The sequence below is a fragment of the Hippopotamus amphibius genome, chromosome 10, assembly GCF_030028045.1.
Source record: "Hippopotamus amphibius kiboko isolate mHipAmp2 chromosome 10, mHipAmp2.hap2, whole genome shotgun sequence".
NCBI classification, from domain to species: domain Eukaryota; kingdom Metazoa; phylum Chordata; class Mammalia; order Artiodactyla; family Hippopotamidae; genus Hippopotamus; species Hippopotamus amphibius.
In genome coordinates this window covers 5,658,713-6,235,428 of record NC_080195.1, presented here as the reverse complement: position 1 = coordinate 6,235,428, position 576,716 = coordinate 5,658,713, and the positions used below count along the sequence as shown (strand labels likewise).

Genomic DNA, 576,716 nt, shown 5'->3' with positions numbered 1-576,716 from the left:
CCCAAACTGAGTTGCTGGTTTCCTTCTTATTCTGCAGTCACACACTCGCAGAGTCAGTACCTATACATCGTACTCCTCATTCATTCATTGAAAGAAGTGCTTTTTTATATTTTTAGAATTTTTATTTTTGTTTACAATGTTTCATGACAACTCAAGTGAAACTATGCACTCAAAAATCCTCTATTTTAGTCACAAACACGGCCACTCATTTTCTTGCCGGATAAAAAAATTGAAAAAATGTAGCCCCTACTCTTTCAGTAATCAAAAGTGAAAACTATTTCACCCAAAAAGGAAAATAGCTATGATCAAAACTCACAACACATGTAAAGATGACCCCAAAACTACTTTTTTTAATAAAGAGATCATTTCTGTGAATTACAGTAAAAACATCAGAGACTATCACACCAACTCCTTAAGTAGTTAACAGTGTTTTCAAATTTCCTGAGGTTACAAATGTTATAATTTTACTTCCAAAATGAATAAAAGTGATGTTAATATTGTTTTAAATATTAATGTAGAAGGAGAAAGTAACACAATATAAATGTCTTCTCCAGTTAGTCAAATTCTTACGTTAAGGTACAGCAGGGTGAATCTTGAACTCAATGGCACCATCTAGTGGAAATAAACCGGAAATGCTTGTTTTCTTTCGCGGCTCTTCCCAGTGCCCGGCAGCAGCTAATCCAGCCTCGCCTTCAAAAGGGTGGTGGGAGCCTCCCTGCAAGAGGTATTTTCTTTGCAACAAAAATGTTATTTGCTTGAGAATAACTTAAACTGCCGTTTGTGGAATATACTGAACAATTTACCTGAATATTATAAAAACATAAGTATCTAATTATGAGTTTGTTCTTAACTCTCATCATACAAGATGTGGATAAATGATCTTATAAGGAGTTTACATGCTATGTTTGTGTATGTGTATGCAAATTACTCATTCACTCATTTATTAGCAATCATCCTTAATTTATAGTTTCTTTTATTTTCTACTTATGCCTCTGCTTTCCCGCAGCAATCCCACATAACTGCTGTGCTCTGCTTACTCTTCCGTGACTGAGATTAAACTGAACCTCATGCTGCACCAACTTCCTCCTTCTTGCTGCTGTTATGACTGTTGCTTCCTGAATTATCCAGGCTGCCTGGCTGATGCTGCAGTCACTTTGTACCGTTACCTGTGTATTCATTACAAATAATTCTCCTACTCAGAGATTGTCTGGAAGACAGGCATTGCATGACTCGATGTGTTTCTTTTTTCCCTTATTTTCCAGCTCAGAGATCCTAGAAGCCTTGTGACATTGAGTCTCTGCAGCTTAGGTCATGCAATCTGATTCCAAAACCTAGAGCCCCTGCCACCTCCTTGAGTAAAAGATAAATATGCATTAATGAAATTCTGGGATTGTCTGTGGTTGCAGCATACCCCAGCCAGGCTTGATGGAAACAAATGATTAGTTCAAGGTAAATTCATAAATCCACTCAGCTGGATGAACAAAGACACATCTTGATAGGCTGAAAGCAAGAACGGGGGTCTTACCCTTTCTCTCCACGCTGTGGAGTTCCCACTTTCCCTGGGACACCGTGGATATCGTATGTGAGGTGAGACTCACACCCACTTAACAAAGGTCTCCAAGTCAGCACGTTTACCTCTCTGACCTCAGATTCCTCCCTTGCTTCATCACGAATCTGTAGCCACATTTATGCTTGATGATTAAGACAAATATTCCCCATAAAACGAGTAAACCTCCTCTTAACTTGTGTGTCCAACAGCGGAGACCCTCAGAGGAACCAGGCTGCTGTTTCAACTCAGCTCCGCGGGGCCAGTCCTGTTTCTCCTGGAAAGCGAGGCCTTTCGAGTAGCACGGCCCAAGTCACAAGAACAGAGGGGACAAGGACAAAGAGTGCCGGTTGGTCATGTAAATGTGAAAGGTCACTCCTGCTCCCTCTGTGTTCTAGACCTAGGATTCTGGCTAAAAGAGGCAACGATGGTCGTTGGTTCTGGGTCTATATTGCATCCTGCCGGAAAGTACCTCCAACTCACAAGGTTATATGTCAGGTCGCTCGCTCTGTAAGTTAGTCTTCAAAAAAGCCATTCTGCCCTTCTCTGGATAATGGGGTGAGATCGATTATTCCATAGAAATCAGCCTCACTTCTTTCGCCCTAAAACATTAGTTTCCTTGTTCAGAAACCGCGTTGTAAAGATACTAATGCTGTGAACTGGGCATCCAGAAAGGTTGCAGCTGGTGTCAACATGCAAATCTATTCAAATCACGGGTCCACTGGAGGGATGGCAAACCCCTGCTTCCTTCACATGAGACCCTTCCTCACCGCAGTCGGCCCCTAGGTGACAGGACGGCCTCCCACGCCCCTCGAGGCAGGACGCTGTCCACACTGGCCACCCGCAGCTGTCGGTGCTGCTGGCCGCCGGCGTGAGCCGCGGGGGGGTCGCCCCCTCTGATCTGGCCAGTGGGGGGACCTTTGTGGTTGAGCCCATGAAAACTGCCATCTCCGCTAACACGGCCACTCGGCCCTGAGCCCAGGGAACCAGAACCGGAGGAGATCAAAACAGAAGCCAACGTCTGCAGGGCAAGGGGTCTCCTCCGCTTGGTTATTGAGAGCTGCCTCTTCAGCAGAGCCCTCCGGTGAGAGCTTCCTTGAGTCACTAACGTTCTCGCAGCCTGGGCACATTCCCGGACATTCTGTCCTAAACTCTTCCCCAGGCTGACTTGTCACCACCTCTTCAAACTGTCTTCTTCCGAGTGCTGATCAATCGCCCAACTGCAAGCCGCTCCCCAGGACTTGACGTCGCTCCGCACCTCTTGCGACCTCTCTTTCCAGGAGAAGTGGGTCCTGAGACATATGACCGAGAGGCCCGTCACCGAGAGTTCCTCCTCCAGGATCCTGAAGGTCACCCTGAGTACCGTAGCTCTACCGCGCATCCCTCCTGCCCAACGCAGGATGTCACGGGGAGCCATCTGCAAGCCAAACGCGATCTTTTTCTTCTTCAGATAGCTCCACGTCAGGTCATAGATGTGGCTGAGAAAGGGATGGACGGCAGTGAGTGTACCAGCTTGCTCAGGGCTAGTCTGATCCCATATAATCCTCTCACTTAAATGTTGGAGAGTTGTAATGACTTGAGGCTTAGAGGATCAGACAAAACGTATTTTTGATGTGCCTCTCAAGTTTCATGATTACTGGCATCTCAAGGCCCAATAGTGAGCCAAGTATTATCTCAAAACAATATTTACTTTCTGAAGAGAGCATGGCTTTGCTCCAAAACCCTAAGGGTATTTGCTCTGATTCACCCATCAGAGCCTGTCATGGGCTCCACACAGCATCCCAGTCAGGTGCAGGCTCTGGCAGCACCACTGGACCCGCCAGGACGTTCGCAGAACTGCTTGCATCGCAAACAGAGTGAAGTGAAGGATCTTCTTTTACTCTGGGCCCCAGTCAGGCTGTCAGCCTGATTTGCCAGGTGATTCAGCACTGGGGTTAGAGCAGACACCGCAACGGGGAACACGCTGCCTCCTAAACCCAAGATGTCAACATATGAAATGTTTAAAAATAAAAGATGGACCTTGATGAATGAGCTAGGGCCAAGAGACTTAAAAAGGGGTCATGGATATTATAAAAAAACAAAGTGGACATTTTACAGGGGTAGGGAGCACCAGGGGCCACCATTTGCCTTTCACTTTCAAAGTGATATTCTATTCCGACACAAATTTCTGATGCTGCAGACACTTCACAGTCGTGGAAGGTCCCGAAATTTGTGGGAAGGAGCTCCCACCCTCTGGTGTACATGGATAATAATAGGTATCCCGCTCACAGGATTCTGTCAGTATGATGTCCCCAGAGTTCTAAATCAGTATTATATCTTGTGGGATGGGGACAGGCTTAGGCTCCCTGCTCATTAAATTACAGAAGAAAACAAAACAGTGGTGCCCAGAGGCAAGACAGTAAGATCTACCTGAGTGTAGAAGCAAACTTCTGGCATTCTCTGCTTATTAGGAAAAAGAGAGAGAAAAAAATGTGTTTACCAAATCAGTAGCTCCATATAAGCTGCTGAGGGCTGTTTGTTCTCCAGCAAAGAGATGCCTGTGCTTCCATGTTTGGCATCATTTTGGATGTGATACTCTAGGATGCCTCCTGCAGCAATAGAACCAGCTCCCAGATGACATGAACACTTGCAAGTTTCATACATTCCTAGCTCTTAGGAACATAGAGGATAGCTCCAAGGCGGGAGGAAGACCAGGGAGTTAAAACCTAAATGTGAGCAGTCACCGAAACCAAAATTCAGAATTTTCTGGAAGGCAGAGGTCCACAGAAAGCTAGAATCAAGAGACTGAGCCCTGTGCCCACAGAAAGAGGGATGGGGGCCTCCAGGTTAAGCCACAGCCCTTGAAAACGCCTAAGGTCATCAGTCAGAGCAGTAAACTTGGCCCCCCAGGCATAAGCAAGTGCAAATCCCAGTTGGAGATAAGTTTCACCCATTTAGGTGCTCAGAATTTCAGCAAAGTAAGTCCTACCAGATGTGAGCTCACAAGCTGAAAAATACATAAGTGAAATAAAAACTGAAAACAACTAACCACCAAGACATAAGAAGTAAACTGCCATGAGTGAGAGTTAGCAGAAAAAAAAAATTTTGTTAAGATCTTCATATTAGAATTTTCAGAGTCAAAATTTTTAAAAATGACAATATATGAAATGTTTAAAAATAAAAGATGAACCTTAATAAATGGGCAAGAACCAAGAGACTTAAAAAGGGGTCATGGAAATTATAAAAGAACAAAGTAGACCTTTAAGAAATTAAGAAATAATTCTGTAAATAGGTTAAATATCATATTAGACACATCTTAAAAAAGAATTATTGGCCTGGAATACAGATCTGAAGAAGATATCCAGAATAAACCAAGAGAGAACAAAGAGAACAAAATTTGAAAGATAAGTTACAGAGCCTTGAAAGACAGAATGAAGTATAACAGACATCTAATCAGACTCCCAGACACAGAGAAGAAGGGCAGTATTCAAAGAGATAATTAGTGAGTGTTTTCCATTTCTATAAATATAAATCTACAGACACAGAAAATACAACTTATACAAAACAGGAAAGAAAAGAATTTATCTGCAGCCAATGGCAAAAACACAGAATAAGATAAAATGATTAGACTGATAAATACTCTCAGAAGCTAAAAGATAGGGCAGAAGATGGAGGAATAATATGCCTTAGTCCATTCAGGCTGCTGCAACAAACTATCACAGACTGGGTAGCTAATAAATAACAAAAATGTATCTCTCAGAGCTCTGGAGGCTGGAAGTCTGAGATCGGTGGCTCTCACTGGGGCCTCGTTTATACCAGCATGGATCTCATTCGCAGGACTCTGCCCTCATGACCTAGTCGCCTCCCAAAGCCCCCACCTCCTAACACCATCGCACTGGGCACTCGGGTTTCAACGTATGAATGGGGGGTGGTGCTAAAATACTCAGCCTACAGCAAATATCTTCAAAGATTTGACAGAAAATACAAGGATGAATCAAAAAGTACCCACACTCCAGTTATATTAAAACTTCTGTTGGCTGCACTGTCTTAGCCCTTTCCGTTCAAGGCTGCTGTCTCCCCAGTCACTGCTGTGCAGGTGTGAATGTGTTACATCAGTTCATGTGTAACTGCAGTGCAAGCAAAGATGGATGCCCCACTTGTGATTTGCACGAAAGAAGAGCCCCGTGCAGTGATTCGTTTTTTGTCGTCTGAGGGTGTGCACATCCGCACACTTCTGCCCACACTGTCGACCCTCTGCAAAAACTTCGTTTGGAGGTGTTAAAGCATCCTCCCTGTAGTCCTGATCTTGCTCCATCTGACTTTCCCCTGTTTGGTTCCCTGAAAGCAGCCCTGCGAGGACGAAGATTGACTTCGGATGAAGAAGTCAAGACAGTGGTGCGTTCATGGCTCACAGCTCAGCCCAAAACATTTTTAATGAGGGAATACGAAAGCTTGTTGACAGATGGACAGAGTGTATTGAAAAGCGAGGAGATTATGTTGAAAAATCATGTATTTGTCTTCTCTAAAAGTTATTAAAAATAAATGCTACAGCCAGAGTGCAGATAATTTTTGACTCACCCTCATAACCGTCAATCTGGAATCAATTGCTCAGCAAAACTTTTCAACAACATGGACAAAGCAACATATTTTTTGATAAACAAAAACTAAGAGCATTACCACCATCATTTTTTCATCAAAGGAGCATCTAATAGACAGACTTCAGAAAGATGGGCAAAGTAAGAAGAAATGGCAGGTCAGGAAAATGGTAAATATGCGAGTAAACCTAAACACAGACGTTTATAGTGAGGATGACAAGGGTGATGGCACATTTGTCTTATTAAATCTGGAAAAAGCTAAAATAGTGGACCACAGCAGCATGTAGGTCACGAGCGGGTGAATATGGTCCAAGTGTGCCGCCTGGTACTCTTCTAGATGCTGGGAACACAGCCCAGCCGTAGGCAAAGACAAAAATCCCAACTCTTGTGAAACTTACATTCTTTTACATTCTTAAGAATTAATTTAAGAATTATTAACTAAAAAATGTGTTACACATGTATGGCAATATGTCAAGGTTTACATACTTTTTTTAAAAAATCAATGAATTAAAAATGAAATAAAAACAAAAAGGCTCAATCAATTCAAAATCAAACGAGAAAAGAAATAAGCATAGAAACAAAAGGTTGCATATAAAGTCCAAAAGGGAGAGAATAATTCCAAATAAATGGATATTCATAACCACCAATTAGAAGATGGAGATCATCAGATTGGATTTTAAAAATCCAGCTTTATGCCGTTTAAAAGAGACATCCCTAAAACACGAGGACATGGAAAGGATGAAAGCCAGACCGTCCAGCGTGGGGACGCAGCAGCCACGCTTCCCGGTGTGTCCTTCAGGCCGCCCAGAACATACCGGGCTTTCATCCCGTCGGTGGCTTTGTTTTGAATCTGGTTTTCCATAGCTTGAAAAAGTGTATTTGTCTTGTTTCATCAAGAGTGGATCTATCGGCCATGTGCACACAGATGTGATAAGACCGATTTTCTTCCCTTAGCCCGACTCTTAGAGATTCTTCGTTCTTTTCCGTGGCACTGCTCTCCGAGGCTCGTCTGCTCGTGAGATTAGATCTTGCTTCTGCGTGAGGCCAGGCTGAGTGAGCCCACACGCGCACATTCTCGTGGGGACTCGGTCTTCGGCGGTTGTAAATGTGCCCGTCAGACCGCAGCGCGGCGCGGCGCGGAAGGCGAGACCCGCGCTTGTTCTTCCCGGCTCTGTCACCAGGGGGCGCCGAGACCCCAGTCATCCGCAAAAGGGGCGCCTGTGAGGAAACACGCCGCCACGCTGCACCCATTTCCCGCAGCTTTTCATGAGAACACATCTGGCCAAGGCGAGGGTTGCCCACTTCGGGAGGGTAAAATGAAATGCCAGGCACCAAGCTGTAGACCCTGCACAGAGCGCAGCGCCCAGCTGAAGGCTCTCTGTGAAATGGTTGGACGTGAAAACTTTTTACTGTAAGAAAATAAAATCTTGAAACCAAGAAAATAGGAGTGATAAAAATTACTTCCCTTTCTAGTGATTTTGTAGGTTACACTGAACTTAAAATACTTCATGTAGACTATGAATATATAGAGAAAATGATATGAATGAGTTATATTAAACTCATATGAAAATAACATACGAATATATATGGGAAATATACAGAAAAATATTCTCCTGTGCCACCTCACTAAGTAATTGAAACAGTGATGCACTGGATATATATTTGCTTTTTTTTCCTATTTATCTTTGTAAAGCTTGTTGGGCCTCAGTGTCTTTCTTCTATTAATAAGCTCTTTTTTATGTGATTTCTAGCCAGGGCTACCTGACCCCTGTAGTTCACCAGGAAATGTGAGGCGACCATCACATAAAGTTGAGTAAGAGGATGGATGACACGTAGTAGGTGAGCAGTAACTAGTCTATGTCCTGGTGATTGACATGGTAATGGACTTTGGAGCCAGCTAGACCTGTGTTCAAAACCCCTCCTAGTCTGACCTTGAGCTAATTGTCTGTCCTGAACCTGTTTTTCCACATCTGTATCCCACGTCGGTCCCGTTCCTTGGATGCTCCAAGAATTCTTGTCTCGGAGTGTGGCCCTTGCTACTCCTGGGGTCAGGATTTATCCTCCACCTGATACCCTGAAGTGCATGCACTCTCTCGTCTCCTTCAGGTATCAGCTTGCACCCAAACACGCCTTAACCCCTTCCCCGGTTCTTTTTCTCCATCGTACTTATTATGACACAAAATACATCTTCCTTCCTCACGTGTTTGCTCGAGATTCTCTGCACTAGACAGTAAGTGCCACAAGAGCATTAGTTGCTTTCTCTGCTTTGCTCACTGCTCTGCGTCTAGCAGCTACAACAGTGCCTGGCAAACAGAAGCATAGTGAACATCTGTTGAATAATGACTCCCAGAAATGTCATGACTGGTGATGTTTATAAATCACCAAGCATATAACAGCCAGAAAATTGTAGCTGCTATTATGATTTTTGTCACAGACTCAAATTTCTTGATTCCTATTACAGTTTGAACTTTTTTTAAACAAGGGGTCATGAAATTAATTAACTAGGTCATGATCATCTTTTTTTTTCTTTTAATGACATGGAAGAAGGGTAAATGAACATATGCCTATAGCCCAAAGTATTATTTTGTGAAACTTCAATTGCAACTTTGTGTGTGACAGGAGTGTGTCATAAAAGCACAGATACTGATATAGGCCCACTGCCTTTCACAGGCTGCCCTGGAGATCTTTTCTCAACGGAATGTGCCTTCCTGGAAGGGAACTAAGTGACAGGAGGACTTAGATTTGGGATAATGCAGCTCATGTCTTGTTCTGGAAGCCCTTCAACATCACCAGATTTAGAACTTAATGCAGCTCCAAGAATATGTCGCAGAAACAAACAGGTAAGATCACCTGTTGCATAAGACCATCTGTTTTCCCAGCAATGCTGTGGACGACTATACTTTTTCCCTTGGAGTCTGAGCATCTTTCCGGCTGACGGGTCACACCAGGGTCGGCAGCTGCACTGCAACCAGCTGCACTGAGCCTGGACGCGGCACACAGGTGACCTGAGCAGGTGATGTGCCGTAGGTGTCCACTCAGGGCAAGGAGTCTCACCATCCCGGAGCTTAGCCTTCCTGGTCCCCTGCACCGTCAGGAGGAGAATTTGGCTGTGTGACTCAACATGACATGTGACATGTTCTCCCCCGGCCTCCCACCCATAAATAATCCCTGCGATTACAATATTTTACTTCTTGAGTCTGTAAGTGGAGAAATCTTAAAGGCAGGGCTGAGAACTCCCAGCTTTACTATAAAAACAAAACAAAAACAAACTTCCCAAGAACATTGACAGTGTTTGAGGTGCTGCCTGTATTACCACACCCCCCACCAGGGTGTAAGCACAGTGTCTGGCCTGGTAAGAGACTGAATCATGCACACGAGGCAGGAAAGTAAGACGGGTGACACCTGAATAAGGTCTGTGGATTGTGCCAACGTCCAGGGTTTGACACTGAACTATAGTTGTATGTCACAAGCAGAAGCTGAGATGAAGGGGACACAGGACTTCTCTGCTATTTGTGTCACTTCCAGGGAACTGTAACTTTCTGAAGGATGAATAAAGGCCTTTAAACAATGTATTTAGCCTCCCTCCTCGCCGACATCCCTTTCAAAACTGGAATTACTGTTAGGGTACTTACCAGAAATGTATTTCTAGTTAGCAGGGCTGGGCAGGCAAAGGACAACGTGTAGAACCCATGAACAGTCTACACAACGAGAACACCTCATTATTAGAACGGTGAGCAGGGATTGTGAAGCAGACAAATGACCAGTGGAGAGAAATAAGAATATAATTTTAAATAAAAATACTTAGAACTTGGTAGAAAAGATGCTGAGTAAACACGTCTAATTCCTCGGTTGCTACGGTGTCATCAGGGGTAAGGAGCCGGGGGTCAGTGAATGGTCCGTCTTTACAGTTATAAACGCCGGGAGGTAGAACTGATTCAGGTTCCTCCTCCCTTTGGGGTGCTTCCTCTCCTGATGGGGCTTCTGACATGTCACCGTGACCACTGCAACTTCCTGGATACTGGCCCATGGTGATGCTGTTACACTAGAGGATTCTGCACTTTTCTTAGCTCTCCTAATACCAGTGACAATGCTGAATCTTTTCTGAGCCCTGTGCTCCCAGAAAGAAGCAATGGTTAAGAAACCCCATACCTTGGACATTCTGAGAAGCGGGACCGCCTCCCCACCCCACCCCGCATATTCTGAGAAATAATGGTGTCCAGCCCTCCTCAGGATTCCCTTGTTCACCTGCAACGATGGAACCCACGCCTCCTTCCTCTTCTGAGAAACTCCTGTGCAGAGACGCATGACCCCCGCATGGCAAAGGCCAGAATACAACTGCCTCCTTCACCATCCAGTGCATCTTCTCCCACACCAGCTTCCAGACAAAGTTTATTCCTTTTTTCCTGGCCTTTCTTATTCCAGATGGTTAAAATGAGGGTCCCTTTTCCCATACTTTTCACAATTATTAATAAGCTAATCTTCATGATCCCGTTGACAAAGTGATTTTTTCCATTCTTAGATGAAAAGCATTGGAGCAAGACTGTTTTGCACCCAATGAAATAACTACCTAACTCGTTCTATTTGTGAAAGAAAAAAACCTGCATCGTTGCTAAGAGACTATAAAGCCAGTGAACTGCTCAGTTCTGTTCTGTCAGCTCCCCTCCATGCCCTACGTTTCGGAGAATAAAAACCTGCTGTGTGCCGAGAATCCCAGAAGGTCCTTCCCCCGGTGTAGTCCTCACGGTACTTCTGGAAGAGAGTCGGGACCCGCTCCACACTTCCGGGAGAGCAGCACAGCCTGCGGGGAGGGGCACTGAGCGCCGGCGCAGACGCCACGGTGGGAATACTGGTTTCACCGCGGCCTACCTTTCCACTCCCGAGCCCTACGTCCAACCACACTCCACAGACACACCAGTGGGGGTACACATCAACTACACAAGTCCCGAAAAGGAAACGCCCCCTGCTCTTCTCCAGGGGGAAGGAAAGGCCCGGCTGAGAGGTACTGGTGGTCTATTCAGATACACTGACACTCACCTACTGACGAGGTCCATTTCCTTCTGCAGGTGTGATAACTCACTCATCAGGCAAAGGCCTGCGGAACCCAGACTTCTTGCTTTAACAAACCACGCGAAGAGAAAATGTGTGAGAAAAAACGTCTACGGTCTAGAGTTGCACAAGTTTGTAGAAAACAGAAACAAGACCCAGCTGACTTCTTGCATCGTCCCAGATAAAATACACTTAGGTTAAAAAAAAAAACTAACTCCCCCTCTAAATTCGACTGATTTTCTACTCTTTAGAGATTTCTATTCTTTCACAGTTGTCTGAGTTCACTGGGAAACATTCTTTTGAGAAATAGAAAGAAAAAGTAGGATTCCCACAACTTGGTGGGCTCACAGGGTCGTCACAGGAGTGTGAGGGCAGTGACCCAACCTCTGACACGCCCAGGGGGCTGGACCCGCCGGGCTTTCAAAGGGAGTCAGATGTCTATTCTAACCCATTTCTTCATGAGCTCAACAGGCATCTTGAGAGTTTCTAAAGTCAGGTCTGTGTGGTGACTAATTTTATCCATCTTCTCAATTAGTCACGGTCCCTTGGCTCTCAGCAGAGGCCTGGCACTGGGAGCGCCCACATCTTGGCCACCAGGGCAGCACCTGCCCCGCCTGGAGGCCATCCAAGGCATGAACTGAAGGAAGATGAGTCAGCTCTAATGTCACCAGGAGCTCAAGGATGCCAGCGGCGGCCCTTACAGAGGAGGAGAGCATCGACTGCAAGGCAGTCCCCACGGTCCGGCCACATCAGAGACAGTGACGTCGTTCATCATTGGGTTTATTGGGCACCTATTACGTGCAAAGCCCTCTGCTAGGCGCTGGGCAAACACACAGCTGAATCCACAAAGCTGCCCTCAGAGAGCTTACAGTCTAGCGCAGGAGCACACGCTCTGCAGATCTTTTACCTGTGATAAGCCTCCCCCACCCACCCCACCAAAAAGAGAGAGAGGGAGGCAGGGAGGGAGGGAGAGAGAGAGAAGAAAACAAAGGGAAAAAGAAAACTCAAGTTTACTAGACTCGGTTTCATCCACTTTCTTTTAGTTCAGCAGCTTCACATAAAAAAAGCATCCATCTGAAAGTCTTAAAATGCATACTTTTACTTGTAAACAAAATTCATTTTCATTAGAAAAATGCTGAATATTTATTGCAATTAAGAAAATCCTCAAACATATCTTCAGTATTTTCATGAATTTTTTTCTTATTAATTTGTATTTGTAAAGTAAACAGTTTCCCAAATTGCATCAAAACATGCAACAACTTTTTGAAGCAGATCTCTGAACCACTGGCAGTCACATAAAAGGTACACGGGCTCTCTGCTAAAAGCAGAGGAAGCTTCTGAAATGGACAGATGTTTACTACCAAAATTCACAGCTTATGGTTCCCCCCCCATAAACTCATTTCATGTCAATTCAAAGCTTTATAAAATAACACCTCCATTAACCTATACCCCAAAGAACCAAAGCTTTAGATCATTAAGCTTTAGATAGAACAGTGAACAAATAAATGTTCCTTACAGCCTTAAGGCCTATCTCTTAGCGCTATTACCAGGCTGGCCAGACCCACCAAAGAGCTGTAAAATAATTCCAAAAACAGAAACTCAAAATAACCCCCTTTCCTATTACACCATAAGGAATTTCTGAAGTTTTGTTATCCTCCTTTAAGCACAAAGGAACCAAATGTCATCACTTGGGGGAATAAAATCACTGATGTAGCTGCTCGTCTAGGGTAAACTGCTAGAGAAAAGCAGCATGTGAGCATGACATCTTAAAATTAACTCCTTTCTAAACATAACTACTTTAGATGAGTGTCTTGCAATGATTCTCTTTCCCAAGACCACCCCTGGGCTCAGATGTTTCTAATCAAAACTGTGACGCCTTGGGTCTTCGTCGAGACTTTGTAAGACTTCTTGACACTGACATTAAGGCAGACGACATGGTTATGCATCTTTTTCAAGCAGAATCAGAGTGAACTTACAAAGCTGTGCACACCCAACACTGAGTTCCTGAGAGGGAGGTTTCTGATTCCCATACCAGAGCACTCTTGTCCTGAGCAGCTTCCCTTGGTTAAGTAAAAGCAAAAACTATTTACCCATTGAGCTAGTGGGCCTCTCTACTCCTCTTCGTCGCTGAGTCCCAAAGAGCGGGTGGGCCTGGACTGAAGAGTAACTGGAGCGGTGTCCACACTGCTCCCCAGCAAGCACAGTGCCGCACACCCAGAGGCGTCTCAGCAGTTACTGCAGCCCCACCAGGTCTGGCTGAGGCTGCCGGCACACTGTGCACACCCCTCAGTGAGAACACACCCAACTTTTAAGCTTGGAGGCCAATAGATTTTCCGTTTCCATGTCTAGTATTTGTATAGACTATATAAGAAGTTAAATCTTCTGGGGGTAAAATCTAACAGAAATCACATCAGATCAACATGAATTACGTGTTGACGCGTCTTTCCACCATCCTGCTGCCGTCACATCGCTAGGGAGCTCTTCTGTTCACCGTCCACCGAACAGACACAGCAGATTTTACAGATATGTGTGGAATAAAAGAACCACTACCTAAGTTAACTAGTCCAACTCTGTCATTTTACAGACAAAGAAATGGAGACCCTGAAAAGTTTAACTGAAAAGCTGGTAGCCAAGCCCAGTCTTCTGACCTTCAACTGACCTTCACAGAACACAGGCCCCAGGCAAGAGCTGTCCCAACCAATGTAATGACATGGAGATGTATTTCATAGGAGGTTAAGTAAAACAAATGTTAGCCACTCATGTAAACTATTCTTAGAAAACATTATTAGCCTTTTTTGTTACTGCTAATACTGACCTACAGTCTCTGGTCTTGCTTTTAAGGGTGATTGATTTGTAGTTGCTTCCTTTGAGGATGTTTATTTGCGCACTGTAGAAGAGAATCGTGTTAAATATGATCCTATAATCAATCTCTGAATTACTTTTACATATATTTGGATTCCTGTATTTTTAACACGAATCAAATTAACAGGCAAAGGATGAGTGAGATATCACCTCTATAAAAATTATTGGCAACTTGAAAATTAATAACTTCCATACAGGACAGGAAATCTTCTAGGTAATAGAAAGGCCAACCAGGGTAACACAAAAATACAATAATCTGTCTGTAATCTGAAGTACAGAAGGATGTGCTTAGAGAATCAGATCTGAGTTCAAGGGTTAACGCCCTTCCTTGCTAGCTATGTAATAACCTTGAAACAATTCAATAAACTTCTTGGTCAGTTTCTTTATCTGCAAAGAGCTAACATTTGCACTACTCACCTCATTAGGTTACTGAAGATCACATACAGTAAAATACATGTGAGTGCTTGTAAATGGAAAAGCACACCAACCAATATTGATTATTATTACCCCAATAACTATTAAAATGTGGACTAGAAAAAAATTTAAATAATTACCACTCAGTGGCACTAGGCATGCTCACTAGAACAAACAACTCAGAGGGAAAACCATGCAAACATTTTCAACTTTCATGGCAATGTTAAAAAATAAAAATCACACAAAGATATAATATCAAGGAACTTTTTTTAGAGAAAGCACTGAAAGACACACATTTGGTTGACTTAAGAGACTTTAAAATTATTTAGAATGATTTACAGCATATAAAGAGGTATTTAGTCTTTAGTGGAGAAAGTTGCTAGTCACTTGTCAGAAAAACAAGCATTGTGGGCATTCCCAAGACAAATGGAATAAAATCCCATCACTGTTGGCTATTTTGTAAACCAGGCTTCTCATCAATAACTATATTAATTTTTCCAGTATTCAGACATACCCTAAAAGAGATAAAGAGAATGTCTGCTTCTCAGTCACATCCAACGTGAACTTGCATAAATGCAAGTTCTTATAACTCCACAGGCACCTGAAAGTTTTAACTACCCTTCATGCTTACTTCATATTCCATACATAATGGAAATACAGGGAATACTTCAAATATAAATATTTCACAAATCCTCGTTGTGTGGCTGTCTTATTGGTATAATACTCCACTCTGGTGGTCTTCGTTTGTTCTTATTTGGAAAATTAAGTAGTACATTAACCTTTCCCTTCAAATATGCCTTTTGATGTTCATTCTTACGCCAAAAAAAAAAAGTTAATAACTCAAAACGAAGATGCAAAGGAAGAGATAAATGAGATACAATTCATTAGGTATAAAAATATGTTGTTTCAAATTCAGAATAATTTAATAACTCTTCGTTATTTCATATGTATCTGGAAATGGGACAGATACATGTCCTGACCCTGTCACAAGAGGTAGAATGCCGGCATTTGGTACCACGTTCCACGATAGGGTTAAAGTGACATTCCTGTTTCCCCTATAAAAAGACACAATAAACACATGTCAGCAGAAACATCCGAAGTTCCACAAAAACATTTTAATTCAAGCACTGAGGTATCAAATAATTTACTTTTAACCAGCTATTCCTAATTGGAATTCTAATCTACAAACAAGTTATCTCAAGTCTTTTGAAATCCAAGAAGATGCTAGAAAACACCAGCATTCTCACTTCAGGTCTCCTCCCATAACGACCTCTCCAAAGTCACTTACAGTCAAATTATTCGAGCCATCAACCAAAATGTTTAAATGAGTAAAACACAGAGAATATAAAGAGATTTGAGCTAGAAATCAGGAGACAATGATCTGAAACCCAATTCCATCATTATCCAGATGGGCACACCTGAATCAATCAAAAACTCTCAGGGCAGGAAACTTTCATCTGCAAAACCAGGTTTGGTTAAAATAGCTCTCCCCTAAGTCCTTTCCAAAGCTGACCTAAAGAGCTTAAGAGCTAAAACTGACCCAAAGGATCAATCATTCTAACTCCTTCATTTTGTATAAAAGGACACTGAGGTTCAGAGAAGTTAAGTGAACCAAAACTAGAAACCTCAGCATCAACTCCGAGACCAGCACGCTGCCTCCTCATTCCAGTTCCCTGGCAGGCTCCTCTGACATCCCCAAAAGAGCCCGTGTGATGACAAGTCCTGCCCCCGTCAGCAGCCCAGGCTCCCTGCACCCCGAGGAGCAGCAGCCCCAGGCCCCTCCTCGGCTGGAGATTACAGCGCCCCTAATGCAGGAGAACGGGGCACTGTTTTAGACCCCCATTTGTAGGCACTATTTCTACCCAATCTTTCCGTTCAGATCTATATAAATACTTCTCTCTCGACTTTTCCTTTTAGCCTATAATGTTTTTCTTTAAAATAAATACACATAAGGTCTTTCTCTCCCCTTCACGTATCATCACACATAAAAAATGACAAAGAATTGCTCACTTGAGACCATTTCCATCGTCAAAGAAAAAGTACTTTGTTTTCATATCTTTCAACAGCAGCTTCGGATTATCGCCTCTCAGAACAATCTTGTCCCAAAGGACAACCTGGTTCAGAGCCTATATTAAAATAACAATTAATTAGATAATTCAGCAGAAATAGCACCTCTCACTTCAAAAGTATTGGGAAGCAAACAGTTTATGTGAATGAAACCAACTGTGAGGGAACAGCCAAAATCTTAAAGCAGACAAAATGATAACAAGTGGATGGACACAAGGAGTCAACTTCTCCTGGACAAAAGGAAGGTACTTCCCCAAAGGAAAGTACCCCTTTTGCTAAGGCAACTGTAATATTTAGGGCCCTCAAAGCCTAAAGCAAGATTTTAGACTTATGTGCTCTCCAGAGTGAGGCCCTGGGGAAACAGAAGGGATTAGAATCCCTAGAAGGGAAGCATTCTTTTAAGTCACTTTTCCCTGTAAAATTTCTGAGACCCTCCAGCTCTGTGGAGCCTGCATGGTGCCAGGGAAACAGAGAGCTCTAATCTCTGAGGTCGTGCTACTGACACGGGCCACTGCTGCCAGGTTATCTCCTGAAAACTTACATCTCTCCAAGGTTTTTCAATTATCAAGGAATCACTAAAGAAATGAAGCCTTTTTAATATTTTTTCTTTTAAATTAAGAAAACATAGGTGCATTACTGTTTTACTACAGCAAAGTCCGAGAAGTCAGACAGTTCTTTTTAGCCGCTGCTTTGGCATATCATAAACAAGTTCTACTTGGAAAAATAGGGACATGAAATGGAGAAGAAGCACATTTGTAACCACCACTAAATGCCAAGAAATTTGTTCTTATGAAGCTATCACCCATCATTAGCTTGTGAGGCCAACTGTTCAGCACGTGGTGACAACATCAACTAAAAAGAAACGTGAAACAGTTAATTTTTAAAAAGGGTTCAAATCTTCACCTTAAAGCCTCTAACATGATATGGAAACATCAAGAGTGAAGAACACAGAATCAAAGATGTGCTGAAGTGAAGTGACTTTTTATGTATATTTCTTCACTCACCAAAGCAGTAATCTGTGTTAACTGTATTAACTTACTAGCCCTGCTGGAGTCAACCAGAATTATGAACACAGCTCAAGTACATCCCTCACCAAGAAGGCGGCATGTTTATTTGGATCATTTGCTGAGACTTGTAGAATAATACTTGTAATTACAGCTGTTACTCTTATCTTCAGAGCAGCTTTTTCTGACTGTTTAACACTTTGTTGACTCTCAAGGGCAGGGATCAAAACTTATACAACCCAATATTCTTACTGCCCAACAAAGTGTCCTCCATAAAAGATACGTTCAAAATAAATACACAATGAACTAAAGTGCTAATGATTCCAGTTAACCAATCAAACCAATCAACAAATAAAGTTGATTAATTTCTCATCCCTTGAAAATGAATACACAGTTCAAATACAATACAGAAGTAGATGCATCTCAACTACGAATTGCCTCAGGCTATGCTGATAGCATAGGGTAACTGAGGTAAAAACAACACAGCAGCACGTTTTAATTCCACAGATTTCACCTCTGGAGTTTAATTCACACAACAGAATCACTCACTTGACACTTTTAGGACCTACGAAGATTTCTGTTTTATCAATATGCTATATAAATATTTCAACCTTTACTCTTATCTGCAACAAAAGCTCTAAATCAGACTGGACTAATAAATTTCGATCAGAAACTAATAGTTTTAGTAGTGTTATAATAGGTTTTAACCTAATAGTTTAATAGCTTTTAATTATAAAATTTCTAATCAACTCTAATTTATGATTAAAAAAGCTACTTTAAGTGTTCAAATGGATGAATCCTGTACAACACAAAACAAAGTAATATATTTCTCAATAGAAATTAATTGTAGATACATGGCTTAATAAAAAACTGTCAGGGCTTCCTAGGTGGCGCAGTGGTTGAGAATCTGCCTGCCAATGCAGAGGTCACGGGTTCGATCCCAGCTCCGGGAGGATCCCACATGCCGCAACTAAGACCGTGTGCCACCAAAAAAAAAAAAAAAAAAAAAAAACTGTCAAAACAACTCACATCATGTATTAAAAAAGGAAAAAATCTAAGAGAATTCATAAATTAGTTATCTTTGCAGCTTTTGATGACACATCTGGGTAATGAGAGATGTAAGCGAAGATTACAGATTTTGTTGATTCACGTGTCTCGGTGTCTATCTCTAATGGCAGCCGTGGAGAGAGAGCAGCTTAGCTCACAGAGGGCTTAGCTGAGGAGCAACTGGACCTCCCCATTTCCTGATATACTCATCGTGCAGCAGCGTCCTTTCGGAGCTCACCAGAGGACCCAGCCTCCAAAGATTCCTGACAACAAGTTATACTGAACACCAACCCCAAACTATGCACCTTTACTCACAAATTATGTACATGATACACATTACTTTACCATCAGCTACATCATTACTGCTAGAGAACGTAAATGTGCATTTCAAATAGTCTTCTTGACTAATGTTGAATTTTTCTCAGCCAACTATTTATTAGATCTCTCTGACTTTTTTTTAATCCTTTACGTGGTTGAGCAGCGCAAGAGGAGCAGACATCAGCTCGGCCGTCTTCCTGTTGCTCACGTGTGTTTGGACCACTGGCATTCTCTTCAATCTGCAATTTCTTTGAAGGACTTTTTTTTTAACCATTTTTCCATTTGTGAAGATCAGTTTATCTAAACTAGATGATATAATCTACTCAATTGGGTACATACTGCACAACTCTGCAAAATGCGGAGAGTGAATGCATAAATGTATGTAGCAGGTCGACCTCCTGCCCTACAGAATTCCCCCCCCCCTCCAGAGTTTGTGCGTGTTTTAGGAGGCTGGTGACCATATGACTGAAGGACTGAGAATGAATATCAATGTCAGTCCATATGAGTATCAGTAAGGTTTCACATCTTTTCCCTCTTATTTTAAATTGAGAAACACGTAAATGGACTGTAGGTCCCCAGGATGGCATATGAGGAGCATGGAAGCTGCCACTCCACCCTAACATCAAGTAAGAAACTGAAGAAACTAAAAATCTGGCAACTCTTCTTAGATCCGTAAGAAAAGAAATAGTAGCTCTTAATTGTTTTCCTTATATGCCTGTGCGTTACCCTGCTTGCACCCCATTCTTGGAAAGCACATGCAGGGGGGCTGTAGGAAGACAGAAAAACACAAAAGACAGAAGCTGCCAAAGGAGGTGAAGTTTTCTTACTAGAGTCACCTGTCCATGGGCTTGTGATTTTTACTCAATTACTCAGGTCAGATATTTCAAATATATACAATTTATATTCTTTCCTAAAGAATGAGGTTTTAAACATCTATGAAAATACCTCTATACGTATACTTACATTATTTTTTGTTGAATATTCGGCTGATAAATAAAGAAACAACTGCTTAACATTCCAATCAAATATATTTTCTAGATGTATATAAATTAAGGAATATATAAATCATAAAGTAGCACACAACTTTAAAACAGATTTCAGTTATTCGTAATTATTCATAGCAATACTGATACTAAAAATTAAAAAAAAAAAAGAGTGGTGGCCCAAAAATATACTGGGCCACTAATTTAATAAAAATATATAGAAGATAATATATTGTAAAATCCAGCTCATTCCAAAGTCAAAAAATATCAGTGAGACTATCAGCATCCTGCCCTGCTCTTCTAAGCATGACTGCCTGATAAACTTCAATTAATAAGAAATTAACCAAGAAATACAAATTTTAGTTTTCTTTAGCCAAGTCTAAAAGAAAGAGGACTTAGTATTTCAAGCAAGATGATTCCACCGGAGTTCTGAAGTATAACCAATCATCACAATATATCTTAATGTTAAGCAAAAGTGAACTAGGCTCAAGTCATTAAACCAAGTACAGTAAACTGTACATACTATTTTTGGACACAAGCCAGTAGAGATCAAAATGTCTCAACCCATGAAGTGCTTTAGTAAGAGTATCCAGCTGAATACCAATTTGGTTTCATCAGTCTGTACCAGAGCGGGGGAAAAAACTCACCAGGATTAATTACAAGACTGGTGTCACTGAGTTAATGTTTGGATTTTAAGCATCATATGTAAACAGTTAAGTCATTATATTGTATTACATCCGTTTACATACTAACAGCTACCTGTTCGTGACATTCCACTCTTAGATATGTGCGTGCACTAAGAATCACTATTTTAGAACTGAGAAGTCTTGGATGTCTCTTTATAAGAACAGGTACAATTTCAAGTTGTAGCCGCCGTATTAAGAAAATCTAACTAAACTACAAAGAATGAAATTGGGAATATATAAATATAATTTATAAATACATAAATTATATTTATATTTTTAAAAATATAAATTCACTATAACTGAATTTCAGGAAATTTCACTATAATTGCCCAGATACACAAAGTTCCTACTTTCACACTAGATCCAAACTCCCTCTCACTAGCTTAGATTTTTTTTTTTTTTTAAAAGACATGAGGACTTTAAAAGCAGAAGTTGAACACAGGACTTTTCTGATGGTGCACTCTATTTCCTAAAAAAGTGCCTATAAAACTAATTCCTAGTCTACTTCTAAACCTAGTAATTTATTTCTTAAAAAATCAAGTTAAAAGTAATTCCAGGGTAGTGAAGAGACATGTCAGGTAAACTCCCCAGGTACATAATCTGCTTCCACTGTTCAGACAGTTGCTTTACACAAGTTCAGACAGTTCAATCTCCACAATTTTAATCCTAGGGTCTTAAAAAAGGCAGATGAGACCCTAGAAGTGGCGAGAACAATGCCACCGAGACAGTAATCTAAGATCTAAAAGAAGGTTAAGCAGGCCACAAGGATCAGAGGTGTCAAAAGGTGGAAATTCAAAATAAAGAGAAAATGTTCAAATCACCTCCATTTTAAGTAACTTTTAATAAGATTTCTCTATTATAAAAGTACTTATAAAAAGAACTATAATGGCAAAATGCTAATATGCTTTACCAATAATCATTTGATGATGACCTTCTGGTCCACAGCAGATGCAAGGCACTTTGTTAACATATGTTTCTCTCTGCTATCACAAAATATGGACATACTCTTGGGGATTGCATGTGAAACATTACATCTAGGAAGGCTGAGTACTGGTAACATTCTTCCTTCTTTAATCTAAATGATCTAATTTTATTTTCTTTCCGAAATACAGATTCAGACTCTCTTGTAGCTTTAGATCTATTTAATGCTTCTATGAGGAATTTAAAGTGTGTTCACACAATAATAACTCATGGATCTGTAAATACAAGTTTTCTCAAGGTTAAACAAGGAGGTATTAACATGATTATACTGATGAAAAATAGGCAAAGAAATTTCCAAGGTTTGATTCAATGGATAAACATACTGTTACCCAAATCACTAAACAATATGCATATCATTATAAAACTAGAGAAAGAGCAACGAAACATTTTCTAAAAAGGATATCCGCAGTTATATCAAACGTAATGAAGCCCAGATCACTTCTTTCTCTAGGTCCAGTGAAGTCTTCTACATTTTTTCTAGAAGTAAAAATAATAGTTTTACTATCCTTCAAACATAACAGCATACAAAATTCACAAAATTCCTAAAAAAAAGAACAAAAAAACCAAAATTCCTCACATAAGTGAAAGACAGGGTCTAGCTGTATCCCACAAAGAAACAAGGAAAAATCAGACAAACTTTTAAGTGTGACAACAGAACATTCTAATCCACTATAAGTCTTCGGCTATTTTCATTTACCTTAAAAAGATCCCTAACAAAACCCGGGCAGAGACTAAAAAGCGCTCAAAGAATGTGGAAATACTTGATGTCAAAGTGATTTGGTAGAACGGTAGAAAAAAATTACAGACGACTGCAAGGTGGTGTGGAAACCGAGATAAAATGAACAACTGCTGTTTCCCGAGCACTTCCTATGCGTCTGGGTCAGGTTCACTACGTATTTTTGACAAGCACCTCCATCCTCGCAACATGCCTAGCGTTGGGAGTTACCTCCACTTCAGGCAAAAGGAAATGAAGACCCAGGGCTGTATACGAAGCTTGCTCAAGGTCCGCAGCAGCTAACAGGGGCTGGCTTTTTACCAGGGCTGACAGCGCTCGTGATTACCAGCCTGGGTCTATTCGAACCTGAAACACAGTACCTAACACACCCCAAAACAGGGAGGGGGAAAAAGGGGTGATGGCTCTGAGGTGGCTGGCTGGTTGGCGTTTCTGACTTACAAACAAAACTAAGGTCGAAGGCCAGGGAGCACGTGTTGGAAGATGGCACAGATGAGAAAGACAAGAGATCCAGGTAGAGAAAAGAAAAAAAAAAACAAAAACTGCTACGAATCCAAGGAGAACGTGCTAAAGAATAAAAATTACCATCAAAAAAAAAAAAAGGCATTCACCAAAGGCCACTGTCCCTTCAAAATCCTACCACGGGCACGTCTGCGGATTTATCCCAGCGGTCTGGCCCTTCAAAAGTAAGACAAGAGCGCGCCGTCCCGCAGCGCCGCGGCGCCGGGGCCCCCCACCCCGGGCCTCCGGACTCTCCCGCCCGCTCGGCGGCCGCGGCAGGTGCCTGCGGCGGCGGGGCACCCCGGGCCCTGGGGCGGGGTCGGCCCGGGGAGCGGCCGTCCGGGCGCGCAGGCCCGCGCCTGGGGGGGGCGGGGACGGGGGCGGGGGCCCCGCTGTGCTGCGCTGTTGCCCCCTCATTGGCCGGCGCGGGCGAGGGAGGGGCCGGAAGGCGGCGCCGGCGCCGCGACGAGCGACGCTCAAATTGAAGGTTTAAGAGCGAGCCCGGGAGCGGGCGGCCCCCCCGCCCCCCCCACCCCGGCGTCCCCCCGCCCCCCGGCCCGGTCCGGACACCGCCCCTCGGCATCCCTCCGCCAGGCCTTGGCCGCCCGCCCCCCGGCCCGGCCCGGACGCCCCCCTCGGCCCCCGGCGTCCCCACCTCCCCACCCCGGCGCGGACGCCCGGCCCCGCCGCGCTCACAGCATGATCCGCGAGACGTGCAGCCGCACCGGGACGCTCCTGTCTTTGAAGGCGGTGGTGATGAAGCAGCCGAAGGTGAGCGCCGCCATCACGCTCAGCGAGAAGGCGAACAGCGAGTTCGCCCGCGACAGCACCGTGTTCATCGCGGCCGACGCCCCGAGCCCCGCTCCACACGCACACCCGGGACCCCGCTCCGGCCTCGGACCGGCTCCCTGCGATCGGCGCCGCCTGCGCCGCGCGTTCCGGGGGCGCGCGCCGCCGCGGCCCCGCCTCCTTTCCGGTCCCCGGACGTGAGCGAGCGGGCGCGCCTCCCGGACACACCCACCGGCGGGCGGGACGCGCCGACCGGGAGAGACGGGGCCCGGCGCGCGGGCCCACCCCCCGCGCGACCGCCACCAATCAGCGACCAGCAGGGCAGGGGAGGGGCTTCGCCGCGAAAGGCCCGCCTCTTCGGCGCTCGCTTCCGCTCGTCGGGCGCCAGGCTCACCCGGCTTCCTCTCTCCGCCCTTCCGTCAGGTGGGCCTGGGCCGCGGCTTCGTGGGTGCTTGGGTTCCGTTCGTTCGCGCGTAAACCCGGCAGCGGGGCGAGGTGGTTTGGTGTGTGTCCTGACGTGGCAGGAGAGCAGCGCTTTACAAAGCGCGGAGTCTTCCCCTTTGTCAAAACTGGTGAAAGTTACAACTTCAGCTTTTTGGGAGGGCGTGGGGGCCTTCACTTTACTTTGACGGCCCACCTTAGACCACTTTCTGTTACCGCTCTGCCCTCCCACGGCCGCTAAGCTGTTTTAGATGAGGATGCTCCCGGTTTTACGTAGTCGCCTTTCAACAGGTGTATCGGGTAACTGAAAGGATGACCTCACTGGGCTCTTAGGAGCAAAGGAGGTGATGGCTGTGGAATTGCTACGCCACACAAAGTATAATTTAAATTGTTACTTACCGGGAGTATTTAATATGTATCATATATAAATAAAGAAAATACACAGTATAAAATATATAAATGTATAGTTTAAAATGAGCAAGCCATCGATACATAATGGCCCTGAGGGGTGGTGGGGTTCAGACAGTGCCCTGAGCTTAAATAAACTGTCTGCAACACCTTTGTTCCTTTTGCAGCTTGGTTTTTGTGTTTGGTTTTTGTTTTTTTGTTTTTGTTTGTGGGTTGTTTTTTTTTTTAATTATAAAAATGGGATTCAGAGGGCCCAGTAATCCGCTGAACTTAATTATTTTTTAAATTTTGTGTCCATAAACCAAAAGAGTCTAAGAATACGTCAGATATCTGCAAACCCGAAAATGAGGGTCTCCCCTGATGCTGGCTTGTGTGGTCTGTTGTTGAGCCCTTGCTTCTTTGCATTATCCATTAATCACTCGATTTTCATACAGCGGTACAGTTAGAATTATTACTAAGTGCCTAGTATGCCAGGTACAGTTCTAGGCTGTGAGAATACAGGGCTAATAAGACAAAGTCCCTGCTGAACTGGAGTAGAGCCAGGTAATGAAAAATGGATAAACTATGAACTAAGGAGAGATCCTTAATTGAGTTTAAGCCCTAAATTTTTATCTTCCAGGCAGCCACACGTTATTCAATAAAGCAATGATTTGTTGACTGTCTACTGTGTTACACATAATACAGAGATGTGTACTATTTGCTTTCTGCCCTCCTGAAGTTTATAATTTAGTAGAATTAACAAAATAAAAATAAAGAAATTTGAAGCATAAAGGAAGTTTCAAAATGCTGTGGGTTTCAAAGGAGGAAGAAATCACATCTGTGGTCATGTGAAACAGCACTATCTGTAAAATACTTAGCACAGTGTGTAAGCAACACAATTAGGTATTCTTATTATAGGATGACTTAGAGAAAGGATGCTTGTTGTTACAGGTGTTGATGTCCAAGGAGAGTATTCTAAAAGATACTGGACTGCAAGTACGGGTTTATCTAAGAGATACCCAGTCGTCTGGTCCAGCTCAACAAACGTATGTATAAAGCATTAGGTGGAAAGGAGTCTGGAAAGGTATATTAAGGGCTTATTGTAGAAAACCTGGCCAAGGATTTGGGATCTTATATCACAGTAGATTACATGTTAAACGAGTGGCATCGCTGAACTGACAGCCATTTATAAGTTATATATAAAGAGTAAGTGATGAGGTTGACCACAGTGGGACAAAAAAAGGAAGACCGATCGGGACATTTCAGAGACAAAAATCTATGATTTAGCAATTGCTTAGATAGGGGTGTGTGCAAAATATGATGGAAAGTAGATTGTGAGAGCACAAATGAAATTAATATTAATATTATTATTATGACATCATGGCTGAACTGGAGTGACTGAGAGTTCCAAAAACATACGTAAGTCCACAATAGGAGCAGAATAGGGATGAGGTGGCGAATTCTCTTATTCTGTTATAATTCTCCCAGTGTTTCTTTGGATTGTAGAGATATTAATCATATCATGTATATCAGAGAACACTTTACCTTTTCCTTTTCAATTTTTAAATTTCTAGTTGTTTTCTGTTGTCCATCACAGTAGCTAATATTTCTAACAAAATCCTCAGTAGTGGAGATAATTGGCATCCTTTCATTTCTCCAGCAAGTAAGATAGTGGCTTTCTGTTGTAAGTGGTGTGAGTGTGTGTTTGTGTGTGTGCGTGTATCATATTGATATCAAGGAAATATCCATTAATTCCTTTTTTAATGAGTTTTTTTTGTTTAACATGACTGAGTGTTGAATTATTTTCAGATATGTTTTCTGTACCTTTTGGTGTGATCGTGTGATTTTTCTCTCTAGCTATGCTATAGACAGAATGTTTGTGACCACGCCTCCCCCAAATTCTTGTGCTGAAATCCTAACTCCCAATGTGATGGTATTAAGAGATGGGACCTCCAGTAGGTGATCAGGTGGTGAGGGTGGAGCCCTCGTGAATAGGATGAGTGCCCTTCTAAAAGAGCCCCCAGAGAAGTCCCTTACCCCTTCCTTCATGTGGGGACACAATGAGAAGACTGCAGGTCTGTGAACGAGGAAGCCGGCTCACAGCAGACACCGAATGCACTGGCACCATGATCTTGGACTTCTGAGCCTCCAGAACTGTGGGAAATGAATTTCTGTTGTTTATAAGCCATCCATTCTATGCTATGTAGTTTGTTATTGCGGCCAGAACAAACTAAGACACACTAATGTGATGTGTTATGGAATGGATTTCCTGATATTGAACCACTGAGCATTCTTGGAGTAAAATCTACTTGGTCACGATGAATTAATTTTTAATATGCTCTTGGGCTTTCTTTTGTGATTGTAAGTTTTTGCCATAAATATCCATAAGTGAAAGTAATCTGTGTTTTTCTTTTTTTGGTTGTTATATTATACTCAGAAAATGAATTTGTATGCTTTCCTTGTTTTTCTATACATTAAGATATTTAAGTGGCATTTAGATTATCTGATCTTTAAAAATTGGGTAGAAATTACCTTGAGATGCTACTCTTCTATTTTGATGGTTATTAATTATTCATTGTAGTTACCTACATGTGTGCTTTCTCCCTTTTTTATTACTTTAGTGTTTTCCTTTATTATTTTTTCAAAGAACTATCTTTTACATTCCCTAATTAATTCTACAGTTCTTTGTTTTCTTCTTCATTAAGTTTTGTTTCTAACATCATAATTGTTTCCATTCCGCTTTTCCTTGGTTTGCTAGCACTAAGGATTAGATATTTAATTGATATATTTTCATTTTTATTGCTATGATAACCACTTTAGCTGCATCCTAAAATTTTTGATAAGCTGTGTTTAAACTTTGTATTTCTCTTTCAAGGAGTAGCTTGTGTGTGTGTGTGTGTGTGCGCGCGCGTGCGCGCACACGTGAGCTAAACTCCCAGGAGGAAGGGCCTTTTTCCTTTTGATTGTTTTAAATTGATGTCTGATTTTATTTCACAAATGGAAATAAATGAGAGAATGTTGTTTCTACTCTTTGGATTACTGAGATCTTCTTTGTGGCCTAAAATATCGCTTTTGTGAATATTCAATGTGTGCTTGAAAAGGTTATGTATTTTCTATTAATCGTATACAGAACTTGATAGATATCTGAGATCTATCTTATTATGTTATCTATGTCTTTTATATCCTTATTATTTTTTATCTTTATTTTCTTGAATTGAAAGAGTTGTGTTAAAGTCCCCAGATTATTGTGTTTTTGTCTTTTTCCTCTCATCTTTATATTTTGTGCTTTATAAAATTTAAGTAGTATTATCTCTTCATTTTGAATGGTAGTCTTCAACATCATAAAGCATTCTTCTTTTATTGCTTTTTGATCTGAATTCTAGCTTGTCAAATGCCGAGATTGCACAGAAGGAATATGAGGCTGTTATTCATCTAAAATAATACTGTAGACCTCAATTAAGGGTAAGTGCTTTTTGACTAACTGTCTTCTCTTCTTTGATAATTTCTACTGAGAATCTGGTGGCGGTAATGAGAGGAACAGTTTTAGTGCTTTGTCAGCACGTGAACAAATAGGGAGTAGTCGATCGGGGAAGACATACTTAGTCATATTTTCCAAGAGTAGGAAGCACCCTAGGATAAAGGTAAAGTTTCCATCTTCTTATTTGCAAATAATTACTCTTCTATAACACTGAGCCAAGAACAAGGAAGAGGAGTAACTTAGCGAATACTTTAGATAAAGCTGTGTGCACATGGACAGTTAGGCTGTGGAAAAAGTAGATAATTCTAAAAAGACAGCACTGCAATCACATATGCTGTTGTTCAGGATGTGTAAAGTGTCCCAGAAGCACCAAGCCACCCAGAGAAATTGCTGCAGTGGAGTATGTTATAGGTCTGACCCATTGAGGACTCCAATTAGGACTATTTTTCATAAAGAGACTGTAAATTATAGTGTCCATCATGGAGAGTCATACATTTTTCCTTCCCATTCAGTGTCCAGGACAGAGCCTTGTACATAGTAGATGCTCAAAAAATTCTAGTCGAATTGAAGCGCCCTGAATCCATAAACTATATTTCTGAAGAAGCTTTCACAGAAAAACATACATCATACACAAATAACAAGCATTTAAAATACAAATTGGTAAAGTTGTATAAAGTGCAAGGCTAACTTGGATATGAAGGCCGAGGACAAATTGTAGAAGGCTTGAACACCAGGGTGATAAATTTGAACATCATCCAGGAGACAGTTGGAACCTTGGAGAATTTTAGGTCATTCGAATGTAAAGACCATGGTGTCTCTAGGTAGATAAGTAATTTCTTAGGGAAGAATGAGAGTGCCAGCGGGAGATCAGGTGAGAGACTGTCACAGTAGTTCAGACATGAGATGACGGGCATGTGAATCAAGGTGCTGGCAGTGCAGATGGAGGGAGGAGCAGGTACATCTGTGAATTTCCCTGTAATTTCATCCATAGGCTCTAGTTTTTTACAACACTGAGAGTGTTTCCAAGGACCCTTGGAAATATCCGTATCACGTCATTCAGCCCAAATCCCAATCCTGGCACCAATTGACTGGCATTTCATGGATGGAATTTCATGAATGAAGGCAGGAGATGTGAGACTCGTGGGTCAGAGACTAAGGACTTTGCTCCTTGTGGCACAGCAAGCAGCAGGAGCATCATGTTTGAGGTGGTTCTTCTTGGCCTCTGGGTCCCTCAGGGGTGATGCTGAGGGTCCGGACGTCTGCTCTGAGACCATTATTTGCATTTTTGCTGAGGAATGTTAAGCTTGAGGAACCTACCCATTTATAGCAAGCAGTAAGCAAGGAGACCACCTCCTTCCTCAGCATTGCCCACTGCAAATACAACCCTGGGAAATGGCCTGAGTGAAGAGAAGTCAGGGCTTTGCATAGTTGGCATACCCTGCAGAACATGTACGAACACAAGAAGTTCAAAGAAGACTTCTCTCCCGGTGCATGGATTCCAAACGTTGTATGTGTTTAAAATTGTGATAAATAACAAAGCAGCTTCAAAACAGTTGTGCCCATTTACACTGTCAGACACAGTTAACAACCATGGAGGTTTGTGTTTTATGCTGAGCTGATTGCCAGTTTGCATTTCTGAATGTAAGGTGACATATGAAATATGCCTATTGCTCATCAGTACTTCCCGTGAATTGCCTCTCCAGGATCCTCAGCACCCTGGCTCTTATGAAATGCCATCTGCCACTTCCTTGATTTGTCCTGCTTGATTTTCAAGACCTCAGGTACTCTGAGTCCAGCCCATGTTGCCAAATGTGTCCCTCCAGCCCTCACCTGCTCCCCCAGCTCCCTGTGCCTTGGATCTGTCAGACTCCGACACCTTCACTTGTGTGCCCTTCACTTAGAACGCTCGCTCCTTCTGGTCTACCCCTCCACTTGCTTCCCATCTTTTAGGTTCCAACTCAGGCTTCCCTGCCTCCTCCAGATATTCCTGGACAAGTTCTACTTACCTAGGTCTCACTGCTCTGAACTCTTTCAGAAACTTCTTTTCATAAACCAGAATTTATAACTTAATTTTATGTTCTAATGAATTTTTATGGTTATATCATCATCATTTATGTCACCCTTACCTCCTCCTAGGTTTGATTATGTGGAACTATGACTTCTTTTATTTCCTACATAGAGCTTCTCGGAGTACAGATTATCATGTGTGTGTTTAACCAACAAATAGCTTCAAAGCTGTTTTTTTCAAGATACTTATTTGGTTAATAAAAGATCTATAATTACTCAAGACTATGAAATAGACCATGCCAATCTTATAATTACTTCTAGCAGTTCTATTTCTATGCATTTCTTTAAAGAGATAAAACTGGAAAAATAAAACAGTTAAGCAGAAGAGAAACCACTTTCTGGGCATTTGAGGGGACATAGGGCTATGTAATTAAAAAACAAAAACAAAAAAACTTGTTGCTTTCAGGTCATTTTATTTCTGTTAAAGTTTTCCCAAGCGTGACTCCTATGGCACTAAGGAAATTTAAGAATATATTTCAATTTTGGTTACAGTATATACGTTTATTTTCCTTTCTACTTACATTGCATTACTTACCTCTTCAGCCCAGGCCCTTCGAATGAAGCAAATGTTTCCGCTCTGGAGGCTGTGGGGCTCTTATAAAAGCTCCTTGTCAGCCACAGTCCTCTGTGGCGCTCCTCCAGGCAGCCGCTGGTGCATACTCTCGTCCTTCCGTCCCTGTCATTCTTTGCATCTCGGCTTTGCATTCTGGTTCTTCGTTCCTGTCTCAGGGCCTCCTTTCTCAGCCTTGCTTTTTGAACCCAGCCTTTTGGTCCAGTGTCTTTGGCCCACCTGTGTACGTTGACTGTTAGCCTGCATGACAGGTTAGCGCATGTGTTTGCAGCTGCCCGCTGCACGTTCCCCGGGCCAGAATAGTTCATAGAGCATCCTTGTCGGGGGGAGGGGGAGGTTAATTGGAAATTATACCAGAGACCCTTGGTTTCTGTGGATCTGTATGTCACCCTCCCAAGGAAAATGAAAAACAAGAAGCCTTTCCATATTGTCTAAACAGTCAAAGACATCCGAAAGTTACTAGGATTCTTTGGCTAGGATAGGCAATTACTACCCAACTTTCCTGCTCATGTCATCTAGACAACTTCCTCTCAGGAAAGTGAGAAGCTGCCAGTGAAGCTGTGGTGCTCTCTTAGTTGAAGAGCCTGCGCAGCTTTTCTCTCTTCTTGGCCTCCTGAGACTCACCCAGACACCCAGTGTTGCAGCTGTATCCTCCCATGCTGTGCTGGACATCTGGTCACTGGCGAACCCAGGTTCTAACTTGTATCACTGCACACACATCCCAAGGAAGCTCGTCCCTGCTGACGTAAAGGGGCCTGAGAAAGAGCTGCCAACCTCAGGCTGGCTTTGGGGCTTCAGGTCCTAGTACGGAGTTGGCCCAGTACCCTGTTGCAATGCCTGCAGACCACCAGAGCTCTGGAGTAAGTAAGATCCAGAAATTCAGACCCTGCCGGGTGAGGTTTATTACCTCTCTCTCATTTGAGTTTGCTTTAGTATAGAAAAGTTTCTAGATACCCATTAGCAAACAATGCCAGCTGCATCTGGGATGGATATAAACGGGGAAGATAATATGGGAACTGTGTGGAAGGGTTAACACAATAGGCCTGAGACTGCTGTCCTTAGAAGTACCTGGTTGCAGGGTTGGCCCTTGGCTGGCATTTGGGAACGTGGCTGGTAAACAGTTCCCTGCACTGATATAAAACTTCCCCTAAATGGTAAAAGTGGCTCACTGCCCCTAAACTGAAGGTAAAATCAGTGTGGTTCATGCCGCACCTGCTTTCCTTCTGAGAGTCTGGAATACTGGTGCATGCTAGGCGGAGGGTGACTTCATGACCGTCCCCACGTTACAACCCTGGGCGCTGAGTCTGTTGCTTCCGTGGTGGACAGCACAGCACGTGTGGTCACCAACCCCCGCTGGACGAACAGAGCACATCCTGTGTGACTCCACGGGGAGGGGCCCTGGACGGCTGTGCCTCGTTTCCCCCAGTTGGCTTCCCGGCACAGCTGCCCTTGCCTGATTGTGTGCTGTCATCCTTTCACCGTCATAAACCTTGCCTGTGAGCATGACTGGATACTGAGTTCTGTGAGTCCTGGAGAAGCACCGAACCTGAGGTGGGCTCGGGGACCCTGCCACAAGGACTGTCTCCCATTTCATAAGTCTTCATGTTTAGAAAGTCCTTGAGAATTTCTACCAAATGCAGGGACGCTTGGCCCCACTCTGTTGTGTAAGGGGAGCTGTTTGTTTTGTACCCTGAGCTCTGCACATGCGCTCCGTCTTCTGTGCCGGCGCCAAGCGGCCCACACACTTGACCTACTGCACCTGGCCTCAGTTCCTTGCCTTCGCCTCTGCTCCTGGTGCCTGCATCGGGCCCTGCATGTCATGTCCACTCATGTGGACACATTTGCCTGGGTTCTTGATCTTGAATTACCGGCTCACTCCTGATTTTCACAGTCTTCTGCCTCCACACACGTCCACGGCATTGGGTGGAGATGCTTTCACTGCTCCTTCTTGAACACCGAGCCACTCAGTGGCCTCGTCAGCTCATCTGACTCCCTGCAAGAGGAAGGAATCAGGCAAAACCCATAATTCCAGCCAAGTTCATCGTTCTTCGTGTGGACCCATTAGCCCCTTCGTGCTCCTTGTTTATGTATGTAAAGCTGAAAAGAATTCAAAATCAATGTATGACAGAGAAGGTTAGAAAACTCAGAGTAATACCTAAAATTGCTGTTTTTTTCTGAGATTTTTTTAGCTACCAAGAATACCTTAGAAAGTTAAAAATCCATGTGCAACTCTTATTATTCTGTCCTAGTACCTTACAAAAAAGGATTAAGGAAATATTTGAATTCTTCACATCCTTACGTTGAAAGGTCTATTCTGAAGAGAAAAAATTGTTTCAAGACAATTTATTAGATTTTAGCTTCTGGGTGCTGGAGTATGTTCAGATTTTTTGCACTATTACACTTCTATGTATCCTTATACTGGAAGGAAGTAAAAAAAAATCCATTCATGTGGAATGTGAATATACTACTAAAACTGAAATTCATGAAGCGCAAATTCTGCTACTGTGGTTTAATCATGAGTCATATTGCAAGAGTCAGTCATAAGTGTATGATATTCTAGGAGCAGGTGGGGAAGCAAAGAACTTGTAACCTGTCATAAGATCTGTTGTTACCAGATGCTGACAAATTGTTCTTGCCATGTGCACTGACTTTACCATATTGGCGGGCAAGACCACAGTTGTGGTTCAGGTGACAGCATATGAGATTGGAGTTGTACTTGAACCCTTTGGGTGTCTTTCTGCCCTTGCTGATTTGTATAAGACACGTTTCGCTATAAGTTACCATATTTAGCAGTTGGCAATTTTTGTGACACCCTTCCTGGGAAAGATCCCAAGTGATTCTTGACACCAGGTGATCCTTGACACCACGATCCCTAAAAGAAAGCAGTGAATAGATCCTGTCTTCCTTGTTTTCTCAAACAAATATAAAGAGAAAGCAAAGCTTCCGTCCATCTACAAACTACACATCTTCACTTTCTATCTTCACTGAGCCTTTGGATATAGATGCAGGTGCAGAGAGGGACCCACATGACACTTGTACTTCTCTTTGGTTCAGAGGCTCACAGTGAACTTCTAATTCTTCTACCAAGCCTAGAATCAATGTTTTTAAGAAGAATTATTTCTTATGCGTGTAACACCTTTGAAAAGTTTTTTAAAGGTTTAGGGAGAGAGTTGCTGGAATAAAACGTGGATGATGGATATCTGGGAATATGTCTTGATCATTTACATTAATTCTTAATGAAATAATTTTTGGTAAGTCTTCTTCCTGAAGTTGGGTTTTCTAGCCGCATAACCTTGATGTATTGCCTGTCCTCACTGGGCTCGATTCTCTGACACTAAAAGAAGCTTCGCAAAGTGGTACCCATGTTTGCCCAGAACTGTTCCGGTTTAACCGTGTCGTACTGGAATATTTGTGATAGCATTTCATTTGCAAAAATGTCTTGGTTTATAATAAGTTCTAAGATTATGCTAAAAATACAGCCCATGCTAAAGAATTTAGACTTTCTCCTAGTGCTCTCTTCGGCAGCATATATACTAAAATTGGACTTTAGTCAAAACACAGTGGGATGAGGTCTTTTTCCTTGTTTTGTGTTAGTGCAGACATCAGATTTCTGCAGTCGCCTCACACTTTATCTTCCACCTACTCCCTTGTTTGTTCTCCTGCGTCAGGCTAGAAAATTTTTCCTGAATTGTTCCCAAGGTCGTCTAGCCTCAAGGAACAGATAAAAGCCCATTTCTGCCCTTTCTGGGCCACTTGACATTTCTGCAAGATTACTTCTCTCTGCCTGGATTTCTAATCCTGCGATTCAATTTTTGTATAAGCAATCTTGCTATGATGTTATAAACCACATCTCTATGTTTTAAATATTCTTGCTTATGGCACTTCTTTTCACACATTTTCTAACTTATTTTGACTGATCTCATAGCCATCCAGTCTGCTGAAAATTATTCTGCTGTCTGCTTTCTGATTGTGGGCAGGTTATTGTACCTTTCCTTTGTGAAATGGAGCTGTTAACACCTCTACTTCATAGGAATTGTATTAGTCTAGGGCTTCATAGGGTAGTCTATTAGTCTAGGGCTGCCATAACCAAATACTACAGACTCACTGGCTTCAACAACAGAAATGTATTTTCTCACAGTCTTGGAAGCTTTAAGTCCAAGATCAGCGTGTGGTCAGGGTTGGTTTCTGGGGAGGCCTCTCTTCCTGGCTTGTAGGTGGCCACCTTCTTGCTGTGTCCTCACATGGCCTGTCCCTGTATGCTCACAGAGAGAGACCTCGCGTGTCTGTTCCTCTCCTTATAAGGATACCAGTCTGACTGGATTAAGGCCCTACCCTTATGACCTCACTTAATCTTTATTACTTCCTTATAGGGCTTCAACATATGATTTTTGAGGGGAGACAATTCAGTTCATAACAGGAGTTTTATGAGTAATAAATGGGATATCACATGAAAAGATACTTGGAATAGAGTTTCACGTTCTATGTTTTGATAATTTTAGGGTATATTGAATATATTTCTATATTCTAAATTAATATTGTAGTGCTCAATAAATGTTATCTGCTACTATTATGGTTATTATTTGTTTTTGTTCTTGTTGGTCCCTAAGGCTTAGCTTTTTTATTTCATCCCTTCCTTCCTTTCTAAGTCAATCTATAGATCCAGGCTCTTAGCCATTGGGTCGATCATGTACCAAACAGACTTGAATGAGTCATTCTTCATCAGAATCAGTGATTCTCATATGTAAAATCGGAACCTGCTGTTTATACTGTCTACAGGAAAACAAAAACTTGGAATATGTGGTAGCTGCTTCAGTCAACCAGGGCGGAGTGGGGTGGTATCATATACGAAATTAATTGGGAAGAAAACGATATCTTTGACACAAGTCATACTAAGTGTTACCTGAAAGAATAATTCAGTACAAGCAGTGATAACACTCATGGTTCTTGTCATGCTCTGTTGACTCAGAAAAGGAAAAGGGCTTAACTTTTAGTGGCTTCCGTACAGCTGATAGGATTATGATATATGCAGTCTTGCTGTTTTATTATCAACTGTATTCATCTTATCCATCATCAGTGGGTTGTAAATAGTAACTGCAGTTGTAATGTAGTTAAATGCTCTGTTAATTCTCCATCACGTGTGCCACAGAGCCCCTCCAAGTGCTAGACCAGATAGTCTTGTGTCTTGTCCTGCGAAGTATCAGAACCAAGGTAGCCCAGATCAGCGGTTCCCAAATGTTGCTTCCTGAATTGGTTGCAAAAGAATCATCTGAGATATTTGTTTAGATAAAGCTCACTGGGCCCCACTGAATCATATTTCTGAGGATGTGTCCTTAGTCAGACTCGTTGCAAGAGCCCTGGCTTTCCAAGCACTGAAGCTCATGAACAGCAGCGTGTGCAGTCAGGTGCACCCACTGTATGTAGTCATAACTCAAATATCCTGGAAACCTAAGAGTTTCATGGGAAATGACTTGAATCCTGCCTATATTTGTGGGTGCAAGATAGAAGGAGGGAACAGAAGGGGTCGATGAAAGTCATAGTATAGCAATGGAGAACAAGGAAGCTGATCTGGGAGAAAATACCACTTTAAGTGAAGACGTAGTGAGCACAAGACACTACCCTCAGTCTCTGATGTAGGAGAAAGCTATGCGGATGGAAGGCCATTACCAAAAATGTCACAGAAACAAACCACCACCACCCACAAAATGTCTCTTACTAGGGACTCAGGCACCTCTGCTGTGGGAAGATGACACAGTCCCTCCATCCCTACTGGGGGAGTAAAGCTTCCCTGGTTTTCTCAGAGCTCCTATGAAAAGCCCTAGTCCCCCAAGACGTGGAAATGTATGTGATGCACAGATAGGGAACCAACTTCCCCAGAAACATTTTACTCTTTACCTTCCAGGAGAATTAGCTCTGTATCTGTCTAGTTAATTGCTCTGGTTTGAAAGGATGATAAGACATTTCCTGACTTCTTGAGAGGGCCAAATGGTTGCAGCTGGACAGGTCCCTTAAGGGCTCAAGGTGCCAAAAGGACTGTAGGTCTATCTCCTAGGTGTTTGCATTCGAAAGAGATGAAGCCTAGACCCTGGAGACATCTCTAGGTCTTACAAGCCGGGACCTGGGTATATCTAAAAAAAACATGTTTACGTTCCACAAGGTTAGGGTGAGAACTCAACATTCTTCCCATCCCATTCTAGAGAAACGAAGATTTTGTTTCTGTTTTTGTTTTTCTCTCTCTCCTTTTGGACGGAGAGGGCCAGCTGTCTTTCACAGGTGTGCAAAGGGAATCTGTTGTTCTCTGACCCTCACCTGTGGAGTGTCCATCTACTCCTGAGGGAGATAGTCCTGTCTGGCTTTCATTCCTTTGCTCTAGGGCAGGGGTTCCCAAGTCCCAGGATCTAATGCCTGATGACCTGAGGTGGAACTGATGTAATCATAATAGAAATAAAGTGCACAATAAATGTAATGTGCTTGAATCATCCCAAAACCATCCCCCAACCCCCCCTCCATCCTTGGGAACATTGTCTTCCACAAAAACGGTCCCTGGTGCCAAAAAGGTTGGGGACTGCTACTCTAGGAGTAAAGTATAGGGAAAGGGGTCCAATGTGCTTATTACTTACTATAAAATAATTGATAAGGAAACTGTCTGATTCAGAACACTTCATATGTGCGTTCAGAATAAATACGTGGGAATGAATATTAAAAACCCGATACCCACCTTCCCTGCCTAACCGAAAATGGTACATGAGAAAAACAAAGTATTTTCCTACCTAACGGCGATAGTTGTGAACACAGATGACTCAGATCTAGAGGCAGATGGGGCCAGGGCCTCAGGTGACAGGTGCAGGCATAGAGAGAAGATGCCAAAGGGTACCAGAAGCAAGGGGTCATCGGTGCCACTCTCTGGGTGGTCTGAGCGGCATTAGACAGAGTGCCCCAGCCTGGCTCTGGCATATTAAGATGGGCTAACAGAGCTTCCATGGAGAGAATTGCTGAGTGTTGAAATTACTTTGGGATATCTAGAAGGATGCAAGAAATGGGATGGGCTGAAGCCCTTTATTATGTAGATGAGAAATGTTAAGAACTTGCTCTTAAAGGAAATAAACAGACCTGTAATGCCTGTGTTGGTGAAGCCTAGAAGACCTACCTGCTATTTGCTGCTAGTTGAAAAAGTATTTTATTTTATTTTATTTTATTTTACATTTTATACTAAGGATATGAAGAAAGAAAAAGAGGCTGTATGGTAAAGAGAGATCTCAAAAGCAAACTGTAGTCTTTAATGAGAGGGTCAGAAGAAGATGCGTTAAGCACTGTAATTGCTGGATTGTACACCTGTAGCTAGGCAAATGCACTAAACTAAACTTCTACATAAATTAAAAACTCAGTAGCTTTGGGGGATGGAAAAAATGGGCATGATCAAAGCCTGTTCATCAGTGTCAAATTATAGAATATCTTTATGGAATATTTATTTGCGCTCTAAAGAAATATTCTGGCATGAGGAAGAAGCAGTGGGACTAGATGCTTACTTTCTAATTTATTGTATACTGTCACCAGTCTTCTAAGATAATGCTTTTGGCTGCTTTGTATGTTCACCATTCTGTGTGTCAATTTGCTACTCACTTTCATAATACATTTTCAGATGTGGACTAAACTACAGCTATTCTCAGTAGAGCTATTTAGTGTAGATTTCAAAATGAGACATACCTGTTAGTGTTTGCCATAGTTGCCTGAGTAAAAATCAAAATATTAATGATATCAAATGATTGAAGGCACCTTTTTAGATAATGTAGTATGAGGATAGCTAAATTGACATTTTTATATGAAGTATATATTCAACTCACACAATACTTTTGTTCAGTCAATGCATTATGAAAATTTATAAGATAATGTGTTTTAAAGTTATTTGGAAATGATTACATTATATATATATATACATATTTCTATTACTGTATATATATAATCTCCAAATCCAATATTTATATATGTATAAGCTAATAGAATTTTTATTCTCAAAAATAATAGTATATTATTAGACTGTTCAAAACAAAATATAATTCTTTAGTTAAGCCAACCATGGTAAGGAGTAGGAGTCTGTTTTATGGGCCATGAAACTCTGGTTTAATGTTCCCATTGTGTTTTGTATATCTGATTGTTGTTATGCCAGGAGGATTTTGTCTCTTTAGAAGATTTGCTTTAATGAAGACGTGTTCATTATCTGTTTTATTGCTGCCTTAAACAACAATATTTGGTAACAATGAAGAGAATCTGTTAAAAAAAAAAAAAGTTTAACAATAGCAGGCAAATTCAGTGTTACTGTTGGAAGGATTCAAATAGAGCCTCCTACCAGAAACTGTAATAGATAGTTTCCAAAAATCTATTTCGGAAGATATTAAAACGACCGATGCCACCAGCCTACTTCCGAAAATTCCTATGCAGAGAGATGAACTCCAGAAGCAAAGAAAACAGAAAACCTTAACTCCAGCATTCTGAGCTCACCTAGCGAGGGTGGTGCCCACACGTGTCCTCACTGCCTCCGATTCATCCAGTGTTTAGATCTGAGACACTATAAATAAATCTCTCAAGCAGCAACTCTCTCCAGTGAACTCAAATAATGAAGTACAGTTCCATTGAGAGAAAGGCTTTTTAATATCTTACTTTGCCAAAAAGCAGGCTAACAGCTGATCCATTCCTGGAGATATTAGTGCAGATTCTCAAATAATCATTATTGATAAGGAAAATTTTAAGTCAAACATCCACAATTCTTTTCTTAACTTTTTTTGATTACTTCAACAGTCATTATATATTATTCAGTCAAAAACTGAGAACATTGATGATGGAATCAATACAGCTTAAACCCCAGTGAAGATTTTGGAATGTTAATCACAGTGGACATCTGTCATTCACATCTACCTGAATTTTTTTCAATGCTCTCTCCATATGGTGATATTCTGCCTCCCCAATGCAGAACCCAAAAAACTACATCTCCCAGCACCCCTTGCTGCCAGGGTACAGACATGTGACTCAGATTTCACCAGTCAGATATAGCATGATGAGCCTGTGATTCCATTGGCTACCTGAGAAAACAAGGCACTGACGTCCAAGCTTGCAGACATGGGTGTTTGAGTTTGAGGGCAAGTAAAGCAGCCTGGAGAACCACAGCAGAGGCAGTGTAGTTTGGGTGGTCACTGGTGGCAGCAGTATCTTCTAGATCATGGTAGAAGGTCTCAGGCCAGATAAGGCAGCCACTCCCATGACCGTTCTATCTGTGCTGTTTAATTTCTACATACTTTTACTCCAGTCATATCACAAATGCTGACCTTGTGTAATGCCGTTTTGCAGTGGTTTGATATGATTTCAAGTCGATGAGGGTGAGTCAAAAATTATCTGCATGCTGGCTGCAGAACTTACCGAAATTTTAATATAATGAGAGTGTGGATAATTTTTGACTCACCCTCATACTTGTTCATGACAAAATGAAGAGTGGCCATTTTAAGAGTGAAGTGGTTTTCAAGAATGAAGTTAGTGTTTTGATGTAAAGGTGTAATTGCACGTCAGGTTGTCCACAGCCACGTCTGTGGCTGCCACTGAGCGCTTAGTAGCTTAGCAGCTTAGCGTTGGCACTGCAAGCTTGTCAACAAGAATGTGTGAAGAAGAGGTTGTGGTGAGGTGGCATTTAGGGTATAGAACTCAGAGGTTGTGAAGACTGCCCAGGAGTGTTCAGTCTGGGCAAGGCTGCCCTTTGCTGATATAACGGCTCTCCAAAGACCTCGGGGCATTAGCGCCTGCCGTGATGAAGGCGGCTCTTTCACCAGGAGGGGCCCCGGGAGGGAAGATCTTGCCTGCCAACACCGGTCAGTGGGAGCTGCAAGCTCTAGCAACAGGGGACGTTTCACTTTTGTGCTGGCGGCTGGCCGTGAGCTCTGGTTGGTCAAGCTGTCTCCCCTTAGAACCAACTCATAGGCAGGTACATGTCCCCTTGTGCGGAGCAGTAGCATAATTAATCTACTATTGGTTTGGAGTATGTTATTTCTTTACTGGTTTATGAAGAGACATCATCCTGTGTGCTATTGGCTTGTGAAATTACTATAAACCCCGCAGTGAACCTGTGTTAAATAAATTCTTGGCAAAGACAATCTCGGCCTCTGAATGAGCATAATTTGCCACGAGGCAAACAAATGCGGAGTTAAAAACGGCATTTAGTGGTGTTAGACTTATCATTATGAGCCTGTCTTCTGGAATATCAAGCCACTGTTGACTCCTGAGCCTACGCTGGTACTCATCATGAACTGTGTTTTCTTTCTTCTTTGTCATTGAGTTTACAGTGTTCATGCTCAGCTTAGTTGCAAAGTGCCAGATGGCAACTAATTGCCAATAATTTATTAGGAGAACACCATGTCATATATATGGTACTAGAGTACAGAAATCATAATCATCTGCAGCCATGTTGTAAAATGTGTGCCGGTTACATATTTCCTTGGGGACAGTTTCCTAAAATGAAGCCCAATATTCTCTCACAAGATGTTTAGCACTGGAGTCTCTTCTCAGTACCTTCTCTTATGCAGTTGTATCCAGGCTTCACAAAGCAGTGTTGAATTCTGGCGCCCTGAATTGTCTGCCACTGCACATCGGAAATCGTGTTGGGCCCTCAGGCTGGTGTTATTCTTTGCTGCCTTTCTTTCCTTTACTAGCCCATTAAGCGCCAAGATCTGTCAGTGCTGCCCCCGGGTGTATCTGGCGTTTGCCCGCTTTTCTCAGGCTTTACTTCATCACCCCAGTTCCAGCCATCCCCTCGGCTGGGCCGCCGGGAGGAGCGCCCTCGCGGGCTCCCGACTCCATCCCTGCCCTCTCTAGTTGTACACACACCAGCCCAAGTCAGCCTTCCCTGCTTTCAGTGAAACCTCTCAATCCCCTTCCACTTAATTCAGAATGAGATCCCGCGGACTCGTGGCCACGCTGCGGTTGGCTTCTTCAAGAGGAAGCCTCCGAGGCAGAGGCCGGCACGCGGGCCAGGCCGCAGGGAGCACCCCCGGCAGCTCCCACGGGGACTGGGAGCCCAGGCACGGCGGCCGGGGGAACCTGGGGGGGACGGGACGGCGCCCGCCACCCGTGGCCGAAAGCCGCGGCCGCCGTGCCCCCTCCTTCAGCACCATCGCAGGCCCGGCCTCCGGCCCGGCGGCCCTCCGTCGGGTCCTGGGAAACCAGAGCCCTGGACGCCTGCCGGCCGCGGGCCCCAGAGCCCCCTCTCCCGCGCGCGGAGGCTCGCCCCGCGGCCGGCTCTCGCACCCTCCAGTCCCCGCCCCGGGAGGCGTCCCCCGGCTCCCCGGCGTGCTTGCGCGGTGGCCCTTGGTCCCGGCGCCGCCTTTATTTCCTGCACTGCACCCGTCAGCCCGTTTATCTTCTCGGTGGCTGCCGGTCCGGCCTCTCCACACGACACAAGCTGGACGGCTCGAGGGAAGCCTGTCCCGCGCACACGCCCTCTCGCGCCCTAGCGCGGCGCCGGCAGAGGGCAGGCCTCCGCAGGCTGCGCCCAACGTACGGCCGGGTGTAAACCCTCAGCGCGTGGCACGTGTCTTCCCTCGTGGTAGCTTTGCCCCCGCCTGCCGGAGACCATCAGGGAGGCAGGCTCCGTCGCGCTGCGCGGCGGTGACGTGTTAACCTCGGTGGCTCACAGCCCAGAGAGGCTCCTGCCCCGCTCTGTGTCCTGCTGGGGACACACGCCGTCCTCAGCCGGGTTCCCCGACCGAGGGAGGCTCGGTATCCCGCCTCCGTATTCGCTGAGGCAAGAACCGGAAACGAGGCGGGGCTGTGCACCTCCCCCCGGAAGTGACGTCATCCGCCCGCCTCCCAGGTCAGAGCAAGTCACGTGGTCCTGCCTCGGCCAGGAGGCCTCCTGGATTCGGAATCAGCCCTTGTCTTACAGATGTTGGCTGGACGCGTCCGTCTGCAGAATCTAAGCTGTGAACAGCAGTTAACACATTTTTGGCTTCCGTGATGAAACCGTCTTTCTTTCTGGGCAGGTGTCAATGTGTATAGCATGTCTGGGCGTGTTACATGGAAGCAGTCACAAGAAGCCATTGCGAGGCACGAGTGATGCTTCTGGACATGACCCTGCAGGGACACCAAAACCTCCGTGGAAATAAAGGACTTAAGAAAACCCATTGGTATTTGAGAGTCACTCCGCTGGGAAAAGTAAAACCTGCTTTAGCAATCCATTTACAAAATTGCTCCGAGAATTCCCGATTTTATCTCAAATCTGTATTGTGACAATTATTTTTATCTTTTGGATTGTCAGAAAATAAATCAATAATTTGTGGCATTATTTCTTTAGATGTCTCAGTTGAGTTTAGGAATTTGTGGCAAGAATCTTTTCCAAATTTCATCAACCTGTGTGTGTGTGTGTGTGTGTGTGTGTATGTGAACATGTGTGTTCACATGTGTACTGACAGCTGTATGACGTATTTCAGGGACATTGTAGCAGTGATTAGTGCTAATAATGTATCAAAGCCACTTTAAAGTGATTATTAAAGGTATAAGATTTATTAGAGTAACTGTCTTACTAAAAAAGCACAATATTGTTGCCATTATTTATAATAGCAATAAGTAAATTAATGACTGGGCTGTCCCTACTAATGAGTTATTCAGGCACAAGATTGAGAAAGAAAAGAAATGGGTTAAAAGCAGAGCTTGATATATAGGTGTGTGGTTACTGAAACGCATACCTGGTTGAAGAAAATTTAAATGATAATTGTCTTGCAAGGTCACCTCACACAGTTATACAAGGCGTGTAACAAATCTTGTTAGAAAACTTTGCCAGGCACTTATTGGTGAAACAAATCAACACTCAGCACTAAGACTGAATGCATCTTGGCCCAGCTGGATATTAATTAAGTGGATCATTGTGAGATAAAACTGAGGAAGCAAAAAGCCTCAAGACTCCATATAGAAAGAAGTTTCTAAAAGGGAATGTTGTGGGGTATTTATTCCAACTAAATTGCTGTGACCTGATTATGGTAATTCTATGCTGGCAATTTATGAGGATGTATTTTCATGTCCACTTGCAGATATGAAAGAGAAAAGTGGGTCAGCAATTGATAATAGTATTTATGACTCATAGCTGACCAATAAACATCATTTCAACCAGTCACAGTCATCCCAAGAATTCAAAGGCTACTCTATCTTCTCAACTTCCTTCAAATAATATGTGTTGGGCTTTTTGGTCCTTGGGAAAACTATGGATCAAAATTTGGGTGTAATTTCATTTTAATGTTTGAGCCTAAGAGCCTCTTTTGTTTTAAGAGAAGAATGTAGGTTCCATGCAGGCAGACTGTCTTGTTTAGCACCATATGCCCAGTGAACATGTAGAGGCCCTCGGTGAATATTTTTTTATTGAACAATGAGTATCACAGAGATTTGATGCAGTTAGACCAGGATCTTTCTATAATAATAAAAGGGTAATTTTGTCAAAGAGTTTTCTTTGTTTGTTTGTTTACTTTTAGTGCTACTCAATCTAGCAACAGAAACTCAAGTGCAAGGGATCATTCTCTTACATCTTACGGATATTGTGATTGTTAAACTCCAAGAATCAACACCTATTCTTCTATTACATGTATTGAAAACAAAGTGCTTCAAGTATTTTTAACGACCTTTATCTGGAAAGATGTAGGCATGACCATTTTTTAAAATATTATGGCTTATTGAGTGAGTGACATAGAGCTTTACTTTCATTCCTTCATTCTTCTTTCTACTGATTATACTTAAAAAGTCGAAATAACTTTGAGTGTAATTCCTCTGCAATTCTAGCAGTCCTTTGAGAGATTCTAAATATGCATAACATTTAACAGGGACTCTTTGAAGGCAAATACTTCTGCACTCCTGTTGCTTTTTCCTAGGTATAGAGACTCAGGTGATCTCTCTCCTCCTCTTTCCCTCCCCTGCACTAAGTGGCTACTCTGATTGCTAAGTGTAGGGAGAAAAATCTGGACATGCTCACCTCCATTCCATGTTCTACCTCTTAGGAGCTAGCTTCTTGCCAGGAGGAGGCACTGCTGCTGCTCCTCTAGGAGCAAGCTCTTCCCTGCTGTACTCAGCAGTCTGCTTCCGTCCAGGATTGCCAGAAGCTGGGTGCATAAATATTCCTAACTCCTATAGTAAAGGGATGGTATCCTTTAGCCTAGCCTCTCTTGGTGATAAAGGCAATACATTGACCCCCGTCTTCTAAGTATTTGTCTTGTTCCTTTTGGAGGGATAAAGTGTTATTTATTGGACACCCTCAAGCCTTCATCATTTTGTAACGTTGGCCAGGATCACTGAGACATAAGTTATAAGGAACAAAACCCCACACGGAGTCATCAGACCCTGGGCTTGGGGCTTGGACTTCCTGTGGGGCAGGGCATGTTGGCCTGACGTCAGGGACAGCTCACCCTGTAGACACAGTAGGCATGGCGCCTAAAGCCCCTGAAAATGTTTTCATTTCTTTTAAATTCTGAAGAAAAGAAAGAGATATAATCCTGCTTGGACTTGTCTTTATACTCATGCAGTCGTAAAACATAATTGATAATTTGTAATAATTTTTTAAAATTTAAGAGAAATGGTCCCTGAAGGCAGAGTGCCTAGGGTCCACAAAAGACATAAAGCAGCCATGCTGGGTGGTCTGCAGACGCTTTCATTACTGGCCAGCCGTCCACAGCGGTGCAGTCAGCTTCTCACTGCCCTGACCTAAGTTACGGTGGGCATAAGGGTGTTGCCCCCGCGGTATGTGCAGCTGTGACCCCTCTATTTGGCCTGTGGGTGAGGGGCTGCAGCTCATAAAGGTAGAACTGCAAGTGGGGGAGGCCCTGAGCAAACAGCGCCGGGACAGCAACACAAGGACATCAGCACAGGTGCAGACTCGGGGTACAGCCGGCGAACCTTTGCAGGGCGGGGCCGCGGTGATGCTTGTGTGACAAGAACCAGAAGCAGCGTTCATTATACAGAGAAAGGTCTTTCAGGACAGAGACCTTTTAGACACTAGAAGGCAGAATGTATCTGCTGCTTTCAGAGGGCAGGATAGCTGATTGCTTTGTTCCCCCAAAACAATAGAAAGATTCTAGAGTTACAATCCGGATGCCCCAATCTGCATCTAGGTACAAGCTGGTCCGAGGAACAATAACCTTGTATTCATGTGGCTTATCCATGGGATCAGATGTAAAAATACTTGAAGATTCAATGGATAAACTTCAAAGGGACAGAGTGGCCTGAAGACTAGAAGCAAGCCGCTGATCAGACCTGCGCCACCCAGCCTAAGGAACATGCTCGGGACTCTAGAACTCACCGTGGAGCCACGGAAGCGCCTGCAGAAATTCATAGCGGCCTCCTGAGGCCTCTGAGGGAACAGGCATTAAAAATCCCACGAGTAGCTTTCAGTTCAGCAGTTTGTCGAGGGTGATCTTCCAGTTGAACGGATGTAGAGAACTCAGTGGACACTTTCTCTGAGATGTGAGTCTCTTAAACCTAAGCAATTCCACAGGAAAAGACAGTGGTAGCAGCCTCTGAGGCACAAGTGTCTGCTCACAAGATACTGTGGGCCCCAGCGGAGCCCAGAGTGTCCATGTGTGAGGCTCAAGGGGAAATGGTAAGTATGACATTTCAATGGGTGGGCAAAGATTACCCCAGTGACTGGAACCATCTCTATTGCAAACTCTGAATCTCTGCAAAAAGATCTCAGTGTCACAGATGTCACTCTGAGAGCCAAGAGTGTATGTGGGTGGGCTTCTCCTGCCAGCATAGTAATTCCACAGTACCTGAATTCCGCTGTCACTGAGGAATTTCTTCTCTTTAAGTTCACAGCACAGATGCTGTATGGTTGGCATCCTTTGATAGGCAATCTGGTGAAGATTAAACCCAGATTTTTCCTTTTTTTTTCCCCCTTACTCTCCTACACTATTGAGTTTCTGCCATGGTTTTGGCAATATTAATACTGGATTCTAGGAATGTAATTTTTTCCTGGGATAATTGCCAGAAGCAAGAAATTGGTTTGTTTTCTGCATTTGTTGGGTGTGGGGCTAGGGCTGTGGACAGTCCTTTATGACCTAGTATCTCCTTGAACTTTTTGATAAGTGAGGAACATCAGGGACCTGGCACTGAGTTGGTAGGACTTCCGATGCCTTAATAGTCATTCAGGTGAGAATCCAGGCTGGAGAAGTTGCAGGAACTCCACCTCTGCCCAGTTCCCAAGAACTCCTCTGACTTAGAAGAATCAGAAATTAGTAGAATCATGTTTGGATCTTAATTCAGCTGGAGATTTTTTTTTTTTTTTGCTTTGAACTGGTAACCCACAAGATCAAGTGATTTTTATTTTGGATTCCAACTCCTTTATATATTATCATGCTAAGGGACTTACTCCCTTTTTTAAATTTGTGAAATTCAACAATATTGAAAAATGCACAAAACAAACGTATATCTTAACCAATTATGATAAAGTGGTAACTCAGGTTCAAGAAATCAGATGTTCCCCCTGCCATGTGCACCTTCCCTGTCACACCTCCTGCCTCTCAAAGATAACTACTGACCTGGTAAACACTGCCTGGCTGTTCTTCATTGTACTTTTACCACCTAAGTATGTGTCCCTAAAAGCAGCGGTTCAAATCTGCCTTTGTGTGAACTTCGTATAAATGAAGCATACAGTACTTTTGGAGGGGCTTAGAGAATCATTTTCTGAGCACTGTGTCTGTGAGAGCCATGCATGTGCACAGCTGCTGTTTGTTTTCCTAATGAACCGAAACCCTGAGCCTGGTTCACTGCCGGTTTGGCCAGGCTGAAACCAGATGGTGTCCTTGGGCTGCAGCAGCTGTTCAGCCTCAGTGCCCACGATGCAGACCTGAAAATGGATGTGGTCTCTCCACTCGGTGGGTGGAATTCGATTCCATTCTCATAGATCAGGGCAAACACTCCCCTTGATGAGGCTCTTTAGATTTTTATTGATTCTTGGGCTGCTACCAGTGGCCTAGCTGTTTGGTCTCCACTTGGAAAACGGCAAGCTCACAAAGTGAAGACACTCCTCTCGAAGGCCACAAACGATGGTAGCAAACCGTGCTGGTGCATGAACCACCTGGGTCAGTCGTGCGGGTCCCTGTCTAAGGGCTCAAGCCAAGCGGCTGACCAGCCGCACCACCCGGTTTGCAGACATTGCTGTCTGGATCCACCATGGCGTGGAACATGGCAGCACATCTGCTGTAACAGACCGAGCCGAAGGGAAAGCGTCTGCTTTTGGTGCAGAGGCCAACACTGCGTCAGCCATGACTCCTGGCATTTGTCTCCCAGTGAGGGGGCTGGATGCCCTGGGGCATGCCCCCCCACCCCTACTCCTGGCGGAGTGACTACCTTGGAACTTGACCCTCTTCCGGACCTATCCGTGGAGCCTCACCACTGTTAATTTTTTCTCTTTATGATATTTTCTGCGTTTCCAGTCCTATCAGCTAACTATGTGGCTCTTAAAACTCACCTGTGCCACATACTCAGCTTTCTGGACCATTTTCAGTCCCTCAATGGTGTGCTTTTATCACAAAATCTTCTCAGCATCAGATGGACAGTCAAGCTATTGGATGACCCTTCCATGCTCCCTGCCACCCACGGGCATCTGACACTTGATCATTGGAACGGCTTCCTTAAGAATACGCTGAAAAAGAATTTCTGACTCTACCTCCTCCTTTTCCCCTGGTCCACACACTTTGAGAAGGCGGATCGGTCTCTGACTGTGGCTGTCTCCAGAAAAGGAGCATCATCCCTCATCTACTTCTTGGTCATGATCAGAATGAAAGGAGTGGGGAGTTATACAGATTCATTTTGAAAGTTCCGGATTCTGACATGCCCATTCCTAAGCACAATGCATCTTTCTTCCCCCAGTAGTGACCCAGTCTGGTTAGTACACCCTCCTGGTGGCAGCCCAGCCAAAAGGGGCCATTGGGGATTCACACTGATTTCTTGTTGAGCCACCTGGATACATTCCTTTGGGCTCGCATGGTCCTAGATCATCAGGACAAGGATGACTGGTTGTGGACACTACCTGTCATCTCCCACTACAACAGCCCGCGTAGGCCACACTCGAAGATGCAGGGGTCTCTGTGCTTTACAAAAATTCCCTTGTCCCTATTGCATCTGACTGTTTTGGACAAAAGCTCTGAGTGTCAGTAGAGGGTAATTGGGGAAGAAAGTGAAGTTACAGCTATTGGAATGGAGGAAAACCATCGTGTGGCAGTGGAGGAGGATTATAGCCTGGGCACGTGAAGCGGGAACACCTTAGACCTGGGAGGTGCAGGACATCCGTGATCTTTGCCCCCAGAGCCTTCCTCACAAGGAAAAACAGCCTGTTGCACTTTCCCAAACGTTTAAGTCTCCTTCGGTTTAATGGATAACGACCGACCCTGCATCTCCAGCGAAAGGGTCCTGACCACGGTTTGATCCTTACTCTCTTCGCCACACTGAGAAGTCTGCTGGGAACAGCAGGGGTGGCCGCAGCCCCTGCACCGCCCTGCCATCACCTTCGGTGCCCTCTGCACTTCTGCGCCTGTAGCCATCACTCAGTTTTTCCATAGGGTGGGAGAATGCCAGCAGTTGTAGTGTAGACAAACTGGACAGGCTTCACCAACTGCCCTCGGTCTCCTTAAAAATAAGGGCTAGAGGATTTCCTAGGTGGTGCAGTGGTTAAGAATCCGCCTGCCAATGCAGGCGACACAGGTTTGAGCCCTGCCCTGGGAAGATTCCACATGCCACGGAGCAACTAAGCCCGTGTGCCACAACTACTGAGCCTGTGCTCTAGAGCCCGTGAGCCACAATAACTGAGCCCGTGTGCCGCAACTACTGAAGCCCACATGCCTAGAGCCCATGCTCCACAACAGGAGAAGCCACTACAATGAGGAGCCTGCGCACCACAATGAAGAGTAGCCCCCACTCACAGCAACTAGAGAAAGCCCATGCGCAGCAACGAAGACCCAACGCAGCCAATAAATAAATAAATAAATAAATAAATAAATAAATAAATCTATTTTAAAAAAAATAAGGGCTAGATTCAATTATCAAACTAAACTGGGAACCCTAAGATTGACCAGCCATGGGGAAGCTATGTTAGAGATACCACCAACCCCAGTCCCTCTCCCCTCAAATAATGTAGGTATCACTCGGGGTGACCCAACAGTTGTAAACAGTACTTTCTATCCAGACATACCGCGAGCATCCTTGGAGTTGTCCATCTGTGTGGAAGCCAGCCATTAACTTGCCTCCATCCTGAAACCAAACTGGCTTGCGCTTAAAGATTTAGGAAACACCACCAGTAGCTCACGTAGCCCTCGGACAACTGCATCGATCTCTCCAAAATGAGGCTGCCCTTAATTACCTGGAGTTGCTCTCCAGAGCATGAAGTGACTCATTATTTGTGCAGACTCTGAGGATAATTATCCCTACAGTGAGAGTCTTGCATTTGGAAAAGGTGGTTCAAAATTTGTTCCTAACTTTAGCTAAATTGATGGGTGAGACTACCTCAGTGCTGGAAAGCAGGTTGACAGGACTAGTTCAGCTGGGTGGGTCCAGGACTGTGGGGGGCATGGTTGACTTCAATATTGCAAGGCTTTCCTCATCCTGCTGCTTGGAGTCTTTTTTTTTTTTTTTACTCTTATTTTATTTTTTTAAGAACTTTTATTGAGATATAATTGACATACAATAAACTGCATATAGTTAAAGTGTACACTTTGATTTTTTTTCTTTTAGTAATGTATATATGGCAATCCCAGTCTCCCAATTCATCCCACCCCAACATCCCCCTGCTTTCCCCACTTGGTGTCCATATGTTTGTTCTCTACATCTGTGTCTCTATTTCTGCCTTGCAAACAGGTTGATCTGTACCATTTTTCTAGATTCTGCATATTTGCGTTAATATACGATATTTGTTTTTCTTTTTCTAACTTACTCCACTCTGTATGACACTCTCTAGGTCCATCCATGTCTCTACAAATGTCCCAATTTCATTCCTTTTTATGGCCAAGTAACATTTCATTGTATGTATGTACCACATCTTCTTTATCCATTCATCTGTCAATTGACGTTTAGGTTGCTTCCATGACCTGGCTATTGTAAATAGTGCTGCAGTGAACATTGGGATGTGTGTGTCTTTTTGAATTATGATTTTCTCTGGGTATATGCCTAGTAGTGGGATTGCTGGGTCATATGGTAATTCCATTTTTAGTTTTTTAAGGAACCTCCATACTGTTCTTGGAGTCTTGTTAATAGTAGCCTTAATCACATGCTGTATGAGACACACTGGAGGGATTTGGTCCCAGCCTCTGTTGATCGGATTAGTCACAGTGGCTGACAGAGTGACAGACTCATGGGAAACGTAGCCAGAAACCAACATAGTGCAGAAATGATGGGAAACTTAGGGCATGCAATTCTCCATGGGTCTCTCTATGTCTGTGCTCTTCTGTAGCAGGAGAACTTGCTGCCTTTTGCTTCGGACCGTTCTCTTTTTTTCCAAGACCTTGATTAAGATGTTTATATAGCAAATAGCTTTAGGAGATAGACATCAGTGTCTTTCTCTGGAGTAGGTTTGTATATACACAGTATAATGAAGATAATGGTCTCTCTCCAGGGCAAAGTTGAGGCAGACTTATTACCCATTAAAAAAGATCTGGGTTCCTAAAGCTTGGAGTTCCTCAGCTGTGACACAAACCACATGTTCAGGATATACCTGGGGCCCTGAGGGTTCTGAGAGGCCAGAGGAATTGATGCAGATACTTTCCTCTTGCTACTTTCTGTGCCACAAATAATGAAGTCCTTGACTTGAAATGGTCTTTGACCCAGAAGGCTGGTGTGTTCTGTCAGCAGCCACAAATCTGTGGCATGTAAGTTGTTATATTATAAGCAGGGTAAAATCTCAGATCCTTCACAGTTCTTGACCAGGGGTGGGGGGGTGGATTTTTTTTTTTTTTTTTAATTAGCCTGCTTGGGAGTCATTGGGATCTTGAAATTGTAGACTGATATCTTTCATTAGTTTTGGAAAATTCTCAGTCATTATCTTTCTGAATTTTGCTCCGGACCGTTCTCTTTTTTCCAAGACCTTGATTAAATATATGTTAGATTTTCTATTGGCATCTTCTCCTCCTCTTGTTCTTTCTTCCATCTCTTTCATCCTTGTTGGTTTCTTCTGACTTATCTTCAGATACACTAACTGTCTTTTAATTAAAGCTAACCTACTGGTGTGCCCATCCATTGCCGGTATTGAGATGTTCAGTTCGAGATCTGCTTTTATTTTATTTTTTTGCTTTCAAATCTGTGATGTCCTTTTTAAAGACCCCATTCATGCTGAGATGTTAGTTTGGCATCCATCTCTATAGGCTTAGTAAAATACTTGATACATGTTAGATTTCTGGAAACTTCACTACCTCAAATAGTTATGGGTCTCTTTCTCTCATTCTTTGTTTGTGCTGGTTCTGATTCATATCAATACACCCTTTTGTGCGTTTCCTTATTTTTTGAATGAGTGCTAGATATATTTTTTAAAATATGTATAGAGATAATTTAAGGCCTGTGATATCATCTTCCTCCAGAAAGCGTGTTTTCTGTTGTTTCTTTCTGACAGGTGCCTGTAGGTACTAGCAATCTATTTCTATCATGGAAGTTTTCTAGACCATGTAGATCGTAGTCATTGAAAGCGGCTGGTTAACTTCTGGTTCATTCCTGTTTTACCTCTTTTGGATATCGACTCTAAGTGTGAGCCCTGTACCATGGCCCTGAATTTTGGCAGGCCTTGTACTTCAACTTTTACTTGTCTTTTCCTCCAGAGGCTGTTAGGAGGATTGGTTAACCTCTCTGCCGTCTCTTCCTGTTCCTGGGACAAACATGGCCCCAAATCCCACGCTCCCCCCTCTGGATTTTCCTCTTGTTCTAAATTCTTGGTCCAGTTATTTCTCACTTTCCTCATAGTTTGTTGATATTACTAGGAATGTAGTTTTAACATTTCATCCAGAAATTTTTGTTGGTGGCTTTAATATTTCATCCAGAAATTTTTGTTTTCTCTGCTGGGAGAATTAACTAGATTGCCATTACCAGAAGCCAGTATTTATTTACTTTGTCAGTTTTTATTTTATTGCAGTGTAATTCACTTAGAGTAAAATGCACAGATCTTAAATGTACACTTGATAAGATTTTTAAAAATATATATTTCATGTTACCATTGCCCAAATGAAGGTAGATAATATTCCCGTCTTCTTGGAAAGATGCCTCATTCCCCTTTCCAGGCAATCCTCAACCCCACCCACAGAAATCAGTCTTTTACTTCATATCACCGTACAGTTATATTTTGATCTTGCACTTCATACAAGAGAAATCATATAATATGTATGTGTACTCTTCTGCTCAGCATAAGTTTTTGAGAATCTTCTGTTCTGCACACATCAGTAGCTTAATCCCTTTATTGTTCAACGGTATTACATTTTATAAATATACACAATTCTTTTTTCCATTTCCTATTGACGGACATTTGGACTATTTGCAATTTTGGTTCACATGAATATATCCCTTATGAACGATTTTTAGGATTCATCTTTTGAATTTTAACTTCTCATGGAAAATGAAAGGGCATTCACGTCTAAATTGGGAGTCTCTATGTTATTGGAGATTCTTACAGCAAGTTACACAAAAGCTGCATCTCCCAACCTTGCCTTCATCCGTTTGTCTTAGTTGCTGTATTTTTTTGTTGTTTTAAAATGTACTTAGTCAACAGATTCTTATAAAGCACTTAGTATGTGCTAGACACGTTCCAAATACTTTCAAATAGTAACTTATTTAATAGTCCCGACAATCAGTTGAGGTAGTTATTAATACTCACATTGTACGAATGAAAAAACAGAGGCACAGAAAGTTTAACTGACACACTGGAGGTCCCGGAACTGGCAAGTCAGGGGCTCCGGATGCAACGGCTCCGGAAGTTGAATCTTCCTTCCTTTCAGAAGGAAGGCATTGCTGCCCCTCTGGAAGTGTTCATATCCGAGCAGGGAATACCTACAACACACCCTCAGATGACCCAAGGATAACTAGGCCCATTAATATGCTGCAGACATTCTTTATAATAAACCATTTTACCAAAAAAAAAGGTCAATATTAAATGTGCTTGTTTGAATAGCAAGGTTATGAAACAGAAGAGACTCCCCACAAACCAAAGATGGAGGAAAGATACACTTTAAATACCTGTTTAACCGCAGTTAACTCCTCACTAAGTTCCCCCACTTACTCAGAGAGTGAGCTTTCACTTTCTCCACGTGTGACTTGCCAAATCCACCCCCACTTGGCACCATTGTCTTGCCAGGACCCAGTGTTCTTGTGGAGTCAGCCTTCCCTTCCGATGTACAAGTACAGTCTTATCTTGGTGTCACGGACCTCAATGTCATACACATGCATCTTTGTTTCTGCAAAATATTCACAAAGCCCACTGCTGCCTTTGGTGATATTACAGACTAAGGCCAGGTGGGGGAGCTCCCCAAGAGAGCTTGACCAGGCCAAACTTGGAGGCAGTCACCTTGAAAAACATCCAGCCACAGTGCATCTGTAAGGAAAAACTGAGGCTTGAGAGCGGTTCCGACACCAAGTGAGAAAGACAGACGAACATATAAAACGCTGAGCCAACGCTGAGGTTGGTGGTCAAACGAAGGCTGCTCTTGACTTTTTTGCCCCTTTTACATTCTGCGCATCAGGCAAAAGAGTACAGCAAGTTGCATAATCTCAAGAAAATCAACTGTAAAAAACTGGGTTTTTTATTTGTTCCACGTTCAGACTGAGTCAGCTGATGTTGATCTAACACCGTGAGAGCAAAGACCTTATCTGCCTGTTCTGCGTGGTCTCCTAGCCCACAGGAGCCGCCCCAGCAGGATGTGTTGAACCCAGGAGGCCTATCCTGACCTGCTCAGCAGAGGGGTAGGTTGTGGTTACTTAGTAGTCGGAAATTGCAGGTTATTACTGGAGGGCGAGCTTGTTTATTATTTTAGAAACAGTGATAAAATCGGGAGCTCTCAAATTGAGGGAGTACCTCTGAAAGGAAATTGAACAAAATGCAGGGCAAATTCTCATACACTCTTACAAGTCTGTGATAGAACTATCGTCCTGTTTCATAGGTAAGAAAACAGGCCCAGAGGTTTAAGGAACTTGCCCAGGTTCACACAGCTCATAGCTAGAACTGGGTCTTCGAAAGACAACTCTCTAGCACTTTCTGCTGCCTTACCCGGTTTATCCTGGGACATGTGTAATGCCAGCTGCCAGGTGCTCTCAGAGTAAATGCCCAGGCTCTAAGACAGCCACACAGCTTCCACTGTCTGCCTTCCCCTACTTCTGCAACTTTATTTAATTCATGGGCAGGTTTAGGGACGCTGCAGTACCTAACAAAATATATTTCACTGTTACCATTGCCTTATTACCATTGCAATGATCACATCTTCAGATAAGGTTCTGCAGTTCCAGAACCTTAGTTTTTTAAACGAGGAACCACAGATTCCAATGTGAGATCAGGTTTATTTCTAAGATCTGGAGTGTGTGCTCTATTCCCTCTGTATCCACGACTGTTGAACATCTTTGTCCTGGGCCTAGGAAAATGAATAAACTATTCCAAAATATCTGTGATGAACAAATTTCTTAGGAAGTTATAGCTATCCTTCATATCTTGAAACAAAAACATATCATTTAAGAAGATGTGGTATACATACACACACACACACACACAAAGGAATATTACTCAGCCATAAAAAAAGAATGAAATCATGCCATTTACAGCTGCATGGATGGACCTAGAGATGATCATACTAAGTGAAGTAAGTCAGACAGAGGAAGACAAACACCATGTGATATCACTATATGTGGAATCTAAAATATGACACACGTGAACTTACTTGTGAAACAAAAACAGACTCACAGACATAGAGAATAGACTTGTATTTGCCAAGGGGGAGGGAATGGGGTGCAGGGGAGGGTTGGATTGGGAGGTTGGGGTTAGCAGATGCAAACTGTTATCTATAGAATGGATAAACAACAAGGTCCTATTGTATAGCACAGGGAACTATATTCAATATCTTGTAATAAGCCATAATGGAAAAGAGTATGAAAAAGAGTGTGTGTGTGTGTGTGTGTGTGTGTGTGTGTGTGTATGAACCACTTTGCTATACACCAGGAAGTAACACAACACTGTAAATCAACTATACTTCAATTAAAAACATTTAAATATATCATTTATTTTATATGGAACATTGGTTATGATTCCCAGTTCTAGAAATGGGCCGATTTTCTAACACCAGAGGGAGTCTGATAGATTTCTTTTATATGAGTACACGTCTATAGTTGGCAGAGAGTAAAGTACTATTGGAATTTGGACATTTAATGAGACAAACACACAGCAAAATTGTAGTGTTTATTATGCAATGGATTCTAATTTAAATAATTTAAATAACAAAATAATAGGAATCATTAGAATAAAACTAATAGTTGCCAAACTCCTATTGTGCCACATGAATGCTATACATTATTGCATTTAAACCTGACAACATGTGAGGTAGATTCTTTCATTATGAAGCTTATAATTGAGATAAAAAGTAGATTTCAGGGGACTTCTCTGACGGTCCAGTGGTTAAGACTTCGCCTTCCAATGCAGGGGATGCAAGTTCAATCCATGGTCAGGGAGCTAAGATCCCACAAGCCTCAGGCCAAAAAACCAAAAACATAAAATACAAGCAATAGTGTAACAAATTTAATAAAGACTTTAAAAAAAAATAGATGTGAAAGGTGAGCACACAGGCAGTACCCCTGCTGTCAAAGAGACTGTAATCTTAGCATCCTAGACGGGACACTCATGGATCTCAGTTTTCTTAGCCAATTGGCAACATCTGAGGGCAACTAACATATGTTATCTCTCTTTTTTTTTTTGGTATTTATTTATTTATTTATTTATTTATTGGCTGTGTTTGGTTTTCATTGCTGCACGCAGGCTTTCTCTAGTTGTGACGAGTGGGGGCTACTCTTCATTGTGGTGCACAGGCTTCTCATTGTGGTGGCTTCTCTTTTTGCGGAGCATGGGCTCTAGGCACGTGGGCTTCAGTAGTTGCAGCACATGGGCTCAGTAGTTGTGGCTCATAGGCTCTAGAGCACAGGCTCAGTAGTTGTGACACACAGGCTTAGTTGCTCCAAGGCATGTGGGATCTTCCTGGAGCAGGGATCGAACCCATGTCCCCTGCATTGGCAGGCGGACTCTTAACCACTGCACTACCTAGGAAATCCCCATACTTTGCCTCTTTGAAGAAATGATAACTATTAATTCTAAAAGTGTAAGAATGAAGATAAGATTGCCATGGTATACTTGGAAGATCATTGTAACATCATTTCACTGCTAATATGGTCTCACTCTTTGGATCTTCAAAACGATGCCACAGTGAAGGGCTTCTGTTTAAATCTAGTCTTGAAAATAGGTGGTTTGTTAAAATGAAAAGGTTACAACATATTCTTAATCACCAATGATTTGGATGGGGCTCATCAGCTTCAGCCCAATGATATACACAAGTATTCAGTTAAAGACTGTTTATAACCCAAACATGGCACAAATATACGCTATAACTCAGGCTGAGATAGAGTGGGAAGATTGTGAGTAAACTAGACAATACGAGTGTTTCAGCTCTAACCTGTAAACGATGAGAAGAATTGTAGTGAGAGAAACTCATGTCGGAGTCCCAGCACTTCCACTTGAAGAGGTATAATCTCGGCAAATTACTTGGTTTTTAAGTCTCTGTTTCCTGATCTTGTACAGACCATATGATGATGCCTATGTTGTATTTTATTTATAAGAACTCAAGAAAATATAAATATATCAGGACTTTTCCTGTAAATGTAAGAGAAATCCCAATTCAAATGGGTTTAATTAACAACTAAAAGGAATGTATTATTTCATTTTACTGTCAAATCCGTATTACCCTCAGATCCAGCTGCTTCAGGTGCAGCTAGATCCAGGTGTTCAGATGAAGGTGCCGTGGCAATACCTCCCCATATCTTGACCATGCTTTCCTTCACATTGGCTTCCTTTCTAGGTAGGCTGTTCCCTACTGACAAGGAGAGCTCATAGCATCTTTAAGGATAGATCTTGCTGTCTTAACTTTCCCTGCAGAATAACAGCATCTTTCCCAAAACTCTAGCAGAGGTCCCAGAAATATTTTCATTGGCCTAATTTGGTCAAGTATCCTTTTCTGGAGCCAGGAGGTCAGGTATGTGGACTGAGGCTGGGTGAGATATGATACTCTAAACAAAAGATGTGTTTGCAAAAAATAAAAATAAAACAAAAAACTCTGTTGTAATAGATGAAATATCTAGAACAATGAGAGCTTGGCATGTAGTAGGTGTTAATAAGTATGTACTAATTTAAAATTAGAATTAAACCCTCAAATATGTATAGCTACCAGCTCTCAGCCAAGTTTTTCTGGACCCCACATATATGACTAGAATATTTTTAACCTAAGGGAACCGTTACTCAGGGCTGACCAGATAGGTCAGATTCAGTGTGACTCAATTCTTAGGATAGAAGCTGTTCTGCGTTTTGAAGGAAGCCTGAGTTTTCCCCCAGAGAGCCTGGAGAAAATCTAAGTAAATCACAACTTTGTGGACAGTATTTTATTTTTCTTATAGATTCTCCTAATGCTAGCAGGAATTACTCTTTTGTTCCATTTTACTGGAAGTATGGCTAGAGGCCAGAAGCAAGAACTTACCCCCAAGCAGTGCAGTCAAACAGAATAGAACAGTTCTCACCCCAACTTTCCCCAACTAACAACATAAATAATAATTAATATGATTATAATCTCATGAGCATTTATCCTTCATCAATAATTAAAGATTTCTAATAGGAACCCAAGGGATCAGGACCTATAGTTGTGCTGTGAATATGCTACTTTTTTAGGACAGAAGCATTACATCACAGTGTCTAAGTCTATGCCAGAAATTTTGACAACGCGCTTTGTGGAGTACCTATTGCCATGGTCAATGTAGGTTAAACTAATTAAACAGAATCTATAGAATCTACAGAATGGAGATAAGGCCACATTCAGTTATTAATTCCCTTTAAGGATTTCAACTTAAAGTGTAAATATTTCTGTTTTTATTCAAATTCTTGTGTATAGAAACATGTAAACCTCCAGTGTATTCTAGACACCTAAGAGCTTTATTTGCCTTTATTTTTTTCTCATGCAATTTCACAAAACTTTCAAATGAGGGTTATGATTTTAATGGTATCTTAAGCACAGCAGTGAGCTATTTTCCCACCGATAACAGCTTGCATATTTTTTCCCTTTCATTTTATCAGCCACGATCAACCTTTAGATTTATGAGCAAATGACTTTCCTCAGTTTGTATGCACTATGCACAGCTCGTCCTCAAAACCCCTGCTCCACGCTGGGAGGGTGACTGCCATTGCACTGAACACTAGCAGCTTTGCTACTTGAAACGTATCCCTGTAGTCTTATCTTTTGGAATATTAGGAATAAAAAAGTCAATTAGAGCCTTTAGATTTCTACCAGAGAATAAGGGATCACATTTCTTTTTCTAAAAAAGGACATAGTTATTTCAAAGGGGTCACTCCATTTCCTCTACATAAAAATGTTTATGCTAAGACTTATCAATTGGAAAGCACTAGAGACAGGCAATTTTTCTTATGTCCCCTTGACATGTTAGTCCAGTAACTTGGATCAATACTGTAGTTAAGTCAAAACAATTTATCCCCGCATTCTCTGGAAATGAGATTCTCTCTTCTATGAGAACTTGAAGACTAATGTGGCCACATTTGAAAGTTATTATGATATTCAGCATCTGAATGACATAAAATTAAGTTTCTGCAGCACAACACACACACACACACACACACACACACACACACACACACACACACATCAATGCATGTAGTACCTGGGATGCTAAAGGAAGTTGAGCAAGAGACTTGGAAGGGGAAAGATTAGGGGATGCGGGGGATGGCCTTACGAAGAAACTCTCCTCTGACACGTATGGAGGAAAGGAGCAGAGACAGTACCCAGAAAGGTGACAAAAGGAGGAACCGCAGGGGCCTTTTTTCTTTGGAAGTTGCTTTGAGCATCACCCCTGATCACCAACGTCCTAATGCCACTCCGTTTTCCTATTGAAATACTGAGTTGAGGGTCACTGGTGAATGTGAACACCTGCTCTCCTTTACTTGATCCTCAGTCTTTTGTCTTTACTCAGTCATTTGACCCTGTTTTGAACATGGTTTGTGTTTTGTTTCTTTTTGGTTTTTTGGCCACGCTGCGTGGCTTGTGGGATCCTAGTTCCCCGACCAGGGATTGAACCCAGGCCCTCGGCAGTGAAAGCATGGAGTCTTAACCACTGGACCACCAGGGAATTCCCTCAATGTTGTTTTCAATGAACTAACTCTCGACTGCCCTATTCTTTGGCCCCTGTCTCTGCTTCTTCTTTGCTGTTTTTATGGGAGCCACTCACCAACTCTTAGCCTTGAATAATCCAGAAGTTAGTCCAGTCACCAAACATTCCCCTTTGTCTTGGTTCCCATGTGTCAAAGGCACACAAGATTCCATCTCATGTAATCATCAAAGCATGGATAGCTGCACCACTCATTTAGGTGCTAATTTAGGTACCTGATTAAATGCAATCTTAGACCAAACTCTCCGCTGCGTGTGTGATCCTCTGTGACTGTCTCACTCTGTATGCACAAATCGTACTCGCTTGTTCAGACAGTAAGTGCTTAAAAATAGAAAATATGGGCAGTAACTTGAGCATGCATTTTAGAGTCATAACTGTGTTCAAACACTGCTGTTGCTCACATGAACTTTTATAGGTCACAAAAGCTCCCAGAACCCCACTTTCTTCATCTTTAAAATGTAAATGACAAAAATACTCACCCCTCTGGGATAGAATAAGATGGTAAATGAAAAGATTATGTAAAACATATAGCTTGTGAACTCAATAAATTTTTCCTGTGTTTTTAACTCCTCTCACATCACCCATTCTAGTAACAAAATAGCTGAGCTCAACTTTGGTTTGATTGATTGACTGATTGATTGATCGAAACTAACAGGATTAGAGCAGTTGGGATTTACTGGCTAATCACCCAAATCACTCTACCACATCCTCTCAACATGGTAAATGATAAAAGTATTTATCTCAATGAATCACTTAAATTACTAATCAATATTTTATTTTTTTAAGAAAACACCATGCCAGGAAAATAGAGAATGGACTGGAGAACTCGAGGTTTGGGAGGGGGCGGGGGGGTGAAGGGGAAGCTGAGCCGAAGCGAGAGAGTAGCACAGACATATATATACTACCAGCTGTAAAATAGATAGTCAGTGGGAAGTTGTTGTATAACAAAGGGAGTCCAACTCGAGGATGGAAGATGCCTTAGAGGACTGGGGCGGGGAGGGTGGGGGGGTCTCAAGGGGGAGGGAGTCAAGGAAGGGAGGGAATACGGGGATATGTGTATAAAAACAGATGATTGAACTTGGTGTACCCCCCCAAAAATAATAAATAAATAAATAAATAAATAAATAAAAAACAGAGAGAGATAGAAACATATTTACAAAGTAGAAATTTCATCCTTTATCAGAATAACATAGTGAAATCTTAAGATTAATTAGGCTGGCCAAATGTTTTTTTAGTATTTCTGTCATCACATCTTTATTTGTTCTTAGTGTTCAAGAACTTGCCTTACAATACTTACTATAAAATACATGTTTTTTGTTTGTTTCTTTGTTTTTCAAATTTAAATTTTTTGAATAAATATGGGAAAGAGAAGGGAATAAAAGGTATTACAATAAAAAAAAAAGAAAGAAAGAAAACACCATGCCAGGAAAATAGGCACACAATATTTTTCATGGGTCTTTTAAATATTAATAAAGTAACTTATGGTGTTGCTTGGGAGGGTCTATAAAGTGAGAAATACAGCATCCAGTTTATATATGATGAGTTCATGTACTGTGAGTTATTTTACTTAGCCTTAATTTTTATTTAGTGATTAATAGAACTAGAGATGGTAAAAGTTGCCAAAAGAGAGTTTATAAGAACAAAAGAAATAGAGGTGGGAAATCAAGGAACCCATGGAAATAAAGCCTCTTGACATAAAATGCTAAATACTGGAGAGTAGTATACTTCTACTCATAAAACTGCAGGGAGTTACACTTACTGCTCCAATGATAACAGTTTTATTGAAATAAAAGCGTTCCTCAACCCAAAAGAATCCAGTCCCCTGATGAGCTGATGCGGAGATCATTATTTATAATAGCATTTACTGGTAGAGAGGAAGGAGTGAAACCTTAGAAGACACTGAGGCGTGATGTAGGGGGGCTGTATTTCTGATTCAGAAGCACTGAAGTGGAAGTGGGTGCAGTGACTCACAGCATTGGGATGGTCCTGCTGTCCTCTGGGCATGCCTCTCGGTGTGTACTCACGCCTCCCCACGCCAGGGGGAAGACGCACCGGAGGGTCATCCCCCTCCTGTCACTTCACTGACACAGCCTCACATTGAGTTACCTTGTCTTCAATACTCTGCAGTTCATTTTCCTTGATTCCCAGAACCCATGTGAAACGGCACACTGGGGCCACCGCAGAGCCGCTTAGTCTAATTCTCTGCCTGTGAGAACAAGACCGGGGGCATTTCTATGAAGAGAGCAGTGACTGCTTTCTAATATATTGACCTAATTTATTTTCCTGGGAACCACTCAGACACTGGGGAAAGAAGAAGCCTGCTTTACTTGACAGTTATTTTACAGGAATGCCTCCTTTGTCCTGGGGATGTTTCATGTAAATCAGTGCAACCGCATGAGATACACTGCATGAAAAGCACGCAACACTGACCACTGAGACCAATCACTGACACGCTCCTTCGTTCCATGAAGAGCCTCTTCTGTTTTCTTACGTCTTTGTTATTATTTGTGATTTTGGAACTTCTCGGAAGGATCATTGTGTTTCTGACAACGGCGAAGCCACATAATTGACTAACTTGATGAGGTGGTCATCAGATCATCAAGTCACGGACTATTTGGTAACTTAGTTCAAGGTCTACACATAGGACCGTTTTCAAGGTTTGAATCGATGGACTGAATTTTACCTTGATATGGTGAATGTCACTTACTAATATTAACACCAGGAACCCCTTACACACAGTATTCAAAGCGCTCATGACGATTCGATTCCCCCAAAAGGAAACAATCTGTATATAAATTTCAATACCTGGATTTTGAAATCCGGAGCCGGGAGGCGGGGTGTCATTTTACTCCGAGCACGGAAAGTCAGGAGTCTCGGGAGGCAGCACGTGCTGCGATTGCTCCCACGGAATATTGTCAGACCAATAGGCGTGTGCAGAGCACTTTTATGGACAGTATAAATACTTTGAGCTGGAGGCATCATAACCAGCTGATATTTTCTTTCCTCAGGACCAGCTGTTCAGGAGCATCCCGGACCGGAGCCAGACACATTCGGGACTTGGATCTGACCGAGGGCGGCGGCAGGGCTTGTGCAGCAATGTCGGTGGTAGAAGAAAGCCGGCCCTTTGCTCAGCAGCTCTCCAATGTCTACTTCACCATCCTCTCCCTGTTCTGTTTCAAGCTCTTTGTGAAAATCAGCCTGGCCATCCTCAGTCACTTCTACATAGTGAAAGGCAACCGCAAGGAGGCGGCCCGGATCGCGGCGGAATTTTACGGAGTAACCCAAGGACAAGGTATGTTTAAGGCCTGCGCTCTTGTTTCACGTTGACTTTATCTTTCATCCACAGTCCAAGAAAACATCCCATGTCTCCTTTAGGGGCTGCTTCAAAGTGAATATTTTGCCAACTTTCTCATTGTGGAAAATATTTAACTCCCTTCATGGCCTCATAAAAAAGAAAATTCCCTCTTCTGGGTTAATAAAATCAAGGTGTCATTGCAAAATAGCCTAATGGAAACATAGTTTTAAATATATATCAATATTTTCCTGTTAATAAATATTTTTAAACTTTTAACGTTTCATTCGCCAAGCCATACTTTCACAGGCTTCAGTTACTCTTTGCACTTTAATTGTCCTTCAATATACCCGAGCTTTTATGATTTTTAAAATCAAATCTTTAGTTGTATGTAAAATAATTGTTATAAGAGAAGATATGAAGGTTTTATTTGTTTTTCACGATTTTTATTTGACCAAGATTAACCACTTCATTATAAAGTAAAGCACAGTGTGGCAGATATGAAGATTTATGGCCTGTGTTTTCCTGATGGAATTGTTGCTTTGCTCAATTCGTAAAAAATTGATTATATGAGGATAGGAACATGAATTAACAAATGTTACACGTATGCAACCAAGTACATCCATCATGTTTCCTAGAAGAAATTGAAGTGTGAGACTAAATGAGAAACAATCATTTTGACCATTGGCTTGAAAAGTTGTAAAACCATTTACATTCTATTGGACTGATATTCCGTACAATAAGAGCAATTCTTGTGATGGGTTTCAAGGTGACATTTTCATTTCTTATAGTCTTTTCATTAATTTCTGGTTTGAAAATCATCAGGCAAGCCTGCGCATTTTAGAGCCCCAAATATCTCTAAAGTAACTTTACTTTTCAGAATTAAAATATACTATCACATAATCAGAGAATGTAATTTTTTTTTTAAAAAAAAGAATGCTTAGAGGAGAAACCTTGCCTTCTTAAAATCTGTTTTCCTGCATTTTTCAATTTGTGGAATAACATTTTAAAATCTAGGTGACTCTGTAGGTACATGGAAAGTTGAATAAAGGTAGAAAGTCTTTTTTTGGTGTATGAGGTAGATAAGGAGTAAATTTTTCCTGAGGAGGATTGTTCTTATGCAAAATGAGGAATTTATGTGCTCATTCAAAGGGAGGAAAATCTAAATGCTAGGATGAAACACTCACGAGGAAGATGGGATCCGGAGAAAGAGACAATATTTAATCCTTCACCCACCAGCTCGGCTTCAGAACAGGTAGAACTATTTAAATGTGGCGTACACCAAGTTGGTAAATGGAATATTTTGTTTAAAAAAACAGCAACCATAGGAGACTAGATTTTGAAATGAAATCCATGTTTTAATTTTATTTTGTTAACCTGTATTTTTAGATATAAGACTAAACAGATTATGCAGCCATAAAATGGTAAAGTTTACCATCACAGGCAGCCTGTAGCTAATTCCTTCATCCTCAAATCTCGTCTACATATTATGAGAATTGCCATACACAAAAACTGAAATATTGGCTAAAAATCCACCATATTGGTGGATTGACAAGGGGTTTAGAGGGAGCTTTGGAATCTCCTTTTGTCTTATTTACAAATACAAGGAAACACTCGTCCCCTCTTTAGCCTGAATTCAGTGTGCTCATGCCGGGAGGTCATAGGAATGTGTGAAACAGCTTCCATGTTCCTGCCTACTTTGATGAGTCTGTGTTAAGATATATTAGAACTCTAGGGTTATATCCCAAAAAGGAGAGAAAGAAATCAACACTCACTAACAGAAAATAACTTTTCCTGGGAATAAAAATGGGTAACATAAAGTTTTCTTTTGTTTGTTTTCTGTTGTTTTTAAGTTTGTTTCTATTTAACAGAATTCTCCCTTTCAATAGCTTGCATTAATCTATATACTAAACAATACAATATATATTATTATAATTTTTATTTAGTGTAAGGATGATTAGTCTCCAAGTTTATTTTAATATTAGGAAGACAGTCAGGAAACGTACAAACTCTTTCTTGGTCTATCTCTAAGAATTAATTCTTTTTGCCCAGGAAATTAGTGCCTTCTCTATTTTAACATAACTTTTTTATTTACTACATTTAGACTATTTCTATTTTGTTTATGTTTTTATAATTAACCAATCAGGCTTAATTATCTTTGTTTAATCTAGCAATTTCCTCCTTCCTAGGAGAGATTATCACCTTCATTCCACTCTGAATTAGGTTTCTCATTCCTACTTTCAAGACTTAGCCAGGTTGTTCCCCTACATTTCTGATAGGGAGTTGCCAAATTCCATGAAATATGAGATGATGTGTGTATTTTCGTGTCTTTCATAATCACGGAAGATCCTGTTGACAACATTCTGGATGTCCTTCCCACGAGCAGCAGTGCTTTGGTATGAAATAAAAGAAACTCTGTCTTCCCAGATGCTGTTGCAAATCAGCTCACTGCATTAGACAAACACAGGGTGATCTTTCTTAATGCACTTTCCAATCAGGTTGGAGAACAGGGTATGATTATACAACAAAAATACTGAAAAGCAACATGGTAGTTAAAGTCACTTAAGATTGTTTCCTTCTTGATCCCTTAGCTATTCTAATAAACCTTAGAAATCTGCCTTTGCATCCTTTTATCAACTCCGCCATCATATTGAAGGGACTCGTCAGGCTTTTCTATGTAACTATCTCCCTGTATGGTTCTTACTGTTAAATATGTCCTGATGACAGTCTGCACGTATCAGAGGTGTAGTCTGTTTTTAAAGCCAGCACTTTACTTTGCAACTGACAGTGAGACTAACAGGAGTTGAACGGTGTCTCCAACTGTGACATCAGACAGCATGGAGAGCAGGTGAGGATGTAGGGGAGAACGCCGGTTTTACGAAATCACTCCAAGGGCCTGGAGGAAGCCTTGGCCACTAATAACCGGCGGACACTTGGAGAGACAGCTCCTCTCCTCTGCTGAGATAGAGCCATTCAAGTTCTATCCTAGGCTTCTAGGAGTGTTCAGAACACATGGACAGGGTCAGTGCTAAGCACCTGTTTGTTGAGCAGCCCTGGTACTGAGGCATTGAAGAGACAGGATATTATAAAGGCAACATGTGTTGTTTCCAACTGTAAGGAGTTTATTCTAATTGAGGAGATGGTATATCTATGTGTAATAGTTCCTTTCCAGATATACTAGTTACCAGGTAAGCCTAAAGACTGGCAAGGTCAACTTCAGATTTGGACCTTCAGAGGCATTTTCATGGAGGAGGAAAATCTTGAGTTGACCCCAGGAACCCAGGAAGGAGCAGGGGCAGGAGTTGAGGTGCACACAGGATCCTAACAGACAGTAGATTTGATTGGAGTTGAAGCTTCATGCAGTAGAAAAGTGATAATAAATTGGGCACAGATATGCAAGAATTTGAACAGCAGGCTAAGCGATTTGAACTCAACTTTGAAAGCAGTAGGGGTCACGGAGAGCGTTTGGTATGAGTGGAGGTAGGAAAATGGGAAGACATACGTATAAAACGCTAACTTAAGGTCAGTTTATATAGTTGTGATCTTTGGAGTTGGGCAATAGGACAGGTTTGAAGTACATAGACTAGTTAGGCTCCTGCATTAAGGAGATGAGGACCTGGACTTGTTTGATGGTGGTGGTGTGGATAGAAAAGAAAGAATGGCAACAAAAAAAATAAATAAAAAGAGGAAGAAAAGAAAAAAAGAATGAATCTGATGATACCTTTAAATAGCATTGGCAGAGAGAATAGATGTTACCTTAGAGGCTTCCAGAATTAGTTATAACAGATCTAAAGGAAAAGTCTGTCAGTCAGAAAGATTAATTACCCACCCAGGCAAGTCTGCAGTTCCCAGCCAATGCCACCCCAGAGCTGGGTCCTCAGCTGCTTGGTGAGTCTGGTGGGTCACCTCTCTCTATTGTGAAATGTCAGGGTGAATCAGGAAGTCGTAGAACTAGAATCTGAATTCCAGCCTTGCCTTTGATTTATTTACTGTTTATTCCCTTTGTTCCGCTTTTTCATCACCAAGTAACCTTCTGGTTATGACTTGGCTCTCCGTCTACATCTGTCCACGGAAAGAGAATGTGCTGACGTGCCCCAGGAGTGTTTTAGTCCATCTGACATTTATGGTCTCGCAGTAAATTAATATGTTTGCATCCTGACATCACTCTCTAGTGCTCTGTGCTCTTTGAGTTGTAAGTCCACCTCTGAGATATGACTTTGCTGCAGCTTTGCTGTCAGATCAGGTTTCCAAGCCTGCAAGGCCATGGACCAAATTTTAGAGTGTAGAAAATTCATCAAGGTAATGTCTCTGTGAGGCTGATTGAAAGAAATCGCGTGACACCCAACCTCTTCGGGCACTCCTTTCATGGTTGAGGTTTTACATAGAACATAGGATGTATGTAGAATCATCTGTTAGAATGTTTGTGCTTGTGATTTCATAAATTTGGTTTCAGGGTTGCCATGAAGCATGCGGTTTTGTCTTGTTTTGTTTTTAGTGAGTCTATTGTTGACACTTGGAAATAGGATACGGGGTAAACGTGTACCACTAGTCAAATGGCAGAAGCACTTGTCATTCCAGAGAAGAGTGTAACCTGGGTAGGAAAAACAGCTAGGCTTTTGTTTGATGTAATATGCTTTCTCCATCAGTAAAGTCCATCCCAGGTTTAAAAACAGATTTAAGAAATTAACTTTACAGCAGCTGCCAGCAAGGGCAGCCGTCGTACCCATTATACCTGTTCCCAAGGAACAATTTGTTTCATGTGATTTTAGGTGCTGCCGTGTTGATTGTTTATGAGGTTAGTTATGTTGGGAACACTTCTCAGAATCTCAGCAATGAAAAATGTCAAGCCAGCCTGTAGGATGACTTCTTTCATGCTGTTCATTGTATAAAGGTATAAAAATACCTTGAAGGTGTGAGAGTTTGGGGACATTTTCTATACTTAGGTGGAAGAACGCCACATAAGATTAACTGGAAGCAATGGAACTGCTCTTCTGTGACAACAGGCATGACATTTAATCAAAAGTGCTACCAAAAAAAATTTAAGAGACTTTAATTTTGCCCACGTTCTGCTATTTTTTGGAAATGCCAGAGCACATTTTTTTTTTTTGTGGAAGGAACCATTATAATACTGTGAATTAAAACAGAAATCTGGAAACAAAGTTTCCAAGTTTACAAAAGACTTTGTCATAGTTTAATATGTTAATATTGTTCCTCTTCCTCTATATTTGGAGAAATACATGGAGTTTAGGGATTAAAGAACACGGCATAGCTCACGATAGCTTAGGAGGAATCAGTTTTCCCAGGAATATTCTTCCCATACCTTTTACTTGTGTGTCTTCTGTGTCAAAGGCACCATGCTTAGCGTGAAGGATGAAATATACAAATGAATCACAGTGCCTCTCCTAAAGGTGTGTGTAGTCTGGTGGGAGAGACAGAGAGATGACCAAGCGATTTGAAGCATGGTGAGTGCGATTTTACAGCTGAAGAGGTGCTCAGGGAGCACAGAGGAGAGGGTGTGGAGATAAGAAGAGTTCTGCCTGGGGTCATCAGTTAAATAAGAGCTGTGCTAACCCCATGCATCTTCTGTCCCACAGTCATGCAGGTGTCATTCTTAACGCGCGAAAGCTCCCCAGTTCCCCATTGTCACGCCCTGTTCACCTTTTCATCTCTCAATCTATTATTATTATTTTTTTTTTAGCTCATTTATCTCCTGCCTAAGTTTCTACCTAAAGCTCAGTTTTATTTTTGCTGAAAGAATTTATTTTTTTAGGAAAGAGAATGTGTGCCCGTTGCTTATCCACTAAGCCTGTTGAAGAACGACAAGTATTTTGGTGAACAGTTTCAAAATTAAGTTTGTATATAGGTGACACAATTATAGTCAACTCTAAAATTTTTATATAATGGGGACAGTTAAAGAATGAAAAGTAGGTCTTCACCTTCTGCTTTCCAATTTGCTCTCTCTTTTAGAGGGTGGTAAATTATTAAAATAATCTGCTTTTCTCATTAATTGGCATAACTGATATAATTTTGAATTTAATTCAGTTCAGTAAATACTTGGATACCTACTCTGTTCCTGGCACAATATTATGTGCCACATGGACATGGACAAATACATATATGTGGGTGTACATACATATATTTACCACGTATGGGATATGAGTTGCTTTTTGAGTAAAGGGAGACTCGGATCAGTGGAGTCACGTATAAAACAAGCAAACAGCAAGCAAGTAGACATTCATAAGGTGCTAAAATGAACACAGTTAAGTTCTGCAATGAATGTTCTCTGAGAAAGTCCATTGAGAGCATCAGGCCCTTCCTAGAGAAGGTGGAGCTCAAGGTAAAATGTCAAAGGCAGAACATATCTGGTTATGTTCAAGTGTGGATGAAACCAAGCTGAATGTAAAGAAAAAGAGAACTTTTAGATGTGGAGCTGAACAAGCCTGGTTCATGGGAGCAAAGGATAAAGGATAACTGTTAGATGAGGAGACAGAGGCAGATGGTTGGTGCCAAAGTGAAAAATAAATACACGTTCTCAAATCGCACATCCAAGGTAGAGTTCTATGAAGAGTTTTCTAATGCCTTTACTGGATTCAGCCTACAAGAGAGAGTCATTAGTACTGATGGAAGTCAGCACCACCATGAGTGTTTTACAAAATCTTGGGTGCGGTGAGTCACCATGTCATTTTGTGTGTTCCGTGACCTCCATCTCAGAGAAGGTCACATACCTCCTGGGCGCTGAAGCGGCCGTGCCTGTCCTCAGTGTGGCACGTCCTCAGGGGGGCTCCGTGGCATCTCCGGGGATTCCTGCTTCAGTCTCAGCACATTCGCCTCATTTTCTAATCTGGGGAAGAGAGAGGAAAGTTTACACAGTGACACACAGACCATGTCATCGAAAGCAGGGGGGTTTTTTGGACCACCTCTTCCTCCGAAACCACCCTCCAATAGTTTTTTTTTTTTTTCTTTTGAAAGAAAGTGTTTGGTTACAGGCTATGTAGAACTTTTGGCATTTCTTCTCTACCAGCTGCATAAAGAACAAATCATTCATTCTTTCCAACCTTCTCTTAGCAACGCCACAAAGCAGACCATTGGCTTTTGAGACTGGAAGTACCCCAAGAATATCAGGTCAGGGAAGGAGAGGCTTTTGGAGTCTCATAAACTGTTAAATTGTTAGCACTTCCAGGTGGCCTGTAATTAAAGTCCATTCTGTGAAATTTAGGTTGAGGAGGACATATATTAGAACAGTCTCTTTTCTCAATCCTATAATTCTTCATTGGCTACTGAGGGACAGGATTTTAAAAATCTGTCCTCTAAGTAGATTTAGGAGTTTTCTAGAAGAGCCTCAGGGACTGAGAGGCTAGGGTGGTGCTAGGGGACAGGTTCCCATGGGCCCCCTTTCCCTTCCTGAACAGAACAACTCTACTTTCATGAATCTTCGGACCTTGGACTTCAAGGGGCATTTTTCCTTAAAGAAAACGAGAAAGTAATGTTTAAACTGTCCCCAGATTACTTAAAATATTATGTGAGTTACACACTTCTTTACAGACCCTGACCACCCGATAAAATGAGTCATAACTAAATATCCATTCAACATTCTTTCCTAGGGATTAGAACAGCAGCAAACATTAGGGGCCCGTCAGGAACAGGCATAACTATGTCAGATGGCACGAAGGCATCCTCTCGCCATCAGAGCAGCTAAAATTTCCATGTCACCATTACCTACTGAGCAAAATAGAAACATTCAGAAATACATAAACTCTTCCCAGAAGGCTTATGGTCTTAAACTAGGGGCAGAGTACAAACAAACTGAAATTCAATACGGAAACACCATTGATGTTCTTAAATAGAAACCCCAGCTCATCTCCGTCCTGAAGTGTGCAGCTTGATTTAAAGGAGAACTGACAGTGATGCAATTAAAGTTAAGGCCCCCACACTGAAAATCTGCTCCTCGCCGTTGTGAGGCTGCAGCGTTCCTTGTTACTTGATTGAGGCATGTCATCTGCTGCCAGGGTGCTAAAGGGTGATACTCTTCCTCTAAAGAGGTCTTGACACACTGGGATAGCAGTGAAATGATAAGCACAAAAGTCACGATGACTCTGTGGGTGAATTCCTTAGGAACAACCAAACACATCACTGAGAAGACAGATGAATCACTTCTGTTTTCCAAACTCTGCCTCCTTCACTAGAGAAATGATGACTTTCATCGAGCATCAAGAGAATGTAGTCATTTATAGAATGAAATGATGCACCAAAGGCATTTCTGAATTTCTCAAAGCTCTGTGTCTTATTTCCCTCTTGAGCCATGTTCCAGGATGGGGAATTAGGACAAGGAAAAGTGCCAGTTTCCTTAGAGTTCAAATACATAGACCCGTTGATCTGTTGAGTCTTGGAACAGAATGAATGCTTCTTCATAGTGACTCTCTAAGAACTAAAAGAAAAGGAGCTAAATGAAAATCTGAGCATTTATCTCTCTGTTCTCTGTAGTTATGATGAAATTGCTCATTCAGTAAAATCCAATGGAGGAGTGACATTTTGTGGCTACTTACCATGATTCAAAGAAATCAACAAAATAAGACTGGTTTGAGTTGGAGAGACCGTCTCCTGTGTAGTGACTATGAAATCCTGAAACAATGCTAGAGTATCTAATTGGTGTGACATTCTAGGAATGTGAAAGAAAGGGAAATCTACTTAAGTAAGCTCAAATTTAGGGTCCGTTGGAAGGAAAGAAAATGTTTCTAAAGTAATTTTCGTGTGTGAAAGTTAACTGGATTCAATGATTGAGATTTTTGTAATGACAAAGTTTTAATTTTTAAAAGCACACACATGACCAAAAACCTGGTTCTGTAGCATTATAATGAATATTTTTATTATTTTTTAAAAATAAGATTTTTGAAAGACAAAATATTTACCTAGAACAAGAAAAAAAAAGAAGTTTGTAATCATCTAAAGCGCATGAGGCAAAATTGACTCGTGCGCAATACTTGGATACTGAATTGTAACAGGACTACAGGGGAAAACTGCTGTGACTCTGGAGAAGGAAATGATAATTTACTAAACCAGAAGTCACTTGGTCCTTGAAATAACTGACAATGGCATATAGGAAGAACAATGCCTAGGATATTGAAGAAACTGAGCAAATATTTGTGGAATGAATGAAAGACTTTTGCATAAATCATATTGCAGATAACATAGCAATTTAGTCACACATAAATTGTTCTATCTTGGCACTTTTGAGATGCATGATCTTTAGAAAATTGTTTAAAGTCTTCAGCCCTCAGTTTCTTCATCACTAAAATGGACATAATGATATTTATTTCAGAGGGTTACTATACATTTTATATGGGATATAGTGTATTACCTAAACCACATGCCACAATGTCTAGCTTCATAAATGTTAATTCTTTATATTATACTGTAAAATTTTTTTTAAATGGTATAAAACTTTCCACAATTTAGTAACACAGAGAAGCATCAATTAGAAAACATGATGAGATTATCATAAATTATGTTTGCTAAACAGTTTAAGCACATAGTCACAAGCAGGTTTTCTGTCCAAGTATCACATTAGCTCTTCAGGTAGATGATTTCAGAGCTTACGTGGTTGGTTTTATTTATATGTCAATTTAAGAGTAACAAACCGGAGCGCTCTGAAAGGTTAAGTAAGTTGTCAACTCTTTTCAGTTAGTAACTGAAATCATAGAATTTCAACCCAGATCCCATTGGCTCCTGAGATTTTTCTCTCAGGCAGTTGCCTCTCCCACCAGTGGTCTTTCACATGGTGTGAACCAGGGCCTCAGCGAAATCAAGCCTCAGGTTCGTCAGGTCTCTGTGCCATCCATGGGATTTGTCTGCTGGGCCTTTCCGAATAGAATTTTAAGTATTTAAAAAGTATTTAATGTGCAAAATTTCCCCCGCATACAAGCAAAAATGAGAAGTTGGTTATGTGCCTTTCCGACTCAAGATAGTCTTGTTATTCAGACATTTCTCTCCGACAGGCTTCACAGAAAAAGCAAGATGTTCTGAGCCATCACCTGGGATCAGAGCAGAGGGAGGTAGCAGGCCTGGTTGAGGTGGCGGGGCCCTGGAGGGGATGCTATGGGAGGCAGGCTAGTTCACAGTGTTTCATAACTTGCAGACATCTTTTTCTACCGTCTTACTCTGTCTAAGAAACTCCTCTTGGCAGAAATTCTTTGGACAGAAATGTTTTCCTGGGCAAACGGGTCAAGTACCTGGTTGTGAGTATATAACAGCATACTGTAGAAAGCCTGGGTTTTTCGGGAAGGGCTGTATCAGTGTGTGATGGTGTGTGACTGTGACGTGGAACGCGGCTCTTCTTCCGGCTGCTCCGTGACAGTGGCCGCGGGAGGAAGGGCTGAAGCTTCTTAACCTCCAACATCGCAAAACCCCGGGTGTGAACTTCCTCCACCAAACTGTCCTTCTCGCCCTGTTATTTTTTCTCGCAATCCCTGGCAGCTTTTTGAAAAGGGAAGACAAAAAATAATAATAACAACACTGCAGTGAAGAGCTGAGTCAGCCTGTTCAGGGATTTGGCTTTTTTTCCTTTATTTTCTCTGCCTTTTTTTTTCTGCCAGCTGGTCTCTCCAGGAAGCAAGCAGAACATAGTTTTTCACTGGACATATCTTACAAAAAGATTATTTTTTCTTACGAAGAAAGAAAAAAAAACATTTTTTTTTCTTTTTTTTTAAATAAGCAGACTGTATCTGGGAAGAGGATGCAGAATTATTTCATAGAATCATTGAATAACCTCAGAGTCTGTTGGTGTTTTAAATTATCTGGGAACGTAGGCACAGGTTTGCAAAATAGCCCTCCAAGAACTTTTAAGGAAGCCTTGTTTCTTTATTGGCCACTGCGAGGATTACCCAAAGGTGACTAAGCCTCTGCTCAGAACATAATAAATCACGAAGAATGATAGTGTCTTCTCTCTTCAGTACAAGACCATTAAACTGTATGTAGCACCATCGGGGAACAAAGTGATGACTCAAACAGCAGGGATGTTAAGTCGGTTCATTGGCAGGTCTCCGACGCTAGTGTCCCTCCTGCAACTGTCCATGACCAGGGATGAAGCTCAAGCACAAGTTAGAAACCAGCTTTACTACCAAATATGGTGATGGACAAAGAACTTTCTCAAATCAGAATGTCTTACGGCGACTTCACAAACTGGAGAGTGGCATTTCTGAGAACACAGCAGTAAACGACAACTCCCCCAGATTTTCAGAAGGTAGCTCAGACTAGCCTCATCTTCAGTAGACTCTTAAGGAATAACGCTGCTGATATAATACTGGCCATTTGTTTTATAAGATGATAAAATTCCAGTTCCACATTGTTAATATCAGAAATTGAAATATTCTAGCAGAAATGTTATTTTTCAAAATAGCTAAATCCTAGCAGCTCTTACAGCTATGTTTAAAACTTGCTAAAATATCAATCAAGCGTAGTATAGATACCAGAATATGTGTACAGCTTTGCTTTGTGCGTTGTATATGAAACAGCTTTTGGTAAATTATTGAATTTTTCTCTGATCATGTAAACTTGTCACTTAAAGGAGTTCCTTTGGAAATAACCAATTCATTTGGTAAATATACATTTCATACACTACGTTTTCTTAAATCGAGGTACATCTGTGTTGCTTTTCTAGTAAATATTCTATGGTGAATAATCGTAGAAGGTGGAGAAAATGAGAAAGGGAAAAAAGTAAACATCCCCTTCACCATAAAGTGAACCCTTAGTTTCTCAAATTCTCGGTAACTGAACTTAATGAGGGTGGTCTGCGAGTGTCTTCTATTTCTAGCTTTGACTTGCCCTATCCCGCACTTTCTAATGATAATGTCATATTTTTACTGTAATCCCCGAAGTCTTCCCATGCATACAATCCCTTTTCATCTCATCACTGTCCTCCGCAGACTAGTAGATAGTATTATGCTTCTTTTACAGAGATGGGAACAGAGGCTTAAAAACATAGCCTTGCTCAAAGTTATGGGTCGAGTCAGAGGAGAGTCAGAGGAAAGGCAGACGTGGGCCCTGGTCTTCTGATGTTGCCTCTGACATTGCTCATCTTGACCACGTCCAACATTTTGTTTGTTTGATTTATATTATGAAACAAGCAATGTTCTTCTTCCAGAGCTATCTCTGTGTCGGGCTGCCGTCTTCCTAGACCCAGAATTACTTAATACTTTCTGTACTGCTTTCTCCCCATCTGCGTGGTATCCCAAACACATGCAGCACTGACTGTCCCACCAAGTCACATCATCACCACCAGCTTGTGTGTCTCATGAAGACAGGGTCACGTCACTCTCCGAGCTTGGAAAAATGCCTGGTACGTGGCAGTTACTTAGTAAATATTGAAGGAAGGAAGGGAGAAAGGAAGGAGGGGAAAAGGAAGGGAGAGGGTGAGGGGATTCAAACTTAAGTACACAGATCTTATCACCACTTCCCAAGCAAGGCATCGCCAACTCTAGTCTTGCCTGGGCCAGCGGTGCGGTCTCTGTACACAATGAATAAATGTTAGTGCAGAGACCCTGGGAGTTGATTCTCAGAGAACAAATGAAGACAGGGAGTCAGTACTGTCCAAAAATTAAATCTATAGCAAATGACCCCCACTCCTTCTGCTTAATCAGACTTACTGTCCCTTTCTCCTGATTCCTTTTAACCTCATCCGCTGATATTAGCCCTCCTCCCCAAAGAAAACACACCCTTAATGTAGGTTTTTTAACTGGAATCAGTTAATGGTTGTGAATAACTTCAAGGACCTTCTTCATCTCATGTTATCTCAAAGATATCTTACATTTTGGTGAGGAATACTACTTGTTTACCTTTTGATTTCTCATTTTAAGTGAATGCATTTTTATTCTCAATATTTAAACTGTCTTGACCAAACTTCAACAACTATTAAATGTTTTTTTTCTCTGTTCATTTAAAATCAAATTCTCAACATGGTGCTTCAAAGTGTGTATCACAAACTGAAAACACCCTGCACACCAGATATCAGAATGATAACTGACAGAGAATCACTCTTTTTCTCTCTCTAAAGCAGACCAGGATATTTGCAGGTCTTAGAAGGTGTTAGAGGAAGGGGTTTGGCTGATGTACAACTTGTTTTCAATACCTGCTGAGAGCAATTCCTCTGGACTTCCGTTTTTCATCCTTCAAGCCACTCTGTATATTACTCCTGGACCCTAAATTCTTTCTTTCTTTGGCTTTGCTGGGTCTTAGTTGTGGCATATGGGATCTAGTTCCCTGACCAGGGATCAAACCCAGGCCCCCTGTGTTGGGAGCGTGGAGTCTTAACCACTGGACCACCAGGGAAATCCCTGGATGGCAAATTCTTTAGTATCTGTTTAAGTTAGCAGAGTGGCAGGAATAATAAAAATAAATAAAAATTTTAAAACTCTTGCTTTTACCTGTGCACGCAACTGGCTTCCCCATACACAGGCAGCTAGAGGATTACAACAGGAGTGTCAGGAACTCTCTTCTGTGTGGTTAAGATAACACAAGGGAGATAGAGCAGCAGCCCCCCAGCATGGGGTGGGCCTTCTGTTTGGAGGTAGTCGGGTGAGGACAGACTGCCCTCAGGACCCCAGGCTGCCCGTCCCAAGTGTACGTGATGTCACCTTGCCAGGCAAAGTTGGGGTTGAGGCCAGTACACCTGGAGCTCCTGACTTTCTATGCTTTCTGCTGTAAGACCTACTTCTGCATGTATGTCCAACATGGCAGAAACACATGTTGGTGTCCTCATTCTTCAATTTTCATGGAAAATATCAAGATAAAACACCCTAGCTGCTGCCAGTGCCTAAACCTGCCATGAGCACATGGTTAGTGGCGCTAAAACTATTTGTGGCTAGAACTACAGGGAGGAGACGGATGATGTGCAAAATTGTTCTTCCATTAAGCCCTTGTCCGTGGTGCATATCAGATTTTCCTCCCAGCAGCTGTTGTCCTCCGGCTGGAGAACACAGGTTGCTGATTTCATTCCTTGTATGGGTTTGTGGTCTTCTTAAAACTTCATGCTGGCACTTGGTAGAGCTAGAACAGTGTGTTAACAAAGTGAGTAAAGAGAAGGAAAGAACAGGAAAAGTGTCGTTTATGAGAATAGTAAACACCACCTCCGTTCTTGGTTACGGTCTAAACGTGTACAATTATAAACTCATTTAATCCTGACAAAAACCTGATGATGTAGGTGCTATTGGTTATTAGATCTGTTTTTGCCTTCCTCATTTTATATTCCCTGGTTTTGGTTTGTCTGCCTGTGGTTAAGGACCCATGTCGCACGTTGGAAAAGCACACGCAGGAAGCGGACAGTCTCAGTTCCAGCCTTGCTTTGCTGGTAACGTGCCGGGCGATTCTGAGGACACGCCCTACCTTCCCTCAACTTCAGCTTCTTTATCTGCCAAATGGAGGAGTTAGGCAAGATCGGTGGTTTGGGACCTTTTATTTTGAAGCCATTGACCTCGTGTGTGTGTGTGTGTGTGTGTGTGTGTGAATCTGGAAGCTCAAATTGTAAAGCTGCCTGAGTGGGAGCTGCACTGTTGGAAGCCAGAGCCCGTGCTTTGCAGATGCACTCAAGGTAGCTCCGTTGAACTCATAGGGTTCTTTGAAGCCATCTGTAAATCACAGGAGTTGATGCTATCTGAAGTCCACTCTTAGCTCTGAAACACAGAGCGTTTCTTTCACGTTATGTTGACTACTGGTGAATCCTTTTTGCACCAGAGAAGCTATTAGCACTCAGAACCCAAACTACTCTGTGAGTTTATCACCCCCTTGACCCGACCTGCCTTATTCAGAGCTGCTCAGAGCAACTGTTGTGAGTCACCGAATAAGGTGTAACTACAGTGATTTCAGAACAGTCCTGCGCTCCTGCAGACACATTTTCACGCATCACCTAGGGGACCACCCAAGGTCATTTGATGCCCGTTGTTGGTAGTTTTGCCCTCCAGCCACACTGGAGCACTGTTCCGTCCTCCCCACTGTGCGCACTTGCCGTGTAAGAGAAGGTCCCTGGGTCATCTTGGGCGCTCTGTGTGTGCCGTGGAGGCGAACAGTCACCCCTCCACACACCTGGGAGAAGGTCTGAAGCCTCTCACTGCGCTCAGTCACAGAGCAGGTGTGCAGCAGATTTAGGAGGTCAGGGAGGGTACGGAGGCCTCAAGAGGAAAAGGCATCAGAGTGAGAAGAGCCAAGTGCCTCCTCGTCTCTCCCTGAAGTGTTACATTTTCTCTTCACCTCCTCCTCTATTTTAAAGTCCTCTTGGCTGGCCTCTTTTTATTAATTAGCATCTTCTTAATCAAAAAATAAACTACATCAGGAAAAAAAATGAACAGAACTCATTTGTAGAGTTTAATAAAAGACCATAAAGCAGAAACCCAAGTCAAGAAATAGAGCATCCCTGGAGGCCCAGAAGCCCTCCAGGTAAACCTTTATAACCACAACACCCTCCCTTGTCCCCAAAGAGAGGGCGACTATTGTTGTAATCATTTTCTTGCCTTCCTTTCTAGTTTTCACTCCTCTGAATACATCCCAAATTGATATGGTTTCACGTGGCCTGGTTTTAAATTTTATATAAGTTGAATCATTCTCTAAATACTCTTTCACAACTTGCTTTTTTTCACTCAACGATATTATAGGAAGACTTATCTATGTGTATCTTTCATTCATGTTCAATGCTATAAATTCCACCCCCAATTTATAGTACTTATGAATGATATTGCTATAAATGAACAGTACAAATAAGCTGGTATAGCTCTAGGACTGGAATTGCCAGGTCAAACAGCATGAATATCTTTGGTTTTTCTAGAGAGTGTCCACTGTTTTCCAACATGGTTGTATCTATAGTGAAACCAGCCACGTATAGGAATATTTGGTATTGCCAATATTCTTAATTTTTGCCAAAGCGAGTACTTAGGGATATCTTGTGGTTTAACTTTCATTTCTCTAATAGTGCCATTTTCATGTTTATTAGCCATCTGTACTTCTCTCTTGTGATGTGCCTGCCAAATATTTTGCCGTCTATTCGATTGCATCATCCGCGCCTTTTTCATTGATTTTTAGAAGTTATTTTTATATTCTAACAATTAGATAGAAAGTGAAAAATAACTTGCAAGAACTCCTTATAAGTATCTTTTGTGACTTGGCTTTTCATGTTTTATGTTTTTTCTTTCGCTGAAAAAAAGCTCTTAATATAAACAGTCAAATTTATAAATCTTTTCCATTTTGGTTAATAGTTTGTATGCAATTAACTTTAAAAAAAATGCTGCTGTATTTCAAGATAATGAAAGTATTTTCCTGTATTCTCTTCTTAAAGCTTTCATTTCCAGCTATCCACTTGGAACTGATTTTTGGAATGGTGTGAGTCCATTTTTTCCTAAGTGGGTGGTAATTATATTCACACCGTTTAGTGGGAAGCCAGCCATAGATGCTAAGGTTTACAGCTGCTGCAGGTCCTATCTGAATAAGTGCAGGGTCTGCATGCCTGTCTGTTTAGGGGCTTTCTTACGGTTTCATTGCTCCAGGCCTAAACCATGCTGTGTTGGTTTCTACAGCTTTACACTATGTCTTGATACCTGGTAGAGCAAGCCTTCCCACTTTGTTCTATTTCCTCAGTAGTTTTGGCTATTCTTGGTAATTTGAAATTTGCTATATCTATTTTAGAAGCAGCTCCTGTGATTCCCAAAACACTTGTCGAGTTTATTGTTGGAATTCATTTAACCTGTTGGTCATTGATTTGAGAGAGAATTCACATCTTGGCAACACTTGAGCTTCCAATGAATAAACATGATATGTTTTTCCATTTATATAGGTTTTCTTTCATGTCTCTCAGTATTGTTCCATTATTATCCCCTGAGGAGGTCTTACATATTTTTTGTTTAATTTATTCCTAGGTACTGAATTGTTTTATGCTACTGTAAACAGCATCTTGTTAGTTTTTTTTTTTTCCACCTGTACATTGTAGGCATAGAAATACAATTAATTTTTGTATATTAATTTTATACTCAGAAACTTTGTTAAACTCTTATTAATTCTCATAAGAATCTGTAGTTTCTGTGGGGTGTTTTTAGACAGAAAATCATATTACTTGTGAATAATGCCAGGTTTGTTTCTTTCGAATTGTCATACCATTTCTATTTCTTCTTCTTCCTTTATTCTATGGATTAAAACCTTCAGCACAAAAATTTACTATAATTCTGTTCTAGGTCTCCTCAATGTTTGAGTCTGAATAAAATTTTAGGCACAGATAGTGTTAAAAAATAAATACAATATATAACTTTCAGAGAAGAAATGTAATTATAAAATAAATCAAAAGAACTAAAGAAGGAGAACAAAGAAACAGAAAAGGTGGAGAAACTGCAAAATGCAAACTAAGATAGGAAAAATAAATCTAAACCTATTAGTAATTTAAATAACTATAAATTGAGTTCTCTAGTTTAAACAAAACAGTTTCCAGATTGAATTTTTTTAAATGGCCCTTCTAAAGCATAAGGATTCAGAAAAGCTGAAAATAAAAGGGTCATGAGAGATGTGACTTAGGAAATAAAAGTGCTGTCACTATTAATGTGAGATAAGTACGATTTTTAGGGGAAAAAATTTACTGGCTGCCACTATATAATGATAAAAGGTTGAATCTACTAAGAAGCTATAACAATTCTGTGTAATCATCCAGTAAAATGGCTTCAAACTATAAAATTGAAATATTGGCATAACTACAAGGAGAACATTGTTTAATAGAATTGTCTTAGTAATTGATAGATTAAGGAGACAAACACTGCTCACTATATAAACATATAGAAGAACTTTAGGAGGTAGATCTTATTGGTAAATGAAACTCTACAGTCACATTCTTTTCATGTAGATTTTGAACATTTACAAAAATTGAGTATACACAGGGCCATAAAGCATGTCTCAAGACATTTCAAATGTCTGGTATTGTACAGACCAGAGATGGACACACTTGTTTTCTGTGGAGGATCAGAGAGTAGATATGTCAGTTTCTATGTGCCGTGTGGTCTCAGTTCTGCAGTCACAGTGGCAAAGCAAACATAGATGCTGTACAATAGAAGGCTCTGTTCCAATGACACTTTATTTACCTAAACAGATGGTGGGCCAGATTTAGGCCAGCAGCCTTCGTTGGCTGACCTCTAATACAGAACACATCCACTGCTCTCAGTTAAATTCATGTAGAAATCGTCAATGGAATGCAATGAGAAAAAAACACATCATGTTTGGAAACCGAGAAAATATCTCTAAGTAACTCATAGGTCAAGAGATCAAAATTATGAAAAGAACAAAATCAATGCCTACAGACTGAAGGAAGAAAATAATAAAGCGGCAAGTAGAAATTAATAAAGTAACTTTTAATCAACAAATTATAAACAAAGCTAAAAGACCGTCTGTTGAAAAACTAATAAGATTAGTATACCTCTGTCAGAACAGAGCTCCAAGTAAACAACAGATGGAATTAAAGAGAACATAACAGCAGATGCTGCTGAAATTTTTACAATGTGTGCTTGTTATATAACAACTTAATGGCAACAATTTTGACTATTTGGATGAAATAGACAATTTCCTAAAAAATACAACTTATCAAAGCTGAGTTTTTAAGAAATGAAGAACCTAAATAGTCCAAAAATCACTCATATAAATATAATCACTAGTTTTTAAACTTTCTCCAAAAAGTCTCCAGAAATCTCCAAGAGTAGATGATTTTACCAGTGGCTTCTACCAAGCATCGTAGATAGAAATATTCCTAATATGAAATAGAAATATAATAGAAAATTTCTATTATTTCTAATATTTCTAACATAATAGAAATATTTCTAATAATATTTCTGAACCACCACAGAAGAAGAAACAAGAGACTAGCCCCTCTCATCTCGTGGAGTCAATGCCTCGTTACCTATGGCGTCTTTGTAAGGTGTCACCTGACCTGCTTTCCAGAATCTACCCTCCTCTGTTGTTCTGGGTTGGGAGCAACCAGAAGAAGAACGGGTACAGGATTTGAATGGCAAAATGAAGAGCTGCCATCTTTACACTCCGACTCTGGTGTGGAAACTGGGCGCCGTGGCCGCTGCCACTGGTCCCTGGTCACCTAGCAACATGTGGACCCACAGCTGGTTCATCTCCCACCCGACTGCCTCCTTTGATTCCTCTGAGGCCGGGTCAGGTGTGTGTGCAGCTCTGTGGTGAAGGGTACCAGCTTCTCCTCAGCTCACCTGCATCTTGCAGGTTGGAGGTGGTGAGAGGCAAACACCATCCAGGTTTCCTGGTAGGTTCCAGAACATCCTTGCTCTCCCCCACTTCACATTCAGCGCTCACCGCAGTCAGCCAGACAGCCTACGGTAACGTCAAGCCCAACACACATGCAAAGACAGCAGCCCTGCAGATACTGCTTAGCCTGCAACGGTGGAAGGGATAATTGGTATAAGAAATCCCTCCTTCTACATGTAACATTCAGAGGGCTTGAAATCTAACTGATACGTTACCAAAACTTGAAAAGGTCAGTACAAGAAAAGGAAATCAGAGGCCAATCTCACGCATGAGTGTAGCTGCAAAAATCTTAAGTGAAGTATCAGCAAACCAAATCTAGCATGAGAAATCATTTTTCTAAGAAGTCTCTTATGATAAGGTTTCCTATTTTAAATAACATCCTGGCTCATAAATAGAGCAGAAAGATCACATCCTATTAGGAGACACAACCTTGCTCTGGCAGAAGCACACAATCAAAGCTGCCAAAATTCCCTTGGGCTCATTTTGAAGCAGATCCCAAAGCACTTAATCAATAAAGAGAAAATGGGTTGAACGATGGTCAGAATGTAAGCAGAGCAGAGAGTGACCACTACAGCACGTAACATACAATAACTCGGGCTAGGCCTTTAACTAAAAAGGTGGCCGCACTGGAAATGAATGTATACGGACATAATCAAGGGAACTTGGAGGCGGGGAGGAATTGGCATGATGAACTAACGGATTGGCTTATGGGCCCGCCACCGCAACATCTGAAAGCCGGGGGGTGATGACAAAGTCATCACGGCACTTCCAGTGTAAGACGTCATAGCGCCTTGCTGCACGTTCAAGAACTGCCATCAGTTCTTTGTCTGTTCAGGAAAAAACCTTGGTAAAATTCAACTAGAGCTGAATTCAGATGAACTCAGCAAACTTGGAGACCGTCCAGATCATCTTGGCTTCATCACCACTGGCAAAACCTTCCAGAACCCAGGGGCTGTTGATGAAGATATTTGAGAGACTTCTGTGCTTCCAGAATATCATTACCTCAAAATGTGTGGCTTCTTCCTTTTCTAAATAAGTTTCCTCATTTCTAATATTTTTAGTGTTTTCTAAATTTTTAACTTTTACCTGAAAATGGCTGGTCTGTTATGTTTCAACGAGCATTTCTTTCTTTGCAACCAGTAGACTCACCGTGACATAGGATAGATGTACTTTTGAGCCTGAAAGTCTTCTACTCAGTGTTTTTATTGCTTCATTTTCACGGGCTGTTTTTATTTGGTTGTTTGTTTTGTTTTCCTTACAAAGTAGAAAAGTCACATCTAGTACACCAAGAACTGTTGTATATGTACACCGTAGTCCCTAAACAAGGAATGAACCATGAATATCTGTAGGGTTTACCAGTAACTGAAGTAGTTGAGGGTTTTCAACTTTGCCATGAGATAGAAAGACAAGATTTGTTGAAGAAAGCATGAATGAGGCACTTATATTACATTCTGCACTAGTAAGAATAATGCCATAAAAGCTAACATTAGTAGGGGCTCCCTGGGTACCAGGCATTGTTCCGATTTGTGTATTCATCCGTTTAATTCTCACAGAAATCCTGCAAGGTGGGCTTGTTATCCCATTTTCCATATATGGAAATCGAGGCACAAAGAAATTAAGTAGCTTTCCCAAGGTAACCAGTTTGGAAATTGGCTGAACTGGGAAACAAACCAGCTTTGGCAGTTGCACTGCAGAGTTGAGGCTCCGGATTAAGCCCTAATATTGAAACAAGTAGTGTTGCTGAAATCCGGCCTCTGTGCACTGCTGCCGGGTTAAATCTCGGAGACAGAGTCTGGGGTGAAGTAGAAAGAAATAGCTCATGGCTTTGCCAGGCAAAGGTGGCCATAGCGGGCTAATGCCCTCAAGACTGTGTGTCCCACCCTGGAAGTGAGTAATAAGGAGCCTTACAGGGTTCAAGGAGCAGGGCGTGGTCAGCTCGTGGACATTCTCCTGATTGGCTGGTGGTGAGGTAAGTGGGAGGCAGTTAACGTCTCCCAGCTGGCCGGCGTTTCAGTATCTGCAAAACAGCTCAAGGGAGCGGGCTCAGGGTATTATCTATAGTCCTTGAGGAGGAACTAAAGGCCCTTGACTTTGTTTAATGGCTAAAGTATTATTATTTTGTCTTGCTTGTCTGTTTTCCTTTCTTTCTGCATTTTCTAACTTCTCTGACTAAATTTATTCTTTGACCAAAGTTTTTCTACAGACGAAAGGCAAGCAGAGGACATGGGTGGGGGTCTATTCTGGGAAGACCTCATAGGATCCTGCTTGGTTACAGTAGCTCCATTAGAAACTGGCTCTACTGACATCTGTTAAGTCAAATGTAGACAAATTGCTGATGTACGCGAAACTGGTTTAAAAAAATCCCAAAGAACAGTCACATCAGTGAGACGTTAAAATTTTTTATTTCTATGTATTGTAGTTAAAAATAAAGTTAGGATTTTTATATGCAACATATACTTTCTTCTAAATATATGTTTGGCAGAGATCTGGAGAAATGTCCAGTCCTGTTTTCAAAAACAGAATCACTATCTTTGGTTCGATGGTCCTTGTTTATTTTTTTATTTTACAAGGACATCTTTCATTTTGCTATCTTTCCGGTGATTTTGCAGCTTACAAACTAGCCACATGCCGCGGTATGAATCATAGCAACAGCAAAAACTGGTTTTGCCTTGCTCTTCCACGAAGTTCCTTTAGGCGTCATAGAAATCTTAGTGATGGAAATACACCATCTGTGATAACATCATGTTCTCTTTCTGGAGAATCGCTGTTTACCACTTAGGATTTATTAAACGTCAATGAAAGTTATACACGTAAATCAGATAAGTTATGATTTCTCTAGCAGTTAAGGGGCACCGCTGTGACCTCTGAGTGTGTCATGACTTGAAGAGGCTTTGATTCCCAGACGTACAGACGCGGCTTAGACAGTGATGGAGGTTCACGCAACGCTAAGGTGCCGTGTAGAGTTTACGGTTCAAGTCGGCAGGGACCACCTTTTCACTTTGTGTCCCCAGGATGTAGCACCTGGTAGGCACCTGATAAATATTGAATCAATAGGTGACGGAACGAATGAATGACTGACTTCTCACCCCCTTTATTCATTTGCTACCTCCATTTGTTACACAACTAGGAATTAATATACGTAGTAGTTAGAGTTCATGCTAGTCTCGCATGGCTTAAGCATTCAGGTATTTTTAATTAAAATTGTATTTTGTTATTTTCTTTCTACACATAGGGATTTTTTGTGTGTTTTAAAAAATTGCGTGCATCATTTGGTACAGTTTAAAATATTCGAAATTCAAGGGCATGTCTTATAACGTTATACAAGATGTTTTAAACATTTTGAGATTTTAGTCTTGAACAAATATTTGAGTTTGGTGGAAATTACCTGTAAGAGCAGCTAAAGGAGGATGACTCCTCATTGTTTAGTTTCCTGGACAATGAAGACAGGTATATTTTCTTCCATAGACGCTTCTTACCATCTTGTTTCAGGATCTACCATGAAGACGTGTTTTGTGCGGGCATATATATTATTATTTCAAACTATATAGAACTGGAATTTTTTATTATGCTTATAGTTTTTTTCATCATACCTCCCCCCGCCCAAAGTTGGTAACATTGGAAAGACCTTCTTATATGACTTGTATTCTCAAAGGCTTGTGCACACAAGCTAATAAGATATCCTTCACCACATCGTTTAGGCACCGCCGTTATATGTCTGGTTTTGTAATGATACCAACCGTATTTTCGCTAATTGGGATTTTTCAGGCCCCTGTGGCCTCTCCTAACCCTTCAATTCCAACTAAGACAGAAGCTATTATGGACCACAAGATGTCACTGTAGGTTTCCCAGCAACCTTCATACAAGAGACGGTGACCCTTGAAACAAGGGTTGACTGATAGGTAACAATCCCTTTATTTTTCCCAAGAGACTTCAGTCAGGTTTGCCCTCAGACCCCATCTGCCCTCATTCCCCATCACTAGGCCCATAGATGTAGGTACTCATGTTTAGACAGAACACTAAAAAATAACATGGAGCAAGAATGGAACTCAGAGATGAGGCTTAAGAGCTATATGTATGCATGGCTTTGTAACAAAGCCCACAGCAAGGCTGCCACCAAGAACTGAATAATGGCCTTTTCCAGATGCGGCTTTGCAAGGGTGGAAATTTGGCACTTATAGGTAAAGGAGACTCTACCATATCTTTGTGGTGATTTAAGGTGATGATTGTGTCTGGTACTTAGTGAGGTCTTGGTAATTTAGAGAAAATAAGCATTCTTTTTTTTTTTTTAAAGGATGGGAATGTTACATTTTTAAAAAGACATTTAGAAAAGGGAGAGACCACAGATATTTGCCCCAAGATAAAGGATTTAAATGTTATATCAATTTAGGTATCATTATAGAAGGCAGTTTATGAGCTAAGTGGCTCTTTAGAAAATAAAAACTGTTGACCGGTAGATGCTGATATATTGGAAGTACCATTTTTGTGGGTTTATCGTATAGCAGTTATGGTTGCAAAGAGTCTGCATCTTTTAGAGATCTGTACTAAAATATGTATGGGTGGAACAATATGATGGGGTTTGCTTCAAAAAATATCATAGGGAATGGGGTGGGGAGGGACGTGAGTGGGCTGTAGGTGGAACAAGACTCGCCATGAGTTGGCAACTGTTAAACTGGGTGGTGGTGGGTGGCGTATATGTTGGAAACATTCCATAGTCATAACGGGGGAAAGTGCCAACCCAGATCCAAGCAGCAGGCTCTTTGTCTTGATCCTCTTTCTCTGACAGTGGAGGACCTCCATGCTCTAAGCCCTCCAACTCAGGAGTACACCGTGAAAAAGCTTTACCTGTGGGTTACTCGTTCTTTACTTTACCTAAATACCACCTTTCTGGGGCAGTGAGCTCCTAAAGTTTGTGACTGTGTAAACTTAAAAAAAAAAAAAAAAGAAAGAAAAAAAGAGTTTACATTTGTGTCCCAAATTTAGCTTTCAAAACTGTCAGAACAGGATCCAACTTCCTAATGTTCCTCCAGAATGTCTTGAAAAGGTTTATTCTCACCTGACTGTGACGTGTATGATTATGTAGATTTCTATCATAATCCTCTTTTAGATGTCAGCTTTCCACTTTGAAGTATCTAAAATAATAAGACTTCTCTCCTGTAGAAGAGCTCCATCTCTTCGATGATTTCCAGTGCCCTTCTTTGAAGCTTCTCCAAACTTCATGTCGCTTTATCACTGAGGATTGGTAACCAGACCAAACATAGGTCTCCGAGTTTTCAGATATGCTAGTGTTGTAAAAATGGGAGTAGAATGGCTCCTGGGAATAGAGTGCCCTGTTTCATTTCCAACATCCTTCCTACAAGGTTTCAAATTTCATTTTAGCCTTTGTGGGTAGTAATAGTATGCTACCTCCAATCTATATAGTCTCTCTCAAATAGTGTTTCTGAGACATGTTCAGAGTTCATTATCTTCTACGAAATATATTTTTTCTTGTTTTCCTTCGTGTTTTATCTTAGTACTGCTTTGCTCTAAAACGTCTGCCTACCCACAGAGCCTGATGATATCCTGCAGTTGAGCTAATCCAGTTTTTTGTTTACTTTTGGCAAGATGCTAGATTCTCCTATGCGTCTGGACATTTCACCGTGCGTTCTTGTTGATACAGTCATAGATACCCAGCATTTAAATGATTCTGTGCCAAACACAGTCACTTCACTGTGCATATTTTAATGAAATCATAGCTGTGCATAATCGATTCAGTCTTTCATCTCTTATTTTCTCCAGTAAATTAATGGAAATATTTTCCTTTGATGCCATAGAATCACTTTAAAAAATTACTTATACTTTGGATGGATCTAAAATTTTTGAAAGAAGTGATTGTGATCTTTGGTCCACCTGATTATTTATGTGAATTCTTGTATGTATTCTGCAGGTCACACACGCCTTATTTAACTAGGTATGTGGTCATGGTTAAATCCAATGACTTTTTTAACCCCACTGCACTAGACATTTACTTATTACCCTCCGTGGACTATAGCAAGCCCTCTTGAAGTATCCTTGGGAATTCCATACTCAAATTCCTCTTTAAAGTAACATTTTTTTGACTGTCCCCTATAAGTGGTGGACCTGTTGATTAACAGATGTATGTCCTCAGGTTTCACAACCTAGTAGAGGAGACAGATGTAGAAACAGGTCATTATAAGACCAAGAGTCCAAAACTGTTAAGACCAAAAAATGTCCCGATTCTTAGAGTAAACTATCCTATATTTATTTTACAATAACAAAAGAGAAGTACAAAGCTGAAAGCCTAAAACTAAAGTTTCTTCTAGAAACAAAAATTAGGACTATTTACTTTTACTCTGTGGCATGTACAGGTCCCTGCACTCCCCTTATGGGTACCGGCCTGGGGGTGAAGAGCCGGTGGTTCATGACCACTGGCTCCTGTAGGTATGCTGGACTCAGGAAGCCCCTTCCTTGACTGCCCTTTAAGGTTTTCTCACCGCCTAGGAATGCTTCCCCCATACAAACAGCCTCGGCCAAGCTGACCCCAAGTTCCAGTTTTATTGGAAATGTCTGGCCTCCTTTGTGGTAATATAATATGCCCAAGGCTCACATGCTACCCTGCCCTTTTATGTTAGTCCTAGACTCTGAATAGAAGGATGCTGGAGCCAGAAAAGAGCCATCTTCTCCAAGCTCCTCATCTTATAGAAAAGGAAACTGAGGTATCATCATGCTATTTGCCCCAGGTGACAGAGTTATGAGGATTAGAAATTAATCCACGATAAGGAAAAGATATTCCCGGTATTCATTCGTGATAACTTTGAAGTAAATATTGGCAATGAAATGCAGCAGCAGATATTAACAAGGGAAAATCACCTTACACGAGAGATGGTGTTTTTTCTCTTATCTGGCTGGTTGTAAGAAGACACTACCCCCAATGATTTTGTGTGTGTGTATGCTAACAGAAGGTAGAGCCTAATAATAGTGATTGAAAAATATAGGTAATAGAATCGGTGACCATTTTTCATCTAGACGGATCTCAGTACGTTAATACCGTGTAACAGGAGCACCAGCTCAGTTAATCCTTGGCACCGGGTCGTGGTTCAGCCACTACTCTGGACTCAGTCATGGACCATGTTCCTTGGTCAGCTTGACATGCCAGCAAAAAATACCAGGCACACGTTCGGTTTTTCCTCTCTTCTCTCCAGCTATCCTCTCCTCTGCCTTTTAGGGTGAAAAATCTCAGCTGTACTTAAATTGACGGCTGACGTCTTTTAGTCTAGAAATGACCTCCAGAAAAAAATCACAATACGGAGCTATGCCTATATAAATAGGAAGACTGGTTTTGTACGGAAGCCAGTTCTAAACTTAGATCCTTACGAGATGAAAACATGAGCTCGCCACCAGCTGACCCTAATGCACATACACTATTTATTCCTGAGGATGGAGGGGACAGACTCCCTGGTCACCCATCACGCCGGAGGTTTCTGGCTGCAGCGTCGTGTATTGCTGTTAACGGCAAGCGAGTCTACATTGGATTGCTTTGTAGATATTTCAAGTAGGTTTTCATGTTTCAAAGACAGAGCTCGTTTCTATTCTGTTTCTGACTAGGAAAGGCGATTTAACACATGTTTACTTTCTGTGTCACGCAGATAGTTAACTACTTCTGGCAGCAGCTGAGTTTCCACTTTAAAAATAGAAAAGCTACTGCCTTTCTGGCCGAGCCCCCACCCCTACCAGCCCTGCTACCCGGGTTGCTGCATGGAGTTCCATGTGGAGGCCGTCCTCCAGTGAGCACACCGGAATCCCTGTGAAAGCCCGAAGGGAAGGGACAAAGTAGGTAGAAATCCAGCTGCTGACGTTTCTTCTGGCTGGAGCCCTTGCGCTGTGACACCTGGTGGTCCAGGCAGAAACGTCATCCCCGCCATGCCCGCAGACAGTGCTGTCGAAGGGAACTGCATTAAGCACACCCTCCCGAAAAGAAGGCTAGCGAGCGTAGAAGAATGTTCTTCTAAGCGCAAAGCTAGCTGGGGTATTCTGACCAGTCAAGGTTAGTAGAGCAGCCATTGCAAGTCTGTTGGTGTCCTGAGATAAACGATATTGACCTGTTTTTGCAAATACTAACTTGAAGCTGTGGCTACTTTCCGGAATGCGGACTCTGACATCTAAATGTGTGGCATGGCAAAGGGATGCACTGTACCTTCATCCTAGAGCAAGTGAAAAATGCACCTGTGGACTCTTTCTTGGGACCGTGTATTGAACACCTGGGTAAACCTGTAGTCTCTGGGTTGCTCACGCTTCCGGTTTAGCAGGTGTGGGAACAAGCAAAGCTGCTATTAAGCAGGAAAAGACTGTTTCCAAGCAATTAAACATGGAAATTTCGAATCATTTAAGTTGGACCATAAAGTAGGAGGGTGATGTAGGCAAGAAAATGAATAGAACCACTTCCTTAAAGCACCCTGGTGCAAAGTTCTTAATTTTAATAATAGAAAGATATGACAGCTGTAGAGGAGAATGAACGCAGTACCAAAAAGGAGCTGTGCAAGGAAATTATTTTTTAGAAGAGTAAGTGTAAACTTTTGTAGAACATAAATATGGTCGATGATGGACTTAAAGGTTGGAAGTGCAGATTTAGACACAAAAATGACCCCCTGCTCCCCCCCACAACATAAAAGTTGTATTTACTATATAATGGTTGGGGTTGGATGAGTATTATTTAGAAATTGTTATAAATTTGTAAAACATGCGAAACAAATTTTTAAGTAGGATAAAATACCATCATTTCTTTAAAAGACCGAGAAAGCAGCCTACTTCTTCCCCCCACCCCCCAGCCCCAACATATATTTCCATTTAATTACTCTTTAACAATATGATTATCAATAAAGATTAGGAACACATTAGCGTGGATGAAAATGGGTGGCTACAAAGACGATACTTTAACGATTCCACAGGTGTTTATTGAGCACTTACTCTGTTCCGGGCCCTGTGCTGGCTGCGGGGAAGCAGTACTAAATGTTCTCATCATTCGCAGGATCTTCAAAGATCCAGGAGGAAAGGTCCAGCAGGCAGTTACTATAGAACAAAGAGCACCCTGACATTTCCTCCATGAAGAGCCTGTTACCCAAATATGTGCTTGACCAGAGGTTTGAGCAACAGAGTTGGACGAGTTGGCAAAACATGTAAAAATAAGTACATTAATTCTCCTGGATGAGACTCACACATCTTCACTGCAGATAGACTCCAGAGGAGGTTGAAAATAAGCTATAAAATTGTGTTAAAAATCTAATTTTGTGTAAAGGAGATACACAATCTTCTTTACACAATCTTCTTTGACACAGCTCAACTATATTGAAAACAGAACAAAAAAGAAATGGTCCATGCTTCGATTTAAAAAAAGAAAATGTCTTGGCAAACTTTCACTGGATTTAACTTCAAATTTTTCTGGCACTGTTAATGAGAATGTAAATAGGCCCAGTCTTGCTGGGGGTAATTTGATGACATGTATGGAAATGTTAAGAATTTACCCTAAGATAATTAGACACATTTACAAAGATAAGAAATAATGTTGATTCCTCCAAACTAAAAGCCACTTAAACATCATTTAGTAGGGGATTAACTAAGTGAATAATAGTATGCCTGTGCAATGACGTAAAATTCTGTAATATTCTAAATGACTAATTTATAATCTATATGTCATTTAAAATACTATATTAGAAAATTATATTTTGCGAAGTGGAACAATGGCCATGTGATATCTATAAATGAAAACAAAAAAAGGTTACAAGCAATATGAATGGTATGGTTGTATCTTGATTAAAATATTGTATATTTAGAAAAAGAGTTGGGAAGGATATACAACAAATGTTTGTAATGGTTATATTTGCAAAATGGCATTACAATATTTTGCATGTTTTACAATTTATTTATTTTCCTGTTTAATGTAGCAGTTTTATAATTAGGTAAGAATACAGCTATTGTTGCTGTATTGCTGAATTGTTGCTATTACACTATCGCAAATATACATTATTATTATTATATGAAAATGTAGAAAACAGAATTCCACAGTTCTTTTCCTGTTCAGGAGGTAATTCTTCGCTTGTTTATTTAGTCAGTTACTTACAATATTTCTTGTGGGCCCATTACGGATTAACAGGCCACCCAGTACACTGTGAGTTCTGGGGTTGAAGAGAGACTATTGTACCATAAATTTTCATTGAACATTCGAAAGACCCAAGTGTGCGTCTTGCTTTGTCAGTTACTGACTGTAATTTGAGGCAAATCATTTAACCTCTGTCTTAGTCTGCCTGGGCGGCCACAACAAAATGCCAGAGGCTGGGTGGCTTAGACAACAGACGCTTCTTTTCTCACAGTCTAAGGGCTGGAAAGTGCAAGATCAAGATGCCAGCATAGTCAGACTTTGGTGAGCGCCCTCTTCCTGGCTTTAGAAAGCTACCTTCTCACTGTGCGCTCACATGGCCTTTCCTTGGTACCCGACTGTGGAAGGAGAGAGAGAGAAAGAGAGACAGAGACAGAGACAGACAGAGACAGAGACAGAGAGATCTTTTCTTTTTTTTATAAGGCCTCCAACCCCTATCAGATTAGGGCTCCATCCTCCTGACCTGATTTAACCTAATTACCTCCTAAAGCCCTGTCTCCAAACACACAGTGAATGTGAGGGCTTCCACACAGGAATCTGGGGCACACAGTTCAGTCCTGTTTTAAGCCATCCAGGCCGTCATAACAAAATACCACAGACGGGGCAGCTTACAGACAATAGCCATGTATCTCCCTCAGTTCTGGAGGCTAGATGTCCCAGATCCAGTGCCCCCACGGTCATGCTCTCATGGAGACCCTCTTCCTGGCCCGTCGCTGGCACCTTCTCACTGTGTCCTCCCATGGTGAGGGGCTGAGGATCTCTCTCGAGCCCCTTTGTAAGGTGCTAATCCCGTACGTGAGGGCTCTGCCCTCGTGGCTTAGGCACCTCCCAACGTCTCTGTCTCCTAACACCATCACGTCGGGCATCAGGGTCTCCACTTAGTAACTCTGGGGGGACACATTCAGTCCAGAGCACTTTGACTCTCCGTACAGTGAAAATGATTGTATTAAGTTTTAGCAAGTTTTATTAAGGATGTGCCTTTTGTTTGTTTGTTTGTTTTGTTTTGTTTTTTGAAAAAGCCTGCGTGGAACAGTGGTGAGGTGGTGCGTGAGACTGGTTTAAGGAAATCCGAGTTTGCTGACTGTGCCAGCTGTGCCGGACGAAGCTGGGGGTTACAGGAGGAGGAGGGGCACTCTTGTTGGGGCTGTCTGCAGGACTTTTGGAGGAGGAAGCTTTCGAGCTGGGTTTTGCAAGGAGAACAGGTTGGAGATGAGGGAGAAACCCATTCTAGTCTGGGGAGGAAGAATCTTACTCCAGGAACTGACGTGGTCAAAAAGGACAGCCTCTGTAGCTCCCAGATTAAATCTGGCCTCAAGCTCCACCCCCCAAGCTTCTGGGGAATGTTGTCTTTTCAGTCTCATCTCCTCCCATCCTCTCCCTTAGACCTGGTGCAGAGGCTGGCGCTGAATCCTGCCCCACGAGGGAGGCACAGCTGGCCTTCGGTCCACAGGCTTCCCGCAGATGGCCCACTGTTTAAGCCCATTTTATCCCTTGAAAAAAGTCCAGCAAATCTGTTGCCTTCACACCAAACTAAAGCGTGTACCTCTGTCCTGAGGGTGGGGACACTAGAGCTTAGGGCCCATCGGGTTCCTCTGTCTTATCAGCTCTCGGGCATGGCCAGGGACGTGGGTTCCTGCTCTCACTCAGGGCCAGCACGAGACAACTCGCTCTCTTGCTCTCTGCCTCCCTGTCTATGCCTTTTGCTTCTCCTCTCTCACAAGCCCCCTCCCACCTCTTTATTCTCCTGTCTTTTCTTTTCTCTCTGGTTCTCACCCTCATGTGCAACCCCTCCTCCCCACCCCCACCCCCACCCCCACCCCACCAGGAGCCTAGCTTTTCAGTTGAGAGAAGCTATCTTCAAGCCACTCCTGCTGTTTGGGTTTAGTCAGCCCCTGGAAGCTGAGCCGGAAAAACAAGAACCGAAACACAGACACACATCAACAAGTTACTCTGCAATATGAGAAAGAGAATTGAGTTGAGGGAAGAGAACAGAAAAAAGAAGGAAAAAAGAGAGTTTGGGGGAACTTGCACAACAGTCCAGTTTAGCTTAAAGAGGGGAATATGTGAAGGTTAGTAGTAGAACATAAAACAAAACGGGAAATCTGATCCATACCATAGATAAACTCTAATTCCAGGATAAGGCTGCTAGACTACATTCAGCGAGGAGCCAGTAAAGTTTTTGAGCCTGAGCGTGACAAGATCCCAGAGGCCATTTCAGAGCAGCCACACGCTGTCATGAAGACGGGGCATGTGTGCCCAGCGGGGGCGGTAGGGGGGGTGGTTAGCTCCCCCAGGAGATGGGAGTCTTTTTCCTGGGACAGCAAAGCCCCCACTCTGAGCACACATGCTGGCCGGAACTCGAGGTGGTTTTGGACGTTTAATCCTGGGGCAGCATTCAGGCAAGACTGGTGAGATAGAGACTGGTGTCTGGAAAACCATCTGGGAGGGTAGAGTCCAAACTGAATTCAGACAAATACAGAACATACTTCATTCATCTTTGAGTATCTCCAGCATCCAGAAGGGTCAAAATTGCCTGGCAGATAGATCACCGTAAATGTTGAATGAATGAATACGTAGTGGATGAATGCGAGGCACAAGATTATTGCTTAAGGAAGATTGTTACTCTCAGGGCCTATCGATGGGGACGGCGAGAGGCCAGGCACCGTTTAAGAACCAATGGACTTAGGAGTCAGAGCCCCCAAGCTCTAGGGAGCCTCTACAGCTCACATGACTTTGCACATTCACCCATCAATAGACGTTGTTAACGTGGTAGGTATTGGGGGTACAGCAATGCGCAAATCACAGCTAGTCCCGATTTCTAAGATCTTCCATTCCGTGGTAATCAGTGCTATGAAGACAAACAGAGAAGGGAAACGAGATAGAAGGAGTGCTGGGGAGGGGTGGGGAGGACGTTCTCGTATAAGGTGGTCAAGGAGGGGCTACCCCACGAGGCGATTCCAGTGGAGACCAGAAGTCAACCGTAAGCCACGTGCAGGCAGAGTGGACAGAATCACGGATGGTGTGTTTGTTCATCGTGGCTCAACTAGGACCACGGATGCAGGGCAGGGCTACAGCAGAGCTCAGAGAGGAGCCTGGAGCCCCTTGTAGGCCATAAGTTCCTTGGAGTTTACTCTGGGTGAGAAAGGAAGCCACTGGAGTCTTTCTGACCTTGCAAGGCTCCTTGTGTTTAGGACAGACTGTTGGGAGCGCATGGGTGGATGTGCACAGACCAGTCAGGAGGCTTTTGCAGTAAGTCAGGCGGGGGCAGTGGTGGCTTGGACTAGGGTAGTAGCAGTAGAGGTTATGAGATAATAATCAAAGTCTAGATTATATTTGAATATAATCCAGGACTTACGGGTGTTTGCCCGTGGGGTGTGAGAGAGAGAAATTCAGGATTACACAAAGGTTTTTGGTCTTGAAGCACCTGGATGATGGGGTTACCATTTACTGATAGGGAAGAGATTTGGAGGATCACAGCCAGAGTTTGGCCTGGGGCATGTTAGGTTGCATTGTCTATTTAGATATCCAAACGGAGAAGTTGAAGAGCCAGCTGGAAATGCACGTCTTGAATTTAAAGGAGAGAGCTGGTCTGGAGATGTAAATTTGGGGTGATGACATGTGGATAGTGTTTGTATCAGTGGGACTGGAAGAGACCCCCCAAGAGTGAGAGTAGATGGATGCAAGGACTGAGCCTGCCATGAGGAGCCATGAAAAATAAAAGACTAAAAAGAAGTACCTCGTTTAGTAAGAACTGCCTCCCTGCAAAAAGTGCAGGACATAGTCAATATATATGAAGTTTCCTTGAAAACTGTTGAGCTTAAATTTAAAACCATCTTATTAGTGCCAGGTGACAGGAGGAATAGTGACACTGTTTAAAGCAACAGGGAAGCAAAAGGCAATCGCTGCTTTTGAGAGAAAGGTGATGAGTTTGCTTGTAGGCGTGTCTTGAGATGACAGCACGATAGCTACCTGAATGTTCAGAAGTAAATTTTGTGATGTGTCATGAAAATGTGTAGGAGAGGCCAGGTGAGAGCTATAGGCTGGCGGGCTATCTGTATGGATGTGATCATTGTCTCCGAATTTTGACCGTTCCCTATCTGTTTGTATCTCCTACAGATATATGTGAGAGGAATAAGATGGGCTAAAGCTTTGTTATCGTCCATAGTTTAAATTACTCTATCTCCTGTTTAGAAGATGTAGTGAAAAGCTCATGGGGCAGATATACGGAGGTACTTGTTTAAAATGGAATTTGGATTGTATTGTCATATTTCAAATGTGTTTAGTACAAACGTGCTAAGTACTTTCACATTCATTACAGCCCTATGACGGGGATAGAATTATCCTTCCCTTTCCAGTTGAGAAAACTGAGGTTCTGGGGTTAAATAACTGCCGAAGCTCCCATAGCTAGTGTCTGTGCTGGACTCTCAATTCAGGTCTCTGTGATGAAGCCCAGCAGGCTCTGTCTGCAGCACCAATGGTCACTAAGGGTTAATTGGAACAACTGGGTCATCTCTCCCAAGAGCAGCACCAGCTTCTAAAAAGAGTCTTAAATACTCTTCCTCTCTTGACTTTGGATATTCATGGGGGAAACCACTGTCTTCACTTTGTTGAGAAGTTAGTCTTTTTTCTTAAGATAAACCACAGCAGTGTTTTCACTTGTCTTGCTTTTTCCTGTGCGGGCCCATACCCTGTCTTCTCACGAGATAATGGAGGGCTCCTGGACTGTGAACAGGAAATCAATCAGAGTAAGTGGCATGTCCCTGCAAGTCAGGATTATACCTGGAGTTCCCGGTGGTTTCAGATCTGGACTCGCACTGTTCTCAGGAAATGAAAGACAAGGACGTATTCTGAGAAAGGAAAGACAAGGATGGCCTCAATCTTTGAAGAGACTGCTTTTGGCAACACGTTGCTTATCAACCATGTCCTCAAGGATTTATGTGACTCTATTAAACTGCTAAACAGAAAAGTACACAGGGTCAGTAAATCTCTGGTGATTTTAAGAGTATTTTATAAACTTGCAAATAGGGATGGGTCAGATGTTGAGTCTGAAGCTTAGCCACATCTTTGGATCTTCTTTAAGACAGATAACGTGAAATTGCATACAGAATCTTAGAAAGTGGCTGTGAAAGTTACATGTTGTGAACTTCACAGTAAATCCAGGTCCCTGGTGAGGAGGATTTGTTGATTTAAGATCAACAATCTGTAAAATGTAGTAGCACTTTGCACTCTGATTCATGTGTGAAGATGCCACTGCTCTTCACCTCACCTTGTCATGCCCTGTTTGAGATAACTGTCCTGACTTTCCCATTTGGGACCACCGAGGAAAGTGGGTGCGACCCAAACCCAGAGCGCCGTCTGCACCGCTGCTAAGCTTGCTCTCCTCTCCTGCCGATGGGACTAGGATGTGGAGAAGGCAGAGACTTTCTGAAAAATAAAATGGTTTCATCATAGCCCTGGGCAGAGATCTAAGTGTAATACTTTCATTTCATTGTAGAGCACATACTGTAAGGAGAAAAAAAAATGACTCAGAAACAGCCAATTTCTCAAAGCGCAGTGAGCAATAAGAAAAGGCAGGTTTGAAAGGGAATCAGAATTTTCAAAAGCGGTTTTTCTTTTTGGAGGTGAAAGGTCCTGTTACAAGAGCTGAGAGCTCTATAAAATGGCCGAACAGAGCTAGCACATGGCAAGTGATTTTTTTTCTTTTTAATGCTGATTGAAAAAAGACATGAGTCGGATTTATCTCAGCAGTGGCTGGCTTGAAGTGCCGTGGGGAGATGGTGATTTAGGTATGGTATAGACCCCTACTAATCTGTAAATATCTAAGAACGGGAATGTTTTTGCTCTGGTAAGGTGATGTTTACAGAACAGGGCAGGCTCTCTCCCTGTAAATTATATACCAGATGCCTGGGAACCTGTGTTGTTTCTAAATATAGGCAGTCACCTCCTGTGTAGCTGCAGAGAGACCATAACCGTAGGCATTAGATTAGCTGGTGAAAGTTACAGATATTTTGTAAAACAATTTTCACACTGAATAATTTATCCGAAGGAGTTAAAGTGAACATTTTTTTAAAAAACCTTATGTACCTAATTTGAAGTCTAACAAGATTGTAAAGTTAAAATGTTGTTGGAAATGAAGATGTTTATCTTTTGTTTGATCTTGAGAAAGCTTATAAACCTTTCTACTATAAAGCATATCTGTATTGAAAGGTAAGATATTTACTCTCTTGAACACACTTGAGTGGAAATTTGCAGTTGCTACATTTCAGATTTGGAAAGGGAGAAGTAGGGAGGGGTGAAGATTTAGTTCAAAACAGAAACTGGAGCGTGATATATCCTTTGATGCTCACATGTTACCAGATTAATTATAGAAATTCATCTAAGGAATTATAAGGAAGCAAATGAAGTGTGGTTGCTTGGGACTTAAGTAAGTAGAATTCAAAACAAAAACTTGTTTTCATTGACTAGCGAGCATGTACTATACATTACTGCTGTAATGGACTGATATGACTTGATTTCTTATAGCTTAGTTAGGAAAGAAAATTACAGCAGCAGTGTTGACTGTTGGCTTAAATACATTTATAAATCATTCCATTGCTTTGTATGGCTTATTTAATTAAGCTGATAGCACTGAAAATCATTTTGGTCAAAAGATGCTGTTATCTATGGCTTGAGTTTCCCTAATTTTGGAGAAAAAGGATTGTGCCCTAAAATTCATATTAAAATCTCCCCTATTTATCAGTTCATATTTAACAAAGAATGCAAGATATTATTCATGCGTTCACATGGCAGGCGGGCACTCAGCACGCTCATTTCTAATCTGCCCTCAATCCTGTCTCATAGATAGTGTTTTTCCTATTTTATGAGCAAACTGACACGCAGAGAGGTTAGGTACTTCCCAAAGACCACCGCCCCATGCTGGGCCTGCCCGGCCCCTCAGTCTTTTTCCTCTGTGAGCCTCTGGGTTCCAACCCACATCTCTCATCTCATTTCTCACTTCCTCCTGGTCTCCATTTCCTTCTCCTCCTCCTCCTGCTCCTTCCTGCCCTCTTCTTTAAGGCCACCAGGCAGCTGGGGTCCTAGGTAGGTGAGCCCAGCTGAGTTCATCCCATGAAATAACAGGGCGGTCACCCTTAGAAGCTGGTCCCTGCCTGATGGGCCCAGGGAGCCCTCATTAACCCTGCAAGTTCTCAGCGCTTTTCTCACTGAGCACTGCCCACACTCTCCTGCAGATTCAGTGACATTTAACCCTTTTTCATGCCAGTGGAAGTCATGTGAATAGAGATAACAGCAAATGCACGTGCAGAAATCTGGCTTCAGCTTTTCTCTTCCACCAACACGGACTTAAGTCTTGGGGATAAAGACAAGGACAGTGGGGACAGAACTCCTGGGGGAGAAGTGGGGGCTGTGATGAGGTGGAAATTCAACAAACACTTATATTTCTTTATTTTGGCCCTGGTGTGGCCTGTTTTCTAAATGACCCCCTTCCTTTTTTCCTCTCTCTTTTGTGAACATCGGCAAGCAAGGCTGATATTGTTCAGAAGACTAATGCAATCATTTCCGTGGATAAATTGTATGCAAAATAGGAATATCGAGTACCCTCAGCTGAGAAGATTGTTAGTTTTGCTGGCCCTTAAATGTCTTCATAATGTACTAGAAAGAAATGGCCATTTCTATAGACTTTTTGCAGGCCCAACATCTGGTTAATTGCTGCATTAGCTGGTGACTATGGAAGAACAGGCAGCGATGAGGAGTCAGAGGTAAATTAGGGTGATGAAATTTATTAACCCATTATACGGGAGGGAGCACGTGATCATTATAAATGTTATCAATGAATATTTAACTTCAAACATATGTTTACGCATTGACTGCTTAAAAACATTAATTTACTCCTGCTCTGCTGATTAAACTGAAAATAGTGGTTTCACATGCAGTCTGTTTGGAAAGTTAACATTATAATTTTCTTATTTAAAGAGTCGCAGTGAAAACTGATATATGTTCCGAAGTCCTCCAGAGTTTCACACTGCAATCAAGTTGTTTGCCTTAATGATAAAACGAACAGATGTGTATGATTTTTAAAGCACTGAATTTTATCTTTGTGGATGGAACTTGAAACATAGTTCTTCCCCAAAAGAATGTTATTTATGATGGTGACTTTTGCATTTTATTTAGTAAGAGGATAATGTTTCAATTTCTTATAAATTATTATTTTGCTGCCAAATTTCGTCCTATCAACAAATATTTATTGGGATGTGTTAATTCAATTCTGCTTTTAATATAAAACAGGAGCATTGTATACTGCAAAGAAATAATACACAAAAACTAATAACAGTAATTCTTTGTTCAATTGAGAATTCAAAGAATTGGATGTTGGGTTTCTTAATTTTCTGGATAAGCAGGAAATACTGCTTGATGGAAAAGCAGTTGTAACTGGAAGCATCAGCTCTGGAGTTAGACTGTGTGTCTCTTCAAATGTTTTCATTTCTTCTACAGCTCTCATTTCCTCAACTTTAAAACAGAAATATTAATTATATGTACCTCAAAGAGCTGTGAGAACCATATGAGATTCACACACACTGCTTAGGTCAGTATCGTGCACATAGTAAACACTATTCAACATTAGCTGTGATTTCATCACTTGAAAATCAGCAGTAAGGAGAAGAAAGATTTATATTTTCAATAAAACCCCGTAATATCATTGGATATAAAGAGATTGATGATTGGCAGTTGACTTCTGCGCTCTACACTGCGTTCACCGGGTCATTTCATTAACCTTGTGAGACGTGTCCCACATTTTAGCCAATGGAATTGTTTGGGCCTCACTGGTGGCAAAGTTCTACTGTAAGATCATCGCACAGACGCATAGCTATATGTCTGGGCTTTTCCCAAGGTACGAAATGCAGGAAGAAAGAGGTGGTTTCTGAAAGTACAACACCTTACTATGTTTCCGATAATTTTCCTGACCTGTATAAACAAGCTTTAGACATGCTTTTCATGAAATTTATGTTTCTGACCAATAGCTAAGTGACTTTATTTAAATTAAACTAGGACTGATCAGCAATTTATTTTATTTTTTAAAAATTATTTATAAAAAAAAAATTATTTATATTTATTGCATCTTATGGATCCAAAAAAGGAGGAAGAGGTAGTAGACAAGGAGACAGATATTAGCAAACAATCACATTATAGCGGGAAGATTTTTCTCTCTCATCAGCGAATGATATCCTTTAACCGAGTTTTTTTCTGATTTGCATAGCCTGTCTGTTTAATCACTCCAAGGTGATCTCTCATGTCCATTAAATAAAACTGACAATGCTGGTCTTGTTTACAAGAAGATCACTGTGCACCAACCCAGTACCTTATAAAGCTACCTGGGTGGACCACACTGGGGGAAGGATGGGAGGGGCAGGTGTACCTCTGGGTGCTGGCTGGGTGCTGAGAGGCCTGGGAGAGAAGGGAAAGGGGGCTTCTACATGGGAGGGCACTGATTTTTCTAGTGGGGGGGTGCAAAAGGCCTGTCAGAAGACAGGTCATGGGGGACATGACAGGTCAGTGATTTATCCACCAGGGCACAGGGTTGGGGGGCTTTGGTGCCTCCATCTGCTAACTGCTGGCACAAGGAGAATCAGTGGCCCCTGAGCGAGCCCTTGGCACTCTCAGCACCATTTCAAACACTGATGAGAAATAGCGTATGGTATCACTTATACTCAGAATCTTTAAAAATGATACAGATGAACTTATTTACAAAACAGAAACAGACTCACAGACTTAGAGGACGAACTTATGGTTACTGGTGGGGGGAAGAGTGAGGAGGAGGGACAGTTAGGGAGTTTGGGATGGACATGTACATACCGTTGTATTTAAAAAGGATAACCAACAAGGACCTATTATGTAGCACAGAGAACTCTGCTTAATATTATGTAACAGCCTAAGTGGGGAAGGGATTTGAAAAAGAATAGATACATGTATATGTATAACCGAATCACTCTGCTGTACACCTGAAACTATACTCCAATATAAATTAAAAAATTAAACAAACAAAAAAAGGCCACCGAGGACAGTCTGCCCCTCCCACCCTGGGACACCCCCTTGCTAGGGCCCACCTGGCCTGCCTTACATTTCGGGACTTGGGGCTCAGCTCCTTGGAACAGCGGCAGCCCCCTCCCGCCGAGGGCGGGCAGTCGGGATGCGGAGGGCAGAGGGAACAGTGGGGTGGGCGGGGGTGGGGAGGGGTGGCGGTTCCAGCTGCTGTTTCTGCGGACGGTGCAAAAACTTGTTTCTTTGTGATCTGCCTGAAAAACCGTGAAACAGAGGGGTTTGGGGGCAGATCTAGTGACCTTAATCCTTCTCCTCATTGGAAAATAATTCAAAAGGTATAGCAGGTCTGCAACAGGCCAATTCCAGAACGTGCATCACAGCCCTCTGGGTTTGGAAGCTGCCCACCTGGGTCCTTTAGATCAGCTTTGAGTTTCCGGGACGTGGTGACGTATCTTGGTCACCTTGCTGAACACGGAACCTAAATTATGACTGTTCCGCAGGAATTAACTGCATCCACCAGGGTTTATTCAGACTCACAGATTTTCGCTTTCTTTCTTTTCTGGCAGGTTCCTGGGCGGATCGCTCACCACTACATGAGGCGGCAAGTCAAGGTCGTCTTCTTTCTCTGAGAACATTTCTATCACAGGTGAAATATAACGTGCAGGTTAAAATGTGTCCCTGTCCCACAAGCACAGCACATTCATTGTCCATGGTAATCAACTCAAAACTAATCAAGATTGCTTAATAAATTTTCCTAGCTTTTTATTTTAACTCATAGTATTAGTCAAGTCCACAGTTTCTCATTTATCTTTGAAACTTCTTTTTAAATATTTTGGTATAGTCTTTTATGTTTTAGAATTACAAGTTTTCTCATACAGTATATTTGTTCATTGATAGACATATTTAAGCAAGAAGTAATTGGATGTATGTATCATTCATCACACATTTTAAATACACTTAACTCAGTACAACGTGTGCAGCTAATTGCAGGCTTAGTTCAGTCATAAAGTATCCAAGAAGCGGTAATCCGACCAGATGCCTAAACAATCTTTTTTATATTATGATGATCTGTAGTATGTTATGGGGATTTGCCTACGAAAGCCACAAAACAATCATTTCTACAACCTGTGTGCTCTCAGACTCACTCGAGGGAAAATGAAAAACACAGATTCCTTATTGAGGTAGAAAGGACTCTGGCTTGGCCAGCATGATTTACATGCACACCCAGATCCAGAAGTGCTTGCTCAGGGAGACAGGAGTTTCCTCAGATGACTTCGAGGGAAGGCAGGGTTGTCGCCCACTTCAAGCAGCACTGCCTGGGCTCCAGGCACCTGGATTCCAGGCTGGCACTTGAGGTGCATCACAGCCTGTGGGAGCCTCTTTTTTCTCACCTGTAAAGTGAGGATGCAGGACAAGACACTCCCTGGGGCCTTCCGGTCCCGGGATAACCCTGTGACTATGTTGTTTGCTCCTCACTTGATGAAAAATACAATAAATACTGCAAAAACGTCACTACGTTCTAAAGGGTAGCCCCCCTGAAAGGGCCGTGCTGTTCTCCAGGCGGAGAGGAACCTTAGGGTATTTCTCAACACGTAGCTCACGTGCTGGCGGATAGGCCTGCAGAGAGGAGTCAGAGGCTGCCACCCTCCACCCCACCCCGAGCCCTTGCGAGATGGAATCTCGACCTTCAGAGAGGCATCTGTCACCAGCCACTCTCGTAGGCGGCAGTTGGGCATTAGCTCTCCAAGTCTGGCTGCGTGCTCGCCAATTCGAAACCTCCCAAAGGATAATCTAAGGAATCTTGGAAATTGCCGCTTGCTGGTGACAGAGATTTGGGGTGATATTTATTTTCTTGCCTTCATTTTCAGACTCTTTGTGTCCATTCCGGTATTATTCCAGATCATGGTAATCTGTAAGATGCTATGGGGATTTGGCCACGAAAATCTCCCTGTGATATTGCTTAGAGTGATGGTCAATAAACAGTGATTTACCAAAAGTGGCAAGAAGGCAAGGAATCTCATATCCTAGCAATGTTTAATTATTTTAATCTGATATCATTAGTTTAATTGGAATAAGAATACTTCAGGTTTTACTTAGTTTTGATTGAATAATGAAATAAAATCAAACATTTCCTACAGGCTGGGCATTCTAATTGTTATAGCTTTGTGTGTATCATCTCATTTAATCCTCGTGAGAACCCTGAAATTTAGGGGTTAGAGTAGTTATCCAAATTAAAATAATTACTGCATTATGGAGCTTCAAACCCAAATGTAACTGACTCCATATTCACACCTTGTAACCACGAGCATATAGTCTAGTTGGTGGGGCTCAGGGCAGGCCACCCCCAAATATGCCAAGGGAGCGCATTGAATATTTTGAATTAAAGTTACTTGAGAAACAGCCAGTATATAGCAGAACACTCTGCCCCTGCTTTGTTCTCCTGAAAGCAGGACACAAAGCTCCCAGGGAAGGTGTCCTCCCCATGCTGGGAGGATGGTGGGCATCCTTGTCACTGGAGGTGGCGAACGTGGGATGCAGAAGCTGTATCAACAAACGTTACTTTCGTTACTTTGCTACTCCAAGCCCAAGTCCCTTTGTTTTGTCAAATATTCACAAATGATCGATTTTTTCTTTATGAAGTCATATAAACGGCCTGCTTCACACAACATCTTAGGTCCTATGCCGATCAGGCTTCCGTACGTATGAAATTAAACTTGTTTTTCTTCTGTTCATCAGTCTTATGTCAATTTGATTATTAGACCAGCCAAAAGAACCTAGCAGACTAGAAAAAATGTTTTTCTGCCCAACATAGTTATACCTATTTAGTGCCAAAAATTCACAGCGCAACTTCATACAATTTATTTCTACCCCAGTCTGGGCTGACCTGTAATTTTATATCCCCCATCAAAACAGATGATCCAGCCTATAAACAGTCTTTAGTTCTACAAAAGGAAAACCGAAATAACAATAGCAACCAAAACAATTGATAAGACAAAAAAATGTTAAGAAAGCAAAACTTAGAGAAAACGTTCAGAATCTGTTGGACAAACTACTTAAGGCTGTATGTGGTGTAGATACGGTGGTTATGACCATGTGGTTCAGAGGCTCCAGCAACCGATTGGCTCTGGGCATTTGAAGTGGCCGTTCCTGCTAAACTAAAACCTGATTTGCCTGAGATTCTCTGATCTTGTTTGATATCACCCGCTAATGACAATTATAGAGAGGACTGTATCTGATGGTTTGCTTACATTTCAAAATCACTGATGTCATCCTTAGGGTTATAACGTCAATGCGGTAACCATAGACCATGTCACCCCGTTACACGAGGCCTGCCTTGGAGATCACGTGGCCTGTGCCAGGACGCTTCTGCAAGCGGGAGCCAACGTAAGTGCCTCTGAAACGCACTAGCCATTCCACACCGCCAGGCTAAGAGAACCAAGCAACGTGCCCATCTTGCTTCTCTCCCCTTCTTAGTAGTTTTCAGAAATAAATCTCTCAAATCGCCTTATTGCACTCTAAGCAGGATTTCCAATCATTGCAAAAGCGCGCTGCATGATCTGGGGTATTCTTCAGGCTATTTCCGGCTTTCGCGGTTCTAAATAGCAATAGAGGAACATCTTTGTGTCTATAATGTTTGCTGAACTTTTGAATGATTTTTTTAAGATAAATTCTCAGAAATAGAATTTCCAATTTCAACTGCCACCAGCAAAATTGCTTTACCACAACTGTCATCACTATTACATTTGTACCGTTTTTTCCTAATTACAAAGTACCTAATCATTGAGTTTGTTTGTGTGTATTTGATTCTCGAGGTTTTTTATTTTTATTTTATTTTTATGATTCCACTAGTTGTGTGCCTACTCCTGTGGATTAGCTAACACATCATATTTCTGTTTACACCTTGAAGTTGTCAAGCTTTTCTTACGGATGTATGTGAGCTAAATATCCTTTGTCATCTTTACTACACACGTCTTGTCAATTACCTGTTCCCAGGTCGCCTGCCTTTTTAAATGCCTGAGGGCGAATGGTGTGTGATTCTGTGACTCTCATTCTCAGAGCTGTGGTTTGGTTTAGGTAAACGCGATCACCATAGATGGTGTGACCCCCTTATTCAATGCGTGCTCACAAGGCAGCACCAGCTGCACAGAACTGCTCCTGGAATACGGTGCCAAACCCCAGCTGGAGTCCTGTCTTCCTTCCCCTACACACGAGGCCGCCAGCAAAGGTAACCGTGACCCCAGATTAAGTGACAGGGGGAGGAAGTTCCTTCGGCACCATGCAGTGCCCCATTTGTAGTGAATAACACTGCAGGGAGAAGCCTAGGGGAAGGTGTATGTCCTGGAGGTGGGGGAACAGGTGTTCAGGAAACCCAAACTCACTTGTACTCTGCGTTGGCAGGTCACCATGAGTGTCTGGAAATCCTGATATCCTGGGGCATAGATGTTGACCAAGACATTCCTCACCTGGGAACCCCTCTGTATGTAGCTTGTATGTCACAGCAGTTCCACTGCGTCCGGAAGCTTCTCTACGCTGGTAATTTTCTTTACAGCATCTTCCGTTCTGTCCATACACACAAGCAATTATTCAGCTTCTTATTGATTTCTCTAAATATGCTTCTTTAAAAATTACATCTCATGGCTGAAAATGTTCTTATTCTAAGCATTCTCACATATAACTATAAAACCAAGAAAAAGAACCTCATTTATGGTAACTCCACCTCAAAACTCCAAAAGCCCTACTTATAAAAGGTTGTAAAATTAAAATCCTCAAGGTTGAATATCATGGTGCTAAATATGTATATCCCTGTGAACAAACCCATCAAAAGAAATGTTAGGGATGATAGCTGCTTAGATAACTTTATCTTCCAAGACTTTCCCAGACTTTGCAATCTACCTGAGAAGACTTAGTCCCCTTTCACTTACTTGAAACAAGCCAATTCCTCAAGGGTCCGCTTTAGCACCCAAGAAACTATTCCTAATCTTTTGAGACCATAGTGGTCTCTCCCACTATAGGACTGGGAGCCCTTTTAGGATATGAACTATGTCTTTATTTCCCATCATCTCTTTTCTCTAGCACAAGGCCTCTCATGTGGCAGGTACTTAAAATATACATAAAATGAGTAAATGGATTTCTATGGTTTTTACTGTTTATGACACTCATTTGGCCTCTGATATATATTGACATATTTTTAGCAATCCCGTTATGTGTTGTATCATCTTGGCTAAATTATAAACTTCTTCAAGCAGTGTCTGCATCCACTATTTCTTTCCCTTTACATCTAGTGAGGGTCTTACAGGTGAGTTCTGCTAATAACAGCTGACAAGTTATTTTCTGGTGGTGTTCTCCCATAAATTTGTATCACCAGAAGAGTTTCTTCCCTATCACCTTCCTTGACTTTGCTAGCAATACTATTCTTCCCCAAATAGTTTATATCAGATAAAAAAACCCTGAAAATGTATTGCTAGTAATTGTGGATTGATTCTTATTCTCAGGCTGTGTTTTCCCATAAAACTGATATAACCAACAGAGTTTCTGCCTTCTCTATGGAGATTTTGTTAAGGCATATAATTTTTCCACTAAACATTTTATATTTGACTTAAAAATATTGAGAACAATTACATTTATGGAAACTTGAGAGTATAGAGGGACTATTAAAATGCACTGCTTCTTATAAACATCGTTAGTTTTACTGATGGTGTCAGAAAACAGCTGAGAAGGACTTAATGCATTTTTATTAATAGACACGTCTTGGTGTTGTAACTCTTTATGTCCTAGAAAATAGGATTATTATTCTTTACAATATTACACAGTATGCATTCACTGCACGAGCATCAAATGACCACCATGTGCCAGGGGCTTGCCCTAAGATAAAATAACTACATAGCAGGTAATTTAACATGTAAGGTTTCTTTTTTAAAAAAAAAAAAACTTACTTTGCATGCAGAAATATAATGTGCCTTTCCATTTAAGAGGCTCAGTGCCTTTACATATTTATTGCATTAGACTACATGACTGACAAGTGAAAGGAAAATCTATATACATTTTACGCAAAGAGCTCACGTATCTAGATTCACAAGTTTTTCAAGAAACCAAAGTGCTCTATTGCCTTAAAATAAATTAAAAGAATAAGAGCAGTAAGCGCCTGAATAATCCTAAAAACTACCCATCGGGATAAAAAAGGATACGCGTCGACCTAATTGTGCACTCTTTATAATACTCGTTAATAGGACTACTTTGGGAACCATTTTAAAAGTTTTTTTTTTAATCTTATTATGAGAAAAATATTAGAGAATCTAACAAAAGTATGCACGTTCCAACCAGACGTACCACGTTTTAAGATTTAATATATGTGTGTATATATATATGAAATATGCCTGTTTGTATATATCATATGTAAAGAAATAACTCCTGACAGAAAGAGTTAAGCGCCCTTTGTGGCTGACACACCCAGCTCGCCTTGGTGAGGTAAGTGACTCACCTAAGTAATCCGTTTGCATTTACCGTCAATCCTCATTTCCACGTAGGCGCTGACGTACAAAAAGGCAGATATTGGGATACCCCGTTACACGCCGCTGCTCAGCAGTCCTGTACGGAAGTTGTAAACTTACTGCTAGAATTTGGAGCGGACACCAATGCCAGAAACACAGAGCTTCTGCGACCCGTCGATGTAGCGACCTCCAGCAGTTTGGTGGAAAGATTATTGCTTCAACATGAAGGTAAGAAGAATCCATGTGGGTGTTTAAAAAGTTTTGTTTGCCTGAAGTACATGAAGTTTGAAGACTCTTTGTGGGCATGTAAAATAATAATGGCATAACAGTTGGGATATTTCTTGAAAGAAGGTAATTTTTTCACTTGGGTCCCATCTGTGAAGAAGGTATCATGGTCTTGACTTTCTTTGTTTTCATCTTACCTGAATTCTGTGTTGCTTTAGTTAAGTTAAATAGGTTGTTTCTTTTGACAATAAAGAATATGTAATTCTGTTTACTATTTTAATAAATATTTGGAAACATGCCCCATTTTATAAGGACATGCATCATCTATAACATGTTATGGAAACATAATCATGAAGTATTTTTCTGGACCTGGCTCTAGAAAACTAAAGCCTGGTCCAGACACTACAGTAAAATTTGCTTTGCCTTAAATAATAGACCTAATTTGAGAAAAAAAAATTTAAAAATTCCTCTTTCAGTGCATAACACTTCTTGGAGCTTTTGATTTATATTTCCTTCAAAATGCAGAATTTTTTTTTTTGAGGATTTACATGCAACAATAATTTCATAAGCCTGAAGACTATAATGTTTTAAAGAACCTGCATGGAGTATACCTCAATTATAATAAAGTCTTATAAATAAAAGCAGTACAAGTGCTTATATAAATTTCCCTAGGATACTGGTCATACCTGCTGCCCTAGTTTACTGCAAAGCACTGTAGGGTTTTTTGTGGTTCGATTTCATGTATCTTACAACATAGAAAACTCCGTCTTGACGTTAATGAGCAAATCTCTTCCCGTCTTCTGCAGCCTCTCCAAGCTCTCTGTGCCAGCTCTGCCGACTCTGCATCAGAAACTGCATCGGACGGTCAAGGTTACACCTCATCCCACATCTCCAGCTGCCAACGCTATTGCAGAATTTCTTACAGTATCGATAAGGCAGTAAAATAATTCTAAATATTTGAACATCAAACATTTCTATCTCATCTGCATAGTTACATTTCATATTAAAATATGGTAAAGATAGGGTAAAGAGATGTGAGAACACCTTGGGAAGACGTGAAATAGCAATTTTAGTTAAAGTGTACTAGTGCGTACTATTGTTTTATGCATTTTCACTGTTTTGAGACTATAGTGTGTTTAAAATATCTATATATTATTAGCTATTCCTATATATCCCTTTGTTGATTTAGAAAAAAAATGAGAAATTCTCCATTTTTTTTTTTGAATGAAACAGAAAAATGGGAACCGTTACTAAAAGTGTTCATATATTATATTTTTAAAGTTCTATATTCTTCAAATAACATGTTAGCTTTTAAGTTTTGGCCTCTGTAATTGATTGTCTGTATTTTTGATATTAATACAAAATATGAGTATGGTTTAGAAAAGAGTAACTCATATCCTTTTTGAGATAAAGGTGATTCTCATTCAGGCATCCCACAGATGTTGAATGTGCACTTGTCACTATAATGATCGATTCAGTAAAGAAAGGATCAGTTGCCCCTTCCCTGCAAAGATCCCACGGGTCACTTCACCACCTCAGATGGACCTATTTCAGAAACTGGTAGGACTGAAATGATCACTACTGCCCTCTCACCCTGAGAACTTTGGAACATTACACACCTGCTCAGGCTATTTGAAAACCCCCTCCTTCTCAAGGGTGGCCTCTTGAGGTCTCCATTCTGGGCTTTTACACATATCACACCAGCCTTCCCCGACCTGAGAGACTACTGGTAGCTGGTAGTACTTGGACTAGGAAAATGAAATTCATATCTAGTTGATAAAGAGGCCTTGGGTCATACTCCAGGATCGGGGCAGTCCAAGGCTATAGAAAATGGAAGATGAAAACTGCCTTAAATTGTGGGGTTTTCAAAGAAAAGGACAAGGGGGTATCACTTAGCAAATGTAGACCCTTAGAAGATGTACCCTATTGGTGGACCTTCGTTGTGGTGTTTCTAATCCTTCTTACACAAAGCAAGGGTTCGGCATAGACTGTACCATAAGGAGATGCTGTACAAGAAGATATTAGTGTAGTGGTGTCCTCTGCAGGGGTTTATTCTCTTCTGCTTAACTGTACTTGAGTGCAATGTAAAACAGTTTAAAAAAGAAAAAGAAAAAGAAAACCTTTGTGCCTTCTTTGCAATGTAGACTATATTTGAATCTGTTATGGATTTAGAAATAAGATAATCAAGATACTTATAACACTGTGTAAAGTAGAAGAAAATATTTTGATGAGTTTTATAAATTTATCCAATTTTTGATTAAATATTTGACCTCTGTTTTGATGACCCCAGGGGCCTAGTTTCCTTTTTTCTTAGTTCTCGGCCGACTTCCAGAGAAAGTCTGGAAAATAGCTTATTGGAAAATAAACTATTATTGTATGTAACCCCAAAGTTACTAAGATTCACTTTAAAAAAATCATTTTAGATTTTTGAAAGTAGAAATAAGGCTGTAGCATGTTTGTTTAAAAAAATGTCTCCTATGTGGCTAGAGACTTTTAAATGAGTCTGTTTTACAAAATATCTCAGTCTACTAAATTTGTAATATCCTCAGAATAATATGCATTTAACTGTTTTTTTTATTATAGAGTAAGCCTATTAAATATAATTATGTACTAAAACTGCTTTTTAGTAAAACGGTTTTCTACTAGTATTTTCCCTGCACTAGAGGTCATCTTACAACATAAGAGTAATACCAGGCATCCCTCTTAATTGATCTTGCGCCAATAAGAGAAGTAAATATCAAATACTGAAGTAAAAATTGACACTTGAAAATTTTAGTATGCTGGTTGCTTTTTTAGCTTGCGTTTGATTGTCTTATCAAAGAAGTGTTCTAATTTAAATATATCATATGTTTGTTAATATATTAAAGTGTGATGTTTATCCCTGGAATAAAACACTTTTTTTCTGTTCTAATTAGTATTTGATTTTATAATGGACGGTAATGGGAGAATATGATTCAATTGCCCTAGGTTTTGGTTTGTTTGTTTGTTTGTTTTCCACTGGTTTTCAAATCACTGTGTCATGAGCAGTGAGACTAGGATATTGCAGATTGAAAATAATACCTTGAAGGTCCTATATGTGTAAATATCCAAGGATAAAATTCCACAAAGACAAAGACAAAATAAAAATACTACAGATATTCCTATACTTAGTATGGGGTTACCTCCTAATCAACCCACCGTAAGTGGAAAATATCATATGTCGAAAATGCATTTAATATACATTCCCCACGGAACATCAGAGCTCAGCATGGCCCACCTTAAATGTGCTCAGATCACATATATTAGCCTACAGTTGGGCAAAATCACCTAACACAATGCCTACTGGACAATAAAGCATTGAATGTCTCATGCAGTTTATCGAATGCTGTACTGAACGTGAAAAGCAGGCGGTTGTCTGGGGCCAGAATGGTTGTAAGCGTGTCTGTTGCTTCCCTCCGTGATCGGGGGCTGCCAGGGAGCGGAAACTGCTGCCCTGGATCGAGAGAGGGGAGCAGGCAGCATATCACTAGCCTGGAAAAAAGACCCAAATTCAAAATTCGAAGTGTGGCTTCTACTGAATGTACACGGTTTTCACATCATCGTAAAGTCGAAAAATGGTTAGGTCCAGGGCTGTCTGCATTTGATGTAAGATTAGAGCAATATGACGAAATAAACACTGGAGTAAAGCCCTGCTGAACACACTTATTTTGTAGGAAAGAATGTTTAATTTCTATTACTGTTGTAACCACAGAGTATAGATGCTGTATCTGAATCAGTAAATAGAAACACAGTGTAGAAGGATGGCTTCTTCCAGAAAGGTCTACATGTATCCATCGTGTTTCCTTGGAGGGCCCTGAACCCAGGTGACTGGATCTCCATTTACAAACAAATTTAAAAAAGTATTCTCTCCCTTGGGTTATTCCCACTTTTTTACTGTAATTTCTCTACTTTCTTATTCTTTGGAGGGGGAGAAGGGTGCTGTGGACAAGAAAGTAATTAGTTTATGTTAAGGTTTGCCCTCGCTCTTAAAAACCTTAAAAGTCATTCTCAGTCTTTTTCAGGAGGAAAACTTATTCAGAAAATTCAGGCCTTGTTACCTTTCCATCTGCTCTAGGACTTCAACAAAAAGGGGTGCACTCCAGGGAATATAAAACGACTTAAATAAAACAAAACATCTCCTGGAATCGCTGTGCTAAATGGAAACAGCCACTCTGTGTCACACAAGCACAACGGATTAGGTTGCAAGAAACAGGAGATTTTAGTGTTTCTCAGCCCAAACACAAACAGATTGTGTTGGTGAATCACCCCCCAGACAATGAAGGCTCCCAAAGGCCTGAAGAAAAGGCTGGGCTTCGGGGGTGGGGCATAGGACTTGGTATCAACCAGCAGAGGATTTAGTGGCTGCAGGGGAGGAGAAGCGGTGAGTCAGGATGTTCAGTCAGGACAGCTCGGATCACGGGAGCAATGCTTCCCTTCTGCAGGGCTCTGCAAAATCATCCCAGTAGGAGGGTAGGCAGAGAATTCATGAAATGTGAGGAAGGAAGAACAGGCTTGCTTCCCTGCCGGAGCAGCGGGGCCTGGGCTGGATGGGACGACAGGACCTCAAACTTCCTTTATCGTGGAGCCAGCATCCTGCATTAGACCAAAGGGGAAAAGATATGGAGAAAACCCTGTTTCCGATCTTCCCTTAGCCATAGACAAGATGGGAATTAACACCCTACGCCAGGTTTTTGAAAAGAAAAGTTGGGTTTTTTTGGAGGGGGAGAAGGGTGCTGTGGACAAGAAAGGGATAGTGACTCCATCTCTCCGTGCACCATTGCGGTGCCCAAGGCAGGATTATTAGCTTGTTTCTTCCTCAAAAGGGATGAAGCTAGCATTTTGGACATGACATCATCTCTCAGGGCCTGAACCTCAGGGGTATTGAGAGTGAAGGCTGGCACCTCAGCAGTTCCGTGTGGGGCCAGCACTCAGTCTTTCTGAAGTTGCCACTCTCTTTCCCACCCCCGCCCTTCTTGTTATAAGGAGGAGGGGCTTGATCACCACCGGTCCCCTTTCCCCCAGCGCAGTGACTGACCCACACAGAGCGTGGGGACGAGGCTCGGGCTTGGATGTGCCCTGTCCAGGCCCAGCACTGCCTGGGACGGGGCAGACGCTCCAATCGAGCCCCGGGGCTGAGTGTTTAGAAGACCCTGGCCATAGACAGAAGCTATATTCTCCGATAACAACCTCATCAGTCGTGGGCTTGATTTTTTTCCACCTGCCTCAGTCTTTTGTCTGATTTCAGAATTGTTTTAGAATTCAGGAGGATCCCTTTATAGCTCAGCAAAGCAGCTCACTCCCATGCCCTAGGCCCACACACCACAATGGGAGGCCACTGCGTTATCCTCACAGGCTTTTCAAGAACCCACACCATCTACACCCACAGCAGTGTACTTACCTGAGCCTCTATGCCTCCGGCTCAGCACTACATTTTGGCAGGTTTGAAAATATCCAGAACAGGGTTTGTCAGCCTCTGCATTAGGGACATTTGAGCTCCGATAATCCTAGTCCTGACGGGCTGTCTCATTCACCATAGGATGTTTCTTGTATGTTTCCTACAGCGTCTCTGGCCTCAACCCACTCAGGGACCTCGCTGCGCAGATGTAATCCGTCTCACAGGCAAATGCCTGAAGACACACAGGGGGTGGGTTTGAGGTGTTGAGAGTTTAGATTCTTGGCATCAGCATCACAGCAGAACAGGGACAACCCTATAACCCAAAGACCCATGGACGGAGCCCTGTAAGTGGGCACCTCAAGCCACTGCACAGTCCTCAGGCCCCTGAAGCCAGCAGCCCTGCCCTGAAGTCTGGGGGCACTTATTCAAAACTGCCCTGGTGTGGGGGCTCCCCGTCAGTGTGACGGGCAGACGTCCTTCTAAATTCTCTCCACTGCCCAGAGGGTAATTAAACACACACACACACACACACACACACACACACACGCACACACTTCCTTAGGGCAAATATTAATTCTCAGGGACAGGACAATTCAAACACATAATGGGGGAAAAAGAAGTATTTTCCTAATCATCTCACAATTTCAAGGCATCCCTCTCAAGTGAAGTCAGCCCTTTACATTGTTATGTTTCAAATTATTATGCAGATTCGTGTCCATTATGTACATAAAGGCAAGAGGCCTTAGGTACAAAATGACTCTTTGAAAGGAAGGACTCAATTTAATTCGTAGCCAACGGGTCTCAGGCTGGGGGAATGGAGGCAGTAATTTTGGACTTTGTTACGTTCTCCTTAGGAAAAAAGAAAATGAGGGTATTCAAAAGAACCTCACAAGCTTTCTTCCTGAGCTGTGTATGGGAAGGAAAATCACATGGTCAAACAGACATAGATGCTAGTTTTAGTAACGTTAGGTTGGACTCTGCTCCAGGGCCCCACACTTGGAGGGCCCCATGTTTGGTGTAATGGTCATCTCGAAATACTTACTTTTTGAAGAATGGGACCCATATTTTTACTTTGCACTGTGCCCTGAAACTTATGCACCCGTTTCGATTCTGCCGTGACACTACAAATACACCAGTGAGTAACACCCCTCTGGAGGGGATTCTTCCTCTTTGGGTAAGTCATGTGGAACTTTCTCAGGCAACCCCTTTGCCCCATTAAAAGAACTAGAGGGAGAACTTGAGAGCGTTTTCAAATATCACCTCAATATGGACAGAGCCTCAGTAGGAGGACATGGCTCAGTAAGAGTGCCGAGCGAACCTTCCCTCTGACTCCAATCAGGGAGACCTCCCCACCTCCCCGTGGGCAGAAGCAGACAAGGGCAGGTTACGTCCAGAACAGCACAGATGCTCCCGGTTGAGCAGAATGCTGTCTGCATCCCCCCAACTCCCACGTGGGAAGGATGTGTGGGGTAGAGAAATCCAAACCGAGGCCATCGTTTGAAGATCCCCCCGGACCAAACACCCACAGTCACTTAACTAAAACGTGAACTATTCAGACGTCCCGAAATGCTGATGCTGACCTTAAACAAAACATTAAGCTTTCCTCCTATCCGTGTGACCTTATAGCTTCCTAGCTGTCTGGCTACAAATGAGTGAGCTTATGCCATGCAAAGGATTGTACGTTTCCAGTAACCAATCACAGTAGAAAACAGCGCACAGTCGCCCCTTCGTATCTGCGGGGGATCTGCTTCCAGTCTCCCTGGAATGCCACAATCCCAGGATGCTCAAGTTCCTTATAAAACACGGCGCGGCATTTGCTTATAAGCTACGGACACCCTACAGTATATTTTAAATCTTCTCTAGAGTACTTATAATACCCAATACAATGTGAATGCTATGTAAATAGCTGCTGGCAGGAGGCAAATTCAAGTTTTGCCTTTTGGACCTTTCTGGCATTATTTTTTCTAACATTTTCTACCTGAGGTAGGTTAAACCCACCGTTGTGGAACCCACGGGTCCAGAGGGCCGACTGTCCTCACACATTTACACTTTATGAACCACGCTGTAATGGCTGAAAGTCAGCTTCTGAGCAGTTTCTGTTGGAAGTCTTCTTTCTCGATCAACAATATGCTCACATCAGGTAACACTCTCTGAACTTTCTTTTGACACCTGATAGGTCAACAGCAGTCACTGACTTCAGTGGCCGTTTGGCTTGTGCCGAAGTTGGCGGGGTCTTAGAGGATGACTGTGGATTCGAGAACTTCATCGGGGGGTAACTTCAGCTATAGGTGCTTTTCCATTTGAGGTGTTGTAACCGAAAGCGGGGCCCGGCTCCTCGCCACTCAAAAGCCAGTTAAGAGGCCAGGCTGGGGGAGAGGAGAGTTTGCTTTACTTTGGAGGCCAGCAACCAGGGGGGTGGGAAGGTGGCGTGACTCTTGTCCAAAGGCTGACTCCCCACCACTGGCAACCAGTGGGCAAGAGCTTTTACAGACAGAGGGAGGGGGCTACGTGCAGAGACAGCGCTGTCAGCTCTGCCAGTCATCTTGACATTGGTCATCATTGGTCTGACCAGCGTCATCGTGATTGTTTCAAGTGCAGTCAGTCTTCAGTTTCAGGGTTGGTTTGTTTCCATTTCTTGAGGCCCGTTCCCAGAATTGTGACCGCTTATGTCATGGCGACAGTCTGGTCATCATGTGGTTAACTTCTCCACCTGGTGGGGGTTTCCGTCTCTATAAGACAGCGCACAGGTTATGGCTCAGAAGATGACCTATAGTCCTCGAGAAGGAACTAAAGGTCCTTGATTACATGTAATGACTAAGTGACGATTACTTGGTCTCCTTTCACTGTTTTCCTTTGTTTCTGCATTTTCTCACATCTCTGGTTAAACTCATTCTTTAGCTATAGTTTTTCCACAGACAAAAGGCAGGCAGAAGACATGGCGGACAAGGACCATAGGGTCCTATTTCAGTATCTTTATTGGAATAAATTGCCACAGCGCCTAGCAACTGTTATCCTGCTATTGATCTGATACTTTTTCTCCTCTGCAACAATCTGCAAAGAACCACAAAAACAGCTTGCTTGTTACAGCAGGACCCGTCGTGCACGTTCATCATCCTACTGTAGGTCAAAATCAACTTTCTGGCTTTCTGCCACAAGACCAGCAGAGGTTTTTGAGTGTCTTAACATCTCACAGAGCATCCGGCTGGTCCACTCTATCCGTGACGCCATGGATCTGACGCAGGGGAGCAGCACGTTCCTTAGCTGTGCTGGTAAGACGCAGATGAGCTACTCCAGGTATGAAGCAATGTATGATTCAGCAGGAAAACAGTCACTCCATGAATTCAACAAGAATTTAATGTAAGGAAATGGTTACATGGATGTTGAAAAGCTGAAAAACGAAAATGAGACCGTCAAGTGAACAGAGATAGATCCCTAGCGCTGGAGAGCAAAGGCAAGGAACAGGGGTTCTGAGAGCCTAGAACCTGAAGGGAAAGCAGACAGACTTCTGAAGGGTCCACAGCAGGTGCTGATGCTTGAGCAGCTCAGAGGAGGGGTCTAGAGTGAAATCTGGGGCTTGGAGTTCTGAGCGCCGCCCCTTCTCAGGGGTTGCTGAAACTTCTGAGGGAGTACGATGAAACCTGCTCCAGGAACGCAAAAAATAAAATAAAATAAATAAAATAATAAAAATAAAATAAAAGAAAACTACCTGGACGCTGGCACCAACTGCCGCTGCCCGGTGGAGCTTTGTTGCCATGGCGACCTTCCAGGCGGCCCTTCTCCCTTCCTCTGGCCTCCTGGCCGCTCTCTAGTTCCCCCTAGTGGCAGAATGTAATACAACTCAGCAAAGAAGAAACCACCTTGCCCAGTCCCAACTCCAGGGGCCAGAACCTGAAGGGCCTGTGTGAAACAGAGACCTAGTTGCTTAACAATTGGCACAATTGTCACAGGAAAAATTCTAACTCCTTAGCAAGACTGTTCTCAGTCAAGTCCCAACCTATAGCCCTAACCGACCTCTCTAGCCATCACCACTGAAATCTTGAGCTAGCCCACATGCCAAAGCCTAAACACTTTCTCTACCCCTAGTGGGGTGTTATTTCCTAAAACTCATAAAAACAAATGAACAAAACCAACCCTCTCATATCATAGGTCACATCTGCTTCTGCTCACACTTCTCACTCTGTGTGGAACTGTCCCCTCGCCTCTTCAGTCCACAGATTTCCAGATCCTCTCAGAAATATGTTTCATCTTGCTGAGCCCTTAGTACGTGGGCACACTCTTCCAGGCTCTTCATGCATTTAACTTGTTAACTTACTCCTTCAACACAACCGTGCAAGGTATATCCTATTTATTACCATCTTTTACAAATAAAAATTGTTAAATCACTTGCCCAAAGTCACATAAGTAATAAAAAATAGAGCTGGTCCCATAACTAATAAAAAATAAAGCCTGTGTCTTAACCAATTCAAAATACCGCCTTATAAGATTTGCATCAAAGGTGACCTCTTCTCAGAGGACTCCTACACTCCCTCAGGCCAGATTACCTGCTTCCTCCCTGATACTAATATATTTTTACCAAGGCAGAGCTTTTCAGGGTACATGATCTTTTTTCAGATATTTATATCTCTGTACCTTCTATAAAGAATCTAGTGCACAGCTGCCGGATAGAACTTCCTGCAATAATAGTGCGGTATCCGTGCAGGTACAGGGCTGTGGCCACTTAGCCCCACATGGCTACTGAGCCGCTGGAATGTAGCCAGTGTTACTCACTTCATTTTATATAAATTTAAAAAAATGTAAATTTGAATAGCCACGTGGGGCTAGTGGCTACGCTACTGAATAGTGAAGATCGAGTGCTCAGCAAAGCACAGAATAATAATTCCTCAAAAAAAGTTCACTGAATGAAATGAATCATCCGTGATAAACACATTGGGCGAGGAAAAAACACTTGTATAGCTCCATTTTTGTTTCTTTTTCACCATATACAGATTCACATTGGTTTACTTTAATAAACATGTCTATGGATAAACATTCAGCAAAATATTTTATAGCTCCACTCTCAAGATCTATCCCAACCCACACTGAATTTTTTTTTTTTTTTGGTGTAAAATTTTTAAAGGATGTTAACAACTCTGTTGTGTAAATATTTAATTCATAATTGTCTGTGCCTGCTCTGCAGTCCTGTTTTTCCTCTGTATTGTTCACTGATAAATCCCAAGTGACTAGCTCAGGGCCTAGTAGGGACTCAATAAATATTTGTCGCATGAATGAATGAATCGGGCCTACTGGGGCATCTTTGTGAAGTGTGAAAATCTAATTTACAAAGTGCTTTCAAATGTTCGGTAATTTTTATGAACATGATGTAATAATTAAGGAAATAGCATGTTACATTTCGTAGCGTCAAGCATTTATTCATTTTAGTTTTGGAAGATGTTTTTCATTGGCGTGCTGGAACAGAAACCCTATCGCTTCCAATTTCCAAACAAAAACTGTCTTTATCCTCTGAAACGTCCTCACAACCTCCTCCAAATGCTTGACTGAAAACACGCCTTCGGCTGGGCAGAAACAATATTCAAAATGTCAGTTTCTAAGGGAGGGTGGGGTGGGGCGGCCCTAAATTGGTTACCCTTCAAGCCAATTAGAACGGAGACTGGAAGCTCCGCCCAAGGTGTAAGCTCCCGGAACCGAGTCCTCGCGCAGCGCCGCCAGGGATGCTCGTCCGCCAACCCTGAGCAGCAGGACCGCAAGCTGGAGGACCCGCCAGGCCCAGGGCGCCCGCGCCGAGGCCCCGCCCCCGACGGGCCCCGCCCACGCGAGGGCCAGCGCCCGACGGGCCCGCTCCCGCCCCGCCCCCGGTGCTGCCATAGAAACCCACACAGCGACATGGCTGCCGCCGACAGGGGAGGAAGGCTTTTGACACTGCCGGCGGCAGCCGTACCCAGGTCACCGTCCGTTGCGCCACGTCCAGCAGCTCCCATCCGAGGGAAGCCTAAGAAGTGTCTGGTCTATCCGCATCCCCCAAAGAGCTCCCGCGTGTCTCCGTCGGTTCTGCGCTGGCTCCAGGGCCTGGATCTCAGCTTCTTCCCCAGGAACATCAGCAGGTGCTGGAGCAGGTCCGGCCCCGGGCGCCTGGCGGGGGCCTGGGCCCCAGCAGAGCTGCCCCGGGGTCCGCGCAGGGGCGGTCCCCTGCTGGGACAGCCCCCGCCCACTAACCCCCCCCCCCCCACACACACTCACTCTCTCTCTCTCTCTCCCTCCCCCCCCTGTTAGGGAGCTGACCTAAAACAACAGGATGGAGCATTTCATTCAATGATCAATCAGTCATTACATAGACTTAAGCGAATACAGAATGCTTCGGTGACTACAAAAAAATAAAATAGTCCAGGCTCTTTCTTCAGGGACATTGGACATAACTACTAGCGAGGATCAGTTTACCTTCTGTTAAAGATGGCATCTAGTTTGAGGGTTATCAAGGATGGGGAAAAAGTTGCTGTTTAACTGCAGCCTGGCTGACCCTAACTGGCAGTTAATATTGGTTCTGGGAATGCAAACTGAATTCCATAAAAACACAGAGAATGACTTTGCAGGCAAGGACTCTGGTTTACTAAGAAAGACACGCCTGAAATTTTCAGTATTTACGGGTACCACATGGGGATCTTGTTAAAATGCAGATTCCACACAAATTAATAGTTTGAAGTTCATAAAAAGAACACCATGGCCTTTGGCGTGTGTCTAGCCTTACGTAACCAAACGCTGTCTCATACCGGCTCCTCCTTGGAGTGATGGTCCAACAAAACTCTCTTTTATAAGTTAGTTGCTGTCAGTATAGAATATTAAACTGGTGTTAATTAACCATAAACACAAACTGTATGAGTAACTGCATTTTATTTCATTTCCTTATTGCTGTGGATCAGGGATTTTTCAAATGGCTTCCTGATAGCAGAAATATTCACTATACATTACCCCTGGAACCTTAATTTGTCATCCTTTAAAAATGGAACTTCTTTAAAAGTCAAGTTGGATAACTGGGCACAGTTGGAACAGGTAAATTAGCAATCACTGACACTTTGAATTGTTGAAAAGTTTATGTTTGAAGAGGTATATTCCTGAGGTCTTGGATTTCTGTGTAAACGCCTGTGTGGCTGTGTGCTAGGACACAGTGCAGCTGGATAGGCAGCTTGTTTCCTTGTATTGAAACGAAGGTTATTAAAGTTTATGTCACCAGTTACCTATGACACTGAGCACACTTATTTCAAATTGGAGTGGGATATAATGGTTGATTTTCTTGCTGAGTAATAATAGCTTTTAATAATTAACACACGTTAAACCTCAAAATATTAGTTGCGAATTAAAGGGGGATTAAAGTGAATTGATAGTAATTGCAGATTTTTATAGAACTTCTTATGGTGAAAGTATTCTCTTTCTACTATTAAAGTTCCTGGCAAGAAAGAAACTTAAATTACCTCAAGAACTAATCCATGGAACAATTCATTGTAAACCCGGAGTACCTGAAATCCTGATACAGGAAGTGTACACCTTGTTAACACATCGAGAGTAAGTTATTTGGAATTTTCTAGTAATTTACTATGAAAATTTTGATAATATAAATCTTATTACTAAAATGGGGCTTGTCAACTACATGTTATTTTTTTTTACTTTCAGAATTAAAAGTATCCAGGATGACCTTGTGAATTTCACAGACTACAGTTACCAGATGAAACTGCCCCTGGTCTCTAGGTCAACAGCTTCAAAGTCTATTAAAGATAACATTAGGTTATCAGAATTAATAGGCAATCCCAACAAGCTCAGCAATGAACTTAAAGTAGAGTTCCTCTTCCTTTTACAAATGTTGCAAAGAAAATTGGGCAGAAAACTGAATCCAAGTAAGTTTTCCTTGGAAATAGTCAACTGGATCCTTCCAAGCTTAACGAGGCTCTTCTTGAGCACAGATGAAAGAAAAGCCTGACACTGTGCCCTGATTCACAGACTGGTGTAATTTCATCTACTGGGACTTTTACTGTCATTAATTCAGCCATACTTATTATCATACATACATTCATATCTATCATATTATTTTATGTTTTTAATTTGTTCTCTGTTTCTTGTTTTTGTTTTACCTATTTTTTTTATCTTCTTTTGGACTGGACTTTTCGCCCCACTAATTTGGAAAATTATAAATTTCTACTCTCTTTAGTGCTACCCTAGAAATTTTAACATGCATATTCATCTTAGTCTAAAAGTAATATCTTTATTCTCCTCTTCAAGCTGTAAGGACCTTAGAACACTCCCTGCCAGCCCGCTGCCCCACTTAAGTTCTTTGGTTGTTCAGCATTTTCATTTTGTCAAGTTATTTTTTTTTTAACACCACAAAATCAGGCATCATTATTTTTTATACCTAATATTTGCTTACATTTATTCTATCTCACTCTTACTTCTACTCATTGGTTCTTGTTAGAATTTCTGGAACGAAACAACCATTCCATTTACTCTTCAGTTTAAAAGTCCATCTTAGTCCAAAGCTAACCTGTATCTCTGCTGTCTTCTCTGGAACACATTTTCTCTTTAGCCATGGATACCTCAACCCTTCAGGTTCTTGAATAGAATTCTGTTATTACCAGCATTGATTTTTGAGACTGCTGATTTTAAGCAGCCAAAGTAATTAATTGTGATAATTACAGTTCTGGGGATGTTACTGACCAGGGTGCTATTTAGCATAAACAGGGCACGGCTGATGAGCAGAAATGACCTTAGACACGTCCTCGGGCCTCAGTGAGGGTGAGCTGCAGGGGAGCAAGTGATCTTTAGAAGCACAGTGAAACTGATGCCCAAGTGCTGCAGTAGATAGAATTCGTTAATAAGAAATACGGGAAACATGGAAAATAATGTTGTCACATTTTTATAGTATAAAAATGTTTGCAAAATGAAGCAGATACTGTATGGTTTTATTCGTATGAAATATAAAAACCTGTAAAGCTAACCTGTGATGATAGAAGTCCAGCCAGTTTTCGTTTTAGGGTGCTGTGTGGGAGAGACAGGAGGGGATTTGGGGTGCTAGCACTATAGTATTTCTGACTCTGGGCAGTGGCATCCCAGGTATGTATTTACTCCAAAAATTCATCAAACTGCAAACATATGATTTGTTCATTTTTCTGTACATATATTATATTGAATAAAAGCTTATCAGGACTTTCAGTGTTTAAGACTCCGTGCTTCCAATGCAGGGGGCATGGGTTTGATCCCTGGTTGTGGAACTAAGATCCCACATGCCGCATGGCCAAAAAGGTTTTTTAGAAAATAAAAAATAAATTGTCTGAATTAAAAAAAAAAAAGCATATCAAAAGACTGATAGGAACATAGGGATGCTGTCTTTAAAGTAACTTTTTTAAAGCAACTACTTTGTGCATCAGAGGTGTGAACCACGGTGGAGAGGTTATTAACCTACGGAGTCACACTACTCTCAGGAATAGGATACAACAGATGTCTAAATGACTTGCTCAATTTAAAATTGTGGTGTCGTATGTTGACCATGGCCATAGTGAGTTTTTAAGAAAGCATTTTTGTGTTTATATTCCGTAGAATGGTTTGAGGTCAAACCAACAGTGGGAGAATCTACTCTCGATCGTTGCGCTGCCCAAGCCTCTGGGCGCAAATGCCATTCAGTCATTTCCAAGGAAAGAGTCACTCCTGTGTGTAGTAAGTTTTTTTAAAGTTTTTCCACTTGTTAAAATGGATGTCTTTGTTTTAGTTTGTTCATTTAAATTTTTCAAGAATGTTAAACTGTTGGTCTAGGCATCCCGTCTAGAGCACTGCTGGAGGGTGACGTGTGGTGCTTTTTGAACGGTGTCAGGACCACGTTGTCAGCTAAGAGTCAGTCACAACAGCGGGAAGTCCCAGGCCCAGGTTTCCCCATCTGCTACTACAGGAGCCGTTTCAATGCCAATTTCGGCTTAAAAAAGAGAGTCTGAAACAGGGGAAGCTTGTTGGCAAAGCTCAAAACTCACTTCTCTAGCAGCTGGATGATGAATGAGTCCTAAGGCAGATAGAGACAACCTGCCCACCTAGACTTCCACATCACCTGTTTCACAAGAAGCCACAAGTTTAAATCCTGTTAATTCAGAGAGCACTTATACCATAGCAACCTGTAGCGAACATGGGCCAACGTTAGTCTCTGCTTGATTTTTTGGTATAGCCTGCAAGCTAAGAATGGTTTTTACATTTTTAAATGGTTGACAATGTATACGAAAAGAAAAATATTTCCTGACACATGGGAATTAAATGAAATTCAGATTTCCATGTTGATGAACAAAGTTATATTGGGACACACCGTGCTTGTTCCTTCTGTGCCTCGTCTGTGGCTGCTTCTGAGCTACAAGAGCAGGCCTGGTACTTGCCGCAGAGACTGGCCTACGATGCAGGGTGCCAGATTCAGCAAATCAAAATACAGGGTAATACAACCAATCATTTTTAAGACACGTCGAGGACATACTATTACTAAAAATTATTCCTTGTTTATCTGAAATTCAAATTTACCTGAGTGTCTTTTTATCTGAGAACCCTACCCGAAGCCTAAAATATTTACTGTCAGGCCTTTGATGGAAACTATCTGTGGTCCTACAGAGCATGTTTCCTAAAGTGTAAAGAGGGATTTTCTTGGGGGCAGGGGAAGGTCTTTGTTTACATCAGGTCTGGGAAAGCAATGTCAACAGATTCCTTTTTTAAAAAATATATATGACTTCTCAGAACCTTGAATATGCTAATATGTATTGTAAATATTAAAGAGGAGAGGTACAGAATGAAGTGTTTTCCAAACTCTATTTGATCACACATCACTGTTATTTAGTTTTGTCGTGCTAATGGCTTGCTAGAACAACTGTCCCTCAGCACACTTTTCAACATTGAGACACGAGGCCAGAGCATCAAAACACCCCTCTAACTCACCACACACCTGAAGCGTGGCCCTCAGCACGGCAGAATCTAACAGAAGGGAATGACAATATTTCTATGAAAAAAAGTGTCCATGCTTTCACTTTTAGATTCTGGGAACCCATCCTCTCCTTCAGTCTGCCTCAGTGTCCTTCCATCAGGGAAGTTTGCAGTAAAAGTTCCAGCAGGGTGGGAGCTGGGACCTGGTGGGCTGGGGCGGGCACCCTGTGATGGGTGGGGAGGCACCCTGAGGAGGCTGCAGTGGACTCTCCTGGTTCACCTGCCTGCCTCTTCCCCCGTAGGGTGAATAGGACCTGCCTGGGGATGGGAAGGGCAGGACCACTTGCTTTGGGACCTGCGAGGAAAAGGCACTGTGATGAGTCACAGTGAGGTTTCCTGCCTGTGTAATAAACAGGCACCATGGTAAGAACACAAACAAAACTAAAAAGATGCCAGGTGCCTACGAGTTGCTTAAGATATTCCGCATTTCCGTTATCTTTTCGGAAGCATATTCAAGGCTCACACATGAGTTTTTAGAAAAACTGTATGGTATCATTATTTCAGGTCAGGAGTCCTAGTAGAATGGAGTCTTGCCTCTACATTTTTAACACTCTATGTATGAACTGCTGTAAATAACTCGTCCTCGTTTTCTTCTCTCCATGCTCTCTTTGACGATTCCCCGTTCCCTTTCACTCCCGCAGATTTTTCCTTGGCTGATGGGCTGATGGGAGTCTTCACGGGACAGGGCAGAGCAGGATGGGAAGGAACACGATTTTATCTTTTTACGCCTCTCAAGCCTGTTCTAGATTCTTGGAATCTCTCAACCTCAGGCACAACGGGAATTAACAAATGGTGTGGATCGGACTTTGGTGATGATATGGATGAGAGCTGCTGTGCTAAGCTTTAAATCACTTTCCCCCAGATGTGTTAGATGGATTCCATTTCAGTTGTTCCTGATAAGAGCAGATGGGTTTGTTGCGGTCAGCTAACATAACTTGAAAGTTAAGAGAAAGAGGAGAGACACTAGACTGTAGGAATTTAACCTTATTTTACCAGCTAAGATTGCACATAATGGTACTGAAATCATAGGCTGTTCATCTGAAAAGCTTCTAATTGTCAAATTGGGTGGTGAAAAGTAATTGTAAGAAAGGTTGTTACCTTTTTTTTTCAACACTTAAGTTCCTCTCTTTGTTTACCTAAATCTAGCCTCTAGCAAAACAATGGGCCAAGGGAATGTCGGTTTCTTAGTTGTCACTGGCCCCTCATAGTAGCACTAAGTCACCTAAAGAGTCTGAGTGGCCACCTCAGTGCAGAATTCTAGAAACCGAATTATGAATTCTGTATATTTGCCAAATCTAAGCACTATTAAAATCACAGCTCTGTTGCCTCACCTGCTTTCTGACGCAACATCTAAAAATAGTTGAGTCATATTCAGTATCAGATGCACCAAAATAAGCCCTGGGTATTTTTAGGCTCTGTGGATGACTTTTGGAGCCAGTGGCCTTGAGGTTTTGTATTTCCTACTACCGCGGCGCGTGCTTTCAATGCTCTGTTTACCAGGCGTTTAGAGTAACCTGCGCTTAGCCTGTTGCCAACCGTTCTGTGTGTGTCGGCATGTTAGAAACACAGATGGTTGTGTACATATTTAATAATCACAAATGGACTTTAATTTTGCTTATTTACATATTCTACCAAATACAGGCAATGGTGGCAGTCCACTTAAAGAAATTCACGTGAAGCAAGCTGGAAAACATTCTTCTGACTGTACGAAACCTGTCAGAAACGTGGAAGAGGAACCCGGAACAGTGCCTGTCTGATGGCTTTGAAGAAGTGATGCCACCACCTCTCGTCACTCTAACGGGATACAATCACCTAGTCTTGCATGTATTTCAATAATAAGTAAATTAAAGTGGTGTCTTTTCCACAGTTGGGCTGAAGAACGTACTTTTCAATTCAACAACCATTTATGCAACACCTGCGGCTGGTACTGTTGAAAATACAAACTCATTTTAATCAGTGTGGAATGAGCAAAAACACTTTTAAAGGTACAGTTAACATAACTCACCATGAAGAGTAAGAATTCTCTCTTATAAATTTTGCAGGAATGGTGAATCTACTTTGTAACATGTTTTCCTCACTAGGAAGGAAAAGAGCTGCGCCGCTAGTTTGCCTGATACTATTTATTTCCACGTGATGCTCATCAACAGAAATTTCTTCTGAATGGTTATTACTATTGTACATGGGCCCATAGAACACCTTGCCCACCTCCATAAACAGCGTTACTTAAGCCATTAAAAAAAACAGGCATCTTTCCTGTTGATACTGAGTTGTGGGGAAGGAAAATCATGCTTCACTTGGAATTTCAGTCTGGTATTTAGCAAACCATTTAGTTTGATTAAAAAACCCCTCCTGCTGGCTGCCATGCCCTATATTTTTATTGAAGGGGAAAAAAACAGCCTGATAGCCTCAAAGACTGATTATATTTCATTTATTCTTGGTAATTTTAAATTCATATTTGGAAAATTTTCTTCAAGTGGAATTATTCATGTTTTTATGCTACCTCACTGTCATTTGACTTCCAAGATGAGTATTGCTAATGCTGAATCCCATGATATGCTTCTCAATTTCCAACAAAATTCTATTCGTTTTTCTGCATTTTTGAGGGCTTAGAGAGTTTTATTAGAATCGCTGCCTCCAGAGACTTCCTTGTTTAATCTTACCTTTCTGAAGCAATAATAGTTAGTAAAAGAAATTAACGAAAGCCCTGATGAAATTGAGGCCTTCTTGGGAATGGGTTTAGAAAATTATGAGAATAATTTTTAAACCATAAAATAAAGTTCATTAGGAAAGCGTTTTAGAAACAAGTCTTCTGAAGCTCAGCTGGAGAAACTTCCAGAGAAAAGGATGAGATTTGGGTAAACAGTCAAATAGTAAGTTTCTTTATTATCTTGACTCTGTGTTCAATCTCCTGAAAGAGGGCGTCACTCATGGCAATGAAATTTACTTTTACAAATTTTAAAAATTGCTTTGTTTTTCATACTAAGACAGATACAGATCGACAAAGTCAAATGACATAATTTTATGAAGAATTAATAGTCATAATTAATATTAAGGTATAGAACATTGCTGAAGTCAAGGAATAATAGAATTGCATTTGAATCAATCAAATTTGGGTTTTACATAAATATTGGGTTGTACCTCTACTGTCTTCATGTGATAAGGAGCTGTACGTTTTTTTCATACTTTATACATTAAAATATTATTTCCTGCATTCATTAAAATACAAAAGAATATAGCAATTGTTGATATATGTATAATTTAATATCTTTGAAGTATTTAAAGCACAAAGTTAGGGTCTTTTATCTATTTTAAAACAAAACAGAGAATGATAGTAGAATTTAGTAGGATAAATCTGCCATTTTTAGTGAGGAAACTACAGTACATATATGTCAATTAAGAATAGCCCTCACCAAAAAAAAGAATTTGAATTACACATATCAGTAAGGGTTAAAAAGTACTTCTCAGATACAATTTACACTACCCATTGCATCTCTGAGTTGTATACATTCTCTTCTATAATATCAGTATTTTCTTTATAAAATGGAATTTAAGGCTAAATTTTTTTTTTGTGGAGTTAGAAGTAGGTCAATGTGATAGACAGGTACATAATATTTGTTTTTATCACTGAAATATAAATAATTGTTTTCTGTTTTAAGAAGCTTATTTAAGAAAAATTTTAAAATATTTTAAATGTAACAAGTTTAAAGATAATAAAAACCACCATTGTTCTAGTTATATGAGCTCAATCCCTAGTTAGACAAAATATCTGTATTATAAGTCTTGTAAAACACCTTGGGTATCAAAGTACTAGTCTTTCTAGGGTGCATTCATTTCATAAATTTCAAAGTCAGAATTCTAGTACAATTGCAATACTTGTCACAGCTCAGGCGTGATATCGATATTTTATAAATATTGATAGATGTACTATTTTTATATATATTTTTAAAACCTGACTTTAAATAATATATCCCAAATTTCAACTAATATCCTATTTACTTACAGAAATTCATTTGAAAACTAATTTTCATCAAATAAATTATGTTAATTATAACTATATTAGAGTAAGTATAAATTGATTAGATATTATGTAAATATTAAATACATTAATCAAAATTAATATTCGTAAATACCGAATATCTTTTTAAATGGTCCATTATCATCAAATGCAAATTCTCACGTAGATTTCACTGCACTTTGTGTTTTTCACCCCCAATTTTTTTTCATGTTTATATAACCTATTCCTTTATAATTTGACATTTGAGTTTCAGCTACAAACTTGGGAATGTTTTCTTTTAAAAAAAAAAAAACTCAAAGTACTTTATGTACCCACTTATTGATCTATATTAAGCTTATAACTGAAAACTTTGATTAAATATGAGCTAAAACTAGTGGTTTACTATACATTTTATAGAGGACAGTATCAGTGTTTAACTTGGAGATCAGTTGTACATACCTTACATTTCGATACTTTGAGATATTCAGTCACTCAAATATGACTGCATGTCAAGCACTATTCTAGGTGCTGCACAATTGTATATGTTTCAGTGTTTCAACAATAGAGTATTTGGTACCTTTTGTGCTTTGTGAAAAGTGCATATGCTCTTTTAGATTTGGCAGTCCTTTATAATTTAAATATTACCTTCCTCCCAAACAAGGCTATTATATTTTATAAAGGAGATGCCTATTTTTCCTTGAAATTATATAAATATTTTATTTGTTGAAGTTAATGCATAAAATCAACTTTGAGTCCCCACCTCCCACCTCCTCCTCCATACCTTTGGCTCTTGGACAACAAAGGTTAAGGTAATACTAACCCGCAAAAGTCTTTAAAAAAACAAGTGTAGGAAAGACCTTCTATCAAAATGGGTTGAGTCGTATTCCAGTCCCCAAAGGTGAGAATGGGTTCACCTTCGCCCACATCAGAGCATCGTTCAGGGAGATGGTGGATTTCCCATCCTCGAGGAAAAACACAGGGCCCTGCACAGTGAGAGTTGAGGTAAGAGTAGACACGGTTATGAATTTGCAATAGCTTTTTAAACTTCCAGAAATAGAATCACTCTAGTAAAAAATCACTGGTGATATTTAGGCAACGCTGATAGGAAATTTTAAATTATGAGAAAAATTAGATTCTTTGAATTGCCACCAAATAAACGTTAAACATTATGCCCTGATGTCTTTCGAAATAGAATTTAGTTTTATAATTTGAATTCTTTAATTACGGTAGCACTGTAAATGACAATAGGTATTGTTAATCTATTAATCACTACAAAGTTAACATTTATAAAGGCATATATGCCTAATAATAGACTTTAGTAAACTTCACTCTTTTAATCATACAACCTACATCGATACAGCTGGGTAAGTTATTTAAGCCAGAAACTCAACCTACTCTCCAGAAGATGAAAAACACATTGCTATATATGTGTATATATAATTTAAAGTCATGTCATCTCTGTGACTTACCAGCACATCTATAATTTAGTTACATCAGCTATTTTGTATGTCAAGGTTAGTTCTGAAGAACTAAATCGCCCAAAACCCTTTCAATCTGTATCTCCTGACTCTTAGAAGGAAAAAGCATTAATTTAAGAATACAAGATGGTATAAAAACATTTTCTTAATTATGTTCTAAATGTATCAGGTTTTTGATCATGATTTCAAACAATAACAGCTTGTCATTAGCAACTTATTTCTAGACATTAGAAAATCCATTACACGAAGTAGACAGCTTCCTATTCATAGGTACTTGAAATTTCAGTTTTAACCAGAACACATTGATTTTCTGCAGGAACAGAAATATTCTGGGAGGGTAGCACTGCCTCTAAATCAGTCCTGTGCACCTTGGTGTATGTAAGACAATTAGTAATCCTTTCCTAACGGGGGTGTGGGTGCAGAGAGGTTAGGCACCCTGTGCAGGAGGTCGTCTGTCCGTCTCAGATGGAGAAAAAGCCCTGAAGAGGAGAAAGAACAGGAAGGTGTGGAGAACTAGAAGTGGTACATGGAGGGCGGTGGGTGGCAATGAAAATACACTCCAAAAACTGCATGGTTTTTGCTCTTTTTTTTTTTTTAAGAACGTTTATTGAGATACAGTTAACATACAATAAACTGCATATATTTAGAGTGTACAACTTGGTGTGTTTTTTCTTATTAGTAATGTATAAATGGCAATCCCAATCTCCCAATTCATTCTCCCCCAACCCTCCCCACTTTCCCCACTTGGTGTCCGTACGTTTGTTCTCTACATCTGTGTCTCTGTTTCTGCCTTGCAAACCGGTTGATCTGTACCATGTTTCTATATTCCGCATATATGTGTTAATATACATTTGTTTTTCTCTGACTCCCTTCCCTCTGTGTGACAGTTTTGGTTTTTTTAATGATCAGTTCTTGAATTTACTGCTTTGGTTCTTCATTTCTGAACCTAAATGGAGAACAAGCACATACACAGCTCTGTGCCCTGTCTGTGGTTTGGGATATTTTGGTGTGCTCTGAAGACTTGGTTTGTTTTCAGTGTCAAGTCAAGCTATAGTCAGAGTTTATATTAGTAGCAAGATATTTGATTTGAGTGGTTATGCCCCCAAATCCCTCTCTCCATTGACCAGGCACCTCAGTGTTAGAAATGCAATTAGCTACCTTACATTAGAAATACAAGAACCCACTTAGTAAAATGTAAATGTGCCCCGAGGTGGTTCTTTCAGTCCCACCTGGTCTCCATTAGCATCTCACGGGGACTCAGCTTTGTTTACTTCTTGGGGACACCTACAGCTAGATGTGGAAGGCTTCTCTATTTTCTGGAGATAATGGCACCCCCGGGTCACACTGGGAGGCTCCAGCATCGTTCACCATCGTTACTTTGGGCATGAGGGACCATTCCTTGGGAATTAGCCATCCCTCAAGATTGATCCCCGTAATTTTTAATCGCTGAAAAGTTCAGTAAGTCAATGTAAGGATATGCATAATATATCAATGATATATTATACACTTATCAGTTTTTAATTGCTTTCTTTGTGTTTATGAAATAAAATGGAGACTATAAAGTTAATCTACTGAGATATAGTAATTTGTAACTGTTGACTGTTGCTTTATCTTCCTTATTTAATTTCCCTAAGGATATGATCTATACGTATTTTTAAACATTACTAGGTATATCTAGTAATACTAGGTATATCTATTATACGAACTGCTTTTATGATAACAGTACAATGACTATGTCCCTGAATTTATTTTAAGGAGAAACCATTTATACCAAATACGGAAGCATTAAGGGCAGTATTTTCTCACTGGGCCTCAGGCCTCTTTATAGGTACCTACTTTTATTCTGATTATGCTTATTTTAAGATCACATTTCAAAAAATAATGAAACAAAAATGATGGACATGCATAGTTTATGCCTGACATCAGGCTGTACCTGGATTTTTAATCCTGTAAGACAAGAGATGTGAACATCGGAATGACTGGGGAGATTGGATCCAGTCACATAATCTGGTCCGACAATGCCTCTGAGTGGTTCTTCTTTTAGTCTCTTCAGTAGAGTTGCATAAACCAGTCTTTGTGAATCAGAAGGAGGTGTATATGGAGATTCTTCTGGTGATCTATATTTTCAACAGATATTACATTTTTATTTCTGTAGAATCACAGGATTGTTAAGGTTTAGATTAAAAACAGTCCCTGATGATTATTTAGTCCTCCTTTATCAAAGATGGCAAATCAACTTTACACTTAATTTATAGTAAAATGAAGGACTTAAAAAAGGCAGGAAAGAAGAGCATTGTAAATTATTGCTGAGTATATGCTAAACAACCCGAGTCATTATCCTGCCAAGATAAACAATGAGACAACTAAATTTTCAACGAGTTTGTCTATAATATTAAGTGATACCTTCTGGATACCAATTTTTATATCAGATTCCACTCACCGATTGATAGACTGTGTACAAGCTCTCCAAGCATCCAATTCCTCAGAAAGCTGCTCAATTTTTAAAGGCACTGACACCTTCCGACGTTTTAATAGCTGACTGAACAGATGAAAAAGAAATTAACATCTGCCATCTGAGACGAAGATAGCAAAAAAGGCAAATATACTTTAAATAACTGCAATTTCAGATTTAACAACTGTTGTTCACAAATCTATGTGTATATGTAACTATATACGCATGCGTGCACGCGTGTGCGTGCGTGTGTGTGTGTGTGTGTGTGTGTGTGTGTGTGTGTGTGTAAGTCCCTGGCTAGTCAAAGATATTCAGTAAATATTGGTTAGATGACAGGCCAAGTGATGCTGAGTAACAGCCGGCTACTCTGTGGTCCAGTGCGGCTCCGTATTAAAGATGACTATTAGGAGTAAGAAAGCAAGTGGACCAGTAAGAAGAGTGTCAATTGGCAAAAAGCAGTGGAAATGCTGACTTCAGTTCTTTCATGACAGGGATGTGTGTGGGGCAAAAAACAGTGAGACAGTGACAGCAGTGATGCCTCACGTCCGTGTGTAGAAAACTGGGAAACAGATATGATATTATCGTTAATTATGAGGCTATAGATAAGGAATTACTAGTCCTAGTTTCTCTATGTTACAAACTCAGTATGGTTTTCAAGGAAGTAGTTGGTTGAAATTTAACAGTATGAGTTGTTTAGGAGATAAAAAGAACATAAGACTCTACAGAGGAAGTAGGTGTGAAAGCGAGCGCTTCTGTCCTTTACATTTTATGGCTACTCTTGCTGGTGGTCATTATTCTGCTGGGACATGATCAGAACTGATGAGAAAAAAATGTATAAACACCCTCCCCCCACACACATACCCCTAACATTTCAGTAATATTATCTCAAATCAGTTCGTAGCTTGTTTTCTTTCAACCTCGAATTATTGAACTTAAAATTCTTTCATGGATAACGTAGCCTGACTCCAAAATAAATTCTTTAAAAAATATATCTTCCCTGTCTACACTTCTGCACTTGATAGTACTTTGTCTGCCCAGCAGGTTTTGATGACCTGCTGTAGGGAAAGCATTGTTACAGAGTGAGGAGAAAAACCAAGATAAACAGGTGGACAGAACACTGAAAATATCAGAGAAAAGCTGATGTGTACAGGGAATCACACGTGTTTCCATCTGGCCGGAGTAGAGAACATGTCAAAGCACACGGCGGGGAGGGGGTGACAAGGAAGGAATCTGATTTCCGTGGAATTTCACAGGAAGACTAAGGATCTAGACTGTCATCTGTTCCCTAGCAGGGAGGCTCCTGCATCCGGGGGAGGGGGGCGGGGGGGTGCTGCCAGGAGGAGGCAGGGGGGCAGGGCGACTAGAAGGCGGGCTACCGCAGGGGACAGTCAGTCAAGACAGGAACAGTGGGCCCCGGAGGATGAGAAACGTGCGGGCGTGGGGCTTCCCTGCGTCCCTGGGTGCGGACAGCGCGGAAGAACGCCGGGTCCTGAGCCTGCTCCCTGAATTGCGGGCCGCAGAAGCGGAGCGCGTCGTCCTCCCTGCGGTGCTGCGAACCCCGGAGGCGCAGGTCTGAGAAGGGAGAGCCTTTCATTTTGAGCACGTTGAGCTCAGGGCGCCCAGGCGCTGGGGGCAGCCGTGCCTGCACACGGAAGGCTGAGGTGTCTCCACAAAGGTGACAGGGGGGCTTCCGAGGGGCAGAGTAAGTGGGTGGGTGGGGGGGGCGAGCAGGAGAGCGGGGGGAGGGGAGAGAACAGCCTGGGGATGGGACGTGCGAGGTCTGGGGAAATCAGCAAAAGCAGCAGGACAGAGACGCCGCCCTCCCTCCCAGAGGGAAGAAGAGCCGTTCTGGAAAATTCAGGAGCTCAAGTTTCTCCTTCGGAACTAACCTGTTTCTGACTTAGTCCCATTCTCTCAAGTCTCTCCTGCCTTACGAATAACATGCCTTCCTGCATTCGTGATATTATTTCAAGTGACCACTTTCTCTCTTTCATCAGTACCAAAGTCAGATAGAGCTGAACATACTTTATTAAACAATATTAGTTCCATGTGATACAGCCTATTGTTCTTATATGTCAATACTGTTAAAAGCTGCTTTCGAACTGTGCTTTTGCTGCCTGCATAGATTTTTTCCTGGAGCGCCCTGAGAGCAGCAGTTCCTGGGACGCCCTGGTCGGCCCCGGGGGGCAGGCCCGCGGCTGCACAAGCCCTGCACCTGCACAGCCCGGAGAAAAAGTTCGGGGGAGAGAGCCTAGTTGCTCCCAGAACCCTCTGCCCACGTGAAGGGAACTCAGAAAAGCTGCCTAACCACGGACTCTCAGCACTTTTAAGAGTTACCTACTCTGCCATGTAGCAAACTCCTAGACTCAGAAAGGGTTTTTTAGGGAAGGCACCGGATTTTATTTCTGAATATGGCGAGTTTAAGGCACAAGGGCTGACGTTCAGCAAGGTGTTCGAAAATGCAGGCCTCTGGCAGGCAGGTTATACCTGAATATAAAATAGGGAGTTTCCGGCCACTCACAAACCCTCTTTACTTTGCGTTTTTCTACTGTTGAGATGGGAAAGCTAAAATACACAGTTTCTCATCTTCTGTTAAAAGTGGGGTTCCAGCGTCCTTGCCAGTGGGCTGTAGGCACACAGCCCGAAGGAAGACTTTCCTCCCTGAATCAAACGGTCCTGCCCTCTGTGATCTCCATCCTGTCACCCTTACCTCTCCTTCCCGCTTCGAATGCACACCTACTACACAGAGGGCCGCAGGCAACCTGGTAACCCTGGGTCACTCAGGCAGGAGGAAGGAAGCCCAGAATGTCAGAGCTGAAAGAAGGGGAGAATCCAGACCCTTGATGGAATCTGCCCGGTAAGGGCTTCCCTGAGGGTCTTGACATAAGACCGGGAAACCCTAGTGTTTAAGCTAGAATTAGGATTTCCATTATTTACACGCTAGTTCACTGTAATTCATATCATTTGTTGCTGCTTTATCATGGAGCACATGGATGCAATCAGTGGACACACGCAAAACGTATTTGTTGCTTCTCTGATGCACTTAGACACGAACCATCTTAGTGAAACGCACTAATTTCACAATAGAAGAGAAACTGCTTTTACCTCGTGTATTCATACAGTGCCGGGACGATGCTTTGGTACTGTCTTCTGATAGCCAGTAATGCACCAACGTAGCCGCATAATATCAGCAATTCATTTCGAGCTCTAAGAGAGAATATATTTATTTTTTTTAATTCCATACCTTGAGGTACAGAACACTGCTCTCATATACAGTTACTGTACTTGTGTCTCTGTATTTTGATGGGTGACATTTATAGCAAAATTGCTTAGAAAATGTTCTACACTTGAAGATGTTTTCTTCGGCAGTTAACTCCTATTCAGACTTGTATGTAACAACATGAAATGTAATTTAAATAAAATGTCTTTAAATGATATTTAACTCTTGCCACCTTGTTTTTCCCTCTTCCTGTCTGTTCCTTCATGTAAGTTCTTCCCAAGTAACTCATTTGGTGGATTGAGGGATTCTGGGCATATTGTGAAGCCTGTAGGGCAGGACAGAGGACATCCCCTGTGCCTCCCCCCCACCCCCGGGAAAGCTTGCCCAAGTTTCACAGGCTTTGCCCCATCTTTTCCACTCGGCATTGCAACAAAAATAGCCCAAAGCCTCTATTATAAATATATGTGGTCTCGGGATTTTAGTTACATGGATAACCATGTCCTTAAATGATACTTGAATTCCAGGATGGTGTCTATTTTTTTCCCTTCTAGCACTTTCACTTCTTTCCCCAACTTAGTATGCTTTGCACACATACAGATTTAAGAGCTATGACCGCTAGAGAGACCGCCGAGGACGTGAGGTCCAAATCCATCCCAAAACTTTGAATTACCCCTATTTGAACCAGGTGTGTATGTGTGTGTCTGTGTGTACCTACACATAAACACACTAGGTATTAGGAAATGGGACCAATAAGATTTATCATTTGTTTCAAATTGACCTCTGTATTTTTACCTAAGGATAAAACAAATTTAAAATGTCATTTTTCTACAAGTGCACTTATCTGTCCAAGATGTTCTTATTTCTTGATCTGAACACCAAAAGCAGCACAGCCATTTTGAAACATTACATAAGTTCAGTTACGTATTTTGGAGAAAAAGTACTCACTCAGTACATGTATGCAAGACTAATTTTTCAGTACGAATATAACTCAATAGGTCAAGAACGGGGTAAATGGTATCCAAAGTCCAATGTGAACTACTGATGTGTTCTGGCAAAATAAAACCAAATAAAAAATCCTCTAAATAATAGGATGAACACTTGTTTGTCCAATTTTTAACTTATGTAATTGTTTTCTGGTCAATGATATCTACCTGTTTATTTTCTAGATCACAAACAGGTCCCAATATCAAACACTCAGCAATTTCTTTCCTTTCTAAATTCAGGATGGCTTGATTTTAAGCCTTTTTATCAACATGAATGAAAATACCAAATAAAAGAGTACATTTAAATTATACTATCAACTGAACACGTACCTTTGATGAAGTCAATACCAACAGGAAGGGCTTTTTCAGGTTCTTGACTTAACAAGTAATACTTTATAGTGTCAAATATATTGCCATCAGCATGGGCTTTCTCAGCTAACTGCATACATTCTTCTACTGTGGGCAGCTTGCACTAGAATATAATTGGTTTGATGACAATGTTACTAACATTTATAGGGATAAAAACAGTAGTATCAAATGCTAAATATTTCCAATATGCCTAGTATTTTTTCTTATTCAAGTTGCTGAGAACAGATGTAAATGAAATAATCTGTACTAAGAGCATACATTTATGGGAATATCTTTAAGATCTAATAACCATAAATAGCATATTACCTAATGAGTCAGTAGTTTTAATCACACAAACACCTAATAAAAGAGGTGGAAGTAAATTGTCCTGATGGTGATACTGGAATTAGTACCTGCAAATGTAATTTAGCACGAAATGCTGAAATTATTTTTTTAAAAAGTATACTGACCAGTGTCAAAAACTACATTAAATGTAGGAAACATAGAAGGTGCATGCTTACGTGTCCTATACACGGTAATTTCCTTTCACGTGGCCTTGAGACAGAGCAACTTTATTTTGAGCAGGAAGACAAAAAAAGGACAAGCTCTCAACGTTTTTAGCTCTGACATTCTGAAATGCCACAGAGCGGAGGTTTGAGCCTATGAGATTTCATTGCTGTAGGATGAAAAGCAACACTCCCCATCTTTTCAAATAATTTTCTTTCTGTTAAAACTGAGAGTCCACTCCCTCCTCCTGTCAGTTCTTCTGCTTCCATAACATAGACGGGAATTACCTTTTATATAAAATTCTGACATGCTCATGATATTTGCAGTTTAGGTGTTAAAGTTTGTTGGTTTGTTTCTAGGCAACACATACATAGTTTACTGCTGTCTCACTGGTCTTTGGCAACCACCGAGACGGAGCCTCCGCTGCAAAGAATACTTTGTGTTGTGACCGCAGCCGATGTGGTTCATCCACAATGAGGTCATCCGTCTCTCCTCCTTTGAGATGCGTCACTCTGGTCCCTTCTCACTATTTTTCACATCCCTTTAAGTTACTAAGATGGTTTATTCCATTTGTTTATTAATGCATTTATTCAACAGTTTCATATTTCCTGTTGTTTACAAATTAAGTAAACTGAATATTTTAGATCCCTCAATCTCTCTCAAAAAAATTACAACAAACTAAATTAAAAGAGCTCTCATGTATGTGACACTTCATCGTGTTTCCCCATCTTTATTCACTAAATGCCAGTTATTTACTGAGCATCTACTATGTGCCAGGAACTGTGCCCAGTTACAAAGAAAACATTCTTCACTTTGATATATGAGGGTAGAGGGAATTAAAAAATGGTTCCCACTGAAATTTCATTCTGACATAGAATATGATAAGAAGGGTAGGTTGATCATTCCTGTAATTCTTATCCTATCTTAAAATTCTAAAAGCTATATAACTTAATATTTAATTATAATTTTTAGGGGAGCTCCCTGGTGGCCTAATGGTTAGGATTCCGGGCTTTCACTACCATGGCCTGGGTTCAATCTCTAGTTGGGGAACTGAGATCCCGCAAGCCGAGCCAAAAAAAAAAATGTGTGTGTGTGTGTATGATTTTTAGTCTTACTTGTGAAATTCTCCAGTTATTAACACCTTTCTAAAGAGTTATTAATGAAGTCTGACCAGAGAGTCCACCTACACCCTTTCAGGATGTGTGATGGAAGGAGCGGGTGAAGACCATGCTTGTCCCCTCATTAACAGTTGCGTAAATGTACACAAGGACTTAGCCTCTTTTAGCCTCAGTACTAACACCTGCACCTCTGGCCGCAGAGGATGTCAGTGTATACTGCAACACTACACAGCAAGTGTAAAGCGTAACTGAAAGAAATCCACTCCTGCTTCCTTCCACGTGCACTGTAATTTCAACTTAAAACTAACTTTTGTCGTGTTTATAAAGCACAGCGCAGCTCCTTTAAAAAGTGATTCACAGAACAAAGTGTATAAAGAAGTTAAAATCACCCATAATCTCACAGCCCATTGGTGACTTGGAACATTTATCCTTTCACAAGTATTTTCCCTGATATCATAAACACACTCGCTCACATACACACACTTTTGGTCTATCTGTATTAACAAAATACTCAGTATCTCTTGTTGAATGAATAGGGCCACTTAGCCACTGCAGGGAAACCAAGGTTCGTTTGAGAAAACTTTGTTATTTTGAGAGTTAAAGACGAGAAAATGTTTTATTTATATTAGTTTTTTCTTAAAAGAACTGTATTGTGCTATAAATAAAATAAATATGAAAATAAATTAAATAAATAAAATGAAAATCATGGTGTGTACATAGTTTTATTTACCTGTTTTATAGCCAATTACCAACGTCAATAAAAATAGAACATCATCTTTTTAATGGATTAATAGCACTGAAATATAGAAATGTACTGTAATTTATACATTCTCCCTATTGTTGGACACTTTGATGGCTTTTGTATGTAACCTTGGTATATAAATTCCTATATTCTGTAATGAAACATTTTTAAAAAGCACTTTAGAATAAGCATCCAAATTTCATTATACTTCACTAATTCTTTTAAAGATCCTGAACTGCCTATTTTTAAAGCTAGCTTACATGTACTTTCACATGCAAAGTGGAAAGGGCTTGGGATGGGAAGTTACTCATGCTGAAGTGCTCACCCCACCATTACCTAGTTACGGCAAGTTCCTTACCTTCTCTGAGTTCACTTTCTTTATAAATTAGGAACAGTCTTCCCTGCTTTTCAGGGTCTTGTGAGACCAGTAAGTAACAGATAGATGTGAAAATTTAGAACAGTTCCAAGCCTTTAGTAGAAACTCAATAAATGTTCTTCCTTATTGTTAAAATTTTTGTTGCTTTATAAGAAGATGCTGATGGGACCGTATATTTGTTTCTCTGCGTGCATCTCTGACCGAACCTAAAACTAATTGAATCACAGCGCTGCATTCTTAACTAGAATACTTGATACTGTCAGCATACCTTCTCATGAAGATCATTTCTCTCTTCAGTGCACCCGGGGTAGAAAGCGCAGAGTTTTACTAACTGCAGTCCACTATCAGGAGTCCTTAGGAGAAGGTCGGCTGCCAGATTCCTATTCACATAACAAAAGGAGAAACTTCAGTGAGAAAAAACACTCTAAAAAAACATTTTAGAACTATCTCAAAGGAAGAAGACTCTTATTACACCTCCCTTGCTTTTCTATTTACATAAACAGTACTAATTTCCTACTTCGCTATGAAACTCCTCTAAACGTAGATGACCGAAACCAAAGGTCATGAAGGAAAAATGTATTATGAAATGCCTAGTTTTTAAAAATCTAAACTGAGCCTTTATATATTTACAATTAATTTTGTTATCATAGAATCATTCTCTAACCAAATGAAGCAGTATTAGACATGTTCTTTGGAGCGAATTATAAGGGAAACTCTGAAAGCTAATTCTCATCAACTTTTGCTTCCCTTGCCAATAATGGAGAATTGTATTTTCCGGATCATTAAAGCTAATGGATATTTACATATTTTAAGTTTAGATATTTGGGTATTCTGCACATTTCTTAAACTTTAGGTGGCAATCAAAGACAGAAATGCAAATTTTCCGATTCGCTTCCTAAAGATTTAATCAATGGAATAAATCGTTTTAAAATCAGACTTTTAAAAAACATGTGGACTTTAACAGCTTCGCATTAAAATATTTTGTATAAAATCATTTTAAACAATCATGAGGTGAAGAGGTTTTGGTTTCAAGCCTTATAAGTGAGAAATCACTAATTTTTAATGGTTTAAGATATCATTATTCAATTTTCAAGAAACTGATAGACAGTCAGCATGACTTTAGAACAGACAGTAAGGGTGTGCTGTGGACTCAGAGTAAACCCTTCTCCACATTCTTTGCACAGCCTTCAGTAAAATCTAAACTGGTCATTCATGTGAATAAAGTATTTTAGAAAATATTAGATGTTTAATCAAGAATACAGTGAGTATAGAACAGGACTAGGGATAATTTGTGTGTGTTACATTTTCTATCATAATTGGGCAAGTAAATACTTGAATGTTTCTACAGGTTTCAAATTAGAGTCATTCCTCTGTTCTTTTTTCATTAAACATTTTAATAAAACTAGATAATACCTGTATCCAATAGATGGAAAGCTAAAAAGAAAATAAATTTGTATACCATGAATATGCGAAGAAAACCAAGGAAAAGCAAACTTCTACCAGTAACTGTAAAAAACATGACGTGTTCTTGGTTTATAAAATTCCATTCTCTTAAGGAAAGCAGCTATCTTAATTTTTTTTTTTTTTAATTTGTGGAGCTCTGCTAATAACCATGAGGATTATAGATTTCACCTGGAAATAAGCCGGATCCACGTATTTCAGCGTCTGAGCTCTATCCTGGTTTCTGGTACACAAATCTACGGCTATATAAAGAAAGGGCTCTTGGAGGGAGTTCAAAGGAAAGAGAAGTTTGTTTTATATTAAAAGCAACTAAGGCTATAGATTTTTAAACCTCTTTTAAATGTAATATCTATTTATGTTTGCTACTTTTTACCTTTACTTTAAAAAAAAAAAAAAAAAAAAAATATCACGGACTTCCCTGATGGCACAGAGGGTAGGAATCTACCTGCCAATGCAGGGGCCATGGGTTCGAGCCCTGGTCCGGGAAGATCCCACGTACCGTGGAGCAACTAGGCCTGCGCGCCACAACTACTGAGCCTGTGCTTTAGAGCCGGGGAGCCACAGCTACTGAGCCCACGTGCCACAACTACTGAAGCCTGCACGCCTAGAGCCTGTGCTCCCCAACAAAGAGTAGCCCCTGCTCTCTGCAACTAGAGAAAGCCCGCATGCAGTAATGAAGACCCAACGCAGCCAATAAATAATAAATAAATAAATTAATGTTAAAAAATAATCATAATAATCACATTTTATTCGAATTAGATGATGACTTCTAGCACAGAGTCAGTCGCCTCTGTGGCTAAATAGTCTGAGTTAGACCTCATGCTTTCCGTCAGGGCTGCGGCAACTACCATAGCTCTTCAGAGATGGAACTCGGTCCTTTTGAGGGGTGGTCAGCGGTACATACACTTAAGTCTCAGGCTCATGGTGGGGGCACCTCTCCATTCTGGTGGGAGGAGGGAGCTCTGACAGCACTGTAAGGTGTGGGTGAAAATCCGACTAACACTGAGACTCCGGATTCTCTGCGAAGCCCCCAGGCCCGACGGGAGAGGAGACTGGGAAGCACTGCTCTTTTTCTGCCTCGGCCCCAGAAGAGGAGGTGGTGCAGTGTGACAGCTGCCACAGACTTAATGGTTGTGTCCCCAACATCCAATCCCTAACGGGATGGTATCAGGAGGCGGGGTCTTTGGGAGGTAATCCGGTCATGAGCGCAGAGCCCTACTGCATGGGATTAGCGCCCTGATGAAGGGGTCATGGGGCGCTCCCGCACCCCTCCCACCACGTGAGCGGAGCAAAAGCGCAGCTGGTTATGGCCCAGGAAGGCAGCCCTCATCAGACACAAAGCTGCCAGTTCATCTGGAACACCTCACTCTGCAGAACCGTGGAAGATAAATGTCTCTTGTGTATGTCACCCGGTCTGTTACAGCAGCCCCAACTGACTAAGACAGTAGCTGAGTACAAACACTGGAGCCAGTTTATGTAGCTTTGAGTCTTGGTGCTACCATTTACTGAGGCAAACGGGTATCTACAGCGTAGCATGGGCTGAACTGCTACTGGCCCAGCGCGGCGAGCGGCCCCGGAGCGGTAGGGAGCTGTGATGGCCGTGGTGTGGCTCGTCCTCTGCAGTGGTCAGCAGTGGCGTCTGCATAGCTCCGCATTCTTATGTATTTATGTATTTATTTATTTACTTATTGGCTGCATTGGGTCTTCCTTGCTGAGCATGGGCTTCCTCTAGCTGCGGTGAGCAGGGGCTACTCTTCCTTGTGGTGCGTGGCCTTCTCCGCGCAGTGGCTTCTCTTATTGCAAAGCGCAGGCTCTAGAGTGCAGGCTCAGTAGCTGTGGCGCACGGGCTTAGCTGCTCCATGGCATGTGGGATCTTCCCGGACCAGGGATGGAACCCGTGTTCCCTGTTGGCAGGCGGATTCTTAACCACTGCACTACCAGGGAAGCCCTAGCTCGGTCCTAAGAGTGGGGGTGTGTGCGCAGGCGGTGGGGAGAGGTGAAAGTCCTGATAAACACGCTTATGTAGAAACGTCTCAATGTTCTAAGTATTTGGGGGAAAGAGAAGACAGAACTCTAAAATCATCTTTATTCAACAAAGTGACAGCACCATCTCCTTCCTCCACAGTGAAGGACTGTCTGCCCTGAGAGATGAGGGAGAATTGCTCTGAGCTGGAGCTCTGGGTTTCCCAGGGACTTTCTGGGTCCACCTCTTTAGAGCATCGCCCAAGTCTGTTCCAAGTGTCCAGCTACACCATCTTTGTTAGTACTCTCCCTTAGAAAAGGGACTATTTTCTAAACCTCACACTAAGACACAAGATCTGCCGAGAATGAGCATAGACACGCAGAATTTAAAATGTAGGAGCATGCGGTCCTGCTAATCTTGAGGAGTGCACATTTATTGGCTCACGATGCTTGATGTGTTTGAAACAGTACAAATCACAGCTGGGCTACTGCAGAACGAGCGCTGGGAGACTTCGCTGTGTAGCCATGGTAGTTCTCGCTATTAATTCAGGCTCACAGCACCCCTTCCTCCCACACTCTCATCTTTTATTAAAAAAGCAGCGCCTGTATTCTCCCAACACACACCGTATCAAATGCAACTTACAATATTTAAAGCAGGTTTCCCCCACGAGGAAACTGCTCTTTGACTTTAGAGATGCTCACCACGGTGGAATCATCATGCACTTCCTCGCCAGCAGCTCCAGGGCATAGTGGGCTGCCGGGGCCGCGGGCTCTCCCAGCACTGTGCCCGCGCAGACCGCCAGCTCCAGCTCGTTCCCGCGAATCAGGTAGGCCATAGCCAGCTTGCTCAAGGAGAAGACAATCCTTCAGTTTCACAGATGCCAGGTAGGGGCATCCTCCCCGCCAAGCGCACAAAGCCGATACAGTGGTATTACCCTATGATTGATGATCCTTAGAAAACATTGAGGGTTCCATTGCTATACAGTACTCAGGCAAGGACAACTACAGTTCTCAGATGGAAAAGCTGATAAAGCTGATAAAGCCACATACAGCACATTTTACAAGGTCAGAATTTAAGAGTTCTGAACCTTTGCTCACATTTTTGTAATTAATTAAGACTCTGTAATACCCTCGACATGTCCTTCAGTTTATCAGAAAAAAAAAATTAAATTCTTAAAGTCTTCTGCAGTAGTGTACAATGATTACCAATTATCCCTGAAGGCCAATATATCTAAAGAGAGGCAAAATAGAACCCATACCTTTACTTAATGGTTTCCTACTACTTTAGTGGGCTGAATGAAAAATACCTTAAAAACATAGCTTGTGATGGATATACTAAAGCATTTATAAAAATAACCGCTTTCAAAAGTCAGGTCTTCTGACTCCAAGCCCAGTGATTTTTCCCTTTACCCCACGACTGCTTCTCATGTATGATGAAATACTTCAAGTCAGGTTGCTATAAATATGTCTCTTGTATTAAAAATAAATAGATGAAGAAAAGATCTCATAGTCTATAGAGTTTATCTCTGTTTATTGGGCATGTAATCACTCAGGCTTGGAAAGCATGCAAAATCAGATATTACATAGAAAGTCACCGCATTTTTCCCCGTCAAACACCATGACACTTCTTAAGAGATTTTCATTCACATGAGCCAATTTGAAACGTACCTCGATATTATCCACAGCGAGGTGGCAGCATGCAGCGAGGACTGCTCGGCCACCCTGGAAATACCATTCCGCCAGCTCTCTGCAGGCCTCCTGCAGGAGTCTAGGAAGAGAACGTGTACGTATTGGATATAAACACAAGGACTGCATCATAAAAGTGAACTGATGCCTTTTTATAACAAGCTGCTTTAGGAAACAAACAAGATCTAATTTTACATCCTTGGTTTTGGTGGAAAGCCTGATTTAGGGGGAAATTCAGGGAAGCAGTCTTTCTTAGCAGATGAGCTGACAGGCCACCTCCTCCCCCCATCCCCAATATTTCTTCTTTTCATAAGAAAAGCCAGATTTTCAGAATTTCCCATCCTACATCGAATAATTTATGCCTCAGCTATAGGGGCAGTTAACCTGAGAAGAATGACAGGTTGAAGGGAAACCTTTCAAGATTTACGTGGTGACCAGAACAGGGGTGGTGTGTGTTAGATCTTTAAATGCCAAGTTTAGAAACGGCAGAGAACAGCAGCAAAGGACCAGGAAGGCATACATTAGTCCCAACACATGATTTGCTTAACATTTTGTGATCATTTTTACTTGATAAGTGTCCTAAAAGTTTAAATATCCTACTTTCTAGCGCAATGATAGGAGCTAAGAGAAGACGCAGAGGAAGGTAGATTATTAGACTTGAAAAAGGTCAAACGGCTGGAGAATGCTAATTTCCATTTCTTTTAAAAATGAAGTATTTGGATTTCTTTTTTTTTTTTAGATTTTTAAAAAATTTTATTGGCGTATAGTTGAGAGAGTATAGTTGATTTACAGTGTTGTGTTAGTTTCTGCTGTACAGCAAAGTGAGTCAGTTACACATATACATATATCACTCCTTTTTATATTCCTATATAGGTCATTACAGAATATTAAGCAGAGTTCCCTGTGCTATGCAGCAGGTCGTTATCAGTTATCTATTTTATACAGAGTAGTGTGTACATGTCAAGAGGCCTAGAGGTTACTCTAGACCTTAATACCGGGCTCATGGATTGTGAGTGATGTCAGGGAGACGTTATCCATATTGACTCTGCGGTGAAACATCAATAAAGAGCACATCTTATTTTTACTGCCTCTCCTCCCCAGAAGGTTTGATCAGATTTTAAGAATTTAGGTGCCGCAGTTTGCTTTTCTGGTCGCTGCATAAAACGCGTGGCGGCTACGTCTACATGCCCATTTCCCTCCTCCTCTGGGGACAGATGCTGTGATGGAACGAGGCTGTGGTGAGAGAGGCAGCTAAGGACACAAGACACACAAGTCCTCTGTGTACAAAGAAGGATGAATTGCAAGGCTGGTAAAAGCTCCTAAGGGGAAACCAGCCACAAAACATACTGACTCCAAATAAAGGATGAATCGCTCACTCGTTAAAGTCTTCCTTGCAGACATCGTCAGAATGCGAAGATCCTTTAGGTGTTGAAACATGGAAGGTCTGCATATTTCCCTCACAAGCAGCCTGGAATTTAATGCAGTCTTTAGTCAATCTTTAGCTAACTGCTGACAATGGACAATTTCAGAACATTATTTTGAACAAAGTATACTTAAATCATGTTTGAAATTTATACTATTATTTGGAGATACCCTTAGAATTTGAAAGAAAAAAAAAAAAAACCAAAATTGTGAACTGCACTGCATCAACATGAGGCTTCATGTGAATGGTTACTAGAAAGAGTTGTTCAAGTGTATACAACCTTCAGCAGCACAGAAAAGGCCAGAGTTCAGAGATGCCTGCACGTTTAAAGATCTAAAATAAGTTCATTGTGACCAGAGCAAAGACAAGGTGACTGAAATGTCTGAGAAAGAAGGCCGGGAGGTGGGCAGGAGCCAAGCCATGTACACTTTGTCCATCACGTGAACATGCCCCCCCCACGCGCCTCCCTGTGTGTGCAGCCCGTGCTGTTACGTATTTGTACCTGTGCAACAAGCAGAGCTTCTTTAAGCTGACCTCTTGACATAAAAAAATGGACTAACTTTTTCACATCGCCAATGGCTATGCAGTATGGAATGACATCATCCTTATCTTCCTGGATTAACTGATCAGCTCTCCTAATAAGATAACAACAAAAAAAATGTTTTTTTACGATATACTAATTTCAAGGCTCTCAAGTTGGACTGAGACTTCCTGAAATATCTAAAATACCTAAAAGTTGCATCAGAATTCACAGACTTAGATTTATAATCACATCATATATGGAAGACAAAAGTTTTCTGAAATAATAAATACTATAGGTACTTGTTTTCCCTCAGAACAATACATATTTTCATAGTTTGCACTGAACATTTCATGTCTTAAAAATTAATGTAGCTTATCTATGAAAATGAGGACTATATCTTTCGGAAAACAAGTTGTTACCTAGAGATGTGTGATGGGACATCTGCTCTCTGCTGGAGGAATGCGTATGCGGGTGTCTACTTTATTAAAGACAGAACTATAAATGTTTTGGTGGGCACAGCAATGAATAGAGAGCCTCTAAATGCAAGCAGCCTGAGAATCGTTCAAAAGCATAATTCAAGAAATTTTTATTTCACTGCTACTTACATTTAACAGACAGGAAACTTAATTTGTTTCTATTTTTATTTTTTCCCTACTCATTGTCATAATCGGCTGTGTTTCTGCTGTGCTTACCTGCTGGAAGGGGCTAGGGAGCTTTGGCCCAAGCAAGGTAGTTTCAAGAAAAATGATGTTCCCGTGTGTGAGGGGGAGGGGGCCTGATGTTGGAGATTATGAAGGATGAACACGTGTCTGTCTCTGTCGCTCTGCAACCATCACTGTCTGTCTGTCTGTCTGTCTCTGGGTCTCTTTTCCTGTGTTAAGTCCATGGTTCTTTCTCAAGGACCAACCTTGTTAATTCCACTCTTAATACCTAACAGTTTTAGGGAAAACTCATCTGGTATATTTAATTTGTGCTGGCATCTGCAGTAAACTCCACTTCCATTGCCAGCCTCCATTGCAGTAGACACTTTGCTGTGGTTTGCCCAGCTCACCGCTAACAGTCTCCAACTTGCAGGGTCGTCAGGGTTTTCCCCAACAACTGGGCTTTCACCATCTGACCCTGACTTCCCTGTGAGAGCTGTTTAGAAACAACATTCTCCTCCGGGGCATTTAGAAGCAGGTGGAGAGACCGCCAATCAACCCCTCTGAAGGGCTGGATCCCTAAAACATAAACTTAGCAGTTGCAGGGAGACCATTTTCTGGTCACCAAGTGAACTACTAAGGAGAGGAGAAAACCAGGTGCTGGTTTCAGAGATAAGTGAAAAAGAGTGCTGTTTGTTAGGTTGAAACAAGATTGTTTTGTGACGTAAATACCCTCCGCTAACTTGACTTTATTAAGGTTTCCGTGGGAGCGAGGACATTTACAAGCGTGCAGTGAAGGTAATGAACTCAGAATTACTCTGGATTCTCAGAGCTCAGGATGAGGAGCCTGCAGGCTGCGGGCTGGGACCAGCCTGTTGCTCCACTCACTTGGGGAGCGTAGGTGCTAGGGAGCAGTCCACTCTCCCACAGCTGATGCGCTCATGCTTCCGGAGCTCATGCTTAGTCTCTGATTGATGTTATTCGTACATGTGAGTTGCAGTTGAATTTTTTTCTAAACCGTGTCCCATGAAACAAAAACCAAACTTTTCATTTTTAATGCCAGCAGCAAGGTAATTACTCATTAACTAGTGCTCTACAGTGACTGGCACACAGTTTATATTTGTGGAATATATTGTGGGATGAATGTATAGAGCAGAACAGAGAACAGTCTTCTGGGTTGGAACTGTTTCCCCTCGAAAGATACGTGGAAGCCCTAACCCACGGTACCTGTGAACGTGACCTTATTTGGAAATCGGTTCTTTGCCAATATAATTAAGTCACGATGGGGTTATACCGCATTAGGGTAAACTCTAAATCTGATAGGACTGGTATCCTTATTAAAAGAGGGGACGTTGGGACCGGAGACACACAGGGGATAAGACGTATGAAGACAAGGTGGAGCTTTGAGTGCCCGGGGCTGTTGGTAACCACCAGAAGCCAGGGGGGACCCCTGGACCTAATTCCTTCCCAGAACCTCCAGGAGGAAGTAACTTGGTAGCCGTGAGAGAACACATTTCTGTTGTTCTAACACTCAGTTTGTGGTCCTGTGTCATGGCAGCCCCAGGAAACCAATACAGCTCAGAAAATATCTCATTGCATCCTGGAACAGTTAACCTTGTTCAGTGGTAAAACTTCCTTATCCTCAGAAATACCTTATATCCGTGCAGAGGACATGACAGGAATTAGTGTCCACAGAGAGAATTTCTGAGATTATTTATAGAGCGACTATTTCACGAACTTCTGGTAACCTTCAAAAAATCTTACCACAGATACTTCAATAGCAATAGAGTAACCAGTGAGTATGCTGACTGATCTGTCATTGTCATTTTCTCTGTCAACAGGAGGAAATCTGCCTTTCACCACTGTTCTTATCAGATGTCAGGGCAAATATAAGAATATCAAATGACATAACCGATTCACATAAATTATTGTATCAGGAAATATAAAAATCAGTTATCATTTAAAACAGCATGAAAGTAAAAAATCTCAAAGGCTACTAACATATTTATATATTGCTTCTATTTTAGCAAAATGTACAACATCTATTTGGGCACAGACTCACTGCCTCACCTTTGCATCAACTTCTTCCAGTATTTCACAGAGACCCCTGGTGCAACTGACAAGGCTTTGTCCCACTAGAACAGGAGAAAAGAAGAGTAGAAACATACCCATTTTGGTTGTACGGGTTAACTCTTATCAGACTTTTTAAAATGAACTCATATTTATAAGTTTTCAGAGTGTTTGGATTTCCAGGGATATTTTTGTATACTATCTCATACATTCTATAGAGTATAAGTACTACCATATTTTAAAATAAAATAAGATATATAAATTCCCTGATTTAGCCGGGAGAATCCCAAGCCTAGAGAAAAAGAAAGACAGGCGGGGAGAGTGGGGGGCGGGCGGTGGTGCGGAGAGAGAAAGAGGAAGGAGGTGGGGGAAGGGGTAGTACCTAAAGTATGCAGTTTCAACAAGATACTAACTCAGCTTCCCACAAAACAAGAGTGATCTAGTCTATGGTAATTCTATGTTCTACATTCAAAGTAACATACACGGAAATTTTTATTTTGCTGTTACTTATGTTGAACAGACATGACCCTGATTCCTATTTTTATTTTTCCCTACTCATTGTCATAAACTTTATTGTCATCTCTTCCTTTATGACTGATATACCTGTTTTCATATTTTAAAAAGTAGACTACTATTAAAAGAAGCTCATTCGTCAATTAAGGCTGATTGTGACTGCTGTTTGAAAATACAGATTACACTGAAATCAAGTCTAGAGGGGAACTGAGGAGAAAATATTCTGAAATATCACTACATAAATCAAAACCGTTTTAATTAAGACTCTCCAAGACAGGCGAGTTCTACTGCAAATAAAGCTAGAGAATTGGTAATTAGCCCAAAAATAATAGGTTAAATTTTCAATAGGGAGTTTTTAACAGTGTATTATTTATAATCATGTTTTTAGGGGAAATTCATCCTTATTATAGTGGGGTGAATGGAAGAAAGAAATTGAAATGTAGATTAAATTAACTTTAAAATCCCCAAGCTCTTTCAATAAAAACATGTTGTAAGTGAAAGGAATAAACGTTTTCCTAATCTTATACTATTAATTTTACAGAAATAGAAACTATTTATAAGGAGGTGATCGTGAATTTTAAGGACACCAATTTCTAAAGGGTTGTAAGCACAGTTTTTTGGATCATTAAACCCACTGATGAAACTGCACAACAACAAAGTTATTAGCTCCATAAGCAAAAGCCTAATTAAATTGTCTTTAATTAATTGGAATTAAATACAGTTTAAAATTATGTACACCCAAACACAGAACTCAGAAAGGTAAGGAATTAGACTGTTCTACCAAATTCATTTATTCTTTTTCTCATTCACTTTTGATATTCTTTCTAGCAGTGCCCTGTTAAAAAAAGTAACTTTTAAGTCATATCTTTATTTCTTCATAAGAAAAATTTTCACGTTGCTCCTACATTAAATATCTTTTTAGTTGGCAATTCCTTTTTAATAACATTTTTAAATGGTACACTTTATTATTTTAGGTCAAGCAGTAATTCATTCTTTGTCTCTAACATATGGGGAAATACAAAGGTGAGTTACATTTAATTTTGATACAGTTTAATGTAATGTTACTGCTTAGTTTTACTTCATATTATTTATAAGTATTCTTTTTTTTACCCTCCATTAATAAGTATTCTTAACATCATGCTCGTAATTATAAAATTCATTAACTGAGAGCTTTTCAGAAAATCTCAACCATGAAATGAGTCCATGTCATTCTAATCTTTTGTTTTTCATGCGTAGAATTTCTGTTGAACTAAAATACACATGCAGAGAAAGGAAAAGCTTGATAAATCTTCCCAAACTGGACACACTCATGTAACCAGCTCCCAGACCCAGGCACAGAAGCCCCTCCTCTCTTCTGCTCTATTTTAGTCTCCACCCACCTGCCAAAGGTAACAGCATCCTGAATTGTAACAGAATGGACTCATCCTAACCTTTCTGGGAAACTCTGCTGTGTTGTTGATTGGCTGCTCTCTAAAGACCAGGATGTGCCTGAAGTGCACTCTTCACCAGCTGCCCCCCAGAGGGGCTGGTGTGGGACTGGCAACAGCATTAGCGGGGGGGGGGGGGAGTCCACTGGAAATTAGCCAACATGATTTTTTAAGGACTCAAAAGACTCCCGCCGAGGGCCGTGGTTCTCACAGGTTAGCTTGTGTGAGGAGAAGCTGGAGGGCTCAGAAAAGCACCCATTGTTGGGCTCCATCCCCAGAGTTCCGGATCCTGTGGGTCTGGGTGGGACATGCATGTCTAGGGAGCTCCCAGGCAGTGCTGATGCCACCGGCCCGGGACCTCACTTCGATAACTAGTGCTCTGAGGTACCCACCTGCTATCAGATTGGCAGAGAACCAACCAGACCTGGAGAAAGATAAGCTTGGTATTTAGTATTTAACTGAGACTGAGAATGCTGTGTTAAACGCCTTGATTTTGCTTGAATAGCACATTACCTCTCCAAGTTCAACCATCAGCTCACAGTATCTCTGAATCTGTCCTAATCGCAAGTGTATTTCAGCAGCTTCCTTCAGTCTTTCCTCTTTAGTAGGGACACCAATACCACCACCAAATTTAGACATCTTGACTGTGGTTAGTTCTTGGGCTTCAGACTGGTTTAGAAGAAAATGAAATTTTCTGAATTTTGTTATACGAGAGCTGGTGATAACAGATGATTATAAAAGCATTACATGGGTACATATTTTATAAGCACATAGCACTGGAAATTAAATATTTTTTAAAAATCAATGCTTTTTATCTATAAAATATAATACCTCTTTAAACAATATTTTGGTGTGGTGAAGAATAGGGCTTGGATATGTCTGATGTGGGTGGGAAGAGGCTAAATCCCATTTTCCTTAAAATTCACCAGACGTCCAGAGGCCAAAAGGTAGTGAGTGATAAAGTGGCACATAACTGGTGAAAAAAAATATAAATATAAAAACTAAAAATCACTGGCTCACTCATGTGTAAGGTAACTAGTAGTTTTGAATTGAAATTCATTAAGGGATAAAATATGATCAATTTTAATAAACATATCCCAGAATACAGCCTAGTATGCCTCTGAGACAAAAATCAGAGTAGTTCATATATACAGTTATCTGGTTATAGTGTAAATGTAAAGCATTTCAAGGGCTTTGCAAGTGACATTCAAAGAATTTCATGACATTCACCCTATTAAAACCACGCTTGCCTTAATCTGTTCCCAAATAATTCACACGCCCATGATCCGTCCTTACTGAAGATTTATCTCCTCAATATACACTTATTTCAGCCCACCAACGCTAATTACATACGTTAAAAATAATTTTCATATTTTAACAGTGAAAAGGCAAAAATAAATTTTGAGTACATCACATGTGCATACTTTACTTACTGTTCTGAATTTAATCAGGTGTTTCAAATGCATTATTCCTTTACAGTAGTTCTGAGGAAGCAGGCTCTCATCTTGCCCTTTTATCACAGCAACTAAGTTCCATAAATTGTCACTGCCACCTGGAGGCTAAAAAGTTGACACAGAACAACTGAAGGTATAATAACGAATTAACAACCCCACAGCACGCTGCATCTTTAAAAATATAATGCAGGCATATCGAACTTGAAAAATTAACAGAAAAATAACTATATCTTATTTATGGTGTCTGGTTTTCATTTGCTTTCCTTCTTTTTGTTTTTTCTTTGTTAGGTCCTGTGAGATCCTTGTTGGTTTCATGCATGCACCCAAATTGTCTGTCGAGGACCAGAGGGGAAAAACTTTTTCATTGCAAAAGATCCTTGAACCCACAGTCCCAACAAATAACCTCTATGCGTGTATACGTGTGGGTGGTATAACGTGAAAATCTTAAATCTTTTCAAATGTATACCGTAGAAACTGTTATAATTTAAACAATAACACTAAATTTAAAATCATTCATGATCAGTGGCAAGCTTTTTGGATGGCATATTTTGTTAGCTCAGAAACAGTCAGAGCTACCTCTTATGATACGGAAGCTCATGAATAGTTCTTGAGGTGAAAAGGGCCTTCACAACAAAAAATGCAGTTTGAAGTGCAAGTAATAATTACAAAGGAAAGGTTGATTTATTGCCAACAATATAATGAAGCTAATGACACCAAGGCGAGGGCCGGAGCAGCAGGTAAGGAGGCGTGCTATGAAGGCCACGGTGCACAGCGGATAAATGCAGGCCAGGCAGTGACAGCTGATAAGTTGGGAGGTAGACGGGCAGCCAGAGCGCCCGAAAGGCTGTCAGGAATGCTGCCGACTAGCCCACGATCGAGTCCATCCCTGTTGGTACGGTGGAGAGGGCGAACTGCCTTCCTCTGTCTCTTTTTTAACGTCTCCTCGTCCTCACAACCTATGGACCAGCTGCTTTCACACACTGGGGCGACACACGGAAATGTGTGATGAGAAAAAGCAGTCCTGGTTCGTTTTGGCTACAGGGGAAACTTCCACATTTAATTCCTCTAATACTTACTGATAAACATTCTGAAAACCATCTTAGCTTTTTCACGCGAGGGTTACCGCTTAGTTTCTCTATCTCCTGCTTGATCTCTCTCGACACTTTGCCACACAGCAGCGGGGGCGAGCCCGGCTCCACAGCACAGTCTGGAGGAGAGACACAACGCGGTGAGAAGACAGCGCTTACGAAACCGGGTTTAGAAAGAAGATCTCGTCCGTGCAGATTCCATACCAGTGTTCCCGATAATGTCTTCCCAGGGCCTGTCTGCCAGAATGTTTACTTGTAAAGGAGTGATCAGCGGCGTTAACGACCAGAGTCTCACTGTAGAGTCCCGGGAGCACGAGGCCATAGTGAAGGGCCGGCGTGGGTGGCAGGTTAAACCTGACGGGAGAAATAGAGCCATTTACTAAAGGAAGCGCTGAAAAATGTGTTTTATTTAGGTGGACTTCCCAACACCTCCACAGAACTGAAGTTACGAAGAAGTGTCTTAGACAACATTGCTGTCTTGGCTGAAAACAGTATAAGGATGTAAAAAATAGTTTTTAGCATCTTCTGTAGATATGAATACAGAGTTGAATAATTATTAGAAAGCAGATGGCCCTGGGTGAAAATGGTGAAACTGCATTTCAGTTGGTGTATCAGCAAGCCAACTGTCACACCAACGGAACACACAGTAGTCTGGGAGCTGATGGATGGCTGGATGGATAGACGGATAGATGTTCTCGTTCTAAGATAAAGAAAGACTTGAGGACCTTTCGTTCTAGAATGTCCAGAAATGGGATTCTCTCCCACACTCAGTCCTGTGCTGCAGTAACGAAAAGGCCTTTGGGGTAAAGAGGGTAGGTCTTATGGACACAAATGACTGGGTTAGGGTTAGCTGCTCTCAATAATCATGTCTGCATTCTTAATTTACCTACTAACCCCATCAAGGTTTGGATGCTACAAATGAGAGTAAAGTATGTGCAAAGGGTAAGAAATCTGATTTTCCATTCCCAGCTCATTTATATTGAAAACTGTGTACTATATTAAAAACAAAACATTGCCCTAAATATCCAAGAATAGAGGTAAAGGAATGGCTAACTATGTCATATCTACATTATTAATTATTTCCTGTTTTACAAGTTACCTTTGGGGTGATGGTAAGGTAAGGGAGAAAACTCCAAGCCATACATGTGAATATGTGTAAGGGGGTGTGTGTGTGTGTTTCTCTACAGAGATAGAAACACACCACAATGCGAACAATAGTTATCTTCTGATTATTTCTGATGACATTTTCTATTGTATTCTGATATTTAAGTTGTAAGCATGTATACTTTGTAACAAGATAAATGCTATTTCAAAATGAAACACTGTAAGAATTCTTCAGAAATATTGTAGTGCTCAAAACCCGAGTCATTAATATAGTAAAATTTAAAAGTACATGAACAACACTTTACCATACACATCTGCACCATGGTCACACACAGTATCCAAGCAGGCTCCTTCCCGCGTGTCCCACACCTTTATGGTATAGTCCCAGCTGCCAGACAGTAGCAGGTAGGGGACCTCAGTGTTCCACACTAAGCCCCGCACAGGCGCCGTGTGCCCACTGAGAATATTTATGCACGCGTCTTGAGTATAATCCCAGATTCGAACCGAACTGAAAACAGAATATTATGTATATAACACCATGCAAGTTATCATTTATCTAGAGTATCAACATATCCTTAACAGAACACAATGATTATTTCTTAGTATACTGAGAAAACATTGTGTTTCAAGATGTTATGATTCTCTTCTTTATAGCAAATAAAAATGAATTCTATTTATTTTTAAATGAATAATTAACTAGGCTAGAATCAGCCTGTTCCAATATTTCTTCCTTATTTTTACTGGTCATTTACTACTGGTACTAAATATATGATTTCACAGTTTATATGTTCAAAAATTGCTTTATTTAAATAATATATCCAGAGCAGATAAAGCCAAAGAAAAAATATGACTAACAACTTGTATACAATCATTTAAGAGCACTCAAGTTATTTGTATAATGTATGATGATGGGTACTATTAGAAAAATCAATTCTCATCTATGCTTTCATCAGTATAGTAAACACTTCCTGTTTTTGTTAGTAAAATAGGTTGCTTATTCTGTGGAATCACTTTCAGATCAGGTACAAAATTTAAATATAAATGCATTCATAAGATTACTTGAATCTGACTGTACAGAGCACAAGTGTTACGAAGTAAAATTTGAACTCAGAATCAATTTAAGACCTCCAGATGCCAACTCTTCAAGTCATAATAATCTTTTAGTTACAGATTTATATCAACCTGAAAATACCGAGATGTTAATACGCCAAAGGTTACATTACACTATTAGGAGATATCATATATTTTTATTTCTTTAAGGCATATCTCGTTCCGCTTTATATATCACAAAAAGACTTCTTTCTTCTTTTTCCCCTTTACACCAGGACAGGAAAATGTGGTTACTATATACTACAACTTTTACTTGCACAAAGTAAGATTTTTCTTACCTAAATTTATCTCATATTCAAACAGCCTAAACTGTACTATGCAAATCTATCTTGTCTGGATATAAAATATAGACAAGAGTTCAGAAACTTTCACAAACCCAGAAAAAAATGTTAAATCACTCTCATTTCTAAAATATCTTCTCTTCAAGCTAACATATATAATCACCTTCTTTTATTCCATTCTTAATGAAAATAGAATACAGCTGTTTTCCATATTAAATATGAGAACATTATTAAAAATAAACTTTATGTTGTACACAGATTTATTGTTTCAGACGTTTTTCCCTTTCCCAAGAGATCCTTTCACAATGTTCATTTCTGTTCATTTTGTTCCTAATAAGATAGAAATAAGCATCTATTGCAAGCACCATAAATAAGGAAACAGAAATCATGAATATGATGATAGGTATGGAAAAACTTACCTTTAGTTGAGTGCAATTAGATACTTGTTAACTGCCTACTTGTTAAGTACATATTTAAAATAGCTCCATATACAATTGGATCATATAAATAAGTACATTTCTAGAAAATTACAAGCTTATGATTTTTAGTACTAGAAAATTAGGATCCAAAAGTACATACCCATCATCAGAGCCGCTGCAAAGAACTCCCTCTCTTAGAGGAGACCACCTAACGTGGAACACTTTCTCTGTATGCCCACTAAACACTTTCAGGGGCTGATTGGAGCTGGTGGCCACGTAATAGACACGGACATTTTTGTCTTCACAGCCAGTGGCTATCATGTCTCTGAAATATCATCCACAGCACATTAAAAATGCTAAAGTTGGATATTGTTTGTTACTGATAGTTTTTAAATGTACACAGTTCTAATTTCTAAAAGGAGGAAGTTTTGCTCCCTTCATGAAGTTACACTAAAAACTTACATAAGTAAAACCATCATTTACAGAAATTGCTCTAGTACAGAGTTTCTCAATGTTCCCTTTTAATCAGTTGAATTTTTATTTTATTTACTTAGATGAGAGATAATGGTATATTTATTTCTATACATTCTTTTTCAAGATGTCCAGATTTATAACTTGAATATTTCTCAGACCTTTATAATTTGCAACTATTGGGTCTTAAGAAGGGTCCCAAATGGTCAGTGGCTGAGATTTGCTTAACTGCTGGTAGGCAAGTTATCAATTACTACATGCCCTGACCATTGGTAAATTTTTTTGTGGTGTGGGTATAAATAGCAATGTTTCCCCCAGAAGTGTGCTAGAAAAGCTCCCCCCCAGACTAGGGTCGTCTCCTCTGACAGTAGGTCACAGTCCTGGTTCTTCCAGTTCTCTTTGGTGAGATGCTTAACTGTTTGATCCAACAGAATCCTCTGGAAATACAATATGTGGATCTGATCTTTTAATGATCTTGGCTCCTTATTCTTAGTGAAATAAGCTAAGCAACTGCTTGTACCCTGGTGGTCATGCCTGGAATATGGTTCCCAAGGGAGTTCGAGTCCTAGGCAGACCTGTGGGATCCTGTACCAGCCAGGACAGTCTCCCCGAGGAGAATTAACAGCCATATAAACAGTCCCTGGGCTCTAAAGGTGAAGAGGGGATGTTACACGTTTTAGACCCAACGGTCATCAAAACCTTCCCCACACTTCAAACTGTTGATTTCTGTCGCATGGGTTATAATACCCATATTTATTTAAGCTCACATGCAGAAATACACCAGTTTGTAAGCTGCAGGCCGACCTGTAAATGTGTAGATTACCTGTGCCCGAGGTCCATTGATAAATGGGCCCGTTTCTCTATGTGGAAAAATGTATTTTGCATAATACAAATATTTACATGTATACATGAGTATATTTTGGTACATATGTATATGCAGATACATAAATATAAAATCTTAGAAATGAAAAAATAATTCAAAGAATGTACATACAGATATCAAAATTATAATTTCAGAAATACGAATAAAATTTTATAAATTCAAGGTGTTTTTCACTTATCTCCTAAGATGCTAAGTGGAAAATAAAGACAGAAATTAGAACATTTAGAAAAGATTTTAAAAAATAAAAAAGAAATTTTAAAATGAAAAATGAAATTTATTAGGTAGGCTTGGTAGTAAACATAATAGTTAAGTACAGTTAAGTATAAAGGACTTTAAAAAAGAAAAAGCTTTCTTAACCAACAAAGCACACTGCATTAATATCTAATTTTTTTTCTGACCAAATTCTTATTAACCCTATAAACCTTATAAAACCCTATAAACCCTATAAAACAGAAATACGAATGCAGAACTGTTCTGTTCATCACATACAAGGTAATTCTACTCATTTGTATATACAACAAATATTTATTAAATATCTACTTTTTTCAAAGCATAGTGAGGGTTAGGAGCACAGCATTCTGCTCAGAATATACTGCTAAAAAGAGAACCATTGCTGACCTTGTGGAGCTGACATTTTAGAGGGTTACTTAACTTTATGATGTGAAGTGCACCCAAGGCTTATTAGGAGAAAGAAATGTCCCTCATATGGGGTCAGGGAAGACTTTTCTGCAGAAGTGGTCTTAGCTGAGAGCTGAAGGATTGGGAGAAGTTACGGATATGCAGCCCAGGTCGGGGTGGGTTGTGTGGGGTGGGATGGGAAGTAGAAGCCTAGATGGAGGGGAAACAGGAGTGAAAGCCTGGAGGTAAAGAGGAGCTAGCTGCTTCAGGACACGGAAAGCCACTGTGGCTGCACGTCGGGAACACGGGGAGCAAGGTTTGGAATGAGACACTACAGCACAGAGGAACTGGATCACGGAGGCGCTCCCTTGTAGGGCTGCCTAAGATTCTGCACATTGTCCCGAGATCAGTGGGAAACTGCTCTACGGCTGTAAGCGGTAAGATGCTGGGCTCACATCTGCGGTTTTAAGTGCTCACTCTGACAGCAACCTAGAGAACACAGAGGGAGGAAGTGGTGACAAAAGGTATGAATTCTGGAACTGATTTAGGAGGCTTTTGCAGAAACCCCAAAATAGACAAATGTCATTAGTTTAGTGGCTGGGGGAATGGTTGGGAAAAGAAGGATATTTAGATGGAAGATATGACAGGAATTGACGGCTGACTGGAAGTGAAAATTGAGAGATGGTAAGGTCTGCAAGGAGCTGGTCATGAGCTCATTTTAGCACCTCTAACCCTGCGTTAGAAATCCTTCTATACTTCCTGGCAGAAATGCATAGATCCATCGTTTTGTATATTATGTGATTTGACTCAGAACACAGTGTAATGAGATTTTAATAGTTTAATATCTATATTTTATGCCTGTAATATGGAAAAGCATAATTCACATTGTTTTCACACATTTAAAGAAAGTCTGAATTTTAAATATAATTTATATCTCATCAAAGAGAGGTTTGAAACACAAGATTCTTGGAAGTGCAGTGACTTAAAGGATCAATTTTAGTGGAGGTTTGACTTGGACTAACTTTTAAATCTAAGCTGATCTTTACATGGCAAATGCCAGGCTGACCTTTCAAAACCACTCTAAGTTCCACGTCTCGGGAAATCGCCTGACGTCGAGGCTTTAGCCTGAGGTGGAGGCAATGGAAAGTCACGGGGAACAATACCATTGCGTGGATTCCTAAAAGGGCTTTCTCAGAAGCCACACACAGATTTCAATAGTTTTGTATGCTTTTCCCTAAAGCAGCAGGAGGTAGTTTGAAAGCAGGAAATCAGTATTTCTAGATCATATAAAAGCCTCAAGGCATAAAACCAGACAGTTACACATGCAATTACAAGGCTAAGCAAGGGGGATGTTACCTAAAAAGAGTCATGAATATTACCTATGGAAATAACATTAAACTTTACGGCTACTCAAAATCTCTGAAATGTAATTATTACTTATTTCAGGAAAAGATACTTACTTGTTGTTTTGGCTCCAATCACAACCAAACACTGTGGCTGGATGCTTGTATTTGTGCAGTACTTTACCATCAACTGTTCGAATAATACTGAAATTAAGTATAACACGTTAATAGAAAATGACAGTATTCTAAATACATCATTCAAGGGAAGAAAGCCAGAAGTGTATAATTCGAACAAAAGTGTTTTAGGATAGAGACCTTGTCTGCAAAGCATGGGTAACATTTAAAAGTACCGTGTAAATGATATTACCAATTATGAGTACATATATTTCCACCACATAATATTAATTACGATAACCCATAGAAACCAATTTAAAGGAGATACATTTTTATTTAGAAACTATTTCTTATATTTTTAATTGAGGAAATACACAATTTAATACACGTATGTTAAAACCTATGCATTAGATTTTCAGCTTCAAAATTTAACAGTTCAAAATGTATGTTTAAAACAACTCATTTATGGTGTTGGTTGTATGCACTATTAACAGCAAGTCCAAGACGTATACGTTAGCACATTTTCATGGCATATTTTAAGTGATATAACTAGAAATCCAGAGAACCCCTCCTCCCAAAACAAATCCTGTATACTTTCACTGCACAAATAAAGGAAGCTCTAATATCTTCTACATTATTACCATAATATAAGGGCTATTGATTCCATTAGGGACACAAAACTGTATATAAATTAATGTATTGCAAAGTTTTAAACGTCTTTGGAAAAGACCCTTTTAAAACATCACTAGGCCCACTGAAACTTTTGAGGCTACTGGGGAATGGTGGTGACCCACACTTACAAATGTTTCATCATTGACTGTGGTATTTATCAAATAAGTAATGCCCTGAAAACACACGGTAAAGCTAATTATGTGTCATCTAATCAAAAACTCTCAGGCACATCTTCTGCATTTTGGTATGCATTAATTAGCAGAGTCACTTTCAAGGGAAAAAAATCGCTCATGCTGTTGTTTCTGAAAATCTTAATTTCCTGGTAAAGATCTTTAGTTTCCATAACTACTGTATTTTCCACTAAAATTAAAAAGTGAGGATGAGAAGCTTGGGTGAGGGACAGCAAAACCTAAGAGGAGATAAACTTTACTAACTTTTCAACCACCATAAGTGCCTCTACTACCTGTCAAAGATGACAATACCTCTAGCTTTACGGTAGCGCCATCAAATTAAAAACATTTTTTTTTTTAACTCAAAGGCAATTCTCCCCTTACACATATTTCTTGGAAACCTACTTCTTCCTGGGGCTCAACAGAATTGGGAAAGTACATATTTCTGAAACACGGGGTCAGAGAAGTTAGATTCTAAAAATAGGCATTTCGCACAGGCATGACCATTAAATATCATTGTTTTGTTACTTATTACTGATATATCATACCAGTATAGCATGTGCCTGTATGGGCTTATAAATAATACTTGTGATAGTTGGTACAGCTGTATAAATGGAATCTCATCAAATATTTTAATGTATGTGCTAACATAATACAATTGATATTGTCAAATGCATCTTTTATAAACAGTGTAATTTCACACGTAGTACTTACCAGTAACCATCACCACTGCAGGTTGCTATTCTTTTGGAATCTTTATGACTCCAGGCAATGCAGAAGATTCCATGTTTTCCGTGCTTCAAAAAATGCAAAATCCCTATCAATAAGAAATAATTCACCCCTTTTTTCTCTTATTTACTTACTTCTAATATTACTTTTCTATTAGGAACTTGCTCTAGATGATGCTACAGAGACATTACCATCAACAGCTGAAAGCTGAATACATACTTTAAGAATGTGTAAAGCTGTCACATTTCAGAAACAAAACCATTGTTTTAAGACATAAATTGGGTGACTCTACTTCCTTTTTGTGGACATTCTGTAAAGACCCAGAATCTGCTTCCTCAGCCAGCTATAGAATTAAGCTCTGCTTAATGCCTTTTTCTGTAAAAGCCTGTCTGGAGATGAAGATAGTTATCTGTCTGCTTTCTAACCCAGTGCTATTAAAACTACAGTATAAGAGATGCTGCAAGCAATTGTTATCATTGATTGTCTTCTAAACTTCAAAATTTTATTTTTATAAAACAAAGGAGAATAGAAGGAAGGTGATTATTATACCAAATCACTCTATATTTACCTGTTCTCTATTTTTATCTGTATTCTTGAATTGGGAAAGGGTAAAGGAACATAGCCACAGCTGGTATGATGAGAATTTTTGAAAACACAAAGAATATATTTCATACATAGGAATGTCATTCATCAATTAGGTAATGGGTGAATAAAGGCTGCCACCAATCCATTTCCAAATTTTGTTTAAAACATTTTGGTTTTATATAGCACTTAAATTGTGGCTGCTGTTAAGGGAAGGCTAAAGTGACTTTTTATCCAGAGCCTTAAGGCTGTTTTACTAAGGTTGTCTTCAGTTTGCTATTTTTACCTTTCTGGGGGTCAAGGTGGGTAGATTTACAAAGATGGACACGAGAGTGGAGGTGGTCTCTATGCTCATGAGTTGAAGGCGGGGAGGTCCTCCATCACTGATCATCCCGTGAACGGGGCACTTACGACTCCCTCACGTCCTGCATTTCATCTTGTGAGGCGTATGTATCTTAATTAAAGCCAGCACTGTTAATTTTTCCCACATTTATTATCGCAGATGTAAGCAATTTTGGTATCGGCCTTAACTACGCTATTGGACGCTGGGAAAGACATGAATGGACGTAAGAGATGCCCCTGAGGCTCGCGGCTGGGCTGCTGGAGTCCGGCGGGGGCTGCCTAGTGCTAATGGGAAGATGCTCAGGTCACAAGACACCAAGATGCTGGAAGAAGTCAAAAGATCTAACATCCAAGGATAAGAGTCTTGAATTGAGTCAAAAGTTTCTTTTTCAGGTTCATCTTCTTTTCTTATATCCCTAGTTATTTGGGGATACGTGTCATTCTGGTGATGGGAGGACAGAGGGCAGATGGCAGAGGGCGGGCTGGGGGAATGCAGAACTGAGAGGACTGTTGTTAAGTAGAGAAAGGGAAGGATGTAACGATAGTCCTTTGCCAAAGTTTCCTCTTTTGAGAGCAGAACTGCGCACTGGTGGCAGGTGAAGTTTCCCTAATGCCCTACATTTGTCACATAACTTCAGTAACCCCCAGAGATCAAGGCTACTTGATTTCCAGAGAGAGAACAATCTTTTGTATAAATGGTTTTAAGGCCTTGATATATGAATAATTATCTAATAAGTTATATGTTTCATAAACTTCAGCAGTAATCATTTGAAATGAATGAAATTTCACGAGAGAGACAATCCTAGATCCTGTTCACATTTCCCTCGATTCACAGCTAACATACTGTAACGAGATCATATGTGTTTTCAAAATATTAACCAAACTCAGGAAAATATGAGATGACATTCTAACTCCAAGCAGAAGGAAAAGTACAATCTGTGACACTACAAACAGAAACGGGAGTTTTTAGAACTTGTCATGGAGAAATGGAATTTGAGACCTGGAAGGTAGCCTAAGAAATTATATAATCCAACTTCACCATCTTCTAAGTGAATGAGCAGGTTCAAGGCAATAAAATTATCCTCTCTATGCCAAGAGCCAATCAGCAACAAAACTGGGACTGTAATTTGGGACTTGTTCCCAGTTTAGTCTCCTTCCAGCTTTTGAATATTTGCCTAGACAATTTTGTGGAAGATGACTCAAAATTCCTTTGAACCTCTAATGCAACCTGAGGTGAATTTTTATATCTTAGACTCAGCTACATTTTTCAGAATTCATTTTAGCATGTGCATGTTCTCTTGGAATTTTTTCTAATTAAGAGAATACAATGCCACTTGGTGACCAACTATTAAATTAAGAGAGGAAAGAATTTAAAAAGCATGAAGCCATATAAGACATTATGTTATTCAGCTAGCAATAAATACACCTTACCTCATTAAATCGTTGTACCATTTTGCCCTTTTTAATATCCCAAATAAAAGCACCATTTCGAGAAGTTGCTCCAGCAATACAATTTAAATCACCTTAGGAAACAATTTGTTAAGACATTATATGAAATGTCTGCCACACACGTAATTCTTTTCAAAAATGTAGTTTTTGAAAAAGTAAGACTTGAGTTTGCACAATGGTTCTTTTTTTAAACAATAAAAATTACCAAAGGTATGCAAATATAGAAAGAACAGCATAGTGCATGAATCCATCATACAATTTCAACAATTATCAAAATACAGTCAATCTAATTTTGTCTATAGCCCCCTACTGGATTTCTTTGGAGCAAATCTCTAACATTGTATTCTTTCATCAATAAAGACTTGAGGATAGATATCTAAAATACAGGAACTCTTTTATTAACATGACCAAACTACTACAGTCACAAATAGAAAATTCATCAAAAGTTCCTCAATATTATTACATATCCAGTCAGTATTTACATTTTTCTGACCACCTCGTAATTTTTTTTAATGGTTAGGAAACTATTTCTGTAAGCAGGACACATGAAAAATTCATTTTCTCCACCAAAAACATAAACAATGCTCTTTGTTTTTAAGAAGTTAAAAGAATCTGTGAAAATCAAACTGCTGCTAAGTTAGTAGATGGTCTTGAAGTTTTTGCAAGGCAGTCAAAGAAGAGGTTTGCTCCATTAGAAGAAAGAAATAGCTGTTATCTGCTGCCTAGAAGTAAAACTATGGAGGAATTATTTTGTGATAAGTGACTATAAATACTAAAAAAAAATGTCCTCACCATTTTTTTTCTAGGATTTTCATTCAGCTACACTTTGGGAGCTCTAAAATTATTGGGGAAATGTTTCCATATTTATTTGCACTTCTAAAAATTTTCCTGTGATATCTACCCTAAAAACAGAGGAAATTTTGCAATCATCTATATCCTACTCTACTTCCATCCAGTGTCAATCTTTTAAATTTCATCCACACTTACCTAACAATAGTGATTCATCAGTAATCACATTGCAAAACATGACAGAATTTCCATTTTCCAACATTTTTACTTTCTTGAGGCAAATTCTCAATGTAGAGAGCTTTAAAGCTTTAAGTAAGACTGGGCCTTCTGTGTTATGATTTGAAATAATGGTTTTTACAGTCACAACTTCTATTCAAGTTTTAGGTTTGAGACTTGAACACGTTTTGTAGAAGGAAGGATGCTCAGCTAATTGCTGCTGCAGTGTTACTGCACTGGCGGCCCAATTCCTGTATCTCAACCCAGCAGGCCCTGCTGTGAAGGCGCAAACTGCAGTGCCTGAGAGCACAGGCTTAAAGTCAAACTGACAAGGGTTCAGATCTTTATTCCACTACTACTCCCTATGTATACAATCTTGGGTAAGCTACTCAACCTCTCAGACCTCAGATCCTCTTTACTAAATGCTGCGTCTCACAATCAAAACTAAAATAAAGATGGAGGTAAAAAAAGGGAGCAGATAAGAGTGCTAATTGGTTGTGTTTGTTCCTTACTTCTTCATTAGTGAAGTAACATTTTTTTTCCAATACGTCTTGGATCTCTAATGGCACTAAGTATGTGCTGCTTAAAAGAACAGCCACTGTCATTAAGACGTGGAAGTAAAACCTTTTCTAGACCTTCTCCTCATGGCAGGAGACGAGGGATACATAAAACAGTGGTTCTGTACCTTTTCTGCGTCACGGGCCTCTCTGAACATGTGATTGATATGATCTTTGACAGATACAGGAACATGCACACATATGCTATAAATTACGCATAGAGTTCCAAGAGAGTCCCAGATTCTCTGAAGACATCAAAACCCGACAGCCCGTACATTCGGGGCTAAACGTCTCGGTGCGTGAGCAGATGAGTTAAAAACTAAGCTACACACCGCTCATGAGCGGGTTTTAAGTGAATATGCTAGTATTTGGACACGTAAATAAAGCATTCTACATACTTTATAAAGTGAAAAGTTCATTTTAGGTGTGTAAAGTTATGTATTATAGGGAAACAATGTTTTGGAAGAAAGTGTCAGAGGTTTCATAGGACATCTCTTCTCTTTCTTATGTTCGGGAAGGTATAAAGGTAGCATCATTCTGAGATCAAAGAAAAGATCCTCTTACAGCGCAAAAGCTCTTCAATATTACAAAAGTGTTTATATAGAATCACATGCTCACAATTAAACTGTGATGATATATAATCATTCATATTCACAAAACAGACGTATCAGAGAAAAATAGGTCTTACAATTTTTAGAAAATACATATTTGATTTTCACAATTTGATGGACATGAAAATTTTAAGGAAAACTTCTATAATGTACGATACACTACAGCTTTGTAGGCAGAGCTGTGCAAATGCAGCTAAAAATAGATGGGCCAGTATCATCCTGACTATGTCACACAGAAGGGCCCAGAAACCAAAGTGCTTGTGCAGGTACTCTTTTCTCAAACCCACAGAAACCGCACCAACAAATATGTTGGTACTAGTTTGCCTCCACCATCATTTGGAGCAAGATGGCACTGAGAAGAAGAAGATAATGCAAATGAAAATAAAAGTCAGGAACATCATTTAATTGTATTCCTGATTTTAATAAAATACTTCTTACCTGGAGCCCATGAAAGAGAATAAATAACCCCTTCATTCCCTGGGGAAGTGTACACTGCTGTCCATGTGTTTATATCCCAGACTTTTATCGTGCCGTCAAATGAAGCTGTTGCTAAAAGATTGGGGTCGTCAGGTTTGAATTTGCAGTCAAAGATAGTTTCCACATGACCCTAGGAGTGCAGCATAAAAAAGCATAGAACAAAACCAGAGCAAACGTGAGTCCTCAGCAGGGCTGCGTTCTATTTCATGCAGGACTTAATGATCATAAGAACGGAAGTTCATAGACTCATAGAATTATGATGACTCGATAATAGAAATAAATCTTAGAAAACACTTAATCCAACGTTGCTCATTTCATGAATGAGAACAAGAAAGCTCAGAGTAACTGGTACAGGTGGACTTCTCCTTCCTCAAAGAACATTCTACTTCTCATTTTGATTCCAAAATATAGTATAACTGTGATTTTCCAGTACTATACAAAGGAGTAAAGTGGCCCAGACAATAATAGGAACACTACCAAATGCAGAGTAATCCTGATAAGCTAAGCAGACATTAATATTTAAAGAAGTTTAGAATGTTTACATGTTTATAATTAAATATTTTAATAGTTCTATATATTCTTCTAAAATGTTTCAGTCAACCAAGATAAAGTCCTAATATATGATTCTCTATGAAAATAATTTTAGAACAATATTACCAATAATACATAAGTAAAAGTAAACATTATTTTATACACAAAATAAGTACAGTGTATAAAAGAAAGAACGACCACAGACATACCAAGTCCCTAAGAAAATCCCACTTCCTGGCTCCCATATCATAAAGTCCAACTCCACCATCCAGGAAACAGCACACTGCATGACCAGGAGGAAGAGAAAATGCTTGATTCTGGGTCAGAGTTGGGGGTGGGACTGCTTCACTCGTTGAGGATGTATAATGATTTTTGGTTGGGGACTGGATTGAAACTAGAAAAGAAAAAAAATAAACAAGTAAACATTTATGCCAGTAGCTTCCCATATGCTGGAATGAAACCACAGGACTTAATTTATAAAGATGCTCCTTTATTTTCTTTTATCCACAATTTATATCAGTAAACTCTTAAGCAATGATCAGATTTGCTGCCACAGGAGTACTTAAAATAACAATTTTTTCTTAATTATAGAAGTAACAACAGGTAATTAGAAAAAAACACAAAAGTAAAAAATGAAGAAGATATAAAACATCTATAATACTAACTACTAATCCAGTGACAAACATGTAATATATTCAAACATGGAATATATATTCTAGATCCTATATTTCCAATATTTAGGTTATTTTAACTTTTTAATAAACCATACAGATTATAAGAACCATGTTTAAAAGATAAAGCTGCCTAGTTCAGACTAATTTTATTTAATCCTATCACTCTTGGTATTTCTTATTATTGTTTCATTTTCCCCATGTAGATAATTTGAGATTATCTTAATATTCTCATTTAATAGCATTTTTAATGTAACTTTGCTCTAAATATTTTCAACTTAACATTAGACATTGTGTGGATTTGATGGTATCTTCAGCACATATATTGTCAAAGGCTATTTTTAAAAATTTGCTTTTCAGTAGCACACAGTATTTGATGTTTATATCTTTATATCACTCATTGTATTGGATAGCAGCAAATACAGTATTTTAGAATATCAAATTTTGATATTTTACTTACATTTCTTCCTTGGAGGAGAATTAAGTACATGTAAGCAGTGAAACCCTGTTTTCTTTAGTTTAAAATTATCGACAGGTGTTGTTCTAGAAACATTCCAAATGCGCAGAACACCCACTTGAGAATCTAGTCAGATCAACAAAAAAGCATGATATCAACACATTTTATTTGAAACATAAAATGCCCAGATATAAAAGTAATAATGAAATTTCAACTTGCCAGAGTTTTAGCACCACTTATTCTCACACAGTAACACAGTATAATAACACAAGGAAACAGCTGAAATGCTATTCACCCTTTAAATTTTCGGCATGTTCTGCCTTTTTTTTCTGTTTCAAATCCCTTTCTAGGGTGACAGACTGCCTGCTTTGGCAGTTCCCCCGCCCCCTCCGCCCCCACAAAGATCATTATGACAATTTGATCACAAAAGAGCACCCCAGTGACACACTTGCTCTAGAAAAACCAGCCACAGAAAACTTTCCAACCCCGCCATGAAACAATCCTTCCTCTTTTGAAATGTTCGTAAACTGCTTCCTTGCTCACTTGCAGCCAGACTGCCCGATATACCTGAAGACTAATCAGAAAGCCCCCTCCTTCCCCAAATCCCATCTTAAGAAGCTACTTTGGAAATAGTCTGGCAGTCCTCAGATGACTAAACACAGAGTTACCATACGACCCCAACAACTGCACTCCCACACATACACCCAACCCAATTACAGACATACGTCCACATAGCGCCTCACACATAGCGCCTCACACAAATGTTCACAGCAGCATATTTGTAATAGCACAAAGTGGAAACAAACGACATGTCTATCAGCTGATAAATGGATAAGCAAAACCTGGCGTACCCATACACTGGAAAGTTATCCATCCATAGAAAGGAATGAAGTACTCACTCACGCTACATCGAGGATGAACCTTGACAACTCTATGTCAAGTCAGAGAAGCCAGACATAAGAGGCCACATAACGAATGATTCCATTTCTATGAAATGTCCAGCACAGGCAGAACCACCCAGACAGAAAGCAGATTAGTGGTTTATGTACACACACATGTGACTAGGGGCTGTGGAGGGGTAATGGAGAGGGACTGCTGATGGGTATGGGGTTTATTAGGGGTACGAGGAAATATATGATGCTAATGGTTACACAATTTTGTGAACACAGAAACCATGACCCTGTATGGTGAGCTTTACGGTACATGAATTTCATCTCAATGATAATAATAATAAAAATAGATACATAAAAATTCCCATGTCTATCATTAATTATGTCCTGTGAAATTAAAGGCAATGGAGATATAGAAATAAGAATCCATCTACTTCCACGCGTAGTTTAAGTGCTTAAAGAAGTAAAGACTCCTTTAAAAAATGTTGAAAGCATAAAGACTCTTTGTCTTTTATTTTACACTTAGCAAATATGGGGAGTATTTATACAGTAGCTGAAAGTGCTCTGTCTCTTCAGAGACCTCTCTCTCTGAACCTAAGTAAATGGTAAGAGTAGAGTCATTTAATTTCTAATTACTACTTTAAATTCCTCATCTTACACTCTTCATCACTTCTTAGCTTTGCTAATTCTCCTATGATTAGGAAACTATGACTGTCAAAACTATCAGTGAGGCTAACAGACCCCTCATCCAGATAAATTGCTTTTCTAGCCAGTTTTTTTCCTATCACCCTACCATGGCTGAAACTGAACTGTCTTTGTCTTTGTATAAACACAAACACAGACATGCACCATGTGTGTACATACATAACATACTCCAATTTCACCAGAAACCTGGGAAACTGGGCCTTCTTTTCATTTTTATTTGTCATTGTGTTAATGACACACTGTACAAGTAAAAGTAAACTAGGTACTTACTACAATAAATGATAATGTTTGCGATATTAAGTTTCACACAAAATTAACCAATAAAAGAGCACAATTTCCCTGACTCAGTTAAAGAATATACATATATTTAAACCTCTGGGGAATAGGGTAAAATTACCTCCCGTTATAAACATTCCAGGAGCACTGGGAACCCAGGCCAAGCATTGCACAGAAGCTGCTGCACTGGGAAAATGAAAGGTCGTTATGCAACAAAGTGATTCCGAATCTACTAGGCGAATTCCATGATGCAAATTAGCCACGAGGAGGTAATCAGTGGACAGTGGGTCCCATTCCAGGGCTGTAATGGGATCCTCTTCATCAGTCCCTTCAAGAGATTCAGGTCTCAGAACATGTTTCTGACTTTTACTACCTATTAAAATGGAAAGAGCATGATTTTAAACAAAATTTACAGAGTAAGATTAATAATTGAGATCATATGAACTTTCTCCTCACATACCACTGATCTCTGAGAGCCCTGGGAATACAAGCCTGGCACTTCTATGCAGAAGTCATAACTGACATGTGAAGGCCGGGGAATTAGTTTGTCCTAAGGGTGAAAGTCAGACTGAACTGCTTTGCTTTGGCAATCCTCAGTACCCTGTGTGTTTTTCTACTTGTTACTGAAAAGCTGTAAGAAAAAGACGTAGAGAAATAATACACGTGATCTTGTCAGCAACTACAATTTCACTGAGCAGTGGAGGGATAGGGCGGTGCTTACTGAAGGGAAGAACATCGCGTTCTGAGGAAAAGCACAGACTTTGGAGGCCTGCCTGGGTCCAGATCCCAGTCCCAAGATACTTAACCTCTGTGTGCTTGGTTTTTAATTTTATAGTGGAAAATATAACAGCACCAGTTTTTTGTTTGTTTGTTTGTTTTAAAGAGTAAAGACTTAGTTGCTTGAAGTGCTTAGAACAATGAGGCATATGATAAACAGCCTACCAATATTAACTGTCATCTGTCCTCATTCAGCCTATTATTTGTCATATCACAATTCACTCCTGGCTACCAGAACAAATAGGCAGCCAGAAAAACAGGGAGATGAAACAAGCAAAATTAAGTGAAGAAAAGGATTAGCAAACAATCCTCTTATTTCTTCCAAATCATATACACGCTGGTGATACAGGGAAAAAAGGCTTTTGCTGAAGGACCAATGGGGACTCCAATTAAAGAGTCCTCTCTTTCGCAAAAGAAAGGCAGTGAAACAACTAAGTTTAGAGGTTACAAGCTTAACAGAAGTACCAATTATTCCTAAGTATTGTAAATTTTAAAAGAAGCGTTTATTTTAAAAATAAGGCAATTGAAAGATACCATAGCTCTTCCTGCAATGTCATCATTACATCATTACATACAGTTTTTCAATATATGGGATTATAAAAGCAGTATTACACAGGCACAATGTCATCAACAACATTGCTAAAATGAAGCAATGTAATTTGATTAATGCATATCCCTGGAATAATACCAAAGTCAATTTAATTAAAACATTTCTATTATGAAGATTTTAAAAAAGGGTTTTCTAATGATCTGGCTTTGTCTATAACTCAAAATAGCCAAAGCAGTAATTTTCCAACTTTTTTGGCCCTGGAATCCCCTGTTCATACAAGCATTTTCACATGAGATCCAATACAGAATACAGAAGAAAGTGGTGCTTTTCATATTGAAAGGGAGCAGAAAGCTTGAATCACCTACCAAGACTACCCATCCCCACCCCCACCCAAAACACACATAAATACACAAACATAATAAGCACAGTTTAACAATCACTGCTTCAAAACGATGGATGTACTGCATTACTGTGGGCAGTCCTCCACGCATATTTATTATTTTTTCCAAGAGGGAAGAGACAGGACAGCAGAGAGCTTGAGGTCTTAGTCTCCTGCAAGAGCCCAGAGGACAGAAATTTCATCTAGTTGCATGGAAATAGAACCATCTGTGGTCCCAATAAGTCATTAAGAAGGCAAGAGTGACTACTCCTCAGGAAAAGTACAAACATAACAGTACCGGTATGAATGCTAACTGTCTCAAAGTTTCCAACCCGCAATTTAGAATGTAGTATCAGAATTTGAAAGTAGTGTTTCCTTCATGACCCAATAGCTCTTGTAAATGTAAGGAAAATACATAGCAGGATTTACTAACGTTTGTGCACATTAAGTGCTGAAAACCTTACAGAAAAACGAGGTTGAGAAGTCTGCATTGGGTTGTTATGGGTTGGATTGTGTCCCCAAAAGATGCTGAAGGCCTAACGCCCAGCATCTGTGATGTGACTTTATTTGGAAATAGGTATTTGCAGATGACCAAGTTAAGATGAGGTCATTAGGGTGGACCCTAAAGCACTATAACTGTGTCCTTATAAAAAGGGGACATTTGGACACAGACACACACAGGTACACAGATGAAACACCCTGGGGAGACTGGCGTTATGCTGTCACAAGCTAAGGAACCACCAGAAGCTAAGAGAAAGCCTGGAACAGAACCTTTCTAGTGCCTTCAGAGGGCCTTGCCAGACACCTTGATTTCTCACTTTCAGCCTCTAGAATCGTGAGACGGTAAAAATTCTAAGAGTTCTCATCACAAGGAAAAAATTTATTTTTGTCTTTTTTTCTTTTTCCTTTTATTGTATCTATATGAGATGACGGATGCTCACTAAGCTTATTATGGGAATCATTTCACAATATTTGTAAACAAACCATCATGCTGTACATCTTAAACTCATGCAGTGATGTATGTCAGTTCTATCTCAATAATAACAAAAAATTCTGTTGTTCTAAGCCTTCCGGCTTGTGGTACTTTGTTAGGGCAGCCCTATCAAGCTAACACAGGGTGGATGCAGAAAAATAACATTTGGTGACGCGGGCACAGGTGCACAAACTAGTCTGACAACCAGATGGTTGAGTTATGGGAAAACAGTGGCCTCTTCTGGAAGTCACACAAGCCAGACTGTTGAAATATTATACTTTCTACCCTGCCATAAACCTAAAAAGAAAAGTGGAGGAGGCGTTATTCCTGCCCATCCTTTCTATGCCAAAATAAGAGTACAACGTCTCAGCGTTTCATAGCTTAGACACGTAATACTATGTTTCAATATCTTAATGGATTAAAACCTTCAAAAATGCCCAGTAACAATAACAAAGCCCTAGTCAATGAAAAAGGAGACTGCCACAATGACAAATCACAAAATATGAAAAATACCTAAAGTGAAACATGGGCCAGAATAAGAGCACACCCCCACTATTATCCTCAGAGCTCAGGCAGCACAGATTCCGCAAGATGCAAGATTTCACGATCCCCACGAAATCTCGGTGTGTGGGCCAGCCATGGAGACACGTGGGAGTGTCCTGTCCCTACCTGCACCCCAGGGGGCAGAGGGGCAAGAGGAGGAGGCACATGGCACGTCTTTACTGTCCCCACATCACCTCCCTGGACTGAGGAGGATAAAGAGTAAAGGAGGGAGAGGAGGTGGTATTCCCCTGACCAGCACAGATAAAGTCAGCAAAGTACGTCACTTAACTGTGAGCCTCGGGGACCAGCTATAACCAGAATCTGCTCCCAGTGCAGAGGGGGGAACAGACTGGGTGAGGGCGTCTGAGACAACAAATGTTAGTGAAGCAAAGAACTGGTCCCTCTCCACTTGACTCTAAAACAGATGACACCGACCCCGTGTTAAATCAGTACACCAAGAGGTGTGTACAAGGAGCCCAGAGGGAGGTGCAGAGAAGCACATGGACAATTATTCTCACCTTTCTTAAAAAGGTAAATAATAGATCTTCTTTAAAACGTATTTAAAATAAAATGTCCCCACTTGATCAATAATTTATATATCCTTTGTTTTTTAATATTAAAAAGATCATTCCCTCAGGAAAGAAAAGTTTTATTTGGAAGTTCACTGTTTCTTTTGCTCAACTGCAACTTCTTCTTTCTTCTATTCATTTCAGATATATTGAATATAATGCATCTTGGGAAAGTAGTTATCCTAATCCTGAAACAGCATCTATCTAGTGAACCAGGAGTCACATCCACCAACAGGGACACCAGATGGCTAAAAGCACATTTTTCTAATGTCAGCAGTGCTTACTTATGAGTGGAGAACTGTTCAGATAATTTTTCAATTTTTTTAATTATACATTTTATTACTGTTTAAATGTTAAAAATAATCATAAAAGAACTTCTCAGACCTTTCCATTAAGCCACGTTAATTAACTAATAGGGCTACAAAGAGTTCTGTTCCTTTTTATCTCAGGTTCAAATTCTGCTAAGGAGCTGTGGCATCAGAATGGTACTTTACAAGCAGGTGTGAAAATATTTTTGAGTAGTATTAGTAAGTTATTATATAATCCAGCCCTAGGTCCTTTTTCATTCAAGCCATTTTCTTAGTAAATGTGCAGAATCAAAGAATTGACTAAAAAAGTAAAAATACAGAACAAATGCCTGAGTGGAGTTATCTCAAAGTAAAATCTGCACAGCTGAGTTAAATGTACTGCAATGCCTTACAGATAAGATTTACTTCCAATGGTTATTTGGAATTGGCACAGTGCTGGATAATATTTGGGTAACTATTATTTAAAAATGAAAATACTGTTAACTTTCTATGCAGTGTAAATAAGAAATTACATATGCTATGGAAAATAAAATTTAAGAGACCTGACTAATACAATTCTTACCTGGTTGAAAAATTGACAGACTTCCATCAATATGACCAAAGACAACTTTCCCCCTTTTCTGGGTATGCCATCTGAATACACAGATATCGGACAGGAAGCTATGGGCTTCTCTGTGCACGGTCACCCCGCTCTCTGGTCCTGAGATGGTCCAGATGAACAGTGGGCCTCTGTGGGAAGCAAATGCCACAGCATCATCTGCATTCCAGCACCAGCTAAGAGAGGCAGGCGTCCCTGGAACACATTAAATACAGATACACAGTAGAGAGACGTGGCACAAGATCGTACCGTGAAACGTTATTTGCATCCTACCTTTCCAAAGCAACTAGAATGCAAGACTATGTTCGATATTAAAAAAATATTACCTTCCTACTCAGGAATTTGATTTATAAAGTATCCCTAAAGACTACGGGAACATATGGAGAGTATTTCTACGATGAAAAAGTACCTGGTTTCTGGTTTAAAACTGCTAATATGATCATATGTTCCACTTACTTGAAGAAATTTATCGAGTTCTTTCTTTCAGAAAACTATATATTAAAGCAATAAATTCTTACTAAGTTTCTGTGTATAGGACCTCCTTTAGGTGTTCTAGGTATACAAGCTAGTGTAGGGTACAATTCCTGCTTTAAAGGACCTTAAATATAAACTGGGGAGAGAAGGATTAAATGTATGAAAAGTTTAAAGCTACTATAAGGATTTAATAACAACAAAGTTAATGCTACAAACTACGTCTTACCAGGAGTTTAGATTTACATCTTAGCTTTGCCTCAGATGAACTAAACAAGTCTATTTACCTCTCTAAACCTGCTTCCTCATCTATAAAACAGACGTGACTAAAAATAGCTAACCACCTGTTTCACATAAAAGTTAGGGCAAGAAAAAATAATAATGTACGTAGGAATCCTTTTTAAACTAAAATACAAAAGTTAATTGTTAATCTCCTATTATTGTGATCAAATAAATAATATATGAAGTAAATGTTATGGTAAATTTATGACTCAGGAGACAGATTGTGAATCTCCCAACATAGAATCAGAATCATCAAACTGAATGCGCATATCAGATCATGTGGAGTTAGGGCCCAGGAATCTATTTTTAACAAGGTTCTCCAAATGATTTTTATGTGTAGAAGGGTTTGTGACTGTTGGGCTACTGCCCTGGAAAGAAACTGGATTTGAACTGTACCTGAAGGAGCAGCAGAGTTTAAATACATGGGATGAAAAGTATTTCCCAGGAAGAGGAAATGCTATGCACAAAGACACAGAGTTGAAAGTTGTTCATTAACAGTAAATTCAATTTGTATCAACAGTCTACAACGTGCCAAGAGGCAGCAACTATTTCAGGGCCTGACATACAATGGGAACTCTATAAATACTCACTGAATGAATGAATGAGTACATAAATAAGGCCAAAAAAAAAACGCTGTTTGGCTTTCAGATACATTAACAGAGGTAGAGTTTCCCTATTAGGGATAAGACACGCTGTATGGGTCAAACCACCACAGCACACTTGAAGGAAGCCACCGGAATGCTGGTTCTCAGAATGTGTGTTTCCAGGACAGCAAGGAAGAGAAGTGACCAGAAACAACATCACGTAGTTAAGATAGAAAACAGTGCTATATTGGCTTGTCACGTGCAAGCAATTCTAAGAGCTCTACAAATATCCACTCATTTAATTCTCCCAAGAATATCCTGAGATAGGCAGGTAGTATTATTATCCAATGTTAACAGTTTTTTTTTTTCTGAAAGTGTATTATTAAGTGTGACATTTTTCAAGTTGGTGACAATTTTTTAACATTTTACATTTAAACAAAGTAACACTCATTTTCTTTTAGGTGACTTTTATTATTAAGAAAAAAGAACGATGAAGTAAAAAAAAAAATACAGAGACACGTTCACGTTCAAGTGCAACTTCCAGATGTGGAAGTTCTAGTATTCATTTTTTTTAAACTTGACAGTGCAAACGTCTACTTTGCTTAAACTGAATTCTGAAAAGAAAAAATGGAATCTAAGCCATTTCAAAGGGGGTTATTTTAAATGAAAGTGACCCAAATATTCATATTTTTTTTGCAAATAAAATGTCAAAGCTTTCAGTCTTCAAATTAAGATCTTTGCAAACAACATGAGGAATTTACTGAGTCTTTGAAAATTTTCAGAAAGAGGAAAAATACATAAAATTGATCAAAACTCTTAGCAAATTATTTATTCATCCCACAGATGTCACTGAGAAGTCATTTAATTGTACATTCAGTGGCAAAGGAAGCTAAGGGGCACACAGCGGACGAAGAACTTTCCCTTCCACGGTGAGTGGATGTGAGGTGGGTGGTGCCCGATGACAAATCAGCGGACAGACGAGGTAATGATACAACAATATGTTGTCTAATCTGTCTTCTGCATAACATTTACAAAACCTTATTATGCAGTTATAGTCTAGCATAGATTTTGCATGGCAACTTTATAAGCACAATGACACTGTAACATTTTTCGTTTATGTCACATAAAATATGGGAAGAATTTTAATTTAAAATTAACCTCACACAAAGCTGGATTTAAAGTATTGGGGAAGTGCACTGTTGATCAGTATAAACAATACTGGAAACACCTGTAGGATCTGTGATTGGTGGAGAAATGGATATGACCAGAAAAACATGAGATCTTGATTGAGGCTGCCAATCGCCGTTTATAAACCACAAAGCTTTGTGCCTAACGTAATTTGGCTTTTTCTCATTGGGGTACTGAAAACCTTAAGGAAGACTGTTACTTGACGTTAATGGAGGGTCACTGAATAGCTGACTTTTAAAAAGATTTTGTTCAGAGATCGAAGCAAACTACTTACTAATACTGAAATTCACTGATTGTTGCAAGTGAAAATAATAAGCGGGGTATACGAACCTGGAAAGGAGATTCACATTTTCCTAGCTGAAAATATTTGGTAAATATTTTTAGGACGAAAGGTACATAACAAAATTGGTGTATTTTACCGGTATTTTCAGCACTCCTAATGACCTAAATTTGAAAGGACAAGGACAAAGCTATACTCCATCTATGCTGAAGATATCCAAAGGTTCCAAAAGGCACCATTACTGTTATACTGGAAGCAAGATTTAAATACAATTGCCTACGAATCCTCAATATTGTTGTTACCTACCAAAAAGAATATTATAAAGAAACCTGGAACAAAATAAAATCAGTGACATTGTCACATCTCAGGTTTCTATCTCAAAGTTACAATTAGTATTTTTTAGAGAAAAGGTTGAATATGGAAAATATATCCAGCAGTAGCTTTCGAAACCATAATCGATAACTGAGCTACACTGAGTGCTCAAAAAGAGAACTGAATTACTATGACATTTAACACAGAGAAGTGACGATTTAACTTCATCACCATGATAGGGTAAGATGCTAGGTAGAAACAATGTGATGACATTATGCCATTCACAAAGATCTATTTGCATGAACCAGAACTTCCTACTGTGACCTAAAAGTACAGGAAAGAAATCAACTCAGCAGAGCAGTGACTACATACGTAATACTGCCTTTGTATGTTTCAAGCAAGGCCAATTGTCTCACTGCGAAAATTGTATCTAATTATTATTTTTACATTTATTTTGGAATTTTTAATGTTACATTTAAATATTAATAAAGTTGTTTGGTGTTGACTACATTTTTTCACGGATCAGTGTACTAAGTCTGATTATTTCATGAAATTCGGTTTCGGTTTTGTACACATGCACACACACAAAAATGAGTGATGATGTGAAATGTGTTTCTTATGTAGATTACCATCAGAAAGCCTGGCAACACCACTTTAAAACCTGAGCTAACTGAAGTGAAATATTTTGCTTACTGAAATAAAAATATTTTATTCAATGAAATAAATCCCAGTTATAGTTATATATAATCCCAGTTATATACCTTTTGTACTGTCGAGCTTAGCAATGACTTTTTGTTCTGCAACATTCCAAATGATCACTAAATTATCGGTACTGCCACTTGCAAACAGATCAGGGTGATGTGGACACCAAGAGATAGCTGTGATTGTTTTTTTATGTTCAGACATAATTGCGTGAAGTTTGAATTCATCATAACGGTGATCCAACTGAAAAATACATAAATAAAACATGTCAGTGCTTCTTTCTATGTAATACACTTTCCATTAATCATTACATTATTTTTAAAAAGCTACACACATGAAAATTAATACACCTAATCATAAGATGTGAACACAATTCAAGACGTGATCTACTTTTAAGTGAATTCAAATGTACTCAATTACCTGAAAGAAATCATTTTTTAAAAAGTAAGAGAGAATTGAAATTAAACATTGATTTTAAAAACAAGGAAAAATAAATGTTGTACATTTAAATATGCATAATAATTCAGAGGTTTATTATCTTTTGCATAGCTCTATCTATTTATGAGGGAAAAACACCTTGTTTTATAACTGGAAGTTTGCACCTTTTGACCGCCTTCACCAAATTTTGTCAACCCCCACTCCCCACCTCTGGCAGCCACCGACCTGTTCTCTGTATCTATGAGCTTGCTATTTTGTTTTGTGTTTTAGATTCTACATAAGAGTGAATCATTTGGTATTTGTTTTTCTCTACCTGACTTATCTCAGTTAGTATAATTCCCTAAGGGTCCCTCCACGTTGTCACAAAAGGCAAGATTTCCTCCTTTTTTATGGCTGAATAGTATCCCACTGTGTGTGTGTGTGTGTGTGTGTGCACGCGCACGTGCACCACAACGCTATCCATTTACCCACTGATGAACATTTAGGTTGCCTCCATGTCTTGGCTACTGTAAACAATGCTGTCATGAACATGGACCTGAACATATATCTTTTCCAGTTGTTGTTTTGGTTTCCTTTGGATACGTACTCAGAAGTGGAACTGCAGGATTATATGGTAGTTGCATTTTTAATTTTGGGGAAACTTTCATACTATTTTCCAGAGTACCTGCACCAATTTACATTCCCACCAAGACTGCACAAGGGTTCCCTTTTCCCCACATCCTCACCAACACTTGTTACTGCTTCTCTTTTTAATAACAGCCATTCTAACAGGTGTGAGGTGATATCTCATTGTGGTTTTGACTTGTTTTCCCCTAATGATGAGTGAAGTTGACTGCCTTTTCATGGACCTGTTGGCCATTTGTATGCCTTCTTTGGAAAACTGTCTATTCAGGTCCTTGGTCCATTTGGGTTTTTTCTTTTTTGCTATTGAGTTGTATGAGTTCTGCGTGTATTTTGGATATTAATCCCTTATCATATATATGATTTGCAAATATTTTCTCCCATTCAGTAGGTTGCCTTCTCATTTTGTTGATGGTTTCCTTTGCTGTGCAGAAGCTTTTTAGTTTGATGTACACCTTGTTTATTTTTGCTTTTGCTGCTTTTGCTTTTGGTGTCAATGACTATCTTATTATCTGTTTTACATCATTTGTAGAACACATTTCCTCCTAAAACTTTTATGTATTCACTTGTTTACTTATTGATTACCTCTCCCTGCCCTCTGTCCGAGAAGAATTTGCCTGGTTTGCTCTAGCTGCATTCCTAGTGCCTAGTGATGTTTGGCCAACAGAAGAGATGCTGTTAACATTATTGAAAGAATGAACCGTCGGGCTATTGCTTAACATTCAAGTAACTTTTAATTTTTGCTCTCACAAATAATGCTGCAGCAAATAGCTCACATATAAAAACTTGACTAATGACCTAATCATTTCCTAAGGCTTTATCTAATTCCTGTATTTTTTTACTACTTGAACTTCATCTATTCCTGAACAACTTTGGAAAGAAATATTATTAAAGATGGCTCGGTACCAATGGAGCTCTCATCTGATTAGTGTTACAACTATGGTAACTTTAAGTTGGCCTGCTTAAAGATATAAATGCACTTCCTGTACTTTTAGGGATGAATAGGTTTGTAAGTTTTAAAGTATTCAGTGTTTTAGGTTACCTATGGTGGGTATTGTGAAAGTGTCTAAAGAACCTGATAGAAAAAAAACTGCTATATAAGTTAGACATTCAGTGGAAGAGTCTATAAATACAATGCATGTATGAAGATGCCATTTTGCACATCAGTGATCTTCTCTACTTGATGAATTATCTATATGGGATCTTAAGCATAATACAGAATAATGAACTATTTATAGGGATTAATTTGGTAATACATTCTTATTATATTTTCAATTCAATATTATGAGATAGTACTCTTACAGTGAGTTGGACCATAAATTACTCTACTTTTAGAGTGGTTAATATATTAGTGCATTACATTTAATGGTTAAAGAAAGATGCTAGTGGCATGTACAAGTTATCATATAATTGTTCAGAAAAATCTGAAATTACATCAGTGTCATCATACAGAGTGTGACGGACTCAGATTTTGTGCACTGACACTCGGTGTTATTTAATAAACATTTCCTGTGAAAAGAATCATAATATTTTATATTTATGTAGCATAATTTTCAAAGCACTTTAAGATGTTCACATTTAAAATAATACTTAGTATAAGTTTAATTAATGTTCATGTCACTATTTAATCATGTAATTTTCGATGCATATTTTGAAACACAGCTTTTTGGTGAATTCTGTAATGAACTGTCACCTAAGTTTATTTGTATTAACTTCTAAATCAGGGTAATTTTTAGTTTGTTTTAGTCTTTAATGACACACAAACTTTCTTCATAGGTGTTTTAGATGAATACTTTTAGCTTAATTTTCCTAAATATTCAAGTCATAAAATGTCACCATTAAACTTAAGATATATGCAAACATTAAAAAAAATTGTTTTGCCTGCATCCACTTTCTTACCTTCCTGACTTCTTAGAGGAATACTTTGACCTACCTGATAAATTCTTCTTCTTTAGGAGGAAATAAAAGACAATAGGGACCAAAGACTAAGATTCATAGGAGGAATCTGGGAGTGAGAATCTTAGCAACACGCACAGGGTGGTCAAGAGGTAGATGGCAAGACAAAAGGTGCATTTAGAAGGCTGGCTCCTGTCTTCTGGGGAACAGGAAGTGAAAAACATGTGACATAGTGAAATTGCATTTTGATTGCCGGATATTTCCTCAATCTTGAGAAATGGACTACAGAAAATCTTACTCAGTATCGTGGGAAATTAATTGGTTTAAAGATTAGTACTATTGTTTCTTAAATTTTCAATAAACTACAACACTATTAGCAATTAAAAGGAATTTTTACTCCAGAGTAAAACACTAATTTTTTTTTTACTCTTAACTGAAATGAGTTGGTATTTCAAGATAATAAAAATTCAGGAAACATTTAATAAGTGGTTACTAAGTGCCAGAGAGGTGTGCAGTAACTTGAGAATTCAAAGATGAGGGAGACTCATTCTGGTACGTGGAAGCATGTGGAGACCCAGTCCATTTCATAAGGTCCTGCACTAAGAAAGAGGAAAAAGCAGAATGTGGAAAAGGGCTTATACATTTGAGCTGAGATCTGAAAGATGGGAAAATGTTCTCTGGACAGGCAATGTGGGCAAACTGAAAAATTAGTGAAAGCAAAGGCAAGATACCAAAGAGCCTGAGGAGTTTGGGAAAAGGCAATTCTCTCGGTGTGTCTGGAGCACAAGATGACAGGGAGACAGAGACAGGAAGATCATGAAAGGGTGTCACACGATGAGGCTGGATGTTAATATTAAGGAATGAGGAGCAACTGAAGATGGGAAATTTCAGATCTGCATTACAGATGATTGATCACACTGCAGCATAAATTAGAGGGAGTCATGACAGAGGCAAAGAGAATATTCAGAGGCTATTTTAATAGCTTAGGTGAGAAGGATATGAAGAAGAGAGTAAAAGAGAGAAAATACCAGAATCAGTCCTGGTCACCTAGGGTGTAGGATGTGAGTAGGAGAGGGGGTCAGTGATAACTCTCACATCTGTGGTTTAGACGAATGGTTAGCAGGTGACACTGACACACTGGCTCTGGGTTTAAGAAGACTGGACTTGGACTTAAGACGCGTATGGCACCTCTACAGGGAAAAAATCAGAAGGCTATTGGCTGTACAGATTGGGAACTGATAAGAGATGTCTGGATGGAGCCAGGACGTGAAACAAACTAGTGATAAAGGTGCTTATCCCAAGACTATCTCAAAATATGTTATATCCGCACTATTGTTTAGAAGATTTTTCGATGTGGACCATTTTTAAAGTCTTTACTGAATTTGTGACAATACTGCTTCTGTTTCATGTTTTGGTTTTTTGGCTGCGAGGCATGTGGGATCTTAGCTCCCTGACCAGGGATTGAACCCGCAGCCCTCTCCATTGGAAGGTGACATCTTAACCACTGGAGCCCCGGGGAAGTCCCTGCACTATTTTTAATAGAATGATCTCTAATGAACTACTCATTTCTTCAACTAAGACAATTTTCTTATATCAAATGTTACTGAGCAAGGTTTGAAACAAACGAATAAATGAATTCCATTTATTAATACGGGAATATTGTTTAAAAGATTTAAGAGCTACTTGCTTGCCACTCATAAAACGGGACCTTTAATTCCTAAAGAAATTCTTTTTGATGAATAGCATCAAAACAGGATTATTAAATCAATTAAGATTTTGCTAATAACTTTACATTATGATATGAACATTTTCTAAAAGCTTGACTTGTAAAACCAACAGTTTAAATAGTAACAAAATATTCAATAAAATACTAATATCGATACAATTATAGCATTAAGCTTTTCATGCGACAGGAATTTCAAATGAAGTGTTAATTAAATATTAATTCTACCTGATGAAATGAAAAGCTGAGAAGCAGCAGCATTCTCTCACCTGATAAACATAGATGGCCAGGGTAGCGCAGTAGGCAAACCTGTCTCCGCTGGCAGCGCACACGTCTCTGTTCCACGGCTGACACCCGGCAGCCAGCAGTCCCACTTGCCTTACCTGGGACATGTTTGCCTTGAGAAATAAATTCGGAGGCATATAGTCATTTCCATTACACAATAAGCTTCCTCTTCATTGTTTCACATCTGTTTTCCTCAATCCTTATCTTTATACCCTGAAAAAACTTTCTACTAGCACTATCAATCTCAGAGTATACTTTCAGAGGACAGGAGTCGACATCTCCCAATGGCAACGGACATCAAAGCAGGTCATTTCAATGAGAGGAGCAGGAGATTATAAAATAAATGACAACCGACATCTGACCAAGGGCTGGGGATCCTACCAGGAGTGACAGGGACCAGAGCGAAGAGAGAGCCTTTGCATATCCTATCCAAAGGGTCCAGGACCCCTGGAGAAGGCCACTCCATGTCGCCAGATTTCTGGAACTTCCCAAAGAAATGGAAATATCCAGAATTTTACGTAAATGTACCATTTTTTATACACTGGCAATTTCTTCAAGGCAGCAAGTTCAAGTGTAAAACGCTGTGAGCCAATACAATATAGGGAGGATTGCGACCTCTGTCTCAGAACGTCTGTCTTCACGTTGACGCTCTGTCCTCACAAACTATGTGAGGTCCACCGGGCAGGGATACAAGCCGGGTTAACAGCAGTGTTCACTGTGAAGAGGGGACAGGGCAAGCCGGACATCCCAGGGTGTAAATCGTTCATGTGGCCGGGCAGAGGACTTCAGAGTGAGCGAGCCCAGAGGCAGTCACATTACCTCTCATTTATTTATGAAGCTGCTTTCGTCTATATATCGTTTCTATTTCATATTCCTGCTTCCTGGAAAGATCGCTTCTGTTTTCCTCTTCTCTTTCTTCTCCAGTGTTTACTATTTTCATCCTATGAAGTCCTCTTATCTGCGTGGAACTAGTGATATATTTCCCCCCAAAAGTAAATAATTTGCAGTGAAAACTGGTATGATAAAAAAAAAACAAACGGTGCTATCAACCTCTGTGTGTTTACAAGTATAAGAAACTGCTACAAATATCTGCTTTCTTCTCCTAATGACACCTAGCATCCTGGACAAATAAAAACAGATATACACTTTTTTTCCCAATTAGTAATGTCACAACAATATTACTTTTCACTGAAAATACACATTATTTCAACCACGTGTAGATTAAATAGACTTTTATAGTTTATCCCTGGGATGAATGATTACTATTAATAACGTTTGTGCGTAAGTAAAAGTGCTTTCTGATTTATGTTTAAACAGATTTTGAGTTTACATTTGGAAAAGAAACATAAGAGAAAGATTTTTAAGTAAACAGGTAAAATGGAGTCATTTAATTTTCACTTTCTTCTATTTTTACGTTTAAAAAATTAATAAACTTTACTTTTAGCGCAGTTTTTGGTTTACAGCAAAACTGAGTAGAAATTACAGGGATTTTCATTCACCCCCCCCCCGAAGCCCCTCCAACACGCACAACCTCCCCCACTATCAACACCCCCCCCAGAAGGGACCTTTGTTATCATGATGAACCTACACTGACACCTCCTTATCACCCATTAGGGTCCACTCTTGGTGGCGCACATCCTGTGGGTTTTGACAAATGCATAGTAACATGTATCCACCACTGTAGTCTCCGATAGAGTAGATTCACTGCCCTAAAATCCTCTGTGCTCTGCCTGTTCATCCCTCTCTCCCGCCTAACTGCTGATAACCACTGATCTTTTTAACTGTCTCCATAGTTCTGCCTTTTCCAGAACACAGCTGGAAATCATACAGTATGGTATCTTTCCAGATCGGTTTCTTACTTAGTAATACGTAGTCAATGTTCCTCCATGTCTTTTCATGGCTTGATAGCTCATTTCTTTTTAGTGCCAAATAACAGTCAATTGTTTGGATAGACCGCGGTTTATTTATCCGTTCACCTATTGCAGGTCATCTTGGTTGCTCGCAAGATTTGGCAATTATAGATAAAGCCCCTGTAAACATCTGTGTGCAGGGTTTTGTCTGGACACAACTTCTCAGTTCATTTAGGTAAATAAGAAGGCGTGGGAAAGCAGGAGATTGCTGGGTCCTGGTAAGGGTATGTTTATTTGGTAACAAACTCTCCAATTGTCTTCCAAAGAGTCTGCCCCATTTTGCATTCCCACCAGCAGTGAATGAGAGTCCCTGCGGCTGGACATCCGCACCATGCCTTGGTGTTGTCAGTGTTTGATGGCCATTCTAACAGGCATGTAGTAGTAGCTCATTGCTGTTTTAATTTGCAATTCCCTAATAATTTAAATTGCAATTCCCAACATCCCTATGATGTTGGGCATCTTTCCATAAGCTTACATGTCATCTATCTTCTTCAGTGAGGTGCCTTTTCAAGACTTTTGCCATTTTATTTTTATTGAAGTATAGCTGATTTACACAATGTTGTGTTAGTTTCAGGTGTATGGCAAAGTGACTCAGTTATACATATATGGATTCTTTTTCAGATTCTTTTACATTATAGGTTATTACAGGATATTGACTACAGTTTTCTGTGCTATGCAGTAGGTCCTTATTTTTTTTTTAATTGGGTTGTTTGTCTTCTTATTGAATTTTAAGAGTTCTCCACACATTCTGGGTAACAGTTATTGGATGGTCTTTGGCAAATATTTTCTCCAATTCTGTTGCCTGTCTTCTTATTCTCTTGACATTGTCTTTCACAAAGGAGAATTTCTTAATTTCATAAGTTTAGCATTCAATTATTATTATTATTATTTTATTTTTGGCTGCATTGGGTCTTTGTTGCTGCACACGGGCTTTCTCTAGTTGTGGAGAGCGGGGGCTACTCTGTTGTGGTGCGCAGGTTTCCCATTGTGGTGGCTTCTCTGGTTGCTGAGCACGGGTTCTAGGTGCACAGGCTTCAGTAGTTGTGGCACGTGGGCTCAGCAGTTGTGGCTCACAGGCTCTAGAGCGCAGGCTCAGTAGTTGTGGCACATGGGCTCAGTTGCTCCATGGCCTGTGGCATCCTCCCGGACCAGGGCTCGAACCCGTGTCCCCTGCATTGGCAGGAGGATTCTTAACCCCTGCGCCACCAGGGAAGCCCCCGCATTCAATTATTTACTTCATGGATCATCCCTTTGGTGTTGAATCTAAGATATTACGGAAAAACCCAAATGAACTTTTGGCCAACCCAATATTTTGTTAGATTTAAACCTCAGTATTTCATTTTTGGGATGCTACTGTAAATGGTAATGTGTTTTAAATCTCACATTTTCCACTTGTTCACTGTGGGCACACAGGAAAGTGATCGACTTTCGTATATTAATCTTGTATCATGAAATCTTGCTATGATAGCTATATTGGTACCAGGAGATTTTTTTTCTATATCGATACTAAAGTCATCTGTGAACAAAGGGAGTTTGATTTCCTCATGTCAATCTGTATACCTTTTATTTCCTTTTCTTGTCTAGTTACATTACTTAGGCCTTCGGTATAATGTTGAAAAGCAATGGTGAGAGCAGACATCCCTGCCTTGTTCCTGATCTTAACAGGAGAACTTCAAGTTTCTTACCATTAAGTATGATGTTAGTTATAGGCTTTTTGTTCTTTCTTTACCAAGTTGAGGAAGTTACCCTCTATTCCTAGGTTGCTGAGAGTTCTCATCATGAAGGAGTGTTGGATTTTGTCAAATGATTTTCAGCACATATTGATACATAGGTCTATTCAGGTCTAGATACAAGTCTATACAGATTGTCTTGTGTGAGTTTTGGCAAACTGTGTCTTAAAAGAATTGGTCTGTTTCATCTAGGTTATCAAATTTGTGGGCACAGAATTATTGACAGTATTCTTTACTATCCTTGTAATGTCCATAGGATCTGTAGTGCTACCTCTTCTTTCACTACTAATATTACTAATATAATCCTTCTCTTTTCTTCTTCTATATTAGTCTGGCTGAAGTCGTATAAGTTTTATTGATCTTTTCAAAGAAGCAGCTTTTAGTTCTGTTGCTTTTCTCTATTGAGTCTCTATTTTCAACTTCATTAATTTCTAGCCTAATTTTTATTATTTCTTTATTCTGCTCACTTTGGACTCAATTTGCTCTTCTTTTTCTAGTGTCCCAAGGCAGAAGCTTAGAGGATTGATTTCAGATTTTCCTTTTCCTCTAATAAATGCATTAAATGATATGAATTTCCCTCCAAGCACTGATCTTGCTGCCTCCCATAAATTTCATTGAATTGTATTCTCAATTTCATTTAAGTCAAAATAATTTTCAGTTTCTCTTGAGAGTTCTTCTTTGATCCATGTGTTAACTAGAAGAGTGCTGTCTAATCTCTAAGTATTTGTGGGTTTTCTAGTTATCTTTCTGTTACCAATATCTAGTTTAGTTCCATTGTTTTGACAGCAGACACTGTATTATTTCTCTACTTTTAAATTTGTAAAGGTGTGTTTTTGGTCCAGAATATGGTCTAGTCTGTGAATGTTCCTTGTTAGCTTGAGAAGACTGTGTTGTTGGCTGTTGTTGAATGAAGTAGCCTATAGATGTCAATTATATCCAGTTGACAGAAGGTGCTGTTGAGTTCAGCTATGTCCCTACTAATTTTCCGCCTGCTAGATCTGTTATGCTCTGATAGAGGGATATTAAAGTCTCCAACTATAACAGTGGGTTCATCTCTTTCTCCTTGTACTTCTATCAGTTTTGCCTCATGTATTGTGATGCTCTGTTATTAGGGGAATACATGTTAAGGATTGTTATGTCTTCTTGGAATATTGACCCCTTTATTATTATGTAATGTCCCTCTTTATCCCTGATAACTTTCCTTGCTCTGAAGTCTGCTCCATCTGAAATTAAGATAAACATGCCTACTTCTTTTGATTAGTGTTAGCATGGTATACTTTCTCCATCCCTTTACTTTTAATCTATATGTGCCTTTATATTTAATGTGAATTTCTTGTAGAAAACATAATTGGGCCTTGTTTTTTGATCCACTTTGACAAATTCTGTCTTTTAATGGGTACATTTAGATCATCAACATTCAAGGTGATTACTGATATAGCTGGATTAATATCTACTACATATTTACTGTTTGATTTTGTTGCCCTGTTCTTTGTTCCTGTTTTTGTCTCCCACACTTTTTCTTCCTTTTGTTGTTTCAAATGAGTACTTTGTATGATTCAGTTTTTTCTCCTTTCCTTTTTTAAATTAATTTTTATTGTAGTATAGTCGATTTACAATGTTGTGTCAGTTTCAGGTGTACAGCAAAGTGAATCAGTTATACATATACACATGTCCACTCTTTTTTAGATTCTTTTCCCATACAGGTCATTACACAGCATTGAGCAGAGCTCCCTGTGCTCTACAGTAGGTTCTTATTAGTTATCTATTTTATATATTTCAGTGTGTATATGTCAATCCCAATCTCCCAATGTATCCCTCCCCTCTACCTTTCCCCCCTTGGTAATCGTAAGTTTTTTCTCCTTTCTTAGCATAGCAATTATACCTCATTTTTTAAAAATTTAGGTGCTTGTCCCAGACTTTGCAATATACCTTTACAACTAATCCAAGTCTACTTTCAAACAACACTATTCTACCTCTTGGGTAGTTAGTACCTTATAATAACAAAATATCCCTCTTTCCCATCTCTTGTATCATTGATGTTATTCATTTCACTTACACATAAGCATACCTGTACAGATGTGTATGTGTGTGTGTGTGTGTGTGTGTGTGTGTATACACAGAAGCTTACATAATCAAATACATTGTTGCTATTTTCATTTTGAACAAAATGTTATTTGTTAGATCAATTAAGAATAAGAAAATGAAAGTTTTTATTTTACCATCACTTAGGCATTCTCCACTGTTCTCCCTTTGTTTATGAAGATCTGAAATTCTGACCTATGTAATCTTCCTTCTCTCTGAAGAACTTTTTTTTAAACATTTCTTGCAGGGCAGGTTCACTGGTAACAAATTCCCCAATTTCTGTTTGTCTAAGAGAGTCTTTATTTCTCTTTCACTTTTGAAGGAACAGAATTCTAGATTGGTGTTTTATTTCTCTCAGCACTTTAAATGTTTCATTCTACTCTCTTCTTGCTTGCATGGTTTCTGAGAAATGGATGTAATTCTGACCCTTCCTCCTCTATAAGCAGTGTTTATTTCCTCTGGCTTCTTTAAAGATTTCTCTTTGCATTTGATTTTCTGAAGTTTGGATATGATTTTCCTAAGTGTATTTTTTTGGCATTTACCCTGCTTAGTGTTCTCTAAACTTCATGGATCTGTGGTTGGGTGTCTGATGTTAATTTTAAGAAATTCTAAGTCATTATTGTTTTAATGTTTGCTTCTGTCCCTTTCTTTCTTCTTCTGGTATTGCCATTATGCGTATGAAAATGTAATTGTACATTTGTAGTTGCCCGACAGTTCTTGGACATTCTGTTCTGTAATGTTCTCATTTTTTTCTCTTTGCTTTTTCAGTTTTGGAAGTTTCTATTGTCATATCCTCAAGCTCAGAGATTCTTTACTCAATCATGTCCAGTCTACTCATGAACCCATAAAAGGCATTCTTCATTTCTGTTACAGTGGTTCTGATCTCTGGTACTTCTTGTTGATTGTTTCTTAGAATTTCCATCTCTCTGTTTAAATTATCCATCTGTTTCTGCATGTTGTCTGCTTTTTCCACTAAAGCCCTTAGCATACTAATCATACTGCAAAAAAAAATATTGGTCAGATAAATTCCAACATCCCTGCCATATCTGACTTTGGTGCTGATGTTTGTTTAATCTCTTTAAACTGTGCTTTATTATTTTTTAGTGTGCCTTGTAATTTTCTGTGGAAAGGAGGACATGAGGTTACTGGCTAAAAGGAGCTGTGGTAAGCAGGCCTTCAGTAACGTAATCGTAAGTTGTGGGAGGACAGAAAGCGTTCTGCAGTCCTATGATTAGGTCTCTGTCTTCTGACGAACCCGCGCCTGTAAAATGGTAATTTCACCAGTGTTCTCAGGGATTTTTCTCCCCAAGGTGGGTCAGGACAGCTGGCTACCAGGGGCAGGTATTTCCCTTCCCGCAGGTAGGTGAGGTGCTGATATACTCTCTGCAGATCAGGCTCTGGTAAAATAGTTTCACCTGACGGCAGCCTCGTTAAGAAGAAGAGGGTTCTGACATATTTCAAAACAATTCCCTTTCCTCTTCCTTTGCCAGAAGCATGATGGGGTCTTTCTCTGGTATTTACTGTGAAAACCTGGTAGAGGTCCTGGAGTTAAAACTCAGAAAAGCTGGAGGCCTCCTTCTTGCTGGGTCCCCTGGAGTTTTTAACTCTCAGACTTGGTATGTGAGCCCTCACAATGCATCAATTCCTCTGTGACTCAGGGTCCCACAAGGCTTCTGTGTGGGCTTCTGTGCTGCCACGCGGTGCTTCTCTTCACGTGCCTGTCTGCCTCTGCAGTGTGGGGCAGTGGCTCGCCGTGGGACCTCACTTCACTTATGAATCTAAGAAAAGTTGATTTTTCAGTTTTCATTTTTTTGTTTTGTTTTAGGCCAGCGTGAAGGCTTCTAAGCTCCTTACATGCCAAATGGGAAACTGAAAGTCCCTCTGCAAACTCTTTTTTTAATTGAAAACAAATAAATTACTTCTAAATCCATGCCAATACCTTTTTATTTTATCAGTTTATCTTGATGTACTTCTTTTTAGTTTCTAAATTCAGATAATATTAGCATTTCGCTATTGTCATACAATTTGGCATGCCTTGGTATATTCCTAAGCAGCTTTTATGTCTTGTATGCCAACAACTTAAATCCTTCATAATTCAGAGTTGAATAATTTGTCCAAACCAGACATTAAAATTATAAACAGGAAAAAACTAAATGGCAGCTTCTTAAAAAAATTAGGGTTTTGAATGAAATATTAAAAAATCATACATCATTAAACATATGAATACTATTGCATCTATAAATCTGAATTATGTATTTAAATTGCTAGTATTTGAAACTTCTACATTTTTTTCAAAAGTATCATAATATATATATATCAAATATTATGTGGTCTTTATTTAGTGATATCTACAGTTGCCGAGGAGATAAAAAGAAATTCCAGAGGTTTTTGGATATCACTGTAGGCAGCATGAATGGTTATACAATTACTGGTTCTGCATTACTGAAAATAGGAAATGTTCAACTGAAGGTCCATTTCAAAATATATGTTTATATTTTAAATATAAATCCTACAAAATATGTCACATATAGGTAATCAAATATATTTTAACTGTATGTGACAGGTTATTTTATATTTCAGATAAATATTATATACCCGTTTATCTAAAGAATATGTTTCATTTTTATGGGTGAACCACCTAAGAATGTCCATGTCCATTCTAAAGATTTCCTGTTTCAGAAAACAACATCTTTTTGGCCCAGAAACAACATACATGCTTTAAAGATGAAGTACTAAACCTTGCAGTTCACTGAATAATGCAATTTAGAAAGGATTCAGGAAGAAAGTCTGAGCATTGTGTCACCTCACATGCAACTGACATCGTCAGCAGCCTAGCAACTACAGCCCTACAGAGATGTTATTTTTATTTTTTTAACCTAAATTCTATTTCTGGTCTCAATCTTATATTATATGAAATACACAACACATACATTATAATACATTATAATTCCAGGGCGTGTAAGTGTATGAAATGTAAAAAAGCAAGTTATAAGAGTACATTTGCATAAGATTTGTGTAACAATAAAGCTCACCTCTGAATATGCAAGATTATGGTATGGCATAATCATGAAATTTAAATACAGCTAGAGTTACAACACTGCCAAGAATAAAATTATAAAACTAAGTTAAAGTCAAGTTCATATGCATGTGCTGTGTGTGTCTGTAGAAATACATACATATGCCACAAATATTAATTATATCAAAGTATAACGGCCCTTTCAGTGATCTAAAGATAAATCTCATACTTGAATGTGATTTTTCAAATACTACATTCCTAAACTATAATTTTTAGCTCAAAAACCAATTTATCTTTTCTGGTAAACATTAAAAAAATAACTATGGAAAAATCGGGTACTCTGAAGGCTGACTATATAGGGTTTATATGCACACACATATCATCTGAAAAATTATAAGCTGGAATTTAAGGAGAAATTAAACAATCATGTTTCAATTTTCATTATTTAGAGTAAGATGTTTCATGTCATCTAAGGCTGTATGAGAGCTGATCAAAACTCGAGCCAAGAAAAGCTCAAACTCATGAAGAGGATATGGTAATTCTAGGGTTGAACTCCATCTATACGTAAGAACAGCGATTGTTTTAATATGTTTTAGAGCAAAGAATTCACTTGTAAAGGCCACAGCATATTACAGGGCAGATTGGGGTCCCATGGAGGAAAAGATTTGGAATCCTCACCACCTCCATGAGCTGCCTCAGAATCACTATAAAGGGACACACAATTTTGGCAAAAAGCATTTTCTTAAAATCAGTCACCTCCTCCCCCCACGTTAGATCACCATCCCTTTCCTTTCCGATAGAGGAATATATGGACCACACTTAAAAAAAAGCTTTCTGTTTGAACATCAGAATGCACTGTTTATTACATTTAAAACACACACACACAATACAAAAAAAAGGACGCTGGCCTTAGAGCACACGTGTGCGTGTGTGTGTGTGTGTGTGTCCAGTGCAACTTCAAATCCTGCTATTAAACTCATAAGCTGAAATATTTCTGTCATTTATGGATAAGGCTGGAATTCAGGATGGAAAGCTACCCGCTAGTTCTCAACCTGCCTTCTGAAGAATGCCTTAGGAGTCACAACATGAGGGTATCCTCCAGAGTTCGATGTTTACTGGCTCCAGAGACGTTTACCAGCTTGTTTCACAGCTGAAAAAAAAAGTCTGAAGCAAAAAACCCAAGAGGCTTAAACTGCTGAGGATTTACAGCTAAAAAGATAATTTAAAAGAAGCAGGATGCTGAGAAAATATCCTTGATGGATGTGATTAGAACAGCACCCCGAAGAAGTAAGGAGGAAGAAGAATCCAGTGCTGCTTATCTTCAGCAGTATACACCCTCAGACAACAACCGGGGAAAAGCTGGTCAAACCACATAAAGATATTCTGGCTCTTGCGTTCCACTCATTAATGAAAAGAAAAAGCCACAAACTGCTTTCATTTAAATAATCAAGAAATCTTTCATTTAAAAGGTGAACATAATCAAAGAGAAATCCTATGTTATTCTAAACTAAATCCATTTTGATAAGGTGATTTTAAAATGGCAGTGTTCTGCTATTGCAATAATAGATCAGAATAGCTATGCTATGTAAAAGTTGCCATAGTAACTAGGCAAATCCCTTCGAAACATAATTAATTGCCTAAAAATTTATCAAATGGAACATGGCACTCTTCTTCAGAACATTTTTCATTTCCTTTTACGATATTATTATAATACGTGGTATTATCACACATATTACTATCATGAAATTATGTAAAATGACTTTCTTGAAATTACTGCTATTTTCATACATTAACCTCATTAGAAAGAATCCTATTTTATCTTTAAAGCCTAAAGACCATCTGAAAACATTAAGAATCCATCTGAAACCAGGACAGTAAAAAAAAAAAAACAACAGCTTTTCTTCAATATATAATTAGGACTATCCTTATATAGTATCTTCTTACCTCTGCTTGCAAGTCTATCAGATAACTATCCCATTGACCCTCAGAATCTTGCCATGCAAAAATGTCCACAATATAAATGACACAGACAGACAGCTGCATGAGAAGTAAAGCAGGAAAAAATTACAGAAAATTATAATTACAACAGAAATATATCTTACTCTTTGTAGTCCTTCATACCAATCATCTTGCTCAAACCAGTGTGAAACGTAAGTCATCCAAGCCATAGACTGTTCCTACTTTTAATCAAGGCAATTGGAAACCGGCATCAGAATAGTCAGCACCTAAAGTAACAATAATGTGTTTCAACCAAATGGGTTTACCAAACTCTGCCTTAGGCAACGCTGTTCAGCACAAGAAGCTAGAAGTACACACACATTTCAGCTGAAAGAGTTTTAATAATTTATACACAACAGTATCTGTAAAAATAATGCTACACTGGAAAATGCAAACCTATAGTCAAATAAGAAATCAAACAATAATTTGATTATTGTCTGTTGTACAGTACTAGAGAATGCCATGACAAATCTTTTATTAGCCCTTCAGTTTTTATTCTAAAACCATCTTGGATTTAACTTTTGCAAGAAATAGGCAAATTATTCCTAAAAGTTACCAAGTTAAAAATAAGAAATCCAGAAAACCCACAAAAAACAACAGGAAGCAGAAAATTAGTTCCGTTTTCAATCTCAGGAGGTGGACATAAAACTAGAATAGAGACTCCAGGTGAAAAGGGGTACAAGGGCAAGGCCAATCCTATACTTAGATTTGCTTCCAGCTCCACACTTGAGAGCTAAATCCTTTTACGGTTAACTGATGGCCAATTACCTAAGTGCTTCGAAAAGTTTAGAGACAGAACATCACTTAATAGAGTGCAAATATGTCCAACAGAGAATCAAAATCACACGAATCTGACTTCATTTTAGTTTCACTCACTTCTGGAAGAAATTGTTTACTCGCCATACTAAACAAGAGATTTCTTGGTGTCTTGGAGAATATTTGGACTTCAAAACATCCTCTATAAAGTTTAGGTACTTCGTCCAACATTTAATAGGTTCTAAGTGATCTTTTCCTGCCCAAACTCATCAAACCCTTATACCTCAGTGGAGAAAAAAAGGAAGGAAGGAAGGAGGGAAGGAAGGAAGGGAGGAAGGAAGGGAGGAGAGGGACGGAAATAAAAGGAAAAAGATGTGAGTGATTTGAGTGTTTCATTTTTCATATCCAAAAAAGAAGACAGCTTTCGTTCTGTCACAGAATTCACATGTATGACACATAAATATCCCTGTAGCTAGTGGACAGCAGTTTTATCTCACTTTAAAAATACATCAAAGGGACATGGCACCCTTCTTCAGAATTCCTCTTCTTCTTCCTTATTCTCTAGAAATATTTTCAATAATATCTGCTTGAAGCCCCAGGTCAAAATAGTTGGGAAGAGGCTTCCATAGGAAGTTCCAGGACTGGTACAGTCTCGCGCTCCATTTGTTTCCATCTTGCTGACTTCCTGGCATCTGGACTGCGCTTTCTGTCCTGCCCTTTGGGTTCCCACAGAGCCCCTGGTTCCTGGCTAACTGCTCAGAATCTGCATCTCCTGCAGGGTCCTGCCCTTGGGACTGGGCGTCCCTCGCTGCTGTCTCTCTTGTCCATTGCTCAGCCTAGTCTGAGTTAGATTCTGTGTCTCTGTCCTGCCTTATGTTTTTTTACTTCGCCCTGAACCCTTATCTAGCACGTGCCCTGGGTATATCTGACTACCTTGCCACCGTATCAGTGGTTCCAGTTTCTCATGCCAAGCCCTTGAAGTCCATTTTAAAGTACCTGCTGTTCCTAGACCCCACAGCCTTGTGGCTGTAATCTCAATATAAACATCAGTAAAGCCAAGCTTACCTCTTTCAAGTGACAAGAATCCCTGTCTACTACTCCCAACAGTTCTTCCTTTGCCCTGCATTCCCCATTCCAGTGGCCACCATTATACTCCAGAGAGCAACCCGAAATAAAAACATCAAGCCACCGCTGATCCTTTCACCACCTTCCCTCCACCTCCCACTGCATTTGATCACCAAGTCTTAACAACTACCTTTCACATGTCTCTTCAAAAGCCCCTTTTCTCCATCCCCGATGCCACTGTCTCGTACTAACGAGTGAAATACTTTACTTACTAACCTCTCTGTTTCCACTGCAATTCCTAAACATGTTCTATACCAGCGTGGCTTCAGCCTTTAAGCTGTGGGATGCTTTTGCCTGAGCTTCCCCTTTGCCCTTCCCCTTCCCCTTTTCTGTGACGAATGAGCTGTTTCATATTTATCAAGACCCAACTTAAGGTCCCTCTTCTTTGAAGACTTTCTCAAATGCACCAAACCCCGCGTCTGTGCCTCCGAGTCTACATCTGTGTGCACTGGATAGTGCTTATTTGTGGAGACAAACATTGTGAGTTCCCCAAGACAAAGCAACATGTCTTACTCATATCTGTAGAGCAGGTACAAAATGTTGGTTGAGTGAATTGACACAATCTAGAAGCGTCTGTCAACGAATGGTAGTTCACACGAACTGAAGGTATATATGAGGGTGAGTCAAAAATTACCCACACGCTGGCTGTAGAATTTATTTGAAATAACTTTTATAAAAGACAAATACAGCATTTTTCGACATAATCTCCTTGCTTTTCAATACACTCTGTCCATCTGTCAACAAGATTTTCATATACCCTCGTTAAAAAATGTTTTAGGCTGAGCCGCAAGCCACGAGTGCACTGCCGTCTTCACTTCCTCATCAGAAGTGAACCTTTGTCCTCGTAGGGCTGCTCTCAGGGGACCAAACCGGTGAAAGTCCGATGGAGCGAGATCAGGACTATAGGGAGGATGTTTTAACACCTCAAAACAAAGTTTCTGCAGAGCATCAACAGTGCAGGCAGACGTGTGCAGACATGCACACCCTCGGACCACAGAAACAAGTCACTGCACGCTGCGCTTCTTTCATGCAAATCACATCTTTGCTCGCACCACAGTTACAAATGAACTGATGTAACATGTTCACCCCTGCACAGCAGGGACTGGGGAGACAGTAGCCTTGAAAGGAAAGTGCTGGTAAGACAGAGCGGCCCACAGAAGTTTTAATATAACCAGTTTTGACTCACCCCCATATATTACTGCAACTTGGAAAGGGCTAAAGAAATGTATCCAAATTACAGGTAACGTGCTCATCCACAAGTGAAATGGGATTACCATTCAATTCCTTGTAGAGAAATGGCTAACTAAATTATTTCAGAAATTACTTTTTAAAGGGTAAAATAAAATGCAAACTTGAACTGGTAAAATTATTTTATAATCATATATCATTATAAATACAATATAGTTATAAGTAATACCTTGTTTATGGGGCACATGAGTTCTTATGTCGTATTTCCTGATATTTTTCTATTTACCATATTTGTAAGAACTGAAAGTAAAATATTTCACATCATGGAATCTCAGATGAAACAGTCTTGCATAAAAATACATATTTCTTAATTGTACTCCAGGTATTCTGATTATCTAAGAGTGTACAGAATCTGGTTCACTTAGTGTAAGAATGGCCAATAGTTTTCAACTCTCACATCTCCTTGATCGGTTAGGGCTGGCTGGAGTGCAGAGCTGAAACCTTTAGCTGACCTCAGAGGGGAAGCGTGCTATGGTCACTTAGCAGTAACTGAGACAGGAAGGAGAGAGTCGTGGTGACATGTACTCCACATCTTTACATCTGTGTATTAGTCCATGGGTCTAACTGACTAATTTATTGTTAAAAATCACAAATTTAACTTAATTTGTAGTCAGAAAATTTTTACTGCCTTTTAAGATTAGTGATGGAAGGAAATGACAAGAATCAAAGGCTGGATGAAAATAAACAAGGTAAAACGGTTTGCAATGTCAGAAGATTGACTGCAGGGATTAATACAACACACGAGGAACCTGTGGCCTGACTGCTGGTTCTGACCTTCCTAATCCCTCTCTGCATCTGCACCTCTGTATGAGCTCATCACGGGCAGACGATACATCCTGGCCTGTTGCCTTTGGACTTGCCGTATGGCATGTTTTCCCCAATGACAGGTGGGCAGAAGTCAGAATGTTCCGCTTCCACGCTCTGGCTGTAAGGCTAGTTTCCATTCACACCCATCAACAGGAGAAGAACTTTCCACAGCCACCCTCCTGCGGGCCTTTCAGTGAGAGCCATGTGGGTCTACACCTTAACACTAAGGATGAAACAGACCATCCCTGACAAAGACTGCAGTTCAGCTTCAAATAAATTCATTCCCTGATTGGACTGAGGTGATCCTCCCTACCCTCATTTTCTAAAAGCAAAAGCATATTCTCTCTGGAGAAAGAAAATGTTACACTGTCAGCCTACAAAGCAGTCAACAGAATTGCAAAGAGTGAGGGGCCTGGCCACAGAGAGACAAAACAGACTAAGGGTCTCACCTCTGACAGGGGGTGGGAGGAGGAGGTGCCTGCCACAAAAGTGGGTAGGAAAAAATCAGACACAATTTGAGTCCTGAAGGCCGACCTGAGCCAGAGCATCAGGTTACAAATAGTTGGAGGTGCCGGACGCAAGCTGAGCCACACACACGTGTAAGATCTCCTCCTCAGGGCTCAATCCAGGGCTTAGGAGAAAGGGGGCAAATCAGACACAGTCCCCCGTAGTGGGTCAGGCAGGTCGGAAGCACTTGGCTGCTGAGAGCTGACAGGCATGAAACGCTGCATAGGTCCCTGAATCCTGCTCTCAAATGAAGCACAGTTCTTCAGCGACTAGGAGAGAGGAAGCATACACGCTCTCTCCCAGGGACAATGGGGACGGAATAAAAGCAAACCTCATCTGCTCCTAGGGAGGGACAGATAACCCCCCTTCCTGCCCACGGACCTGGGAGCAGGGAAGAAGCAAAACTCACCAGCCCCTGGGAGGGTGCGCAGCTCCCATCCTGAACCCAAACAAAGCCCAGATCTGCCCCTGGAGAGGGGTATTCTCTCTTCCTTAGCACCCACCACAGATACAAAGTGGAGTCTGGATGCCTCGGTGGGGGGGTGGGGAGGTAAGGAGGGAGAGATACACAAATCTCCCCTGAAACCAGACTTCCCCCAATCTGGGAGATCCACATTACAGGATAATCACACCCTGGGGTCTATACAATAATTACAAGGAACTGCACACAACGAACTGCATGACCCACACGAGGTAACGATGACTGAAAGTCACACACAAATATCGCAGGATCCCAATATTTATGGAAGTTTAAAAACCTGCAGTGCTAATCCATGCTATTGGAAGTAGGAGGCCAGGAGAAAGTTTTCTTCAGGGAAAAGGAAGTGGTGACAGATAGGAGCCAGGCGGGGGATTTCTAGAAAGCTCACAAGGCTTCTTTTATGCTAATTAAGCTAATGTGCAAATTTGCTGCTACAAAACAGTAAATTGCACATTTCTGCTGTCAGGTACATAATCTAAATAAAAAGAAATTATACACTAAGAATCCACAGCGGGGCTTTCGAATAACTAGCAAAATTAAGGGGGGAAAATAAACAAATGAATTTGTCCACGTACAGGCCGGTATTGTATAATTGGATTATATTTTCTAATTCACTTGGACATTTTCATTTATCTTCTTATTTTCCTCCTAGAGCTTCCTACCCCATTTACCACCCCCGGTCATCATATTTCGCAACATGTTAAGTCTCTCTCTGACATAGGCACTAATACTTCTTTAACCCACAAGAATTTTCAGAAGCAATGTCAGGGACAAACAGATGAGGAAGGTGGACATGAGAATTAAATAATCTCACAACAGGAAATGGGTAAAAACCAAAGACCGCACAACAAGCGGCAGGGGACCGAGGTGGGCTAGACTAGGGATATGAATTTGGGGGTCCACAGAAACACCCACAGGGTCTGATGACTTGGCCATGACGGTTCACAGCGGATGCCGGTTAGCCCATGACAGATGCTCTGTGTGCTTAGTTTCTGCGATCCCGCAGGAGTATGCCCCGCGCAGGCTCCACCAGCACGTCCCACACGCTGGCAGAGACCTGCAGCGACACGTACCTCCCAGCCCAGCCCAGCATTCCAGGCTCTGACCAGACCTTCCCATATACTAAATAGCTACATCCTAACAACAATGGGGAGGCTCGCCCTTGACCAACAACAAAGCAATACGGCTGACAACACCCTCCAGTTATTGGTGATTCTAATAACTAGTAACGAAGTGACAATCTATACAGTATACGTCTTTTTAGCTTAGGTCACATAATATTTTTAATGTGTAGCAACAAAAAAACAGTTGAAAATGAAGTATTTTACAGGAAAATCAGAATATATGAAAAGTAAAAATAAAATGGATTCTCTAAAACTGAAAAGCGCAATATCTGAAATTTAAACCTCATTGGATGAGTTTACTGGCTACAGCAGAAGTCAGTCCTAGTGCAGCAGAACAGAAATAAATAACAGAACTAATGCACAGAGGTAAAAAAGACTGAAACAGAACGGAACATAAGAAATAGACAGGATATGTTGAAAAGTTAAACACAGATGTAATGGGAGTCTAAAAAGGAGAGGAAATGTGGTAGAACCAATATTTGAATGACAAAGAATGAGAAATTTCCAAAATTAATTTAAAAAAATCAAGTTCCTAAAGGTCATCAAATACCCATCAGGGTAAGTTAAAATCTTATCTAGGTACATCACAGTAAGATGCTGAAAACCAGGGACAAAGGGAAAAAAAATCTTAAAAATGACCACAATATAGTCAAGATCAATTGAAATAATAGAAGTCAAAAGACAATGGAATGATACCTTTAAAGTTATGAGAAAAACAAATACACACCTAGAATTCTACACTCAGTGAAAGTATTACTGAAGACAGAAATTATGATCTTTTCATACGAACCAAAATTAGGGAATTTACTGCCAGGGGGCCTGAACTAGAAAGAAATATTAAAGGAAGTCCTCTAGGTAGAAGGAAAATGATCCTAGAGAAACATGAAAATGTCAGAGACAGTGAAGATCATCAGAAAGAGCAATATGTGGTTAAATTAACTACCGAACAGATATTAACTGTACAAAACAACGACTGCAGTGTCCTGGGAAGTTTAAACATGTGTAGTATTAAATTATACAAAAACAACACAAAAGGTGAGAGCAGGATAAATGGAGCCAATATCAACGAAGAGGTAAAAGTCATCATTTGTATTAAACTGTAATGAGTCAAGTTACATGTTGGAATCTCTGGGGTAACCACAAAAATAATAGTGAATAAACATATTATTAACAAGTTAATTGAAAGAAAACATAACTAATAAAAATATCTGTGAATGAGAAAACAAAAAGTGATTGTATATATAAGTCTAGTTATAACAGTTAAATGTTAAATGAAAGGATTAAAATTACAATAAAAAGTAAAATTGGCAGATCGTGTTAAAAACCAAGCCATATACTCTTTACAAGACTCATACTTTAATATAAAGTTACAGAATGGCTGAAAGTCAAAGAACAGAAACTTATGTAATCATTAACCAAAAGAAAGCTATTATAATTGTATTTTAAAAAGATAAAATAAATTTTAAGACAAGAAGTATTACTAGAGAGACAGTGGGATATAACTTAAGGAGGAGTGAATGCAACTAAATGATATGACAGTTTGCATCCAAATAACACAATTTGCAAATATATAAAGCAAGAATGACAGAATTAAAGGAGGAACACAAATCCATAATCATAGAAGCCTTTAACTAACAAATCTCAATATCTGATGGAATAGAGAAAATTCTATAAGAGCATAAAAGATCTGAATAACATATTTAATGAAATTGACCCAACTGAAAAATGCAGAATACTGTACCCAACAGTGGTAGAATTCACATTTTTCCCCCCAAGGGAACGTGGAGTAATTACCAAAATAAACCATGTGTTAAGCCATAAGGAAAACCATACCAATCTCTAAAATATGAGAAGAATTCAGAGTATATTTTCTGGTCACAATGGAATTAAGTCTGAGATCAACAAGGGAAAGGTAACTAGAGAACCCATAACTGTTTGGAAATTAAACAATGCATTTCTAAATAATCCTGGGATCGAAGAAGTAAAAGTGGACTTTAGAAAATATTTAGCAGGAAGCGGCAAAGCCACAGCAAATGCAAATGTGTGGGTTACAGCCAAGCAATGCTTGCAAGTGGAGGGTTTCAGTATTAATGATATTTTACTTTTTTCTAACAGAAAAGGAGAATGACAGAAAGAAAGAAAATCAAAGATTTAAGCTCCTATCTCAAAAATCTGAAAAAGGAAAGCAAACAAAATCTTAAAAAATGTAGAAAAAGGATATCATTCCAAAAAGAAGAGGAAGCATAGTTATGGTTACAAACACATAACAGAGAAAATCAAATGCGGGCTCCTTTAGATCATCTTTTAGATTTATCAAGAAAAAGACAGAGAAAGTACAAATATCAACATCAGGAATGAAGAAAAGACATCATTATAGAACCTACTGATATAAAAAAAAAGAGTAAGAGACTATTATGAACACATCTGCAGGAATATGTAAGACAACTTGGATGAACAGACAAGTTACCACAGTTGATGAAAGAATGAGAAAATCTAAACAGACTGAATATAAATATGTCTAAATTTAAAACTTCTCCACAGACCATCTCCCAGGTCCAGATGATTGCACTCGTGAATTTTTAAAAAATATTTAGAGAAGAAATTGTACACAAACTCTTTAAAAGAATAATAAAAGAAATCACATCAATTCTTTGTATGCTGCCAAAACCTGAAAAAGAATTCATAAAAAAGAAAGTTACAGAGAAATCTCTCTCATAGATTAAATGTAAAAATCCTAAACAAAAAGTAGAGATGCAGCATGTTAATGGATTAGAAGATTTCATATCGTGAAGATACAAATTCTCTCAGATTTAATCTAGAGATTGTTACATATCATAGTTGTCATAGTCAATAAGTTCTTTTTTTTTTAAGCTCTTTACTGGAATATAATTGCTTTACACTCTTGTACCAGCTTTTGAGGTACCCCAAAGTGAATCAGCTGTATTTATATACATATCCCCATATTCCCTCCCTCCCGAGACTCTCTCCCACCCTCCCTCTCCTGGCCCTCTAAAAGAAAAACAAATAAGTTCTTTTTAATGCATGTCGAATCCTCATCTCCTGAAAACTTAACCAAGATTCCTAACTCGAATCTCTAAATTGATCTAGTCTAAAAATAAAACAATGACTCGCACTAGGGTAATTTAATAAGTCTACAATGTCCAGCACATGTTATAGTGCACCATAAATAAAACACTTTTAGTTTTTAGACTGGACAATAGAGTTCCAAGTTAACTGCTATTTATTTGATTTTCTAAGAAAATCCATTGTCACTAATTTTTTAAAGGTACGTATTTCTAAGATACATAAATACAATCACTATCAAAATTCAAAGAAAAACATTTTAGAGTACTTTTTTAATGAAAGCGATTTTTTTTATGAAAGTGGATGCAGCAGAAAGAGTATAATAAACTCTGCAAAAGTACCTGTATTTTTAGATAACGGTATATTTCCCTGTATAAAAGTCATCTTTGTTTTTGCTATTTCCTAAGACCTAGAGTAAATGAATTCAAAATGTCCTCTGAAAAACATCTGGTAAAACGCAGTTGTATCTAGCATTAGAGAAAATAATTTTAGAAATGGAAGAAAGTGTACTACTGAACACTATATTTGCACACATTCTCGAAAATAAAAAACACTAGGACTAATTTTTTTAACATCAGGAGGAAGGGTGTACCACCCTTTCAGCTCACCCTCCATCTCTTGCCTGGAACTTGGAGATGAAGGCTGAGGCCCTAGAGGATCACCAGGATGCAGGATTGGCCCAAGGGATGGTAGGAAAGGGAGCCGAAGAAGCCGAGATCCCGGAAACTTGTTGAACTTCCTACCTCCAGCCTTCCTCATTTGTTTGTTTGTTTGTTTGAGCCACTATTATTTTACATTACTCTGTTACATGCAACCAAACCTCAGGCAGGCTTTTAGACTGCATAATTTCAAGTCATATTTTAGAAAGTAGAAGTACTCAATTAGTCAATAATGTCAGTAACTTATAAACTTCATAATTCCTGTCTTTAAGTATAATTAACTATCGTTTTCATCACCACAGGCATACACTATTTCTAAAATTCAGTCATTATTACCTACAGAACAGAGCATATTGTGTTATTCTTATTTTGCCTATTTTGCCTCACCCAATACATTATCTGCATATGCGTCTACCTCATATTATTTAGTGAAAAAAAAGTAGTATTTATCCATGTATATATGCTGTATCATTTTATTTCATTCATTTCAGAAAATATTTAGTGAGTATATATCATGGCTAGGCACTAATGCTAGTTACAAAAGATGAGCAAGAAACAAAGAAAAAACCAAACAACTGCTTCAAGAAGCTTACAGCCCTGGGAGAGCTACACACACAGCAGACATGCTGTCTAATCAACAATCCTACCTATCTCTTTCCTGCCCACAGAACCCCAAATTATCCAGGCACAGGTGGAATTACATTGTTCTCAGGGAAGACAGGATTTTTTTCCCATTCCTAAGAGATGAATGGTGATTGGTCTAAACCAGTCATAGTAACATCATTCTCCCTGGACAATTATTGGACTAAGTGTGGGCCTCTGGCTCAGTTTCACCTAATGAGATAGAGTAGAAATCTCCGATGTCACCCTCGCTTGCTTCTTCTGACTTGGATGTTGATGTGATGCTGTTGCTGTAGCAGCTCTCTTGCACCCATGAAGTAAAGGCCAAGAAAACTGCAGAATTGTTTCCATTCTAACATTATTGATGCACTAACTTCAGTCATCGTGTTATGTTAAAAAAAACTGGTGGCTGTTTTAGTTGCTGGGTTTTTGTTATTTACATTTGACTTCATTTCTGATAGACAAACCCATTCATGAAACAATTTGCAATAGTTGCTATGATAGAAAATTAACAAGAGCTTAGAGGAGCAGAAAGGCTAATCTGCTGAAATCTGCTTTAAGTGGTCAAGAAGGTTGTACAGAAAAAAGGGGGGCTTGAACTTTTAGGCAAATATTATTTTTCTACACCTAAAGTATAATGGCAGATAAAGAGAAATAGTGACAAATGAGGCTAAACAAGGAGGCAGATACAGAATGACAGGAAACATGTAGATCACGATAAGGATGGTGGATTTTATTTTAGATGAGAGGGGAAGTCTTCTAAACAGTTTAAGCATAATAATGGTATCAGATTTTGTGATTTACAAATATTATCCTGGCACTCTTAGGAGAAAGCATGTGGGGATGTGCGGGGGCGGGGGGGAACAAAGCACAGAGAAGTAGATGAGAAATGATGACAGGCTGAACTAATAACCTAAGAGGAAGTAAGGGAGAGAGAGGGGACTTAGGAGGACAGGTCTGCAGTAAAGCTCTATTAGGTATATTGACTGTAGAGTGTGGTAGAACGTCCAGGTGGAGACAGCTCCACGTCATTCAGAAATAGAGGCCAGGAACCAAAAAAGGAAGATGAGCTAGAGATAAACATTTCAAATATAATTTGGGGCAACACCAATGTGTAAGGGACAAGGAGAGGAGAGGATGGGAGGGGAGGGGAGGACAGGGGAGGGTGGCTGAAAAGATACCTTGACAGAGAAGAGATACAAGAAATAAGAATATTGGTGAAAGGAATACACCAGACGTTGAAGGAGAAGGTCTGCAAACAGGTCAATATTTCAGACAGACCCAGAAAGATGAAGACTGAACTATTCACCGTGCGTTTGGGATGAAGCGGCAGGTTGTGATTAGCAAGTTTCTCAAAACCCCGATGGCTGACTTTCAGTTCTCCTTTCACTTGACTTGCTGGAGCTGCTGTGGCCACCCTGGATCACAGCTGAATCCACCCTCTTGAAACACGTCCTTTACTTCTGGACAGTACTTCCCTTTGGTTCTGCCTCTACTGCAGTGCCTACTCCCTGGTTTTTTGTTTTGGGTTTTTTTGGCTTAGATTCCTTGGGAATCTTCCTGAACTCTAAACTTCAGAATGTCCCAGAGATCCGTCCTTGGATCTCTACTTAATGGCCCTCTTGGTGATCTGATCCCACCCTTTCTAATGACTTTAAATACCATATACAGTCTGACTACTCTCAAATTTGTATACCTCCAGTCTGAAGATCTCTCTGACCTCTGGATTCGTGTATCTAATTGCCTGTTTTTATTCCAGTCTTATTGAGTTATAACTGGCATCTCATACTGTATATGTTTAAGGTGTACAACATAATGATTTGATATATGTATATACTGCAAAATGATCACCACAATAAGATTAGTTACATCCATCACATTACATAGTTAGGATTTTGTTTTGTTTTGTTTTGTTTTTGTTTGTGATGAGAACTTCTAAGATCTCTAATCTCTTAGCAATTTTCAAATATACTTAAGGGTATTATGCTAGCTAACTTTGAGATGCTTCAAAGGGCCCCTGAAACATCCCAAAGAGAGATATAAACTAGGTTCATTTGGTACATTAAGTTACATAGGAAGTATTGTCAAATGAATAATAAATGTTAGATTTTAGTGCATAGTAACTGTTATTAATATAGATATTCTAGAAATTATATGGAGTTCCTAAAATTCTGATATGTCCTGGTAAAATGTTATCAGTCATAATTCTAGTTATTATCTTAAAATGTTGTATGACACAACAATAACCAAACTGATTGACCCTGCAATCAGATTTTAAACATGCCTTCTTAAGCCTTATGTCTTAAGACGATTCTGGTTTTATTCTGATGCCTTTGCAAAAAGCTTCCTCTTCAAGAAGATTTATAAAATGGACTTTTGGATAAATACAAGTTTCTGATTTTCAGACCATAATGCTGAACGGGGTAAAAAAATTGAAGAATCCTAATGAGAAACCTGATGGCTTCATAAGCTGTTAACAAAAAGGATGTTACATAGGACTGAGTAAACTGGTGAATATGGTTATAAACTTTATGGTTTCTATCTAAAAAATTACTGGTTTAAATCTGTTTTCCAGGTGTGAGGAAAACCTTCCCTTCAAACTAATTATGATTTACAATAATTTGGTAAATTGTACATTTGTAAGCAGGATTGAAACATTTATCTTTTCTCTCTATCTGTTCCCTCCAGACATTGGATACTCTTAGGTTCCCAGCAGCTTTATCAGATAAATTAGAAAGGCTACCTCACTAACAGGTATAAAAAACTTAAGATATTTGGGAACCTTGAAAAGGGAGGAATTCACCTACATTTGTTAGGCAAAAATCTGTGATAAGCCCAAGCCCCTGGCATGGCTTTCCTAGCCCTGAAAGGTCTTTTAAAAGTCCAGTCTGAGGCTCCTTATAAAAGTTGCAACAAAGCCAAAAGCCTATATGATCAATTATAGTTACATAAACTATCAGGCCAAGTTTCTTTTGAGACCAGACTTATTTTGCAAACAAATTAGCCTTAATCTGGTTATATTAGGTAAAAATGAGGGTAATTTTAGAGAGAAGATTATGTTTCAATAAATATTAAGTGCCAGTTTTGCTGATGGAGGTCTGTATTTACTAAGATTCACTCCCTGGATAGTTCCTTGCTGTTGCACTATAGTAATGTAAAATCCAACTAAGTTTTTTAAAAGGACACTCTAAGTTTGTTTCTGAAGCTTATCTCAGTAATCTATCTTTGGATGAAAACCAGATGCCCCACAACCTGCAACCTGGGGACTATGGATACTAAAAGGACGTAATTTAAAGGACAACCTGCAACCTAGTCGGAAGGACACTTATCAAAGGAGAAACTACACTCACACTAGGATGAGAAGAAGCCGACATCAGAAGTAGACAGCTAGCCCAAGATGCTGGACCTGAGTCGTATGAGTATTTATAATATTTTCTTGACTTCTTGGACCTTTACATATAAATCAAACGTTTTTCTATCATGGGCACAATCCTATGCTAATTTTGAAAATCAATCCAATTGGGTTTTCAGCCAATTACCTATGACTAGTACTTTGGGTTGCCTTGGTGGGTTTCTCCCCTCCAATGCTCTAATTGGATGGCCCTTAGGAAATTTGCTCTAAAAGAGAAAAAAAATTATAGTCCTGTTCAGGGATCCCCTCGCCTGGCCAATTAATAATACCTTCAGATTTCTGTGACCCACTCCACAGTCCTGACCTCTTCAAAAACTGGTTTGGCGTGGGAAGCTCATGGCTTAAGTATTTACTTATAACTCTATTGATGCTACTAGCTATATTATTTGTATTTTGCCTGCTTTTCAAGATTATTGCTTCTCGTATTACCAAATGTGTGACTGAACCGTCAACAAAAATAACGATGACTAGGCTACTTGATGCAGTTGATGAAATATATAGTTCTGTATGTGATCAATGATTGTAATAGTGTAACTCTGGATATGGGAAGATGCAACAAGAGGGAATTTTTCCTGGACCATGACAGATTAAGAATACAGATGGTCCAGAGAGCTTTGGCTTTTGTTACAAAGACCTAGCCCAGTACTGGCACACTGAGTGGCCTATCGGCGAGATCTTCATCAGACCTAGGAATGAGCCTTCCTAGCACTGTGGGACAAAATGGTCATGAAATGCCTCCCAAAGCATGGTCAAATTTATGACCATGAGGGACCCCTGTCAACTACAGATTGGAACTTACCATCTGCCTGTACAAGGACTAAATCACTTTGTGCTGCTGTAACTACTGACCTTCCACATCCCCTGAAGGAAATTCAGGGTGGAGACCAGAAATGAGGCACACTGTGCTCTGGAGGATGGGTGGAACAGGTCTTTAGATAGTTAGATATTTTCAGGAGCTGATTTTATGAGCCCAACCCTTGCATCTCCTCATATCTAGAAAAGCACTAAATCCCTACAGGGTGACATCTGCTTGGGCAGAAGACGGGTCCTGGGGCTTCCGAACCCCAACTTACATGCTTAACAGAATTATCCGGCTCCAGGCAACAGTTAAAATCATTACTAATGAAATGGCCAAGGCTCTTAATTTATTGACAAAACAACAAACCAAGATGTGTAATGCTGTTTATCAGAATTGCCTGGCCCTAGATTACTTACTGGCTGCAGAGGGGTGCGTCTATGGGAAGTTCAATCTCAGTAACAGCTGCCTATAAATAGATGACAAGGGAAAAGTCATAGAAGAGATAACCAACAAAATGACCAAGATAGCCCACATCCCAGTCCAGACACGGGAAGGATGGAATCCTAGAGAACTGTTTGGAGGTTGGTTTTCATACCTGGGGAACTTAAAACCCTCGTGGGAATAGTTCTGCTCCTCTTCGGAACCTGCCTCCTCTTACCTTGCCTCCTGCCATTACTCCGGAAGCTAGTCTCTGGCCTGGCAGAGCCTGTAGATAGAAAGGCAACCACCCACCTCTTGGCTCTGAGGGGATATCAACCCATGGGCCCAGAAGATTTAGAAATTGGTGCCTTGTAAGAACTTTAAAGGGTGTCAAGAGGGGGGAATGATGCGGGAAAATTTGAAGTTTATAACTTTATGCTAGCTCTGTTTCTGTAAAATCTGCTTGCTGTGCCACAATAAGAACAAGATGATCTAGTTATCAACTGTAACCTTAAGATGTTCTGATAAGTATGGAATGTCCTGCTCCTGCTCATGCAAGCTTCTGTTTCGAAACACACCCCCCCCCCTTCCGTGTAACGCATAGCAACTCCCGTGCTCTGTACCTGCCCATAACCTATAGTAATTATGTAACCAATCAGTTTGTGCCAAACTCAACTAGAGCCTTGTTTAAACCAACCAATCAGTCTGTGCCAATTATAGGTATATGACTTAACCTATATAAGGAAAAGATTCCCCTCAAACAGGGCCCCAGAATTTTGAAGCATTAGGTCGTCTGGGTCCACTGGCTCAATAAACCTGAGTTCTCCAACCCTCTGACTGTGATGCTTGGTCTCTCATGGGATCGGTTTTCTGCAACATTATGACCTCACTATTCTATACACAGCCATGTGTGAAGGGAAAATAAGGACACTGTCAGAAATGCAAGGATTTAGAGGGCAATTCACCCATGCGATCTTCCTTTAAAAATTACCTGAATTAAGATTACAGACTTTTGAAAAATGAATCGAAACAACTTAAATATGGAAGTTCATGTAATTAAAAACATATATTAAGAAAAGAAACCTGAAGTCATATGGTTATAAAAATGAACATGTCAAAAGCAGTTATTGAAAGAGAAAAACAACATTACAAATGTTAGCTATAAAAAAATTAAAGTCTCAGATTGTCTTTCCAGGTATTGAGATTTAGGAAAAAAGAGAAGAAACCAAAATTTCTCATTTTACAAAGGTAATCAATAGTACAATTTGTTTCTTGATATATGGTACCAAAGCATTTTTATAATTTAAAAAGAATCATGAAACAAATAAAATATTTATGTTAAAATATGCCATAAACAAGGTTAAAAATTAGATAAAAATATATGAACATATATATGTATATAAAATCTTACTTAATATGCAAAGAGTGATTACAAATCAATGACTTGAAAAAGTCTCTGCAGTTAACTTAGGCATGTTACAAACAGTTACGTTCCTCTTTTTTTTTTTCTGCATTAGCAAATTATTTATTATAAAAATTCAGTGCTTTATATCATAAAATGTGTATGAGAAAAATGTAATATTAATCCTCTAAGTTGAGAATTAGAAATAATTTTGTGTTTCTAATATTGAGTTAACCTTTTCCCACGAGGTAGTCTGAAACATACAAATACTGCAGCAGAGGATTATTCACCTAAACATTTCATCTCTTTTTATAGGCCAATATATGCAAACACAGTTGAAAAAAACCCATTTCACGTAATTTGAGATCTCAACTTTTAAAATATTTAGGATGGAATATGTATACATAAATATTATGAATGCCCTAATCAAATAAAAAGGATTGAGTAATAAAGTTGGGTATCCTACTGGAGGCACCCCCAGGCACATGCCAAGGCTACATAACACCTAGTTCAGTACAATGTTCTCTGCAATGGAAAAGAAACTCTTGGTGAGGTCAGAAACTCCCGATAAATCCTAATACGCAAGGATACTTCATCATCCATCATACAAAGGGCTGGTCAGAATCTTAATACTCTGATGGCCCAAAATCTGACCTTGACTATTAGAGGAGTTTCAGGTGGAAACCTTTCTTAAGTTTTAAAATGGAAATCAATGGCAAAGTATGATTTTGCTTCAAAAATTCCTTTTATAGACAAGTTTCATGGGACAAACTCCATTAAAATGTTAATATGGTATTTGGAAAACATAGAAACAAAAATCATATATAAGTACCAGAATAATTTTTAAAATTCTTCTTAAAGATACTTAACTGTTATAATCCTAATTGAAATAAAACAATTCTAAATTAATATTTTTCCTCCTATTAAAAAAAAGAAACCATGAAACTTGAACTTTCTGACAGCAGATTCACAGAACCAACATTCAGTCTAAAACAGCTAAAATTCTAATTCTAATTAAAATTCCTTTTCCTAGTCTACCTTCATTGGAACTAATATCTGAAGAAATCAGAAATACAGAGACCGCCCTTCATTATTTGATATTTTCTAATTCAAAAACCTTTCAAGGCATGTTTACCACCTGTATTCATCAGCTAATTTAATGGCTCTTAATGACAAACTGTGTATTTTAAACAATGATACTTCCGTTATCTGCAAAATACCATTTCATATAAGCTTTACTGAGAAGTAGCTTTATCAGTATTTCTCCTTCTCTCCTTTACATTATCTGCCCCAACTGGTTTGAAGACGACATTTTTTTTTCTTTTACCTTTTAAAAGAAAGCAATTTGAAAAATTTAACTTGTGATGTCCTATTCTCTAAAAACCAGCATTTTAAATCATGTCGTTTAGTCTTGCACGTTCCTCTTTTTAAAAATGATGGATGTTCACTAAACTTACTGCGGTAATCATTTCATGATGTAAGTCAAATCCTTACGCTATATACCTTAAACTTATACAGGACTGTATGTCAATTTTGTCTCAATAAAACTGGAAGAAATATAGCGAAGAAAAAGAATATAATAAGAGGCATCTTCCACAGCAGCATTACCAGTCATGCAGAAAATGTCTTCATATGGCTGTTTCCACAAAGTTGGCTTTCAATGAACACTTAGGGAATCACTTTAACATTGTAGTGTGGAAGATATTCCCATGGGATGCTGACATGATGAAGGCCAGAGAAGTAACTTTCTTATACCTGAACTGGATCAGGAATAGGACTGAGGTTATTGAGCCAGAGTGATTTGGCTAGAACAATTCTTAACTTTCTTTTTTCCTTCTGTTAGACTTAATTAATTAGTCAACACCTCAGATCATTCTGTAAAACATCTTAATCAAATAACACGTGCAGTTAAAAAATTAAAAAATTTTTAAAGGGACAAATCTTAGCAAGGAGAAAAGCTGGGTAAAGAATTAATAGAGACAGCAGTAAGACTGAGGCCCATAACACACCATCCTGAAGACTGGGGATGGAAGATGACCAAGATTGGCTCTAAGTTTCCTAGAGGTCAAAGAAAAAGTGAAAGATGATTATAAAAGTCAGCGTCCATAATAAAGAAACCAACTAATAAGTCATGAGAAGCATAGATACAGATACAGAGACTTGAGAGAATTTTCTTCCATGAGTGTCCAGAAACAGCCTAAAATCCACAATGACATCGTAATTGATGCAGTTACACACTGTCGTGCTTGAATGTATGCTTTGGAGTAAGGTGAACATGTGATTCAGCCTCCTCATTCAGTAAAGCAATTCTGTTGCCAGAGCTCAGAGTGGGCACGGAATAATCTGGCCCAGATATTTAGCTCTAAGATGATACGGCTTGTTTTAAGGGAAGAGTTAGATCAATTAGCTACAGCATATGTGAATGGACTACATGTGCGTAGGGCCATAAATATTTTGGAATTAAAAATAATTTCTTGTTATTACAAAAGTTGTATATGCACCTTGTAGAAAAATCAAGATATAGATAAATAAGAGGAAAAGAAGCCATTTTATCCCCTCTCAGAAAAAATTGTCATAGTGTGTGTTTTGCAGAGAAGTCACATTATGCATAATATTCTGTAAACTGCTTTTTCTGGTTAAATGTTACTTAAAATGTTTACTTTTTCATCTTAGTAAAGTTTTATCTCTTCTAATAACCAGTCCATCTTCCATCTTTCCCCAATGATTCCCCCAATGTGCTTTACATAACTGCTTTGTTGAAACCAGAATCCAATCTAGGTCCATGCATTAAATTTTGTCATTACGCTGTTTAAGGTCTCTTAACCTAGAACAGTGCTTTTGATCATGACACTGACTCGCTGAAGAGACTGCTAGTTGTCCTACAAAATATCTTCCCGTCTTGATTTATTGTTCTGTTCTCTTATAGAAAATCACCTACATTTCCTAATGAATTTGAATGAATTCCAATTAAACAATTTTGGCTGGAAAATGTATGTATGTAATTTCTATCTATATATCTTTATATGTTTATATATACACACATTAAAAATAAAAGAATATACATCATAAGGTTAACAGTTGGCTATTTAATAGTAGGAAATTTATTATTCCTTGGACTTCTTTGTATTTTCCAAAATTTTAATAATCACATTTCAATCCATTCATTCATCCAATAAATATTTATTGAGCACCAAGTATGTGCCAGGCAGGCCCCGAAGATAAAGCACTCTGCAAAACAGATAAAAATCCTGCCCTTCCATTGTCTATACTCTTGAAGGAAGAAACCAGAAAATTAGCAAAACAAGTAAATGATGACTATTACAAGATAATTTGTGGTTTGGAGAAAAAGAATGCAAGGAAAGAGGAAAAGGAGTTCTGGAGATAGAGGTGATATAGTCAATTTGTGCTCATGAGAAAACATTTGGAAATCGCATTAAAAAAATGGAAGGTTTTATTTAAAGGAGCCATTAGGCCACTAACTTGAGATCTTCTTCCTCTGTCTAGTGTCCATAATTCTAAAAGACCACTATTCTCACCGATATATATACAGCCACAGATTATCAAGGATAAATACAATTTTAAAGATCTCTAAGTCGATGCATCTCAAAGGGTGGTTCTCAGGTCTGTTGCATCAGAATTAACTGAGAAATTTGCCAAAAATGCAGATTCCTGGATCACAACCTAAAGCTAGTGGATGAGAATCTTCGGGTGGAGTCTGGAAACCTGCATTTTAACATCATTTCCAGATGACTTATAGTACAGTAAAGCTTGAGAACTACTTACTCCGTTCAACAACAGTAAAGATATTTAGCAGAGAAACTGCCTCTGGGATCGTCTATTCACTGAGATTAATCTCTTAAATTTCAATCATTCCTAAATTTACCTTTCATGTTCTTGGCAGGGTATTATATCTAAGCATTCCCAACATATGTCAAATCCTGATGTTCTTAAAAGCTTAGATGATAAAATAGGTCACAAGCACAGTATTAACCTACGTTAAAATCCTGGATTAGATAGCAAATAGAAGAGAATAAGGTCATTATGGCTGTTCTAGTTTGGACTCACAGAATGACCACTTCTGCCAGTATGAATTCCAACTTGATCAGCAAAACTCAGAAGACCAAGACACTAATTCAAAGATATGGCAAAGTGAATGCAGTTATTTCATCATCCACCTACATACTTAATCTATCACTCATCTAGATATTTATTTTTATACTTTCCTACATTTGAACCACCAAAGTGAAAATTATATGGATTTGATTATGAAATTATATTTTCGAGGCACCTGAAGGATTACAGAATCTCTTGAGCTGCAACGTGGAAATGATTTTTAACTTGATCAAAGATATAATCCACTTTTCTTGAACAATAGGGTCATTTATACACCTTCAATTAACCATTCTGGGAGACTCAGCCAAAGAGAAATAGAGGAGTGAAATCACATATTTTCACCGATACACTAAGAAGTTAAGAGGTAAACATTCCATTGAAAGAGACATTATGAAAGTGAACATGTAAACACTGTCATAAAGAAGATAGAGAATTATTTTTATAATAGGGTATGGCAAAAATAAGCAGCTTTATTTTTATACATAAGATCACTCCTCATGAAAGAAGACTTGAGAAGCTAAGACATGAATTGTTCTGTAAACCTGAGGATCCCTGTCCCCCGTCTAACTAATGTGTTTTGTAAGGTGGATTTTGTATATGAGTTTTTAAAGTAGGGTGGGCCTTTATGCTTATCCGTCTGTGAAAATCAGGATTCTCATTTGGTAGAAACAGTCAGTTAGACTGGCAATTTCATGTTCTGGCCAAGGGTGTTAAAAATCATTTTCAAAAAAGAATGGTACTGATGAACCCAGTGACAGGGCAAGAATAAGGATGCAGATGCAGATAATGGACTGGAGGACACAGGGCTGGCGGGGGCAGGGGGTGAAGGGGAAGGTGGGACGAAGTGAGAGAGTAGCATAGACATAGATACACTACCAACTGTAAAATAGATAGCTAGTGGGAAGTTGCTGTATAACAAAGGGAGATCAACTTGATGATGGGTGATGCCTTAGAGGGCCAGGACAGGGAGGGTGGGAGGGAGCCGCGGGAGGGAGAGGATATGGGGATATATGTATATATACAGCTGATTCACTTTGGTGTACCTCAAAAGCTGGTACAAGAGTGTAAAGCAACTATCTTCCAATAAAGAGCTTAAAAAAAAAAACAGGAAAAAAAATTATTTTCAGCAAGTATGGAGAAAAACCATCAAAGGAAATCAAATGGATTTAAAGCTTGAAAGCTTTTAAACAAAAAGAAATAGCTCACACAAAGTCACTAAATCCAAAAATTTCTTTAATATACACATCCATACATTGATAGGAGGCTGAAAATAAATCCTAAAGTTTGATAAGAGCTGTATCAGCTAAGGCAGGACCAGCCCACATATGAGATAGGTTGCTAATCTAGCTGACAGGCCACCTGTCAAAAATTACTCCCTTAGCCAACATGAAACTCCCACAAAAATGAACTAATGTAACTGATAATGAAAGTGAGATATTGTGTCCAAAAAGCTACTACTGAAATGTAGATGTTTACAAAACGTATCCACAATTACATTTTCAGGAATGAATTCATTTATTTAGCAGTTCAAGTAACATTTCAAAGGTGGAGTCGTATAGGAACAGTACCAGCTCAAGAGGAGACCAGGACCAAGGGCACAATGAACCCTCTATCGGTACTTCTCAAGCAAACCTTGTGTAAGAGTCACTTGAGGCTCCTGAAAACACTGATTCCAGGTGCTGCTTCAGATATTCTGATTTGGTAGGGGCATGGCCTGGAAGTGTGCATCTCTGACATGCTCCCAGGAGATGCTTATGCTGATGGTCTAAGGCACAGGTCAAGTAACACTGTTCTAGATGGTATCTGGTACCAAAGGGGCAGAAAGTCTAGAAAATAAATGCATCCAACTTCAAAATTTCACCCAATGGTAACCATAATCCAGGCTTCAGACATAACTCCCAAAAGCTTCTTATTTCTAACATTCGACTGTAGATGTGATGGCTATGCACACGTAAAGTACCACTGGGGCGCACTAGCATAAGGAATTTATAAGATAACTAGATTCCCCCCAAGTCACAGAAGACTTTGCAGAAAAACTCCAATCATATTAATGCGCAAATCAAAAAAATTTACAAATTGTGGGAGAATACTTTTTAACTAATATTTTAAGCAGCCTTTCTATATGATGAGACCAAAGACATGCAGTGTGTTCATTATGTGCAATAATCATTTAAAAAATACGAAAGTGATCTAAATCTTAACTACGCAAACTTTCAAATTAGTCACTTGAAGAAATACAACAAGAGAGAAAATGATGTTGGTGACACCCCTTTAGGCAGCAGCATGATGCTGAGTGTCAGAGCCTGAGGTTCTCGACCAGCTTTCCCACGGAAATTTTCCCAATTTCAAGCAACTTAATTTTTATATGTTTACTGACCTCACCTACAAAATAATGGTGTTAGATTGACTGGTCTCTAAGAATCCTTCTAGCTTAAATTCTGACATGACTCCTTCAAACCTGTTACCATGTTTATTTTGAAAATAAAATTTGCATAACTCTTGTCATGAAGACTCATTCATAATGTTTTATCTTAACGGGCCAAAATTAAGTATAACCTACTTCTTATTACCCAAATATTCAATTTTCAGGACTCCATGTGGAGCTGTATTATATTGAAGAATGAAGTTTTTCCAACAGCACATCAAACATGAGCACTCTGTGTAATGAGAACTATTTTCTACTTTTCAATTTGAAATTAAGTTTTTTGTGTATAAGATATGAAATTGAGCTTATTATACATAATTGCAAAGGAGCCTTCCTGGGAGACTGGTACATGCTCATAACTTAAAGTGTCAACAAGTGGGAGAGAAGAACAAAGATGAGCATAAGGTAAATTACTTAACCACCTCTGTTGTCAGTTCTCTACATCTGAGCGTTTAAATTTATAAACCAAATTTTGAATGTTGTAACATCCTCGCCAAAGCATGGAAAATTATTTCTTGCATCTTTTGATAAGAGCTTTCCTGAACATGACAATTATCAATTATCCTTTTAATAGCAAATAACATTGCTGAATTATCTCCTATGATCTTACTGTGCAAGATTTGCATTACTGTCTGTTTCTGTGACACATACATTTCCTAAATTAGAGTATAGACTTCCAGAGTTTCAGTAGGCTACTAAGTCAATGTTGTAAGTACATGCAAAAATAATAAAAAGTAAGACCTTTATCATTATTAAAAAAAATTATCTCACTCAAGTAGCTGATAATTTGAGATCGAGATACATGTGCCACCTGCGGCTCCAATTTCAGGTTGTTTTGTTTTGTTTTTTAAACAAAGTCCAGCCTATTTCAAGTTATATTTGTCTAGTCACTGAGATCAAGCGAAAACAACCTGAATCTTGTCTCCTCATGCGACAGCCCATGTTTTACCATGAGAATTTTTGAAATTTTTCTAGTCAGTCATGACGGGATATTTTTTTTCTTTCAATTTACAAAGGCACTGGTCAAAATTGATCACTCTCGTGTATTTCTCCACCAATTTTTATAACTGATGTCACGAGTCCTTCTTGAAACCTTAAGTAACCTCAAGCAAGAGAAAGGTTTTCCGTTAGGATTTGTTTCTCTCCAGAGTAAATTCTTTGGAGGATGTCTAAGATTCTCTCTAGGTGTCCATATGTAATTTCTTGCTCATGAATCTCCAAGGAATAGTCTCATCAACAGTGAGAGAATAATCTCTGTGTGACTATCACAGAACACAGCACGGTTTTGGATGTTGAAAAATGCCAGCCACTCTTAGTCTAACATATGTTTCTCACAAGAAAAAAAAAAGGAGGAGTCACTTAATAAGAAATCCCTCCCAATCTCCTAATAGGATTTCTATGGATTAAAGTAGTCTCAATAAGATCTCTGTCCCTGAAGATAGACTAGAAGCTACATACGTGACTTCACTTTAATATTTTAATATGCCAAATGGAACAGATACACAAAATACAAGATGAGATAATGCAGCAATTGAGGAAAGTAGTAGTAATGTTTGTATACACATCACTACCATGAGTGGCTGGGTAAACATGTTACTCAGTAATCTGGCAAACCGTTACCTTTCTTGCATATTAGACCTGACTTCAAATACATTCTGGAATACAGGAAGGACACGCAAATCCTTCAAAATTGTTCGAATTTCATTTTAATCTTCATTACAGAGTTTAGGCAACTAAAACTAGGTAGTCTGGAGAACTTGTACACATTTTATTGAGAGTGACAATCTAATCACTCATGTTGGACTTCCAGCATCTATCAGGCAAAATAAACACACAAACATAAAACTGTTCCTACTCTTCTCTGAGTAAAATACAAACTGCTGCAGCTCACTCTGCCAGGCTAAAGGCTGCAAGGTGGAGGCTACAGAAAACAACAACAAAACACTGGAGCCCTAGCAGTCCCTCTACTGGGAGCAGAGGAATTTAAAAACATTATTTTCTAAGCTAAATGGATTTGCCGCTTTCTAACGTATACAATTATTATGTGACTAGTGGATAACAAAAGTTTTTAGTACAGCAATATTTAACTATTAAAAATAAAAAGAATGAAGAATTTTCAAACTTTTAAGTAAATATATCTAATTTTTTTCAGAGATACCCGCAGGTCTCTAAGTATTCCTATTAATATCAACACAGGGAAAAACCAGATCAATATAAAAAATAAAATTCAACTAGTCATTTTAATATAGAGTAAGTTTGTGGAGCTTAAGAAATATGAGTTTTCTTTCTATGCGTCGCCTTTGAAGCAAGCCATTAGTTTATTTCGATTTAGAAAACTTCCCAGGAACTCTCAATGCAATGACCTAAAATTAGCATTTGCAAAGTTAATCTCTAAACAATCCCTTAAAGCATGGTTCCCAAAATTTTGTTGAGTTAACTGACAATTTTTCACAGGCATTTAATTACTGTATTTAATTTTAGATCACAGAACAGGAAAGACTGTCAGATCGATTTCTCAGGCTTCCGCCTTCACACAGGTAGGATGTAACTATGCCCACTTTCTCGCACACTTAGGCCAGTGTGGCAGAATCTCAAAAGGATGTAAGAGAGACCAAGACCGTTCTGTGTTCTATGATAATCGCATGAAGATTAATCTCTTACCGTTGATGACACTACGAGATTTGTGAGCAAGGAATTAGATACGAATACCTGAAGAGAATCTTAGAAATTCCCCCAAAGAATTTACTCTGCAGAGAAACCCTAAAGGAAAAGCTTTTTCTCACTTGAGGTGACTTAAAATGCTCAAGGAGGACTTATAGCTTCGGTTCCAAAAACTGGTAGGGAAATGAGTTTCTCTGAAGGGTGATTCTGAAATACTCAGACAATGAAAGAAATGTAATCTCCATCCTCAAACCATTGTTGGAGACTTTTAAATAAAAAATAAGTAAATAAATACATATATAAATGTATACGGAAGTTACAAACGTGTGATTTAATTTTGATCCATGATCCAAGTTATCACTCAACTTCGTTCAAATCAATTGCTTCTAATTAATGTAGTAAAAAAATAAAAGTTCAAATGTTTGGTCTTTTTAATATCTGCATGCAAAAAAGTCTGGGTTTGTTAGTTTCTGAAAATTAGGAAAGATTATATTTTTATGATTTACTTAACACATCATATGCCTCTGACACTCAATACTGTCCTGACTCTGGAACACATTTCCTCCTGACTCCCAGGTGTCTTGGGACAACCCGAAGGCGAGGAGCACCTTCCCAGGGGCAGGGGACCCCCACAGCGGTGCCCGCGCGCACAGGAACGCGGGTACCGTCTAGACTCTAGACGTGCAGAGACCGAAGAAGGGGGAGATGTAAAAACAAGACAGCGGCTCCGGACAGGGTCTCAGGCGACCCTCCAGGGCCGGTTCGGACGGGTAAAGGCCGGCTGCGGCCCGCAGGGACGGGGCAGGGGCGTGGCGCCGAGTCCCGGGGCATCCTCGCCAGCAAAGCCCCGCAGAACGAGCGCGCGCGCGCGCGGGCCCGTCAGCATCGCGGGGGCGCGCGGAGCCCCTCACGCGACGCCACGCGGCTCGCGGCTCGCCCTCCTCCAGCCCGCGCCCGCCCGCGGCCCTCGCCCCGCGGCCCGCCGGTCCCTACCTGACGGAGGCTGCGACCGCGGCGGCGGACAGCGGAAGGTGCTGAAGCGCGCGCGGCGGCGGCGCGAGCTCGGCGGCCGGCCCCGCCCCCGCCCCGCACCTCCGCACCTCGCCCCGCCCCGGCCCTGCCCCGCCCCGCCCCGCCACCCCACGTGACCACCACGCTGGTCGCTGATTGGAGAGCCTGGGGAGAGGCGGTGGCTCGTGACCCCCGGGGAAGGTGCGCGCGGGAGGTGGTTACCTGGCAACCGGGAGTCTGCAGGGAAGTTGTGGTTCCCAGGCCCTGGGCGAGGCTTCGTCAGAGTTTACAGTGAGGCTGAGAGTGGAGGAAAAAATGCTGAACCACCAATATTCTCACCACTTAACACATTCCACACAGCGGGTCTGCACTTTCTAGGAAAATGAGTCAAATATACAATAAGTAAATCACCCCATCTCCTTCTCGAGGAGCCTAAGGGAGTTGAGCTTCCTTCAGAGGCGAGGCTGCACCAGCCTTGAACCATCACCTGGAATGTGAGTACAGGATGTTGTCTCTTCTGCCCTTCGTTATTGTCTGATTGGGCTCAAGAAGCTCTGTTCAAGACCCCTATGAATGCGATTTGTCTCTGCTGGTGGGTTTGTGTGTAGTTCATATACCTGCCCTCGAAGTGTGCAAACTGACGTTTTCCTTGTGGAACCTGGTTTAAATGGAAATTCATATTTCCTTCTTCTTATCTCTGAAATGTCTTCACGACCAATGGCTTTTATCAAACACACGGGAGAAAATAAGCCTTCATATACTTGGACTAAAGTGTGTTTAATAACATTTATTGAGCTTTAATTATGTCAGACTCTAAATAATTAATAAATTATGGTTTACCCCAGCCAGCCAACCAGGGAAATTCCCTGGACATAATTCTGATCCTCATATGCCATAGACTTTTTCCTTCCAAAATATTCTATGCAGATTGTTCCCTACCACAGCACTTATTCTATTTTGCAAACCAAAATTGACTTAAAAGTTACCTCTCCACATAGGCAAACTTGTCAAAAGCTAGAATCAGTTCTTGCAAGTGTGTTCCCTGCATTCTACCAAAGTGCCTGATGAATAGCAGATCTTCAATAGATGTTTGATGGATGGATGGATAAATGAATAAATAAGCACATACTTTACCAGAGAAAGTATAGAGGACAACAACTAAATATATTCAATGTGTTAAGTTCTAAAATAGGGTTATATAAAAGTTCTGTGAGATAATTTCAGGTGAAACTTTTCTTTCATTGTTTTCAGAGAAACTTTCAATAAGAGTGATGTTTGGATGGGAACTTAAGGAACAGATTTCTCCTGTTGGAAAAAGGGACTGGACATACTATGCAGTAGGAACAGCATGGCCAAATGCACAAAATGGGGCGAAATGCATGATTGATTTAACTAATTTTGACTTGTTTGCATTCTCTGGAGGTGGTGTAGGTGAGTATTTAAAGATATGAGGGGAGAGAAAAATTGGCAAAAGATTAAACTGGAAAAATAAGAAAACCAGATTGAAGAAGACATTGGACTCCCTAATTAGGTTAAACCTTAACCTCTAAAACCAGAGCTTTTTCTTGAGAAAAGATACCCTGGAATGTTGGGAGTACATAAGGTTGCAGAGAAATGAAAAGCATGATCGTTTAGGGAAAAGATGCTGATGGCCTGAATTAAGATGACCAAAATAAGAATGATGAAAAGGGGAGATCAAAAGAAACATTTCTGGGAAAAGAGTATCATCTTCATTTATGCCGGATATTTTCTTGGTACAGTGTCAGCAGTAAACACAGAGAGAAAAAGTTGTCAAAGACTCAATGTCTTACTTGGTCTATCAGTTGAATAGAGACGTCTTTTGCATCTAATTGGTTCATAAGTGTTCCAGCTCTCCAGTTGAGAATCAGAAAACCAAATGAAACATTAGAAATTATCTGATTATGCATTCACAATTTAAAGATGAAGGTCTTGAGGCCTGGAAGGTTCTAGAATTTGTGAAGATCCTACAGCTATATTAGTAGCAGAATTGATGTTATGATCCCAGACTCTCAGTTCAGTCCTCTCCTCCCTTTACTGTGATTTGGTTCCTAAGTTTTGAAAGGGAAGTTTAAACAGTCACAGATACAGTTAGATCCAGAACCCAAAGAAATAGTATAAACTCATTTCTAAGGAAAACATCTTTTTACTGTGATTTTCATTCTTTTATTCAACACATATTTAATGTGATGCTCTCATCTCACAACTAAAAAAGCTGTCAGTCACTCAGGCTGGCTGACAGTTTCAGGCCAATCATTAGTTATTAATTAGCAGTGGGATTAGGGGAACCAGTTGATTCCAGTCAATTTGTCTTCAAGGCTAGACATGTTCTGTGAGAGCAGTGGCTTTGAAAAGATGTTCAGGGCCATTTAATGTGACAACTGCATTTTTAGTGGATATTCTAAAAAAAAAAAAAAAGTAACCAGGAAGAAATTCTTAAACTTAAATCTTAGGAAAATTTAGCTAAAAGGGCTTTAGACTCACATAAGTGAAAAGCCTTTTCACACTTTTTTTTTAAATTTATTAATTTATTTATGTATTGGCTGTGTTGGGTCTTCGTTGTTGCACGCGGGCTTTCTTTAGTTGTGGTGAGAGGGGGCCACTCTTCTTTGTGATGCACGGGCTCCTCATTGCCGTGGCTTCTCTTGTTGCAGAACATAGGCTCTAGGCGCTTGGGCTTCAGTAGTTGCGGCACATGGGCTCTAAAGTGCAGGCTCAGTAGTTGTGGCGCACAGGCTTAGTTGCTCCGTGGTGGCATGTGGGATCTTCCTGGAGCAGGGCTCAAACCTGTGTCCCCTGCATTGGCAGGCAGATTCTCAACCACTGCGCCACCTAGGAAGACCCTTTTCACACTATTTTTAATGTAAAAACAGTAAGAAAACAAATAAGCATGACAAAAAAACCAATCAAACCGATATGCAGTAAATAAGTAGAGAACTAAATACTTAGAAATTTCCTGTGTGTGAAAACACTGTCTGAAGCCCAACGGCCCTGGCTTAAGCCAGCTGTCATATTTTTCAGAGTTTTAGCCACCCATTGTTATGCACAGCTCATATTAAAATTAAATGATATAAACTTATAGTTCTAAAATGTAATTAAAAACAGATACTCAAAACTCATCACTTTCTAATTTTCAGTTTTATCTGTATCTATGCTATTGATGTTATTTATGTCTATTTATGTCTAAATCTGCATGGTGGAACCACCATGTAATATTTTATATTTCTTCCCAACTCGTCATTCCATGATGTGATATTGGATGCTTAAAATTGGCCAGAATTGCTGTGTTTACAATCCCGAAATCAGCAAATGCTGCAAATCAGGCCGTGATTCGTGATTTTGTTGACTGTCTAGACATACACTGTCTAATAAAGTAGCTACTGGCAACTTGTGGGTTTTTTAAATTAATTAAAATTAAAAAGAATGAAAAGTTTACTTCCGCAGTTGCAGTAGGCGCATGTCAGGTGCTTGATTGTCAGTGTGGTTAAGCGGCTTCTGTGTTGAGCAGCACAGATAAAGAACATTTTTATTATCGCAGAACGTTCTGTTAGTAGGTGCTGGTTTATTTCCGGAGTCAGAAAACTCTTCCTGGAAAGAGCCAGATAGTAAATATTTTAGGCTTTGCAAAACATACAACTACTCAAAACATCGCAACTACTCACTTTTGCTGTCGTAGTCACACTTGAAAGCAGTCACACAAGACATGAATAAACAGGCATGCCTATGTCCCCAAAAAACTTATTTACAAAAACAAGCTGTGTTTGACCAACAGGTTATTTGCCAATCCCTAGTATAAGCTTAAGAAAGTGATGGAGAAAATATGAATAATGCAATTCAACTGTAAAGTGGGGTATGTCTATAATTATTACAATATAAATAGCACAAAAAATTGAGGGACTCTGCTTCTAATATTCAAAAACTATTATCCAGTACTGCAAAGAAGTTGGTAAGGTCAATGATGAAAAAGCCTTCCTTGTTTTGCTTTCAACTCAATAACATAAATGAAAACAGTAATCAGCTTAAAGCACTCTGTTCATTTGCCTATTGCAACTGTAATTTAGCTACAAATGCGAGAGTTTGGCAAGAATTATGAAAGAATTCTGTGAAAATCAATTAGCTACATGGAATATAAAATAAAATATTGTTATATTTATTTTATTTTTTAATATAATTTACAATATAATATATTTTACAATATTATTGTTATATTTATTTCATTTTTAATAATATAATTTGCAATATAATGTATTTTACAATATAATTATGTTTACAATATATTTTACAATATATTGTTATATTTATTTTCTTTATATTTATATAACAATGTAAAATATTGTTATTGTATATAAATTACATGCAACACACTTCATCTCAGCAAAATCTGTGATAAACTTGTGTACATATATATGTACACATTGTTTTATTCAGAGCCATGGATGTTTAACATTCATTAGCACACCCTGAAAAGTACTTTAATGTGTCTAAAAATGTGACACAGGGTGCAGGATGATTCTTGGTGGTTGTAAAGCCATCAATCTGTGTGTCCATTGATTTGTCTTTCATTCTGTTTATCACAGCCTTGAAAATGTGCCACTCATCTCGAACTGTAGGAAACATCAAAGATACATGACCTCAGCTGCTATGCTCGGAATCCACCACCACTGTGTTTTGCCAAAGCCACCCTTGACGGTATGTAAATTTTCTCTCAATAATTATTGTTTGACCTTGGCAAATGACTAATGGTCTCCAGTTAATGTTAAAATACCCCAATAGTATACAATTGGCCCATCAGATTGAAAGAAAATTATGTGAATACATTTTTTTATTTTAAATGGAAGATGCTATTTGAACATATATTTGCGTTGAATATTGGGTGTTAATAGAAACTAGGCAAAATAATTCTTGTTTACTTGGACAGCCATCTGAGCTTATACCCTCAACTTTACTATGTTCCTCTTAAATAATATGTTTTCAGCTTATTATGTCCTAAATAGAAATTTTTTTTTTGGTATAAGATACAGGCAAATTTTATCTGAGATAGATATAACTCTCTGAATCTAAAATTCTCTAATATGGACATTCCACTCCTGTGTGTGTGTTACATATACATAACTGTCTATGTATTTAAATAAAATTTATCAAAGCTTTATAAAGAGAATATAATAGACTGACACAGTGCAACAGACTAAGCTGAGACAAACTAAAGGAAGGTTCAGACTTCTGGTTCTGGGAAATATGCCTTAGACCGTTTTGCTGTGAAAACAAGACAAGATGTTGTTGCTATGAAAGGGAGTCCCACATGAAGCAATTTGCTGAAAATATCTCAGAAGACTTCAGGTCCCTAAGACAAAGTTTTCTGTTCTAGGGATAACTGCCAACAACTTATGTTTAATCCACAAGTTTAATATTTTAGTGACCCCAGGTTGAAGAGCACTTAATCATTTTTCACCTGTTTTTAAAATTCTTAAGATCATCAACAATAATAAGTTAAAATCTAGCATTTCTAAAATCTTGTTCAGTGCACAGCCAAATTTCCTTTGGCTATACTCTCTGAGAGCAGCTGTAAAATTAAACCTTAGAGGATTTCTTCTTTGTTACTGTATTTCTAATCATAGTTGTCTTGCCAAAAGGGAAAAAAAAAAAAGAAAAAGGAAAATCTCTGAATATATTTTTTGAAGTATGAAAACATTGTATGTTACATTGTGCTTTTCCGGATGGCAAACTTATAAATTGGTTGATTTTATGGCCTAACATTTTTTTTTCTAAGGAGCATAATAGTTTAAGTTAATAAAAAGTATGTCTTTTTTTTTTTTTTTTGCATGTTGTTTTTCCACACTCCCTTGTTCCTATACCTCTCTAACTCCACAACTATATTATAGTTTTGAGTTTTTTAGAGATTAAAGAGAAATGAGAAAGCAACGGATCTAAATCCTCTTCTGGAGAAGTTAATATTGAAAAAAAAATTTTTTTTCTCAAAAGGAAAGTGTGGGCAAAGTAACTAAGTAAATAAGCAAGTCAATCTCGAATGTCTATTAATCAGGTCAGTGAACGTCTAATATTTGCCACTTACATAAATTGTTCTGTTAAATGCATGTTGAAATTTTTAAATTTATGGTTGATAAATTAATACTTAAGGAGATGGTTATATTTAGCTTTTCAAACCTTTACATTGCACAATGCTTTATTTTTATGTAGAAACAGAGAGTGGGCGTGAGGCAGATCCTTAGGGATTAATTTGTAAGTATTCTGGAACTCTCTAATTGCCAGAGCGTTTTAGTGTCATTGCTTTTGGTATACAAATGGATCTTCCCCTCAGTTCATGAAAACACAATTAAATTTTGAGAAGTGTATTTTTCAATCATATGCCATTTCCCCAGTTATACTCATTTTACTTGTATCGGAGGGAACCAGGCAGATATTATAACCAGTTCAAAAAAAATTCAGAACTTCACAAATGTATATGGTGTGTAAAAGAATATTGAAATGAATTTCAATTGGAAGTAGAAATTGTGTTTCTGGAAAAGAGGAAGAAGTCAATTGAAACTTTACCAGACAGGACAGAATTTACATATCTATCCGTTACCTACAATTTCAAAGAGAAGTGCAAAACAGCTCAAAGACGATGGATAGGATTAGAACTGCACAGCCAGAAGGATGGGCGACAGTCACTCAGGAGTTTCCACTGGTTTTTCAACAGTTGTGCTGGTGATATTTAGGGATCTAGCTTTGGGAACATAGTATACTCATTGAGGTGACAGATATGTTAGACTTTAGTTGATGTGACTGACTCCTAACAATCTCATGTAGGTTCATTGTGGAAAAAAAAAAGATAATCTCGGGTTATAAGAGAACTGGAATAGTTTTTAAGGCTTAGCTTAAAATAGCATATGCATTGGCACGATTGTAAACTAGAATTATTTACTAGCTATTAAGGAATTAAAAGAGGTTTTTGGTCTGTCAAGTCATCAACGATTTTCCTGAATCTTTACTGTCAAATTTACAGGGGTTCATAGCTGAGATTTTTTAGTGAGGGGAACAGATAAAGTGTATTATGATTATATATAATGGGAAAAGTATTAATCCCTGAATAATGAAAAATCCTCGTGATTTTTTGTTTGGTTAAGGTATGGAGTTTTAAAATAAGGTTTCTGACATTATCTGAAAGAGCGTATAGAGTGTCTTAACAGGACAATCCTAATTTTTCTAATGATTTTGTGACAATTTTGAGTTGCCACTAGGTGACGCTACTGCATCCTTAGTCAACGTAGCAGTTGACTCCTCTTCCGTTGGTGGTCCTGAAGGCAAGTCCCCTCAGGCCAGCCTCAATTTCTAATCCCTTCTCTCTGCTGGCTCATTAAGTTCCACTCAAAGCAACAATCAGATACAACTTGTTGCTTGTTCAGCCCTGAAATGATGTATGGATTCTGATAACTGTGATTCTACTTAGTTACTTCAGGCCAAAGCAATGTAACCCAAGCAATAGTCTTCCTCTCTTCCAGGGGCCAACTGGCTCCATGTAGTGCTGTGTGTATTTGTAAAGCACTAGGTGGTATCTATGTCCCTGCTAAGTCACCCATCTGGCAGCTTTCCCGCCACTGCTTGCCACTGCACCGGGGTCGCGGTTCCCTGATGGGATGCCCTCTTTCTCTGAAGGGAGCGGCAGGAGAGTGAATACTCAACACCCCCAGTTCCTCTCACCTTCCTATCCCTTCACATTCCCCAGCAGCACCCCCAATGCTGAAAGGTAGAGCAAACTTTCTGAAGGGCTAGTGTAACATAGGAGGTATCATGTAAGAGGAAGCAATTTCAACCAAGCACTAACCATGCCTTTTCTCACCATCCGCAGGAAAATCACCCAGGATCTTAAGTTACAACTTTTACAGGGTTAGGGTTTTGATTGATGGGCTCACTAAAGTTTCTGACCTTGACACTGCTTCCTCAGTACTGACTGCTTCCTAAGACCAACATGAAAAGTACATAAAAATGATTTCCCTGCAAGTCTTTATGAATGCTTTAATGCAACCATTTTTTAATGGTATCCAAGTGGTTTATAATAGCTAAAGCATCTTTGAAACTAAGTATCAATTAGATCAGTGCTTTCCAAGATTTTCTCTTAAAAAAAAAAAGGAGCATGAACTTTTAACCAGAGCGGAGCATTCTGTGACTATAACATTTTTTTTGAAGTTTCAAACTGTATTAGAAATTAATATGAATTTCACATTCTGTGCCATAAAATGTTATCCATACTTTAATTTACAAATATGTTTAATTTACAGAATACATTTTTAATTAAAAATTACTGTTAACCAAAATTGAGGTTTCAGGTAGATGATTCTCGCTTTTTCCTGGGGCCTTGAATACACACCTAGGGTGAGTAACCATGCTGGTTTGCTTGGAACTACAGGGTTTCCTGGGATGCAAAACTCTCAGTGCTAAAACCAGAGCAGTTCTGGGCAAATGGGGATGGTTGGCTACCTTACATGTGATTTTGAGAAGCACAGATAGGACAGGGGTTAACATCGCTTAGGAAGGGGCACGCTAAAAATTCTTCCTAGCATCCCTCCCCTCGTATGATGGCAGTTACATCCTGTGTTTTTGGTATGTGAGGTCCACTGGAGTAGAATCTTAGAATGTGAACCAAGATAGAAATCAGTCCTACAGCCTAGGTCTGACATCATGAGGAACTAGGCTCAGAAACCCTTTTGGAAAAGCCCAAAGATGGGAAGGAATTGACCTGAGGAGACCTTCTGTTTTCTTGAGAGAGGATTGGTTTGGGATTTGAATGGGGAAAGCCCAAGGAGGGGACCAGCAACTACAACCCTGAAATGCTAGGGCAAAGACCTAGAAGTGCAAAATATGGAAAAGAGGGTAGCGTTAATTATAGCTTCCTAAACTGCAATTCCCAGAACAATGCTATCTTTACAAGTGAATTTGAATTCTAGTGACTTTTCATGAAAATAACTTTTTGTCTGTATGCTCATTCCCCATCTTGAAAATTCACTCTCTATTTGGACATGTATATTTACTGGAAATTTACAATTCCACCTGTGAATTCATTTCTATAAGCCTTGAGCCTGCAACTCAAGAACCGGCCTTCTTTCCCTCTTTTCCTGTGCTTTCTTTAACTTAAAAAAAAAAAAAAAAAAAAAAAAAGCTCAGTTTACAGAGCAGTGAAACAAGCAAGCACAGCAACATAAACAACATATTCTAAACATGTTCACTGCTTGCGAGTCAGATGCCGCTCCTTTGACGTCGGGTTTCCGTGTATGCAGTATGACTGTCAAGTCAAAAATTTCATTGGTTTATAAATGTTTTAATGAAATAAAAGGGCATCTAAGAATAACATGGAGCATAAAAGGCTTTCATTCTATCTCCCTGATTTAAAAAAAAAAAAAATGCAGGTCTAATTTATTTCACATCATTAAAAGGATTAAAAACTCTGCTCCCAGGTCCATATCAGCACCCTTGCTGGCTTCACCTCTGGGTGTCCTCCTCTAACCTTTTCTTTCCCTCTCCCACCCCTGTCCTGAGAATCTTAGTGTTGTAGAAGGAAAAATGAATATATCAGTGTCCCTAATCTTCTGGAGTTCTTTTTCTCTCAGGGGAGACAGTGATATGAATAAAAATGCCAGCATTCTTTGAAGCCTTTGCCCTCTATTTATATAACTGTCTTTCATATGTCAGTCTGTCTCTCTGTTCCCTGGTTTGTTGAAGACTTTAACTGCCAGCACAAGCCTAGTCCTGCTTCTGTGATCAGGGAGGTTGAGCTCCCTGATCCAGGTGACCTGTGCAGCAGTCAGGCCTCTCAGGCCACCACATTCATCTCCGACCTTTTTTTGCTCTAGTGCACTCATCTTTGCACTTCGTGCATGTTGGGGTCATCGGAGTTAAGACTGGAACTCTGAAGGGTCTAAGCTAACCAGCTAGCCCACCAGCGTTATGTCCAAACATGTCTGTGTCAACCTGGCCGGGAGAGGGGATGACCGAATAGCTGGTGAAACGTGATTTCTGAGCCTGTCTGTGAGGGGGGTCCTGGAGGAAATCAGCATTTGATTCATTAAAGCGAATACAGAAGACCCGCCCTCCCCAGTACGGGTGGGCGTGATCCAGTCCACTGCGGGTCCTCACACAACAAAAAGGCAGAGGAGGGGCGAATTCTCTCCCTGCTTCAGCCGGGAAGCCCATCTTCTCCTGCCTTCGGACATCAGTGCTCCTGGTTCTCAGGCCTGTGGGCTCTGGGGTGAACACCTTTGGCTCCTCTGAGTGTCTGGCCCTCAGGCTTGGACTGAAACCACACCCTCAGCTTTCCTGGGCCCCCAGCTTGCGGACAGCCGATCGCGAGCCGTTCAGCCTCCTTCAGCATGTGAGCCAGTCCCTCAAAGCAAATCTTTTTCTGTATATATATCTCTGTGTATCCCATTGGTCCTATTCCTCTGGAGAATCCTATTCTTGTGTGTGTGTGTGTGTGTACAAAAAAATGAAACTCTGGATCAGGGAACAGACCTGTACTCAGAACATCTGCCCCCACGCCCCAATTCCCCCTGAGGAGACGAGGCAAGTGTCAAGACTTATCTGTGTCTGAAGGGGTTTGCATCGCAAGAGCGAAACTCTGAAATCACGAAATCCAGAGTTTGTATAGGCACTGCTGGCATATCTTCCCAAACTCCCCTCTGGAGAGAGAGAGAGAGAGAGCGAGACACTTTATTTTTCGTTCTGGAATATAAACAAATCCTCTCTTGCAGGAGGATGGGAAGGGCTTTACCATGGAATGTAGGAAATTGACTTTGGGGGAAGCAAGAAAGCTGTCTTTAAACTGTGTTATTCATAAAATGTGAGCAGTTGTCTCTGGGGGAGAGGAGATGATCTCTATCTTTACAGTATGTCAACTTCCGTTGCTCAGAAGATCCCGGCCATGGAGGAATGTGTAGAAATTCAGGAAAGATTGTCTTCTAGCAATAGATACCTATACAACCTCTGAAATCTCCATGACAGTCATCTCACTTTCTGACTACCTGCTAGTATTTTTGTAGCTCGCCTGTCTTAGGACCCAGATTCTAACTCTTGCCTTCTTTAAGATGTCTAATTCACTTTTTGATTTGTGTTTATTTTTTAATTATCCAACCCACCATCTGCTACGTTCACTTCCATTTTAACTCAGCCTAAATTCAGTGTCCCATCAGTATCATGGTCCACTTACTGCTATAGACTGCATGTTTGTATTCCCCAGGTTCACATGTTGAAACCCGATCCTCAGTGTGATGGTATTAGCAGCTGGGGCCTTTGGTAGGTGATTAGGTCCTAAGGCTGGAGCCCTGAAGAATAGGATTAGTTAGTGTCCTTATTAAGGAGACACCCCCCTGCCCCGAAGACAGGTCCCTCACCCCTTTCACCGAGTGTGGACACAAGAAGACTGCCGTCTGTGAGCCCGGAAGCTGACATTCAGCCAGTATAGAATCTACTGGCTCCCTAATCTTGGACTTCTCAGCCTCCAGAACTGTGAGAAATAAATTTCCATTGTTTATAAGCCACCCAGTGTATGGAATCTTATTATAACAGCCCAAAGTGACTTGTACGTGTCTTCCATTCTACTGTTCTTCTCGCCATCCTGGGAACACTTCAACCCATTCTTCTCTGCCTGCACACAAGCGTTTGTTAGGGGAAAAACATCCCACAACTAGACTAACTGATTTCACTTTAATTCATGACTGTAAACCTTACATAGGCTTAAATTCGGTGTTCCCTCCTAAGACTGTCATCGTCTCTAGGGTGTAGACATTTCACACTGAGAATTAGAGTCATTACGTCCTAGGACCTGAGAGCTCCCTGTCCACCAGCAGTGACTGTTCCATTTTCAAGGAAGTTAATGTTTGATTTTTTCGCTAGCTCTACCCGTCTTTGGTTGATGACTTTTGACTCTAATCTTATTTTATTTCTGGCTGGTTTTCTTGGATCGATACCTTGTTTGACTGTAAATTTAATTCTCCACTTTGGTTTTTGCCCTGTTTCCTCTCTTTTGGGTCACCTTTGACCTGATGATCTACAGTACCAGTTCTCATGAACAAATGGCCTTGGTCCTATGGTCCTTTATATTCTTAAGAATTATTAAGGACCCCAGAGAGCTTGTGTTTATGTGGGCTTTTTTTTTTTATCAATATTTATGGCATTAGAAAATTAAAGTTTTTGCTTATTAATTTGGTTAAGAACAGCAACACTAATAAACCCATTGCAGGTTAACACAAATAACATATTTCCTACGAAAGTAACTGTATTTGCCAAAACAAAAAATTTAGTGAGAAGCGTAGCATTGTTTAACATTTTGAAATCTCTCTAATGAATGTTTTAAAAGAAAATGACTGCTGGATTCCTGTATCTGCTTTTGCATTCAATCTATGGATCACACATCAGGAGCCCTCTGGAAAACTATCATAAAAGAATGAGAGAGAGAAAAAAGGCAAATAATGCCTTGGTATTTTCATGTGAAAAACTTGGCAATGGTTTCAGGAACCCCAGGGGTTCCTGGGTCACACTCTGAGTACCACTGCTGTGCTCTGTAGACTTGCCCCACTGCAGCTCTCAGCCCAGTACTTCGACTTGATCCTAGAATCAAGGGGTCCATCAAACCCATGCCCTTTCCAAATGGAAGATCTCAAAGAATAGGTACTTTGTGAACAGAATCAATTGGCAGGAAATCCCTTAATACCAGAAGGTCAGTGGGCTGCTTTTCGTAGAGGATGAGGGGCAGCGGAGACTGCATCCTGCTCTGTCGCCAGGCTTAGGAGGGTAACATCCACAGGGCAATTAGGAGGACCACACAGCAGGGAAGGGAGGAGATACAGGAGATAGGCCTGTAACTCATGAATGCCTTTCACTTTGGGTTTGAAAATGAAAGACGTGTGAGGGTGGGGTCACAAAGGGTTATTTTTTTAGCTCTTCTCTGAGATTTTGCAGAGGTCACTTATGTGGTTAGAACAGACAAACCACCATGTCTCTAAATTTCCATCCCGAAGAGGATGCTGCCCATATGCTCTGTGGCATGCAGTGACTTTCCCAGTCCCATCATAACCAGACAAGTCCGAGGTCAATTGTCAGGTGCAGGTGTGGGTGGGGTAGAGCCCCAAATTTGTGGATGGACTGTAGATTAAAGTCACACTCAGTGCATAGTGGCGAAATGAGAAGCGGGGAGCAAGGAGAACTGTGGCCGAAAACCAGGAGTAAGTGATATCACGGTGGCAGTGAACATGGTGGCAGGAGTATGACGGACAAAACGCAGGGAGCAGCCCACCGGCACGGCCTCCCTAGTTCCGACCAACTGCTTGGTGATACAAGAACTTAGCCATGGGCCTGTCCTAACTAGACAAGAATCTATAGAATGATTCGACACTGGCGGAGATCTAACTCAGCCCAGGCTTAGACCCAACGCTTTCTTTGTGGGCCAAATAATGAGGTCATTTAACGTCAAGGCTGAACTCTCCAAGGTCAAGCACTTGGGCTTATGCCAATGGAAACTAACAAATGAGCAAGTTTGAGAGATGGGATTTAGGCCCCTGCTCAAAGGTACACGATCTGTATTCGGTGTCTGTTAATTGTTTCAGAAATTTGCTTTGTGAGTAATAACATGGCCTCTTTAGTTTCTCCACCAATGTCTGGAGAAAGACACACTGAAAAGTGTTAGAAGGCCGAAGTTTGGAGATATCATGGTTGTCTTAGAGAAAAGAAAATGGATTTTTTAGTCATACATCTATGCTTAGATTCCAGGTTTCGTTGTCTGGTGCGAGAAACTTACTTAACATCTCTGAGCTGCAGTATCCTAATCTGAAAAGTGTGAAAACCAGCATCTACCCTACACAGTTATTTTAAGGAGTAAACGCAAGAAGGATGTAAATGTGCCTAGCACCCTGCCAACATGTAGTAGGCAATCAATAAATACTCACTATTATGACTATAGTTTAGACAGTAATGTCAACTCTAAATGACTGTTTTTTTATGTCTAATTGGTGGACAAAAAACTTGTCTCTTTATATAAGTCATTTTAGTAGAGGATAAATTATTATTGCCAAATAAAAGTCATTTTTTAGGGGGGAGATGCAATGAAGTTATTGTAATATATTGTTCTGCTCAGTCACTGTGTTTATATTCTTAAGCTAACATCGCATACCCCCCTTTTCAGAGAATTTAAATACAAAATCTCAAAATTGGTGTTTCTGAAAGCAAGGTCTACTTGTAACCAAACTACCAAGAAGCTTCTTTAAAAGTCAACTTCTTAGACCTTCTATCAGAACTCTGTGTTGCCTAGGCTTCTAAATTTGAAAAACAGTTTTCCTTAGCCCAGACGTTTAGGAGTCACCACAATGGAGTGAACACCTTGTTCCTGTTTGCCCAGGACTTCCTTGATTCTAGCACCGAAAGTCCCAGGTCCAGTGTCCTGAGAATTCCCTTAGCCCCAGGCAAACCAAAATGGTTAGTGGACTTTATCATCAAGAACTGGCTGTGATAACAAAAACAGCACAATGATTACAAAGCCTTAACATTTCAATTAAGCTTTTGGAAAACAAGAAAGAAAGGAGAGATTTAAGCCACAATGTCACGAAAATGGTTTTCCTGTAAAGTATTAAGAGCAGTTCACGTGGAAGATCCAGAATCCATTCGTGTGGTTAGGCTGACCTCTGGTGGGAACGTGCTCTCAACCACAATCATTCGCGAGGTGATCAAGGGAGCTGCATTTTTCTTGTAAGGTTTTTTATTTCCTTTTCTATTCAGAATGAAATATGCTCCCCGTGAAGCTTCTCCTTTGATGTTAAATCTATGGAGGACGCTGTCTGTAGTTATGCTGTCGGTGTACTTTGTGGGGCCTGCCATGTCATCACAGACTGGGGAAAATCATGCCTGTGGTCCCCACGTTTTCCTTAGTTATCAGTGAGGAGAACCTAACGAGACAGTTAATTTAAAATTGACTCTTTAAGCACTAGTCTTCACATCTGGTGTGTCCTCAGCCTTGACACACTCTTATCCCAGATTTCTATGTGTGTTTCTCTTCTGTTTCCTTCAGATCTCTGATTAGACATTACCGTATTAGACAGTCCTTCCTGGCTACAGTGTATAAATAGCAGCTCTTTCCCTGATACTTTCTATTATCCTTCGCCTACGTTAGTCCTCTTTAGACCAGCGACCCAGATCTGAAATCTAGTCATTGTGCTCTCTCATCTATCATCTATCTATCGATCGATCGATCGATCGATCTATCATCTATCTAACCATCCATCCATCACTGTTCCCACTAGAAAAATGCAAGGGCTTTTCCCATATTGGTTACTGCTATATCTAGAGCATCTCGGACAGGACGCCTCGAGGGTACTAATAAATGCAATATATATATTTCCTGAATGAATGAAAGTGTGAATGGTCAGTTTTTCATCAGAATAATGCCAATCCTCTGAAGGACATTGAGCAGCCAAACACAATGTATAAGTCCTTGCAAAGTAAAGTTTTCATTAAAAGAAGTCACACTGCAGATGGTTTTTCACAAGTATATGGCCTAGTTACCTAATTTCACAAAGTGGAAATAGAGTGGTTACAGCAGCATGTGTCACTCACAGGTCTCCAAGTGCAACTTTGTTCATAAACAGAGATTTTGTGTTGTCATTGTTATTTTTCCTTTATCAAATTGAACTGTAATTTTAGGGCAGTGAGAGATTCCTCTCTCATTTATCTACTGAAGTTAAAACAATATTAAAACTTTTTAATAGCCTAAAATATTATTAGGCATATATATTATGCTCTTCAAAATATGTGTACTGCATACAGATTACTAATGTTGTCCTTATTATATTCTAGCTAAATTGCCACCAGGCATATTAAAAAACTGTCTAGTGCTTATACATGAGGCCGTACAAACAGAGTACACCAGGCTACATGCTTTCAGTATTGAGCAGAGAATAAGAACTGTTCTTCTTGTTAATATTCTTTGATTAAATAGGACTTGAATAAAAATTTTGGGGCCTTTAACTGGAAATACATGTGAGAAGATCATAATAGCTGATAGTGATTGAGAAAAATGATAAAAAGCAGTGCTTTAAACTGTTTTTCAGCTCCTCACTTTGATACTAATCAGACTTCTAGGAAAGTTGCAAGAATATTGAAAAGAATTTCTCTAAGCCTTTCATGCACATTCCCGTGTTAACATTTGCTGCCTTTGTTTTGCTCTGTTGCTCTTTCCTTCTGAAATATGTTACACACACGCACCAGGAGCTTAATCTTCTCTCTTTGTGCATATTTTTTCTTCATTTTTTTGAAAGAAAGCGGCAGACATGATGCCCTTTTACTCTTAAATATTTCAGTAAATATTAACTAAAGCAAAGATATTCTCTTTCTGATCAAAGTACAATTACTAAATAAAAAATGACTGTTGATATTATAATCTAATCTACAGACATTATTCACAGGTTGCCAGTTGTTCCAGTAATATCCTTTACCGCAGAAGAAAATCCTGGTTCACACTTTGCTCCCCGCCCCGTTCTGTCTTCTCTGTCCGCTTTAGTCTGAACACTCCTCAGTCTGTCTTTGTTTTCATAACCTTGATAATTTTGGAGAATGTAGGCCAGTCATTTTGCAGACTGTTCTCACACTTGCTTTAATGGGACACAGCCACGTGACTGGGTTCAGTGTCTGCATTTTTGGCAGGAATATTGCAGAGGTGTGTTGTGCTTTCTGTGCATCCACCGCATTAGGAAGCACAGGCTGCCGTTCGTCCTGTTCCTCTTGATACTGACTTTGATCAGTTCGTTACAGTGGGGTCTTCCCGTTTCCCCCTGTAAAGTCGTATTTTTTTCATTGTAATAAATAAGCATATTACAGGAGATAATTTCTGAGTAAGGAATATAAAATTCCTATTACTCATCAGACTTACTTTTTATTCATTAGTTTTTGCATCTGCTAATGATTCTTTTGAAATCAATTATTGCTGTGATGGCTGCCAAGTGGTGATTATCTAATTCCACAATAGTGCTGCTTTAATCAGAAATAAGATATATTCTATAATTGTTTTTATCTTTTCATAGTTTAATTATTTTTGTAATGGATTTGTATGTTCTCATTTTGTTCCCCCACTGCTAGTTTTATCTAAGATATCTGTAAAAATTGCCTAGGTCATTTGGTGAAAAGCTACTGATTTTATAGATCATTTCCTTCTTATAATAAGTAATCGTTTGCATTAGCCATATTACTTTTTAATAATTTTAAAAATAATGATGCTGTTTATTTTGAGTGCAACTTTTTTATATGTAAAGATGTATCCTAAAGAATGTTCTTCACTCACTAACTTGAGGTTAGATTCTTTCACTACAGCTTAAATTTATGAGGCATGGGTCAATTTTTTGACAGTATTCTGATATTATGAGCAGGATCTGTCGAAAGATTTTTTTTTTTATCAAAAATGGCATTGATCTTAATTTCTTTCTTTTTTCTTAACTGTATGACACCGTGTGGTTAATATTATATAATACAGCAAAAGAGTTTTCTACAATTTTGTATTATGGCTCTTAGTTACAGAAAAGAGCACTTCAATGAGAAAACTACTGGGCAAAGAAGTTTTTAAAATTATATAGTTAGGTAGTCTTTGCAATGGCATTTAAAAAATGTACTAACCTGAAGAGCTAAATAGACTAAACTTTGCTCCTATACTAGGAATTTTTTGCTATGCATGTATTTCTATATATACATATAGGATGAGGATATGAAGGGTGAAGATTATATTTACCAATCTACGAACACTACCTAAGTTTATACACACTTTATCTCTAGATATTAAAATGTCATAGTTGCTCAGTTTTACTGGTTAAGAGGAATGGAGTAGATCTTTATCTTTTAAAAATATATATAAACTAGTGCCAATAAAATTTGAAAATTATTTTGTGATAAAATGGGCAAAATTCTGGCATGAAACTCTGGATGGGCATTTATTGGTGTTTTGCTGATCATCATGTACAGCTTCCATTTTGTTATCAACACCATCATCAAATCATGCCTGTAGGAAGGCTCAACGAATACTTTTGGATGTACTACTTGTTGTCACCATAAATGTGTCCTTCATAGTTGTTCATTGGGCTAATGGTTTAAGTTAGCACCTTAATATATTCATCCCATGGTTCTCGATAATTCAGATGTAACTTACTTTTGTTGTTTCTTTTTGCTTTGTGTGGGCAAAAGTCGAGGAAATAAGTTGATTGAAAGGACGTTAGCACTCACTTTTATTCAAGGTGAGACTGGGTGACACTGCGATGAACTAACACAATTTGTAGCAAAGGAGACAAAGGGATCATAATTCTGAGAGGCTAGAAACCAGGCACACCTGTTCTCTCTCTTCCTTTTGTTGCTTTATAATAACTATAATTCCCTGCCCCATCCCACCTCACCTCCACATCCACTCCATTCCCATCCCTCTTCTCATCCCCTAATCCTTCTTGACCTGCTTTTCTTATAGCTTAACTAGAACTAGTTTCATGTTCGGAGATGAGTGTTTATAATATGTAGTCTTCGCAGATTAAATATATGGATCAGAAATAGAGGCTTTATTCTAACCATCAAGAACTCTTCTAAATTGACCCCAAAACTCTAAAATTTATGAAAATACAAGCATTCAAAATGTTCTGTTTTTAAAATTATATTTTAGAAACTTTAAATAATGTTACTCTTAAAGTATACTATTGGCAGTGGAATAAACAGGGCATGTATACACACACACACAGACATATGTATAGATCTATACATATGTAAATAAATTAACTGCTATTCTTCAGTCAATGCAATTTTTAATAAGACCACAGCCAACAGATGAATAAGACGTATCTGATTCTGATGAAATGATTCATTATACAGCTTGAATCCATTTTCATATCATTTAAAGATCAATGAAGCAACAGAAAAATGATGATGAGAGGACTCTAGACTCACGACTGTCTTTTGATTGTATTTTTTTTTGCCATAAGGTGAACTAGCTTATGATTGTAGCAGTTTGCTGCATTTGGTGCAAATAATCAAATCATTTTTACAGTGTTTCTTACACTAGAGTCATTTTTTTTTTCTGGAGTGATTTCTTTTTCCTGCTAGCTCTCCAATCTATTCCCTGGCCAGAATCTAAATCGCTCAGGCCCCTTTTGTCCAAACTGGTCCACGCTCAGCAACTGTACATGCCTGTCTGAATAGTAAGGGACATTCCTAAGGTTGGCAGTGAATCCTAATGAGAAGAGCCCTGAGGCAGGAGCCAGAGGCCAGAGTGCCTCCAAGTGTGGTAGGTTGATAAACGTCAAAGCCCTTTCAGTCTCTCCTTACCCTTCAGGCAGGTGACAGCTCCGCACTTCCTTGTCTCAGGGGCATTTTCCTGCAGCGGCTGAAGGGGATGTATCAGTACATCAGTTCCCTTTTGATGTGTAACCGATCTCCCCAAATGTCGTGGCTTGAAATGACCATGATTGACTGTTTCTCATGACTGACTGTCTGGGTGGTTCTCCTCTCCATGAGGGGTGGGCTGCCATCACTGGAGTCATAGCTGTGTTGAGTCGGGTGGTCCAAGAAGGTCTCTCCCGCATGTCTGTGGCCTTAGTGCTGGCCATCAGCATCTGCGGAGACACCTCATTCTCCCCCCACTTGCCGCCTAATTCCACTTGACCCCTCTTTCTATCAGGACATCCAGGACTTTTTACCCAGAAGCTCAAGGACCTAAGAGAACAAACGTCAGGGCTTCCGGGCCAATTAAGGGCGAGTCCCCAAGCCGGCAGAGTGGCCACTTCTGCCTCGTTTGTTGGGGAGGTCATTCTACAGGGCAAGGCCAGCCTGGGTCACGGGGTGGGGAGATGCCACCTCTTGATAGAATCAGTGTCAAGTGCACACAGGGAGGGGAGGAATTGTTGGCAGCTCATTTTTGAAACTGTCTATGAGAAAGGTACATTATTTTTTAATGCTGCCCAGGTGGATTTTCTCCCATTTTTCAGTCATATCCATTTTCCCCCAGGAAGTTATTCTTCCCACTCTCAGACCACATGCTTTGGGTGAAGTTCCATCCCCAGCTCAAGTGTAACGTATGGGACTTGGGTTTAGGTGATTCAGTGCACTGTATTACCTTCACCACCGAGGTCAGGAGGGAAGTGTGGTCTCAATCAAAGTCAAGTGCGTGCCATACAGTTTGTTTCCCTGGTCGTTCTGGGATAGAGAGCCTCATTCTCTTCCTTAGTGGTCTTGAAGCTAAAATGGTGATGTAACCAGAGATAACAGAGGATCTTCAGAAAATAGGTGCACGCGACAGTAGAGCACTGAGCTGGAAGGAGGAAACCAGACCCTGATGACGTAACTGAGTCCTGGATCTAGCTTGCTGGATGCCAGAACTCCACCTTGGTTTCCTCAGTGTTGTAATGCAGTTCACGTCTCTGTTCACATCACGCCTATGAGTTCACTGAACAGGAAGATTTCCAACTCATAACAGTAGAAAGCTAAAATTGTCTGCAGTTCCATTTCCTTCTTGGCTTCTGTAGCCCAAAGTTTAAATGCCTTGAAGAGAAGGGTGTGAGGAGAAAGAATTCCTCTGTGAGAAATATGAAGAGAGAAGGAAAGGTTTTTCCATTTAAAAAAAAAAGAGGTTTCGTCAGTTTGAGCTTGGGAGCGGGTGGAGGAGACATCAGTTAGGATCTGATGTGGCCGTGTGCCCCGAGGAGGTGGCCAGGCCTCAGAAGAGGTGACAGGGGCGTGCATTTTTGTGAGGCAGGACCCTCAGCTCCAGGGTATTCAGTTTCTCCAGAGGAACCACAGCCAAGCGTGGCGTGGAGGCTGCAGAGCTGGCTGGCTTGAAGGAATCATGAAGAACGGGACCATGAGAGCCCGAGAGAAGCCTCTGGTAATAACACATGAAGACCCCCAGGGGTTCTGCAGTATCTCTGTGAGGAGAGACCTTGGGACCCTCAAGGTCGAGTGGCATGCCATCCTAAGTGAGTTTAGCTTTAAAGCTGACATTAAATTAACTTTTGGAAAAGAAAGCAACGACTTTTTTTGTACACTGAAATTTGTGGATTCAGATTTATACTTATTAAGCACTAATATTAAAGCAAATTATTTAAGGTTTTTGGGCAGCAACGTTCTCCTATACACAAGCTGGAGGTTGAAGGATCATGAAATCAAAGTATCTCGTATGTCCATGATAACTGGAGATTGTATGTATGTGTGTGTGTGTGTGTCTGTGTGCGTAAAATTTCTCTTAAAATGCTGAGAACCTACTAAGCGTCAAGCACTACGCTGGATGCTGGGGACACAGTGATGAGAAGAATAAGCCTGGTTCCTGCCCTCCCAGAGCTTATAGTTTAATAGAGACACAGCCAATTAGACATGGAATTATAGTATAGTCAGATGAGGTGTAAGATGGGAGGACAGGCTATGTTTGGAGCATTTAGGTGGCATGTCCACGTCTCCAGGTCACGGAGAACCACTGAATCCAAGCTGCAAAATAAGGACAGGAGATGTTTACAGAGCAAAGTGGAAGAGGGGGTTTGTTGGGGGCAAGAGTTGTTTTAAGCCAAAGGAACAGCACATTCAGAGGTCTGAGTGGAGACAAAGCTTAGCACATTTTACAGGAGCCTGGACGGTGATGCACAGGGTGAACATAAGGGTGGATGCAGGGAATGGCCGCGTGAGACGCGAGGCTGGAGGGCCGAGTGGGGGCAGCAGTGGCACCGAGTCCCGTCTATGCTGTTTAAAGTGTTTGTCTTAATTTACCAACTTATCCCTCCTCCCACCCTTTCCCCCTTTGTAACCATGGGTTTGTTTTCTACATCTGTGGCTCTGTTTCTGCTTCGTAAATAGGTTTATGGTGGTTGACATATGCACGCTACTATATATAAAATAGATGACTTATAAGCACCTACTATATAGCACAGGGAACTCTACTCAATACTCTGTAATGGCCTATATGGGAACAGAATCTAAAAAAGAGTGGATACATGTATATGTACAACTGACTCACTTCTGTACAGCAGGAACTAACACAACATTGTAAATCAACTGTACTCCAGTAAAAATTAGTTTTTAAAGTGTTTGTCTTATTTTAATGTTTAGGTGGAGAATTTTAAACCAGGAAATTACATAACCAGATTCGCATTTTTAGGTAGTTACATCGAGCTGCTGAATAGAGGATAAAATAGTGGGGTGGGGGGATTGTATGTTACAAATTGGACGGTTTCTGACCGTCCACTCCTGCTCTGAAATGCTGTTGTCACTTCCAGGCTGTCACTTGTGACTCTGGTCCAGATGTTCCCCTTGCAATTTACAGAATCAAAAGCTGCTAGCGCTCTTTGGTGGTCTCATTTCTTTCACCATTCAGCTTCCACCATTGTGTTTGGAGCTTGTCCTAAGAATGGCACTAATTGGTCTCACACAGACCTGTGAGTCACTGGAGGGTCTGAGCTTCACTCTGCTATTTGATAACTCCTCTGACTCTGCCTCCACAGGTAGAAATGAGCAACATAATTATAAATTAATACGAATAATGCACTGAATTCAGAGCTTTCGGAAGAAGTGCGTATGTGACGTGTATGCGAAGGACCTAGCATGTAGTAGGCACTGCAATACATGATTATTATTTATAGTTGATCTGATCTTTCAGGCAATTCCATCCTCATAAGACTTGAATGTTCTCATGCAAATGTAACTCCTTGCCCTGATTCCTAGAGTAAATATATGAAAGGAATCAGGATAAATTTAAAGCATATTGAGGTCTGTAGGCACAGAAGATAGTATCATAACTCAACTGTTGCAGTAAAAACATAATACCTGGCATCTGCAAAGAAACAAATGAATAAAGAAACTTGAAAGTGCTTATCTTCATTAAAGAAATACATGAGGTGTGACTGAAGTGATGTAGCTTAAATGGGGCTTTGAAGGCTAGCTCAACAGCCACACACACAATGAGCCTCTTATTGTACAGTTCACAGCAGGAGTATTAGATAGATAAGGGATGTCGGCTTCTTCTACATTAAGTATAGATCTCATTTGAATTGCATTTTCACTGTTATGTTTCCAATGTCCTGAAATAATTTATTATGCTACAAATATGTTCATTTTTTTTTTCTGAGAATTTTCTGGGAATTCTGAAAATGTTTTTTTGTTTACAAAACAGAAGTAGAGAAGTAGAGTCCTGGATGTAGAAAATAAACTTATGGTAACCAGGGGATGGCGGGGGAGGGATAAACTGGGAGACTGGAATTAACATATACACACTAATATACCTAAGATAGATAACTAATAAGGACCTGCTGATTAGCATGTGGAACTCTACTCAATACTCTGTAATGGCCTATATGGGAAAAGAATCTAACAAAAAAAAATGTACTATGAGTTTGAAAGAGAAATATACATTTGTTCAAACTGGTAAAAAATCAAATTATTTTTATTCTTACGATACCTAGAGTAAATTGAACAACATTTAAAACTACTGTATTGGTGAAAAAAAATTATGTCTCACTTGCTTCTGGTAATTGGATCACATTTCACAATAGATTGAAAGTGAAGTTTCTTAACTTTCCCCGCTATCCTTTGGGGCATGTAGAATGTCACATCATTCAGTGAGCTTAGCTTATATGCAGAATCTCCATTTCTTCTTGCACAAATCATTCTAACTTCTGCCTTCCACCCTGTACTTTTACTATCTAAAGGGCCTCTGTGATTTCTTAAACATTTTTATGTGACTTTGAAAAATGGTGTTGGTTGTGCTTTATCATAATGCATATATGTGATATAATTTACCATGCACTACGTCACCTGACACTTTTGGATAAAATTACAGATCATGGTCATATTTCCTAATTTTTCATTTAGATCAATGTCAAAATCTCTTAAAAATATCCTTAAAATTTTTTTTTCTGCAAGTCTGGGAAGAAAGACGCTAAATTTGAGAAGCTTATTTTTTTTTTAATTTATCAAAATGTACTAATGTTATCTATAAATATTTATTGGTCTTTGGCAACATTTTTTTCTAAATTATTATCAATGAGCCCTAGTGAACATCTTCTCAACATGGCTAGTTTTAGGAATGATCTCTCCTATTCCATTTTGTCCTGATGGAGCTATCAAATCCGAAACTTTATGTGCAGCGTTCCCTCTGTCTTCCAAGCTCAGGGCTGGTACATGAGCCGTGCAGACCGATGGTTGTGTGTCAAGCTCTTGACAAAAATGAACGGCCCCTAGGCGGTCACGTGACCTAAAGCAAAGCCAGTCAGACTCCTCCATAGACTGCAGTATAGAATCTGGAGTGAGAAGCTCCTTTGCTGTAGGGCTTCTGTGCTGGGAAAGGTAACCACGGAAGGTTAGTGCCATCTTCCCTATCACCTGTGGAAAACAGAGACCCTTTCTGAGGGATTTTACATCTGAGAGGCACAAAGTGCGTACCCAGGGAGGAGGAGAAGTGTAATTGGTAATGAAATGTGTTAAGACAATGTTACAAGAATGAATTGTTGCGTAGAGGAAGGAAAGGGTTGGGGATATTCCCGGGGCAACATCCATGTGAAATCCCAAGCTCATAGGCACCCATCACAAAAGATGCCCCTCATCCGAGGAGAAAGGGCCTCCAACGACAGTGAAGGGTCAGCTGTTAGTGCTGAGCAAGGTCACTGGCCAGAACCAGCAGACGTCAGGGCATCGCTCGGTTCAGTCTTCGGGCCCATGACCCCTTTCATGGTGCAGTGGAGTTGGGCCTTTGTGGTTTGAGAATACAGAGAGCTGCTGATAGATAGGAGTACACTGTGGGCAGCTGGAGTGTCTAGAGGAGGCTGTGGACACTTAGTGGAAACTGCTAGGGAGGTGTGTTCAGAGCCTGCAGGTCTCACTGCAGTAGATGTGATGATCAGAACTGTGGCGCCTCCCATAGCTGTTACTTAGTTCCGGCTGCCAGCAGGCTGAGGAGTGAAGGATAGCTTCACCCCTGACTGTGCCTCCTGGGCTACTGTACTGGTTAGACAATAGCTGGGAGGAGGGTAAGGTAGTTGAAGATTTAACCTGAGCAGTGACCGTCACCCAAATATCTTCAAGAGAACAAGTTAAGCCTGACATCTCCCAATCAATGGAGGCGGGCAGAGAAAAAGACATCTACAACGTAAGCGTAAAGTATTTTCCCTGATCCACTGAAATGTGAGGTGAGTAAAGGAGCAGTGGATGGAGTTATGAGATGCCTGACTACCTCTCTGTCAAAGATCGATGCTTTGAAGGACACATTAAAAGTAGTAATAATAATTTGAGTCTCAGTGTCTTGATACGTCACATTCTAATTTCTGTATAATGATTAACTTCAGTTGAGTAAACTCAAATGCCCACTCGGCACTCAGAGATTTGCTGTATCAGTCTCCTAGGTGATGTCTCATACTCTTATTCCCCTTTCTTCATGCCTTATACAACCCTTCCTTTGATAATTCTTAAAAGAGTAACTCAGTTAATACTTAGCTGAAAAACAACCACCAAATGGAACCAAAACTGCTACGAGAAGGAAACTCTTCCTCTGACGCAGCCACTGCAGTACCCTTGTCAGCAGTTGTCTTCCCCCTACTCCTCCCCTTGATGGGTGGGCATCCTGCTACCGTTACCTTCCCTCCCGCAGCTGCCATTTCTCCTGCCCTCCCGAATCAGTCGAATAAGTATATAAGCGTGCTCTGGAATCCACCTTCCTCTCACCATGCCTTTCTATTCCCAGCATCCTTACCCCATTTCTCTTCTTCCTCTCAGAGCAAATTTTCGAACAAGAGGCAACGTTTTCACTTTCCCCTTTGTTTCACTCTTCAGCACAGTCTGTTTGCTTCCACCCCCACCACTCTTCAGATATTACTCTCATCACGGTCACTAGGTATCTTCAATTTGCCAGATTCAAAGAGGACTTCTCTGAGCCTTCCCTGACTTGCCTGTGTGTCACTCCTTCTTTGAAACAATCTCTTCCCTCCACTTCTCTCACCGTTTCCAATCACATCCACCACTTCTCTAATTCACTGATTTCTACTCTTCTGCCCTACATTCAATGATAATCCTCAGGTCGCTTCCTGGAATCTCTCTTTTACTGGCCCCTCTAAGTAAGTCCTTCTATTTCTGTGGCTTTTAATAACATTTCTGTGCTGTGAAGACACACAAGTGCATCTGCAGCTCAACTCAGTCCTCAGCTTTCCAACTGGCAACTTGACATTTCTACTGAGATGCTTCCTAAGCATCTGAACACTTAATGTGTACAAATGAAGTCCCTCCTAGACCTCTATTTCCTACTACAACTCCATTTTAATAAATGGAACCTTGAACCAGAAACCCAGGAGGCATCCTTAACCCCTCTCCCTTTTTCAACTCACATCAATCAAACATTCCATCATGTCAGTTTTATGTCCAGTTTTCTCCATCTCTCCCATGGCTTCAATTCCAGTCAACATCATCTCTCAATTGGCCTTGTTTTTCTCTTCCATTCCCCTTTTCACAATGCAAGCAAAATAATCCTTTTAAATTACAAATCAGCTCAAGTCACTCTACTACTTAAAATATATTAACATTTTCCCATTGCAGCGAACCTGATAGGCAGACTCTCTACGATGACTTATAATGTCTAATGTCTAATGCCTTGCTATCTCTCTAACTCTGCATCAAGGCTCTCACCCCCGCCCCCCGCACCATCACCCCTCACCAGCCACACTGGCCCATGTCCGCTTCTGGAACAAGGTAAACTCTTTTCCTCATAAAGTAGGTCTGAAGTGGGACCTGAAATCTGCATTTCTCGCAAGCTACCAGGTGATAAAATGAATGTTACACTTCCAGTTGTAAGGGCCTAGATTTACAACCAAAGTTTCAATTCACTCATTTATTTCTTCTATAGTGATACTTATTGGCCATCCACTTAGTATAAAAACCACAAGGGTAACAAAAAGGGAATAAGGCACTCTACCCAAGGAGGAGTGATGTTCTGATTGAAGGACAAGGTAAGCACTGTAGTCACTCCAGGAAAAATGGGAGCCAGTTAAAACGATATGGAGGAACAACTGATTTGGAGGAACAACTGATATGGAGATGGTGGACTGTAAGAGGGAGAACGATAAAAAAGTTCTGTCTCAAGAAATGGGGTATTTCCACAGGTGAAGCAGACGTAAATGACAAGCAGATGTAAAGGTACATCGGACATAAATTATGGAAGATGCTAGTGATAATAGTATTAATAAAACTAATAGTAGCAATAAAACTAACATTCATTGAGCCTTTACAATATGCCAGGTGGCTTCAAACCAAGTATATATTATTTATACACATAATGTATTTAAGTATATGTTTATATATTATATATTTATACTTCAAGCCATATATGTAAATTATAGAGTACAGTAAATATATTAAAATTATAAATATATTATCATATATAATATAAATTAATTATTACATACGTTCATTTAACCTTCAAAATAACCTGGAAGTTGGTAGTATAATCATGCTGTTTCCCAGATGAAGAAGCAGAGGAGGAGAGACTTTAAGCCACTTGCCCAAGTTTACCCATGTAGGAAGTGGCAGAGATAGGATATGAACCCAGATGGTTCGTGATGGATGGTGATTACAGAACTCAGACTCTAGACTCCAAACCATTGCATCAGATTGCTTCTAATATCCTAAGCCCGCCGCACTAGAATATATACTTCAGTGAGACCCAATGTTATTGATGCATGTGATGGTTTTAGAAGCTCTGCTCCAGACTAAGTGAATCCTGAGAGCTCTTGTAATTCTGAGGTTGTATTATAAAGCTTCTGGGGAGCATTTAGCGGCAGCAGTTGGTGCTTGCTCAAAACTATAAACGTTTAATGGCGAGAGGACATTAGCTGAAAACTCCCTTTTTCCCCTAAAAATAGGGTGGGGATGGGGCAAGTGGAGTTAGAAAATATCTCTTGTGGATTAAACATGCGAGCAATACATGAAATAAAATAGGGACAAATGTAAACTGAAGGATCACCTAGCGTAGGGTTTTTTAAATCACTGTAGCGATGCTACAGTGATTATAAAGGTCAGTTGCATAGAGGACATGGCACGAAACAGACCACGTTCTTTAAAAGTGTATGAATACAAGCTGAGGCCATGGACTATGCAGGGCCCCGAGGCCTGATCCTTCCCAGCCCCTTGAGTCTGTTGGCTCTAAATACGAGTGTGGTGTGGTTACGAGTAAGTGTGGACACAGACCAAACAGTAGGGAGCTGAGGACAGAAGAAATCACGGCAACAAACAGGGGGGAGGAGCCAAGTCACCGTCCCGGGGTTTAGACCAAAGTTAGCAGTTTTTCTCTTTGACTTTTTACCTGTTTTGCTTGTTACCACCACCATTTTTTCTTCTCACTTTTTTAATGCCTTACACTTTTTTTTTCTTTATTTTTTCTTTTCTCGTTTTATATTTTTGCATTTTTATATTTTTTCTTGTTCTCATCTTTTTCTTTTTATTTTTTCTTATTTCTCTTTACTCTTATTTTTCTCATCTTAAACTTCTTTTTGCCTTTTTTCAGTTTTCTTTTTATTCTTTTACTTTTCTTACTTTTTCCTTTGTTCATTTTTCTTTTTATCGGTATTCTTTGCTCATATTTTCTTATTTTTACCTTTTAATTTGTGATACTTTTTTTACCATTATTTTTGTCTGTTATTGTATTTTGATCCCTTTATAATGACCAGTTAATTAGGTGAACTCTGTTAGCGCTCAACATAGAATAAAACCAATGGGATATATATTTTATATATATCCTATTACATATTATATATACTGTATGTCCTGTGTATTTTATTATATATTATGTAATATTGTACGTATATTGTATAGTAATATAATTATGTTATTTATAATTTTATATTATCTTACCTATTTGTTACGTATTGCTTGCACATCTGTATATTAAGGAACTGGCTCACAATATTGTGGGTGCTGAGCATTCCCATTCCAGGATCCGCCACCTGCGGCTGGGGTCCCAGGAGAGCCAGCGGTGTGATGCAGTCCTGGGAGCAAACGCCTGAGAACTAGAGGCGCTGGTGCTAAGACTCCCAGTCTCGGGGCAGAAGATGTGATGAGATGCTCAGCAAGGAGACAGGAAAAAGGCAGAATCAATTCCTCCTGCCTCTGCTTCCCATTCTCTTCGCAGACCCTCAGTGGATCAGATCCTGCCCACCTGCCCGGGGGCAGCCAAGCTGCGTTACCGAGTCCGCTGGCCCGGACGCTCCTCTCCCCCAGAACTGCTCTCCCAGACACACCCAGGAACACCGTGTGATGTGGGCACCCTGGGCCAGCCAAGCTCACGCGTGCAGCGAACCATCATGCCGACTCCGGGCCTCGTTTTCCTTGGAGGTGGTTTGGACCAGCTTTTCACCTCTAGAAAGCGGAGCCGTCAGCCCCCCACGCTGCGGGGCCACTCGGCCACCTCGGGGCGGGCCTGTCATGGCAGCTACCGTCTCCTCCAGCCTGTCGGCCAGAGTGGCTGCACATCCTGCCTGGGAAAGTGTGGCTGTGAAGGTCATGGACGCGGTTCAGCAGAGCTGCACCAGCCCCCAGGGACTGTCTCACAAAGTCCGAAGCACGAAGGCCTTGAAGACCTTGCCGGGCAGTAAACCAGTGGAGGAGGTCTGTCCCATCACCTCGTGGCCCATGGCCGTGAGAGAGAGGCCCGAGGTGACCTCCGCCGGATCGTGCCTGCTGTGCAGACCTGTCCCCAGGAGTGACTGGTCCTCAGGGCCAGTCCCGAAGTGATTGTCTGTGTCCCCCCCAAATCCGTAAGTTGACAGCCTCAGCCCCACGCTGGCGGTATTTGGAGGTGGGGCCCTTGGGAGGTAACTGGGTTTAGATGCGGTGATGAGGGCGGGGCTACAAGAAGAGGAAGAGAGACCAGAGCTCCCTCTCTCTCCCCCGTGTGAGGATAAAGAGGGAGGCAGCTGTCTGCCAGCCTCTCTCTAGGAAGATCGCTGGTGCATTGACCTTGGACTCCACAGCCTCCAGAACTGGGAGAAAGAAATGTCTGTAGTTGAAGCCACCCAGTCTGTGGTATGTCGTTGCAGCAGCTCAACGTGACCGAGAGAGATCCGAAGCAGGAAACCTGTTTTTGGATCTTGACTGTGCAGCTTCTGGCTTCAGCATTGCATTAATTCCTCTGGGGCAACACGCCGGACGCCTCCTGTGGCCCCGCCCCTCCTGCTGCCCGGAACTCTTCCAGGGCGGAAGGTACCACAGCCCTGCAGAAGGTACCACAGGCCTGCAGAAGGTACCACAGCCCTGCAGTAGGCGCGTGCGCCTGGGGGCCATCCTCCGCAGGCCGGTCCGCGGGCCGTGCCTTCTCTGGACAGAGCTGCCCGGAGTTGTGGCAGCAGGGACTGAGCGGAACAGACACTGTTCCACGTGTGCATGGAGTGTGACAGCCGCTCAAGAGACGCCTCACCCTCACCCCCAGCAGGTGAGGCACTTCAGCGGAAACCACGAGCATCCGGGGTGAAGGTGGGGCGTGAGCAGAAAGCAAGGCCTTGCGCTGAGCCGCTTGCTGACCACAGGGATCCTTGAGAGACCGAGTTGTGGTGTCCATGGTAACTGCTAAGCTTAAAAACTGCCCAGAGCAGGCTGGGGACAAGAGGGGAAGCCATGTTTGTGGAAGAGGAGGGATGGCTCTATAGAAATAAACACAAACATGCAGACATATTCTAATTTATATATTGTGTTTAAATACAGTAGTTAAACAAAACCAAATAATACCTTGCTTTATTGCTTTATTCATAAGACACTTATCCACAACTCCACAAGAAAAGGCCTTGACTCCTTCAAAATTCTCCTGTGACCCAACTGAAAACAAAACAAAACAAAAACAAACAAAAAGACAAACCCTTCCCTTCAAGGTGAACGAAAGCCTGGCAAGACTGTCCTAAGAATGGGACCCACATCATTGGATTGGAAAGGGGACTACAATCGGGAGCCGTGATGCTGCTTTTTCTTGCTTGAGGGAAAACAAGGCTTGAGGGTCACATCTATATGATTAATTTTGCTGTGAAACAACCAATATTATAAGCCTAAAAGAAACACACAGAAAACTAAAGTCAACGACCGAAAAGATGGGAGTCTTGTGGATGGCATCCCCACTCCCCAAAAAACCACCTTGCTCTCCCGAAAACCTCCCTTTCATCATTCATTATCCTGCTCAGGGATCCACGCTTCTCCTTGACTCTTTTCTATGTAAATTATATTGATTGGCTTTTATGGCCATCTGTAAACTATTTCCAATCATCCTTTCCATTAATATCTACATTTGCAGCTAACATTTAGATAACTTTAATATTTTCAAGGTCTTTTTCAAATACAGTATCTCACTGAAATTTGACTCAGACTTCTTTTTTTTCTTTCCTTCCAACTCCTAATATCACTGAGTGGACTTTAGAATCCCCACGGACCACCCTCCCAACACCGGTCCTCAGAGCCCCTCCCCTCCATACCAAGAACCATCACCTCCACTGCACTTTGCATATCTACTCCTTTGGTCTTACCCTGGGGCCCGCTTCAAATTTTTTAACTTCTGAAATCTTAAGGGCTAATATTTAAACATTAGCTTCTGTCTGTCCCCATCTTTCAAGCTTTATTTCCACTAAATCAACTGTTAAACTTCATTCATACTTTTAGTAGCTTTACCCCTTCTGTTACCCTCATCCCAGTCTACTTTCCTTCCCTGATGAGCTAAGAATAGGATGTCTACGTTCTCATCCTACCCACCCTCACTTCCTCATTACCTATTGTCCGTCAAAGGTATCTGCTCCTCACCTTTGACAATACTCTTTTTTTTTTTTTTTTTTTGCTTACTCTGTTTTATTTGGGATATAACACACAAAAAGAAAATATACACATAGAAGAAAATTACGCTACAATGAAACCCATTGAGTGGCACAGCAGCAAAGGCCTATAGAATTCCAGGGGATGGTGTGACTAATTCTACTGCTATATGTGTTGTTTGATCAAAGCTCGGCTGATTAGCTTTTTTTTTTTTTAAGCCCTTTATTGGAATATAATTGCCTTACACTGTTGTGCCAGTTTTGCTGTACAACAAAGTGAATCAGTTGTATTTATACATATACCCCCATATCGCCTCCCTACCGCGACTCCCTCCCACCCTCCCTGTCCTGGCCCTCTAAGGCATCACCCATCATCGAGTTGATCTCCCTGTGTTATGCAGCAGCTTCCCACTAGCTATCTATTTTACATTTGGTAGTGTATCTATGTCAATGCTACTGCCTCACTTCATCCCAGCTTCCCCTTCGCCCCCCACCCCGTGTCCTCAAGTCCGTTCTCTACGTCTGCATCTTTAGACAATACTCTTGCTAATCGTTGGATGAGGTCATTGGGAGGAGGTGGCTGGAGAGCTGGACCCAGGCAGTGGAGGCTCCTCATCTCCTCCCCATCCTTGAAATGTACTTTCTGCCCACTGTTCCCATACTTGGAGCTGTTTTCAAGGACGGTCTTGAGAGAGCAGTGTGTTATTGAGACCATCGGGTGGTTTACATTACTGAACCTGGTTAAGGGCTCTCTGTAAACTCTGAAGAATCTGGCGAGCGGGGGTGGAGATCTACTGGTCTTGTGGCCCTCAAGGCAAGGCTCCTAAGTCAGTCCCCTTCCTCATTACACCTGCCACCTCCCAGCCTGGAGTGGCTGCCTCTTCCTTTGGTCTCTCTTTGCCCCCCACATATGGGGGCCAGTTTCAGACTTCACCCAGGAACTCCTGCCGTATTGAACCAGCACTCTTGTTTCACCAGTGACTTCATAACTGCCAAATCCAGAGGGAATTTCTCAGCCCTGATCTTACTGGCTCTGCCTGTGAAATCTAAACCAGTAGATGCTCCTTTCTTCTGGACACTGTTCTCGCAGGACTTCCTCTGGATTCTCTGCCTAGACTGAGATGCTTCTTTTGCACTCCTCTTTATGGACTCCTCTGGCTGACACTAATGAATGTTTGTGTGTTCCAAACATCTCCCACTGGTGGTGGGTGTTCTTGCTTTTTCATTCTACATTCTCCCAAGAGGAATCAAAATGGTGTCAATGTTGGAATGATATCTGACAGAGCCACAAAACACTTAACCAATGGCCTGCAGTCCCTCTGTGCCAAGGTCAGACCCTTGCAGTTTGCAATAAAGTATGGAATTAAACTCCTCTACTCATCTCGGGATTTAGCTGAAGCCTCAATTTTGAGTTCAGTGGTTGATTAGAACCTCCATATTCTAAAAAAGTTCTAGTCACATCCCCATGGGACTTCTGAAGAGGTGGCCCAGGCAGTGGAGTTGGAGAAGAAGCCTGAGTGGGGAGATGGTTTGGAGGCAGAATCGTAGGGACTGATGGACAATTAGGTGAGAGGAATGAGAAAATAGAAATATTGCAGAATTGGCATTGTGAACAGGATACATTGAGACAATGAGTTAATTGATATGTTTATTTAATTTGCATGTAAAATTACTTAATTTATTAAAGCTCAGGTGAAATAATGTCTTCTTTGTACCTGAGATCCAGAATATGGATGCCCATTTGTATGGTCACTGTAAGGCGACTTAAAGATTAAATTTTGACATATTAACATAATCAGCCAGATTTTATAATCGTCAAGATTTTAACTATTAGATAGCAGTATATAATGAGTATATCTTTAGTGTATTTCAGAATTCTTACTGGGAGTATCTAAAATATTTATGAATTATTCTCAATATTGGAGGAGACCACCATCTTTCTCAAGCATGTGGCTATCCACATAAATACTGAGAGATATTTGGGTAACTGATTTATTTCTTTGTGGCTCAGTTTCCTTATCTGTAGAGTGGGAATAACAGTATCTCCCTTGTAAGTTTGTTGTGAGAATTATATGCGTTAAGATAAAGCCCTTAGAACAGTGCCCGACACTTAGTAAACCGCACTTAATTTATAATTATTATTTCATATTGCAGAATCATGTATAATTCCACCAGAAAAAGAACAGTTCTAATTTTAGAATTATAATATCTTGAAATAGAGGCTCAGGAAATAAGAAGTAAGTTGTTTGTGGTGATCCAAAACCTGTGCTTGTGAATTAATCTCCAGACGGTCATCATTTATCTTTCTTGGACCCAGGTATAAGTGTTACGCTTTGCTGCAGTACATGGTTCATGCTAGGCAGTTTCCAGAACGGTGATGAATTTCTCGATGGGATGTTGAACACTTTTAACTTTTATCGACTACTTCCTTTCCCCTCCCACGAGAACAACTTTCTATTTCCATTTAACTGAAATGCATTTACAACATCCTTGCAGGAGTGTGCCTCTTCCATTACTTGAGAAATAGCTGTGCACACATTTCTGTGCCATTTTAATGATATGCTCAGCATTTCTTCATGTTTTTCTGCCAAGCATGCTCTGAATTATTTTTCATATCATGTCTTCTCCATTATTTAGTAATGTTCCTCAGGGTTAGTAACCATGCAGTTTATTTCATTCTTCTGCTTGTTCATGGCATAGATTTGTATACTTTAGTGTGCGTCCGGTATGAAAAGGAAGATTACGATACTTTGGGGACTGACTTACTGAAATAACTCCTCCACTATGAATCCTGAAAGAACTAGGCCAATAACCCAAAGAATTATATAATTTTTTTTTTTTTAGCTTGAAGGGTCCTTAGAGATCACTTTTTCCAGATCTTTCATTTTACAAATTAGGAAACTGAGTCCCAGTATATTAGTAGTAGAGGCAGAATCATAACCAATTCCTCCCAACTGGCAAGCCCAGTGCTTTTCAGCACTATCTTCTGCTGCTTGCACCGAGTCATTTATTTTCCAGGTGACTGCTGCATATTATGACTGCCTGTGTGTGTGTCTGTGTGTGTCTTTTAGGACTTTATAGCCTTGCCAGGTTACAGAAACAAAAATATTTAACCGAGAAGAAAGAAGACAGAAATTCAGGGAGAATTTTCTCTTCCTGTTACCTTAATATTGTTATTAGAGGGAAAACTGGTATACTGAAACCAAGGGAAGATTTCAGGGAATGTAAAAATCATCCTGTCAAACTCTTCTGCAATCATCTCTCCTGGTCTCCACGGTAGGGATTATCATCTTGGCTGCCCGGTCATCCGTGGGGCGCTGAGACGGTGCAGGTGCGTGATGTGTATTTACCGTATTCCAGCGGGAGGCGTTTGCACGGGGCTCGCCGGGACAGGAGCGGGGCGGGGAGGGGGCCCGGGGAGGGGGCCCGGGGAGGGGCGCGGCGGGAAGGCGAGGCCGCAGCCAGTCGCCCGCGGAGCAGGTGGGAAGAGGGAGGGGTCTGCGCGGCCGCGGCGGATCCAGGAGCCCGGGCGCCGGCTCGGCTGGGAGGGGCGAGGCTGTCACTCGCCGCGGCGCGGGGAGCAGGAGAGGCGCGCGGAGCACTTGGCCCCGCGCTGCGCCGGCCGCTCGCGCTCCGGAGGGGCCGCCGAGCAGGGCACGCGGCGCCATGGGTGAGTGTGGGCGCGCGGGTGGCCCGGGGCTCGGCGTCGGGGGCGGGTGTGACGGGAGGAAAGCGGGTGTGGGTCGGCCTCGGGTTGCATCCCTCGCCGCCTCCCCCGTCCATCTCTGGACTCGTCCTGGGAGCCAGGCGGCGGGGCTGGGTGGCACCTGGAGGCGGGCGCCGGGGGTCGCCGCGCGGGGGTGGCCGGGGGGGGGGCGGCTGTCCCCACGTGTGCCCCATCTCAGTGTGCGGCTCGGGGAGCGAGGGGAGACGCGGCTCGAGGCATGGGAACTTCGTGCAACTTCCAATCGCACAGGTTTGCGTCCGGGCCGGCGCCGGGCAGGGCGAGTTGGGGACACTTTCTAGCCCCCCCCCCCCCAAAGTGCCACCGTTGCTCAAAAGGCTTGCAGTGGAGGCTGGAGGCTGACCTTCCTGCAGCAGAGCTGGGCGGGTGGCGAGGGAGAAGGGGCGCCCGACCCGGCCCAGGTCCCCGGGCGCTGGGGCGCGCGCGCGGCTGCGCTCGAGTTTCCAGAAGGAGCGCCCCCGCGCCGGAGTTTGGCGGCGGCAGCTGGGACGGCCCCGGGAATAGGGGGTGGGGGGGGACCGGGCGCCCGAGGTGGTGGCGTCCCACGGGGAGAGCGGGGCGCGGAGCGCAGGGATCACGGGTCCTGCAGGCGCGGGCCGGCGCGGGCCGGCCGCCGGAGGGAGCCCCGCGGGGCTGCTTTCCGCGGTTGCTGAGGAGCGATCCTCCTGCCGGGCAGCCGGGGCCGACTCTTCAAGGCCAGTGTTCTGCTTGCTTCCCGGCCAAGTCCATGACGCCCCTCCCCCGGCCTCTCCCTTGTCCTTTGTTGTGAGGGATTTCTTACAGAGTAAAGGAGGCCTTTGGGGTTGACGGGCTCGGGTGGAAATTCCTGAGTTCCCACAGGCTCCAGGGTGAGGGGCGGCTTTGACTGCTAATCGGTGGAGTTTACAGACACCGGCCAACTTGGAAGAAAGGAAAAGTGAGAATGCCGAGGACATTTTTGCCTATGAATGTTAATTGTGGTCAAGACATTCGTAGTGTCTTGTATGACTCTGGAAAAGTTTTAGACCCCCTTTTAGGGCCTTTGGATAAAACGGTGTTGCAGAGGATGTGCAGCGTGAACTGCCTTTAAAAGTTTTCTGACACAGAACGAATATTTTCAAGTTAAAAAGGAAAGATAAAGCATTTTCCCAAGTATGGCAGAATGAGTTTCAGACTTTCTTTCTCCCTTCCTCCCTCTGTCCCTCCCTGCCTTCCTTTCTTCCGTTCTACATGGGCATATAGACGCTTGTTAGAGTAGCACATAGAGGGGAAAAGTTCTCATAAATGGAAAACCAAGAAAATTGACTTATGTAATCTATTCACTGTACTAAAAGCATTAAGATGCTATTTGGACCCAACATAAAATCTCTAGAAAGAACGACATTGTTTGCCTTGAAACCTTAAGCTTGAGTGGACACTCTATCAAAGGATAAGGTACACATAATTTTGAAGTTTATTATTTCTCTAGCTTGCATTTCCAAACTAGAATGAAAACAGTTGGTCTTGGCTTTTACTTCGACACCCTGGGTAAGTTACACGTGATCCCAGGTTACAGGAGAGTGTTCTCCTGGAGAGGAGGTGGAGTTAGCACCTGAGCGCTTCTGATAATCCTGAGCTTGCAGACTTCTCTATCCCACCTGTAAACTGACAGATACCCCAAATTTGTCTCTTCCTTTTTCTGCCAGGAATGCACTGTGTTTTCCTATTGTAATTGAGGTCACCAAGAACTCTTGCAGGTGTCAGATGGCTAGTAGGGGAGAGTGGGTAGAGGAAGCAAGTGAAGAGAACCCTGAGGTCAGGGAAGTAGAGAAAAGAACAGGTGGGTAGCGCTAGAGTGAGAGCGTGAGGCCAGGACAGTGACCCAGACACGCGGTCCACAAATAGGAAGAGCCAAGGAAGGAGCCGAGGGGGTCGATGAGAGAAGGAAGGAAGGAAATCTATCCAGAAACTAGAGAGAAAACACTTGGTCACTTAAGGTCACCTTTCCCCTCTTCTTTTAATTTACTTGTGAAACATGCGGAACTTCATTACTTAGAACTTCTTTTATTTGGAGGCAGCAGGGGTGAGGTTTTCGCGTTGGAGTCCAGATTGCTAGGATAAAGGGGAAAGCAGTGTGGCCGAATGCCTGAGTATGCCAGCAAGCTGAGTCCATCTTTTTCCGATGTCATGACAACGGAAATTTATCATTTAAAGAAAGGAAGATGGTGCTCTAGGGGTGAAGGTAGCAATCAGTTCTTGCCTGGCTCAGAAGAAGAAATCCGTCCTCTAGCATCGTGGCAGAATGAGAATAATTGGGTAATCAAATATTCTGAATAATTGATAGTCACCATGTTTATAATACACAAGGCTAATTGTCAACAAAAGTTATCTGCAGAGTGGGCAAGTTGAGATTTTGGTGTCCCTTGCTTCCTTCTTTTATCTTCTTTCCTCAGTGATGCCTTCAGCTTATCTAGGTGTGGAGCAGGCTTTACCTCTGCCCAAGTTTTGCTCTCCCCAAAGGAGATGATGGAGTATTTCCTACTGAAAAAATGCAGGGCTAAGAATATTTATATTTTAGCTGCAAGATTAACTTAACTTTAACCTGCACGTCTCTAATTATGAAATGTAAGACTCCAGTGTGAGATAGGTGGGGGAATATTTTACATTTCTCCTCTGACCACATCACTTACTGTTCTTTGTTTTATTTAAAAAGTGATGTTGAGCATTATGTCATTCTATAGATATTAAAGTTTCACAAAGGGAGTGGTTTTGAACCTGGTGGTATTTGGAGAGATATGAAGGGTTTGGGAAGGGAAGGTGTAAGGGGCCCCTTCTCAGAGCAGGAGGGAGTTTGAGGAGCAGTAAGATGTGGACCCGCGTCGACAGGGTGGGACTTGATTTTGGAGAGCCTTCAAAAGCCAGAGGAATTTAGAATTTATGTAATAGGAAATAGGGAATCATGGGATGTTCTTGAGCAGAGAGGAATTGTAATGAAATTAGTGTTTAAGGACGATAAACTGAGCAGTGTGTTTTGTAAGAAAGGAGATAAATTGGAGAGGACAGAACTAGTTCTCACAGCCATCCTGAAATGACACGGTACATGTCTAGTTCAGTTCTAGGGGAGTAGGGGCAGTAGTGGACATGGAGAAAAAAAAAAAGATGGATGAATGATATTTCTAATGAAAAGTTAAAATTAGGAAATTAAGCAATAAAGAAGAGAAGGAACACGAGGTATTTTCTGGAGATTTGAAACCTTGAGGATTGATGATATAGTAGGTCCTCTGGTAGGGTATTTAAAGGATAAAACAGATGGTTTATTTTCTGGATGCTTTGGACAGAAGATTGATTTCATTTTTGAAATGTTAATTAAAAGGTGATGGCTAGACATGTAAACACAAATGTTAGTAGATTGGAAACATATAGTGAGAAATTAATCAGAGCGCAAGAACAAGAAGGAAAATAAAGATTAGAAGGTCACCAACCTTTGGTGAGAGATAAACCCATATAGTGAATTATCTGTTTGGAGGTGGAAGTATAGGGAGGGCTGGTTGAGGGAAAGGGAAGGAGGATAAACACTGTTTGCAGGAAGAGAAACATAGTCACATAATATGTATCAATGCCCTAAAATTAGAACAGTGAAAGGTACCCTCGTTAACATTCAGTGTTAGAGCTAGGAGTCCGCAAATTTTGACAAGAGGAGAACATCAGACAAAAATGTTTTGCTGTCCTTCAGTTTCAGTAAAAACGGACTTGATTCAGGATCTGTAAAATTATTTGCAAATATAGGCCAAGAATAAAGAGACATGGCATTGTCTTGAACTCACACTTTTTGTTTTCAGGAAAGTATGACCCCCTACAGGCAATTATGAGTAAGGTACAAAGAGCCAAGATATGAAGTAGGAGAAGAAAATGATGATCTTTGGGTGGATTTTGCAAATCTTGGGGATACTCTTTCCTCCCTTGTCTGATGAGGGGTCAGGCATGATTCTGTAGATTAATGTAGCTCAGATCTTGATTTAATAACAATTAGAGGGAAAAAAAATATGTAAAAAGATAAGCTTGAGCTATTTCCATTAAACAAATCAAGAACGTTTGAAAGATGCTAGCCTACTAGATAAAACTTTTTAAGGGTCAGTTGGCCTCTCGTATGTTATATTCCCTAGAAAATTTTAAGTCTGATAGTCTGAACCTGAGCAGAGGAAGATAAACTAATATTCTGGTTACCTTTGCTTCAAACAACTATGCCCATAACTAGTGAATTAAAACAATCATTTGTTCTCATCTCTCATGGTTCTGTGGGCTGACTGCTGAGCGATTCTCATTTGAGGTTTGCTGCTTTGCAGTTCAGTATCTACTGGGGGTTCAGGCACCTGAAGACTTGACTGGGCTGGTTGTCTAAAGTAGCTCCCACCTGTAGCTGACAATTGATGCTGGCTGTTGGCTGGGACTTCGGGTGGGGCTGCCTCCAAGGGGCTTGGAGTTTTCACAGCATGGTGGCTGGGTTCCAAGAGGGAACATCCCTAGAAAAGTGTTCCAAAAACAAACAAACAAACAAACCCAGGCAGAAGCGGCAAGGCTTCCTGTAACCTGGAACATCTTAGGCCCCAGAACCTCACTTCAGCTGCATTCTAACGGTCACAAAAATCATTAAGGACGGTCACATTCAAGGGGAGAGGCTTTAGACCCCCGCCTCCTGCTGCCAGGAGCAGTGTGCTTCTTCAAGGAGAGAAGGAATTGAGGTAGCCAGCTACTTGATCTCATTCCTAAAAGAGATGTCTTGTGAGTGTGTTTCAGAATATAGACAGCGTCAGGTTTACGACTGAAAATTTGACATAAGTTTTCTGAAACACGTGGTAAAGGATTGAAACTTCAGTTAGAACGATGAAGAAGTCCAGATAGTCATACTAAAAAGTTTCACAGTAAAAGATTTGAGTGTGGAAATTCATGCCTGAGTGGAAATGCTGGGATAAGCTCTACTCAGAATAATTTCAAATATGATCAGCTAATATTTCTTATTTTATTTTGAAGTTTCTAAGGCTAATGTAAATTGCTGTTTATTTTACTTAAATTTGAGTTTGTGTCATAAATTGGAAGGTAGGTCAATTAGCATAAATCGCTTATACACTAGCCTCTTGTCACAGTAAACTAAATGCTTTGTAGTGAAGTGTTCAGAAGCTTGCTTTATTTTTCAAGGACGTGTTAACTGTATAAAATACATAATTGGAATTTGTATGGTGCAACCAAAAATAAGTGTAGTCTTGATTTTTTGAAAGATATGTTTCTAAATTAAACCTGTAAGATTCAGTAAATGTAAATCTCATTTTACTATTTTTAACAGGAGAGTCAGAGCTGTCACTTATGATGACAAAAATATAGGTCTTTCTCCTAGACAGTCGAAAAACAAAGAAAAATTAGGGTAAATGAGATGGGTTTAAAGTCAAGGATGGAATTAATTTCAGCCTAGAAACTTAGAGGCCTTAAAAAAGAATTAGATTCTGTTTCAACCTGACCGATTTGAGGTCATTCTATTTTCAACTGCTTGACAAGAGGTGAAGAAATGAGGATAGATAATGTGAAGCCACAGAGTCCGGGCACAGCAGTCTCGACGTGGCAGACAAACAGAACCACATCTTCACAAGAAATAAAGGCCTGACCTAAATAACCAGTAGAAGCGGGATAATGCCTGAGGAGTTCAGAAGGTACTGTGACGTGGAGTTAGATTCTTCTTTAGTTTGTTGAGATAACCTGTCAAAATAGTCACTCACTTTCTCTGCAATGCATGAGATCTACCCAAACTGTATCGTGGTAGTGAAATAAACATCTCTTGCTGTTTCTGTAAGACTTCTTGTCCTAGAACCTCTCAGTTTATTGTCTAAAAAGAATAAGTTAGAGAATATGTTGAATACTAATTTCTGGATCCTACTGCCAAGATTCAAGTTCAGAAGGTTTGGGCTTGACAGGTGGACCTGCAGTTCTAACGTGCGGTTCCGCCAGTGTGGAGGATGAAGCCTGGGGCACACTTCGAGAACTAGCTCTTCCAGAAGGCCTCTGTCCCCCGTCACGCCGGCTGAGCGCAGTGACAGCTGCTCCCCCTCGCTGTGTCTTATTGAGACTTACCCTGATTAAGTCTCTATATAGCTGCTCTTCCCTTCCTTACCAGTCACTTCTTAGCCTATGATGGGGGTTCAGCTCTCCAGAGTTTACTACACGCTCGCTCTAAAAGTTACTAATGATTTCCCATCTCATGGTTTCCAGCACGCCTCACGTGCACATCACTCCCGAAGCCGTGTCCCTGTGCGCCACGCAGCCGCCCCCCGCGTGCTCCAGCCTCAACACGTGCAACACGGGATTCGTCCTTCCCGGATCTGGCTGGTTCCCTCCCCTCGTCCTCGGCCCTCTTCCTCCTCTTCCTTTTGCCTGATGACTCGAACACACCGGGCCTTGTCGAGCTGATGTCATTACACCTCTGACCGTCCGCACTGTCCCATCCTGTGTCATTGCAGCTGCTTCCTGCCAGTTCCTCACCCCCTCCAGCCTGGGCCTCAGTGGTCTTTCCACGGCCAGGTACGTCCCCTCTTTATGTCCTCCCAAACCACCCCCACGTGATAAGCAAATCGCCCCCTCAAGCCCAGCTCCTGTCATGCCTCTGGTCCTCCCCAGCTGCATTTCCTGCTGTTACCGCCCGTGCATTTTATCCCTACAGACCAATTTCACCTCATCCCCTTCAGCCTTCTCTCACCTCCAACTGTTTGATGGGACGTGTTTCTACTCCATGGGGCGGCCTTTCTGTCTCCCAGTAGAAATACAGAACTATTGATCCTTCATTCACTCAGCTTAAACATATTTCGTGCAGGAAAAATGTCCACGATCTGCCCAGCTTAGTGTTTCCCAAAACATGGGCTATACGCTAGGGACATGCAAAGTATTTTTATTTTATATGTTTCACGAATACCTCTACACTATTTAATATGTGCCATGCACTATTTTAAATGCTTCGTAAATGCTTTAGTAATTTAATCCTCGAAACAGTCCTATGATGTACGTATTATTATCACCATCTTCATTTTTACACAGAGAGGTTTAAAACATTTTCTCAATGTAACGTAACTAGTAAACTAGTTTACGAGGATCTGAATTCTGGCCATCTGGCTCCAGAGAGCCTGTGTTATACGGCCTTCCCATTTTAGGTGGCTCAGGGACATGGCATTAAATAAAGTTGAATGTTATGGTGATAACGTTATTCTCATCTCAGTATTCTTTCAATACTTTTGATTGTCAAAAAGAAATCTTAATTTAGTGTTATTAGTTATATTCATTTCACAGCCATTACCATAACAGATCTCCCTTGACATAACATGATAAAGGCATCCAGATTTAAGTAAACTGAGAGCTAAAGTGGTACTCAAGTCAAAAAAAGGTCGAACAATTAAAGAGTATCAATGGTATTTCAGAAATTCCCCCTTTATAATAAAGAGAGGGCAAGCTCTAGACCTTGAGCCTTTGGTAATGATTGCTTTTAAGATAAGAAATACTGGCTTTCTATTTATGGTAGAGATTTAAAGTTTTATTTAAAATATATTTTAGTAAAAATGTAAATTGTATTTTAAAATATCAAGTAAATGAGAGTAATGATGGGACTTAAATATGGAGCAAACCATATACCTGGAGGCAATTTGGTACCGTAGAAGTAGTTAAAACATAAGTATTTCAGCCCACCCAACCCTACCCACCGTCATTCCCTCCCATCAGGAAGCACGCACAAGCCTCCTAGATAGCTTCCTCCACAAGAGGACAGACAGCAGTATCAAGCAGTATCAGCAGTATTTCATCTTGTGGAACTGAAAACCACAGCCACAGAAAGATAGAGAAAATGAAAAAGCAGAGGGCTTTGTGCCAGAGAAAGGGACAGGATAAAACCCCAGAAAAACAACTAAATGAAGAGGAGATAGGCACCATTCCAGAAAAAGAATTCAGAATGATGATGTTGAAGATGATCCAGGACTTTGAAAAAAGACTGGATGCAAAGATCGAAAAGTTTACCAAAGACCTAGAAGAATTAAAGAGCAAACAAACTGAGATATGCAACACAATAACTGAAATGAACAACACACTAGAAGGAACCAACAGCAGATTAACTGAGGCAGAAGGGCGATTAAGTGACCTGGAAGACAGAATGGTGATAATCACGGATGTGGAAAAGAATAAAGAAAAAAGAATGAAAAGAACTGAAGACAGCCTAAGAGACCTCTGGGACAACATTAAACGCACCAACATTCATATTATAGGGGTCCCAGAAGGAGACGAGAGAGAGAAAGGACCCGAGAAAATACTGGAAGAGATTATAGTTGAGAACTTCCCTAACATGGGAAAGGAAATAGCTAGCCAAGTCCAGGAAGCGCAGAGAGTCCCAGGCACGATAAACCCAAGGAGAAACACACCAAGACATATAGTAGTCAAACTGACAAAAATTAAAGACAGAGAAAAGTTATTAAAAGCAACAAGGGAAACATGACAAGTAACATACAAGGGAATTCCCATCAGGTTAACAGCTGATTTCTCAGCAGAAACTCTGCAAGCCAGAAGGAAGTGGCATGATATATTTCAAGTGATGACAGGGAAGAACCTACAACCAAGAATACTCTACCCAGCAAGGATCTCATTCAGATTCGACAGAGAAATCAAAAGCTTTACAGACAAGCAACAGCTAAGAGAATTCAGCACCACCAAACCAGCCCTACAACAAATGCTAAAGGAACTTCTCTGAGCGGGAAACAGAAGAAAAGGACCTACAAAAACAACAACAAAACAATTAAGAAAATGGTAATAGGAACATACATATTGACAATTACCTTGAATGTAAATGGACCAAATGCACCAACCAAAAGACACAGCCTGGCTGAATGGATACAAAAACAAGACCCATATATATGCTGTCTACAAGAGACCCACTTCAGACCTAGGGACACATACAGACAGAAAGTGAGGGGGATGGAAAGAGATATTCCATGCAAATGGAAATCAAAAGAAAGCTGGAGTAGCAATACTCATATCAGATAAAATAGACTTTAAAATGAAAAATGTTCCAAGAGACAAGAAAGGACATTACATAAAGATCAAGGGATCCATCCAAGAAGAGGAGGTAACAGTTGTAAACATATATGCCCCCAGTATAGGAGCCCCTCAATACACAAGGCAAATGCTAATGACTATGAAAGAGGAACTGCAAGGCAGAAATAGAGACACAGGTGTAGAGAACAAACACATGGACACCAAGTGGGGAAAGCGGGGAGGGTTGGGGGGGAATGAATTGGGAGATTGGGACACCAAATTGTACAGTCTAAATATATGCTGTTTACTTTCTGTTAATTGTATCTCAATAAAAGTTCTTAAAAAAAACATAATTATTTCAGTAAATTTTTATCCTAATTTATCCACTAATTAGCCATGAAACTTGGGCACTTTTGTCGCTTAACCTTCTGGGCGTCAATGCATAATTGGTGGGGATAAAGCCAACAATATTTATCTTACAGGGATGTTTGTAAAAAAAAAAAAAGGGCGGTATTTGAAAAAAGCTTTGAATGTACGCAGGTGAGTCAAAAATTATCTGCGCTCTGGATATATTAAAACTTCTATGAGTTCTACAGCCAGAGTGTGGATAAATTCTACAGCCAGAGTGCAGATAATATTTGACTCACCCTCATAATACACGCTGAGTAGAGTATTCTGTTTTGACACATTGATAGAATATGGCAAAAACCGTGAATACAGGGGCACAAGTGCCTGGAATTTGGTAAACACCGCATCTAATGAAAGTCTACCTTTTCTGTTCACTCTCAGTGCTTCACCTCTGCATCTGTTACGCTTAGTTGTGGGTGTGTATTCTCTCCCCCATTCTTTGAGGTGACGTCCAGATTCTGAAGGCAGCACCTTCCAGGTAATTGGCAAAAACCCAACAAACACTCACTCGTATGCTGTTTGCCTAACACTGTTACCGCCCTAATTTTGCAGACAGTTACGAAAACACTAAATTTGACTCTTAGTGATGAAAAATATGTTTAGAATTATTCATGGCAGAAGACGGGAAACAAGGCACAACTGTGCAGTGACAGGGGTAGAGATGTGGTCCCCGATGAGGCGGGAAACATGAAGGCAAAAGCCCTGGAAGAATCCTCTGAAAACAGGCGAGACAGAGTTAGTGCGACCACAGGTGAGTCCAAGGAGGACAGCGTTTTGAGAAAGCAGGGACCTGCAGCATCTAGTGCAACAGAAGGAAGAAAAGAGGAGTGACATTTCTTTTGCATCGATGGCTTTTTCATTAATATAAGCCCATTGAAATTACCGTACTTTTAATAAAGGGGTGAAAGTTCAAGCCTGCTCTCATGGAGCAGATTTCAAGGACTAAAAGGACGAAAGAGGATGGAGGGAAGAAGGGGACAGAGGAAGGAGAGAGGAAGAAAGAATGAATTTGGGTGGCTCCACAGTCAAAAGAAGATTTTTATCAGGTAGAGAAGAACTGCAAGAATTCCTTCCTATTTTAAGAAAGGGGGCGTGGCCTCGGGGAGAGGCATGCCTGCTGCTGCCTTGGAATGTCAGGATCCCTGGGCAACAGCGTGCAGAGTGGTTACTCACGGGGACCAGTTGGTATTACTCAAACAGCTTTTAAAGTAAAATATATATATATATTTTGTCTATAAAAATGTTTGGTGACATTTGAGGATTTTTTCTTTTTTTAAGTGAAAGACCATGCTTCTTGATTGCTATAAATTTTGTTATAATATATCCAGTAAAGATGTTGTAACTTGTCTGTTTTGACACACATATTGTGTTTATTTTTCTCGTATTTTATTAATACAGGATATTTATAACTTTAATATTAAGAATATATAGCTAAACATATGATGTGTCTTCAAACAGTTAAACGAAGCAACAGAGATGAAGCTTAATGTGGTTAACTATTCCCTAGACCAGAAATCTCCTGATTTCTATGTGGTTCCTCTCCTAGCTCTACTGTTCCCTTTTCCCTCAGGTGTAAGTGAAAGACTTGGATTAAGTGGCCTATGGGATTCCCTTCAGGTCTAAATGCCCATAAGCTGATAAACAAGTAAGCAAAAAGAATAAATATGACATTTTGATGAGGATGGTTTCATTGCAGTGGTTCGGAGATGGCAAGCAGGTCTGTCCTTACTCGTTTCTTTCCGGTTTCAAGCTAGACTTTCTAACAAAGAAGGTTCAGCCACAAGATGTTGGTATTTTTCTTTCTACGGCCTTAGGTATGTGTTTTTATACTTAACAAATGAGGATAAAGGGACAATTGAAACAAAATAAAACACCAAACCTACAATATTTCCAGAAGTTATCTCAGGCTTCGTTAGGCTACATTGCTCTTGTGGAATTCATTATATATCGTTATTAATACATCATTAATAAGTGACGGAACTGGTTGATGTATTTTAACTTGTAGGTTTGTATTCCTCATGCTGGTAGAATCCTAAACTTTTGAAGTATGTGGCTCTCTTTGTATGGGTGGGGAATTTTCTTTGATTTGTTTAATTTTTATGTGTGTGAGTACACAATAGTGTCCTGTGAGGTTGTTACACTTCAAAAGGAATCACTTTGCAAGTCTTAGAACTGGTTTTTTAACCATTAGCAATGTTCTCTGCTGGTGAAAAATACCACCATAGTTAAATCCTGGTCTGTGAGTCCCAAACAAACATTTTTTATAAAAGAAATATTAGAGCACAAAGAAGGAGATGACATATGATAATGTAAAATAAAATATGAAAATCAAACATAACTTACTGCTGGCTTATTCCTCCTGGGTGTCATATTTTGTGTTTGTTATTTCTTTTGTTAGAAACAAATATGTAAGAGAAGTGCTGAAATGGAATTGCATTTTCAAAGAATGCTTAAGACCAAATACACAGTAATATATTTATCTTAGTAGACATTTCTATTATTGAGGTAAGTCAGCTATCTACTTCAGTCTAGACTTGAAGCACAGAGAACAGACATTGGCTACTCAGGGAGTTTTCTGCAGTTCTGTTTCAGTTTTTCTACGAAACAGTACAAAAAGCACAAAAATTCATGATGAGGTGCTACATAGATGTGTGACAAAGATCCATTATTGTCCTGTTTTGCACATTCTTCCCTTCCTAAAGAAAGATTTGCAAAGAAGAGTATAATTTTGTTTGTTAATTACAGATGAGAAAGTAAATTCAGGGTGACAAGTCTCTAGAGAAGAAAAATCCAGAGCAACTATTAACATTGAGTGCACAATTTGTAAGTAATTGGTTCCTTAGGTATAAATGAGGTAGCGATCACTAGAAAAATTAGTATTATTAATGTTTCAATCTTTCCACAGCAATTACCTTAATAAACTTCCTTTTACATAATATGGTAAATACATCCTGTTTAAATAAATTGGGAGGTAAAGTGATACTCAACTCAAAGGAGGTAAAAAAAATTTTTAAATACTCGTATCTCATTGTATCATACTAAAATCATCATTGCGGCAGAATCATTGTGCCTGAGGCCACCAGCACTTCCATAGTAAAATAATGCTCTGCATTGCATACTTGACATTACTAGAGAGGAGATCTTAAGCTTCTCACCATGGAGAGGAGGTGACCGTGTGACATAATGGATGTGCTGACTAACTTAATTGTGGCCTCCGTTCACAATGTCTGCCTCTCTCACCACGTGGAATACTTCAAATATATACAGTTTTATTTGCCAATTATATCTCATTACAGCTGAAAAACTTAAAGTAAAAAACTAAATTAAAAAAAGAGTACTGCTCCCTATAAAGCAGCCTCTTAAGTATATTTTAATACTGATTTCACGAACAAGTATTTCCTCTGGGTGAACCACATGCCTGCCCTTCTACACGTAGTGACAGCAAAGGATGCAGAGTGACTATAATTTCTGCTCCAAAAAGATTCATGTGTTAATTTGGAGATACAATGCTCACACACACGGAAAACGATTTGAGAATTTGAGAAAATTAAATAACGGAGATCGAGACTAATGTAATAATTGCTAAAGCCACGGGTCCAGATCGGAAGAGACCAGTGGAGGCCGCGGTCATCGGGGAGGTTTTCTGAATGAGGGACCTTGAAGAGAACCTGGACGTTGTGTGATTCTGTCAGAAGGTAGGGTGGTAGTGGGTGGGTGGTAGTGGGTAGAGTGATGGTGGGTAGGGTGGTGTAGTGGGTGTGTGGTAGTGGGTGTGTGGTAGGGTGGTAGGGGGTAGGGTGGTGGTGGGTGGCAATGGGTGGGGTGGTAGGGGGTAGGTGGTATAGTGGGTGGGCGTAGCCCAGGAGGAGCAGGTGCAAAGCTGTGGAGGTGGGGTGAGCGTGTTCTGGGGCCCACCCGAGTCTGCTTCTCCCCTAGCTCTCTTTTCACGAAGGCTGCTAGCTTTTCCACTCTCCGTGACCTCCGGACTGGGACGTGGGGTCCCACCCTGATAGAAGTCTGCCTCTTTGATGTTCAGGCTGTTTGTTACTTCACTTGCTGCTTGAGCTCTGCAGTGGACTGACTTCCTGCCACTCCGGTTCATTTATAGAGTATGCCGTCAGCTCTTTTGTTCTCTTACTGTGTCCCCCCCAGATCGTATACGCATGTTTGGCCCACGTGGGTGACCTTTCAGGACTAGTCATTTCCACTGCCGCTACGCTCCCTCAACCCTGGCTCTCATAACTCACCCCTGGATTCTGTCATTAAGTGGGATTAACTGAGTATGTAACTTAAAAGCAGTTGTGCTCAGAGCATCAGTAACATTGCACAGCACCAGAGGGCGTGATTCGCATCAGGCTATGCATGTCCCAAGGGCTTCCTGTAGTGTAGAACAGGTGGGAATGGTGCCCCAGCAGTGGGCAGAGTAGGGTCTACCAGTCACAGCATCTTATCCTCTGTTCCCTCACGCTGTTATTGCATCTCTAAACCTTCTCCTTGTCCTCCTAGAGCCCTGACAGCCTCCTTTGCTTTCCCTCTGCTCCAGCCCATCATTGCTTCCCTTCTATTCAGTCCTGGCCCAGAGCCCCAACCATGCTTTTGCAAATATTCTTAACTCCCTTGATCGTTTGTCCAAGAGCCTGGATTATTGCAGCACAGACCCAAGGAAGGCTCATATAAGGATTGAGAAAATGGTTCTAGTGCATGATGGTGCAGTTGTAGCATTTCAGCCAGGGAGTGATAAGGAAATTAGGAGATTTTGTTACAGTGGTAGCAGAAAGGAAGGAAATATGAGAGAGAATGAAAAGAAAGACTCTCTTTTTGTCTGTTAGAATACCAACCAGAAGAAGGTATTCTGATGAAAGAGAGGAAAAAGCCATCACAAATGAGCATAAACAAACTGAAAATATTCACAGTTCAGGCAGCTGCCAATTAACTAAACTTTATATATCAAATCCCATGTTACTAAATAGGAGGAGGATCTGGTATGACTTCTATCAAGCCCAAGGATTCAGAATTGCTGTGTGGATCTACTTGTCCAGAGGGATGCTTTGTTACTTCCTGCTACCCATGTGGTCCTCCCTAGAAACTGTGTAAGCTGACAGATTTGCCAGATGAAAGAGTATTTTACTAAGATTAGGCAACTGGCTTCCTTCCCTATCTAAATAGAACCTTCAAACAAGCTCATAAGATCCAGTTTCCCACTATGGGGATATGTGTATAAAAACAGATGATTGAACTTGGTGTACCCCCCCAAAAATAATAAATAAATTAAAAACAACAACAACAACAAAAAGATCCAGTTTCCCACTGACTGTGATATAGTCAGAAATTTATAAAATTTGACTCAGAGATGCAAGGACATCTGCTTAATTATAAATGAAATAATGTAATTCCACATATTTAATCACAGACTATAACTTAATGGACAATTATGCTATTCAAAACAAATTGAAAAATTACACATTTGAAATTTTATATATCAAAGAGTGCGATATAGGTAAGTATTGATAATGACAGGACACCAACAGGTTTTCATCCCAGATTGTTTAGCATTATACAATATTTTCTCCTTTTTCATGTTTTTATACTTAATATGCATGAATTGAGGTGAAGGGCAAAGGAGAAAGATCCTTTCTCTTAACACCTTTAATTTCACATTCTTACCTGTAGGTCTGCCTCATTCTAGGCCTTTCTTCTATTTCTTTTCTCTTTTGCCACTCTGGTTCCCCCCCCCCCCCTTTCCTGCTCATTTCCTTGGCTTTTAAAGTTCAAAATAATGACTATTGGAAGAAGGCTATATCGTTGGGGTTGAAAGACTCATTCAGTTCTCTCCCATCTTCTATGTAAGGGACTGACCCAACGCAACATAGTTAAAATAAAAACCCTGTGTAATTACAACAAAGCATTCTGGGTAGGTGAATTAAAAAAAAAAACTAGTTGGATATCTGTAGTGATGTCTTTTCATTTTCCACTGACGCGTTCTTAAATTGGTACGCGGTGCCACACGCAGGTGAAGCTCTAGATGCAGATGTCTGCAGGGAGTGTCTCTCCACCTCGGCTGCCCTATAGCACCGGCAGTCGTGACTCGGATCTTCCAGTTCCCGCACGGACTGCAGAATCGAGGTGCAAGTAGCTGTTTGCTCTCGAGTCCAGCCAGTCCTTCTGTCTTCTTGGTCGCTGGCTTTCTTCTTCCGTCCCCGTGGCTGTAGCTCACTGTTTATTTATTGGGTGTTGAGTATGAGAAGACATCCAGCCTTTGATCACTGACCACAAATTAGAGCAATGAGCATGCCCATCACGGTACAGCGGGTATAATCTTTGGCTGTTTAGGCTCTTGGCTGGCTTGCTGCCCTTTACTGTCCTGAAAGTTTGAGAAATCTGATGGCTTTGTGGGTTGTTGTTTTCCTATTCTTATTAACACTCGCCAACCCTTTTGTCATGTAGCTTTAGAGCCATGACAGCTTCTAGGTCAGATTTCAGTTTTGATCCCTGCATCTTTAGAAGTAAAGCTAAGAACTAAACTAGCCATTTCCTCCAGTGATGGGAAAGACTGCTGATGAAACTGCATGCTGGCCGTTGGAGTCATAGCAACAAGTCCTACTTCCTACCTTTTAAGAATCTCAATTAAGTTTCTTTAGTCTTTGAATATCTAACTACAAAACGTTTAATTTCCTAGGGAAAGTGAATATGTTCTTTCCTTGGAGAACAGCACCGTAGAGTTAATTAAGCATTCCTTCCCGAGGTTTATTTGTGAACTAAGCCAGAAATTATTTGAACTCCTTCTTTCTTCTTTTTTTCCCTCCAGTTTTCATAATTAGGCTTTCCAGTGGACTTAATCTTTTAATTTTAAAATGATTAATTGCCAAGTTGTTAGGTACCATTGCTTGGGTTGCAAAGATAAACATACCCAGCGATAATAAGAAGTTCATTGAACTTGCTACAGTGACCGCAAATAACTCAGGTTTTGTTTTCAACAAAGACTCAGGACATTTTGCACTCGACAGTGTTATCTGGAGAGGAGCTATAGTTATTTTATTTTTCTAGGAAAAGGTAGCTTTGCGGAGTAATTAATATTTTGGTATTACATTCTACTACGATATCAAATACGAATAGAAAATAATTTTTTTCTTGTTTTTACAAGGCATAAATATTTGTAATTTCTCCTAAATAAAAACTCTTTTGGAGGCATAGAATTACAAAGTTTAGACTTCTCCCAGATGGGTTAATGGTGGAAAAAAAGGTTAAATTATTTTACTTTTTAAATCAACTTGAATAGATTTTTACATTCTCCAATTCATTAATTTCTAAGTGAATCTGAGCAAATCAGCCTTCCCTAGCAAATTCATGGCACTTCCTTTGCATTTTCTGATTTAGAAAAGTCTGTTTTCAGTTCTAGAGTCGCTGCTTTAGAAAGGTGATCCAAACTCCCTAAGCTTCAGTTATTGTCTTTTATTTGTTATTTGTAGGCACAGTACTACCTGGAGTTGTTGAGAAGAATAAATGATGGAATATATTAAAATAGTGTAACAACATGTCAGACTGAGAGATGATACTCGATGCATAGAAACACACATGAGCGTGTGTGTGTGCAAGTGTGCACAGCTATAAAAATAAGTTTGTCTTACCAAAGTCTTTAGTCTTAATTTTTTTTGTCTATCATACAGGAAACTTAAATCAGTGCTTATTTTTCAAAACCAATGCACAGGGTAGTCATGTTTTCTTTTTTTTTTAGTCATATGTTTTCTTAGGAATAAACTGATTAGCTATGGCTTTTATGGATAGAAGATATTATTAGGAATAAGCTGGAATTAAGAGCAAGACACTGCTCAAAAGATGTCTTAAAGATGGGATGGTCTTAAAAATCAGAGCTTATAAAGTCTATCCGTACAATCCATTCATCAAGCAAATTTTAAACTTGTTATTTGCTAGACAGCATACTTAGTGCTAGATATTGCCAGTAGAAAGATGAATAAAAATGTGATACTTGACATAGTGGTAAAACAGTTGGAATTATAAGGTGTAACAGACACAGCAGTAGAACTTTGTATGGTATGAATGGACAGAAGAGAGTAGTTAAAATTTCTTCCAAAATGTCAATAATGAATTCCTGGAGACAGTCGAGGGCTGAGCTATAAGCCTTGAAGGTGGTTTTCCTGACCACGTGCATCAGGGTAGAGGCATTCTAGCCAGAGGTGTGGTGTGAATAAAGCATGGGAGAGACAAAAGCATGAGTCATTCAGTGAATTTTAAGCAGACCAGCTGACTGGAGAGTAGAGATGTGGACGGTATGCCTTGACCAAGGGAACTGAAAAGGTAAACAAGAGGCAGATGAGGGGGTCTTGGTCGACATCCTGTTGGCATGTAGTGTGGGAAGCATGAGGAGCCACTGCTGGGTATTCAGTAGGTGGATAAGATACTTAGGTTTTTATTTTATTAAGATTATTCTAGCAGCATTGGGGATGAAAAAATATGATAAGTGGAGATTAGAAAAAACAAGAAAGGAAAAGATAATTTCTCAGAATAATAGTAAAAATATCAAATAAAAGACTAAAAGTGTCCTAAAAATAATTGTGTCTGAGTAACATGGATTGGAATAGAAGGATAGTTTAAAGATCTGAAATTTAATTTTTAATGTTTAAAGGGGAAAAGTCATATGATTGTCTCATCAGTAGATAATTTATGGTAAAACTGTAAGCAAATTAGGAACAGAATAGAACATTAATAAACAGATCTAGGCTATCCTACAGAAACCTACACGTATCATTATATTTAATGGTGAAACACTAAACGCATTCCCAATACAGTCAATAACAAGGATGCTTACTCTCACTGTTACTGTCCAGCACTGTCTTAGATGTCCTAACCAGTGCAATCGGAAAAGAAAAATAAATTAAAGAGGAACGATTGGAAAGGTAAATATGTCGTTACTCGGATTGATGCACTCACCCTAGAGTAGATCGAGGAGATACTACAAACAATTAGAAATAATAAGAGATACCAGCAAGGACACTTGGCATAAGGTCACCATATATAATCAAGGGTATTACTTAATGTCGATAATACCAAAACAAGGTTAATTAGAAATCAAATTAACAGTGGCAAGTATCCCAGAAGAATCCTATAAATAAACATACCCCCCAATATATGGGATTGTAATGGCAAAAAGAAATATGAATACTTGACAAGATATATCTGGTTAGTAACTGTGAAGTGTTATTATCAGAAATATTCCAGTTCCCTTTCAAATTAATTTATGATGCAATTCCAGTAACACTCCCAAATAATTTTTCATGGAATTGACAAACTGATTCTAAAATTCTTCTTGGAAAAGTGAGGTTCTACAAATTGTTCACACAATTCTAAAAAAGAAAGAGGTGGAGATTAGACTTTCCAAATATTTAGATTATTCAGCAAATGGTGTTGAACAAGTGATTTGCATACAGGAAATGAATAAACTATTTTAATGCCTCACTCGTTACTTAATACCTCATTCCATACATGAAAATAAATTCTGTAAGACTCAAAAAGAGGGACCTAATAGTGATATAATTGTGAAAAACCATCTTAAAATTATAAAGTTCATGAAGTTGAAGCAAAGGAATGAATGTAACAAAACAGAATCAGACTCATAGATACAGAGAAACTAGTGGTTACCAGTGGGGCGAGGAAGCCAGGGAGGGGCAAGACGGGTAGGGGAGCCAGAGGTACAAACTGTGTATAAAATAAATAAGCTACGAGGATATGTGGTGCAGCACAGGGAATATTTTATAGTAACCTTGAACGGAATGTAATCTGTAAAAGTCTTAAATCACTATGTTTTATACCTAAAACTAATATCATATTGTAAATAAACTGTACTTCAATAAAATTTAAAAAAAAAGAAATAGATTCGAGGTCATGTATAATGTTTATAAACTTATACCTCATGAAACTGTAGTTTTTACATTATTGTGGCAGACGTTTCTTGGTGGAGACTACATTTCTCTTCAAACACTTGGTTCTTACCATACGAATATTTATTTTATTTAAGGAAAGGCTCATATTTGCCTGAAATTGAAGGACAGATTTTTTGGTAGCAATTGTAGAATATCTATTGGGTGTTATTTTCTATAAGGGTACCAGATTTGCAGTATGTGTAATTTTTGCCTTAAATTGATAGTTTTAGGCTTTACATGAGCCGTGGTGAAATAGATAAAGCACTGTACTGAGACACCACCTTCAACTATAATTCGGTGTAGATTTAGCTGTATGGTCAGCAGTGGTTCTCATCCTTTAGTGTGCTTCAGAATTACTGGAGAGCTTTTAAAAACTAGCGATATTTGGCCCACTCATAGAAATACAGTTTCAATTAATTCAGATTCTAGCTCAGACACTGATATTTTAAAGAGCTCAGTACTTGAATTCAATATGCAACCAACATCGAGAGCACCTGAATTGAACACTAGGGTCTTTTATTTCTGTATTATTCATTTATGCTGGATAGACTAATTGCTGTAAAACAAACAAACAAACACAAAAACTGCATCTCAGTGGCTTGCACAATAAAGATTTCTCTCTTCCTAAGTCACAGCCCAGTGTGTGTGTGGGGAGGGAGTGTGTGGGCTAGTGGGGAGGGGTGGGAGGGGCCCACCCCTTTATTCTAGTGATTCTGTCATCCCAAAAAAGCCTCTGAATTTTTCACATGGTAAATGAGGGAAGAGAGAACAAGGAAGCTCAATGGGAGGTTTTCTGTTCAGCCCTGAATTGGTAGATACACTTCTACCTTAGCTAGATTCAGTCTTGAGGTCACCACTTAAGTTTAAGGAAGTCTGGAATTCTAGTCTCATTCTGTGCCCTGGAGGAAAGGAAACTGGGTTTGGTGAACACGGGGCAACCTCTACCTAAAACAGATTGTCATGAAAACAAGCACGGAGATATTCTCAAAGGCAGTAGGTAATCATAGCTCATCAGAAACTGCTTTAGTCCTTAAACTTTGGTTTAGTATCTTGAAAAAATAACATGGAAATATGTATTTTTACATGGTCACAGGGTCTGGATTAAAAACTTTTGAAGCTGACAGCCACGCGGGGAGGAGCACACCGTCAGTATGTGGAGGATGACATAGTTGGCACTTGAAGTGTTTAGGAGTTCAGAAAGGTTGAAAAGAAATCAGTCATGTTTTCCCACCCTTTGATTATCAAAGATCACCTCTTAAGTAGGACCAGAAATCCTTACTTCTTTTTTGGTGTTAATGTCAGTGCATCCCTGAAGATACTCAGTTTGGTTTCACACACTTTACTTTCCAATCCCTTGTTGACAGTCTCGCTGTAACGCCGCTCACATGGGAAAGAGAGATTTACTGAGATTGTCTGTAGCTTTTTGTATGAGTACTGTGTTGCATAAACATACGTTTTGAATCACAAGGCTTTTTCTCTGGGGCTTCTATTTAAAATAAGGTTAGTTTATTGTTGTTTTCAGATATTGGGAAGAACATAGTATATTTACATTCACCAGTTTCTTCCAACAGATATGTAGAGTTAAGGCAAATTAAACCTCACATTCCAAGATATTATTAAAGAGCAGTAAGACTTTTATTCTCCTTTCTTCTGAACTCAAGACATTGAAATAAGTTGCTCATTTTAATAATATTTGACAGCATGCTGAAGAAAGAATGCTAAATAAGATATTGCAAACACTTGGTTTTACCTGGATATTTTTAACTACTGTAGAAATAGTAAAGATATGAAAATTGTTCTTCAACTCATGATAGAAATTTACATTATTTACATCAAAAATCATTCTGATTATTTTATAGTCATATCATATTCTAAAGTCTAACTTTGATGAATTCTTCTGTCTCAGATATGGTTAATTTTGGTCACTAATTCAAGCTTTTCTAAAATGTGTTTCTTTGATTTGTCTGTTAGTCATTTACCCAAAGAATAAAATATTATTTTAGTATTTAAAACTGATTTCACCAAGTACATTCGCGTATTAGTCTATTAGTTTGCAAAATATTTAGATGATTTTTAAAGAACCGGATAGTCTCCAGTGGCTTAAGTATGTAAATGTACCTACACATCTCATATCCAACCATAGTAGGAAATGCAGGATTTCATATTTGTTTTATTTTTCTAGATTTATTCAGTTCTGCTTTTGTTGTGTTTTAAATCTAGGCACTGTACTTGCTGGCTCTGCAGTTTGTGTAACTTGTTGCAATTCTCTGAGCTGCGGCTTCTCCATGCGGCCGCCCTTCCTTCCTTGCAGGGTCACCGTGTGATTAGAAGCAGTGAGTTCCACGTGAACGCCTGGTCCTGGACCCACAGCGGGATTCAGTCCGTGGCACTTACTGCCAGATTACCCTTCACCTACACCTGTCACACTGTCAAGCCCCTGCGGCAGGTGGCCCTCCTTGTTGTAAACCTTCACTTAGTTGGTATGCGTGGTGCATGCAACTGGTTCTCAACCACAATGTCCAGCTATAGTGTTTGGTTTATTTCCTTGCCTACAGTGACCAAAAGGACAGTTTTAACATAAGAAACTAGTTTGAGAGACAACATATTTTATTTTTATTTTTATTTATTTTTTTATTGGAATATAATTGCTTTACACGCTTGTACCAGTTTTTGAGGTACACCAAGGTCACTCTTCTGTATTTATAGACATATCCCCGTATCCCCTCCCTCCCTTGACTCCCCCCCACCCTCCCCGTCCCAGTCCTCCAAGGCATCATCTGTCATCGAGCTGAGCTCCCTTTGCTATACAGCAACTTCCCACTGACTATCTATTTTACAGTTGGTAGTATATATATGTCTATGCTACTCTCTCACTTTGTCCCAGGCTCCCCTTCACCCCCCCCAAACCTCGAGATCGCCAGTCCATTCTCTGCATCTGTGTGAAAGACAACATATTTTAAACCACAGACAGTGAGTTAAAAACTGAAGTAAAAAAACCCCAAACTGGTGAAAAACATCAGTGTAAAGTATCTTAAGATGATTTATTAAAATTGGGTAAGACAAGTCTGAATTAGAAGAAAATCTAATTCCTAGCATATATGAGGGGCAACTTCAGAGCAACTGTTACCATGGTTTTGGAAAGAAACATCTTCTATTTCTACCTCAGTGAATGAATCAGAATCATTTTAAATTACCCCAACACCTTCTATATAGGAATTAATTTAGTATGATTTTAGTATAGTTTGTTTTCCAGATAGATAACTAACAAAGTACTAAGACTCTGTGATTCTAATTATATTACTTTATCTTTGATTAATAAATATTTTGCTTTGTTTTTTTTTGTTTTTTTAAAGCTCTTTATTGCAATATAATTGCTTTACACTGTTGTGCCAATTTTTGCTGTACACCAAAGTGAATCAGCTGTATTTATACGTATATTCCCATATCCCCTCCCAATAAATATTTTTGTTGAATAAAAGTAAACAGTTACTGATGATCGAATAATAAACTGCATAAAAATTATTGTTTTTATTTACAGTATGAGTTTATATATTTCTAAAGAGTTAGCTAGGAACTGATGAGAACTGATATTCTAGAGGCATTAACGCAATGCCGAGGAGTTTGGGTGTGTTGCTGTTGTTTGTCTGTTCATTTACTCACTAAATAAATATTGACTGAAGGCCCACTGTGTACCTGCTGCGTGGCCGGCACTCTGTTAGGTGCTGGAAATGTAAGGATGATAGTGGTATATATAGTAGTGGTTAGTGATACCACAAATATTCATGAACTAACAGGGGAGAAGCACAAGTAGATGATTGCCACTCAGGCATTGGCATTTGACAGGTTCCAGTAAAAAAAAACCCTTATTACTCACCCAAGTTTGGATTGAAGACAAATGCTCTAGCAGATGGAGCTCAAAATGTTAGTTCTTTTACAACTGATAGCAATCTTGGAGAACAGGATTTTAGCTGGTCTCTCCAAGGGGGCTTTTTGGTATGTCAGCTGTGAGTTGGACAGACTTAGACGCAAGCATCATGGACCAGTGGCCACCTCTCAGAACCTGCGCCTCTACTAATGTGCAGCGTGGAGGGGCAGAGAATTATAGACACGTATGAAGGCTACAGGTGGAGACGTGGGAGATGATGGACGTTAGGGAACTCACTGTAGTTCAGATGGGCGTGTAAAGATAGCGAGTGAGGAGCCGTGTCTGGAGGAAGAGGTAGGGTCCACATGGCACAGGCCCTACAGTCATGTCGGGCGGTTTTGATTTTATCATAAGAGCAGCATGGAGCCATTGAGGGTTTTAAACAGATGGTTGACACGGTCACTATCTTTTCAGTGTCATCTAGGAAGCAGTGTGCGTGGTGGATCTGAAACAGACAAAACAGAAAAAGGATCTACTCAACGGGCTCTTGTCGCACTAGAAGGCAGAGGCCATACAGTGTGAACAGGAGCCACGAGAGTTTGAGCTGAGAGGTTGGAAGACATTTGCCGTCTCATCTCTCTAGCTTCTGTAGTCATTGCACTGCTCTTTAGCGTCTCCACCAAGAGGGAGGGCAGAGCAGCTGAATCAGACCTTCCTGATGTTCTTCAGAACCACCGTTCTGAGAAATGAGTAGTCGTTTTTTTAACTGCAATTAATAATCACAGTGTGGTTTGGGATTAACTGAAAATTTCGTCTATTCATCCTGTCCCAAGATCTCATTAGCAGGTATGATGGAGTCGGAAAAGATGTCAGTTATTTACTTGACCCTTTTCATTGCCTCATTTTTCCTGTGATAGTCTGTAAGCTTTCTGCATATTTTTATTTCGATCACATCAAAGGAGTTGCAGCTTCAGTAAGATGAGCCCTGAAAACAACAGGAACACAAGCAGCAAAGCCATGTTCTAAAGTTCCGTGAAGTTCATTTTCAGATTTGATGAAAACTGAAATCTTCCTTGGATCATGCAATTTTTTTAAGAATAAACTTTTCCCCTTTGGGTAAACTTTGTTGAAGTTGGATGGCTTTTGGTTTGAAAACCTAGAGTGGATGCTGTCTGCCTAAAAGTTCAATAGTCCCAGTGTTATCTAATCCTTGACCTAACTTTAGAAGCTTCTGTATCTACAAAGTTGAGCTCTTAATTTTGCCATGTCATTTCTTTAACCGTCTGCTTCTGTGTTTCACCATCTTTTTGAGACGGGTATTCACTGTTAGGCTGTAACTAAATGTTATTCACATTTTGTCTTCACTGACATGGCATTTTATTGGTATCGTTAATAGTCAGAGATGATAGTCGTGTGACCGTCCATTCATTCCGCTGTCACTCGGTGGGTACTCCTGTTATGCCTGGCGCTGTTTACTGCCCTGTGCACCCAAAGATAGTCGTGTATAACGAGGATAGCTATAACTGCTCATGATAAATATTCACACAGGTACGTGCTGCCACAGCATAGAGGAGGGAATGACTCATTTTCCCTTCATTATCTAGGAAGGAAACTTTGGATAAGAGTTTGAAGAATGGAAAGGAGTGTGTCAAACCACAAAAAAAGTGAGAATAAGCCAAGTAGAGGTATTAGCATATGTTAAAAAAAAAAAAAAAAAGCCCAGAAACAAAGATAATGGAAGTGTCTTGTATTTTTATTTTCCACTGTGTTATCAAGGAAGAGTCTCTCTAAATTTTAGATTATAGAGTATATGTATATGTAGATCCTGGAGCTGTGAGAGCTGTAAATTATCTTTGGAGATCCTAGCCCCAAACCACTAATTTTATAGCATGGAACTTGAGGCCCAGAAAAGCCAAGAGACTTGCCCGAGGCGATACGGCTGATCAAAGGCAGAGCAAGATCTTTCCACTGTCAACCAGCTGCTCTAACCACACGGTCTGACATCTCCAGTGAAGGCAGGGAAAGTCTCTTTGCTATTATCTTTGATATCTTATTTTCTGTCTTGTGCTTGTGAATTCTTAGGAAAGGCTCTGAAGCTTTAAGCTCAGCTCTTCTGAGAGCAGGGATATTATCAGGGTTGACGTGAGCCACAGTTTTGTTTGAGATGTTTGAGAGTGTCCTCGGTCAGCACTGTTCACGCTATCACAATCTTGCCACTGAAGATAAATTTTGAGTGGAGGCTTCTATCTGGAGCATCCAGAGAAGTGTTTATAGTCAGCTGAAGATGGTTCTAGTCTCAGCTCAAGATAAAAGCTCTTTGGAAGAGTGATGATCTGTTCTTTTTTTTTTTTCTAGTGTGGACAAAAATATGTTATGAAGGAAAGAAAATTACAGTGTTGAGAGAGGTTTTGAGCCTGAGATTCGAGTCCCCATAGACTTCTAATAAATAGAGGAGAGCCGTGTAGAAACATTTACACTCATCTTTCAGGTGAGCAGAGGGAATAGCAGAGGCATCTGTTCCCCCCCCAAGAGATTTACATTTTCACAGCTACCAGTTCAACAGTTGTAGGGCACCGGATTGTATGGAGTATCTGCAGTGCAGCTGGCATATTTCTTAGAATATTTAGGCATATACCAATTCTGCTTTTTTAAATCATAGATGGTTTTAGAGAGATATGATTTTCATTTGCTTTTATCTGTCCAGGCAGCATGGATTACAAATTTATCTTCAGTGAATGCCATGTCATTTTTAAAAAGATATCAACTAACAGTTTTCAATAACAAAGATTTCAAAGAAAATTTAAAAGGATTATTGGTAAAGTAAAACCATTTGCAAGTGAAAATGTTCATATTTTAAAATTTCATGTTCAGGAAATTTTTGTTGTTTCTCTCAGTCTTGCTAGAAATAAATATTAGCATGAATTTAACAGTCATCAAAGATTTTGCACTGTAATGCAAATAAAATGATTTATGAGCAAAATATCTATATGTTTTGTTGTTAATGGTAGTAAGAGACACTGGAATATTCTATTGTTTGTGAATGTATTTCCAGCACAAGAAAATTTAAAACAAAATTTCTAGAGCTTAGTAGCTGCATCTGATACAAATCTAAAAATATTTTGGTTTTTAAAATAAATTTTAGAGCTCAGCTAGGGCTCTCTGAATGAACTGATGGAGAGTAAAGTATATGCAGAGAATCAAAATGTGAAGGGAAGGGAGAATGAATAGTAGCTGCATGGGGGAACTAGGTCAGTTACAATGCACATGACTCTCTTCTGACTGGAAATATTTTTCAAGTAGGCAACAATGTACTCAGCGCCCCCACGCCCCCCAGCAGTGTGGCCAGCTTGTCATGCCAAGGAAATAACTCTTTCCACCACCCAAAGTCCACAGAACCCATAACTGACTTCCCCAAGATGTAATTATCTCTATTTGTTTCTCTTTCTGAAACCCCAAAGCCACATATTATGTAAATTGTAGCCATACTGTAGTGAAGATTTCAACACCATCACTATCCTACTTTCGTTTTTCTGCAAAAATACATTAAGTGCAGGGGGCGAAGGGGAAGCTGGGACGAAGTGAGAGAGTAGCATAGACATAGATACACTACCAACTGTAAAACAGATAGCTAGTGGGAAGTTGCTGTATAACAAAGGGAGATCAGCTCGATGATGGGTGATGCCTTACAGGGCCAGGACAGGGAGAGCGGGAGGGAGTCGCGGGAGGGAGGGGATATGAGGATATTTGTATAAATACAGCTGATTCACTTTGGTGTACCTCAAAAGCTAGTACAGGAGTGTAAAGCAATTATATTCCAATAAAGAGCTTAAAAAAATACATTAAGTACTCTATTTAAAAAACCTTACTTTAAAAAGGGAAAGAGAGCATGAATCAGAGGCTTCTGGACCTTATTTTTCCTGTACCATCTCTTTTAAAAATTACCTTGCCCATATTCTGCTCTGTTTTGTTTGGTCCTCTTGTTAGTTCCATCCTGTTCTGCTTTCTACCTTAAGATGGGAAAATACACTACCCTGTGGAAAATAGATAGCTTGTGGGAACCTGCTATACAGCACAGAGAGCTCAACTTGGTGCTCTGTGATGACCTAGATGGGTGGGATTGGGTGGGGGGAGGGAGGTCAAGAGGGAGGGGATATATGTATACATACAGCTGATTCACTTTGTTGTACTGCAGAAACTAACACAACACTATAAAGCAATTATACTCCATTTAAAAAAACTTAACAACAAAAAAAAAAAACATGGGAATAGATCAACAGTAGAATTGGGCAGAAGTATAAAGGGGAGAGGAGATGGATTTGGCGAGAAGAGCTTTGGGATGTCTTTATGAGTGTGTTTGGTCCTCATTTTTATATGGAAGAGATGAATTTTTAAAAATATATTTACACGTTATTTAGGCATATGAGCATCTACGCTGTTTCCTTGTTTGAGGCCAGCCCTGAAAATAAATGTGACTCAGAGAACAGGCTTACCTAGGTTTGGATGAGTAGTAACCTAAAGGCATGTACAAGCTCCTTTAATGATCCCATGTTTTCATAGCAGATAAAGGCAAAGCATACTTCAGTGCTGCCCTGAAGGGCAGAGTTCACAGGAGTTGGTAGCAGGGGTGGGCCAGTTTTGATCCGAGTTGCTAAGATATTAGGGCTGTAGAAGATCTAAACATGTTCTGTGTTATAAAACTGGGCTGAAGATAAATGCCTGAAGGTGATGGATGCTGCAGAGAAGCAGGCTTTTTCTAGCAAGTGGACTCTTGCTGGGGTCTGTATCCTTGACTTTCCTAACTAAGGCTGTATTGTATTTGCCACTTTTGCTGAATTCCCCAGGAGTGCTCCGTGCCGGTCAATGGCAGGACGAGACTTCAGGCGCTGGCTGACTCCTTTGTCCTGCAGTCCGTGCTCTTCCATTGGGAAGCAGTGCGCTGTGGGTATCAGGTGATGCTGACACTGGGAAGCACAGCGGACCTACCATTCGAAAGATGCGTTCGTTCTTCCGACAGTTTACTCATTTGAATAAAGGGGTGACAAAGGACACAGAATCTTGTTTTTCTTACAGTTGCTATTCCTGCCTTTTAATGTGACCTTTTATTTAAAAACAAGGGAGTTTGTTGTGGCTTTGAAGATAAGGCTCCCTTGGATTCCTTTCTCCCTGTTCCTTTTTCACTTGTGATGGTATTAAGCTCCACAACCCTGCATTTAACCCTTTAAATCTAATTTGAATAAGGAAAGAAATAAGCTTAGAATGAATTTGGTTTTTTCTTTCAAAGAGGGAAAGAACCATGTCCAACTCCTTTTGTATGTATTCCTAATAGCTCCCTCTTTAATAAACATTTCTCAGTGGATACATGTGTGAAAACACACACATACACACACACGCCCACACAAACACATATAAACCAACCAAGAATTATATTGTAGACTCTGTTATTATTTACTAGTATTTTTTCTTCATTTTCCTTGATTTCTTTATTTTTTTCTTTTCCATTAAGACTCTTATTATTGTAGCTCTGAAAACTGCCAAGCTTTTGGCAGCCAGGTGGCCCATGTGTTCCCTGCAACTAGACTGTGACCTTCAACCTTCAGTTTCCTTCTCTGTTATAAAGCACAAGTCTGGTGTGTTTTTGTAAGAGCCCCAAAAGCAGATTTCCGGTGAAAACAAACTTCATTATTGAGAAGTGGCAAAGTGCATGGGCAAAAGAGTTTTATTTCCAGAGAATTTGCCAAATGTTTTTTGGTAGGAAAAGTTTTTTTTGATGAAAAAGAAAAAACAAAAAATGAAAGGAGAAAGGAAGGACACGGGAATATTTCAGCATGATTTTGTTTTAAAGAACAATAATATCTGAAAGCTATAGCTGAATTAGCCTTGAAAGTAAAAGTAATGTAATTGCTTTATTTTTCATACTTAATGATTACTCATCTTCAAAATATCATTGTGTGCTGTTCTGTGGCATTTATTGAACAAATTAATAAGTGTATTTTTTAGAGCAGTTTTAGGATTACATAAAAATTGGGCAGAAACTACAGAATTCATACTTAGCTCCTTCCTCCTCTGACACAATTTCTGGTTTTATTAACATTTTGCATTCGTGTGATATATTTGTTACAATTGATGAGCCAATACTGATGCATTTCTTATCAACTAAAGTCCAGAGTTTACATTCGAGTTCATTCTTTGTGTTGTACATTCTGTGGGTTTTGTCAAATGTATAAAGACGTGTATCTACCATTATAGTATCACACAGAATAGTTTTAGACAGTAAAAGTCCCCTGTGCTCCATGAATACATCTCTCCCTCCGTCACCCCAGATCCCAGGCTACCACTGATCTTTTTACTGTCTCCACACTCATGCCTGTTCCAGAATGTCATATAATTGAAATCATTCAGTATGTAGTCTTTTCACATGGACTTATTTAACCTAGTAATGTGCATTTAAGAGAACAGTTCCAAAAAAAAAAAAAAAGAGAGAACAGTTCCTCCTTGTCTTTTCGTGACTTGATAACTTGTTGCTTTTTAGTGCTGCATAATATTCCATTGTATCGGTATACTACAGTTTGTTTATCTATTCACCTTTAGAAGGACATCTTGATTGCTTCCAATTTTTGCAGCTTTGAGTGAAGCTGCCATGAACATTTGTGCGTAGGTTTTTGTGTGGGCATAAGTTTTCAGTTCCTTTAGGTAATTACCAAGGAGCATGATTGCTGGATCATATGGTAAGAAAAGAGTCATCTCTCAGTGTCCATGGGGGATTGGTTCTAGGATCCTCTTGCATATACCCAAATCCTAGGGTGCTCAAGTTCTTTATATGAAATGATGTAGTATTTGTGTATAACCCACACACATCTTCCCATATACCCTAAATCATCTCTAGATTATTTCTAATACCTAATACAATTTAAATGCTATGTAAATAGTTGTCTGTGAGCTGCAAATTCAAGTTTTCCTCTTTGAAACTCTCTGGATTGTTTTTCTCAAATATTTTTGATCCAAGGTAGGCTGAATTCACAGATGCAGAACCCATGGATACAGAGGCCAACTGTGTATTCCAGAAGAAACTGGGAAATTGTCCTCCAGAGTGTCCGTACCATTTTGCATTTCCACCAGCAATGAAGGTTTCCCTGGAAATCCCTTCTTACATAAGGTCTGAGACTTGTAGCTCTTTCAGTTTTGTTCCCCTGCTGTTATCCAGAAGTCCTTTAATGTGGAGGTAAGGTGGGGGGAAGAGAACATCCCCAGTCCTCTGATTAGGTCTTTGTCTTTTGTGAGCCTGTGCCCTTGGGCTGTGCCTCTCTGTTTCCAACATTACCCCTTAAGTGAGACTGAAACTCTGGAGTGGGTTGGAATCCGGGGTTTATTTCCCTTCTTCTAGATCAGTTTAGCTTTGGTAAAGTATTTCCCTGGAGGGCAGGTCTTGTTAAGAAAAACAGAATGCTCTAGATGTATTTCAGAAGGGCTATGTCCCACCCCTTCCGTTGGTGGGTTGGAATGAAAACACCAAGGAATTTTTCTCTGACCTTCTCTGCAAGAACCTAGTAAGTCTCTGGCAGGTGAAATAAACAAAAGTGCAGGGGCCTCCCTAAGACTGGCCCCCTGGAGTTTTCAGCTCTCAAGCATGTCCACACTGAGCTTCCAGCAAGCCATCAATTACATATGGTTCAGGTTTTCTTACCCCAGCACTGGTTCCAGCAGGGCTCTCTGCTTCTGTAAGCCATGGTTGTCTGTATCTGCCTATCTGTCTCTCCAATTTGGAGGACACAAGTTTGTCCTGGGACTTCAGTGAATCTGATAAAAATTGTTCATCTTCAGTTTTTTGAGCTCTTAGAACAGCTCTTGTTAGAACAGCGTTGATGATTTTTGAGCTCCTTACATGCCAGAACAGAAATAGAAGTCCATTCCATGGTATTTTGCTTTGCGTCACATGAACATGCTTACTTAAAAATAATCTGATGGTGATTTTTGCAAGCATTTTGAAAATTTATGTTTTTCAAATGCATGGTATTTCTAATAAAGGGGTTTGTGTGAATATCATGCGAAGTAACCAAATGATAGTGTCACATTCCATCAGCTCGAAATGTGTTTTTTAGTGTCAGCCATATTTAAAGAATGTTTGGGTTAATAAAGCTTCAGAAATTAGCGTACTGGCTTGCCTAGGCTTTGGAATGCAGAAGCCAGTAATAATATTGCTTATAAGGTTTACATTCTTGTACATTAGACAGTATGTATGTGTCAAACTACATTACAAATCGTCCTCATCTCACGATGGGTTACATCCTGACAAACCCATCAGAAGTTGAAAGTATCCTAAGTTGAAAATGCATTCGATATGCCCACCCAGTGGAACATCATACATAGCTTAGGCTTGCCTACCTTCAACGTACTCTGAACACCCACAGTAGTGTACAGTTGGGCAAAATCATCTAACGCAAAGCCTGTTTTATAATCAAGTGTTGAACATGTTATGTAATTGATTGAATGCTGTACTGAAAGCGAGGAGCAGAGCAGTTGTCTGGGTCCCGCACAGTCGTGCGTGTGTCCCTTGTTGATTCTTGTGATCTCAGGGCTCACCGGGAGCTGAGGCTGCTGCCCTGCCCGGCATCACAAGAGAGGATCAGACCACATATCTCTCGCGCGAGAAAAGACCCAAATTCAAAATTCGACGTATAGTTTCTGCTGAATGTGTGTCACGTTCACACCATTGTAAAGTCAAAACATCGTTAAGTTGAGCCATCGTAGGACAGGGACTGTCCGCATTTACTTTCATCCGTAATTCTCAATAGAAAAGTAGCTAATCTTGCAATTAACTCTCATTTTTCCAAAATGCAGACAACCTCGTAGTTAAGGTAACATGCATTTTGTACATTCTCATGTCGCGGTGTTTTGGGGTTGGTCATGACACCACAGACGTTTAGGATGTGAAGGGATCTTTAAGCTCATGTAGTTTTTCTCGTAGTGTACCGATCGGATGTATAAAAGTTAAGTTTCTCGTCTAGGGTCAAAAAGCTTGGATGTGGCATGACATATTATGGACTTTTTAATGTGATGTTTTAGGCTTTGTCCCAAGACAGTTTTAGATCACCTGGTTTTTATTTACTTGATTAGGGGACTGGGGTAGAGTAGAATTTGTAGTGAACACCCTGCAACCCTGAAAGATTTGAAAGTAGTATCTGACTCATCACCAAATGGCTAAATTCTATGCCTAGAATTCCATTCTGCTTTTAAAATGCTTATATTTTATTGGAACGTGTTGTGGCCAACCTGTGTGATCTAATAGGAGCTTATTTAAGATAATTAACCAGGGTGGTTTTGAATTCCAAAGTAGACTATTTGCCAGTGATTTTGTGGTATTCAGTAGGGATACTACTTAACCTGTTGGCACCACAGTTTTCTCCTCTCTAAAATTGGATAATAGTTTCTATCTCAGTGTTATTTTAATAATTAAACAAACTGAATGTATACGTTGCTTAGAACAATGTCTGGAGGTAGTTTCCTAATTAATGTTAGTTATAATTAAAGAGGACAGTGAGTCTGAGTCTCAGGATTTGCATTTTTGGGCCTCTTCCATTTAAAATTCTTTTTTAAAACCATCCCGGGTGGATGATTGGCTATTTCTATGTTCTCTCTGAAATAGTTCCTTTCATTCACTTATGTGGTGAGGCAGGAGTATATCTTGAGTTTTGATAATTGATTCTGCTCTCACACAGGGCAGCCTGTAGTGACTGAATGAGCCCAACTCCCAAACCACCAGTTCTGCTAACATTCTTTTTTTTTTTTGATAAATTTATTTATTGATTGATTGGCTGCGTTGGGTCTTCAATGCTGCACACAGGCTTTCTCTAGTTGCGGAGAGTGAGGGCTACTCTTCGCTGCGGTGCGCAGCCTCCTTACTGCTGTGGCCTCTCTTGTTGCAGAGCACGGGCTCTAGGCACGTGGGCTTCAGTACTTGTGACACACGGGCTCAATAGCTGTGGCTCATGGGCTCTAGAGCGCAGGCTCAATAGTTGTGGCCCACGGGCTTAGTTGCTCTGCAGCGTGTGGGATCTTCCTGGAGCAGGGATGGAACCCGTGTCCCCTGCATTGGCAGGTGGATTCTTAACCACTGTGCCAGCTAGGAAGTCCTCTGGTAACGTTCTGATGTTCATCTTTTCTGTTATCATCTTTTTAGAGACTGTTAAGTAAACCGGCGTAATTACAGCAGCCACTGAATTGTGTGCTTGCGATGCGTGTGTGTGCACGTGTGCACGTGCATGTGTGTCGAGGACCATTTCTGGGGGCATGAGAGGCTGTGACGTGGCAGTTGTGCAAAGGTGATGAGCCATACATCCAATCATGACGTGCGAGGCTGGCTGTGCTGTGAGCTCTCATCATGTACAGACCGTTATGCCGTGTGTGATGAAGATGGGGACATTGCTGTTTATGAAATGTGAATATAGAGTTCCCCGGGACTTCCAGTCCCCACCTGTCCAGATGTTTTGAAGGTAGTTAATTCTCTATTTGTTTTTATGTTTCATTTCAGCAGAGTGTCTCTGTTTTCCGTCCCTATTTCTTGAATTGATTTTGTGGAATGATTTAGTTGTTCTGCCACCCTACACTGCAGCTGTCCGGGTCTGTGGACAGTTGATTAAGTGGAAGCCTTTTTTGGACTTGGAGTTCCAAGCAAATTTCAGACACCACTGACACTCTTCATTCACTGACCTCACGTGCAGCCTTGTGATATTAGTCCTCAATCTGAAGACAAGAAATCCTGGTCATTACAGATGAGGAGGCAAAGGGATCAAAGTAGCTTTTTGTCCACAGTGAAGGCCGTAGTGATGGATCCGTCGGAGGGCCGGCTGTGACTGTAGGGTGAAACCAGAGAGGGTTCCTTTCATGGAAACCATGCCTCCTTTCGGGAACCCTAGTGCTCTGGCAAAGCAGACAACACAGGTCTAAGGCAGATAACACCACAGTCCATTTTAGATACGATCTAGACTCAGGCCTTTAATGGACTGCTAATATATACTCAGTGACCAGAGGCACAGTTCTCCAGAGATCTCCAGAGATCTGTGGAAACTTGTCTTTCTGGTGAGGAAAAAAAAAGAGAAAGCAAGAAAAAGACCAATATCTCTGTTTAGAATACAGTTTCAGCCATTGTTTTACACTTTGCCCTATCACTTAGCAAATGAATTTGGAAACAGGGTTTGCAAGCTGCTTTATAGTTCTCAACAGCAGTGGCTTTGAAAGTGTATTTCAAATACAACTGCAGTTCCTACACCGGAAACCCAGTACTACAAAGTAGAACAGTACACTTGCCTCTGAATAAACAATGGTTTCCTAAACCCTGCAGCATTCATTTCTTTAAGTGGCCATCATTTGAAAAGTACTTTGAAGGTAAATTCAAGTATTTTGTTTGGCCCAAATAACTTTTTACAGGAAATTAAAAAAATACACAATGATCAAGCATTCAGAGTCAGTAGTGACAGGCCAGGATCACAAGTTGCATTGCTGTTCTCAAAAATTAGGTTGTGTGTGTATTTCATTTCTGCTGCGTGCAGATCAACACAGGGCAAATAAATTGCTTTGGGTTTGCAGATAATCAACACACAGATGTAACCCACTGCTTTATATTTTACGAATCTGTAAAATTTATATAACACCACGTGACAATTTTATTTCTGATTTTGTTCTCCTGCGTTTTTAAAGGGGATGCTATTTGATGTTGATTTTAGTTTTCACGTGGCCTTAGGGAAAAGGCACTCTGACACACAGAATTTGCCTTGGATTAGTTAGAGTTACTAAGCATGGGGTGCCTCCTGTATTTCTGGTCACCCCAAGACTCAAATCCAAAAGGGATTCTGTACTTTTATTCAAGCATTCTTCAGTATTTTGTTCAAAATGTTTTTCTGCTTGAGATCGCACAGTAGAAACTCTATAGAGATTTCTCTTCCCCTTGGTGATTTTTATTCCACTTTGTGATTTTCATAACACTATTTTTTTGTACAAATAATCACAGAAGAGACCTGCTAAACAGCTCTCTGCTTTGATCTGGAACTTCCCGCAGTGTTTGCCTCATAGCTTACTGTTGTCCTAAAGGCCTTTGAACTTCTTGTACATCCCGTGCACAACACAAAGATACACACACATTTTCCGTGAGTTTTGAAGCCCGCAGAACTCTGTAAGATATCTCCATCTGCCTTACCTCTTTCTACCACTGGACAATTCCTGTGGGTCCTTATGTACGTAGTTAGCCTAAAACGGAACTCTGACCATCAGGCCTGATCCAAAGTAAATGATTACAGAGTAGCTTTGACACCCCAAGTACCAGCATCACCCCGGCTTCCCTCGAATCCCTGTCCTAATTTGGTTTGGTTTTCTTGTACAGCCTTCTCGTTCCTTCTCCACCACACAATTTTCAGCTGTAAAAATTCTTTCATTTGGGGTTTCAACCAGGCTCTAAGTCATTTCTGGGCAGGGAATTAAGTATTTCTCCTGAACACTTTAAGCATCTTGTAGAATGTCAGGTACATAGGTATAAAGTTGGGGCCGATTGGCAGACATGTTCAATTAAAATGAAAATAAATGAATGAAGTTCCCTGAGGGCAGGTGCCCTGTCGTGCGTCTTTGATATCTACCTTCGCACTTAGCTTACTGTGAAGCCCAGAATTTTTGCTCAGTTCGTGGTGTAGGTGAAGGTATGGGGTAGAGAAGAACTAATGGAAACAGACAGAGAGATTGGAGGCTGTAGTGATGGGTAGAGTGCATCTATTCAGTGTGTCACATCTTCATTTTTGAGCCTCCTTTAAAGTCTGATGGTTCCATTCAATCATTTGTCAACATTTTACATATAAGAATAGTAAATTGTAGTTTGTGGAGAGGAGAATCCCTTTTCTGGGAGCTTTTTGGAATGGGTGGCTTTCATTGTAGCAGAAACCGGAAATTTAAAAAAAAAAAACCTTTCTAAATATTCATAGGAAAGAAAAAATACCATACAAATACCGTGTTGTTTTTAATTCAATATTATTCCAGCCATTGGTAGATATTTCGAATTTGAGAGCTCAACTTTCTGACATGATATATTTCCAGTTCTTTGGAAATTACGATAGTTGAATTTATGGTTGGTAATTTTTGCTGTAATGATAGGATTCTTACTGGTAATCATTTAAGATGGGGGGAAAAGGCATTTAAAACTATTGTGTGCCATTTAAAGTAGTATTTTTTCTTAGAATTAAAGTGAGGACTTTGTCCCCTCATCTCCCCATTCCAACCCCCATCTCTGCACCCCTCCCCAACACACACACACACTTAATCGCAGAAAAAAATAGTTTGGCAGGCACTGTAGTAGATTGTCCTAGGTTTTTCTGAGAGTAAAATTGTATCTAAAAGCTTTCCAGAAGCTATTTTTTCATTCTTGAAACACATTTTAATGACCAGAATTTGTTTTGCAATTTCTTTCCATGAAATTTGTGGTTGAACCTCGAATATTTGCATTTTGTTGAAAGTTGGGGATGATCCTCAAGTGTAATAGTCCTATTTTCATACTTCAAAATTACCTCCTAGTTATATAAGAAATATTGTTAAATGCTTGAAATTTTTTGTCTCAGAAATCAGTGGCACTCATAATTATATTTAATTTATAAAGTCATTAAAATGATGTGAATAAAAATTGAATAAATATAAACATTTATTAAGTCTCACTAGGGCTCTGTTAGACCCACAGGTAATATAATTTTATTTATTCTTTTCTAATGACATAATTAGGTGTCTGAATTTGGATGGGCAATAGATCTCTTAGAATATCACAATACTGTGGAAAGCAAATATCTTAACTTTGTCAAAGTGTATTGAATTTTTTCCTCTCCGATATTCATTATAAACTGAATTACTTTTCCTAATAGTGAACTGAGTGTACTTTTACTTTTCCTAATAGTGAACTGAGTGTACTTTTACGATTTTTACGGGTTCTGACTTTTTCTTCTCTACAAAATCGTTTGTCATTCGGTGGTGCTTGTATATGATCTGATTACTAATAACTTTATCTCCTTTCACTCATGGATTTTAAAAATTCACCAGAAATATGATATGTGAGCTCACAAAATCACAAGAACTTTTTCTATTTGATTTCATGGAATATCATCTAAAAAACTCAATGCAGAAAATCAGATAATTTTTAAATAAGCTGTTTGCAAAACCACCTAACCAAGGAATGTACTAAATGTGCAGAAGGAACAGATATGGTGAAGCCTACCAAGTTCAACGTTATCTTCTTCCTGCACTTGTAATCAAACTGGTGAAGGACTCTGGAAGGATTGCCAGAGCAGACGCCCTTGTTTCTTTGCTGGTTCCAAGGACTCTTTACTGAGGTCAGCTCTTGATAAGGAGAAACAGGGAGTACTAGGTACGACTCAATCTAATAGCACTTGATTATTTAGCTTCTTAGATTAAACAAATAAAAATCCAGCTTCACCTTTTTTTTTTTTAAACATAAAATGTGTCAAACAGAGATAAGATAATTTTAGGATCAGATATGAAGTGTATATTACTTGAATTTAAAAAATCTCCCCCTTGTTAAAAAAAGTAATTCATTTTTCATGGTGAGCAAATTGAAATTATAGAAAAGCACTAAAAAATATCAATATCACCTGTAATCACATCACTCATTGATAGGTACTTTTAATTTTCTGGATATTTCTTTTGAAAATATTTTACGATGTCTGGGGTTATAGGAAACTTTGGGTTAGTTCTTCATTTTAGGAGCTGCTTCTTGATTCCTTAGTTGCGTGGAAGAAGTTTAACTGAGGGAGGAAAGGTAGCTGATTTCCTTTCCCCACCCCTACCCCCACATACCCACATACCACCAAATGCAGCCTTCTTGCTCCAATAGGAATGTATCTGGTCTTTCTCAGGAAATTATCACTTGTTTTCAAGAATCTTTAGTTAATTTCAATAACTGCCCTTGACTTACTTTAATAACAATTGGTGGGTGGTAACTATTATTATTATTAGTTATAGTATCCGTATTTTTATTTTACTTGATGGGGTAGAGGCCTATAGTGTAACTTTGTGGCAAATAATTCAAGGTTGCTGCAAAAGAAAGGGGTAGAGTCACAATTATAATTGTCCTTTCTTCTAGTTAGTTGTATCTGCTTTCCTCTGTGGTTAACCCATGTGATTTAGTTCTACAGTTGAGTTATAAAAATGCTTTATATAACATTTAGTGGAATAATTAGAATTTCCTAGTTTAATTTTCTAAAATCAAACAGTATAAAGAAGGTGGAACAAGATGGGGTGTATTAGTCAGTTTGGGCTGCCGTAGCAAAGTATCACAAACTGGGTGGCTTAAAGAACAGACATTTATTTCTTGCACTTCTGCAGATTGGAGGTCCAAGGGCAGGGTGCCAACATGGTTGGTTTCTTGATGAGGGTCCTTCCTGTGATTCACAGACGGCCATCTTCTCCTTGTAGTCTCACCCGGCAAAGAGAATCAAATATCTCTCTCATGCCTCTTTTTTTTTTCCTTTAAGAACTTTTATTGAGATACAATTGACATACGATAAACTGCATATATTTAAAGTGTACAATTTGATATTTTCTTTCTTATTAGTAATGTATATATGGCAATCCCAATCTCCCAATTCATCCCGCCCCCCTCCCCCCAGCTTTCCCCACTTGGTGTCCATGTGTTTGTTCTGTACATCTGTGTCTCCATTTCTGCCTTGCAAACCAGCTGATTTGTACCATTTTTCTATATTCCGCATATATGTGTTAATATACGATATTTGTTTTTCTCTTTCTGACTCACTTCACTCTGTATGACAGTGTCTAGGTGCATGCATGTCATGCCTCTTTTTTTAAGGGCATGAACCCATTCATGAGGGATCCAGCCTTAGGATCTAATCACTTTCCAAAGACCCCACCTTTCAACTCCATGACATGGGGGCTTAAGATTGCAACAGGAACTTTGGGGCAGACACAAACGTTCAGTCCATGACATGGGGCTTCCATGATATTGGAGAAAGGATTATACAGTTCTGTTCTTTTTTTTTTTTCCCTAGGCTATTTTTTTTATTATTTATTTATTTATTTAAAATTTCTGTTGTTTTTATTTATTTATTTATTTATTTTAGGCACACGGGCTTAGTTGCTCCGTGGCATGTGGGATCTTCCTGGAGCAGGGATCGAACCCATGTCCTCTGCATTGGCAGGCGGATTCTTAACCACTGCGCCACCTAGGAAGCCCTGTTCTTCTTGATAGGGCTTATTAAGCTCCAAGAAATATCCTTAGGCAGCCAATTACTACCCTGGAAATGAAATGTGGTTGGAGAGAGAGCAGGTACCCTGTTGCTAGGGGCTGTGGGGGCACACACCACTGCAAAGAAACAGAGGGGGAACTGCATTCGTTCACTCATTTTATTCATGTGTTAATTCATTTCTGCATTTGGTAATTATTTACGTGTCTACTGTGTTTCCAGGTATCTTGCTTAAAATCTAGAATATGATGTGAAAACTGAGACTATAAAAGTTTTCTGTTTTCCTAAAAAAGTGGTGTAGCGGCAGTATAATGGACTTCAAAATAAAAAATTCAGATCTCAGTTCTAATATTGATTATGTAATTAAAATCCTGGGTGTCTTTGGTTAAATCATTTGCATTTTTAAATTTTAGCGGGGTGGCCATAAAACCTGCTCTCTTAGCCATTCATTTGGAGAAGCAAGTAAGATAATGAATGTGAAAGCCTTTGCAAAATATATATTATAGCACAAATGCTAAGTGTTATAAAGGCTCATTTGAAAATACATATGAGATTTGTGAGGTGCTTGTATTGTCTTTAATCTTGGAGGCATCATTATTTTTTGAGTTCTTCAGATTTAGGAAGCAAATGAAGATAATATTTTAAAATGACTTTCTTCAGTAGACGTTTTCCCTCTAGTGGTTGCTGTGGAAATTACATGAGGAGTTTCTGATGGTACAAATGGAAAAGAAAACAAACTAAAAAGAGTTGAAAAAAAATGCTCTGAATTATTGAAAAGATGATAGCTATTTTTAAAATCTCTCCAGTTGGATTTTTTAAATTATATGACATTCAGTTTTCAAAAATGAGGGAGGAACTTCTTTGATCCTTTTCTGGTACCTAGTTGATTTGAACGGAGATGATGGTTAAGACATCTTTGGTTTGGAGGAAGCAATAAAGAAGGCTGCCCTCTCCACCTCATCAACTGCAGAAAGCACTTTCAGCTACAGGTTCTGATGTGATTTTGTCTGCCTTCCTGATCTGCTTCCAGGACAGCAGTGATCTCCAATCTGGGCTTCCTCGCAGGAAGCTGAACAGAAGTTCTGGGTGAGTAAGCATATTTGGTCTTTCTAACCGGCACTTTTTAAGAAATGATTCCAAAAGGAAGAAAAAAAGTTTTAAGTTGTTGGGAAGATGGATACATTTAAACAATCCAACCCCTAACATGGCCTGCCAGGCCCCGCCACCTCATCTCTCCCCTGCCTGCCTGCCTCTGCAGCCCTGCACCGTCCTGTTCTGCTCTTTGTCCCCTCCACCTCCCATGTTCTGACTGTGCTGTCACCTGATGTTCCCCAGACACGGCACGTTTGGACGTGTCATTCCTTATTCTTGGGATGCTCTTCGTCAGATCACTGGCTCCTATGGCCTGAAACCTTACCTATCTCAACCTGGCAAAGTAGGCTTTTGAGAGTTACTCTTTGTCACACCACCCATTTATTTATGCCAGAGCTCTTACAAGGATCTAACTTACTTACTAATTTCCTGTCTGTATCCCTACGCAGAATGGAGGCTGCGTGAGGCAGGAAATCTGTCCCTTTTATACACAAGTGTATCCCAGAACCGAGCACAGTGGCAGATGCCTGATATGGGTTGACACAGTGAATGAATGAATGGGAACTGATACTGACATTAACTCATCGGTGTCAATTGCTTAAAGCTTTTTCTGAAACATTAGTCTTTGGTGCCCCATCTTAGTTGAGACTCATTTTTCCACCTTTGAAACCATTTAACTTCCTAATTTACTTCACATTGAAATAAGTATTGTAAAAGGTTTGCAATTCTTTATACAGAAGCTGTATTCCAGAATCACGAAATTTAAACATGTGGGGAAAATGTTTAGTGAGTCCTTTTTGTGCTAACAAGAACATGATGTTTTTATTTCTCTTTTATTAAAATCAATTTGGTTCTCACAGCTTGTTTAGTGATATATTGTTTCTTATAACTGTACAAGTCATTTCATAAATTAAAGTTGTTTATCTGAAATTCATGTTATTCCATTTTGCTGCATCTCCCATAAAGAGATAATCGCTGTTCGCACTCACATTCTTGGCTTCTTCAGAGTCTTTTCCAGCCTCAGTAAATGATAAAAAAAACCCAACAAACCTCTTCTCAAATGGCTTGTTTTTTTATACCTGTCATCAGTTTTGATTGATGTTCTCTTTTGAAACTGCTTTAAATACTCCTCCTATTCCTGTGTGTTTTTTTTTAATAAATTTGTTTATTCATTTATTTATTTTATTGGCTGTGTTGGGTCTTTTTTTTTTTGCTGTGCACGAGCTTTCTTTTTAGTTGCGGTGAGTGGGGGCTACTCTTTGTTGTGGTGCGTGGGCTCCTCATTGCCATGGCTTCTCTTGCTGCGGAGCACGGCCTCTAGGCGCATAGGCTTCAGTATTTGCAGCACGTGGGCTCAATAGTTGTGGCTCTCAGGCTTAGTTGCTCCGCGGCATGTGGGCTCTTCCTGGAGCAGGGATCCAACCCGTGTCCCCTGCATTGGCAGGCGGATTCTCAACCACTACGCCACCTAGGAAGCCCTCCTGTGTGGTTTTGAGAGTAAAAAATGTGCACCGAAGGCCAAGGATTCCAGGTCTGGGAGGCTGGGGTCTGTACTGCTGTCTCCCCCGAACTGCCCTGGGGGAGCCTCTGAGACCTGGCCCTAGACGTGTGGCTGGTGGTTGCCTTCTATTCATGTGTGTGTTGTACTAATGTGAGCATGTTGCCGCATGTGACTAAGAATCAGGTGGTTTTGCTATAAATCTGTACCAAAAAGCGTGAGACCCCGAAAACTGTGAGTTTCTTATTTAAATTCTCTGCCCTGTCACTGTCTCCATGCAGCCCTGTGAACACAAGGACGATGTGCCCAAGGCTGTACTAGTGTTTCCCCGGTAATGTGTGTGTGTGTGTGTGTGTGTGTTTAAGGAATGATATGTTTCAGTCTATTGGCAATGACTGATAGGACGTAGAATAAAATTAATATGCATTTTATACATAGTTCTGCTTATTACAAAGACTAAAAATAAACAAATGAAAAGCAGCTTATCATTGGCTTATTCGGCCTCTCTCTTTTTGAACTTATGCTTTCCTGCTTTCGTTACCATAGTTACTGGCTTAATCATGGTGCACAGAACCATTTCTAATTACAGTAGATGCCAGCACAAAAATTAGTTTTTTGCATATCTTAGGCCACAAACAGCTTGTATGTAGCTTGTTTTTTTTGGCACTTTATTACCATACATCCTGAAACAGACATGTGTATGTCATTTTAAAACTGTTATTTTCTGCTATTTGTTATTGAGATGAAAATAAGTCTCTCAAGTGGATTGACGTTGAAACAAGTGATACAAAGGGTTTGGAAGAGATGACGGTTTTTTACAAGTGAGACGTCATTAATATTATCCCTAACATGTTAATTGGTAGCCATTAATACATATTTAACACTCTTTTCCCATCAGAAAATATTACTAAAAGGATGTCCATCATTTAGAAACCAAAATGATTAGATCGTATGACGAAGCAGTTGAGCCAGATACCACTATTTGAGCATTGATATTTTCTAAAAAATGGGCAGTTTACCTCAAAATTCCCCTTTAGCTCCTCTTCCAGTTATCCTAATTGTATCAATCTCGTTGGAGCAGATACCAAAAAAGTGTTGTAGGCATTTCTACTCACTTTCCTTATTATTTTGCAGCTGAGTAGCAGTTTCAAAGTATCAATGAATCATTACCAACAACAGAGATTTTAGAGTATGATTGCTTTTATGGACATTTGTCTTGTTAATGTGAAAATACTATTGTTGTTATTCTTAACTCAAATGTATTACCCGTCTTTTCTGCCTTAGTAAAATGTTTGATAAACCAAAGAGCATTATTTTCTCTCACAAAATTACAACATATCTTTCCCCCAAACATATAGGTGAATGTTTTCTATTAGATCGTTCAAAATAATTTTTTAAACGGGCTGTGATTGTACTGCCAAGTGTATTTGAATCCTATTTACATTGATTGATATGTACATTTTCTAAAGCAATCAACACAGGGTGCTTTCGTGACTCCTCTGGTTCTAAAACCTCTTACGTATTTCCTAAACGCTCGTCCGCCAGGCATGTTCAGTGTCACTGATAAAACTGTCCACACTCACACGAAGTGTATTTCTATCATAAAATAACAAAGGGACTAGTGCACCGTCATGGATCTGACCCTGTCTGGCAATCTTTTGCTGTTGTGTTCCTACCTTGACTCACATGGGATCTTTAAAACATGTGTGCATCTTCCCAGAAATAACATATGTAGCTTGGAATCAGGCCCTCGGGTTTCATTTGTGCTTACGGGAAAAGCTATGACTGCCAAACTATAAATGTTTTCCTGCCCGTTAAGACTGAAGCAGATAAATGTAAAATAAGAACAGGAAAACTTTTCTGCTACAAAGGCTAGATTCTTTTTCTTGCTTCTTCTGTGTAAAATCATCAAACCCTAGTTCTACGCCAAGATGCATCCACTCATTTGTAGTTTATTGCAAAATAAATTTTAGCTTCCAATTGAATTTTTTCTGACTTTTCCCATCTGGTAGACTTACACTGCAGTTAACAGCATATGATGAATATATTGTTATTAACTGAAATAACTTCAAAAGAAGCTCACTATTTAATTTGCCAGTTAAACGGGTGGAGTGGCCCCTCTTTAATTGGGGAAGACATATTTATTGGCTTTTTATTTGGTATTTTTAACTTGCCTGGCAGCAAATGTAAATCAGTTGGGAAAACATAATTAATTAGCTATCCTGATTTAAGAGAGAGGAAAATCTCTTAATTTGGATAACAGGTTTTCCATCAGGAAGAATGCCGATTATTAAGTCATTCACAATTCTCAATACCCAGGAATGAAATTGTAGACATGATGAAGATTTCTACACGAGCTTATCTGTTTTTTTACGGATTATTTGATATTCCTTTGGACTGCAGCAGCTGAGTGCCATTAGCTGTATTTGCTAGAACCATGTGGGGTCTTCTCAGAACTTATTCTGAATTCCAACCGTAATGCACATGTGACAGACATAACTTAGACTTCTGAGCTGTCACTGTCACAATAAACAGGGTTGACCTTTTCAGGCACAAGCACTTTGGAAACAATTTTAATGAACAAATATAGAAAATTTGCATCTTAAATATTTAATTTTTAAAAAAAATGATTTGAGGGACTTCCCTGGTGGTCCAGTGGTTAAGGCTTTGCCTTCCAATGCAGGGGGTGCAGGTTCAATCCCTGGTCAGGGAGCTGAGATCCCACATGCATCGTGGCCATAAAACCAAAACATAAAACAGAAACAATATTGTGACAAATTCAATAAAGACTTTAAAAATGGTCCACATCAAAAAAAAAAATCTTAAAATAAAATGATTTGAGAGTTAGCCTGAGGTGTAAAAAGATGAAACCCAGACCCTATGTTACCCATTCACTTGAGGCCACTCACATCCATATAAATAATTGGTTAACAATTTTTAAATTAACTTGGTCAGTTGAGAGTCACCTTATTGATCAGACCAATTACATTATTTGATTTCAGCTAGCGAGCCCACTTGTCAATTTAAATGCTGTTTTTCATTGTGAAAATTGGCCTCTTCGTTTAGTGTTTGGCTTTGTTCTGAACTTCATGCTTTTATATGACCAGTTTTTTGATAAATCAGTTTTCTTTAGATTTTCATTGACATTAATTTTAAATGGAATTTCAAACATAACTTGTTCAAAAAATTCAAGTAAATGCATCATATAAAATGTGACAATCCCCTTCATAGCACCACAGGGTTTCCCTCCCCCAGTTTTGCTCTCCAGTCTGTAGGTAATCACTTATCAACACGCTTTCAGGTTTCTTCCTAAGTATTTATTCAGTGACTCGTTCCCACAATAATCCAACATTTTAAGCACTGTCACGCAGAGCACCACATCTGTTTGTACGTGTTGGGCACATTCATATTTTGTATAACATGAATTTGGTCGCACTATACAAGTTCTATAACTGGTTTTTTATCTTCTGTAACTTCTTCCATAGAGGTGCATATAGACGCAGCTCATTTTCGTTAAAGGCTACGTAGATCCATTTTACGTATGCGAAGTAATGTACTTCCTGCAGGGGCATTTGAGTTCATTCCTTTTTACTTGTTGTTTACCAAAAATGCTGTCATGAGCAGTTTGTCCTTGAGTGCAAGGATTTCTGTTGATTAGACTTCTGAGACTAGAATGGCTAAGTCAAAGGGGATGCACATTTTATAATTTAATATTTTGATAAATTGCCTCCCGCCACATTTATTTCCATTTTAAATTCCATCTAAAAGCAGATGATGGTTTTGGTGTCCTGCACTCTTGGTGGAGCTGAAAATCATCAATCTTAATTATAGGTATATAAGAAAAGCTGTCTTTAAATTTCTTTGATTTTGAGTCCTTGAATTCGGGAGGATGAATTTATTTGTCATGTTTTATTCCTTGTATTTAGTAAATTTCATGTTTTATATATTTCTTCATAAGTAACACACACATATACATATATTTCTAGTTTGTTGGTATTTAAATGGGGATTTTAAAACTTCTTTATTTCTCTCAGTGAGTTTCTTTTCTTCTGGTGGTGGTTTTAGAAATCCAGGTCTTACAGTAGCTTTGGGGTGGCTGCAGGGATTACAGATGTACCCCTGGGCAGGCTTTCTTTAATGTCGGAGGGTAACTTCCTTTCTGTGTGATGACGGTTGTACCTTTGAGTGAGTAGTTCCTGAGAGCTGTGATAAACAACCATGGTGGGAAGGGATCTGCCACCCGGGAGACCAGCGGCGTAGGGGTGGGGAGGTGAACTGCAGGCTCTTAGGCAGCAGTGGAGACAGCGGGTTAAGGTCCATTGCGGTTGGAGCTCCTGGTAAAGCCATGTTATTCCCTCTGAGGGTTGGTGCTCAGCGCAGAGCCTCGCACAGAAGGTAGGTTAGTAATCATAGCATCAGTGTGAAACTAATCAAGAAGTCCACGTGGAATGAAACGGGACTGAGAGATTATCATTCCTTTTTAAAATAAGTTTTTAATATCCGCTTTGGAATTTTATGCCTGGTTGTGACCTCTGAGCGTGAGAAGGGGATTTGAACAATAATTTAATTTTATCATTATTATTTTTAAAAATATACAGAGAGGGTTAGCTGGTTTGGGTGACAGTCTAAAATATGGGACTATGCTTTATGGCTCAATGTAGTCATTATGAAGAAGTTTGTTATACAGTTTGTAAATATGCCCGGAGGCATAAATGATAGCTTCAGAATTATAAATGGAAGGAAAATAAATTAAATGTGAGGGTTTTATTGCCTTGCTGTTATGTGAAGGCGTATCTGAAAGCATTTATAGAAAGGTAATTTCCTTTTTCATATTTACTTTTATTGAGCTAGTTAATTTCAAACAAAACCCCATGCCTTTTGCAACCAAGAACAAAGCACTGGTATGTGTCCTCAAACAATATGCATTTTGGTATTTGAACAGTATCTTTTGAAAATTCTTGTGCCAACATTTATTGATAGGAATACAGTCTATGTAATTTCTCCTACATCTTCAGATTTGGGTGATATTTTGGAACAATCCAGTCACTACAACTTCAAATTAACAACTTAAGTAAACAATTTAGTTTTTACAAGTCATAAATTATTTGTTTGATCTGTAGCCAGAATTTGGCATATCTATAGTTTCCTAGATTTGTAGCGATAATCCTTTTCTTCTTAGGTGTTAATTGATGAAAGTTTGAGAATCACTGGCTTACAAGAGAGAATTCATGCTGTAAAATTAATATTTAAAAAAATCAACTTCATGGAGCAAAAATTTACCCATACTAAATAAAATGCACCCATTTCAAGTACAGCACGACTTCTGGCAAACGTCAACTGTGTCACCACCACCAGTCCTCAGAAAGATCACTTGTGTCCTCTGCTAGTCATCACCTGCTCCCCTGTCCCCAATCACTGATCCGCTTTTGCCCCTGTGGCTTAGTTTTGCCTGCTATAGAATTTAACATAAATGAATGTAACTTTTTGTATCTGCCTGCTAAAGCTTTTAAGATTCGTACATGTCAGATATTAAACGTCCATTTCTTTTACATGCTGACTAGTAACCCATTGCATGGATTTACAGTTTATCCACTCACCCATTAATAGACATTTGGGTTATTTCCAGTTGTAGTCTATTAAAAAAAAAAAACAAACTTTTAAGAACATTGTGTGCAAGTCTTCGTGTGGACACAAATGTTCATTTTTCTTCATTATCTTGGAGTATAATTGCTGGGTCATGTTGCAAGTATATGTTTAACTTTGTAAGAAACTGTCAAACTGTTTTCCAAGATTCTACCATTTTACATTCCCACCAGCTGTGCGTGAGACTTAGTGTGGCTCCATGTCCTCACTGATACCAGATGTTGTCAGCCTCTCCATTTCAATCATTTAGAAGGTGTATAGTGGTATATTATTATAGTTTTAATTGGAATTTCTCTGAAAATTGGAGATGTTGAGAATCTTCATGAACTTTTTGATCTTTTGTATATATTATTTTTTGAAGTGTCCTATCCTTTGCCCAATTTAATGGACTTATTGATTTGCTTGTAATTAGTATTTGCATGGAATATCTTTTCTAATCTTTTACTTCTTAACCTATTTCTTTCTTTATATTTAAAGTGTATGTCTTACAGAGAGCATATAGTTGAGCATTGCTTTTTTATACAGCCTGACAATCCACATTTTACTTGCAGTATTTATACCTGGAATATTACTGTAATTGATAGTATAAGTGGGTTTAAGTCCCCCTTGTTATCTTCTGTATGCTTCATCTATTCTTTGTTCATTATTTCAGTTTTTCCTGACTTCTTTTGAATTGAGTATTTTTCCCATTCTTCTATTTTGTTTATCAACTATATCATATTTTTACTTTTTCGTAGTTACTCTACAGTTCACAGTTCATCCTTTAACTTATTATGGTATTAACTTGATATAATCTGTATCTTCATGTATAATGTAATAACCTTAAAACAGTTACTATTTCCACCTTCCTTTCTTTGTCTTATTGTTGTCATACATTTTACATTTGTATATATCATAAATCTGGAATACTTTGGTATTATTTGTGTTTTCAACAATTATCTAAACAAGAAATGTTTTAAAGATGAGAAAGTGCCTTTAAGAGATACTTATCTATTTATCATTTCTGGTGCTCTTCAGTCCTTTATGTAGACCTGGGTTCTATCTAGTATCATTTTCTTTTTGCTGAAGAATTTCCTTTACTATATTATTGTAGTGCCCCTACTAGAAATCAATTCTCTAAGATTTTTTTGTTCAAAAAAGTCTTTATTTCACCTTTATTCTTAAAGTATATGTTTCCCAAACATAGAGTTTGAGGTTGACAGCTTTTTTTCCTCAGCACTTTAAAAATGATGTTCCAGTGTCTTTTGGATTGCATAGCGTCTGATGAGAAGTCTGAGATCTCATCTTTATTCCTTTATGTGAAATGTGTCTTTCCAGTCTGCTTGTTTTTAAAATTTTCTTTTTATCATTTGTTTTCAACAATTTGATTATATGCCTTGGTGTGATTCTCTTTGTGTTTATATCTCTTGAGACTTCTTAAGTTTTTTGGATCAGTGGATTTAGAAATTTTATTAAATTTGGGGAAATTTCAGCCATTATTTGTCAAAATGTTTTACTGTCTCACTCTCTTTTTTCTTTCTTAGATTTCAATTACATATATATTAAACTGTCCCAGAAGTCACTGAGATTCTGATCTTTTTTTTTTTTAGTCTTTCTGTATTTTAGTTTTCATGGTTTCTATAATTATATTTTCAGCTCTTCATTTATTCATAATAGAGTGGGCTATTAGGTCCCTCCAAGGCTCATTTTTAAAGATATTATGTTCTTTATTTCTAAAATTCCATTTGTTCCTTTTAAATTTTTTGGCAATTTAGTAATAGCTGTTATAAAATTTTGTTTACTAATTTCATTGTCTCTGGCACTTAATGACTTATGGGTCTGTTCTATTGAATGATTTTCCTTCTGATTTTCATTTTTAGGAATAACTCACTGGTTGTCAGAAGTCGTGAGTGCTTGGATTTTGTGTCTTCCACCAGGAGTGCTGAAGCTTGTTTTAGCGGGAAGCTAAGTTACTTGCAGATCAACCCGATCCTTCTGGACTTGCTTTTAAAATTTGTTAAGACATGTTTACAGTTGTCTTTACTTAGTGCTAGTTAAGCCCTGGTGTTAAGACATGACCCTTCCAAGGTGTCTACTGATTGCCTTGAGCCTCAACATTTGTTGTCTATGTGGCTGGTTGAAATTTAAAAACTCTCTGCACTTTGTTCAGCATATGTCTCCCTGGTGGTTAGTCTATATAGAACAGTGATTTAGAGCAAGATCTCTTTAGCTGATTGCCTGGCCTCCAGTCCTACCACTTGTCATGAGCTTTTGACAAAGTATGTAACCCCTCTGTCTTAGCCTGTTTGGGCTGCTACAACAAAATATCACCAAGAAGGTAGTTTATAAGCAACAGAAATTTATTTCTCTTAGTTCTGGAGTCTGGAAGTCTGAGATCAGGGTGCCAGCATGGTTGTGTTCTGGTGAAGGCCATCTTTTGAGATGTAGACTGCTGACTTGTCACTGTGTCCTTGCATGGTGGAAGGGTCTAGGGAGCTCTGTGGGGTTTCTTTTATAACGGCGCTAATTCCATTCAGGAGGTCTCCACCTTTATGACTCAAGCACCTCCTACAGGCCCCACTTCCTAACAGCATCATCTTGGGGGTTTGGATTTCAACATATGAATCTGGGGGGACATATAGCCATTCAGACCATAGCACTTACCATGCCTCAGTTTCTTCATTTGTAGATAAGAATAAGATACATTATGGTACCTACATCACAGAGTGGTTGTGGGGATTAAATGTATTGACATGTAAATCACTTAGAATATACAATGTAAGTGCTCAGTAAGATTTGAAAACTATTATCAAACCGTTAATACTCTTAAATGTAGGATATTAAAAATTATAATTGTACAGGTGTGTGTGCGTGTGTATTTATATAGTGACTCATGTATGTATATACTGGGCATATTGGTTATTGAAACCTCAGGCATAGAGTCTGGGTTGGGAGTAGAAGGGGTTATAAACTGATAGTTTAGGGTTGCCAATTTTTAAATTTTAGCTGATAAAATAAAAATTGAATTTCAGATAAACAATAATCGTTCAGTATAAGTGTGTCTTAAATGCTGCATCGAACATAATAGAGAATCATTTGTTATTTATCTACAATTAAAATTTAGCTAGGCATCTTGTATTTTTTCTGGCATCCCTACCTGCTCTCCATGAACAGAGGAAGGATGGAAGCAATCTTAACCTTTACAGTAACCTAAACTCAGGCTTCAACCGTGGTTACATTTGATAATAGTTCTCTCTGCCTCAATTTCCTCCTCTGTAAAATGGACACAAGAATAGTGATCACTGCATAGGGTGGCCGTGTGGATGGAGATAGGAGAAATAAGTGCTTAAACTGTGCCTGTGTCAATCTAAGTGCCCAGTAAATATTCAGTCTGATGTCGATGGCTGTAATAGTGATTATTATAACAAGACACTGTGATTTCTACCCTTACTGTTTGTTTTCATTGTTGTTTTTGATTTTTTAAATTAATTAATTTTTCACTGTGTTGGGCCTTCATTGCTGCGCATGGGATTTCTCTAGTTGTGATGAGCGGGGGCTACTCTTCATTGCAGTGCACCGGTTTCTCATTGCAGTGGCTTCTCTTGTTGCGGAGCACAGGCTCAATAGTTGTGGCTCGTGGGCACTAGAGCACAGGCTCAATAGTTGTGGCGCATGGGCTTAGTTGCTTCTTGGCATGTGGGATCTTCCTGGAGCAGGGTTCAAACCTGTGTCCCCTGCATCGGCAGGTGGATTCTTAACCACTGCGCCACCTAGGAAGTCCTTGATGGTTTTAAAATTAGATATGACTTTCTGTTTCAAGAATCTGATTGACAGTTTATCTAGGAAGAGCTGAATACCATCACAATAATGGAGAATTAATTTATAAATTCTGTGCTGTGCATTGTCAGGATCTCAAATGTTGCACCACATAGTTATTTATCAGAGTATCAACTGTCTAATAATACATCGTACCAGAATTATGTAATATTAACCGAGAAGAAAAAGATCTATGTTTGGGAAATAGTTGTACTGCCTTCCCTGTTCGGTATGTGGGAGGAGTGGAATGCCCATTTTATCTGCAGGAAAAATGCCAGGATTCTTCAGAGAAGTTTTCAGATTATTTGAATAGCTTTTATTCTGAAGAATTCAAAGGGATTAAAATGAAGTTCAGTGTTAGAGATGCAAAAGAACCTCACCAAGTGAAAAAAAAGATCTTTTAAGATTTAATTCAGAGTTGAGTATAGTCTAAATTTAGCTTATAAAGTGCATAAAATAAGCTATATAATACCCAGAATGCTCCTTAGGAAGATGACTTCATGTTGAAACTTTTTTCAAAAATAACCAAAGACAGGTTTATAAAGTTTTTATTCTTTTAAGTTTAGGCTTATGTTACGCTTTTTGTTGTTAATGCTATGGGCTTGTCTAAAAACCTTCTCTTTAAGAAGACTTTTACATGGAGGTAGTCTTCATGATGAACTAAACTGCTCTGGTTTTTGTTTGTTTTGAAGTGTCTGATGCTGTTTTCAATCAGAGGCAAAAAAGGCACTGTTTTTACAGGGCACTCTTATTAATGAGAGAATCTTGCTTCAGTGGAGGGTGACCGAGCGTTGTCTCTGTGTCCGTGACAGGGACACCATTCACCTCTGGAGCGCACGTGGCATGTCCAGTAAAGTAAAACAGTTGCTGGGGGTTGGGTTGTCTGTGCTGAAATCGGAAAGAGGAAGGAAGTTGAGATGAAATGACTTGTAGGTTTGCCTTTATCTGTAGGGGATAGGTACGTTCCTTGGGAACAGAGGTGAGACAGAGCCAACTCTTCCTTTCAAAACACCGTTTGGCTCCAGTTGCCCTAAGACAGGTACACGGCCATGACATTGACAGGGGAGCACATGCCTTCCTACGTGATGTGAGATTTCCGTTATACTCCGCACGCGGTGTGTCTGCCTCTGGCAGCGTCAATCACATTCTACTTTATCATTTAATGGTTTAAATACTTCTGTCTCCTGCTAAAGTGGAAGCATAAGACGTGAATAGCCTATTTTTGTCTGTATTTACATCTGTTGCATCAACTAATAATGTGATTTACACATGCCCAAGGCTCTGTACACATTTTTTTTGAGAATTGATGGGCCATGATAGCTGAAAGGAAAAAAAACAAAAACTATCTTTACTCCCTGAATACTTATGTAGTCCAGATGTGTGGGTTTCCCCTACACCAAGCAGTTCTGGCAGTAACTGCCTGGAGCGAATACCATTCCCACAGTCCTACAGCCCTGCTACCCCCACCTCTTATCCTGAAACACGCCCCGTCAATAAATGTGCTCCAGGACAACTGCAGATGAATATTATTTTATTGTATTTTACTAACTGAATTTATCTTTGTTTAACCCAAAGTCTTACCAATAGGGATATGCCTTTCAGAAAATAGCTACAGAGCAGTGGACCTCTTAGAAGAGCCCCTTGTCTTCCAAGTCCTCCCGGCTTCTTGAAGCACCAGCTAATGAGGTTTCGTTATGAGACTGAGCTTTCAAAATATTTTGACTGAGATAGGTGATTTCAGGCATAGAAAAATGTTCCCTTGTTTTAATGAAAGTGTTCTAAATACAGAAAAAAAAAATCATTGGCCTTTCATCATTGAAGTCTGCTGTTGTGCTGCATGTCATAGAGCTGTCATCTTTGATTTTCGTGGCTATTTCTGGTAAACCTGTTGCTTGTAAAATTTCGTTTACTTCTTTTACTTAATCACAGGCCTGAAACTATTGAGAGCTAATGTACATTTACTTAGTGCACATAAGCCTTCGACTTCCAGCATGAGGAAGCCTCGTTCATGATTTCCTTCTGCACTGGTCCCCGACGAAAGAAAGTGTTCCAGGAAATGTATACTATGGAGATGTGCAGTAAAATGTATTTTCGATGACTCCATCCACCCAAATTAACCAAGGACATAACTAATTAATAATAATTAGAGTGCTTCCCTTAGAGCTTCATTAATTTTGAGAGTTTGATATTAAATAGAAATTGCTATTCTAAATCGGAGTTCTTTGGTCAATCAGACTGCTCTATAACAATGAGTATGTTGAAATGTGATGAATCCGAGTTAAATACACTTATTCCTATTCTAACTCTTTGGCATATGATAACTCAAAAAGGGAAAAAACCCGGACGTTTTCATGGCTTCCTTTCCTGGTGAGTTTCAGTTCTCTGTGCCCACCCATGCCAGCCAGGCCCCCTGCAGCTCCTGCTGGTCAGTAAACATCTTCCTTTTGAAATGACTTCTAAATCCATGCCTCTTTTGTGCCAAGCTTTTCCAGATGAAGTTTTAAATTTTTAATGTTTATTTTTGGAAGTCGTAGTGGAGTGGGAGTAAAGTCCCAGTCCTCTCAGCCCGTAACACTTGTTAAGGCATCATATTTCTAGGCACTACATGTGGCCAAACAAGTAAAGGGAAAAAAGCTGGTTGACTTTCCTAGGTTAGGGATTTATGTCTCCAGAGCAAGATTTTCCCAATATATACGTTTTGAGGAGAACACCTTCCAAGCGGCAGTATTTCATTCCGTTTATTCTGACGTTTTTGTCCCAAGTCACCATCATGTTGATGAGGAAGTTTGTATTGTTAAAGGGTGTATTGTAGGCTTCTGTGCAATACCTGACTCTTCCCAGGCCATCAGGTTTCAGAAAGGATGAGTTGGCTCAGTCATTCAGGACACCCATTTTATGAAGCAAAGCGTAAATCTGTGAAAAAAGGAGAAACTCTTCTGTTTTCTGAATAATCTATTTTCTCTCTAGCAATGACTGTCATTTCACATCCTCCTTTAAAATGAGGACAACAGCTTCCTAAACAGAATAATCCTTCTACAAACTAGTTAACCTAAGGGACGCGAGGAGGTAGAAATAAGGACGGTTCATTCGCATGAGATGACTTATAGCTTTTTCCTTAATCAGTGCTGTCTTAAATAAGGCTACCCATGGACAAAACGTGCAGCACAGCTAATGAAAGAGCACAGGAATAACGATTGGGAGACCTGGATCTGACTGTCACCTTGGGCTTCGGCCTGACCCATGGTCTTCAGTTTTCTCTTCCAGGGGTTTGCATGTCTCTTCCAGCAAATGCTGTAGGCTGTATTCACCAGGTATGGGTGGTTCTGGGGGTTCTGTCTGGAGTGAGAGCAGAGTTCCCACAGGCTGTGGACACCGCATTCCTTGTCTGTACCTGAACTGTGGTCTGTGAACGGCACAGTACTTCCAGAAATGATTAGACATTTCTCAGGAAAAAGAATCATCCCCTCAAAGCCACCTTCTTCTGTCCCAATAGGTAGTTTCAGAAGAGAAGCTCTTCTTGTGTTGGTTTCCAGATTTTATCTTCTGTGCACTCTACAGTAAAGACAGTTTCCATATGTGTACCCATAGATGCACACGTGTAGATTCTATGCATATATCATTGCATTTATAAATATGTGGATGGTGAAAATGTTGGAATAACTTGAGATAAAGTCAACACTTTTCAAAATAATATTTTGTTAACAGCATAGACAGCTATTTGGTTTTACTAAAATATTATTGTAAATGATAATATTTTTATTGTAAGCAATGTAACTAAATAAACTCCCATATATATGAATGTGAGTTAAAGCAGTGATATATAGGTCTGATTTTAAGTAGAGTTTATTTTATTATATGGTTATTAAATTTGAAATTAGTACTCCTTCAATTGGCATTTCTCTGTAAACCATAATATTTTGAATTGTCAGTATGCTGTCTATAAGTGAGGCTCTCATAAACTCAGAAAATTTGGCTAAATGAAAAGTATTCTTAATTAAATATTCTCGTATTATAAAATAATAAACATTTCAGCTCAGCTATTTCATAAATACTGTCTTTGTGCCTCATTTCAGAGTAATTTTCTTGGACAAATATATAAAATAAAATTTGTCAAATAAGTTGATTCTTTTGAATGTTTTATTGAATTTAGATACCATGCAACTGTAGGTCATCTCAATTTTATTTTGATCTCATACACAATGTAAAATTATCCACTAAAAAATTGGGGCTTTACTAAAAGATTCTTCCCACAAGCCAAGCTATTCCTAAACACAGAGAATTTAAAAATTAAATCTTGAAATCCATTTGCTCTCTCACTGTCCAGTGTGTTCAGTTCTTTCCTTGCTCTTGTCTATTTTTTTCTGTTCTATTTTATTCTCAGTAATTGCAATTGACCTGAAGCTTCAAAAGGCAACATTTTTGGCACTCCATTTTTTGAATATTTTGAAAGAGCATTCAAAATTTAGGAAACTTGTTTATAAATGCATGGAAATGTACATAAACACATGTAACTTTTGACAACTACAGCTGTATTTTCATTAGTGCAAATATTGAACTAAAAACTAGTTTGGACATAAGTATGAATTATAATTCATTTCAACCAATTTCAATTACATTTATTAGGAATACTGTTTTTATTCAAAAGCTATGCTTCAACAAAATTTGTATTCACATTATTACCATAAAAACAATTCTTTTTTGTCAAGTGATCTTTTTAACTACAGTAGTATTTGCCATAACATTACGTGTTTCAGCTTCAACAGAATGAGCTTCTAAAAGCTTTGTCTCAAATATATTAAATTAGATTTTAAAATTAAAATCAGTCTGGGAATTAAATTTAACTGATTTTCTTTTTTGTGCTTTTATTTGAAGGCTTTATGACACAGGATCATTTAACTGTTTGTGAAGTTCGTTTGCTAAATGAACAGCATGTTAATAGCTTTTCTTGTGTGCATAGGAAGACTTGGAATGAACTAATGCACAAAATTAATCTAGAAGTCAGGCAACTGATGAAACTGCAGTCATGCTTCACAGAGTGCAGTGAAAACACCTCTTCTGCAGCTTTTCATCCTAAATCACTGTGTTCAGGTGTAGATTTGTGTCTTCTGATTGTCACGTGGTCAGGCACATCACCAGGACTCTCAGCGGACAAACATTTTGAAAAATTACGCAGTTATCCTCAACTTCTTTGGGAAACGGAAATTTGGTATTCTGTATTTTCATTAAACACGACCTGTAGCTAATTGATGCCAAGATGGTTCATTGCAAAAGGAAAAGCTTTGCCGGAAAAAGTTATATAAATAACCGTAGGTTCAACGATTCAACCACGGTAGCCCGGGTGCTGAGACGTCTCTTGGCCTGTCCTCGGGAGAAACTGCTCAGGCTCCGTTCCCTCATCTCTTTCCCACACGGCTCACCCACAGCTTTCCATATCCCTCACCAGTCCCTCTGATGGGGGGCTCGGTAGCTCTGTCCCTCTCATAGTCTTCAGCAAGGGCCGTTGCACATCTGGGCAGGACAGCACGTGGCCCAAGTGGCGGCTGCATCAGACACTCCCCGCCCCCCAGACCACCTCCGTCTGCCCCAACCCTGGTGTCACATGTGCTGCACTTGATCTTTGGTTGCACTGCATGCTGTCTTTGGAAAGAGGATTCAGTAATATTGCATTTGGAGCGGGTCAGAGGGTGCCTGAAGGAGACTAGTCTTCTTTAGACGTAACCGTGTTTTAAAATGAGAGCGCTGATGAAAATTCTTTAATAAATCATTGTCTCAATCTTAGAATATGATAATTATTCCTGTTTCTATAAACTGCTAGATTTCCAGCCTCTTTGTGAGCCTTCATCAGTACTGCGTTGGGAAGAAGGAACCGAGCACCCCCGGCTGAGATGTTCTTGTTCCATCTCTAGTGTTTGTGCCCAAGGCGGAGGCTCCTGGGTTTGCTCACCACCACCTGGTGACTTTACTACACTGAAGAGGTCTCTGATTTCTCTCTCTCTGTGACTAAGTAAGCAAGTTTAATATTGAAGGAGTACAGAGAGGGTCGTCGTGGCTTCGTATGTAGGCCACTCCCTGGAAGCTGATTTTGTCATAGTAAAACCAGTATTTTGAACTGAAATAAATGAATAAATAAATAAATAAAATGAGAGCCCCGTTTGCTGCACAGTGTGTCACACGCTTCTACATGTGGCTGGACCAGAAGCAGGAAGTGGAAAGTGGAGGACGACCCCACCCATCTTGGCTAATTCGAGTGTGGTTACTAATAACGACACTTTATTTGAAAAGAAACATGTCAAGGCCAAAAAAGTGGAGCCCTCCAGGCGAACCTAAATGGCCCCCCCAACCTGGGAGTTAGGACCCTCGCTCGTCCTCGTGCCTGTCGCCGTGTGGCCTCGGGGTGGCTGCTGCACTGGAGGCCCTGGGCTCAGTTCGGGAAGGGGAATGACCGGGGGCTGGGGAGGGAGGCAGCGCGGATGGGACGTACCCGCCTCGGAGCCGTCCTTCTCCCCAGCAGACTCCGTTTCCTCTGTTCCTGCGGCAGGTGTCTGCTCTCTCCTCACTGGCTGCTGTGTGTCACTTTCTCAGGCATCTCCTGGCCAGGACTTGGGTGCTGAAATGCAGTGTTCTTCCCACTACACATTCCCAGGGCTCTCTTCCTTTGGAGTAAAGTGTTCTTCTCAGGAAAGAACGTTCTCACATTATTAATCTTTTCAGTTGTATGGTGTATGTAAATTATCCGCACTACCAAATGTCAGGAACTATAAAGACTGCCTTTGACAATGTGTGTAAGATCTGTTTAACCCAGATATTGCCAGAGATTCAGCACTTGTTTCTGCAGAGATGTATGTATAAGTCAGTGGTGATATGGATAATGACAGAGTATCTATGAACTGATGCTGTTATTATCATATCCTAGGTAAATAACAAGTGTGGACTGCATCATAATTCAACAGTATCGAGCTAAAGATGAGCTCAAAATGCACTGATGAAATTATAGGACAACAGTATTTTGGTGGACAAAGATGTGCTCCCCATTTATGATTGCTAATTCAGTAGCCCTTTCCATCCAGAAAATGGATACAAGAGAGTGAAAGAAAATTAAAAGGATGGTCATAACCAATTAGATTTTATCTTGGGTTGATTTAAAATTACTAGTAATTAGGGATTTTGCTTGAAGGCTTACAAAAATTGTAACATGTAAATGTTACTGCTATGGTATACTCCAATAAGTAAATGCAAACTCCCACTCCCAAAACAACACAAAATGAAGAGGTAAGAAACCTAGTGTAGCAAACAAGGTGATAGATCTTGATCAGATTTGAATATGTTCTGTAGAGTAAAATCTGTCCTATTCTATTCTTCCTTAAAAGCTGAATTTCCAGAAGGTGTTAAACTCACTGCATACCCCAAATTAGGTCCACGTAGTGCTGTTCTTAGGAGTTCCTTGATTAGTTATTTCCTGGTCTTTAACAGGTTATGAAATATTTAATCTCCTTTGTGTCCCATTTTTTTATTGAGAACAATAGTCCTTGATTTTTTTTTAAAGAACACTTATTGAGATACAGTTAACAGACAATAAACAGCATATATTTAGAGTGTACAATATGGTATCCCAATCTCCCAATTCATTCCCCCCCAACCCTCCCCGCTTTCCCCACTTGGTGTCCATGTGTTTGTTCTCTACACCTGTGTCTCTATTTCTGCCTTGCATTTCCTCTTTCACAGTTGTTAGCATTCGCCTTATGTATTGAGGTGCTCCTATATTGGGGGCATATATATTTATAATTGTTATCTCCTCTTCTTGGATGGATCCCTTGATCTTTATGTAACGTCATTTCTTGTCTCTTGGAACATTTTTCATTTTAAAGTCTATTTTGTCTGATATGAGTATTGCTACTCCAGCTTTCTTTTGATTTTCATTTGCATGGAATATCTTTTCCCATCCCCTCACTTTCCGTCTGTATGTGTCCCTAGGTCTGAAGTGGATCTCTTGTAGACAGCATATACATGGGTCTTGTTTTTGTATCCATTCAGCCAGTCTGTGTCTTCTGGTTGGTGCATTTGGTCCATTTACATTCAAGGTAATTGTCGATATGTATGTTCCTGTTACCATTTTCTTAATTGTTTTGTTGTTGTTTTTGTAGGTCCTTTTCTTCTCTTATGTTTCCCACTTAGAGAAGTTCCTTTAGCATTTGTTGTAGGGCTGGTTTGGTGGTGCTGAATTCTCTTAGCTGTTGCTTGTCTGTAAAGCTTTTGATTTCTCCGTCGAATCTGAATGAGATCCTTGCTGGGTAGAGTATTCTTGATTGTAGGTTCTTCCCTGTCATCACTTGAAATATATCGTGCCACTCCCTTCTGGCTTGCAGAGTTTCTGCTGAGAAATCAGCTGTTAACCTGATGGGAGTTCCCTTGCATGTTATTTGTCGTGTTTCCCTTGTTGCTTTTAATAACTTTTCTCTGTCTTTAATTTTTGTCAGTTTGACTACTATATGTCTTGGCGTGTTTCTCCTTGGGTTTATCCTGCCTGGGACTCTCTGCGCTTCCTGGACTTGGCTAGCTATTTCCTTTCCCATGTTAGGGAATTTTTCAACTATAATCTCTTCCAGTATTTTCTCAGGTCCTTTCTCTCTCTAGTCTCCTTCTGGGACCCCTATAACGCGAATGTTGGTGTGTTTAACATTGTCCCAGAGGTATCTTAGGCTGTCTTCAGTTCTTTACATTCTTTTTCCCTTATTCTTTTCTGCATCCGTGATTATCACCATTCTGTCTTCCAGGTCACTTATTCGCCCTTATGCCTCAGTTAATCTGCTGTTGGTTCCTTCTAGTGTATTGTTCATTTCAGTTATTGTGTTGCATATCTCTGTTTGTTTGCTCTTTAATTCTTCTAGGTCTTTGGTAAACTTTTCAATCTTTGCATCCAGTCTTTTTTCAAAGTCCTGAATCATCTTCACTATCATTATTCTGAATTCTTTTTCTGTAAGGGTGCCTATCTCCTCTTCATTTAGTTGTTTTTCTGGGGTTTTATCCTGTCTCTTCATCTGGTACAAAGTCCTCTGCTTTTTCATTTTCTCTATCTTTCTGTGGCTGTGGTTTTCAGTTCCACAAGATGAAATACTGCTGATACTGCTTGATACTGCTGTCTGCCCTCTTGTGGAGGAGGCTAGTCCTTGATTTTTTGGTGGGATAGGGCATGGACGTCCTTGCAGAATCTGAGGAAATATTGAAATTCTCCTTTCCATGCATGAACAAAATTCTGTTTTAACCTTGGGCAGTTTACAGGTTCTGGAAGGCATCCATGAACCCGTGGAATGCAGATTAAAATCCCTGTTACGTTGCCTGGCCAGTTAACCAAGTGAATTTATAACCTGTTTGCACATTCCTTTCTTCTTTTTTTTATGGAAAGAAATTAGTCATGGTTGTGTATTATAAGTGTTCTTTTTAAAGGATGGTTTTAATTTAACTGTGTTTATGATATAAAGTTAGCATAGTCTGAATGGAATCTGTGCCTGCATATCTTGGATGATTTGCAATTTGTGTTTAATCTTAAGATTTTTTTCCTAATACGTAGTTTTGCTATCTCATGGCATTTGCAGAGTAATTTCTTTATCTTTTACAACTCTAGCAGTATTGCAGAGCCACTTTCACGTAAATTAACTAGTGCGTGTCAACTAGGAAACGGATACTTATCTCAGAATTACCAAGAATCTCCAGTTTATCCCTGCCTTAACTTACCATCTTCTCCCAGGATACTCACGTGGCACTTAAGAAGAACCTTCCTGGGGGTATTTATGGAGAGTGATGATTTTTGATATAGTAGCAATGAAATATTTTTAGGTATTTCACGATAAACTACAAAAGCTGTTTTGTTGTATAAGTGTGACAGAAATACTATTGTAGTGCCATGCAGCTGAATATGTTTTTATTAAGCGTGAATAACCACAAGGACCTGCAGGAAGGAAGATTGTTTGACAAGAAAAGCCAATTGTTAAAGCATAAAAGGTACAACCTAGGTTGGTCCCTCCTGCATCTGTTTGATTCAGATAACATACTTTGAAGCTCATCATCGCAACAGCTCTACCCAAGGCCCCCAAACCACGTAGCAGAAACCCTTCCAAGAAACTCCTTTTCTCAGCTTTTCCAGTGTGTATAATGGATAGACGTCATGCGTCTATTTGTAACCTTTTACTTCCTTCTCTTGGTGTCTCCACCTGTCTTTTCCTAACGTTGTATTTTCAGTTTATTGAGGTATCATTGACAAATAAAATGGTAAACTAGTGACCGTGTATATCATGGTGGTTTACTCTGTATACGTCCTATGAAAGGATTCCCTCCGTCTAGTTCGTTAACACAAGCATCACCTCACGTGTTCCTCGTGTGCACATATGGTGAGTAGAGGACAGGCTCTGTCCGCTTTAAAGTTTTCTTCAGTTTCAGTGAGACTTTAACTCACGACCAAAGATGGCCAGAGGTGAGAAGACAACAGGAGAAACTGTGAAAGTAAGACTGTCTTTGCTTCACGGCATCCTTCAGAGGGGTCTAGACGAGAGAGCAAGGGCTGAACAGAGGGAGTGTGCTCTTTACACAGAGGACACGCGTGGATCTGGACACACGAGGGAACTCCCGCAACTGAGATAGCTATCCCTTCCCTTATAGGGAAGTTCTGAGATAACAGCAAGCTTCCAGACTAAGCTGGATCTCTGGTCAGCTACACAGAGCAGCTCACCGTCCTTAACTAGTCTGTGACGGTAATCACTGCAGCGTAGGGGGGGAAATGCGGTCTTTTAGTGGTGTGCTGATTCCAAGTGGGAGTTCTCATAATTTGAGAGAAAAGCAGAAAATGTGTGTTTGGTAGTAATTAGTAGTCATGGGCTCATCTACTGATTATGTCTTTTTAGCAAAGATGAAAACTTTGGCCCAATTCTTTCTTTACCCTTGTGTACTATTAAGTAGAAGGCTGCTCAGAAGTCTCAGGCAAAGTTCACTGATGCTTCTAGTTAGGGTGAGTTTTGTTGATGATTAAAAAAGAAAAGACCTTCTGTTTTTGAGTGAGAAATGTTTGGGTGAACGTGTCAGCTATACTTTAAGCTTATTCTGACCCAGCCATCTCTTTTTGTCTGTGGGTCTCACTCTGTCACGAAGGTGAGATCCTCGATTTGAGGATCACATAGATATTATAAGTAACTTTTATGATACACATGCTTTATAGAAGTTCCTCACCAGAGAAACATTACATTTAATTAGACTGCCAGAGACCTCATTCTTACAAGACAGATCACCAGAAGAGTTGAATTTTTAAAATAATTGGTGGGCAACAGTCCGAAGCAGATATTTTAATTAACTCTACAGTTATTTTTAGATATGTTGAAACTGTACCCCATCCTATCCTAACTATCAAAGGTGATCTTGCCACCTTCTCCACTTTCAGATCAGTTTATTAGTGTGCTCAATTTTGCTTCAAAATATGAGGCTACAAAATCAGCCAATATGAAAAAGGTCTTTGCCTTATTATTCTAAGATATCTTATGAAATAATAAGACAGATAGTAACATCTCAAGTGAAAATGAACAAAAGACATAGACAATTCAGAAAAGAATGGGGATAAACATGAAATAATTCTTTCTTGTTAATATTCAAAGATATACTAAGTAAGTAAAAAAAAAGATATACTAAGTAAAAAATGATGTGCTGGAGCTTAACAAATTGCTGATGATTTAAAAATAGACATTTCTGTATATTTCATATATTGCATTATAGACATATTTTTTGAAAAAAACAAAAAAACAAGAAACACGTTATACAGCTTTCTCAGTAAACACCAAGAAACCAAGTTAAGAGCCTTCCAATCCAAACTCTTAGGTTAAGGAAATGCTGTCTTTAGTTACAAGCATTCTGTTAACTCTTGCTAAGCTTTCTTCCCTATGGAAATGGTCAACAAGAATTTGAGACATCTTTTCAGAATTTGTCTAACATCAACACTTTTAGTTAAAGATGGGAGCCATGCCTATACCTTCTTGTTATATACTAACATTTCTTCAGAAACGGTTGCAATATTGAGTATCTCCCTTTTTTTCCCTACTTAAAATTTTTTCTTCTTGATTCTGTTTTTTATTTTTTCAAAAGCTTCTTCTACACGTAACTCAACAGCTGCTACTCCCAGCACCAGTTTCATTACTTAAGCCAAACTTTGCCTCTCTTACAAACTGACAGATTCCCAGCTTACATCCTTATAGTTTGTCCGATGTATTTAGAGAAAATTCAGAGCTTGCACATATGATTATCATCAAGTTTGTGTGAAATATCTCTTCATTGTAAAGTTTCTCTTTTTCTCTCGTTTTTTCCCCCATTTTCTATGTCAGGGTTTTAAATTACATATGCAAAATATGCCCTCACAAAACTCTTCATTGTGAGACTACAATATGTTAGAAGAAGAATTATTATAATTTACTTTTGTATCTGGTAAGATGTATTACTAAAGTATTTTTTTCAGTGACGTTTTAAATGAGATAGCTGTTTTGAGTTTCACGAAATAGGGAACTAAGGAAAAAAGGATCCAATTTTTTTTAAATTACAATAATAGTATATAATTCCTTACAAATTACCCACTTGTAAGGCTACTTTGTTGCCTCTCTATGTTGTATTCTTTAGAAAGCTTTCTTCTCCTTGGGTTGAGATTTCTTGAACCATTTGCTATTATTTTTCCACTGCTTTTTTTCCCTGTGTTTTTGTATCAAATCATTTCTCCCACATATTAGAGTAATTCTAATATTATTATATATAAAGCCTAATACAATATTAACTCTAATATAATATTAAAAACTCACAGTTTTAACCTTTATCCTGAATTATATTTTGTTTTGCCAAATTTATGTTTATTAAACAATAGTTTCCTTATATTATTCATCAACTCTCAACCCTTAAGTACTTCACTGTTACTCAGTGAATAGAGTTAAACAGTTAAACTCACTGTTACTCAGTGAACAGAGTTAAACTCACTTTATATCTGGCCTGATACGATCTGTGCCAGTCCCCGTATTAAACCTTTATAACAGGATGCTAAAATGGAAGTTTCAGCTCAAGTGCAAGGAGGGATTAAGTCTTATGTATTAAGGGAGGAAATTAAGAGAGGAAAACCCTCTTGCCAACACTTAGAACATAGAAAGTGCTAGAACATCTTGAGTTTTTTAAAGGGTAGCTCTGTACTGTGTCTCATTCTTCTCACCGTCCTCCCCCTCAAAAATGTATTCTAAGGAGAACACTTGGCTAGCTGAATATACGCCCTTGCCATTTGGTGGACAGGGTAGACTAGTGTCTAAGACACCTGAGAAATCTACATGTCTAAGCTTCAGGGAGTTATTTCACCCGCCAGGTTAAGCAGGGCCTAGGATATGTGAGTGCTCGCTGTGGACCACGTGTGAGTGCGCCAGTGAAGGTCACGGTATGTGCTGCCTTAGGCTGTAAAGCAGGTGTAGGCAAACTCCAGCTCTCCTGCCAAATTTCACTGCCTCTTTTGGAAAAGGATTTGAATACAATCACAATCATTTATTTTGTCTATTGTCTGTGGCTGCTTTGGGCTACAGAGACAGAGTTGAGTAGTTGCTGCAAAGATCCCATGGCCCACAAAGCCTACAGCATTTACTGTCTTTTATACAAGAAGGTTGTTAACCGTTGTTTAGAGAGGTGACCAGTTTCAGCAGAAAAAGGGTGGAATTATTGCTTGATTCCTAAGTCCAAAGGAAGGAAAAAGCCAGTAATTAGAGTAACTGGACTGTGGGGTCCATCTGCATGATAACCACGGTGGTCTAGTTGAGTGATGCCAAAGATGGAGACGTTTCAAAAATCCAGTTAGTGTGGAAAGAACCTACCTGCTTTTTGCATCTTCCATCCTGTAATCACAGCAGCTTATGTGAGTCTCATCTGAGAGTCTGCTGCCTTCCTTCCTTCCTCCTTCTCCTGCAGTCTCCAGCGCAGGAGGGCTGAGAAACGGGATTATCAACCAGAGGAGCAGTGACACTGAGAGGGAAAGGAGAAGGCATCTATCCCCTTGCCCAGCTTAAAGCAGGTTCAGCGCTTTTCTTATTGCCTCGTTTTCATCATTTTAAATCTGAAAAGTAGACTGTCTTACCACTTAAAGAAATCGTGGAATTTTTATGGTGCTCACAATAACCAGAGAGGACATATGGAAAAACGCAGATTTTCGTCAAGGGGAAGGGGAGCCAGGGGCGTGTGGGATGAGGCCCCTGTGGCCTATGAGGGCTGGTGGTTCAAGGTTCAGGAACTCTGTGCACCTGTGGGTGAAACATTAGCAGCTTGAAATCGGCCGCAGTGGGAGTAGTTACACCACAGAAATTGGTAAATGCTACAAATGAGCCCTTCTTCTCCCAGAAAGTCGATTTCCTAGCACATCATTGGATCACAGCGAGCCACACGGACTGTGGTGAACGCGCAGCACACGTGCTCTCCATTACAGCCTCTGAGTTATCCGTGCTGCTGATCCTTGGTTCCTTTTCCTCTGCTTCCTGAGCATCTTGTTGTCATTTTCACTGTTCCCTGAACACACGATGGCTGTTTCTCATGAGATATGTGGTTTAACGTATGTTCTTCAAAGTAATGTTTCTCTCGCTCAGGTCGTCCTATCCAAACCCTATCAGTTTTTAAGAGTCACTGTAGACTCTGCCTCTTTCCTAAATCTTTCCCAGATGACCCCATGTGATACTGAATTTCTCTTTACTGCTCTTGCTTTGTGTTTGTGTGTTACTGTGCACGTACGTAAGGTAATGTGCTGCAAGGCTTTTAAATGTGTCCTTCATGCTTTCTCGTCCCTCAGCTCTCCTGTATGCTGATGGAAAGCAGAAATCATGGTTTTTTAAATTCCTGTATCCGTCAATACCATGTTCATCGTTAGCATGATTTAAACTTATTTCTAATAAACACATTAATAAAAACTTATTCATGAATGGATATTTTAAAACAGTCTACATTAGTTACTTTCACTATGGTGTTATGGTAGATTGAGGGTCTTGGAAATTTCATCAGCACTTGGCTGTTAGCTCCGTATAAAAAGAAGACCATTATAGTAAAAACTTAGCTCCCTTCCATAGCAGGTTAGGCAGTGAATTCCCTCTCTGAGCATCTGCTTTTCTTATCTGTGAGCGAAATTCAACAATATCTACCTTCCTAGACTGTTGGGATGATCAAATTAGATAATGTGTGTGAGCTCCTTTGATGGATGTTGGATAATTAGATGTTTGCCCTGACATACAGATGGGCCACTCAGATAAATTTTATCTCTGGTAATAACTCTTATTCTGGGAAAGAGCTCTAATTTAACTTCTCCCAGATAGTTAAGGGAGGGACAAAATGTCTCTTGAATCCACAAGACCTCTATTGCCTTTAGCTCAAAATAATCCTCATGGTAAAGTGGCACCCTGGGGGGATGCTCGTTCTGAACCCCATTTGGGTGGCCTAGAGTGGCAGTTGGACACGAGTTATTTAGATTCTCCGGTTTGATTAAAATAGATTGCATGCTAAAAATTATCACCAAACAAATGGAGTTTCAAATTATGATTTCATAAATATGACATTTATGGCCAAATAGTTATTCAGTTAATACAGTCTTTATATATATACATTTACTTTTTTCTATTCTTACCTTTGCTCTTAACATTCAAGTCTTCCTCGCTTCCTGTTGACGTCATAAAGCCTCTCCTCTTCAACAGTTTGGATCTTTGACTCTGAGGATGGGACTGACTGGGCACGAATACGTTGTAGATTTAGGATTCATGGAATCTCAGAGGACATAGATGTAGATGCAGATTCATTTGGCCTTTGTCTAGAAGGTCTACTACTTCAAACAAATGAGGTTTTGAGATTAGGTAACTTAATAAAAGGCAAGGAGAAGCAAGGAGCAAAGGAGATTTAGTCAGGATTGAGATTGGAAAAGAGCACAGATAAGTTAGAGGATTCTTATGGGAATGTGTAGTCCTTTCAGGCCTGAGCCATGGGTGTGTGGCTCACTTAGAAGAGTAGCATCTTTAGTCTGTTTGTGCTGCTGTAACAAAATACCTTAGACTTGGTGCCCTATAAACAACAGAACTGTACTCCCGCCAGTTCTGGAGGCTGGGAAATCAAAAATCAAGATGCTGGAAGATTGGGCGTCTGGCGAGGGCCCGCTTCTCCATTGGCAGCCTTCCTCTCACCGCATCCTCACAGGGTGGAAGGGGCATGGGCTCCCTGGGTCTCTTTGATAAGAGCACTAACCCCATTCACGAGGGTTCTGCCCTCATGATCTCCTCACCCACCAAAGGCCCTGCCTCCTGACACCATCACTTTGGGGGTTAGGATTTCAACACGCGAACTTTGGAGGGACACAGATATGCAGACCATAGCCAGGTGGTATATACGTGGGGAAGACGAGATCAGAGGCAGCAGGTGCTCTGTAAGACAGAGCAGGAAGAGGTGGCCCGACAGCCTGGAAGCTGCATGGTGAGCCGGGGGTGGGGCAGACGGGGGTGGGGAAGGGGCCAGCATGAGGTGATGACATCCCTCTTGAAGCTCCTGCTGAGCCGGTCAGCTGTAATGACTGGGAAGTAAGTTGTGTCTAAGATGATGAAGGAGAAATGCTGGCTATTTAACTGAAATCATTACAGGTCATTTGTCTGCGTGGTAGGTGGTGGTTCTCCTGTGACTCTAACGGTCCTCTTACAGACTGGCAGAATCTGGAAGACAATATTTGCTTTCTATGATGCCATAAATGCACTTCACTTTGATCTACTTCACTGGCTGAAAATGTTTCTAAACATCTGTAGCTGAGATTTTGCAACTTAATGTGGTTCTCATCAGAGTAAATTTCCATCCAAGTCCATGGCAGCATCTGTGCCTGTAGCTCTGAGAAGGAAAAGATGTGTTTGATGGTCTCCCCAAGTCAGCAGCAGCAACGTGACCTCATGAGAATTACAAGGAAGTAAAATAAGGAAAGGTAAAACTGGATTTCAAAGGTGTCTGAGTTGGACTCCTCTCACGGAGGTGGTGAAAAGCAGATCTGCAAGCTTAGAAGCCATGCGAGGAAGAGAGCTGTGTTTCTGCACAGCACCATGGTTACGGTCTATAAAAATAAAGAGAAGAGAAGAGAAAAATAAGAGCACAGGAGGTTGAAGATTTTTTTCCCCCAAATATTGGTTTTTATCTACTTGTCTGATCGAATGAAAAGATCCTGTGATTGCTTGATCATGTCTAAATCAGAAACCAAAAACAAATTGTAAATGTCTTTTTAAATGCCCATAGCTAAATATTCAAGAATGTTTGTGATCTCCGTCCACTAGACACCATGCATGTTATGCTTAACGAATCATTGTGAACTATATTGAGTCTTCCGCTACTGTGACTGCTGATCTACAGTCAAAACTCTGTGATGACTTGGTATCTTTCACCCACTACTTCTTAGACTTATCAGTGATGCAGGGACAGAGTTGCTTGAATTTTGATGCTTCTTGCATCCAGCTGCGGCCATTGATTCACTCATTGAATCTGATGGTGTTGAGCACAATAAGGGAGATGACTTAATGGGTCTTAAATGTTTACTGTTATTGAAACCATTCTGCAATTTTCATTACCAAAAGAAGTCCCTGCTGAAATGTGACTCTTTACTTCCCAAATGCTTCTTGTAAGCAAAGATACAAGGAAATGCAGTCCACACCAGCTGTTTCAGCCTAATTTTGAGAGAAATGAAGTGCTCATGTTCAGTAAAACTCCACTAAAATGTTCTTCTTTTCCCTAAGGATGAAAGGACAAAAGGGCATTGCATTTTCGCCATTTAATGTACAGCCAGCAGTTGACATTTTTCTCATATTAGCATTCTTATGTAGTATGAAGACAAGTTCCTCTAGAAGATGTTTCCTTAATGTGAGAGGATATATATTGAAGGAGATCAAAGTACAACACCCCCAAATATGCTGCTTTGCCAGAAGGATTATTTTGAGCTGAAGGCAATTGAGAAGCAACAGACAGAAAAGTTCTTTACCCTCCCCATTTACCTAACAGCAGGACATCCATTTCCCTTTGTGTGAACCCAGACCCACTGGAGAGGGCAGGATGAGATTAGCCCAGACACTACAAGAAGAGGAATCTGTATAACAAACCTTACTGAACAATCCCTATCTTTTATTAGTTTCCCCTATACATTTACCTTCCCACAATTTACCACCCTTAAAGCCTTAACTCTTTTTCCTTTCTTTCAACTCCACAATTTATTTCTCTTTGCTAACATGGTATGACTACTTCTTTGGGTCTTCAATTTTTTTCTAAAATAGTTGTACCATATTAAGTTCCCACCAGAAATATCTGATAGTCTGATCGCTCTATATTCTAGCTAACATTTGGTGTTGTCGTTCTTTTTAATCCTGGCCATTCTAATGGATATAGTCCAATCCTATTTTTTATGATTTTTATTTGCATTTCTCTGATTACTAATGATGTTGAGCACTTTTCATGTGTTTACCATCTGTTTGTATGTCTTTCTTTGTGAAGTATCTCTTCATGTCCTTTTGCTCATTTTTAAAATTAACTCTTTGTCTTTATGTTATTGAATTTTAGGAATATTTTATAAAGTCTTGATGCAAGTTCTCTGGTTTTCCAGGACTAGTAGAATACTCCAGGATAAGGCACATAAATACCACATTGCACAGCTCAGTTCTAAGTGGCTTAGAAGCAACATGAGCTCTGGAGGAGAGAGGAAGAAGCAAATAATTCTGCTGTGGGTGTTGACAAACATGTAACATATGAGCATGGCCTGAAGGTGACCAGGATTTTACCAAGTAAAAGGAATGTAGTGTACCTAAGGAAAGAAAGCTATGAGAGAGCATAGAAGGTCAGCTCTGTAAGCCCAGAGACTTGTCTTTTGTTTATTATTAGGTCTCTAGTACCTAACACAGTGCCTGGCAAACTAATAGGTATTCAATAGATATGTGTTGAAAATGAATCATTGAATCCTTGTACCCTACAAGTTGCACAGATGCCATCAGCAATGTTACAGCAGAGAAATAACATGATCTCATTTATTTATTTTGAAGGCTAACTTTGGTGGCATGTGTTTAATTCATGGCAGAAGGAAGAGATGAAAGAAGCAGGTTTGGAATCTTTTGGTGGCATTTGGTATTCATTTAGCATGTATTTATTAAGAGCTCTTGTGTGCATCTTATAATTAGTGGGTTTAGTAAGGATGAGAAAGGCATGATCTCTGCTCCCAGGGGCTCAGAGTCTAGTTTGGGGGGGGGGGGGGATAGAAATAGAACCAGAAAACTATCTAATGCAGTAATTACAGTGATGGATGTTTCCCTGGGGGCATGTGTTCACAAGACCACCTTTGGGCATTAGGATCCTTTTAACTTGAGTTGCATCCACATGGGTATCAACTAGAAGAGGGAAGTTGGGCAGATGTTTCTACAGAGATCTCTCATGAACACAGACAATCCCTGAGACTCAGCATTGGGTCAACAGCAAGCAACTTGCAATTCATAGAGGTGCAAAGTCAAAAATAGAGGTAGAGGTGGTCAGAGAGAGCTGGGCGCCAGGTCTTGGAGGACTTATATTACACGAGGAAGAGTTTGAGTTTTATCTAGTTATTAATGAGGGACTACTGAAATGATTCAGGGAGAGAAATGACATGGTCAGATTTATATTTTAGATAGACCACTTTTAAATTTGTATAAAGGATGAATTGAAAGGAGACGAGATTGATGTGGTGAAACCAGTTGCATTAATTAAAGACAGAAATGACTGAGGAAGCCAGATGATTTCCACTCAGAATGATAGCTTTTATTTATGAAGATTCACTAACAATACCAAAGAAACTTGGTATGATTCTGGTTTAAGGTAGCTTTACTTTGCCAATCTCTAATTATTCACAATTTGAAATTGAAGAGAAGTGCTTAGCACTGTGTTACTTGCCAATTTCATTAAAATATAATATTCAGTAAAATGTAATACAATATAATATTTCAGTAAAGTATAATATCACTAATATAGCAAAATAAAATGTATTCTAACGTAAGTGCAGTCATTGTTTAGATTCAGTAGCTTGTAGAGAGGACCTCATCCTGCAGTTCTGAAACCTGGGCTGATATTGTTCTTTAATCAAAGTAATTCAGTTGGCTCAAATTACAGTGCCTGTGTAGATACACTTTAGAGAGTTTGGAAGAGATACTGGTATGAAAGGAAATGCAGAGTCCAATCCCTACATTTTTTGCTTGGGTTCTCCATTGCATGCCTCCCTGATCTTAAATATCTTATGTTTAAAAGAAGAACTCTATAATAATTTTTCCAGTTTAGGTAAGAAGCAAATTTATTAGAAGAACCCATTGGTAGCTAGAAGTGTTGTTCAGTATTTGAGTGTAGTTCTGCCCTGTGTTATACTGGGAATTCCTAGACAGTCCAGTCTCTGGACTGTTCACTAAAGGCTCAGTCCTCACGCCTCCCATGCTCAGTGTGTAGGGGATGCTGACCTGTGCAGAAACCAGGGTGTTTATCCTCTTCTTTCTCTGACTCTAGTGGTGTCTCTCACCACTCCAGTGGCTGCTGCAGCTCCTGCCATTTAAGCCCATCTAAGTCCAACCCTGGACTCCAGGAACTCCATATCCTCTCCAGCTGCAGGACCACATCAGCCTCCTACTCTTGCTAACCCCGGGCACCCCTCACTGTCCTCTGACTTCTCAGCAGTTCCTTTACCTGGGTAACCTCTGCCCTGTATTGGCATCTCTCGTTTCAGTTCTTACAGTAGTTTTTGTTTTCCAGGTTGAGCCCTGATTCATGAGCCAAATGCATTCTTTGAAGGGCTTGAGTTAATCATCTTAACTGAACATTTTCAGTAAATATAATCATTATCCCTGATACACTGTTCAGATGAAAGACACCACTCCAGAAAAGAGGGTTATCTGGGTGATATAAACACAAATAGACAGAAGAACTAAAAACATTGTCAAACTTCAGCCTCTTTTCATTGACAAGTACAGAACTTGGCCTTAAGTAATAAATACTGTGGCAAGTAGCTTTACTGAAATATTATTTTTTGTATTTCTTCTCCGACTGCACTGTGCCCACCCCCTCTTCCTGCCCCTACCCCAACCCAGGAAGATAGGCGTGTCCTTTTGTGCTTATCTAACTGGTTTTTTTTTTTTTTTTTTTGTAAGGCAGGCAGCAGAAGTAGAGAGCTCCTGAAGTCAACGGCCCTTTGAATTCTGTTCAGCTCTTTAAGCAGTGATGCCGGGTCCATGACTGGGGTGGAATGAGGACAGGAGCTGGGTGAGAAGGCTTTGGAGGAGCTGTACAAAGCCTGAGGCTCAGAAAGGGGCAGCGATCTCTGGATCTCAGAGCAAGCTGGGCGTCACATCAAGCTCCTGGGCACCTCCCTGAGCAGCGTGAAAGGATCTCAGAGGACCATTACCCAGTGCAGTTAAGAGGTGTTAAAGGAAAAGTAATATTCTAGCTGTTAAAGGTTAAAACGGTAATACGTACATGCAGAGAGAGAGAGAAGTGTTTAAGTTTGGATATTAAATACTGCATTTATTTATTACTTTTTCTAAGGAGTTCTTAACAAAAGCAATTTTAAGTTTTAGAGGCCTCTTCGTGACAATAAAAAATGTAGCTCATTGAATATTTGGAATTTTTAACCCCTTTGTTTCCTAAGGCATCTCACACATGATTACTTCATTCATACACCAAGTTCCCCCAGCACGGTCCATCAGATTCAACATTGTCCGTGATGAAACCCAGCCAGAGTTTAAGAAGCTGGACAACAACCCACAGGTTCGTTGAAATGACCAGGCAATTGGTTGAAAATAATAATCTGAGAATGGGACCCTTTGAATCTTGGGTCTACCACCACCGTCCTCCAATCCCATTTGTCTCTCTAAGTAGTGAAACAAAGCAAAACAAAAGCCTTCTACCAAGGATGATAAAGATGGAAGAATAAAAGTTTAGGCAGTGCTTCCAAGCCAAGGGGGCAGAGCGCTGGTCAGGAGCAGGCCACTAGCCCATCCCTGGGCACAAGGAGCACCTAGGACATCCACAGAGTGCCTGGCATGTGGAGGGGCCCAGGCTGAGCACCAGGGTACCCAGTCCTGATCTGAGTCTTGGCATCAACATTGCCGAAGGGCATCAACCAGACCGTGAATAAAACCTTTGTTTAAAATGCCAGGCAGGGACGGCTCAGAAGAAAGACGGAATCTTTAATGAAGTTTAACAAAAGGGCGCAGTTGATATTCACCTAATAGCAGGAATAGTCGGTCCAAGATGGTTCTGGTGCACCCACTACCATTGTTTGGGCAATTTCAGTTATATCACGAGGGTGCAAAGGAACCGTTGGCGTGAAGGCCAGGTGCAAGTTGGAATGGGATAAGAGAATACAGTACATTGAATTCCTGTTCAGGGACTTTCATTATTCAAATACTGGACGTCTGTGACATCATCTCTCAAAAGGGAAGGTTCGTATTAACAAGATGCCATTTTGTGAATTTTGTTCCTCTTGAGTGGAAGTTGCAGTTTGCTTGAGTTACCAAAAGGTGGCAAAGTTACATGCTTAGTAGTGGTAAACAGTAGCCGGCTTCCCGAAGGAGCCCCCCTGATTCCTTTCAGTCTCAGTGGCAAAGCACATACCACATGCGGTAAAAGAGTGGGGAAAAGCCACGTAGAAGCTTTCAGTCCTGAGTGCTGGTCCCTGCTCTTGGCAACACCCCAGCATCACAGCTTGCAGTACTATGAATCATAGCCTTGCCTTTTCATTTTATTCTTTATTTAGTAGTGTAATTATCTAAATGAGCTTCCAAATTATGAGTTGAAGCTTCAGACTAGTCTCTGACTCTGCTATTCCCATCTGAATTTGGTTTGATATTTTATATTTTTTAAAAAGAGAAGAAAGCAAAGTAATTCTTAAGATGTAGCCCAAGTTCTCACCACCTGCCCTTCTCCTTTATTCTCTCCCAAGGAATAACCACTGTCCTGAAACTAGAGTGATTTTTTTTTCTTTGTATGTTTCCGTATTAATTACTTCCATGTGTCTGTGCCCTCCAGAGACCACCAGGAACATGCCTGTATTTGAATAAGTTGGTGTATTTCAGTGATGGACAATGCACGTCATAGGGAAGTGTGTGGAATCTCAAAGTGTGTTAGGACTTTTAGTTTGGACTAGGTTTAGGTGATTTGGGGATACGGTTTAGGGAAATGGGGCTTTGCTCTGAATTGTTTACTATTAGGAAGCAGGAGTAATTATATTAGTAAATATCTTAATAGATCTTACCTAAAAGCAGGGAAGAATAGGATGAGGCAAAACCTGTAATCAGTAAAGAAGCAACGGTTAATCATATCAGCCAGGATAGGGGATGCTTGGTCAATATTCCTGGCTTGCCTTTGTTCAGCCTGAATTCATAGTGGTCTTGTTTTTTCTCTTGATCCATAATGGTCACAGCGTGGTCTTGTTTGATGTTGACGTTCTGTGAAATTATTTATGTTCAGTAGAAGAACGTAAAGGCCATGGGCTATGAAACTCATAGAGGCAAGTACCTGGCCAGTTCCTAGTTGATAGAACCAGGTCCACTCACAGGTGTCAAGGGCTGCTTTTTGCAGGTATCTATATATCTCTATACATCTGTATCTATATCTCTTTCTATATATATGCATATCCTTATATATAAAACATTATAATTTTGATATTTTTCTTTAAATTTTACACAAATGACATCATGCTGTGTGCATGATCTTTAATAATTTGCTCTTGAAACTTCTCACTCTTGATGCATCTAAGTGCCCTGTTTCTAAGTGTGTGTGTGGTCACCATATGGAATGGTCTATAGGTGGGCAGGCAGTTTAGTTATGTGGGTTTGCTACTATAATTATTGCAGTAGTGCTGCCAAAACATAAGTATAAATATCTATTACATACTTGCCTATGGATTTCTCTAAGGTGTCTATTCTAAAACAAAACTATCATCTCAAATGTACTAGGTATTGCCAAGTTGGTCTCCAAAAATTACTTGTATACATTTGTGCTTTGTCCTATACTGTATGAGAGCTCTTTCCCTACATCTTTAACGGCCCTTGTTATCAAACAAATTTTGCCAGTCCTCAGGATGTGCGATAGAATCTCATTGCTATTTTTGTATGCTTTTCTCTAATTATTAATGAGCCTGCATATTTTTACATGCTTTTTTGGTCATTTGGTTTTCCAGTTTTGTGTATGACTTATTAATATTTTTTGGTCATTTTCCCACTGAATTTTAGGTCTTTTGTTTATTGATTTGTAGTATATTTTTAAATATTTTGGACACTAATCCGTTGCACTGTCTGTGACGTATCTTTTCCCTTTTTTATGACTTTTTTTTCACCCAGAAGTTTTAAATTTTAATGTGATCAAATTTACTAATTTTTCCATTATGGTTTGTGTTTTTCATTTCTTTAAAAAAAATCCTCCACTGTACTGATGGCATAAAGTTAATCTCTTTAATTTTCTTCTGAAAGTTTTAAAGTGTTATTTTTAACATTGGGTCTTTGCTCACCTGGTGTGTTTGTATGGGCGGAGTGGTTTGAGGTAGGTGTCTATATTTCTTTTTAAAACATGTGGTCTCTCTATCATCCTGCATGTCTTTCCCTTCTAGTTGATGACGTTACCTCATTCCTAAGTCTAGTTTCCGTATAAGCAAGGATCTATATCTGGGCTCCATATTTTCTTACATTTTTCATTTGGTCAATGGCAATGTCATCATGTTTTTGGTAGTCTTTCCTCTTCTGTTTCTTTAAAGCTACATTACCTATTTTTGGCTCTTTATGTTTCTGTATTCTTTCAGATTCACCACGTTATGTTCTTGAGGAGCCTTTGGGAATTCAGTATGAATTGCATTGGTTTATAGAATTATGGGGAAAATATCCACCTATAAAAGTTGAAACTTTTTACTAGGCAACACGGTATAATATCTGTGTGTAGATATTACCATAAGATTTTCTAATAGTAAACCATCTTTGTATTCGTATGTTAAGCCATCCTTGAATTCTATTTAGTTATTATGTATTATTTTTACATTTTAAATTAGATGATGTCCTTATCTATTGTTAGCATTAAGATTTATCCGGTTTCATCACGTTTCATTGCAAAGTTTGCTTTCTTTCTATTCTGCAAAGCAATTTGTTTGAAATGGAATTATCTTTTCTTAAAGTTTTCATGGGATTTTCATTTAATACAGTTTGGCCCTTGGTATTCATCAGTGGGCAAATTTTAAACCACTGATTCACTATTTAAGTTGTTATGATGATATTCAAGTTTGCTATTTCCTTTGAAACATTTAAAATGTCCATTTCATCAACATTTTTGAATATACTTAAATTGTTTTTAGTGTTTTCTTATTTGTTTCAAAAGTTTTATCACAGTTATATTCTGTTCCATCTAAAACGGCCTTTGCCTTTTCTCTTTTGTTCTTTGTGAAACTTGCTGGTGGTTTGTTTGTATCTATGAGTCCTCACTAGGTATGAACTCTGCAGTGTCTGGTTTCCATCACCTACCTTCCTTCTTGTGATACTGTCCCATTTTGTCCCATATAATAGCAGTTCACTCATTCCCATTGCTTTATGGTATTTCATTGTATCATTATACCACTTTTTTTTTCTGACATTAATGGATATTTGAGTTGTTTCCAGGCTTTAGATACCATGAAAAGGGCTGCTGTGAATACGTTGTATACATCTTTCACTGTGCATGCATGTTTACATTCCCAAAAGGTGTGTGTCTGAGGAGTGAAGTTGCTGAGTCATACTTTAGATGTGCTCAGGTTTAGCACCCAACATCAAAAAATTTTCCAGTTGACCTTGTTTCCAGCACGTGTATGAGAGTTCCAGTTGCCCAGTATTCTCACCAGCACTTAGTTTTGCCTCTTTCATTTTACCATTTTTTTCTCAAAGGACTTCCAAATTTACAAAGATATTTGAACTCAATAGTAGATATTTTTGAGTATTTGACTTATGTCAAAGAAGCATTTCATCTTGATATGAAAAAAACCTTTAGGAATAAAAGGTGCTCCAGGTATGTTAGGTCAAATATCAGATTTATTGGAATTTTAAACAGGAGACTGACCTTTGCTCACTGCTCTGTTCATTGTTTGATACATCTTGAAAAATTTTGTGCTCAGTTTCCTGAAGCAGACTCTGAAAGAGTCCTGGCTACAGTTGTTAAAATGGTTCAGAATGTCTGTGTAAATGATCTGAATCATCACTAGTGTATGGAAATGTTGAAAGAAGTAGAAGACAGTGAATTCAATAGTCTTGTGTTCTTTGCCAGTGCTTGCTAGTTGAGTCATGGAAGATTTTTACAAAATCCACAGTTCTGTTAACTCCATTCAGAATTTCTTGAAACAGAAATAATGCTTGCCAAATATTAAAAAAATCGGAGACAAAAATGGCAATGTGATTTACATTTTGTCATCAATATCACACTGCTTACACGTAAGCTAGATTTGAAGCTCCAAGGAAAGTAAAAGTTTATTTTTGAATTAGTTAGATAGCAATGAGGATTTATTTTGAAATAAAACTCTTCATAGTACAAATGAATAATGATTTTATGCACTTTCCAGTAGGAGTCAATGTGTAGAACATTTTAATTGTAATTAACAGAATTATATAAATTGGCTGTATGAAACATTTGAGCAATATGTTATTGCTGTTGACACGTAGAGTTGCTTTTCAGTGCATAGGATATCTCTAAGTTTGGTGTTAATACAGAATTGACACAAAAGTTTATTAGTTAACTTACTTATCTTGGACAGATGCACTTTTGAAACTGAAAAGAAAATTTTTTTTATTTAAGTGCACGAGGAAAGTGAACCAGGGCAACAGGATAGGAAGTAATGAGGAAGGAGGCAGACAGCTTGCTTGCTTGCTTCCTTCCTCCCTTCCTTCCTCCCTTCCTTCCTTTCTCTGTCTCTGTCTCTGTCACTGTCTCTGTCTCTGTCTCTGTCTCTCTCTCTCTTTATATTTTCCTGGCTGCTCTAGGTGGCACATGGAATCCTAGCTCCCCAATCAGGGATGGAAGCCACACCCCTTGAAGTGGGAATGCGAAGTCTTAACCCCTGGATGGCCAGGGAAGTTCCTGAAACTCGGTTTTGAAACTGACAGTCTTTTGCTTTACAGCCATTAATCAGTTTTGTTAATACTATTGCAGAAATCAAAGGAAAGTGATTTTTTGATAATCCAATTCAGTTATTAGGAAACTTTAAGTATGTTTGGAATAACTTGGAAACGTGAATCTACTTTTCCTACTGTAAATTCTTTGAAGTGTAAATATAGATCAAGTATTTCTGGAGAAAATTCAGTATCCAAATTGAGATGTGCTAAAAGTATAAAAATACATAGTGGATTATGAAGACTTAGTTAAAATGTGAAATATCTTCTTAAAAATTTTTAATGTTGTTTAGAATTGCAACAATATTTGGATCTTTTGGCTATCTGGTTAAATAAGATGTATTATTAAAATTAATTTCTTCTCTTATTTTCATCTTTTAAAAGTGTGGCTACTAGAAAATTTAAAATTACATATGTGGCTCCCTTTATGTTTCTGTTGTACCATGATAATCTAGAGTAGTAGCTTAGATGTGCCTATTTTCAGAACAAAAAAGTTCCAAACCAATATGCCACAGAAGAAATTGGATTGATTATCTCATGTTCTAATCCTATGGGTTTCCATTGGCTTCAGGAAGTAGTGTCAGTTCTTTAAGATGGTGCAGATTCCGTGGTTAGACTCTGACTCCTGCTGAGCAAGGTGATCTTCTCTCCCGCTTGCACTTCCGTGTACATTAAGACACGAGTCTTTGAAATATCTTTGATCATGTCATGCAATTTTGTGAGTTTTTAAAATTTACATAAATTGTGGCTGCTCCTTTATCACCTTGACTTCTTGGTGAATTCCCACCAACTTTTCCAAGACCCTCCTCTTGTAAGACCCTTTCCTTGCAGGCATAATACCTAGCTCATAGTATATATATATACACACACACACATATATATATTTTTTAAATGCATAATTGAGGAAAATAAAGTAAAACAAAACATCTACTTCCAAAGAGAGGATGAAATGGATAAAGGGAAAATTTTAAATTTCAAAGTTTATAAAAATGGTAGGCTGAGTTTCTATGGCAATCTTTTTAAATTTGTGGAAGAATAATTTTAACTATTTGTCAAAACTCTGAGGGTAAATAATAGGAAAAAGGATGAGCTTTTCAATTTTTATTTCATGTGAAATTCACCTTTATATAAATTCAAGATATTAGTATTGAATCCTTATCATTCTTTACTGACAGCTTTATTAACCATCCAGTAGCATAAAATAATTTCAATGCTCACTCATGCATTAAATTACTAGTTGTGTCAGTTACCTTTAAATATTTTGATAAGAACACAGCAGACCTCATGGAAAATATTACAGACAAATTATGTCACTAAAATAATAATAGGTATTATTAAAGAACCCACTACCTTAGACAAAACGGAAAATATATATTCTCTTTTGCCTTATATTAACTGGAAATGGATGACGTGAGTGATAGGGTTTCTAATTTTAATTGATCAAAATGGTAATCATAAATTAATACTAATAAATTAACATTAAAGTATTAAGTGATAATTGTATATCTATTTATAAGGGTAGATATATATTTCTTTATAAATGTATAATGAAGTATTAATCTAAAAAAATTAGGTGTAAATTATTTTAATCAACTACCCCACTAAGTATTATTTTAACTCTTTTGACTCCAAATTATATTTTGATTGTTGCTTGACATAGCAGGTGTTTACAAAAAGTTATTTCAATATTATCATTATCCTTATTATTTTGATTATGTTCTCATTCAATAATAAATAGCATTATTTTTTAACCAAAAATATTTATCAGCAATAACACAAACTTTCTATACACAACATTTGGCAAAGGAAAGAAAGCCATTTCCTCCACTATTTTGATGTTCCTATATAACATTAGTGACCTTTTTGTTATAAAGGTGTGGAACGCTGCAGCTAGATTGCTGTCCTGCTGCATCTAGAGTCACTTGTTTTGATTGCCACATCAAAATGACTCTGATTTATTGTCCCCACTTCTCTCCTGGAGCTGAAGCAGGAAGCAAACTTCTTCCCCAGAGGAGACCACAGTGGCCTTGCCTCCCATGTGCCCACAGATGAATCTGCTGCTGCCTTCACCTCAGGGCAGATGTCACTTCCTGCTGGATTTGCTGCGTGACACCCCCTGACTTTCATTTCCCTGATGGCGGGGGCTCCTGAAGGTGTGCTCCTTCTAGTAATGCTTCTGGATCCTCCAGAATTGGACCTTGAGACACACTCTGCTTGTGCAGAATCCCTTCAGGACAGTGTTACTGGTCCTTTTTAACCTTTCTTACCCCACAGCTGGAATCTTATCATTTCTGGTCCTTCTCTTTTCTAGCAATGGGCTTCAACCCTGATTCGCAGAACCAGGAGAGGTGCAAAAAACAAATGAGGATAGACGGGAAAAAAAGTAAAGAAAACAAAAGAAAAGAAAAAAAAAAAGAAAAGGAAGGGAAAGGAAAGAAAAGAAAAGAGAAAAGAAAAGAAAAAAAAACAAAAGAAAAAGAAGAACAGGATAGTTCAGAGCAGTGGCAAAAGTTGTATTGGTTGAGTCCCATTCCTCTTCCCCATTCTTGGCATTTCATTTTGACTAACACTAGCAGTGGTCCCACCTTCATATGAAAGCATACCCTTTCCGGTCTGTTTAGTGTGATCTTGGGTGGCATTTGCAAATGTCTTAAATTGCGCATCTGACAGGACAGACTTGAGGCAAGGGTGTGGTTACCATGGTACTCAGAAAACAGCTTTCAGAGAGAAATACATCTTCTCCACAAACAGAAGTAAAAACTGGAAATAGATTAGCATGTTTCCTCCCCAGAAATTGAGGACATAAAGTACAGTGTACATTAGAGAAATGCAAAGTGTAATTTTAGTTTTTAAAATGCCCTTATTACTTGAAATCTAATCTATTTTATGAATTTTCATTATGATGTTGGCCATTGCACGAGTCATGTTCTTACTCCTGTAGCTCGTTCTGGTGAGAGAGTCAGGGTTCTGGAAATCTGTTAGGAGGTACTTCATGAGATGGCTCATCTGAAACTCACGGGACTGTCATCACATTCCTCCTAGGTTTCTTCCCACATTAACACTATTTTTAGGTTTATGTACCATATGGGAATCAAACTACATAGAGAAATCACAGCACAGATTCTGGAAGACTTGAGCTGGGTGAAAATTTTTGACAAAAATCTCAATTTACAGATGAGAAAAATAAAAGACAAAAAAGGTATCAGGCTTACCTAGTCAAGCAAGTGAGTAGAAATAAAACCAGCCCTTGCTGTTAGATCTTGGATTCCTTTTCCTTCACTTGCTGGTAGGTTTCTGTTGCTTGTTTTATCATTACAGGACATCAAGGGTTAGTCTACCACGGGGGAGTCATTGCTCTTAATGACAGGTCACCCTCTGTAGAGTGTGCCCTTGGGAACCAATGTGCTATTTCTGCTTCCAAGACGTTCATTCTTTAAGGGTTTAGGGACCTTGGAATGATCTTGAATGATCAGCTACTGCTGCTACAGATTGCTGAGCCTGGAAAAATTCTCTGTGCTATAAATCATTTTGCTATGTCTGGATATTTCTGCATTTTTATTTGGCAAATGCAGTGGTGTCTTTAGGGAAGCAGTGTACAATGCTTTTACCAGTAACCAGCATCGTGACTGTCTAACTTTTGGAATGCATCACTTGATTTGTTATACAAATGGTAAGGTCTGGTAGTTATCCTGTAGGTCATTATATACACTTGGCCATGATAAAACTGTACGTTTACATCCTTTAATTTTAACTGGCTTTTCAGTGCTATTGATGATTCTCTGTCACCTTGAATTGTCTCTCTGTTAATTATCCCATGATCACAATTACCACTGCTTTCTTTCCTCCTTCAGTCTTCAACTCCTGTGCCAGTGACATTTGTGTGAGTGTTGGGGGTGAGGGGGCGGTTGAAGAAACAAAACTGCTTATGGATAACTTAAGCCAAGTAAAATTTCCTGGCTTGGTATCAAAAGCTCATGGAATTGCAGGAAGGCTGGAGAGACAGCTTTGGACAGAGCAAGACCGAGGCAGCTTGGGGAGCCAGAAAGCAGGGGCTCCGAGAGTGGTTATTTGTCAGGAACACCTCTGCACAGCTGCCAGGGATACGTATGCCCACCCTTTCTCCAGTCTCACATCAAGGTTCAAAGTCCCAAGAGTGGCTTTGGCTAAGCTTAGGACACATATCCTCTTGGCTGTAGGGGGTGGTGAGAAGTAAGAGCTGCTTCTTCAGCTTTTGTAGTTGGAAGCAGGCACCTGGATTTCATGTTGCAGCACATCCACAAATGTTGGGACGTAGGCAATGCCACAAAAGGAAATCGAAGTAGGAAAGAGGTATTAAGAAGTAGGAAAGAATACAGTGTGGAAAACAGCAGGGCTCAGTGATCGTGCATCCTCTCCTTCTAATTCTTGGCAAATAGCCGTGCTTCTGGATTAATCAAAAGATGAATGCCCACTGAAGAGAGATGCATAGATTTTCCTCTTCTCCCATTTCCCATTTATTTCAGAGCTAGGACCTTTTATTTTCAGTCCCGTCTACCTTTTCTGGAAACTTCTGTTGTCACCTGTACCTTCTTTCTCATAGTCAGTCTCATTATCACTGTGTCTTTCCTCTTGACTTTTAAGATATTCACCTTCTCATTTCCAAATTATTTTTAAAATATTGCCTTTGACATTTTTCTTGTCTGAAAGTACCATCAAATCTCTCCAGTTCCTCAGTGAAAGTTGCGAGTGTTAAGCGTTCCCACTAGCTTTGCTCCTTCAATTATCTCTTCTGCTCTTTCTTCTGAAACTGTATTTTTCCGAGCAGAGACCTGACCCAATGCCAGAGGTCTCTTATCCATCCTCACCCCACCTTGAACTCTCAGAACAAAATCGACCACTTGTCTTTTCTGGGAAAATTTCTCCTTCTTTGACTTCACAGCATTATGTTCTATTTTTAAAACGTCCGTGACCTCTTGTTTTCTATCTTTCTCCTGGAACATCTTGTTTCTCTAACAAATTCTGTGTGGGTGTTCATCCTTGGACTGGTCCTCACCTCTGTTTCTTTCTTCCACAATCTTTACTGACCTGCGGCCACATGGAGATGTGTTGCTCAGTGATGGGCCATGGTTTCTTGTAATTCACTACAGCTCTTTTATGAACGATGTCATTTTTTTAGCTTTTTAGGCTAGGCATCCATGCATATGCTCTAGTTTTCTATAGATTGTCACTTTCTGGAGTTTATGGGACCCTTTCATTACTTTTTTTTTTATTTTTTCTTTTTCTTTTTTTAAGAACTTTTATTGAGATACAGTTGACATACAATAAACTGCATATAAAGTGTACAATTTGATTTTTTTCTTATTTTCATTACTTTTTAGCCATATGACAGGTGTTCAATAAATGATCGCAAAATGAATGAAATACATGAATACAGTGGAAGTAAAAGTCTGCAAGACCAGGGAGTACGGTAGAGACAGATGTTAGATTGTCGCACCTAAGTCGGGGCACACTAAATTTTACAAGTGTAAGCACAATTGTTTACTGAGGTTTTTCTCTTCTGTCTTTCTTTAATTTTTTAAAATGTATACAATTTTTAAAGGTTACTTTCCACTTACGGTAATTACAAAATGTTGGCTATATTCCCTGTGTTGTGCATCCTTGAGCCTGTCTTACACTCAGTAATGTGTACCTCCCACCCCCTGCTCCCGACCCTCTCCCCACTGGTAACCACCAGTTTGTTCTCTGTATCTATGCGTCTGCTTCTTTTATGTTATGTTCACTAGTTTGTTGCATTTTTTAGACTCCACATATAAACAATATCATATAGTATATCTCTGTTTACTTTCTCTGTTTACTGAGCTTTTTGAATTACAAATATTTGGATCTGTTTCCGTATTGAGAATTCATCATAGAAAGGAGACTAAGGGATATCACATTTTATTATCTCTTAAAAATTAAAGATTCATTTTAGAAAATAAGCGCTTTCTGGGAAAAAATGAAATTAGTTCATTGATAATTATTAGTCATCTATGAGGAAAATCAATGTTGATCTTTCAACTCTAATTTATTACATTGATTGCTTCATAACTTTATCATGTTTTCATTAGAATATTTTTTATTCATTTTTTTAGGATATATTTTTCATTATTGTGGAAATTATAATAACATAACTGACTAGCAAAAAAGGTAGTGACTATATATATTTTCAAGTGTAAACAGCTGCCTATTATAGCAGAAAATGTGATTATGTTCTTAATTGTAATTTAAACAACATCTCATACAAAATGCTTATGGTGATCATTTGCTTCTTTACTGTGCAATTTGCTGACTTGATAAATTTTCAGTACATATAAAATTACAAATGATAAAGCAATTAATTTAATAAAGAAATATCTTAATGTGACGTTTCATTATGAGTACTAGGTAAACGATTGTCTAAAAAAAAAAAAAAGACCTGCTGTTGTTAACTCATTAACCCGAGGAAGGTACACATTTCCCTATCATCTGGAAGTCAACATATTGCATGTGTGTGTGTGTCTGTGTATACACTCATATACATGTAATTGAAATAGCTAAAATGCAAACACAAACATGCACATATACATAGCAAAACAAAAATTTTTTAAATATGTCATTTTTATCCTCTTCTTCCCCAAAATACCTTAAATAAAATCAGTTGGTATCTGTTTGTCCAGTACACATGCCATTTCTTTTTAGCCTTTTATGAAGGTTAATTAGTATTAATTCTAAACCCAGAGGAACATAATTCAGTCAGTCCTAATAAGAGTTGTTAGAGAGAACTCTGATGATCACATTTGGGTTTCACAGAAGTGTAAATTTTAGAATCTTATTTTCACAGGAAGGTTATACCATCTGTCTCCATGTTAATTTATTGCTTCAAATGCATTAACTTTTTTTGCACCTTTTGTCACATACATTTTGGCATTGTTTACTTAACCCTTGTAGTCCTAAATTAGAACGGAGTAACTTTTACTCTACATACTCAAAATAATAAAGCAACTTTAAAGACAAGAATATTAATTAAGACTGTATTCACTATGATAGAAGACATTTATACGCTTCTTCTAATTGTAAAAGAAAGCCAACTAGAGAGAATTCTATGATATGAATTTTGGAAATATTTCAGTCTCTGTCTCAGTTTTATGTACTTTAATTTGTATAGCAATTCAGCATACCTACTTTTTAGGAATATTTTAATGCTTCTTGGGCAAAACCCAAGATGGCTGAGGTCTTAAAGAGAAAGAGAAAAATCAAAGAAGCTTTTGAAGCAATTTCATGAAATGCCTGGAGTAGAGGAGAAGAGTGTAAGTCTGGAGGGGAGTAGTGATGGGGGGAGGTGGAGACTGGGGTGGGGGGTTGGGGGGGGACACCATGGTGCAGAATAGGGACTAGAGACACCACAGAGGTGCACAGAGCTGAAGCCCGAGAGTCCCGTACCTGATGAATGTGCACACCTGTAATCTGTAAAAATGAGAAAAGAGGAGGTATATTTAGTTACTTTTAATATTGATTTATCATATTAGCTTGACTAGTTGACTCGGAGAAAAAGGAAAGGCCAGTTGAGGTAAATGAGTGAATATGTGAAATCTCAGAGGGAAAGGAGAACAACAGCTAAAACAAAACAGAGAGGTTATGCTTTAAAAGTCATAATTGTAAATTCCCTGTGGAATGTGTCAGACATTTTCTCTGAATGCATGTGTCAGAGACAAAAAAAATGTGTTAGTTAAGCTTTAGTAATGAAACAATCTATGATCTCTTTGGGAATATCTGGAGGAGGAAAAGGAATAAGACTTTTGCTTGGTTTCTGCAGCAAAAACTATGAGTAGATCACAGATATTCACATATAAAATGGTCACTAGAGATTATAGTGGTCTAAGGTGAAAGAGCCAACCTAATGTTATAAATTTTACACAAAGACCCTGAACATAAAACGTTCTTATAAAGAGAACTATAAGGACAGGAAGTCCTGGGTTAGAAAAGACCAAAATAAGTCAAAACTGGTGGTGTGGATGGGTGGAGGGATAGATGTCATTACTTGACAATAGACGTAATGAGAAGATAGAGAAAAATAACGACCAGGGTGAAAGAAAGGAGCTTGAGAAATATTCAGAGATGAGGGAAAAGGCCACCCCTTTTATTAGTGAGATTGAGTTCTTCTTTTGAAGATAAAAATTCCAATACTCTGGTTAAAACTGTTTGTCCAAGGCAGAGGGAAAGTGGTTAAGAGAAATCACAAGGAGAGACTAGAGCAACACCAGACGGCTTGTTAGTGGACAAGTAAATAAAGCAAGAGGTGTGGAGAAAAGAAGATGAATGGCTTTAAATAAGCTTTAAAACCATGATAGTAACATCATTAAGATAATAAATGATAATAGGAACTCACATTTATTGAACATTTTTTATTTTTTTCTCACAAACATTTGTGTCTTGAGTGTATTTACGTCATCCTTCACAAACAACTTTTTAGAATACGCATTCTTTTAGTCTCCATTTTATAGATGAAACAACTGAGGCTTTGAAAGACCAAGGTGCTTGTTCAGGATCCAGGCCGGTAGAAGTTGGCTCACATCTGAGCTGTCCAACCATAGGAGCTAGGGCTCTTAGTCACTAGACAGAAAAGAGGAGACAAAATCTGCTGAAAGAGCAAGTTTTCATCATGAAGAAAAAGTATGGAAGCAAGGAAAGGTTAGGAGAGAAGAGAAATCATGTAGGGAAAACAGGACTCCTTTATATTTAGAAGAGGACGTTTTCAGGGCTCTAAATAGAATCCTGTGTTTTGAAGGATGCCATGGGCACAGGAAGGGGAACATTAGAATAGACACTATTACTTGTCCCTCATCTCCCAAACTGAAACCTGCTAAATCACGATCTTGCCGTAGATTCTACAGGCGCTGGTAGATTAATATGAGAGCCTTAGGGAAATGTTTGTTTCATAGAGCTTCACCCATATATCTTAATAAATGGAAAATTGCGTATTTGCAGTTTTAGGAACTGTTATAATGTCTTACGATTTCTTGGATAATAGATATCTTCTGAGCAGGCCGAATTTAGACTAATTATAAACAGAAAATACATGATGCACTTCTTAAAATCTGAAAAATGTGAATAATTAAGGTAGAGCATATATAGAAGATATTCTAGTTCCTGTTTAATATCCTATAAATATTTAAAGCATATAAACTCCATAGAACAAGATAAATTATTTAGTAGAATATATTGAAATAGGACTAAGAGAGTGGAAATTAGGAAAGTGAAAATGTGGACAGTATGTCAGGACTCTCTTGGATTAGCTTGTGGAATAACTTTATGGGATACAGCATTACCACTGGTGTTTTATAATAGCAGCCTTATTTACAAAGCCATTTGGAAGAATGTGCGGCCTAGTTTGCTTATGATCCATTAGAATAATAAGACCAAAAGTTTATTTCACCCAAAAAAAGCTAGTTTTTTTTTTATGCTTGATGAAGTTGCCTACACATAATTAATTTCATTAATTTTTGCTCCAATTGTTATTATTGCTTTTCGTCTTGCTTTAGGCATAATTTGTTTTTTTCCCTCCTTTGGTGTCCTTAGGCAGAAGCTTAGGTTATTTATTTTAGGGCTTTCTTCTTTACTACTATATGAATCGAATGTTATAAATTTCCCTCTAAATACTGCTTTTACTGCACCCTACAAATTTCCATAAATTGTATTTTCATTTTCACCAAAACATTTAAAAATTTCTCTTGAAGCATCTTTGACCAATATGTCTTGTAAGAGTATATTGCTTAATTTCCAAATATTTGGGATTTTCCAGCCTATCTTTATGTTGTCTACTTTTTATCAATACGTTAGAGATCTTCATCTATTACTTATAGTTGCTTTAAATTCATGGAGACACAGCATGGCTGGTTTTGTTTCTGGGCATCAACTCCCAGCAGTCTGATGTTTTGTGATGGATATAGGGTGCTCTTCAGGAAAATCCCAGAGCACACCATCTGAATTCTTGTCACCTGTCTTTGTATCCTGAAAGTCACATTCTACATGCATATTATTTTTGTTTAACCAATTGTATTCTTTAAAATTTAGATGTTAATTTTAGATTTACAGAAAAATTGAAAATATAGTTCGGAGAATTCCCATATACTGCTTACACAGTTTCTTTAGTTACCTCTTACATCAATATGGCATTTTGTTAGAATTAATGAACCTATACAGATACATTATTATTAATCAAAGTCTATATGTTAGTCTGATTTCCTTACTTTTTACATAGTGTCATTTTTTCTGTTCCGGGAAACCACACTGCATCATCCGTGTGTCTGTCTCTATATTTTTGTTTTTTGAGCAGTTCCTGATTTTCTAGCCCTGTGATGTTCCAGGATTATCCTGTGTCTTTCCTGCCAGTTCTAGAATCGGCCATTTCTCCGAAGACTCCTGGTTGGATGTATTGCGGAATGGAAGGGTCACCACTTCCAGCTCGGTGTGAGTCACGGTGCTGCTCCTTCTCATCTTTTCAGATGGTCTCTTCCCGACCTCTGGTAGCTTCCTCACATGTCTTTGTTGACCAACACCCTGCTGATACTCAAGGCCGACCCTGCGTGGGTCCCAGAGTTCTCTCTGTGCGGCTGTCTCCTCCCTGCATCTCTGGCCATTGACCTTTTAGGTCAACTCTGTGCCCTCAGCCCAGGGAGTTCAGCAGGCACTGGCTGGGTTTCCCTTCCTGGCATAGGAGATGAGCCCTGGAAGTTCTTTCAGGGTGGTACCTGGGCAATTTCAGGGCTCACTTCATTTGTGTCCCATCTCTCTGGGGGTTCTGTCTATTGCTTCATTATATCCTTTGTCTTGAAAGCCGTTGTTTCAGGTCTCGTGTTCAGTCTTTGGTTGTCTCAGGTGTGAAGGTAAATCCAATCCTAGTTACTCAATCTTGGCCTGAAGCAATAGTCCGCGCACTAGTCGTTCATTAGCACTTGCCTCTCTATTAAGTCCTGGGATTTCTACCTGTCTGAGCGCTCAGTGGTATCAGATTAACACAGTTCTTTACACAAGGTAGGCTCTGACCTCACTCATCTTTAAGTACAGGAGGCTTCAGGTGAGTTTTGGATGACACCTTCCACTCCGTCTTCATGGCCTTCTTATTTTCTTCCCTTTTGCTGCTTCCTTTCTTAGTTTGCTTTTGAATTGTTTCTAAGAAACTGATGATCTCAGGGTCTTTCTCCTAGAGATACTTACCTTCTGCTAACTGTGTTGACACAAATCTATTTCCAAAATAAGTGCTTCTTTTATAATTAAAATTAGGTCCTCAGAACTTTGTTTAGCAACATTTTCAGTTGACCTGGCCAAGTCATAAATGTGCTTCCTTTCACAGGAGTCCCTTTTTTCTTCTAACTTACTGGCTTAAGTCACTTGGCAGCCTGCTTTTAGTTTCAAGGTAACATGGGTATCTAGAGTTCAAATTAACGTGGACCAGCTATAAAATATATTGCATAAAGACTCCAATAGTGAAATAGTTAAGAGTATTTAGGCTTACAACAATTGTCTGAACTTGCTAAGAAGGCTTAAAGTTTTTATTTTTGGTAACTGAGTGATATTAATATCATAATATCCCCACACAAAAGTACTGCTGAGAAATAAAGTCTCAGAGGGTCATGTGAGTTGTCAGGTTGCCCCCGCTCATGTTTATTGGGTATTGTCCTTTCCCTTAAAAAAAAATTCCTTAGAACCTAACCCCTTATGTAAAAGCATAGAATCACTCTGCTGGTAATCTTATTAATTCTTTGTAAAGAGCAATGAAGATTTCCTGGTTTTCTTACTTCTTGATCTCATTGTTTCTGAGGCTTTGCAAAGCTAAGAAAAACAAACAAAAAAGAACTTGTCTGGTTTCCCAATTATTGTCCGATTTGTGCATTACTATTATTTAATACTTCCTTTATATTGTGCTAAGCTTCAGCTCAAGTTTTTAGTTAAGATCAGGTAAAAAAGTGGGGGTGGGGAAGAAAAGCTTCTTTTGTTAATACTTTCTTGTAAACTTAGCTCCAGGGCTTTTTTATTGAATAATCCTTTTTGATACGGTGCCCCAAAAGCCTCACGTCAGTAATATTCAAGAGTGGAGTTGAAGTAATTACGGTAAATATGTATTATTTATTAAGAACAGAAGTGGTAAATTAGACTTAAAGTGCTTTAATCTCTTTGAACCGAAGTGGTTTGAAAATTTTTCCTTAAATTATAAATCATGGGGGAAAATAAGGCAAGTTAACTATAGCACTCAATTATCTCTATAGTTTTCTATAACCTGGCTTTTGTAGGATTTGTGTACACTAGAGAAGGGGCTGTTAAATCTGAGAAGAAATGTGATCCCACCTATAACTGGATGGCCCGTTTGGGTACAATGTTAACAAAAGGAAAACAGTGTTTATCATGTGTTAATCCAGGCTCTTTGTAGATCTTACATAATCTATCCTTTGTTTTAAACAAGGCTCTACATCTTTTCTGATGTTCACCTTGCTGTAAGACTGTGAAATATTTTATTTGATTAGTGTTTCCGCATTTTCATGAAAGCTTCAAGGTTTTCTCCCTTCATTTTTTTTTTCTGAGAGCAAAAAAAAGACTTTCCTTTTTATATGTTAAAGGCAGCAGAATATTAAACAAGTAGGAGAGAAACTTGAATGGTATATAATTAATGCTCTGAAATTATTTTCCACCCTCCATGCCTTAAGTGGTTGTTTTTTTTTTAAAGGCTAAGTGCATTTTCGAATTTGTGAGCAGAAACACTTATTAATATGAACTCTAAGAGCTATTAGACTGGAAGGGTTTGGGATGAAGCTATGGCAGGACACAGTGGGGGATGTTCCCATTTTTCCTTGTCATCTCTAATAAAGTGCACATTAGAACAAGAATGAAGATGAGTCTGTGTCCTGAAAGAACACTTAAATTTTTAAAAACTGATCTCTACTTGGTCTCATTGCGCGGGCCTCTGTACCACAGTGCTTTCCAGTGGTCTGCTCGCCTCTGTAACCATCCCTTCCTTCCTGTCCAGCTCTTTTCTTATTACTACCTTTTAATAATATAGGTCTTCCAGAAAATTTCTCTTCTCCATCATTTTTTCTCCTTCAGGTTCTCGTGCATGTCTACGTATTTATACATTCATTCCAAACTGATTATCTGTCATATCCCAGGAATAATACCAAATGCTAGGAATATCAATTCTAGCTTCTGATCTCATCCTTTTGTTTACCTTCTAATAAGATGACTGCAGGTCCCATTCTAGTTATGATGGGGTGGTCAACACCCTCTCCTGACAGCTTGCTTTCTTGTAATCCTTGTTGCTTATTTTAAATTCCTGCCCTGACTGATCTTTTAATACCCTGTCACTTCCTGAGGCTGCTTTTTTTTTTTCCATATTGCTGTACCCTGTGTGTGACCACGGCCCTCCCTTTTTGTTTGTGAAGGCACCGCTGACACACGTTTGTGGCATGAAACGGATTCTACTGAAAGCTGAAGGATGATAGAGGGAAGACGATAACTCAGTACAGAGCAGAGAACTGCTGATGTTGATTATGAAACTCAGAACCAAATAAAACCTCGAATGTGAGTGCAGTTTCCACAGTGTAAACTCGACCTGCAAATCACAGCGTGTTTGTGTCTTGCCACCTGTGGGTGCCAAAAACTATCAGTCTGAATGGAGGGAGTCTCCTGTTTCCGCCTCCTCCTGCAAAACCACTGTACCCATGATCCCTGCTTTAGACCACGTGGAGGGCTGGGTGCCCATCCCCCTTCAGTGTGACCTGAATAGTGCCCCCTCTGGGGGCACACGAAGAGTATTTGTATATTATGTTGGAGATTTCAGTTTCCAGAAAACACAGGGGCAGAAAAAAAGGAGAAAATGGGCTGCAGTTATACATGGAACCCTGGGAGAGATATTTCTAGTAAGAATAATTGTTGCAAGAATAACAGGGAGAGAAAGAGCACCTATATATAGGAGATTCTGTCTTATGTATACATGTAAAATATGTATATATACATATATCTATATCTATATATATATCTATGAATGCTGAATCTGTGTAAGTATACTAAAGCTAGCAAACCCAAAATTATCCCAAACTTGTTTCTCTTCTTTCATTTCTAAATTTTTTATACTAATCATTCACATCTCTTTCCCCTCTCTTCCCATGACCCTTAGGTTCATCTTTTTGTTTTCCTGAACTTTTTGAATCTGCGTTCCTAAAAAAAAGGCTCCAGTTCATCCTGTCTTCTGCATTCCATGTGTTAGCCCCTGGCTGTTCTAACTCAGTTTTTTGTCGTGTCCCATGCAGAGTACTGCAATAAACTTCTAATTGTCATGAATCTGTCCCACCCCTTTTACAGCATAAGATTCTTAGAGTATAGCATCATACTTCTCTCCTGATGAAAATCCTTCAAGGTTGTCTTCTTTCTCACTGAGTAAAGTTACCGTCTCTCTCTTCAGATCTTTATTTCAATAGCGTCTTAGATTACCCCTTGCTGTTTATAGCGGTGCACGAGGGGAGGTGGAAATTTCTGTTGATGTATTTGCCTGCATCCTTCACTCCTTATACACTCTTCTGCTGTTCCCTTATTCTGGAAAGCTACTCACTACTCTTCCCATATCCTGTTCATCCAACCATGTTCGAATGCATCGCACTCTTTCAGACTTAAAGCATCCAGCATCTCTCTCCAGGAATCTTCTAGTAGGACTCGTATTGCTTTTCTCAGAATTCATTTAAGATGTTATCGGTGTTTGTGTGTTGCTCTGATTCTGTGCTTTATTACAAGTGTACGTGTATTCTCTTTTTTTTCACTAGATGATGATTTACTTTAGACAGGAAAAGTGCTTACACCTAAGTTCCAATATCTGTTTATTAAATGAAAGAAAAGTTATAAAATTGGCAACTATTAAAGATAAAGGCATTTGTCAAGGGTAATTCTTAATGCCATACAACTATTGTTTTCATCTCTTTGTCAATGAAACCATTGATATATATATATTTATTTTTTACTTTTTTTAAAAATTTATTTATTATTTTTTTGGGGGGTACACCAAGTTCAATCATCTGTTTTTTACACATATCCCCGTATTCCCTCCCTCCCTCGACTCCCCCACCACCCTCCCTTGAGTCCCCCCCATCCTCCCCCTCCCAGTCCTCTAAGGCATCTTCCATCCTCGAGTTGAACACCCTTTGTTATATAACAACTTCCCACTGGCTATCTACTTTACAGTTGGTAATATATATATGTCTGTGCTACTCTCTCACTTCGTCTCAGCTTCCCCCTCACCCCCCGCCCCCTCCCAAACCTCGAGTTATCCAGTCCATTCTCTGCATCTGCGTCCTTGTTGTTGTCACTGAGTTCATCAGTACCATTTTTAGATTTCGTGTATGTGAGTTAGCATACAATATTTGTCTTTCTCTTTCTGACTTACTTCACTCTGTATGACAGACTCTAGGTCTATCCACCTCATGACATATAGCTCATCCCTTTTTATAGCTGAGTAATATTCCATTGTATTTATATGCCACATCTTCTTTATCCATTCATTTGTTGATGGGCATTTCAGTTGCTTCCATGTCCTGGCTATTGTAAACAGTGCTGCAATAAACATTATGGTACATGTTTCTTTTGGGATTATGGTTTTCTTTGGGTATATGCCCAGTAGTGGGATTACTGGATCATATGGTAGTTCTATTTGTAGTTTTTTAAGGAACGTCCAAACTGTTTTCCATAGTGGCTGTACCAACTTACATTCCTACCAACAGTGCAGGAGAGTTCCCTTTTCTCCACACCCTCTCCAACATTTGTTGTTTTCAGATTTTGTGATGGCCATTCTGAGTGGTGTGAGGTGATACCTCATTGTGGCTTTGCCTTGCATTTCTGTAATGATTAGTGATGTTGAGCATCTTTTCATGTGTGTGTTGGCCATCTGTGTCTTCCTTGGAGAAATGTCTATTTAGGTCTTCTGCCCATTTGTGGATTGGGTTATTTGCTTTTTTGGTATTAAGCTTCATGAGCTGCTTGTATATTTTGGAGGTTAATCCTTTGTCTGTTGTTTCATAGGCAACTATTTTTTCCCATTCTGAGGATTGCCTTCTAGTCTTGTTTATGGTATCTTTCACTGTGCAAAAGCTTTTAAGTTTCATGAGGTCCCATTTGTTTATTCTTGATTTGATTTCCATGATTCTAGGAGGTGGTTCAAAAAGGATCTTGCTTTGATGTATGTCATAGAGTGTTCTGCCTATGTTTTCCTCTAGGAGTTTTATAGTGTCTGGCCTTACATGTAGGTCTTTAATCCATTTGGAGTTTATTTTTGTGTATGGTGTTAGGAAGTGTTCTAATTTCATTCTTTTACATGTAGCTGACCAATTTTCGCAGCACCACTTATTGAAGAGGCTGTCTTTTTTCCATTGTATATTCGTGCTTCCTTTGTCAAAGATAAGATGCCCATATGTGTTTGGGCTTACTTCTGAATTCTCTATTCTATTCCATTGATCTTCCTTTCTATTTTTGTGCCAGTACCATACTGTCTTGATCACTATGGCCTTGTAGTATAGTTTGAAGTCAGGAAGCCTGATTCCACCAACTCCATTTTTCCTTCTCAAGATTGCTTTGGCTATTCGGGGTCTTTTGCGTTTCCATACAAATCGTAAGATTTCTTGCTCTAGTTCTGTGAAGAATGCCATTGGTAATTTGATCGGGATTGCATTGAATCTGTAAATTGCTTTGGGTAGTACAGTCATTTTCACGATGTTGATTCTTCCAATCCAGGAACATGGTATGTCCCTCCATCTGTTTGTGTCGTCTTTGATGTCTTTCATCAGTGTCTTAAAGTTTTCTGCATACAGATCTTTTGTCTCCTTAGGCAGGTTTATTCCTAGGTATTCTATTCTTTTTGTTGCAATGGTGAATGGGAGAGTTTCCTTAATTTCTCTTTCTGCTCTTCCGTTGTTAGTGTATAGGAATGCAAGAGATTTCTGCGCATTAATTTTGTATCCTGCTACTTTACTAAACTCATCAATTAGTGCTAGCAGTTTTCTGGTAGAGTCTTTAGGGTTTTCTATATATAATATCATGTTATCTGCAAAGAGTGACAATTTTACTTCTTCTTTTCCAATTTGGATTCCTTTTATTTCTTTTTCTTCTCTGACTGCTGTGGCTAAAACTTCCAAAACTATGTTGAATAATAATGGTGAGAGTGGACACCCTTGTCTTGTTCCTGTTCTTAGAGGGAATTCTTTCAGTTTTTCCCCATTGAGAACGATGTTGGCTTTTGGTTTCTCATATATGGCTTTTATTATGTTGAGGTAATTTCCTTCTATGCCCATTTTCTGGAGAGTTTTTATCATAAATGAATGTTGAACTTTGCCAAAAGTTTTTTCTGCATCTATTGAGATGATCATATGGTTTTTATCCTTCAGTTTGTTGGTATGATGTATCACATTGATTGATTTGCATATATTGAAGAATTCTTGCATCCCAGGGATAAACCCCACTTGATCATGGTGTATGATTTTTTTAATGTGCTGTTGCAGTCTGTTAGCTAGTATTTTGTTGAGGATTTTTGCATCTATATTCATCAGTGATATTGGTCTGTAATTTTATTTTTTTGTGACATCTTTGCCTGGTTTTGCATCAGGGTGATGGTGGCCTCGTAGAATGAGTTTGGGAGTGTTCCTCCTTCTGCAACATTTTGGAAGAGTTTGAGAAGGATAGGTGTTAGCTCTTATCGAAATGTTTGATAGAATTCGCCCATGGATCCATCTAGCCCTGGGCTTTTGTGTGTTGGGAGATTTTTAATCACTGCCTCAATTTCCATACTTGTGCTTGGTCTGTTCATAGTTTCTATTTCTTCCTGGTTCAGTCTTGGAAGATTGTATTTTTCTAAGAATGTATCCATTTCTTCCAGGTTATCCAATTGATTGGCATATAGTTGCTTGTAGTAGTCTCTCATGATCTTTTGTATTTCTGTGGTGTCCGTTGTGACTTCTCCTTTTTCATTTCTAATTCTGTTGATTTGCATCTTCTCCCTTTTTTTCCTGATGGGTCTGGCTAATGGTTTATCAATGTTGTTAATCTTCTCAAAGAACCAGCTTTTAGTTTTATTAATTTTTGCTATTGCTTCTTTCCTTTCTTTTTCATTTATTTCTGCTCTGATCTTTATGATTTCTTTCCTTCTGCTCACTTTGGGGTTTCTTTGTTCTTTTTCTAATTGTTTTAGGTGTAAGGTTAGGTTGTTTATTTGATAATTTTCTTGTTTCTTAAGGTAGGACTGTATTGCTATAAACTTCCCTCTTAGAACTGCTTTTGCTGCGTTCCATCGGTTTTGGCTTGTGTTTTCATTGTCGTTTGTTTCTAGATATTTTTTGATTTCCTCTTTGATTTCTTTAGTGATTTCTTTAGTGATTTCTTGGTTGTTTAATAGTGAATTGTTTAGCCTCCATGTGTTTGTATTTTTTGCAGTTTTTTTCCTGTAATTGATATCTAGTCTCATGGCGTTGTGGTCTGAGAAGATGCTTGATATGATTTCAGTTTTCTTGAATTTGCCGAGATTTGATCTGTGACCCAAGATATGATCTATCCTGGAAAGTGTTCCGTGTGCACTTGAGAAGAAACTGTATTATGTCGTTTTTGGATGGAATGTCCTATAAATATCAGTTAAGTCGAGATGGCCTAATGTGTCATTTAAAGCTTGTGTGTCTTTATTTTTTGTTTGGATGATCTGTCCATTGATGTGAGTGGAGTGTTAAAGTCTCTCACTATTATTGTGTTACTGTCGATGTCCCCTTTTATAGCTGTTAGCATTTGCCTTATGTATTGAGGTGCTCCTATGCTGGGGGCATAGATATTTACCATTGTGGTATGTTCTTCTTGGAGGGATCACTTGATCATTATGTAGCATCCTTCCTTGTGTCTTGTAATAGTCTTTACTTTAAAGTCTAATTTGTCTGATAGGAGTATTGCTACTCCAGCTTTCTTTTGACTTCCATTTGCATGGAATATCTTTTTCCATCCCTTTACTTTCAGCCTATATGTGTCCCTTGGTCTGAAGTGGGTTTCTTGTAGGCAGCATATAGAAGGGTCTTGTTTTTGTATCCATTCAGCCAGTCTGTGTCTTTGGGTTGGAGCATTTAATCCATTTACATTTAAGGTGATTATTGACATGTGCGTTCCAATTACCATTTTCTTAAGTGTTTTGGGTTTGTATTTGTAGGTGTTTTCCTTTTCTTGTGTTTCCTACTTAGAGAAGTTCCTTTAGCACTTGTTCTAAGGCTGGTTTGGTGGTGCTGAATTCTCTTAACTTTTGCTTGTCTGGAAAGCTTTTGATTTCTCCCTCAAATCTGAATGAGATTCTTGCTGGGTAGAGTATTCTTGGCTGTAGGTTTCTCTCTTTCAGGACTTTCAGTATATCCTGCCATTCCCTTCTGGCCTGCAGAGTTTCTGTAGAAAGGTCATCTGTTATCCTTATGGGTTTTCCCTTATATGTTATTTGTTGCTTTTCTTTTGCTGCTTTTAATATTTTTTCTTTGTGTTTAATTTTTGTTAGTTTGATTAATATGTGCCTTGGTGTATTTCTCCTTGGGTTTATTCTGTATGGGTCTCTCTGTGCTTCTTGGACTTGGTGAATTATTTCCTTTCCCATGTTGGGGAAGTTTTCCACTAGAACCTCTTCAAATATTTTCTCAGACCCTTTCTTGTTTTCTTCTTCTTCTGGGATACCTATAATTCAAATGTTGGTAAGCTTAATGTTATCAGTGAGGTCTCTGAGGCTGTCTTCTATTCTTTTTTATTCTTTTTTCTTTTTCCTGCTCTGTGGCGTTTATTTCCCCCATTCTATCTTCCAACTCACTTATTTGTTCTTCTTCTTCAGTCATTCTGCTGGTTATAACATCTAGAGTATTTTTAATTTCAGTTATTTTGTTATCCATTGCTGTTTGTTTTTCTGAGTTCTTATGAACTGTTTCTTGTACTTTCTCTATTTTGTTATCGAGATTTTGTATCATTTTTACTATCATTACTCTAAATTCTTTTTCAGGCATTTTTCCTATTTCCTCCTCATTTATTTGGTCTTGTGGGGTTTTTTTCCTGTTCCTTTGCCTGCATGGTGTTTCTTTATTTCCTCATGGTTGTCCAAACTTTTGGGGTTGCTTGTCCTGGCGATAGAGGTGTTTATAGGAGACTGTCCAAGCCTCAGACTAATGTCCAAGTGTTGGGTTAAACAAATACTAAGTCTAGGAAACACATACATGTATAAGACACACAATTACTGAATCCATTAGGACATAAGGCTCTGGACAGACCTGACAGAAGAACCCCAGTATGCTATCAGATATTCAAAGACAAACCCAACAGAAATTGACAACTGAAACAGTACAACTCAGAAACAAAAGCAAAAACAAATGAACAAACATATAACACCTTACACATACAAACACTAATCCAGGGAGATTTTGTAAGCTAGGATCAAATATAAAAAAGAGCTAGAGTACCACCAGACAGAATGGGGATTCTCAGAATGAAATTAGACAATTGTACTAAGAACTAAGATAAAGACAAAAACCTAATATTAAATACCAAGGCAGTGCGTCATCTGGAGAATAGAGCAAGGAGTCTGAGCAGATCGATAGTGTTGCTTATAAGTATGTTAAGATAAAATAAACTAAAAATGGATGGAAGAAAGGGGAACAGAAGAGCGTAGTGTGGTTGGAAATATGCAAATAAAAAGAAAGGAATAGAAATGTATAAAAGATAGGGATGAAAGGAAAGTATGAGAGATATATTGTCCGTACTACCAAAAACTTAGCTAGAAATAGAAGTATATAGAAAGGCAAATAAAAATAGAATAAAAAATATCAATAAAAATTATGTTATAAAACTTGTAGATCCCTTAGGACTAAGATTGTAATTAATACAGGGAAAAAAAAATCCAAAACTGATCCCAGAATGGACCAGTTCAATAGGATTGATACTAATATTTCTGTTTCCTTAGAGTCTCAGCTGTAAGTGTCCTTCTACTCGCCTTGGGTTTTTTTGCATTATTCTGTGACCAGCAGAGGTTTCTTTATTGTTGGTCTGTAAGCTTTGGTGTGTGGGGAGGGAGAGGGTACAATAGTGGCTCCTTTCCCTGGGAGTGAGTGAGCAGTGGCGCACTGTTGTTCCAGTCGGGCTTGGAGGTGCCTGTTGCAGAGGGACGCTGGTGGCTCAGGTGTAAACTGAAAGTCTCAGAGTTGGGTGTCTCTCGGGGGTTTTTTTCTCAGCAGCCTCCCTGCTGCTGGCTTTCCAAGAGGTTTTAATCTAGCCCCGCCCGAGTGCCTGAGGGTACTTGTTATCCCTGAGCTCCTTAGGTGGCCCACAGGGCATCTCTCCACTACCTGTTGCAGAGGCCCCGAAAGAGAGAGAGAGGCTATGCCCGTGGCTCCTCCCCCCTGCCCGTGAGCCTGCAGCATCCAGCCGCCATCATGGCTGGGCAGCTCTCAGGGGCAGGCACTCCTCCCCACGGACCTCTTCCCTCCTGTCCTCTCGGTCTCTCACCTTTCTGGCAACAATGTTTCTCACCCTGAACCAGCTCTCCAGTTCCCACGCTCCCACTCCCGGACCCTATGTTCAGCTGTGAATTGACATCTCGGTCTGGGAACGCTGAGTTGCAGTGCGGACCCTCCATGTGTTTCTCACTCCCTCCCGTCTACCACAGCTCCGCTGCTTCACCCTCTTTGAGCTGTCGTAGGTGCCTCCCTACCAGTTATGTCGGGATCCTTGTGGTTCTTTCTGGTGTCCGAGGTTGTCTGCTGGTGTTCAGTTGGTTCTCTGTGGGAATTATTGTGTCTTTTGGTGCATTCCCAATGCATCTGTGGAGAGGGATGCATTCCACGTCTCTCTACTTCGCCACCATCTTTTTTTCTCCCTCACTGTAGTTTTGATTTGCATTTCTCTAATAATTAGTAATGTTGAGCAGCTTTTCATGTGCCTCTTGGCCATCTGTATGTCTTCTTTGGAGAAATGCCTATTTAGGTCTTCTGCCCATTTTTTGATTGGGTTGTTTGTTTTTGTGATATTGAGCTGGATGAACTGTTTATATATTTTGGAGATTAATCCTTTGTCTGTTGATTCATTTGCAAATATTTTCTCCCATTCTGAGGGTTGTCTTTTCATCTTGCTTATCATTTCCTTTGCTGTGCAGAAGCTTTGAAGTTTCATTAGGTCCCACTTATTTATTTTTGTTTTTATTTCCATTATTCTAGGGGGTGGATCAAAAAAGATCTTACTGTTATTTACGTCAAAGAGTGTTCTTCCTATGTTTTCCTCCAGGAGTTTTAGAGTGTCTGGTCTTACATTTAGGTCTTTAATCCATTTTGAGTTTATTTTTGTGTATGGTGTTAAGGAGTGTTCTAATTTCATTCTTTTCCATGTTGCTGTCCAATTTTCCCAGCACCACTTATTGAAGAGGCTGCCTTTTCTCCATTGTATATCCTTGCCTCCTTTGTCATAGATTAGCTGACCATAGTTTAGCTCTGGGCTTTCATTCCTGTTCCATTGATCTATAGTTCTGTTTTTGTGCCAGTACCATACTGTCTTGATCACTGTAGCCTTGTAGTATAGTTTGAAGTCAGAAAGCCTGATTCCAGCAACTCTGTCTTTCCTTCTCAAGATTGCTTTGGCTATTTGGGGTCTTTTGTGTTTCCATACAAATCGTAAAATTTCTTGTTCAAGTTCTGTGAAAAATGCCATTGGTATTTTGATAAGGATTACGTTGAATCTGTAAATTGCTTTGGGTAGTACAGTCATTTTCACAATGTTGATGCTTCCAATCCAAGAACATGGTATATCTCTCCATCTGTTTGTGTCATCTTTGATTTCTTTCATTAGTGTCTTATAGTTTTCTTAGTACAGGTCTTTTACCTCCTTGGTTAGGTTTATTCCTAGGTATTTTATTCTTTTTGTTGCAATGGTGAATGGGATTGTTTCCTTAATTTCTCTTTCTGATCTTTCATTGTTGGTGTATAGAAATGCAAAAGATATCTGTGTGTTAATTTTGTATCCTGCAACTTTACCAAATTCATTGATTAGCTCAAGTAGTTTTCTGGTAGCATCTTTAGGATTTTCTATGTATAGTATCATGTCATCTGTGAACAGTGACAGTTTTACTTCTTCTTTTCCAATTTGGATTCCTTTTATTTCTTTTTCTTATCTGATTGCTGTGGCAAGGACTTCCAAAACTATGTTGAATAGTAGTGGTGAGAGTGGACATCCTTGTCTTGGTCCTGATCTTAGAGGGAATGCTTCCAGTTTTTCCCCATTGAGAATGATGTTTGCTGTGAGTTTGTCATATATGGCCTTTATTGTGTTGAGGTAGGTTCTCTCTATGCCCACCTTCTGGAGAGTTTTTATCATAAATGGTTGTTGCATTTTGTCAAAAGCTTTTTCTGCCTCTATTGAGATGATCATGTGGTTTTTATCCTTCAATTTGTTAATATGGTGTATCCCATTGATTGATTTACATATATTGAGGAATCCTTGCATTCTAGGGATAAACCCCACTTGATCATGGTGTATGATACTTTTAACGTGTTGTTGGAGTCTTTTGGCTAGTATTTTGTTGAGGATTTTTGCATCTAAATTCATCAGTGATATTGGTCTGTAATTTTCTTTTTTTGTGACATCTTTGCCTGGTTTTGGTATCAGGGTGATGGTGGTCTCATAAAATTAGTTTGGGAGTGTTCCTTCCTCTGCAATGTTTTGGAAGAGCTTGAGAAGGATGGGTGTTAGCTCTTCTCTAAATGTTTGATAAAATTCACCTGTGAATCTATCTGGCCTTGGACTTTTGTTTGTTGGGAGATTTTTAATCACAGTTTCAATTTCATTCCCTTTGATTGGTCTGTTCATATTTTGTATGTCTTCCTGATTCAGTCTTGGAAGGTTTCTAAGAATCTGTCCATTTCATCCAGGTTGTCCATTTTATTGGCATATAGTTGCTTGTAGTAGTCTCTTTTGGTGCTTGTTATTTCTGTGGTGTCCGTTGTAACTTCTCGTGTTTCATTTCTAATTTTATTGATTTGAGTCCTCTCCCTCTTTTTCTTGATGAGTCTTGCTAGAGGTTTATCAATTTTATTTATCTTCTCAAAGAACCAGATGTTAGTTTTATTGCTTTTTGCTATTGTTTTCTCTGTTTCTATTTCATTTATTTCTGCTCTGATCTTTATGATTTCTCTCTGTCTACTAACTTTCGGTTTTGTTTGCTCTTCTTTCTCTAGTTTCTTTAGGTGTAAGATTAGATCATTTATTTGGGATTTTTCTTTTTTCTTAAGGTAGGACTGTATTGCTATAAACTTCCCTTTTAGAACTGCCTTTGCTACATCCCCTAGGTTTTGGATCATTGTGTTTTCATTATCATTTGTCTCTAGGTATTTTTTGACTTCCTCTTTGATTTCTTCAGTGATCTCTTGGTTATTTAGTAGAGTATTGTTTAGCCTCCACATGTTTGTGTTTTTGCAGTTTTTTTCCTGTAATTGATTTCTAGTCTCATAGCATTGTGGTCAGAAAAGATGCTTGATATGATTTCAATTTTCTTAAATTCACCAAGGCTTGATTTATGACCCAAAATGTGATCTATCCTGGAGAATGTTTCATGTGCACTTGAGAAGAACATGTAATCTGCTATTTTTGGATGTAATGTCCTATAGATATGTATTAAATCTAGCTGTTTTATTGCATCATTTAAAGCTTGTATTTCCTTATTAATTTCCTGTCTGGATGATCTGTCCATTGGTGTAAGTGGGGTGTTAAAGTCCCCCACTATGATTGTGTTACTGTCGATTTCCTGTTTCATAGTTGTTAGCATTTGCCTTATGTACTGAGGTGCTCCTATATTGAGTGCATATATATTTATAATTGTTATCTCTTCTTCTTGGGTTGATCCCTTGATCTTTGAAACCATTGCTATATTAATTGGAGCAGGCTAGGTCATCCTGCGATAACAAATCAATTTGCGAATCTTAGTGGTTTAACACATCAGTGGATTTCTTTTGTGACTGCCACAGGGCCAATGTAGATCATTGGGGGACTCTGTTCCACACAGTGCCTCAGGACACTGCACCACTGGACTCAACATGTATAATATCGCATTAACTGAAAAAGTAGCAGCACTCTTCTGTTTCTCAAATCTGTTGTCTAGGCCTTCCTTTGCTCAGAAGTGACACATATAGGTTCGGTCATAGTCACTTGGGCAAATTAGTCACAAGGTCCCAGCCAACTGAACAGAGCCTTGGAGAACCAGGTGTCACAGGAATACTTGGTGCCCTGTCTTTACCATATTTCCCTACCAAATTCATCATTGCTTACTTCTGGAGAGGACAAAAAACATCACTTCTGAATAGGAAAATCCTTTACACTATGAAACTATACATATTCATAAAATTAATCACCAATTTTGAAGTTAATGAATTTTATATAGAGAACAGTATTTCATCATTTAATATTATCAGTTGAACAACAATTAAAAAATCCAAAATTAAAATCGAGTTTCTTATCACTTTTCCTAATGTGAACTGGAATTGTATATATTTATTTTCTTATTGGTTTCTTACTTGCTCTAAAATTATTGTACTATCTCCTTAGCCTAATAATAACAATAACAAAAACAATAACAGCATTTATTAGATTTTATGTTTTTTAGTTAATAAATAACAATATTTATTGCTGTGAACCAGGAACATTTTGCCTAAAATTTTGTGTACATTATCCCTTGAAATTTTCAGAACATTCGTCTGTGGTAGATAAATTATTAATATTCTCATTTATATGTAAGGAAATTGAAGCTAAAATAGGATATTTCCAAAAATACCACAGTTAGTGCAAAGTGAGGCTAGAATTTCATACCTGTTATGTCTGACTTTTTTCTTTAAGCTGTAATGTGTTCTCAGGTAGACTAGTAAAGGGCCTAACCATAGCTTAGTTTGCCTCTTCATCTCCAGAGTACAATATTTGATTTTAAAGTCTGTAAGTCGGTGAGTTAGTTTAGAATTTAAATATCAAACAGGAAGGACGATTTAAGACCCTCCAATTAAGAACTCGTTCATCCAATGGGTCCTAAAAGGCATCTGATAGCTTTAATTCGTTGATTTTTCAGAGGTGAAAATGGAAAGGTATTCATGTAGGAAAGGCTTTTCTTTTCATTAGGGGCTGCTATCTTTGAAACTAGGAAGGCAAGAGGACTACAAAACAAGCTGTCATCAACATTATACATACATAACTGCAAATGTTCAAGAAAACACTGTTTCAGCTGCAGGCTGCCTAAAGTCGGTAGATTACAGCCTTGGTGTTTTGACAACTATTCCACAAGAAGAGATAGGAGCCTTCTTGCCAGCAAACCACTAAGAAGAGCTAGGAATTGGGGAGGAGGCAGAAGGGAAATGAAGATAAGATCTTGAGAGAGAAGTAAAGACTTTTATTGTTTCTTTTGCAGAACACTGCTCTTGGTTAGAAAAAGTACTGCATGCTTCCTCAGGAGAGGAGTTCCTCTTAATGGGCTTAAATGTATGTAGAAACCTTGTTTGTAGATCAAAAGAAAGGAGGGTCATGCTGTGGGTAGTTTCAAATGAAAATCTGTATTCCGGTGAATTATTCTTGAGTTCATTTATTAGAATACATATTGGTTGGAGGGTTCTTTTCCTTTTTTTCTATTAGGCCAACTAACTGCCTCCTAGTGGCTTACTATTTTGGTTTGGTAACTGTCTGCTGTATCTTTTTCTCTATATAGTCTAGTATGCTTTAAACCAAAAAGGGAAATTCATTGATTTCTGGCTTTTATTTATACAGCTTACACTGGCAACGAAAATATTCCAAGAACATCGTTTGCTTTTTGAGCTCAAAATGAAGCTGTGTAAAACAAATGCACTGAACCCCCCTTCATTTCTTCATATTTAGACTAAGTCACGCTGAGGCCCACCTTGTGTCGTTATAAGATCAGATAAGCATGTAGAAGTTTTGTGTGCTTGTATTAAAGTACTTGACCTAATGGCTACATGTCTGAGATTATTTGATTATTACAATTCTGTACCTCAGTTTCTTGATACTTTGTGTAATATTCTGTTTTATGGGCTTTTGAAGTGTTGTGCAATATGGCAGAATCAGTCAGATGGAGTAGGAGACTATGCTTCAAAACATTCATTCATTTAATCATGAAGGAAAAAATCATATTTTCTGAATATTAAAAGTTGTAAATTTTAACTAATTATTTGCTATGTAATGGTTTTCTTTTGGAAAAAAGATAGTTGACCTGGTATCTAATTAACCCAGAGTGCCTCTTGGGTGAAAGGCTTCACCACATGCACAAAAGAGCATCGTGTCTTGAGGCCACAAGGATAAACCAGCCACACTGCCTCTCGTTACTGCTCTTTTTACATTTCTTGAGAAGAGAACCAATGTTGGAATTTCCTTTCCAATCCTGCAGAGTTTTTTTTTTTTAAACTGAAGTTTATAGGATTTTAAAGCATCGTTCCATAAAACACCAAAAATGTGCATAGCACCTGGTAAATTGTCATGTGCTCATTTGTGGGGTGGGGGTGGGAAGAAGGTCCAAGGCTTTTATGAAATTATCAAGAAGGCCCATGATGCACACAAATTTGAAAATCATTAAAGTAATAATTTCTTTCCTTCGTTGTTAAATATAATGTAAACTGGAGTTAAGTGACTTGAGAGCAGCCCTGAGAGCAGAGCCGCAGTGCTATGGAATATCAGGATTTGAAAAGGGGACTTGTTTTAGTCCGTTCAGGCTGCTATGACAAATTACAGTAGACTGAGTGCTTAAACAACAAACATTTGTTTCTCATAGTTCTGGAGGCTGGAAAGTCCAAGATCAAGGTCCTGGCAGATATCGGTTTAGTGAGAGAACACTTCCTGGTTCATAGACAGCCGTCTTCTTGCTGTGTCCTCACAGGGTGGAAAGGGAGGGAGCTCTCTGGGGCCTCTTATCAGGGCAGCAATCCCAATCATGAGGGCTCCATCCTCATGACCTAATCACCTCCCACAGACCTGCTCTGAGTCCCCCAAATAGCATCACATTGAGGGTTAGGTTTTAACATACGAATTTGACACAAACATTCAGTCCATTGCAGAACTTCAGTAACTATTTCATATTGGAAGGGTGCTATGAACTTGAAGTTGACCAATATTTGGAAAAGAAAAGTGGAAGGAAGGAGATCCAGGGCCTATTTGGGACAGCAAATTATTTGCTTTGTCTCTATAATGAAGTATAAGAAAGGGTGCAGTACAAATATACATTTGGACAGATAGCTTAGAGCCAGATTCATGAATTCAATCATTTAAATGATGGAGGGAAGCCAGAGTGTTTCAGACTGAGAATAATATGATAAAAAACCCCTGCCATGAGGATGGTCCTGAGATTAGAAAGGGGAGCTTTGGAGCCACAGAAATTGATTGGGGTGTTATTGTAATGATCCAGATATAGATTACTAAAAGCTGGAACTGTGGGAATAGAAAGGTCTAGTTGAATATGGAAATTTCAAGAAAAGGAATTACCACCAGACTGGATGAGGGTGAAGGAAAGAGTAATCTGAACTGGAACCTGCATATTTAGTTTCAGGTTCTTTGTTTTGAGGGGATTCAATGTAGTTTCCCTCATTCAGTGGTGAATATGAGTTCTAAGCAGAATGGTGACTGTGCACGTGTAGATGCTGATATCGTTAAGTGGACATTTAGTGTGAATGAGAAGTTACTAATCAAGGTATCATTTCTTCAAGAATTTAAAATAATTCAATATTGGATTCCATCCTCTTGGTAAAACACTGACGTAAACTTCGGAATGTCATGTTATTCCTGTAAGTCAAATGCTTACGTTAGAAATAAGTAATGTGGTCCACCCTCTCCTCTACAGTAGGAATGTGTGTGTGTTCCTTGTAATTATAAACTCTTTGCTGGGAGGCCCTTGAAGAGATAATCCTGTATCTCCTCTGCATAGACCCACCAGGAGGTAAGAGCCTTTGAAGGACACACCCATATTTTCTGCATAACTAAGAAAATGTTCTCCATTGACTTCTGTCACACACACACACACACACACACACACACACACATGTCTGTTTCTTTTTGGGTGTTGTTATTGAGTGTAAAGGGATAATTCAGGATACCGGCAAGGCATTAGTTGGCTTTAGAAGAAGAAGAGGGTTGGCTGAAACTAGTGTAGAACAAGAACAAATGCAGATATTATACAATAAGAAGCTTTTCTCCAGCAAGTCTATCTGGAAAAGATGAAGGAGCTTAAGATTATTTTCACCTATACCTATCTTCATAAGAAATAGCAATGTGTAGAGAAAAATTTTAAAAATAAACCCAATTAAAAATAAATTAAAATAATAAAAAACAGACTCAATACCCTGAGCCCAGGAGACATCTGTAAATTCTTGATAGTCATAATAAAATCAGACATAAGTATTTAAAAGAAAATTAAGAGGAATTTCATGAATCCCTAGTTAACTCAAGATAATTTAGCTCTTGTGCAAAAAGCTACATGACTTCTTTAACCTCCATGTCACGATCTGAATGATCACGGATGACAATCACAGGCCGTGATCACTGACATCCTCTTGAGCTCTCCTAATAGTGGGTTTTAGAGAATGGGAGGAAGAGCAAATGAGAAATAGGTTGATGGGTGAGGCTGAACGTCTGCTGTCTTTGTAGAGATAAGAAAGTTGTTATCATGGAAACCCAAAATGGAGAGATAAAGACAAGACCAAAATAAGACTTTAGAAACTGAGAGATATTTCACATTTTTGGTCTTTGAAGAGGGAAAATTTTGCCATTTGAATGAAAGTACTGTTGAGGGTCAAGTGGGTCTGAGGTTGCTCAGCCTTGTGGCAGAAGGAATTTGAGAGACTGCTCCGTCTTCTTTACCCACCTTGGGGGGGGGTCCCATGACCTCTGTGTTGGAAGTGAGAGTTTTATTCAAGGAGAGAGATGTAGACTTGTATAGTTTTATATTCGTCTTGTTAAAGAATAATTATTCTGGCACTTGTTCAAGTCTGTTGCAGTAGAGGAGAGAGATGGGGTCCAGCTCTGAATACAGCAAAGACAGCTGGGGATCTGTAGCCAAGGAGCAGAGGGAGAGGGTCAGTGGATGGAAAATTATTTAAGAGGAGACATAAGGGTTAGGGGGATTCTTGCTAAACTGGCTTAATAGAATTCTTACTAAAGCAGGCCAAGGGTTTATACATCAAAGGTGGGGATGAGGAACTTGATGAAATATCAAGGGTGATCAGACACCAAGGGCAAAGGATTCTCTCTAAAATGATTTAACAGGATTCTTCTTAAAACAGGGCTAAACAGGCCAGGGTGAGGCCCAAGGACAAAACGTAGTTGGAAAGAGGGCTCGGAGGACCCTGTCTAGACCTTGATCACGCTGAGAGTCTTTGTCAGGCATGACTGTATCTGTGCATTATTTTATAGATGAAATTGCCTCTAAGCAATGGTCCCAACAAAGACTGGCTGCATAATTTGTGGGCTTTGGTGCAAAATGAAACTGTTCCATTGTAGTGCAAAAGATCTTAGGAAGGAACAACTTGGGCGTGGACAGGTACCCAGGGATGTGACTTAGGTCCATCATGGACCCACAGCAGATGCTGGAGGGACAGATGCATGTTGCAGAAAGTCCCACTGAGTACAGTCTCACAGACAATGTCAAGAAGATACTAGAAAATGAGAAGATTAATGCAGAAAAGTCATCACAACAGAAGGTAGATTTCCAGTCTCAACAAATCCTGCCTACCTGGATCAGACAATTGTGCCCTCTCTTATTACAGGGACTTGCTGTGCTCACAAAGGATGTCTTGCAAATCCCACTGAATTTCTAACATCATATCTTTCTTTAAAAAAGGCACAGTTTGAAGATTGAAACTGACTGAATGGGGAGAACAGAGACATTGGGTTGCTAATGTAGATTTACATGATTAAGAGACAGCCTTAGTTGTCATGATGCCCCCACCCTTTTTGGAAGTATAGTATGAGCGCCTTCAGGACAACAGAACTTATTTCCACAGTTGCAGAAGAGAACACATTTCCCTTATTTTGATTTAATCACCATACTTGTTTAATGAGCGTATTCTGTGCAATTTTTTCTCACATTGTCTTTAACTTTGTTTTTAAAATGACCTTCGAAATAAACTGTTACAACATCAGAAATAAAAATAAGCTTCAGCTTATTCCCTTTTCTCCAGAATACATCATGCCCATCTGGAATTCGTACTGTATTTGTACAAGATGTTTCTATTGGGAGAAAGCAGTTAAAGAATACACGAGAACTTTATGCATTATTTTTTACAGCTGTATGTAAATCTACAGTTATCTCCAAATAAAAGATTTAAGTTAAAAAAAAAAAACAATTTCTAAACAGTGACAGCAGAACATTGAACCAAGTGCTGGCTCTTCTGAGCACAGGAGTCCTGTGTGACCCCATGGACTGTCCATCCATGAAGCTGACCTGGGTCCCAACTTCTTGAGAGTAGGGTCTGCTAAAGCCCTGAATAAGTGTCTGTTGAAACAGAGACTCAGCTGGTTTAAGTAGTTTTGTGAGACTCACTCAGTGATAGAATTAGAATTACAAATGAGATGGTCCAATCCAGTGGGCCTACCAACTCACCACCTTATGCTCTGGTGGTGTGTGTGTGCTGGTGGGGGGGTGTTCCTCGGTAGGAGTCCAGTTCCAGATTCAGCTTTAGCACTTTCTGTGGCAGCAAGAAAAAGAATGTGGAAAGGAAAGATTTGGAGAAACTAAAGTTGTTGTTTGTTACTTCTTCTCTGCTTCTAGGTGAAATAATTCTCATGCTCTATATTTTGTTACACAGCTTTCATCTTGGAAATTCTGCATGTCAGCTTTGGCACATAAATAATTTTCCTAGAATTCATGGGTGTAGAGAGATTGACTTGTTTACTTTGTAGAGTTAGAGATGGAAAGCTTTCCTACTTGCAGATGGAGATCTATCATCTTTTTATACCTGCAGATAGTGTAGAGAATAGGCACATAGCTAATAATTTTGATAAACCTCAAATCAAAGACAAATTTGCATCAATTATTGTTAAGTAATCAATTAGCATTCTTATTATAATTAAGTTAGCAAATATTGGTGATTAAGAATGTCCTTTTTTCTTTTTTGCATAAAACTATTAACTCACATTCTTACTGAAGTATAACAAAATTGAACTATGATGACAGCTCTGAATCTTAAATTAAGTGTGGGATGTAGCATCATAGAGAAGAAAAGAGCTGAGCATGGAAATATAAAGAAATATGTTTATTCTTCTTATGGCCACTTAGCATGTAATGCTTGTATCAGATATCTCACTGGTGAAAAAAAAGTTGATAAGAGTATGTGCCCTTTCTCCTTTACATTGTGGGTTTCCGTGAAGACCAAATTCAATCACATAATGCCTTTAAAATCTATAGTCTAATATATATATGTATATATATATAAAATTTTAAATTGCATAGTCAAAATTATCTTACATAATTTAATGCTAAATTTGCTTTTGGAGGATCTTTTTAAATTTAGGAAGCCTTGGAAACATTATCTTAAAGAGCAGTTCTGTGCAAAATATTGTTATTACCTTAGAGAAACAGAGCTATTTTTCCAGAATTTTCTCAAATGTTTTATATATGCAAACCCCCAAAATACTAAACTCTAATTTTCAGAAAAACTGAGTAGAAATGACCATGTATGTCTCATATTATAAAATAATATTTTCTTCTGAATAAAAATTTATCTTGGCTACTTGTATATTCATGAGTGAGCGCTCTCTATGTTTTTAAAACAATATAGATCAACTGGATTTTGTTAAAACTATAAATAGAATGACATATGGAAACTGCAAAGTTTATATTTTGCACTCAATGTTAGTTTATATCTTGCACGCAATGTTAGTTTATATCTTGCATTTTATTTCTACATTTTCCAGAATCAGTAGAGAACCTGCTGATCTGTATATAACTGTTAAGAACATCGGCTTTTTAATCTCTGTTTTAAAAAGGGCTAGCATTATTTTATATGTTCATACATACTTATAATTTAGCATGTACATGAAAGATTCTTCCTTTTCTTGAAGATATGTCAGATAATTGAATGTGTAGGCCATGAGGCAGTGCAGAGGTGTGCTGGCCCTTTAATGCTGTTTCTGTTGTCATGGAAATAGGATTTTCAAGTAGGTTTATCTGCAGTGCTTTGCTTTTTATAGATTCCCGATCATTTTAAGTTGGTTTTAGACAACCATCCTTATCCTTTCAATAAAAACATCAGTCTCGACCAACTTTCAATGTTTTCCCCAATAAGATTTCTTAAAAACCTAGGAGTAGGGAGTGTGAGATATTCCAGGAGTATACATTACATATACACTAGGATTTGCTTAAAAAAAAAAAAAGAAAAGAAAAGAATTGTAATGGAAAACAGAAAAGCAGGATCCAGTTCCGATGTCAAGCTTCTAAAATGTCTGTCCCTCTCACACTGCTGTTAGTTGTGCAAGTACAGTTTATGCAGGAGAAAAAATCTGAAACATGAACAGAAACGTGTCACCACTGATATTATTTGTTCAAGTTCTTAACCCAGGCCTCCGTGACTCAGCATCCACTTTCCATGAGAATTCATCACTACGGAGAGATTTGTCAAGTTAAATTCAGGTTCTGCTCCTAACTGGCTGTGTGATCTTAGCAAGTTCTTTCAACTCTCTCTTCCTCAGTTTCCTTATCTTCTTCCATCATGTGATAAAATTTGTGTTTCCTAATCCCGTAAATGGATTCTTAAATAGTCAGGCATATTTTCATGTGCTCTTTATGTATTTGCATATCCCTAAGGAGAAACATGATAGCAGTGGTTTTCCAGGATAAAGGGACCTGGGAAATGTAGTCCTGGGGGGTTTCCTGAGCTCCCAGGAACTGGCAATTTGTAAGAAGCACCCAGGAAAACAAGATACAGTTCACAGCACCCTCTTCTCAATGCCAACACAGGAACACACGATGGGATCCCACTGTGAGGGCGGGCTGACCACAGGAGACAAATAGAGGAAAGGAAGAACAGAGTAGTTTAGAAAGTGCTAGAACAGAGGAGAGAGCAGGTGCACTGTGTGGCCCAGTCATGGGGCTACTGACCCAGTTTGGAGGATTCAGGTACGAAAAGAATCGAATTAAGTAATCAACCAAATGACCTTCATGTTTCTTTATTCCCCTCTCTCTCTTTGGGGGAATAGATGGGATATATGATGAAAAAGAGTCATGAGAGCTTCAATAAAGCAAAGAAGGGATGTGCCTTGTTTTATTGGGTTGGTCAGAAAGTTCACTCGGGTTTTTCCATAAGATGTTACGGAAAAAATCCAAACGAACTTTCTGGCCAACCCAATATTATTGTATTGATGGTCATAATAATTCTAATATTTAAAAAAATTATTGTTTTTATGATTCAGGCCCTCTCAGCTCTTGTCAGTGTCAGCTTATATACAGAGTTTGTTTTTCTGCTTCTTTTTTTTTTTAACTCTTGTTAAAGGAAAAGCACACAGGTGAGAGAATGTGATCGTTTAATCCGTTCCATTCAGGATTAGAAGTAATAATGGAGCCCCTGGGCACACACTCCAGCATCGTGAGTTTACAACACACATTCAGTACAAAAGGACTCGGGAAGGGAAAACAGTCTGTGAAGGTCAGAGATGCAACCCTCAATTGTGAACGAGCCGGCAGACTGCATCCTTGGGTAGGAGGACCAAGAATTCGGCCCCATTTCTCACTTTTTAAAGATTTCGCAACCACCCAAGCAAACAGACAAGTCCAAGCATAGGACAAACTACAAAGAGCCGCTGAACAGTTCCAAGGGGCGGGGGAGCCTTTTGTCCTTTCGCAGAAGCCTGTACAGGCCCCTCCCCCAGGCCGGGCTGAGAGCCAGAGGGCGGCGTGGGGACTTCTATAGGAGATTTCGCTTTGCCTTGTGAAAACCAAGCCATCATTTTCAGATGAAAGCCCTGACAAGTATTTGAGTAAATCTTAATGCATCTCGGTGGGGTAGTCAAAATCCAGTTGGGCGGCCCCAAGTGTCCGCTGGCCTCTGAAGCTGCTGTGGGGTCAGTCAGTGCCTTGTGTACCTCACACGGGAGCCCAGGGAGCCCAGGACCCCGGCTTTCTCCAAGCACGCTGGCTCGGACGCTTAGCCCCACAGCATTTCCCTGCAGGACCTGGGAGACCTCTACCCCAGTTTCTCCACTTATCATTCGAGAAAGGGTGGCCTAAATCTCACTGGCCCAAGCAAGGGCTTAGGAAGACAGATTTTTCTCTCTCTGTTCTCACCTCACTCAGGCCTGGCAACTGTTTGTTGGAATATGTACTGGGTATTGCCGATTTGAGGTACCACTCCGAGTCATCGGAGGCTGGCGGTGAGGGAGACAAGTTCAGACGGTCACAGTGATTCACGATCTCCGCTGTGACGCCTTCTGCCGTCCGAGCGTGCTGCTTCAACTCTCTGTCCCTTAATTTCCTTATTTGTTAAATGGGGAAACAATACACCTTAATTTCTCCATTGGGCACCATGTGAAGCGGAATTAGACCGGACTAAAAATATTTATCTGTTTGCATGTTCACACCTTGCCTTATCCCACTAGAGATATCGGTGGGGCAGGAAGATGTAAACATGAGGGTCTGAAGGTTGCTTTGTGAGCTGACTGAGGGATGTGGTCAGGAGACTTAAAAATAAGCCAGAACAAACAGACCAGCTGCGCATCTTCAGAAAGCACAGCGGAGCCCAAAGCCAGGGTAGCAAAGATAAGACGTTGACAGCGAGTAGAAGAAACACGCGTCCAGGTGTGGTGTTGACTTCCAGGGTGGAATGTTACGCGAGACTTGTATATATTCTCGCCTTGTTCCCTTCAGTGCTAGATTTACTGTTTACTCAGTTTCCTCTGTGATGCCAAGAACTTCCGTCCAGCCTCGCGCATGGGTAGAAATTCCTAAGTCCGCTGCAGATGTTGCCTCTTCCTTGGTCTTATCCCAGATGAGCTGGCCTACTCCATCCTCTCTCCAATGGTTTCTTGTCAATACCAGCCTAGTTGGCTTAATATGAAGTAATGTACCATGTATGTTAGTTACCTTCCTTCTGATCAGGTTTTTGAGGTTGGAATCTGTTTCTTAGTCAACTTTTTTTTTTTTTTTCCTTAATACTTTGCAGTTCCCAGCCGAATGCCTTATACTGGGTATTTTCTTAATACTCATTGAAAGACTTTAACTTGTTATCAATTTTAATGCCATTCTCCAAGGGTCGACAAGTATTCCTATGTTACGGAGTGGTTCTGCTGCGGTTGGGAGTAGGGGCTGCGGGGAATGGTCTTCCCTAAACCTGCCTGACACGCTGTTTTCGTTCACTTTCTATAAGTTTTCCTATCAACTCTCAGCTCTCTGCCCTTTGCACTGGCTCATATGCTTACCCATTTTGTCTTCTTTCTTTACTTCCCTCGCTAGGAGTCTTCAGTAGTTTTCAGCAGAATTTCTTGCTGATGATGTTTTTGCCGTTTTGTCAAAAGCCTGTCCAGCTCCCACCGCCTGCCTAGCTCCTCTTATCTCCTGGGAACAGAGCCTTTTCATGTTTGGGGGGAAATAGTTCTCCCAGTAAATTTCCCACCGGTTGGAAGGAGGAATGACCCTTCCGTCATCGCTTTGAGGTGTGAACATTGAGGCTAGGTGTTGTTAACGGTATTCCCTGCCGGGGCGGAGGGGCGGAGTCTGGAATAGAGGTGGTGGTGTCATGTGACAGAAATAAGGGGAGGCTGGAAAACCTCTTTCTCATCTTTTCAGGTGGAGGCAGGTGTTCTTGTGACCAGACACTCCTCTGTCATGACCGGTCCACTTTGTAGATGCACACGTGAAACTCCCCTTTGGTTTAAGGTTGTAGGAGTTCGGTTTCTGTCTCTGGCACCAAAAGAGTCTTGAAAATGTACTAGATAAATATAATATTTATACTTCAATAAATTAAAAGATTTGTATGGATTTTGGAAATGGGAAAATGGAGATCAAGGTATACAATCATCTAATTTCTGTCATCTATGTTAAAATTTTCTAAAAAAATAAAATAATACCCACGTTAATGTTTCCTTCCTTTTGCTTCCTTTTCCTTCCTTACTCTTGGTTCTTTCTGCCAGATTCTGAGCAGATGTTAAGTTCTTGGTGGGCAGATGCGCTTAATTAATTTCTGTGTTGTTGGTACCATGCACAGTTTCTGATATATAATAAGAATTGCATTAGTAATTTGAATTGAAATGATATATTAATATTACTAAATAATAACATAATATAATATAATATAATATAGTAATATATTGTCCTGAAACAAAATCCTTGGAATAGCCAGGATATTTTTCAGATGTCCATCACATTATATACTACACTATTTTGTTTTATACTCCTTGTATTGATAAAGAAAAAAAATACTTAGCTTCCCCTTTTACTGTCCATTAATTTATAAAAGGGAAAACTTACTATCTTATTTAGTAATTTATTAACTTATTAATTATAATTTATTAACTTACGTAGTTGGAGTTAAGGTTTAAATCTCAACTACTTGTGAAAGGTCAAGATTAAAAAATATTTTTAGAGTCTGTTGGCCTAAGAATAATAGCCTTTTGTTTGTTTGCTGGTTATTAAATGAATTGCTGGATTCTTTCAGAGATTAGAGAGCCAGCATTTTAAGAAACAAACAAGAAGAGGAGACAGGGAATTGGCAGTCCGAGGAAAGATGAAGGGGGTGCTGACCTAGACAGTGCAGCACCAGTGAGGCACTTGCAGCACTGAGACGTCACCTAGAACGAAACTGGTAAACTGGCCGTTCCATTCAGAAATCACAAGTTCCACTCGTGACTTTTGAGAGCGAAAGCAGGGGATGAAGTGAGTGGAAATCAGATTGCAGGACCCCTTCAAGGGGGTGGAGAGGGGTGGGAGAAGCCTGCCAATTAATCTAATTAAGGTGTGGGCTTGCTTTCTGCAAAACAGAGAAAGAAGATGCTATGTTCCTGACATAGAGCTCACCAATAGCATATTTTCCATTTCATGTTGAGGAATTTGTATTTGATTCACTGGGGCATTGGTCTGTTCAAAATAAATTACTCTCTACAGTCAAGTCATAAAGTAATTTAGACTCTGGAAATGTAAGCATAGTGCTTTAAGCTTTTGTTTAAAAAAATGTGCCAAAGGAGGTAATGTTATCATAAATAGAGTAGCCACTCAAAAGCACCTTCAGTTTTGACTAATAATTTTTTCTTGTCCTTTCTTGGTGTCTTCAGGCTTAAGTATGTAGACTATTAGATTCAAATATCATTTTGTTTCTGTCTAGTGGATTTAATTTATCCAGAGTGTAGCTCTACAGGGATTCCCAGTAATTAAATAAAGGGCATTTCTCTCAACCACTCTGTTTTGATAAAAATTCGAGCTTTAATTACTAGTTGACAATAAAAGGGCAAATAGAAAGAGCTGCTATGTTATTTCCAATTAAAAGGAGTTTTTGTATAAGTTTTTTAAAAATAGATAAATAAATAAGTGAATCAAATATGATCAGCATTTGTATTTCTTTAAGTTCAGGGACTGAGTAAAAATCGCCAAATTAAATATAAAGTTTTTCAGTCCCCTTTTTTTTCTTAGCCCTAAAATTAGCCAAGGATCTAGATGGGACTACAAAGAAAAATAAGTCAAAAAATATGTCAGAAACTCCCTGGCAGTCCAGTGGTTAGGACTGTGTGCTTTCACTGCTGGGGACCCAAGTTCTATCCCTGGTCAGGGAACTAAGATCCCACAAGCCGCATGGCGCAGCCAGTAAATAAATAAATAAATAGAATTTTAAAAGGGAGGATCATTTAAAAAAAAAGAAAATGTAAATCAACGAATCAGTGGAGACATAAATCAGAATAAGAGACAGAGCACGTGAAGCTGAACAAATATTATAATAAGGAAAATACATAAGCACAGAACGGTGGCATGCACCGATTACAAACGTAACAAGAGCTTTCTGTTTTATGTGCACACTTATTTCTTTACAACGGCTGGAAGGTTGTGGCCTCTGCAGACAGACTGCCCTCTTTGAATCTCAACTCTGCCACTCTGCTTCAGTTTTGCTGTCTACAAAGTGGGGATAATACCAGCACCCACCTCATAGAGTTGTTGAGACGATTAAACAGGGAAAGACAAGTCATGTTCTGAGAACACTGCCTGGCCCACCACAGAGGCTCCTCTGAGCGTTAGCTCGTGTTGTTACTGTTAGGACCATTGTTGGGGCTTATTTGGTCTATAAACACTAGAAATGCTCTGCAAAGAGTAACCCTTGTCGTGAACCCACACAGCGAGATTGTCACCTGCCTGATTTTTTTCTACTTCAGGAACTCGTAAAGTTTTAAAATGAGGTTGTGTCAAAATTATGCCTTTTATGAAGCCTTGGACGGTTTATAGTATGAAAAGTCACATGCTGTCAGTTACTTCAAGTGGCTTATGAGCAGGCTGTAGGCCCCATGCTTTCCCCCCACCTCATAACTGTTACAGGACAGTTCTGTTTTGAGGTCGGTTTGTTTAGCAGATCTGTGGCAAGTACAGAATTGAGCCAGGGTTTGCTAAACCAGCCCAGCGCCCCAGTCTATCAAAGGGAATCTGCTGACCCCTGAGGAAATCAATATACACTGTTTTAGGGAGAAAAAAAAAATCCTATTTATAGATACTCAGGATAACAGTGTTTTTGCAAAGCGGATTCCCTATGACTCAAGGCAGTAACAGCACATTGAAAAGCTAACACGTCATGACCTGAGGCCTTTCTCTCCCCTTTTCCAAGCGCTTTATGGGACTGATGTCACAGCCGAGGTCGGAGGAAGGAGTCTCATACGTACCGAGTGCCAGCCATGCCTGTGCCAAGATTCGTGCTGAATGCACCTGATCCCGCGGAATCCCCCACGAACAGGCTTTCTGTTTCTCCGTTTACAAATGAGAAGCAGAAGCGCAGAGTGGTCACGGAGGACGTACAGAGCTGGCAGAGCTGCCCTTGGAAAACGATCGCTAAGCCGAGCCCCTTCCAGGGCACCGTGCTGACCTCACTGAGCCCAGAGAATGGCCAAAAAGCTTCTACGTGAGGAAAAATAATCCTGCCATTTGTTCCCTAAGCCGGTGGACTAAATAGCTGGTTGGTTTGCATCCATTAACGCCTACTTCACAGGAGCGAGTTAGTCTTATAATTAAGAGCACAGGCTCAGGGACCAGACGGGCTCTCATCCCAGCTCTGCCATGTACACGCTGTTCCCTGGAGCAAGTTCCTTCTCTCCCTCTGTTTCCACATCTGTAAAATGGGGATAACAAGTGTGTGCCTCAGGGGGTTATTTTAAAGATTCTTGAGCAAACCCATGGCCCCAAGGGCTAAGAACTGTGACTGCTGTATAATAAGCCCTAAGTGTTTTGCTTTTTTTTTCTGAATTTTCTGCTGTCAACTTGCAAGTTCCAGGATTCTCTAGTGCTAGTATGTTCATTCAGCATGATTTACTTCTATAACAATGGTTATAATTATATTTATTTTTAACAGTGGTTATAATTACACTATTTTTATACAGCATTTTATATTTTTGGAAGAACTGTTTCATCTGGAGCCTTCTTTCCCTCACCTGCTAAATGGCTTTCATGAATGATGCCTACCTCATGAAGATGTTGGAGGGATAAAATGAGATGATGCACATAAAACACTTAGCACAGTATCTGTTACCTTGGGAAGACAGCAGGGCAAGTATTAATACATTCATTTTGTATTTGAGGAGATGGAGATAGACCATCCTTGCCTCAAAGCATAAAGTGGGTAGTGGTACCGTGAGCACCTAGCAGAGTGCCTGACAGGAAGCCTGTTAAAGAAATAAATCACCCACGAAACTCATTTTTCCCCAAAGGCTCCACATTTCAGGGACTGCCTGATGTAACGTATTTGGACCGGGTGTTATGAGTTCATTAATAAGAATCTCAGGAAGCTCTATTTTTGGAGACACGAGAAACTTGTTGACTTACAAAAGGTGTTTTAGATTTCACTGCACAGATGGGACATTTCCGCATTCCCTTGTCTCTCGACCAACGAGAGAAGCTGCTTCTCACCACTTGCTTCTAGGACCCAGTTTTGGGTACTGTTTCGGTTTTATATATGTCAGTATCTACCTCCTTTGGGTGAATGTAATCAGAAGTCAACATAATGTTGAAGCTGCTATATCAACAACTCAGAAATGCTGAATGGCCACCTGATTGTTCTATTTAAAAAGCAGCGTTTTATCGTGGACAGCGGTATAGCCTTGGTGTCACAGAGGCTTGTGTCTCAGTCCTGATTCTGATGCAGGACACACACACACACAGAATGGATTCAAGCATTAGGTAATATTTTAGGGTGTTCTAAGCCTCAGGATACAGATTGATGGCAAATGGTTTTTGAGATTGAATACAAGCCACTTTTTCTTTTAAACGACAGCTTTAGTTTCAACCTGAATTGAAAATGTTCCACTTAAAAAAAAATTGTTATGTTGCACCACATCCAAACAATTGCAGAAGATCCAATTTGGACAGAACACATAACAGTTATGACCACTGCTGATGGTTCAAGCCTCTCTTTCATTGTTTCCCTTCCTAGCTAATAAATAATAAAATACTGTTGATAGCCATTTCATACTAGAGATTTTTGGACCCACACTTATTATTACGGCTATCCATAATATTCAAGAACCTCATATATTGTCAGCAGAAGCTACAGGACCCTTTCGATCACTCTTTAGTGGATTTCCATGATTTACCTTCTTCATTGCACATATCAGAACCTGATGCTGTCTTTTTCCTATGTGCTTGTTTATTTAGCCTCTTACCTTCTTCTTCCAGAGCATAAATGCCATGAGAACAGGGACCTCCTATATGTTTCCCCTGAACTTGCCCCAGAAGTTAGTTTGTATCTGTAGGAAGATAAGGACTCAGTATATCGCTGGTGAATTGATGAATGAAAAGACTGTCTCTGGGCAAGATTCCCTTGAACATCCTGTAGTTTAAGATAATGTCTTTTGAAAATTTGAATTCGTTTAAAATGTACGCTGTAGTTCCTATTGACTTTTCTGTGTGGTCTACCCGTGTACCATAAGAGATGCCTAGAAAAATACTTAGAAATGTATAAGGACATCCTACTCATTTAGCTACAAATGTTAAGACTGTTCAACAAGGGCAACTTTTAAATACATTTTTATATCACTTATATTTGGAAATTATTAGTAACCCTTTTTGTTTACAGAGCCATTTAATGCAATGAAAACAATGAAATTTTATATTCAAGTTTTGCTTCTTCATAGCTGTGGAACTTGTGCAAATGCATTGCTTCTCTAAGTCTCAGTCTTATGACCTATACAGTGGGAATACCACTTATTCCCAGGATTGCAAATAACCAGTAAGATAAAAATGTGCCTAGACTACAGTGGGTGCCATGCAAATATTGGTTAAATGTTATTGAGTAAGAAGAGTGAAACCTGGCCCCTGGGAAACCAGAGTAGGTCTGTCCTCAGTCTCACTGCATGAAAGGTGAGGGAAAAACCAATACAACTTATGGTTTCTGCTCTCAGTGACAGGCAGAGGAAATACATATTGAAAGAGCATCCGTATTGAGATGTTAAAAAATGAAAAAAAAAAGTATGATACTTGGCAAATACATGTTGTAGACAAATGATATGGAAATTCAGGCAGCGGGATGGAGGGAGGAGATAAATCAGGTTTCCCTTAATATCTGCAATATCAGATCCTAAAAACAGCTCAGCGTTTATCTCGGATGACTGCAGTGGGGGGCCGTGGGTGACTTGAGCATCCTGCCAAAAACCTAGGGAGCAGTTGCAAATAGATGGATTGTGTGGCTGGAACCAAGGGATATTCTCCAGGGTTCATTTAACCTAACACTGTGCACGTGGAGCAGAGGAACTTTTAGGATGTAAATTCCTTGTGCTGTTTGAAGGCTTGAGTGTGTCGACCTTCCTAGAGCCATGGTCTGTCATCCAAATAGACCCTACGTCATTGCCAATAAAACTCTCTTGGGAGAATGTTTTCTGTCTGTTTCTGGTACATGACAGACTTGGGCATATTTGTCTTCTCCTTAATTCATGGAGAGTAGATCACAAGCAAAGGCCTCTTGCTCAAGACTAGTAAGCCCCCAAGTATCTTCAGATATCCAGCTCACCAAAAAGGAACAGTGCATAAAATCACACACCCCTCTTACAGGCAGGAAGGGAAGTGCCTTTCATCTCGATCCGCCCGTTGGGAGAAGCCTGTTACCCTGCCTGAGTCATGAATTCAAATGTGTTGGTCAAGGGCATTTTGAAGAGAAGCTGTCAGTCTGTGAGAAGTTTCTTTCTATGAGATAAAAAGAATGTTTAGGTTACCCGAGATGATCGCTGGAAATGTAAGAGCAGACTCCGATATATTTTTTTTCAGCCATAAAAGACTTGCAATCTAATGTATAACCAAAAAGACCAGCGTGCTCATTATAAAGCTGAAAAGGCTTGAATCTGATTCCTCCTCATCATTTCTTTATGCACCATCTTGTGTAGTCAGCTTTTTCGAAGGATTTTTCCTATCATCTGTGTCTGCAGGAACATTCAAAGGCAGATTTAAAATCAGTATTTCAAAACTCAGAACTTCTGACAAGCTCTGCAAATGTTATGTTTGTCTCTCTCTCTTTCTTGTTCTGCCTCTCTGTCTCTGTCACTCTCACTCTGTTCCTCTTTATCTAATTTTACAGGCTTGTCATTTGCAGTATCCAATGTGATAGGTAGGGTTAGGCTTAACTGAGATTTCCAAATTGTTGACCTTTGATTCAAATGAATGCAGCAAAAAACAATCATCTTTCAGCTAAGGTGTGACTTTGTCTGTTGTCATCAATGTAACACCAAGACTTTACTCAAAAATGAAGAAATGCTAGCATAACATGCCTTGTGACTGTTAATTAAGTACTGAATGACTTACCTTCTTGTGGGGGGTGAGTTTAGAATCAGAAAGACTGAAACTCAAACCCCAATGCCTTCATTCACCAGTTGTGTCACCTGGAGAAAGTTGCTTAAGCTTTGAAAGCCTCAACTTTGGTTTACAATAAATCCTTATAATTGATCCTTCTTATTTCGAAAGGGTAAATTCGGTCTAAAGGATGTTCCTCTTGAGTTTTTCTGTCTGTCCTCACCATCATCAGTGCTTATGACAACATAGCCCTCCCTTTGTAAAGGAGGCATGGCACACAGTGAGTGATTTTCCACTTGCCTTTTTGTTTTACAGTTTGCTTTTTGAACTATCTCTGTAGCGTTGTGTCATCAACCCCTCAGTCATGGCATTTGTTATAATATGAACATGACATGTGTCTTCTGGAACTATTGTAAATGGTGTTCACACGCCAAAACACTTTGTGAAAGTTACTAAACGTCAGATAAAGTGTATTTTAAGCCATTGGATTTTTTCATTATTCATCACTATTGTGTCATTCATGCGTGCATGTATTCGATGAGGATCTATGAAAAGCTTACTCTGTGCTTGTATTGTGGGAGGTGGAGAGAGAGAGTACCTGACCTCACAGCACTTGCAGGCTGCAGGTCAGTGGGAAAAATCAGTGTAAAATGCAAAGGCTGGGGAACGACGTGGTGACGTGTGTCGTCAATACTAAAGGATGCTTATCCTGTGGGTTAGGGGACAGTTTAGTTAAGCTGAGGTCTGATGCATGAGTAGATCCAGCCACCTGAGGGTGGAGGGAAAAGTGTTTCAGGCAGAAGGAACAACATGTAAAAAACGGACAATTTTGAGAAATGAGAAGAGGTGAGTGAGTGAAGGAAAGCAGGGGGACGGTGGGCTGGAGGGGAGGCTCCTGCCATGTCCATCCACCCCATCGTTCCAGCCAATCTCAGGAGGTTGAACTTTATCCTAAGAACACTGGCAAACCATCAACTGGCTGTAAACAGGCTGTAAACTGACATGACAGGTGGCTTGGCTAACTCTGAAACACAGTACTGCTAGACTGCAGAGGACAAGTCTTTGTATGAAAGAGCCTAAAATTCCTGAAGGTAATTTCTTGGTGGAAAATAAAACAGGTTTCTCATCTTCTCTTTGTTAAGACTCCAATCTTAGGGCACAAGACCTGTCTCTGGAGTGTTTCTCTGCCTCTTCAGTTACTCTAAGGAAACTAAGAACCCAGACTCAGTACCATTTTCCAAACCAGGGCTCCTGGACATCTTCCCTTGTAAACAGTAAAAGAGAGTTCCCTCCACGTGACCAGAAGTTGGTCTCCTACACATCGTCAGAAGGATAGCTTTTCCTATGAGCTTTTGAGTGTTCAGTGTCAACCATCTTGAAAACCTCTCCCTTCTCCCCTATACCACCTCCTCTCCTCTTCCTAGAGAATATCACCTCCCTTGAGTATCAGGTCAGATCAACCTCACCCTCTAGGAAAGCAGGAAAACTTTCCCAACCATCAAAAGGAGTGAGCAGGCATCCTTGCTGTGGGCTCATGTAGCAGCCCGGCTTTTTGTCATTAGTGTGTTTCACTTGTCACAGCACTGAGACTTTTGACCTGTCTTGTGCTCTTAGGCTGCTAGCATCACTCAGGCAGGTATCTCTCTTGCCTACAGCAAGTTCTTGTGTAGGTAAGAATGCTAAATAAACATTCCTACAATTAAAGAATGAAAGGAAGTAGGGGTAGTGATACTTCAGTTTAACAAGACTTGTAAAGACTGTGGTCATTCTGTGAATTGACGGCATATATGATGATAAAACGCCAAAGAATGTTATACTACTTTTATTATGTGTTTAAAACCTTGACGTGTTTGTGGTGGTTTTAACTTTCTTTAAGAAAATGTCTAACCTATAGCTTAGTCAGCAGTCAAAAATTTTTCTTTGTCCAAATATAGGAAGAAACTAACCAAGACATTTTATTCTTGAGATAGTGTTGGATCTGTATCTGCAACATTTGAGAGGGAAAAAAGCAGTTTCTAAACAGTGTTCTTGTCTGTTTAACGTGTGCACTATACTTGGTTCAGGTAAGCATGTTTTCATATGTCCTTTTTTCCATGGGTCTGACCCAAGAGTCTTGAACCTTCTTTTTTCCATTTTTTACAGTTGATGCTGTATTTGGCACCATCAACTTGTTTAATCTGTAGCCCCATTTACTTGACTCTATTTTGAACATTGTATTGCAAAGAGGACTGAATTTTATAATAGAGGAATATGTAGATATTTTCTTGGTTTGCATAATAAGATGTTTACAAAGGTAAGATGAAGTGTTAAAGAACTAGCTAGCTCCAAATTAAGATGAATGAGAAGGACTTACAATGGGTTTAGGGTTTAAAAATGTTTTTATTGAGGTATTGTTGGCTTATAATATGATGTAAGTTTCATGTGTACTATATGATACTTCTACTTCTGTATACGCTACAGCATGATTGCTACCAAAAATATATTTTCCATCCACCATCATAGAGTTGACCCCTTTACCCATTTTGTCCCCTGCTTCCCCTCTGGGATCCACCACTCTGTTGTGTGCATCCTTTTATGTGGTTTGGTTTGTTCATTTATTTTTTTTTTCCGTTTTGTATATTCCATATATGAGTGGATCATAGGGTATTTGTCTTTCTCTATCTGACTTACTTCACTTAGCCTAATACCCTCAAGTCCATTTATGTTGTTGCAAATGGCAAGATTTCATCTTTTTTATGACTGAGTAGTATTCTGTTGTGTATGTGTGTCACATCTTCATCAGTTCACCCATCGGTGGTCACTTAGGTTCTTTTTTCTTCCACTGCAAAGATAAGCTAAGAGATTTTTTTTCTTTCGTCAATAATTAAGGGTATACTAGCATATATATCTCAAAATAATACTGAATTATTTAAGACACGGTATTACAATAGTCACACAGTTCATGGACAGGGGTCGAGAACCAGCACATTGGAATGACACACCTGTATCATACGTCAAAATCAGTGACAGACAGTTCTCCAGTCATTCTTGAGAAAAACACTGGATGAGTTAAAAGCTAAAAAGCTTTGCTTAAAAAAACATGTATGTACAGGATAAGCTTAGATCCTCAGAAAACAGATTAAAAACTGACCAAGTAAAACAAATGAGAAAAATTGGTTAAACTTTTCAAATATACAGAATGATGTCAAATATGTTATACCAATGCAATTTAGCAAAATAAAGCATTAAATTATACTTACTAGACATATTCATTACATTTATTTTCATAACTACTTCATTATAAGCCAATGAATCTATTTCGATAAAGAATGACCTACAGTAGATGATATATGTAAAGAATCTATGTGGCTTTCTTTACCTTCCGTGTAGTCACTTAGGTTCTTTACATATCTTGGCTACTGTAAATAATGCTATGATAAATGTAGGGGTGTATGTATCTTTTTGAATTAATGTTTTCATGTTCTTCAGATACATACCCAGAAGTAGAATTGCTTGGATCCTGTGGTAGTTCTGTTCATAATTTTTTGAGGAATCTTCATACTGTTCGCCATACTGGCTGCACCAATTTACATTCCCACCAACAGTGCAGGAGTGTTCCCTTTTCTCCATCCTCCTCAGCACTTGTTATTTCTTGCGTTTTTGATAATAGCCAGTCTGACAGGTATGAGGTGGTATCTCACTGTGGTTTTGATTTGCTTTTCCCTGATGATTAGTGATGTTGAGCATCTTGTCATGTGCCTGTTGGCCATCTGTGTGTCTTCTTAGGAAAAATGTCTATTCAGCTCCTCTGCCCATTTTTTAAATTGGGTTTGTTGTTGGTGTTGTTGAGTTGTATGAGTTTTTTATATATTTTGGATATTAACCTCTTATCTGATGTATTATTTGCAAATATCTTCTTACAACAGGTTTAGGTTTAGTGAGCAACGGTGTCTTCTAGTTTACACAGGAAAAGCATCATATATTTCACAAGTATTTCTTAGGCAGTATTTGAAAGGGAAATCATATTTAACATTTAGTATCATATTTTTAAATTCCTATTGATAAAATATCATACATTTTAAATCAATGACTGAAAATAGAGTGTGGCAGACATAATGTGTTGTGATGGAAAGAATATTAGCATTTCGTCATCTCAACCTGAAGGTCTTAAAAACAATCTAGAAAACACAGCATTGCCAATTCTTAAGATTCATGTAAGTGTATTTATGAATTCATAAAGTTAACCTACAATAATGGCAACAGTTTTTCTTTTCTAACCTGTTTTGAATTACTTGGTGGTTGAAAATATCTTTAGTTTAAAGGAGATCAAGACTTTAAAAAACAATTCTAAACACCACAATCAGCCCCAGAACCTCATCTGCCCTGAAACGCAGGGGAGAGGACATAAGGAATTGGTGGCTAGTGGGTCAGAGTGTCCCTTTTGGAAGGTGGAAAAGTTCTGGAGATGGGCGGTGATGGTGGTTGCACAACAGTGTGAATGTATTTAATGCCACGGAACTGTCCACTTGAAATGGTTAAAATGGTGCATTTCATGTTCTATTTTACCACAATGAAAAAATTCACCTCCACGCAGTGAGAGGTGATGGCCATAAGGGAGCTGTGTGCCTGTTGGTTTTCTCCTCGTAAGAGTCTTTTTAGCCTGGATTTGAGGTGGTTGTGTGTATATTTGAAATAGTGTAAGTTGCTGTTGTCGTCTTCTAAAAGTTTGTGCGTGAAAAAGTTTATTTTAGACAAAAAAAAAAAAAAAAAAAAGACCATTATAGGAATTTATTGCTCTGCTGCAAAGTTTCCAGAAAGGAAAGAAGTTTACTGCAACTTTTCCATTCATCTTGCCCAATGAGTATTTTTTAAATTTCCCTTGTATTTCCCTTTCACTCTTCGCCTCCGTCCACATGGTGAAACAGAAGGCAGTGGCCGGAGGCTGCTCCGTGAGGGTGCTGAGGACACAGGTGACGGGATAGCGCGGGTGGGGAAGCAGACTCGGCTGCAGGGCATTAGAAGGGGAACTGCTGACGTGCAATCTCAGACTGAGTCTCAGACTGACTTGGGTATTTACTGGCCCAGGCCCTGGGTCTCCCTGAGTCTCCGTTTTTTCCAGCATAAAATGGGGGGAAAATAACACTTTCCCTCTTTATTTTGCACGTGGTTACTGCAAGTGCATATGTCTAGTAGTGGATTGTAAAGGGCTCTAAAGGCTTAAAGTGGCATTACTCTTTCTACTGCTGTTACTGTTAATGATTTGTCTCCCTCATGACTCCTGTGCTATTAAATGAATGAAGGTTATCCACGAGAAGTGATGCTGCATTCTGTTTTGCATGTACACCACGTTATGTCAGCCTGGGGAGAAGGGAGAGCTGAGATGCTGCTGTGATTCGGCTCTTTGATTTCCCTCTTGGCTTCCTCCTTTCAATCCGTGCCCTGAGCGAGCAGCTCTGCCAGGAACCCTTGAATACAGACTGAAATATATTCAGAGGAGATAGGTTTTTGATTTATTTGAATTATATTTACCTTTGGGTTAAATTCATTTGAGTAGAGAAAATAAACAGCAAATGATCATAGAAGTGAGGAGGCTAGCCATTCTTTTAGGAGAAATCATGAGAAATACAGTGGAATGTTGAACAAGAATTGCCTTTCTTCTCAATAGTTGCTTTTGTGATGTTTTCGAGGGTGGCATGGAACTTGCCGCTGACCACTTTAAAACATGCGTGTGAAATGTAAGCTCTAATGCCAGGAACGTGTACTGCGGGTGATTAGCAGACAAATCATTTTTCTTTAAAGGTAAGGATTACAGTCGTGTGTGTGTGCACACGTATGTGTTTCTCTGTACGCTGGCTTCTCTGCAGATGGAGACAGAGACAGGGATTCTTCCTTTCTTTATACTCTAGGCAAGGTTTAGGCCCCCTGGAAAGGGATACTGTTTATTTTTCTCCCTGTACCTTTTGTAAAGTATTGAGACTCTTGGATCCTGCCCTGTCACTCAGTAGGCTGAAGTACAAATGCTAATTTATTGCCAGACTGTGGTGTTGTGATTTGCATTCCAAATCAGACTGCAGAATCCCATTATAAATCGCTTATCCTGTCGTTCCTCATCTAGAATTTGTTCCTTCTGCTTCCCCAATAACGACCCTTGAAGCAATTCTCTTTCAAGAGATTCCCATTTGAAATCAGTTTTCGTGGGTGAAAATTGCAACAATAGATTACAAAGACATCTATAATTCTTTTTACAGAAATTGCAGGCTTTCTCTCCCTTTCCTTGAAGAGTCTCATGGCACTGAAGTGAAATAATGACTTAAAACGCATCTTTCAGGCTTAAAGGTTTATACTCGTCATTTGAAAACCAGACTTCTCTATCTTTTTAAACCTGAGACGTGTGAGCTTACAAGTCCTCTCTCAGTGATAACCTTTTACAGAGAAACCCCGAGATGGTATAATTGCATGCTTTCTTGACACTTTTAAATCAAATTAAGCAGATACTTGGGGAGGAGAGAACAGGAAAACGCAGTTCTGCAAGGTGTCTGACTGGGTAAGAAGCAAGGCTGCAGCATAAAGAACCACTGGGAGTCTGGGCTTTCCCACTCTGGTGGCAGAGAGGGGGAATTATGGGTTGGTGGTCTGCTTCCTGTTAGGAGGACACCCCTCCATCTGTTCCCAGCTCAGCCTGTTTCCAATTTAAAGCCCAGATTTCAATACAAACCTCAATTTCTTTTCCCCATTTGAAATGCAAAGCAAGCCTTTCGCGTCCTAGAGTGTTTGCCACTGGGACTCAGACCAAATTTCCCCCCAAAATTCTCAGGCTCTTTGCTTGAATACCTGCTTACAGTGGTGCACAATGGGCAGCATTGAGAAGAAAAATTGATAATCTTCACGGAAGAGTAATTTGAATGAAATTGCACTTGACAGCCTGTCTCCAAGCAAACAAGAGGCGCAAGGGAGCCTCAGCTAAGCTCCGAGGACTTACCCAAGCCACTGCTGGGGGAGCTTCCTAGGGACAAAAAAAACCACTCGCTTCTCCTCCATCTAATTGAGCTTTTGATTAATTCCGTGTACCAGATTCTACTGAAGAAAGGTAGCCATGGAAGAGAATATGGAAGAGGGACAGACACAAAAAGGTACTGTGCTGGGAAGGGTTTATTTGTAACGAAGTCATTATTTTGCAGTTTCCCTGTTTGCTTTAGACACTTGCCAGGAAGGCTAATGAATGTTTTTCTCTTGGAAGGCATTTTTTGGTTCCCCCTTTATTTAGCCTGTTCCCCACTTGCGATCCTGTCTGGCGTGAATGTTGTCACTATTTACAAATCTTTTGGATATAGGTATCCGGATGCAGAGTCGAGTGTTAGGGATGAGAGCACTGCGGTATTGTTGCAGGCTGCCCCTTAGACCTGTCTTTGTTCATCTTCATTTATTTCATGTTTTCACGCTTGTCGAGCTGGGTCAAGGGATTCCTGGTGTGAGCCACAAACACAATATTGAGAGCTAGATGTAGTTAAAAATCTGGCGATGTAACTGTTATCAATAGCTTTGAATGGACATCGGATAGAACAAAGACGGAGAGTGTATTTATTATATTTTCGTTGGTGCACCTTTTTAAAAATTCTTGTTTTCTTTGCGCAGGTACAGTTGAGTTTTAATAGCGATGGAGCAGATGTTCATAAATTTTCCGAGTGTACGGTGACATTAAGGTTTTCATTTCTATACATTTGGTTGTCACCAATTTCTGCCTGATAAATGTTGAGGTTATTTTCTGCTGCATTTTATAAGCCTGTGACGTATATCTGGCTGTATTAATTAAAGTGAAATTGTCATTTTTATAGGTTGAAAATGGCCAGATATTGGCAGTTTTAAATGATTCCAACACTATAGAGTTTGTGTGTGTGTCAAGTGGTAGCTTTGGAGGGAACTGTAGCTTTTACCCCAGAATCGCCCGTGTTTTTTCTCATCTCTGTTCAAGGCTTATGTAATGTTATAGAAAACGCTCGTGTGTTCTTAGGATGGAAAGAAACATTAACACAGGTAATACTACTTAAAGGTTACATTTAAGAGTAGTATGGAAAAGATTCTGCTATCAAATCTGATTTCAAATGTACATAAATGCATTATTTTAGGAAACTATATTCTACATGATAACATAGGCAGGTTGGAAATACAGTATAGTTTTTTCATTATTTTGAACCATTCAGCTTTGCTGGGTCTTTTATCTTAACACACACATACACACACACTCACATACATATAATCAGAGACATTAAATACATAAAGGTTTTATAGAAGCAACAGAGGGAGTCGATAGATAAACCAGTGCCCGAATTTTAGAGGTTAGCACACTTGTTAATGATACTCTGTAACAGAAACAATAATCTACACAGATAGAATGTGACCTATTTTTAAATTAAAAGAATACCTCAGCTACCTTTATGCGACAGGTAGCTGAAGTGTTTATCAGTGATATGAAATGGCAAATTTTCATCCCTAAAGGGCATCTCAATTGACTATTTTATTTTAGGAATAAAATATCTTTTTTAATATCTTTTTTTAGCACATAAGAAGATTGTTTCTCGGCCAGCCAACCTGTTTAAGAAATAGAAGTTTATCATTTTAAAGAGAGAAATGGTATTCATTACACTAAATAAAACTTTGAGATAAATCATGGATTGTGGCAACAGATTGAGTATGTTTGAGCATATGCCTTGGTAGATGCAGGAACCAAGAAAAATGATGTAATTAGTTGTGATATTTTTTCTCCAGTAACACTGAAAATCTTTCCTTCCTTGGGGTTGGGGTAGCGGGGGTGTGAGGATGTGATGATCACCTCTACCTGTCTCATTGGGTTCTAAGTTTATCATAGGTATTCATACTTTGATCAGGAACAGCAGGGGAAAACATTTTTTTTAAAAATTAGAAGTTGTATAATGTTCTATAAGTATATCAAGATATATAAGTAAGATATCTGTGATTAAGCTTTTTTTTTTCTTAACAGAGAAAGACAAGGTTTAATATTCTTCATTCCTGGTCCTCTATTCCTTTCAACTATGCCTATGACAGCTTTTCTATAGAAGTTTGTTGTTAGAAAGTTATATTTGAATGTAAATTTCTCTCTACTTGTGTGCGGAGAGGAAACAATGTGATGGAATCTAAGTTGGAGGAGTTCCTGGACAAGCAGATAAAAATAGAGATTTTCAAGATTTTTCAAGTGGACAGATTTAATGATCCATCCACTTAAACGAAGGCGACACTTTGCATTAACCCTTTTCCTGATTTTCTTAAATTGCATAGGATTTTCTTAAATAAGAATTCAGATATCACAGAGTTTTCTCACATTTGAAAGATGGTTTCCTGTCCCTTCTCAACAATTTAAATTGATTCTTCCCTGTTGCAAATTTAAAGGACTTAAATTCATGTCAGTGTTTACTCATGACACCTTCCAAATTCAACTAGCATGTAAAGTAGAAGCCAGTGGTTTCATAAACATGTTTGAAAAAAAAATAATAGAGTTAATATTTAAAGACTTAAAAAGATTGTCCATAAGAAATGTATTTTTCTTCAAAATGATATCTCCCTTCCCCACTTACGGTGCCAAAGGCAACTGAAAGCAGTCCTGTGACATTTATACTAATTTAACTATATGTGTTTGGTTTGGGAGAGAGAAATAATAATGGGGTGACTTCACCAGCTTTTCTGCTTGGTGAGCCCATGCCTTGGTGTGAAACTGGTCATTAATCTGATGCTCCATCCATGGCTACCACCCTCCGTGAGGTGAGTCTATCTCATTGTGCTGAGTGGAAATCTAGTGTTTTAAGAAAATATATTTTTTGGAAAACATGCTATCTAAATGAAAGCCAATTATTTATCCTGAGTTCAACCAAAGCAACAGTGTTCTAGTATTGGAGGGAAGAAAAAGAAAGGAAAGAAAAGAGACTGTTTTGAATTTGGCCCTTAGGTCCAGTCATAATAAACCCAGCATCACTGTCATCAAAAATTTAGATAGAGGATCACCAAATCCAGCAACAAGGGCTTCAGTTACCATCGAGACTTGAGCAAAGTGCATGAAGAGATTTTTTTTACAAAGATTAGAAGGTACACTTTATGACTTGCAGATATGCAGCTGTGTCTAGAACATTTTGTCCAGACCTCTGGGGAGAGATGTAGATGATCTGAGGAGGTCTGACCATTAATGAACTAGTGAATGTGTGCTCGTGTGGCTGGCCAAGCAGGTAACCATGACTTAGTAGATGACCTCAGTGAACACATTCCTGAATTAGGAGATGTCACAGAGAAGCTCACTGATGAATCAGTGATTAGAAGAAGTGATTTTAAACAGTGATTATATAGACATAAAAAGGAAGTAGCAGTGAATGGGAGGAGCGAGCAAGCTGGAATCTTCACCAACTGGCTGAACTGTTCCAAACAGCCAGAAACCCGATTGCTTTGTTTCTGAACAGGAACATCGTATGAAACAAAGCCTCAAAATTACAAGTTATGTACCAGAAATGTTTGATCAACTCAAAAGATGACAGCCTCAGTGTCACTCACCATGTTTTTCTAGCATAATTAACCAGCCGCAGGTGAATCTGCTGTCAACTTCTCCAGCTGAACAGAGCCTACAACTGACTTCTTCTGAGAGTCAATCCTTGGTGACCCTGAAGGACTGGGTCACTGCAGGACAGGGGAGATCAAACTTGGTGGGAGCAGCCCGGCTTCCTCACCTCGACACCCATCACACGGCCACTGCTAAGTGGTCCTCACTCATCCTCAGCCCAACACCATGAACTTATGTGTCATGTCAGCATCTCCTTAACTTATGAAAACCAGAAAGAATCTCTCAATGCAAGGACAGTGGGCAGATATATTTTTCCCCATTGAATTGTAATGTCTGTCTGTCTCATAACTAACAACACTGTACAATTATATTTGACATGTCTGCTCATAACTTATATACTTTGCATTTGACATGTGTACACCAATATCAGTATAAAGGATACACACATTGTCACAAAAGCATATATATCATATTTATGGGCTGACAAAGTCTTTTCAGAACTTTTCTTGACTAGGGTTAGTTCTGCCTTGCCAGATGCCTTTGGAGCCTAACCCTTCCTTAGACAGATGTCACGCCTTGAAGAAGAGACACCACTGTAATAAGTGAGATGAGAGGTGGCTTTGGCTCTGTGATACTAGATGATACTGGTCAACCTAAATTACCCTTTGATTTCAGTGCCAGACAGTGGCCTAGGGACTTTTCGTAAATTAACTCATTGACTTCACGATGACCTTTAGTGGTACTAATATTGAGAAAACTACAAATCAAATAGGTTAATTAACCGGACCAAAGTCTCGTAGTAGCAGATAGTAGAGCCTGGGTTCGATACAGGCAGATGGAGGCCAGGGTCTGACTTTCAGCTCCAGCCTGCGTTGCTCCCGATGTCCACGTAGCCTGCCTGCCACACCCCCTTCTTAGGGACTCAGCTCCAACCACACACTGACACAGCGTTAGTCAGCCGTGCTCAGCGACGCGTGGCTGTGTTCTTTATTACAAGTGTGGCTATTTTGGCCAGAGGTGAAACAGCTTCACCAAGGGCAGCCAGTCCCTAGGTGAGCCAGCAATCTATGACCTGTAAGCCTTGACTCCAAAAAGATGGTCTGGGTCAATGAAACTGCTCTCTTGAGGTTGGGAGAAGATGATCCTTGGTGTGTTCGGAGGTCTCTTTCCCCCTCCGTGTATCTTTGTAGTGACCGTGCTGCCCATCACCCAGCTAATCTGAGTGAACCTCTGTCCTTGGCAATCAAAAGATCTCCAACTAAAACAGATGTCCAGATCCTTTTAGGAATCGGATATAAAGGGACTTAACGTTAAGAACTTTTCCCCAAGTGGCAACTGAACCAAATGTACACCTACCGTATACTTAAATGTCAACTTGACACTACTCTTTTTTTTTTTATAAATTTATTTATTTAATTTATTTATTGGCTGTGTTGGGTCTTTGTTGCTGCACACGGGCTTTCTGTAGTTGCTGCGAGCGGGGGCTACTCTTCATTGTGGTGCACGGGCTCCTCATTATAGTGGCTTCTCTTGTTGCGGAGCACGGGCTCTAGGCACACAGGCTTCAGTAGTTGCGGCTTGTGGGCTCTAGAGCACAGGCTCTAGTTGTGGTACATGGGCTTAGTTGCTCCGTGACATGTGGAATCTTCCCAGAGCAGGGCTCGAACCTGTGTCCCCCTCATTGGCAGGCGGATTCTTAACCACTGCGCCACCTAGGAAGTCCAACTTGGTACTACTCTTGAACACATCCTAGGTGATTCTGAATTTTTCCCTCACCAATATTCTGTTGTTACAATTTGAATAATTAGTTCACCCTAAAACTTACCAAGTAAGCACTGGTAGTAAAATATTTTGAGAACCATTGTAAGAACAAGCAAAGAACCAGAATGAGTCAAAGTGTCTGCTTTATTAGTAGAATTAGAATCTTTTATAGTTTGCCATTGAAATTCATAGACCTGTGACTAGGAAAATAACAACAACATCAAAAACCTTTGAACAATCATGGAAATGGAAGAATTAATTAGGCTTCTTTGCTTTTGGATGTCAGCTACTTGTAGATTCATGAAAAACAGAATTTGTCTTGTCTAGACAATAGCTCCAAGTGGGCAAACTTCATCTCAACAAGCATTGTCAGACAGCATCTCAGCATTTGGACAACAAAGCTTAGAGATTCAGATTTTATAAAGCCCATAGGAAAACTCTGTCCTGTGGTTTGACAGCTAGGCTTTTACTAGTGTTTGCTGCACTTTAAGAATGTAACTTCATGTTATCACATGTTCTAAGACACACATCAGTGAGAAAATTAGATGTATGTTTCATAAAATTTGACACATATTCCCAGAACTTCTGCATTGCTCTGGTTATTATGACGTCTGTAGTTTTTAAATTTATTTTTAATTTTTAAAAAAATTTTTATTGGGGTACAGTTGATTTACAATAGTGTGTTAGTTTCAGGTGTACAGCAAAGTGAATATGTTATACATATACCTATATACTCTTTCTTAGGTTCTTTTCCCCTATAGGCCATGACAGAGTGTTGAGTAGAGTTCCCTGTGCTGCACAGTAGGGCCTTATTACTTATCTATTTTATATATAGTAATGTGTATATGTCAGTCCGTATCTCCCAATTCATCCCTCCCCTCCCATCCTCTGGTAAGCATCAGTTTGTTTTCTACATCTGTACCTCTATTTCTGTTTTGTAGATAAATTCATATTTAATGTTTTAGAATATCATCGTCTTATATTTCCACTGGATGTGTTGCTAATTATGGTTTTTTTTTTTTCAATCACTGTGGTGCTATCTGCCTCTGAGACCCACATGCTCAACAAGACAAGTTCCACCATCTTGTTAGGATAAAGGATATACGTCCATTTTTTTTTTTTACCGTATCATTAGAATGAGTGTACTCACCTTTTAAAATGAAAGCACTTAATATAGTTACTTTATTAACTCCTTGAGCTGCAACTTAATCTTAAACATTTAAGGAAACTAAGAAGAACAGTGTGGTGGACTGAGATATTGATACAGAATGTGGGGAGAGTGATGACTTCAAAATGGTTCTTGGAAATTAACTACTCTTTCATATCAAAGGCAGTGATGGATGTGGGATTCACAGGATACAGGAGATCACTCCCAGTTTGTCCGTTTTGGCCCCATTTTCCTCTACACATACACTCCTCCCCGCCCCCCCATGCAAAATGTTTGACAGTTTTCTTTTTCACACATCGAAGGCAGACTGCCTGGCTTATTTTCAAAATCTTTTTGGACAGCATCCCTGCTAACAGGTGGTACAGCTGTGGATTAGCTGACATTATAAAAATAATTCACGTTTTCCCATGTGTTCTCTATTCAAATGGTGCCCATTGTCTTAGATATTCTTAATCTGAGAGTCACTTCCTTTTTTGCTCTGAGAAGATAAAAGGAAAGAAAAACAGAAGATAGCTGCTTGTTTCTCTCAACTTGCGAATGGGGAATTTAACCTTGGTCACAGATGAAAGTCTGTTTTCTGGGGCCTGTTTATAGAGCTCACTGGGGAATTAAGTTACAGTATGAGCAAATCGGATATCAGAGGAAAAAGGAAGGAGGCCTATTGGGTTTTATTTGGGTTCCTAAAGTGTTACGACATATCAGCATGTCAGAACATCACTTGCTGTGTATAACCGGAAGAATTTCTAAAAGAGAGAAGGACATTTTGGCACGTTGGTTAAGTTGCTTAATGTTTGTGGACTTTCATGTCTATCATATGAGCAACGATAATCTTTTAGAACACCTGCCTCTATAAAAGAGAGCGATTTGGTGGACTTAATCCCTGAGGATAATTTTGGGAGCATCCACATGTGCGTATCACCTGCTGTGATGGCACAGGTGTGCTTTTACTTTATTCTCACATAAAGGGGCGGGAAGTAAACATTTTTGCCAATTACCATTTTCCACTAATGAATAACAGAAATTTCATTGTTTTGTCACATATTTTCTCCTTTTAATGCAATTTATTTTCTCCATTAGAAAGGTCCTTTGTATAATGAATTATTCTTTCTTAATAAAGTAAAATGTGAAAGAAAAACTTTATAATTGTTTATATTCTTTTATTGTTATTTGATGAGAAAAAGTTCTAGTAATTAATTCAAATAAAGAAATATTACATGATCAAATCCCTTTCCTTGAAAACTTAGTCTTTTTTTTCCACTTTTGGGGACACCTGTCCACATTTCCTGTAGCGATGGATATATATTTTATATATATTTTTTCACTTGTAATAGTCTATCCCATATCAGTTTTGCACTTAAGTTTAGTGATTGAACATCTGAAACATAGCTAACTGCCTGTACTAACATGATTTATTTTTTCATGGAAAAATAGTAGACATAATAGCTAATATTTAATAATTTAGGCACTGTCCTTAGCATTTCATATCAAGTATCAAATGTCAAAATGTATATTTTAACATAAATTAATAATAAAACTATATTGGTTATAGTTTTCTTATCAATTTCAAAGGTTCTTTGATTTTATGGACACCATTTAGTCAACGGTTGTTTAGTTCAAACTTAACTCTAAAGGGAACTAGAATAAAACCTTATACAAATATCCACAGAACAAAGAGGATTTTAACTTAATGAAATGAGATAGTCTTCATTTCAAAGACAAAAATGTGTCTAGTTAGAAAAACCGTTTTTTTCCTGTAATAAAAGCATTCAAATACAAATTTTGGAATTTTAGACTGGAAATTGCTTTTTCAGTGCTAATAAAGAATTGTATATATTTTTGATAAAACATCTTTTGGTGTTTTGCTACTAGAATCAATTTTTTAAAAGATAGGATTGACCATTGTTTGAGCAATGGAACTCTCAGATATGACACTGACTATTGTTTGTCCATTAAAACCAACCTTAGGCTTTGAAAAGTTCTAAAGGTCTTAAGTCTGAAGGTCTTAATGAGCCCATTTATTATTAAACTGATTCATTTAATACTTCAGAACTGTTATAATTTTTCATCAATTAAAAAAAATCTCATCCTTTTACAGTAGGGATGACTTTGAATGCTACTCATACAATAAGTGAACTTAAAATATTTTAAATTTCTTTACTCCACCACCCATAATAGAAAGTATTGTCATTAAATCATAAGATATGGAATTCAGAAACCATAGACTTGGGTTCTCTCCATAAGCCTTAAGCATGTAGAAAACTGAGACATTTTTGTAGTCAACTGTCTTGCTGAGTGGCCCGTGAACTTGTGGGTTTCCAGAGCAGATGACTTTGCTACAGCCCTGACTCTTTTCCTCTAGCATGACTCACTTTCTCTACAACTTCATCAGTACTAGTCAATCCCAGTTTTCTCAAAACCCATTTTTTTTGAGAATTAGTTTTCTTTACCTTTATCTTTCGGTTTGGTGTGTTTAATGTGAGTATTAGATGAAATAGTGAACAGGTGAATGTTGCCTTTGATAGAATCTCCAGCCCAGTAGGAGTACAGTCAGTTCGGGTTCCTTCACCTCCTTTCCTCCCATCATAACACATTGTGACCACTTACACAATAACTAGGCACCTTTCCTTGAGACAGATAGCCAGAATTGCAAGTTAAAGAATACTAGAGTTAACCTCTTTTTTGAATTGTTGAAACAGTTATTTTCTAAGTGTTGGTTTAGCATTTAATAAATGACAACTCGTATTCTCTTTTTGTGTAAATGTTATGCCCTTTCTCCCTTTTCAAAGTACTACTGTCTTAGGGGTGTAGATTTTATCTCTTGTTCTTGAACCCAGTCTGCAGAGTCTCATTTGTGTCCTGTGGTGATGTCCATGATTATGATGACAGAGACTAGGAGGAGAGGAAGAGAAAGAGGAGGGTGAAGAGGCAGAAGAGAAAGATGAGGTCAACCATGTAAGCTCGAGGAAGGATGAAACACTTTTCCTTCCCAAATAAAGGCAGGTCTTACAGAGCACCTAAACCCAGCTTGGAAAAATGCTGCCGTGACTCCACTTTATGCCATTAGATTTGAATTTTAAAAAGTTCTTTTGTCTTTTGACCTGCAGTACATTCTGTAGTTTGATAGCAACCTTTATGAAAATAAATCGACTTTAGTTTTATTATGAAAGAATCCACATATTATCCACATTCCAGTTGTAGCGATTCAGTGAAATTCGTTAACTGTCAAGTTGGGCAGATGGTTACTGAAACTTTGAGAGTTATGTCTTAGAACGTTTTATAAGATGCTGAGAAACAAAATGTGACATAATGGTTTATAAATTTGCTGACGCTGTGCTCACTGTGTTCATTAGTGTTGATCAAAGAAAAAAAGATGTGAGAAGAAATAGCAATTTTAAATTATTGAGGACAATTCAGTAAGATGAGGTCTTCCTGAGGCTCTATGTAGTCAATTTTTAAGATCATAAATTCAAAGACTATCTTACCAATGAGGAACAAAATTTCTTTTTACCTTCTCTTATGCTTTCAGTTTTTCATATTCTTATCAGTATGTAGTCTGCACCAATTGCCCGATATTGTGGTTGTGAGTAAGACACAGTCTGAAAAAGGGACATTTAAGCTCTAGTCAGTGGTATGTGGGGAGTATTTCCCCACAATACTTGAACGTTTATCTCTTTCCCCCTGCAGTTTGGTGTACTGATTTTTTGGTATTTTATCACTGATTTATGCTTGGAGTCAACATATGATACATTATGTGGTGAAATCGAAAGGGAGTTCTTGAACGTCTAAAGTCATGTTTTATACGCCAATTATATAGTGAGGTCAAAAAGTAAAATCTTGGGAAAAGATACATCTATTTATTTATTTAGGTGTTCTTTTTATACAGTGATTCATTGCAACCCTAGATGAAAACTTAGTCATCAAAGAGGTGACAAGCACTTATTACTGACATTGATCTCTACTCCACAAAAGAGTGAGGGGATCCACTGGTATATGACATATACGATTCTTTCATAATGATGTTTTATAATATCATCTGTATATCAAATGTGGACACGATTTTAATATGAATATTAAAATATTTCTACTCATTGTTTTTGGTAAATGGGAAGGAAAGTTTGCGTCATGTTCACAGTAAGATCATCATTATTTGGCCTCAAGTCTAGTGCTTTATTTATTCTTTCAAATTCTGCAATGATGCAAAAGCAACATCATTATAACCTAATGATTCTGAGGTCTCTTCAGGCAGCTGGATTCCCATGCCTCTTTCCCACCAAGCATTGCACAACTTTTAAAATATTAAAAAACAGAGTGTATTTTTTTCGTCTAATGCTTTCTACTAAAAAAAAAATCAAATCTACTGGCCATTTCATTCCGTCTGTATCAGATTGTTGGGACATCTCCTATTTTATTGACGTATGTTTATTTTGATTCAGCCTTTAAGCATTAAAATAATTATTTTTAAGTGTCTCCTGGGTGATTTGTGACTTGCTTGACTATACTATAGATGTATTAGGTTGAACCATGTCGAATTTCCAGTACAAGACAATTCATTTCACAAAAATGGCACTTCAATGTGTCGATACTGTCAGTGTGCCACCTTTAATGAAAAATTTTAATGTGTTCATTGTTCTCATGTAGAAAATTGAAAAGTAATATGTGATAGGACATGAGTAAGATTTTTTGGGTTATATGGAGTATATAGTAAGCTTATCAATATTTTTTCTCCAAATTCTGTGTGAGCTCATTAATTTTTTGTGCTATTTTACCTTTTTAGCAAAAACTGGCAAAATGTTTGGAAACTTGATTGTTCGATGTATTTGTTGTAATGACAAAGCTAACCTTTTTCTCATTGTTGAGGTTGTATGAGTTTGGTACTTTGGGGGGTTTGTTCAACAGTACTACTCTCATGTCTATGATTTACTCTGCCTGCCTCAGAGAAGATGGTGTGTCCTTTCATCTAGAGAGTGGAATATCTGCTTCCTTTTTCCTTGGATTAAATAACACCCCAAAGATCATTTTCCATACATGCGCATGGCTCAGTGGAATCTCAGCTCCCACAAGCTGAGAATGCCATTCTGTCATGAGTGGTTCTTTTTTTATATCATCTAAGTTTACAAGGCTGTTTTTGGTCCTTGAGGGACAAAGAATTGTGTACCATTTCAATATTGAATGTAACTCAGACTCAGGGATAATAATTGAATTATTATTATATCTGGTTATTTTGAAGTTTTATTGTGCAAGAAACAGAAGCCTTCATTGAAAGGGTCTTACTATCTATGTTTCAGAAATATAATAAAGCAATAATTTTAAATAATAACTTTTTTTTAAAAATTGGGTTTTGGGTGCACAGGAAAGCAAGCAAACACCGCAGAGCAATGAAACGAATGCCCTTTACTTCATGTAGACGCATAATTGTATCTGTTAAGTTTTAAGCATGGGTGTCAGAAAAAGCGGGAATGGGTGGGAAAGATTGGGTGTCCCTGATTTTATTATAGGATGGTCTAAAGAGTTTTAGATGATTTCCATTCAGTACAATTAATGTAAAAGTCATGTTATGAAATTGGACTTAGGTACACGTGGTTAGTAAAGCAATTTCTCTCACCCTGGTTTTGGTACAAGTAGAATTTTATTTTTAAATTTTATTTGATTTTATTTTATAAATTTTATTTTATTTTATAATTTTATATTCTTTTTAGCTATTTATGTTTCCATTTTGTAAAATCTGAAATAAGATTCCTCTTCAATCTCTTTGACAATGTTTAATCATCCACCACAAGTTACACAGTTACTGGAATTATTTAATGATTTCCTGACCACTTATAAATTCATATAGTTTAAAAGAAAATTTAGGAAACAAATTTTTAAAATTCTTTAAAATTTATTATAAAAAAATCCATCCCACTTAAGAGACTATATAACCAGTTGAATGAAAAAGGAACTAAACCTGGAAAAATGTTTGCATCTTATCCTTATGAAAAGGACTTTGCAGGATGCCTTTTAGGTAAGGGTTGCTTGTGTGTTTTTGGAAATATGTTCTATTTCTAGGGTGACAACTAGACATCTTTTGGAGCTGTCTGTTGTACCGCTGCCCGCTCCGTTTCTCACTACATTATTTAAATTTTTACTTTTGTATATGAAAATTTCAATATTATCTCTGTGCCCTGTGTGCTTTTACTTTGTTGCACTAATATCAGTTTTTATTATAAGTTGAGGTTCCAAAGTTGTTTTCAGTTGATTCTTAGGTTTGTGGAAATTTCTAGTAGTTCATAGGGTGACAGGGGAACATTAAGGACTATCAGCTCAGTGTCTGATGCTTTGGAAGATGTCATTGAATGCTGCTGCCTAGAAGTGACAGTGGTTCAGAGTCAAACATTAAAGAAATGGGTATGTTTGGGCCAAAACAGAAATGATGTGTATTTCAGAAGATGGCTGATATCTGTAAGAGTCTAGAGAAGAGAGCTGGCTGGAGCTTCTGGGAGCTGAAGACACAAAAGTATGGGTTTTGCCTCAGGTCTCCAGGGGCTGGCAGTGAGCCTGGCAGAGCTATTTAGAGGGCATGGTTGGGAAAGAAGGAAAGAATAATGTTGTTTCCCATTTTGCAAAATGAGAAAAAAAAAAAAAAAGATGTTACTACGTATCAGGCCACTGAAATCTTTGAACTCTCTGCTCATAAGTAGCCTCTGGCAATGATTTCCAATATCCTTCATTTTCTTTTGTGTGAAATACAGCGGAGGCTTTGCCAGACAAAAATTGAATACCTCTTTCGGAGCGGTGTAAAAATTGCATTTTATATTTCCCTTGGTAAAATTGCTTTCCCGAGGAAATCCACTGATTGTTAATCCACTGTGCTCCTCAAGTTGTCTTCATTCCATAACCGAGAGCTTCTGTCTTGCTAGTTGGATGCAGCGGCACTGAAAGAAAATGTTTCTCCACCCCATGTAACTAGATGATAAATGGCATAAGCAGAGTTTTATTTGCCTTAAAATGGTGAATTGAGCACTGTTACAGAACATTTGGCTTAAAGATAATCTCAGTATCAAGTTGAAGCAACTGAGCTTCCTTAAAAATTATTAAATGATACACAGCAGCCTTTGGGGGAGATAAGGTGATGATCTCACCTTAAGCTACCAGAAATGAATAACATATAAGAGAAGAATGATTATTAACTGTACTTTGCCATGGATGTGCTGTTTTTGTGCCTTGGGATTTATGTGTCTTTGTAAGTTACACAAGTGTAGCAGTACCATAATCTGAGTAGTTCTGTCTTTTGTTTGCTTGATGCTCACCCATTTTGGGGTGTGTTAAAACGTAGTTTGACCTCAAGTTTCCAATGTAGTAAGTCTGGGGCGGGGAACCAGGAAGCTGCATTTCCAACACTTTCCCAAGTGATGCTGCAGTGGCTAATCCTGGGACCACATATAGAGAACTGTTGGTCTAGTATGTGCTTGCCACTGAGTAAAACTCATGGTGAATTTCCCAACTGAGATCTATAATTTGTATATATCCAAAAAAAAGATAGTATGGATTTGAAATCTGAAAGCCTGAGAGGAAGATGTAGAAATGGCAGTCATTTAAAATAAGAACTTTCTGGGTAAATAACTCAAACATTTTGCTTTTGAAAATCAAAAGGATTTTTGAAGTCTGTGATCATGTGCGTAAGTTCTTGATTACTTCAAAAACTTTTGTGAAATGTGCGATGGTATAACAGTCTTCCATCTGGATAATTCAGTAGCTGTAGGAGGAAATTATCATCATGGAATGATGGGGGAAATTGACTGAGTTAGGAAACCTACAGTTATTGAAAATGCTAATGCATGTACCAATAAAACAGTTATAATGCATTCAGTGTATGTGGGAGCTCAGTTATTTAGGGGGACTTGACTCCATGTCACACCTGACTACCGTGAGCTCTTGCTGGTATGGATGCTGTTGTTCATCTCACCAGCTAATTGACAAATATTATAAATAAAGAAATTTCATGTCAGAGATCATGAAAGATCCCATGAAGCCCAGCTCTAAACTAAGTTGAAATAGTTGGTTATCACTGTTGGTAAATAGTTGGTTATGACTAAGATCACAAGGCATCTTTTACTGACAAGTTAAATAAAATGAAAGCCAAAAATGTAACTGTTGAGATTCCAATTATCACCATCTATTATAGAGTTCTTTACTTTTTTTTGCATTCTCTTGTTAAATGCACATAAATTATCTTTAAGAAGTGAAAAACTGGCAGTTTTTTTTAATTATAGAGTTTATTTTAATTTTAATTAACTTAGCTAAGTCAAATTATTATTTTTTTTAGAACCTTCACTGAGATACAATTGACACACAACAAACTGCATGTTTTTTACATATTACTATGGAATATATCAAATTAGCTAATTTTTCTAGAGAACAGAATGCTTAAGAAATCTAAGGTAATTGTTTTACTATAAAAATTGAAGACCTAGTCTTAACACACACAGAACGTAGTTCAGGACTTTATAGAAATTCTTTAAATTATTGTTTTGGGTAGGAACAACTTTCAGGGTGAGTTCGGTATGCTCTGGGGAAGGAAATGCCCTTGGGAACTTATTACATGCTCATTAGCTTAAAAACAAACCAGCAAACAGCTTGCATAGATAGAAGAGCTTGAAGACTGTGCCTTCCATCGGTACTACCCCTAGAAATCATACCTCTTCTCTTCCAGAATTCCCAGACGTAAGCATCACTGCTGAATTATGATCTGCTTTTGGTAAACATAACCTAAAACTTTGTTAATGCAACAGAATGGGGCAAGTGGCTTATAGTCTAACATTTATGTATTCGTAATGAAAAACCCTCAACTGCCAGAGGGAAGGTGGTGGAAATGACCAGAACCATGTAGACACGGATCCTAACTCTTCCATATACTGGCCTTGTTTTTGGTCCGGTAACTTAGCTTCTGATCAAGAGACTTACTTTTATTACCCATAAGTAGGAAAAAAATAATATCTCTATATTGTGATTCATATATCATTAAATGAGATAACATTTATGAGTCATCTAAATGATTGGCACTACTTGGTAAATTGTAGATGATCAAAATGGATATTTATTCATCTTTTAGAATATGTTACTATTTTTATTCCATTATGCTATATCCATGCTGAAAGGCATCTCAAATCTGCAAATTTTGTGATTGTATGCAAATAATTATTTTAGAATGACTATGTACCAACTGTTCTTCTAAGTGTCACTGAACAAGGAAGACTAGATTATGGAGCTTTTGATGTGAAAGTAGAAAGAGACTATAAATAAAACAACATCCGTACATAGATAGATACGAAAATATAAGAGAGATGCTTATGAGAAAAGCAGAGTGATAGGTTAGAAAGTGACAGGTTTGCAGTCAAGATGTTGGCCGAGGCTGCAGCCTCATCTGAAGGCTCAGCTTGTTGGGGCACATTTGCTCAGGAGCTCACATGCCATCTTGCTGGCAGGCTTCTTACTACAGGCTTGCCTCATGATGGGGTAGCTGTCTTTTGAACGTAGACTCTCAAAGAGGTGGGAAGAGATCGTGCCAGGCGAGAGCCACACTGCTTTTACAGTGTAATCTTGGAAACAACATTCTATCACTTGTGCCATATTCTGTTCATCAGAAGCAAGTCAATAAATGTAGCCAATAAATAACTAAATGAATGAACGAACGAATGTAGCCCTTAGTCAAGTGGAGGAGATTTCAGAAAGGCGTGAGTGCTGGGGGCAGGGTCACTGAGTACCATCTAAGGTTGGTGCCTCAAATGCAGCACGTCCCAAATGAAATGCATCAGTTTACTCTGAATCTACTCTGCATCTTTGTTCTTGACTTCCATCACTCTGTCGCCATTCATATATGGTGTGTCAAAACCTGAAAGCCCAGGGCTCCTTGCTAATGCCTTTCATATTTTCCTCTGCATCTAATTGGTTGCCATATGCTTTTATCTCAGAAATGTCTTTTAATTCTGGTGTCTCATCTCCATCTGTTCAGCTGTAGCCTTGAGACTTAGTCAGCTCTTGCCTGCAGCCATTGCAATTGTCTTCACTGTGCTTCTCTTCATCTAATCTCTACCTACTTTAGTGAGAGTCATTTTTGTCAAACAAAATATATTCATGAATTCTGCGGCTTAAAGGCTTCCATTATTTTCACTCCCTGTAAGATTAAATCCATTATCCTTATTTTGGCATATCAGGCCCTTTACAATATGGGCAAAGCAAACTTTCAGCCCTATTTTCTGATTTCATCCTTCCCACAACGTAGGACGTGTGATACGCCCTTTTATGATGTGTCCCTGCCCATCCTGATTCCCTCTTTATCCTCTTTCTTACCTGCTAATCTCCTTCACCCTTCAAGCCAGAAACTCAACCAATTTCCCATCAGGGAAGCTTTGCCAGATTCCCACATTTCATCACAAGCCATGAACTTCTTTAAGGTCCAGTAAATTTCTATAATGTCACTCAGCTCATTGAGTTATCACTGAGTTATACTTCCCTTTCAAATAAAAGCCAAGAATTATTAATTTTGAAGTCAAAGTTCTGAGTACAGTGGTATAACAATTGATACTCAATAAGTATTGATTGAATAAACAAGTCCTCCTTTAAGTTATTGTGCGTAATTGCACGGTGTTTTAAAAAAGAAAATATTTGAGCTATAGCATTTCCAAAGAAGGACTGTGACCAACTTAAATGTTTGATTTTAGTTCCTATTGGGGACTTACATATGTAAATCTACTGTTTATGTTTAATTAACCCAATCCTGTCAACTCTATCAATTAGGTACTTTTATGATTCTCACTTTACAGATAAGGAAACCAAGGCACAGAGATTTTTAGTAATTTTCCCAAGGTCACCCAGCTAGTAAGCGGTGAAGTTGGGTCATAAACCGTGGCAGTCTAGCTCCAAATACTCTTACTCCAGAAAGAAATTGGTTTCCAAAGATACCCAAATTGAGATAACATAAATCGAATAGGGTTAAAAAATAAAAACCAAAAATGAAGTCTAATTATGACAAATGGATGAAAATTGTGAACAAATAGAATTGTTTATGTTATCATAAAAACAGTATTTTCAAACTTTTTTCTCTCTAAACCCCAGCATTTTTAGAGCACTGGAAGAACTTTAGCATCTTAAGAGAGTTTAAGGAAGAAAAGAATTACTATTACCGTAAACAATGGGAAATGTCTTTAGTTATCAAAGCATTAGGTGCTGTAAGTAACGAGTGTGATTAGTTTCTGATGTCAGGATGAATTCTTGGATACTTTATAGAACATTATGGTGCATTCTTAATTGTTGTGAGGTGGAAAAGGTGGGCATTCAGGACATTTCTAAGAGTTTACCAATAGGGTCCTATATATCTTAGAAAAAGCATATTCATATTGTATGAAGCCATAGGACACATTGCAGAATGGAAATTAGTAATAGTTTGGGGAGCAGGCTACCCAAAGTCCATAACATAGTCCATAATAGTAGATTCATCTTTACTAGTTTAAAGAATATATCAGTGAGACTTTCCTGACAATCCAATGGTTAAAGACTTCACTTTCCAGTACGGAGGGTGCATGTTCAGTCCCTCATCAGGGAGGTAAAATTCCACATGCCTTGGGCCAAAAAATCAAAACATAAACAGAAGCAATATTGTAACAAATTCAATAAAGACAAAAAAAAAATATATATATATATGCATGGATAAGTTTCTAAAATACAATATTAAACGAAACCATATTTAAAGCCGACACAACTACTGTTTATGTGCACATACATTATATTGTTTATACTTGCTGTATTATTTGTTTTATGTTTGAAATCTCATAATTTAAAAAATTAAAAAATAAAGGCATCAATACAATAAAATGGAAATACTACACGTACTTTGATTTCAGTTTTTCTCTTGAAATAGGCATATGCTAACAATATTTTTATTAAATATAAATTGTTTATAATTGTATATTTTTTATTAAAACTCAGTAATTAGAAGTTAAATTCCAACAGAGTCTTATATTTTGAAACATGAATGAATTAAGCCCAATGGAATTTAATGCCCCCAATTTTATTAACATTCATCAGTTATTATCCACTGCTGTGCTCTAAGTAAACTTAGTTGCTATTTTAAAAGCTAATGCCATTTCCAACTTTATAGACTATTTTTATAAGAAAAAGTGTATTTTCCAAGTACATTAAAGCTAAATGTATTATAAGAGCAGTAAAAAGACTATACGAGATCGCGTCTTCTTTTTGGTTATTTTCTTCCTTTAATTATTTCTTAGTCTGATTTTTTTTGAGAACTTTTATTGAGATATAATTGACATACAGTAAACTGCATATATTTAAAGTGTACAATTTGATATATTTTATTAGTAATGTATATATGGCAATCCCAATCTCCCATTTCATCCTGATTTTTTCTTTTTAAGTGCACTTTTAAGAGTGGACGCCAAATATCCCATGTAAAATTCTGGAATAAAAAGAAAATTTGGTACAACCTGTACTCTGAGCTTAATGTTTCCCACAAGTTTGATTTGGCTTTTTATTGGCAATTGTAATTCAATGCAAACCCCGAAGAAATACATGCTCTATTTTACTACCAGTAAACACAGGGATTGAAAGTGCACATCTGAGCTTTGAAATCCTGAATGGAAAGGAAAAAGACTAAAATGCATTTTTTGTAGTGAGATCAAATTATTCATCCAGGGTCAAGGTCATACGTAAGCAAAGCAAATATACTCATTTATTTTTATCACGGTTACCTCCCTGAATACATTCTTTTGTTTCTAGGCTGATTCTGCTGAAGTCTTCTCAGGTTGTGCGAAGACTCCTCAGGTTATATAGTGAATCAGTAAATATGATCACAGGCTCTGGTGTCAGGGCATTAATTTGATTAAAAGATACACTTCCCATTAAGGTGTTAACATATTAAAATCTTTTGAAAGGTGTAGAGGACAATACGTTAATTTTCAGAGAGATGGTAAAAACCACACACATTTGGAAAGTAACTTGTCCTTGTGGAAGCATGTGTGTGTGTGTGTGTGTGAGTGCAGTATGGATGCGGTAAATACATCTTCTGTGTGCTTTAGACTGGTGCTTCCATCTGAATATAATCATTCTCTGAGTTGTCTCCATTAGGTAAGAGGTAATTGATGCTCTTCTCCTTTAATGGATTCAGATGATTGCAATCAACTCCTGAGTTCAGTTTTATACAAGTAAAGTTAGTCTTGTATAAATTAGTTTTTCTTTACATATAAAAGCATTTATAACAGCACATCCAAGAACTTTACAAATTCATGTGGAGTCATAAACTCAGCTCCAAATTCTGTGGCTGCCACTAATTGTATGGGAGGCAGATGGCAAACCATTGGACCTCTGTGACCTTACATTTTCTATTTGCAATATGAAGGAAATGCACTAGAATTCCCCATCTATGCTTCCGTGAATTTTAGACATGCTCTTTAAGCCCGATATTTTCAAAGGTAATATAAGAACATTATTACATTCTTGTCATCTTACTAGAACTAGAATGTATTTTCTTTTATTTTTTAATTTTTATTGGAGTATAGTTGCTCTACAATGTTGTGTTAGTTTCTGCTGTACAGCAAAGTGAATCAGTTATACGTATACATGTAGCCCCTCTTTTTTAGATTTCTTTCCCATTTAGGTCACCGCAGAGCATTGAGTAGAGTTCCCTGTGCTATACAGTAGGTTCTCATTAGTTATCTATTCTATACATAGAAGAGCATATTTGTCAATCCCAATCTCCCAATTCATCCCACCCCTCCCACTTTCCCCCTTGGTGTTCATAAGTTTGTTCTCTACATCTGTGTTTCTGTTTCTACTTTGCAAATAAGTTCATCTGTACCATTTTTCTAGATTCCACATATAAGCAATATTATGTGGTATTTGTTTTTCTCTTTCTGACTTATTTCACTCTGTATGACAGTCTCTAGGTCTATCCACATCTTTGCAAATGGCACTATTTTGTTCCTGTTTATGACTGAGTAATATTCCATTGTATATATGTACCACATCTCCTTTATCCATTCTTATGTTGATGGACATTTAGGTTGCTTCCATGTCCTGGCTATTGTAAATACTTCTGCAATGAACATTGGGGTGCATGTATCTTTTTGAATTATGGTTTTCTCTGGGTATATGCCCAGGAGTGGGATTGCTGGGTCATATGGTAGTTCTATTTTTAGTTTTTTGAGGAACCTCCATGCTGTTCTCCATAGTGGCTGTACCAATTTACACTCCCACCAGAAAATATATATATTTTTTCTATTCATATATTTTATTTATCTGTACTTATTTGTTATAGAATAAGCTCATTTGTCTTCTGATGTTGTATATAGAAGAAACTCATCTGAGTGTCAATATTCTGTTAGCTAATAGACAGAGCCTACACATAGGATAATTATATTAAAGTGGAATTTCTAGACCAAAACACACAGAAGTGTTTACCAGAAAATAGGAACATTCATATTTTAATAATCTATTCTCTCTCTTCCTTTTTCTTTCTCTCTTTCAGACACAGATACACAATAAACACACATAACAAAAGCAAATTATTATAAATATAATAAAGAAATTGTCAAGTGAAAGCAAAAGATTTTATATGCTTTATATTTAAAGGATATAAACATTTCTTTCAACCCAGGGCTAGTATTTACGCTGGCCTTCTTTTCCTCTACAAGAAGGAATAATATGTCTTTTTTTTGCAATTAATAAGTGAGTTCACGAGGTTTGGGAGGGGGCGGGGGGTGAAGGGGAAGCTGAGACGAAGCGAGAGAGTAGCACAGACATATATATACTACCAACTATAAAATAGATAGCCAGTGGGAAGTTGCTGTATAACAAAGGGAGTCCAACTCGAGGATGGAAGATGCCTTAGAGGACTGGAGTGGGGCGGGTGGGGGGGACTCGAGGAGGGGGGAGTCAAGGAAGGGAGGGAATACGGGGATATGTGTATAAAAACAGATGATTGAACTTGGTGTACCCCCCAAAAAATAATAAATAAGTTAAAAAAAAAATCACGAAAAAAAAAATAAATGAGTTCATCACATTGCGAAGCCCTCCAGTCTTTAGCATTTGTTCTTCTTGCCTTTGAACTAAAGACTTCTTTAAACAATAGTTAACAGGATTATACAACTTAACCCATGTCTTCATAAATTTTTATTTTATGATACAGAGTTGAGATAATTTTGCGATTTGGTGATTTCCTGTTTGGAGAATATGGTATCTTTACGCCAGGGGTAAGTAAATGCCAAAAGGCATTTGCTTTTGTAGTAAAAGAGAAGCTAAATATGTATTGACTTCAGGCATTTTTTGTAGAAAAGGAACTCATAAAGGCAATAACCAAGGCAAAGGATTAAAAACATCATATTTGTGATACTTAAAGCATTCTGATTATTTTAAAAAATGATGACGGTCTTACTGCAAACATCTCTGTAGTTTAGACTCAGGAAATAAATCTTACTAATGTGTTCGTCCCTTTATTTTGGTGGTGAATTTGTTGACAGATAGTAATTAGGTCACTGTATTGAAATGCCCCCATGGAAGCCAGAATTCTCTGTGTTTGTTGGCATGACAACCATAGTGGTCGATTAAGGATGCTCAGAAACTGACAAACTGTGCTGCTCTGATGTTAACTAGATGGGGAATAGAGCATCCCATTCAGAGGATGGCAAAATGCATGGAGACGTCTAAGAATTGCCTTGGATGAGCTATTCCATGTTTATTTCTGCAGTATCGATGAGATAAATTTATATACAAAAAGCTAGAAAATTCATCCTGACAGTTACCAAATATATTTTCGATTTTATATGAATTTTTAAAAGAAATGGTTGAAATAGCCTTAAACTATTAAGTCCTCTTTTAGAGAAAATGCTTATTATTCTTTGGAACAAATGTAATTGCTATAAACGATCATTTCTATCTAGCTCTTTCCCTTTTAAGCCATTCCGTGAAGCTCATGGCAGATGACATATACAGATGGCATAGATTGGCACTGCCTTTGTTGGCCAGTATAGCCACAGCCAAATTTAGGGACCAGGGAGATGGTGACAGGATAAATCATTAACGGAGAGACAGAGCATTGGACGGATGGTGTGGCTGACTATTTTTTCTTCTGTTTTTCAACTCCACCCCTTTGGCTGAAACATAGCTATTAACCTAAGACAAATTTGGAGGTAGTCAAGGAAAGCAAGTTACTATGTTCTATGGGACATTTCATGTTTTTTGCTGTATATTTTCTTTTATTCCTAACACAAACAACATTTGGGGGGTAGGAGGAGAAGGAATAGACTGTCTAGCAAGATTTTTTAAAAATTAATTTGTTCTGATCTGGCTCATAAAATGAAAAAGACAATATAAAATGGACATCACAGCTTTGAACTGTTTCTGTAACTCAGTCTAGACAATTGATATGGGAAATAGGAAGGTGACATATTTGAATGTGATTCTTTTTTATTAGGATGCCAGTATGAAAATTCAAGTATGGATGTTTTAATGGATCGATGAAAAAAAATATGAATATCAACTGTAAAAATAAGTACTTTTAAATAGGCCAAGATCATTCCAAAAATATATTGTTGAAATAAATTTTAAAAATCAGTATCCATTATAACATTTGTGTGACAGCGAGACATTGCAGGTCGTCTCTATTCTACAAAAGGAAATGAACTGTGTAGGATTAAGGAGCTAATTAGTGATAGAACTGGGCCTAAAACCCTGCTGGCCTCATTCAGATACAGGCTCTTTTTATAGCACCGTGATGCCCGCTAATCCCCCTCCCACCCCCTTTGTGGTCAGACATGATAACTTCCTGGTGACATGAGATGTCCGTTGAGTGCAAGTGAAACCAACACTGTTTTATCTTGAAAGTCCTTATTTTCTTTCCTCGGCATAGTTCTTTTTCTGGAGCCATGGGCTCTAATTTATTACTTTATGTGTTCGTTTTTGCTTCTTTTTAATTTTGAGAGAGGTATATTAATATTTTCACTGTATTATTATTTCATATTCATATTTTAAATGTCTGATTTGCTCATGAAGATTTATTGAAGGATGGACGGGTTCAATATTATCCATCATTGACTGGTATTTAAATATTAACTCTGAAAAACAAAATCAACTTTTGACATTACCCTGATAGATACATGCTTCCGTAAAATTTTCATTTTCCACTGTGCAAGTGATTAATAATAATCAAACGTAGCTTCAGCTTTTAGAACTGGTGCTCTCATTAAATTTTCTAATTTTGAGGGCAAATGTCTTATCTTTCTTGTATTATCCTCATGAGGTTTTGGTTAAAGCTTTTCAAGTATTGGGACTCAAAAGTGTTACTTTAAAAAAAAACAAACAATGATCTGTATGTTTCTATTTCATATTTGTTATTTCTGTAAACAAATATGAACTGAATATATCTTAACCAAATTAAAGATATTTCTTTGAGAAAAAATTAGCCATTTTCCCTATTTCAGGATCGAAAATACGTGTCTCTTGCCTTTCCTTTTGTTTTTCTCTGACGTATCAGTTGAAAATCTGTTTTCATTCTCCTTTGTTTCTTCTTTTCTGTCTGTGCGCGGACCTTTCTCATCTTCCTTCCTTTTTAAAGTCTCTTCCCTGTCTTGTCCTTCGTTTTAGATCCGTCCCCATCCTCCCCCGTTCCAGTTGCTTTGGCTAGACCAGCACACGTTAATGAGCATCTTCAAAAGAACAAAAAGAGTGGGTGGAGGAGGAGGGTGCGGGGGAAAAGTGGTGAGCAGGAAAGCTGAAATGAAAGATGAGAAAAGTGTGAATAGAAAAAAATGAGGGGTGGAGATAAAACAGTGGACAGGAGTGTTATTTTGGCAAGTTAAAACTTCTCAGCATATATTTATATTTTTTCATCCTTTATTGGTTGGATCCTTTCATTCATTCATCTCTTAATAAACGTATAATGAGCACCTACTTTTTGCCAGCTCCAATTGAATTGCTTGGGGTGTAGCAGTTAAAACACACAAAGACACAAAGTCCTTGTCTTCCTGGAGCCTATATTCCAGTGGATAAAAACTTAGCTTAGAAAATGGTGCTTTATATTATGAGTATCTTTCTTTCAGAAGTAAGAGCAAAAGGAAAAGATTTTTCGCAGAAAATTGTCTTGCACAGATTAGATTTGTTTGACTGCACAGAGTGATGTCCAGTAAGCAGTTTGATGCATGAGTTCAGGATTTGGGAGAAAAATCTGCATTGAAATTCTGCGTTTGTAAGTTATCACCAAGTATGTGATCATTGATGACAGCAGTATTGATTAAATCCACCTAAAGGTATTTGTAGACTTAGAAGGGACCCGGAATAGAGACTTAAAGAAAACATCATAGAAGGAAGCTGAGAATAGAAAAGAGAATGTATAGATTTCCAGGCAGGATGTGTTGGGTCCTTGAAGAAAGGTGAAGAGAGGTCACCAAGAAGAAGTGACCAGCAGTATCCGATGCTCATGAAAACCAGTAAGATAAGGTTAACGGTAACTTTGACGAGTACAATGCCAGTCAAACCTTTGAGTAAACCTTTTCTGCTCTATTTCTCTGTAGCCCATATCACATTAAGTACCTTATTAAAGTTTAAAAATATATTTTAATACCTACTACATCACATCTTATGAGAAAGATTTTATTTTTTTCCTGTGTTGTTTGACCTTTTATATGGTAGGGGTGTGACTGTGCATTTATGTGAAGAGCAAATAATCAGAATAGTAGGAGAAAGAGAAAAGAAAAGAAAAGAAAAGAAAACAAGAGGGAGGTCAGTTGTGAGAGGTGCTGAAATCCAGAGTGTAGCTGGAAAGATTAATAAACACTTTGAAAGATGACCACAGATTTTTTTCCCTGTCATCATTTAAAGAATAAAGTTTAGTTTTGTTTCTTAAACACAAAGAAGGAAGATGTATCTGTCTCATATTTTGTGTATTTGGTGTTACCTATTTCTGTTGGAAAAGCACAGTTGTGGTGAAAGTAGTTTGAGGTTGTGGGGAAATGAGTCTGGAACTGCGGAGGATGGAATAGCTTGGTGGTCATAGAGGCTAGACCAAGATAAAGGCTATACACTGGAAGGAGTCAATTGATTCAAGGGAACAATGTGAGGGAAAATTGCTGAGATACCTGGTGTCTTTTAGGCCAAAAGAAATAGCTAGCACATTATCTATTAAATAGTTACCTTAATAATAGTAGTCCAACAGTTTCTGACAGATGTCACTGTATTTTTGGTTACAAATTTTAGATATCCACTGGTATCCTGTGAGTATCTTGTAAGTGTCTTGGGTCATAGCCTGGAAACCATAGGTTGATGCTACACTTTATCATATCTTGCTCTTCTTGTTGTGTCAGAATCTATATTGCACTGTGTCATAATTGCTTCTGTGATTTTTCCATCCTTCTTGCTGGACTGAGTCTGCAAACTGCACAAGGATAGGACCATATTTATCTTGTTCATGGTTGAATCCTTTCCAACCAGCACTGGCTTCAATAAGCAGTTGTTGAATTAATCCAAATTATGAGTGGGTTAATTATATACAATGCTAATTTGTCTGCGTGTATATTTCAAACTCTAAGTTGATTTCTGGCATATTTCTTTTGGTTGAGTCATCTTAACGTTAGGTCTATGTGAAATCTGTTAATGATATCTGAGTAGAATGAACGCAAGTGCTAAAAAAAAAGAATCACTTTTTTAGTCCCGCATAAGAGAAGGTGAATTGGGTACACGTTTCAGGGAATTACAGTAGATACGAGAATAATAACCAAAGCATATAATGCATCTAACTCATTTAACTCTCCACCCAGCTGTAGGAAGCACAACGCGTAACAAACTATCCACCAAGTTACTGGTTTAAGACAATATTAATTTTTTTTCTCTCTCACAGTTGTCTGATTTGTTCTTCTGCTCCATGTGGTATTGGCTGCAAGATGCTGGGGCATTTGCAGTCATCTGGGGTCTTGATTGGGCTGGAATGGCGAAGAGGGTTCAGCTGATGTTGGCTGTTGGTTGCGAGCTTAACTGAGGTTCTGCGGCAATACACCCATGTGTGGCCTCTGCCTGTGGCTTGGATGTCTGACAGCACGGCGGCTGGATTCTGAGAGAGAGCATCCCGAGAGCGAGCGCTCTTAGACATCCAGGCAGTAGTCGCAAGGATTCTTAACGATCTAGCCTCAGGAATCTGAGAACTTCTCCTCTGCCACATCGTATGTGGAAAGGCAAGTTACTAAAGCTCACCCGGATTGGAGGGGAGGGGAATTAGATCCCACTTTTCAATGTAAGAGGCAGCTTGCATAACAAGAGGGGGGATGGATCAAGAGTGGCTGTCGCTGACCCTCTACTACGTGTAGGTGCTATTATTGGTCTTACTTCAGAAATGAGGAGATGTATTCACGGAGAGCTTGGTAACTTAGATTCATAGCTGATAAATGCAACATCCAGGACTCAAACTCGAGGTGTTTGCTCCCAGAGTCTCTGCTCTTAATCACAACCTGTTACCGCCTCCCCTCTAGCAGTATTGTTCAGCCTCATATATGATTTCACACTCACATGCACACACCACACGCATTACACATCCAGTACATTTAGAGATCATGATGGTAATGACAAGGGCTGTAGTCATATAATGCTTTGTTTTTGCATAGTTTGAGTTCACGTTGATTATTTTATTTACTCATGGAATGCATTTTTTGTTCAGTAGTTTGATTTTGACATAATTTTAAATTTACAAAAGGGTTGCAAAGAAAGTGCAGAAAGTTCCAGTGTAACTTCACCCAGCTTCTCTGAGTGCTTCCATAGCCTTGGCACATTTATCAAAGCTTAGATATGAACATTGATGCAATACTATCTAACTAACTACAGACTTTATTTGGGTTTTCAGATATTATTCACAATTGCCATTTAATGTCCTAGCATCCAGTCCAGCAAACTAAGTTGCGTTTAGTCCTGTCTCCGTAGTTTCCTCCAGTGGGTGAATGCTTCTCCATCTTTCCTTGTTTTATGTGACCTTGACATTTTTGAACAGTACTCGTCAAGTACTTTGAAAATTTTCTTTCATTTTGTGTTTGTCTGATGTTTTATGATTGGCCTGGGTGATGGATTTTGAGAAATAAAACCAAAGAGTTGGTGTTGTTGATGTACCAAGTGGTATCACTGGTCACTTGGTTAAGGTACTACACTGTCTACCACTTCCCTTTTGCACTGTTTCTGTTGGAATTGAGTTAGTAAGTCCATCCTACCCTTAAGGAGCTTCACTTAGGCTTACCCCCCGGAGGAAGTGCTGTCCAAAAATATGCGAACATGTTAAAACCACCTGACCAGCATTAATAAATATTTCAGAGACATGCTGTGAGGCTATGTGAATTTGATTCCACTCGTAGAATGAATTTGAACCTCTCCAGATCGATCCTGATTTTTCTCCTCAAATTTGAACTTTCAGTCAACAAAATTTGTTTTTATAATTTTTTAATATTTTTGCCTGTAAATCTTATGGTATAATGTGACAAAATGCTAGACCATAATATAGTGCAGATAACCATAATATAGTGCAAATAATTCTTATCAATGAATGTAATTCCTAATATAATCTATTTACCAGTTAAAATATAAAACATATTCAAAATGTATAGTTCACAAAATTTTATCCATATCCATGTGTTTCATTTACTAGCTCTGCCTTAATGATCAAAATATGCATTCATCTTATGTAATTATATCAAAGCATATAATCTAGTACAAATAAATATTAGACCTTAGTATTGTGCTTTAATAGATTGTGCATCATTTTAAGCCATTAATTAAATTCTTTCTGTATTATTAAATTTTGTCTTTTACAAATATCAAATTTCTTAAAGAATTTATGGACTATTGAAGTCTGAAAGAATTGTTAAATTTTTGATGAAAACAGAGAAATGTACAACACTTGCCATGAATAATTCACAATTGTTCAGTTCCTTTATCAACTCAAAATTTTTTTTCACCAGTGACGTTGATATGACTTAATCTAAACCAAATTCTGCTTTGAGTAGGATTTCTTATGCAGGTAAAAATGGGGCTGTCAAGGCAGTGCCTAATTATTGCATAATTTGTGTTTTTGTTTTGCTTTTGTTTGACATTACCATCATAGCAAAGGAAGGAAACAAGAGTATTACTTTCTAAGGAGACAAGTTTAATTCAAAGCAATTTTCATTTTAATAAGTAAAAAAGAGCACAAGCAAGTTTAATAAACTGTTTTTAAACTAGGAAAGTTTTGAAAATAATTTAGAATTGGTTTTTATTTTCGTTTTGTTTCATTGTTGCTGATAATTTAGAACGGTATGTTTTTTTCAAATGTACATCACAGACATTGGTATTTCTAGTTATGCACTAATTTTCCTCAACATATTCAGAACAAAATAAATGTATATTTTAGAAAGATAATCACTGAACCTTCCTTTCTGAATATAAATAGTATTTTAGTAGTTCAAAGGATAACACCACATCTTAAAAGAAGAAAGGAGAATAACATAATTATTCTCACTACTTAATTTTGAAAAGTGTTTCTTAATCAACTCTATTCCTTAAGGTATATGCAAATAATGTAGTTATACTATTAATGGAATACAAACTATTAAATTGTATAATGTAATTTATACAACTTATCTATGATTTCCATAATTATAAATATTTGGGATAATAAAGTGCTGTTTCTTGTTTAGCTTCCTCTTCTGCTGGTTAATCAAACCTAATGAATTTATGTAGACTGGAGAGTGTAACTGCACTCGAGTTGTATTAATTTGCTAAGTTGTTTAGCAAAGGATCATCAAAAATGCAGCAATAAACAAAGCGTTACTTCTGTCTCCAAAGAACGTGTGCTTTAGAAAGGGAGGTATAAGTGTGAACTTTTAGCTAAAAGGCTGGATATGATTTTTCTGATACCCTTTCATTTGGGACTTCAGGGAGTTCCATGAAAGGTGATTATTTTTTTTGAACCTTTAAGGATGGTTAAGATTTTGAAAGGTGGAAATGGGTGAGATGATATTCCATAAAGAGAGGCAGTCTTTACAAAAGCTCAGGGTGGGTAAGGAAGAAGAGTTTTGAAAAATGCAAAATGTTGTCTTCGTTGTCCCAGCGGATATGGAAGAATTGGTCTATGAAGTAAAATTGGAATCAGATGATGGATCGATGTTAGCCTAAACATTTTAGCCTCTAAGCAGCAGAATTTGGTAATGAAAAGGATGATACTTAGTATACTTGGCACTTACTGAGCCTTCCTGTTTTCCAGCCTTGCAACAATCCAAGGAGATAGATGTCACCATTATATAACATATTATAGTTGAGAAATTTGAGGTTTAGATATTGTCATGACTTGCCCCTCTGCTTGAATCTTTATAAAGGTGGGAGTCGTGTTGTAAAGCCATGATTTTAAAGAGAAGCTTTCAGAAATGTACAGTGGGGAGGAGATCTCAGGTTGGTGAGGAAGGGGTTGCAGCTATCTACATATCAATTTTAGAATCAAAATGTTAACGGAATGGTAGGGATGTGATGAGACTGGACAGACATGGGCTCTAGCAGCACTGGCAGAACTTGATAGGTGACCGATCTGATGCCGAGGGGATCAGAAAGAGAAGGACCAAGATCACGAGATGGTTTTGCTCTTTGGGCACCAGGTGAATGATGCACCTATCACTGTAAATTGAAATGTGAGTTTAATTTTAGGATGGGAGTTTGCCCTGGAAACTCATCCAGGTGACCATTTACACCGCTTAGGGAAAGTCCAAAGCGTTTAGAAATGTGATAATGGGTCTCACATGAAAGGTCAAGCTTATGAATGAAAATAATCTGCCTTGAGACAATAATGAAAAGTTTTGGGGTTGGAGAATATCAGAGATGAAAAGAAAGGGATCTAGGTAGGGACAGGATGCAGTGAATACCAGTCTTTAGAAGGTGATGAAGGGAAAAAGAGAGCAAAGGTATCAGAGGATTTTACTGAAGGTTAATTAGTGAGGCGACGTAGCAGTTTAAAAAGGAAGGAATTTTAAGAAGCTTGACACGGTTGAGGTTGAGAAAGAGGTGGTTTCAGATCCAGAGTTTAAGATGTTAACTGTATTAAAAATGTGTTTCCTTTTCTGGCTTCATGGTTTTTTATCAGCACAACCGCAGAGAACCTGTGGCGTCCCCGCCCGCCATCCCTTCCCTTCCTCTCTTCAGGGCATCCAGGCAGACTGCTTTGAGTTCTTGATGCTGCTTGGGTCTCTGATAGAAAATTGTAGGTGCTCGTATGACCTTATTTTCCACTGTTGGTGTGGAGTGGTGGCATTAAAACTAATAAGTTAATGTGACGGTTGTCAGTTTTGTTTTATTTTGTATTACTGTGCCTGAGGCTCTTTGCTTCATTTATAGACTTTTTATATCACGCTGAGTCATTTGGTGCTGTTGGTGATGAACTACATATATCATTTCTTGTGTCTCTGACATCTTACCCTTCCAACTGATTGAACATATACTTACTAAGGTCTCTAAATTCCTCATTCTAAGGCTGGTCTTTTGTGCATGTGTTACCACTTAATCTGACTAGTCTAAGTAGTTAGAACTGAAGCTTTGGCTTAGTCGTACCATAGAAAGGCATCTACAGCCATCCAGTAAAATACAAACCGTAGCAGAAATGGTGATTACAAATTCACTGATTTCAAAGGTAGGGACCACACTGGGGACTGATTGTGAAACTGATTATCTTGCTTCTCTAAAGCTTTGTAGGATCCAGGTATTCTAGGTATTATTCAGGAAACATTAGCTAATTTGTGTGGAAGCAATTCAAATTGTCATGAACTTTAAGATCATTTTTAAAATAAATTTTATTCTTATTGAGAAATCCTAGATTTTTAAGCAAAAACCATAAAAAATAAGCAAGTAAGCATAGGTTTGAATATGCATGGGTTGAATGTGACATTTGTGCACTCACTTTATTATTTAATTCTCACCATACCTGCATGATAGTATTCAGTGGGGATTTGATGAAGGCCCGCTCTGAGCCAGACACTTGGGAAGCTGTCCTCTTGCACCTATGTCCTTCCTTTTACAGAGGAAGAACCTGAAGCTTCTGCAGGTAACCTCTCAGAAGTTAGAGGGTAGATTAAAATACTGTTTGTTTGTTTTTTTCTGACTCCAACATGTTCTTTGCACTGAGCACACTGCCACCTCTAAGTTATTGTATGTGATGATAGTTTTATTTTGTTTTTCAATCAGTAGAAATGTATTGTCTTCTTTGAAAGAAGTCACTCATAATTTTGAGCTCATAGTTTTCCTCTTATTTAATTTTAACAGTTTCACCCTCATATTTCCCTACTCAGAATGTATGTGGTACTAGCCTGTTAGGTCACACAGTCGCACCACTGCCTTACTGGTGTACTTGTTGCCAGAGTTGGGGGAAAGTGCCCACAGATTTGTTCACCTTTATTCTGTTTAATAGAAAAGTCTTTTAAATTCTAAATTTGTTGGTTGGTCTTCAGCGTCTGCTTCTAGAGACGTGAGGAGCGGATTTTGCTAGATTTAGCTCCGGGTGGTAGCAAATCTTCCCAAGGGCCAGGGAAGCTGAGCAGCTGTGCTGAAACAGTACCCCAGGGCAAAGCCACGTTCATGTCGCTGCACGTAAAAGCCACCACCTACACTGGGGACCGCTGGAATGCTATCCGATATCCTAAGCCCTGCTCTTGGAAAGAATGAAGTGTCCACGTAGAAAGACGTGGAAGCACATCCAGTATACATTACAAAACCCAAACAAAATAGAAATCGTTCTCCATCTGCGTGACGGCTTTAAAATATTTTTATGGGAAGGGAGTATTTACAGACTTACACATCCAGCAGTTAGAGTGGTTACATCCAGCTTGCTAAGTTTCTACTGGCCACATCGTGAGAAGCAGCGCTGTTCCCAAGGATAAAAGGCAGAGTGGGCGCTAGTGTGAAGCCACCCTTCCATCGTGCTCACAAGCATTTATGAGAATTTGATGTCTTACTAGTAACTTGCTTTGCCGAAATATCATTTTTCAAATTTTACCTCAATTACCGACGGTTGTATAACATGTGTAGATAAAGAATTAGCGAATTTTATTCCAGCTATATAATGTATATGCTATTGATATATAACAATTATATATTGATATATTTATATATTATAATTATAGTTAGTGATGTATTTATATATAATTATGCTATATTTTATATGTATCATGGATATACATGTTAATAATGAGAAAGAATTATCAGCTAGTTATAGTCACCTATGTCATGTCAAGTGGAAAAAAACTGAGGCATCTTTAATAAGGAAATCTCTATGGTGCTCGATTTTCGCCTACTCTACAGGGTCTTCTTTGTCATCCTCTTAAATGTTTCACTGGAGAAGCTCAAGAGATCTGGACTATTGGATAAATGTCAGTGATAGATAGCGAACTTGAATTTTAAATATTACCTCAAGTCCCTTACCATCAGTGTAATGTTTATAGCCTAGGTTAAATGCTCCACATTACTTTAGGATAATTTTTCCCCCAGAAAAGTTGATCCTTTAAGACTTGAGAACGCTGGTGGGCCTGCCCTGCCAGTCCTCTGGTTACACTCTGATGTTTATGAATAAGGGTTAGAGCAGAACTGGCATTGAGATGCAGTGAGGGGTAAACAGGTGAGATGCAAACCTTTGCTCCTTTCTTCCCCTTTCGGAGAAATAAATGAGATAAAGGAGTAAACGCTAAAGTCATTTACACAATTGCTGCTCTATAAATACCAAGTGGCTGCTCTATAAATACCAAGTGGACTACTTAAAGACATTCTTTTAGGTGTCAAACTGTCCTTTTTGGGATAGTTCTAGTTGATGTGTAAAATGTATAAAGCAAAGATAATTGCTATGGTATAATAGGAAGAACTTAAAAAATAAAGTGTTTCATTCATTATTCTCCACAGTTTCCCTACATCAGAATGAGATCTATTTTTCTGTAAGAAAATTGAATAATTCCTGTCATCTATAGGTAATATATTAGATACATTATTGAATTTTAATAACATTGAAGCAAAGTCTTAAGATTATAGTTTAACACGTTCATTTATTCTAATTTAATATACTGTTGGAAAATAAATTATGTTTAAGATTTGCAGTGTTTTGATGTTTTCTAACTAAAAATTGACTTTGTTACTATTTATAAAATATAAAGTCTAACCCTGTAACTTACAGTAGATATAACACACTTATGGAGTCCTGTAAAGAAAATTTGTATTATAATTTTTTGTACGAAGTTTGTAAGAAAGAGTTAATCCTTCTCATGATTGCATGCTACACAGAGAAATAACTTCATGTGGAGGGTAAATTGAGAAAACATATATTCCTTGTAGAATTTATTGAGTTCCTACTATATGAGAGGGACTAAGATATATAATTTTATTAATTAGATATTCAGTGTTCGGTAAAATTTCACCCCTTTGCAAAGATTCTGAAAGGCTGAGTGCTATTTTTCTTAAAGACAAATAAAACCTAGGGCCTTCATCATCTCTAGCTAATATATTAGGCCAGATATGGAATATGGTCTCGCAGTTAGTAATTGCTAGGACCGGAATTCAAACCCAAGCCTGTTTATTTCCAGACATTGTTTCTGTAACAGCAGCGGGCCTCATATCCTGCCGTTACTCATCCTCTGCCCTGCCAGTAGCTTCTCCCACCCGTGCATCCATCATTGTTTGTAAAGTCTAAAATTAAATTAGGAATTTATATCGTTGTTAAATACACACATACATATAGTCTTTGTTCTTTGCTTTGGGAGAGAATAGAATTTCTCTACAGGGCTTGCTGTTAGAATCTGAGCTGGGTGCATAGGCCTTGAGGACATGTGGTTTGTAGACATATATCACTACTGGAGTCATCATTCCAATGCATATACTCTTATTTTTCCTTGGTTCCTGGGACCTTCACTTATTTTACATACCTAGGGGTTTTAAAGACCATGGTGGGGGATGCGTACATAATATGTAAGTATGAAATTGAACGGTCACCTTTAATAGAGAAAATTAAACTTTGTTAGAAATGAAATATATAGTGAAACAAAGTATTACTTAGGTGGGGATTCTTATTCCACCTCCTCATGGAATTGATTTCCCAGGATAGCTTCTTCTTAGTCTTGCTAACCAAGACTTAGTCTTCTTGTCATGCTTCCAAGATCAGTATTTGAATATATGAGAGACTAAGTTGAAAGATGCTCAGAGATGCCTTACACACCTGACTTTTTGGGCAGCCGCTCAAGTTTTGACATCATGATTCAGCACAGTTGCTCTTTCAGAGTCGGAGCTTCTGTTCCTCTTGTAGATTCCCGGCCTCACTTCAAGGCTTGGCTGGGTCTTTGTTTGGAAGCCAAGGGAAAGATACATTTGCTCTTACTGTCAGTTACATGAAAAAGGCACATTAACCTAATTCGCCATAGAATTTACATATAAATTGATGTAACACAGGGGGTAAGTCAGTTCAAAATGGGACACTTTACAGAGAGACACTTAGTATAATGATTAGTATAATTTTGAATTGAAATTTTTATCTAAGAAAGTTCTATTAAGGTTCTTGCCATAGATCTCTTATTGAAAAAGCGTTTCTCATCAGTGTTATTGCTTTTATTGCCCCTTTAAACAAAATCTCCTATTTCAACTTCTTGCCATTTTCATGGTAATTCTCACACCACAAATTAATAGTGATGCCAGGCAAATTGTGTCCTCGGTTTTTTATAATCTGAAGATTTCCTTGAATGTAGCGTCAATAGATTAGTGTCTCTTGACATTTTTACTTTTTTCTCAAGGTTTCTTCGTTCGTGTTTTAGTTCCATGTCAGTCTATAGGGAATAAAATACAACCTCTCTTTTTGTGCTTTCATGCCAGTGGGCTGATTTATAGATTTATAACTTAGATTTTCACAGCACCTTGGTCCAAGGTGGTATTAAAAAACAGCTCTATTCTCATGAAGTTTTACTTGGCTTTTCTGAAGATTGTAGATTATGTTTTGGTGTGTATTTCGCATGACTTGCTTTATAATAATTTGTATACTCTTTTAATCATCAGAAGTGTGCCTGGTTTCTCTCTTTTAACTTAATCGCTTTGAATTTCACCAGATAGTCCTTTCCACGTCCTTTAAATGGTTATGAAGGCAAAGCGTTTGGCGAGGAAACAATCATTTTTTAGCTCTGCTCTGTCAAAGTTTTTACACTTGAGTTTGAAATATGAAATATTTGGTAATGAATAGGAGAGGACTGATATTACTAGCAGGCTGAAATAACATTTGGGTTAATGGAAAAATCTAGAAATTTTAATAAAATTATGGAATTCTAAACATCAGAGTTCCTCACTTTATTTTTTTTTGTCCGTGATTTTGGAGAAACACCATTATAGGAATATTCATTTTTTTTAAAATTTATTTAATTAATTTAGTTTATTTTTGTTGTGTTGAGTCTTCGTTGCCGTGCACAGGCTTTCTCTAGTTGTGACAAGGGGGTGCTACTCCTCATTGTGATGCGTGGGCTTCTCATTGCGGTGGCTTCTCTTGTTGCAGAGCACGGGCTCTAGGCTGCGGGCTTCAATAGCTGCAGCACATGGGCTCAGTAGTTGTGGCTCGCTGGCTCTAGAGTGCAGGCTCAGTAGTTGTGGCGCATGGGATCTTTCCGTAACAGGCTCAAACCTGTGTCCCTTGTATTGGCAGGCGGATTCTTTTTTTTTTTTTAAAGCTCTTTATTGGAATATAATAGCTGTACACTGTTGTGCCAGTTTTTGCTGCACAACAAAGTGAATCAGCTGTATTTATACATATATCCCCATATCCCCTCCCTCCCGCGACTCCCTCCCACCCTCCCTCTCCCATCCCTCTAAGTCATCGCCCATCATCAAGTTGATCTCCCTGTTTTATGCAGCAGTTTCCTATTAGCTATCTATTTTGCATTTGGTAGTGTATATACATCAATACTATTCTCTCCCTTTGTCCCAGCTTCCCCTTCGCCCCCAACCTGTGTCCTCAAGTCTGTTCTCTACAATTGCATCTTTATCCTTGCCCTGTCACTGGGTTCATCAGGACCATTTTTTTAGATTCCATATATATGAGTTAGCATACAATATTTGTTTTTCTCATTCTGGCTTACTTTGCTCTGTGTGACAGGCTCTAGGTCCATCCACCTCACAACAAATAACTCAATCTCATTCCTTTTTATGGCTGAGTAATATTCCATTGTATATATGTGCCACATCTTCTTTATCCATTCATCTGTTGATAGGCATTTAGGTTGCTTCCATGTCCTGGCTATTGTAAATAGTGCTGCAATGAACATTGTGGTACATGTTTCTTTTTGGATTATGGTTTTCTCTGGGTATATGCGTGGGAGTGGGATTGTTGGGTCATACAGTAGTTCTATTTTTAGTTTTTAAAGAAACTTCCATACTGTTTTCCGTAGTGGCTGTACCAATTTACATTCCCACCAACAGCACAGGAGGGTTCCTTTTTCTCTGCAGGCAGATTCTTAACTACTGTGCCACCAGGGAAGTCCCAAGAATATTCGTTGTTTTACATTGATTTTTTTTAAATAAATTAATTAATTTATTTATTTTATTGGCTGTGTTGGGTCTTCATTGCTGCACACGGGTTTTCTCTGTTTGCGGTGAGCAGGGGCTACTCTTCATTGTGGTGCGTGGGCTTCTCATTGCGGTGGCCTCTCTTGTTGCAGAGCACGGGCTCTAGGTGCATGGGCTTCAGTAGTTGCAGCACATGGGCTCGATAGTTGTGGCGCTCAGGCTTAGTTGCTCCACGGCATGTGGTATCTTCCTGGGGCAGGGATCGAACCCATGTCTCCTGCCCTGGCAGGCGGATTCTTACCCACTGCGCCACCTAGGAAGTCCTACATTGATTTTTAAGTAGGAATCCTAAAAACAGAGAAAATACTTTGTTTTTTCCCATTTGTGTTTTTTATTTGCTACAAAATATCTCGGATCCTCTTCAGATGTGTGATTTATACATGATTGAGTCCAGATTCCTCAACTTTTTGAAATTTTGTGAGGTTACTATTGTATTTGACACAGAGATGTTTCTCTTAACTGCAACTATTTTGACGATACTAATTTTATATGACCTTGCAGATTGCTAGACCAACTGTAAATACTTCCAAAGGTTTTAGCCTAACATCTAAACTGATAGGAGTGTGAGCCTTCTCAGCCTGGTAGATTTTACACATTCACATGCAAGACAGATAATAAAAAATGTTATTAGCACTACATAAATCTGCTCACTTTATATCCTGATTTTATTTTATGTCTGTGTTGAAATATGATTTCGTCACAAGTTGGGGATCATCAGGTTAACTTAAAAATAAAAACTATTTTATGGACATTCTTAATTAAAACAATAAATGAACAAAATTCAACCTATTATTAATTCAACCTATTTGAAAATATAGTTTTTATATATCATCAGTTTTATAATTTCAGAGTTAGAAAATAATTATATTTTACGATCTTTTTTTAGTGATTTGTCAGTTATTTCCTCTTAAAAATGCTTTTTAGGGACTTCCTAGGTGGCGCAGTGGTTAAGACTCTGCCTGCCAATGCAGGGGACACAGGTTCGATCCCTGCTGTGGGAAGATCCCACATGCCACAGAGCAACTAAGCCCGTGCACCACAACTATTGAGCCTGCGCTTTAGAGCCCATGAGTCACAACTATTGAGCCCATGTGCCACAACTACTGAAGCCCACACGCCTAGAGCCCGTGCTCTGCAACAAGAGAAGCCACCGCAATGAGGAGCCCACGCACCACAACGAAGAGTAGCCCCTGCTCACCACAACTAGACAAAGCCCATATGCAGTAATGAAGACCCAACACAGCCAGTAAATAAAGAAATTTATTAACAAAACCCCAGAAACCCTTTAAAAAAAAAAGCTCTTTATTAGATGGTGACGATTATAAGATGAGATTTTTTTTTTTACTGATTTATTATAGTTTGATAATCCCATGTTGATATAGCCAATTATTCTTTGCTCTATTGTTCAGTTGTTACAAGGATCTTATTATTTTTGATACTCTTCATTGTCTAAAATATTTGTGAAGTTCACTCATGACTTAAATTACTTTATGTAAAAAGCTCTGTGCCTGATTAGTTTCACTTTCTCTTTGTAACTTACGTATTGTTGCATTCTATGCCAAAATAAAATATTTTAGTTTTTTTTTGAGTTAATTAGATTGGCCTTATTATTTGACTGTGTTAATGTCCCCATTTTGTGAACATGTATTTCAAATACTTAAGTATTAGTATCATGGTTTGGATGGGGAGGGGAATCTAATGATATATTATTTGGAGTATTTAGTTTTATATGAAAAAAATGAATGTTTATTAATACTTGTAATTAATTACCAGGGTGATTTATATTAGATACTGTGTTATTTACCCAGTGGTTAATTGCTGACCTTTTCAGGGATTTTTGGTACAGCAGAAGAAAGGAACAAAAGACAGACTCAAATGCAAATTTCCTCCTCATTTGTCTTCAGACACACTAAGCGGATCATAATTTACTAAACAAACATCTAAATTAAAAACAGTGGTATTGATAGAACTCGGTCTACAAACCTTGATTGTCCTTGATGGACATTAGACTACTGGGATTTTTCAATTTTGCTGATGAACTTCAAGCCGTGTTGGCAACAAACTTGATAGAACTGGGTTTCATTATTTTGATATGTGGATTAAAAAAAAAAATTCAGGGAATTTTGTTTACTCCATTCCAGTTCATTTATGTTGAAAGATTTCTTTTTAAAGGTATTTATGAAATGATATATCATTTTGGTTTTGACATTTAGCATATTAAAATTTTTCCTTTCTATTTTTAAAGATAAAGGCTTTTTTCCCTAAGATTTTGATGTGCTGAAATGAACACTCAGACAAGCCTTTTGTCTGGAGATAACTATTGCTTTTACACTAGCCAGTGCCCTGTTTCTATGGAAACTGCAAGACTCTGAGGTATAGAGGTTTTTGTCCAACAATGCACAGTGTAGTCAGAATGTCTTTCCCTGTTCATTAACATATACTTGTAGTTTCAGTTGTTCTATATGGAATCCAAATATAATTCCATTCCTTTTTTCCACAAGTGTCATAATCTACTATGGCATTTTGAATCAAATTGGTTTTACTTAGGATTAGTGTTACTGTTTCAAAAGATAATTCGATAAATACAAAATCAATTTTTACCTTAAGAGTTGTCCTTTTTAGTATCAGATAAAAATATTTTCTTAAATTTGAATGTTAAGATTTTGTTTCTTTTCTAACCGGCAACCAGTCTATGCCAAGTAGGGCTTCTCATTTTCTGTTTTTATTGTGAAGATGCAGTATTGAGTCTGGTACTAATTTCAGCATGGGGCATTTGTTCTCTTTAAGGCTTGGTGTACATGAGAGTAGAGATTTTTTCCACTGATCCTGAACAGCATTTGCTGATCTTACCCCTTGACATGGTGCAATGATGGTTTTGATTAATAAGCCTTCAACACAGAAAATTGATCTCTTGAAAACCCGTTCAACTGTTTTTCAATATGTGAGGTGGCTGGTAAACATTTGCTTGTATGAGCTGATGGAGAATGTCTGTAGGGATGTATGGAATCTCCACCAAAAGGAAAAGGGGCTTTGAATGAAGATGTACACACAGAAGGGCATTGGTTGATTGAATAATCATCTAAAGGGCTTTTAGTATGCTGATTTATTCCAGTGACCTGGTCAAGACCTAGCATGAATTATTGACCAATGGAGTTCAGAGAAATTCAAGCTGCCTCCATCTGTAAGCACATTACTTTGTAGTAATCGGACTTTCCCTACTTCCATTTGATATCTGAATACTAGATAATTATGTTTTCTCCTATATGATGAATATCTGTATCTCTTTCTCTTTCTTTTCCAGTATGTAACAGTAGGAAAGGAAGATGGATGCTAACCCCAAGATAATGTGAAACGTGGACTAGAGTCTGTTCTGTGCGATTTCTCTTCCCTTTATCTCTACTTCTGTTTTCCTTTTTCCTCTTTGCCCCAGAGGGAGTGGAGAGAAGCCAGAGAGGAAGCCCTGAGGCTGAAACTCAGCACAACGATAGGAAGGTGATTGTCTAAGCAGGGGCGATTGGGATTAGGAGAGGCTGGAGTTTCCTCTTCTGCAATCTCCCTGTCACGTTTCTGGATGAAACACTGGTGACAGGATGCAGAGGCACATTTGCCACTGATACGCCCGTGTGGGCATACAGCAGTCTTGCTCTTCATGATCTACACCCCCTAGGGCTTTAGCCTTTCCAGGCTCTTTTATTTCAACCAAAGCCTCTCTCAAAGTGGCTTCTGCTCAGCATTCATCCCTCTCTCTCCCCAATTAAAACCTGGCATTTACTGAGGGCAAGCACAGGGTCAGTGTCCTACGTAGAGTAACTGATGATAAGGTGTGACCAACAGATACGCTGACCTCATAGGAAGGGGGTGGTGTCCACAGCCCCGGGAAGGTGTGTGGAGAGCTCCATGAGTAAACTATCCTTTTCCTTCCTCTGTGGTTGACTGGGGAAAATCAACACATGTGTACTGAACAGAAGAATAATAGAAGAGGCGATTCCTAGATGGAGATTAAAGACCATCTATGCAGCTAATACCCGAGCACGTGTGGAGATTATGGCTAAGAAACTAGTAAAAAGAGGTGTTAATGATGCAGGAATGGTGATGTGAGCTCACAGATGAGGTGGGAAAGATAGGGACTGGGCAAGGATGTCAAACCCACACAGGAAAACCTTGAAGGGGAAGGTTTTCCTAGCACTGATATAGCACATGTGAAATCCAGAGCAAAGAGAGTTTAAAGTGATTCAGTATTATCAAGTGCAAGGAAGCAAGTTTCAGAGATGAGACGGGACAGCTAAGCAGGTGCCCAACCAGAATAGAAAATATAAGCCATTCTAAGAAGCTTGAAATTCATTCTGAGGCATGGAAAACCTCTTAGAAACTGCCTTAATACCGTAAGTGATATGTTAAAGTTAGCATTTTGGAAATGTCACTCTGGCTGCAGAGATGAGATTAGGAGCTAAGAGAGTAAAGGCCTGCAAGACTGGCGGCCGTAGGGCTGTGAAAAGGATCTTGGTATCTCCTTCACAATACCTAGAAGTCAAGATAATAGGCCAAAGGTGCTAAAATCTTATAACATTTACCATACCATTCTTCTTTTTGAATATTCTAGCAGACTGTCACTTAGAAATAAAATTCAGCCATTGGCTGAGACTGCCAATCTGTTGAGAGTATATAAGATTTTTCTTAACTTTTAATATATAAATTTAATTTTTTCCTTGACATTAATTTTATACCAGAAGCAGAACTAAAAATATAAAATATAATGGAATGAAGTAATTAGCAGGCAAATTTAGCATTTACTCTAAGTATGATGGTCAGTGGCCTGGCCTTCTTTGGGATCAATGACAAAGTGTGAAATAGGATAAGGGAATGTATAGTTTATTTGGTAAATGGTGGACCCTCAAGTGCTACCCTGGCCCCTCTTACATCTGATGGTCTAAAAGTTGGCCAACATGAAGCCCTGGGCTCCCCAGACCTGGCCGAGACTGTGCTCTGGGATGCTTGAATCATCAGCCCTGGAGTGAACCCTTAGGAGACACAGGGAGGTGCTGGGGAGACGTTTCCATTCATTTGTAACCATGAACTTACCTTTGTTTTTTGTACATCTTATTTGCTGGTCTGTGTCATCATTCTCTGTCAACTTCAAACCCAGGCTGGCCTTTATATTTAATTCAAGTAAATCCTCCAAGAAGTGTTTTTGTGAATTATCTCATTTAACTCTACAAGGTAAGGAAAATTATCCCAATTTTTTTAGATGAGGCTTAGAAAAATGATGGGGTTTATCCAAATTCATACCATTACTCATTTCAGCACTTTTATTGGAAAGTCAAAGTTTAAGCCAAAGATTTTTGAAAATGGCACACAATCCCAGTTAGTGAACTCTCTTTCAATTGACATCCTATTATTTAGGAATGAATATTTCTAAAGGCTACCTTACTTTCTTCTTCTGCATTACACATAAACGTCTATTTTTTACCTCTAAATATTTATGTTCAAGATTGTAAATGATGCCCGCCTATTTAAACTCAACTTTTGTAATAAATGTAAAGTATATAGTATATTGTATAATAAAAATTAAAAACCCACAAACTACTTTCACTGGGTCACAAATTTAAGTTTGTAGGCAATGGATCATTTTTCCTTTTTTCTTTCTTTTTTTTTTTTTTTTACTTTACCATCACTATATCTTCTTCATCTTCTTTGAATTTGGTCACTGTATAGAACTAATTGTTTTTATTTGTTTTTTTTTTCTTTCCTATTTGCTCTGGCAACTCCTAAATCCCCAAGAAATATAATAGCTGCTTGAATCTCCCCAAGAGGCTGCCTCTTTTTCCTGTATTTGCAATATATGGCATCTAAGACATCTACAGAGTTTATATATTCTTCCAGGAAAAGAAATCTGAAAGGCACAATCTGTGTAATCAGTGACACGAATTGATGTGATCCTTCCTTGCTAGAATGCCTTGTACTCTTTCATACAAACTTCACAGTCTAAAAATAGCATCTTTTTTTTAAAAAGCACTTTTAAGCATTTCATGTCATTTCTTAATCAGGTAAAAGCTTTTTCTTAGAATTATCCTTGTCAAATTGAGCACCATCATGCTGTAATCAAGCAGTAATTCAAAATCAGATGATAATTAAGATAGAAATTCTTTCACTTTCTAGATACACATGAAGCATAGTGTTGTTTTTAATGGAAGTTCCTCTTTAGTTGTGTTTTTACCTCAATTGTAGGGTTGAATATAGAAATATCATTCATTTTGGAAAATGCCAAACTAAATGCTTTAACCCTTAAGCTCCTGAAAATTGTGGTATCCACTTGAATCTGCCAAGCAGACTCCTTGATTTTTCTATAACTGCAGTCTATAGCATCTTAGATATCACCTGTGGGTTTAAATTTTCTCCCAGTGGTAGAAACCTGGAGGCCTTTGAATGTTCTGGAGTGAACCGTTTGCTCTATATCCGTATCACAGGTCTGAAATTGTGGGTGTCAAGCCTGTGTCTCATGAATATACCTCAGCAAACTCAAACTTTCTGGGTAGTCCACATCATGAACAAAATGGAAGGAAAATTTAAAAACTCCTCAAATGTATTTTTCAGTAGCTGAAGCCATTACTGCAGCCCCATAGTTGACTTGATGGTGTACAATATGAAAAATCTCCTATAAAAAAGAAATTAACAAATATGAAAAATATTTTCTCTGAGAAAATGTATTTTCTAAAATGTGTTTGTTTTCTGGTTTGGAAGACCAGTGAATTGCTAAAGGGTCTTTTGAGGTCTTAATGGTGAAGAAGCCCAGGCAGGGGTTTCTGGTTTGGGCAAAGGTTTGCTGTACGTACTGCAAACACATTTTCCTTGGCTGGATTACAAGTAGTTTTCAAGTATAGAGAAGTCCTCTTCCTGTCCCCCACAGGAGTGTCACCTCAACACAACATATGTAGCTTTCTGTTGCCAACAAGGGGGCAGATTTTGAATCTTGGCTTTCAAAAAGCTGTTCCATCTGTAGCTCTTGATGAATTTCTATAAATTCTCTAACTTCTTTTAGAAGAATGGTGTGTGTCTTCGGGAGAACTGATGTGCCTGCAGAATATGTAAGCACTTCTGATAGATTTTATTTCAGGAAGCTGTGTTGGACTCATTCATTACAAAAAGAAAGAAAAGAGAATAGCAGTCTTTACCTCTGACGGCATGCTCTCTTCATGCTCTGGAAGGCAATGGCCGAAAGCCAACTGCTTTGAAAGGTTACAATTACAGGGGCAAACTCAGAGGTAAAGGGTGAGTGGACACACTGATGTTCTCATGCTCCTTCGGAAATCATAATGTGAGGTGAGAACTGCATCAACAATAGGTATATCAGATGAATTTAACTCTATTAAACTTATGAATTGATATATTAAAGACAATCAACGACAACTGAGTTGGAGAAAAAAAAAGAAAAATGAAGCTAGTGACCAAAAGTCAACTGATTAGAGTACATTGAAATTGCTTTAATTGAAGTCACTCATGTAATTCGAGTTGAATCTCTTCAGATTTTTTTTTTTTTTCCAGATAGAGGCTTATTTTACTGAGCACTGTTTTTCTAACCAAGTTTGACCTGCTGCTCTTCAGAATCCTTACCTTGGCAAGGATTTTTCTTTCTTCATCTGTAAATCTATAAAAGGGGGTAAAATCAAGTTAATGAAAACACTATCCCTAATTTCTAACAGTTTTTGAAACATCTTAATTAAAGGACCTATTTTAGAGACCAAAGAATAACATGTACTTAACTGATTTATGATCTTTTACTTAAAAGAGGGATTTTTTTCTTAGTATAAAAAGCCCCAATAATTTTACAGTCTACTGTGGGAATGGGTAATTAAACAAACAGCTAGATAAATGTACAATAACAGACTACATTAAATGCTAAGAAAAATATTAAGTTCATTTCGAAGGAAAAAGATTGGGACACCTTAATTTTGACTGGGGGAGTGGAAAGGTGGTTTGGAGAACATGACATATGAGTAGAAGCTCAAAGGTGATTAGGAAGTTGTTTAGGTGAAGAGTAATTTGGTGACAGCAGGAGAATTAGAACAGAATTAGGGAACGTTCTAGAACAGTGTGGTGCAGGCAGGATGCTGACAGAAGCCTGGTGTTGATGGGCTATAATAAGGTAGGGGGAGAGTGCTGTTAAATGAATTTATAGAGCAAGTCAGAGTCTGGGTGATAGAGATTGACAGGTTGTATTGAAGATTGGGGTTTTATTTTAGGTGTAACAGAAAATTTCCAAAGAGTTCAAGGCAAGGGAGTGACGTCATTTATTTAAATTCTTAAGAGCATCCCTCCAGTCTTTTCAACAGAGAATAAATTTGAAATGGTCAAGGCAAGAGGGAACAGCCCAGGTTACAGGTTCTAGTGACTCGTTCTAGTCAATGGTGGTGGCAATAAAGAAAACCGGAAGAGTTCAAGCCGTTTTGCACATCAAACATACAGGCTTTGGGGGTGGAATGTACATTGGCGATAAGAGAAGAGTGTGGTAAGGATGGCAGCCAGGCTTTGGGCTGAGTCACCAACTGAATGGAGTTGCCATTTCACAGAAATGGAGAAGGCCAAGACAAACGTGACATGGAGACGCAGGTATTCAGACATGCTGAGTTGGAGCTGTGTACACGGTGTGCAGTTGATGTAAAAAGTGGGTTCTTGGCTATCAATCTCAGCATTTTATTGTATCCTTGAAATTCAACAAGTTCTATACATCATTGAAGGTATGTATGTTATCTTTGGCATGTGAAGGATGAACTCTTTAATGGAAAGAAGTTTCCCTCTTTAGAGAAAAAAAATATTTCCCCAAATTTTATGTTCTTGTTTTCTTAATTTGTATTTGAGAATGAAACAAATCACATAGTATTTCCATACTCTATAAAAGCAAGCAAAATGAACTGCTAAAATAGTAGCCAAAAAGGTAGAAACAACCCAAATGTCCATAGCCTGTTGAGTGGACAAAATGTGATATATATGTACAGTGCAATAATATGCAGCCATGCAAAGGAATGGATGAATCTTGAAACAATTATGCTAAGGGAAAGAAGCCAGACGCAAAAGGATACGTATTATATAATTTTATTTCTGTGAAATAAATGGCAGATCCATAGAGACAGAAAGCAGATGAGTCACTGCCAGGTCCTGGGGTAAGAAGGAAAGAGCTTGTTGCTTAATGAGTACAAAGGTTCCTTTAGGGATAATGGGAAGTTCTGGAACTAGATAGTGGTGATGGTTGTAGAACATCACAAACGTATTGAATACATAGAATTGTGTACTTTTATGTGTTTGCATTTTACCACAATCAAATCCCCACAAAGCAGGGATCAAATAAAATACTTATTGATTAAAACAGCATATCCCAAATCATGTCCCACAAGGCTGCATACAAAGTGTTTTTTGGAGAATAATTCTGATCACACTAAGTATAGAACTTCACGTGGGTACTGATTATATTGTATTAAAATCAACCGTAGCTTAGGATTTTTTAAATTAAAAAATTTCTATCAGAGAAGAAAAACAAATTCAAAGGAAGTTATTTTCTTTAAATATATAGAAGACTGTTTAGGAGGAAAACTGCCTGTTTCCTGATAATAAAAGATCTGTTTCTGTAAGAAATCAGTATTAAAGTTTATCACTGAGACATGTAGAATGTTCTGTTTCATGCCGTTAGTAAAGAGTTTATAATTAAATAGTCTGGGCTTATTCTGCATCATTACATTTTATTCCCTAGATAAACTACATTTAATGAGACCACATGGCAAATGTTAAGAATTTGACACATCATTAAGTGGAAAGTGAAGTTAAGTTTCATTGGTCATTGAGTAAGTCATGCTATATTTAAAACGTAAAAATTTTAGTAATATTAGTCAGAAAAATATGATTATTAAAAATTGCATCTCTTTAAAAGAAAAAATGGTGGCAATCACAGGAACTGATTTCACATGAGTCAATTGAAAATCATCCAGAGGGAAAGATTCCTTTTAAAAAATATGTTTTTTGGAAGTAGAAACAGCTCTGAAAGCACTTTCAAAAATACAGCAAAATATATTGTAAGGCATTGGATTATTTATGAAAAAATTTTAGCAGCATCTTTTTTTTTAAGCTCTTTATTGGAATATAATTGCTTTACACTCTTGTACCAGCTTTCGAGGTACACCAAAGTGAATCAGCTGTGTTTATACATATATCCCCATATCCCCTCCCTCCCGTGACTCCCTCCCACCCTCCCTGTCCTGGCCCTCTAAGGCATCACCCATCAACGAGTTGATCTCCCTTTGTTATACAGCAACTTCCCACTAGCTATCTGTTTTACAGTTGGTAGTGCAAATATGTCTATGCTACTCTCTCACTTGGTCCCAGCTTCCCCTTCGACACTGCCCCCCTCCCCAACCTCGTGTCCTCCAGTCCATTCTCTGCATCTGCATCCTTATTCTTGCCCTGTCACTGGGTTCATCAGGACCATTTTTTTTAGATTCCGTACATATGAGTTAGCATACGGTATTTATTTTTCTCTTGCTGGCTTACTTCACTCTGTATGACAGACTCTAGGTCTATCCACCTTATCATATATAGCTCCATTTCATTCCTTTTTATGGCTGAGTAATATTCCATTGTATATATGTGCCACATCTTCTTTATCCATTCATCTGTTGATGGGCATTTAGGTTGCTTCCATGCCCTGGCTATTGTAAATAGTGCCAGCAGCATCTATTTTTAACAGATTTATTGAGAACGTAATTCACATATCATAACATTCTCCCATTTAAAGAGTACAGTTCATTGGGTTTTAGTACATAGGCAGAGTTTTGAAAGCATCACCACAATCTAATTTTAGAACCTTTTCATTACCTGGGAAAGGAGCCTCCTACCCATCAGGGGTCCCTACCCACCTCCCCTCCCACTCTCCCAGTTCTAGGTAATCACTAGTCAATCTTCTTCCTGTCTCTGTAGATGGGCAGCTCTGTCTTAAAGTGGTAATCCATTTTGCTTTTATTTCTGGTGTTCTTAGTATTTGAATGAAGGTCTCACCCTGGAGGTTGTGGGGAAAGAAAAAACAATTATCTGCACCTGTCCTTGAGAACGTCATATTTATTTCTGGCCAGTTGCAGGGATGTTCATATATTCTCTTTTTCTTTTACCCAGCTGGAGTTCTTTCCTCAGAATCCTTTTGTTTTTTAAATCCAGCAGCCTTTTACAATATGCATGAATAACATTTTATCTGCCCAGAAATATATACTTAGATTTGAACATTTAAATCCTTTGTTACATTTTAGTCTGACGAATGTACTGTATTAATTTCAATCAGAGTTTAAATATATTCCATAATAAATAGAACAGTGATCGATAAACGAGCAGCAAATTGGCACTAAACATAGTAAGTTTACTCCCATGCCTTCAATACTTGACCTATAGGGGGTATTAGTGCTACTGTAACTGTTTTTGAGTGAGTGAACGAAAGATAAATGAGTGAGTGAGTAAAAATAGGGCAAGCTGACCATATATGGGCAAAATACCATATATTATGAATACCAATTATAGATGCTCATGGCTGTATTTCTTTTATAGTGTTTATGATATTAAGTAGCATCTAGGCACTCAACTGAGAACTCAGCAAACTGGTAAAATGCACTAGATGTCAGGTTAGCATAGTACGCAGGGGGAAGTCAAAGCAGTTTGAGAGGACACTTAGGCTTGAGGAAACTATGATCTCTTTCAGACAGTTAAAGCTTATTATCTGAGAGCTAAGAAATTGTTGATGTTATCCACCATGTTTATAGACTGCGAATGTTTAATTTAGATTTCCTAATGTATATCTTTAATTTTCTGCTGGGAGAAGGAAACACATTATTCTGGTGCATTGTAGTCATCTAAAAAATCGTCGGTATGTTATTAATAGTTAAATGATACATTTCCAAGTTATTTAATCCAAAGTTTGAAATCTGTTACCTATTTAATTATCCAACATAGATATAAAAATTGAATAAAAGTGCGTAACTTTTGTGGATCAACGTCTACCTGAAATACTGGTAGAGGATCTTGTATTTTAACACAAATACAATGTTAAATTATAATAACATTGATCATCATTTCATTCATTCGACCCGCAATTATTGAGATCCTGTTGTCTGCAACAGCATAGTGGTTGAAATCTTGGGCTCTAAAGTCCACAGTTTTAGTTTCTAAGAAAATTCAGTGTGGGACTCACCTGTTGAATTTTAGAATGATCTTTACTTCTTCATATGAGATTCTGTGTCAGTAAACTCAGGATGACAACAGCACCTTCCTTATAAGTGTTTAATGAGGGTTAAATGAAATAATACAGGAGCCAGGTATAAAATAAGCTTTAGTATCTTTAGCTAGTATTCCCGTGTCTTTTGTAGTGATCGTCCATCACTGCTGTTTACATTTCAGACCTACCGAGATGAGCATCGCCCAGTTTAAAAGTATTGTTTTTCTATTTTTTTATTCCCAAGCAAAGATCTTGACATATATCTCTTGTGACTTTGATTTGCTCATAAATGGAAGATATGGACTGCCTTGTGTAAGTTCACATGGATTTGGAAAGAATGCTTGAGGTCCTGGTAGTCTTGAAAGGGCTAAATAGAAACCAGCTGCCTCCTGCAGGCTGGAGACAAACTGAATGTTTGGTGTGTGGAGATTTTGCATTTCCTGCTGTGCCCCAGTAGAGGACCAGAAGATGTGCTCATTATCTTGTATTTATTTTTGTATACCAGGATTTTCATACTGTTATAACTCCGGGAGAAATCACTGCAAAACACTCCTTGTTTTTATAAATCTAAAGAAGTTTTCTCAATGTTCCTTTTATCGTCTACAAAAATGGTCATTTCTAGGTTTAATTTGCCATTTACTCCCTGGGGGCTCAGCTGATGGCCTCTGCCAATTTCCCCTAAGTAACATTTCGCATTTATGCAGTGCTGTACCATTAGAAAGATGTTTCCCATGTAAAATCACGTGCTTGGAATTAAACTGGTGAAGCCAGCAGGTTTGACTGTTCCTAGCCACATTGGAGACTTTTTTCAAATAACGTGTTAGCCTGTATCGACTTCTCAAAAATTATTATTCATTTTCAGAAAAATGTTACTGATGAGAAAGCAAAATGCATCTGTTTTCTTATGCCTTTTCCAATGTTTAAAAAGGAAATGAGATAGACAAAAGAAAATAATATTTGCTAAGCGCTTTGTTTTTATCTCAGGCTTGTCCTGAGTGTTTTAAAATAAGTCACATATATATTCCTCATGGTAGCTCTTGGATATTGTCCTGACCTAACAATGTAGGACACAGGGGCCTGGAGACGTTACATGTGTTGCCTTAGGTCACTCCACTGGCTGGAAGTGATGGTAGCGTCCATCAGACTGAGACCTTCCTCCCTACCACAGAGGGTGGCTCTCCTTCCGTGGACAGATTGCAGCATTCATTTTCCCATGCTTTTGCTGTGGTTTGAAATGGAAGGTTATATAATGCATTTGCAATTTTTATTATTTCAAATTCCGTGACTGGTTCTACCATATCCCAGCTGCACAGGCCCAACACTGTCAGTTCCTTGAAAGTCTTTCCTTAAACTCCACATGAAGCCAGTCACCACGTTTCATGGAGCCTACCTTCTCAGTGTCTTTGAAGGTTGCCGTGTCTCTCATCCCCATTGCTGTGGCCTTAGCTCAAATCTTGTCATCTCTCACTGGACTATGTCATTAGCCTCCTAAGCGTTTACCCTTATTTCTGTCTCTCCATTGCAAATCCTTCTATCAGAATGCATGCAAAGCACCCTTCAGTGACTCCTCATTATCTTGTAACGTAACTCTACATCTGCTCTTTCTTTAACTTGTACTGCTCCCTTCATCACCACGTCTAACTCCTATACCTTCAGAACATACTAGACCCCTAATCATCTGAAGAGCTTGAAATTCCTAGTGCATCCAGCCTTGGGCCCCGACGTGACACACTCAACCCTGAAGCCTCTTCTCCCCTTACTGTCTCTCTTCTACGGAACACCAACTCATCTTTCAAGGCTCAGTGCGGAGGTTACCAGTTCTAGGAAAACTTTCCTTCATTTCACCTTATAACTGGCACCTCCGTATCTTCCTGCAAACTAGGTGGTGTCAAGGATTATGACTAATTCTTCTTTCCAAATCTCCTGAGCTCATTGTAGTGACTGATACACAGAAGTCATCAAGTATCACGTTAATGAATGAAAACAGAAGTTCCTTCATGTGACCTGGGTCGATGGGTTAGTAGGCGCCTTGATTCATTCAGGAGCTCTGCAGACTCACGTGCAATACCGTCGGTTGCGTGTGTCGATGGTATTTCCAAGAAATTGTTTATTGGGCTGGCAGAGAAGTGAGTTCTACTAAATTTTGATTGGAAAACACTCATCTATACAATTTTATATGGAAGCGATTCATAGTTTATTATCAGATTGAACTTAAGGAAAACATGATTTGGTTTTATTTCAAACATGTTAGAAGTGTTTGAAAATAACGCTTTTTAGTCACCCTGAACCTCAGCAACTGAGGGTGTTGCTATTGGTTACATGGTTCCAAAATTTCATTTCAGAACCCAAAATCACTTTTCTTCTTGAAAACGGTAAGATAAATTCTATGTCTGGTCTCCTTGACTGCATTTTAAACCCCAAATTTTTATTGTGGCATTCATGTAATTACAGAGAAGAATATCAGAATTTATTTTAGCTGTAGCTAAGAACGCCATATTTTTTTTCCTTTAAGACATCTTTCAGTACATTTATCACAGTGCTAACCAGAAATGCCACGTTGTTTTTTACAGTATTATGACTCTTTTTCTCCTATAACTACAACAAATTACACTTCTCTGAGTCTTTGTTTTTGTAACATGAGACTTTTAAATTAATAAATGTTAGATGTTTTCTTTTGCCCTTACAGTATTATAATGTTCAAATTACACAAACTTTTTTTAATAAGATTTTCTCTCTATGTCTGTCTTGAGAAACAATTGAAAAGTGCCTAAAAGAAAAAGAAAACAACTGTGTGTTTGTGTCTATATATATGTGTGCATGTGACACCTACAAAACAATATGTTTATTTGATTTAGAGCAGTAAGAGTACACAATCAATGAATATTTCACTTTGTTGCTAGAACAAAATTGTTGGACACCGACATTTGGAATAAATAGTTAAGTAAGTGAAGGCAGAATAATTAACTGCATATTTTCTTTATTTTAATTAAATAAATAATTTACAATTCTTTTTTTGCCTTTTCTTTGTCACCAGCTTATACATTCTGTATGTAGGTAAAACAAATGTGAACGTCTTTCTAGACACTGGCTTTGTGTATAATCTCTTGTTTGATTTGAAGGTTGTTATTGTGCTTTGAAGTAAATAACCAACCCCTTGAAAGGAAGTACATTTAAAAACGTAATTACTTAAGAATCTGAGCCCTAAGGTTTAACACTGAGCATTTTAGGATTGTTTTTATTTCTACTTAGGTTGTTGCTTTGAACTGAACAAAATGTGTTTAAATTACGAAATTGAAATACTAATTTAAGATTAAACCACTGATATAGAATGTCAGAAGCTAGGGGGTGTTTTTTATCCTGAGATGTTTCTTTATATTTTTAAAAGCTTAGAAATTACTTTTGTGATTGAAACGATTGCCATGGGGCAGTTTTCACGGGACTAACCTATACATTTCAATATCTTAATCCCTACCTTGCAAACCAAGGACCTTGTAACTGTTGTTGTTACTGTTGCCACTTTAATCAGCTAGCTTGAGCACATCAAGAAGGGTTTTTATTGAGCACGCCAGGCTCCTATGCATGCGTCTAGCCACTGTGCGGTATTATTCAGCACTAAGGTTCTACTTGCAATTAGCTGTGTGTGGGTGAGGGATTAGGATTAAAAGAAGTAGTTGGCAAATCTGTTTATTAGGATGTATTGAGAAATAGTGAGTTGGTAATACTTTTAATAGGGAGTTTGGTGACATATGAAAGGAAGGAGTGGAGCCTAGAGCCTTCCAGGTGAAGTAATTGGTGTAAGTAAGCAAATCATGGAGGAGAAAACACTTCTTTATGAAGGCTGGACCTGCCTGGTGTTTTGATATGTGTTGGGGCACAATTGCATAGCTCAGGGAACAGTAGATGATGGAGTCCTTAAAAGGTGATGATGATTCTTTTTTTTTTTTAATTTTATTTATTTATTTTTTTAAGAACTTTTATTGAGATACAATTAACAGACAATAAACAGCATATATTTAAGGTGTACAATTTGGTATCCCAATCTCCCAATTCATTCCCCCCCAACCCTCCCCACTTTCCCCACTTGGTGTCCATGTGTTTGTTCTCTACACCTGTGTCTCTATTTCTGCCTTGCATTTCCTCTTTCATAGTTGTTAGCATTTGCCTTATGTATTGAGGTGCTCCTATATTGGCTGCATATGTATTTATAATTGTTATCTCCTCTTCTTGGATGGATCCCTTGATCTTTATGTAATGTCCTTTCTTGTCTCTTGCAACATTTTTTATTTTAAAGTCTATATTATCTGATATGAGTATTGCTACTCCAGCTTTCTTCTGATTTTCATTTGCATGGAATATCTTTTTCCATCCCCTCACTTTCAGTCTGTATGTGTCCCTAGGTCTGAAGTGGATCTCTTGTAGACAGCATATATATGGGTCTTGTTTTTGTATCCATTCAGCCAGTCTGTGTCTTTTGGTTGGTGCATTTGGTCCATTTACATTCAAGGTAATTATCGATATGTATGTTCCTATGACCATTTTCTTAATTGTTTTGTTGTTGTTTTTGTAGGTACTTTTCTTCTGTTTCCCGCTCAGAGAAGTTCCTTTAGCATTTGTTGTAGGGCTGTTTTGGTGGTGCTGAATTCTCTTAGCTGTTGCTTGTCTGTAAAGCTTTTGATTTCTCCGTCAAATCTGAATGAGATCCTTGCTGGGTAGAGTATTCTTGGTTGTAGGTTCTTCTCTTTCATCACTTGAAATATATCATGCCACTCCCTTCTGGCTTGCAGAGTTTCTGCTGAGAAATCAGCTATTACCCTTATGGGAGTTCCCTTGTATGTTATTTGTCATTTTTTTCCCTTGTTGCTTTTAATAACATTTCTGTCTTTAATTTGTGTCAACTTTACTAATATATGTCTTGGCCATGTTTCTCCTTGGGTTTATCCTGCCTGGGACTCTCTGCACTTCCTGGACTTGGGTAGCTATTTCCTTTCCCATGTTAGGGAAGTTTTCAACTATAATCTCTTCCAATATTTTCTCGGGTCCTTTCTTTCTCTCTTCTCCTTCTGGGACCCCTACAATGCGAATGTTGGTGCGTTTAACATTGTCCCAGAGGTCTCTTAGGCTGTCTTCAGTTCTTTTCATTCTTTTTCTTTCCTCTTTTCTGCATCAGTGATGATCACCATTCTGTCTTGCAGGTCACTTATTCGCCCTTCTGCCTCTGTTAATCTGCTATTGGTTGCTTCTAGTGTAGTTTTCATTTCCGTTATTGTGTTGCATATCTCTGTTTGTTTGCTCTTTAATTCTTCTAGGTCTTTGGTACACTTTTGGATCTTTGCATTCAGTCTTTTTTCAAAGTCCTGGATCATCTTCACTATCATTATTCTGAAGTCTTTTTCTGGAATGGTGCCTATCTCCTCTTCATTTAGTTGTTTTTCTGGGGTTTTATCCTGTCCCTTCATCTGGCACAAAGTCCTCTGCTTTTTCATTTTCTGTATCTTTCTGTGGCTGTGGCTTTCAGTTCTGCAAGACGAAATCCTGCTGATACTGCTTGATCCTGCTGTCTGCCCTCTTGGTGATGATGATTCTTGATGCAGAGAGCAAAACACAATCAAATGTTGGACATGACATAGGTCCTTGCTAAGTAATACGTGTTTAAATTGAATCAAACACTAAAGATGGAAATAGAATTTTCAAGGGAGAAAAAAGTCTCAAAATTGTATGCATAGTGAGTGGAAAAGTAGAGAAACTGGAGTTTGGGAGACCATTTAGGAGGTTGTTAGTTTAGACATGAGGGGGCAAAGAGTTTGCTGGAATATAATGAAGGATTAAGACTTAAATGCCAAAGAATATAATATCTGATTTGGTGAAGGGAATAGGAAAATTGGGGCTTTGAATAAGAGAGTTTATGAACGTAAAAACAAATTGTTTCAGGGCTTATTAATTCAGTTAAAACTATTCACTAGTGAGATTTCCTTTTAAAATGACATTCCTATTTTTATCTCTGACACATAATTATCTCCAGTCTATTTCACTTTGATATTTTTCATTTGGAACCTGAGGTAAAAGATGTTTCTCTCTTTGTATATGAATTTTAGTAACTCAACTGTGTTGATTTGCTCATAACTGCATTCTAATCATTTTGAACAGCTTTCTCCTAATAAACATAAAACATCACTGGATATTATTTTTAGCATATGTAGATATAGATTTCATGATAAAATTAATCTCTTTTTATGGTTAAGAATAACTGAAGGATGCTGAACATGAAACATGAAATATGTTGTTGAAAATGTCTTGGATTGTTTCCTGTAGCATAACAGAGGGATAAGGTTGTGGATCTACCTCTGGAAGTGAGCTCATATCTGTGGGTTTTAACTTTGTGTCCCATATGGGGAATATAGACACTACATTTCAGTCCTTGGGAACACTAATGGAATTGATGAAATGGTACTTTCCAAAACTGCAGAACATTCTGTCCTTAATTCTTAACACATTGCCAACCATGAAGTCTTGCCTTTCTAACCATTGGACTGGCAGGTGCCATTCACTCTATACAGATGGAACTGGAACACAGCCTGGTGGAGGAAGCTGTTTCCTTATGTAGGTGAGGTACCCAAGTCCCTTTAGGGAAAGATACACTATAACCAAGAGGGAGATGCTGCAGGGCACAGTTTATAAAACAGGAAGAGATCTTTGTCTCTTAGGCTTTATTTTCATGTAAGAGAAATACAAGCAAATAGAGGGAGGCTAAGGAAAATAAGGCTATTTTCCTTAATTATAATTTGCCAAAAGTGGATATTCCTAGCAGCCGAGGGCTGGAAACCAATCTTTGAACTCTTGGGAAGCATGTCTTCTGCCAGGCTGTTTCTTTGGCCCAATCCTCTCTTCTTGGAGCAGACTTTGTTAGAGCCTGCGGAAGGATCACCCTGTTCTCCTTGATGAGGACAGAAGGACCAAGTGTGACCAGGTTTGAGTCGAGGTGGACATTAATCAGGCAAACATGGGAGAGTTCCAAGTGGAGAAGACACAGGTATGAAATCACAGGATTGGAAATAAGCTCATCTAAACTGGGGAGCTGTTCAGTGTTCTGTGCACTGAAGTGTTTAGATTCTGAGAAGGCCAAGAGGACCACTGAAGAGCTTCACAAAGGGCAGGATTTGATAAATTTGCATTTTAAACCATCATCCTGGACTGGTTAGACACCAACAACCTATGCGAGAAATGAGGAGGAAAGAAATAATCTTCCTCAGCAAGAAATGACATGTAAATGGTGACGGGACTGAGAGGCAAGGACAGATGGGAAAGTATTACTGGATAGAACGGACTGTGTGGTACGTGGGAGCGGTCACAGAAGGGAAAAACCGGGAGACTCTGTAGGTTTTAGCAGCTGAGAACATGCTGGTGTCACTAAACAAGACTGGATCCGGAATAAAATATGCCGGGGAAAACTGAGCCCCGCATTTTCTGACAGTACCCTCTAGGTTCAGAGAAAACGCCGCCCACCATCATTTCCAAGGCTAATGTTTGTTCATGCCTTTTCTCTCTGACATTCACTAAATTCAGGGTCTGCTTCCTCAATTCATCCTTCTTTCTCCACTGTTTCTAAATTTTCTCCTGCACGTCCCCTTATAAAATATATATCCATTTTGCCTGAATTGTGAAAAATAAGCATATGCCTTCTGTCACCCTGGGTCACCTTCTGTTTATTGTCCATGGTGTGACCACAAGTAAAATTATGTCAGTTCTAATTTCTCCACAAATATCTGCCCGCCCCCACCTAATTAATACAGATGCTCTTATTACACTTAACTCTGTAGAGTGTAAGAAATTTGCTAAAAGTAAGCCTGTTTATATCCAGTATAATATAGTTATCTTGGTTCGATTATAGTAATATTAGTGACTAGAAGAAACCAAAATGACTTGTTGAGTTTTTTTTTTTTTTTTGCAGTATACTTGGGACAATAAAATGCCATTTTATTGTTTTAAGGAGAATAGGTTTTAAAGAGAAATTTGAAAAGTTAACTATGTTATTGATTTAATACAATTTTCATGTGACTGTTTTCCCATATTTCCTAGAATATAATGACTTTACATCATTATATTTTGGGTTTTATACCAGTGTATGTCATCCATGTTCCCTATGACTTTAACTACTATCTTACCCTAGTTTTCATCTTTCCAGCTCTTCAAACACTTTTCTTATTTCCCTGGATTTAAATTATTGTTAATGTATTCACGCAACTTAGAATTGATATGGTTTATGACTATAGAAATAGATCTTTCTTTTTTCCCCCTGCCAATCACATCATCTCAAGCCTCACATTTCCAATTTATTACCACTTAATATGCCATTGCTACTACTGAAGATGCATTGCTACTACTGAAGATTGCTACTACTGAAGATCTACTTTATTTGTATGTCATAGATGAATTTCCCTTAAGATTATGATCACAATTATATTCCTTTCTCGATTTCATCTGGAGCTGTTTAAAGAGCTTTAGTTAAGAAGAGGCTGAAATTGAGAAATGCAAACTCAATATTCGTACACTTTTACAACCTCCTGTGTGTTACCATGCAGATTTTGTCTCTAGCATTTCTCACGAGCTCCACTGTTTCATCTAAGAGTGCTCCTGTGCACATGAAAGCCTAGGCTTTGAAAAGTCATAGCTCACATGAACTTCAGGGCCCATGCTTTGATTTAGAAACTGGTGCACTTTGGATAAACGTCAGTAGATATTTTTAACAGGCGTGTAGTTGTGGGATCTGACCTTTATGCACGTACTAAAATGGCTAAGGCTGTGAAACTCGCCTGTCAGCCAGGTGCTAAATGGCCAGTCCCAGAGAATAGTTAGACCAGCCGGAGGCAGAGGGAATAAATGATGCTGGAGCGACTCTTTCCTTCTCTGACAACTCATGCTGCCCGTTAGTTGGGGGGAAATTGTCCTCAGAGAGTTTTCAGAAGAATGTCTTAAAAAGAGGGACTCACATTCAGATGCCCATGACGTTTTACTTAAATATGAAAAAAAAAATGAGTGATTTGGCGATACTCATCACTTTTTACATATGTGTTTATAATAAGTAGTGTCATGTAGAACTCTGCTGTTACAGGAGTCAAGATATAACGTTCTGCTCTAAGTTCATTATTTGAACAGAGGGAGGAAACTTTTTCTAGACGTAAGTTATTATATAAAGGATCTAAAGAACACACCACTGTATGTTTGAAAGCTGTTGCCTTAATATAATGGCCGCCCTTGCACTTCATATTCCCTCATTTGGTGATTTAATGTTGAATTCAGTCTAATACTTATTTAAAAAGGCATGAAAAGGGGCACTGTGTTCTAGGTTTCTTTATTTCTTTTTAAAAAATACATTTAAGTATTACAATCTGCATGACAAGAGATGATCCAGAATTATTTTAACGAGTTACAGTTTGCTAAATGACTTGCTTGGTATCAGGCAAAACAATAAGATTGGCTTTCTGATTTTGTTTCAGTTACCGTATTGATAACATAGATATCTATAGATATATATGTGTAATCTAGATATATATTGATATATTGATAATTTATAGTTAGCCTTATATAAGTTTGCAAAGATTCAGCTCCTCTGATGTATAATATTTAAGGTTTTCAAAAGATGTACTTAACTATCACCTAGCTAATAGTGGAAACTCTTTACCATTTAGACCAAATATAATCTGGCATGGGTTTAGGAATATAAAAATAAAATCTCCAGGGAAAAAATGAATATATGAAGGGTCCATGCTCCAAATGGTATCATGTTTCTGATGTATCCATTTTGAGCATCAGAAGCTTGATTGTAATTGTGATGGGTTTCAAATTTCAGAAACTTTCCTATAAGAATATAAAATAATATATTTGCTTCAGATTTTGATCTTTAAGTCTGGTCTTTCAAGAGACCGCACAAGGTGGATTAAGAATGATTAAGATCATAGTATATACAGGTTAATGCACAGGCAACTTAAGAAGATGTACATAAGTAATTAACAAAATAACTTCTAATATTTTCTCACTAAGGAATTAATAAAATCCCAGTCAAAGATGGTTACAGAAAGTGTTTCTATAATGGTCTTGTTTAGATCCTCTTCTTTGTTTTTCATAGGGGTTCTCCCATCAGACACTCATTTTCTTTTATCAGTCTGTATCTTGTACGTGTCTGAGCCTAAATGAGAGCTTTTGGAGGGAAGCTGACGTTGATGTTTACATTAATTACATGGAAATTTTAGCCTGTCTCTCTGGAACCACTCAAAATGTACGCTTTTAGTTCAGCAGGTGATGAATCCACTCCCCTTTCTTTGTTCATCCTACTGTTTCTACTATCCTAACAAGAACCCTAGTCATCTCTCATTCAGGCTATTAAAACTGACACCTGATTTCTTAGCCTTGGGTCTTGTCCCAGCTTAAACCCACCATCCACACGGCAATCAATGTGATTTCTCTCAAATGTAAAGCTCGCTGTGTCACTCTCTGAATAAATAAAACTCACGCTGGTTAGCAAGAAGAAGCCCTCCCCGCCCCCCACATGACTCACATCTCCAGCCTCAGATTACATCTTCCCCCACTTTGCATCCAGTGCACACCTTGGTTATATCAACAATGATGGTATTTTTCTCCACGTACCACGATGTTCCTTGAGTAATTTGTGTTTTTTGGTTATTCTGTGCCCTATGCCAATCTCATCTTCCTTTAGTGGAATAATTCCTGTGTATCATGAAATAACAGGAACACAGGCATCCCCTCTTTAGAAGGATTTTGTGAACTATGCAATTATACCCTCTTAGAGGGAAGACTCTGCAGTCTCCCTTCCAGGTACCCCGGGTCCCTTGAGGCAGGGGCTTTCCTTATTCATGGTGGTACTTCGAGCACCTAAGTCAGTGCTTGGCACATCATAGGCAACAAACGTGTGTTGAACGGACTCTAAGAGAGCTCATGTTCCTGCTCTTTGTCATTTGCTAATTTGCACATTAAGCATGTCCAGTACAATGGCAGCTGCAGCTGACTCGCAGTATGGAGGAAGTGACCCAAGAAAACACTCTTCATCTGCTTAATTTTTCGGTGAAATTCATTAGCTGACTAATGAATAATTGCCCTGGGTCTCTAAGATGAACCTTTTGCCTGTAGTCTCAAGTTATGCTGTTTACAAGGCAGACATTTTATGTCAGGATAACAGATTTAGCACGTGAAGACTTTCTGTAAGTCGTAAAGAATCTGGTGTTTCCTGCTTTTTCTGATTTTTCCTCAAAATACTCTCATGGGCAGTTGATTCCTTGTCCTCATTTTTGTAGCGTGGCCAGTAGATTGGGCAGAAAGGAAAAGCTCTTTTGGCTTTACTTAAGAGTAAAGGGAGAGTGAAAAGAGACGTTGAGACCTTGGCAAAATTTCTTATTTTTCCATCTTTTTCTTTTCATTATGCTGAACAATTTAGAGTTCTCTGTAATAAAAATATACAGTTATGGGCTTGCAGTCTTTCTTACTTTAAAACGTATGTGTTTACGACCGTAGAGTCTCTGTAACAGAGATTTGGTGCATACCAGAGGTTTTGAGATATGTGCTCTTCTCATTATTATTTATTTCAAAATACATTCTAATTTTCAAAATTTCTCCTTTGGTCCACAGGCGATTTGGAAATATATTGCTTAAATTTGACATATTTAGAATTTTCCCTAGGTTAGAAAATATTCATTTGTAGCAATTCCACTTTGGTGTGAGAATGCAACATATTTCAATTTTTTTGACTTTTGATGAGACTTATTTTATTGCTTACTCTGTGGCCTGTTTTGGTAAATGTCCGATGTGCATTTGATAATAATGTATGTCCTACAGCTTGCGGTTGTGCTATTAAGTGTATGTAAATTCAGTCAATTTGTAATCATTTTCTTTATCTCTTGTACTGTTCTTGGCTTCATGCTTTATTGTTTAGTCAGTTCCTAACATATATCTGCTAAACTCTTCAACTATGATTTTGTACTTCTTTATTTCTCCTTTTAATTCTGTTAGTTATTGCATTCAGTGTTTGATGCTGTTTAATAAGGTATCTAGAAATTTAGAATTATCTTATATTCCCTTTGAATTAAGTCTTTAATCATGTGAATGTCCCTCTTTATCTTCAGTGATAATTGTCTCCTTAACATTTACTTTGTCTGATATCAGGATTGACATATGACCTTTTTTGTTTAGTCTTTGCGTGTTATACCTTTTTTTCTGCCTGCTTATTTTTCATCTTTCTGTGTCCTTATATTTAAAGGGTTTCTTTTTAATTGTAAGAGGCATATCATTTTCTTTCCTGACCTTTGTCTTTTATTGCAGTATTTAGTCCATTTACATTTATTTGAATTAATAATACATTTTTGTCCAAATCAACCATTTTTCTTTCTTCTTCTATTTGTCTTTGTTTCTATTTGTTCATTCTTTTCTCCTTTTATCTTATTTTATATTAATCATATTTTTAAAAAATTTCCTCCTTATTAGTGTGTTAATATTAATTCGTTTTAAAAATTCTTTTATTGCTTCCCCTAGAAATTGCAACATGCATTCGTAAGTTACTTGAGCCTACCTTAAATAAAATATATACAGATTTTGAGAGTTTGTACTCTACTTTGTCTCTACTTACCTCACTGCTTTTGTACTTTTATTAACATTTAGTTTAAAAGTACTTGTATTTGGAGTCACATACTTAAAAAAAAATCATTTAGTATTCACCTAAATTTACCCCCCAATTTAGCCTTTCTGATGCTCTTCCTTTCTCTCGTCTGTCCTGCTTCTGTCTGGCATCATTTTCCATCTATGTTTTTGTGTCTCTAAGAAGAAAAAGAAAAGAAAAGAAAACTCTAGTTTGTTTTCCCTTTTTCTACTTTTGTTTCTGAAAAATTTTTTTTTCTTCTTTAACTCTTTAAATAGATCATGTCTTTGGCTTCCATCATTCATGCTGTGAAATCAGCAAATTTGGGGCTTTCCTTGATTCGCTTTTCTCAAAGATCTTTGCCTCTCACATTATAGCTGCTTCAATTACTTATAGAGGCTTTCATATTGTTTTTTGCAGGAAGATTATTCCAAGAAACAGATTTTGTAACTGGAACTGAATATCCAATAGCTCAGTCTTAAATGTACATTATTTTAAATGTCTATTTTCTGATCTCTACTTTTGTAAACATTCCCAAATAATGAATTTTGTGAACATAGCTATTCAATACAAAGAGGATCAAATAATGGAGAGAAGAGTAGACAGTGTAATTCAGTTTTTGAAAATGAATATTTAAAAAGTCACTGATAAACCAATGTATTATTGATGTATTCTGTGTATCTGCATATCAGTTTTATAAATAGTTTTGGGTATTTAATTTACATTTTAAGCAAGTGAGACATTGTACAAATTTATCTAATCCATGATTGAACAGAGCATTTACAACCACTCTGGAACAGACCAACCCACCCTGAAGGAGTAGAGGGCATTGTTTTATATTGTGGATGTACATGGTTCAGACATCAGAACACTCGTCTTGTCCCACTTCATAAAATGAGTAAAGCACAGTCCAAGGATATTATGAGTATTTGGTACTATTTGGGTAAATACTCTTTCAATTTAGCCTAGTTCAGGGGAAAACTTTTATACATGTTTTGCCCCCATATATTTTATTTTCAAAAACTATTCGGAATATTTTTTATAAAATAATGACTACAAATATTACATTATCAGCTGGTTCCACATAGCACATGTGGGCTTTAGTTAGAATAATTTACTTCTTACCTCTAACTCTGATTCTTACTCTTCCTCCCATAAACGCCATTGCCCTGATTCTAAGTTTCCTTGGCTTGTTAATTTATCTTTGATTATGCTGAGTTTAGGGTCCCTGTGTATATGTGGGAGAAGCAATTAGACAGTTCTGACTCATAGGAGACCATTTATACTAAAGAGAGGAATTTGAGACTAAAGAGATAATTTTCGAAATTGTGATAATGGATGAGATCATGGAGGAAAAGGGTACATTGTGGGAAGATGATAGCCTCCTGGGAACCAGCAGTATTTATAACATGGGACAGGTAAGGGAGCCACGAGGGAGATGATGAAGTTGGAGAGAATGGAGAACTGAGAAGGAAGGGTTTTAAAGAAGACAGATCTTCAGGACAGGAAGGTTAGTGATGCCAGATGCTGTGGAAATCTTTGTATGAGAAAACTGAAAAGCTTTACTTAGATCTGGAATGAGGTGACCACTAGTGGCCTCATTGAGAGCCATTTCCACGGAATGATCAGGTGACCTCAAACTGTAGAGTCAAAATTGTAGAGTTGAATTTGAGGACTGGGAGAAGAAAGGGAGTAGAAATAAAGCGTGACATCTCAGTAGTATTTATTAGGCAGTTGCAGTCCTGAACTTTAGAGCGAGGATGAACTTCCAGCTTGGGTCTTTATGCATGTATCTGCCCATACTTTCATTCTTTTCATACTTCCTTTTCATATTTGCTGGTGACATTTAGAGGCTGCTTCTAAAACGCCTTTCATCCGTTTCTGTAGCGCTACTTAAAATGCCACCCTTTCAGCTTATTTTGGAAGCCCTTTACATTTGACAGTTTTTGAAAGAAACATGAACATGAAATGGACTCTTCTAAAAGCTAAAACAGTAAAATCAATTATAATAAAATAAAAATGAGACTTTTTTTCTAATCTAACAGCTGTTTATCTCTGCCTAGATATATCCATGAAGCAAAACTTATCTAGCTCCAAAATGTTTCCAGGGCTCAAGCTATATCACAATTGAGGTATATTAATTTAATTTTTTCTTTCTATTTGGAGGCATTCGTAGAGGAAATTTTCAAGAAAACAAAATTAGGATTTTTTTTGTGCTGAAGATGTTTGCAGTAACACTTGCAGGTCTTTCACACTAGGTTCCACAAAGGAATTCATTTTCATGGTTTTAACTGAAATTTTCTAAATTATTTAAATTCTATCCATAATTTGCATGTAAGGCCAATTCTTCACAAATTCAAATAGACACAAGGTATCATCCAAAAATGTGTAGTGGCAGTGTGTTTTAAGACTCATCTCCCATGTACGTTATTTTTATTATACAGCTAGTGATTTTAGTAGGATTTCTACCTTAAATCAAATATATTACCCAACAGAATATGATTCCAGCAGAGATTCTGTACTTTTTGAGTGTTTGTTTACATCAGGTGAATCAAACTATGTTTGATATGGGAACCTAAATTTATTAACCTGTTCCTTCCTAACTCCCTAAAATTTAACTGAATTAACCAAAAAGAAAAATAAATCCTGTATTTTAGAGACAATATTTTCTATATATTTATCTTAGCAAGCTCTTGGTCGAATATTATTTACTACTTTTTAAGGTATTTTTTAAGTGCTTCACTTTATATCTTCTGTTTTCTGTAATAGTTGTAGATAATTCTCACATTTGTTTGAGGAATAAAATGTCAGTAACAAAACCCTTTTTGTGAAAAGAAAATGTGAACAGTTCAATAATTTCTAAAAATTCACATCTTCATATTTAGAGCTGCATTAACCTGTTAAGAGGAAAGTCTTAAGAAATGGTGGCTCAGCACACTGGGAGATGCCAAGTGACTCAGGCTTCTAATGGCTCCTCAAAATATTTTTATTTTTGTTTTTTAAATTTTTTATTTATTTATTTTTCCACCCCACCGTGCAGCTTGCAGGTTCTTAGTTCCCCCACCTGGGATTGAACTTGTGCCTTTGGCAGTGAAATCTCCAAGTCCCAACCATTGGACCACAAGGGAATTCCCTCATTGAAGTATTTTTAAACTGTCCTGTTTTATTACCTTAAGAATTAGAGGCTTAATATTATAGGGTCATTTATTTATAAAAATGTGACTCATGAATGGCATTCATGAAGAAAAAAAATTATTTATATTTTCAGAACAGCTTAGCCAGTCTACCAATCTTTGCATTTCATATATGAAGAATTTCCCCATGCATGTAATTAGTACCTTTCAATAATACTTGAAATAATTGAATAATACTTCTTAATTATTATTAGTTCTCAAATTGGGAATTGCCAGAATTAAACTGCAGGCATTAGTGATGTGGAAGCTTAGAGAGAATATTTGTTTCTAGGAATAGACAGGGTGTGTGTGTGGAAAATAGGGTAGATTTTTGTGCCTGAGACCTTTCGAAAGAAACCTCTGTCCACAGATATTTGACAAAATGCATTTCATTTATTACTGTTTATAATTGAATTTGCATTTCCTTGGCAAAAATATATACCCTAGTTGACTACATGGCATGACATTAAATTTTGAGAGAAGAACAAGATAAACAGCAACACATACACCGATTTTTAAATTCACGCAACGAACTCAGTGAGAATAATTAGGAACTTATCCTGTCAAATGAAAACTAAAATAAAATAACATCTATTCAACACCTTGTCAGCCACAGCTGTAGTTTTCTTTAATGCTTGCTTTAGACTTACGCCAAATGCTCTTTAGTTTCTTAGAACATGATATGACCACCTCCACAAATTATGTCAGTTTTGTAGTTAATTTTTTTTTTCATGAAAGCAAAGGCTACTAGGCTTCAAAAACAAGCCATGAGTTTTTAGAATTAAGGTTTTAAAAATCAATCTGATATCCACCCCCCCTATAACTGTGTATATCTAAAACAAATAGCAGATGGTGTGTGGGGAGGGTGCGAGTGTAGAATACATCTGAAACGAAAATTCAAGGAATTTCTTTGGCTTAATCAAATGATCTGCACATTAAACGCTTTACAGTGTGAACACCCTGCTCCATTTTAAATTCAGAACTGCACTTAAAAATTATCTGTGCATTTCGTTTATTTACCAGAGTCCTTACGCACTGCTTGTCTAGGGTAGAAAACAGTTTTAAAATAACCTCAGATTACTGTACATTCCATCTCTGAACCCTCTGTCTTCCCATTTCTTTTGGCCCCATCTTGCCATTTTCACTTCCTCCTCGTGAACATCTTCAGAGACGCTGCAGAGGATGGGCTTGCTGAGGACTCTGCTGATTCAGGGTCTGCATTCAGTCTGTTGGCCTGGCTTCAAGAAAAGATCGGGAGGAGATTTTCTCAAGTGGGTGCCACCCACAAGAGCAGGATGGTAGTACCAGCGATAAGACATACTGACGTTCTCAGGAGTTGTTAGTGTTTGAAGGTAGGTGGCCAGGAGGTGCTTTGGGATGGGAGAGCCTTCCCAGCAGGCTTGCTGTGGATTTCTGCAAGCCTCCTCTGAACTCTGTAAAACGTAAATAGTGATCGTATTTTTTGAATAGTTCCTGTAGACCAGGTTCAGTGGTAAGGCCTTTCATTTATCAAGTTTGTCCCCCATGTAGCAACTTTTAAATTAAGTCAGCTTTCATCGTAGGCCCAGGATTGCAACCTGGCCTAAGTCCAAAGGCTGAGCCGGCCTTTCCTTCTAGGTTATACTCTCTTCCTCCTCCTCCTCCTCCAAGGGGGACAGAAAGAATCTTTTCCTTCGAATTCATCCAGGCTCAAACGTCATTATTGATTCTGTAGTGACAAATTTCCAAATTATTTTTCGAAGCCTATCAAAATAGGATGTTTCTCCAAATGAAATTTTTGATTTATATTTTATAGGGAAAGAATAGTGTCTTCCTGATCATCAGTGATTACCCATTTCTAGCTAATGTCATCAGCTATTGCAGAGGTTAACACCGAATACCAATAGCAGAGGCTTATAAACTGATTAGTTCCGAAAGATCAGCATAGTTAAGAATGTGATGGTAAAAACACTGCCTTTTTACCGCGTGGTGACATTCCTGAAGATGGAAACAAGCCTAACGTTTATATCTCCAGCAGCTTAAATCCTCCCACGTCTTTCCAAACTGATTCTCTCTCCCAGACTCTGGACTCATCTATGTAATGGCCTATCTGACGTCTCCACAGGGGTGTCTTATAGATAACACCTATTCAGACATGTCGAAAATGGAACTCACTATTTCCTGACACCTGTTCCACCCATTAAGCATTGATTTTCCATCTCAGCTGATGGCAAACACACCCTTCTATTTGCTCAAAGTAAAATCCTTGGCTCCTGTCTCTCTTATGTCCTTTCCTCCAACCTATGATGAAACGTTATACCTCTACCTTCAAAGTGCATCCAGATATGACCTCTCCACACCATCACCGCTGCCGCCACCCTGATCCAGCCTCATCTCCACAGAGCAGCCAGAGCAATTCTTTTAAAAAGACAGTGAGATTAGTACTGACTGGCCTTTTCAAAGACATCCTTCGGCTCCGTACCTTCCATTCTCTCCCCATTTCATGTGAAGTAAATGCCAGTGTCCCAGTGATGGCTTCAGGGTCACTTACGTCTGCCCTGTAAGTCCTCTGGCCTCACCTCCTCCTACTCTTCCTTCTCGTGCTCTTAAATTCAGCAGCAGTGGCTGTCTTGATCTTCTTTAAATAAACTACTTAAGGCATCACTGGAGCTGCTTCCTCTGCCCTGGGTGTTGTTCTCCAGATACCCACACTCAGCTCTCTCCCATCCCTGTCAAGTGTCCAGTTTTTGTTCAACTGTCGCTTTCACAGCGCGGCCCGCCGTCCTGTCCTGGCCGCCCTGTTAACACTGCCCCCTGCCCATCTCCACCCTCCTCGCTCTTTGGATCACCCCTTATCCTGCTCTACCTTTTCTTTGTGTCATCGTTCTTGTCACATTTTCACCTGCTTAATGGTTTTTTAATTCTGTTCTCTTGTTTATTGTCTCTTTGCCACACCTCGGATGTGTAATCCGTCTGCGTGAAGATCTTTGAGATATTTACCGATGTGATCCAAACAATTAGGAAAATGCCAGTAAATGAGTGCAAGAATATTAGAATGATTTTTATTTTTGGCATTGGCAGCAGAATCCCACAGTCAGACTTTTCAGAAAGCGCCGTCAGTGATAACTTGAGAGTATTTAGTGCATGTGGTTAAAAATAGTCCCTGGAAGCCTTTTCTAGTTTGCTTTAGGCAGTCTCAGGGGTAGGAAAGTAGGTTGAATTCCACATAATTTCCTCCCTAGAAAACATGATCTCAGGCTACCTGCCAGGATGGGTTTCCTTGGAGGCTCAGTTAAAACGTCACGTTCTCTAAAAACCCTCCTTCTCCTTCCATCATCTGTTAGATTGAACTGCTCCGTTTTGTAAACCTCATCCTGCTGGGGGAGAGCAGTGAACACAGGAGACAAAATCCCTGCTTCACTCAACTTACGCGATGGTGAGGGGAGACCGGCAAGTGACAAAGAAGTAGACAATTAGAAAAAGATCACTGGAAAGTTGAAATATAAATAGGAATGGAAGGAGAATAAGTTGTCCCCAGTTGTCAGGAGGCTGACAGTTTTTTCTGGGGGGAGGTGTCAGGGACACCCCCACAGAGCACATTTGAACAAGAGTTTGAAGAATGTAAGGGACTGAACCAGGTAGAAATTGGGATGCTGCATTGGTAGAAATTGGGGGCATTTGAGGCAGAGGAACACCGGGTGGAAGAGCACGAGGTGGGGTGGAATCGGATGCCTTGGGAGTCAGGTTGGCTGGAGGGAGGGCACGAGGGCATGAGATCAGTGAGAGAGTAGTCGAAGTTTTCAGGGTGTGTTGTGTGTATGTTTATCTTGCTAGATTAGAAACATCTTGAATATAGGATAAAGTCTTCTTTATACAAAATTGTGTGTTCAGTGTACGCCACGTACTCAGTAAATGCAGTTTAATATTGACTAATTTCTTCCATGCTTTACTTTTCTTGGCTGAAAATTTAAAAATCAAGACATCATTTGCAATAAATAAACTTTTAACAGGCACATACCTCATCAGCTATGAAAATATTCTTCTTAAAAATCACACTTTCTCTCTTTTCACATTTATACCAAAAAATGCAAAAGGAACTAACATGCCTTCAGCTAAATATAAATAATAGTAAATTTTTTAATTTCCTGAAGTCAGTTTCTGGATAGTGTCATTTTGATTAATATTGGTAACTTTTTTCATAGAGCTAAGAATTTGATAATAATTTTATTTTAAGGAGAACACATTTCATTTTATGAAAATTCTTTTGACCTGAAAATCCCTGAATGTCAGAACTGTCTCCTAACAAAAACAGCATGCAAATTTATCTCGTAATTAATACAATTTACATATTTTTGCTTGTTTTTATCTTATTACTACTAGCCTATACCTGTCTTTTTTTTTTTAAATTGGAGTATAATTGCTTTACAAGGTTGTGTTAGTTTCTGCTGTACAACAAAATGAATCAGCTATATGTATACATATATCCCCTCCCTCTTGAGACTCCCTCCCACCCCACCCCCCCATAACTGTGTTTTAAAAAGTGGTTTTATACAAGTAAGCATTTGCTGAAATAAATCTAATGGCTGTGTTTTGCTAGAAGTTTTCACTTGGTAAATTTAGCTGTGTGGGGATATTATTTAAGATCTATTTTTATTTCAACAACATAAAGCCGCTTTGACAGAGAAAAACTTTTCTTCTTCTTTATCAGAGCATTGAAACTATTTTCAAAGAGAAATTAAAAAACAAAAACAAAACCAAAAACTTGGTATTGCTTTTGCTACTTGGTGCCTCAGGAGACAATCACTTAGGTAATAAGATGGTCAATCTAAGTCTGTAAGCAGGGTGGAGCTCATGTGGCAAGACCCTAAATAGATTTCTTCACATTTTATAGATTCCTTCTTCAAAGATTCCTTTCTATAAGATACCATTCTTTTAGTCTCAGAGAACTCTTGGGTGAAATTCACCAGATTGAGTTTAGAAAGGGATGTGATTGCCTTTATATTTTTATGCAGATCTATTTTTAAATGACTTTATTTTCCGGACCCATTTGTGCTCTCAGAATCATAAATAGTTCTGATGGGTTATTTGCAGTATAGGCCCATAATTTGTATTCTTTGGGTTAATAATTTTTGTCTGTGAAAAAACTTACAGTGGTATCATGTGTGCCTTCATTACATTCACAGCTTGATGAAAGTATTTGTCCTTCTTGGAGACTAAGAATGGACCACTTAATAGCAATAATTTGGAATAACAACTTCTTGTTTCCCAAATCAGACAGAATTAGGGCTAACTCTGAATGTAACTATAGTCAGTTTTCTTTTTATATGACCCTGGAGATCTTAAGCTCCTAAAATCTAGACCCAGTTGTTTTTGGTTGTCCTGTTTAACCCCCACACTCACTCTTCAAACTATAAGATTTTGGAAGATTTTTTTCAGAAAGAATAAGTATTGCTATTCATCCTAGATTTTAGAAATTCAAAATACATTGAAGCAATAAAAAACTCCAGAAGGATGTAGTTTGAAAACAATTTATTATAGGTAGAGCTAAGTGACCCATATAAAATATAGAAGAGAAAGCATTGTTCTGAACAAAGATAAATACTGTTTCATGACATTTTTAAAGTAAACATGTAATAATTGCTTATTGGCTTATTGGAAAGCATATACAGTATGAAAAAGTTCTTGTAAATAAGTTATTTTCAAAGGTATGATCTAGCTCCAGAAAATGTTGAGATTCCAAATAATAAAACAGAATAAGGAATAGTTTACCTGAGGTAAATATTAAAGCATTTTTTGAAAGTAAAGGACTGGCAGCATTTGAAATAATCTGATATAAATTGAGGAACCTTGAAAACTAGTAAAGAAGATTGACAATTATACATAAGACAGAAGACCACTGCACATTTTTGAACACGGAAATGACCAATGGAAGGCAGTGAAGCATATTAATTGATGACTATTTGGATGTGTATTAGGAAAAAGAGCAACTAAAAGCAAGGGAACAGACAGGGATTGAAGAATTACAAGTTACAATGGCAGCACTGGAAATTTCAGGGAAATGTTGAATTAAAGAAGAAAAAGTATTCGGCAGCAAATAACATAGGCAACCAAAGAGAGAGATTTAATCAAAATACACTTTACTTTTTCCAGCTTGAAATAATGGAAGTCAATTTGAAGGAGATGATAAAAGTTCAGTTGTGAAAATTTTGAGTATGACAAAACATCAAACTTGGCACAGTCTATAGGAATTTCAATGCTTAGGATGAAGGATTAGATAGGAATGCCATTAATATTATTTTAATGAATGAAAACATTTTAATCTAAATTAAACTAATTCTCAAATGGGAATTAAAGTAGCATTCTAGAGATAGTTTAAAGTTACTTTTTAAGCAAAATTAAGTGTCTGTACTGTGTACCCACTACTCTTAAACAAGCAATCAGGCTAAAAAACTATGCAGATACAAGACTTAGTCTTTAACCTGGGGCTTTGAATCCTATTCTCCTGGTCTCTCAGAGATAGAATGACTGAGTTTAGATATTGGGTGAGTAAAGTAGAAAGCACCTGCTGACTTGAAAGAAACATTTGCTTCATGGAGGAAAACTATTAAGATTGTTAAATCTCCAAAAAAGAGGTATTTCTCCCCATGAAGGTAAAACAAAAGCGAAGACAAAGGATAATTGAGTTTACTTTTAAAAATATCTTGAACTCTTTAGATAGCTTGATTTCTCAATGTTTTTATGTTTTTCACAAGCAGCATATTTTTCATAAAGAGGTGATGTTATACAGTAAAAAACCATTTCACCACTGGGCTAAAAGCTTCAAGAGGGAAGCAGCATGTGTCACTCATCATTGCATTGCCTGAAACTAACTTAGGTCTGGCACCTAGTAGATCTGGCGTATAACTTAGCTCTGCTCCTGCAATCTGTGTGGCCTTAGGCAAATCAGTTCATATCTCCATGGCTGCGTTTCCTCAGGCAATAAAATACAGATAATAATACATAGAAATTCTTGAGTAACCTTTGGCTTCATAGATGGGAAATCTCTTCAAAATTCAAACTCCTATATATATGTAAATCCCAGTATTATTTCATGATATTTCTGAGACAAGTGACAAGTTAATGACAGCCTTCAATTATATAAAGGACTATTATGCAGAAACAACAGTAAGGTCTCCTGGACCTTACTGCTACTGCAAAGCAACCTTAAATTGGAGCATTAAGTCTTTGAGTTAGTTACATAAGGGTGATATTTTCATGTCAAAGGATGACATGACTTTATCTGTCATATGTCTGTATACAGCTATACAGGCTTTATCTGTATATGTTTTCCAGACACAGGAGGGAATATTTCTTATCTGTTGTAACATAAATGTGTCATTTACTGAAACTAATGTAAATCCTCCAAAATCCCTTGCTACTTCAGATTAGAAGGATAAGCTTAATGTAAACAAGTACATGTATATGTACCTACGCACATGCCCACACATATACTCATGAAAAAATCTGTCCCCCTCTCATAAAAGGTATGGGCATTACAGCATTTGAAAATTAAGTGACCTACTCAAAATTAGGCAATTAATTTATACCAATTATAACATGTAATTTGATTCTTTTTTTAAAACAAATATTTGTTGAACACATGATTAATGTCAGGTTTTTCTAGCTGTATAATAGTCTCCTTTAATTGGGGTGACCTCATATCCCAGCTTTTCAGGACAGTGTCAGTTTATCCAGAACAATCTCAATTATTGCTAGTTGTCCAGGCTTAATTATCAAGAGCACCCTCTCCTCTTTTATTCTTAAAAGTATCCTCAATTGGGAGATAAATTTTATTGTCACATTTCATACTTGTAAAAAAAACCCTCAGGGTAGTGGGTGTTTTATGAAAGAAAAAAGTTACTGAGTTTCAGAAAGGGCAAGGAGCTGGTTTAAACCCACACCCGTAGGAAGTGGCTGGCCTAGAATTTTAAGCTGGGTTTATTAGTGTCCACCCCTGCTCTGCTTTATCATTTTGAGTTCTAGTCCAGTCCCACAGATATTCAGGATCAATTTTTTAAATAAATTTATTTATTTATTTATTGGCTGCGTTGGGTCTTCATTGCTGCACACGGGCTTTCTCTAGTTGCAGCAAGCAGGGACTACTCTTCATTGTGATGTGTGGGCTCCTCATTGTGGTGGCTTCTCTTGTGGAGCACGGGCTCTAGGCGCATGGGCTTCAGTAGTTGTGGCACACGAGCTCAATAGTTGTGGCTCACGGGCTTAGTTGCTCCATGGCATGTGGTATCTTCTGGGGCAGGGATCGAACCCGTGTCCCCTGCATTGGCAGGCAGATTCTTAACCACTGCATCACCTAGGAAGTCCCCAGTGTCATTTTTTTTATTATATCTGAAAATAAAACTAAGGCAATTTAAGGTGCATGTTTTATAATTTGCAAAGATTATGGAAGAGTGCCAGGTTGAATATCAAAGTTTAGCTTCCGTGCCTGCAGCCTGCAGATTCTGCTCGGGGGTCTCCGTGTATTTTGTTTGTCCTACAAACATGCCTATTGATTCTTGTGCCTTTATTTTCTTATGTTCATATGCAAATCTGTGCCATGTGTAGATAAAGCCTTTGTTCCTTTTCTCTGGGTTCTGACTTTCATTTCTTATTATTAGGAAGGACAGATAAAGATTTGATTTTACTAACTGTGGTATGATGACAGGCTTACAATGACAGTTAAAGAAATGTTATTATTTTTCTAAGACTATATATTTCATCTACATGGCATTTATGGGTTAAGACTCCTATTCCCACTTTAGTAGCTAAGAAAGATTAATCTGATGGTCATGATTTTTTAATTGATCAACCAGTATGTATTGAGCATGTTCTATATGCCAGGCACTGTCCTAGGTGCTGAACATAGAGCAATGAACAAAGCAGGCAAGAAGTTCTTATGGCTCTTACATGCTAAGAGCATATAAAAATTGAATTTAAAGAGTATAATAAAGGTATACAAAAAGGCAATACTTACTATGGAAAAAATACTGAGGAATGGGGACTATCACAGTTCTAGGTAAGATTAAAAAAGATGGGCCCTACTGTAAAAATAACATTTGAGCAGAGATGAGGAGGTAAAGGGAAAAACCACACAGGTATCTTCCAGGCCTTGTGCTGAACACTCAGTAAACGACACCGAGCAAAAACTTGTTGTACTTTACCCTCATGCAGAGCAACATTGCTTAAGAGTCAGACACATGTGTGAGGCCATGTTCTCAGTGAAATGACCTTGTCAGCAAGATCAAGGAATGTTGTCTCATGAAGTAGCCGTTAAGTGGAGAGATCATAAGAGGTATAGAAGTTAAGCAGGTGAAAATGAAGGTGCATTTTGTGGGGGAGTGGGGGGTGGGAGGGGTAGAGGGAGTGCATTCCAGACCCTGGGGCAGTGCAGTATATAGTCCTGTGTCAGAGAGGAACTCCAGGAGCCCAGGGTCATCTGCCACAAGAGATAAAGATCCAGTTAAGCAGAGACCAGAGAATGCAGAGTTTTGAAAGCCAGGCTAAGGGTTTGTCCTTATTCAGAGAGAAAGAGCATTACAAGCTATTCTAAGACATGAGTCACACGTGTATTCTAAGGCAGAGAAAGGACATGAAGTTCACATTCAGACCAAGTATTCTGATTGAGATGGGCCAGTGGGGATGCAGCAAGACCCCTTAAGGGCACTTTCAGTGTCTAAAAGAGAGAGGGTGGCAGGAAGGACTGTCAGGATGTAGAACCTTGGTAGAAGGAGATAGAGGCGAAGAAGTAGAGGAGGAGATGCCAGAGAGGCAGGGAGAAAACCAGGAACCCAGACCACTGTTGGGCATGAAGCCCAAGCAAAACAGTGTCAACAAGGAGGGAGGGGTGATCGGGGGTCAGTTTAGGGGAGAAGTGAATCCTGTGCGTTGGTGAACATAGGAGACCGTGAGAAATGGTTGCAGTGTAGTGGTGGATCGGGAAGCTAAACTGCAGGGATGGCTTGCAGAGGCAGGTGGAGATGACTAAAAGAGGCAAATATGTCAGCAGCAACGAGAAACCATTTCTCTGTGAAAGGGAGAAGGAAACCAGGACAGCAGCCCCCTGTTAGCTGCCAGGATATGTAGAAATAAGGGAGAGCTCTTAAAGATTTTGTTTTCAAACTAAAAAAGATTTAAGGCTATTTGGAAGTCAATGGGAAAATCCAGTGGAGAAGAAGTTGAATATGCTTGAAAGAATACATTGATTATACAAGAATCCGTAGATATTGGGAGGGCAGGAATTAGCTTTAAATTAGTACAGAGATCTTCTCACTTGTCAACAGAGAAGGGATTTTCATTTCCGAAATAGGAAATTAGGACACAGTCAAGAGTGAAGGCACTGGCACATCTGCGTGACTGGCACCAGGAAGAAGAGAACATTCTAATCCAATGCTTTCTATGTTCCCTAGAATGGGATGGCCACACAGTCTGTCATTCAAACTAGGACACTTTGAGGAATGAATGTAGGTACTAGTAATAATTAAGCTGGGCTTGTTTCGGCAACTGGAATTTATGGTCAAGGTCTTACGTTGTGTTCCCCCAGAATCTGCCCCGATACAGATTTGAGGTTTGTTATTTATTTCAAATGCAAAGAAAATACCACTAAAAAGAGTGGGAAACCGAGGCAGCTAATCAAGTTTGGGAACAGACGGACACTGATAAAGCATGCATTATTCAGCCTGGTATCACCTTGAGCAGCTGGGACCTCATCCAGTTGGGGGAACATTGGGAGCCAATGTAGATCATACAGCTCTGGAGTTGTCCCACCCTAGGAGAGAAGCTGGGATGTTTATAGTCAGCTCCTGGCAATCAATGGAGAAGGGCTGTGCTCAGGTGGACATTAATTTCCTTATGCTCGCCCAACTGGCAGGCAAAGCATTTGTGGGACTAAAGACACCTTTGGGGAAAAAATGCAAACACTGCAGATTGGCTGCTGAGCCCTCAGGTAACTAAGAGGAAATGCAATATGGAGAGGGCACCAACAGCTCTCGCGATACTGAGTGAAGTTCAAGTCCAGGGGAGCTCCTGAGAGTTAGGAGATGAGTGGGGCGTTGGAAGGACCATAGGGAAAATATGAACAGTGATATGAGGAAACATGACAGTTACTATTGTAGATACGGTAGGTCTCTACACCACAACTAGGAAAATTCTAGCAGTGGCTGAGATGGCAGTGATGGTGGTTTTTATTTTCATCTTTATCTGCATTTGGCAGATAGAACTGACACCATGGAGAAGTAAATATATAATAAGTCACAAGGACCATAAATAAAAAGCATGGAAAACAAAACATGTATTCTGGCTTCAGATGCTCTATGCTCTTTTCAAAATAGCGCCTGCCAAAGATCTTTTCAATGAAGTTTTTGGATATGTTTTATGTAGTTTGGTTTGGTTGGTGATGAATCACATTTAAATGTGTGTTTTTAATAGAAAAGACTTCCTTGTTCTCTCAGATTCTCACAGGAAAATCACTGTAACCCCTTTGCATGGGTTCCCATGTTTTATGTTTGACTCTACCCAATAGTATTTCTAAATACTTACCTATAATTTAATATGATAATCTTCCTTCTGATGATTAAAAATAAATCAATTAAATGAGTGCGTAGTTGCTCCATTGCTGAGAAGTATGAGAAGTAACAAATGAGAGTATCTGAAATTATTTTACATATTTTCTAGACACACCCTGTCCAAGTTTTTGTAGTTGTATAAGGATGTTAATGGGAGAAATGGGTGAATAGTTGGTGACGAGAAGGTGTATATCAGTAGGGGATGGGTTTTCTAATCAGCTGTTGGACACAGATGTACAACAAACCAGCCACATCGGTTTAGCATTTTCCCCATGGACCTTACTCATAATATTCTGGCAAATGGGTTATTTAATTAAAAAGACAGAAATTGCCCTATTTCTTATCTTTCTCATAGATTTGTGGCCAAAGTTTATGATACTGAATGACTACAGACAAGATAACTTTGTTCTTTGCTGTGTTTCTTTTTCCATTAAATATAATGAGGTTTTTTTTTTTTTCTTTCATTTGCAACTTGAAAAGATTATTGGCTCTTCCTCATCTCTTACACTGTAGATTTCCCAATATGAGGAAACTAGCTGCTTTGGTAGCAGTTTGTTTTTATGTCTGCTGGATTGCTTTTTGGAAGCCTGGTACTGCTTCCTGTTTTGTAAATAAATAATCCTTTGGAAGTATATGTCACAGATTCCAAGCAAGTTATCTGTCAGTGATACCAATGGCATAATGTCATTCAGTACTATTTTCATTCCCTTCAGTAAAATGTAGCACTTCTTACTCCCTCTACTTTATACATTGTAATAATGCTTTGGAATTTCATTCCATTTTGGCCACAAAGGGAGAAATGTGAGAATTTGCATAGAATTTGCTTACCATTGGAGAACCTCACAAGCCATTATATAGGAAAGCATTCCTTGAGTATGATTAGAATGTATTAGGATGTAAATTAGAATGTAATAAGATAATATGTAATATAGAATGTAGTTAGAATATATATCAAAGATATACATTACAGACAAATGCTGTAGTCATGTGTAGATTGATTATTATTGGGTGGAATTATCAGGAGAATGTGTTTTGCTTTTTTTGAATTTTTTTTTTCATTCCTGTCAGATTCAGAAATTAGGGGAAAAGCCAGGCCTCCACAGAAAAAGAAGAGAGCAAGTGATTAACTTGCCACCCAGGAAGGTGGCACTTAGAATCACAAGCTCGACAAGTGTGTTATGATTTTCATATTTTAGGGTAATTACTAAAAATCGAACGAAACCAAAATTTAACTATTTGAATGAAAGTCTTTAATAACTATTAAGAACAAACAGCTACTTCAAGGTTTTGGTAATATACTAGGATTTCTTTGTCAGGAACCATTCATTGCATGACATATAAAAATGGATAGACTATTACCAGGATTCATTATCACAATGTGAGCAGACCTTACAAAGTGGCAGAACATGTACAATTATGAAGCTTAAGTATCTGGTGTTTTTGAAAATGTATTTAGAGTTTACCCTCCCATCATAAAGTAATGTTACATTTTATAGTACTTTTAAGTAAAATAACATACTAAATTATTTCTCATATTTTTAAATGTACTATCAAAGAGTTGCAAAGTAAGAAAATGTACAACTATAACGCAATTTCAAACCCTACGCTTTGAAAGACCTCTAAAGTTCAAAACATTACACTCTGCTCTAATATTACAGACCTCCTGTCTAGAGTCTGGTAGGTGAACCAGTGGCGACAGTGGAGCATGGCTGTCTCATCAGCATCCCTCATCTTCCCAAAAGCCTCCTCAAGAAAGGGAGACTCAAGGAACCCTGGGTGCTTCTTGAAGAGAGGTCATAGGCAGACAGGAAGGGCAGCCCAGAGGCAGTTTCTCCCCGTGTCCCCCTGAATGTGGAGATGAGTCTGGGAAACCCCTTCTTGTCACATAATGCTTAGTCATAACTGGGTAAAAGCTTTCTGGAGTAATAAAGAGATTCTCTTTCTCCCTGTGTCGTGAATACATGGTTTATGATCTGCTGAGCACTGGAGGAAGAAAATCAAACCCACTGAATTTTTTAAAAGATTTTTAAAAACATTTTATAATCAGAAAGGGACTTAGAGACCATTCAGTCCTGGGATCCTTTAACAACGACAGAAGGTTAAGAGACTTGCCCTGTGATGTTGTAAAAGCTGCTTATAGTAGAACTTACTCAGCAGCCAAGGTACTGGCTCCCTGCTCAAGGCTCTTTGCCATCGAATCTTAACTAGCCCTTGTCTTGCCTACTATAGGATAATTCAGAGCATACGCTTAACATTCATCGTCCTAGATAGTAAATATATCGGTACCATTTTCTTTGTAAACAGTGCAGTATTTATGGCTACCATGCAAGTAGACTTTTTATTTTGATGTTTTTCTTTGTGTTTTAAGGTATTAGGGGAAATGTTCTACAAAGTGAGACTGAGTGGTAGCTAAACCTCATGCTTACTTCTGTTTCTTGAAATACCTGACATATGGATGAGATGGGTGGCTGTAGCCACTGGGAAGTGATGTCTTTATATGTGGATGCTGTTGCTAAGTTTGTTCACATCTCCAACTAATGTTACAGTTTTACTTTCCAGGAGTTTGGTAAGGACTCTTGTGATGTTGTGGAAACCCAGGGTGCACTCAAATGCCTGAGCCGTCTTTTCTCTGTGGTTATATAATATTTAGTGCAGTTTTTAATGTGAGGTTGTCATTTATCCTTATGGCTATGGATTTGATTTTTGTTTTTTTAATTTTAATTTATATTTTGACTAGGAATATAGCTTAGATAGAGCTTTCATTGCTAAATAGAAGTGTATTACTTCCAAATAGACATGCATGTGAGATATCAGATATAAACTCTATCTTTTAAGCAACTTCTTTTTGTTATTTTCCTGTTGACAGGGAATTTTAGGTTTTTAGCTGGCAATCATAAACATAAGCTCATATGTACATAAAAGATAATATTTATTCAACAAATGTTAACTGAGGACCAGCTATGTATGAGATGAAACTCCAAGGGAGAAGACAGAGGAGTGATAGATAATACAGATGTGTGAACTGTATTATGTGGGAAAGTTACACAGAAATAAGAAAAAGCAGAACAGGGTAACAGGAATCAGAGTCTACATCTGTGAATATGGGGAAAGCAGGATACAGCTTGTAAACTGGACAGTCAGGATAACAATTGAGCAAAAACTTGAAGGACATGAAGCAGTCCGATCCCCAGATATCCGAAGGAAGGATATTTGTGAGAGAGAGCAGAGCTTCTAGCAATGCCCAAGGCTGGGTGTTCGTCATAGTGAGCAGGAGATCGAAGAGTTGTCGAGGGAGAACCGCAGGCAGGGGCTCGAACATCCTTGTAAGGCTTTTGGCTTTGCTCTGAGGGGAATGAGGCGCTGTGCAGGTTATGAGCTGCACCCACCGGCAAGGCCTGTCTGTCTTCCTGCTCTCATCTTTATTATTATTATTATTATTATTAATTATTGGCTGTGTTGGGTCTGTTGCCACACACGGGCTTTCTCTAGCTGCGGCCAGGTGGGGGCTGCTCTTTGTTGTGGTGCGCAGGCTTCTTATTGCGGTGGCTTCTCTTGTTGCAGAGCACAGGCTCTAGGCATGCAGGCTTCAGTAGTTGTGGCATATGTGCTCAGTAGTTGTGGCTCGAGGGCTCTAGAGCGCAGGCTCCATAGTTTTGGCGCAGGGGCTTAGTTGCTCCGCAGCACGTGGGATCCTCCTGGAGCAGGGTTCGAACCCATGTCCCCTGCATTGGCAGGCGGATTCTTAACCACTGCACCACCAGGGAAGTCTCTTCCTGTTCTCATCGGATCCTCAAGCTCTCCCAGTCATGCATGTTTATTATTCATTAACAAATCACATATAGAATATAATGCAGGGTACATTTTAATATGTTTTTTCAATATTAGAATTCCAGATATATTGGTGTTAATGTCTGGACTCATTGATAGTGTTAGTTTATCTATTTGGCAGTAGATTCAACATTTAGTAACTTATATCTTTACAAATAAAGGTTGGCTCTCTCTTCTTTTTCAAAAGCAGGCTATGAGATGAATGTTTCATATTTTCTCTTAATTTAGGTAATAACTGATGTAAATACGTCTACCAGCCCAGATTCTGGGACTCTTTGGTAAAAATGCAGTATTCGGGCCAGACTCCTCCAGAAATATCCTTTCTGCTTGTTCTCCAGCACTGCAGCACCTGTTCAATCTTTAAACGGGTTGGCCTCCTGACTCGTTAACTACATCCACATAGTTTACAAATCAAATCCATGATTGCAATGGGAGTCATGACAATGCTAAAAAACGAGGGAGAAAATCCCACCAACAGACAATGACTTTGCTTTCATTGAACGTTTGAAATCAAACATAAATAGAGCCCAAGCCTCTCAGGGACATGTGCTTCCTAGTCACCTGATGGTCAAGGTCACTTCTACAGCATATTTCCCCGGGATTTTCCTCATTCAGTTCTGGTTGTGAAATACTTCAGGTCTTGCGGTTTCTTAAGTGAAAGGAAAACAGTCTTAGGTGTATGTACCGTCTTTGTGTAACCAAACAGCAGCAAGTATAGGTCTCATTTTGAGTCTCATGATGAGAGAGCTCATTCTGTAAACTCTTCTCCCAGAATATTACCCAAAAATGATAATAGGATTTTTTAAAATATGTTATTTTACCAGTAGAGAGAAATCTTTACGTATTATACATTATCCATAATTTAATTTCATAAATTATTGCATGGGGTTTGCTCACATTTGAGAACTTGAAGGAAATAGTAAAAATTACCCGGTCATTGGAATACATTTGTCACTGTCATTAATTAAACAATTTTAAATGTCTTTCACTCCAATTCCTTTCTCTCACTTCCAAGTTAATAGGAATATTGTCAGATGTGTTGGATGAAAATAATCCTTTGAGTTATCCAAATTTGATCACATATACCCATCGAAACGGCAGGAAGTGTCAATGGTTTTTATCACGAACACAAGACACCGTCCTCCATGTTTTAATACCAGACAATGTGTTTACTTAGTAAGCAGAGCCTTTCGGGACTAGCCAATTTAGACTTCCCAATGACTTGAGAAAAACATTAGGCTAGTGAGTTTATACAGCAGTTTTAAGGGTAATAGAGCCAATTCTATACCCCACACAATCCCCCAATAGAGTTTTTTTAATTACATTTTGCTTTTTTAAACATAGAAAAAACAAAATAAAACAAACACTAGATAAGTTTAAGTAACTGCTACTTATTGAAAAAAAGCAGAAATAGAACATTTCTGCTGCTACTTTCTGCAGAGTTCTCTCCATCATACCTCAGCAGTGACTGGTCATGGCCAACAACAGAAATGTCTATTTTTCCTTACATTGTGAAATACACTTCTAAGATTTCCTAGAGTTAAGCTCCATCTTTTGATTCTGTTGCTGTGACTGTAATGTTTTTTTTTTCCCGTATAATTTGAGTGGACAGTAGGTTGAAATTGAAATTGACTTATCCTTCTTTTACGTAGGTAACTAAGACTAAAAAAAACACCACCAAATAGAGATAGAAGATCAGTAGTCCTAGGAGTTATTCCATGCTTGCCGTGTTCATGAACCAAAGTGTATGAACTCCTGAGTGTGTAAAGATATATAAATCCTAGCCCCTGATCTCAGAAGCTGATTGTCAACTCCCATGCAAACTGTAACACAGGAGCTCTATACCCAAGAGGAGTATATGCTAGAGGTTATAAAAATCAAATGTTTTAAGTCATATATCTGTCTTTCCAGTTTTCCACTGGCATTCTTCTGTTACTTTTGCAGCAATTCTTACTTTAACTTCACAGCCACTCTAGGTGACTGGCAGAAACTGAAAATGAGCTTTGTGTGTATTCATAACATTCTGGGGATTAGTAACATGAAATAAAAAGATTTATGTGAAGTGCAGGTTTTCATACACGGGCTGAGCTCTCTTAAAGATGTGCCCAGTGCTGAGCAGAATACAAAGCAGCTAAAAGGCAGGTTCCCTTAGAACATGTTCACAAGCTGCTGTGCTGTCGTCTTATCTGTCTCTAAACCTTTATTTTTCAACCGCCACTATCCTGGAGTCATAGGGGATGTGACCAAAAGAAGCAAGGGACATGAAAGAAGTGTGGGACAAATTAGTCGGGAATAAAAATCGCTGTAATTAAAAGCCAGTGCATCTATATTTTGTGATCACAGTGCCCATTCTGATTGTAATAGAATCAACACAATGGCAGGCTTCTGCTTGGCTCAGATAAAATCAACATTTCCTCTACCACATTTAAGCAGATATTACTAGAGACTTTGAACTAGGACTTTTCTGGCCTTTAGGGAGCAGAGCATACAGCAATAGCTCTTCTGATGAGACAGGGAGAGTGAGAGAAAAGAAAAATATTATTCTGCTGATTTAAAAAATACATTTTAGCTTTTGAAAGTCTCTGGTACTTGAGAAGAGACAGTGCTTGCAGAAGTGACATTTCTCCTTTGAAATGCTGTCATTTGCCTCTTTCCAAATATACATCAGACAGTTTACTCTTACCAGCACTTCAGGACTACGGAAGAGAGTTTTCCTTCTAACAAATTCTGACAGTTTGCTTGTGACTAATTGTGAGAAAACAACTGATTGTGAAACTAATTGGGAAAAAATATACTCATTTTGAAAATTCTGCTAATGTTCTTGGTGAAGCATCTGAATGTGATTATCAGGAGATGATTTGCTTTGTTCTATGTATATTTTGAAATAACATTTTGAGGTAATAAATTTTACTTTAAAATGTTCTTATCATTTTGATGTTTCAGACGATGACTTTACATTTTGCCTCATACTAATTTTTGTATAGGCAGTAACTATGAAATAGAAAATGTTAATACCTGCCTTTCTGAAAAAATTATTTTTAAATTTAGAATAAATGTGTAAATTCTAAAATATCAGATTGTATTAAAAATCTATCATTATGTTTAAGGAAATATGGTTGTATATGCAAATGTCATAGTGCAGTTCTACAAACTAAATTAAGTAAACTTTCTATAAGTAATTCACACTGTCTTTAAAAAGAGAATTTATATTTTTATTTTCTAATTTTTCAACTTTAATTCATAGCTTGCAATTATTACATAGTTATTTTATTCACTAGCTTTTAAAGTTATACTTTTATTTTCAAGAACGTCTTCAAATTCCTCAATTATATTTTAAATATACTCCAGTTGTATATAAAATATGTGTTTGATCATGTGCTTGGAGTGTGCTAGGAGATGATCCCATTTTGCTTTTTTTTACTGGAGTTTTGAAGAAAACTGTGATCAATTCTTTTTTTAAAAAAATTATCATATGGTTTAAACATGGAGCAATATATTTTTTGATTTTTCTGACCAATTCAATTTTTAAAATATAAATGTTATTCTCTTTTATGATTAATTTTTAAAATTCCCTCATTCTTTTGTTAATTTTAAAATAGTAACATAATATTAGACTATTAGGATACTTGATCCAGAATCCAGACTGCTACATTTAATTGGTGCAATTTTACAAAGCCTTATATACCTTTTAAAGTTTAAAAATAATCTCCTAATGCCATATTGCTTCATTATATAACACATGATGTTTATTTCACAACACAGAGTGCCTTATTACACTGAAAATTCTGGGCAATTATAGCAGCTCCTTCATGATGTACAGAAGACATTTAATTTTTTTTTAATATATACAGGGTTCACCATATTAGCCAAGAATGAAACATATAGGCTCAATTGTGTAATTCACATGAGTTTGAAGTATTTTCACTTAAAGCAGCATGTCTCCAATTTTTCCTAGAGGATCCATTTTATCACCAGATTCTTCCTTCTTTCTAGTTGTCTTGACAAGTTTCTTTATATAAAGAGACTTAAGTAAAGATTATTTTTTTTATCTTATTGCTCATTTATATGGACATATATGGAAACAGCAGTGAATACCAGTGCTATTCTGCTATAGTATAAAATTCCAGTGAAACAAAAGTGTTGACCATCTGGGGTCATTAGTGACCAAGTGATAAGTACTGATGTAGAAAAATGCATAATTGAAAGACAACTGTCTGTTAAAAAATGATGAGCTTGAAGATATACTGTGAATAAAGGAATTCTACCCTATCATCAATGAATACGCCATTTCTGCTAGACTTTTTTAATATTGCAAGTAGGAGCCTTTTTCATGAATGATACAGAGGATTCTCACTAAGGAAGAGACATGTAGACTAGGAGGAGGGAGGAGCCTAACACCGGGAAAGCATCAGAACCAGGCAGGGGGGCAGCATGAGTGCAAAGGAAATGCCCATTGCCAGATGAATGGATAAAGAAGATGTGGCACAGATATACAGTGGACTATTACGCAGCCATAAAAAGGAATGAAATGGAGTTATTTGTAGTGAGGTGATGGATCTAGAGTCTGTCATACAGAGTGAAAGTCAGAAAGAGAAAAACAAATACCATATGCTAACTCATATACATGGAATCTAAAAAAATGGTCCTGATGAACCCAGAGACAGGGCAGGAATAAAGATGCAGGTGTAGAGAACAGATCTGAGGACATGGGGTAGGGGCTTAAGGGGAAACTGGGATGAAGTGAGAGAGTAGCATTGACATATATACACTACCAAATGTAAAATAGATAGCTAGTGGGAAGCTGCTGCATAAAACAGGGAGATCAACTTGATGATGGGTGATGACTTAGAGGGGTGGGATAGGGAGGGTGGGAGGGAGTTGCTGGAGGGAGGGGATATGGGGATATATGTATAAATACAGATGATTTACTTCATTGTATAGCAAAAACTGGCACAATAGTATAAAACAATTACATTCCAATAAAGAGCTTTAAAAAACAAACAAACCAGGCATATCTTCGAGGCACTGAAGGGTGGCCAGTGCAGCTGGAGTGCAGGGGCCCAGCGAGGCCTGGTGAGAAATGATGCTGCAGAGATCACAAACAGCCTTCCAGCTTGCAGGCAGCCGAGGGGAAGCGTAGTGGTGAGGAAACGTAATAGCAAGTCAAGGAAGGGGCTTGCCTGGTGGGGCAGTGGTTAAGAATCCGCCTACCAATGCAGGGAACACGGGTTCGACCTCTGCTCCAAGAAGATCCCACATGCCATGGAGCAACTAAGCCTATGAGCCACAACCACTGAGCCCATGTGCTGTAATTACTGAAGCCCACACACCCAGAGCCCGTGCTCCATGACAAGAGAAGCCACGGCAATGAGAAGACCACGCACCACAATGTAGAGTAGCCCCTGCTCGCCACAACTAGAGACACAACTAGAGAAGTCCGCACGCAGCAACAAAGACCCAACACAGCCAATAAAAAATTTTTTAAGTAAATAATAAATACTTTTATTTAAAAAAAAAGTAAAGGAAGGACTTCAAACAGGAGAGTGACGTAGCTCCACTTAAACGTTTTGAAATAATTCCTCCAGCTTTTGAATGAGTGGTATGTGAGGTAAGACAGAGCACACATCCATTATTAGGAAGGCAAAGCTGTTTCAAAAAAAAAAAAAAAAAACATATCCAGGCACCACAATATTTTGCAGGAATACCCAACAGATGATTTTCAAAATCATGTAAACTTTTACTGAACACAATAAATAAATTACTTTAAGAAAAACACCATTCTCTTTTCGTGGATTAATTTGCTTAGGAAGCCAATGAGTTTTACTTTTATTTTCAATGTCAGCAGCCTTTTCTTTTTGGAATTTAATTTTAATCTGTTTGAAATGTAAGCACTCAGAATCTTCTGTGGACTCTTTCTCTGTTGCTCTTGACCTCGAAGTATGTGTTTTGATGTTGTTTGTGGAGAGTCACACTGATCATCCTCAGTATGGTGTATTATTAAAGCAAGTATATTTTAAAGACAATAATATTTAGTACAAGTCCAAGCATTGGCAGGTACTTACCCATATGATACTGTACGATGGGTATACTCATCCCATTTTTTTCTTTTACAAAATTAAGATAATGCATTACAGGAAAGCTTATTAATTATCTCCCCAGAAAACCTGCATAAATCCTCTTTACCAATTACTTCAAAAGAAAAATAAGCAGATTTTTTCAGAGATGTGAGTCCCCTCCCAACAAAAAAAAAAAAAAAAAAAAAAAAAGAAAGCAAAAATAATGTTGTAACCAATGCTCATTCTCCAGGTTTCTCTTTCTTGGTCCCAAAGTAGGAAATTTTCATGATTCTCACATTTGTCTGCAGGGTAGCCATGGTGGAAGGTTTGGAGCTAAGGACCTCTTTTTGACCTGTCCTAGTTGGTTGTTGAGACAAATGTTGCAATTAATTTCTTTATTCAACACGTATGAATTGAGCATCTACCACGTGTCAGATATTGTTGTAGGAAGTAGGCATACAAAATGAACAAAACCCAGAATTTTTTTACTTCGTGTTTTTTTCATGTTGGTGAAAAGTCCATAAACAAACTAAACAAGTTACATTAAAAAATATGTCAAGTGTCGATGCGCGTCTTAGAGGAAAACAAAGCGATCCTTGGGGTAGAAAGTCAGTTTTAAGCTGGACGACCTTGTGGCAGATTAAAGATGGCTGCGAATTCTTTACCACCCTCCCATGCAGGCTGGGGGTCAGTTTCCCAACACCCGACAATCTGGGCTGCCTGTGACTACTCTGACAGTAGAACGCGGCCCATTTCTGGGCTCAGACTTTAAGAAGACTGGACGTTTTTGCTTTCTGTCTCTCGGAGCTCCTGCTTAGACAGAAGCCATCCGTTATGCCTCACCACACTGTGAGGCAGCTTACATAGCCTCAGGGAGAGGCCACCGGAAATGAGATATTCCCAGGAAGTCCTCCGCTGTAGCAGGCATGCTAGCTGGGATGCTTCACCACGCCTGCAGGTGGAGGAACCGTCCTGGGCCAGCTCAGTCAGCCGGATGACTCCAGACCCCATTCATCTTTTGGCTGCAATAGCTTGAATGATCCCAAGTGAGAACTGTCCATCAGAGTCCAGTAAACCCATGCGACTGTGAGACATTGTAATATATTTTTGTTTTAAGCCAAAGCGTCTTTGGGATGGCTTGTTAGGCAGTAATGGATAACTCCCAAAACAAACAAATGACGTTTTGAACACAGGCCTGAACATTGTGAGGATGCAGATATTTATGTTGACTGTGTCATTCATCACAGGGGAAGATGAGGGCATCATTTCAACAAGCCAGATGTGTTCTGCAGAAACCTCACAGGTGTCTGGAACTCAGACCAGTTTGGGGCTCCACTCTTTTGCTTCCAGGGATTGCTCTGATTGCACCTCAGAAACCTGTCTCCACCTGACCGTTCCCTCACCCTACGGGCCTATTTATCACAGTCAGAAGAGTGTGGGTCTAATCATTACTGAAACAATTAACTTTTCTGCCTTAGGGAAATGAGTTTAATTAGTCAAAACATTCTTGCTCAGTCATGTAGATCAGGACAGATTGTTCTGTAATTAGTGGTATATTGTTTTAAACTCTGAGATGAAAATAATAATATTATAAAAATGTCCATAATAAAAACATTTTTAAAAGGAAAATGTCATTATTCTGCTGGAAAATTCAGTATACACAGGCTTTCACATACTTTTCAATACCAGCCCTCAATAACCATTTGAGAAATTTTCCTGTATGGAATTATACCCCCTTCATAGGGTTACTGTGGAGATGACACCCACCAGTACTTTGAAAGTCTTGGTACTGTTTATGAAGTATTGGAACCATTCAAAAGATTCTTATTGATGTCACTTAGTTATAAACTACATACTTTGTTTAATAATTTGTACAGCATTTCTAGAGTATATCGTTCTTAATCTCTGTATTACATGAATATCTGGTTTATCCACTCTCTTTAAAGTAGGTTAGATATTAAATATGATTTTATATAATACTGCATGGTTTCCATATGCTATTACATCTGTGCATCAGAATCAGCTGAAGAACAGCAAAGTTTTCAACGGAGGGGATCCTAGGCTCTCTATTTTTGACAAAGCTCCTGGTGATTTGGTACTCAGTCACAAACTTAGGAGGGTATGAAGAATATCTCCAAATTCTGCATATTCTTTTCCTTTTCCAAGATGTTCTTTGTAAAATTAGGAACTGATTTAAGCACAGTATTGTAGCAATGACTAAAATATTTAACATTAAAACCTGTTACGTGCGATTGTATTCTTGATAATCACACTTTTTCCCGAATTGTCCAAGTATTTACCTTAACTCTGTACTTTGTTTAGGCCAGGAATATATTTAAATAAGATGTTAATAACATGTCAGTAATATTGGGGGATTATTTGAGCTATAGTCTAGGATGCTTAAAACTATAGATGATCATGTAATTAATTAAAGGGTTAGTGTTAGAAATTCTGTTTGCTATAAACTTTATAGTATAAAACATTTTTCACAAGCACAATTTGAACTCTTATCTTACTGCTCATCTTTCTAGTATGCTATACTTTACACCAAGGGCATTTTTCTACTATTCTTTGAATAATTTTGAACTCCAGGCCCTCTGCTACTTGTTCTGATTTGTTGGTGAATACGTTGATTTTAGCTGCTCTGATTGGACATGCAAGACATCACAGCAATACTAAATATTCAGGTAGAATATTCTTGGAAAACTTTGTGAAAAGGTGTTAGCAATTTCTAATTTTATTTCCCACTAGCATGTAGGGTAATTTATTACTGACTACTAGTAGGTAGAGATCATATCTTTTGTCACTCCTGTAGACTCAGTATGTAGAACTAGTAGGTGCTTAAAAAACATTCACTGTGTACTGATATAGTGATTCAGTGCCCGTGTTGCTAAGCAAGGCATGGACAAAGGAATGAGCGTGTGAAATAAACCTAGTACAGTCCAGTCTTGACTTAATGATGACTACACTATTTCCATCCATGGGACATGTCTCCTTGTATCATAGCATAAGAGAAAATGAGGTTGGTTTCATGCCACTAAGATTTCCACACGCTTAAGGATCCCAAGGCCACATTGAATTGTTACAAGTCTTCAGAAACAGTCCTCTGAAAAGTCATCTGCTTTCCCTTTAGTGGTTAACTTCCCATTTCCCTTGTCTAATGATGGCTTTGTCTAAGACACTTATTGTCCGTGACCCCAGTTGCTGTAACCGGAAGAGCCACACACCCAATCCCAGGACTCTTCTTGGTATCGCGTGGCTGCAGGGGAAGTGATGGGGGAGGGGTGCGTAAGGACTGCAGAAAGGAAACCGGCCCATGAAGACAGATCCTATCCATCTGGAGATGCATGTTCTTCAATTCTAGAGGACTGATTTACAGTCTTGGATAATTTGCCAATCTTCATTTTCTCTGCTTTTCTTGATGGACCTCATTCTATTTGAGGGTCGAAATTGGAATTCATCTGATTTTCTAAGTTGCTTATCTTTTCTCTCCGATTTCCATCTTCTTCTTTTTGTTCTTTGACATAGATTTCCGTTTCTTTGTCCTCTAGCCCATCCATTAAATTTTAAACTGCTGCTGTCATATTTTTATTTCATAAGAGCTTTTCATTTTTCTGCAGTTACCTATTTTTAGCATCCACTCTTATTTCAAGAATACAGTGTATTTAATTATATCCCAGGGGAATATAGGATTATGTGTGTGTGTGCATGTGGGCGTGTACGCACGCGTCAGCTGCCTGCTTTGTTTCTCATTTCTGTGAGCTCCTTTTGTGTTTATTTATTTTTGTTTCCTTCTTTCTAGTTGGAGGTGTTCCTCAAATACCTGGTGATCTTTTGTTGACCCTTTGTAATGAAGAGTGAACTCTTAGTAGTATGGTTGACTAAATAACAGGGAAAACTTTGCTTTTGTAAAACAAGTAAAATTACGAAATTAATATGGTTGTGTATTTAAAATATACATATTTAAAATGTAGCTATAACTACAATATATTTACTTATATAGGTATACATTGGTGCACTGACAAGAGAGTAAGCAGAATACTCAGAAGCCAAAAATAAAGTAAAAGAGTTGCTGAGAGGGGTAAGCAAGGCCGCTGTGAGCTAACGGCAGGCTCTGTGGCCACTTTGATGTTCTGGTCTCCTTGGCTTTATATGTGGTGTCCTGGGAGCAGGGACTAGGCCTGAGTTCCTAGGCAGAGAATCAACTTGAGATACACAGTACAAAAACCCAGAACTCTAATAGGCTTTTGTGAGAAGCTAAACCGCGAAAACAAATGAGACAAAACAAAAAATAAACAGAATACAGTAATGACAAAATTTCTGTGTAGGACAGAGAAAAATTACCTGTCCTTCACCCTGAGTGGGTTGAAGGGGGAAAAATGTCTCCTCAGAATCAGATACCACAGATCAGCTCTCCTGTGAGTTTGTGACCTTAATTTTTGTTACCTTTAGAGACTGAAAAACTCAAGTCTACATTTTAACATAAAGGAAATCACTGTAAATTCTAAAAGACTGTAATCCTATGAACCGTTTTCTCTAACAGCAATGCAATTAAGAAACAAACACAAAACACATTAAAAAAAAACAGGAAAAGTCTCATATATTTCAAAACAAACACAAAAAAATCAAAGAAAACAAATGCATAATAAATAATTATGTTTTGGAAACAAATCATAATAGGCTTTAGAAAATTCTTATAACTGAACAATAATGAAAAGATTACAAATTAGAACTTGTGGAATTCACTCAAGCGAACTTAGAAGGGAACTTTATCTCCTTAAATGTTTATACTAGAAAAGAAGAGAGACTGAAGATTAATAGCTCAGCATCCATCTCAAGACATGATGAAATGTAAAGCAAAATACACCTATAGAAAGTGAAAACGAAAGAGAAATTAAGAAAGCATAAGGTAATCGTGCAAAATGGGTTATTTGGAAAGAATAATAATATTGAAAAACCATTGGCATTATTGATCAGAATAGCCATGAGGGCTATTGGCTAAGTATTTATGGACCCCTTGTCCTGTGCAAACATGGTAGAATTGCATTTTTTATTTTGTGTGGTTGCGGGGAGGCATGTGACTGTCTAACCATTGGACTGTAAGTAGAAGTAGCATTATATTTATTTAATATCATTGCAGCCCCCGGTATTTGTCAGAGTGAGACTTTCCTGATTTATTTTTATTCTGATGTGATGACTGGCAATGCTCAAAGTAACATCCCTTTCATCATCTTGAGTTTCTGAATAGGCAGAGAACCCCACTACTAACCTTGGATGGAAATATCGTCTGAGTGAAAAATAAAATGTGATGTTTTAAGTCATTGATTTTTTTTTTGGTAGCAAACATGAAACAAAAACCATGCTATTCTGACTAATGCACTTTAAGAATAGAGAAAGAAAGAGAGAAAGAGGAGGAAAGAGAAGTGGGGGCAGAGAAGATGGATGGAAAGAGGAGGGGAGGGAGTTGAAATCACCAGGGAAAACAAAACTAAATATATGCAGATGATGAATAAGTGAAAAGCACTGTAAAAGTTACATAAAACTTCATCATAAGTTTTAAATCTTGTACAAAGTTTACAAATGCCTACAACATTGAACTTAGCAAAGAGACTTAAGAAGAAATAGAAAGCTTGATTAGTAACTAATTAGATCAGTAGTTAAACTTCTTCCTGTAAAGTATACAAGTAGCCTGGATGGTTTTACTGGCTAGTTCTACCAAATATTTGTCATGCAGCTAAACCTAATGCAAAACAACCCCAGGGTATAGAAAAAGGAGATCACCTTATAAGCTTGATTCCAAAGCAAGAAAGCAAAAATTAGATGTCAGTCACATTCATTAACGTGGACATCCCTGTCCTCACCCATTACGTTTTATATCCCATCATCTCATCTCATGTTCCTTTGTTTCAACTTCAGTCTATTTTATCACCACTGACTCCTTAGATTTTCCTCAAATACTCTATGCACACACCTGCCTCAGGACACTCGCATGTACTTTTCCTCTGCTGGAAACCCTCTGCTCTCAGAGAGCCTCTTGCCTGGCCCCTTTACCTCATCCCATCTTTTTAAAAAAGATGTATTACTTCTGCATCTTTTTTATTGTCTGTCTCCCACCTCTATAACGAGAGCAGAGATTTTTTTTTTCATTTGACTTACTTCCACAGCTCCAGCAATTAGCAAACTGCCTGGCACCTGGTGAGGGCCTGATACCTATTTGTAGAATGAACTGATACTTACAAAAGTATTGAACAAAATGTTAGCATGACAAATCCAGCTATGTATGAAAAAATACACTATGACTCAGTTGGATTTTTCTCAGGAATGCAAGTTTAGTTGAAAATTGAAATGGCAGATAAAAAGAAAAAACATAAAATTATTTCAACAGATGGAGAAAAGCCTGTTATGGAATTCAAAACTAAAGAGACCTTCTTTAATCAATAAACCAATAGCGAACATCACAGATAATGGTAAAGCAACAGGGTCAAGTCAAGACAAGGATCAGTAAAAAGGTATAAATAATGAAAAGAAAGAGACAAAACTCAAAATTTTCACAGATGGGATGATTATCAACACACGCTTAAATAATTCCCAGAATCAAAATAATTCAGAGTATCAAAAAAAGAATTTTGCAAAATTTCTAGATACAAAATCAGTATAAAAATACCATTCAGAACCCCAATAAAGCAAATTGTGGAATCAGACAAAATGGTTCTAAAATTTATATGTTCATGTAATAGGGCCATGAATAGCATGTACACATGGGGAAGATGAGCAAGTTGGGGGAATTTGCTACACCACGAATCAAGACACACTCCAAGGCCTGGGGATAGCCCAACAGACAATAGACCAATGGAACAGACTAGAGAGAGCCTAAGAACAGACTCAGACCTCTGTGGGTACTTGGTAATGACAAAGGTGATGTGGAAGGTTGGAAGAGAAAACATCAATTCATTGGTAGATGGTGCTGGGAAATTTATCAGTGAGAACATTGTTAGTCTCTTGTCAATCTCTCTTCCAGGTTCTGCCATGATGTTGGCCTCTTCTCAACTGGCTGTCTCTCATGCTCTCTTTCTTGTTATTTAGGGTCTTTTTCCTTTATTTATTTTGGTGCACTTGGTGGAGTGAACAAAGGCAAAGGCTTGTGTTGACTTCACAACATTTAAATGAAAGCAAATTAAGCATGTATCTCATTTTTAAAAGATATAGACTATCTCAAGAGCTTTTATTTTCTTTGAAATTTTTGGACACATGCTAATGTTTCAGAGTGTGTTGAAAAAAAATCTCATAATTTCTTTTTTTTGTATGTGGAAGTAAAAGCATAGTGTTAATTCATTATGAGAAAGTACAAGCAGGAACTAGATATGAGAAATGCTTCTTTGTGTTTACAGGTATATCTATAGCATGTAAATTCTGGGATCGGTATTTCAACCATCAGCTCTCTTTGAGAATCAAATCTCATCATGTCTAACATTGAAAATGTTTCCTGTGCAAAGTAATTTTATTGTTTTTAATTGAGTGTTTTCTCAAGAAAGGTATTTTATCCAGTGCCAACACTCCACTTCCTATGCTTTCACTGATATTCATTTAATAGAGTGGTTTCTCATTTGAGGTGCAGTAAAAACACGGTGATGGGTGGCAGCAGAATCCTCAGCCTTAAAAGATGATTGCTGGGAGCATATCCCAGCCGGTGCACGGTTGCTATGGTAACCCTGCTGCTCTGCCAAGGCTGTCTCACTGTGGGAGGAAAGAGGCTCCGCCAGCAGCTATGTGGGATTCTGGCAGCTGGAGAGAATACTGAAATGGGGCACTGGCTCCCCAGATGGGAGTTCTGAGAGCTTTCTTGAAAATCCAATAAGCACCTCAGGCCCCACGGAAGAGTCTGGGTAATTAGAATCCAGCCCATTATGGGTGCAAAATGTGCGTGAGGAGGTCCTTAAAGTTTCTTACTTTGAGTAAAAGTTTCGCAGAGGATCAGGGCTGAAATGGAAAGACTCTAGCCTCTCCCGGCAGTAATGGAGGTTTAGAGGAATTTGTACTTATCCGTAGGTGTAGTGTAATCCTGAGGGATTTAAATGACAGCATTTAAATAGAAAGCAAAAGAAACATTTCTATTTAATTTGGAGATCTTAAACTCATTCGTCAATGGCTGTTAAGGCTTGTCAGTTTGGGTTTACTCAGTATTGAAATTTGTCTCATGTTTTTCTACATTTAAAAGGCAGTACTCAATTAAAACTATACTTAATCCTGTAGACTCTGACACTAATCCCCTCCCCTCCCACGCAGCATATATAGTCTAGGTAAGGAGGCTTGCTTACATGGAGGTTAGTATTGGTCCAACTAAACAACAGAGAAAACACGAAATAAGCGGGAACTGACTCTGAATTGGTAACAGGATGAATCAGAAGTCCTTGACGGCAGTTCGGTGCCCAGCAATGGCCTTGCACTTCCTTTGTGCTGTCACCCTCATTCTGATTTGATCTTTGCTCTGTTAAAAGCTTTAGGTGTAGGGTCAGCAAAGGGAATTCCTACCTATGAAGGTGGTGTTTGGACTCTTTCCTGTATATTTGACTCCTATTCTTAAGGGTGTTATTGGATGCTTTAATCTGGTTTTGACACCTCGGTATCTGCGGTAGAGATCCCACACATTTAGATTCTCCAAGAAACATAAGGAGAAAAATCACAGAAGACTGGGATGTGAGGTCTGGCGGCTGTTTGGGACACTTGCCAAAATTAGGAGTAACTCTTCTTTGGGTTGGTACCACTTTTTTTTTTTTAATTTTTAAATGATTAATAAGATGAAGATTTTACAACATGGAGAGACAGAGACTCATCCAAAGATTTTTCTACTACGCTGTTAATCTCCACTCAAAACTGTGTTCAATGACATTCAGATACTACGCACACCGGTCTCACCTATCTGCCAGTGAGATTTCTTCCTATCACACGAAGTGTCAAGCTGTTCTAACCCTTTCTACTTTCCTGCATTGTGTGTGTGTATCGTGTGTGTTATGTGTGTCAGGGCAGCAATGTTCAGGAAATGATTCTTCTTGTACAAGCAAGAGCTATGGAAGTGGGGAGGTATCCACACTTCTTTTTTTTAACCTCTTCTGGGACAGGCTAGATGATCCGTAGTTCTTTTAAGAAGGTTAGTTCAATGATCAATATGAAAATAGCAGACCAGCCCACCCTCTGAAAGTAGAGTTACTTCACACGGGAACTTTGCAATTACTGCACGTTTCTTATGTTGTTATAAACATATATGCATTACAGATAAAACACACATAGATCTTCCCATGACTTAATTATGTAAAATACATAACAATCTGTTTTCCAATGTCATTTGTCATTTGTTTCTGAAGATATGAAAAGTCCATTACATAGAAAGAGTTTGAGAAGTTTCAGCATTATAAAAGAAAATTTGATGAGAAATATCCAAAAGGAGAGAAATAGGGGGAAATCTTTGGAATAGGATGTGTGGGGCAGTGGTGAGGACAGAGGTGAAATTGACATCCCATAGGAGTTCCTCTTAGTTGTCCATCCTCTGACCTAAACTGTCCTTTCTCACCAGTGTCTGGAAAACATTATCTCATCAGTGTTTCTTATTGTAAAACATAAGTACTTCAGTGTTTCTAGTTAATCCCTTAGAAGAAGATACCTAACAGCTTAGAAAATTCTGATACTTATTTTGAATATTAACAACCAAGGTTATCTGATGTTTCAGACTGGTTTAAAGCCATATTTTGAAAAATGAAAGACTAAAATGATGTAACTTCAAAAAGCAAAAATAACTACTGTGGTCAAACAATTTTTGAAAACCATATTACAACACAGTAATACTTAACATTAATAATAGTTAAAATTACATCCAATGATGGTAGATGTAACATTTACTGAGTAGTTACTCTGTCATGCACTATTTTATTTTTTTATTAATTTTTATTTGCGTATAGTTGATGTACAATGTTGTGTTAGTTTCAGGTGTACAGCAACGTGAATCAGTTATACGTATACATATATCCAGTCTTTTTTAGCTTCTTTTCCACTATAGGTCATTACAGAGTATTGAGTAGAGTTCCCTGTGCTCTACAGCAGGTTCTTATTAGCTCTCTGTTTTATAGATAGTAGTGTGTCTGTGTCAGTGCCAGTCTCCCAATTTGTCTCTCCCCTCACCCTTTCCACCTTGGTAACCGTAAGTTTGTTTTCTAATCTGTGACTGTATTTCTGTTTTGTAAATAGGTTCATTTGTACCATTTTTTTAAAGAACTTTTATTGAGATACGATTGACATACAAAAAACTGCATATATTTAAAGTGTACAATTTGATATTTTTTTCTCATTAGTAATGTATATATGGCAATCCCAATCTCCCAATTCATCCCCCCCACCCCGCCCCCTGCTTTCCCCACTTGGTGTCCACATGTTTATTCACTACATCTGTGTCTCTATTTCTGCCTTGCAAACGGGTTGCTTTGTACCATTTTTCTATATTCTGTGTATATGTGCTAGTATACGATATTTGTTTTTCTCTTTCTGACTCACTTCACTCTGTATGACAGTCTCTAGGTCTATCCATGTCGCTGCAAATGACATTATTTCGTTCTTTTTTATGACTAACAGTCCATTGTATATACATACCACATCTTCTTTATCTAGTCATGCACTATTTTCTGTACCACACTCATTTAATGCTCGCAAGAACCATTTGAGGGAAAGTTTTACTGTCACCTTTTTACAACTGATGAATTCAAAAGAATAAAGTTGCCCCAAACACACAGTGGTGAGTCAGGATTCTAACCTGTCCAGGTGTCTCATCTCTACCGTGCCAGTATCTTTCTCATTTTGTATTTACCAGGCACCACAGCAAAAAATAGACTTTGCATTATGAGTCACTGCAAAAGTAACAAACATAACTACCTGAGCTCAAAAGATTCTAAAATAATTTGCCTTCCTACATGCAATGCACACAGATATTGTCTATTTTCTTTCACTTTTAAAATTTGCTGCTCACAACTCAGCTGGATTCATACACTCTGACAGGTTTTGACTCACTGTTTAAAAGGTACACGCAGGGAGTTCAAAAGAATAAATATCATGGAAATAAAAACTTAAGCATGTGAAATTTGAGAGCCGTGGAGTCAACATAGAATGATATGTGTGCATGTGCAGGGAAGATTCATTACCACAGGAAACCTGGGCCAGGAAGGAAGGGCTTCTGTGGTTTGTGGGTAGGAGAGGAAGCCCTCAGCGGAAGTAATCATTCTCTTGTCTGTGGAGGATGGGCTTATCGTTAAGAAACTTGATTTCTATACCTTCCAGGACACCCTAGGGCTTGATTTACGTGGTTGAACTGATGTCATCTATAAATGCAAATATGTTTTCCATAATACTTAAGATTGGAAAAAAGTTTAATTAGGTTAACAAAAATATGACTTTCTAACCTGTTTTCTGTTGGTCTTCCGCAGGGTGTTTTGAGTGCTGTATTAAATGCCTGGGAGGCATTCCCTATGCTTCTCTGATCGCCACCATCCTGCTGTACGCTGGCGTTGCCCTGTTCTGTGGCTGTGGCCATGAAGCCCTTTCTGGAACTGTCAACATCCTGCAAACCTACTTTGAGATGGCCAGAACTGCGGGAGACACATTGGACGTCTTTACCATGTAGGTCATTCTGGTATCACTTCTTAGTTTGAGAATGTATGTGTACAGTGCTGTGTGTTGAATAAACAGGGATCTACAGTTAAATGAGGCAGTGTTTTATAGAAGAAAAAAGTACTATTAGGGTATATACGTCAGTCAGAAGAACACTGACCTTTACCATGAATACAGGAAGGTACACGGCAGAAGATCAGAGGCCAGCTTAATCTGGACTTAAGTTGTGTTTTAATTTGACTGCAAAGTTTTATCCAAAATTCTTTGATGCCATACTTGCATTTCTCCTGCTCTTCTAATTTGAGCAGAGGCTGTTCTAATAAAATAGAACAGAATATAGAATCAGAGCTGGGTGTAAGTGTATATACTCTGCTGCTGATTCTAAGAAAATCACCCAAACTCTACAGCTACTCCCAACTTTTTAAAACTTTTAACTCAACCATGGGTGTGATATCATCATTCTTTCTAGCCTCCTAGACATGATGTGATACCTAAGTGAACGTTGTGAAAGGTTCTTATTAAGTGAAAGAATAAAACATAAGAAATGTTGACACCTTTTTACAAGCGCCAATTATGCTTAAAATGTACATTTTAACCATCAGTGTAAACTCCAGGGATCACTGAATTATGATGATGTTAATATTTTTTAAATACTTAGCTCAGACATAGTCTGGAAATAGAAAAGAGTTTGGTGTTCAAGTGTCAGTCCCTTGTTGCTTAATTTTACAGAGAGCAAAAGTTTAAGATTGAATTACAGAGGAATTTTTTCCAAATAAATTCCCAATTCAGGTCATTTATCAGCGATTTCTTTTATTTTCCACAAAAATAAGATAAATTATTTATTCACTTTATTTTATAATCCCAGCTGATAGTAAACTCTCTATGGCAGTAACCACTGTGTTGTATATTGCCCGTACAACTTCTTAAGTTTATTTCATGCTTCTGGAGACTATGTGATTATAATGTGTTTCATGTTGCTTTATTTTGTTATTCTCAATAAATACAAACCTTCTTAATTTGTATATACGTCTTTCTGGAATGAGATGCTTCTAGAGTTAGAAACCTTAGTGGTTATGTGGCTGGTTAGGATGACTTTGCTTCTTACTCTCACCACTCCACCAAAAAGAGCTTAATCACGTTTCTTACTCAATTCCTTCTGACAGGATGTAATTGTAACCTAAGACCCTAATCTAAGACAACTTTTAGTCACCCTGGACAACGTTCTAGATAGAAGACAGCTTTTCTCCAACTCCAGTATCAGAGGATATATCGTATTGCTAAATTTTTTAAATAATCCACCATTCACAGGCAGATTGTCTTGAACCGAGTATTGCTCATAAACTGTATTTGCTATTTTATTCATTAATGTCTGAGTTCTGTGAAGATGAACAGTGAAAAGAGGTGGACCTTCCCAGCAAGTAACAGAGCGAGAATTCCCTGCTCGCGGGCTGCAGTGCACGTCCCCTGGCACATCATGATAGCAGAACTTCTAGGAGAAGAAAAGTTGAAATAATTCATGTTTATATAAAATATATTGGCACTTAAAATTTGGGAGGGATTGGTCATTAGAGAAGAAATCTAACAAAGCAAGTGTATGATAATGGGACCCCACCCATCGCCACACACACACACACACACCCACACACACACGCACACATATCCACACACACACATCCACACACACATCCACCCCCCCCACACACACATCCACACACACACACGCACAGTGATTAAGAGGAGGTGGCTGTGCATTAGCCACTCAGATAAGAAGTCGTTTAAACACAGTCTTGAACTCTGAAGCATCAGTTTAGAGCTTTATCAAAGTCACTGACAAATGGAAATGAAGAATTAATAGTAAATTTTAAAAATCATGAGAAAAGGAGACAAAGGAAATATACCCCTGTATTTCCCGGTATAACTTTCTATGAGAAATTAGTTCTGAAAATTTAGCATTATCCATTAAATCAAATTTTTAAACCCGTAGTAGGCAGTTTATCAGTTTCCATGGAAACAAATATATAGCCCGAATTGATCCTTGAGAGTTTATGAATGACATCATCATTTGGAATAGAATTAAGCTATCTGAAAATACTTTGGATTATTTCAGGTTAGTTTGCAAAGAGCCTGAAGAAGATGATTGCATGGGTATATTTTAATGTGATAATACTGACATTTTCTTTTCAGTTTTATCTCAGCCTACACTGGACAAAGTATCTTTTCACTGTGCATTATTTTAAGCTACCACAGATGTCCTTAAAATCTACAGAATCTCTATATTTAGGCTGCATCCAAATTGCTAACTTTGGTTATAGAATAGAAGTTTGTAAGAAATGAGAAGCTTAATAACTGGCATGGGACGATTGTATAAATCTATCAGAAACCAATGGTCAGCGTGTTTATTTGACATTTAGACAACAAACCGTAATAGATCATGGACCTCGACTAAAGCTCTGAAGGGTAGTACATGTGGGAGTTCAGCAGAGAACTCAGAGCTCATATACTTAACCTGGAACTTTTACCTTGGATCTCGTATATTGGGAGTTAAATGTGAAATCAATAATGCATCTTTGGCATGGGAAGAATACCACTTTGATTGGAGTTAAAGCAAATGCTCTCCCTGTTGGCAAACAGTTCATGAAAACACGGAGGGAAGATGTGTACCGGCAGCTACTGGGTAGGATTAATGCCAAACAGTACATTCAAAGTCACAGAGCGGCTGAGAGGAGGTAGCGTTTACTCTACGTGGGGCTGCCTTACAGGGGTATTAGCGGACTAGGTACGGTGAGGGGCAAACAGGGGAAGTAAAATCAGGACTTAGGACGCAGACGTGAATGAGAGGTGTGTTTGCAGGCACTACAGCTTCCTTGGAAATAAGCTAGGTAAGTTTGGAGAAGAATGTGTAAGAGAATGATTATGAAGAAAAGACTTGTTGGCCAGCTTTAGTAGTTTACAGGGTCTGTGTCTTGTCTCCCTAGTTCTCAGGCTTGATTCAACCAAATTAAGCGCTCCTGCCGCATATACTTATAGAGGAAAAGGAACCTGTTCTCTGCGTGTGTGAACTGAGAGGTCAAATGAATTGCCCAAGACCCTGTCTTCCACGCATGGTCTTCAGGACTCCCTTCTTTATCTCAGCTTCTCTCTCTGTCTGTCCACTGCCTCCCTCCTCTTAAACACGCACACCTGTCTCCACGTGGTCAACAGCCAAGTCTACAGGGGGTGAGGATGAAGGGCAAACACACTGGAATATGCCTATTCCTTTTCATGAATCATCCTCCTAGCATGTAAAACCAACTTCTTATAAATAAGTTTGCAAATAATATCCATTCTCATGCAATCTGTATTTTAGACATATAATTCTAACACCAAGAGCCGTCCCCCATAGAAGGTGATCTGAAGTGTAGCATCTTCGGCTCATGTCACCCATTAAGTCATTTTGTCATACTCCATTTGAGATGCAGGGACCTGCATAGAGAGAGAAAAGAGTACATTTTGCAAATATCTTGTGACTCATTGATATGTTTAAGTATCACTCTGTCCCTCCTCATCTACTTGGTTTCCCAAAAGCTTTCTGTCCCTTAATCTATCGGTGTAGTCCTACAAGTCCATGCTCATTGTTGGCTCCAAAGTGTTGTGACAGTGAGTGCCCCCATTAGGATATTCCTACTCTCAACTACAATCTCTATTGGCTGGACGCAGCCATGGGCTGCCAACACTGCACACAGGTCGCTACTCTCCGCTTCACGCAATGTGATGAGCAGATCTGTTTTCTGATTTGTGATTTACTTTCTTCTCTGTGAGCCCTTTGCCACAGTTATGTTATTGTGCCCCTAGAGTTTGCCTGATGACTGCCCAAGACGTAGGATAGGCATTCTACTTCTGCAAAGCAGATTTGTGTGGAACAGTGAAATACAGAAACTGTTTAGAATATTAGATATCAAACAGTCCAAACCATGAAGTTTTCTAAGTGACTTGGCCTCTTGAACAACTCTCCTGAGACTGAGCAAGGGACAGCCTTATTCACACGCAAAAAACCCTGCAATTTATTAGACAGGGATTGGATTTTGGTTTTGACAAATTATAACAAGAATCCAGGATCTGGGACCATTGATTTCCAGTGTAAATTTATTTTATTTTCAGAGTTTTATGATTGTGACCAGAGGTCAATGCATCAAAAACTGAATTTACTAGATAGTGAATTCTTTGAGATTTAATGCACACATAAAAAGTATTCCCTGTTTGCCTGAACAAAAGCAGGCAGTAAGCTCAGATAAAACAGATACATTGCTTTTGCTCTCAGCTATCTTCATGTGCATGTAAATCTCTAAAGCTGCTTGTAGTTCATGTTTATACCTTAGAAGTTAGTGAAATGGGAAGTAGTTATCAAAATTTTAGTGGATGGGAGTGAAAAAGGGGAAAAATGCAGGAATTCATGGCAAGACAACACCAGTTGCATTAGGTGGGCAGAGATCACAGCAGTGTGCAAACTCTCTGTTCTGACCTGGGGGTTGACAATGAAACCAGGTTGCTGAGGTCTTCTACTTACAAAACTTTGGAAGGTGAGACAAATTAGTATCGACATGAGATTATTGACAGTCTTGGAGAGTCCAAATCATTTCAGTCCTAGCTAGAACCTAGTTTAGAAAGCCATACTGAATGTCTAATTACTGATATGATAAATGGTGAGCATCTCCTTAGGCACTATTTCAGCCCAGCTAGTAGTCCTCAGATGAATGTTTTTTAAAACCCACTAATCTGAAACAACAACAACTCAAATACATAACCATGAAGGATTTAAACAGACAACTTAGTGTGGTGGGTAAGAGCACTGGTTCTGGGGTCAAAAGCCCTGCTTTGTTTCCTGTGGTCTCTGCCCCTTTCTACCCATCTTACCTTGGACAAGTTAAGGAACCTGTCTGCCTCAGTCCCTCATCAGTAAAAGGGACTGACTAACGCTGCCTCCATCTCAAAATTGTTACAGGATAAAAGGAGTTGCTATTTTAAAACAATAATAGCAGGGTTGGCACATGAAAAGCTCTGTAGGACTGTTGATGAAAGTGATGGTGATGATAATGGTGGTGATGGTGGCTATGAACTTGATGGTGGTGTCTTCCCTGAAAACTTATTACACTTTTCATGCCACTATCATGCTTCCTGAAGTCTGTTTGTCCCTGGGCACACCCTATGTACCAGAATACTCTTACTAATTTACTGTTTGACCACAGTAGGTGAGCACCTGAGTAGTGTCACACTGAATTAGAATTCAAAATCTAATTTCTGTTCTCTTTTTTGAAACCCAGGAATACAGCAACTCTGGAAAACATATTTACAAATAAGGACATCTTGATTTCATTCAAATAATATTTGAAGGGTTGTCAGGGAAAAGGAAATTTGCTTTGTTCTTTGTGGTTCAGAGAAAGAGATTTGGCTCAATGGATTTCAATTCATAGATTTTTTGTCTCAGAATATAGAACTTTTCAAAAAGTCATAGTTTTCAAAGAGCACAAGGGCTACCTTGAAATGTAGTGATTTGTCTGTCAGTTAAGGTACTTAGACAAGGCTGGTAATGAACCTCCAGTTCTGAGATGCTTACCATCTATAATTCACTTGCCAAACCTTAGTCTTCTTTATTCAAGAACAGCTACTTTAGGATTAGTGCTTATTTCAATATTCAGATTATTGTAAATATCAATTATGGAAATATATTTAAAACTCCTTGAATTTATTATATTTCTACAATATTCTTGTTTTCAAATATTCAGATATTCTTCAGGTCAATCATTTGTCTGGTTTGTCTTTTAATGAATTCATTTACTCAGCAAAAATTACAGGGTTATACCATGTGCCAATCACGGTGCTAATCTTTAAGGATACAAAGTAGAACAAGACAAATTATTTTTCCTCTCGTACTGACATAGGAAAGACATGTCAGCAAAGTGCCAGACACATTAGACTCAACAGATATGAATCAGATAATAGTAGTTAGTACTTGACCTGATTTCTAGGACGTGTCAGGTTAATGAAGTAGAGAGAGTTGCGGAGCTACGATTATTAATACTACGTGGCATTGGCACAGACATGCATATAAGTACTTATAAGTACATGTAAAATTATGTTCCTACTCTCATTTTTACCAAAAATTTTTCAGATGAATTTAAAGTTAAAATTTAAGAGTAAACTAATTTGTAAAAGCTAGAAGAAAATATAGATTTAAGATTTTACTTACTGTGGGGCAAGAAGTATGTAAGCAATGTAAGAAATCAAAAGGAAAAAATGTAGAGATTTGACATAATATAAATTAAATTTTACTCATTAAAGTGTTATAAAAAATTAAAAGATGTGCAAAAACTGAGAAATATATTTACCACTTACATAATGAAGATTTCCTAATTTTGAAAAACAGATTAAATTCAACAAAAAGATACATATTCTAGTAGAAAAATTGGCAAAGCATAAAAACATATTTCTTAAAGAATACATATGATTAATAGCTTGTAAATATATGTTCATCCACACTACTAAAGCAAGAAAATTAATTAGAATGATAATATCATTGCCTTTTAACTATCAATTTATTAGAAGAATTGAATGGTAATACTCAGTATTTGGAAACACAGAATAAGCCCTCTTACTCGTTATCAATGCATCTTTATTTTGGCACAAACTTTCTGGACACCATTTTCACACTACATACTTAAAAATTTCTAGGAATTTATCCCAGGGAGACAACCTACACTACCCAAAGAGTTATCTTAAGTAACGCTTGTAATAGAGATGCGTAGCTTCCTATCACTGCTGTGTAACAAGTTACAAGCGCTTTAGTGGATTAGAAAAACACACATTTATTATTTTTTTGCAGTTCTGGAGGTCAGAAGTCTGAAATGGGTCTTACTGGGCTTATTGAAATGGGGTCAAATCAAGGTATTGGCAGGACTGCACTCCATCTGGAGGCTCTCGGGGAGGGTCCGTGTTTTCACTGTTCCACCTTCCAGGAGCCACCTGCATTCCTTGGCTCATGGCCCCCTTCCTCCTTCAAAGCCAGCAGTGGAGCATCTTCAGATGGCTCTCTGAATCTGACCCTGACTTTCCTGCACCTCTCTTTTCCTAATTATTGGGACCCTGTGATTATATAGCACAGGATAATCTCTGAATCTCAAAATCATTAATTTAATCACATTTGCCAGGTCCCATTCACCAAAGTAAATACTCATAGCTTCTGGAGATTAGATGTGGTCATCTCTGGGAGTGGCATTAGTCTTCCTACCACTCAACAGAAGTAGAGATGTGGTAAAATATGTCATACCTTCAAATAATAGACTTTAAAGTCATAATCTTTAAAAAAAATCTTGATAAAACCATGTAACAGTATCATGGGATTAATTGTAATTCATATAAAAAATTGGGAGAATAAACAGTGACCAGTCTGTGTGTTTCTGGTTTCATTTTCATTTTTTCTACAATGAGCACAGATTGCTTTTAAAATCAGTAAAGCAGTGGTTTACAGAAACATTGTCAAATTTGAAAGTTTGCATTTAGAAAGGACGTTAAGTACTTTCATTATTTCCTTTAGAAGTAAGATAATATGGATTCTTGCTTTGTAAACCAAAAGTAGTGTAGTAAAGGTAAGACTTCTTATGATTCTCCGCTATTTGATCCTACAGAGAACATATAATCACTGACTTCATTACCAGAGGGTTACTACTGCATTTTGTTGACTATCATTGACAGGAAACTCCTCTTTATAGAGAATAAGAGTTTAATTTTCCAAATGTCATATTTGAAATTCTTTGTTAAATTCATATATTGCATGTTTATAGAAAAAGAGTACATTTGTGTTAAAACAGAGGGATTCAAGCCAATGAGATAATGTTAAGTATATTATAATTTAAATATTTGATGATTTAATTTTAAAATGCATTTTGGAATGTAACATTAGAAAATGTCCATCCTCAGGTTGTTGGAAGAAAAACTTTTGAGTTTTTGAATGTCAAGAAATTAAACATCCAGCTTGAATAAAGTACAGCTTGTGGCAAGCTGAATAAGGACCGCCCCCTCTCCCCCAAAGATATCTAGAACCTAGTCCTGGACCTGAGATTTACTTTATATACAAGAGACTTTGAAGTCAGGATTAAGGATCTTCAAGTGTGGTGATCCTCCTGAATTCTCCAGCTGAGGCCTAATTCCAAATACAAGTATCCTTATAAGAAGGCAGTGGAGAGATATCTGTCCAGGGAAGAAGGCATTGTAACTGTAGAAACCAGGTGCGATTTACTGGCTTTGAAGATGGGGAAGGATCACTAGCCAAGGGAGGCACAGAATGCGGCTCTAGAAGCTGAAACATACAAGGATGCTGTGCCCTAGAGTCTCAGGAGGAAGTGAGGCTTGCCTACACCTTGATTTCAGCCCAGCAAAACTGATTTCAAACTTCTGACCTCCAGAACTGGAAGAAAATAGATGTGTCTTAAGCTGCCAAGTTTGTGGTAATCTGTTGGAATAACCGTAGAAAATGAATCAATAGCTACACCCTTTTACTCCAGTACTTACTATCAGCTACTCTTACACAGTGTTTGAGCTAAATTTCAGAAAGATAAAAGCAAAGGGTTTGTGATAGCTGTGTAATTGTCATCAATAATTTGCAATTATACTTCTAGTGTAAATAACCAGACGATGTACACATGAACTTTAATTGAATTAAACATGAATTTAGAAAGAGTAATGTCAGCAAGGTGCTGGATAGAAAGTCCCAATGCTTGTTCCCACAGAGAAACACCAATTTATCAGTGATGTACAGACCCAAATACCTTTATTCCCAGTTAAGAAGTTGCAGTATCCCAGACAAACACAATGCCAAGAACAACCACGATGAAATGGGTAAGACGGCCAATTTCATTTAACCTGCATCAGTCCCTAACCCCAAGCCAGGGCCAGGTGAGAATGCCCTGGATCATGACTTCTCCTTTGAGGAGGAAGAGTGGAGCATTCATCCAATGTTCTGGCTTTCCTGAGGGCTGCCCAAGGGACTGGTTTCGGTTTTGCGCTGACAAAGCAGGTGCCTAACTCAGGGCGCTGATGGGGACCTGGCATACTTTGGATGCTAGCTGGCCTCCGAGAACAAGAGAGATCAGGACAGCTTGCTAGTGTGGAACCAGAACTTGCTGTGTTGCAGGCACAAAAGAAGCAAGATTATGAGATCCTGAAAAAAGATACCAGTAAGCCTCTCTAGTTGAGTAAATTAGAGGCCTTTAGAAGTCACATTCCCACCAAAAGTTTTTAGAGGCCCCCACAATGCCTAGCCCGGTTGACTAGTGAGGGTCTCCTTCTGTACAAAGCCAGTTCCTTAAAGACTGGCAGAGGTAGCTGCTTTTTCAAATGCATGGACCCCAATCCTAAGTTATGAGACACATGAAGAAGCAGGGAAACATGACCAGAACAGAGGGGCAAAATTAATCTCCAGAAACTAATTGTAAGTAAACAGAGTTATGTGATTACCTGACAAAGAATTCTAAAAATTGCCGTAAAGATGCTCTATGAACTCAGGACAACAATGCATGAACAAAATTAGAATACCAACAAAAAGATAGAAAATATTAAAAAAAAGCAATTTTGGAGATTGAATAAATGAACTGAAAAATTCACTAAAGGGGTTCAAAATCAGGTTGATAAAGCAGAAGAATCGGCAGGTTCAAAGACAGATCATTTGAAATTATCCAGTCAGAGGAACAGAAAGAAAAAGGAATGGAAAAGAGTGAAGAAACCAAAGGGCCTTTGGGACCCCCTCAGGTGGACCAACATATACATTATGGGAGTCCCATAGGAGAAGAGAGAAAGGGCAGAAAACGTATTTAAAGTAATAACAACAGAAAACTTCCCAGATCTGGATAGGGAAATGAACATCTAGGTTTAAGAACCTCTGTGGACTCTAACTCATGAATTGAAACAAATCCCCACCAAGACATATTATAATCAAATTGTCAAACGTGAAAGAATTTTGAAAGCAGCAAGAGAAAAACAACTTGTCCCCTACAAGAGAAACCCCGTAAGACTGTCAACGGATTTTTTGGCAGAAATCTTGCAGGGCAAAGGGAGTAGGATGTTGTATTCAAATTGCTGAAAGAAAGAAATTGTCAACCAAGAATAAATGTTATATCTGCCAAAACTGTCCTTCAAATATGAAGGTGGAATGAAGAATTTCCCGGAGAAAAATAAGCTGAGGGAATTTATCACCACTAGACTTGCCGTACAAGAAATGGCAAAGGGAGTTCTTCAACTTGAAATGAAAGGATTTTAAACAGCAACACAAAAGTCTGTGACAGTCTAAAGCTCACTGGTAAAGGTAAATATATAGAAAATACAGAATACTGTAATACTGTAATAGTAGTGCATAAATCACTTTAAGTTCTCACATAGACATTAAAAGACAAAAGTATAAAAAAACTATAAAGTATGTTAATGGGTTCATAATATAAAATGATGTGATTTGTGACATCAGTGACAGAGTATGTGGGAGAGAAGTAATAAAAGTGTGAGGTATGTGTGTATGGTTGAATTTATCAGTTTAAACTAGATGTTAACTATAAGATGTTTCATGTAAGCCCCATGGTAAAAACTGCAAATAAAATACCTATGGAAGAAATATAAAAGAAAATAAGGAAGAAGAAAAACATGTCACTACAAAAAAAAAAATGAATGACATAGTCTACTTTTTGTGTCTTTCAGGGATATTTTACAGTTTCACTCATGTAACTTTTGAGCATTTCTTGCTAAGGGAAGGGAGGATGGTTCAGGGAACGAGGAAGAAACTTACAAACATGAAAAACCCTCCTCAACAAATACTAGAAGTGGCAGAACAGAATGTACACGCATTAGGCATATAAAGCAAAAATGTTTTACAATCCAGCCTTCATTATGAACATAAATTTTCCATAGCTTTCCTCCCAAAGGAACCCTGAGCACCTGGGCGTCAACTGCGGCACATCAGCCATGAAGTTATTGAGCTAAATCACTGCGTCTTTTCTTCCCAGGATTGACATCTTCAAGTATGTGATCTACGGCATTGCAGCTGCGTTCTTTGTGTACGGCATTCTGCTGATGGTGGAAGGTTTCTTCACCACCGGGGCCATCAAAGATCTCTATGGGGATTTCAAAATCACCACTTGCGGCAGATGTGTGAGCGCATGGGTATGTTATCTGTCTATGCTCGGAGATTAATGTGGGTGTATTTCAAGAGCACACAGGTGTTCGTGTTTCACCTGCCAAGAATTGAAGTATTTTTTTTAACACAGTAACATTCCCTCCCCGGAGGCTGTTTTAAATCTTAATAATAATATTTTCAAAATTAAGATTCTTCCATGTGAAAATTCAGGTTCAAATTCTCAAATCATACGCAACACACCTCGTGTTGCTTCTAGAGGCAGCAAACTGTTGATTGATTTATGATTTTTTTTTTCCCAAATGGCTCTGGGCTTCCCATACAATATTTAGAAAAACAGAAAAAGCCATCTGCAATTTATAACGACGCATGTCTCTCCTCCTTAAATACGTTTCTGTATTTTACTGTAAATTTGGGTGGGAACTATATTCTGTAATTTCTGTTTAATATTGACATACAGTAAGAATTACCCTATTATACAAATTTAGGCTTTAAATCCTTATTAATATGATATTTAATGGTAAATCAAACATAATCTAGAGCTAATGCAATGCAGAAAATGCATGTATATCTATTAAAGCACAAGACTGACAAAAATTGAAACTGATATGGTTGAAAATACTTTCACATTTTTATGCAGAATAATGTTCATAAAATGAACTTTGGAGCTTCTATCCTTGACGAATGTATTTTTGTTATTTCCCAATGTTATATGAGAATATCTACTTCATTGCAGCATACATTTCCTAAGTAAGATGTCCCTAATAAGGAATGGTGTCATTTATTTCAGTCTTACAGAAAAGTTCAGAAATACCTGTCGACCACCAACCAGCTTGTAACAAGTTCTATTATTCTCTCAGTGTCGGTAGAGCTAATAATCTGATAAAATAGTCTGCTTGTGTCGTGGGGGTTTGTAGTTGTGTCTGGAATAATTTCTCATAAGACTCTTTTGGGGGACAATGTTTATTGTAATACCTAAAGGTTTAGGATCAGTAATATCAAATTACAGAGCCAAAGGAAGTTAAGTTAAAGATCTTGAATTAATTTAATAAGTAAAATATGAATATTCAGTGGGCCAATTTTCCGTGATACCTAGGGGATTCCTCTATTAAGAAGGCACGTTTTGATTTTAGATTCACTTATTCTCTGCCAGTGGAGTTGATGCATGATTAGGACAGTATCATTAGAACACCACTTGTATGTCTTAGCAAGTCACTTAACTCCTCCAAAATCACAGTTTACTCTCTTATGTCGTAAAGACATTCGATCACCTCTAAAGCTCATTCTAACTCAAAGAGTCTATGATTCTACAGCACTAGTGACCTTTCACCAGGAAGAGTGCAATTGATTATGTTATCTCATTGAGATTGTGAAATTTCTGCGTAGGATTGTATGCGGAAGCAAAAAGTCATGGAAGAAAACGCCTTGCTACGTGCCATTAATAATTATCTGCTTGCCATTCAAACATTTCAAAGAGATCTCAAATAAGAATTTTTAAAGCAAAAACATGAGCCACATTTTTCTCTATAATAGTAACAATTGTGTCACCAGGCCCACCCAACCGCCCAGAAGGGTGACCGCAGCTGCGTGGGCTCCTTCAGAGGCGAGGCGGCAGGGAGTCAGCCCCCCAAGACACCCCACCCACTCCTTTAGCACCCCCTTTGCAGCCGGGAATGAGCGGAACTGAGGCAGAAGCAGAGCTGCACTCTTGTGCGTTTTGCAAAAGCGGCAACCCAGTGGGTGAGGCCTCTGAGTCGGGCCCGGGCTGTCCCAACACAGCCTCCATGTAGGGGGCCAGATCCACTGCCTGGAAGCGCACAGGGGCAGCTGCAGCCCTGCACGGTGCACAACCCTGCAACCCTCTCATGCAGGACTTAGGGCTCCCTGGAAGCGGAGGAAGAAACAATAATAATGTTTTATCAGTCATCCTCTCCTGCTACGTATCTTCCTTGCTTCTGTATTTCCATTCTGCAGCTGGGCTTTTGGTTTTATTTTCAATTTGTAGGTAAATTGTATCTTACAGCCTAATTTTTATTCTGAGTTTATCTGTTAGCCTGTTTTATCATTTTTCCTTAGCTTTAAAACCATCCTTTTGAAGCTATACTGGTGAATTTCTATTTGGAATTCTGAGTGACATTAACAAGTGGAATACAATTTTTTGGAACAACCGTATTATGATATGATATGAAAAGCTTCCAGAATTAGTACTGGAAAGAAACTTACTACTCTATCCCTGTTTTTTCCATACTGTATAAAATGTAACATGGTCACTAGTAACTGATTCTACTCACAAAATGCAATTGTGCACAATGCCCAAATGCAATTAATTGTGAAGCAGCCTTAGGTCACCGAATAGGAGATGCTAATCAATATTCTCTTTCTTTAATGAATGCTCTTGAAGGCATAACGTGATCTGCATTTTCTCTCATGCAGTATCAAGGCCACTTCAAGTTCATTTCAGATCTTTAATGCTGTCATTTGAAATCCTAAATGTGAGACACGTCAAACACAACAGCACGTTATTAACCTTTGGGGGAGAGAACCATTATTAAGTAGTTTATTAAGATCATGTGAAAAGTTATTAAAATATTTTAAGTAACAAATTTTATTTAAATCAAAGTCAATGGCACCAAGTTGAGTACAAGTCAAGCATGTTACTAAATACTTTAAACATGACCTTAAGTTTAATGAATAGAGAAATATTTATTTCCTTTGACTTTCTTCCCCATTAACTTTTTAAACCAAAAAACAAGGTATTTATTCGGTTCTGACTTGGGAGGCATTCAGTGGCTCACAGTTTGAAATCGTGGGATAGGTGTCACACCCAGCACTGTTTTATTATTTCTAAAAATTTCTCATTAGGACAGCAATACAGATCTCAGAATTTATCTGTGCTTGTTCTGACCCTTCAGAGTTTTAAACCCAACACTTTTGAAGCAAGAGTTCTTAAATGTGCTACCTTCTGTGGACGTTAATAAGTTTATTTTTCCCTAAATCCACCTGCTCTATGTGTTATAAAAAACAATAAAAATTTAAAAGTATATGTATTCATTTGCTAGGGCTGCCATAACAAGTACAACAAACTGAATGGCTAAAACAACAGAAATTTATTGTCTCACATTTCTGGCGGCTGGAAGTCCAAGATCAAGGTGTCGGCAGGTTGGGTCCTTGTGAGGGCTGCGAGGAAGGTCTGTTCCTCTAGCCTCTGATGGGTTGATGGGCATCTTTGGAGATCCAAGTTCATAGAAGCATCATCCCAATCATTGCCTTCATCTTCATCTGGTGTTCTCTCTGTGTACATGTCTGTGCTCACATTTTCCTTTCCAAAGGACACCAGTTACTTTTTAAACTTGCTTACCTGCGTAAAAGCCCAAATTAGGTTACCTTCTGAAGTCCAGGGGATTAGGAATGCATCACATGAATTTCGTAGGAACACAGTTTCAACTCATAACAGTGTGCCTTACAACAGCACCAGTGTGCCGCACACAATGTTTAAAGTAACAAAAATAAGCAGTTATTTTGTTACCCTCATTTTACAGATGAAGAAACATATTCTGTTTACAGTCAGAATATGTTCCAAGGGGATTGGTCCCAGGGCCCCCATGGATACCAAAATCCACAGATGCTCAAATCCCTTTTATAAAGTGGTGTAGTATTTGTGTATAACCTACACACACATCCTCTCACTTCAAATCATCTCTAGGTCACTTAAAATACCTAATACAAAGTAAACTCTGGAATTAATTGTAAATACAATGTGAATGCTATGAAATAGTGCTGGTGTGTGGCAAATTCAAGTTTTGCTTTTTGGAAATTTCTGGAATATTTTTGCAAAAATTTTTTCCATTCGTCGTTGGTTAAATCCGAGGATGTCAAAAAGGAAGGCCAACTGTATTTATTTTTTTCATCTTTCCTGTTAGCCTCAGATGTTTATAGCTTTTGACTACAGCACGTTAGACTAGTGTCCATGAGACATCCTCTATAGAACTACCTTTACATCTGTTCGGCATGTTGTCATAGCTTAAAGGTAAGTTTTGTCGTCGTCGTTGTTGTTGTTGTTGTTTTAGGGTTATTTATTTTTTATTTATTTATTTTTTAAAGCTCTTTATTGGAACATAATTGCTTTACACTCTTGTACCAGCTTTTGAGGTACACCAAAGTGAATCAGCTGTATTTACACGTATATCCCCATATCCCCTCCCTCCCGTGACTCCCTCCCGCTCTCCCTGTCCTGGCCCTCTAAGGCATCATAGACATATATACATGACTAACTGTAAAATAGATAGCTAGTGGGAAGATGCTGTATAACAAAGGGAGATCAACTCGATGATGGGTGATGCCTTAAAGGTAAGTTTTAATAATGAATCCAGCATTAATAATAGGAAATGTTTCTTAGGTGCTTATATATGCCAGTTGCTATGCATGGGACTTTAATCTAGGTTGTTTAATCCTAAAAACTATGTGAAGTAGACGCCAGTATTAGTTACCTTTGCTTCACAGATGACGAACCTGCCAGCAAGAGATGCATCCATGGTGGGAGGTGGAGCCAGATTTGGATTCGAGCCTCTGACTCAGAGCCCCCGTCACTAACCTCATGAAAAGGATTTGCCTTGTCATTTCATGTTTTATTTGGGCTAATTTCATCAGGGAATTATCTGGTTATGAGAGTTTTTAGTAATTCACCATTCACTTTTGTGTTTCATTTTGGTGAGATCATTCACGGATGATTAGAAAGTTCCTTCGTTGCAGAGGTGTCCTCATTGTAAACTTGGCTTTTGTCCACAATCGTGAATTATCTCTTTTTACAAGACAAGGATGCTCAGTGGGACATGGGACGACTTGGTAGACGAAGGTACTTTTCCACTTTGATGACAGCTGATAAAGAGTTCTAAGGTAACTTCCTAAGTAAAGTTGTCATCAAGGAGCTCTGCATTCTCGTCTGTCTCTAAAATCCAGTGTCTTAGAGAGGAAATTAAAAAAATACTAACACTTTTGGGACTTCCTAGGTGGTGAAGTGGTTAAGAATCCACCTGCCAATGCAGGGAACACGGGTTCAATCCCTGCTCCAGGAAGATCCCACATGCCACAGAGCAACTAAGCCCGTGCACCACAACTATTGAGCCTGCGCTTTAGAGCCCATAAGCCACAACTATTGAGCTCATGTGCCGCAACTACTGAAGCCCACGTGCCTAGAGCCCATGCTCCACAACAAGAGAAGCCATAGCGATAAGCCCGTGCACCACACCAAAGAGTAGCCCCCACCTCCCGCAACTAGAAAAAGCCCGTGTGCAGCAACGAAGACCCAACACAGCCAATAAATTTAAAAAAAATAAATAAATTTATATAAAAAATATATACTAACACTTTTGATTCAAGACTGCCAAGTTCCTAGAATAAGGCTTCTTCTGTCTCTAGGATATTCCAAATCTAATCTGAAGAAGGCAACATCATTTTTTTTTCAGATTATAACAGTGCCCTTTAACACTTTCTCAGTAGGGAAAAAAAAGTGGGTGAAGGTGAACATAAACTGCTTCAGGCATGGTGGTAATATTTAGAAATAAAGTTTCAAAAAGCAGTGCATGTGGAAGATGGAACCAGGAGCTGATTTGCCACAAGTATGGAAAGTAGATGTCACGCACCCACTTACAGTTTCAGAACTGGACCGTCAACGCGAGGACAGTGGACCGATCTCCGTGTGGCCATCCAGACAGCAAGAGTGCTGGTACATAAATTACAGCAAAAATGAAAACACGGGTCTCGTTCGTTTCAGATTTCAAGCATAAAACTTGACAAAAATTTCATTCAGCCCTAGAAGTTGACGCTGACAAAATGAGAAACTCTCTTGTAAAAAGTAAATCTTCTAGTGTTGGAATTTTTAATTCAAGAGACTTAAAACTGCTGGAAATGAAACATTGAAAAAAAAGTTTGAATCATCCTGATTCCTCTCCAGCCACCATAAGTCAGATTGGAATTCAGTTCAAAGCAAAATATCTTCTCAAAATATTGAGCCAAGGTTTTGTTTTGTGCTTGTTTTTGTTCTTTTGATTACTCGTCATGAAATAGAGTCTTATGCTAAGCCTTTCTTTTTTAGATTTGTATATTCAAGCGGCGTTTTAATTCCCATTAGACTTCTCTGCATATCAGAGCATCCTAGGATATAATTTCATAGCCTGATGACTCCCTATATTTTTAAAATCCTAAAGTGTTTTTTCAAAAATAAACTTTTAACTTTACAATAGTTTTAGATTTATGGAAAGATGAAGATGGGACTGAGAGTTTCCATATATATAAAACTCAGTTTCCCTATTAACATCTTACATTAGCATGGTACATTTGTCACAATTAATGAAGCAATGTAGAAATGCTATTATTAACCAAAGTCCATGCTTTATTCAGATTTCCTTACTTTTCAAAATGAAATGTTCTTTTTCTCTTCTAGTATCCAACTCAGGGAATGCAGATATCATACTGCAATTTAGTCATTTCTCCTTAGGCTACTCTGATCTGTGACATTTTCTAAGACGTTCTTTGTTTTTTGATGATCTTGAAAGTTTTGAGGAGGAGGAGTTAGGCATTTTGTAGAATACACCTCAATTGAAATTAGTCTAATATTTTTCTTATGGTTAGACTGGGGCTTTGAACTCTGGGGAGGAAGACTACAGAGATAAAGTATCTTTCTCATTTACATCATTTCACTTATATCTGAAGTGCTATTAATTGAAAAGGAAAACTATAAAGACGACGTAACACTTTCTCTGATCTATGTCTTCCTAAACAAAATAGTTCTGTTAAAAAAATAATCAAGCTAAAATACAGTTTATAATATATGAACTGTACATAGCAGGATAACACTCTATAGAGCTCTATTTTCGTTTCCACAGAGTACTCAAAATCCTCAGTTTCTAATTTAATTAATATAAAACTAAATCTTAGAATATGATGCCCACTGAATATTTCTAAGGAAATACCTCCATGACTAATGAATTTTCAGTTTCTGCTTATAAAGATATTCTAGTTTAAATGAAGTCATTTGCAGCTATAGATTTTTCAATTAAGTTTTATAGTAAAGCTAGAAATTCATCTTAAGGATAAATAGAAAATGTCCTCAAATTCATAGATTTTATGAATCCCATGTAACATCCTGAATACATTCACCCACAGTAACTGCTTCTACTGTGAGTAACCTCGATTTTATATGTTTGGGTGGCACTGCAAATAGAAACATAATTTTGTAAATCGGCTCAATTGATTTTAATGTGCCAAATATTTCCATACATGTAAGAGGTATAATTTAAACAGGCCACTAGATTGGAGATGAAGTAATCACTGTGGATTGCAAGTGGTCTTTTGAAATAGCGATTAACAGATGCTTCTCTTCTTCAGTCAGGAGCTGTATGCCCACTGTACTGGGAATAATCTCCACACAAAAGATCTTTATTTTTATATTTTCTTTTAGAAAAAAATCGAGTGATATATTTTTCTGACTTTGCCTTTAAATCAGTAACATTTTACAAAATACTTAAAGCTTCACCACATTTTTGACACTCAAATTTCTTTATCTCTTTTTCTTATTTTGCGATTAGCTACTATAGTTTATTTTTTTAATTACTTTATGGGGAAACGAAGTATATTAAGGATGTAAAAACGAAAAGTTCACTGAGGAATGACTAAGCCTAGCATTATTATATTGGGATCCTGGGTCAAGCATTTCTCAGACATTTATAATATCAATATAATGGATAATAACGTAGCATTCACTAAGGGGAAGTTTCCTCTATCGTAATATTTGCTGGAAAAGAGGCCGGTGGTGTTTTTATCTTTAATATAATTTGATTCAGTTTGGATCCTGCTTTCACCTGAGAAAGTAAGATCTGCGTAAACGCGCACAGTTTGAGCACGTTGATGGACGCACGTGACTTACAGTGTCTGCACAGAGGGCTTCAAGTCTGCGATAGACGTCGCTGACCAGTGCACACCCAAGGCCTCGTACAGCACACGTTGTTGACACATGTGGCATTTTAATTATTAGTGAGTTAATGAGTAAGGGACTCTTGATCTGGGGTTTGCAGGATAGAAAGAAGTTCTGTGAACAACCTGCAGGGGTGCGAATGAGAATGGAGTGTTTAGGATACTGCAGTCACCCAGGCATTAGGTAAGGCGAGTGCAAGCTCACCGTGGATCCTGCGTTATAGTCTGAAGTATTTTAATTTGATTTGTTGAATGAGTGAGACCAATGCAAGGTAATAAAGAAGAATGCATTACAGTTTGTATAGTTTAAATATTTCTTACTTTTTAGAGCAATTTGAAGTTCGCAGCAAAATTGAGCAGAAAGTAGAAATTTCCTATCTATCCCCTGCCCCGACATATGTACAGCCTCCCTCACTATCAAAATCCTGCACCACTGGGTACATTCGCTACAGTTAATGGCCCTACACTGACACATGCTGATCACCCAAAGCCCACAGTTTACCGTAGAGTTCACTCTCGGTGTCATGCATTCCATGGGTTTAGACAAATGTATGACATATATCCGCCTTTCTAGTGCTGTACAGAATAGTTTTACTGCCTTAAAAATCCTCTGTGTTCCACCTATTCACCCCTCCCTCTCCTGCAACCACTGATCCTTTTACTGCCTCCATTGTTTTGCCTTTTCCAGAATATCATATGGTTGGAATCATACATTATGTAGTCTTTTCAGACTGGTTTCTTTCACTTAGTCATATGCGTTTAAGGTTCCTCCTTGTCTTTCCATGGCTTAATAGCTCATGTATTTTAGTGCTGAATAATGTTCCATTGTCTGGATGTAGCCCAGTTTATGTCTCCATTCAGCTACTGAAGGACATTTCAGCTGCTGCCAAGTCTTGACAATTATGGATAAAGCAGCTATGAACATAGCAAATAGCTCTTTTAAGCAAGTTTCTGATCACTACTTGTGCTAAGATAGTTTTGGGCCATAATGTTGACAATGATGATGATTGCATACTTTCAAGTCATTTACATAATAAAGTGAGTCATTTTTTCTGCCGTAAACTTTACACTGTACACTTTTCAAAACCTCCTGAGTTCAGTATTGTCAGGGTTGCTCCAGTTTACATTCTTCGTGACAGTACATTCAGGTGTCCATTTGCTTTCCTTTGACTTGGTATTTTCTCATATTAGAGCTGTGGTTCTCAACCAGGGGCTATTTCCCCTCTCCCCCTACCCAGGGGACACGGAGAAATTTCAGTTACAGAACTAGCATCTGTTAGGTAGACACCAGGGATGTTGTTAAACATATTTTGATACACGGGGCACTACCCATAACAAAGAATGTTCTGGCCCAAGTTTTCAATAGAGCTGAATTTGGGAAATCTTGATTTCGAAATTTGGTTCAGGGACTTCCCTGGTGGTGCAGTGGTTAAGAATCTGCCTGCCAATGCAGGGAACACAGTTTGGATCCCTGGACCAGGAAGATCCCACGTGTGGCAGAGCAACTAAGCCCACGAGCCTCAACTACTGAGCCCTTGAGCCTCAACTACTGAAGCCTGTGTGCTTAGAGCCCATGCTCCGCAACAAGAGAAGCCACCATAATGAGAAGCCAGTGCACTGCAACGAAGAGTAGTAGCCTCCACTAGCCCCCGCTAGCCGCAACTAGAGAAAAGCCTGCGGGCAGCTACCAAGACCCAAACTCAGCCAAAAAAAGGGGGGGGGAGGGCGAAGAAATCTGGTTCATGTCCAGTCCCTCACTCATCTGTGCATTTGGCTGTTTTGTTGACATTGGCAAATCATCCCAATTGTACTTTTCTTTTCTGCTTCAGGTGTGAAGAGCCTAAAGATAAATAGCAAAGAAGTTTTCACATCAAATGTACTCATGAGAGCTTTATTGATTCCAGTAGGGCAGTAGTTCTTCACACTGGGCGCGCACTGGGCTCGCCTGCAGACTGCAGAGATGTAAACATGGATAGAGTTGGCGTGGGCAAGGCCTGACCCTAACGTGTGGCCACGGTCAGAAACCACCATCAGATGCTGTGCACTCTCAGTGCATGTCCACCCAGTGAGGCTGCTTGATGACAGGACCTCTAAGCCCAGAGCTGTTTCTACCTTTGATGAAATCTAAAGCTGTTTCCTTTTTCTGTTCAAGTGGGGACATGATTGAATTGATACTCTAAATCCATCCCAATGAGGAAGTGTCATTGAAAACATATTAGTGTGAAATGAGGGGGCTCTGAGTTAAGATTTAGCTATGTATTTTTATATCCTGTGCCTTGAAACATTAATGAGAAAGGGACCTGAGTGGACCCCAACAGTATATGTTTGATATATGTTTGCGTATACCGGCAGATCCATTTGTTCATTTCACTAAAGTTTAGGTCTGCCTCATGCCTGAATTTGTTCATTATATCATAACATTACATTCGCTATATGGCTTATTTTTTCAGCATTTACATAGTTTGTAGACTCAGAGACTCTTGGAGTCAGTCAGCTGGTTCTTTTTCATCAGTGCTGCTAACTTCTAAGATGTTATTTTTACCCAGACTGGTGCTAAAGTTGCCCAGAAAGTCTATAGCTCAACCAAGTGTGATTTTCTTAGACATCAAGCCCAAGTTCATAAGAGTTCAGATGAAAAATGAATTACCTTTTACAAGTCATTCTCCAGTTAAATACACTGTAATCTCAGTAGCTACATAATCAAGGAGTAATCATCTATTTTAGCCTTCTTCCAAAGATTCTGAAAACCTTGTCTCTTGCAATTCTCTTTCAACCTCCCTTCTAAATTTCTAACAATGATTAGAATATCCAAGTTGAGATCAAAACAATAATTACGTGTTTTTAAAAACCTTAAGCCACTAAGAAATAACTCACAGCAATTTTATTGAATTTGATACTAGCATATATTAGACTCTCAACAAATGTATTTTAAGTAAAAGCAAAAACAAGAAATATGATAACAAGAAGATGCTATAGTGAAGGTCATTTGCATGTTTTGATGAAATGGTACTCAAAAAATGATGTGATAATGAGATTGTTGGATATTAATTATGAACCTGGCACCCAGTCCCTATCATTTAATGGCAGTTTTTACCATCCAAGATCAACAAGTTAACTAATCTAAACCAAACCAAGGAAATTTTACTGAGATTTTTTTTTCTTTGTGAATGAGGAGGAAATGGTCAGCATTTTAATAGAAGTGAGTGATCTATTAAGCAATAGCTGAGGTAAGAAAAGCCAGTAAGTCTACTGTATATGTCAAACTTCCACAAGATCTATCCCTCCTGCCTTTCTTATTTTTTTAATAAATTTATTTATTTATTATTTATTTTATTTATTGGCTGCATTGGGTCTTCGTTGCTGCACACGGGCTTTCTGTAGTTAGAGTGAGCAGGGGCTACTCTTCATTGTTGTGTGCGGGCTCCTCATTGTAGTGGCTTCTCTTGTTGTGGAGCACGGGCTCTGAGTAGCTTAAGATACAGAGAACAGACTGATGGCAGCCAGAGGTGGGTGGTGGGGGGGTAGGCAAAAGGGGTGAAGGGCTCAAACGGGACCAACTTCCAGTTACAAAATAAATAAGTCCTGGGGATGTCATATACAACATGGTGGTTTTAGTTAATAATATTGTAGTGTATATTTGAAAGTTGCTAAGAGAGTAGATCTTAAAACTTCTCATCACAAGGAAAAAAATATTTCATAACGATGTATCGTTACAGATGTTAACTTAGACTTATTGTGATAACCATTTCACAGTATATACAAATGTCAAATAATTATGTTGTACACCTGAAACTAATATATCAATTACACCTCAATTTAAAAAAAAGAGCAGCTCATTTATTTAATGCTCAGACAACAAGATGCATATCTGTCACATTACTAGCAGTGGAAAGCTAGAAATAGCTTATGATAATCATAAGATACTTAACTACATATAGAGAAGTTTAACCTCGAATCACAGTTGATTAATTTAAATAATTCATCAATCTTTGTAATTATCAGACTCTAAGTGAAACATAAAATAGGAAGATAGACGTATATTTTTTAGCATGTTTAATTTGGATACTTTAGAGACCATGAAGTGCTACTTCCTGAACTGTAACTGCTTTGTACTCCAATTCAAAAGTAAAGTCTTTTGTATCTTAAAACACAAGTTATGCACCAGTCGTAATGAAAACATTTTGTCACAGCAAAGGTTTACTCTCTAACGTTCAGTTTTATTACTGTGCGATAACATTATGGCAAATATGAGTCAGAACTGTGGTTTAAGAAGCCACTGTTTTCATTGCCTTGTAAAGTAGCAGCAGCAACACGGTTCAAAGGGTTCCACGCCACTTTGAGTTTAAACCTACTGAATTCTAAGTCCCATTCTACAGTGAACAGCACCATCAAAAGAAGCTTTGGAAAAATCCCCCAGGACAGAAGGGAAAACAAGCTAGAGAGGACCACGCCAAAAGCTCGCTGATTACACGTCTCCCGTGGGTCCCGAGCTGCTCTCACCCTCCAGAGAACTGGGTCTGAAACGGCCGTATCGTGTTCGTGGTTCTTGAGACTGCAAATTAGCTTTGAGATCTGCAATTGTGAATAATGAAACTTGATAAACAGGGCTGTTTCCTCCAAGGAGTTCCATTAACAAGATTTCTTCAGTTTGGGGATGGTTTCCAAACTTTCTCGAGCCTTTCTCCTTGAGTGGGAGCGCTCTTTGAATAACTTTCCCAGACTCAAGAACTTCTCATTCTTTTTATTTCCTCCAAACGTGAAATGAACCCTGATTTCCTTCCTCTATATAGTTCTCTCATTCAGGCAAAATATAGACTTAGTGATAGGAGTAGTAACCACAATAATACTAGCTAGAACAAAAAATGGGGAATGCTTTGTCTGAGCTTTGTACGTGCCAGGTTTGATGCTAAATGCTTTTCCTGTATCATCTCATTCCAGCCTCTCTATAATCATGCAGTGATTGTAATTGTGGATTACAATTGTGATTGTAATTGTAGATCAGTTTAGCAGGTATTCTCTTACAGAGACAGACACAGGGCGTGAAGAGCAGCCTAGACTCAATCCAATTCAGAAGTCTGTGCCTTTAATCACTGTGCTCTAATGCCCCCTTTATTGCTAAAGAAATGTGACATTTAGTGGCACGTCAGTGCTTGGTCAATCAATCAATCCATCAATCAATCAAAGGTAGAATTAATATGCAGCAAAGAAAACTTAGATTTAAAGTTTACAAAAGTCATTAAAAAGGAGTAGTAGAAATACACACTAATATCATTATATAGTAAAATGACTTACAAATCACCTTTAGAATGATGATGATGAAGTAGCTTAAATATGTATGATATGAAATGGTGCCCATTTAGTTGTAATATAAATGTATTGATGAAGTTTTAACTCACTGTGCAGAATCCTCTCTAAATTTACCAGTTTATGTTTTCTAAAGTTTAAAAAATGTGCGGCGAGATTTTTCAGATAAACATCAATACATGAATGAAACAGGCATTGAGATGCAGATCGATGATCTCGTCCTCTGCACATCAGAACCTCTGTGATGCGGTTTTCCCACAGGTTTCTTCCCGGGGACCCATGCTCTTCACCATCTCTCAGCTTCCCAGGTCGCAGTGCCTGGCAGGCTTGTGATGATTAAAACCTTCGCTCCTGAGCTGCGTAGGGTTAAGCACAAAATTCTTCCTCTCCCGTAGATTACATGTTTTCTGTCTCAACCTTTTCTCTGTTGCAGTTCATTATGCTGACATACCTTTTCATGCTGGCCTGGCTGGGAGTCACGGCTTTCACCTCGCTGCCAGTTTACATGTATTTCAACCTGTGGACCATCTGCCGAAACACCACCTTAGTGGAGGGAGCGAACCTCTGCCTGGACCTTCGTCAGTTTGGTAGGTGGCTCTCCGGCTGTAACACAGAACCTCGTACGGCTTCCCCTAACTAACTGCCTCTAAAACCATGTAAATCACTTTGGAACCATCACTGCTTCCCCTACCAAAGAGATAGATGTATCAGAGTCTTCACGTTTAAGTCATTCTTTTAAAACTGAAATAAGTAGGAATTTCAGAGTGATTGGAAGTTGCTTTCACAACATGAACACGCAAACACGTATATGTGAACAGGCTGCTGCGTTGTGTTTCCCGGTGTTGTGTTTTTTCTGTCCTGATTCCTGTGAACTTTTCCTATTCTATGTGGTGTTTGCATAATATTTTCATTCTCCCATAATAAACTATATAATTTGTGAGGTCTGCTATGAAGATCGTCTAAGAAATATGTACCTCATTGTCTTCTGAAATAGGGCAAAAACAAAAACAAAAACCTTACCATTTCATAGTAACAGAATCAAAAAATGTTAAATAAATCAGTAGTCCTTTCTGGTTATTTTTATTTAGGACTAAAACCTCACGTAATAGTAATACTTTCTTCTGTGTATAGGGGCTTACAATGTGTAGACCCTATTCTAAATGGTTTATCTACGTTGACGTGTTAAATTCTCACAGTAATCCTATATGGGGATCACTGTTATTATCCTCTTTACACATGACAAAATTGAGGCACCAGGAGGTTAAATTACTGCGCAAGGTGATACAGCTAGTAAGTGACAGAGCCAGTAATACAGCTAGTATCAGACAGAGCCAGGATGCACCCCCATCCAGCTTCAGAGTCTGTTCTTAGTTGGAAGTTAGCGCCTCTCCTGTCAAAACAGGTACTGAACTATGAATGTGGACCATTGCGTCTAACTATCTGGAATTCTATCCCATCATTTGTAAAAACACGGGGGCTACAGAATTTATAAAAGATACGCAAATTCACAGGCTCAAATGGACTTTTTTTTTCACAACATAGCTATTAAAATCTACTAGAATTTGCTAAATGTTTTTCTCTAATGGGGGTTTCCTCGTACTTCAGGCAGGTGGGAAACATTTCAGTAGATGGTATGCAAGCCGTGTCTCTAAGGTTATACCATAGATCGATTGTAGGGTACGGGTAGAAGTATTCTATCAGCAGCTAGCTGTGTGTTCCAAAAGCGTGGCACACCCACCCTCGTGTCAGAGGGAGTCCCCAGCCCTCTTTGTTTGATCCAAATGAAAACAGGATGACCTGCCCTGTGCCTGAGGTTCTTGGCAAGAAGGTGATGGAGGGAATGTGGACAGCTTTTCCCTGGGGGAGGTTTTAACCTTGGAATCATGTCCCACGTAAACACAAGAAAAGGAAACCTTGGCACCAGCTGCTGGAGGTCCCTGGAAAATAGCCGCTTGGAAAACCACAACCCTGGTTTCACTTCCCACCTCCACTCCACTGCAATGTCCTCCTTTAATTCTGCTGATCTGAAAAATTAAAATTGGAAAAGATGTGACTAGTGTCACAGAGAGGGTTGCCAGGTAGATCACAGGACACCCAGTTAAGTTTGAGTTTCAGATAAACAAGCAATATTTCTTTAGTCCAGTATGTCTCAAATATTGTATGGGACATACTTTCTGTAAGTGTAAAGCATGATATGATTAAAGCTGCTTTTTGAACCTTAGCGCTGTTTATAACATAGTTACCAGGGTTTATTCAAGTTTAGATTTTCTCTGTGATGTGGAAGAGAAGGCACTTTTCGGATGTCATGCAACCTTTTATATCAGCTGTTAAGGCTTTCTGTTTGCTCTTAATGCAGAATCTACTGCCTGGATAGCATATATTTGCCCTCCAGATAATATGTCCTTAATAAGAATCCTGAATGTTCATATACAATCACGTTATACGCAAGGGGCGTCAGAATAGAAAAGAACCACTCCCCAAAATGTAGATTATGATGGGTACAGACAGAGGCAACACAGTATCCTAATAGATTGTATGTGGGGTTTGAGGGAAAAAGAGGATTCAGGAAGGAATTCATTTTTTGATTGACCAACTGGGAAGATTGATTAGCTATCAAATGTGGCGGGAAAGCCAAGCAGAAGGGCTTGCTCGGGAGTGGGGCAGGCAGGGGAGAAGATCAGAAGTTGTTTTGACAATGTTGACTTTTAGATGCTTATTAGAAATCTCAACAGAGTGTCGTCAAGTAGGAAATTGGACATATGGGTCTTGAATTAGGAGAGTGGTCTGGGGCTGGCTCTGTGGATCTAGGGGTCTTGATAATTTTTAAAGTTGAAAGCCCTGAGACAGGATGAGATCAGCAAAGGAGACAGATGACTGAGGACTGAACACGGGGAATGAAAGAGGTCCTAGCAGAGAGGAGGAACTAGACAGAGACGTTGTGAGGGAGAAGCTGGCGAGAGCAGAAAGGCAAAAACAGAAGACCGTAGACTTTGGAACACAAATGACGAGACCACGAAGGACTCTGGAGTCAACCACTGCCTCCAATACTGCTGACTGGCAAGTAGGATAAGAACTGAGAATTCACCTTCTGTTTTAACAACGTGGAGGGCATGGGTGACCTTTATAAGAAGAATTTCCATGGAGGATTGGGGTGAAATTTGGCTGGAAAGGGTTTAAGTGGAAATGGAAAGAAAGGAATTGCAGACTGAGCAAAGGCAGCGCTTCCTGGATGTTTTGCTGCAAATGTGAACAAAGACATGGCCAAGGAAATGCGTGCACAACCAAGGTATTCCAGGTGAATGAATGAAGCCTGTAATAGATCAGCATGGAGAAGGATGGCCTTTACCAGAAAGCTTTCTCACTAATGTTGGTTTATTAGACACATCTTCCAGGTCTTCTTTTTCACCCCCTCTTAGAGCTATCTTGGCAAAAAGGAGAGGTCGCGGAGAAGGAGCGCTGCATTCAATGTACTGCAAGTAGATTTTTTTAAACTAAAATCATTGCCTGAACTGTTGGCAAAAGCAGGATAATAGCAGCTCCGTAGAGATGGACAGTGGATGGTGCACCTCAAAGCCAAGAATGTGTGAATATATGCACATATTCAAAGTCAATAATATGTGCATGTATTATGCAGCAAGTGCTAAAAGCTTAGGTACCAGTTTGCCCAGAACTTGTGAACTTTTCCTCCCATGTGTATATGTGTTTGACACTTCAGGAGTTCTCAAAACAAAATGAAAGGCCCATTTTAGGATGAAGCTGGTCATTTCTCTAACATGAGGACTGTGGCAGTGTGTCACCTACGTGCTGGTTAAAAACGCAATACTCCTGGCAAAAATTCACAGATTCTGATTTAAGCGTCCTGTGCTGAAGTCCAGAGATACATGTGTGTGATACTTCCCCAGTAGATTCTGATGCAGTCGCTCCGTAAACCAGCTGGAGCAAGGGTAAATCGGAGTGAAATTGCAGCTTTTTATTTCCCCATACCGATAGCACTGTTTTCGATATAAGCAGAGAAAAATTGCTCCTTTGGGCCATAGGCTTTTACAGACTAACAGAGGCTTCGTGCCAGCAGAGGACTTTTAGATCCTGACTTCACTGTAGTCTGGGGCATAGCTATCAAAATAATTCTGATGCCTACCCCATGACATTAATGGACCAAACCAATGCAGTGGCTACAATTGAATCTGAAGATTCTGGTGGCTGGATTCCATTGCATTCAGACTGAAAATGTTTTAAATTGCTTGAAGCCTAAATAATATGGATCTTCCATTCTGTTTTTTCATAATTGTTATCAAGCCATGAAAGCTGAGGAAGAATTTTTCTGTTACAATATAACATAAAATGAAGCTTGCTTAGATTTTGTCAGCTCAAGTTTCTTTTCCTCTCTCTGAGATCTTGCAGACATTTATAATGTTAAATTGTAATTTTCCTCCATGTTGCAGGGATTGTGACAATTGGAGAGGAAAAGAAAATTTGCACCGTCTCTGAGAATTTTCTGAGGATGTGTGAATCCACTGAGGTGAGTGTTTTTACAGCCTTTAATTTTGTCAGAATTTGAGCTTCATATCCTTATTTGAGGAATATATAATTAAAACAACATTGAATTTCCCCCTTTTTCTTTGAAAGGCAATGATGTTATGCAGGGGGACTAGAAAAGAAAGATGAGATGCTCTCATATTTTATATTTCAATAAAAATTATAATTTTTTTCTAGAAGCTATCATTTTAATGAAAGTTGAAAAATCATGAAGTTATATTTTGAAAGATGTAGCATAGCCTTCTATGGTTATACTATTACTGGAAACCATCGTTATTCATCATGATCTCATCTTTAAAATGAAATTATATGAAAATGGTGCAGTGGCAACGATTTAAATGACTTGCAGGGGAAAAGATATTGTAACAACATTTGTGGTTGAGTCACAGGCACAGGTCTGTTAAAGATGAAGAGAGTTCTGATTTGTAAGACAGCAGGCGCCTATCTGTCTTCTCCTGTAACCCTGATGTGTGCTCTGTTTCTCTGTGGTTTCCTTTTCAGCTGAACATGACCTTCCACTTGTTCATTGTGGCCCTTGCTGGAGCTGGGGCTGCGGTCATCGCGATGGTAAGACCTCAAAGCTCTGAGGCTTGGTTGTGCACTTTGCCTGTAGAGATGATAATTTGCCTCTAATGTCTGAAGTCTATACAAATCCTATGTATTTTAATATCAGTTTAAAAAAGTGGCTGTGGGGGGAGAATGGGCAAATAAATAAATGAAAAACAAGGCTTACCTTAAAGACAGATTATCATCACCATAGAGCTAATATTTGGTAATCAGGTAAGGATTCAAACACTCCATGATATTGGTAACATTAACCAAAATAAGTAGCTTTTCAGATATGAGACTACTGTTAACATAAAAAATCATTTCTTTAGCATATAAGTATCTATCAGCGGCACAGTCAAGTAATTTAATCAGTTCCTTCACTTACATTATCCTTCTTCCTCCTTAAATAAGAATGTAAAAAAGCCATACCAAGTCACTTATGAGAAAAGGATTCATTTATTTTCTTCACATGGACCTCGGTGGCTTCATGTCATGTCTTCTGTATGTAACTTTCTTCAGAAATATTAAGAACGCGTCCCGACATTTCTAGAGACGTGGATGGACTTGGGGACTGTCATACAGAGTGAAGTGAGTCAGAAAGAGAAAAACAAATAGCGTATATTAACACATATATGCGGACTATAGAAACATGGTACGAATCAACCAGTTTGCAAGGCAGAAATAGAGACCCAGATGTAGAGAACAAACATATGGACACCAAGTGGGGAAAGCGGGGAGGGTTGGAGGGGAATGAATTGGGAGATTGGGATACCAAATTGTACGCTCTAAATATATGCAGTTTATTGTATGTTCACTGTATCTCAATAAAAGTTCTAAAAAAAAAAAACAAAAAAGAACGCTTCCCGAGAGCCAGGCTTTTGCTGAGTTTTGAGGACCTGCCATGTGCCGAGCCTGTCTCTTCTTGGTAACTCACGGCGCACTCCCGTCTGTTCAAGGGAAGGCCACGTGGCGGCAGTCAGCAGGTAGTCTGCGCATCAGCCAGAGCTTCTGCAGCCCGGGTCCTCGCGCCTTACGTGTGTGTCCCAGAGTATAAGTAGCAAAGAACTCTGCAAGGTGCCCAGGGACCTCACCCATGGTATAGCCAGTTCAATACGCAAAAAAGATGTGTTAATTCTTCTGGTATTCTTGTTGGTAGACATCTCTTTCCTGTATCTTTCTGTCGAAATTGTTTTCATTTCTGCTGACTGTTGACTGACTTACATACAACAGTCCTCATTTAGAACTGACCTTGCATTCTTTATGTGCATGCCTACGTTTCTAGAACCAGCCTACCTCCTGTCTTGACTAATCCAAATTTTAGTGTTCCTCAAAAAACTAAAAATAGAGCTACCATGTGACCCAGCAACTCTACTCCTGGGTATATATCCGGGAAAAAAACACTAGTTCAAAAAAGATACATACACCCCATGTTCATGGCAGCATTATTTACAATTGCCCAGACAGGGAGGAAACCTAAGTGTCCGTCAGCAGATGAGTGGATAAAGAAAATGTGGTGTATATATATATGCACAATGGAACACCCCTCAGCCACGGAAGAGAAGGAAATTTTGCCATTTGCAACAACATTGATGGACCCGGAGGGTAGTATGCGAAGTGAAATAAGTCAGACAGAGAAAGACAACGAGTGTATGATATCACTTAAATGTGGAATCTAAGAAGTACAGCAAACTTAGAGAATATAACAAAAAAAAAGAAACAGTTTCACAGATACAGAAAACAAAGTAGTGGTTACAGGTGGGGAGGGGAAACATAGGGGTCGGGGATTAAGAGACACAAAGTATCATGTGTAAAATAAGCTACAAGGATGTATGGTAGAGCACCGGGAATAGAGCCAGCATTTTATAGTAACTATCAATGGAATATAACCTTTAGCAATTGTGGATCACCATACTGTACACCTGTAACTTATAGAATATCAACCATACTTTAATAAAAAAAGGTTTTAGTGTTCTATTTCACTAAATTATGGATAAAAATAACGCCTACCCTTTAAAACTCAGAGAAAGTATGTCCCTGACAACTTAGTTTCTCGTTCCTATTCATCTATCAAAATCCACCATTTGGAAAACTACTTTTGCTCTCTCATAGACTACACGGCAAGGGAGGGAAAGGAAGAAAAACAAGTAAGTGATCTCATTGCTCAGTCTATTCAGGAAAAAGCAGGAGCTTCCTTGTCAAACAGGTCACTCTTCTAGCTATTATGAATGTACATAAATATACATGATTCATATGACACAGTGCTTGTGCTCTCTTGTAGTTTGCAACGTAAAGTGCAAAATTCATTGTATGGAAAATTAACTTGTTAATTAAACCCACAGGTCTATTTTGGGGTTTCCATGAGCCCTCTTTCTGTTGCACAGTGGACAATATATCATCTCATTAATTCAAGTTCACTGGACTCCACTGTGTGTGAGACTGTTTGGGTTACAAAACACAAATACATAAATGTGAAATGGATAGTCTGCAGTTTGAGTAAATGAGGTCAGAAGGACAGGAAACATCACATAAAGATAAAAAATATTGAATTAAGACCCTTGGATACTTCTGAGTTGAAAGAGAAGAAAGATACTGGGAAAAGGGAGCTGAGAAGAGCGTCATAGTTGGAGGAGTGACGAAGGAATATATTGTATTTATATTCTTTCTATCACAACAGAAATCTTCATTCCAGTTTGTTAATGAACATATTCTATATAAGTATATAATATGAATATTTCTTTCCTGATAGCAAGTGTGACGAAGACATGGAACAGACTTCCAGTGTAAATTATCTTTGTCTTTGATCAGGTCCACTACCTTATGGTTCTGTCTGCCAACTGGGCGTATGTGAAAGATGCCTGCCGGATGCAGAAGTATGAGGACATCAAGTCGAAGGAGGAGCAGGAGCTTCATGATATCCACTCTACTCGCTCCAAAGAGCGGCTCAATGCGTACACATAAACACCACCCCCCGTCCCTTCTACCATTCAGATGCATTGGTGTTTAACTAAGAGCCATCCAACCATCCAACCTTTCGAAAAAGAAAACAAAAGTGCTTCTCATCAATGATATGGAAGGTGACTTATGAATCACCTGAATACAATTCTTTGCTGTTTAGCACTTAATTTCCTAATCTGTTAAATTGGGGTAATCAGATCTCTTCTACAAGCTCCTATCCAGCCTTTTTTGTTTCTTTTTTAAATTTCTCAAACTCATTTAATAATTCTGTAAGATCAAAGAGACTAACATTGTCAAATGCAGAGATTTCTTTGATTTTTAACCACTTCTATGTGTCATACATTACACCTTTTGCATTATTTCTTATGTTTTGAAAAGAAAACTAGCTTTTTATACTTTTTAGTTTTGATTTCGGTAACTAGTGTAACTACAGGTAACCTTCAAAGGGACCATGTACATTATGAACAATAGACAGAGATGATACCATGATGACTCGAAACATGAAAATCTTGTCTGAAAAGATCAGTGGCCACTTTGCTATAGGCCCTGGTTAATGTTTTCATCAATCTAAGGTGCAATTTCTAAATTTGTAAGAGTAGGTTTTAAAAAAAAAAAAGTGCTTCTTATCTTTGTTAACATTGCATTTTTTCTCGATGTACTTAAAAGGCATTTCTCTCTGATTACTCATGTTTCTGTTGTGAGCATGTAGAAACAATGACGCTTATGCATGGCTAGTTACCTTTCTAAGATTGTGACACCAGGCTTACCTTTTAAAGTTTAGTATAGAGACGATTTTAACGGAAATAACTACTGTGGACTATCGGCGAATGATCTCTTTGTGATTTAAGCAGTGGCTGGATTGGAACTTTTAATATGCTAATGTGGAACATTAATTACCTTTATGAAGGTGGTATATTAAAAATAAGCACACTAACCCCTCTGAAGTTGTTTTACCTACTTTAAAAAATGTTAATGGATTGCACCTCTGTAAACTATCCCTCCAATGTGTATGATATATTTGAAAAGGCTTCCATTAATATAATAGCTCTGCTTGCAGCCTTCCAATCTATGTCGGTTTACCTGTAGTGTTTTTTAAAGTGCGGTCAGAAGCCACTCTACAATGTATCCTTTCGAAGTGTAGTGATATATTTGTGTTTTTATTTCAAGTAAGTCATTTTAACCAAATGTTCATTTGTATTCATTTATAAGACGTACCTATATCAAAGGAATTTAAAAAAAAGCAATCAGTATTATTGGACCAAATTTGGTGTTTGTTTTAACCTTAACTCTTCTTTCGGTTATTTCTAATGCTACAAGAATGCTGTAAAGTGTCTTTTAAAATGATGTAGCCTGACAAGACTTTTTTGTCAGTGTATAAAAACTAGGTAGTATTGTGCACTGATTTGACCATTGTGAAATCTTTTCTCAGTGTAAGTGCATTTCTAATAAAATTTATTGAGTGAAACAATCTTTGTACAATGACTAGTCATGCATCATCCGTAATTTTACAAGTTCTTGTAGTAGGTGGGGGGGTATTACTAGGGTTCTCTGTGGCATGATTATGCATTCTGTAGTATTATTTAATTAATTTGGGGTTTTGCTTCTTTTTTTACACTTAGATTATCTTACTGTTTCAACATGCAGTATTACAAATATTCAGCAAAAGTATTAATGGGCTTCTTTAAATTCTATATTATAGTGTTTCGGTTCTGTGTCTTAACAGTTTGTGATGATTTTTAAAACTGTCTTTTAAACTTATGTAATGATGTTGATGTTTTTGGCTTATTTTCCCCCCCTGGTATTAGAGTTTGTATTTTCATAAAGAGTGCTTTGTAGCAGGCATTACAATTAATCTGTTTTGTACATAAATGTGCCAACAGCTTGATGGTGGCGTTTTTGAAATGTAGAACAAAGTGCTTGCAAAATGTAATAAATACACTTGTGTACTTTGTGTACTTATTATTAGTTTCTGCAGTGTTTTTTTGTTTTGTTTTTTTTTCTTTCTTGTTTCGTTTATTCCTCTTTCTTATATGTGTGCCTCCTCTCCAGGGCCGTAGACGCTGTTTCTTTCAGATGCTTCTTGCCTCCTCAGCTGAGCTGACCTAACACTTCAAAACTCAGTGAAAATTCTGTGCGTGTACCATAGCTCGGGAACGCGGGGGGAGTGGTGAGAAGGGGCAGTGGAGACTGCAGAGGTCGTTTCGTTTAGCAAATGATCACAGCTCCCAGTTTCTGCTGTTTCCTTGCCTAATGTTTATTGTTTTGTGTTTTCTTTAGTGCTTCATAAACTAACAGAGAAACAAAAAAGACTCATGCAGTTCAGAAAGAAAAATGATTTCTTGGTACTGGCTTCAAAATATCAAGGTGAGAGCAATGAAATGAAAAAAAAATTTTTTTTCCAGACTTTTTGTTTGTTTTGGTTGTAATTCCTTCTGGCCAATCCAGAAGCAATGGCAATTTTAAAATAATGAAATAGTTATCTAAAAAAACTTTAATTTTTATAAGGCCTTTATAAGGCCTAAGGAATTATATTAGTCTTCAGTTATTTTCGTATTATTATAAATGATGACTTGGAAATTTCCTAGACTTAGGTTACTAACATCTACAATAATTATAAGTAGCTCTGGGGAAAATGTAATGTTTTAAAAAGTCACTTTGAAGGCAATAAAAAGAATGTTCCCCTATACAAATCTTATGAAATGATCATTCTTTCCAGTGTTTATGAAATTCTTAGCATAGCAACAAGATAACAAAGCATGATGTGCTAAAGAATATCAGCATGAACAAAAATTTCAGAATATGTGCTTTTCAAAAATTGATCATTATAAAATAATGATAATCTTTGAAAACTTAAAAGTCTGTTTCTCTTTGTAAAAATATACATTTGTTTTTAAAGCAAGTAATTTCCTTTGGGGAACTCTTTTTCCCCTAGCTTTATTGGGATATAATTGACATATAATCCTCTTGAGAATTGTAAAGCTAATGTTGAAACTAAAGAAATTACTCGTTTTGAGAATAAACATGTCTTGGCCAGCTGTGACTTGGGGGTAGTCAGTTAACTTCATGTTAGAACATTAGGTATAGCAGATTCTAATTTAGTCACTCAAAGATCAAGAAAACTTGACTTTTTGTTTCATTTATTTTATTTTTTCCTTTTAGACAAAACGCAATCATTTTAAAGTATATTTCATTTAAGTTACCTGATGGCTGAAATATGCTGAACATGTTAAAATCTGAATTAAATTGTCATACCTTGAAGAAACATTCTATTGCGTTTTCTGCAAGGTTTTTAGATGACAGGTCGTTTGAAGTCAGTGGAGGCAAGTCTGTATAAAAGGCTGCTAGCTCAAATGTAAACATCTTTCTCCTGGCTTAAATAAGCCCGGGACCTTGAGTTTCTTCTCTCAAAAGTGAATTTTGCCTGTTTGATCATTTTAAGTTCTTTTGCTCTTTTCCATAAAAATCCATCATGCTTGGAAACTGAAAAGAACTTAGAAAATGAAGTAAATTCTATTATTTAACTCATTAATAAATGAATTAATGAAATAAATAAAATGTTAAATGAAATAGAAATATTCTTGACTACTTCTAACCTGTGGAAACTCTTATAAGTGGAAATAGCAAACAAAACAGAACATTTGGTTGTTTATTTGAACAAACACTGGGGGAATGAAAACTAGGAAAGAGAAGAGATCCCAGTAATTCTGCTATTATTCTGTCAATAAGAAGGAGAAAGAAAAGAGCATGTTATGGGAAGATATATATTGCATGGGGGGATAATTTTAAAAAGAAAGTCACAAATATAAAAATCAAAAATTACACCAAGAAATAAGAGGGTATGAAATGAAAAAAAAAAGTGTAAAAAGAATTGAGACCACAGGTATTACCTCTTACCTTCTACTCAAGGTTCTTGAGCAAACACTCAACCCCCAAGTCTGCAGAATAGAACACTCTTGCAGCCCCTAAAAGTTGGGGACAGGGCAGTAGAGGAGCTGATGTCACTTGGTTGCGTAGCATTGCTGCCGGTGAGAAAATGGGGACATTTTTTGACTTGTACAGAGGTGGTGCACTCTATTTGCTTTTTTCAATTTGTTTGAGTGACTGTTTTTGTCTCTTGGGGGCACCTTGATGGGAATGTGACTTCCCACCACAGTTTCAGCTCCATGAGTCAGCCCCTTTGAACCACATCATGTAGCTCGAAAGGAGCCATGATCAAAGGAACACACTGAAAGATGGAGCGGAGGTGCTGCTTTGTGTGTTATTTAGGATACTGATGAAGTGTATATAGACTCCAGATTTGTTTCTTTTGTTTCGTTTTGTTTTGTTTTGTTTTGTTTGGTATGTCCAGAAGGTACTGAGACTTTTTTCTTAAAGAGAGTTACACAAGTTATCATAAATAAATTAACACTCCCTTTTTAACTGATTCACTTGTTAGTGGACATGCCAGTGGAGTTTCACCCATATGATCTGATAAAAATACACAAGACATAGTTTTGCGCTTTCTAATAAATGAGCATTTAAAATTGGCAAATTTCTTGTTTTTTGGATCTCTTCTTTTTTATCTCTGGCATCGGGTAATCTCTGAATGAAATCTATTAATCTGCCCTTGAAATTTTATCTAGCGTATATAGAATCTAATCACTGTATTGAGAAAGATAGGACGCCAACCTAGCCCTCCCATATATAAAGGGAGAGGGTTTCCAGAAACAAGAAATGGATTTTAAGGATCCTGACATCATTTAAAGGAAGGGGCGAATAGCTCAGCAGATTAACACAAGCTGGGGGCAGCACCTCCTCCCCAGCTTGCCTTTCACCTCCACCCTGAATGACGCGGCAACACAATACCAAGTTCTCCAGCCTCTGAGGTTATAAACTACGTTTGCTTCTCTCTGTGTATGAGATCTTCACAATGACTGCTGTGTTCATCATCTTTCTTACTACTTTATTTCTGAGGAGGACAGGATCAGGTCTTAGAGAGAAAATGCAACATCCAGAGTGAGAATTGAGTGCTCTTGGCTTGTGAATGAAGCTTACAAGACAATAATTTTCCTGAATGACACCTTCATGGTTTCAAAATAATTATACTTTCCCAGCCACCTAGAGTGTACCTAGTAAGAAGTACCCATAGTATATTAGAGATAACGTAATAAATAGAAATGATGTAAAAATCACATTTTGAACATACTGTATAGTGATGGTGTTTATACAAGTCAACGCAATTAATTTTTTCCCCTGATGTCTTAATTTCCACTACCCTAATATTCAAGAGCCATCAAGTACCTTCTACATTTGCATGAACAGGATAGCTGTTGATTTATATAATATGTATAAACTGAATACTTTAAGTAGCAAGGAAAAGAGGATTCTGCTAAGCCAAGTGGAGACTTCAGATAGTGATGCAAACACCCTGTAACCAAATCAGTTACAGAGGATGGTACCTGTGTCTCTCCTCCAATGGATTGCCCCCCCAGCCCCACGGCAACCGCTCAATCTCTAAAACTCATAATTTCCAATAACTACCAACCTGTATAATCCACATTGTATGCATTCCATTTCTAACTCCCGTTTGCTACCTTTCCAGCTTATTTACTCCTCTTGACCATATGTCTTCAGCTCCTCCAGTAACTAGCTGATGTTGCACGGTCCATCATTTTACTGTACCCACTCCCTTGTGGATTCTCAGCACCTCTGACCCTCTCTCTTCCTTAAGCTCACAGGTAAAATGCCAGCCCTGATTTGATTCCTCTTCTGTCCACATCAGAACCTACATAACTAGACACGAACTGGAGAAAAACACATGCCCAGACCCACCGACTTCACCTAAGCCTAGGTGAGCCCTAGGAGCTGTCCATAAATTGACTCCATTTTTCTAGAACAGGAGTTGGCAACTGTTAGTGAAAGACCACACAGTGAATGTTTTAGGTTTTATGGTCTATGAGCTTTCTCTGGGATCTTCTTAACTGCCATCATACTGCTAGAACAACAATTGAAATATGTCAACAAATGGGCACAGCCGTGTTCCAATAAAACTTTGTTTACAAACACTAATGGTGGCCCAGGTTTAGCCTGAGGCTCACGGTCGCTGACGCCTGCCCTAGAGCGTTCGCCATTTTACATCCTCGGGATGGTTACTATAGGATAGTTTTCTCTTATCAAACTTCCAGTACTTTCCATTCACCTAGAAATCGCCTCCTCTTTCAGGGAGAAATGAGAAACAATCAGAAGAACATCTCCATGATTTCCCACCACTAATCTCTTAATCTCTCTGTATCAATATCTGCTTTTTCTCTTCTTAATTTGGATGAATTACTCATGTTTCTCAGGCCAGACACACTTGATATATTCCAGATCCCATCTCCTCTCACCTCCTCGAGGGTGGGTATCACTCTAGCAAGTCTTCTCTCTCTCCAATCTCTCCAGAATCATCAATGTTTCACTCTCTAATGGCTTATTCCCATCCTAAAACAAGGAAACAACAATAACAACAAAAACCAAACACATACTCTGTCGTGACTCCTCATCTGTCTACCCCCAGCCTGTTTCTCTGTTCTCCTGCACAGCTTTTGTCTTTGGAAGACACGTATAATCACCTCCAATTACTCTCCTATTTTATCGCAAACCCCTTACCATCGGTCCCTTGTACTCAACGCTCCATGGAAATTAGTCTTATCGGGGAACAAATGCCCTCCAGATTGCTAAACCCAATGCTTGGTTTTTAAATATTCATTCATTTTTTCATGGAATATTTTTTGAGACTCCACTACTGTCAGTTACCATTTAAGGCACTAGAATATAGCAATGAACAAGATGTAAAAAATCTTTACCCTTTTGTGGCTTCACACCTGATGCAGGGAGACAGATATTAATAAAATAAATGCATAGGCTATAAAGCATTTTTGAGATGAGAAATGCTAGGGAGAATAATAAATCATGTAAGATACTCAGGAAATGTTGTAGGGTTGGACTGGGGTGGAGAATCTTCAGAAGTCTTACTGAGAAGGTCATGTTTGCATGACAGATCAAACTCTGCTGACTCACCTGTTACACAGCAGCAGACCTTGGCTTGGGCCAAGCCATAGTTACACCCTGTAAACCAGGCTTGGAATAGTCAGATTCCTTCAGGTAAAAAGCATTCGCAGATGTTCAGCCTAACTTTGGAATCTTCTTTTGTCTCTAGAATTTGTCTTCTTAGTCCTCCTTGCTTCCACAGAACTCTGCTTCCAATATTTAAATAATTATTTTAACTGTGTTGTTGTTAGGGATATTTCCAGCATCAACATTGGTCTGCTATAAACTACTTCATTTTCACTTGAAGAAAAATTATTTTGGAAGAGGTCCACATGTAGGTAAATTTTTTAAATGATGTGTTTTCTGTCCTTAAATTCTTTAAAGTTAAATTTTCTCTTCAATGCAAAACAGTATAGTTTGATATTTGTTATATATATGCAATAAAATATGTATAATAGATATAAGGCAACAGTAGTGCTAACCACAGGAAGGTGTGCAAATGGGATAATACTCTTTTAAGATTTGTAAAGCTCTTATAATATGTATATGATGTCGTATAAGATTAACTCAAGATGGAATGTAATACATTAAGTATACATATTGTAATTAGCAGGGCAACTTAAAAAATACAGATAGCTAAAAAGTCCGTATAAATGTAGAAGGAATTACTAAAAATACTAAGCTTATACAGAAAGAAAGAAGGAATATAAGACCAGAGAACCTAAAGGATGAATAGGAACCACATTGTAAGATGGTAGACTTAAATCCAAGCAGATTGATAATTACATTAAAAGTAAATGGATTCTCTACAGTCTCTAACAAAAAAGCAGAGACTGTTCTACTGATGAACAGGAAAGCCCAATTTTATCCTCTTTCCAAGAGATATACATTAACCTAAAGAAAAATGCAGGTTAATAGTGAAAATGGGGAAAGTTATACAATGCAGGCACAAATCATAAGAAAGCTGATTCTACTAATTAATATCAGAAAAACAGACTTAAAATGAAACAGCATTACCAGAGACACAAGCAAATATTTCATGATGTGAAAAGTCATTTTTTAAGAATACAAAAACCCTAAATGTGTATGCATCTGATAACAGAGCTTCATGTATGTGAAACAGGATTTATAGAACTAAAGAGAATAATAGACAAGTTCACAAACAGATGACACCCCATTCTCAACAGTCGATAGAGAAGGTAGCAAAGAAGTCACTGAGCCTATGGAAGATTACAGTACTATCAACCAAACTGATTTAACTAACATTTATAAAGCATGACCCTAAACTATCACGTGATACAGATTCTTTTCAAGTGCTCGTGGAACATTCTCCTAGATAGACTATACGCTGGAAACAAGTTACAGATGTATTCCTCACTAATTCTGTTCAACATTATACTTAATAGAGTCCTGGTCTGTTTCAATATTTCAAGAAGAAGAAATAACAGACATCAGAAAGGAAGAAATAAAACATCTTTACTCTTACGTGACATGATATTTACAAAGAAGATCTTCAGAAGTCTACAAAAAAAGCTCAACTACAACCAATAAGTGAGTTTATCAAGGTCATAGGATACAAGGCTAATATTCAATTATCAGTTATATTTCTATATACTTACTACAAACATTGGAAATGAAATTTAAATAATACCATGGCATCATAAAGTACTTAGGAATACATTTAATAAAAAATATGTACTTCTATAATAAAAGCTATAAAACATTGCAGGAAGAAATTTAAGAAGATCTAAATAAATGAAAGGATGTACCATGTTTGGGAACAAGAGGACTCAGTGTTCAAATTCTTATCATGTTTTTGAGCAGAAATTTAAAACCAATTCTAAAATTAATATAGAAATGCAATTGATTTATAATTACCAATACACTAGGAACAGAAAATGAAGTTGGAGCACTTACACCACTTGATTTCAAGATTCATTTGAAAGCTCTCAAAATAAAAATTAATTTTGGAGTAACAGTGGACAAATAGCCCAATGGACAGGATTTGGGATCTTATAGTAAATTTATATACATATATGGTCAAGAGATTGTTGACAAAGTGTCAAAGTAACCCAATGGGAAAAACCATGCATGAAAATTAATTTGAAGTGGATCATAGACCTAATTATAAAAGCTACTATTATAAAGCTTCTAGAAGAAAACACAAAAGAATATCTTCCTGACTTTTGGATAGGCAAAGTTTTTTAGACAGGTGAAAGCCCAAACTATATAAAAGGGGCCATTAATGTATTATATTAGACTCACCAAAATTTAATACCTTAGTTTATCAAAATATGAGGAAATGAAAACAAAGATACGAACTGGGGGAAAGTACACATTCTGCATGTATTTGATAAAAGGCAAAGAAAATGTATTCAGAATGTATAAAGAACTTCTACAAATAAATAAGGAAAGGAAAATCCAATAAAATTGGGCAAAGAACTAGAACAGGAACTTGACAAAGAAGATGTACAGATGGCCAATAGGCACCTGAAAAGATGCTCGATATCATTAAACATCAGGGGAATTCAAATTATATCCAAAATTGCACACTACTTTACACTCATTAGAATCGCTAAAATAAAAATGTTTTTCAACACTATGTTTCGAAAATGGAGATGTAGTAAATGCATCTGCAGTTCTCATAGATTACTCGCAATTCCTTATGAAGTTATACATCTGCCTAGACTATGAACAGTCCACTCCTGGATGTTATTCAAGAGAAATGAACTCATGCGTCCACAAAAAGACTTGTACAAGAACGTCTGGAGCATATTTATGGATTGAGAGAGAGGAAAAAAAACCTGACTGTTGTCATCTTGGAGGTAGCTGGCCTGGCTACTAGAGAGTTTCACCAGATGAACGTAAACAATTTCAAAGAACAGAAAATCAAAACCAGTCAATCAATGACCCTGAAGGAACAAAACAAAACCAAGACCATTGCAGAATTGTGTGGGCGCAATACAAAACAAAAACTGTCCAAACCAACCTCACAAAAAGTCTCCTTCTCTCTCTCATTGCTAATGTAAATGACGGCTGCTTCTTTACCACCTGATCTCTAAGGTCACCGTGTCCTTCCTGCCTTTTAGATAAAAATTATTAAGATGCTCAATCATAGAACTGTCCTCACTTCCCGACAGCCTCCAACCCAGAGGATGCATCTTTGAACACTGCACTGAATCTCCCAAACCAAATGCAAATCTTTCTGCAAGCCTGCTGTCGCTGTGTCGTTCTCTATTCCTGCTTAACAAATTATCCCACATGTAGGGGCTTAAAGCAACATTAACTATGGTCTGTGGGTCAGTAATCCAGGCACAGCTTACCTAGCCATCTAGCTTGTCTGACTTTGGATCCTCTCAGGAGACCACACTCATCTCAAGGCTCGCCTGGGATGGACCTCCTGATCCTTCCCAGCTTTCTCTCTCATTCACAGCGTTGTTGGAGGAGTCACTTCTTTGTGGGCTGTGCTCTGACACCTCGCTTCCTTCCCAAGTGGTTGAGGGAACTTCCTGAGGTGGTGAAAGTACTCAGGATCTTTACTGGGATGGAGGTTGTACGGGTGCACATGTTCATCCAACCTGATGAACCTATGCATTTCAGTCTACGAACTTCATTTCATCTACATGATGCAGAACGATTTCCTTCTGTTAAAAATCAAATTCAGCCAAATGAAAGGTACAAGAAGAGACATGCAGACTTTCGAGGACATCTCTCTGGGTTCGTATCTTGTTTCTGCCCTTGTGATCTTGGAGAAGGTGTTCATCTCTTTTTGTCCCAGTGTCCAGATCTGTGAACCTGAAATTGGAATAAAGTAGTACCTACTTCAAAAAGTTTTGCAAAATAATTAGCGTGAAGCAGCTGACAGATGATGAGATCATCGTATTACTCTGTCTTAAACAGGTAACTGTGTCACTATAATCATTGCATTTGGGGGTTGAAAAGGACAGTAGAGATCATTTTTTAAATTTCTCATTTATAAATAAATAAACTCAGAGAGATTAAATGACTTCCAAAGAATATACAATAATTTATTAAACAACCGTGTGTTATATCTCGGGTTTTCTGTCATGATTCATGTGAGTTGAGTAGCTGAAGTGGGTAACATCACACTACCCTTTTCTTTGTTTCTGTGACGTCTACGGGACCTTGGGCTGAGTGTTTCACAGTGAATATGTAGCCCTCTGTAAAGAAAATTAAAGGAACAATATAACTAAATATATTAAACGGATGACAGCTTGTTTCTTATTATAACTCTTTCCCGGATATCTGCCCAAATGACTATTTTAGCAATTTACCATTTTCCCATCTTGTTCCTGAAAAAAAGGGGAATTTATGTGTTTATAATTTATAATCTTATGCTAAAAGGCAAAATAGTTGACATTCTGTAGCAGTCTTTTTGTAAAATCAGTGTTTAAAAATTAGTCATATTTGAAATGGCAGTTATTTTGCATAAAAAATAGGATATCAGTTTTTGAAGGAAAGAATGCCTTCATCATGTGGTCCTTTCAACATAATATTTCATGAAGTTTATAAATGATTACAAGCAATGGTGGTTGATCAATCTACATGTGATTGCATATACCAAATGTTATCTCTTTATTTTTGTTTTGCATAAATCATATCTTGTATTTTAGCCCTTAGTTTCAAAAACATCACAGAGGCATTAGGAAAGTCCCATGTCTTGGATTGAAAACCCTTGTGTGCTTAGTGGTCTCATAATTTCAGATTTTTCATGATAAAGAAACAGCTTAAACCTCAAAACAAAGATTTCCAGTGATGAGTGCATTAAAATATAATGATGAGTTAGCATATAAGTTGATGTCAGTGTAAGATACTTTTAAATGAAAGCTTTTTTTTTTTTATAAATCTATTTATTCATTTATTTTATTTATTGGCTGCGTTGGGTCTTCGTTGCTGTGCACGGGCTTTCTCTAGCTGAGGCGAGCAGGGGCTACTCTTCCTTGTGGTGCACGGGGTCCTCACTGTAGTGGCTTCTCTTGTTGCAGAGCATGGGCTCTAGGTGCATGGGCTTCAGTAGTTGTGGCAAGCAGGCTCAGGTGTTGTGGCTTGTGGGCTCTAGAGGGCAGGTTCAGTAGTTGCGGCGCACGGGCTCAAAAGAGTTGTGGCTCAGGGGCTCTAGAGCACAGGCTCAGTAGTTGTGGCTCACGGGCTTAGTTGCTCCGCGGCATGTGGAATCTTCCCAGAGCAGGGCTCGAACCCGTGTCCCCTGCATTGGTAGGCAGATTCTCAACCACTGCGCCACCTAGGAAGTCCTCTGAAAGCTTATTTTTTAAGTTTTTTTTATTCTTCACAATTTAAGATGGCAGTATAGAATCACTGTCAGAACCCAAGGTCAGTAGTTCTGTGAATATCCTGTACTTTGAAATAAACCTATGCTCACCCCTGGTCATTTTATAACAGTGGCTTAACCTCTGGGCTCAATAACATATGAGGGTTTCTGTATTGCCATCAAATCTATCACTTTTAGAACTCTTTTCAATTTAAAGGTACTTAGACACTTTTCATCACTTTTCTGTGGAATAATTATTTTGCAGAATTTATGCCTGGGAAACTGACATCAGTAGCTTTAAATGACCTGCCTTAGCATAGTTTTGTAACTGATTTGGGGATGCAACCTGAGGTACCAAGTTCATATACCATTTTATTATATTTTATTTTTGTCTCATTATTTTCAATTAAAATGGTGCTTGAGAGAATGCTTACTGTGGCTTGATTTTCTTTAGTGTACTTTATAGCACTTGAAGAATGAGAACCAACTCGAATGTCATGCTGTCAGGGTAAGCTCATCCTCTGATATAAAGTATTGAACCCTGGGACAGTAAAGAAAGTGCCTAAGAAAGTGATTAGGTCTCTGGTTCATAGCAACGGGCACATCTGACTGTGTCTGCTATTTGGTAGAGCTGTGTTTTGGCCAAGAACAATGTGCCATGAGGGAGTATTTGTCTACTACCTTTCTGAAAGTGTGTTAGCGTACCAATTTGCTCTAAAATAGGTTAACAGTCTGCTGATTTAATAAGAGATGTGGGCTATAAAAACTTGTTCGGTTTGTGTACGTTTTGATTTTTGTTTTATAACTTTAGAGAAACATTTCTAACTGGAGGAAGTCGATGACAACTTTCAGCTCTCATCATGTTAATGAAAATCTTTGTGAAGAGCAGGTCTCCTGGTGTAGGCATATATCTAATGTGTGTGTGTGTGTGTGTGTGTGTGTGTGTGTGTGTGTGTATAAAGAGAGAGAGAGAAAGTAAAAATATCAGTGGTTGCCAGTGGGGGAGGGATGACAAGGTGGAGAGCATTTTTAGGGCAGTAAAACTACTCCACGTGACATTAAAAATGACAGATACATATCACTATAAATCTATTCAAACCCACAGAATGTACAACATTGAAAGTGAACCTTAATATGAAGTATAGAGTTTGGGTAATAAAGGACGTGTCAGTGGAGGTCCATCAGTTGTAACAAAAGCACGTCTGGTGGGACTGTTGGTGACGGGGAGACTGTGTGTGTGTTGGGGTGGGGTATATGGGAAACCTCTACCTTCTGCTCAATACTGCTGTGAACCCAAAACTACTCTAAAAAATAAAGACCATTTTTTTAAAGCAAATAGTAAAAAAAAACAAAAAAGTAAACAGTCATCGGCTGATTAAAGAAGTAACTGGAATTTGAAGTACTCCTAAATTAGTGGTGGTTGTACCTTACTTTTTTCCATTCATTACCCTCGGTCTTGGCTCAGGGCAGCCCCACATTTGGAAATGGCATCAGCGTGGACCGAGAGAAAGCTGAGGAGCCCTCCAGCTCTGGCCTGAGGAGCATGAAAGAGATTTCCTAACACTCAGAGAGAGTGGGGGACATATCCTGTTCATTTCTATTTTCTCTGTGTTCTCATGCCCCAGCTCTCTAGCAAGCCTAGGGTGGGGACAGTGACAGCAGTGACAGTGGTGTCCCTTTTTCAGAGTGAAGGAACTGTTGTCTCAAGAGGAAGGTGTGATCATCTATTGCACTTTTAACAATTTCCTGTCCTCCTGCTGCTTGGCCTCAGATGCAGATGCGATGACAGAAGAATGTCAGGCAGAAGACGGTAAAGGAATCCCCAGCTTCTGGCTAGAGGACCAAGGAAGCCCCAGGGAAACTGGTGAGCACTGTGTAGAGAAAGAGAAGCAGGATCTGGGGAAAGTGACCCACGAAGTCGTCACGCGCTTCTAGGCGCATCCCGAGGTGCACACGTGTGGGTCTCACCAGAGAGAGATTTACAATAAATCACCAGAGACTCCAAAACTCACTATGGGACAGACTCGGGTCTCGGCTGGTCCCAGTTCTGTGAGGTTTGGAATGATGCCTGCTTACATTAAAGCTAGAAAGATCTTGAAATACAATATATAAATATAAGCTCACCAAAAATTCATTTTCCATTTATGAAGGATGAAGTTTTTATTTTAGAACTACATTTAGCGACATGAATTTGAAAGGCTGTTGAAACATTATAAATGAACAAATTAACTCAAGAAATTGGATTATACGAGGATTAAACAGGCACCAAATATTTAATGACAGATTGAATGTTCAAGCCTTTTTAAAAACATGAAAATCTTGGTTTTGGCTCTGGGTGATATACGTGCAGCGGCTAAATACTGCACGTCCACGTAAGCATCTTGGCTTGTTTTCTTATCCTAAATAATGTTATGTCAAAACTGCTATATAGTTTAGTTTTGAAAGGATAGAATCCCCTTTAATGAACAGAAAACAACAATGGTGGCTACGTCCGGCTTTATCAAAGTGCATAATCCTAAAATGTTTATCCTCTAGCTACGAGCAAGAGCTGATCTGAAGCCAATTATATTTTAAGAAGATGAACTAAGCCAGAATATCAAAATCGACGGCAATGTTCATTAATGGTGGACAAAAATAGTTATCACACACTCATGTGATAGACTGGACAGCTCATGAAGCTGGCGATAAAACACAAAGTGAGGTATGCAGTAAAATGAGCCTTAAATGAGCAATGAGGACATCAGAGTTCAATCCCTTGCTCACCACTAATTTTAATATGGTGAGAGAAGACATACAAAATATGTACGAAGTGCTGATATGAGGACCGGTTATGGGAGCACTGAGTTTTCTTATCAACGTCTTTATCATCCAAGTTGTAACTCTATCTATCAATGCTTACGTTTACAAGGCACTGCTGAGAGTTTTATTTCCATTTTGGATATGAGAACACAGACTTAGAGATATTAATTTATTCTAGGTCCTATTAAATGATGGTGCTGTATTCAAAACCACGACTGCCTGATCGCAAATTCCTAGTAAGAACTCTGGTGGAAGAGAATCAGTGGAGCGCTGAAGTGCGGGATACAGCCTCAAAGGAAGAAAATATTATGCTCTAGCTCATTTATTCATCTCTCTACACTTTATTTTCTCTTCCGTAAAATAGGAAAATTAATAGTCATTCTTTCGAAAATGAGGTGTAACGGTGAGAAATGTGAATTCAAAACAAACGTAATTCAAAAACAGAATAGCAAATAGATTGCGCTCCATGATGGAGTACACGGCACTGGGATTTTTGTCCTACCCTTAACAACTAGAAAACTAGACAAGACATGAAACAATAGTTTTCCAACACTGGCCCACGGGCAGCAGAGAGCTGTGACCCCTGACATAAAGGAAGCAGGTGAGGCCTCAGCTAACTGTCCGGAAGCCATGACACAGGTTCCGGAAAGCCAAGCAGTAGTTATCTCGGTTGAGGAGACAGGTTGGCGTTTGAGTCAACCCACGTGGCTTCAGTTTGTGAGGCAGCTTATCTGAGAGGAGTGAGCTTCACAAAAGAAAAGCTCCATCCATCCGCAAAAGGATACATGTTAATCTTCCACGACTGACCTGCAAATGTGTACGAGGGCACCACCTGAAGATGGGGAAACACCAGAGAGCAATGGGACAAACACTGCCTGAAGCACATGCAGTACAGACCTTAGAATCATTTGTGTTTCCACCTGCCAAAATAGAAAGACTTTATAATAAACAAGCATTGGATGCAGTCCTCAGACAAGCATTAGCTCCATTGTGGGCATCAATTAGCCCTGGACCAAAGGTTCATTTGAATAGACTCTAAACAAAGCTTAAAAGCAAGGCTGATTCACCAACAGCATATACTAATCTTATCAAGATCATGTAGATAATTCACAAGGATAAACTATATTCCAGGCCATAAAACACACTGCCATAAATTCAGAAGCAGTGAAATCAATCAAACTGTGATCTGTAACCACAGCAAACTGACTTAGGAGTAGATAACATAAAGGTATCGGACAAAGTCTTTCAAAATTTGGAAATAAAATAGCATACTATCATATAACTCATAGGTCAAGGGAAAAAAATCAAAACAGAAATTTGAACATATTTTGAACTGAGTGCAAATGAAATTACAGCATATCAAAACTTGCGGAATTCAGGTGACACAGAGCTTATAGCATTAAATCTTCATATTTGAAGACATGAAGGTCTTAAAGATCTAATCCTCTGTGTTGAGAAACTATAAAGAATAAATCAAAAGGAAGCAATAATGATGCTGCAGAAATCAATGAAGTACAAAACAGAAAAGCAGAGAAAAGTCAATGAGCTCCAAAGTTGGTTCTTTGAGTAAATCAATAAAATTGATAAACATTTATCCAGAAAAACCCAAAAAGAAAAGGGTATAAATTACCACTATCAGGAAAGAAAATTAGGACAATGTGATAGATCCTATAGGCAAAATGATAAAAGGATAGTATTTTTAAAAACTACGTGTCAATAAATTTGATAACCAAGATGAAATGTACAAATTCCTTGAAAGACACAAGTTACTAAAAGGCTACTAAGAAAGCACTTAGGAAGAAATAGGTAACCTAGATAGTCCTATGTCAATTGAGGGAATTAAATTTGTGGTTAAAAACTGTCCCACAAAGAAAATGGGAGACTACAATTGTTTTAAAAAATAAGTAATGCCAATTTTACACTAACATTTTCCCCTTGATAGCAGAGGAGGCCAGCATTGCTCTGATATCACAGCCAATTACAAATGAAACAGAACAAATCAAAAAAGACAAACATCTCTTATGAAATATAGATGAAAAAATACTTAACACAATTTTAGCAAAGTGAATCCAGCAATATATACAAAAGAATAAAACGACCAAGTCTGATTTATCTCAGGAATGCAAGGTTTGTTTCATGCTTGAAAAATCAAACATTTCAATTCACCACATTAACACACACAAAAAGAAACACTTAATCACCTTAATGGATACAGAGCAATCAATTAACAAAATGCAACACCCATTTGTGATCAAAACACTGAGAAATCAAGAATAAAGGGGAACTTTGTCAAGCTGGTAAAGAGGATTTACAAAAAACCCAAAGCAATGATCACACTAAATAGTGAAAGAAAAACGTTTTTCACAAAGATCTGGAAAAGGCAAGGATGTCCTTTATTACCATTTCTTTTCAACATTTTAGTAGAAGTCCCAACAAGTGTACCTTACTTTATTTTTTTAGGGCATTTTTAGGTTCACAGCAAAATTGAGAGGAAAGTACAGAGATTTGATGGGCTTTTTCCTTTGAATTGACATGCCCTGGTTCTGCGGCGGCCATCCAGGAGCTATAAAACTTGGATGTCCATGAGTTAGTTAAGCTGCTGTGTGAAATGTTTTTTACTTTCAGTGAATAACCAACTGTAAAAAAAATCATATTATCTATATATCTCAAAGCATTTCCTGTACAAATGAAAGTTATCAGTTCTTCCTTTAAATACCTTTTTTTCCAAATGTCTGAGAATATTTGAAAAACATAGATAAAATGAATACTGTCACAAGCTTGACCATCTTCAAATGAACCCCTTGCTCAATGTGGTTGGTTATCCAGGCTCAGTAACTGATTGGTTAGTTATTTATCTTCAGATTCATAGCTGGTTATTTTTCCAGATATTTTCTTTTGCATATTTTCACCAGTCTTTCATCCCTATTTTGTTAAATAATGGATACACACACACACACACACACACGTCATTATATTACTACTAGCACTAATGAGTCTAATCCAACACCTTGTCAATATCATGTTCAAAAATATTCACAAATAAAAAATAAACTTCAAGCTACAAGTCTACTTAAGGCTTTCATGTGTAAGCCCTGTGAATTTGCTGTTTTTCCTTATGGTACACGAAGTGTTATTTTCTGATTAGGGTGAAAGTTCATGAGGTAATTCAACTCAGCCTTCAGTTAAAGAAACTAGACTTTTTTTTCCCACAAAATCATAAACACGATGTGAAGGCAGATTGAAACTAAATGGCTGTGGAATCTGTTCTCTGCACAGCTCCTCAAAAGCCCCATCTGTTCCCTTGTCTGAGTGACAGGTCTGCTCCTGCCAGTCCTCTACCCACCAGCAAGAGGGAGACAATGTCTCCAGGTGCACCCGGACACACCTGAGCTCTTGCACCATCCTTTAATGTATTTACTAAAAAGCAAATAGATTAAGTGAAGAAAGAGCATACAGTGGGGAAATGCTCCAATTTCACAGATTTGAAGTAAAAGGAGAGGTAAATCCTACACATCCTTCTAAGATAAGCTGAAATAAATTCTCCTCCACCAAATACTTAATGCCCAGGAGCCCAACTACAGAATTATTATATTAACAGTGATACTGAATGTAGATACCCAAGAATTTGCATTTTCTGTGGTATCTGTCGCTTAACAAATTGTTTTCAATCAAGATTTTACAGGAATTAGAACAGACTCCCAGCACTGCTAGTGAGAATGGTTATATAATCTCAGCTCACTCCATGTCCTGAAGCAAGCAAGCCATCTTCTTCTAAAGATTTCGATTACTTTATCCAAACAAGTCAGCCTGTAAGATTTGATTTCTCTATATGTTAAATGTACACATGAGAACTTTTTGCAAGGTGATTCAATGCCCTCTGCCTAACTGTGCTATATGGGTTTCAAGTCTTAATGAATTCCAGAACATGAAGACTATATATCTTAGTTTAGTTAGATGATTCATTTGAAGCTTCTTGGAACAGGGGCTGTTTTGAATACATCTTTGTATCCCCCCACGGAACCTAGCACAGTGCTTCACAGAGAGCTGGGCTGAATAGAGATTTGCTACATGAATAGATGTTACAATCTCTGTCTGTAGCTACAGTTTCTCAGAGAAAAGGGGAGACCTTGTTTTAGAATTGGGATTGAAAGAGTGATCTCACCCAACGAACTGAAGGATAAATACACCCAAACTGTAGCCCGTTCACAACAGGAAATCACTGCATAGCTAATCTTTAGGAGATTTGTAAGTGTCAAAATTCCCCAGTTCCGTGCCCTTCTTTTCCCCAAAAACTGCCGCCTGCAAATACATAGACTTTGTATAATATTCCTCTGTCGACTGTAAACAGGGGATTTCGGAAGGTGTCACTTGACTGTATGGTTCACAGTTGGGAAAGACAGAAAATCCTTCTCTCTGGCTCTCCTCTCTTCAAAGTCAGGTGTTGAGAGAAAGAGACATAAGGGAAAAGGCAAACTTAGTAAGTAATTCCTTAGTTGTCAGCTGCAGAGTCATAATATCTGCAGTCCAAGGAAACTTAATAACATGTATTCTCCAACATGCCTTCTTCAAAACGCGTGGTCTGGCTTAAGAGACATAACTTGCTCTTGAAATTACTTCCCTATGATGAATTAACTAATCCATACATTGAGTCATTCACAGATTGACTGATTTTACCTTGCACACATGACAACAAGAGACTCTTCTAGCCCTCAAGGCAGTAATAGTTCTGCAGAAGTGTTGAGGGATGCAAAAATACCCCCACAAAATGCAGAAAGGGCTAAATTTACAATAGAGTAAAAACAGGAAAGAAATCATCGGACATCTTCATTTCTCCCATGATGCAGCAGATGGCAAGCACTTCTTAAGAGCTTAAGGGGGTAAGAATATGTTTGAAACGATTCCTTCTCAGACCATGGCAATGTGCATTACACACACACACACACACACACACACACACACGCTGATATTTGTATTAAGACCTCTGCTTAACATATCATAAAACTCATGATTGGAAAAGTAGTCACATCCCATCTCTACTGATTGCTGACCTTCTTACATTTTTATATGTATTATTTCAAATGACATACAATCTCTCATTCACTCTTTCTGTGGATGTAGAAAATGGCTGAACAGAAAGTCTGTCGCAGAGAAAAATTTTAAGAAGGCAGTGTGAGCCTTTTTCAGAGAATTATCGGATACTGACATCTGGTGGCTCTCAGCACCATCTCTACAGAGCACATTCAACAACAATACATTACCTTCCAATTACGTGTGCCCTGTGCCTCCAAGTTCAAGTGCACACCTGGGACACATGGGTATATCTTATCTCAGTGGCCTATTGTGGTCCTTTATATGTCAAACTTCTGCTGATATTTAGACAGAATGAGAAACTGAAGTGAAATGGACATTTTGGGATCAGTTTTACTCCACATTCTGCCTAAAGCTGAAGAAAGCTCCCCCTTTTCCTTTTCTACATTATTTATTGTGTAGGAGAACATCTTCATAAATGGCCTTGCTGCTCCCTGGGTTAGATCTTCTGTTATCTGAAATAAGCCTTTTGTGAGTTAAATTCTTCTGACATTTTTGAGGGCTTCCCATCTCTGCCTGCTTCACCACAACAGTTGATGCTAGAACACGCAAAAGGATGGCCCCGTAATAGTTCTCATTACCTTTTTGCTTTGAGTACTTGGCATTTTTCATACCTTATAGAGTTTGTATTTCTAAGGATGTATATGTATTATGTACGTGGCTATTTTGTCAAATGCATTTTAACTTGATTTCCCTCCCTCGCTGCCTCCCTCCTTGTCTCCCTTCCTTCCTCCCTCCCTCCCTCCCTCACTCCCTTCCTCCCTTCCACTCTCACGCCCTCCCTCCTTTTCTGCACCTTATAATTTCAGTTCAATACCTACTGCTAGCACATTTCTCCAAGCCTTATGTATTTCCCCCCATTGATCAGTATACACAGTAAAAACCTTATTCTGGAAAGCAGATTACATTGGATACTTTCTTGACTTTTTTTCCCCCATCATGGCTTCTCTTCTTGATCCCTCTCCAAAAGCCATCAATTTAATGAGTTTGCAAAGAGCTTCCTAAGCATGGACTTGCTCCTTTGTGGAATTTACATTCATTTTCTCCAAGAGACTGCACAGACAACATTTCTGTGACAGGAAAATGCAAAGTAATCAGCCTGGTGCTCTTATTCATGAGTTCTGCCAAGTTGAGCTGTCAGAGATGTGAGGGGAAAAGAAGAAAACAGAAAAGGAGGACAAAGATAGACTGGAGCTCCCATGGACAGTGCAGAGTACGGTCCCTAGTTTAGTCTGGAATAATCTGTAAGGTTTGGCTCAGATGCTCACCTGGATATGTGAAACGGGCTGACGGGTCTATCAGAGAGCATGCAGCAGGGGGCAAATCTAGAACTGCTAGGGTACCTGGAGCTCCCTTCCTACCCTGTCTTCCCCATCCCCTCCACAAACCCACTCTGCCTCCCCAGCCACCCAGCCACCACACTCAGGCACGTACCTTGATGGCTTGGGATACGGCCAAAAGAGAAGATTATTCCTGAACTGAAGCTCCAAGACAGGACGACTCGGTAGTTTGAGTGAATTGGATTGAGGTTTGCTGGAAACTTCTAAAGGACAGACTGCCAGCAGCCTGTTTGTATATTTTCAACAAATTTTTCCTGAAAATTATCAAAGCCTTTTAGGAGAATATTTCAACTGAATCGTAGGTAGAGATCCCATAGGCTGGAGTACCTTTATACCTATTTCAAAATGTTATATTTTAACTTTTTTTAAAGAAGATTGCTTCTACTATGTTTCTGTGTTGTTAGTGAAACTGTTTTGCTTTTATAGACTTTTTGTAGAATCCAGTGGACGTTAACGGTTTTCTCTGAATGGTTGTTGTTCAGAGTTCCACCCCCAAAGCTTGACAGCGAGCTTTGCTGGGGAAGAGGTCATGGTCCCCTTCTTAACCGTTAACGCAGGTAGTTCTGGAAAGCTAAAACGGTCAAGCACCACCCGCGGAAGCCACATTTCTGTCTCTTTCTCAGTTGAGGATTTCTCAGGAGCGGTGCCTTGAAGGCTGTGGCTTCTCCAGGGCCACCCCAGGCATGTCCTATGGTACGTAAACGGTGCGCAGTGATGGATGGGGTGGGGAGGGGCAGGGCTGTCGTCTCTTCCGTGTTACTTTTCCTTCTCTACCACTCACTCAACCTTCTCTGAGAATCCAGAAATCCGGTGCTGCTGGAACCCAATCCCTCTGATGCTCAACACTCCTGGAGCCCAGAAGGGGCTGGTGTGTGCTCTGCCAGCCCCGCTGAGAGATGCCCCCAGAATGGTTGTCACTGTCATCCACCCACATTCTTCAACTTAGTTCAATGACAACTCATCGGTTTCATCTGGCAGTGAAGTTATTTCAATTTTTAGATGCATTACTTTAAATTTGTGTATTATGATTATCTTCATGTGGGTTAAAAGAGAGAGAAAATCATAACTATACTAAACACACACAACTTCATCATCCAGATTTGTTACAGCAGGATGTGCCATCTTTATCATCTTTAAAAAAAAAACAAAAAAAAAACTGCTTCCTGGAGGAAGTGCTGTGTCTGATGTTAGCCACCAGGTGTGGAACCTAAACGTGCACATTTTTGTGCAGTGTAAACATAGCTTCGTTGTGGATGTTCGCTGCTACTCCAGTATTAATTTACAATATGTTTCATTAATACTTAAACCATTACTTTTAGTTGGAAAATTATATAGAGGATATTTTTAAATTTTCCTAACTATTCTTCTTTAAGAAAAAAAAAATAGTAATAGTGAGACTTCTTTGGTGGTCCAGTGGTAAAGAATCTGCCTCCCGATGCAGGGGACGCGGGTTCAATCATTGTTCGGGGAACTAAGATCCCACATGCTGCAGGGCAACTGAGCCCATGTACCACAACTACTGAGCTTGTGCGCCACAACTGGAAAGAGGCCCTTGCACTGCAGCAAAAGATTCCGCATGCTGCAACTAGGACCCCATGCAGCCAAAAAAATAAAGAAAATAAATAAAAAATGAATAGTAATAGTATTACTATTACTAATAGTAATTAAGGCTATCTCCATGCACTTCCCTTATCAGAATTAACCCTCTCCCCTCTTGCTCTCCTTGGAATTAACTGCTACCATGAAGAGAATAGCATAATTCCTATATATTGTCATATTTTAATAGGTATTTAATACATAATCATGTATTTTAACACAGTGCATAAATTTATACAGTTTGCTTTTTTTCTCTCAAAACTGTTGTAAATGAATAGCCATGTTAATCTATAGCTTTGTGTAATTAACCATAAATATTCTTAACCAGATTGTTATAGAGCTTTAGTTCATCCTACTCACTAGCACATAATCTACCTTAAACCGGTAATCTTCTTTGTGGGAGAGCCTTCTGCAAGACAAATAATTGCTTATTAGGTTTCAGAATGGGTTTCATCTTTAGGTACAAAGGAATTGCAAAGTACTGTTAAGGAATATTGGGTAGAACCTGGTGTAGCTCTTACGGCGAGAGCAAGATGGCATGATATTTGGCATTAAAAGAAAAGCATTGTGATTTTTTTTTATCACACATACATGTTTGTGCTCATTGCAGACAAGACTTCTCAAACGATATAACCATGATATTGTACTCTGTGTTCTCTGTGAAGCAGTGTGTGCTACTTAGCGGAAATTCCCTCTCAGCGACTGCTATTTATTAATTCCAGAGTGTGGTCTACGGTTACTATTTAATAAAGCTTCTCTAATCACTCAATTTGTAAAACGTGAGTCTAGATATAAACTCAAGCAGCCTGACTCCCAAATGCACAGTTATCACGACATCATCTTGTAACATGACACGGGCTCTGCACGATACTATGTGTGTCAGCTCCATGAAGGTCCCAGGTGCCGCTTCTCCCTGTCTTGCTGGGAGCACTTGTGACTTGTTGCTGAGCCACACTCTGGACTCTTGGTGAGTTATATTCTGTGGCACTGGTGTTGAAAGAGCCCATAGCCTCTCGGGCCCCTGAAGGTCATCCAGACCTGATCCCATGGTCACGGCTGCACTAATAGCAGCGAACCCAGCCAGGGACCGTCAGCCTGCATCACTACCAGCACGGGGCGTACTTCTTTCCTAACTTGATTTTTTTTATCTGTGGTAACACACATCAAGAGAGTTTGTTTTCTATTGTTTTTATCATTTTTATTATTTTCTCCCAGAATCTCTCCATGCTTCTATCACAATGGAAGATTGGGGCAGGGGGTTTCTGGTGTTAGATGTGATAGAGAGTGTGGGACTTTCTCACTGGTGTGATTTTGGAGGTGCCGAGGAGGTCTGCTGCTCTAAAAATAGATCCCAATCTATCCACTGATGCCTGAGGTTGCAGCGCGAACGTTCTATGCCTCTGTCTAATCTACTTTAATCCTATTACGGAGAATATTCCATTTACTTCCTGTAAAAAATACCAGAGGGAACAAAAGATTTGGGTCTTTGTTCTGCTTCTGCCACCAAGTCTCTGGGGGAACTTGTAAAAATTTCTCAAGTCCTAATTCCCAGTTTCTTCATAAAAGTGATGGCATTGGGTTGTATTTTAAATTAAATACCTTCTGGCCATACAAATCTTAATATCTATATGAGCAGTCTTCAAGCTGTGGACTAGGGACATTTGAAGGGTTGATGAGACCCTTTCAGGGGTCTGTAAGGTCAAAACAATTTTCATAATAATACCAAGACATTATTTGCCTTTTAAAATTCCCATTCTCTCAGAGGAGTCTCCCAGAGGTAACAAGACATAAACTCACAAGAAACTGAATGTAGATGCAGATCTAAAAATACCGCTCTCTTCTATGAAGCCAGACATTAAAGAGATCTGCTTTTTAAAAATGAACAACGGTATCACTCTTGTCACTTTTTTCCTAACTTGAGAAAGTACAGTTATTTTTCACAAAAGTGTTACTTATGTTAACATGCAATAGTGTATCATTACTCTTTCAAATTAACTGTTAAATAAATCTCAGCTTTAATTTCTAATATGGTAACTAACAATATATTTAACCCACCTAAACAAAAGCTCTTTGGGGTCCCTGATAATTTTTAGGAGTGCAGTGAGGTTCCAAGACCAAAATGTTTGAGAGCTGCTGATTTCTACTATAGTTGGGGAGAATTTATGATTTTCCTCTACATGGGCTTTGATAAAGGAAAGAAAGAGTAGAGATTCTGAGGGCACTGTAACTTAATAACAGGGCTAGGAAAGGGAGAAGTTACAGAAATGAGGATTCCGAAGCATTAAGTAATGAATTCTCTGTAGAGTTACGGATGTGGGACGCCTCTCCTGATCAGTTCAAAACATGAGAGTAAAACTGTCCCTGATGTGAGGTTGGGCTTGCGGGATGGAGGAAAAAACACACCCAGAAAACGAGCTATTTCACATAAAGTCAACTGCAGTATCTGGTACTATGGCCTACTGGTCCATTAATATGCATTTAACATTAGGTATAACAAAATTAGGAAATAAAAACATCTACTTTGTAGCTGTGTATAAAGGAATTGTACAGCATTCCCTTGTAGCAATATTCTCCCCAGCAGCCTCATTAAGTGTTGGATCGAAATGCTGAAAATACATGGCACTTTCAAATGATATTTCTTCATTTATGAAAAGTGTCTTCTAATCTATGCTATCGTGTAAGATACCACACTGTGTAAGAAGGATCACTTATTTTAGCTATGGATCAAAATTGGTAGCAGTTATTTGCTTCTTTCTAAAGTATTGCAGAATGTAGAAAACATGTAGGACAGTCACATTGCCTACCTTGGTGTAATTGGAGTGGCAGCAGGAAAGAAGAGGGAAAATGGGACAGAAACAATATTGAAAAGATAGATGCATGCATTTCTCCAAAATCATGAGATACAACACATAGATTGAAGGACTCCACACAGTTGGTAGAATAAAAACAACAACAAAAAAAACCCCACATCTAGGTATATAGCCAAACTGCTGAAAACCCAAAAACAAAGAGAAAACTTTAAAACCAACCAGGATTGGGGTGAAGACACATAATAAAGGACCAACAGTAAGACTTCCAGCTGCCTTTGCACTAAAACAATGGAAACCAGGATACAAAAGTTTACTAGTCTTAGAAAACAGGTCAACCTAGAATTTTAACTCAGCAACATACTTTTCAAAAATGAGAGCAAAATGAAGATTATTTTTCTAGATAGCCACAAGCTGAGAGGATTTGTTTCCATTAGAACTGCACTGTATGAAACATCAAATGATTCAGGTAGAACTTAAATGATTCCAAGTAGAAGTACAAAACAACAGGCAGGACTAAAGAATTCTGAAAATATGTGGGAAAATATGAAAAAAAAATAGTAACCACTTAAAGAAACAATAATTGCTATGTTTAAAACTATGCTTGTGGTTCTACAAGATATAGAGCTAACTATAAAACAACAATAAAAGAAAAGGCAGGGGAGTAAATATAGTTAAATTGTGGTAAGATTTTGTATTTTATGGAAAGTGATAAAATTCTAATTTAAGGTACTCATAAGTCATGGATGCATAATCACTAAAATAATAATATAAAAGTTATAATAAAAGATCTAAAAGAACATATGAAATGAAATAGCAAAACACAGAACAAAACAAACAAAAAAACCAACTTGACTAATCCAAGAGAAAGCAAGAAAAGGGAATTAAAGAACAAAGAATGGATGAAACAAATAGAGAACAAAGAGGAAGATGGTTGGTTAAATCCAGCCACATCAGTAATGAAACTGAATATACATAGAGTAGATGCTAAATAAAAGAATACATTTTTCAGGCTGGATTAAAAAATAAAAGAACAGCAAGATACAGCTATATACTATTTTTGAAGACATACAGATAAATCAAAAGCAAAATAATCAAACAAAATATGCTACGGAAACCTAAACAAAAGAGGGCTGTCATGACTGTTTACATATCAGACAAAGTAGATTTTAAGGCAAAGAGTTTTACTTGGGGAAAAATAAGGATGTTTTATAATAGTAAAATGATTGATTCACTAGCAGGACATAGCAACCTGAACTGTTCCTGCACCTAATAACAGCTTCAGTTCTCAGATTTAAATGCTAAAATTAGTTACTCTGCTGTCAGTGATAGAAACGGCTTAGTTAAATGGGATACCAGTAAACATTGCTTGGACAATTTGCCTGATTTTCATCCACAGAAGCCAGTGTTATTTAATTGTACTTATTTTGCTTTTTAAATGCATGGCCGACTTAGAGAGCTGGAGCTCAAGGTGCCATCACTAAGGGTGACAGTATTTCCTATTTAGATGCTTAATTTCTGTCAGAACTAATAAGTCATAATTGGTGATAAGATAAAAATATACACTTCTGTAATAAAAGGTGTGCTCCTCAAACATGTCAGGCAAGCAAATGTGTTATTTGGTAAATGGTTTATTTCCTTATCAAAAATCTGCCAGATGTGAGTATCACAGATCTCGTGAAGAATTCATAAGATCACACCCATCATCACTAAGTAATCACTTGTATAATACATTTAAGCTTCTTTCTGTCAAATTTGCTAGCCAGATTACGCATGTGTCTTTATTTTTTTAACTTTTTATTTTATATTGGGGCATAGTTGATTAACAATGTTGTGATAGTTTCACAGTGATTCAGTTATACATATACGTGTCTATTCTTTTTCTAATTCTTTTCTCATTTAGGCTGTTAAAAGATATTGAGCAGAGTTCCCTGTGCGTGCGTCTGTTTAGAGACACAAAGTTTTTTGTTGTTTTTTTTTTGCTGTGCACTAGCCTTCTTCGGTTGCGCTGAGTGGGGGCTACTCTTCGTTGTGGTGCACGGGCTCCTCATTGCCGCGGCTTCTCTTGTTGCGGAGCACGGGCTCTAGGCGCGTGGGCTTCAGTAGTTGCAGCACATGGGCTCAATAGTTGTGGCTCATGGGCTCTAAAGCGCAGGTTCAATAGTTGTGGCACACGGGCTTTGTTGCTCCGTGGCATGTGGGATCTTCCTGCAGCAGGGATGGAACCCGTGTCCCCTATATTGGCAGGCGGATTCTTAACCACTGTGCCACCTAGGAAGCCCCTAGAGACACAAAGTTTATAAAAAATGGTGGAATGTCTCAGTTGTGCTTTTAACTTCTGAAACCTACAGTTTTCCCGCATACCTGGGGTACAAAGACAGCCCAAATGCTTTAATAACGCTCAGGCACAGAAATCAAAACAAACATCTTTTCCAGAACAATCTCATGCATGCAGTGAAGGCAAAAGCCAGGTTTCAAAGGAGGAGGAAGCAGACAGTGGCAACACTGAGGAAGCACACTTGGCTCCAGACTCATCTGGAACCTTGGCAACAGTGCCTTCCTTACACATCTCTGTAGATATTCTTGGAGTCTGGGATCAATCTATCCTTTTCTTTCTTGAATTTACCTACCACAAAATGTCTTCGAATGCCAGCTTCAACTTCCTTTTCTTACATCTTGAAATCTGCCTTTGGAAGCCAACTGAACTCTTCACTCGTAAAAGTCATGGTCTCCTACTTTGAAATGCAGTGGCAAGTCCGTCCTCCTTGACTCTATAAACTTGCCTGTTTTGTCCAACTTCGTGTCACCATTCCTCCTGTGGTCCACCGTGATACACCAAATACACTATGATATACCAAATACACCATGATACACCAAATCACAGCAAACCCTACACAGCTTGTCTGACATTTTCCTTCTTCCCCTTAATGTCTAAATACGGACATTTCAACAGTACTATTCTTCCTTCAGTACTGTTACGGGCTGAAAGCTTTTATGCCCCAAACTTCGTATGTTGAAATCTAATCCTTAATGTGTTGGTATTTGGAGGTGGGGCCTTTGGGAGGTAATTCCTTCATGAGGGTGGAGCCTTATACAGATCGACCAGAGAGCCAGCTCACTGCTTCTCCACCAGCTGAAGATGGTCCTCTGCAAACCAGGAAGTGGGCTCTCACCAGACACCGGATCTGCCCGCACCTCGATCTTGGATTTCCTAGCATCCAGAATTGTGAAAAATAAACGTATGTTGTGTTGTTAAGCCACCCAGTCTTTTTTTTTTTCTTTCTTTCTCTCTTTTTTGACCAGGAATGTCATTTTAGTTGCTACAGTTACCCCTGGGATGGGGAGGGCGAAGGAGAAGGAGCAGGGTGTGGGTTCTGTCCAGAGGGTTCTGGGAACGCCAGGTGCTGAAGGTGCAGCCCCGGGGCCGCTGTGAGGCGGCGCTGCCGAGCAGGCCTGTCCGGGATGCGGATGCGCAGGCCCGTCCGACACGCGGATGCGCAGGCCCGTCCGACACCTGCGGGCCCAGCGGTCCCGGGTCTGCAGGACCAGCCCTCCGCTGGGCCGCCGGGCCCGGGAAGCCCCTTCCTTGGGCCTCGGAGGGGGTTTGCTCCGTCCAGGCAGCCCAGCTCATCCGTGTGAGGGGCAGCGCGGCCGCCACAGCCTGGGGACGGGTCCAGGGCAGCCAGCCAGCCCGGCCCCAGGTCGGCCCAGGTCGGCCCAGGTCAGCGCCCAGCCCCGCCCCGCGCTGTGGGCCCCTGGCCGCCCCCGGAGGAGGATCGACGGCGGGGACGCGTCCGCGGAGCCGGCCCGGCTCTGCAGGGAGGCCCTTCGCCGTCCCCCGCCCCGGGGCGGCCCGCGGCTCCGGCCAGGTCCCCGCAGCCTCTGCCCCGCACCTGTCCCGCGCAGGTGGCCTTCAGGCCTGGAGGACGAGGGGCCCCCTGCAGCGGTGACTCGCCTCCGGGGCCCCGGGGGGCGGCGTCGTCGGAGCCGCGCGGGCGGGGTGGGCGGCGGGGAGCCGGGCCCGCGGCGGCCCAGGGCTGCAGGTGCGCCCGGCACGTGCAGGGGAGCCGCCCGCCCCGCGGAAGACCCACCGGGACCTTCGAGCGACCTCCCGCCGGCAGCGCCTCCGCCGCTCACAGTGCAGGTGCGTGTTCCGTGTGAGCGTGGAGCACGTGCCCGCACGCGCGTAGGTCAGCCTTCCGGACGCCGATGTATTTGAGCACAATATATGAGATATTATATATATACTTAGAGTATGTGCATACCGCATATAAACATTATTACACATACCTTTTATGTAATATTCAATATAGTGATACATTATATAATAATATAAATATATACACACGTAACATTTTAATATGTAATCACGTAGATACATACTACATAATGATCAATAACGGTATATAAATTAAATTATATAAATTTGGTATGGTGTGTATATATTATACATTGTTTTCAATTTAATATCAGTCTAATTAACATCTTCACCATATAGATATATTTTTATATGTCATCTATATATTATCACATATATTATGTACATATATAAAAATTTCATATATACATTTTTGTAATTTTATAATACTTTGTATAACATAGTCAATGTATTGTATACAAATATACATGTATTACATTTATATATTTAATATATGTTATACTTGTGTTTATATATTTAAATACAATTTTATATTACATGTGCATAATTGGTCATACTGTTCACATGTGACATAATTTTACACAGTTTTTCACAGAACTAGCCCCTGAGGTTTAAAGCAGAAAGATGGGGCATCAGTGTCAAGCAGATCTGTGACTAAGGCTGGGCTTCGTCTCATGGGATTTCTACCTACTCACCTGCTTCCCACCAGAGACCTGGGTCCAGGGTGTGGAAGGACCTCGGGCAGCTGGCAGATGTTTGACACACTCTCCTCCTTCCTCTCCGCTTGCCTCTGCCCTTCTCAGCTGGGCGCCTGAGCACAGGGTAGGCGTATCATCAGAAGGTGGCATGCCATCTGGACTCTGCCTCCAGACCGCCCATGCCTGGTGTGGAAGGGGCTCCCGCAACATCTTCATCAGCTCGAGCCCCGAGCCGGGTGCCCATGGGTCTGCCCTGTGTGGGGAGAGGGGCTAGCCCCGCTGCCGGGACTAGCTGTCCTCGCTGCTCCCCTTGGCTTTCTCACTCCACTGTAGGGAGGTCCTTGGCCAGCCTACTTTCTCACGGTCAGCCATGAAATATCCCTTCTGGCTCAGGCTGAGAGAGGGCAGTGGGCTCTGAAGAGTCTCAGGCTGGGGGCTCAGCGCTGCCTGCAGTGGTGGAGAGGAAAGGTGCAGGCTGGCCTTCCTCTAAATGACCCCACAGGGCAGTTTGCACGTTGCGTGGATGCTGTGGCCGCAGGTGTCCCGCAGGTGCAGGGATGGTGAGGCCTGCTCCAGCCCCGGCTCTCCTGGGGCCCATTGTCACAACAGCCTCCGGCTGGGTGATGGATGCCTGGTCTGAGAGGACTGGGAAAAAAGAAAGAGGGAGAAGAGAAGAGAAAGAAAAAAGAAGACATCACCCAGGTATCTTTTCCCTGAACATAATTTTGCTTTGGTACCTTTAAGTCTACAACTAGCCCTCTATTCAGATGTGACCTGATTTAAATAGTTCCTCAATGTTGTTGGGTTTTTAATTTTCTTCTCTCAAAAATTCACGTTATAGCAAACAATTTACACCTATCTTTGTGTGCATACCTGTATGTCTATTTTTATCATTTCCTTAGAATAATTACTTTATTATGAATTTCAAATCTCTCTAGCGTACTGTGTGAAATTGAGGAAACCATTTAATTTCCTTAAGACACATTTTCCTCATTTCTCAGGACAATAATATCTCATACTTAGGGTTAAAGACTAAATGAGACAATGAATGTAAGACACATTGTATAGTGCCTGATATGTGGTAAGAGATAAAATTTAGCTTTATATGGTATTGTGTTATAGTATTATAGTATTTACGATCAAAACTCTTATTAGTATTGCTTAATGTTCTTTTGGCAAAGTTGAAACAATATAGACTTCTACCAGCAGTGTATGAGGGGGTCAACCTTTTGATATTCAATAGGGAGTGACATAATCCAAGTGTTTATCATACGTGTCCTTTCATTGTTGAAAGAAAGCATCTTTGGGAGTCCTTGCCATGTCTCCACGTGGGTCTCACTGGCTGTGACCACCCCGTGCCTAATCCACTAGGGGCACAGGGAGCAGGCCCGTCATGATTATCTGTGACCACTAGGATTCCTCCTCTCTCTTCCCGTCCATCCCCTCTAAAATATAATTTTTGCTTTTTCTGTTTGCCTAAATATAGCTCGTCACGGTCCCTGAGCAGAGTGGGCCATATTTACTCTGTTTATGCTTTCCTGTGGCTGTTCCCTTCTCCTCAAGGTTTCACTTATTTTGCTTAAATAATATCACAGATTTTAGCCTTCTTGTTGTTTCTGGAACATGCCACTCGTATCCTGTCTTAGAGGTTTTGAGCTGGCTTCTGATTTAGACACTTTTCCTCCAGATATCTGTAGGGTGAATTCTCTTTCCTCTTTAAGACTTTGCTCAGATAGCGCCTTTCCCATCAGCCCTCCTCTGATCACCTTTTTAAAATTGCATCCCTGCCCACGATTTCCAAATAACCCTTAGCTAGGTGTAATTTTTTTTTTTTCCGGAAAGCACTTGTCACCTGATAACAAATGAGCACATGTACTTTTATTATTTTTATTCATTATTTCCTGTCTCATCCTCCTACAATATGAGCGCTAAAAAGGCGGGGATCTTGACTGTTTTATTTACTAATGTATTCCAAGGACCTTCAACTCTCCCTGACATATATTAGGCACCTGATAGATCACTGCATTGAATGAAGGGATAAAATATGTCAGAGTGCGCTGCACGTAACCTGGAACCAAACTGGTTTGTAGTAAATATTTGTCAAGAGCCCTGAAACAAAGTACATGTAAAAAATTGTTAATGAGATCATCTAGTGGTGTGATGGTTGGGGTCTGACAGGGTATCTGATGGTATAAGGAATTACTGTGAAATGTTTGAGTGTAACAGGATTCATTGTGGTGGTGTGTAATGAAAGGGTGCTTACCTTTTAGAAAAAATATACTGAAATGTCTATCAATGGATTAACAATCTCTGAGGGTTGCTTCACAATAATTGTGTGGGGAAAAGAGAGCAGGTGAAGTCTTATCCAAGACAGGGCCACAAGTTGCTGATGGATGTCACTTGCTGATGGATACAAGGGGTTCCACTGTACTGTTCCCTATACTTTTATGGATATTTGATGCTTTTCAAATTAAAAACAATAATAAAAGGCTTTAAATAGTAATATGAATCACATACCTTCTGATAGGATAAATACAAGAGATGTTCTTGGGAATGTCACATTTAGTCTATCTTTGACGATTCGGAAGCTTCATACCTCAGAGTATGAACGCTGTTTTAACTCTGTGCGTGAATGTAGGTTAACAGAGTTGTGCTTCACACAAAGCAGACATATTACGTGAAACAGCAGAGGAAAACCCTAGGTTAATGTGAGACACTGGATTTTTATTTCAACTAGTAACTTGGCCTTGGAAGGAATCCTATATTTTCAAGTATTTAATTTTTGCATTTAAGATGACTTGAATGGGAGCAAGATAAATAAGCACTTTATTTAAATTTTGGGATGAAATGTCTTCCTATTTATTCAGTGCCAGCCTGGATGTGAGGTAGATCAATAACCAGGCTGTTGGTGTAGAGATGCAGGACTCTGTTCAAGGCAGCTTTGAGGGAGCAAAGGAAAGCTGATTCACAGAAGACTACGTGCTACTACCAGTCCAGCTTCACTTTCCTCTAAAAATTCAATGCTTACCAAAACTTAATGAGCACACTTGCCAAATTGCAGCGGCTTTTCAGATGTATCTGTGCAAAAAACTGGGGCCAGCATCTCTGTATAGATCTTCCCATTTATACTAAAGCTAAGACAATAGTCTATAATTCACCCATCAACAGTGGTTGGCCTCTGTCTGTATTATATTCCAGACTTGGAATTCACTATCTGGGAGCTTCCAGCCTAGATGAACATTAAAAAAAAATTTTTTAAACACAGATAATAAAAAGTTACCTTGAGTTATGATCAGAGGGAATTGTCATTCATAGAAAAACCATATATATATCATGTTGATTGAAGGGTGGAAGAAACTGATACTATAATAGGGAATCTACACTCCTGCTGAGAAGACTTGGAAACCAACATCCCTACATAATGGGGTGGAAAATCTGTAGATCTGGGTTTTGGGCTCAATTCTTGTCTGGAGTTTATAAGATGTTTGGCTTATATGTTACATGGTGTTCTCTTTATGAAGAACCCAAGCAGGAATTCATGTCTTGTATTAGTACTAATAATATCTGTGCTTCCCCTAAGCAAGCAGTTCAGTTGATTCTTTGAAAAATACAAGTGGCTATATTTCACTTTGTCATTTGGCTTCCAGAAAGCATAATGCCAAACTTGTGGACCACTTCAACCAAGATATTCATCTTTAAGATATTGAAGTCTTTACCCTTATTTCTCAACCTTTTATGTTTCTTCTGCTGTACAATCTGCATTGTTTCTATTTTTATTTTGTATTTTATCATACACCTTAAATCCTTAAGCAAGGTCTTAAATTTCTTGGGATCTTTTTTTCTTCATCTGTAAAAATGACATTGGGGATGTTTTATGTTTGCAAGAGATTTATCTTTTACCATAATATCAGAACTGCCACCATTTACCTTAGTATTGTTCAAAAGAAAAAGATAATCTAATAAGAATTATAATTATACTGCATATGGTATTTCTTACATAGGCAATATGGTTAAAAATTACACTGTGCTGAATGAAACATTTGTCTAGTATTGTTTAGAATCTCTCCCAAAACTCTAAAACGGCAACAACACTGGTATCATTCAAAAACTCAATGAGCAGAAATGGACACTATTCATGGTTGGATATTATTCATGTATTAAAAAAATTTTCATTACAAATAATAAGGCTACCTGAAGAATTTATATTAAAAATCTTATATCATTTAAAAAAACACATTTCTTGGAATAAGCCACAGGTGTGTTCACGGCAAGATGTAACTCTAACATAAATTTACAGTCATACCCCTAAGTCTTATCTAGAATTAACATCCTACCTTCCTAATTGCATCCTGCTGAGAGAGGAACAAATTATTTCCACCAATAGCTTCCATACTATGAGATTAGTACCTGTAATAAGTAGGCATGTACCACATTATACTTTCGGACTAAACAAACAGACGTTCTAGTCTCACCTGTTCCTTGGCAATGTAAGTGCCCACTGAAAGGAACTGTGTAATTCTTGCAGAAAATATTAGACTATCACATGTACAGTTATGCATGAGTCATGGTCTTCATAAGCGTACGTTAACAGCCAGAAGAAAGTGGGAGAAGCCTTGCCAGTCTCTTCAGTTGAGAGCAGAACCAACAGCTATCGCAGGAACGAGATTATTTAAAACAAGCAGAGCCAGCACATTTATGCCCAGGGTCGGAGCCTGAATGTTGCTCTCTAACTAGTGCTCGGACAGCCGTCATGCATTTGGGCGGAGGAGAGATGCAAATGGGCTGGGATCCAAGGAGGACAAAGTACAGGAGGTTCCAGAGGATTCTAGGACCGTCACCTTTCGCAAAAATCCACTGACCTTTATTTGCAGTTCGTGACAGTAATACCATGACTAGAAGTGGAACGCAGGCAACCCTTTTATCGTAGAGAAAGACAGGCTGTGCATGGCAAATGAGACCCAAAACACAGGGGGAGAATCGTTAAGAAGTGGGTTTCAGCACGGTTGGCAGGGAGCAGTTCTGTTGAGCAGAGCTGATGCCTGGAATGTCTCGCACACGTGGATTAAAAGTAACGTTGCCAGATTTAACAAATGAAAACACAGGACACAGTTAAATGTGAAATGTCAGATATAATGGAAAATTTTATTGTGAATTTGTGCCAAAGGTTGCATATTCTGGTGCTCGAAAATATTCATTGGTTACCTGAGCTTTATATTTAACTGTGAGTCCTCTATTTTATCTGGCAACCCTCACCAAAAATGTGTCTTCACTGAAAGGCTTGGATAAACCAGGCTGAATCTCCCTGTCTCTAGGGTTCACCTCAGTATATCGAAGGCTCTCGGTTAATACTTGTGTTGGCTTTCCATGGCTGCCAACACAGGTGACTGCAAATCTTGGGGCTTCACAGCCACACACATTCGTTATCTACGTGGTCTGTAGGTTAGAAGTCCAACGTGGGTCCCACTGGGCTAAGATCAAGGTATTGCCAGGGCCGCGTTCCTTCCAGAGGCTCTGGCAGAAAATCCACTCCCTTCCCTTTTCCACCTTCTGGAGGCCCCCACGTTCCTTGGCTTGAGGCTCCCTTTCTCTGTCTCCTAAGCTGACGGTGACAGGTCAAGTGCTTCCCGCCTTGGGTCATTCTGCCCTACTTCCACAGGCCCATTTCCCTTTCACTCTCTTCTCCCAGCCCGCCAGCCCCAATCTTTAAAACGTATCTCTGTTGAGTTAGGCAATAATTTTAAAGCTGCCTTATCCCGAGTGACCTACTAGTCTGCTCTTTTTTTGTTTGTTTGTTTGTTTTCGTTTTGGTATCCACAATCACATCTTTTTTTAATATTTTAATTTTATATTGGAGTACAGTTGATTAACAATGTTGTGTGAGTTTCAGGTGTACAGCAAAGTGATTCAGTTATACATATACATGTATCTATTCTTTTGCAAATTCTTTTCCCAGTTAGGTTGTTACAGAATGTTGAGCAGAGTTCCCTGCACCGTGCAGTGGGTCCTTATTGGTTATCCATTTTACATGCAGCGGTGTGCACATGGTCAACCCCAAACTCCCTCGTTACCCCTCCCCCCACCATACCCCCTGGTAACCATAAGTTCGTTCTCTAAGTCTGTGAATCTGTTTCTGTTTTGTGAATAACTTCATTTATATCACTTTTTTTTTTAGATTCCTCTGAAGTGTCAGACATTCTACTCTTTTAATTGGCTAGATTCATCTTCTAATAGGATGCAAAGAAAACCAGTTGTGCTTGTCTGAGAGATGAAACATTCTACTCAAGTGTGTCTAGAAGAAAGCAGTGCAATGCAATACAGAAATGTCAGTGGGGAGAAACTCCAGCTACCAACACCAAACAACTTCGTTTATGCTCTAAACATCATTTTCTTAACCATGCACTATGGAATCCTTGCACTGCATAATTTCATGAGGATGGGCATATAAGATGTGAGGAACAATTTTAGAGATGTGAACCTTTTATGAAGAAAGAATTAGAACAAAGTGACAGTGGGGACAAAATCCTAATTTTCTATTGATTTATTACTTATCACGAAACTTTATTTCTTAGTAGAAACACATACACACACACTCTGGTGTTGTACATGAGTTTACAAGTTTGAGTGGGAAATTACTTGGAGAAATTCCATTCTTAGAACTCTATTATATTAATATGCTTTACCAGCTGAGGCCCTTCTGTATATGTCAGGATGTACTCCATCAGCGTCTGGAGAGATCTTTCCCGATTGATAAAATCGTTTTTATAATTTTCTTTTGTAGGCAGTTGGGGGGAAAAGAAGTTCCCTTTTATTCCCAGAGTCTTTAAAGGAATTGGTGTAGATATCAGGCAGTTCAGTTTTCAGCTAGGTTCTCTTTAGATTGGTGAGTTTAGGTTATTGAGACATTTAAAAAATGATTTGTTCTTTTCTTACACTTTCTTTTTATGCTAAAAGTTCAATGAAATTTCTGTGGTGCATAATCTTCATTAAATTTCAGCTTTTAATGCTTATAATTGCTGTAATTATCGGACACTTCCCAGGAGCCACATTATGCTCTGAGCTCTATACATTTTCTTCATGAAAAACTCATCATAATAGGTATTATTCACATCTTATTGAAGAGGAAGCTGAGACCTTTATAATACTTGATTTTATAACTACTTGATTCCAAAGTGTTAGCCAAGATTTGAAACCAGTTCTATCTAAACCCTAAGCACCTTGCTCTTAATAGCTATATAATCATGCCTCCAAAATGTGTGATTGTGCTTTATTTATACAGTCATAACTTGCTGGTTTGCTCTTCTCCTTTTTTATTGCAGTGGTCATGGTTGCATTTTATTCTCTCCCGTCGGGTTGCCAGGTAAAGATTTGAGAAATGTTCTTGTTTGGCTTTTGAAGCCCTCTCCTCATGTACCGAGTCCATGCTTAATGAACACAATAGCTTGTAAGCCCTCTGAAGTCAGGGACTGATTTGTTCAAGAGTTTTATATCCTGACAGCATCTCCCACTGATTGCCAAGAAAGACACACTCATTGATGAGGCAGATTAAAGGCCTTTATGTCAACTGCATGTGTGGTACGAGTACATGACCGCTCTGGGCTTCCTCTACTTCCTCTGTAGAATGAGGTGTTAAGTCATTCAGTGGTCCGTGAAAGATGTCCCTGTCCCCGTCCCTGGAAACTGTGAATATGTTAGGTTTTGTGGAAAGAGGAATTAAGGTTGCAGATGAAATTAAGGTAACTAATCAGATGACCTTAAAATAGAGAGATGATCCTAGATTATCCTGATGGCTCCCGTGTAATGACAAGGGTCTCTTAAGGGGAAAATAGGAAGGAGGCAGAAAAAGAACCAGAGGGAGATGTGACCCTGGGGGGGAGCCAGAGGATGCAGTGTGGGAAGGTATGCAGGTGGTATCTAGAAAGAGCAAGGAGCTGCCAGAAGGAATGTAGCCTTGGCAGAACCTTGATTTTAGCCTGGTGAGACTCATGTTGGACTTCAAACCAACACAGCTCTAAGATAGTACATTTTGCTGGTTTAAGCTGCGGTGTCGGTGGTAACTTGGTACAGAACCACTACGAAACTAACATAGCTCTTAAGTGATTTACTCAAAAACCTCAAATTCTAAGCATAGTTACGTTTCACAACTTCTGAATTTGGTAACCGAGCCGCAAGTGCCTGTCATACGTTCTAAACGGAGCCCAGTGGGAACACGTACTTGAACGAATGCAAATTTACTGTAACAGTAAGTAAATCATTTGAAACGGGTGCCTTTTTTGTTGATGACAATGATGTTCCATCTTTGTTTAGAAAGAAGGGTGCGTTCTCAGTTTTGTATGCCATAAACTTTTGTAATTAAACCATTTCACTGACTTGTACCTCCAGCAAAAAAAGCTGGCAAAACAAGTACAATAGTCCTGTCTGTTTGGGGAATTGAAGAGCACTGAAAGACACCCCCCCCCCCTTGCCAGGTAAAACACAGGATGCACAGTTACATTTGAATTTCAGGTAAACAATGAATAATTATTTTTCATACAACTATGTCCTAAATATTGCATGGGGCTTACATATGCCTGGGACATTCTTATGCTAAAAAATGTATTTATTGTTTATCTAATATCCAGTCTAACTGGGGCATCCTGTATTTGTATTTGTTGGATGGGGCAGTCCTCTCCCTGTCACACTCCCAAAGCCCACCCTGGCCTCCAGAAGCTAGGATGCCACTTTGGGAACTGGTGTGTGTAACATTCAGGCAGAAAAGCATCAGCAGGAGGCAACTATGGAACATGAACTTGGATTAGTGAAATGGCTGGACATCTAATTCTGCAGGCCTGGAGGCCACGTGATCGCAGGCCTTCAGGGTTTTCTTAGAGTAACTGTGAGGAACTTTGGGAAAGAAGAGCAGAATCTAGGGTGGGGTATGGGTGGATGAGGAGTGGTGTGTGAGGGTTACTAAGGGTGAAACTGAGGACTTTTGGACAAGAAGGGGTAAAAAATGACAGCCAGAGAGGAAGGACTTGACTTGCTTCACAAGGTGGCTTCTTTCTGGCCCTGACAACACGTGAGGACATTCATCTGTTCACCGTTGGGCAGTTTTCCCATTTAAATTGGGAATTAAAAAGCAATTCCCATGGGCTTCCCTGGTGGCACAGTGGTTGAGAATCTGCCTGTCAATGCAGGGGACACGGGTTCGATCCCTGGTCTGGGAAGATCCCACTTGCCTCGAAGCAACTAAGCCCGCGAGCCACAACTACCGAGCCCGCACTCTGCACCCATGAGCCACAACTCTGAGCTCGCATGCTGCACCTACTGAAGCCCATGCACCCAGAGCCCATGCTCTGCAACAAAGGAAGCCACCACAATGAGAAGCCTGTGCACCACAGTGAAGAGCAGCCCCTGCTCACTGCTACTAGAGAAAGCCCATGCAGACCAAGGAAGACCCAACATAGCCATAAATAAATAAACAGATATTTAAAAAATTAAAAATAAAAAGCAATTCCCCTGGTAGCACTCGAGGGTTTCAAGCATTGGTGATTCTTATTGCCACTTGATTCCTGCCCAGTCTTTGAAAATTACTTCTCTCCATTCTAATTACTGTAACAAAATCCACTCTGTGTCATTGCTCTGGACATAGGGATGAGTTGGTGTAACTTTTCTACCCTGAAGGAAAATGGAATCAGAATTATCTGCTTTGCTGTGAAAAATTCCAGTTTGCCCATTTCCAAGCTAAGTCATTTAATCTCATTAGATAAAGTACTAAACCCTACATTCTTATGCTCAAGAATTTTGGATAAAACACGTTAAACCTTTGTGTTTTTAGTTTCACAGTCTCCCTGCCTCCACCCCACCCCACCCGAAAACTGCAAAGTGCTCAGTTCATTCTATGTTCCTCAGACTCCACAGAGTCAATACACTGGTTTGTGGGATCCATGATTCCTTCAAAGATTATGTTTGTTGTTTTAAAAAAAAAAAATCAAGCAATTTAAATGAAAGTTCCTTAGAGGCTATTTTGGGCATTGAGTGACAGGCCTTGGAGCAATAAAAGACATTCTGGTATGCTAAAAAAGCAAACAAACAAGAAAGGTGCGATCTTCTGTTTGATCCTTCTCAGAGGTCGTGGTTTATTTGTTACGTGGTCACGATGTTTGGGAAAATGAACCATCAAACATGGTTGTTTCCTGAGAACTCTACGGTTTCAAGTCAAACATTGGGACTGATGCAACTTAATTCTGCTTTATCTCGCCAGGCATTCTATTAGCAATGCAGTGGTGATCCTCGGGCAAACACTTTAAGAGGAAGAGCTCATTGAATCTCTAGGATACTTGAGATACATACTGGATGCCACATGAAGCCTGTGGAGATGAGAAGGGGCGACTGTCCTCTGTCTCTGATCTGTGTGCAGATTGCAAAACTGATACCGAAAACTCAGCCTCTGCACTCTAATGCGGAATTGTTTTGAGTGAAGGAGAAAAGAATAGCCTTATTGCTTTGTCAGGCAAAGGGGGACACAGTGGGCTCCTGCCCTGAAAAACTGTGTGTCCCAACCCACGAGGATCTGGTGAGGAGTTTTATAGCAACGGTTCAAGGGCAGGGTTGCTGATAAGATTAGGGTGTGTGCAGGGCCTGCACTCCTTTAATCTGGCCTCAGGTGGTCTTCTCTGGAATGAAGAGTGCTACATGTTCCATTTGGGGGTTTTAGTTCTGTAAAGAGCTCAAACATACTGTTATGTGTATCCCTTGGGGTGGAACCAGGACCCTGCCCCAAGTCTGCACTGTTGTTTCCTGGCTGCTCCTCCCTCCTCTCTGCATCTCCTCCCATCCCTGATTAGCAGCTGTTGGAAAGGTTTCCTTGTCCAGGAGCCCCACAGGGTCCTTCCTGGCTTCAAAACCAGTGGTATTTCCCTCTACTCTTGAGTCAGGGTAGCTGTCTTCAGAATATAGCCTGGATTTGAACCCTAGCACGACCACGTAGCAGCCCTGCACCCTTGAAGAAGATACTTATCTGTGCCTCAGTTTTCTCGTCCGTGAAATGAGGGTGTGGAAGGAAAGTCAAGACAGAGCTGGTGTTGCTTGAGAGAGCTCTCTGGAGTGGAGCCAGAGACCGTGGAGTACGTGGGCTTATGCACGTCTCAGCCCGGATGGGATCTGACCTCTGACCACTGATTGTCTTAACACAGAACCAATCTGCCCAATGTCCCAGAAACTCAAGATGCTTGTTGGACCCCCACCCTGAAAGAACTCATGTCAGCCCACCCCTTAGGGACAAGTATTTCCATCAGACTCAATCATAATTCTTGCCTGAGAACTTTAACAATCTTGTGGGTTTTGCCTTTATAAGACCCTGACTCTTTCTCTTCCCCCAGAACAGTTTCACCCGAATCTGTGTCCCAAATTGCATTTCCTAAGACTCCAAATAAACTCTTTGTTCTTTGCAGCCTAGATAGTATTATCTTCTGTTGAATTTGGTTTTTTGAATTTTACTGAAGTATAGTTGATTTACAATGTTGTGTTAATTACTGCTGTACAGCAAAGTGATTCAGTCATACAGATGTAAACATTCTTTTTTTTATATTCTTTTTCATTATGGTTTATGAAGGATATTGAATATAATTCCCTGTGCGATAGGAGGACCTTGTTGTTTATCCATCCTGTATGTAATAGTTTGCATCTGCTAACCCCAACCTCCCACTCCATCCTCCCCACCTACCCCCATCTTGGCAAGCACCAGTCTGTTCTCTATGTCCGTGAATCTGTTTCTGTTTCATAGATATGTTCATTTGTGTCATACTTTATATTCCACATATAAGTGATATCACATAGTATTTGTCTCTCTCTGATTATTGTTCTACATGGGTCATAACTACCACATACAGTCTTTTAAGGAAAACCAAAAAAGTTAAAATCACGTAGAGCACTTAGAACAGTGCCTTTCCATGAAGTAAGTTTTCCACAAGAGTTTACTCATATCAGCCTTTGTTCATTATGTTTTTTTCCTCCTAACCTGTTTGCCCCACCAATGATTTGATGGGGTTTTCAATAAGTTCACAGCTATCATGGACCTAGAAAAAGTTCAAATAGAATAGAGGTGAGGGGATCCTTTTTAAAGTCAGGGGTCCCAGGAGGACTTCATGTGATTTTAACCAGAAGCATTCTCAGAAGACTGAAATTGGATCTAGGTAAGCATGGGAAAAACTACATGATTCTCATCGATTCCTTAATTTCTTCTATCTGTAAAATACAGGAAATACTTTGGGACCTTTTACTTTTTTTCTAAATTTTTATTGGAGTATAGTTGATTTACAGTGTTGTGTTACTGTCTGCTGTACAGCAAAGTGAATCCGTTATACATATACATATATCCACTCTTTTTTAGATTCTTTTCCCATATAGGCCATTACAGAGTATTGAGTAGGGTTCCCTGTGCTGTATTAGTCATCTATTTTATATATAGTGGTGTGTGTATGTCAGTCCCAGTCTCCCAATTTACCACCCCACCCCCCGCCCCAAACTTCCTGCTTCTTTTCGTTCTTCTTATAAGAAAATGATGGTCTTTAGTAGTTCTCCTAAATAATGATTTGGGATATAAAAGTGCTTTAATCCAGGCTGAGAACGTCAGGAGAACATGGCACAAGTGTAAGCCTTTCTATTTCTTTCGTATTTTCAGTAAATGCGATGAACTCATGTGTGTTTGTGACAGAATGGCACAGCTGTTTTAGGCAGAGTTAACAATTACAATTTTTCCTCTTCTTTTATTGTTTTGAATATTAGCCAAAGAACGATGGCTTAGAAATGATTTCTTTCATTATTTTACTTTAGGTGGTCAGTTTTGAAATCACATTCAATGTTAGTTTCTAGAAAAAGGAAGCCAGAACCATCTTAATGAGTTTTATTTTAAAATCTCTCACTTCTGTTAGTATGCAAGCTAAACCTGTATTTTCAATTTTAGTATATATTTCTAATTCTTTTATGTAATGGTATGTACTCTGCTAGAAAAGCTGCAGCTTCTTAGCTGTTTTGGATACTGAAACTGTCAAAAAATGGAAAGAGGCTTTTAGCCACAAGATGTCATGGTTTGTCTTTTCTTGAGTGAAGTAATGATGCCTGACTTGAGTTCTGTCAGAGCAGAGTCTGCTTTGCTGAGCCCCAGCACTTTATTCCTTCAGTCTTATCACCTCCTCTTCTATATCTGATACAATTTCCCACGATGTATGCCAATTCTGGGTTTATTGAGCGTACAAATCTAAAATAATACAGTATCTTCTGTGGCAAACTGGGTCATATTTTTAAGTTTTTTTAAATTTTTAGGATTTTAAAAATGTAACGAAATGACAAAGTGTGCATTAAATGTAACTTAAAAAGGAACGTATTAGTTTGAATTATTCAAATCTAATAGGGACTTCATTAACCAAATTGATTCTTTATTGAATGCTTGTTTTATTTTGAATGGAGTAGACTTGTAACGGAAAGAGAGAGATTGTAATGAACTAGACAGAAATGAAGGATTTGTTTCAAAATGCCATTCTAGAGATTAGTATAAAAACCAGTTTGTCTTTTAAGCCTGTGACATTTATCTCTAGTCCTCCTAGTACTTAACTAGTATTCAGAATTACAGTTATGAAGCTCTTCAATTACAAAGGGTATCTTAACAATTATGAATAATCAAAGTTTTATCAAAACATTTATACCCATAAGAAAAAAATCCAGAATGTTCTAGATAATTTATTATTAAACTATCAACATGTGATAGTTTGGTTATCTCAGTAAATTTCAGTGTAACCGAATTAAACCAAACTTGACTTAAACTAAAGCTAAACAAGGTTGGGCATTGGGTTAAAATGCCGGAAGTCAGCTTGTTATTATCCTCGATGAACAAAGAAAATAGACTGTTGATATCTAAGTATGTTCTCTGTGTAAAGTTATACATAAATTATAATACCCTGGCAAACATTTTTTAATCCTACATTTGCAAAGTGTTGGCTTTATTAAATACGTCCAAACCGTCTCTTCCCAAATAGTGTCTCATGCAAAAGTAGTGTTATGTGTTGAGTAGCATCTCTCCCAAGCTCATATGCTGAGGTCCTAAATTCCAGGACAGCACTTCCGAACACGACTTTATTTGGACATAGGGTCATTGCAGATGTAATTAATTGACGAGAGATCATACTGGAGTAGGGTAGGGCCCCATCCTGGTATGACTGGTGTAGTTATACACGGGGGAGATTTGGATACAGACACACACAGGGGTAACGCCACGTGAGCAGGAGGACAGAGACCGGAGTGATGCTTCTACAAGCTGAGGATGGCAAAGTTGGCCAGCAAACCGCAGAAGCCGGGAGAGAGGCCTGGAAGAGACTGTCCCTCCTGGCCGCAGACGGAAGCAAGCCTGCTGACACCTTGATCTCAGACCTCTAGTCTCCAGAACTGTGAGACAATAAATGTCTGTTTTTTAGGCCACCCAGCTTGTGATACAGTGTTACCGCAGCCCTAGCAAACTAACGCAACTGGTAACTAGGTGTTAATAGGTGTCTCACGGGGGAATTTTTGAAAAATTTCTAGAGTTACTGCCTCTTTCTTGAAACTTCTTCCTTGGATTCTCACCCTCTCTAGGCTTCCTTTTTCCCTGTTGCCTTTGCTGAATCCTCTTTCTCTTCCTGACCCTTAACCAGGGTGGTGCCCTAGGATTCAGTCCTATGCAGACTTCCGGCGTGTCTATACTTGCTCTCTAAGTAAATTCACTCAGTACCGTATCTTTGAACATCTGCTTCCTCCCAAATATCTATCTCAATGCTGACCTCCCCCCAATTCAAAACTTGTGTGTATATTGACCCACCTAATCTTTCCCCTTGCATGTCATGGGGTATCTCAAGCTTAACTCACCTGAGGTGGAGTTCTGATCTGCAGATCAATTTCAGTTGAGATCCCCTCCATCCCCCCTGCTGGGTTGCTTAGGCCAACAGACATGAGAGGCATCCTCAACGCCTCTCTTTCTCTTACAGTTTACTCCCAATTCATTGGAAATTTTCATTCCTCTAGCTTCAAAGTATATTATAAATCGAATCCACTATCACCAGCATCTATCATCTGCCTGATTCAAATCTTGCCCCCGACCTCTCCATCTGCTCTTCACACGGCAGCAAGAGTGATCTTCCAAACAATATATTTCTCCAATATGTAATATATATACATATCGGAGGATATATGATATATATCTGCTGCTCAAGTCCATCCAAAGGCTTCCCATGACAGTCAGAATTAGATCCAAAGCCCTTACTGTGTGGTACAAAGCCTGACTCCAACTCACTGATGGCATTTCCTGCTCAGCCCCCTCCGGCTCTGCACAGCCACACTGACATGGAAGCACCTGGGGCCTTTCTTGTCCTTCCCCTGGGCGTTTGCACAGCTCACGCCTTCGCTTCGTTCTGGGCGCCACTCAAGGTCAGCTTCCCAGAAACCTCTTCCCTGACACAGCATATAAAGTAACACCCTCTGCTCTTGTCTCCTCAAACAGCTTTCTGAAAAATAGCACTTGTTTTTTTATAGGACTTATATTTATGTTTATATTAGAGCCTTAGTTGGTCATTAGTTTACTATCTTTCTCTCCCACAAGAGAGAAAGTAAGTTCCACGTGAGTAGAAAGTTGGTATTGTTTAAATTTTCTCAGGGAACAACAAACTGTTTCAGACCTGAGAGTTAAGAATGGTTTTTACATTTTTTCACTTTATGTCCCACAGACAAGCAAACAAAAACAAGAAAAGGTTCAAGATGCATGACACAGGGTGTATGTGACTGACAAAACCTAAAATATTTGTCATCTGACCTTTCACAAAAAAATTTTTTTCCAAGTGCCGACACCTATTGAGCATTCAGTAATCATTTGAAATAATTATTGCATTTATGACATATATTATGTATATTAAAATCTATCAAAAGCTTTGAGAAATCCTAAATTAATTCGACTCCAGGCTTCTCATAGCCTGATTTTCATTGTGAATCTCCCAGAGTTGGATTTTGGTATCATGGGTTTCTCATGTATAAATGTATAAATCTATGTTTCATGGCATGCTTATTAACCTCTCCTCGAACAGTAATATTTCTCAGAAAAAACTTAGGAAGTGTGCTTTAAAACATTAACCAGGAATATTAAAAATAGACTAAAGGAGTGATCACCATGAAGATGATTCACCAAAAATCTCCCAGCAACTAGCAAGAGACCTATTGGTGAGGCTCCCAGCCCCAGGCATTCAGCATTCAGCAGAACATCACTGTGCAAAACACGGGTGTTGCCTAGGAAACCTTTCCTGCCACCGAGGGCACAATCCTTATAGCGGCAGAGAAAGTACCCTTTCTGTCCGGGTCATACCCGGTAGGAAGTGACCGCAAGATTCCGTCTCCAGCGGTCTTCATTTCTTCTCGGGCCGGTCGCTTGGATGTTCCCTCTGCTGCCTTGGGCCACGTTCCGAATGTGTCAGCTTCCGGCCTCCTTGTTCTGCAGCAGTGCAGTAACGACCTTCTCTGGGTCATCACTGAAGTGCAATAGATAATTTCTCACGGAGCACTGATCGCAGCAAGAAAAGCCGAAAATCACGGCCAGTTTCTGCTTATTTCACCCGTAGATTCAACAATTCTTAAAAACTCATGAGCTGGTGAGCTGCAAGTACAAGTTGCTGGTAAGACACAGTCTGTGTCCTCAAGAGGCTCCAATCTGCGATGAATGGTAGACATTTTTAAAAGTACCCGAAGTTCTGCTTTGCAGACTGTGTGACCAGGTACCCCTGGGCTCCTCAGCCAGTTCCAAGGGCACCATGAAATATTTTAAAAATTCAGGAGAAAGGCAGATGCTGAAGTGTTTTTGTTTTTGTTTTTTTTTTTTTTGGACTCTGCAAAAACTACTAGCTCAAAGTATTTGGCAGTTTCAACATTAGACCTGCTGCATTCCTCCCAGTGACGTCACACCTTGCTCAGCTGTGATGTCAAGAGCAGCACAGGGAATCGGTGCAGAGCATAGAGTGAGGGTGGCCATGTCTCCTCTGATTCCAAGATTTGAGAAGCTGTCCAGTGCCCAGTAGGCACATTACTGTTAGTAACTGGGTTATTTAAAAGTTAAAAAGTATTACTTTTTCTTTCCATTTGTGTGTGTTATTTTTCACATGGTTACTACGTTGTTAGGGCAGAGATACTTAAGCTACTTAGGCCTAATAACCAAAACCGTTAGAGATGTCTTTTGGTCCAGGGTGCTGTGGGAATAATTTTGAGGCATTTAGAGCTCCGTGAATTGAGACACTTTCGAACTAAGTGAAAACGAGTGAACACTTCCACGGAGGTGTGTTCGTGTGTGTGTAGGAACAAAAAGGAGGGAGAGATTGATCTGGCTCGTGAAATGGGTTCGGAGGGCATCTGGGGGAAGGCCAAGCAGAGGTGTGACAAGTGCAGGACGCCATGAGGCGGTGTGAGATTTTATCGGGTGAAGCCTTAAGGAGGGGTAAGGAAAGGTAATTCATGCCGTTGCTGCCAGTCATTCCAACATTTCACTAAACCTTATTTCATTTTCAGCCTTCAGTCGGCTTCACCAGAGCATCATTTTGTCACTTGGTTGTCCTCCGAATGTCACGGCTTCATTTCCAAGTGTGACTCTCCAAAAAGCCATCACCCCGCCCTTCTCTCAGATGTCTCGCAGCTCCAGGCACCAACACTAAGACAGGCAGTGTCTCCCCCGCCTGAAAGACACCCCCTGCCAAACCACTTCTCAGTCTTTTGTCTGGTGCCCACAAAACCTCCCTCTTGCTGGTGGCTTGACCACGGGTAGGGCCGAGAAGAAAATGACGTCATAAAACTGATCCACAGCAGAAGAGGAGTTATGTAGACACCCTCTCATCCTCCCAAGGCGAGTCAGATTCTGAAACAGGAATCACATCAACACAACTGAAATTCTAGTCTGTGGTATTTTATCCTCTGTGGAGAAGACCCTGCTGAGAGGAGGGGTTCATTTCTGTCGGGGATTTTCCAGCTTTGCGACCACATAGGGCTGAATCTACTCTGGAGATTGTATCCTTTTAGCCAACACAGGACCCTCTTCTTCTGTACCTTCCCTTATCGCTTCAGGTAAACCCCTCCAAGTTACTCTCACGATCCGTTCTCTTCCAAAGGCATCATACAGGCAGCCTAGGAATGAAACGTCTCCAGAAGACTCACTGGACAGCTGACAACTTTGGGCTTGAGATTCGTTTAACTCTAGAACGTTTCCTTCGTGTGCGATGACACATTTATCCAGTGTAAGTTTAGTTGCGGAAAGCCACACCCTGGATTGTGATTCTCAGTGCCTGTTCTGAGAGAGCTCTTCATCCTCCCAAGAAGAATAAAGTGACAGCGTCAGGGATGGAAAAGCTCATTTCAGGACGAAACTGCTGAGTGACTGGAGCTCCTTACCTGGTGGCTCTCTCCCTCTTTCCCCGTCACTCCCAAGAACCCAGGCCGGCTGGCATTGCTCTCATGATGAGTGCAGACACTTGCCTAAGGGCTTTTTATATGCAAATTCCCTTAACCCTCATCATGATCAATGAGGTGAGTGCTGCAAGGGGTATCCTCATTTTCCAGAAGAGGGTCACAGAACTGGCAGGTCATGGGGTTGAGATTCGCATGCAGGCTGCCTGGTCTGAAGCCCACGTGCTTCCTCACGGAGTCACTCTGCACCCGTCCAGAGCTCTGAAGCCACACTGTACTGTAGAAGTCACTAGTCATGTGGGGGTATTTAAATTAAAATTAAGTAAAATGAGACAAAGCTTCATTTTCTCAGGCACACTGGCCACATTTCAGATGCTCCGTACCACAGGTGGCCAGTGGCTGCCGTGGTTGTCACTGCAGAAACAGAGAATTTCCATCGTTGTAGAAAGTTGTGTTGGACATTGTTACTCTAGACTCTAGAGTCGAGACCTTCAGATTTAAACTGACTGTTTTTCTTTAATACTCCTTCCAAGACTTAATAAATAATGGACCAGCTAACTAGTAGCTTAAAATATAGGAGCATATTAGTGAAGGATGATTACCTGTTATGTTACCTCTTCCAGAAAACATATTTGAATTGTGATAAAGATTTTAGTATCTTGCCCCAAAAGTCACTAATGAGGATTCCTTCCTGCTCTGTTCGTGCACCTGGCCATGCCGGTAAGTGGGATGAAGCTGTGATGGTACGTTATTGCTCCCTTGAGCAATGTGATAGGTCTTACCTCTCCAGGTCTTACCTCGACAAGGACATGTGCCTAAAGGTTAGTGCCTTTGAATTGAAAAAGAAGAGACGCTGTGAAGTATAATTAATGTTCCAGTTAATATCTTGATTAAAACACGCTAGCTTCAATTATGGCTTATTTCATTGCAGTTATATTTTTCTTTGGTTGATAACTTCAAACTGTAGTTTGCATGTGTTTCTAGGTGTGAAACCAATAGTTCTTATGTGCAATGGTGAGTGTATGTCTAGCAGTGTTTTAAGTAATAATAAATAAAAAGCCTAAAGGAAAACTTGGAAATCTTTATACAACCTCAAGGTCAGAAAGAATAGAGAACTAAGGCTTTGGGAGAAGTTGTTTCTCAGAGATGCCAAGCATTTATCACACCGTTAATAAAATAACAATTCCAACTCCCTTTGTCATCTCAAAAACAAGTCCTTCTCTTGATGTTGTTACATATTTTAATCCATGACGTCATTAGAAAGGATCGTCTATGCTAATGAAATGTCAGTATTTAAGCTTCATTATCAATCCTGATGAAAATCTCCTTTAACTTTTTTCCTAACTTGCTTTTTTAATTTCAGTTTTCATAAGAGATCATAAGACATATTAATTAAACAAATAAAGCTTTAAGTATCAGAAAACAGTGGTATTTATAATAGATACTATAAGCTTTTGAATAATTTGTTGTAGTTTCTTCTGAAACATCAAGAAATTTTTGTTTATCCCATATATTCTTTCAATACGAAATCTATTTTGTTCCATTCTGTTTATTTTAAGCTGGTAATCTATGCATCATGTAATAACAAGACTAAGTACAATCATTTATATCCTTAAGGTGTTTTAGCAGCAAGGGAACAGTAATAATATTAGTGGCCAGCTTTTCTGGGTTTCGCCATGTGTGTACCAAGTGCTTTGTATACGAGATCTCATTTAATCCTTACAGCAAGCCCCGTAGTTAGACTTTTAATTTCACTCATTTATTGGAGAAGAATTTTAAGGCAAATTAAGGTGAATAAATAGTTCAAAGTCATATGACTGGTGAGCAAAGCTGCTACAGTTTCATCACAAACTGCAAGCATCCACATCGTGTGTGGTGAGACCATGTGATGCATGGAACGTGCAGATGTGAATAAAGGCAGGTTTCATACTCAAGCAATGTACGGTCTTGTGGACCCCTGATATCCACATAAAAAACAGAAACATAAATCCTAAGAACCTTGGAAGGTGGGATAACCCCCCTTCTTCTGATGGGCCATAGGCCTTATGGTTGAGGAAACAAAAAGCCTCGAGCTTCGTTTGTGGAGTCATTCGGCCTCATTCAAAAGATGTTTTTCTGTCCTTGTGAAACTCATGTCCTGTAATGTTCCGCCCTCTTTCTTGCCCTTTTATTTTCTTAGCCATAAAGTACAAGTGATCCAGAATTATTACCCTGGTGGAAATGATGCCAGCCAGAAAGTGGAATTATCTTGTGGTGAACCTGGAAAGGACGAGCAGGGCACGCGGAGTCCTCAGCTCTCTGTCGTCTCCCCGAGAGCCACCTTGAAGGGAGCAGTTCTTGTGCGTCATCCCCCCCAGGGCCCAGGTGAAGTGGGAGCGGCAGACCAGCCTCAGCTGGTGCTGGCAGGACTAGGTAGGGCAGGGTTAGCAGGACCACGTCATGAACAGACCCTGACTCATGCCACCCAAGTCGGTCTCTCTTAATAATGACAAAGATTTTCGTTCCGAGTCAGAGGAGGAAAAAGGTTGCTGTCCCCCTTTAGATAATCAAGCACTGCCTACTGCTATTTTATACCCTTATGGTTCTTTTCATACTTTAAAACTTTATCTTTTTAAAGAAGTCATATTCTGTTTAAACAGCTTTAGGGTGTGAGATGCGTCTGTTATTTAATTTCTTCTTGTAGTTCTTAAGAGGCTTGCATGTGCGTCAGGAAGAACCTTCCCCAGGGATGAGCACATGTGGAGTTAGGACATTTATTTCCCATCCAGGGAGAAAAGCAAGTTTAAGAGGAGTCTGTATAATTTACCCATGGGCTCTGGAGTTCTGAGACACACAGGAGTCTGGGACGTTCATCCAGGTGTTCCAGAGTTTGAAGGGCTCACAGTTTGCTCTCATCAAGGAGACTTTGATTTGGGAACTGGCGTTGGATAGGGAAGAAGTATCCACCACCTTCTACAACATTTTTTTTCCTCGTTACATACGCCAAGGGTATCCTCTGTGGTGGTGCATCCTCCGTCTTTGCACACCCCTTGCAGACGAATACATTGTTTTTGTCCTGGAATAAGGCCAGTCCTTGCTGCACAGAAAGAGATTTAACAACAACATTAATTCACCATCAAATTATTGGTGATATACATAAAGCAATAAATTAACAGAAAAATGGCTTAGGGATAGAATAAATGGTATTACCTAGATGAAAGAATCACTTAGGCAAAAAAGTGGGTTTTTGGAGGAGGGATGCTAAGAGTGTGGCACTATACACATCCTGGGGAGGGCAGGCTGGTTTCTGGATGCTTTTCGAGAGTTGTCCTTAACAAGGGCAGTACATGTTGAAACGTGTGGGGTGCTTTGTTGTCACCATGACGGGGAAGACGTCCTTGGTGTCAGTGGGTAAGGCTCAGGGCTGTTAAATTTCCCACCTAGTGAATTGTCCTGCCCCTGATGCCAGTAACACCTGCACTAGGAAAGGCTGCTTCAGAGGAAGTGTCCATCCTTCTACCCCCTCACCGGTGCTAACCTCCCCATCCATGTGTACAACATCCTTGCCAGGAGACACCTGTTCTCATCTTTGTGGGAAGTCTATCCATCCTTCAGATTTCACCTTACCTAATTCCCCCATTTCAGGACTGTGCAGGACACAGATTTTCTATGTTGTTCAATGCCCTTATATACAGATACATGGATAGAATTTCTCTCAGAGCTGGAAAGTATTTTTCCTTAAATATACCCATATGTTTTCTAGATTCATTGGGCTGGTGAAAAGCACATAACTGAGTGTGTGTTTCAATACCACTGCCTTGAGTCTTAGCATCCTTCTTCCAGCTTTTGCAGCACAGCCAAGGGTCTTTTTTTCCCCCTGTGGATCATGGTGGATGTTACATAACAGGACACTTCTTTCACAATCATTAATAGAAGTCAGTGAGTTCCTGAACCATCCTTCCTATTAACTCACGTATATCCCGTTTTGCCTTTACTATCCAGTAATATACTAACCCTGACTGGCTGGCTTCTTTGGTTCATAACTTCTACCTTTTAAGTGAGAGTTTGAGCACTTTCTGTGCTCTGAATCTTTTTTTTTTTTGGGGGGGGGGTGCGTTGCAAAATGGATCAAAGACCTAAATGTAAGGCCAGACGCTATAAAACTCTTAGAGGAAGACATAGAGCACTCTGATATAAATCGCAGCAAGATCTTTTTTGACCCACCTCCTAGAGTAATGAGAATAAAAACAAAAATAAACAAATGGGACCTAATTAAGCTTAAAGGCTTTTGCACAGCAGAGGAAACAAAATGAAAAGACAACTCTCAGAATGGGAGATAATATTTGCAAACGAAGCGACTGACAAAGGATTAATCTCCAAAATATACAAACAGCTCATGCAGCTCGATATCAAAAAAACAAACAACCTAATCAAAAAATGGGCAGAAGACCTAGATAATTTCTCCAAAGAAGACACACAGATGGCCAAGAGGCACATGAACAGCTGCTCAACATCACTAATTATTAGAGAAATGCAAATCAAAACTACAATGAGGTGTCACCTCACACAGGTCATCTACAAACAATAAATGCTGGAGAGGGTGTGGAGAAAAGGGAACCCTCTGGCACTGTTGGTGGGAATGTAAATTGATACACCACTATGGAGAACAGTATGGAGATTATTTTAAAAACTGAAAATAAAACTACTGTATGACCCAGCAGTCCCACTATAGAGCATATATCCAGAGAAAACCATAATTTAAAAAGACACATGTACCCCAATGTTCATTGCAGCACTATTTACAATAGCCAGGACATGGAAGCAACCTAAATGCTCATCAACAGACGAATGGATAAAGAAGATGTGGTACAGTTATACAATGGAATATTACTCAACCATCAAAAGGAATGTAATTGGGTCATTTGTAGAGACTGTCATACAGAGTGACGTAAGTCAGAACTAGAAAAAAAACAAATATTGCATATTAACAAATATAGGTGGAATCTGAAAAGAAATGGTATAGATGATCTTGTTTACAAAGCAGAAATAGAGACACAGAAGTAGAGAACAAACGTATGGACACCAAGGGGGAAAGAGAGGTGGCATGAATTGGGAGATGGAGATTGACATATATACACTATTGATACTATGTATAAAATAGACAACTAATGAGAACCTGCTGTATGGCACAGGGAACTCTACTCAGTGCTCTGTGGTGACGTACATGAGAAAGAAACACAAAAAACCGGGGATATGTGTATACGCATAGCTGATTCACTTTGCTGTACAGTATAAACTAACACAATATTGTAAAGCAACTATACTCCGACTAAAAAAAGCACAGTGTTTTGTTGTTGCAAGGATACAATCTGTTCTCGTAATAAAATAATACTGCTATTTGAAAAAAATAAACTAGGCTCTCATCGTCTCACCATCCTGTAGAAAGATACCCTCAGCCAGATCAACCAGTGCCGCCTCCCGTAACTGGACTGTCAGAACCAGTGCGGGTCTGCGTTCTCCCCGTCCTGGAGGATCTAAGCTTGGGCAGCCTGCAGGGCGCACCGCTCGCAGGCCAGCCCTCCCTGGGCTCGGGGTCTCTGTGTGGCAAGAGGATGGTGAGACGGGGAAGTCGGTGAACACCCTGTGGCGCTGCCTCCGCTTTGCCAGTTCTGGAGGCTGAGGCGTCTGTCTTCCAGGCAGAGAGCGGAGGGGGTCACCAGCCCGTGGCAGAAGGCACTGGCTCCGTCCCCTACCCGGTCTACGCAGAGGGCAGGCTCCGTGCCCAGCAGTGCAGCGGTCCCGTTGCCCGCTGTCTGCCTCTCCCCGGTACCCTCACCCATGGGCTTGGTGTAACATTTGGTGAGATTTTCCGGTTTCCTAAGGAAGCTAAAATCAAGGGGTTTTAGTATCGGGCAAGACATAGCGAGAGGCAGAGTCTGCTTCAAGGGGGCATCTGGATGTGAACGTAGAGGCATTCCACGCGGTGCATCTCAGCACGCCACAGGAAGGGCGTGTCCCCCTCCCGTGGGGCTGCAATGTCTTCGCTTCAGAAAACACCTGGGCATTGAGAGTTATTCCCTCCTGAGTAGGATTATAGGATCTCTGTGTAATCCAGCCTCCAGGCGTAACTGAGTTGGGAGAAACCAAGGAGGACTGAGCTGCAGGAAGGAGTTGTCATGACTGGTAGGGCGGGACGCCTGCGAAGGGTTCTGGCGGGATTTGTGGCGCGCCTAACTCTGCTACCAGCCCCAGCAACCTCCTGCTCGTCACTAGTTCTTTCTTTTTTTATTGTGGTACCAACGCTAAACGTGAGATCTCCGCTCTGAGATGTCTACGTGCACCATGTGATGTCAGTACGCAGAGCCACAAGCTGCCCGGCAGGTCTCCAGAATTCCTTCGTCTTGCAAAGTGAAACTTTAAGCCCACGGGAAAAGCAACCCCCCATTGCTCCTTCCCCCCAGCCCCTGGAAACCGCTCTTCTGCTCCGTGTTTCTATGAATGTGACTATTTTTGATGCCCCAGGTAAGTGCAATCATGCAGTCTTTATCTTCTCAGACTGGCTTAGTTCACTTAGCATCACGTCCTCCAGATCCACCTCCAGGTTAGTCTTGAAGTAGAGTCTTCAGAAACTCTGAAGAAAGAATAGTGGAAGTAGTTCAACAAAAGGAACGAGCTGTCAGGCTTGTAGGCTGCCTAGTTCCTGCGGATGGTCCTGCTTTGAGTGTAAACTGAAACCCCTGGGTGTCGGAGATGCTAGTGACCGCCACGTCCCGGGACAAAGTCCCGTCACCATGTCCTCCTTGTTCCTGAAGTGCCCTACAGGTTCAGCATTGACGCCATGCAGCTGTGACTACGGCATAATCCTGTGGGATGCTTGGCATGTTTTCTGGTATAAACTAGTCCTCTCCTCTCGTGGCCTTCTTGCAGTTCCTTGAACACACTGCGGTTTCTTCTGCATCAGGGACATTACACTGGCTTCTTCCTTTGCCAGGAGTGTTGAGGGCTCCTTGCAAGCGGTTCATTAATGAACACTCTTCCAGTTTTCAGCTCAAAAGGCATGCCTCAAGAAACCTTTCCCAGATGTTGCAAATCGACAGTGACCACATGCTTCAGGCACTCAGAACACTCTGTTCCTCTTCATTGTATGAGGGTGAGTCAAAAATGATCCGCACTCCGGTTATATTAAAATTTCTCTGAATGCTACAGCCAGCGTGTGGATCATTTTTGACTCACTCTCGTACTTATTAAAATTTATAATTATAGATGAATTTGTAATCATTTGCCTAAAGTCTGTCTCCCGCACTGTGGGAAGACACTCTTCCTTTCGTTTCCCCTTGTATCTTGGGTATCTCATGCAGCCCACGGAAAGTAACAGGTGCTCAGTACACATTTGTTACCACTGAATGCAGTTAAGTATGCTTTGACCCCACACACATTTCCTGTCTCTTATTCCTCCTGAAACTTCTCAGCTGCAGTCTGTTTTTGACTCTCTGGCCTCTAATCTTGGACTCACAATTGTTATTTGTGGGAGTCCAGTCTTGTTACTACCATATGAAATTCTCTAAATCTTCTTGGAGTCCTGTTTTCCTGTCAGTTATTTCTGGCCTTTGCTCTAGGACAACACTTTTCTTGAGTTCTTTTCCACCCTAAGACTGAACCACTGCCGTATCACTTTTCCCACTATAATGGTGACCTTTGGCTAGATCTTTACTTCCAGGAGAAATATCTCTCCTTAACCTTAAAAAAGAAAAAGGCCCATAACATGGGATGTGACTTTGGATGGAGACAGTCATGTATGTTGAGTCGAGTTTAGCTTAGCTGGTGGAAATCAAATATGAGCCAAAAAAAAAAAAAAAAATCCACCCATCAACCACACAGACGTAATTATCTTGAGGCAAGTGCTTAGAGCAATCTGAGGATTTACCACCATCACCTGACTTTAAGGAACACAGATCAGGAAAATCTAAAGACTAGGGTCAGTCATCCCAATAATAATGCCAGAATGCTCAGCTGACTCGACACAGCTACCACAAAAAGAGAATTTAGAGGTAAGTGAAGTAACATGTTTCAAAGACACTGTAACTTCCCAAAGAGGCAACTTGAAAATCTCCTTAGGTTCCTCAATGTCTAATTAGGAGATTTGGGGGTGAAAAGCCTGACAGAAATTAGGGTTACCACTTTATGGGCACGCCTACCCCCATAGAGCAACGCAAACAATGCTGACCCGGGTTAAAAATACTCGTTTCCAGCTGCAGCTTTGCCACTACCCGTGTGACCGTAGTGAAATCATGTTCTGTATGCGGTCGTGGGTTCTCTTATCTGTAAAATTAAAGAGCTAACCATTAAATTGCCTTCAAATGTTAAGTCCTTAACATCATATAATTCTACATTAGCATCACTACCAGTGTGTCTTCTTCTGACAGAATTGAGGGCCAGGTGAGAATTACGTGAACTTCTTCAAGGGGGGACAGCTGTACATCAGACAGATCCCAAGATGTTCACAGATTAGGCACAGATCAAACAAGTGAATGTCTTTGATTGTATTTGAGAGACTCTTGCAGATGAATCGAGGAAGAGGGCGAGTTGTGTTCAGTGAACACAGATGCTATTTTGAGGGCTGTGAACACCCTGACATTAACAGTGCAGAAAACAGCCTTACCAGTTTTTACAAGAATCTGAATGAACCAGCCTGAAAATGACCATGTTCCCTTTTTTTTTTTTTCTTTAAGTCCACACTAACATTCTAGCTTCTCAGTCATAAGCACCAAAGATGTAACTCAGGTTGCTAAAATAAAGGTTTTGAGTTATGCTTAAAATTTTGCCACTGAAGCGCCATCCCAGATTTCTCTGCTTTTTCCAAACCCCCCTGCTCCCTGTTGGTTTTTAATAACTTGATATCATTCTTTGTTGTTGGGCTCTGTCTTATGCGCCTAACTTCTACCCTTCACAAACATTCCCTTGCCGACAGACTACATCACTTCTACTCACTGACCAAGTCTGACCCAGTACTGCCATTTTCACTCTCCTTTCTTGGAGGTGGGGGCCCTTGTAAAAGCTGCTTGATTTGTATGCTGAGCCTGATGTCACATGTCAGAGCTT

At 39.3% G+C, this 576,716-nt stretch overlaps 7 protein-coding genes across 15 annotated transcripts in view; 4 read left to right on the top strand and 3 right to left on the bottom strand.

Annotated features, from left to right (window-relative positions):
* Window positions 1-11,929: 11,929 nt before the first annotated feature.
* Window positions 11,930-23,759, bottom strand: SPCS3 (signal peptidase complex subunit 3). 2 transcript variants are annotated; one of them, XM_057696149.1, is made up of 5 exons: window positions 23,459-23,759; window positions 21,932-22,005; window positions 19,842-19,918; window positions 16,453-16,568; window positions 11,930-15,497 (listed from the first exon to the last, which is right to left on the bottom strand). In XM_057696149.1, the coding sequence occupies exons 1-5, from the start codon at window positions 23,599-23,601 to the stop codon at window positions 15,365-15,367; spliced, it is 543 nt and encodes a 180-aa protein (XP_057552132.1). In that variant the 5' UTR covers window positions 23,602-23,759; the 3' UTR covers window positions 11,930-15,364. The 2 variants fall into 2 exon arrangements, 1 of the variants encoding a protein (XP_057552132.1); XR_009047645.1 differs by lacking the exons at window positions 11,930-15,497; window positions 16,453-16,568; window positions 19,842-19,918; window positions 23,459-23,759 and adding an exon at window positions 22,703-23,429 and having other exon boundaries at window positions 21,930-22,005.
* An 86-nt stretch (window positions 23,760-23,845) lies between these two features.
* Window positions 23,846-112,280, top strand: ASB5 (ankyrin repeat and SOCS box containing 5). Of its 3 annotated transcripts, XM_057696145.1 has the most exons (9): window positions 23,846-23,974; window positions 25,331-25,425; window positions 62,943-63,226; window positions 103,247-103,326; window positions 105,957-106,064; window positions 106,755-106,905; window positions 107,079-107,213; window positions 109,205-109,396; window positions 110,200-112,280. In XM_057696145.1, the coding sequence occupies exons 2-9, from the start codon at window positions 25,337-25,339 to the stop codon at window positions 110,325-110,327; spliced, it is 1,167 nt and encodes a 388-aa protein (XP_057552128.1). In that variant the 5' UTR covers window positions 23,846-23,974; window positions 25,331-25,336; the 3' UTR covers window positions 110,328-112,280. The 3 variants fall into 3 exon arrangements, with proteins under 3 accessions (XP_057552128.1, XP_057552129.1, XP_057552130.1); XM_057696146.1 differs by lacking the exons at window positions 23,846-23,974; window positions 25,331-25,425 and adding an exon at window positions 27,790-27,841; XM_057696147.1 differs by lacking the exons at window positions 23,846-23,974; window positions 25,331-25,425; window positions 62,943-63,226 and adding an exon at window positions 98,356-98,431.
* An 8,406-nt stretch (window positions 112,281-120,686) lies between these two features.
* On the top strand, window positions 120,687-127,606 carry SPATA4 (spermatogenesis associated 4). Of its 2 annotated transcripts, XM_057697494.1 has the most exons (7): window positions 120,687-120,904; window positions 121,718-121,847; window positions 122,239-122,357; window positions 122,466-122,686; window positions 124,380-124,496; window positions 126,428-126,578; window positions 127,428-127,586. In XM_057697494.1, exons 1-7 carry the CDS (start codon window positions 120,687-120,689, stop codon window positions 127,447-127,449), a joined length of 978 nt encoding a protein of 325 aa, XP_057553477.1. In that variant the 3' UTR covers window positions 127,450-127,586. The 2 variants fall into 2 exon arrangements, with proteins under 2 accessions (XP_057553477.1, XP_057553478.1); XM_057697495.1 differs by lacking the exon at window positions 126,428-126,578 and having other exon boundaries at window positions 127,428-127,606.
* Window positions 127,607-130,556: 2,950 nt separating this feature from the next.
* WDR17 (WD repeat domain 17) lies at window positions 130,557-196,104 on the bottom strand. Of its 2 annotated transcripts, none has more exons than XM_057697180.1 (30): window positions 196,039-196,104; window positions 185,183-185,311; window positions 180,295-180,478; window positions 176,381-176,611; window positions 171,841-172,092; window positions 169,852-169,974; window positions 168,930-169,114; window positions 168,151-168,319; window positions 165,522-165,613; window positions 163,152-163,234; window positions 161,599-161,685; window positions 158,327-158,491; window positions 156,662-156,864; window positions 155,457-155,606; window positions 155,241-155,371; window positions 154,144-154,269; window positions 153,224-153,379; window positions 150,771-150,835; window positions 148,039-148,171; window positions 147,490-147,581; window positions 146,096-146,195; window positions 145,130-145,269; window positions 142,418-142,438; window positions 141,273-141,408; window positions 138,244-138,385; window positions 137,876-137,978; window positions 136,816-136,917; window positions 133,699-133,797; window positions 133,192-133,375; window positions 130,557-130,763 (listed from the first exon to the last, which is right to left on the bottom strand). In XM_057697180.1, the coding sequence occupies exons 1-30, from the start codon at window positions 196,102-196,104 to the stop codon at window positions 130,644-130,646; spliced, it is 3,969 nt and encodes a 1,322-aa protein (XP_057553163.1). In that variant the 3' UTR covers window positions 130,557-130,643. The 2 variants fall into 2 exon arrangements, with proteins under 2 accessions (XP_057553163.1, XP_057553164.1); XM_057697181.1 differs by having other exon boundaries at window positions 141,273-141,384.
* A 61,877-nt stretch (window positions 196,105-257,981) lies between these two features.
* On the top strand, window positions 257,982-520,763 carry GPM6A (glycoprotein M6A). 4 transcript variants are annotated; one of them, XR_009047802.1, is made up of 8 exons: window positions 387,428-387,855; window positions 485,780-485,972; window positions 496,982-497,138; window positions 510,815-510,968; window positions 514,824-514,900; window positions 515,419-515,484; window positions 518,272-518,540; window positions 520,699-520,763. XR_009047802.1 is itself a non-coding variant. In XM_057697891.1 (7 exons), the coding sequence occupies exons 1-7, from the start codon at window positions 258,070-258,072 to the stop codon at window positions 518,422-518,424; spliced, it is 804 nt and encodes a 267-aa protein (XP_057553874.1). In that variant the 5' UTR covers window positions 257,982-258,069; the 3' UTR covers window positions 518,425-519,886. The 4 variants fall into 4 exon arrangements, 3 of the variants coding, with proteins under 3 accessions (XP_057553874.1, XP_057553875.1, XP_057553873.1); XM_057697891.1 differs by lacking the exons at window positions 387,428-387,855; window positions 520,699-520,763 and adding an exon at window positions 257,982-258,073 and having other exon boundaries at window positions 518,272-519,886; XM_057697892.1 differs by lacking the exons at window positions 387,428-387,855; window positions 520,699-520,763 and adding an exon at window positions 298,629-298,683 and having other exon boundaries at window positions 518,272-519,886.
* On the top strand, window positions 367,368-367,616 carry LOC130829991 (protein dpy-30 homolog). Its single transcript, XM_057696775.1, has one exon. The coding sequence runs from the start codon at window positions 367,368-367,370 to the stop codon at window positions 367,614-367,616; it is 249 nt and encodes an 82-aa protein (XP_057552758.1).
* A 49,769-nt stretch (window positions 520,764-570,532) lies between the features above and the next one.
* The window catches only part of LOC130829787 (beta-defensin 130B-like), a 6,490-nt gene continuing 306 nt past the window's right edge, over window positions 570,533-576,716 (bottom strand). Inside the window, exon 2 of the mRNA XM_057696340.1 lies at window positions 570,533-570,714. Coding sequence (XP_057552323.1) covers window positions 570,533-570,714 — 182 coding nt within the window. The remainder of the gene's footprint in view (window positions 570,715-576,716) is intronic.

What these genes read in the sequence shown, in the direction of transcription:
- SPCS3 (XM_057696149.1), bottom strand. Translation starts at nt 23,601, where the DNA reads ATGAACACGGTGCTGTCGCGGGCGAACTCGCTGTTCGCCTTCTCGCTG. An exon ending in AATATTCAACAAAAAATAAT is followed by an intron (nt 16,569 to 19,841) that starts GTAAGTATACGT and finishes ATTTTAATATAG; the next exon opens with GCTCTGAACCAGGTTGTCCT. An exon ending in GACGATGGAAATGGTCTCAA is followed by an intron (nt 15,498 to 16,452) that starts GTGAGCAATTCT and finishes GTCTTTTTATAG; the next exon opens with GGGAAACAGGAATGTCACTT.
- ASB5 (XM_057696145.1), top strand. Translation starts at nt 25,337, where the DNA reads ATGTCCAAGGAGAGTATTCTAAAAGATACTGGACTGCAAGTACGGGTT. An exon ending in TCTGGTCCAGCTCAACAAAC is followed by an intron (nt 25,426 to 62,942) that starts GTATGTATAAAG and finishes TTCTTTCCTCAG; the next exon opens with GACCAGCTGTTCAGGAGCAT. An exon ending in TTCTGCAAGCGGGAGCCAAC is followed by an intron (nt 106,065 to 106,754) that starts GTAAGTGCCTCT and finishes GGTTTGGTTTAG; the next exon opens with GTAAACGCGATCACCATAGA.
- SPATA4 (XM_057697494.1), top strand. Translation starts at nt 120,687, where the DNA reads ATGGCTGCCGCCGACAGGGGAGGAAGGCTTTTGACACTGCCGGCGGCA. An exon ending in ACCTTGTTAACACATCGAGA is followed by an intron (nt 122,358 to 122,465) that starts GTAAGTTATTTG and finishes TTTTACTTTCAG; the next exon opens with AATTAAAAGTATCCAGGATG. An exon ending in AAGAGTCACTCCTGTGTGTA is followed by an intron (nt 124,497 to 126,427) that starts GTAAGTTTTTTT and finishes TCACTCCCGCAG; the next exon opens with ATTTTTCCTTGGCTGATGGG.
- WDR17 (XM_057697180.1), bottom strand. Translation starts at nt 196,104, where the DNA reads ATGGCTTGGATGACTTACGTTTCACACTGGTTTGAGCAAGATGATTGG. An exon ending in GCACTGTATGAATACACGAG is followed by an intron (nt 133,798 to 136,815) that starts GTAAAAGCAGTT and finishes TCATCTGTTCAG; the next exon opens with TCAGCTATTAAAACGTCGGA. An exon ending in TTACAGGATTAAAAATCCAG is followed by an intron (nt 130,764 to 133,191) that starts GTACAGCCTGAT and finishes CTCACTGTGCAG; the next exon opens with GGCCCTGTGTTTTTCCTCGA.
- LOC130829991 (XM_057696775.1), top strand. Translation starts at nt 367,368, where the DNA reads ATGGACCCACAGCAGATGCTGGAGGGACAGATGCATGTTGCAGAAAGT.
- GPM6A (XM_057697890.1), top strand. Translation starts at nt 387,819, where the DNA reads ATGGAAGAGAATATGGAAGAGGGACAGACACAAAAAG. An exon ending in AGAGGGACAGACACAAAAAG is followed by an intron (nt 387,856 to 485,779) that starts GTACTGTGCTGG and finishes GGTCTTCCGCAG; the next exon opens with GGTGTTTTGAGTGCTGTATT. An exon ending in CCTGGACCTTCGTCAGTTTG is followed by an intron (nt 510,969 to 514,823) that starts GTAGGTGGCTCT and finishes TCCATGTTGCAG; the next exon opens with GGATTGTGACAATTGGAGAG.